General features: G+C 43.0%; 4 protein-coding genes and 2 long non-coding RNA genes across 9 annotated transcripts; 1 reads left to right on the top strand and 5 right to left on the bottom strand.

Annotated features, from left to right (window-relative positions):
* Nucleotides 1-3,377: 3,377 nt before the first annotated feature.
* itgb4 (integrin, beta 4) lies at nucleotides 3,378-136,674 on the bottom strand. 3 transcript variants are annotated; one of them, XM_060844379.1, is made up of 43 exons: nucleotides 136,411-136,674; nucleotides 124,194-124,269; nucleotides 123,588-123,670; nucleotides 121,178-121,270; nucleotides 118,400-118,604; nucleotides 117,388-117,484; nucleotides 111,069-111,240; nucleotides 107,390-107,653; nucleotides 101,598-101,687; nucleotides 101,090-101,218; nucleotides 94,253-94,405; nucleotides 94,091-94,167; nucleotides 92,672-92,895; nucleotides 91,019-91,122; nucleotides 89,325-89,417; nucleotides 86,748-86,871; nucleotides 85,996-86,115; nucleotides 83,513-83,619; nucleotides 82,929-82,980; nucleotides 81,568-81,750; nucleotides 80,530-80,633; nucleotides 79,214-79,272; nucleotides 76,430-76,453; nucleotides 73,696-73,844; nucleotides 71,629-71,808; nucleotides 70,674-70,825; nucleotides 66,369-66,576; nucleotides 57,154-57,266; nucleotides 51,116-51,293; nucleotides 45,855-45,991; nucleotides 43,450-43,627; nucleotides 41,107-41,244; nucleotides 40,713-40,895; nucleotides 39,644-39,763; nucleotides 33,862-34,071; nucleotides 31,599-31,763; nucleotides 26,107-26,220; nucleotides 18,551-18,697; nucleotides 17,460-17,648; nucleotides 12,063-12,218; nucleotides 7,564-7,728; nucleotides 6,221-6,337; nucleotides 3,378-5,795 (listed from the first exon to the last, which is right to left on the bottom strand). In XM_060844379.1, the coding sequence occupies exons 2-43, from the start codon at nucleotides 124,264-124,266 to the stop codon at nucleotides 5,674-5,676; spliced, it is 5,751 nt and encodes a 1,916-aa protein (XP_060700362.1). In that variant the 5' UTR covers nucleotides 124,267-124,269; nucleotides 136,411-136,674; the 3' UTR covers nucleotides 3,378-5,673. The 3 variants fall into 3 exon arrangements, with proteins under 3 accessions (XP_060700362.1, XP_060700363.1, XP_060700364.1); XM_060844380.1 differs by lacking the exon at nucleotides 26,107-26,220 and having other exon boundaries at nucleotides 136,411-136,671; XM_060844381.1 differs by lacking the exon at nucleotides 33,862-34,071 and having other exon boundaries at nucleotides 136,411-136,670.
* Nucleotides 136,675-163,589: 26,915 nt separating this feature from the next.
* On the bottom strand, nucleotides 163,590-255,799 carry sap30bp (SAP30 binding protein). The gene is made up of 11 exons (XM_060844638.1): nucleotides 255,709-255,799; nucleotides 250,346-250,449; nucleotides 244,029-244,076; nucleotides 217,766-217,808; nucleotides 172,750-172,838; nucleotides 170,204-170,295; nucleotides 169,466-169,526; nucleotides 168,080-168,131; nucleotides 167,898-167,956; nucleotides 164,519-164,603; nucleotides 163,590-164,378 (listed from the first exon to the last, which is right to left on the bottom strand). Exons 1-11 carry the CDS (start codon nucleotides 255,785-255,787, stop codon nucleotides 164,197-164,199), a joined length of 894 nt encoding a protein of 297 aa, XP_060700621.1. The 5' UTR covers nucleotides 255,788-255,799; the 3' UTR covers nucleotides 163,590-164,196.
* Nucleotides 255,800-255,892: 93 nt separating this feature from the next.
* recql5 (RecQ helicase-like 5) lies at nucleotides 255,893-401,600 on the top strand. Of its 2 annotated transcripts, XM_060844382.1 has the most exons (19): nucleotides 255,893-256,020; nucleotides 283,750-283,871; nucleotides 286,885-287,403; nucleotides 293,480-293,585; nucleotides 298,024-298,135; nucleotides 304,606-304,768; nucleotides 305,327-305,409; nucleotides 350,942-351,169; nucleotides 353,851-353,950; nucleotides 354,191-354,227; nucleotides 358,533-358,591; nucleotides 372,918-372,994; nucleotides 374,603-374,696; nucleotides 379,065-379,196; nucleotides 379,969-380,528; nucleotides 389,653-389,761; nucleotides 389,841-390,086; nucleotides 390,287-390,359; nucleotides 400,341-401,600. In XM_060844382.1, exons 1-19 carry the CDS (start codon nucleotides 255,912-255,914, stop codon nucleotides 400,433-400,435), a joined length of 3,024 nt encoding a protein of 1,007 aa, XP_060700365.1. In that variant the 5' UTR covers nucleotides 255,893-255,911; the 3' UTR covers nucleotides 400,436-401,600. The 2 variants fall into 2 exon arrangements, with proteins under 2 accessions (XP_060700365.1, XP_060700367.1); XM_060844384.1 differs by lacking the exons at nucleotides 358,533-358,591; nucleotides 374,603-374,696; nucleotides 379,065-379,196; ... (3 more) ...; nucleotides 390,287-390,359; nucleotides 400,341-401,600 and having other exon boundaries at nucleotides 372,918-372,976.
* LOC132827704 (uncharacterized) lies at nucleotides 321,397-408,325 on the bottom strand. The gene is made up of 4 exons (XR_009646030.1): nucleotides 408,257-408,325; nucleotides 343,870-344,010; nucleotides 324,186-324,325; nucleotides 321,397-322,485 (listed from the first exon to the last, which is right to left on the bottom strand). It is a non-coding gene; the product is annotated as an uncharacterized LOC132827704 (long non-coding RNA).
* A 2,691-nt stretch (nucleotides 408,326-411,016) lies between these two features.
* On the bottom strand, nucleotides 411,017-413,077 carry LOC132827944 (uncharacterized). The gene is made up of 2 exons (XR_009646061.1): nucleotides 412,968-413,077; nucleotides 411,017-411,470 (listed from the first exon to the last, which is right to left on the bottom strand). It is a non-coding gene; the product is annotated as an uncharacterized LOC132827944 (long non-coding RNA).
* A 130,690-nt stretch (nucleotides 413,078-543,767) lies between these two features.
* LOC132827719 (unconventional myosin-XVB-like) lies at nucleotides 543,768-567,661 on the bottom strand. Its single transcript, XM_060844404.1, has 4 exons — nucleotides 567,562-567,661; nucleotides 559,458-559,615; nucleotides 556,053-556,295; nucleotides 543,768-543,872 (listed from the first exon to the last, which is right to left on the bottom strand). The coding sequence occupies exons 1-4, from the start codon at nucleotides 567,659-567,661 to the stop codon at nucleotides 543,768-543,770; spliced, it is 606 nt and encodes a 201-aa protein (XP_060700387.1).
* Nucleotides 567,662-576,716: the final 9,055 nt, after the last annotated feature.

Below are 576,716 nucleotides of genomic sequence, written 5' to 3' on the forward strand. Positions count from 1 at the left end.
AATTTTTACATTGTCTCTGGCTACAGGCCAGAGGTCAGCTAATATGGCTCCACTTTCCAAGAAGGGTGGTAGAGATAGACCAGGGAACTACAGACCACTACATCAGTGGGAGAGAAACTCATTGAGAAAGCAGTGAAGGAGCAAAATAATCTAAATTTAGAGAGGCTTTGATCAGGAATAGACAATATGGCTTTGTCAGAGGGAAGTCATGACTAACAAATCTAGTGGAATTTTTCGACGAGGTTGTCAAATGTTTGGATGAAGATATTGCAGTTGATGTAGTTTCCATGGATTTCAGCAAGATGTTTCCCACGTGGGAAATTGAAAAAGAAGGTAAAAGCTCCTGGGATCCAGGGTAGTTAGCAAAATGAATGTGCAGTGGTGTACCACAGGGATCAATAATGGGTCCCTTTATTGTTCGTGATATTCATAAAACATGGATATGAGAATGTGGAAGGGATGATAAGTTTGTGGATGTAACAAAAATTGGCAGACGGATGGAAGGAATGTCTTGAGTTACAGGAGAATACAAACTAAGTGGGCAGATGGGCAGATCAATGGCACATGAAACTTAACACTGGTAAGTGTGAATTGATACAGTTTACAAGAAGCAATAAGATAAGAGAGCACTGAATGAATGGCAAGACACCAGGAAGCTCAGAGGAATAGAGACATCTTGGGGTGCTTGTCTACAGATCACTGAAGGTGGTAGGACAGGTTAAGGAGTTAAGAAGGCACGTGAGATGTTTGCCTTGGCAGTCTTGGCATAGATTATAAGAGCAAGTATGTTATTTTGGATTTGTACAGAACTTAGTTTAAGCCGTAGCTGGAGTACTGTGTGCAGTTTTGGTCACCACACGATAGGAAAGATGTGATTGCATCGAAACGGGTGCAAACAAAATTCACCAGAAAAAGAAATGAAACTGGATATTGGAAACCAGAAACAAAAACAGAAATTTCTAGGAAAAATTCAACAAGTCTGGCAGCAGCTGTGGAGAGGAACATTTTGGGTTTAGTGATCCTTCTTCTGACCTGTTCTGGCCAGATTCACCAGCACATTGCCTGGAATGGAGCATTTAGCTATAAAAAGTTGGCTAAGCTTGGGTTGTGTGTTTTTTGGTGGAGTGAAGATTGAGGGGAACCTGATTGAGATATATAAAGTCATGAACGGTATGGACAAGGTAAATAGAAAGTAGCTGTTCTCCATAGTTGAATGGTCAATATCAAGGGACATAATTTTAAAGTAAAAGATGGGAAGTTCAGAGGGGATTTGAGGACAAACGTTTTCACCCAGACACTGGCGGAGGTCCAGAATGAACCACCTGGGAGGATAGTTGAGGTGGGAAACCTCACAACTATATTTTGTGAGTACTATATTTTGTGTGTACTATATTTTGAGTACAGACTTGATGGGATAAGGGGTCTCTTCTGTACTGTCTGCTTCTAGAAAATAGAATCTTATATGCCAAGGCTGGATTAGAACAATACTGAAACCTGGCAAATTGAGGAGTTGCTCCATAAATTTGGTACCAAGGGAATTATCTTGTTGATCAATCTAAGAATACTCCCAAGACGACAGTTTGTCTGGGAATTGGCAACCACTCTTCATGCTGCATGTTTCCCTGGAGACCTGGAAACACACTGCAGAATTTCAAGTCACTACTAAGCTAAGTATGTTCCATTCCACCATTTACCTTGTATATATCTCACATATATCATTTTAGATCTTGTGTACAGAACCTCAATGTTAGTCACTTGCTCTCTTGACTATTAACCTTGTCCACAAGACACTGCCTTTTGACCCTGTGCCACTGAAATGTTGACCATCCAGCTTTCCTCCGTGTTTCCATGTTAGTTGATATTGTTAATATTTCCCCCCTTCAGATATTATTTGCCACTTTCCATAAAGCACTGTGCTTATAAATTACTGCTACCTTCCTTCCCTCTCCAAAGTCCAAGAATACCACCTCCTAAATCAGTGCCCAGTGTTGGTATCCCTCCAATCAGATTTGTACCAGTCACAAATGACATGAAGCATTAAGTTTGAATGATAATGGAATAGTGTGGGTTAGATGGACTTTAGTTTGGTTTCACAGGATGGTGCAACAGTGAGGGCTGAAGGGACTGTACTATGCTGTAATATTCTATGGTCTATGTCTGCCTGTTGCAAACTAACCCTCCTCCTCCTCAGACTGTCTGCAGCTTTGACATGGATATTCACACCTACCTGCTTCACTGTCATCCAGCTGGGCCAGATGGCACTCACTTGGTCTCATCAATCTAATCAACCAGAAAATCATCTCCATTGACTGTTGTTCCTACTCCTACATCCATGGTGTTCCCAAGGATCTATCCTTGGTTGCTTCTTTCTTCTCATTCACATGGCACCTCTTGGTTATATGATCTGAAAACCCAGCATCATAACAACATTGACAATATCCAGCTCTATAACTCTTGATTCTTTTTTGATGGGTCAGCCATTTGGCATTTATTGAGCAGAAATTTTCACCAATTAAATGCTGGAAAGTTTGAAACGATTATCTTTAGTCCCAGTTCAAACTGCATTCTGTAGACACTGTTTCTACCTCTTTTCCTGCCAACTGAGCTGAATCTAACTGCTCATAACTTTGTGTCCTATTTGATCCTAAGATGGCTTTCTAATCACTTATTCGCACCATCATGAAGGCATATATTTCCTAAATTGCACCATGTCTCATCACCCTGTACTTATTGACCCACATTGGATCCCACATAAGCAATGCCTCAATTCCCAGCCTTGTTTTCAAATCTCTTCTAGGTCATGACTGCTCCCTATCTCGAGAATGTCAAATTCTACAAACAGCTTATCTTCTGAGCTGCTTAGCTACATTGTCCACTCTGGGCTGTGCGGGGAGCAAACAGGCCACACATAAGCAGCAGCCCCTTTCTGGTACACACATGTATGGCCATGTAATAAACTCAATGGACTGACCGTAGAGAATTAACAGAAATATTCCTTTAACCTTCTGAGAATGGCAGAGCTAACACACAGCTGCAAATGTGTTGCTGGTCAAAGCACAGCAGGTTAGGCAGCATCTCAGGAATAGAGAATTCGACGTTTCGAGCATAAGCCCTTCATCAGGAATACTTTTACTCGAGAGCTAACACACAGGGCTGAATTCTAATAGAAGCTTCTGTTTCTGTGCTTATCTTGTTTTAACAAAATGCACACTTTGAGCTTCTAGAAAGTATACATTTGCCATTTTGAAAATGTTCCACAGAGCATGAAAAGCTTGCCTCTAGTATTCTGTTTGGATCTGTTGGATTGATATGATCTAGTTTTAAAACTAAATTGTGTGCATTATTGGGACAAAGACAATAAAGGCCCATCTACATGGTTATATAAATGCAGAAGAAGCATTTTATTACAAGTACAAAAACCCAAAAGCAGTGTTTACAGGGTGGGATAAGCCACATGATAACAATCTAAGGCCATTTCCATTCTGGACATAGCTGCTGCTCAATTTCTATTGAATTTTGTGTCACCTCTGTTCTGACAGTGCTGACTCTTGTTTGGGGAAAAGACCCAGTGGTGGCTGACACTTCGAGCCAACTGTGTAGTCTTCTGCCTGATCCTGACCTCACCCTTGTCCAGGATCTCTGTCTGCAACAGGATCCATGGCTGATTTCCCCTTGTCCTTACTGCAGGTTGTAACTCCCAATGTAGCTGTTCGAGCTGAGGTTAGGCTGAGAATTACACTTAGATCTGTCAGGTTCTGTACAACACAATCTTCTCAAAATTAATCTTTGCAGCTGAAGATTTCTATTGCCTGCTCCAACAATGTGGAACCCAAATCTATGGCATTTGGCTTGCATACCATACTGTATGAAAGTTCCAAAAATACAACCCAGTAAAATTACAATATACATACATATTTAGTATCTAAAATGTAAGCTTTTTAGGAGATACTATAGCATTTTGGTTGCAGAATATAAAAAAATGACGAGTAGTTGGAAGGCAGTGCAGGAGATTTGCTATGTTTCTATCCAGTATGGAGGATATAAGAAACATATGTTGCAGTTCAATACCTCAGTAGACAGGTGATAAATAAGAAGAGGTATTTGGCTTTTTGGGTCAAGATTAGATTTTTTTTTTAGATGAGATTACTTACAGTGTGGAAGCAAGAACTTCGGCCCAACAAGTCCATACCGACCCTCCGAAGAGTAACCCACCCAGACCCATTCCCCTACATTTACCCCTTCACCTAATACTACAGGCAGTTTAGCATGGCCAATTCACCTACCTGCACATCTTTGGACTGTGGGAGGAAACCCACGCAGACACAGGGAGAATGTGCAAACTCCACACAGACAGTTGCTTGAGGCAGGGACTCAACCCAGGTCTCTGGCGCTGTGAGGCAGCAGTGCTAACTACTGTGCCACCCAAGAAGCTGAATTGCCATGTATGCAGCTCATTCTGTGTAAATACCTACATTCCTGTGGAATTCACCACCACAGAAAGCAGCCAAGACCAAAACATATTGTTTCAAGAAGGAATTTTAATAAGCACTGATGGCTAAGGGGATCAAAGAATTTAAGGAAAAAGCAGGAATGACTGTTGAGTTGAAATGATCAGCCATTATTACAATAAATGGTAGAGCAGGCTTGACAGGCCAAAGAGCCTACTCCTGCTCCTATTTTCTGTGTTTGTCTTTTTACATTTCTTAAATCCAAATCTCACTAGCTCTCAGTGAATCCAATTGCATAGGACAAATGTCTCCACAGTATTGAGATGTTCCTGCTAAATGGAACGAATCCAGTCATCATTGTGGATTCTGAGAGTTATGGGGTCTTTTACACTAGTGGGAATTCAGTACCTGAAACGTGAGAGTCAACAATGCTTGACGGGATTAAGTTATTAAAATGAAAACAGCAGGAAAACAATGCAGGGCAGGTTGAGGTGCTGATGGGGATGTGGAAGAAGTGACATAATTAAGGAAGACTGAGTTACATTCAGAGAACACAAGAAATTACTCACACCTGTTGATGAATTTCACTATAAAACGTATAGACCCCAGATAATTGCTCACACCCACAGAGTAAATTACTCTTCACAACTTGAATCAAATACACTTTTGAAGTTATCTGTACATTCTACAAGGATTAGTTGCTTATATCTGAAAGAAAAAATAAATACGAATGAAGTAATGTGACCCAAAGTGTAAAACAAGTGGTGCAGTGGCTAAGGGAGGTTTCTGTTTGTGATAACAAGCACCAAATAACTGCAGAAAGAGTGAAGTATGCACACAAGAATCTCCTGTGTCCTTGTCTGTTTCAAGGCAAGGCCTGGATTCATGGTAATTGGATTGAGAGGGAAGTAAAATTTAGAGGCAGTTTAAAATTTGGACAGATTTCATGATATGGTGAATGCAGAGTCTTTCTTAATCAAAGCTCACCACAAACACGCTAGAAAACATTACAGCACTATGTAACAATGCCAAGTGACCAAGCCTAATGAACAAATGGGAGCAAGCATCCATCACAACTATCCAGCAGGTCTCTTAATGCAGGTACTGACAAGCTTAGAGGCAGCCAGAGATCAGGGCTTCAGAGATCACTCATTGGTGTGTTCATCAGAAAGAATCTGCAGCAGTCTGTACAGAGAGCAGGACTTTGCAGAAGCTAGTCCATTGATCAAGCCTCGTAGAACTTCCTTTCCATCTGTTTGGTGACTGTTCCACTCATCATCGTTCGAGTTATCTGTTGAGTGATTGATGTCGCACCTTCCATTCGTTGTGTCGTGACGGTCATTCCCTCTGGAACCAAACCAGTTAATTAGGGCTTCATTGCAAAGCTGATGACCTTCAATGTCAGTAGTGGCTGAGCCAGAAGAGAGCATAATGCTACTCTGTCTGATGTACTGTCAGCTTGGTACCATCCCCACAAGGTACAACCCCTGGCTCGGTGTCACGCCCGGCAGGGTACCACCTGGCTCAGTACCATTCCCGGCAGGTACAACCCCTTGCTTGATACCACTCCTAGCTCAGTACCACTCTGGTTAGGTAAAACCTCTGGCTCAGTATCATTTCCATCTCAGTACCAGGCTGAGACCTGAAGCAGATGGAATATAGGTAACAGAGATTGGGTACTGCAGCAGAACGAATGCTTTTATTCATAGGCTAGGAGAGGACTTGGTTTTGAAAATGCTCGGGTAAAAAAAGTAAATGCTGTCAAGACGTACCTGAGAACATGGGGTCGATGGTGGATTGCAATAGAGTGGTCTGTGTGCTCATATTCCCAGGTATCATGTACCCCTCTTGCCTTGTTACCATCTGTTTATTGTAGTCAGTAAAGTTTGCTAGGAAGTAAAAGTCAAAGCATAGTTTTAACAACTTGGAACAAGAAAAGACCACTGCAATCCATCAATATCTTTGATGTCTACTTCACAAATCACTTTTATATATTGAGAAAGATTCTCAGCTGATCCTTACCAGGTTCCATCTCATAATATCCCTCAATCTCTCCAATTATTCCTGACAATACAAAAACTGCCTACTACGTTGTGTTCACCTGATCGTTTCAATGTTCTTTGGTGAAATAGTTTTCCCCATTTTACAATCTAATTTTTAAATATTACCTTTACAGGTTCAGTATTATCAAAAATTAAAATATTACATTGTCCATCTATCATTGTAGCCATTTGCATGAATAAAAGAAAGTAGGTTGGAAAAAACAAAGTTAGAAAGGAAAGTAGATTGGTAATAGCTAGATCAATCAATTGACTGATCACATTTCACCTGCACTTCCACAAATGTCATTTATTGTATTTGTTGCTCCCGATGTGGTCTCCTTTACATTGGGGAGACTGGACGCCTTCTTGAAGAGCACTTCAGGGAACATCCCTGGGACACCTGCACCAATCAACTTCACTGCCACGTGGCCGAACATTTTAACTCCCCCTCCCACTCTGCCAAGGACATGCAGATCCTGGGCCTCCTCCACCGCCGTTCCCTCACCACCCGATGCCTGGAGGAAGAACGCCTCTTCTTCTGCCTCAGAACCCTTCAACCCCAAAGTATCAATGTGGGCTTCACCAGTTTCCTCATTTCGTCTCCCACAATCTTACCCCAGTTCCAAACTTGCAGCTCAGCACCATCCTCATGATCTGTCCCATCTGTCAATCTTCCTTCCCACCTATCCACTCCACCCTCCTCTCTGACCCATCACCTTTACCCCTTCCTCCATCTACCTATTGCACTCTCAGCTGCCTTCTCCCCAGCCCCACCCACTCCCATTTATCTCTCCACCCCTCCCCCAAGGCTTCCAGCCTCATTCCTGATGAAGGGCTCCTCCCTGAAACGTTGATTTTCCTGCTCCTCGGATGCAGCCTGATCTGCTGTGCTTTTCCAGCACCACTCTAATCTTGATCACAATTCAAATCAATTGGCTGCACAAGGGCTCAACTGCTTAAGTCAGTGATTAACAGACTCAGATGCACCAGGAATATTTCAGTGTGTGAGATACAGTAATATATGATCTGTTCGTTGGTAATGACTGATTCTTTCTTATGGAGTTGACTCCTACCTCCATCTTGTGACTCGATAGTAATGATGCCTTCACGCTCTGGACCATAACCTTGGGTTGTTTTTGCTTGAACTTTGAACTTATATGGAACATTTTCACTGAGGTGAGGTACCATCAGTGTCATCTCTGCATCATCACCCTCCACTTGATAAGTCTTGATCTCACCTACAAAAGGAATCGAGATACAGTATGGACAAAGTTGAATGAGGTATTTTTGCTGACCACAGTCTTAAGTGATACATATTGCACCGTGATTGTGAAGGGTGGGTGGGGGGAAGTATAGAGGATAGGGAGGTCGATCAAAAGAGAATAATAACCACAGAACCACACTAAACATTATAGAGAGTGATGCCGACAGGAAAAGATTTTAAAAGAGGTCACCTTGTAACATAGATTGGAAAATGGTGGGAAATAGAGTGGAGGGTAAAGAGTGCAGACTCTAACTGGCAGTGATGTTCCCCAGGAATTTATGCTAAGAATCAGCTTTCCACTATATTTATTAATGACTTGGATGAAGGAATAGGTATTTGTATATTTATTTGCTCGCGGTGCTGTTAGTTTGAACAACATGTTGTGTACCTGAGAGCAGAATATCATCAAGGGATACAGACAGATTAAGTGAGCAGGCAAAACTATGGCAAACAGAGTTCCTTATGAGAAATGTGAGGTCATCTACTTTCTTTCCTACTTTGGAATATTTTCTGAATGGCAAGGTAATGGACAACAGGACAGCAGACATGTTTAAAGGTTTATATTCATAAATCATTAAAAGCTGATGGACACATACAAAAACCAATCGCATAGGCTAATGAAATGCAGTCCTTCAACCAGAGAGAACTGGGGGCAAAGGAGAGGAGATTGTACTTTAGTTATACACCACAACTGGAGTATTGCATTCACCCCTCTGGTAACTTCACTTGCTTTGAGGGGACATAACATAGATTCACTAAAATTATACTAGAACACAAAAGCACGAAGACAATTTACCTAAATTTGAGTTGCATACTCCAAGGAGTTTGCAAAGTTGAGAGGTCACCAAATAGAGGTGTTTAAAATGATCAAGGCATTAAATAGGGTAGGACAAGAGAAGCTGTTTCCTCTGCAGGGAGTGCTTCTGAACAAGAGGCTTAATCTTAAATTAGAATTAGACTATTATGAATGAAACCCTAAAGCACTTCTTCACACAAAATATTGGACACCCGGAATTCACTGTTCTAAAAAAGTGTCAGTGCTTGGAGGAGTGAGAGTTTTGATGAGTTAAATATTGAAGGATTGGAGCAAAAACAATTGGTGGACTTACGATATAGCTCCGCCATGATTTAACAGAATGCTGGAGCAGATTTGATGAGATAAATCACATCCTACTGTTGCTATGTAGAACTTTCATCCTATTCATCAAGCCAGTACGAAGCTGCTGAACTTAACTGCAATTGAGTATAAATGGGAGAGGCATATTGCAAATGTGTGTCCAAGCTCTTCACTACTGGTGCCTTTGAGGGTGGCAAGGTCAGGGAAGGGCATTCAATTTTGATGGCAAAGGCTGGTGCTTGTGCTCTGAGGTTGTGAATTGTGACTCATCCGGAAAAATAGTTTGAAATTATCCCAGCAGTCCCTTTTTATAAAGGTAACTATATTTAAATATAATGAAAGAAATTTTTTTTGGGTGTCCTTGCCACAATCCCAGCTTGGATCCTATTTCTGTCAGCCAGTGATCTGCCATTACCAAGCATTTTCCTGCCGACAATGTCCCAAGGAGCTGATACCACAGGAGCCCTTCACATTGGGAGGACATGTCCTTCCCGGTTTGTTTCAAAGCTATTGTTAGAGGTGGCAAAATTTAACAGTTAACAGACTGTCAGGGACCCTGCCCACATTATGTTAGGCATATTTGGATTGACATAATTTCCAGACCTTCTGTCATGCGTTTGAGTTTGACTTATTGTTGTCCCATGTACCAAGAAACAGTGAAAAATTTTGTTTTACATGCTACACAAAGTGCATTGGGGTAGCAGAACAGTGTTACAGACTACAGAGAAGGTGCAGAGAACGTGATCAGAATTATTATTTGACAGGTCAGTTCAAAAGTCTAAGAACAATGAGGAAGAAGCTGTTCGTAAATGTATTCAAACTTTTATACAAACTGCTCAATGAAAGAGGGTGGATAGGTAACGCATTTCAGCTAGTGAAGCACAGCTAAAAGGTAAGCCCATTGACAACCCTCTGAGAATGCTCTGGCGCGGTTCAACCTTTGACGAAACAACCTTGTTCAATACAGTGTGTGTCCATATTACCTGAGGATAGCAGGAGATTGAACCTAGAAGCCTTTAATATGAGCATTGTCTCTTAACCCCTACTTGACTGATCTTCATTTGCAGTGAAATCCTTTGGAGTATTTATATAGTGTCTCTTGTAGCTGTGTGAGAAGCAGAGGCTTTGGCCTGGACCTGAAGTTCAATCAAGTAGGGGGTAAGCGACACTGCTCATATTAAAGGCTTCTGGGTTCAATCTCCTGCTATCCTCAGCTAATTTCATTTGCAATGAAATTTAGTCACTGTTAATATTTGAGTTAGTGGAACAACTCATTGTTTGTTAATAAAGTCCAACAGAACTGTTGAGCACTGGTCATTGGAACTCCCTGCTTTACTATGAATAGGGCTACCGGACTTTTTTTTGTTTATTTCTGAGTGTTTACTGAAATAGGAACAGGAGAAAGTGAGGACAACAGATACTGGAGATGAGAGTCGGGAGTGTGGTGCTGGAAAGGCACTGCAGATCAGGCAGCATCCGAGGAGCAGGAGAATCGACGTTTTGGGCCTCAGCCTGAATTCCTGATGAAGGGCTTATGCCCAAAATGTCGATTTCCTGCTCCTCAGATGCTGCCTGATCTGCTATGATTTTCCAGCACCACACTCTTGACTCTTAAAAAAAACTGGTTGTTAAAAGATTACTGCAGTTTTGAAAAGCTGACACCAATTGTAAATACTTTTTGCTGCTGGTTGAAGCAGCAGTGGGATGAGAGTAGCAGCTGAGTTGGAGCCAGGGTGAGAGGCATGTCAGTATATTTGTGTGTGCATGTACAAATCGTGATTCATTTGGCAACACATGGCTCATTTGACCACTTATGAGTCATAGCCATAGAGTTGTACAGCAGAGAAACAGACCCTTTGGTCCAACTTGTCCATGTTGACCAGATAACCTAAATTAATCCGGTCCCATTTGCCAGCATTTGGCCCATATCCCTCTAAACTCTTCCTATTCATGTACCTGTCCAGGTGCTTTTTAAATGTTGTTATTTTACCAGCCCTGCACCACTTTCTCTTGCACCTTGTTCCATACCACCACCCTCTGTGTAAACAAAAATGCCCCTTAGGTCCCTTTTAAATCTTTCTTCTTGCACCTTAAGTCTATGCCCTCTAGTTTTGGACTCCCCCATCCTGGGGAAATGTTCGTGACTGTTCACCCTATCCATGCCCCTGATTTTTTAATAAACCTCCATAAGGTCACCTCTCAGCCTCCGACACTCCAGTCTCAGCCTGTCCTGTAGCACAAATCCACTCGTTGATGGCAAAGGCCTTGTGCCTGCCAACAACTATGTGATTGGTTCCCAAGAAGCAGAACAGTTTGTACTGTTAATAGGATATCGAAAAATCATCAGATCTCTGCAGGCATAGGAGCTGTCTCTGTTCTCTGCAATAAAAATCAAGTTAAGCCCAAGAAAACCATTATTTTTCTTTCATCAATTATCATAAGTTATGATTAATAAGTCAGATACCTTTCATGAGTATGAGCCAGTTACCCAAAGCTGAACCACTGAACTACTTCGCCATTGATTCCTGATGAGGGGCTTTTTCCCAAAAAACTGATTTTCCTGCTCCTCGGATGCTGCCTGACCTGCTGTGCTTTTCCAGCACCATTCTAATCTTGCCATTGAACTACTTGCCCAGTTTTCCTCTTTGCTCATTACACCTTTGTATCTGTTTTATCAGTCTCTGTGTGTGGAAGGAGGGAGATAATGGGGGTGGGGGGTAGGGTGTAGATTTTTAATCAGTGGAGTTATATGCTGACTGTTCATTATTATTTACTTAAGGCTGGAGTCTCTATATTTGTAAGAAATAGTGACTTTTGTTAAGCATAGAAACCTGGTCCATGCTTTCTGGCAACCTGGGTCTGAAAGACTGGTTAATTAGTGAATAGTGTACTTTTCAAAATCCTTAAATTTTGTGATGACTCCAGGAATAATGACACCTGATCATGTGTACTACCTCAGTGAATCGTAACAACATTCATATGCGAAGACAGGCAGGGCTTAATTTTAATTTATGATTTGAACATGGCACCTCCGATAGTACTACACCCTCACAGTAAGCATCTGGATAGTGTGCTAACATCTCTGCAATGGATCTTGAGATTGCAACTTTACAGACTTAGAGGTGAGGATTCTGCCATTAGTAACTTGTAACTTGCTGTGGGGAGAAATGGTTAATCGCTTTGGTGCTTACCATGTCCATCCAGTGGTTCACAAGTTACAAGGTAGCCCATGATGTCTCCATTTGGTTTGCGGGGTTTTTCCCAGCTTAGTTTGAGCAGTTCAGAGTTAATGGCTGTAAAGACAAGGGGCCCTGGAGCACTTGGTGTACTCAGTGTGAAAGGAGAGCCTGTGGAACAAAGAACAGGGGGTTTAGGATGTTTCAATTTCTCCAACAGTATTGGACTACACTCACCATCCAATCAGCAATAATTATTATTAACAACCACTGCCTGAAAATCAAAACACTTTACACAAGGCCGCCAGCTCTGAATGCTGAATGAAGTGAGTCACACAGGCCTATTTGGTCCCTGGTTCAACTCTTGGTCTATCCTGAGTCACCTCAGCAAGGATGGACAACACAGTCATTACAGATGATAATCTGTTCTCATCTCCAACACAGACCAGAATTTTCTATTCTAACCTCTGTCCAATGACTCTGTTTGCCTGGAACATGAGTAGGTAATGACTGATGACAAGATCATATTTAGCTGTGAAACAAAGTGCCAATTCTCAACCTCTAGGCTGCAGTGACTGTGCAACCTGACCTGGGCAAGAAGTGGATGCCTTCAGCAGAGAAAAATCAAAGGGAGATGGAAGACATTTTTACATTGTCCCCTGGCTAACTTATTCATGGAACTTCAAAGCTATAAGCAGGAATAAAAATTTCCATTTGGAAAAATGTCTTTCAAACCGCTTTTTTCTTTTTGTTCATTAGGTCATACAGGCACAATTGCTCAGTCGGAATTTATTGTGCTTCCCTAGTTCATTGAATCCCTCCAGTATGAAAGCAGGCCATTTGGCCTGTCAAGTTCATACCGACCCTCTGAAAAGCATCCCACCCAGATGACTGTGTTGTCCATCCTTGCTCCGATCCTATCCATGTATCCCTGCATTTCCCATTGCTAATCCACTCAGCCTACACATCCCTGCACGCTGTGGACAATTTAGCATGGCCAATCCGCCTAACCTGCACTTCTTTGGACTGTGGAAGGAAACTGGAGCACCAGGAGGAAACCTACGCAGATATGGGGAGAACGTGCAAACTCCATACAAACAGTCACCCAACTGAATTGAACCTGCTGTCCAAGTTGCCTTTAAGAAAGTGGTGGTGAGCTGCCTTCTTGAATTGCTGTAGGTAAATGAACTAAGCCATTAGAAAATTGACCCACTGATACTGAAGAAATAGCAATATATTTCCAAGTCAGGATGAGTAGTTTGGAAGAAAATTTGCAAGTGGTAGTTCCCATATATGTGCTGCACTTGTTCATCTACATGAAAGTTGCTTTGGGTTTAGCAGATTCTGCTAAGGAGCCTTGGTGAATTTCTGCAGAGTATCTTGTAGATAATGCACATGCTGTTATTGAGCTTTGATGATAGACAGAGTGAATATTTGTGTATGTAGTGCCAATCAAGCGGGTTGCTTTGTCCTGAATGATGTCAAGCTTCTTCGATGTGATTGGAACTGTATTCATCCAGGCAAGTGTGGAATTTTCTATCACACTCGTGACTTGTGCCGTGTAGATGATGGACAGGAGATGAGATTTCCTAGCCTCAAACCTTCTTTTGTGACACCAGTATTTATATGGTGAGTCCAGTTGAATACTTTGTCAATAGATGTTGATAGTGCAGTTTCAGTAATGGTAATGCCAATGGATATCAAGGGATGATGGTTACATTCTCTCTTGTTAGATATAGTCATCATCTAGTTTTGTGTGGCACAAATGTCACTTGCCACTTTTCAGCCCAAAACCTGCTGTGAATGGTCATAGAATCATAGTACATCGAAACAGGCCCTTCAGCGCATAATGTCTATGCCAACCAACAAACACCAAAAAATATTAAGGTGTTTTGTCTTCAACAAGGACAGAACCCCCTCCCCCTCCGGTCTTCACCTTCCACTTCACCAACCTCCGTATACATCACATCATCCTCCGTCACTTCTGCCACTTACAAACAGACCCCACCACTAGGGATATATTTCCTTCCCCACCTTCAGCAGTTCATAGAGACCTTTCCCTCCACAACTCCCTTGTCAGATCCATGCCCCCCACCGGCCCACCCCCCACCCCCGGCACCTTCCCCTGCCATCGCAAGAAGTGCAAAACCTGCACCCACACCTCCCCCCTCACCTCTGTCCAAGGCCCCAAAGGATTCTTCCACATCCAACCGAAATTTACCTGTACTTCCACAAATGTCATCTCCTGTATCCATTGCACCTGATGTGGCTCCTCTACATTGGGGATACAGGACACCAACTTGCAAATCATTTCAGCAAACATCTCTGGGACATCCGCACCAACCAACCCCACCAGTCTGTGGCTGAACATTTTAATTCCCCCTCCTACTCCACCAAGGACTTGCAGGCTACCACCATCGCCAAACTCTCACTACCCGACGACTGGACGAAGAACGCTGCATCTTCCATCTTGGGACCCTGCAACCACATGGGATTGATGTGGATTTTACTAGTTTCCTCATTTCCCCTTCCCCCCATTATCCCAGTCTCAAGCCTCCAACTCAGCACTGCCCTGCTGACCTGTCCATTGTCTTTCTCATCTATCCACTCTGCCTTCCTCTCCAACCTATCACCTTCTCCACCAGCTACCAGCATTCTCAGCTACCCTTCCCCCCAGCCCCAACCTCCTCCCAATTATCTCTCAGCCCCCCCCGGCCCACAAGCCTCATTCCTGTTGAAGGGCTTATGCCCAAAATGTCGATTCTCCTGCTCCTCAAATGGTGCCTGACCTGCTGTGCTTTTCCAGCACCACACTCTCAACACCAAACAATATTAATCCCATTTACCTGGACTTTGTGCATACGCTACAGTGCCCTAGCATTTTAAGTGCTCAACCATATATTTCTTACATGTTGGGAGAGTATCTGCCTCCATCACCCTCTCAAACAGCATGTTCCATATTTCTACCATCTTCTGAGTGAAAATGTTTTCTCAGATCTTCTTTAAACCTCTTACTCCTCACTTTAAACTTATATCCTCAGGTCTTAGACACTTGTGCCACTGAGAAAAGATTCTCATGATCTGCCTTGTCTTCAACATTCATACCTTTGTAACTTCAATCAGATAACCCCCCCCCCCCAACTTGTTCTACTCCAAGGAAAACAAACCCAGCCTACCCAGTCTCTCCTCATAATTGAGATTTCTATCCCAAGCAAAATCCTGGTGAATCTCCTCTGCATCCTCTCCAGTGTAAATAAGTCCTTCCAACAGAGTGGTAACCAGAACTGCACGTACTATTTCATCTGTGGCCTAACCAATGAGTATTATGTAATCAATAGTGTACGTCCTCACTTTTGACCTTATGATGGAGGGTAGGTGATGAAGCAGCTGAAGATAGTTGCACCTAGGACTCCAATCAACAGAGAGCTTTTCCGCAGACTCCCATTGATTGCAGTTTGATAGGGCTCCTTAACGCAATACTTAGTCAAATGCAATTTTGATATCAAGGGCAGTCTACTCTCACCTTAGTTCTGGAATTCAGCTTTTTGTCCAGACTTGAACCAAGGCTGTAATGAGGTTAGGAGCTGAGTGGCCTTTGTGGAAGCCAAACTGGACATCAGTGAACAGATTATTGTTAAGCAACTGCAACTTGATAGCACAATTGATGAATCTTTTTGTCATTTTACTGGTGATTGAGAGTTATCTAATGGGAGAGTAATTGGCTGGTTTTGGATTTGGGACAGGACATATCTGGGTGATTTTCCACATTGTTGGATAGACACCAGGATTGTAGCTGTATTGGAACACCTTGACTGGGAAACAGCTGTTCTGGAGCACAAGTATTGCTGGAATATTGACAGGGTTCATAGTCTTTGCAATATGCAGTGTGTCCAGCTGTTCTTGATCATGTAGAGTGAATCAAATTGGCTGAAGAGTGACATTTGTGATATTCAGGATTTTCACAGAAGGCCGAGATGAACCATTACTCACCATTTCAAACTTCTTGAGCACTATCCACGAAATTAGGGTCGCTGACATGATTCTTAGATAGGGTTTGGATCTTTTGAACATTAAACAATGGGTTTGAAAGACTTATATTGATATAGCAACTTTCCTAACCTCAGAATGCTTCAAAATAATTTATCACTAATTAAAAACAATAGAAGTGTAGTCAATGGTTGTAATCTCTATGTAGTTGTCAGTATGTGACTTTGATATACATTGTAAATTATTCATCCTCAAGCTTCTTGAGCTGTCTACCAGTCATTAACACTAATGAACAAGACATCTTTCACTAGGTATTGGTAAGACTGTAACCATTATCTATAGCCCCTACCACAAATTCTATTCCCTGAATAACACCTTAGCCATCTCTCGTCAATTTTCTAAACCTAAGTTAGACTATTCACAGCTTTGATCATTTTATATAGAGACTAGCTGTCACCTACGTATCTCCATATCTATAACAGCATTAGACTGTCCTGCCTCAACTCATCTACTGGTGAAATTCTAGAGATTAGCCATCCTAGTGTTCCCATGGCCAGCTTCCCATCTTCCATCCACGAGAAACTAATACATGTACAAAAGTCAGCAATCCATAATCTTTGTGTCAAACCCATCAGCTTGCACTTGTTGGGCTTCATTAGCTCCTGGTTCTACAGTACTTCAATGTGAAAATTCTCATTCTCAAATCCCACCACAGCCTTGCCTCCATCTAGGTTTGTAACCTCCTTCATTCTTCCAATCTGTTGACATTTCTGTAATTCTCCAATTCTGACATGTTACAGCTCAATTTAAATTGCTGCACTGTTGGTGGTGCCAGGTCTTCAGCTGCCAGTGTCACACAGTACCCACTTAATTGACACTCAAAACCTCTCCATTTCTCTGTGTCTTTTTCCTTCTTTAAGATGCTCTGGGCATCTGTCCTAATATCTCCCTCTGTAGCATGGTGTCAGATCTTAATGAAGCAGATTGTGATATTTTACCATATAGATGTGCTCTGTAAGTGCAAATTTTGTTGCAGACATATAGAAATATATGCACTGTAAGGTCCCACAGATAGCAAAACTGTAATTGTGTTGGTCAAGGGATAAATAAAGATAAATATCCATTTTTAAATAGCTTTTTCCCAATCGTTGCTGACTTAAATATCTTGAATTCAGTCAACTTTGTCATACAGTGTAAGACTGTAAGTTATTTTAGGAGATTACACTCCAGTCAATTAGGTATCCAAAATCATCACTTGGCTTTTCTCATGGAATTAACTCCTTCACAACAAAACAGGCAATATTCCAAGATCCCAGACTGAACTCCTTATCCATAGTAATATTTTTTAATGCTTCATTTCTAACTAGTAGCAACATACAGAATATGTCCAGCGCAAGATCTCAAGCTTTTCAGTCCAACAATTACCTGGAACTGGGCTCAGAGGACTTAACGGGTCCACCTTTGATTCAATGGTGATGACGCCTTCTCGCTCTGGACCCCAGCCCTTATCACTCAAAGCCATGACCTTGAACATGTAGGAGTAGTTGGGTAGAAGATCATTGATGATAATGGAGTTCTCTTCGGGGTTTGAGATGTCAATTATTTTCGTCTCACCTGGAAAATCATGAGATACTGATTAAAATTCAACTTAATCATTTTGTGGTTAGACCAGAGTCAGATTTCAATAACAATTACCTTCCCTCTTCTCATATTCCTTCTCAGCGGGTATAGTACCTTCTCAGTAGGATAGTCTGTTATACAAGATGTAAGTTTCCCTAACTTCTGTCAGCTCCTGTTTGTGCAAAATACTTTGCCTTCATGGATTTCATTTTGCCTAGCTTCAGTCAATATAACCAAATGAAAAAGGAGCAGACTTAGACCACTTGGCCCCTCAAGCCTGCTCTGCCATTCCTAACGACATAATAAGCAATTCAGCCCCTCGAGACCGCTTCGCATTTTGATATGATCGTAGCTGATCTCATCTTGGCCTCAATTTCATCTTGGCCTCCGAAGAGCAACCCACCCAGACCCATTCCCCTACACTTAGCCCTGCATCTAACACTATGGGCAATTTAGCAGGGCCAATTCACCTAAAATGCACATCTTTGGACTGTGGGAGGAAACTGGAGCACCCGGAGGAAACCCATGCAGACACGGGGAGAATTTGCAAATTCCACACAGACAGTTGCCCAAGGTGGGAATTGAACCCATGTCCCTGGCACTGTGAGGCAGCAGTGCTAACCACTGGGTCAACGTGCTGCCATAAATTTGTCTGCCTCTGCCAACGTAACAATTAATCTGAAACACAAGCAGAAAAGAAACAGCAAGCCTGGCAACATCAGTGGAGGAGGAAACACAGATAACCTTTGTTCAACAGTCACTAACTGCAACTGGAGAAATTCTTAGGCTACCCATCAAACTGTGAGGGAACAAGTTCAGATATTGAGAGGAATTGGTGAGGCGTGGAACTCTCAGTGACGGCTGTGGTTCATGAAGTTCAGAGAGACAGCACTGACCTCCCAGAAGAGGCTGGTATGTGACTCGATAGCCTCGGATCTCACGGTCACATTGAGGTTTCTGCCAGCTGACTTTCAACGAGGTTGCTCCAAGGGCAGAGAACACGAGGCGAGTCGGAGTGTCTGGGATCCCAGGAGACCGGCTTTCTGGGGAGGAAAACAGGAATCAATTGAATAAGTCTTGGATTAATTGAAGGTTAGAACACAAGCTAAAGTTCTTCACAAGCAACAACTTCCTTCACTGGGCCTTTGTCTGATGTCCTATAACATATAGCCAGCTAACCAGCACCAAATGTACAGAAGTTTTAATGTTGGCAAAATTAATGTCACTTTAGCAGATTGAAGTAGGTCCATTTACAATTCCTGCATTTCTCTCTATCCATCAAACTGTCAAGCAAAGGGTGGGCACAGAATAAGTTGCGCATAATGTCAGCCAAAACCTTTTCCATTTTCACTGGGTTTTGGGGTTGATGCTAGAAATCTGTCATTGGCAAGGGAGTGATGGGGAGGGTGTTTGTTTTTGAGGTTGGTAAGATTAATATATTTTCGGGAGTAGTTTTGAATCGAGGCTACATGAAGGGGTACTTATGTATTCTGCAAGAAGTTTGTGAGAGAACAGTTGTTTTGCAGGGGAGAAAAAGTGACAAATGTATGCTTGAAGACAGTGGCAGCAATCTCTGAGCTTATCATGTGCAGACCTTGAGTCTCCCAAAATCCCAGAAGGGGATATTGGGATCTAAATAACTATGCTGTAGACTGTTCTAAAATGAAAGGCTATTGGAATCAAATCTAGCTATTTAACAGTTCTATCTGAATAGAGGATTATTATTTTTCACACTACTATTGGGAATGCCATAAAAGCATGAGTGAAAGTAAGCCACTTGGCCCATCGAATCTGCTATGCCATTCAATGAGCTTTTAAGCAGATCCAATAATTTTCAGCTCCACTTTCCTGAAATATTTATGATTCATTGCTCTAAGATTATACCCTCTGGTCCCCAACTTCCCACAAGGGGAAACAACCTCTCATAAAGACCCTGTCTTTTTAGTTTTCTATATTTTAAATAATGGACTGAAATTGGAAAAGAACTGTTTTAAAATCAAGTATTGTTGAAAGATTACTGGAGTTTTTGAAAGCAAATAACCTGAACACTCATTATAAATGCTGTTTATACATCTGCTTATTCAAGCAGTAATTGAAGTATAGTTTGCAGATGAGCTGGAACTGAGGGATGTGAGCAAGATAAAGAGAAATCATCAAACCTCCACAGCTCAGGAGTTCTCCATTCTCTGCAGTAAAACCCATTATAAGCCTGAAGAAAACTAGTTTATTCTTCCTTCAGCAGTTGGTGTAACTTGTGACTTTAAATTGGCATGTCAGAGATCTTTTATCAGTGTGAACCAATCTCTTGCAAACCAGTGTCAACATCCAGAGAAGAAAGACTGAGAAGCAGAGCTTTGACCAACGCAAGAGCCATCTGAGCAGATTCTTTGACTACTGAACTGTTTTCCTGGTTTTTGCCATCATCCATAATATCCATGTCATTTTCCTGTCTGTGTGTGTAAGGGGGATGTTTACACTAGTGGAGTTATTTGATGATAATTAAATATCATTAATGATTATTTATCCATAGTTAGAGCCTATTTATTTGTAGTAAATAAAAAATGTTAAGTGAAGAAAGTCCTTAAAAGGGCTGTCAATCTACAGGGAGTGCAATATATGGGAGCTATACAAAGGAATGAGAGTTTATATAGTTAAATTATAAGTTGCTGACAGAAATTATGTTGAAGAGCCACCAGACTTGAAACATTAACTCTGCTTTCTCTCCACAGATGCTGTCAGACCTGCTGAGTTTTACCAGCAATTTTGATTTCTTTGTTGAAAAGAAAATAGCCTTTGGTCAATCATGCATTTTTAGTCAATTGCCATGGAAAACATTTTACATCATTAAACCTTGCTGCGTCCTTCTTACAGCTAATAACTGTTTGAATCTCTTTTTAAAAGTTAACAGTTTTCACATAATCATATCACAGGGTAGATTTGAATTCAAGGTCCAGAATTACAGGGCATTTCTGTAAATTGAGTATTTAATTCCAAACTAATACTATTTTATACATTAGGATAGAAAGTACATAAGGTGATGCAGTTGAGCAGGATAAACGAAGCAGTGGAATTCATGATAAATAGTGGGACCCTGGGAAGCACCATAGAATAGAGGACCTTGATGTGCATGCCCACTGGTCACTTAAGGTATCAGGACAATGGATAAAGTGGTTACGAAGGTATATGGGATGTTTGCCTCCATTAGCCACAGGGAGGTTATGATGGGAAAAGTATGTAAAAAGTTGGTTAGGCTACAGTTACAGTATTGTGTGTAGTTCTGGAATCTACATTTTAGAAGGGATGTGATTGCACTGGAGAGGGTGCAGAGGAGATTTACCTGGATGTTGCCAGAGCTGGAGAGTTTCAGTTATGAAGAGACATTAGACAGACTGAGGTTGTTTTGCTTGGAGAGGAGGAGATTGAGAGGGGACATGATTGAGATGTAAAATATTATGAGGGCATAGAGAGAGTGGGCAAAGAGAAACCTTCCCTCTTGATGGAGGAATTAATGACTGAGGACATAGATCTAAGGGAAGGGGAAGGAAGGTTAGAGGGGATGTGAGGAAAAATGTTTTCACTTAGAGGGTGGTGAGAATCTAGAACTTACTGCTTGTAAGGGTGGTAGAGATAAATTCTCATAACAGGAATGAACTTCCTGAGGAAGTAGTAGATGCAGGTACAGTTACAATGTTTAAAAGACATTTGGATGGATACATGAATAGGAAAGGTCTGGAGAGATATGGGCCAGGAGCAGGCAGGTGGGACTAGTTCAGTTTGGGATTATGTTCGGCATGGACTGGTTTGTTTCTGTAAAGGTCACTTTCTGTACTGGATGACTCTATAACTCTGTATGTCTTTAGACACACACTTGTGATGCCAAGGTATATGGCCCAAGCGCTGGAAATTGGGATTAGAATAGTTAGATGTTTGTTTTTTACTAGCACAGACTTGATGGGGCAAATGACCTTTCTCTGCTCCGTAGACCTCTATAACTCCATTTATACCTACCCAAATAACCTTTCTGGCTTATCAGGAATGTATTTACCTCTGCCTTCAAATATTCAAGGACTTTGCTATCTCCACATTTTGAGGAATCAATTGAACCAGAACATTACCTTCTGGCTTAAACTTCTGATAAACATGCCCTTCCAACAAGAAATTCTCCTTATCTCTGTCTTAAATATACAACAAAGCAGGATTTTATGCTTTAAAACATTTTGAAACAATGAGCCCTGGCTTGAGATTCTCCTGTGAGAGGAAGCATCCTTTCCACAAATACCCTATCAGGGCCCCTCAGTTTCAATCAAGTCACTTCTTCAAAACTCTTCTAAACTCCAGCAGATAGAGTCATAGAGACATACAGCATGGAAACAGGTCCTTCCCTCCAACTCGTCCATGCCTGCTAGATATCTGAAATTAACCTCATTTGCCAGCATTTGACCTATATCCTTCTAAAACTCTTCTGATTCATATACCCAACCTGATGCCCTTTAAATGTTGTAACTGTACCAACCTGCACCACTTCTCTGGCAGTTCATTTCAAACATGCACCACCTGCTGTGTGAAAAAGTAGCCCGTAAGGTCCCTTTTAAATCTTTCACCTCTCACCTTAAATCTACTCCTGCTCGTTTTGGACTCTACCCTGGGAAAAGACCTTGACTATTCATGCTATCCATGCCCCTCATATTTTTATAAATCTTTATAAGGTCAACCCTCAGCCTCCGATGCTCCAGGAAGAATAGACCCAGCCTATTCAGTCTCTTCCTATAATGCAAACCCTCCAACTCTGGCAACATTCTTATAAATTCCTGAAACCTTTCAAGTTTAACGATATCCTTCCCATAGCAGGGCAACCAGAATTGAACACAGTATTCCAAAAGTGGCCGAACCAATGTCTTGTACAGCTGCAACATGACCTTCCAACTCCTATACTCAATGCACTGATCAATAAAAGCAAGTGTATCAAACACCTTTTTCACCACCCTGTTTATCTGCGACTCCACTTTCAAGGAATTATGAATCTGCACTCCAAAATCCTTTGTTCAGCAACACTCACCAGGACTTTACCATTAAGTGTGTAAGTTCTGCCCTGATTTGCCATATCAAAATGTAGCACCTCACATTTACCTAGATTAAACTCCATTTGCCACTCCTCAGCCCATTGGCCCGTCTGATTAAGGTTCCATTGTACTCTGAGGTAACCTTCGGCACACCTCCAATGTTGGTGTCATCTGAAAATTTACAAACCATGCCTCTGATATTCACATCCAAATCATTTATATAATTGACAAAAAGCAGTGGACCTAGCATCAATCCCTGAGGCACACCGCTAGTCACAAGCCTCCAGTCTGAAAATCAACCTGCCATCACCACCCTCTACCTCCTATCTTCTAGCCAGTTTTGTATCCAATGACTAGTTCTTCCTGTACTCAATGTGATCTAACTTTGTTAATCAATCTACCATGTGGAACCTTGTTGAACGCCTTACTGAAGTCCACATAGACAACGCCCATCGCTCTGCCATCATCAATCCTATTTGTCACTTCAAAAACTTCAATGAAGTTAGTGAGTCATGATTTCCCAAGCACACAGCCATGTGACTATCCCGAATCAGTCCTTTCCAAATACATGTTAATCCTGTCCCTCAGAATCCTCTGCAACAACTTGCACACCACAGATGTCAGGCTCAGTGGTATATAGTTCCCTGGCTTTTCCTTACCATCTTTCTTAGATAGTGGCACCATGTTAGCCAACCTCCAGTCTTTCAGCATCTCATCTGTGACTATCAATGATAGAAAAAGGCCCAGCAATCACTTCCCAGCTCCCCCCAAAGTTCTAGGGTACACCTGATCCAGTCCCAGGGATTTATCCACCTTTATGTGTTTGACGATGTCGAGCACGTCTCCTGTGTAATATGAACACTTTTCAAGTTATCACTATTTATTTCCCCAAGTTCTCTAGCTTCCAAATCCTTCTCCATGGTAAACACTAATGCGAAATACTCAGTTGGTACCTCCCCCATCTCCTGCGGTTACACACATAGGTGATCTTGCTGATCATTAAGGGGCCCAATTCTGTCCCCAGTTATTCTTTTGTCCTTAATGTATTCGTAGAAACTATTTGCCAAAGCTGTCTCTTTATCTCTTTTTGACTTCGTGAGTTTTCTTTTAAGTATAGGAGAAAGTGAGGACTGCAGATGCTGGAGATAGAGCTGAAAAAGTGTTGCTGGAAAAGCGCAGCAGGTCAGGCAGCATCCAAGGAGCAGGAGAATCAACATTTTGGGCATGAGCCTGAAGAAGGGCCCTATGAAGTCCTGAAGAAGGGCTCATGCCTGAAACGTCGATTCACCTGCTCCTTGGATGCTGCTGGACCTGCTGTGCTTTTCTAGCAACACTTTTTCAGTTCTTTTAAGTATACTCCAGGGATTCACTTGATTCCTGTGTCTGTACCTGGCGTATGTTCCCTTCTTACTCTTGATCAAAACCTCAATTTCTCTAGTCATCCAGCATTCCCTACATCTACCTGCCTTGCCCTTTAGCTAAACAGGACATATTGTCCCTGGACTCCCGTCATCTCACTTTTGAAGGCTTCCAAATTTCCAGTTTTCACTTGTGAATATCTGCTGCAAGTCAACTTCTGAAAGTTCTTGCTGAATACCATCAAAATCAACCTTCCTCCAATTTAGAACTCTGACTTATAAACCAGGTCATAATGACGCTAAGCAGTGTGTGCTGTGAGGAGGATGCGAAGAGGCTGCAGGGTGACTTGAACAGACTGGCTGAGTCGGCAAATGTTTGGCAATGCAACATAATGTGGATAAATGTGAGGTTACTAAACAACTAAACACACTTCCTGCAGACATAACCATCAGTGACATTGAAATTCTCCCAAATCTCCCACAACAACATTCTACTAAAGACCATCTTTGCACCTTAACTATCTAAAGACACAGCTTACTGCTCTAAAAACACTGCTCAAGGGTAACTTGGTATCTATGTTTTATATTTTAAAAAACAGTTTCAGCTAGAGACAGATCTCAATAAAAATATGAAAAGAATTGCCCTACTTACTATTATCGATTTACAAACGAACAGAGTATGATTGGACTTAATAAACCACTTAGGTAAAAACAATGACTGCAGATGCTGTAAACCAGATTCTGGAGTAGAGTGGTGCTGGAAAAGCACAACAGTTCAGGCAGCATCCGAGGAGCAGGAAAATCCGACGTTTTGGGCAAAAGCCCTTCATCAGGAATACCACTTAGCTGTTCCCTGCTGTTATGAGCTCCTGATAGTGAGTTTCTCCAAGGTGAACTGTGAATTTCGTTATTCCTTTAGTTTTCTTGGATCTAACTCAGATGTCCAGTGATACTTGAAAGTAACAGCACAGGCAGTCAGCTGTGAAAGGTCACTGGCTGGTCAGCCTGCTGTGCAGATTCATTGATTTTTTTTCACCTCCCACCTGGTCCCTGCTCCCTCTCGTTTTAAAGTACCTTGTTTTTGATTTTCTTTCTCCAAAGTTCAAAGACAATGCACAGCTTATAAAACATAATGCTCCCCAAAAAAAGAGGGAATCCATTCCAACACTGAAGAAACCTCAAAAAACGAGCAGCTCCTACAGTCACAATTTTCTCCCGTCCTTCATCCTATAAGTCCAGCCTGTTCCAATCTTTCCTCAGATGACAAGTCTACTCATTTGAAGTATTAGATTAGTAAACCTTCTCTAGACTGATTTCAACACATTGCCATCCTTTGTTTATTAAGAAGACACAGTACTCCAGATGTGGTCTATTAACTGAAATATAGCTTTCTTCCTTTCATATTAAATTTTCCTTACAATAAACATTAACATTCTGTTAGCTTTTCTAATTACTATCGGCATATTAAAGTTTGCAATTTATGGATAACAGATCCTTTTGCTCCTGAGAGCTCCACAATCACTCACCATTTAGACAAATATACTTCATTGTTCCTGCCAAAATTAACAGTTTCATATTTTCTTCAATTTTCCAAATTTTCTCCACTTGCCAGATCTTCATCCACTTTTGTAGCTTTCTTATGTTCTCTTCACAATTTACTTTTCTGCCTATCTTGTTTCATTTGCAAATTTAGCAACCTTACCTTCATCCTCTTGATTCGATATCATTTATATAAATAGTTTAAATATGAACCAATTTGAATCTGAAACTGCATCAGAATCTCAATATGAATCTAAATAAATCTGAATTGGCATAATGGGAATTATGAATTATGTGAACCTGAATCAATCTGAATTGCAATCATTTGGAATATGAATCTTAATCAATCTGAACCGGAATCATTCTGAATGTGATCCTGAATTAATCTGAGTCGGAATCTCAATCATTTTGAAAATGGACTGGAATGTGAATTATTCTGAATGTGGATGTAATAATTGTGATTAAGAATCAGAGTTTATGGAAACGAGGTCTAACCATGTAGAACCATCTCCAGGTTCTCAAGAGCAGCATTTATATCCTCAGATTCAGTGCGTCTCCTCCCTCCAATGTTCGTGTAGTTAACTCCTTCCTTTCCGTACATTCGTGATTCTGCACAAACAAACATCTATCAGGGACTCAGAACAACATGACTGGAGCAGTCTGTACCTCTACCTCAATTGACCAAGATTTCCAACCAGTACTGCAATTGGCTGGGGTACAGTTTCACAGTTTCTGCCTTGTGGTTGTCCTTCCTGTATGATTGACTCTGAAACCCGATGTCAGATAGACACTGCAACTTTTCATTCGCTTGCAATCAGGATCTTGGCCCCTCCTTAGTTCCGGGCACACCCTGATAGCTATCCACCTGAGATTAACTAACTCACTTCAAGTTAGAATCTGAGCATTTACAAGATCAGGAGCAAAGCCATGCAGACCCTTGAGCCTGTATTGTCATGCAGTTCGACCATGACCAGTCTGTATCTTAACTCCATTTGCCCAACATGGTTCTGTTATCCATAAACCACTTGACAAACAAAACAATCAACAGGAGTTTTGAAATTTTCAATTAATCCTCTGTCTCAAATGTTTTTGAGGAAGACTAGTAATTTTAACAAGGTCAGCCAGATAGAGCTCATAGAATATGAGTTCCCTGATTGGACCAGATTAATAGCTCCAATCAGGGAGCCCTGGCTGACTGATAAGAACAGGAGTATCAGACTTCCTGCTGACTCTGAGAGCTGGTTCTGAGGAAGCTGGATCAGTGTCAAGGACTCTCTATATGTAAATGAAATTGGAATACTGACCATTTGTGGAGTTATTTCAGTGGAGACAAGAGAAAACCATGCTCCTGAAGAAATGTGCTTGCAACAGTTGTCTTTGAGTTGGGGTAAGCATTTCTGGTGTCAACTCGTTATTTGGGAAGCTTGACTCATTTGATCCTGCCACTAAAATCTGGACTCAGTGTGTGGGAGCAATTGCAGGTTGACTAGGGAAAAATTCCATGATTCTGCAGGGCCTGCCCAGTGCCCTTTGCCCCAAAAAACTTGGTTAATTGAGGTTGAGGTACAGACTGCTCCAGGCATGTTGTTCTGAGTTCCTGATGGATGCTTATTTATGCAGAATCACGAATGTATGGAAAGAAAGGGGTGAACTACACGAACATACAGCAGGTGATTGGAGGGAGGAGACGCACTGAATCTGAGGATATAAATGCTGCTCTTGAGAACCTGGAGGTGGTTCTACATGGTTAGACCTCATTTCCATAAACTCTGATTCTTAATCAAAATTATTACATCCACATTCAGAATATTTTACATTCCAATCCATATTCAAAATGATTGAGATTCCGATTGAGATTCTGACTCCTATTGATTCAGAATCACATTCAGAATGATTCCGGTTCAGATTGATTAAGATTCATATTCCAAATGATTGCAATTCAGATTGATTCAGGTTCACATTGGGAATTATGCCAATTCAGATTGATTTAGATTCATTTGAGATTCTGATGCAGTTTCGGATTCAAATTGGTTCATATTTAAACAATTTACATAAATGATATCGAATCAAGAGGATGAAGGTAAGGTTGCTAAATTTGCAAATGAAACAAGATAGGCAGAAAAGTAAATTGATTCCCAGTAGTATGCTACAATTCACATACATAAGGGTTTGTATCAATATACGAGACTGCCGTTTTGGGTATTGTCAGCCTGTGCAATTTTTCAGCAGACGATGGAGAACATTTTACAAGGTCTCTCCTAGGTTGCCATTTATCTAGGTGACGTGCTACTAACAGTGAAGACCAATAAGAATCAATCACTTAGAGAAATTGGATTTAGTCCTTAGACGTTTCTCCCAGGTGAGTATACCCCTTAGAAAGGAAAAGTGTGTCTTTCAGGCATCCCAAGTGATTCATAAATGTTACCTCTGTTGGAAGAAAATGTGAGGCCGGTCAAAGGTTCCCCAGTTCCCATGTCTGTACCGGAGCTTAGGTCTTTCCTAGGACCAGTAACTTAGTATGGGAGCAACACATGCCTGACTCCTTGACAGCCTTTCCAACCATTCAGAAACTGGAGTTTCCCTCTCCAACAATCATTGAAGATACCTTCAAATCTGAGGTGGACATGGCAGATGTTGCCACCTTGATGGCTTTGTGGCCTGAAGATGACACTCTGGCATAGGAGGTGAGCTACTGTGTGTTACACACTACCCATATCAGAGGCAGAATTGGAGGAACCTGACCCAGTGTTAAAACACTCCAGGGGGTGCTACATAAAAAAACCCAGCTTATATCCTTGAACTCAGAGGGGGAGGGATGCGGTGATTATAATGAGGTCAGCCAGGTGGAGAATAGGAGTTCTCTGATCCAATTAGGGTGCCCTGGCTGACAGATATAAACAAGAATGTCCTGCCCCTCTTCCGCAGTTATGTTAGGGCCCGGGTATCCTTGGAGAAGGAGCATGCGGTGTCCACCAACACCCTGGAGTTGTTCAGGGAGAGGCGAGCGCCGCAGGGAGTGGAGTGCATTATTTCCCCCTCCAACTCTATTTTGATATAATCCCTGCCCTCCCCTTCACTGTTTTGATCACACAGCATTGCCCTTTGATGTGAAGGGCACTGCTTCTCACTGATCACTCGGGTGTTTTCCTATCTTCCTGGTGGTGGAAATTGAATAAAGATTTGTACACTTTGTGTCTCTCACTGTGTCTCTCAGCTGCACACACACACCATGGGTGCTGGGGAAAAAATGAACACTACCGCAGTTAGGCGGTAATGTGGGGGTTTAAAAAAAAAGAAAAAAAGAAGAAAAAAAGTAGGAGTGTCGGAGGTTCTGCTCACTCTGAGACCTGCCTCTGAGGGAGCTGGATCAGTGTGTGCGTGCAAGGACTCTCCTCCTTGAAGAAAAAAATAAATAAACAAGAATGTCCTGCCCCTCTTCCGGGGTTATGTTAGAGCCTGTGTGTCCTTAGAGAAGGAGCATGCGGTCTCCACCAACACCCTGGAGTTGTTCAGGGAGGGGTGGGTGCCGCAGGGAGTGGAGTGCATTATTTCTACCTCCAACTCTTACTTTGATTTAATCCCTGCCCTCCTGTTCACTGTTTGATCACACAGCATTACCCTTTGATGTGAAGGGCACTGCTTGTCACTGGCCACTCGGGTGTTTCCTTTCTTCCTGGTGGTGGAAATTGAATAAAGATTCGTGCACCTTGTGTCTTTTGCTGTGTCTCACACTTGCACACACAAACATGGGTGCAGGGGGAAAATAAGCACTACCGCAATTAGGCAGGAGTGTGGGGGTAATAAAAGAAAGAAGGGAAAAAAATAAAATGAGAATGTCCATTTATTTTGTTCAGTCTGAGAGCTAGCTCTGAGGGAGCTGGATAAGTGTCAAGGATTCTCCATGTGTGAACAAAGGATGACTTGGTGATGGGATACTGGTGTCTCCGGAGTTATTTCAGAGACAGTTCCAGACTTCTACCACCCTTGCTGTCACTGAAAATATCCTAGGTTTAGATATTTTGTTTCATGAGTCGACAGGATAGCCCATTTAGAAAAATTCAAGCCTCATATAAACAAACTGAGCATTTTGATTTGCCCTCAAATCAATTTCTTTGCATGCCAGACGATTTAGGCCTGAGGCCTGAGTTGAAGTCAGTGTCAAGTCTCTTTGGAATTGAATGTGCTAGTCAGGACCATTCCCATTCCATCTGGCTCCATTGATAAGTCAGCCCACAGGTCTGTGGCTGTAATGTGGGGCAGGGGAGTGGAAGGAAGCTGAGTGATGATTCCCCAGGGGTGGGGAATAGGTGGGTAATGGGCTGTCAACAGTGAGCCACGATATTTGATTGGTGCCAAACCAGCTCCTTGTGACTTCACAGAATTGTAACTTTCAAACATTTAGTTGGCCATTGCTTTGAACTGGATAAACTGAAATGCAGTTGCTACAGACAGGGGATATTAAAAATGTACTTAGAAAATGGGAATGGAGGTCAAGAGAAGAGTCTTCTGACAAACAGCCATTGAGTGAAAGTATAGAGAGGTAGCATGCTGGAACTACTGACTGGCACTAACACCTCACAGGTATGGTGTTTGGAGGAGAAAGGCCAAGAAAGGCTCAGGGCTGATGTAACATGTAACATTGGTTGCATATTATCTCCATCAGCTGTGTTCAGCCACCCAATCCAGTAGAGATGCTGGAAAAGCAGAACTGTCAATGCGTGGTGTCTGGATTTACTAGTATTGTATACAGATATAAAGGTGTTAACTACTTTCTGACTTGTTAAATTCCATAGGATGTGATTTTCTGGGTTAGTGTCAGAATGGGATCTTACAGACTTTATTTTTTAAAATTTGGCTTTTTATCTGTTGTTTGTATTTTCCTGGAGATGAAATGATCCTGAGAATCTTGACAGTGTTGTAATCAATGCCGTTAAGGCATTGTGACTGTGTGAGGATAGACAGGATAGCTTATTCATCTCTTATTTAGCATTTCCTAGGTATTTATGTATATAGTGGAGCCTTACATGCTTTTCCAACACCAGAGAGTCAGGTGAGGAAGCATTTCTCTGCACACTAGTACAGTGCAATTGGCTCAGGTGCCTGTTTCCTATCCATGGGAGGGTAATATCTACCAGAGTTCCAGCTCCTGATCACACTGCAGGATAACACAGCACAGAAGGAAGCTATTTTGCCTGTCTTGGTAGTGCTGGCTCTTTGGAAGTAATCCAATTAGACCCACTCCTCATCTCTTTCTCTCTAGTCCTCCAAATTTGCCTCCTTCAGGAGGCAATACCCTTCTCCCTAAAACACTGTGTCAACATCCTTCATAATTTTGCTCACCTCGCATCTCCCCATCTTTTTTCTGCTTCAAGGAGAACAATCCCAGTTTTATAACTGAAATCCTTTAATTCCTGGTAAAAGTCTCTTGTAACCACTCCAGTCTTGACACTTTTTGAAGTGTAATGACCATAGTCTGTCACATACTCTAAACTCAGGTTTAACCAGTGACAGAAGGTATACTCATATGGATGTTGGCTGATGCCTGCCCGGGTTGAATGTACAGCCAGGATTAACTGCTGGGATTCACATACGAATAATGGTCTGGAGGGGAGCTGGCATATACTTTACTCCACACAGTAACACTGCATATATCAACAGACTTATGTCTCAGCAAACCCAGTAGCTATGGAATGCAAAGTTGGTGTGGAAGGCACTGGGTGAATGCCTGCTCATTATTTATGAGGCGGCAAAAGTCAATGTCTTTAGAATGTAAAATGTATGGAGTTCTTACATAAATGATTCATTTACATTAGCTTTCTTTCAAAAGTTACAACAAATCAAATTCCAGAAGTCAGCATGAGTTATGTTACACTTTAGCTGTGGACTTGGTTTAGTTTGTGAGTGATGCCCATCTCTGTGAGTTAGAAGATAGAAATGAGAGGAATTCAACACACAGTGGGTTACACACTGGCAAAGTTCATACTGACCCTGTCCCAACATCATGGTAGTGTGAGTCTTTGAGGACATGGGAGAGTCTTCTATCAACCTGGTGTATTGGTGGTTGTAGTTGGTGGTGGTGCTCCTACTGAGGGTGCTGTTGGCACTGCCTGGGAAGAGAGAGTTCATCTCCCATTTCCCATTCATCGACATATCTGTGGGGGAAAGAAAAGATGTGTTCAGTAAAGAAATTCCAAATTCTACCCAGGAGCAGGCATCAGCAAATATCCACCCAGCATCAAAGTCACTGCACCAGCACGTGGGCACCCCACACTACTGCAAAGTGAGGGCTACGAAGAGGTAAACCTTGTGCCAATGCCTTTTCTAAACTTAGTGAAAACCTATTATCACAAAGGCCTTTGCAGTTTGTGTTTTCAGAGTTGGAACTCGCTGTTCCACTGGAGGATGGTAACATTGGACTCTCATGATTTGGGAGGACAGGACAGTGGGAGGAAGAGTGAACTTGCTGACTTTGAGAGATTAGGCCATGGATCGGAGTGTAGACACATTGCTAAATGTGCGCAAACACCAATCAAACTGACGATGTGGCATCAAACTCTCCTTTCACTCAAAAGAGGGGAAAAACAGGAAAGAAAATTCAACAACTAGGGCTAATGAGATTGCACTAAAGAAGCACAGTCCACTTCGTTCACCGTCGACATGAGTTAAGGTTGGGAGTCATGCTGGGCAAACTGCTTACAACATACAGTGCTCAGACCACCTTATTTAATTCTCAATTATCCTTCTAGGCATGTTTTTTAAAAAAATACATTTTTGGGGTGTAGGTGTCACTGGCTGGACCAGTATTTATTGGCGATCACTAATTCTCAATCCCTTGAGAAAGTGGTGGTGAGCTTTCTTCTTGAATGCAGCATCCAAATGGTGTAGGGAGACCCAAAATGTAGTTAGGGAGGGAATTCCAAGACTTTTGGCCTAGCAACACTGAAGGAACGATGATATATTTCCAAGTCAGGACATGGCGAATGACTTGGAGCGCAGTATGCCCATGGATCTACTGCCCTTGAACTTACAAATGGAAGTGGCTGTGGGTTTGGAAAGTGCCAACAATGAAATCTCACCATATAGACAGGAGGAAAAGTAAAGAAAAAGAAACCTTGCATTTTACATAGCATCTTCCACAACCTCAGGCCTTGCCAAAGATTGTCCCAGCAAACGAAGCACTTTTGAAGTGTACACACTGTGCACTGTTGTGCAAAGAACATGGCAACCTAAACAAAGAGGTAGCACAACAGCTAACACAGAATGAAGAAAGCCTGTAAACTGGCAAAGTATTTCTGACAGAGGAAAACCTGCAGAGAGGAGTAGGCCTGGTTGCCTAAGGATATTGATTATTGAGGTACATCTCTGGCTACAAACATTTACTTTGCATTTTAATAAATGCTTTACAACTGTATTAATAAGGCAAGACCTTACATGTGTTGTCAAGTATATTTCCAGATAACAATAGCCACTTGAATCTCAAAAGTCACACCCAGGTGAATTTGACTCTTCCTGATCAGTGAGAAAGAGTGTGGCTCCATTTGCCACTTGAACCATCAGTTTCTCATTCCTGTTGGCAAATGCCACACATGGGTCACCTGCATGTCCCTCCTACACTGTCAGGTAAAACAACACTGGAGTCAACTTAAAAATCAGGGCAGGAGTGCTCTTCTGGGCAATACAACTAAACTAAACTAACTTACGCAGTCACAGGATCCTCGCAGCAGTTTCCTTCTTCTAGCCTGTCCTTTCACCTACCTCACTGCCACCAGCCCAATCTTGCTGCCTCCAAACTACTCGGTGATCACTACCACTCTTCTGGCTGCCAACCGACAGTTATTGGTTTCTCTCTGGGGCAGATGACCAGCTGTTAAAGATTACCACCCGGACCCTCCCATATGGGATTGCCATCCGCTCCCACTAGGAGTTGATGTCAGCCCTTCTGCCTCACAATATTTATTCAGAGGCTGCAGTTCCTGCCTCCCAAGACTCTCTATGTAGCTTGCACTATGCAAGCAGCAGTAACAATGTCTATTTGGTACGAGATGCCACATTTGCATTTGCACAATATGAAATAACTGACCCCATCAGCATGCATAAAGTGCTAACAGATTGCTAACCCCTTCAGCATGCATTTCTGTTCAGTTAACAGGATTATACCCAGTAAAGGTGGGAGGCAGGTTTCCCAGATCACTGAGAAGTTTGTGCAGAAATACAAATATGTTAATGAAAGAAGCATTGTGAGATCTTCACCTTGACCTTCCCGTGGTTGGGGCGTAGCCTTCCTCCTCATGGTGTCTGAATACTCAGTGTCTTCGGAGAGGAGGCTCTCAATGTCTGAGGAAGCATGCGTCAGGGAAGAGCTACAGGAAAGGCGGGGTATCACTTCCACCGGTAGCTGCCACGTTACCCTCCGCCCATCGAAACCATCGCCCAGCAGTTGGACATGTTGCCATTTGGAGCCTTGCAGAACAAGTTAATGACTCGTATTGGTATATAATCCCAGAAAATGGTTCAGTATCAGCCCAGCAAGGCCACACCAACAAATCCAACCTACCTATGTCAGATTGGAAACACTCAACAGACTGACTTAAATAGAGAGAGGCACCTAATTACTACACAGAACTGCATGGCATGTGTACACACATATATCTATACATACAGGAATGCATGCACATGACTGCGCACATACACATGTACACATGTACACCTTCCTACATATGCATGACCCCAAATACTCAGAATTAAGAAGGATCAATGGTCATTATGAAGGAGGCAATAAATGAGGAAGCCTGTGTACATTCCATATAGGTAATATGTTATCCATCGAGTAAAAAATGAGGTCTGCAGATGCTGGAGATCACAGCTGAAAATGTGTTGCCGGTCAAAGCACAGCAGGCCAGGCAGCATCTCAGGAATAGGGAATTCGACGTTTCGAGCATAAGCCCTTCATCAGGAATGTTATCCATTTCAAGAAGAAGGATAACAAAGCCAGGTAATGACTGAAATAGCAACAGACAGTGCTGGAAATACTCATCATGTCTGGCAGTATCTGCGGAAGAAGCAGAGTGATGAAGGACCATTAAGCTGAAATGTTAATTCTGTTTCTCCACATAGACTGTCAGACGTACAGACTATTTCCAGCACTTTCTGCTTTTAGTTCTGATTTATAATATTCATAGCATTTTGCTTCTTTGCAAGGTCACCACTGACCCCCAGTTATTTTGCTTCAGTACAGTCTATGTTAATAGAATCAATTATGAGGAATAAATATGAAGATTAGAAACAGGCATTAACATATATTCAGAACCTACTTAAACAACCACCTTGATTCTTTGAGAAAGTGTCATTCTAATCAGATTGTTCACTTGCAAAGTAATGTAGCAAAACTTAGTACCAGAGATACTATTAAAATTTAAAGCTGTGGTGATTCCAGGGATGATAAAACCGGGAACTGGTGAAGGAAGTATCTGGAAATTTGAAGATTTTTTTAAATAGGAATTCTGATGAGTCAGAACAAGGAGCCTCAGTGTTTTTAGACGGTTCCAATTACCTGGACAGCAAAGCTCAATGCAAACTGTTAAACTCACAAGTGACTACTTTGTCCAAGGAATAAACTGAGCCAACTCTCAGAATTTTTGAAAGAATATTCAGTTCCCAGGTTGGGATGTCAATGATGAACAACTGTCTTAACCATCCATTCCCATATCTGTTTGAACCATCAGGCTCTGCACTCCACTGCTTAAAGTAAACTGTTGAAAATGGTTGCCCTGGAATGTAAAAATAACCCCTAGTTTCACTTCTATAAGGCCATAAACATAGGAGCAGAAGCAGGCCATTAGGCTCATTAAGTCTGTTCCATCATTCAGTGAGATAATGGCTGACCTGATAAGGCTGTATGCACTTTCTTGCCTTTTCCCCATAACTCTTGATTCCCTTATTAATTAAAAATTTGTCTATCTCAGCTTTGAACATCCTTAATGACCCAGCCTCTACAGCACTTTGCGGTAAAGAATTCCATAGATTTACTTTCCTCTGAGGGAAGACATTCTTTTTCAGCTCTGCCTTAAATGGATGACCACTTACTGTGAGATTATGCCCTCAGTTCCTAGACTCTTCCACAAGGGGTACATTAGAAATGGGAACAGGAGTAGGCAATTCAGCCTTCAAGCCATTTAATATGGTCATGACTTGTCTCACTTAGTATTAAATGCTGGAGCAACAGCCTACTCCTGTTTCTAGTTCTTACTTTTTCTCTTTGGAACAGTCTAGAAACAAAAGAAGCAACCTCTCAGCAACTACTCTGTCAAGACACCTAAGCTGTTATATCAAATCCATTTTGAAGTACTCTCCCCTGCTCCTCCAACCTCGTGTCCAATAATGTGAGGAATTGTAGGTAATTTTTATCACAAAGGTGGTTGACATGTGTTCAGTTGGCTCTGCCACTTTCCTCGTTTCTCCTAGTCAATGTGCCCTACCCTATTACTCTACATTTTCCCTGACTAATGCAACTAACCTACATATCGCTGGATACTATGTGTAATTTAGCATGGCCAATTCACCTAACTGCACATCTTTGTATTGTGAGAGGAAACCGGAGCACCCGGAGAAAACCCACACAGACACAAGGAGAATGTGCAAACTCCACACAGACTGTTATCTGAAGCTGGAATCCCTCATGCTGTGAGGCAGCAGTGCTAACCACTGAGCCATGTAGCCACCCCTTTCTGGGCTCTATGCCAGTTAATTACCCTCTCCTTAAGTACTGCCCTTCCCCTCCAAATGTAGATCCTTGAGCAAGCTTTTAATCATCTGTCCAGATGGCTCATTTTGTGATTCAGTGATGAATTTAAAATCAATAACTCTCTGTGAAATGCCTCATGAAGTTTGGTTGTGTTAAAGTGTTACATAAATGGAATAGTTGTTGTGCTCTGCTCTTGAGCTGTATTGTAATTCACAAACAAGGAACTGAACCCTGTGATCAATATGGTGCTGTGCAAGACTGGGGAGCTCTGGGTCAGCCTGTCCAGAGCTCTGCTCGGACTGTACCTTAACTACTATGGCCATTTCAGGTTAAATAAAAATACAAAAGAGATATTCAAATGCTAGAAATGATGCAGAGAGGAATCATAACCTTAATCCCAAGTGAGAAAGGAAGAAAGCTGAGAGCTGACCTTGTAGAAGGCATGTAATGAACTGCACAATAAAGTAAACACAAACGTGACTTCAAACTGAAACCACTTGAGAAGTACAAGCTCCAAGAGCAAGAAGCAAATTAGGGATTGATGCTAGAAGGTTCCACTTCAAAAAATGCTGGCATGATACAAGTCTTTAACATAGAAGGATTATGGATAAAATTGAAAATAGCAAGCTCTTTAAGTTGGACAATTAACATAACACCAGATAATATATATTAGCTGTCAAAAGATCCAAGCAAGGCCTATGCCTATTAGGATTGTAGAGCAGACTCCCCCCAGAGAAGTAAGCTTGAAAGAAAAAAGAAATTTACAAATATCATAACACTATGTTATTCCTTCAAGCTATCTCAGCAACATCCCACATTTAATTAATTATTTTTCAAAAAGTCTAATGTTGAAACATGCAACCAATTAGCACTGAGTTTGGTGCTTGATGCCCTTGTTGTTGATACAACAAATGAGATCCATGAGCAGAAAATGTATCTGTTTTCATGGTGCCACTTAAAGGAGGAATGTTGGCCAGAACACCAGGAGAAGTCTCTGTCAAAGTGTATTAGTGATGATGATATTGGATATTAATCCAGAGGCTAAGGCTAATGCTCTCGAGTCATGAGTCTAAATTACATTTAAATTCAATAGTAAAATCTGAGTTTGAAATTCAATATTGGCAACAGGGACTATGAATCATCAATTATTGTAAAAACAAATCTGGTTCACAAATATCCTTTCAGGAAGGAAATCTGCCGTGCTTATGTGGCCCTGCCTGTGGCTCCAGACTTGTGGCAGTGTGGCTGACTCCAAACTGTCGGCTGCAATGGCACAACAAGGCACTCAGTTTAAAGGTAATTAGGGAGTGACAACAAATGCTGACCTTACTAGTGACACCCATATTCCAAGAAATAATTTTTACTAAAGAGACGGGCAGAGGGCTCTTGTTTAACACTTTGCTGATAGCCAGCACTGCTATCATCTGTACAAGGGAGCTTGTTTTTTAAAAAAATGTATCTGCTAAGGAAAAGATTGCAAGTTGTGGGAATATTAACAGGACCATTTTTTTTCTGCTTGGAACTCAGGAAACGAATCTTGTAAACTTTAAAGTAGCAGACTACAAGGAGTGATGAGGAAAATGCCAGGTACTTAACCATCATCGTCAACAGCAATATTAGCACAAGGATTATCAACATCATTGTTGGCAACTGAAAGATCCAGTATCTGTTGGCAGGATGGGAATGGAGTATGTGGTAAATGATAAATAACATGGGTAAGTGTTAAAGATGTTTTTGAGAAAGTTGATGGAATTAAGAATTCCAAGGTGGTAAAAAACTGTGCCACCAGAAACAGAGCAGAGAGAGTGGAGACACAGAGGAGGGAAGGCATCAGTCGAGGTATGAAGTCGGAGCAGGTTACAGTAGCAGAATGCAGCATGGCTGTCAAGAGGGTTCGTAGATAAGAGCAAGAATTTTAGAGCCCTGCAATAGCGTAAGCCTCCTGAGTTTCTCAGGTTGTTAGGAAAAAAATTACGATCTTACTTCAAGTAGCTAAAGGAATAAGAAAAAGAGGGTCATAAATCACTGAAGGTCTCAATAAGTTCCAAAATTGCAAAAAACACAAGAAAATCAAAGAATGGGTATGTTGAAGATAAATGGGTCAAACTGTTCCAATCTGGCTCTGGACAGGGATATGTAAAGTTTCACAAAAGGCTGGAGTCAGCCAGAATGATTGAACTGAGAGATCCTGAGCTCGTGTAACAGTTAATGGAGAATGTGTAAACTTGAAACAAGAAGCACTGAACACACACCAGGCTCCCAGGTGAGTTCGGATGCAGCTTGGATTGGAGAGTTCTAGTTAAGCTTTGGATCAGAGACTGACACTGGAGGAAGATGGAATGTCAATTCCTCCATGGGAATAGGATCCAAAGCTGAGAATTACAGGTTTGTCTCAAAACCAGAATGGAGAAATTCTGGAGTTCCTTCACCAGAAAGCTAACAACAAAGATTCAAATATGTCCTCGGAAGCAACCGGCTATGTGTAGAGAAGCAACAGATTGTATCTTACGAACCTATGAAAATTCTCGGAGTGGGAAACTCAGCTGAAGATAGGGTAATTGAGAGAAGTCTATGTAGATTTTTAAGAAATAATTTGATTAATTTCATCAAATCAGTGGAAAGGTTAATGCTTTTAGAATTTACAAATTTGTTTAAATGGATTGAGAACTGGTTCAGCCCAGATGATGTAACAAGTGACCACACTTCCAAAAATAATATTTCATATTGAAATGGCTTTGGGATATCGTGACGGAGGTGATATAGTACAGTATCAATGAATATCCTTAACAGTATAAGAAAAAGATGAGTAGTGAATGGGAAATGTTTTTACAGTGAAAGTGTATTGAAAGATTACTTTCTGGGGATCTGATCGGGGGTCTGATACATACACTGTGAATATTATTGGAGCAGAAATTCTGGAACAATGGTTAAATATTCTGAATGCACACCTTTCTCTGTACATAAATGATAAATAGAAAAGAGAAATGTTATCCTTAGGGAGATTTAGACTGTACATAAATGGAACGTGACTTTAGTGGTTGGGATTTCAAACTGTATAAACATTAAAAGTTGAAGAGTGTCTGTTACAGATTTGAAGAGGAGGAGGATCCATTATTGCTTAAAGTAGGGAAGTACAAATGTCAAGTAGTGGGTGTCCATGATAGAACAGCCATGTATGGGATAGACTTGATGTATTTTCCTTGTCCAGATTTATTTGTGGCCTGGTCTTGACACTGCTGGTTGTAATGTGATTTTGTTAAAGCAGACAGGTGCTGGGAATGAAAGTCATACCTATGTCATCAGAAGTGCTCGGTCTGGGTGATCGCATTACATCAGAGCTGTACATCAGGAAGTTCTCATACTCATCGTGTGCTTCAGCGTCAATAATTGGAACATCTGGAATGATGGGAACTGTGGATGGCAAAGACAGAAAATTAAACAGATTCCTTGCTTCACTTTGGCAGAGATGTTCAATATTATGGCCACAAGCCTTTAGAAGAATTTCTCGTTTTAGTTTTGGAACAAATACAATTGGCAAATGTAATTTTGAATCTTAAAATGTATTTTCAGAATTATCAGCATCAGACAATTTTGTGCGTAGCATCACAGCACAGAACTATGCCATTTCACTTCACTGGCTCTCTCTTGTTCATTGGGAAGAATTACAGGTTTCCCATGTTCAATGAAAATGAGGCAGACACAGTATGGGCTTTCATTTTGTACAACACGTAGCTGGACTGAAGTCATAGCTTAAGGGGCATTGCTACATCAAGCATTTCTGACCAGGAGACTCTCCTGCTCTTACTGTGTGATAATCAACCTGTATGGCTGCATTACAGACAGCATCCATGGCTGTCAGTGCCTGCACGGGATTTTATGTTTACAGCAGTATCCAAGATAATATATATTAAAAGTGGCTAAAATATCCTTCCTTCTAAATTACAATGTTTTTTCTGTGATATCTGTAGTGTGGGTGGGCAGGGAGTGGTGGCTCCCAATGGGGATGGGTGAAGACTCAAACACCTGATCAAGAGGCAGAGGTTGTGAGAAAGACTGGTCAGAATTTAGAGGGAAGGTGGCCCCACCTTCTCAAGTTGTGTCAAGGCAGATTTCAGTGAATGCAAGAAGGTGGTTCTTTGTCTGTGATGAACAGATGTGGGGAATGGCTGCTGGCTTATGGGCTGAATGACGATTCACTGCAAGAATTGGATCTGTTTCTTACTGTGAGTTGAGATTACCTCACACACAAGGAGGCACTTGGCAATATCACTCAGTGGGATCTAGTGTCCATTATCTCCCTGCTGTGTGTGATGATTCTGTGACCGAGTGTTTAATACTCTCCGTGGGACCCTTCACTTACTGGACATTGGTCGTTTTGGCTGCGTGGAGAGGTTCATTGTGGCTTCTCGGACTGGTCCCCAACCAGCACCATTCTTGGCTCGTACTGTGTACAGATATGGCTGCTCCGCTTTCAGATTCTCGATCATTACCATCCGCTTCTTTGGCTTATCAATTTTCACTGTCTTTTTAGGTCCAATGGGCTCTGTCAACACACAGTAAATAGACCAATCAGAAACACAGGTGTTCTAGCCTGTCCTGTTGCTCAGGGTCACAGTGGATAGAAATGCACACTGAATGTTTCATGAAAGTGTGCAAAGCCCAGACCCACTCATCACGAGGCACCTAGAAATTTGAGTATGCGTTTACTTCTGAATATATGTTTGGAGTGTTTCCCTGTTTTGAGAGGTACTTACGATTCTCATCAGTCACCACAGTGTAAGTGACTTCATACTCTGTAATTTCCCCATTGGTTTCCGAAGGTTCAGCCCAGCTCAGTTGTGTCACGGTTGGTGAAATGACATTGAACGCCAATCTTCCTGGCTGATTTGGTACTAAAAGGAACAATAAGACTATCAGTGTAAGTTTTCCTCATATTGTACTCCCCAATGACTGTCCACTATCTACAAGTGTAATGGAATGCTAAGTGCAGCTCCAACAACAGATCAAGAAGCTTGACATCATCCAGATCAAAGCAGCCCACTCAATTGACACCCCATTCACCAACTTCAACATTCCCTCCCTTCACCAGTGATGTATAGAGGCAGCAGTGTGTTCAATCCATATACTGCACTGTGAAACCCTTCAACGCTTTTTGATTGCACTTTGCAAAGCTGTGATCTGTACCACCTGGATGAACAAAGGGAGCAGATGTATAGAAAGACCATCTTCTCCACCAAGTCACACACTATTCTGATGTGCAAGTGTATTTCCATTACCTCATCAATACTGGCTCAAAATACTGGAGCCCCCACCCTAACAGTATGTTGGGAATGCCTCTTACCTCATAAACTACAGCAACTCATGAAAAAGCTCACCAACAGTTTTTTAATAGAATTTAAGGCTGGGTTTAAATGCTGCCCTTAATGACACTCACAATCCATGAATAAATTAAAAAAAAGTCTTAAGACAAAGTAAGAGTTGCCATGGTTATGGTTTTCCAGATTGTGATCTGAACATTGTAAGCACAACTGCACATTTAATTAGACACAACAGAGAGGTTGAAGGTACAACTTTGAGATGCTCTTGCTAGTTATCTTAAAAGGGAGTGCACAATAGCCAGTGAGGAGACACAATTTATAATATTAGATGTCACAGGATGAAGAAGGAAAGTTGAGTAGCCAGAACTTTAAAGGGGATGAGGAATCAAGAGTTAGATGAGGTTGGACAGAGTAAGAAAGGGAGCAGAAGGAAAATGAGATGGAGGATTAATGGTTAACGTTGCTGGGGGACCAATGGATGGGAGGGAAATTTGGCTTACGGGGTGAGGGGGGTAAATGGGAAGCCATTCAGCTTATTAAACCTATTCCGCCATTCAGTATGATCATGGCTGATCATCTATTTCAGAGTCTTTCTCCCATACTGTCTACATATTCCTCTTAGTGAGTTTTGAGAAGATTTATAACCCAGATTGAGGTTCTGAATATAGGTTTGCTCGCTGAGCTGGAAGGTTCGTTTTCAGAAATTTTGTCACCATACTAGGTAACATCTTCAGTGAGCTTCCAGGTGAAGCACTGCTGGTGTTTCCTGCTTTCTGTTCATATTCCTCTACATCACTGGTATTTAGAAATCAGTCAGTCAATCTCTAATCAAAAACACTCCATAGCCCTCTGGGATGGAGGGTTCTAAAGATACATAACCCTCTGAGTTGTTTCCAGACTTCACAGCCAGAAAAAAAATCCTATCTGCACCTACCCATGCTATTGCTTCAAGTATTTTGTAGTTTTCAACGAGATTACCTCTTGTCTTCAAAATTCCTGAGAATACAGCCACTTTTTGCCTAATTCTTCTCATAGCTCAGTTTTGCCATGCCAGGTAAGGAGACCAAAACTATATACACTATACCAGCTGCAGTCTAACCAAATCCTATACAATTGAAACTATAAAGAGATGAATGAATATTCCTAACATAATGATGAAATTCAGAAACTCTTTGCACTTGTTTTTAGAGCTGACATTAGAGACACAGAGGCAAGGGACTGAAGCAGAAAACGCCAAGACACATACACACCCTTGGTAGATTGTGAGGAAAGAGCAGTAACTCTTGTCTTAGGAAAATCTGCCACACTGCACAGCAGAGCTTTTATCCTGTCCCACACAGGCAGTGCAGAATCTACAAGAAACATAATCATTTCCTGTATGCCAAAAGAATCCCCTTGTAATGTCCAATTGAATGGTAAATAAAAGTCAGGCCAAGAGTTAATTTTATCTTTCTGATGTGATGTTAAACTGAGGGCCTAACTGAGATCCTAACTGCCCTCCCAACTGTGGAACATCTAATGGCCACTGTTTTGAGGAAGAGCTGGGGTGTTATGCCCCAGAGGTACTGTCTAATATTTATCCCTCAACATACATCACTAAAACTGGTTATTTCACACTGCAGCGTGTGGGAACTTGCTGTGCAAAGGCTGGAAGCCACATTTCTAAAATCACGACTGATTTTATTGGCATCAAAGCACTTTGATGACTAAGATCATGAAAGAAATGATAGAAATGCATGCTCTTTTTTCCTTAATAATAATAATTCCGAGGTAACTTACAGTCTTCAAGTGTGCGACATTGAACAACGTCTGAGTAGGGCCCAAAACCTTGTGAGTTATAGGCACAGACATTCATCTCGTAGTCACAGTATGGGTAGAGATTGGTCAGGTCAGCAGAAGGAGTCATCGTTTTTATGACCTGAGAAGAATTCTCATCCCCCTCAATCCAGTAGGTCACCTGCACATGAAAGAGGTCTAGTTAATTTACCTAATCCATTCAACTTCCCAGGGAAGAAGGTGCTGACAATTAGAAAATAAATGTATAGAAGAAACTGCACAGAAACAGTGCAGTCAGCCTGACCACTTTATGTTGGTGTTATTGTTCCAAACAAGTCTCTTCCCATTCTATCACATCTCAACCTTCCAATATATCTTTTCTTCCCCTTCCCTTCATGTTTTTCCTCTCCTTTTATTTGTCTAAATGACTTTCTATGTTTACAAGTGTCACCTTCAAACACTCTCTGTGCAAAGAAACCTGTTCCTAATGCTGTCTTGATTTAGTAATGACTATCCTGTAATTTTGCAAAGTTCTCTCCCCCTCTATTCATTTATCATTTTAAAGATGGTCTAAAGACTTAAAGGTCACTTCTCAAGAAATAAAAAAAACATAACTGCACTCACTTGGCTTTGATATCACAATTGTAAATCTTTTCACATTCACCAGGCCTTGTATGTTTTGTGGTATGGAGACCATACAATTCTACACACCTGAGCATAGTTTCACTTTAGAATTCTGTACCCTCAGAAATAAATCCCAATGCTTTGTTAGCACTTTTAATTGCTTTGCTGACCTGTATCAGTATTTTGAATCGGTATCTTGCGATACTCATATCCCTGGATCTCTTGGATTTTTTACCCATTTATTACTTATTTTCGAAGGTACAGATATCATTCCTGTTTTCCTACCGAAGTGCAACGCTTTATCATTGTCTATGCCAAAGTTTATTTGTCCCTTAACTACTCAGTCTTCATGTTTTCTAATTTTTCATTGCTTTTTGTAGAACATTTCCCCAGTTTAGTATCATTAGTAATTTCATATTGAGTTCAGTTTTTGACTTAAGTCTAAATTTTTAATGTAAATTATAACTAACAGTGGGCCCTGTACTGACAGTTGTAGAGCACCACATTCTACTATCCTCTACCCTTTACCTAAACTCACTGCCTTCTCTTCTGTTAACCAATTTATTATCCACTTAGCTACTTCCCTGGACTCCAGACTCAAACATCTTTCATGAACTTGTTACGTGGAACCCATTGAAAATGCTGGCTATTCAATTGATCACAGCAGCAATCAAGCTGTTCACACAGTTAGGGGAATAGCATAGACTCAGAGTGGAGAAGGGGGTAATTCTTCCCATTGTTTATGCACTGACCTTTTGAAGAAACTGTCTAGTTATTGCCAATGACCGGCATAACTTTCTTTTTCAAATATTTACCAAACTTCCTTTAGAGGCTATTATTGAATCTGCTCCCCTCACCCTTTCAGGTACCAGCTCATTAAAGGTCAATGCATAAAAATAATTCTCATTGCCTCCCAGGACTTTTTCTGTCAAATATCTTAATTTGGTGCCCTTTGTTGACTCATCTCTTGGTGGAAACAGTTTCTCCCTATCTATCTTATCAAAGCCTTCATTGAGTCACCATTTAAGATTAAAATTTACAGTCATTCTTTGCTTGAATGAGAATAATCACAGTTTCTCTTGTCAACATCTTTTGAGAAGGAGACATGTGCTTTAACGTGAGCCATCAGTCATGTTCTACTGGGATTCAATAGGCACCAGTGTTGGATAGAAACCAGGAAACATAAACCTATTCATATGGGGTACACCATTGAATCTTGAGGAGGAGTGGGTTGTTGTGGAGAAGCCATACTGATGTACCATGGAACCGCAAGAGAAAAAAATGTGTAGGATGTACCATGGAACTTCAATGAGTGAAACCAGGAGAGTAGCATTCAGCCTCAGCAGGGTCTCATATGGAACTTTTGGAGAGAAATAGAAAATATGTCATGTGTAAAATTTAAATTCCTCATCCTGTTTATTTGTTATTTGTTTATGGTGAGTTCAACATAGCTTTCAGCCTTTGGCACCACAGAGAAAGGCTGTTAAGCTAGCTAACAAAGGGTAACAGTTATGAAAAGGATTTGGGTAAGAGGCTATAGCTGGCAATATAATTTATTATTCCAGAAGGTTCAGGCGATCGAACCTACCATTGAATTTATCCATGTGGATGTTCTGTATCATTTCCTTTAATAATGTCTCTGGAACTCTCAGTCCTAATGTAGGAGTCAACAACTCTGTTGCTGTAGAGTATTCCCCAATGATTGATGTGTCCAGTACTTCACAAAATCAATGCGCTCACAACCTAGCCAGAAAGCCTGATGTTGATTGTCAGAGATCCATTACCTTATATTCTGATGGTTGGCCTGGTGGAGGGGTCCAATTCAGGCGGATCCTTCTGCTGTCAATTGGGTGAGCTTTCAAATTAGTTGGTGCAGACTTAATGGGGTTGGAACCCTTCAGAAGAATTGGTGCTTGATTAACTGTAATAGCAAATAGCATGACATGTTAATAAAATACCTTTTCTTTGCTGACTACAGAAGGATGGGAAGCAATCCTTTATTTGTCAACTAGACAATAAAATAAAAAGAAGAGTGAAACATTTGAGAAGAAACATCATTTAGGATGTGAGGCTTAAATGTGGTGTTTATCACATATGTATACACTGAATATATGAAGCAAATTTAATCAATTCAAGTACAAATTCAACTTGTATGCAATGACATGGTGACCATTAGATTGGTTGCACACCAAACCAGGATTGCAAACCAAATAGACCAGCTTATAAACTGCACAGAAAAATGAGAAAAATAGGATGAAACAGCTGTAAAGAGAGAAGAGAATATACTGAGAGGTCAGTAGACAGTGGTGGCTTTATAAATGGAATTAATAAATAGAAAAGGATTATGGGGTTAGTGTAAAGGCCTCCAGTAGCAGCTCAGAAATGATAGAATGTTGCAATGGAGAGATCAGACAAGTATGAGGCAAAGACAGGGTGGTTTTATTCAGAGTTTTTAGCTGTTGTATATAGATTGGAGTAAGGCTACCACGTGAGAGAAAGGTCGTGAATTTCTTAAGTGTATTCAGGATAGTTAATTGCAACAATGTGTGCTAGAACCAAGAAGACATGCTATATTAGGTTTTACAACAGGTTTAGTTGAAATGTGAACACATAATTAAAAGTGGCCATAATATGATCAAATCCAACCTGATGTTTGGAAAGGAGAAACACAAAGCAATGACTAAGTTTCTAGATTTAGCCAAGGATGGCTTCAAAAGGTCGAGACAAAGACTGTCCACAATAACCTGGTAAATCTGCTGCTGCAGTAAACCACAGAAAATCAGAAGACAGAAAGTATTTGTGATGCAGAACTTTTTACTTCGAACAAGCAAAGGCTTTATTTGCTAACAAAAAGAAATATGGATTTCTAATGACGTGAGAGGCAATATCAAACTATGGAATAAAATACAAATTGCAAAACTAAAATTCTGGTATCTGGGAGAGATACAAAAAACAAGAAAAGGTGATAAAGTTGATAGTAATCACTACAAAAGGAATACCAAAATAAATGCGCAAAGGATATGATATTCACCACAAAAAGATTATTACCTTATTAGAAAAAGGTAGTATAAGTAATGTCCTCCATTTGAAAGCTGATTATAGTGCTATTTCAATGAAAGTAAGGGAATGGTGGAAGTGTTGAATATTTATTGCGTCCGCATTTGCAATAAAGGAAGAGTTCAGCTTGATAGAGATTACAAGGAAGCTAATACTGCATTGAATCAGGGAAAGGGACTCACCAAACTTAACAGTGACGAGCATTGATACAGTGATTTTAATGTAACTTAAACATGTCAAGGTGCTTTACAGGAGCATCATGAACTTGATACTGAACTACACAAGATTTTAGTCCATATGACTGAAAGCTTGATTAATGAAGCAGAATGTAAGGAGCACCTTAGAGGAGGATGTTGAGGTTGAGGGAAACAGGGTTGAACTCCAGAGGTCAATGTCGAGGCAGATGATGACGCTGCACTCAATGATGGAGCAATTGAAAAGGCCAGAATTCGCACAGTATGGAGATCCACAAACTGCTGTGGGGTTGGAACGGACAACAGAGACAGGGAAAAGCAAGGCCATGATGGATTAAAAATGGAGATAATGCTTGACCAGAGAAAATTTGAAAACATTGGAATTAAATCTCTAAACTAAATGCATTCCACCACAGATTTAAATGGATATGGATGCAAATTTTGTAGATTCTCTAAATATAACCTTTCAAAGTTGTCTCAGTTCAGGAACTATTCCTATAGAATGAAAAATTTGCCATTGCTCTCTTCAAGAAGAGTAAGAGAGAAGCAAAACCGAGTTATAGACTCGTTAAACTCACATCTGACGTCAGAGCAGCTTGGTTACTGTGCATGAGCGGACAGTCATAGGAAAGAGAGACCATCGACCCTTGGAAACACTGGCACTGCCCCGTGTTCTCATGTCAGCTGTTGTATAGTGGCAGCACTATCACAACCGAGTCAGAAGATTGTTTTTATAAGTGACACACAAATAAAATCAGAGAATCACAGAATCCCTACAGTGTGGAAACAGGCCATTCAGCCTAACAAGTCCACACTGATCCTCTGAAGAGTATCCCACCCAGACCTATTCCCTTACCCTATTAATCTGCATTTCCCATCACTACTGCATCTAACCTACACATCCCTGATAACTATGGGGAATTTAGCACGGCTAATTCACCTAACCTGCACATCGTTGGACTGTGGAAGGAAACAGGAGCACCTGGAGGAAACCTACGCAAACATGGGGAGAATATGCAAACTCCACACAGACAGTCACCCAAGGGTGGTTTTGAACTGTGAGGCAGCAGAGCTAACAACCGAGCCACCGTGCTGCCCCACCACTGATCCACCATGAAAAACAAATGGTGAGGATGATGGAAAGAGTCTGCAAAGGGATATAGAAAGGTAAATAGATAGTAAGGAGAGAATAAAAGATTTTTTTGCTAAAATATACAAGACGTTGGTCAGACCATGGCTGTAATACTGTGAACACTTTTGGGCCTTTTACGTAGGGAAAGATATTGCAGGCAGTCCAGAGAAGGTTCATTAGGCTGATACCAGGTATGGAGGGACTCTCTTGTGAGGAGAGTTTGAGAAGATTCTTAGGGGCCTACATTGAATGGAATTTAGAAGAATAAGATTAGATTACTTACAGTGTGGAAACAGGCCCTTTGGCCCAACAAGTCCACACCGACCCACCGAAGCGCAACCCACCCAGACTCATTCCCCTACATTTACCTTTCACTCAACACTACGGGCAATTTAGCATGGCCAATTCACCTAACCTGCACATTTTTTGGATTGTGGGAGGAAACCGGAGCACCCGGAGGAAACCCACACAGACACGGGGTGAATGTGCAAACTCCACCCGGGTCTCTGGCGCTGTGATGCAGTAGTGCTAACCACTTGCCACCCATTGAACAACATGAGATTCTTAGGGGACTCAACGCGGCAGATCCGGTAAAGTATTATGGGACAGTCTGAAAATAGAGGGCATAATCTCAGATATCCCATGTATAAGACAGACATGAGGAGGAATTTTGTCTTTCAGAGGATTGTGAATCAGTGGAAATCTTCACCACAGAGGGCTGTTAAGAATGGGTCATTAAATATATTCAAGGCTCAGATAGGTTTGACAAAGATAGATATTTAATCAGTAAAGAAATCAAGGATTATGGGTAAAGGGCTGTAAAGTGGAGATGAGGATTATCAGAGCAGCCATGATCTCATTGAAAGATGGAGCAGTGAAATGGACCAACTTCTGCTCCTATATCTTACAATCTTGGTAAGTCACACTTCAGAGCTGTAAGCACATAATCCAGGCATTTGTGAATCTCAGAAGATATGGGAGTATGTCAGTGAGAGACCACAAGACATTGATAAGAGCCATAATCCAGATTCCACTTGCAACAAGCTATGATGTCAGCACTTGCTTTCTCACACCTTCTAGTTACACCCCCCCCCCCCACCCCCACCGTTCCCCAGTTTTTGACCTCCCAGTTTCTTAAAGAAAATTTTCTGTCTGTTTTTGAGGAATATAGTCATGTTGTCATGGCTGGAGTAGCATAACTATCAATGTACAATTATAAAGATCATGCTGTTTCAATGTAACAACTCAAAACCAGCTCCCGGTGTATAGTGAGGTATTTTATTTATTGAGGGTATTGCTTGGCTGGACCAACATTTATTGCCCATCGCTGTTTGCACTGGCAAGCTGCCTTCTTGAACTGCTGCCACCATGGCATATAAGTAAACCTACAGTGATGTTAGAGAGACAGTACCAGGATTTTAACCCAGCACCATATAGTCATACAGTTCCAAACCAGGATGGTGTGTGACATGGAGGAATGGCTGGGCAAGGAGAAAGAGATGAGGAAATTTGAGAATTGTAAGATTGGTTAGATGCTGGAAATTTTGCAGCAATCATAATTCACCTCCTGACTCCCTAAAGCCTGCCAGGCAAGGCACAGTCAGGAGGTGGATAAGTGCATCTCCCTCAACACTCAAAATGCATGACACCATCCAGGACAAAGCAGCCTCCTTAATGTGCACCTTATCCAGTACCTTCAATATTCACTCTTTTTGTCACTATTCTACAGCAGCAGTGCTATGAACCATCTACAGTAGAAATCTGATATATTGCAGATGTTGGGGTGTAAGAAGTGAAACCAAGTTATTGCTGAACCGCAATTTGGCTGAATTTCAGTTATGTTGAGTGCAGTTGTATTTCCTCAGAGCACTGCAAGCTTTTAAACTCAGACCCCTTCTCAGTGCCATGTTGGATTATAGCTGTGGCCTTGACATTGCCCGTACAGGCTATGGGGATGATCACTTCTAGCCACAAAGAGGCAGCTGCTGTCTGACTGAGATGTTCAGAAGGAGATCAGAGGCTGTGTAAATCTGGAATGCATAAAACCCCTGCACCATAAGTGAATTCACATTATAATAATTCATGTTGTGACAGATGTTCACTGAATAAGATACTTTGCAGCAATTCATTCAGGCTCCTTCAACAGCACTTTACAAACCCATAACCTCTACTAGAAGGACAAGGGCAGCAGATACCTGAGAATGCCAGCTCCTGTAAGTCCCCTCCAAGTCACACACCATTGTGACTTAGAGCCATATCACCATTCCTTTTACTGTCACATCCTATATAAGGATAAAAAAAACCTCATTATTTATGAGGAGCTGGTTTCTGAGTTGTCACGTGGCCCATACACTGAAATAGCAAGACAGTTTCAGTGGTGTTTATATTACAATATTCATGACCACTACGCTACCATATGTCCAAGAAAACCAAAGGGGCATTTTCCAAAGGAAGCAGAGAGGTTGAAAATGGTAACAGAGAAAATAAATGGCTGAAGCAATGGTGTGTAAGATCAGAGGTTTGTTACATGAATAAGAATCATGTAGACAAGAGTCAACTTTTTGTTCTCAGAGGCACTGCTCCCAGTCCAAGTACAGAGGTCAGATCCATTCCACAATATCCACTAATATAAAATGAGTATTATAAATATAAATTGATTTACCCTCATCCAGAGTATGACAATAAGTGATGGCAGATTGGGGACCATCACCAAGATCATTATAGGCCAGCACATTCATTGCATAGTAAGAGCCTGGCTGGAGATTGATGAGCTCAGCAGAAGTATTCCTTGTCTCCATAATCTGAGAGGCAAGCCTGTCATCTTCAGGCCAATACTCCACCTGGGGGGAAAAAAAAGCATGCTGAGTTACTTACATTGCCCAGTTAGTTACAGCCTATGGCACTGAAGGAAACCATTTGACACATTGTGTCTGTGCCAACTAATACAAAAACCATCCAGTCAAATCCAACTTCCAGCTTTTGGCCCACAGTCCTGTGGACTATAACATCTTATATCCAAGTCCAAGAGTTCTTCATTAAATGTGGTAAGGATTCTTCTCTTAACCCCTCCTTTCAGACAAGGAATTCCAGGACTTCCACCACCATCGTTTGGGCAAACAAACTCCCCATCAACTCCCCTTCTTCTGTTTCTTTGAATTCATACCCCTGCTAAAGGTTGATAAGTGAGTATTCAGATGATGCGAATGTTGACGGGGTGGTAAATAGTGAGGATTACAAGAGGATTTAGATGATCTGGTCATGTGGGCTCATCTCTGGTAAGTGGATAAAATTGTTTACAAGGTATATAGGAGACTTATCTTTATTTACTGAAGCACAGAATTTAAGAGCAGAGAGGTTATGCTGGAACTTTATGAAATGTTGATTAGGCCACAGCTAGAATATTGTGTACAGTTCTGGAATCCACATTATAGAAGGGATGTGGTTTCACTTGAATGCACGTTATAGGTGAATGTGATAGCACTGGAGATGGTGCAGAGGAGATTTACCAGGAGAGTTTCGTTTACGAAGAGAGATTGGACAGACTGAGGTTGTTTTCTCAGAAATCTCCTCTGTACCTTTTCCAAAAGACTGCATCCTTCCTGTTTTGTAGTGATGAGAACCTTATCTGGTGGTTTATCTGCTGATTAATTATATTTTTATGCAGTTTTAGCATAGCCCCCCCACCCCCTCATACTTTAGACTACTGTTAAGTATCTTGTGTCCCTTCTTAACCACTTCTATCTGTCTCCTACCATTAGGGTTTATTGGACTTTCACTCCAAGATCCCTCACTTCCACTACACCTATCAGTGTCCCAGAATTTTGTGTATTCCTTTGCTTTGTTTTCCTTCTGTAAACACACTCTTCTCCAGACTGAATTTCATTTGTCACTTTTCTACCGATCCAACAAACCCATTGTAATTTTTCTGCAGTCTACAACTTTGTTCCTCATGATTAAACACACAGTCAATTTTTACATAATTTGCAACCTTGTATTTAAGTCTAAATCATTGATATGTACCATGAGCAGCAAGGATGAGTACTAAGCCCTTCAGAATCCAATTGGAAGCAGTCTTCCAGTCGCTAAAAGACTCATTGCTTCTTGGTATTGAGCCAGTTTTGGATCCAACTTGTTACCTTAGCTTTTAGATTTCTAACCAGTCTGCCAGAGATGGGTCTTTGTCAAAAGTGTTGTTAAAATCTGTGAAGACTATGTCAAATCTGCAACCTTCATTGACCTTCCTTAAAAAAATTCAATTAAGATAGTCTTGCAGGTATTCTTTATCAAATCCACTCTAACTGATCTTGATTGATCCATGTATCTCTCACTGATGATCGATATTCTCAATTTCTTTCCCAGTAGTTGATCACTATAGAGGTGAAGCTAACTGTGTTCTAAGTGTCCATCACCACCTGCAAGTTCTCCTCCAAGCCCCTCAGCATCACCATTCATTCACTGTTGCTGTGTAAAATCCTGGAACACCCTCCCTCACTGCCTTGTGTGTCAACCTACAGCATTTAGACTACAGTGTTTCAAGAAGGGAGCTCACCAGCACTTCCTCAAAGGCAAGTAGAGATAGGCAATAACTGATAGCCAGCCAGCAACACTCACATCCCAGTAATGAATTACAAAAAAAAATCCCCATTTATCCCTATCTGCCCTGTTAAGTAACAGTACTTCTGGGTCTTCTGAGACCACTCTTGTAGCCAGAAAGGAATGGAGAATAAAAGCCAAAGTTTTTCGTTTAAACTTCACCTTTTGTATCAGTCTGCCATGAGGGACCTTGTCAAAAGCTTTACTGAAGTCCATGTAGACAATATCAATTTCTTTTCCCTCATCAATCATCTTTGTTACCTCCTCAAAAAACTCAATCAAGTTAGTGAGGCATGACCACCCCCCTCGCCCAAAGACCATGCTGTCTATTACTAGTAAGTCCATTCGCTTCTAAGTGCATATAGATCTTCTCCCTGAGAACCTTTTCCAATTGTTTCCCCACTACCAACTTCAGTCTCACAGGCCTGTAATTCCGTGATTATCCCTGTTACCCTTCTTAGGACGACATTGGCTATTCTCCAGTTCTCTGGGATCTCACATGTGGTCAAAGAGGATTCAAAGATGTCTGTTAATGTTCCATCAATTTGTTCTCTTGTCTCCCTCTCAATATTCAATGATAGATCCCATCAGGACCTGGGGACTTATCTACCTTAATACTTTTTAAGACTCATAACACCTCTTCCTTTTTAATAGCAATTTAGCTTAGAAATTTGACACTTCTTTCCTCCTCCATCAATTCCTTCTCCTCAGTGAATACCAACACAATGTATTCATTTGGGACCTCACCTACCTCTTCTGGCTCCTTTGTCCTTGAGTGGACCAGCCCTTTCCCTGGCTACCTTGTTTTTATATATGTATAAAAAGTCTTGAGATTCTCCTTAAATCTGTTTGTTAATGATTTTTCATGACCCCTTTATGTCCTTCTAATTCCATATTTAAGTTCTTTCCTACTTACATACTTCAAGGTCTTTATCAGTTTCCATCCTCCTAGACCTTATCTATGCTTCCCTTTTCTTTTTGACCAAAGTCATAACATCCCTGGTCATCTAAGGTTCAAGTAACTTGCCATACCTATTCTTCATTCCCACAGGAACATGCTGCTCCTGAACTCTTACAAACTGTCTTTTGAAATACTACATGTGGATTTACCTTCAAACTATCACATCCAATCAACATTCTCTGAGTTCCTGCCTAATATTGTTGAAAGTGTAACACTTTCAGCCGAGGACTGCTGTTAGCCCCATTCATGAGTATCTTAAAACTCATGATATTATGGTCACTACTCCTGAAATGCTCCCCCACTGAAACCTCATTCACCTGGTTGGGCTCATTTCCCAAAACTAGATCCAGTATAATGCCTTTCCTCGTTGGACTGTTTACAGACTGTCAGCATCTGTTGTCCATACTTTCTCCTGTTTACATACTGTGTCAAGAAACCCTTCTGAATGGTCCTTACAAATTCTGCCCCATCCAAGCCCCTAACATGAAGTGAGTCCCAGCCAATAAAGGAAAAGTTAAAATCATCAACCACAACAGCCCTGTTGTTTTTTCATCTTTCCAAAATCTGCCAAGATATTCTCTCTTCTATCTCCTGCTGGCTGTTGGGAAGTTTGTAGTTTACCCCTGCATTGTGATTTCATCTTTCCTATCCCTAAGGTCTACACATATTGCCTTGCTGCACGAGTTCTCTGACGTATCCTCCTTCAGTACAGCTGTGAGATACTCCTTTAACAGTAATGGATGTCCCCATCCTTTTTACATCCCTTTCGATCACATCTGAAATATCTAAATCATTTAGATGCCAGTCCTGTCCCTTTTTCAACCAAGTCTTCATAATTGCAATAATGTCACAGTTCCAAAGCTCTTGAGTTCATCTCTCTTGCCAATTATACTTTTTGCATTGAAACACATGTATTTTAGACCAATTCCCTGTTCTTTTCAGCAGCATTTTCCTGCTTTTTTTGTTCTTAGTTATTGTTTGCCTTGGTTTCTACATTTCTACATCTACTACCCTACCCCTCTGACTCCCATTCTCCTACCACACTAGTTTAAACCCTCCCAACCATTCTATTAAGTATGCCCCCCCAAAGGACATCAGTCCTGGTCCCTGCCCAGGTGTAACTTGTCCAGTTTGTGCTGGTCCCATCTTCCCCACAGACCCAATGCCCATGAATCTGAATTCCCCCCACCCCACACCATATTTTCAGCCAGAATCCTATATATTCTGCTGTTTCTACTCTCACTAGCTCATGGCACTAGTAGTAATCCTGAGATTACTTTGAGGTCCTACATTTCAACTTTCTTCATAGTTCTCTATATTCTGCTTTTAGGACCTCATCCCTTTTTTTTCACTTATGTAATTAGTAACAATGTGTACCACTATCACTGGCTGTTCGCTCACCCTCTCCAGAATGTCCTGCAACCCACTGTGACATCCAGAGAGGCAACACATCATCCTGGACTCTCATTTGCAGCCACGAAAATGCCTGACTATTCCCCTTACAACTGAATCCCCAAGAACTATAGCATTTCTATGCCTATTTCTCCCTCCCTCTGCAACAGAGCCAACTGTGGTGCCATGAACTTTGTTGCTTCTGTTATTTCCTGAGAGACCATTCCCTTCAACAGTATCCAAAATGGTTTACCTGTTTTGCAATTGAATAGTCACTGTGATGATACTGTTCCTTTTACAAGGTTATGTTGTCCTTGGTACTTTTCAAAAGGGGTTGTAAAAGACAGAGGGCCGACATGCCTGCCAGTGACTGCTGAAGTTCACAATCAGGGGAGACCTTTAGGTTTTTTTTAAGAACTATTGTGCAATGAAAGGGGAGTGGCCAGTTCTCCCAGTGAAGGGATTTTTCTAGTTTGGCTGAGTTATAGCAGTTAGAAACTGCTGGGGACTGCAGCTACAGTAAAAAGGGGTTCCATGCTTCAGCAAATGATCCCTGGCTGATCCTCTCTCTTTAACATCTCTCCTGTAAGAATCTGGGTTAAAATTTATCTTTTCTACCAAAGGGTGCGTTTATGGAGATTTTGCAGGAAAATGGAACAGCATCATCAAGTTGCGAAGGAGTTGGTTGGGTTTTCAGATCAGCTAAGTTATTCTATATTCTGTTGTCTTTAGTTGGTGTTTCATTCGGTAGCCTGTAAATTAGTTCTGTTTTGTTCAAAACTGAGTGGTTTGACCAGCTGCATCATTCCTGGAATATCTACATTACATCTGCCTAGAACTAAAAAAATTAGGGAGTGGGCTACTTTCTTAAAAACGTTTTGAGGGAGTCTGGCCTGGTCCATCTCACCACAGAAGATTCCTGCACTGCCTGCTTAGCCCTCCTGCTCTGCCTGGTGGTCACCCATTCCCTTCCTGCCTGTGGTATCTGAATCTGCATATTATTGCTCATTTTGTTATGTTAACCACTTAGTTATATTGCTCAGTTCGTCATATTATCCAGTTAGTTACATTATTGCTCAGTTAGTTATATTGCTAGTCAATTATATTATTGCTCAGTTAGTTATATTGCTCAGTTAATGTCTGTACATAGGGGGTTATCTGTCGATTGAATTGTTGATTCGAATTTTTCATGCCCATTTGTCCCAAATCTTCTTTGTGTTATTACACTGCCCATCCTCTCATTTCCGATGAAGAGCTTATGCCTGAAGCATCGACTCTCCTCGGATGCTGTGTAACCTGCTGTGCTTTTCCAGCACCACACTTTTCAACTAATTAAATCCAGTGTCAGTTATGGCCATATTGTGTCACCATTACAAATACTTTGCATATCCCACATCTGGGTCTTTCCCTCCCCCTCTTCATCCTTGCTGTGTTTAACCAGCTATAGACTGTAATCCCTTCCAAAGGTCTCTTTTAATCTTGAATATGTGATGAATACCTAAAAGGTTTTCAGTGGTGACACTAAATGTCATAACTATCACTGGATTTGATGGGCAGTGTAATATTCACAGGTCTGGAGAGAAGAACAAGAGTTAAAGTTTCAAGTCCAGTGACCTGCTAGACTTGAAACATTAGCTTTGTTTACGCTTCACAGATATTACTGGACCTGCTGAATTTCTCCAGCAGTTTCCGTTTTTGATGGGCAGTGTGTAAAACTGATGGTTCAGTTAGCCCTGGAACAGTGTGAATCTTACCCTATATCCTGATGGCTCACCCAGGGGTGGGTTCCAATTCAGCTGGATTCTTCTGCTGTCAATTGGATGAGCTTTCAGATTGAATGGTGGGGTGTCAATCGGGATTTGCCTCTCTGTGACATGAAAGAGTGGTATTAAAAAATATCATCAGCACGCACCCTCTGAGTCAATCAGGCATCACATTACAGAACAATGAACCACTTGGTTTTGCACTCTGTGAGTTGTCCAAGTTGTGCCCTCAAACTATTTATATCTAATTATGTGGGGCACATAAAAACAACCAATGTAACCATCTTCCCCTTAGAGACTCAGGTTCACAAAGGTAGCTTGTGCTAAGGATTAAATAGCAGACACAAACGAGAACATAGGAATAAACAACTTGGCAGGCTGTAATCATCAGGGAATCACAAATAATACTGCCTTGACCTGAGCCATTTACAATCTATATCAATGACTTGGTTGAGGACACTAACTGGAACATACCTATTTGCTGGCAGTACAAAGCTAGTTGAAAAAAGTTGGAAGCTTTGAGGACAGTTTAAGACATATAAGATTCATAGGCAAAATCTGGGAAAAATGTAGAATACCTACTTCAGTAGAAAACTAGAAAAACAGAATGTTTTTTAAATGGTGAAATAGTGGAAAATGATAAAATTCATAGGAATCTGGGATCCTTTAAGAATCACACAAAATCAATATGCAGGTACAAGAGCTAACAGGAAAGCAAATATTGGCCTTTATTATCTGGGGAATTATATTAATGAAGTCTTACTGTGACTATTTAGGGTGAGATTACATCTGAAATACTGTGTACGATTTGGATCTCTGTACATAGGAAAGGACAAACTTGTCTTCAATAGACTTCAGTGTATGGCCACAAAACTGATTTGTGAGATGTAGGGTCACTTGACCCTAAAAGTTAACTCTTTTTTCTCTCCATATATTCTGCCAGACCTGCTGAGCTTTTCCAGCAATTTCTAGTTTTGTTCATAAAATGTAGGGATTGTCTTATGAAGCGATGTCGAATAGACAGATGTAGAGTTGCTGGAGTTTAGATGAATGGGAAGTAATCTCATTGAAGCATATAAAATCCTTAAGGGATTGGCAGGGAGCATGGGAGTTGGAAGATTTTTCCCCTGTCTGGACTGCCTAGAATTAGTGGTAATTGTCTTATTTAGGACTGAGGTAAAATTCCATTTTTCCACACAAAGTGTTATTACAATTGGTAATTCATAAGATTACGATATTTTGGAGTGGGTTATTAATTTTTGGGTAAAATGAAGGGAGTCATCTGACCTATACTGAAGCTTGCCTGACAACAGGTATGGATTATAGGACAGCCAAAATTAAATGACTATTTTTAAAGTGTTAAGTGTTAAGCCAGTAAGAGTTAAGAGTGTCAGGTTGTAAAAGGCTTTACTCAAACTGCCATTTGGTTCCATGATAATTTGGATTTGGTGTCTATTAGCATTACTACCTGGATACAAGGTCCATGTCATTCATGTTGCCATGACGATGAGTTCACCAGAAGCCATTATAAAGGATTAGGTTACAGGCTTTCCTAAATATCACTAAATGTCACAAACAGGTGGGTTAGATCCATATGACAAAAAGCAGCAAGAGACAAGAAGTCTCAATGGCTTATTGTGCCAGAATGCAAGTGGAAGCTTGGACATGATTGAAAAGACCAAATTAATGAGGAGTTAAGATGAAGCTGCAAGATTTCCCTGAATAATACTGGAGAAGTAGGATCCCCAGTAAGACTTTCAAAGTAAAGAACAATTCTGGGCGTAGACATTACCAGGGGCTGAGAAAGGAACAGAACAGAAGCAAACCTTCAGGAGCGAAGAATTATTATAAACTGATTCTGGGAAAATTTCATGTCTAAGTAAAGGTTAGTATAAAGAATAGACATGAAATGTGCTTTATCAGCTGCGTTGAAAGAAAAGATGAAAAGCTTCTGTTTTGTGATTTAAAGTATAATTTGCCTACAGAAACCTTTAGTCAATATTGATTTTAGTTTTATATTGTAGTAAAAACCTTAAAATGTAAAATCAATTTTTAACAACTAACTTAAAGTTCAAATGCTTCTGTTATTATTGTTCTCTCAAAGGAATGTAATAATTGCAAATTATTTAGATTGTCTACTCCAATGAATGGTGGAAATTCAATTGTTGAATATACTCAAGACTCAAGGTATAATTAAGGTAGAGCAAAATAGAGCTCAAAACTCAGATATTACTGGATGGTAAAACAGGTTTAAAGGAGCATATGTTTTACACTCTTATGTCTTCTTATGTACACCTTTACAGACTCTCACTCACAAACACATGCAGTCTCATTCACACATAAACACACACATGCACTCTCACTCACACATACACATACATGTACTCACATGCACACACACTCTTGAATGCACACACATACAGTTATAGAGTCATAGAGATGTACAGCATGGAAACAGACCCTTTGGTCCAACTCATCCATGCCAACCAGATATCCCAACCCAATCTAGTCCCACCTGCCAGCACCCGGCCCATATCCCTCCAAACCCTTCCTATTCATATACCCATTTCAAATGTTGCAATTGTACCAGCCTCCACCACTTCCTCTAGCAGCTCATTCCATACATGTACCACCCTCCGTGAAAAAGTTGCCCCTCAGGTCTCTTTTATATTTTTGCCCTCTCACCCTTAACCTATGCCCTCTTGTTCTGAACTCCCCCACCCCAGGGAAGATGTCTATTGATCCTTTCCATTGCCCCCATGATTTTACCCCTCAAACTCCAACACTCCAGGAAAAACAGCCCCAGCCTAATCAACGTCTCCCTATAGCTCAAATCCTCCAACCCTGGCAACATCCTTGTAAATCTTTTCTGAACCCTTTCAAGTTTCACAACATCCTTCTGGTAGGAAGGAGACCAGAATTGCATGCAATATTCCAACAGTGGCCCAATCAATGTCCTGTACAGCTGCAACATGACCTCCCAATTCCTGTACTCAATACTCTGACCAATAAACCAAAGCATACCAAATGCCTTCTTCACTATCCTATCTCACTGCGGTTCTACTTTCAAGGAGCTATGAAACTGCACTCCAAGGTCTCTTTGTTCAGCAACACTCCCTATGACCTTACCACTAAGTGTATAAGTTCAGCTAAGATTTGCTTTCCCAAAATGCAGCACCTCGCGTTTATCTGAATTAAACTCCACCTGCCACTTCTCAGCCCATTGGCCCATCTGGTCAAGGTCCCGTTGTAATCTGAGGTAACCGTCTTTGCTGTCCACTACACATTCAATTTTGGCATCATCTGCAAACTTACTAACTATACCTCTTCTGGTCACATCCAAGTCATTTATACAAATGACAAAAAGTAGTGGACCCAGCACCGATCCTTGTGGCACTCCACTGGTCACAGCTTCCAGTTTGAAAAACAACCCTCCACCACCACCCTCCATCTTCTAACTTTGAGCCAATTCTGTATCCAAATGGCTAGTTCTCCCTGTATTCCATGAGACCTAACTTTGCTAACCAGTCTCCCATGGGGAACCTTGTCAAATGCCTTACTGAAGTCCATATAGATCACATCCACCATTCTGCCCTCATCAATCCTTTTTGCTACTTCTTCAAAAAAAACTCAAGCAAGTTTGTGAGACGTGATTTCCCACGCACAGTGCCATGTTGACTATCCCTATTCAGTCCTTGCCTTTCCAAATACATGCACACCCTATCCCTCAGGATTCCCTCCAATAGCTTGCCTACCACTAATGTCAAACTCACTGGTCTATAGTTCCCTGGCTTGTCCTTATGACTCTTCTTAAACAGTGGCACCGCGTTAGCCAACCTCAGCCTTCCGGCACCTCAACTATGACTATAGATGATACAAATATCTCAGCAAGGGGTCCAGCAATCACTTTTGTAGCTTCCCACAGAGTTCTAGGGTACACCTGATCAGGTCCTAGGGTTTTATCCACTGTTATGCATTTCAAGACATTCAGCACTTTTTCCTCTGTAATATGGACTTTTTTCAAGATATCACCATCTATTTCCCTACATTCTATATGCTCCACGCCTTTTTCCATACTAAACACTGATGCAAAATACTTGTTTAGTGCCTCTCCCAGCTCCTCACAAAGGCTGCCTTGCTGATCTTTGAGGGGCCTTCTTCTTTTCCCAGTTACCCTTTTGTAAAAATGTATTTGTAAAAACCCTTCAGATTCTCTTTAACTCTATTTGCCAAAGCTATCTCATGTCCCCTTTTAGCCCTCTTGATTTCCCTCTTAAGTAAACTCCTACTGCCTCTATACTCATCTCAGGATTTATTTGATGTATCTTGTCTGTACCTGACATAGGCTTGCTTCTTTTTCTTAACTAAATCCTCAATTTCTTTAGTATTCCAGCATTCCCTACATTTACAAGTATTTCCTAACACCCTAACAGGAGTATAATGTCTCTGGACTCTTGTTATTTCATGTGTGATGGCTTCCCATTTTCCAGCTGTCCCTTTACCTGCAAATATCCGTCCCCAATCAGCGTTTGAAGGTTCTTGCCTAATACCATCAAAATTATCCTTCCTCCAATTTAGAACTTCAACTTTTAGATCTGGTCTATCCTTTTCCATCATTATTTTAAAACTAATAGAATTATGGTCGCTGGTCCCAAATTGCTCCCCCACTGACGCGTCAGTCACCTGCCCTGCATTATTTCCCAAGAATAAGTCAAGTTTTGCACCTTCTCTAGTAGGTACATCCATATATTGAATCAGAAAATTTTCTTGTACACACTTAACAAATTCTTCTCCATCTATATCCTGAACACTATGGCAGTGTCAGTCTAGATTTGGAAAGTTAAAATCCCCTAACATAACCACCTTATTATTCTTACAGATAACTGAGATCTCTTTACAAATTTGTTACTCAATTTCCCTCTGACTATTAGGAGATCTATAATACAACCCCAATTAGGTGATCATCCCTTTCTGATTTCTCAGTTCCACCCAAATAACTTCCCTGGATGTACTTCCAGAAATATCCTCCCTCCCTCAGTACAGCTGTAATGCTATCCCTTATCAAAAACGCCACACCCCTCCTCTCTTGCCTCCCTTTCTATCCTTCCTGTAGCATTTGTAACCTGGAACATTAAGCTGCCAGTCCTGCCCACCCCTGAGCCACGTTTCTGTAACTGGTATGATATCCCAGTCCCATGTTCCTAACCATGCCCTGAGATCATCTGCCTTCCCTGTTAAGCCTCTTGCATTTAAATAAATGCAGTTTAATTTATTCCACCTTGTTCTCTACTTTGTCTCTGCCTACCCTGACTGTTTGACTGGCTTCCGTTCTCAACTGTACCAGTCTCAGATTTATCTCTTTCCTCACTATTTCCCTGAGTCCCATCTTACTAGTATAAATCCTCCTGAGCAGCTCTTGCAAATCTCCCTGCCAGTATATTAGTTCCATTCCAATTCAGGTGAAATCTGTCCTTCTTATACAGGTCACTGCTGGCCCCTCTCCCCCTTGAGAAATTCTGCACCCTCTGAGACATCTTTAATCCTCACACTAGGGAGAAAACACACCATTCTGATTTTTCACTGCTGGCCACAGAAATGTTTACCTGCGCCTCGGACTAGAGAGTCCCCTAACACAATTGATCTCTTGGAACCCAATGTACCCCTCAATGCATTAGAGCCAGTCTCAATGCCAGAAACTTGGCTGTTCATGCTACATTCCCCTGAGAATCCATCACCCCCTACATTTTCCAAAACAGCATACTTGTTTGAAATGGGATAGCCATAGAAGACTGCTGCACCATCTGCTTACCTCTCTTACCTTTCCTGGAGTTATGTGACTGTATCTGCAAATTTTTCTCCCTTCCTATAACTGCCATCTAATCACATTCCCTTGCTCTCGTAAATTCCTCATTGCTTCTAACTGTCTCTCTAACTGATCCATTCAATCTGATAGGATTCACAACCAATGGCATTTATTGCAGATATAATCCTCAGTAACACATAAGCTCTCCCTAAACTCCCACATCTGACAAGAAAAACATATCACTTTACTAAGGGCTATTTTTGCTTCTTCCAATCTACAGACCCAGAAAATAGCACTGTCTTATTCCTCTACAAAACACTTCTCCAAGCTAACTAATACTTACGGCTTATACTTTAAGTTAAATCAAGAGACATAGCTCAGTAAAACATATAATCAAGAAAGAACCGACTCTACTCACTACTGCAAACTTTCTGTAAGTTACATTTAAAAATATTCAGTTATCTGTTTCTGTGCTGTGACCTCTCCCAAACTGATTCCTCCAAGATCAGTTGTGAATTTTATTGTTTATTAATTTACCCAGATGCACTCCGATGTCCAGCAATGCATGAATCAAACAGCAAAGGCAGTAACAGTGCAAATTCACTGCTGAGTCAGTTAGAACTGTGGGTTTTTTTCTCTCTCTGTCTCTCACTCTCTCCTGCACTGACCTCACCATGTGCTACCTTTGTTCTTCTGCCTCGTAAAAGTGCTGTTGTTTTGACTTTTTTTTTCTCGAAAGTTCCAAAACAATGCAACAGTAATTGCTGCTCCTGGAATTAGAGGAAATCATCTCCAACACCTAAAATACCTCAAAAAAGGAACAGCCTGTTACAGCCAGAAATTTTTCCCATCCTCCATCCTGGATACCCAGAATCTAATATCAGTTACACGTTTACACACATACACATGTAAACATAGATGCACACATAAAAACATTTACACATAATCACACAGACACACACAAACTTGCACACATATACATACATGCACACAGATTTGCATGTGCTGTCAGTTATACATACACACACAAAGACCCAGGCACACACTCAGGCATACGGCCACACACACAGCCGCATAGAAACACATGCGCACATGCACGCAGACATATGCTTGAATAAAGACACACATAATCATTCATGCACACATATCTGTCACCCTGAGCAGGATTACAGTTTCATCAAATGATTCAAAAACTGCAAATGCAACATGTGTTATCCATCTGAGCTGTTTAGTTGGTCATGTGCTGTTGTCTATCCATTTCTGATGAGTTTTGTGTTGTGACAATCTGAGCAGAAGTAGCCTTGTGTAATATGCTGAAGACCCCATACAGAGTTCCTTAGACAGTAATTGTGTCACCCTTTGGAAATTTACCCAGGATTTCCTGTTGACTCTGTGAGGAGCAGGAGCCAGGACAATGTTAATATAATGTTTGTGAGTTACTTTCCTGGGACCTCTGAATTGGTGTGAAATTATAGTAATGCAAGTTTGAATCTTGTATTTCTGTTAGTGTAATAAAAAGTGGAATTCCACTGTCTTCCCATGATCACTTGATCACCGATCAACTGGAAGAAGCTTCCAGGATCAGTTCTAGACAATTTGTAGCAGGATACTTTGCCTCAGCACCTTTGAGCTACAAGAGGAATGAATACCCTCTGTAAATGCTGTTTGTAGACATGTAGGATGTGACTGTGTGCCAACATGAGGATGTTTAATTGTTGTCCTTGCATGTGGTGTGGGGGAGAGGGTGCTGGAATGGGTAGAGTTTGCATGTGGATGTGGGTGAGTGTGGGTGGATATGGGTGTGTCTCTTTGGGAGGGCTGTGTATGGGTGCGTGTGGGAGGGCTATGTATGGGTGTGTGTCTGTGGGAGGGCTGTGTGCTGGGTGTGTGTCTGTGGGAGGGCTGTGTATGTGTGTGTATCAGGGGGAGGGCTGTGTGCTAGGTGTGTGTCTGGGGGAGGGCTGTGTGCTGGGTATGTGTCTCTGGGAGTGCAGTGTGTGGGAGGGCTGTGTTTGTGTGTGTATCTGTGGGAGGGCTGTGTGCTGGGTGTGTGTCTGGGGGAGGGCTGTGTGCTGGGTGCGCGTCTCTGGGAGTGCAGTGTGTCTGTGGGAGGGCTGAATATGGATGTGTGTCTGTGGGAGGACTGTGTGCTGAGTGTGTGTCTGTGGGAGGGCTGTGTATGTGTGTGTATCTGTGGGAGGGCTGTTTGTTGGGTGTGTGTCTGTGGGAGGGCTGTGTGCTGGGTGTGTCTGTGGGAGGGCTGTGTATGGGTGTGTGTCTGTGGGAGGGCTGTGTATGTGTGTGTATCTGTGGGAGGGCTGTTTGTTGGGTGTGTGTCTGTGGGAGGGCTGTGTATATGTGTGTATCTGTGGGAGGGCTGTTTGTTGGGTGTGTGTCTATGGGAGGGCTGTGTGCTGGGTGTGTCTGGGGGAGGGCTGTGTGCTGGGTGTGTCTATGGGAGGGCTGTGTGCTGCGTGTTTGTCTATGGGAGGGCTGTGTGCTGGGTGTGTATCTGTGGGAGGGCTGTTTGTTGGATATGTGTTTCTGGAAGGGCTGTGTGCTGGGTGTGTGTCTGTGGGAGGGCTGGTTGTTGGGTGTGTGTCTGTGGGAGGGCTGTGTGTGTGTGTATCTGTGGGAGGGCTGTGTGTTGGGTGTGTGTCTGTGGGAGGGCTGTGTGCTGGGTGTGTGTCTATGGGAGGGCTGTGTGCTGGGTGTGTATCTGTGGGAGGGCTGGTTGTTGGGTGTGTGTCTGTGGGAGGGCTGTGTGTGTGTATCTGTGGGAGGGCTGTGTGTTGGATGTGTGTCTGTGGGAAGGCTGGTTGTTGGGTGTGTGTCTGTGGGAGGGCTGTGTGTGTGTATCTGTGGGAGGGCTGTGTGCTGGGTGTGTATCTGTGGGAGGGCTGGTTGTTGGGTGTGTGTCTGTGGGAGGGCTGTGTGTGTGTATCTGTGGGAGGGCTGTGTGTTGGATGTGTGTCTGTGGGAGGGCTGGTTGTTGGGTGTGTGTCTGTGGGAGGGCTGTGTGTGTGTATCTGTGGGAGGGCTGTGTGTTGGATGTGTGTCTGTGGGAGGGCTGTGTGCTGGGTGTGTCTGTGGGAGGGCTGGTTGTTGGGTGTGTATCTGTGGGAGGGTTGTGTGTTGGGTGTGTCTATGGGAGGGCTGTGTGATGGGTGTATCTCTGTGGGAGGGCTGTTTGGAGGGTGTGTGCCTGGAGGTGGGTTGCCTGATCGGTGTGTCTGTGGAAGGACTGTCTGTGTCTGTGCTTGAACAGTGGCCTGTGTCAGGGCCCACGCGACCAGGAACAATCTGGTTTTGGGTCATTCTGTTTTGGGGGAGGAGGTGATGGACAGTGACCAAGTGGGAGCATAAAAAGTTAAGCAACAAACAAGGCAAAAGTTAAACACACCATTATCATCAGTGATGATGACATTCGTTTCAGGATACTTCCCAATCTTTGCTCCATTTTGGGGATTGTAGAGCTCCATACAGAATTTTTTCTCCTGCTCATTTCCCAGCAAGGTATCAATCTCGGTCTGCTCCAAAAGAACAACAGGAATCTCCTTGCGAGTCTCTCCGGGTTGGAATGTGACATGGTTCTCTGTTGCTATGTAATCCTACAAGGGACAGAAAATCAAGATCTAAGAGGTGGAAGCGTAGGGAATTTATATTTCATTGGTTAGGCCTCAGCTAGAGTATTTTGTCCACACTCGAAGAAGAATGTTAAGGCCTTGGAGAGGTATTAAGAAATTGAGAAGGATCTGTTATCACCATACATGATTTTTATTTTGCAATGTTGAGTTTGGGGTTGCTAGAGATTGTAGGAGTCCTGATTGTTGAAAACTTTATCTTTTTTTGTGAATATTTTATCGAGAAAAAGATTTTGAATTTTTTACAAAATTATAAAATTACTACAGAATAGTATAGCAATCTTATAATAAACAACAATAACAGTAAACAAACTACTACTCTATTCCACAAACAATTGAGAAAAAAGAATGAAGTGAAAAAAAAAACTACGCAAGCTACAATTTAATAAATAACTAAATGGAAAAAAACTAAATTAAACCAAGTTGAACCAAGGCAAATTAAATTAAATTAAGTTACAACACCAAAGCTCTCCATCACAGGGAGCATCTGTAGGCATATACGTATTTGTTCGGAATTCTTCCTTCCAGGGGCTCCCGGCCCACCAGACACAGGCTTCATGACTACACAAAAGCCCTGACCAATATGGCTGATAAATCTACATCTATATAGTTCAAAAAGGGCAGCCATGTCCTATAAACTTTATCTTTTACTGAACATTTTCTAAAAAGTGGCATCCTCACACAGACAGACCAGACTTGACATGTGCTTTAATTGGAACCTACTCGATTCTGAAGGGACCTGACAGGGTCAACACTGAGAAGTTACTTTCGCTGGCTAGAGAATCTCAAACACAGGGGCACAGTCTCAGGATAAGGATCAATCATTTAAGACTGAGGCAAGGAGAAATCTTCAATATGAGACCTCTGGATCTTAGGAATGACCTACACTAAATGCTGTGGTAACTCAGTTGTTGTTTAAGGCTGAGATAGATTTTTTTCAAACTTGAGGGAGTGAGGAATGTAGGAAGCAGAAGGGGAACTGGGGATGAAAGAGAAGATCAATTATGGTCATATGGAAGGCTAATACAGAAGTACTCCTGCATTTCACGATGGCATCAAAAATATTCTGGGCTGCTTCATAGCTATTACAGACAACAAAGCAATTCCCGAACGGTAGCCACTATTATAAAGCAGGTAACACAACAGTCAACATAGCAAGCTCCCAAAAATTTAGCAATATGACTGTGACCAAATCGTTTGCATTTTTATGATGTTACTTGAAGGATAAACTTTAGCTGGGTCACTGGCAGAATTTTCCCAACTCATCTGTGAATTTGTGATCAGAGATCTTTTACAGTCGGTGGGAAGGCAGGTTTGATGTCTCATTCCCAAAACATCGTATCTGCAGAATTGTTTCATTTAGAATTTACAGCACAAAAAAAAATTTGGCGCATCAGTTCTATACTAATATTTGTGCTCTAAAGTAGACTTCTTCCACACTACTTTAACCACCTCAGTGTAACCTTCTATTCCTGTCTCTCTCAGCTGTTTATCTAGCTACCCCTTAAATAATCTTTGGGGACCAAATGGCTCAGTTGGCTGGACTGCTAGTTTGTGATACAGCATGACAGAACAATTCCTACATTGGCTGATTTGGAGATGCCGGTGTTGGACTGGGGTGTACAAAGTTAAAAATTACACAACACCAGGTTATAGTCCAACAGGTTTAATTGGAAGCACACTAGCTTTCAGAGCAACGCTCCTTCATCAGGTGATTGTCAATGAAGATCTCAATCTTGCCCTTTGCCCCTTGCCTGAGCTATGATGATCCTCAGGTTAAGCTACCACCAGTGATGTCTCTCTGACGAGATAGCAGCATTATGGATTATGTTGACTTCTCCTAAAGCCATCTTATATTATTCACTCTCAATGTGTAGCAAGCACTCTCTCAGAAAAGTTTCTCCTAAATTCTCATCGGATTTGTTAGTGATGATCTTTTATAATGGCCCCTAATTTTGGGCTCCCTCAAATGTGGAAACAACCCACATGCCTTGAAAAAATTTAGAAACCGGCCCAACTCACTTCTCGTTCCCCTAAGCCATACTTTTGCCATATTATATTCCTCAAGTCACCTTTCCATGTCCCCCATGTGATCCTATGCCTTTTTCATACCCCCTCATACTCTATACCCTCAGAGTTACCTTTCCTTCCATGCTTCATTATATCCCAAAGCCACTCAATGGTACCTCCATGTGCACGCCTTCTCATAGCTCATGGAATCTAATGCATTCTCCATGGTCTCTCATATGTCCAAATCTCCTCCAAATCCCTGATACCCCAATACTCCTTGTGCCATTTCCATGTTCCACCATTCTCCTATGTCCCCTCAATTCCCCCATGCCATCTCAAGCTTCCTCATACTCTCTATGCCACCTCCCTGCCCACTCACAACCCCTGCCATTCCATGCCCCTATACACTCATGCCAATTTCTCATATCCCTCATTCCCCTCCCATATTTCTCCAGCTTTGGATGCATTATTTCACCTTTGAAATAGGAAAAGTATTGCAAAGCATGTTAGTACTTATTTAATGCTGGACAATATAATGGTTGATTTAACTTTGCAGGACAGAGTATAAAAATCAATTACCATTTAAAAAGAATGCATCACTAGTGAAATTTGAAGATGTCAATATATTTAACACTTGACTTAATTGAATCCCTACAGTATGGAAGCAGGCCATTCTGCCCATACCAGCCCCCAAAAGACCATCCCTACCTTCACATCCCTGGATACTGTAGCATGGTCAGTTCACCTAACCTGGAGAGGAAACCCGCACAGGGAGAATGTGCAAATTCCACACAGTCACCCAAGGCTGGAAACAAACCCAGATCTCTGTGCTGTGAGGCAGCAATGCTAACCACTGAGCCACCGTGCTATCAGGTTGTTCTCATGAGATGGTAGAATTGCCTTCTGAGGAGAGATGAGCGTCTAGGTATGTATACCGTAGAGTTTCAAGGGGAGTGAGAAAAGGGTTGACTTCATTGAAATTTGCCTAACCTGCTGTGCTTTGACCAGCAACACATTTGCAGCTGTGATCTCCAGCATCTGCAGACCTCATTTTTTACTCTTCATTGAAATTTAGAAATTCTGGCAGAGGTAGGAAGAATTTCTTTATTAAAAGGATAATTCATCTTTGGAATTGTCCATGCCCGAGGACTATTTCAACTCAATCTTAGAATAGATTCCTGATAGAGCACGACAGGATATGAGGATAGCACAGGGAAGTAGTGTTGAGATAGATGATCAGCAAATGACTTTTTTAATACACTCACAGGATATCTGTGTCACTGGCTGGACTAGCGTTTATTGCTCATCCCTGAAGGGCAGTTAAGAAGCGGCCACATTGCTGTGGAGCTGGAGACTAATGTAGGCCAGATCAACTGAGGACAGCGCTTTCCTTTCTTAAATAATGTTAGTGAGCCACATGGGTCAACAACTGACAAGGGGTTTGTGGTCATAGTTAGACTCTTCACTCCAGATTTTTATTCAATTCAAATACCACCATTTTCTGTGGCAGAATTTGAACTGAGATCCCTAGAATATTACCTGGGTTTCTGGATTAATAATCTAGTCATTGCCTCCCTTATCCTAATTGACTTAATTGAATGGCATAGCAGGCTCAATGGGCTGAATAGCCTCCTCCTGTTCCTAGATTCCTAACTCCTCAGCAGGCATTTCCCAGTGGTCACAAACTGTCTGACCTGGTGCGTTTGCTTTAGGGGTATAAGGCTTGAACTGACACATGAGAATAAAAATGGAAGGAGATTCAGAAGCTAGTGATCCCCACAGTGGCATCTCCAACCTCAGGAGAATAGGCAAGTGGCATTTACACTCATGGCCTGCCTGACCTGTGAGGAGACCATACACAAATTGTGCTGGGTCAGAAAGTCATTTGCTTTTGCTGCGAGAGAAATCAGAATTTAAAGGTTTTCTAGTTGGTTCCCAGTTCGTGAAATGCTGACCTCAGAGCTATGCAATCTAGACTGTATGATCGATACAGGCAATGGCTGGTGAGAACTGTGCCTATCTTGGACAGCCCCAACTACACGTGTCAGCCATACCTTGCCATCCTTGGCGGTGCGATCTTTTGTCCTGTAAGAGACCTGTGTGCGTCCATCCTCCCGTATCTCCCGGATAAGGGGAATTTTGGCCACTTTGTCTTGTCTTTGGTATCTGTATGATGGGTGCATGAAGGTGATAATGCTTTTGGCTACTGGAAAGACAGAAACGTACACATGTTAAACAATGCCAGGAAAGACAAGCACCGAGAATTCACCGATGTTGTGATACCTCCCCCTGCCAGTATTCCATTGGAATTACATCAGTCAATCTCCAGCACGGGAGCACGTACAATAATGTCAGGGTGGGAACATGTTGGGGTTCAGATGCCTACAACATTCGAATGTCTTCCTGTCACTCAATACATAAACTTATCTATTGCAAATGGCCACTGCCTGGACTGGGGAAAAGGAGAGAGGGTGGCACTAGAAGTGGGGAGGCAATGGCTTAGTCGTATTATTACTAGACTAGTCCAGTGACCCAGATAACGTCCTGGGGGCCTAACCAGAAGAGGCACTGGGTTGAATCCCTAGGCTTGCAAACATAACAGAGCATTAGGAAAATTGCAATCAACCTTGTTCCTCCTGACTCAGTCAGGGTTAACAAATAATAATTGGACTAAGATCCCCCTGTGGGTCACAGTGCACCAACATGCACATGCATCATTAGGCATGGAATGGACTGTGATACCTTCACAGTTCACTTGCTGTGACCAGACAACAACTACATGCACCATCAGCTTAACTCTGCCCGGGAGTAATGCCTCTTCCAGTTGAAAAGAGTGCCAAAAAGCTTTCAGCCCTTCATAAACAAATAGTGGGCAAAGTGACCCTGAGAATATTATATATCAATATGAAGATAGAACTGAGAGCACTAGATTGGGGTTTAGGGGCTGAATGACAGGGGCCACACTGAACTGGAACCGTCTGATTCCACCTGAGACTCCTAAAGACGTACAGGCCTGTTTGATCATGGTGATGTACACAAATGGCTGGTCAATCTCTGCATTCCCCTTTGGAACATCAACAGCCTCCACTTGCAATTGCTTCTCGTCATCATCTTCATCCTTCACAAAGAGTGGGACCCGCACATTAACAGACTCGACACCATCCGGGAATTCCACCTGCCCGTGAGCATCTGCCAAGACAGCAAGGAACACAGATGGTGGCTTTCAGATTTGCTCCATACATTCAGCTACTTCCTCTTACATCTTAGGTCCCTGAAGTAGGGAGAGACCTGAGAGGAGACTGAAATCCATTCAGCTTACACAGTTCTCACCACTATTGCCACAATCATGGTATGGTGTACTTAATGGTAAATCTTATGATCCACTCCATTTAGTCAACTTCAGTCTTAGTGACCCACTCCATACACCATGTTCCCAAATTGCTCAGTGAGCCACTCCAGACAGTCAACTCCAGTGCAAGTGATCCATTCCACATAGCCAATCCCACTGTTAGTGATCCATTTCACATAGTCTGTTTACTAGTCCTAGTAAACCATGGTGTACAATTCCCTCCAGTCTGGCGGTCCACTCCATGCTGTCACCTCCAGACCTAGCAAACCACTCCACACTGTCAATGACAATATGGGGATCCACACCATGGAGTCAACTACAGTCCTGGGAATCCACTCCATACAGTCAGCTGCATTCATAAAATCATTGAGATGTCCATCACAGAAGCAGACCCTTCAGTCCAACTCGTCAATGTCAAACAGACATCCTAAATTAATCTAGTCCCATTTGCTAGCACTTGGTTAATGTTCCTCTAAATCCTTCCTATTCTTGTACCCATCCAGATGCCTTTTAAATGCTGTAATTGTAACAGCCTCCACCACTTCCTCTGCCTCCTTGTTCCATACAGGTACCACCCTCTGCTTGAAAAAAACTTCCCTTTGGGTCCCTTTTAAATCTTTTCCCCTTACCTTAAATGTTTGTCCTCTAGTTTTGGACTTCCCCATCCTGAGGAAAAGACCTTGTCTATTTAGCCTATCTGAGACCATTATGATTTTATAAGCCTCTGATCTGCAGGGAAAATGGCCCCAGCCTATTCAGCCTCTTCCTATAACTCAAATCCTCCAAACCTGGCAACATACTTGTAAATCTTTTATGAACCCTTTCAAGTTTCATAACATCCTTCCTCCAGCAAGGAGACCAGAACTCCATGCAGTATTCGAAAAGTGGCCTAACCAATGTGCTGTACAACCAAAACATGACCTCCCAACTCTCATACTCAATGCACTGACCAATAAAGGCAAGCATACCAAACACCTTCTTCACTATTCTATCTACCTGTGACTTTACTTTCAAGGATCTATAGTTTTTTTGTTCAGCATCACTCCCCAGGACATTATCATTAAGTGTATAAGTCCTGTCCTGATTTGCCTTTTTAAAATGCAGTACCTCACACTTATCTGAACTAAACTCTATCTGCCACCCCTCGACCCATTGGCCCATTTGATCAAGATCCTGTTGTACTCTGAGGTAACATTCTTCACTGCCCTACACCTCCAATATTGGTGTCATCTGCAAACTTACTAACCATGCCACTTATGTTCTCATCCAAATCATTTATATGAATTACGAAAAGCACTGCACCCAGCACCAATCCCTGTGGCACACCACTGGTCACAGGCCTCCAATCTGAAAAGCAACCCTCCACCACCACCCTCTTTCTTCTACCTTTGAGCCAGGTCTGTATCCAAATGGCTAGTTCTCCCTGTAGTCCTGGAGGGATCCACTCCATAGAGCCAACTATAATCCTGTGGATCCACAACATACAGTCAGCTACAGTCCTCGGAATCAACTCTCCACGGTCAGCTGCAGTCCTCGGGATTGATTCTATACAGTCAGCTACATTCTTGGGGGGATCCACTTCATACAATCAGCTCAGTCCTGGAGATGATCCACACTACACAGTCAGCTACAATCCTGGGGATCCACTCTATATAGTCAGCTGTAGTCATTGTGATGAATAATCCATAAAGAATCAGGCTGAGCAAGCTTTCCTGTTTGAGACTCACCTCGATCAGATGCAACAGTGTAGTAGCCAGGCATAACCTTCAGATTGCTGAAGGCACCCATGGACACCATGTCTTCAGTTAAATTGACAATCTGTTTCTCTGCTGAGCGAAGGGCAGGTATTTGTGTATCGATGATGGTCAGGGCCTCCCTATGGTAAACACAGTCAGACTTATTAAGCCCATTGCAGATAACCAGACAGACTGGAGATGTTGGATTAAAGTTGACTTTAAGTGCTGGAAACTTTAACAGGCAAGTTCAAAAGCAAATTGGACAAAAAACTTGAAATGGGAACAAACATGGTGTGGGGGTTGAAGAAGAGAATCATCAAGGTCCACAGCATGAAAACAGATCTTGTCTTAACTTGTCCATGCTGCTCAGTCTCACAATTTAAACTAGTCCCATTTGTTTGTGTTTTGTCCATTTCCCTCCACACCTATCCCATTCATGAACCTGTCCAAATGTTTCTTAAATGACAAAATTGTATTTGCCTCCACCACTACCTCTGGCAGCCTGTTCCAGACACTCACCACCCTCTGTGTGAAAACATTGCCCCTCTGGACTCTTTTGTATCTCTCCTCTCTCACCTTAAACATATGACCTCTAGTTTTATACTCCCCTATCATGGACAAAAGCTCTCTAGTATCTACCTTATCTATGCCTCTCATGATTTTATGCACCTCTATAAGGTCACCCTGCAGTCTACTATGTTCCAGTGAAAAAAGTCCAGTAATAAACCTCTCCTTATTGTTCAAACCTTCCAGTTCAGGCAGCATCTCAGTAAATCTTTTCTGTATGCTTTCTAGTTTAATAATATTCTTTCTATAGTAGGGTGACTGTACACAATACTACAAATGTGGCCTCACCAATGTCTTGTACAGCTGCAACACGACATTTTCTATACTCAAACTCTGACTGATCAAGGCTAGCATGCTGAAAGCCTTCTTCACTACTCTGTCTACTCATGACTCCATTTTCAAGGAGCTATAAACCTGTAACCCTGATCTCTTTGTTCTATAACACTCGCTAGGGCCCTACCAATGACTGTACATCTTGCCCTGGCTTGAGCCACCAAAATGCAATACACTGCATTTATCTAAATTAAACTCCACCTGCCATTCCTCAGCCCACTGGCCCAGTTGATCAAGATCTTGCTGCATTCCCACAAATCCTTCTTCACTGTCTACTATAACACCAATCTCCTAAATTCTCATCCAAATCATTTATATGAATGATGAATAATAGAGGACACAGCACCGATCGCTGTGGCACACTGCTGGTCACAGGCCACTTGTCTGAAAAACAACTCTCTATCCACCACCCTCTTTCTTCTACTGTCAAGCCAATTTTGTATCCAGTTGGCTAGCTCTCCATGGATCCCATGTTATTTAATCTTACTTAACAATCGACCATGCAGTTCCTTGTCAAGGGCCTTGCTAAAGTCCATGTAGACAATGTCTACAACACTGGCCTCATCTACCTCCTTGGTCATCCCTTCATAAAACTCAACCAAGTTCATGAGACATGATTTTCCATGCACAAAACCATGCGGACTATCCCAAATGATTCCTTGCCTCTCTAAATGCCAGTAGATCCTAACTCTCAGAATCCCCTCCATGGATGTTAGACTCACCAGTCTACAGTTCCCAGGCATTTCCCTGCAACCTTACTTAAATAATGATACAACATTAGCCACCTTCCACTATTCGGGCACTCCTTTCAAGGAGCTGGTACAGGAATGGTGGCTGAATGACCTTTTGTGCCATAGGATTCTGTGTAAATATTGATGCTGTAACTCAGAACTGCACATTCTCTACACTTGAGGTTGTACAAAAGTGTTAATAAGGCCCAACAACTCTCCAACAAGGCCCTGGGCAGTACACAATATCAAGTATCAATAGGAATTTGCAGCCTTGATATCTGTCCAGTTTAATTTATCAAGGCATGATATAATTTGGTGGACAGAATTCATGAGATAATGAGAAACTGGGCCTGAAATGTCTAGATTTCAAATACTTAAAGGGATAGATAGGGTAAATGCCGGTAAAATGGTCCCCTGTATGGCTCCCCCAGAAACCAGGGGTTACTGTTTCAAAGTAAGGGGAAACCAGTTAGGGCAGAGGTGAAGAGAATTTCGCTTTACTCAGAGGGTTGTAAATCCTTTACTCCAGAGGGTATGGAAGCTTGGTTTTTAGATAGAGATTGAGCATTCTAAATAACATAAAGCGATTTGGGGGTAGCGTGGAAGAAATGCATTGAAGTGGTGAGCAGCCGTAATCGTACTGAATGGTGGAACAAGCATGATGGACTGAATGGCCTGACCCTGTGAAGGCACTACGATGTACTCACAGGTAGGTCACAGTTTCAGATCGAGCCCATTCTGACTAATATAAAATGTTCAAGTTTTCCACTCCAGAGCATTTGATTCAGGGGAGAACTGTATTGCCACAAACGCAGTCCTTCTGATGAGATATTCACACATGAAGAAAGGTGCCAATAGGTCAAGCCCACTGCAGCACATCAACAATTAATGTTGAAGAAAAGGTAATTTTAAAATATCTATTAACCTTTGCGAAGGGAGGTAATGTCAGTGTTCCAAAGTGAGCTGTCCAGGAGCGATTTGGGCTGTGTCAGCTGCACGTTGGTCGATGGACTGCAATCATTCATAAACGGCTAGGCAAAAACATTACAAGTGTGCATTACAAGCTGGAGTGTGTACAGAAAAAAATCACTTACCTTTTTCCTGTCTTTGGTTGAACCCTAAAATAGGAAACACAGTTTTAAATGTTGGATCAGAGAAATTCTCAATTACAAGCATTTATAAAAATCACCAGAAAGACATTAAACCATGAGAGAGAGAGCGCAAGAGAGCAGGGAGATAGAAAGAGGGCAAAGGAAAAGGCACAGAGAGAGAAAAGTGCACAGGGGGAGGAGCACAGAGGAAGAGGGGAATGGGACAATGCAAGAGGAGGCATGGGGAGACGGGGCACAGGGAGAGAGGGGCATGGGGGAAAGGGAGCACAGAGGGGAGAAGGGTTATAGGAGGAGAAGGACATGGGGAGAGGGGACATGGGGAGAGACTGGATACAGGGAGATAGGGACATGGGGGGTGTTGAGCAAGGGGCAGAGGGGCACAGGGGAGAGAGGAAACTGGGACATGGGATAGAGGGGACATAGGGGAGAGGGGGAACTGGAGGAAAGAGAGCACAGGGAGAGATGCATGGGGGCATTTGAAGGATGGGGCATTGGGGAGACAGGAAATGGCGACGTGGGGCAAAGTGGCACAGGGAGAGAGGGAGCACAGGTGAAGGGGACATAGGGAGAGAGGGTATGGGTGAGGGGCATGGGGTGAAAGGGGATATGGGGAGAGGGGACATGGGGCAGAAGGGGCACAAAGGGGGAATTGCACTGGAGGAACGACTGCACAGGGAGAGAAGGGACACAGGGGATAGTCGATACAGAGAGAGGGGACATGGGGAGAGGGGCACGGGAAGGTGGGTAAAGCGAAGGGGGAGAGGGCTCACAGGGAGAGAGGGGCATGGGAGAGAGGAGCATGGGGAGAGGGGGTTGTGGGGGGAGAGGGGCATGTGGGAGACGGAGGCACAGGGTGAAGGTTAGAAGGGACACAAGGAATTAGAGGAAGCTCCAGTGAAAGGAAAGAGAGCAGAAATGCTAACTGTCTTGACTTGATTGAGAGAGACATAATTTCTCATCAAATGCCACTCAAACTGACATACTCTTACGAGAGAGATATGAAACTTGTGCTTTTATTTTGGCTGTTTATTGTGGAACTGGTCCATATTCCCAGTTCATCCTGACACTTTTACCTTAATTCAGATCCACCTCTCACCAATGGATTTTTCTCTGGTGCCAGCCTGAGATTGGCATTTTAGTAAACAGGGGATCTTGTAACAGTAGCACAAAAAGCTCCAACTGCAACAGTGAAGGGGTTGGATTGAATAATAATGGCAGCTTTTGGCCATGAATATGGTTGACAAGTGGACATTGGTGACTGTACGATGTGATTTGATTAGCTCAGGCTCACTGTATTTAAATTAAGACAGAAATTGCAGTGATCATGCTTGAGCGATTATACAATGACTTAATACCTGCAAATTCAGTTATCTTTCCCAATTCACATTTGCAGTTGGGTCCTAAGAATATCGAATGTGATTGAAGTTAGAGACTCATATTATTACTGATGAGCTTTAACTCAATCATATAGTTTGCACGGCCTTATGGTGAAGGGGAATATTTACAATACTGTCAGATTACGAACTGAACTGTTTGTGTCCGTCGAACATGAACATGAGACTGGAATCATGGCCAAAATTCTGAAGAGCAAGACTTTTCTCCTGAGGGACGCCGATGAATCTTTTAAATTTCTCCAACAATCACAGTTACGTTAAACTATTCTAAACAAATTGAAATCCCCAAATACTATGGTGGAGTTTTAAACTTCTATACTCTAGTTTATTATTCTGTGTCAAATTAACTAATTTAAGATATGGCTAATGAAAATAATCATTCAAACTAATTATTGAAATTAATTCTTTAAATCTTGACCGACATGGATGGAGTGTCATCATGATAGATAAGGTATCAGAATTCTGGGGGACAGATTGGATGATCAGAAGGCCCTGAACTATCAGTTGTAATGTGACGACTACTGTCATATTTTAATAACTCAAATTTGGAAGTGCTAATAGTTACTCCACAGTAGATAGAAGCATTTTTAATGTGTTTTTGCATGTTTCAATGTCTTAAGTTTTTGGTTCATCTGTTAGCTTTCTTTTCATAAGGAGGCAGCTGTTTCAGCCAATAGCGACCACAATGCTGCTTTAACACATATGGGGATAAGAAGTCGGAATTTTAAAAGTTATCATGTAAAGCATTTACAGATGAAGAAATATATAGTTCTTGTTCAGAGGTCACAATTAAGTAATTCAGTAGGGAGCTTTAGCAACAAACAGAAATCATTGTTGGTTTAAAAGTTGAAAGAGAGATTGTGGTTGACATTCGAACACACACACACACACACACACACACACACACAGACACACACACACACACACAGGCACACACACACACACAGGCACACACACAGACAGACACACACACAGGCACACACACACATACACACACAGACAGACACGTACACAGACACACACATACACACACACAGACACACACACACACAGACACACACACACAGACAGACACACGCACACACAGACACACGCGCACACACACACAGACACACACACACAGACACACACACAGAGACAGACACACACAGAGACAGACACACAGAGACAGACACACACACACAGACACACACAGACACACACACACAGACAGACACACACACACAGACACACACAGACAGACACACGCGCACACGCACACACACAGACAGACACGCAGACACACACACAGACACACGCACACACACACACAGACACACACACACACACACAGATAGACAGACAGACACACACACACACACACACCACTTACCTAAACGTGGTCTTCTGTGCCCCCTGGAAACCTGGCACAATTTTGAAGACATCATTCAGCTAAAGTCAAACAAGTCAGAAGTTAGTTGTCATATTAAACATTTATTCAAATATACAGTTTTTAGAGCAGAAACTACTCATTTATCCAAATGTTTACACTCAGCCTTCCTCATCTCACCCAATATTGTATCCTCCTATTCCTTTCTCCTTCGTGTGTTATCTGACTTCCCTTTAGAAAGTAACATGAACAATCACACCAGCCTATCGCTGTCACCCCAGGATATTGATAATGAATATGACGCTGCATAGACATAGCCTGACTCTTGTGAATCTTCCTGGATCCACAACTCTGGGTAGAATCAGCCATCATTATTGTAGCAGTATTTCTCAGTGGTTCCAATACATTGATAAAACATTGTAAGTCACATCTTAGAGTATTTGAACTTTTTCATCTCCTAATTCTCCTGCTAAGTCTCTCGGATGGATTCTAGATTTGGTTTAACATCTCATGCTCATTTTTCACGAAATTGTCCTGAATCTCTTGGTCTCGGTGGGTATTAGGGGTGAGCCCCATCTTGTCCTAACCACTGACAAAACAACCTGGAAGTTGATCAGAGACCAGAATCTCAGTTCATTATTTCTCACCTGTAGCTTGAACCTAAAAAAGGTAAACTGACTGAAGCTGAAAATGTGTTGCTGGAAAAGCACAGCAGGTCAGGCTGCATCCAAGGAGCAGGAGAATCGACATTTCGGGCATGAGCCCTTCTTCAGGAATGGACTCAAATAACTGCATTAGACCAGCCCAGGAGCTATTGTCTCAGCCTTTCTGTTCTACTTAGTGCTACACTAGCCTAGAAAGGTGAAGCTCATATTCAAAGGAGTTTTAATGCTGTTACTTTATTAAATAGAAATTCATACAGAATATTAAAAATCAAGCATATTCCTACCAGTGTCTGCTAGGATAAATTACAATGCCTGAATTTACATCAGGCTACCACTGACAAAAGTTTGCATCAGCAATTTTTGTTAAAAATTGGAATTGAAGATACAATTGAAGAACCCTGTGTAATTCTGAAATTGGAGTTAAGTCATTGTGGGTAAGTTCAAAGGGGATTGACTAGTATTAGAGAATAAAACTGAATTGGAATATATCGTAAGGTAATGTAAAGAAACAGATTACATGCTGTCTTTGGATTAGCTGTGATAGAAGTTTTTGGTAGGAGATCATGCATGGAGGATGGGGAAGTAAAATAATACCCAGGTAGCAAAATGAGAGCACATAGTCTGCTCTGTCCTGGTGAATGCAACCACACTTACATTCTCCTCCACCTCCAGGCGGAGCTGCCTAAACTCTGCTGAGTCAGGATTCTTCAGCACATCATTGAATATTCTGGTTGCTTGCAGTGACAGGTTGTACGGAACTAAGAATGAAAAGTGGAACAGGATCAGAAAGTACCCACTACAATATTAAAAATCCACTACAGTATTAAAAATCTTACCTTTAGTCATTTGCTTAAATGTTATACTTTATCCCTATCATACTTCCCTGACTTGGTGAGTTAACCTTGTACTCTATTATTCACCTATTTATGTACAATACCAGGAATGAATTAGACACAAAGCTAAATTTGAAGGTAGCCATTCTGTACAACCACAAACGTTCCAATATGGCCAACAGAAGTTAAAAATCTTACTCTTATTTGGAAATTAAAAATGAGGTAGCTATAAAACAAAAGTGGTGGCTGTTGACTGTGGCATAAGAATTACATTGCATGGATCCCACAGTCCTGATCTTTGAAATTCCATTGGCTGTGTAATATTGCCTATCCCAATCTATTTCTCTTCCTAGGCTCTTTAGATTCTGGCTCTTTAGAAGGTTCTTGGTGTCTGTACTTCCAGCTGTCTAGGCCCAAAGCTGTCCACTGTTCTTTTAAGATTGTCTTTAAAAATTAACCCCTTGACCGAACTTTTGACTGTGTCTTTATTAAAATGAGCTTTTTACATGATTGTGTTCCTTGTGAAGGAACCTATGTTCTTAGGGCAGAAGGGATCAGGTTATGGGGAGAAAGTGGGAAACAGGGTACTGAGTTGGCTGATTAGCCATGATCATGCTGAATTGCGGGGCAGGTTCGAAGGGCCAAATAGCCTCTTTCTGCTCCTATTTTCTGTGGATTCTATGAGATTTTTTATTCTCTTAAAGGCGCAATATAAATTTAAACAGCCATTATTGCATGAGTAGGACCAGCGCAGAAATTTCAAAGGTTGTTTAAACAAAGAAAATCAAGATGCCACTTTTCAAACTATGAAGTAGCTTTTGCACTCCTTTCTGCGCTGAACCCCTCTCTCAAGACTCACCAGTGTCGTTAGAGTTGGTTCCCTGATACCGTTTAGAAGGTTCTTTGTGAACATTGTCCATCACCTTCCACCTGACAACGTCTGTGCCTACAGGTTTGTTTTTTCGTAACATTGGTGTGTCAAGGTAGGTGAGCTTGCTTTGATTTAACATGTGGCGGTTTTCCTTAAACCCAACCTTGGTACCTGGAAATAGAAGAAAGACAGATTAAATAAAAGTAGAAGCTCAAATTGGAAGAGTTGGGCTGAAGTGAATGAAATGTCTAATTTTCTTGAAGGAATTGACAGGGTAGAATTACACCAGGCCATTCAGCTTAAGCAGCCAATGCCAACAGGATACCGAAAAACAATTTCTTCTGGTAGAGGAGTCCAGATTATGGGAAAATAATCTATAAATTAAAGCCAGACCATTCAGGAATGCTGTCAAGACCACTTCTTCACAAAAATGGGACCTTTTCCCTCAAAGGGGGTCAATTCTCATTTTCAAGACTGAGACAGATAGATTTTTGTGAGTAAGGGCATTGTGAATTAAGTGGCAAATGCAGATAAATATGTTGACATATGGGTCAGCCACGATCTGCTTGAATGGTGGAACTGACTCAAGGAGCTGAATGACTTTCTTTAGGTTCATGAAAAATATGTTACTGGACTGGGCTGTGTTCAAACTCTGTATAATTTCTTGCAGTCTTGGGCAGAGCAGTTGCCATACCAAACTGTGATGCATCCGGATAGAAAGCTTTCCATGGTGAATCTACAAAACTTGATAAGAATCCTTGTGGACCTGCTGAATTTCATAAGCCTTCTGAGGAAGCAGATGTGTTGGTGTGCTTTCTTGATTCGAAAACAGCTTCTTCACCACTTTTATCAGATTTTTGAATCAATCTCTCATAAAGTTGATCTTTCTCTGCAAGTTCTCTGTAGCTGTAACACTATATTCTACATCCTGTTCCAATACCCTGATGCACTTATGTAAGGTATGATTCGCATGGATAGCACACAAAATGAAACTTTTCACTGTGACTTGGTACATGTAACAATAATAAATCAAGTCAAATCAAAACAAAAACAAGTTGTTCTGAATTATTGGGTGCAATGTACTGAGTTTGGTTTTTGTGGGTATTTGCTGCAGTCTATTGAGCTCCAGTATTAGATCAAGACTTGAGCTGGTCTGTAGCTTGCCAGACTAAAGCCATCAGCAGGACATCCAAACCAATATGGTCTGTTGCAGTGCAGAATGTCACATGTCATATTGAACTCTCAGCACCCATTTCGCACCCAATCGATTTCTAAGTTTATGATTCTTCCCAATTTGATCAATTTGAGAAATCAAGTTGAGTGTAGCGATTCCACAAGACCGAGATTACCTGCGGCACAGCACGGCAGCATCGCACAGCATGGGAGTCTTGCACAGCAGGCCTGCGAAAACAGAGAGGCACCGTGAGCATGCCCAGGTTCTCAGTCATTATATTGTGGTCACAGTGCTTTTCTTTTGGTAGCAATTTAAACAAAAACTCACTGCAACTTCTGTCAGGCGAGTAACACAAAGTCCAATTTGGGACAATCTCCATACAAAAACCAGCACTCAAACCCAATTCTGATGCCCTATCTTCAAATGAGCACTTTGTTACCCAACACAACTTGACCCGAGGCCCAATCCTCAATCCAAGGTCAGTGTCTAATGTGACAATTCATGAGCAAGAGCAACCAGCAGCTCTATTTTATGAAGTTTGTTTGCATTTCCACGACTGACACAATAGAGTCGTTTCTCGGAGACTGCAGTCAGTTCGATATGGGATGTATCGAAATATGTGGTACCTACGCAGAGGTTCTCAACATTTAATTCTGAAAAGCCAATGATAATTGGCCTGTAACAAGCCAGGTTGGTACAGTTTATACGCTCGGCCTTCTTCTTTCTGTATAATAATGCCAATGGAAAATGAGCACTCACCCGAAAGCAGGCACAGTACTTCCAGCAGAGCAACAACAGGAGACCCAACAACAGCATCAGGAATATGATGAGTGGAATGAGCCAGAGGAAGCCTCCTGGGGGACAATCTAGAGATGGAGAATAACATCATCTTAGCAGACATGAGGGATAATTCAAATACCAAAATGCACCTTCTAAATCCACAACCACTTCTATCTTGAAGGATCCATGGAAACACTGCCACCTACAAGTTCCCCTCCAGGCCACTTATCATCCTGCCTTGGAAATATATCACTGTTCCTTCACTGTCACTGGGTCAAAATTCTGGAATTCCCTCCCTAAGGGCATTCTGGTCAATCTAAAGCATATGGACTGCAGCAGTTCAAGAAGGCAACTTACCACCACCTTCTCAAAGACAACTAGGGATGGGCAATAAATGCTGGCCTAGTTAGCAATGGTCACACCCCATTAGTGAATCAGAAAATAAGAGATCATAAGGAGGTGTATTAATGCAGGTCTAATATTGGATGGAAATTGGAAGAAAACTGATTCAATTTTCCAGTCATGTATGAGAGCAAGAAGCAGCACCGATGATATTAATGCTACAACTTTTAAATCCTGCTAAATTTACCTCTATTATGCACTTGCTTTGTTTGAGTTGAGCTTTTATAGCTTTGTTAAATTGATAAATGCAAGAGTGTAAATGAAAGAATTATCCATATGGAATGTTATATATTTCTTGTTTAAAGTTTTTGATGATAAGGACTTGTATTTTCAAAGCCATTATAAAATAAATTTCCGTTATTCTTCTAAGAGGAAAGGCGTGACAAAATTCTTTTTTTTGTCTATCTATTTTATACAGTGCAAGCCAGCAATCTATGAATACTATAACACTCAGGGAACACAGTATTCCAAAGGGTTGCTACTTTTGACTGTTCCAAAATATAATTAAATCTATACTACCTACGATCAAAAGTGGGCTTGTTGCAAGGTTTTCAATAGATTATACAAAACATTTGTATAATTTATTCAAAAACATACAAGATAATCAGAGGGTTAGATAAGGTGGACAATGACAGCCTTTTTCATTGGATGGTGATTGCTAACACAAGAACACATAGCTTTAAATTGAGGGATGATAGATATAGGACAAATGTCAAAGGTAGTTTCCTTACTCAGAGCATAGTAGGGTCTTGGAATGCACTGCATGCAACAGTAGTAGACTCGCCAATTTTAAGGGCATTTAAATGGTCATTGGATAGACATATGGATGAAAATGGTATAGTGTAGGTTAGATGGGCTTCAAATTGGTTCCATAGGTCGGCGCAATATCGAGGGCCGAAGGGCCTGTACTGTGCTGTAATGTTCTATGTTCTACATTTCAAGTGTCACTCAGAACAGTTCAAAGGTTATATGTAGAGTTAGAAACAGTAAGACAGTGTCTGAAAGGGGGAGGCAGAAGGAGGCTGCATGTGAAGTGATGCTACTGTTTGGCTGTACGACAGAAAGGACATTGTTTCTGTGTGGTTGTGGCTCAGAGAAGACCCGAGAACAGCTGGAAAGCTTTGTGCTGCTAGGACTCAGGGAAATCCTAGGAGACAGTTGGTATAAGTGGGCAAGATTAAAACTCAGGGGAAAACCAAACTAGTGGCAGTCTTGGCTTGTTGAAGCTTGCTGACTGTGGAAAAGCCACCGTTGTAATTATGAGTAGGTGCTAGAATGCCATTTTCAGAATCTAGGGGAGTGTAGGTCCTGGAAAACAAGGTGAAATATCAGAATATTGATGATTAAGTGGTTTTTGAGGTATTTTGGAGCTAGGTCTTCAAAAGAGAAGAATTGAAATCCCATTGATAGGCCACAGAGTATACTGCTGCAAGACTCACGATACCAAACCTGACTGCGTTTACTAATTGATGTCTTCTGTGGAGTGTCCAACCATAGTTTAACTGTACGCCATGTTTGTTTTTGGTTAATTCTGGACTTAATAGAATATAAATTGTAAATACATATATATACTAGATTGTATTAATATTCTAACTTTATGTATTAAAATTTAATTTTGTTGTTCTTAACCTTGAAGTCTTAAGGGTACTATCTAAGTACCTGACTTCTCTTACGTTGCCTACTTTAAAAATAAAGTCCCTAACCAGGTCATAACATAAATTTGACAGCCTGATCTGGAATATCAACAGAGTGCAAGCTAGAGCTCTGGAAAATGCCCCATTCTTCTTCCTATATCTTTTCATAAAGAAGTAGGAATTGTTAAACAAGGGCACAGCAAGATCCCATCTAACTCACTCTCCAGAATCCAGCAGTAATGGAGTTGTTGATCATGACTCTATAACAGAACCACATGGAAGTGGAAGAGAAATCCTCAAGCAGTCTTCCTAAGCCAAAATTATCATCCATGTAATCTCTCCAAACACTCATATATTTCTCAATTTATCAGAAGCAATGGAAGCCAATCAGCAAAAGTCAGATTTCCAGTTTTATTTTCCACGTACCTTTCTTCTTCAGCACCTCTACTTGAGTTTGGTTGCTACCTGGGAGCACTGTCACTGTGTAATAAAATGTACAATCATCTTCCTCATCGCGGAACTCACAGTGTTCTGTCACTTCCTTTTCTGTAACAACAAAATAAGATTCCTTGTAATTGTCAGGATACTTCATTCTGCAGATCTTCCATCTGGCGGTTTCTGCATTGAAGCCCCTTTCCAGAGATTTGAGTCTCCAATCTAAGTCAATGCTCCCTTGCAGAACTGAAATATGTCATTCAATCAAAACTCTGCCTTCCCTCTCGGGAGTCCCTTAAAGGCTCACAGCACTTTGAGGTGAGCAGGTAGCTCTGCTGATGTGACAGCATGCAGTATGCAAACTGCTAAGTCATCGGTCGGTCATCAGCCATCAATGTCTGTAAATGTGGCTTCATTGTTCGACCACATGACAACAGTGAGTGCACTTTGCAGTATTTTAAATCAGAGTCATGTTGAAGATTACAAAGAGATTTGGGAAAACTGGTCAGGGAACATTGTCTACTCATGAAGCAGTCTCAAATCCAATAGAGCACAAGTTCATAAAATGAAGAGTTTATGAGTAGGAGGACATTCCAAGAGAGCTTCTTTGAGTTAAGATGGTCATATACCAGAATACATGACCTCAGATTGATGTTTAAATGTGGACAGTATAGAGGGTTCAAAAGACAATTCATCAGAATGGGATTTTTCTTCAGTAATAATTTGCTACTGTTCCAATTGACCTGATTTCAGTTCCTCCACAAAGGTAAAGATTTGCGGGCAATCCTTGCAGTTGTTTCCTTTCTTGTCCCCAGTATTCCAGGCCCAGCATTGGACACAGCTGCGCAAGTCTTCACATATCCCCAGCTGCAAGAGGTAGAAAAGGAGAGAGGAACATTAAAGAGGGACACAAACTCATCCCTGAATTGTAATCCCAGTTTCAAGCCCCAGTTGACAATAAAAATTGAACAGGCTGTGAGGTATATGGGAGGGTTTAAATCAGGGCAGACTCTTGGTTCCCCGCATGCTCCTGCCCATTGCCATTGAAAGTAGATGAGGATCTTGGAAAAATGTTGAGGTCAGGATTCTGATACATCAGTCGGACCCTGAGGCAATTTTCACTCGGTTTTCTATCTGGTGCTTAAAATCTGGTGACAGGCAGCCCAAGGCCTGAAGAGACCAGGGGAGGTTGAATTATTGAAAGATATCCTCATGGATCCGGAAGGACCAATCAGGCACAGCTCCACAAAGAATTCTAAGCCTCCCCTACCCAGTTTCGAGAATTGCAAGGGTTTTCCAAGGACAACAAGGATTTCCTCTGTTGGAGGTGCCATCTTAGGGATGAGATCTTAAACCTGTTTCTTTTTCAGCTAAAAGCAAACAATCTGGGTAGCATGGTGGCTCTGTGGATAGCACGGCTGCCTCATAATGCCAAGAACCTGGGTTTGATTCCAGACTTGTCTGGCTGTCTGTGTGGATTTTGTACATCCCCTCCATGTCTGCCATGGGTTTCCCCGGGTGCTCTTGTTTCCTTCCACAGTCCAAAGATGTGTGGGTTAGGTGGATTGTCCATGCTGAATTGCTGATAGTGTCCAGATTTGTGCAAGCTAGGTGAATTAACCATGGGGAATGGGAGGTAACTGTGACTTAAGGACCTGAACTTAAGGGAATTTACATTTGCCAGGAATTGGTGTTAGAGAGACCTGAAGGTTTATAAGTCCCAGGGTACCGAAGGGGGTGGCTCGAAAAATCGTGGATGCATTGGTGATTATTTTCCAGAGTTCGATAGATTCGGGATCAGTTCCTGCAGATTGGAGGGTGGCTAATGTTGGACCACTTTTTAAGAAAGGTGGGAGAGGGAAAGCAGTAAATTATAGACCAGTTAGTCTGACCTCAGTGGTGGGAAAGATGCTGGAGTCTATTATAAAGGATGAAATTATGACACATCTGGATAGTAGTAACAGAATAGGTCAGAGGCAGCATGGATTTATGAAGGGGAAATCATGCTTGACTAATCTTGTGGAAATTTTGAGGATGTAACTCTGAAGATGGACGAGGGAGATCCAGTAGATGTAGTGTACCTGAACTTTCAGAAAGCTTTTGATAAAGTCCCACATCGGAGGTTAGTGAGCAAAATTAGGGCGCATGGTATTGGGGGCAAAGTACTAACTTGGATTGAAAGTTGGTTGGCTGACAGGAAACAAAGAGAAGTGATAAACGGCTCCATTTCGGAATGGCAGGCAGTGACCAGTGGGGTACCGCAGGGATCAGTGCTGGGACCGCAGCTTTTTACAATATATATTAATGATATAGAAGATGGTATTAGTAATAACATTAGCAAATTTGCTGATGATACTAAGCTCGGTGGCATGAAGAAGGCTAATAGCATGCTGGCCTTCATAACAAGAGGGATTGAGTATAGAAGCAAAGGGGTTCTTCTGCAGCTGTACAGGGCCCTGGTGAGATCACACCTGGAGTACTGTATGCAGTTCTGGTCTCCAAATTTGAGGAAAGACTTTCTGGCTATTGAGGGAGTGCAGTGTAGGTTCATGAGGTCAGTTCCCGGAATGGTGGGACTACCTTACGCTGAAAGACTGGAGCGACTGGGCTTGTATACCCTTGAGTTTAGAAGACTGAGAGGGCTTCTGATTGAGACATATAAGATTATTAAAGGATTGGACAGTCTGGAAGCAGGAAACATGTTTCCACTGATGGGTGAGTGCCGAACCAGAGGACAGAGCTTAAAAATACGGGGTAGACCATTTAGGACAGAGATGAGGAGAAACTTCTTCACCCAGAGAGTGGTGGGTGTGTGGAATGCTCTGCCCCAGAGGGCAGTGGATGCCCAGTTTCTGGATTCATTTAAGAAAGAGTTGGATAGAGTTCTCAAGAATAGTGGAATCAAGTATTATGGAGATAAGGCAGGAACAGGATACTGATTAAGGATGATCAGCCATGATCATATTGAATGGTGGTGCAGGCTCGAAGGGCAGAATGGCCTACTCCTGCACCTATTGTCTATTGATAGAGCGAAAAGTCAGGGAGTGGGTCTGGGTATGATACTCTTCGGAGGGACAGTATGGACATGTTGTACCAAATGATTTTCTTCCATACTGCAGGGATTCTATGATCCCATGACATTCTCGAAGAAAGGCAAGGACATTCTGACTAATATCTTGACTGTTACAAAACAGATAAACAGCTCATTGATACAAAGGTGTACATGGCAGCCTGATGTATGTTAATACCTTGCTGCATTTTAACTACGGTGGGATGTTTTGAACTTGGGAAAGGAATGGTCTCAATGATTACACACTTACCAAATACTGTAAAGAGTTACAGGTTGGATCAGCATTGTTATCATAACACTGACATCTTCCACAATCACAGACACCATTACCGTTGCAGAGTCCCTGTAATCAGGAAAACAAAGGTGGAAACTCTAGGTTACAGAACACTCAGCTTCTGCCCTGACCATCATCAGTTTTGTTTGATGAGGTAAGTGGAGATGAATTCTTCCATTTGAACAAAGTAACCAGGGCAGTGCCACAGAACCTGAGAAATGAAGAAGTCCTACCAAGTTTTTTTTTGTGTGACAGCAGAGGGAGCTCTAACACCAACTATTTGCTCTTGGACTAATTGCAGGGTTAGTGTGATTTTTAACTTTGTACACCCCAGTCCAACACTGGCATCTCCAAATCATAATTGCAGGGTGTTGGTGAAGCAGTCAGAGCTGATCAGTCTCTCCCCAATATCGAATAAACCTCCATCTAAGCATACTCTGCTGTTTCTATAAATTCTTCCCTCTTATTCATGCCTGAAGATTTCTTCACTAAATTGAAAATGGGATCACACATTAGAGCAGGGGTTGTTCAGCACTATGAATCTGATTGTTTTATCTCAATGCCATTTTCCCACCTTTGCTCCACACCCAATGATATTCTTACATCCAAAATCGATCAATCTCAATCTTTAAATTACAATTGAAGCCAAAACAGCCTTTTGGCGGAGGTAGATCCATAATTTCACCCTGAATGGCTTAATTCTGATTTGAAGAATATAAACCATCTCTTTTATCCTTTATTCCTTCATTGGATGTGGGCATCGCTGGCAAGGCTGGAATTTGTTTCCCATCACTAATTGCCTTTGAACTGAGAGGCTTGTTAGACAATTTCAGAGTACAGTTAAGAGTCAACCACTTTGCTGTGAGCCTGGAGTCACATCTAGGCCAGAGTGGATAAGGATGGCACTTCTGTAAAGAATATTTGTGAGCCTCATCTATGACAGTTTCATGGTCACCATCACTGACATGGCTTTACATTTCTGATTTGTGATGAGTTTGGGTGGCACGGTGGTTAGCACTGCTGCCTCACATCGCCAGAGACCCGGGTTCAATTCATGCCTCAGGCAACTGTGTGGAGTTTGCACATTCTCCCTGTGTCTGCGTGGGTTTCCTCTGGGTGCTCCGGTTTCCTCCAACAGTCCAAAGATGTGCTAGTTAGGTGAATTGGCCTAACTAAATTGCCCATAGCGTTAGGTGAAGGGGTAAATGCAGGGGAATGGGTCTGGGTGGGTTGCTCTTCGAAGGGCCAGTGTGGACTTATTGTTCCACACTGTAAGTAATCTAATCTAAATTCAGCTGGCTGCAAAGGTGAGATTTGAACCAATAGCTGCCCTGGCCCTCTGGATTACTAGTCAAAAGTTGTTACCAAAGTTGTCAACACCTCCCCTTATCCTGAAATTAACCCCTCCTTCCTGGAAATATGTTCTCTGAATCTGCTTTATATAATCTTCATAATTAAACTTTTAAACCCAGAATATCATTTGGTGAGAATGTCATACCAGAGACACAGATTAAGTCGGATCTGAAACAGGAATGGGTGGTAATGTTTTTATGATAGCACAGGCAATGGTTAACTAGTATCCCAAGTTAAAAATCCCCAAAGACATGACTACCCATGTCCATTTTCCACCTGACGGTGTCTGTGATGTTGTGATGTAATTGCAGTCTCACCCCATTGATGTCAATGCATGTGGCGTTGCTGATAGGGCACTCACACGAGTCACCTGTCCATCCTTCTCTACATATGCACTTTTCCTCAAAACATTCACCGTGATCTGTGGACAAACCAGAACCAAAACTGAATCAAACACCAGGTTTAAACACTCTAAGGGCACAAAACCCAATTGGCCAAAACTCAATGGAGACCTTATCAAATCAATGCAACTCATACAGCCAACCCAAATGGTCATATTATCCACTCCATTGGTCAATGCAACTTATACTGCCAACCACTCTGGTCAATGCAAATAATTTTTAGTTGTAAATTTGCTTAAATACATAGTGATTACTGGAAATCTACAATTATTTGTCAGCACCTAGAAAGGAAAAGCGGGATTAACTCAAAAGCATTTCCAAATATTGATGCTCCTTTATTCTTTCAACGCCTGATGTCTATGTTATTTCCATCTTTGTATCCTTTTCTGAAGCCTAACATTGAATAGGCTCATGGTTCCTACTGAAGTCAAGGCCACAGAGAAGGAGTAACCCCGAAAAGTTCTGCATTTACAATGTTCTCACGGCCAACAGAGAAAGGTTAACCCTGAGGAGTTCTACATTTACAATGTTCAGACCAACAGAGGCTTGAATCAATCTGCTTGATTTCTGGAGAGGCTGATCAATTAACTCTCTTTTCAGGAATTCCATGACATTAAGTTCACGGTTAATATTCACCATTGGCCCTGCCCACAGTTGGTTGCTCACTTTCCCTAAAGGTGAAGGTGGCCCCATTAACTAGCAATAGCCTGCAGTACCCTACAGTCAGCTGGCTGTAACATCAGGAGCGATCTACCTGCTCAGTGTTGTTCATTGCCATCCTGAGGTACTGAAACCCAATCATCGTGTTTCAGTGCTGACCTGACAAAACAAACTGAGCAATAAACTTTTCAAGGTTACAAACTCCATCATATCCTGGCACCCTGCAATTTCTTGTTCATATTGGGTCAGAATCTCATGTGTGTTCCCTGGTCTAAACATCATAAGTTCAAACACAACTGCATAGATGACAGCATACGATCTGAGCTTGATATTCTCAGCGCAGTACTGAGATATTGCTGCACTGTCACAGGTTTGGTTTATCAGATGCTCATAACATCTTTTCTCATTGATAGACATTAAAAGAGCCCACAACACTGTTGGAGAGAGAACAGTGTGTTCTCCCCAGTACTTAACAGTATTCCATAAAGAGGGAGAAAGTGAGCACTGCAGATGCTGGAGATCAGAGTCAAAGAGTGTGGTACTGAAAAAGCACAGCCGGTCAGGCAGCATTCGAGGAGCAGGAGAGTCGGCATTTCGAGCTTATGCTCGGGACATCGACTCTGCTGCTCCTCGAATGCTGCCTGACCGAGGGGCTGTGCTTTTTGAGCACCAGATTCATTGACTGTATTCCTCAAACAGTACAGGCAGTTTTGTTCCTTGTGTCGTCATACTGTGTTTGACTTGTAAGCTTTCTTCAAAAAGAATCTTGTTAGTTGGAAAGGGCTTTGCATCGTCCCATGAATGTGAGCCAAAGGGATATAAATGCTTGTAATCTTCCACTGAAATCCATGAGAGAAGGTCTAATTTCCACATCACCAGCACTGTACCTATAGTGCATGTGTCACTCACCATTACACATAAAGCCGGCAAAGCGTGGGCAGTGCAGGGTGCTGTATTGACAATATTTTCCCTCAAATCTTTCCAGGTGGTATTCCGATGGATGACAGTAACAAACTCCACAGTAACAATCCCCACGACCAGAGCAAATCTGGGAATTGTCAAGGGGATTCTTGCAGGCTTTGACCTCAGTGCCATCCTGATTACGTGTGTCACAGTCACAGGTGTCCCCTTGCCTGAAGAAAGAAATGTACAGTGAAATAACAGCCTCGATCACTGGCCAGCATGGTATGTTTCAGAAAATAAGTGTTTTTTTTCCTGACTACTAGGGGAATTAAAAACAAGTGGTGGCTATCAGCACCTTCAGTCTGTTTCAATGCTCAAGTCAAATCTCAATTTACTCAGCTCAATTCCATATTTCTAAATACCTAATTTATCAATTCCAGTCTTAAAACATCCAATTGTTGCATTATTAGGATACAGGGTTGGTCATTCAGGATTGAAGTGAGGAGAAATATGTTCAACCAGAGGGCAGTGATCCTGTAGAAGTCTCTGCCGCAGAAAGTGGCCGAAGACAAAATAACTGATTGTTTTCAAGAAGGAGTTAGATATATTCTTAGGGCTAAAGGAATCAAAGAGTATAGGGACAAAGTGGCAACTGAGTAATGAGTTGACTTGTCTTGAAGAGTTTATTCCATCTCTTCCAATTTCTACTCCTATTTTCTAGGTTTCTATGACCTCCAATCACACTGGCTTTGTGAAGGAGAGCCTCAAGTTTCTCTTTGTGTGAAGATGTGCTTCCGGACAGGACCCCTGAGCAGCCTGACCCTTCGTTTTAAAATTACTTTCCCTCATTCTTGATTACCCAGAGGAAGTAATTTTTCTGTATCCATCGGCACCAGCTACAACACGGACCAGGTGTATCCTTAACAGTGAGAACAGCATGCAAGAGACAGAGCCAAGCAATCCCATCACCAGTGGATCAAATATAAGTCCTGCAGATCTCCTACACCTTGTTGTAAATGGTGGTGGACAGTGGAGGAGATGGAGGAGATATCTCGATCTAGCACATCAGCATGTACAAAAGTTAGAACTACTGAGTGGGTGGAGTCTCCCCACAGTCTCTGCTGAAGCTAAGTTGAATGACACACCCATGACATCTGTCCAGCATTTAAATTCAAGACTAATAAATGAATTGAATTGAAGCTCCCCAGATGACATTGTGGGATGGATATGCCTTTGGGTTATCAGTCTATTAACATTAGCACCACGCTAATTTCCCATATTACAAGAATGACGATATTCTTCAAATTTACTTAATTTGTCCGAAACTCTTTCAAAGCTGCTGAGGACATGAGAAGGACAATTAAATTACAGGTTCCTTTGCTATTCTTTCATGGTCAGTCCCACATGGCTGTGCTCATTTCTTACCAATTATCCTTGCACACGCATTGCCCACAAACAAAGTCACCATTCCCTTTACATTTTGGAGAGTTCTTCTCTGGATTCTGTTGATGAATTACAGCAGACAGGTTAGAAAATGTGAAACACCAATTGCAATTTTCAAATTAAGATGTGGCAATTGGATCTTACCGTTTCACACGAACATTTTTCACACAACAGGGAGGTATCCACTGTCAAAGCATCTGTGAAAGTGCTAGGCTTAACAATCAGGTTTGCCCTCTGCTCCTTCTCATTGGTACACATAATGGAATCCATAGCTTTCACTTTCAGCTCAAACTCTTTCTGATTATGAACAGATAAAAGAAATAGTATTAACGGCATGACACTCTCTATCTCTGTTACCTCCAGCACACCCACAACCCACCCATCACTGTCACCTCCTCCAGCCCATACACTCCTTCCTATCTCTGTAATCCCCTCTGGCCCCCACACCCCTCCCTATCACTGTAACCTCCTCCAGCCCTTACACTCCTTCCTATCACTGTAAACCCCTTCAGTCTACCCACCCCTTATCACTGTAGCCTCTTCTAGTCTCTACAACCTTCCCAGACCTGACATCGCTTCATGACTGTAACAACCCTTAAATCCCTCCTAACTTCCTCCAGCTCCTAGATCCCTCCCTACTACTTTAACCTTTGTAACCCCTACACCACTTCCTATCTCTAACCTCATTCAGCCCCTACATTCCTCTCAATTCTGTAAACTTATCCAGCACATACAGCCTTCCCTACCCCTGTAACCTCCTCCTGCACCTACACCACTCCCTATCACTGTAACCTCCTCCAGTCCCTACAACCCTCCCAATCTCTGGAACCTCCTCCAGTCCTGAAATCCCTCCCTATCACTGGAACCTCCTCCAGCCTCTACACCCCCTCCCTATCACTTGGACCTCCTCCAGTCCCTACACACTCCCCAATCTCTGGAACCTCCTCCACTCTCTACATTCCTTCCTATCACTGTAATCTCTTCCATGCGCTTTATCTCTTCCTGTCACTGTCACCTCCTCCAGTCCCTAAATCCCTTCCTATCACTGTAACCTCTTCCAGCACATACACCCCTATCTATTTCTATAACCTTCTCCAACCTATAAACCCCTCCCTATCTCTGTAACCTCCTCCAGCCATTACATTCCTTCAGATCTCTGTAATCTTGTCCAGCCCCCACACCCACCCTATGACTGGAACTCAAGACCGTATACCCCTCCCTGTCACTGTAACCTCTTCCAGCCCCTATTCTGCTCCTTATTACTGTAACCTCATCCAGCTCCTACACCCGTACATATCTCTGTAACCTCGTCCAGCCCCTACACCAATCCCTATCACTCTAACCTCCTCCAACTCCACCTACTCTACATTTCTCTATAACCTCCTCCAGCCCCTAACACCTCCCTATCTCAATAACCTTCTCCAGTCTCTATATCCTTCCATATCTCTGTAACCTTGTTCAGCCCCTATATCCATCCCTATCTCTATAACCTCCTCCAGCCTCTACCCTCTTCCATCACTGTAACCTCCTCCAGTTCCTACACTGCTCCCTGCCATTGTGACCTTCTACAGCCCCTACTCAACATCCCCCCCCCCCCTTTCCCCCAGTTATCTCTGTAACCTCCTCCAGCCTATATATCTCTCCCAATCTACCTACATCACCTCCTTTGGTAGTTCATTCCTCCGCGTGAAAATGTCCCTTTTAAATCATTCCCATCTCACCCGTAACATTTGGTGTCCAGTTTTGGATTCCCCTACCCTCTCCATGTCCCTCATGAACCTCTGTAAGGTCACCTCTCATCCTCTGCTGCTCCAAATAAAATAGCTGCAGTCTATTCAACCTCTCCCTGTAGCTCAAACCTTCCATCACAGCAGCATCATTGTAAGTCTTTTCTGAAGCTTTTCAAGTTTAACAATATCTTTCCAATAGCAGGGAGGCCCGAACTGAATACATCAATGGCCTCATCATTATGTTTTACAGCCAGAACATAATGTCCCAATTCCTATACTATCCTAAACTGACCATAGACTCATACAGTCGTAGAGATGTACAGCATGGAAACAGACCCTTCGGTCCAACCCGTCCATGCTGACCAGATATCCCAACCCAATCTAGTCCCACCTGCCAGCACCCAGCCCATATCCTCCAAACTCTTCCTATTCATATACCCATCCAAATGCCTTTTGAATGTTGCAATTGTACCACCAATGAAGGTTATTGTGCCAAGTGAAGGTAATCACTATTTTGATTACCTGCGACTCAACTTTGAAGGAACTGTACATCTACACCCCTGGGACTCTTTGTTGAGCAACAGTCCCGAGGCCCCTCCTGGGTGCCATGGTCAGGGATGTGTTGGATCGAGTGTACAGGATTCTTAAGAGGGAGGGGGAGCATCCAGAAGTTGTGGTACACATCAGTAACAATGACATAGATAGGGAAAGGGATGAGGACCTGAAACAAGAATCTAGAGAGTTAGATTGGAAACCAGAAGCCAGGACAAGCTGAGTAGTAATGTGAGGATTGCTACCGGTGCTACAGGTTAGTGAGGCTAGGAACAGAGAGCAAGTGCAGCTGGACATGTAGCTACAGAGCTGGTGTAGGAGGAAGGACTTCATGGATCATTGGGATACCTTCTGTGGAAGGTGGGACTTGTACAAGGAGGACGGGTTGCACCTGAATTGGAGGGGTACCAATATCCTGGGCAGGAGGTTTGCTAGAGCTCTTCAGGAGGGTTTAAGCTAGTTTGGCAAGGGGATGTGAACTGGAGCTATGAACCAGAGAATGGAGTAGGTAGCGAACAGCCAGATACAGTGTGCAGAGAGTCTGTGAGGAGGGATAGACACTTCACAGAGCAAAGGTACAGTCGGAGTGATGGGTTGAAGTGTGTTTATTTTAATGCAAGGAGCATCAAGAATAAGGGTGGTGAACTAGGAGCATGGATCAGTACTCGGAACGATGATGTTGTGGCCATTACAGAGACTTGGATATCACAGGGGCAGGAATGGTTGTTGGGCATTCCAGAGTTTAGATGTTTCAAAAGGTATAGAGAGGTAAAAGAGATGGAGGAGTATCATTGCTAATCAGGATAGTATCACAGCTGCAGAAAGGGAGATTGCTGTGGAGCATTTGTCTACAGAGTCATAATGGGTGGAAATCAGAAACAGGAAAGGAGGAGTAACTGTACTGGGAGTTTTCAGCAGGCCCCCCCAATAGCAACAGAGACACAGAGGAGCAGATTGGGAGGCAGATTTTGGAAAGGTGCAGAAGTAACAGGGTTGTTATCATAGGTGAATTTAACTTCCCTAATATTGATTGGAACCGACTTAGTTCAAATAGTTTAGATGAAGCAGCTTTTGTCAGGTGTGTCCAGGAAGGGTTCCTGATGCAATATGTAGATAGGTGAAATAGAGAGGAAGCCATCTTGGATTTGGTGCTTGGCAATGAATCAGGCCAGGTGTCAGATCTCTCACTGGAAGAGCATTTTGGTTACTTTTGACCACAACTTCCTGACCTTTACTGTACTCACACAGAGGGATAGGAATAGACAGTATGGGAATATATTTAATTGGAGGAGAAGAAATTACAATGCTGGGGCGCCTGCATTGGGAACAGATGTTCTCAGGGAAATGCATGACAGAAATGTGGAGGTTGTTCAGGAAGCACTTGCTGATAATGCTGGACAGGGATGGTGGGTTGAAAGAACTTTGGGTGACAAGGAATGTTGAACATTTAGTCAAGAGGAAAAAGGAAGCTTAGTGAAGGTTGAGGAGGCAAGGATCAGACTGGGTTTTAGAAGGTTACAGGGTAAGCAGAAAGGAACTGAAGAATGGACTTAGGAGAGATAGAGTGAGACATGAGAAAAGGATTAAGTAGAATTAAGTAGCTAGTAGGATTAAGGAAAACCCTAACGCTTTCTACATTTATCTGAGGAACAACAGGATTCCAGAGTGAGGATATGGCCAATCAGGGACAATGGAGGGAATTTGTACCTGGAGTCGGAGGAGGTTCTTAATGAATACTTTACTTTAGGATTCATTAGTGAGAGGGACCTTGATGTTTCTGAGGAGAGTGTGTAACAGACTGATATGCTTGGACAGGTTGATGTTAGGAAGGAGGATGTTTTGAAAATTTTGAAAAATATAAGGATAGATAAATCCCCTGGGCCACACAGGAAAAGCCCAAGGTTATTACAGGTAACAAGGAAAGAGATTGCTGCATGTTTGGCAATTATGTTTACATCCTCATTGTCCACTGGAGTAGTGTCAAATGATTGGAAGGTGGCCAGTGTTATTCCCTTGTTCAAGAAACAGAATAGGGATATTACTGGGAACTACAGACCAGGCAGTCTTATGTCAGTGGTGGGTGAAGTATTGGAGAGGATTCTGAGAGACAGGGTTTATGATTAGCTGGAAAACTGTAGCTTGATTAGAGATGGTCAACATGGCTTTGTGAGGGGCCTCACAAACCTTATTGAATTATTTGAGGATGTGACAAAACACAGTGATGAAGGTAGAGCAGTGGATGTGGTGTACATGGATTTCAGCAAGGTGTATGATAAGGTTCCCCATGGTAGGCTCATTCAGAAAGTAAGGAGGCGTAGAACACAGGGAAATCCAGCTGTCTGGAAACAGAATTGGCTGGCCCGTAGAAGACAGAGGGGGGTGGTAGATGGGAAGTTTTCAGCCTGGAGCTTGGTGACCAGTGGTGTTCCGCAAGGATCAGTTCTGGGACCGATTCCCTTTGTGACATTTATAAATGACTTGAGATGAGGAAGTGGAAGGGTGGGTTTATAAGTTTGCCAATGACTTAAAGATTGGTGGAGTTGTGGTTAGTGTAGAGGGCTGCTGTAGGTTGCAACAGGAGATTGACAGGATGCAGAACTGGGCTTGGTGTTCAGCTTGGAAAAGTGTGAAGTCATTCACTTTGAAAGGTCAAATTTGAATGCAGAATACAGGGTTAAAGGCAGGATTCTTGGCAGTGAGGAGGAACAGAGGGATTTTAGGGTCCATGTTCATAGATCTCTCAAAGGATCCAGCTTGATAGGGTTGTTGAGAAGGTTGTAGTGTATTAGCAGGGGATTGAGTTTAAGAGCTGCAAGGTTATTCTGCAGCTCTATAGAGCCCTGGTTAGACCTCTCTTGGAATATTGTGTTCAGTTCTAGTCACCTAATTATAGGAGGGATGTGGAAGCTTTAGAGAGGGTGCAGAGGAGATTTATCAGGATGCTGCCTGGACTGGACGGCATGTCTTATGAAGAAAAGTTGAGGGAGCTAGGACTTTTCTAATTGGAGCGAAGAAGGATGAGGTGTGACTTGCGAGAGGTGTACAAGATGTTGAAAAGCATCGATAGAGTGGATAGCCAGAGACTGTTTCCTATGATGGAAATGTCTATCACGAGGGGACATAATTTTCAGGTGATTGGAGGAAGGTTTAGGGGAGATGTCAGAGGTAATTTCTTTACACAGACTCTGTGTGTGTGTGTGTGTGTGTTCCATATTTTAGATGGGGGTTAGTTTTCATTAGTAAAATCATATACTGAGGGTTCACAGTCAATTACTTGTAGCTGGAATCTATTTATTTGTAAGAAATAAGTGCTCTTGTTCTTACAGCGCTGGTCCATGTTTTATGTTGGCCTTTGTCTGTCTAACAGATAAATTGGTGTCTTAGTGTACTTTGATAAAATCTTTAACATTGTGAAGATTGCAGGAATAGCAGGGCTTTGATCCCAGGGCACTATTCAGATGGGAGGGAGGGGGGGAGGTGCCATAACTACAAGCAGGGGCCCAATACTGCTTCTAGCCTGGCCTCACCAGTCTCAAATCCAAGCACAGCAAAAGCCTGACGACTCTGTGCCCTGGGGTTACTGAGCAAGTTGTTCCCCCTGCCTTCACCTCAGGTCACAGCAAAGCTCACATGAGAGCAAAGAGCTGTCAGGTACTAGTTGGTGAAGTTGAACTCTCAGGACGAGTCCACAGAAGAGAAGTTAGAACATAGGAATTCACAAAGCTGACAATATTTTTAAAAATGCTTTAACAATTGTGTTATTTCCTGAATTGCCAGAGTGATGTTTTGAGGCTCACAGTGCACACAAGACACAGCGTAATGAGCCATTGCTGACTCTGCAGGATCGAGAGAGACAAGAGATGTTATCATCACAACAAAAAATGATCACTGGCACCAGCCTTGAGACTTATCCACGTAAAGAGAGATAAGGAATGTTGAGTACATGGGAAGCATATGGTTAAATTGGAGACGGTTTGGGTACTTACTGGGATGAGGAATGTGGGTCACGCTGGCTAGACAAGAATTTTTTTCCTATCTGTCCTATGGTAGTGAGCTATTTTCTTGAACCACTGTATTCTCTGGTTCATAGGGACTCATCCAGTGTTGTTCAGGAGTTCCAGGATTGTGTTTCAACTCATTCACTTGACTGGGTTGATTTTAACTGTGAGTGATAAAGAACTGTTAGCCCTTAATATAATTCTCCTGACTGATGTCAATAGGAAGGGAGGTGAGGAGTTTGTTCCTCAATCTGACAAAGTGAAGATCTACCCTAAGGAGTCGTGATTCGAACACAGTCAGGATACAGGGCAGAAGATACATCAGAGAATATGTTTTAAGTTTAGGATCAATGAAGACTTCTGGTAGATTTGATGGTTCCTTATGAGCTAAAAACTAATCAATATCGAGGAAATGGTCGAGTGACATTGATCTATAGCAAACAGATTGCAACCCAGTACAATAGAAGCAATCAAGTCCCTTCTCATATTTCTACTGATCCTCCTGCCGCTGCCTCACTACTCTAGAGCACTGGAGACTGTTAGAGTTACAACTGAGCTCACCTGGTGAAATTCAGCATCTACCCACATGATTGTACACACAAGCACACGCAGGGCCTTATTGGGCAGCAGTTAAGGTGGTGTTCCTGGATTTCCCCTTGCTGTTTAGAATTTGCCAGTTGACACAGACTTGGGTTTCTTACCACTTCTCCTGGGGCCACAGTGAAGACAGAAGAGTCACTCCGAGACGTGGCAGAAGATAATGATGAGACCTTGGCTGACATTGTTACGGGGACATTCTCAGCTCGGATTTCCATCTTGGAGCGAATGTTCTAAAGAAGGGAGGACATGGAACGGTCAAAATTAAAGCCTGAGGCCTCTGCACTGCTATTGTACCAAATCACAGCACTAGTTCCATGACAATGCAGCAGGACATGCATAACTCTATGGTGACACCATGCTATGCAATATACAACATGGTACACATACCAAGCTTGTATTGGCCATTGTGAAGAAATCATATTTGACCTGAAACATTAACTCTGTTTCTCACTTGGCAGATACTACCAACCCATTGAGTTTTACCATCTCTTCCTGTTTTATATTTCAGTTTCCAGCAGCTACAATAGATTGTTTTGTTCAATGTGGGCAACGCGGTCTGGACAATGGACAAGCTTGTTTTCATGAAACTGAGCTTGGACGATGTTTTACCTCAAATGCATTCCGTAACAATTCGATTATATTGGAGGAGTCTTCCTGGAGCTGCCCAATATCAGACACAGGAAAATATTTACTCAATTTCTGTCGAAAAACAAGAAATATGTGAGAGTTGGCACCTTAGTGTGTGTAGTGAATAAAAACAAGACAATCTGGAAATGAAACCATTGGAAAGTCTGACATATAAGATTAGGCTAAGTCATGAAGTTAAATATACACCATAGCACATCCCCAATATTACACTGTTACATCCTCGGTTCACAGGGGTCGCCTGTAATATTCAGTGTATCACTTTCCGTGTAATATACCACTGTTATACCTCCATATTATATATCTACCAACACACAGACCAATTAGGAGTACAGATCATTCTGCTATAATGCAAATTGGCTATAATCTGATTGACATATAGGGGATACTGTTTCTAAAGCGCATACTTTTAAAACGTGTATTGACTATAACACGATTGCATTGCAAACTCTTTACAGGTCATTTTTATATAGCATGGGGTGACACAGAAGAATGGAACTATCACGTACCTACTGTAGGACATCTCAAGCTTACTCTGCCATTGAATAAGATTATGGCCGATCTGAATATTTCACAATCACGCTTACACCAATAACCTTACACCCACTTTTTATCAAGAACCTGCCTTAAAAGTGTTCAAACATTGATCCCACCACGTTTTCAGGAAGAAAATTATAAAGATTCATGACCTTGTGATATGCTGTATCAAACCATCTGTAACAGACCTTATGATAATGTACGTTATGCCACACACTCCATATCATACTCTGTAATATATGTATTATAGATTTTGTAACACACACTGAATCAAACTAACTGTGACATACAGCATAACACATCTGCTGTCTTTCAGTGTATCACACACTATTATATAGCATATCGCACCTTATAATACACACTGTAACATTATCTCAAATGTACAGAATATTTCAATCCACCATAACACATCCTCTGGGCTGGATTCACAGCTCTCACCAGCAGGTTTGTAGTGGCAGGCATTTGAGGGAAATGGGCTCATAGAACAGATCGCATGCAGTACATGGCCTTCCCTCCTGCCCCATGACCTGGCTCCTATTTTGAGGAACATTGGGCAGTTCGCTCACCCTTGAGCTGAATGAGACCAATAAGTGGCCAATCAATGGTCACTGCAGTGCCTCATGCTGCCCCTTGGGGGAGATGGATGGGGGAGGCTACTGCACCTGGGTAGCCAATAGCAATTACTGAGCAAAAGGTGTCTGGATGGATATATGAATAGGAAGAGGTTAGAGGGACATGGGCAAAATGCTGGCAAATGGGACTAAATTAATTTAGAGTATCTGGTTGGCATGGATTATTGGATGAAGGGTCTGTTCCTGTCCTGTACAGCTCCATGACTCTAAGTAGACATTGTGAACTCCTTTCAGGTGTCGCTGATGATAACTGAAGACATCCCCCCATCTCCACCATCTCCCAACATTGAGGACAGACTCCTCACCATTAACTACCCCTGACCTCTCCAATTAAGCCTCATCGGCCTTCACTCAGCCCCATGTATCCCCAACAATGGGCACTGCCCAAACAGGACATGGCTGAGAATTTTCTTGTGACTGTAGGGACTTTGAACTCTGAGTGCAGCCCTGATCTCCAGTACCAGAAATCAATTGACCTATTGACCCCTTAAGCAACTGCACAGATACAGTTTAGAGGGAAAATTGGTGGGGTCATGGCACCTCATAAATTCAGCCGTACATCATTCCCAGATATCGTGAATCACACCCTCTAAAATATACACTGTATGACATCCTAAGTAGTGGACATTCTATCATACTAATAGTAACATACAATGGATCACGTGCCCTGTAATATGCACGATATCACATATTTTGTAATATACACAGTATAACACCATCTGCAAAAACAATTGTATCACAACCTCTGCAATATACACTCTGTCACACCTCCTAATATATTTTACATCACACCCCTGTCATATCGTAGAATCACATATTTAGAGGCCATTCAGCACTGACTCTCCAAAATCATGCCACCTAGACCCACCCCACATCTTTTCTATGTAACACTGCATTTCCCATGGCTAATCCAACCACATAGCCTGTATTTCCCTGGACACTGGAATAATTTAGCATGGCCAATCCACCAAACCTGCACATCTTTGAACTGTGAGAGGAAAACAGAGCATCTGGAGGAAACCCACACAGACACAGGGAGAATAACCACCCAAAGCTGGAATCAAAACTGAAAGTGTGTTGCTGGAAAAGCGCAGCAGGTCAGGCAGCATCCAAGGAACAGGAAATTCGACGTTTCGGGCATAAGCCCTTCATCAGGAATGAGGAAAGTGTGTCCAGCAGGCTAAGATAAAAGGTAGGGAGGAGGGACTTGGGGGAGGGGCGATGGAGACGTGATAGGTGGAAGGAGGTCAAGGTGAGGGTGATAGGCCGGAGTGGGGTGGGGGTGGAGAGGTCAGGAAGAAGATTGCAGGTTAGGAAGGCGGTGCTGAATTCCTAACCGCCTTCCTAACCTGCAATCTTCTTCCTGACCTCTCCGCCCCCACCCCACTCCGGCCTATCACCCTCACCTTGACCTCCTTCCACCTATCACGTCTCCATCGCCCCTCCCCAAAGTCCCTCCTCCCTACCTTTTATCTTAGCCTGCTGGACACACTTTCCTCATTCCTGATGAAGGGCTTATGCCCGAAACGTCGAATTTCCTGTTCCTTGGATGCTGCCTGACCTGCTGCGCTTTTCCAGCAACACACTTTCAGCTCTGATCTCCTGCATCTGCAGACCTCACTTTCTCCTCAAAGCTGGAATCAAACCCTGGTCTTTAGCTGTGCAAGGCAGCAGTGAAAATCAGAGACCCACCGTGCCACCCAAATAAACAGTATCACAGCAACTCCACCACCTCCCCACCCCCGCAACATACATTATAGCATACTCCCTGACATGATTGAGTTTTTTGAAGAAGTAACAAAGAGTATTGATGAGGGCAGAGCGGGAGATGTGATGTACATGTACTTCAGTCAGGCATTTGACAAGGTTCCCCATGGGAGACTGGTGAACTAGGTTAGATCTCATGGAATACAGGGAGAACAAGTCATTTAGACACAGAACTGGCTCAAAGGTAGAAGACAGAGGGTGGTGGTGGAGGGTTGTTTTTCAGACTGGAGGCCTGTGGCCAGTGGAGTGCCACAAGGATCGATGCTGGGTCCTCTACTTTTTGTCATTTACATAAATGATTTGGATGCAAGCATAAGAGGTACAGTTAGTAAATTTGCAGATGACACCAAAATTGGAGGTGTAGTGGACAGTGAAGAGGGTTACCTCAGATTACAACAGGATCTTGACCAGATGGGTCAATGGGCTGAGAAGTGGCAGATGGAGTTTAATTCAGATAAATGCGAGGTGCTGCATTTTGGGAAAGCAAATCTTAGCAGGACTTATACACTTAATGGTAAGGTCCTAGGTAGTGTTGCTGAACAAAGAGACCTTGGAGTGCAGGTTCATAGCTCCTTGAAAGTGGAGTCGCAGGTAGATAGGATAGTGAAGAAGGCGTTTGGTATGCTTTCCTTTATTGGTCAGAGTATTGAGTACAAGAGTTGGGAGGTCATGTTGCGGCTGTACAGGACATTGGTTAGGGTGGTACGTGTATGGAATGAGTTGCCAGAGAAAACGGTGGAGGCTGGTACGATTGCAACATTTAAGAAGCATTTGGATGGGTATATGAATAGGAAGAGTTTGGAGGGATATGGACCAGGTGCTGGCAGGTGGGACTAGATTGGGTTGGGGTATCTGGTCGGCATGGATGGGTTGGACCGAAGGGATGCTGTACATCTCTATGATTCTATGATATACACTGTATCAGAACTCCTGCAATATACACAATATCACACTCCCATTATGCACTGCATAATGTGTTCTACTGTTTATATATTTCAGAGGTGAATACTACTATATACTTTATAACACAATACAGGTACATTTCAGGGATTAACCTTAGCAGGTTCATGTAATACTGAAGTACAATGTCCAATCACTAAACAGAATTAGGCCATTTGGTTAATAAGTTTCTCCACCCATTTGATCATGGCTGATATGTTTCTAAACCCCGCTCTCCTGCCTTCTCCACGTAAATCTTTATTATTGACTGTAAATAGTTTATAATGTAGCCTCTTGATTGCGAGTGTCTCACAAGCAACTTTGCAATAAGCAAGATGTTTTGTAATAAATAATAACTTGTACAATATTCAACGTGCCTCATAATATATACATTGCAGTTTATATTCCAAATATACAGAATAAACCGCCTTTATTGGCATGTGCACTCGAATGAGTGCAATGAAAAGCTTGTAATGTCTCCTCTCGGCACCATCATAATTCACATATTTTACTACATAACTTTTACTTTAAGGAATTGATGTTTTAGTTCTACATTATTGCAAACATCTATTTGAGAAACTGGTAAATGCAGCTTTGATGTAAATGTAACTGAAACAAGCCTACAACTTAAAGGTTATCCTGTGTTTATTCAATCCATTCAGAGTGAATTATGGGAGCACTTGAAGAAGGGTAACCCTTCTTGTTTATGGTAGTACCAGAAAATCTCATTTTACTTCAATAAAGTATTTAAATTATGCATGTAGTTCCTGATAAAAAGAGGTTGGAGCAGTTGGTCAATAATGAAGTTCCTTAATAGGGACAGAAGTCTGTGGAAAGTGTTGCAAACTCCATTAGCACTATAAGTTTCTCAAATGGGTGACAGTAATTAAGAAGTATCAAATAAGGTAAACTATTTAGTTTGCACTCCTGTCTGCGAATATTCACATTGTCAGAGAGATAGAACATAGAATAGAACATAGAACATTACAGCGCATTACAGGCCCTTCGGCCCTCAATGTTGCGCCGACCTGTGAACAAATCTGAAGCCCATCTAACCTACACTATTCCATTTTCATCTATATATCTATCCAATGACCATTTAAATGCCCTCAAAGTTGGCATGTCTACTACTGTTGAAGGCAGTGCGCTCCATGCCCCTATACTCTCTGTGTAAAGAAACTACCTCTGACATCTATATCTATCACCCCTCAATTTAAAGCTGTGCCCCTTTTGCTAGCCATCACCATCTGAGATGATCTGTGGGAATCAGAAGCTTATTTTGTTTAATTTGTCTAGGCACTTTGCTCACTGAAGGCAGTTCAAGCTGGAGACGGCACTTGGGAGAACCAAAGGATAAGAATGTTAAATGTATACTTAAGAGAGGAAATACAAATGTTATTGTTCAATACATAATGCAGATTGGGCTCAAGCCAAAAAGCTAAAAGCTTATGAAAGGGTCCCCATAAAATCCTGGATCTTGGAAAATAGCAAGAATACTGGGGAGAATGAAAGTAAATTCCATTGGGCTGTGGCATACCTTTTCTTGGTCCCTAAAAAAAGCCTTGAAGATGTTCTGATAAGGGATCCTTTGTGGGAGTGGGAAAGTAAAATATAGCATACATAGTTAAAGACTAGGCTGTTGATATAGTGATACTTGCTTTGCATAATTTCTTTTTGTATGTAGCTAAGTTTATTTATATTTAAAAAATGAAATGCTTGTGGTCAAATTCTCTTGGTTAATTACACTGTTCAAATTTCACTTAAAAAGTTCTTGATCCTTGCTTGGATTCTAACACTTACATTTTAACACATCCTGCAAAATGTCTTGTAGACAGCATTAAAACAAAGTGATCTCTGTTTTTTTCATGCTAAACATCTTACCTGATAATAAGAATAAGAGTGGTTAGTAACTGCAAAGATTGGGATGATGCTTTGCTCCGTAAGGTGACGAACCAGAGTTGGGATCGATGGATAATCTTGCAATGTATGCCAAGTGTAGGACCCTTTTGAGTCCAAGTGGCAGTGTTCATCATTTCGTTTCAGAATCCCAGAGAGAACATTGGAGCCATCAGCTTCATAATGAAAGGCAGATTCAGTGGAGAAAACCAATATGTGGGTACTCTGATTCCTCCAGCCAATTTGATTCTGCAAAGAATAGTAGACAGTGTTTAGGAAAGGAAGAGTCAAATAGAAAGGTGTATCATTACTAGGAGAATTGAGTGATGCAGGGCAGAGTATTCAATAATGCAACCTCAGGGCAACAGGCCATCAAATAAAAAAAACTATCAGAACTTCATGGTATATTCACTGTGACCAAAACTCAGTGTTTTAACATTAGACCAGGACATTGATTCCAGCATTTCACAGGGAAACCTCAGAATGAAGTAAAGTTATCAACATCCCAGAGAACTACAAGGATACGCTCTCATTCAAGAGAGGGAAAGAGCAAGGGAGGTAACTGGTGATGTTTTACCCTTGGGAGGAGAGAGATTAAGAAGAAGAATCCTTTATGGTGACTTTAGCCAGTGCAGAAATTAAACACACACTTTTAGTGTTACTCTGCATTGCAAACCAGTTGACCAGCCAACTGAGCTAACTACCCCCTATAATGCACTATAGCCCTATGGTACAATATGCATAGACTGATTCAGGAGTGCGGTCTTCTCTAGACTGTGAAGATTGAACATTAATAAAACATACATTCTGGATGAGCATTTAAAATGCCAAGGCTAGCAGACTATGGACCAAGGGCAGGTAAATGGGATGAGTGTAGTTTAGTGTTTGTTGGTCAGCATTTACTTGATGGGCTGAAGATCTTGTTTCTATGCTGTTTGACTTAATGACTCTGTCCTGTACTGGGCACCTCTCTTGGGTTAAGTGAGGTCAAGCTTCCAAAGCCATGGACCCTCAAAGTGAACTCCTGTGCAACTTACAGAGGAATGTCTCCAGTTTAATGAAGTGAAAGCAAATGAAAGAATAACCTTACATCCAGCAGTTAGATGTCCGGATACTCATAGATCAATACTGGTGCAGAACATCAGGAAATCTAATTGACCATGTCAATAGTTTAATACCATCACTACAGCCACAGATTGAATGGATTTGGCAATAATGCTGGAGCTGCGTATCCTGGCAGGAATAGGTCTGTCACTGTGTAACACTGGGGTACAGTACTGGTGGGGACAGGTCTGTCACTGTACATCACTGGGATACAGTACTGGTGGGGACAGGCCTGTCACTGTATAACACTGGGGTACAGTACTGGTGGGGACAGGCCTGTCACTGTATAACACTAGGGTACAGTATGGGTGGGGACAGGTCTGTCACTGTACAACACTGGCGTACAGTATTGGTGGTGACAGGTCTGTCACTGTATAACACTGGGGTACAGTACTGCTTGGGACAGGTCTGTCACTGTATAACACTGGGGTACAGTACTGGTGGGGCAGGTCTGTCACTGTATAACACTGGGCTACAGTACTGCTGGGGTCAGGCCCGTCACTGTATAACGCTGGGGTACAGTACTTGTGGAGACAGGTCTGTCACTGTATTACACTGGGCTACATTACTGCTGGTGTCAGGCCCGTCACTGTATAACGCTGGGATACAGTACTTGTGGAGACAGGTCTGTCACTGTATTACACTGGGGGTATGGTACTGGTGGAGATGGATCTGGCATTGAATAACACTGAGGTACAGTACAGGTGGGACGTGTCTGTCACTATATACACTGGGGTACAGTACTAATGGAGACAAGTCTGTTGCTGTATAATACTGGGGTACAGTACTGCTGGGCACAGGTCTGTCACTGTATAGCACTGGGGTACAGTACTGGTGGGGACAGGCCTGCCACTATATAACACTGGGGTACAGTAGTGTTGGGGACACGTCTGTCACTGTATAACACTGGGGTACAGTGCAGGTGGGACAGGTCTGTCACTATATAACATTGGGGTACAGTACTAGTGGAGATAGGTCTGTCGCTGTATAACGCTGGGGTACAGTATTGTGGGGACAGGTCGGTCACTGTATAACACTGGGGTACAGTACTGGTAGGGACATGTCTGTCACTGTATAACCCCTGGGATACAATAGCGGTGGGGATAGGGCTGTCACTGTATAACACTGGGGTACAATACTGGTGGGGACAGGTCTGTCACTGTATAACACTGGGGTACAGTAGTGGTGGATTTAGGGCTGTCACTGTATAACACTGGGGTACAGTACTGGTGGAGACAGATCTGTCACTGTATAACGCTGGGGTACAGTACTGGTGTGGACAGATTTTCACTGTATAAGCCTGGGCTACAGTACTAGTGGAGGCAGATCTGTCACTGTGTAACCCTGGGGTACAGTACTGGTGGGGACAGGCCTGTCACTGTATTACCCTGGGCAACATTACTAGTGGAGACAAATCTGTCACTGTATAACCCTGGGGTACAGTACTGGTGGGGACGGATCTGATCCTGTTTCACCCTGGGCTACAGTACTAGTGGAGACAGATCTGTCACTGTATAACACTGGGTTTCAGTACTGGTGGGGTCGGATCTGTCACTGTATAACCCTGGGGTACAGTACTGGCGGGGACAGGCCTGTCACTATATAACACTGGGGTACAGTACTGGTGGTGACGGATCTGTCATTGTATAATACTGGGGCACAGTACTGGTGGTGACATATCTGTCACTGGGGTCAGTACTGACTTCAAATTATATTTTTATGAAAATTACCTAAAATGGGTCATATTTCAGGAAATTCAAGATAATTTGAATCCCTCCTAGGATAATTATTTCATTGATTAGTTACAACAAAAACCTGCACAGCAGATGACAAGAGGTTCTCAAAATTATGTCTCCACCTTTCCCTATGTCAACCTGCACATCATTGACTAGAAATGGCCAGCTCCATTTATGTAAGACTTATCCAACCTACTAAAACAATGCCTATGAGAAATAAGAACATTTTCCCTTTATCCCCAATGATCTCATTTAATATGGTTAAATCTATCTCCCAACTGACCAGAGTTAAACTATTTAATTGAAAGGAGGTCCACCTGGTGATTTGGGCTAGAAATGGAGACAAGGAAATTAGATGGGCACTTGAAAAATAAATTTGTTGAAGTTAGTGGATTGAGGGGTGGGATGGGTTTGACTGAACTGGCAAAGATCTGGCATGGACTCATTAGGGTGAATGGCCAAATTTTGACTCACATTTTGGGGCGGCACAGTGGCTCAGTGGTTAGCACTGCTACCTCACAGCACCAGGGTACCAGGTTTGATTCCAGCCTCGGGTGACTGTCTGTGTCTGCGTGGGTTTCCTCTGGGTGCTCCGGTTTCCTCCCACAGTCAAAGATGTGCAGGTCAGGTGAATTAGCCAGGCTAAATTGCCATAGTGTTAGGTGCATTAGTCAGAGGGAAATGGGTCTGGGTGGGTTACTCTTCGGAGGGTCAGTGTGGACTGGTTAGGGCGAAGGGCCTGTTTCCACACTGTAGGGAATCTAATCTACATTAACTTGATAACTAAACCAAAACAAAATGGATCCGAGAGCAAGTGAACTCACCTGACAAACAGCAACCTGCAGAATGGCATCAAATCCACCTTCAGGAGCATCCACGTTTCCCGAAATTCTCTCTTTCTTCAGCTCATTGGTGAAATTATTAGCATCTGATGTCAATGGAATAACATTCTTGAAGGAGAATGGAGGATCGCTGTTGGGCCAGGGTTCTTGGAGCCTGGAACAGATGAAAAACCAGGAAGGGTGTGACGATGGTGACTTTAACATATTCCACAATCCTGTGAGAGAGACCTGGGCAGCTTTCCAGCAGAGATTTGAAGAGGACTTCAGATCAAACAGGTTTTCACCCCTATCCGTAAATTCTGATGAAGAGTTACCAGACTCAATGTTAACTCTGCTTTTTCCCCACAGATACTGCCAGACCTGCTGAGTTTCTCCAGCAATTTCTGTTTCTATTTCAGATCTTCAGCATCTGATAAGTGTGGTGTATTTAATAGGTTCATGCTGTTACTTAGGTTCAAGCTACCTAACATATATTCTGTTTCAGGGACTGCTGCCCTTTTTTATTTCAAGGTGAGGAAATACTACGGTTTTAATGAATCTTGTTCATTTCTCATGATGGTGTACTGTGTTCAATTATAAGCACTGTATGGAGAAAGTGAGGACTGAAGATGCTGGAGATCAGAGCTGAAAATGTGTTGCTGGAAAAGCGCAGCAGGTCAGGCAGCATCCAGGGAGAAGGAGAATTGATGTCTCGGGCATGAGCCCTTCGATTCTCCTTCTCCTTGGATGCTGCCTGACCTGCAGTGCTTTTCCAGCAACACATTTTCAGCTATAAGCACTGTGTGCCTTGGTGACTATACTCTTGCACAGAATCATCACGTAAATCCTGGGATTCATGAGGTTTAAGTTGTAAGGATAGTTTGTAAAATGTTTAGTACTCCATTTCTATGCCTTAAAAAGAAATTCTCTGGAATGATTACAAACAATTCAGGGCAAAATGATAAAGCAGAGCCATATAGGTGGTGATCCCTAAATTCCTCCTTGAACCATGTGCTTAAAGTAAATAAGATTAGAGAGCAAAAGTATGGCTCAGAGATACTGCTGGGAGAAAGGGGTTTATAACTCAGAGGCACAGGTATTAGTACAGTGGAAAGACTGGACTTCATTTGAACCAGTTGGGACCAATGCCCTGGTGAATCACGTAACTAGAGCTGTAGACTTAGTCATGGAGCGGTGTAGGGGTGTAGAGGTGAAGGTAAATTTATAGAATCAAAAAGAAATTAGTTCAAGGCTGCAGGATAGTGAAGAGTGAATGATGATCAGGATGACAGGAAGGGATTAAAAGTATATGCAGAAGAGTTCAGCTCAAATTAAAACCAGACTAAGTGGTAATGATAAACCATTTTAAAAAAAACCCATAAGAATTGAAGCAGTCCGTGTGAGTCGGGGTGGGCCTGAGCAGGGACCACTGAGTATTACTCAGTTTACTCTCAAAGTTTATTTTCTTTGATCTTTGAAAAAACAAAGTTTACCAGTTCTCTAGCTTACTACTAATCATTGCCACATTGCTTATTGTTTTTCCTTCAATTTGCTACTACTCTTGAATGCCTAGGTTAACCTTGGTTGACTCTTCCCAATGAGGAGGAAGAATTCTGCAAAGGGGAGATATCTTGAGCTTATGGCTCTTTTGTCTGAATGTAAACAGCATTTCTGACAAGATAGAGGAGTTGAAGGCACATGTAGAATAAATGAGCATGACTTGATTGGTGTTAAAGAGACATAGCTTCAGTATGACTACGAGTGGGAACTTAATATTCAATGTCACTTAACTTTTCAGAAGGATAGGCAAAGAGCATAATGAGGTGGGGTAGTGTTAATAAAGGAAGGTATCAGTGTGGTGATGAATAGTGACGTAGGTGCAATAGATTGTGATGTTAAATAAATTTGGGTAGAACTAAGGAATAGCAACAAGTCATGGGGAGGAATAGCAATAAGTTATAGGCCACTGAAGAATTGTCTTACTATACAACGATGGATAAGTCAGTAAATAATGGAGTTGTGTAAGCAAGGTACTGCAGTTGTAATGTGATTTGTTACTTGCGTATTGAGTTGACAAACAGACAAAGGTAATGTGAAAGCTGAATTTCTGGAGTGCATCAGGGATTGTTTCATAGAACTGTGTTGGAAAGCCTGCCTGGAACACCTATGTAGATCTGTTAATGTGTAACAAGGTAAAATTTAAGATCTTGGAGGGTAGTGATCACAAAATGATAGAATTTAACATTCAACTTGTGGGAAAGTAACTGATGTCAAAGCAATATCCTCCCTTAAGGGCAATTGAGGTGGGAGGAAAAATGTCTAAAGCAGGTTGGAAATATAGATTAAAGGACAAGTCAGTAGATGAGCAGTGGCAGAAATTTATGCAGGTACTTCATAATGCTTAGCAAAAATATATTCTGGTCAAAAAGAAGGATTTGATGATAAGCATGAACCACCTGCAGCTAACCAAGATAGTCAAGGACAGTCCAGTCAGGGTCTATGGCATCACATGGTAAAAACAAAGTAGTTGTAGGCCAGATGACTGGGAACAATTTTAAGGAACCAGAAGTGGATGACTAAAAAAAAATGGAGAAAGTTAATTACAAAAGCAAGTTAACAAGAAATATGAAAAGACAAACAGCAAAAGGTTCTCAAGTAATTAAGAAAAAAATGTGAAGTAAATGTGGGACACTTGGAGAAAGCAGCTGGGGAATTAATAATGGGGAGCAGTGTAATGGGGATAATTTAAAGCAATAGTTTTGCGTCAATCTTCATGATGGAGGACACTATATAACCATCCCAAAGATGATAACAGATAAACGAGGTGCTGATGGAAGGAATACTCTTGCAGCAGTCTCTATTGGAAGAATGTTGTGAAACTTGAAAGGGTCCAGGAAAAATTTACAAGAACGTTGCCAGGGTTGGACAATTTGCGCAATAGGGATAAGTTGAACAGGCTGGAATTGTTTTCCCTGGAGCATCGTAGACTGAGGGGAGATCTTTATAGAGGTTTATTAAATTATGAGGGGCATGGATAGCATAAATAGACAAAGTCTTTTCCCTGGGGTGGGGGAGTCCAAAACAAGCGGGCATAGGTTTAGGGTGAGAGGGGAACGATACAAGGGAGACCTAAGGGGCAGCTTTTTCACACAGAGAGTGATGTGCGTATGCAATGAGCTGCCAGATGAACTGGTGGAGGCTAATACAATTACAAAATTTAAAAGGCATCTGGATGGGGAGATGAATAGGAAGGGTTTGGAGGGATATGGGCCAGGCACTGGCAGGTGGGACTAGATTGGGTTGGGATATCTGATCGGCATGGATGAGTTGGACCGAAGGGTCTATTTCCGTGCTGTACATCTGTATGACACTATTACTCTGTGAACATGCCAAATTGGTGGGGATAACCTCTCTCATCTCAATTACAGAATGATGCAGCAAGGTCAAACTGTTCTTTGTAGCTGTGTCTATTCTTTTGTAGAGATATCCTGTCAGTCATACCTCAATCTCTTCTGGAATCTCCTGTTGAATTGCCTTCTACCATCCTACTAGGCAGTGCAATCCAATTAGAACAACTCAAAGTCAAAATAATTATCTCTCACCCCAAAGCCTCAGATATTTTACTAATCTTGCTGAATCTCTGCCGACTGCTTATTGAATGTTCTGCAATAGAACACTATCATCTTGATCACTCAGAATCCTTCAAAGTATGAAATCTCCCCTGAACATTCTCTCAAGAGAAACCAACAAGCCCTGTCTTGCTATTCTTATCGCCAATAATCTGACACAGCCACTCTTTCTGAATCCTGTGCCTACACAAATGCTCAGTCATCTCAAAGCATTTAAGTCCACTTCATTGTAGATTGGGCGAAAATGTCACCAAGTCGATTATTTTATCAAACCTAACGACTGATTGAACAATGTACGTCCCCAATTATCAGACAGTGTCTAATATCTTGGAATGTAAGTGACTGAGTCAAAAGCAAACCAAAGACAGAAGGTGAATACAAGAACAAACTACAGAAAGGAAGACACAGGCTCCTATTATTATATAAACAATCCTCACCACTGCTCACCATGCTGTATAAACAATCCTCACCACTGCTCACCATGCTATATAAACAATCCTCACCACTGCTCACCATGCTGTATAAACAATCCTCACCACTGCTCACCATACTGAATAAACAATCCTCACCACTGCACACTATGCTGTATAAACAATCCTCACCACTGCTCACCATGCTGTATAAAGAATCCTCACCATTGCTCACCATGCTGTATATAGAATCCTCACCACTGCTCATCATGCTGTATGAACAATTCCCACCTCTATGTGTTTATTAGTGATACTGATCAGTAAAATATTCTTACAGAGAATAAGGATCTTACTCCGTCAGGCTGCTACACTGATCTCCACAGGTCTGTATGATATCATTATTGTAGGTAATGCTTAAAACACCTCTCGGTTTAACTCTTTGGGCCCTTACACTATTATACAACACCCATCTCAATGAATCAAACCTGCAGTTCACTCCCACGATGGTTGGTCCTCTAATGATGGTTTTAGTTGAGCCTCAGATACAGGCACAGCAGTTACATGTGTATAACACTGCCCTTGCAGAAATTGTGCTCATATAGGATAACATAAGGGGAGAGTGTGAGGGGAAGGCAATGACAGCAAGATGGAGTGAGAGAAAGAGTGTTGGAGGCACTGAAATAAAGGGAGACCGAGAGTAACTGAACAACAGAATGATGGAAACAAAGGATCTCAGAGAAATAGTTAGAAATACAACATTGGAGAGTGAAGCTGGAGGATTGCAAAAGGGAGGAACAAAGAGAGAAAAATGAACTTAAACAGACAGATGAAAGGTAGGGAAGCATATGAAGAAAGATTGAGTAAGACAGCCCACGGAAATAGGCAATTACTGAAAGGCTTTCAATGATAAATGTACAGATAGCTGATTAATTCCAGCCCCTCATCAGCATGAAAGGAGACTGGGCGCGTTTGCTCAAAGAATGTATTCTCTGTATCCCAAGGATCTGTGAGCCATTGTCTTTATAGCTCGCCAATGGAACAATAACACCATTCATCCGTGTTCACCCTGCCTGGCTTTGGCCTCATGCTCTATTGTACTTTGGAAACAATAATAAATCTATTTGTTCTTAGATATCACTGGAAATGTTTGGGTGTGATCTTCTGAAGAACAGAGACAGTAAAGTTTCTTTATCTTTCGATTATATGTTGCTGCAGTCACACCTAGTATTAATGGCTTTTGCTGCTGCCTATCTTTAATAAATGAGCAACCTTTACAGACAAGGTAAAAACAATGACTGCAGATGCTGGAAACCAGATTCTGGATCAGTGGTGCTGGAAGAGCACAGCAGTTCAGCCAGCATCCAACGAGCAGCGAAATCGATGTTTCAGGCAAAAGCCCTTCCGATGAAGGGCTTTTGCTTGAAACGTCGATTTCGCTGCTTGTTGGATGCTGCCTGAACTGCTGTGCTCTTCCAGCACCACTGATCCAGAACCTTTACAGACAGCCACCTGCCATGGTACTTTATTTTCACTCAATAATTCCCATTTAATACATTTTCATTCCAAGCTTTGTTTACCTTGGTGTAGATCTTGTCCTGTTTCTGTCGACTCAGATTCCAAAGCTGTTCCTTACTCTAGCCTCTTACCCACCTCTGTCTCATCCCCTTCAGTCTCTCCCTCAGTCTAATCTCCAACCCAATTTTTCCCACCCTCGTTTCCTTTATCTTTCCCGACCCGCTCAATCTTAGACTCTTTTGAAACATTAACTCAGATGTTGTAATATACTCCGAATGCCAACATCCCTTCTTCCAAAACCTCTGTAAAGGCCGGCTCTTTAGGAAGGTACAGGACACAGGAAGGCTGTTCAGGCCTTTGAGAAAAATGATCCTATTACTCTCACTGCCCTGTTCTTTTCCCATAGTGTACTAACTAAATGTTAATCGTGTGGAGAATCCTGCACCCTTTGCTATGTTGATGTTGATGCCATTCTCCAGTTCCTGACTCATCAGACAGGATGGTGGAGGAGAACGTGAGGACTGCAGATGCTGGCGATCAGAGATGAGAAGGTGGTGCTGAAAATGCACATCAGGTCAGGCAGCATCCGAGGAGCAGGAGAAACGAAAATTTGGGCTTAAATATACATTGTCAAACACACACACACACACACACACACACACACACACACACTCACATACTGTCAAACACCACACACATACACACACACACACACACACACACAGACAAACACTCTGTCTGACACATAACCTATCTTCCTGTTCTTACCTTGAAGGTCTCATATCTGTCTGTGGAACAGTTACTTTGTCAACAAACTTCCCAAAGCCGATGGTGTAGTCATTTGACATGTTCCGCACCACATCAGCTGTCAAATACAATTAATGAGAATTAGGGACATTCAAGTACAAAAGCTCCATCTGTACAGGATCTGCCATGACCTCAGGATAAGTGAACCACATTTGAAGTGTAGTAATGTAGGAAATGCATCTGTCAACTGTTCTCACAAACAGCAATGTAAAAGCCAACAGATATTTTATACTTTAGTCACAGTGTTTAAAGGGTAAATATTGGCCAGTATGTTGGCTAGGGGTGGCACGGTGGCTCAGTGGTTAGCACTGCTGCCTCACAAACCTGGGACCTGCATTTGATTCCTGCCTCAGGTGACTATGTGGCGTTTGCACATTCTCCCTGTGTCTGTGTGGGTTTCCTCCAGGTGCTCCGGTTTCCACCCACAGTCCAAAGACCAAAATCCAAAGTCCAGATGAATTGGCTGTGTTCAATTGCCCATAGCATTAGGTGCATTAGTCAGGGGTAAATATGGGGAATGGGTCCAGGTGAGTTACTCTGCAGAGGGTCGGTGTGGACTTATTGGGCCGAAGGGCCTGTTTCCACACTGTAGGGAATTTAATCTAATCATATTAGGATGAATTCTCCTGAAATTACTCAAAACAATAGAAGCTTTACATCCAGAGGAGAGGGCATACAGGGTCCCAGATCAGAAGACTCCTCTGACAATACAACACAGCCTCAGGACTTCCACGCTGGAATAGGTTTTGAACTCACAACCCTCTGCTTCTGAGGTAAGTGGATAAATGCTAAGCTGACAAATAACACCGATAAGATACCAATCCATGCTGGAAAGAACCCTCCATCTCTAATGAAGATAGTTCGTTAGCTCCCTCAGATAACTAACAACAAGGTGACAATCCCCAGAATGTGAAGCTTTGCGATATCGGGGCTGCTATAATGGTGGAGCACTGAAAAACACTCTGGTGCTCACCCAGCTTGAGGCCCAGTTTCTTCAGGTTGTCCAAATCATCCTCCATTGAGTTGGAAAAGTCCATGAGGAAATAAAGATCGACTGGAGTTTCCAGCGGCTGAAAGACATTGAATTTTATCCTCTTCTCCTCTCCTGCTCTCAGGGTCATTGCGAGCTGTTGTGGTGAGATCTGGCTATGCTTGCTGCTCGTGTTGATCATTGTATTCTGAGAAGGAAAGAACTGCATTAATATTGCACCTTTCACAGCCTTAATGTGCTTTATAGACAATGAGTAATTGTGAAGTGGAGTTACTGTTGCAATATGGACATCCACTGTATGCACAGCAAGATCCCACAGTCAGCAATATGATTTTTTAACAGTGGTATTATAGTCACAGAGTCATAGAGGTCACCAGCATAGAAAAAGGCCCCTCAACTCATTACATCTGTGCCAGTCAAAAGCAGCCAACTAATAATTGCACAGTGGCTCAGTGGTTTGCACAGCTGCCTCATAGCAGCAGGGCCCTTGGTTTGATTCTACCCTCAGGCAACTGTCTGTGTGGAGTTTGCACATTGTACCTGTGTCCTCTGGGCGCTGCAGTTTCTTCCCCAAAGATGTGTAGGTGGATTGGCCATGCTAAGTTGCCCTGTTGTGTCCAGGGATATACAGGCTGGGTGGATTACCCATGGAGAACACAGGGATACGGTAGGGGGCTGAGTCTGTGTAGAATGCTCTTCAGAGGGTCATTGTGGACTCAGTGGGCCAAACAGCCTGCTTTCACACTGTAGGAGTTCTGTGATTCAATGATTTTGCAACACCCAGGCCATAGCCTTGTATGCCTGGGCATCACAAGTGGACATCTAAATACTTCTTCAACATTCTGAGGGTTTCTGCATATTCCTTACAGGCAATGAGTTACAGATTCCCACCACCCTCTGAGTTTTTCCTCATATTTCCTCAAAACCTTTTGCTCCTTTTTCCTTAAATCTGTGCCCCTTGGTCAGTGATCCCTCAAAGGGGAAAAGATTCTTATCTTACAGTCTTCTTATTTTTATATACCTCAATCATGTCCCCTCTCAATCTCCTCTGCTCTGTCCAATCTCTCTTCATAACTTAAACTACCAAACCCAGACAACATCCTGATAAATCTCCTCTGCACCCACTCCAGTATTATTACACACCACCCATCATGTGGATTCCAGAACTGTACACAATATTTACTGAGGAAAATGTTTTGCTTGTGACACCTGACAGAACTCTATTTTTTTTCTTCAAGACAGTGACAAAGGGTTTTTTTATGCTCATGTGAGATGGTTGGCTGGAACTCAGTTAAACATCTCATCTAAAAGATTGCACCTCTGAGGATGCAACTTTCCCCTAATGTTTTCAAATCTCAGAAAAGCCAAGAGCAAGGAAGCTAGGGTGAATCATTCTCAATCCCTTGTTTGTCCTCAACTGAAGCATTATGTCCAGTTCTGGGCACTACACTTTAAGAGGGATGTGAAAGTGCAGAAAAGATTCACAAGGATGGTTTCAGGGATGGGAATTTCAGAAAATCAGATAGTTTGCAGGTGTTAATTGGAGATTAGAAGATTGCGAGGAGATATCATCAAGACATTCAAACTTATGCGCTCTCTGGACAGAATAAACAGGGAAAAGCTGGGTTTACTTGCAGAAGGATCAAGAAGCAGTAAGCACAGATTCATAATGATTTATAAACGAAGCAAGATACATGAGTTACATCCCAACAGATCCAAATTCTAACAAAACCCAATCCCAACAGATTCAAACCTCAATATCCAAATCCCAACAGGATCGAATCCCAACTCAGCTGAATCCCAACAAATCTGAATCACAATACGGCCAAATCCCAACAATGCCAACACCCAGCAGATTAAAATATCATCAGGCTATTTCCAACAGAGCCAAATCCCAAAAGAGTAGAATCCCAGCCAAAGCAAATCCAAACAGAAGCACAAACCAATATAGCCATATTATAGCAGAACCCAACCCCAAAATCACCAAAGTAGGAGAAAGTGAGGACTGCAGATGCTGAAGATCAGAGTCAAGAGTGTGGTGCTGGAAAAGCACAGCAGGTCAGGCAGCAGCTGAGGAGCAGTGAATCGATGTTTTGGGCATAATGCTTCCTGATGAAGGGCTTATGCCTGGAACATCGATTCTCCTGCTCCTCAGATGCTGCCTGACCCAATATCACCAAACCCTAAAAGAACAATTCCCACTCAATCACAGCCAAGTAAACATTTAACAGATCAGTTCACCAACTATTCCACATCCCATCAAAACTACTTGCCATAACCCAAGTAAATGATATCTCAGTGAATCCGAATCTGGAGAAACATTTTTAAAGTAGCCACATCTTCATGCAACCGAACTCCACCAGCAGTGCCTTACCCCAACTTAGTATCATGGTTTGCAGAAAAGCGTGAAATGAAAAGGTTCTGCAGGTATATGAGGACCAAGTTGTACACAAATGAATATGCTTTACTCAAACCAACTGATCATGGTAGAAAGAAAATGCAAATATGTCTGCTCCTGGTCAGTAGTCAGGTATGAGTGGGGGACAGTCTACTAAGTAGATGCCCACACCTAAAAGGACTGTGACCAGGTCTGGGAGAGGAGAGGCAATTATAAAGCAGGAAAACCATGTCCCAGCCAAAGTCAATACATTTAGGACTGAGAGGAGAACAGAAGTGACAAAGTTTCCTCTTGGCAAGGCTTGGCTTCCTTGCTCATGGTCTGCAGCCTGGACAGCAGCTTGTCAACTGTGGAGAACATACCCTTAGGATTTTCATCGAGCTCTGAAGCCTCATAATGTTTTTGCATTTTGATTGCAGATTGATGTGCAGATCGCATCTTGGGTAATTAATGCCCTGCAAATCAAGAAGCACTCATTACTGACAGCACACCATTGACCCTCAAACCTTTGCTATCTCTCTGTCTCCTGACTAAAATGTATTATCAACAATTCTGTAAACCCTAAGGACTGTAGTGGTTCAAGAAGGCAGCTCCCCACCCCCTTCTTAAGGGAAACTAAAGATGGGCAATAATCATTGGCCTGGCCAACAACGCACACATCCCACCAAAGAATAATTTCAGAATCTCTCTTCATCCTCCTCCTATCCATGGAGTTTGATGCTCCACATGTAGTACAAGATCCATTTTCTCTTCCATTCTTGATTTCTTTGAATTCAGGCAACTGTCAAGTCTGACATTCAAAGGTCTCTATCCCCAGTCCTCTCCTCCCGCCTTGCTCTAATTTTATCCTCTTTGTAAGATCTCCTCAGAACCTCTCCTTTCATTTGTGCTCTCAGTTCCTCTCCTATTCTCACTCAGAGTCCCTTTCTCCTGCACGCCTCCCTCTGAAACAAAGAAAGATATATTTGTGATGTAGAAATTGAACATTATGTTGTTTGAGTGTAAACAATTTGATTCCTCCACAGGATCCACTGAGCTAGAAGCCTGTGTCCTCCAGTTGCCTCGGCTCAGAGTCTCGCTCTCTGTTACACAATGTAACTTGCTTTTTAATAATAAAAAGACCAATTCTGGTAACCCTCGATACCTCATCCCTCAGTCCCACCCTCCCTCAATACTTTCCATCAACCAATGAAGTATTGGTGAAGTCTGGAAATACTGTACCATTCCATTTTTAGTTTTGGGGGTGTCAGTGCTTGGGTTTGTCTGTGAGTTCTGGAGGAAGCTTTGTGTTCTGATTGGGATGTGGGTTTGGAGATGAGGTCAGAGTTCAGGTTTGGATGTGAGCTTGGAGATGGGGTCAGAGCTCAAGTTTGGATGTGGGTTTCGAAATAGTGTTGGATTTCAGGTTTGGGTGAGGCTAGGTAGGGGGATTGTGGGGTCTGTGGTCTGTGTTTGGGTTTGTCTATGGGTCTGAATACAGAGGTTTCCTAGCCATTTGGATACAGAACAAGCTCAAAGCTAGAAGACAGAGGGTGGTGGTGGGGGGTTGTTTTTCAGACTGGAGGCCTGTGACCAGTGGAGTGCCACAAGGATCGATGCTGGGTCCTCTACTTTTTGTCATTTACATAAATGATTAAGAGGTACAGTTAGTAAGTTTGCAGATGACACCAAAATTGGAGGTGTAGTGGACAGCAAAGAGGGTTACCTCTGATTACAGCTGCAAATGTGTTGCTGGTCAAAGCACAGCAGGCCAGGCAGCATCTCAGGAATAGAGAATTCGACGTTTCGAGCATAAGCCCTTCATCAGGAATAAGAGAGAGAGCTCCGATTACAACAGGATATTGACCAGATGGGCCAATGGGCTGAGAGGTTAATGATGGAGTTTAATTCAGATAAATGCGAAGTGCTGCATTTTGGGAAAGCAAATCTTAGCAGGACTTACACACTTAATGGTAAGGTCCTAGGGAGTGTTCCTGAACAAAGAGACCTTGGAGTGCAGGTTAATAGCTCCTTGAATGTGGAGTCACAGGTCGATAGGATAGTGAAGAAGGCGTTTGGTATGTTTTCCTTTATTGGTCAGAGTATTGAGTACAGGCGTTGGGAGGTCATGTTGCAGCTGTACAGGACATTGGTTAGGCCACTGTTGGAATATTGTGTGCAATTCTGGTCTCCTTCCTATCGGAAAGATGTTGTGAAACTTGAAAGGGTTCAGAAAAGATTTACAAGGGTGTTGTCAGGGTTGGAGGATTTGAGCTACAGGGAGAGGCTGAACAGGCTGGGGCTGTTTTCCCTGGAGCGTCGGAGGCTGAGGGTTGACCTCATAGAGGTTTACAAAATTATGAGGGGCATGTATAGAGTAAATAGGCAAAGTCTTTTCCCTGGGGTCTGGGAGTCCAGAACTAGGGGGCATAGGTTTAGGGTGAGAGGGGAAAGATATAAAAGAGACCTCAGGGGCAACGTTTTCACGCAGAGGGTGGTACGTGTTTGGAATGAGCTGCCAGAGGATGTGGTGGAGGCTGGTACAATTGCAACATTTAAGAGGCATTTAGATGGGTATATGAATAGGAAGGGTTTGGAGGGATATGGGCCGGGTGCTGGCAGGTGGGACTAGATTGGGTTGGGATATCTGGTCGGCATGGACGGGTTGGACCGAAAGGTCTGTTTTCATGTTGTACATCTCGATGACTCTATGTGCATGTGCAGGGTGGAGGTTGGGGGGAGTGTGTGGTAAGGGACTGAGGGACAGGGATGTACTGAGGGTTAAGAATTTACCTCATCAGCACAATAGGAGCAGTCTTTATCCACTCTCATGCAATCAGAGCAGGTTTGACTTCGTTTGAGAAGGCAGCGATTGCCTGAAACCAACAGAAAGTACAAAAAGCATCAAATTGTCAGCAGCGAGCAATAGGAACAACAAAACAGACACATTCTGACACCAATATCTAAATCACACATTTGACATTGGATTATTCAATGATTTATTCAAGCGATCGCCAGTGAAACAATGAGCTTGTTTAAAAAATCTGAAATGATGAGAATCATTATTGTCCCTTCCCAATTTTGTCACCACCACCACCCCATCCCACTCTCCAAGTCTCTCACTTCTATCCTCAAGCACCCCTCCCTCCTCATCACTGCCAACAATGCAGTTACTCAGAACCCACCTCCTCTTCACACACTGACCACCCTGAAAGGCTCAGCAAGCCTTTGGACCCGGGTCTGTTGAGCAGCCAAGAGTTTCTGGATATTTGTGCCTATCCATTCCACAGGAGATTGTTCCTGACAGAGAATTTCTGTGCCATAAAAAAGGTGAGTTCTTAACTGGGGACATAGTGAAAAAAAAAGGACACCCCAAAAATTGAAAAGTAGTAATCTCACTTCTCTGGCCGTAACACATGGCTCCCATCAGTACCACGATTGCCAATGAGCTCCATAACGTCCACCACTGCATCTCCTGATAAAACAGAAAGTGTTAATGGTTACTGTTCACATTCAAGGTCAATATGTGTCACAGGTTAATCCTCTATTCATTGCCTTATCTGCTATAATCATGAAATGAGAACTTTTAAGATTGGAACATGGCTCTTTTTGACCCAAAGACTAACTCCCCCTCAAAGATTAGTCCTCACCTACTCAACCCAATGCTAAGCCTATACATCAAACCCTTTACTCTTGAAAAAGGAGCACATCAGCCTGGATTTTGTGATGTATTATGAATGAGCATGGCCAGCCTTCCATTACACTAACATTTGCCCTAAACTTTCTGAGTGTTTGCACCAGAACCTACTTCAAGAGGCATTGTAGCTTTCAACAGACAATCAGAGAGCACTGTGAACAGGACAAGGAAACTGTAACTGTGGCCAATCAGAGGAATGAACCTTTAATGAGGGACAGAAAGTCTGAATCAGAAAGAACAAGTTAAATTTGTTAATTCAATAACAAATTGTATGTGGAAAATGACAAGAGGGAACAAGTTAGATTTAAGAAGGAGATAAAAGGGACAAATTAAAAGTGAAAGAAAATACTTATTGCGTTTAAAACCCTAATAATTATGATTTGAGTATTACTGAAAAAGGATGCGTACCAATGTAAAGGGAAAACAATATTTATATATGAACATACAAACAAAGAGCAGGAATAGACCATTCAGCCCCTCAAGCCTGCTCTGCCATTCAGTAAGATCATGGCTGATTTTATTGTAACCTCAATTCCACAGTTCCCCTTGCCCCTAATAATCTTTCACCGCCTTATTTACCAATTATCCATTCCATCTCTGTCTTCACTGCCTTTTCAGGAAAACCATTTCAAAGACATGACCCTCTGAGTGAAAACAATTCAGCTCATCTCTGTTTTAAATGGACAAACTATTGGTTTTATGAATATGAGAGGAGAATACTGACTGGTTGGAAGGTTATCTTGCATTGGTAGAGATATTGCCTTGAGGAAAGCATCAGTTGGATGGTCAGAGTTTAGGCCATTGCTCTTGGGTCTGAAGAGTGCCTGGTCTTCTTCAGTATATCTTGATAAGGTTTGATCAAGAAGGAAAGCTAGCTGTTTCACACAGCTACCAAGCTGTAACAACATGAGTGCTGTTTACCACTAACACGATGCTGTGGTCAAGCCAAAAAAAGGTGTTCTGCTTATCTCACAAATGAATAACCTGATAATGAATTTCAGTTACAGTATGATGAAGGTATGATCTATGTAGGTATGCATAAGTACCATAGGTAATTAGCAAGGTACCCAACCAGCCCACCCTTGCTCAACTCACAATACAGTGTCCAACAGTGAATTGATTCTGTTATTGGATGACAATTTCTAAAGAATCCCATATACATGAATAACTAATCTGAAAACCAATTTAAGATTGTTCATTGGTCTCATAGTTTGGTATAGTTGCACATATGGAAATTTTAATACTTGTTCTATTCAGACAGAAAGAATATGTATAATACTGCACCTGTTTCAATTCAACAAAACAGGTGACAGCCATACGCTGGTTCATTTCTCAGGACAATGCCCTGACCAGTCAGAGTTAACTGTTAGTTTCCATGCAACTGCATATATGTCATGGCAACATCTCTACCACTTGTCAATCAGCACACTCCTATCATCCAATATAAATACTTTTTTCTTTTTACATTGGTATTTTTTGCATATACTCCTGATCAATGGATCCATGGATATACTGATCAATGGGTCCATGCAGCAGGAAAAATAATCCAAGCAATCATTGGTCCTGCTGAATGCAGGAAGAAAGGCTACAACAAAATGTGTCATTTTCAAAAATGATGATCTGAAGGAATGAGACTGTACATGTATACAAGTTAATTATTAATGCCAGAGAGGTTGTTTGCAAGTAGTTGAGATTTGCTCCAACATCAAGAACATAGCTGTGCTGAAACAGTCGAATCTGATGGTTACAGGGTAACAAATGAGATTCTGAAAGGGATTGACAAGCGGATGCTGTTTCCTTTGTAACAGTCTAACCTAAGTAGCACAGTTTCGACCTCCCACTTAAGAGAGAGATGAGGAGGAATTTCTTATGCCTGAGGAACATTAGTCTTTAGGATTCTCTTCCAGACGGATCAGTGCAGGTGGGGGTATATGTGTGTGGTAGCCCCTCATCATGAAAGGTGACATTAGGTCATGCGAATGTCTTGTAATGTCTTGTAGTGTGGAAAGTCTGTTATACAGCAGCTGTCACGCCTTTCTAGCTGTCAGAAAACCCTTCAGCTTTTACCTCCTGCCATGCAAATGGGAAGGATGTAGGGATAAGTGATCATCCAGTCTGACCTTGCCAAGACACACCGTCTAGTCCTGCAATGGGACTGGAGATTCTGGCCCTGGGATAGGGACATCATTCACTGTGCTACCAGACTCCCAATCATTGAATATTGTCAAGACTGCACTATACAGATCTTTGGATAACAAAGTAATCAAAGCCTATAGGAAGCAGACATGGAAGTGCACTGAACCCAGAATCAGATCAACTGTAGTCTTACTGAATGGTAGTATAGGCTTGACAGGAGAATACTTTACTCCTGCTCCTAATGGATAAAACTTTACTGATAAGATGTAAGTGGAAACTAGGGAACGTGGGGAAATAAATATCAATGCCTTGAAAAGTGTCCATATTATAAAAGAGGAGCTGGAGGTCTTAAAGCACATAAGGGTAGATAAACCACTAGGACTTGGTCTGGTGTATCGCCCAACTTTGTGGGAAGCTAGGGAAGAGATTATTGAGCTCCTTGCTGAGATATTTGTATCATCAGCAGCCTGGGTGAGGCTGGAGAGTGGCTGGTGTGTTGCTATTATTTAAGAAAGATGGTAAGGAAAAGCCAGGGAACAACAGACCTGTGAGCCTGGCATCATTGGTCGATATGTAGTTGGAGGGGATTCTGTGGGGGAGGACTTACATGCATTTGGAAAGGCAAAGACTGATTATGGATAGCCAGCATGGTTCTGTGCTTGGGATATCATATCTTACTAACTTGGTTTGAGTTTTTTGAAGAGGTGACAAAGAAGACTGTGAAAGCAGAGTGGTAGATGTTGTCTATGGACTTCAGCAGACTAGTTAGCAAGGTTAGATCACATGGAATCCAGGAGAAGCTAGCCAACTGGATTCAAAATTGGCTTGAAGGTAGGAGACAGAGGGTGATGGTAAAGGGTTATTTTTTGACCTGGAGGCCTGTCACCAGTGGTGTGCTGCATGCATCAGTTCTGGGTCCACTGCTTCTGGATGTGACTGCAGGATGTATGATTGGTAAGTTTGCAGATGATGCCAAAATTGGTGGTGCAGTGGACAGTGAAGAAAGTTATCTCAGAGTACAGCAGGACCTTGATCTAATGGGCCAATGGGCTGAGGAATGGCAGATGGAGCTTAATTTAGATAAATGTGAGGTGCTGCCTTTTGGTGCATAGTTCCTTGAAAGTGGAGTCGCAGATAAACAGGATAGTGAGGAAGGCGTGAAGTGAGGCGGTGGTGGATGTGCGTACAATTAGAATGTTTATGCTTGCCTTTATTGGTCAGTGTGTTGAGTACAGGAGTTGGGCATCATGTTGCGACTGTACAGGGTATTGCCACTCTAAGAATACTGTGTTCAATTCTGGTTTCCCTGCTATAGGAAAGATGTTGTGAAACTTGCAAGTGTTTAGAAAAGATGTACAAGGATGTTGCCAGGATTGGAGAGTTTGAGTTATAGGGAGAGGCTGAATAGGTTGGGGCTTTTTCCCTGGATCATCAGAGGCTGAGGGGTGACCTTATAGAGTTTTATAAAATCATGAGGGGTATGGATAGGGTGAATAGACAAGATCTGTTCCTCAGGATAGGGGAGTCCAAAACTAGAGGGCATGGGTTTAAAGTGAGAGGGGAGAGATTTAAAAGGATCTTAGGGACAACATTTCACACAGAGAGGGGTGTGTGTATGGAAGAAACTGCCAGAGGAAGTGGTCGGGGCTAGTACAATTACAGCATTTAAAAGGCATCTGGATGGGTATGTGAACAGGGAGGGTTTACAGTGATAATGGTTAAAATGGTGTCTGGCACGCTTGTCTTCTTTGCTCAGTCTTTTGAGAATAGGAGTTGGAAGGTCATGTTGTAATTGTACAGGATATTGGTGAGGCCTCTTCTGGAATACTGTGTTCAGTTCTAGTCACCCACATAGGAAGGATATTATTAAGCTGGAGAGAGTTTAGATGAGATTTCCCGGATGTTGCTGGGTAGGTTTGAGTTATAAAGAAATGCTGGATCGGCTGGGATATTTTTCACTGGAACGTAGGAGATTGAGAGGTGACCTGATAGAAGTTTGTGAAGCAATGAGGGGCATAGATAGAGTTAATAGTAATTGTCTTTTCCCTAAGGTGGGGGATTTCAACACCATGTGGCACATTTTTAAGGTGAGAGAAGAGAGATTTATAAAAGACATGAAGGGCAATTTTTTTTACACAGAGGATGGTTTGCGTGTGGAATGAACTTCCTGAGGAAGTGGTGGATGTGGGTACAATTACAATGTTTAAAAAACATTTGGATAAGTACACGAATAGGAAAGGTTTAGAGGGATATGGGTCAGGGGTAGGCGGTAGAATTGTTTACTTTGGGATTATGTTAGGCATGGACTGGTTGGACTGAAAGATTGGTTTCCATGCTATATGATTCTATGACTCTAAATGGGACTAGATCAATTTCGGATATCTGGCCAGCCTGGATGAGTTGGACTGAAGGGTCTGTTTCTGTGCTGTACAACTCCATGTCTCTTTAACTTGGTTTCTCTCTCCACAGTTGCTGCTAGACCTGCTGAGTTTCTCCAGCAATTTTGCCTCTATTTAAATTTGTTGCATTCCAATATACTTTTTAATGTAATCAAATCACCCTGTAGTTTCCTCAGTCTTGATGAAATCAACTTGAATGTCACACATTTTTCATTACATTTATATTTCTTCACATTGAGCTGCAGAGTCATGAATCTGCACTGCACTCTGTCCTTCCTACAACCTTCCTGTAGTGTGGAGCCAAAATTTCACAGTACTTCCCCAATGTTTGATGAAACTGCACCTTTACGTGTTTCCCTTTAGAGTCTTCCTGTTGCAAATATCTGTTGGTTTTCCTTTATGGGTTTATCTACCTGAGGCACTGCCAATAAGGTTCTGTATCTCTCTCATGCCTGGGTCACCAGATTGAGTTATCAAGCCTCAATCCAGAGACTGGAGCCGACAATCTGGACTAACACTCCAGTGCAGTATTGCAGGAGTACAGCATTGTCAGAAATGGTGTCCTTCAGATGCAGTGTTCAACCAAGGCCCAGTCTGATGACTCAGGTGAAAAGATTCCTCAGCACCCAATGATTTATCCCTGGTGCACTGGCCATGACTTTTATTGGTCATCTAATCTCTCAAAAGATGATTCCTTATCATTATCACATTCCTATTCATTAGATCTTGCTGTTAATACTTTGACTGCCATGTTTGTTACATTACAATTGTAGTGTAACTTCCAAATTATTTTTTTAAATTCATTTTTGTGGAATGTGAGTGGTAATGGCTGGCCAGAATTTATTACCCGTCCCTAGTTGCCCTTGTGAAGGAGGTGGTGAACTGCCTTCTTGAACTGCTGCAGTCCACCTACTGAGGGTTGACCCACAATGCCAGGATTCCAGGATTTTGACCCAGTGATAGTGAAAGACCAGCGATATTTCAAAGTCTGAATGGTGAGTGGCTTGGAGGTGAACTTGAAGGGGGTGGTGTGCCTATGTAACTGTGTCCTTCTAGGTGGAAATGGTAGTGAGTTTAGAAGGCATGTCTATGGATCTCTGGTGAATTTCTGCAGTACAACTTGTAGATAGTACACACTGCTGCTGCTGTATGTTGAATGTGGAGAGAGGGGATGCTTGTGGATATGATGCCAATCAAGCGGGAACTGCTTTGACCTGGATGGTGTCAAACTTCGAGTGTTGTTGGGACTACACTCATCCAGGTAAGTGGGGAATATTCCAACACACTCCTGACTTGTGCCTTGTAGACAGTGGACATGGTCCAGATCTTTTGCATTTAAACATGGTCTACTTCAGTATCTGAGGAATTCTGATTGGTGCTGAACAATCACCAGGAAACATCTGCACTTCTGATCTTATGATGGAGGGGAGGTCATTGATGAAGCAGCTTAAGATGGTTGGGTTGAGGACACTACCCTGAGGAACTCCTGTGGTGTTGTTCTGGAGATGAGTTGTCTGACCTCTAACAACAATGACTGTCTTCCTATGTGCCAGATATGACCTCAACCAGCAAAGAGTTTGCCCCCTGATATCCACTGACTCCAGTTTGGCTAGGGGTCCTTGATATCACACTCAGTTTAGATTCAATTCCGCACAGTATGGAAACAGGCCATTCAGCCCAACAAGTCCACACCGACCCTCCAAAGAGTAACATACCCACAAACATTACCCTACCCTATATTTACCCCTGACTAATGCACCTAACACTATGGGCAATTTAGCATGGCCAATCCACCTGACCTGGACATCTTTGAACTGTGGGAAACCAGACCACCTGGAGGAAACCCAGGCAGACACAGAGAGAATGTACAAACTCCACAGACAGTCATCTGAGGGTGGAATCGAACCCGGGCCCCTGGCACTGTGAGGCAGCAGTGCTAACCACTGAGCCACCATGCCACTCCAATGCAGCCTCGATATCAAGGGCTGTCTCTCTCACTTCACCTCCGGAATTCAGCTCTTTTGTCCATGTTTGAACCAAGGCTGTAATGAGGTCAGGCGCTGAGTGGCCCTGGTGGACCCCAAACTGGGCATCACTGAGCAGGTTATTGCTGAGCAGGTGCTGTCTGATAGTACTGTTGATGATATCTTCCATCACTTTACTGATGATCAGTAAAGTGTAGAGTGATGGGACAGTAATTGGCTGGGTTGGATTTGCTCTTTTCTTTTCATGTACAAGAATAACTTGGGCAATTTTTCACATTGTCGGGTAGATATAATGTTGTAACTGTACTGGAGGAGCTTGGCTAGGGGAACGGCAAGTTCTGGAGCACAATTACTATTGCTGACATGTTGTCAGGGCCCATTGATATCGCAATATCCAGGGTCATAGAGTCATAGAGATTACAGCATGGAAACAGACCCTTTGGTCCAACTCATCCATGCTGACCAGATATCCCAACCCAATCTAGTTCCACCTGCCAGCACCTAGACCATATCCCTCCAAACCCTTCCTATTTATATAACCATCCAGGTGCCTTTCAAATGTTGCAATTGTACCAGCCTCCACCACTTCCTCTGGCAGCTCATTCCATACGTGTATCACCCTCTGTGTGAAAATGTTGCCCCTGAGGTCTCTTTTATATCTTTCCCCTCTCACCCTAAATCTATGCCCTCTAGTTCTGCACACCCCACCCCAGGGAAAAGACTTTGTCTATTTATCCTAAACATGTCCCTCATGATTTTATAAACCTCTATAAGGTCACCCCTCAGCCTCCGACGCTCCAGGAAAAACAGCCTCAGCCTGTTCAGCCTCTCCCTGTAGCTCAAATCCTCCAACCCTGGCAACATCCTTGTAAATCTTTTCTGAACCCTTTCAAGTTTCACAACATCTTTCCGATGGGAAGGAGACCAGAATTGTATCCAATATTCCAACAGTGCCCTAACCAATGTCCTGTACAGCCACGACAGGACCTCCCAACTCCAAATGTTTGCATATGAATAGAGTAGTTGATGTAGTTTATATGGAGTTCAGCGATATCTTTGATAAGGTCCCACATACAAAACTGATAAAGAAGTTAAAACCTCATGGGGTTCAGGTTAACTTGACAGGTTGGATCCAAAATTGGTTTCGTCACAGGAGACAGAGGGTAATGATAGTAGGCTGCTTGTGTGACTGGAATCCAGTGTGCAGTGGATCAGTGCTGCTTCCCTTGTTGTTTGTGATGTTCATAAATAATGTAGATCAGGATATGGGAGAGAATGAAAAGCAAATTTGTGGATGATTGGAGGAAGATATTAATTTACAGGAGGATATAAACAGATTGGTCAGATGGCAGTGCAATGGCAAATGGAATTTAATCCTGATAAATGTGAGGTGATGCACTTTGGAAGAAGGGACAAAATAAAGTTAAATAAATGGTTAAAAATCACACAACACCAGGTTATAGTCCAACAAGTTTATTTGGAAGCACTAGCTTTCGGAGCGCGACTCCTTCATCAACCACCTGATGAAGGAGCGTCGCTCCGAAAGCTAGTGCTTCCCAATAAATCTGTTGGACTATAACCTGGTATTGTGTGATTTTTAACTTTGTACACCCCAGTCCAACTCCGGCATCTCCAAATTATTAAGTAAAAGGGAGTACTTAATGAATGGCAGGAGACTAGGAAGCTCAGAAGAACAAAGTGATCTTGGGGTACCTGTCCACAAGGTGGCAGGACAGCTTAATATAGTAGTCCGAAGGAAATGGCACACTTGCCTTTATTAGTTGGGGCATTGATTATAAGAGCAGAGAAGTTATGTTGGAGCTATACAGGTCTTTGGTTAGGGAGTACTGTGAGCAGTTCTGGTCTCCACACTATGGGAAGGATGTGATTGCACTGGAGGAGGTGCCGAAGAGATTCACCGGGATGTTGCCTGAGGTGGAGCCTTGAGGAGAGGCTGGATATGCTTGGGTTGCTTTCTTTGGAGCAAAGAAGGTTGAAGGGGGACCTGATAGCGGTGTATAAGATTATGAAGGACATGAATAGAAAGCAGCTGTTCCCCTTAATTGAATGATCAACAACAAGGAGGCATAATTTTGAATGTCAGGAAGTTTAGAGGGGATTTGAGGAAAAACTCCTTTGCCCAAAGGGTGGTGGTGGGGTCTCAAATGCACTGCCTGGGAGAGTAATTGTGGCAGGAAACCTTACAATCTTTAGAAGTAATTGGATGACCACTTAAAGGGTCATAACATATAAACCTAGTGCAGAGAAGTGGAACTAGTGGAGGTATTATATATTTTTGGCAGTACAGACTTATTTTTGTTTCTCATTTTTTTCTTATTGCTTTTTATCCTTTTGTATATAGTGAAGAGAGGCCTATCTGTACTACCCAAACCCGTTAATCCATTGCAACAGCAGAGTGCATGTTTCTATGATTCATATTATCCTTCTCTGAACGAGTGCAGACAGCAGCAGCTGAACTCTACTCATTGAGAGACAGGATAGAACCTGCCCAAGCACACAGCATGGAGAATCTTTCCAGCCCCCAGAAAGAGGAAGCATATCACACAGTATTCATTCTAGGATGCACAGGTAAGGGTACAGTGTCTTCCCTATCGCCATACTGGAGAAAGGAAGAGAATAATTTAACACGCATGATAAACGGAATCTTCAACACTGGGAGAGAAAGAAGCTCATACTTGATATCTTCACCCCTTAGAGAGAAAATCTTCATCAGAGACAATATTTGTCTCTGTTAGGGAGAAAGATTTTCCTCCTTATATAGAGAAAGAGATCCTTATTTCTTGGATAGATCTTAACTTCTCACAGAGAGCATATTTATCCCTCAGTGATAGTTTGTCACTGATTAAAAAGATAGAGTGCCAGGAAGAAGTTTTAACCAATCAGAAAAAAAAAGAGGAAGAAGACCGTGATCATTCAAAGAGTGGAAGGGAGTCTTCTTCAGGGGTGAAGTGGCAACTTGATTCGAGAACTGAAAGGATACTATACCAAACAAACATATTGACAATGTGTGAACAACACAGTGAGGAGAAACGGTAAACTACAAAGGAAATCATGGAGTATAAAGATTGCCAATAAGCTATAGAATATGGAGTGAGCAGAAAATCAACCGATGCACAGCAATCTGAGCTGTTAAAATAGAGAGTGAACTTTCAAAATCAGTATTACAGAAGCAGTCACTCATGCAGTTCTAAGTGAGAGAGCTGATGACAGTTTCACAATAGACTAGCATTGAAAGTTGCAAACCAAAATGTTCCACGTTCAACCCCAATCTGTGATGAATTTGCTGATCTGGGCCAGCACAGTAACAGGGGCAATATGACTGGGTTCAGCCATTACTGTCATGTTGTTGACTCTGAGCCAGAATGTTATGGATTCTTGCCCCACTAGAACTCCTCAAGAAATGCCCCCGAAATAACTGGTCACTTGGGTGCCGGTTGTTAGTTGCAATGGAACTGGGTCTCAATTTGCTAACTGTGGGATCTTCCTTTCGTACGTGTAAACAATGACCGTAATTTCAAAGCATTAACTGGCTTTGAAATACCTTGATGTACCTGAACTGTTAATAAGAATCACCAGTGAATCCCTCAGCACAGGAGAAGCCCATTTCCCTCACGGTACACAAAAGCTTCCAAAGGCAGCATGGTGGCTAGCACTGCTGCCTCACAGCACCCGGTACCTGGGTTCAATTCCTGCCACAGGGAACTGTCTGTGTGGAGTTTGCACATTCTCCCCGTGTCTGCGTGGGTTTCCTCCCACAGTCCAAAGATGTGCAGGTTAGGACGATTGGCCATGCTAAGTTGCCCGTGGTGTTAGGTGGATTAGTCAGGGGTAAATGTAAGGGAATGGGTCTAGGTGGGTTGCTCTTCGGAGGATCAGTGTACACTTGTTGGGCCGAAGGGCCTGTTTTCACACTGTAGTAATTCTAAGTTTTATCCATTGTTATGGAAAGGAATGATGCCAGTCAAAGTTTGATATCCAGCCCATCGTTCCAACAATGTCCATGAGCAAGTTAAGAATACGATAGGATTCACCTTGGCAGGGAACCATGGGGATATCAAGCCCCCTCGCTGTCACCCATAGTTGGGGAGGGAGCAGCCTGGTGTGTGACAGAAGGCCTAGCCTTTTACTGCATTCAATATGTCCAGTTAAAATGCAAACTTTCTGCCAGTATCAGAAAACATTCACCTTCTGCCAAGAATTCTGAGCCAATGTAAATCTTCAGACAATGGTTAGCATCAATGTACAGGCACCTTTCCCCTCACATGCCCCAAACCAACACCTTTCTATCCCAGTGAGTGACCCCCGACCCAAGACCCTTGTACCTTCCCCCTCCCCCCAAACCCCGTGAAGGACCTACAGTCCAACCGCCTCCTGTCCCAGTGAATGGGTCTCCCCATCGATTGCCCTCCCAGTGTGGGGGCCCCTCGGAGGGGAGGGAAGGGAAGGGGAGGGGGCAAGGTGCCCGAGGCTGCGGCCGGAGGATTATCCCAACTCACCCCTTCCCGAAATATTCCCGATCCCGTCAACACCTGACCCGGCTCAGACAATCCCAGGAGAGCTGCCACAGAGAGGGACCCAACAGGATTCCCTCCCCCCGGGATCAGCCAGGAATCCCCCGGGGATCAGCCAGGAATCCCCCCGGGATCAGCCAGGAATTCCCCGGGATCATCCAGGAATCCCCCGGGATCAGCCAGGAATTCCTGGGGTCAGGGTGCCACCCATCCCCGGATCAAATAGGGATCACCGGGATCAGCCAGGAAACACCCCCATTCCCCGGGATTAGAGAGAAGCCCCAAGGTCAGGGTGCTATCCCCCGGGATCAGTGTGTTCTCCCCCGGGATCAGGGTGTGATTCCCCGGGATCAGGGTGTGATTCCCCGGGATCAGGGTGCTATCCCCCGGGATCAGTGTGTTCTCCCCCGGGATCAGGGTGTGATTCCCCGGGATCAGGGTGCTATCCCCCGGGATCAGGGGCGATCCCCCGGGATCAGTGTGTTCTCCCCCGGGATCAGTGCGTTCTCCCCCGGGATCAGGGTGTTCTCCCCCGGGATCAGGGTGTGATTCCCCGGGATCAGGGTGCTATCCCCCGGGATCAGTGTGTTCTCCCCCGGGATCAGGGTGTGATTCCCCGGGATCAGTGTGTTCTCCCCCGGGATCAGGGGCGATCTCCCCGGGATGAAGGCGCCTCCTGCCGGGTGCCTTTGCCCGGCCCCTGGGTCGCTCTGGTCTCTTGTACCCCCCCACCCCGGTCCCGGGGGCTGTCACTGGCCAGTCTCTAACTCAGCCCATTCCCCCTGGATCCCAACTCCCTGAGCACCACTTTCCCAGCCCCTTTCCCGGAGGAGCAGCTGAGCCCCGCAGATTCCTGCATTCACTTACCTCCGGTGGATGACCGGCGCGGCTGCTGTGTCCTGGTTAAAGATTTGGGGCGATCGAGTCAGCTCCTTCCCACTTGTGTCAGTGCCTGCCCCTCCCGGTGCAGTGCAGCCGCAGAGAGTCGGTGCTGGGCTTTGCAGCTTGTCTCCCTCTCCCTGCCCGGTCTCCCTGTGGGTCGGTGCAGGTATGTACCTGGTGATAAGGGCACAGCGTCACCCTCTGACTAACTGCAGCATTCCTCACTCCCTCCCTCACCTGCCGGGACAAGGGGAGGTCACAGCCGCCAGCGCCGCCCCCATCCCCCGGGGCCAGGCACAGACTCGGCCACACGCTGTTCCGGGGGAAGGTTGGGGCGTCCCGGGGCGGTGCTCTGGGGGGTACTGAGCTGGCGGAGAACTCCTGAGGGCTTCAGAAAGATTCCACCAGGAGCCAGTCGAACAGGGAAGTTCTGCTCAAAATTAATCCATCAACCAATCTCACTGAAATAGTCAGAAAGTCACACGGTTGGTTACACCAGGTTATAGTCCCAGCAGATTTATTTGAAGTCACAGAAGTTTTCGGAGCGCAGGTGCGGTAACAGAGCGGCGCACACACACACACAGCCACTGTTTCTAGACTGAGAGATCAAAAGATCATGCAACTGACTTGAGAACAGTCTCTACAGGTAGACAAAAGTCAAAGTCAGTGCTCTGCTGTCCTGTCATGACAATCGGGCAGAGTGAGAGGAATATACAAGGTCAGACACTGAATGGTAGGTGTGAGGCTTTGTTCAGAATCAGTCTCAGGCTCAACCTGGAATCAGGCTGGTTTTATTCCAAAAGCTGGAATTTATAAGATGTCACATTTACTGATTGTGACTACAAATTGTATTTGTTTTGAACAAAATAGAATGTATCTACAAATAAACAAACATTTTGGATGAAATGACTCATCATATAGATTTATATGTGTATGTCTCTGTGTGTGTGTGTGTATGTGTGTTTGCATCAGCTGTATGATCTTTTGATCTCTCTGTCCTTTATCTCTCTATCTATAAACTCTGGGTTTGTATACCCTGCTCTCTCACTGGTTAGATGATATCTAATGGTGAAGATGAAGGAGCTGCACTCCAAAAGCTTGTAATTTCAAATAAACCTGTTGGACTATAGCCTGAAAGTCTATATGGTGTCATATGACTTCTGACTTTGTCCACCCCAGTCCAACACCAGCACCTCCACATCATCAATATCACCAAAAAATCAGGTTCAACTTTAGTCATAGAATTCAGAGGGTAGCAGTGGAAGGGTATATTTCTGACTGGAGATCTGCAATCAGTTGGTGGTCCACAGGGAACAATGCTGGGATCCCAGTTGTTTATTATATAAATGATTTGAAGGAGAATACCATGGTCTGACTGGTAAGTTTGCTGATGAGACAAATATTGGGGGAGCTGTGGAAAATGAGGCGTATTGCCAAAGGATACAGCAGGAGATAGGGAGGCTGGAGACTTGGTTGGAGAAATGGCAGATGAAGTTTAATCCAGACAGATGCGAGGTGATTCATTTTAGAAGATCTAATGCAGGAGGGAAATATACAGTAAATGGCAGAACCTTAGTAGCAACAGCAGAGAGAGATCTAGCATACAGGTCCACAGTTCCCTGAGGGTGGCAACACAAGTAGATAAAGTGTTGAAAAAGGCATACAGCATGCTTACTATCATTGGTTGGGGCATAGAATATACAAATTAGCAAATAATATTACAACTGTGGTGAGGCCGCATTTGAATTATTGTGTGCAGTTCTGGCCATCACACTTCGAGAAGGATATGGATTCTTTGGAGAGGGTGCAGAAACCGTTTCCCAGGTTTTGTCAGATTTGAAGAGTATTACCTATGAGGAGAGATTGGATAAACAGTTCATTTTCACTTGATTGTCAAAGGATGAGGGACAATCTGATAGAAATTTACAAAATGATGAGTGATATGGCTAGTTGGAGTTATTTTCCCAGGGTAGAAATGTCAATTACTAGGGACAGAGGTTTAAGATGAAAGACGGTAAGTTTAAAGGAGCTGTGAATGGCAGAGGGGGGTAAGTGCCTGGAATGCACTGTCAGAAGAGGTGGTGGAGATGGGTACAATAGCAATGGTTATGAGCATCTTGACTGGTTTATGAGTAGGCAGGGATCAGAGGGATACAGACTGTGTAGAGGAAATAGGTTTTTAGTTTGGAAAGGTTTTGTTGACGTATGCTTGATAGGCCGAAGTACCTGTTTCTGTGCAAACTATTCTTTGATTATCCTTTGTAAGAAATTCTTTTTTGTGGGATCTTGCTTTGCACAAATTGCAAGCTTTCCTAGAAACACTATACATCAAGCTAATAAAATGTTAGGAGTATTGTAGCGGGATGATATATTATATATTTAGATATCATCTAAACATTTTTTTAATTACAACTTGTAGTCGATATTACCATTAGACATCATACTCACTTATTGCAGAACTATGGCACCAGCACCTTGGGCAACCCAACTGATGCAGCTGTGAAATCCTTGCATCCCTACTAATGCAGCATTGTATTCTGGGAATTTCGTACAGAGGTAAACTTTGCAATGTAGTCACTCATTGAAATTCTACCCAAGAAAATCTGTAGAAAATGGTCCATTATTTCTTCAGCGCTCATTTTAATGCAAATATAGATATGAGTAACAAGTGATGAGGAAGTTATTGGAATTGCAGACTGTTTTTGATCAGAGTTGGTCTGAAGTTTGTGTGTTTTAATATATGGATGAACTGACATAATCAAAGAGGAAGTTAAAAAGTCAGCACTTCTCTTGCTACTGGTTTGTTGTGGTTTGTTGACCATTTATTTGGACCAGTTCCTCCTGACCGCTGGAATTCCCACCTCACCTCACCAATGCCAATGAATCAGCGTGTGCTTCCTGCTTCCCATCCTCAGCTGTTTGCCCCACAGTATTCATATTGACAATGGGTATGTTTAAAAAGGTGTCGACAGTGTTATGACATGGGGTAAACCTCCCCACTAATTTAAACCAGCAACACAGAAAGGTTTGATCCCGTGAGGTAATCTGTGAAAATTTGAGAGGCCAAGAACTAATTAAAGTAAAAAATAACAACTTTATTTCTTAAAGTATAACAGAGAATAATTAACTAATAACTATTTACAACTCCTTCCTCTAACTTATCTTTTACTTTCCTTTCTATAATACTAATCTGATAAAACCCCTGAGTAAGATTTACCAAAAAATTCAAATTTCAAAACCAGCCGGCTGTTGAATCTTCTCTTTGTATCTTCCTCTGTAGATTTGGTCTCCAGATCAGTGTTGATGTTTTTCCCTGTGCAAACTCCTTCTCTAGACTGGTACCTCTCAGTGAGTTCTTTGATGTTGGTTGTGGAAATTCCTTGATAGCTTTTGTCTTTGCATTCCATGGGGTCAACCTTCCATGACCAATGTTATGTCCCAAGAACCGCTTTCATGAATTCAGTTTTATTTAAATTTATCACCAGTTTTGCTTCTCATAGTCATCCAAAGAGCTCTGCCAACTGTACCATGTGATCGTTCCAGGACTTACCTAAGGTCACTACATCGCCCAAATAGACTGCACAGTTTGTTGACCAGCCACAACTCTGTTCATGAGTCTTTGGAATGTGGCGGGTGTGTTCTTCATTCCAAAGGGCATCATTTTAAACTGATGTAGCCCATTTGGGGTTACAAATGCAGAGATTTCTTTTGCTGTCTCTAATAAAGGTACCTGCCAGTAACCATGCACTAAGTCCAACTTGGTGATATAACTGGCTTGTCTGACTTTCTCGATACAGTCCTCCAGTCTAGGAATTGGATATAAGTCTGATTTTGTAACAGCGTTGACTTTCCGATAATCCATACAGAATCGTTGAGTCCCGTCCGGTTTGGGAACTAAGGCAATCAGCGAACTCCAGTCGCTCTGGATTGGTTCGATGATATCCTCATCGAGCACAGCCTCCACCTCCTTCTGGACCTGTCTGGCTTTGAAAGGATTAAGCCGATGGGGTGTTGTTTTATTGGAGCAGTATTCCCTACGTCTACTTCATGTACAATAGCATTCGTCCTCCCCATCTGATTCTTACAAATGTCCCTATATTGGAGTTACAAATCTTTCAACTGCATTACATGCTACTGAGACAGATAGCTTACTAACCCAACCTACTCCTCAAGGAACTCTTCATTTTTTAATCTATTGTGAGGCACATCAAAATCCTCAGTAACTAAAATCTGTTTCTCCAGTTCTTTCTCTCTCGTATAATACGGTTTGAACATGTTCATATGACATACCTGATACCTTTTTTTCCTATCTGACATGTTTACTAGACAGTTCACCTGACTCAACGTTTTCTTAATTTGATAGGGACTACTAAACCTGGCTTTGTAGGGATCTCCTATCACTGGTAACAGTCCTAACACATCACCCCCTTGGGAAAATGGCCGAGTCTCAGAACTTTTATCTACCATCTGCTTCATTCCATACTGTACCCTCTTTAGGTGCTAACTCACCTACGCAATCTCTCCCTCACCTCTGATACATAATCTAAGTGTGAGATATCTGACTTTGGTAATTTCAATTTTTCTTTAATTAATTTCAAAGGACCGCTCATTTCAATATTAACTTGAAGGGAGTGAACTGAATAGATTCATTTGGGGCATTTCTAATGGTAAACAATATGAATGGGGTACTTTTATCCCAATCATTCGGGTAATCCTGACTATATGCTCTCAACATCATCTTCAAGATCTGATGCCACCTTTCTAAAGCTCCCGGGGATTCAGGATGCTACACACTGGATTTAAAGTGCTGTATACCTAAGCTATCCATAACCTGCTTAAACAGCAAAGCAGTAAAACTTGACCCTTGGTCTGACTGAATCTCTCTGGGTAGCCCATACTGTGTAAAGAAAGCTACTAACACCATTACTACTCATTTTGCCTTGATAGTTTGTATTGGAATTGCCTCTGGAAATTTCGTAGACACATCCATTCTGGTTAACAAGTACTGGTTCTCACTTCTAGTTCTCAGGAGGAGACTTACACAATCAGTTATAACCCGTGTGAAAGGTTCTTCTAATTGGGAATTGGCAACACAGGGGCTGGTTTTATTACCGCCTGTGGCTTACTACCATTTGGCATGTATGACATGTACAGCAAAAGTTAACTACATCCTTGTGCAGTCCAGGCCAATAAAAATGCTTTTCTACCTTAGTCTGTGTCTTTGGTACCCCAAGGGGGCCTCCTACAGGTAGTTCATGTGCTACCCGTAACACCTCCTGTCTGTAGGCCACCGGCAACACAATCTGGTGCACTTTGGCCCATTTCTCCTCTGCACTCGCCTGCCGTGGTCTCCATCTTAGAATTCTATCTTTCAGATAGTAACCCTCCGAAATATTCACTGCCTCCTTTTCAGAGTATGCATCCACATATATATCTTTTATCATCTTGTCTTGTTGTTGCAAGTCCCTTAGCCTTTCAAGACGAAACACTTCTGTCTGACCCTCTGCCTGTTCAGGTTTTTCCTGCACCATTATGGCAAACAGGGTATCCGCTAACTGAACCTCAACTCCTTCATCTTTCTCTTTACTTTTCACTACATATTTGACTTATGATAGTGGGATCTGGTTGCCACATAGTCTGGGAAAATACCAGGATATTTCTGTTTTAACTCCTCAGTTTCTTGGCTTTTTAAAAATAAAATCCCTACAGTGTGGAAACAGGTCCTTCACCCCAAAAAGTCCACACCAACCCTCTGAAGGACAACCCACCCAGACCAATTCCTATACCCTATATTTACCCCTGACTAATGCACCTAACCTACACATCCCTGAACACTATGGGCAAATTAGCATGGCCAATTCACCAAACCTGCAAATCTTTGGATTGTAGGAGGAAATTGGAGCACACGAGGAAACTCACACAGACACGGGGAGAATGTGCAAACTCCACACAGACAGTTGCCCGAGGCTGGAATCGAATCCAGGTCTCTGCTGCTGTGAGGCAGCAGTGCTAGCCACCGTGCTGCCCCAACAATGGAGCAGGATTGTTTCTACCCAGTTGGGCTTCTCCACAACAAAGGGTGTCACTCCCACCTTGGATCCTGCCAAATAATTCCCAAGAACAAACTGAATTCCTGGAACTGACACTCTGTAAATCACTCCCATTGTAACTTCCCCAGTCTTGAGTTGGCACTCCAATCTGACCTGACATTAAATGACCACACTCTCGGGTAACAGATCAGGAAAAGTGCATACTTGCACATCCCTTAACATCAGCAAGTGGTTAGATCCTGTATCTCTCAAAATTATAACTTCTTGTCCTTCTCTCCCTGTTCATTCTGAGCAAACTTTGCCCACAGAGGCAAATTCTTTGTAGAGATAAGGTACTAACTCCATACCTAGCCCCTGCCTAGGATGTGCACTCTCCTGCAGCTCATCAGCTTTTCTTGGGGTCTCCTTTACTACCTTCACTAATGCCACTGGCTTAGCTTCTTTTACCACATTGGTTCCCACCATGTCTTTCTTTAACGACTAGTGCTGTATCCCACTTTAACACAGTGGAATCCTTTTAACACGGTAACACAGTGAAAGTGGCCTTTCAGCTACTTTCCACCCCCTTAGGCTTCTTTTTTATACTGTGGTAAAATCTTGCCAGAGTTCTCTACTCTTGGTATCGTAGTGTAGGATCTCCCCTTTTCCCAACTTCTATCCCTCACAGAATGAAATTCTGGCCAGAAGCTTGCCTTATGCACCAACACGTACTCATCTGCTAGTTGTGCTGCCTTTCTCAATTCCTGAACTTTCTCTTCCTCTATGTGAATTCTTACCATCTCTGGAAATGAGTTTTTAAACTTTTCCAGCAGAATAATCTTTCTTAGAGCCTCAAAGGTCCTATTTATTTTTAAAGCACGCACTCATCTATCAAAATGATTATGTTTATTTCTTTTGAACTCAACATAAGTCTGACCTTCTTTCTTTATGTTTCTGAGCCACTGTCTATATGCTTCTGGTACCAATTCATAAACACTTAAAACAGCCTGTTTAACCTCTCCATAAACTCTTGACATCCCTCATTTGGTAGTACGGCAAATTACCTCACTAGCTCTGCCTCTCAGTTTAATCTGAACTAACATTACCCATAAATCCTCGGACCAATTTTTCAAATGAAATACAGAAGGCTTCAACATTTTTCTCATCAAAATGTGGCAGAGTTTTGACATAGTTGTATATATCACTAACTTCTCTTTTAATCTCCATCATGTTAACTTGACTTTGCTGACTAAGTTGCAATCTCTCAAGTTCAAATTCTCGCTTTTATGTCTCTCCCTTTCTTCTCTCTCTCTATCTCTCTCTCTTTCCTCTCTCTCTCTCTTTGCTCAGCTAAGAACTTTCTCTTTTTCCTCTCTCTTCCTTCTCTTTCTTTCTTCTTTCTTTCTCTTTCTCACACCCTCTCTCTTTCCTCTCTCCCTCTTTATGTCCTAACTCCATTTCCCTAATTCTAATTTAGATTTTTCTACCTCTACTCCATTTGTCTGTTTCTCTGACACATTTAAGTGTTTAAATAATCCCCTCACAATTTCAGTTTTAATTTTGTCCTTAGTTAAACCCAAATCTAATTTCTTTGCTAATTCTGAAAATATGGCCTTTTTCTTTCCTTCTAAATTTTCTTGACAAATTTGAGAATTATATTCAAATCCCAGAACCTCTTTGACAATTTTAAGAGCCATTTCTCTCATTTTTAATTTAATCAACCATAAGCCACCAAAATTAAGCAAATTGTCCCAGCTACGTTTTATTTAAAATCTAGCACACTGACCTGCAAGTATTTAAAGCTACTGGGCTTTTTCATACCCCAAATCTACTCAAATTTGTCTAAACCCGTTCAAATCACAAATCCAAGACCCAAACTGTTCAAATCATGGACAAAAGCATACCCCCCCCCCAAACCATTCAAATCCCACCACGAGCCCCCAATCTGTTACGACACAGGGTAAACATCCCAGCTAATTTAAACTAGCAACACAGAAAAGATTTATTCCATGCAGTAATCTGTGAAAATTCAAGAGACCAAGAACTAATTAAAGTAAAAAGTAACAACTTTATTTCTTAAAGTATAACAGAAAATAAATAACTAACAGCTATTTACAACTTCCTCAAACCTATCTTTTGCTTTGTCTTCTGTAATACTAGTCTGATAAAACTCCTGAATAAAACTTACTAAAAAACTTAAATTTCAAAACCAGCCAACTGTTGAATCTTCTCTTTGTATCTTCCTTTTTAGATTTGCTCTCCAGGTCTGTGTTGATGTTTCTCTCTGTGCAAACTCCTTCTCTAGACAGGTATCTCTCAGAGAGTTTTTACTAGCAGCCTGTATTCATTAGTCTTTTGGCAGTTCTCTCTCAACTATTCATATTTTCCCAGTCTTATACCTCCAAAGCTTCAGATTGTGTGATTGGCTTTTCATATTGTCAATATACTAAATTCAAACTTGATTGGAGTTTGGTACTTTCGGGGGTATATTTAAACTAATTGGTTTAATTCAAATTTGTTTTAGTCTCCAGGCAACTAGCTATACTAGCTGCTGGACCAAAAGGTTACATTGTAACTTGTTCAGAACACTTGGTGCTGTCAGGTAGTTCTGTAGCTTTTCACTTTCTTAAAGGTACCTCATAACAACAGTTAACATTCAGTGAGTGGTGCTATCCTGATTTAGCTGGAGAGTAGTTGTAGATTCTCCATATTTGAAGGAGCAAATGGTACATGATGAACAAATGAGTACTTTTACCCATTTGAAACAAAATTAACATTTCATAAATTATTAAAATCATAGCATATCTCAATAACGACATTGAGCAAGCTCAGGAGGCCATTCAGCCCATTGTTTCTGGGTTGGTTCTTTCCAAAACAATGATAGCCCAATTTCCTGAACATATCCATGCAAATATTTTCTATTTATGCATTTAGTTAATTTTCTTTTTAAAAGTACAACTGAATATTTCTCCACAACATCTTCCTCCACATTCAGTACTTTCCAGATGCTACCTGTTATTTTAAAAGTTTTTCTCATATTCTTGTTGCTTTATTTGCCATTCACCTTAAGTCTGTGTCCTCTTGTTCTTGACTCTTCCATTAATGGCAACAGTTTCTTCCTATCAATTCTGTCCAAACTCCTCATGATTTTTAATACAGGGCATCTTTATTTTAAGTTTCTAAGGTTTTTTTTATAAGGTCTTTTCATCACTTTCAAGTTGTTTCTTTTTAATATTCTCCCGCATCATTTAAAGTACCATTCCCTATTTTAATGTCCCTTATTTCCCAGTTGCATCTCATGTCATCTCTTAATTGTTTCTATGAGTCGCAGCGTTACATCATTACTGAGGGTCCTCCTTGTGCTGCTAGAATAGGTGCCATTGTGCCTGCACCATGCAATTGAAGGTCATCAATTTTTCAAACCGTTCTTTTCTCAGATACTGAAATAAATTTTATTTTTCATTTTTGTATTTTTAATTTTTCTGCTGTTTGTATCTGTAGTGTTTTATTCCAAGTGATAACTATGTAAAGAGAACTCAAATCAATGCTTTTATGTGAGAGATTTGTTTCAGTTAGCCACATTCCATATAAACTACCAATTATGAGCACCCTATTTTTACATCCAATTCAAACCCAATTATCCCTTCATTTACATACCCATAATCTGTTCCGTCATTCCATTACATCTCTGGCACCTTTCAGACCTTATTAAATGATAACAGGGAAATCAACTTTTCAAATTCTGGGTAATCCAAGATGGAGGATGGGAAACATTTCTGGCTGTAACAGCTGCTCCTTTTTTGAGGTATTTTAGGTGCTGGAGGTGATTTCCTCGAATTCCAGGAGCAGCAATAACTGTTTTATATGCTGTTGCATTGTTTTGGAACTTTGAAAAAAAGTCAAAATATTAGCAGTTTTAAAAGGGAGAAGAACAGACAAAGGAAGCATATGGTAAAGTCCGTGCAGGAGAGAGAGAGAGAGAAAGAAACTAACACCAGAGTGAACGTGCACAGTTACTGCCTTTGCTGGACATTGCGTGTATTTGGGAAAATTAACAAACAGTGAAATTCGCAACTGTTTGGGCAAAGTTCACAGCACATGATCAGATAAGTTACTTGTTTTAAGTGGCCTACAGAAAGTCTGCCATAGTGAGTAGACTGGGTTCTTTCTTGATTGTTTTTTGAGATATGTCTCTTGATGAAACTTAAAATATAAGCCGTAACTATTAATCTAAGCTGGGACAGTGTTTTGTAGAGGAATAAGATGGTGTTATTTTCTGGGTCTGTAGATTGTGAAGGAGCAAACACGGCCTTTCGTAGAGTAATATGTGTTTCTTGTCAGATGTGGGAGTTTAAAGAGAGTTTAAGAGTTATTGCGGATTATACCTGCAATAAATGCTGTTGGTTGCGAATCTTATCAGATCAAATGGATCAGTTGGAGAGACAGTTAGAAGCGATGAGGAATTTGCAACAGCAACAGTATGCAATGGCTGGCAGTTATAGGAAGGGGGAAAAGTCTCAGATACAGTCATATAGATAGGTTAACTCCAGGAAAGGTAAGAGAGGCAGGCACCTAGTGCAGGTGTGTTCTATGGCTATACCCATTTCAAACAAGTATGCTATTTTGGAAAATGTAGGGGGCGATGGATTCACAGGGGAACGTAGCATGAACAGCCAAGTTTCTGGTATTGAGACTGGCCCTAATGCTTCGAGGGGTACATTGGGTTCCAAGAGATCAATTGTGTTTGGGGATTCTCTAGTCCGAGGTACAGACAGATGTCTCTGTGGCCAGCAGCGAAAAATCAGAATGGTATGTTGCTTCTCTGGTGCCAGGATCAAGGATGTCTCAGAGATGGTGCAGAATGTTCTCAAGGGAGAGAGGGGACAGCAAAAGGTCATTGTCTACATTGGAACGAATGACAAAGGAAGAGAAAAGATTGAGATTCTGAAGGGTGATTACAGCAAGTTAGGCAGGAATTTAACAAGGAGGTCCTCGTGAGTAGTAATATCTGGATTTCTCCCAGTCCTACGAGCTAGTGAGGGCAGGAATAGGAGGATAGAGCAGATGAATGCATGGCTGAGGAGCTGGTGTATGGGAGCAGGATTCACATTTTTGGATCATTGGGGTAGAAGTGACCTGTACAAGAAGGACGGATTACACCTAAATTGGAAGGGGACTAATATACTGGCAGGGAAATTTGCTAGAGCTGCTCGGGAGAATTTAAACTAGTAAGTGGGGGGGTAGGACCCAGGTAGATAGTGAGGAAAGAAATCAATCTGAGACTGGTACAGTTGAGAACAGAAGCGAGTCAGGGCAGGCAGGGACAAGGTAGGACTAATAAATTAAACTGCATTAATTTCAATGCAAAGGGCCTAATGGGGAAGGCAGATGAACTCAGGGCATGGTTAGGAACATGGGACTGGGATATCATAGCAATTATAGAAACATGGCTCAGAGATGGGCGGGCTGACAGCTTAATGTTTCAGGATACAAATACTCCCAGGAAGGATAGAAAGGGAGGCAAGAGAGGAGGGGTGTGTGGAACTTTTAATAAGGGATAGCATTACAACTGTGCTGAGGGAGGATATTCCCGGAAATACATCTAGGGAAGTTATTTGGGTGGAATTGAGTAATAAGAAAGAGATGATCACCTTATTGGGATTGTATTATAGACCCCCTAACAGTCAGAGGGAAATTGAGAAACAAACTTGTAAGGAGATCTCAGCTAGCTGTAAGAATAATAGGGTAGTTCTGGTAGGGGATTTTAACTTTCCAAACATAGACTGGGACTGCCATAGTATTAAAGGTTTAGATGGAGGGGAATTTGTTAAGTGGGTACAAGATAATTTTCTGATTTAGTATGTGGGTGTACCTACTCTTGGGAAAAAGTGAGGACTGCAGATGCTGGAGATCAGAGCTGAAAATGTGTTGCTGGAAAAGCGCAGCAGGTCAGGCAGCATCCAAAGAGCAGGAGAATCGACATTTTGGGCATGAGCCCTTCTTCAGGAATTCCTGAAGAAGGGCTCATGCCCAAAACGTCGATTCTCCTGCTCTTTGGATGCTGCCTGACCTGCTGCGCTTTTCCAGCAACACATTTTCAGCCCTAATCTTGGGAAATAAGGCAGGTGACTGAGGTGTCAGTAGGGGATGACTTTGGGGCCAGCGACCATAATTCTATTAGATTTAAAATAGTGATGGAAAAGGATAGACCAGATCTAAAAGTTGAAGTTCTAAATTGGAGAAAGGCTAATTTTGACGGTATTAGGCAAGAACTTTTGAAAGCTGATTGGGGGCAGATGTTCGCAGGTACAGGGAAGGCTGGAAAATGGGGAGCCTTCAGAAATGAGATAACGAGAATCCAGAGAAAGTATATTCCTGTCAGGGTGAAAGGGAAGGCTGGTAGGTATAGGGAATGCTGGATGACTAAAGAAATTGAGGTTTGGTTAATCAAACGAAGGAAGCATATATAAGATATAGACAGGACAAATCAAGTGAATCCTTAGAAGAGTATAAAGGAAGTAGGATTATACTTAAAAGGGAAATCAGGAGGGCAAAAAGGGGACATGAGATAGCTTTGACAAATAGAATTAAGGACAATCCAAAGGGATTTTACAAATACATTAAAGACAAACGGGTAACTAGGGCCCCTCAAAGATCAGCAAGGCAGCCGTTGTGTGGAGCTGCAGAAAATGGGGGAGATACGAAACGAGTATTTTGCATCAGTGTTTACTGTGGAAAAGGATATGGAAGATGTAGAATGTAGGGAAATAAATGGTGACATCTTGCAAAATGTCCAGATTATAGAGGAGGACATGCTGGATGTCTTGAAATGCATAAAAGTGGATAAATCCCCAGGACCTGGTCAGGTGTACCCTCGAACTCTGTGGGAAGCTAGAGAAGTGATTGCTGGGCCTCTTGCTGAGATATTTGTATCATCGATAGTCACACGTGAGGTGCCGGAAGACTGGAGGCTGGCTAAGATGGTGCCACTGTTTAAGAAGGGTGGTAAGGACAAGCCAGGGAACTATAGACTGGTGAGCCTGACCTCAATAGTGGGCAAGTTGTTGGAGGGAATCCTGAGGGACAGGATGTACATGTATTTGGAAAGGCAAGGACTGATTAGGGATAGTCAACATGGCTTTGTGCGTGGGAAATCATGTCTTACAAACTTGATTGAGTTTTTGAAGAAATAACAAAGCAGATTGATGAGGGAAGAGCAGTAGATGTGATCTATATGGACTTCAGTAAGGCATTTGACAAGGTTTCCCATGGGACACTGGTTAGCAAGATTAGATCTCATGGAATACATGGAGAACTAGCCATTTGGATGCAGAACTGGCTCAAAGATGGAAGACAGAGGGTGGTGGTGGAGGGTTTTCAGACTGGAGGCCTGGGACCAGTGGAGTGCCACAAGGATCGGTGCTAGGTCCTCTACTTTTTGTCATTTACATAAATTATTTGATGCGAGCATAAGAGGTATAGTTAGTAAGTTTGTAGAGGACACCAAAATTGGAGGTGTAATGGACAGCGAAGAAGGTTACCTCAGATTACAACAGGATCTTGATCAGATGGGCCAATGGACTGAGAAGTGGCAGATGGAGTTTAATTCAGATAAATGTGAGATGCTGCATTTTGGGAAAGCAAATCTTAGCAGGACTTATACACTTAATGGTAAGGTCCTAGGGAGTGTTGCTGAACAAAGAGATCTTGGAGTGCAGGTTCATAGCTCCTTGAAAATGGAGTCGCAGGTAGATAGGATAGTGAAGAAGGCGTTTGGTATGCTTTTCTTTATTGGTCAGAATATTGAATACAGGAGTTGGGAGGTCATGTTGCGGCTGTACAGGACATTGGTTAGGCCACTGTTGGAATATTGTGTGCAATTCTGGTCTCCTTCCTATCGGAAAGATGTTGTGAAACTTGAAAGGGTTCAGAAAAGATTTACAAGGATGTTGCCAGGGTTGGAGGATTTGAGCTATAGGGAGAGGCTGAACAGGCTGGGGCTGTTTTCCCTGGATTGTCGGAGGCTGAGGGGTGACCTTATAGAGGTTTATAAAATTATGAGGGGCATAGATAAGGTTGTCTTTTCCCTGGGGTGGGGGAGTGCAGAACTAGAGGGCATAGATTTAGGGTGAGAGGGGAAAGATATAAAAGAGACCTAAGGGGCAACTTTTTCAGGCAGAAGGTGGTACGTGTATGGAATGAGCTGCCAGAGGAACTGGTGGAGGCTGGGCATTTGGATGAGTATATGAATAGGAAGGGTTTGAAGGGATATGGGACGGACTGACAGGTGGGACTAGATTGGGTAGGATATCTGGTCAGCATGGACGGGTTGGACCGAAGGGTCTGTTTCCATACTGTACGTCTCTATGATTCTCTGACTCTTTCAATTTGGAGATCTCTTCACTCTATTATCTGTTTTAAAACTGCAATATCAATCTCAGTCTTTTTCTTTCACTGAGTACATATTCCGTTGCGACTTATTATTGATGGAGCACTTACTGTATATCACTGCTGAATCCCTTTTTAGATTTCCTATAAATATTTTTGTGAAGAAATATGCCATATTTACTATATTATTAAAAGACATAGTGCCACAGCTGAGGTTAAAGCAATGTTTTACAAATAGTCTTCATGCTTGACTTTCTATTCTGGACCTCTGTTTCTGAGCTTTAGATCTTTTATGCCTTTTTTTAACCACTTTCCCAACCTGTCCTATCACCTTCAATTACCTCTGCCCATGGCACAACTGGATTTTTCAGTCCCTAACATCCCTTTCAATTGAACCTTTATTTTGTTTTGCCTCTCTTCACATGTTCTACACTGCTTGACATTAAATTTTAACTTCCACATTTTTGTCTATTCCAATAGCGTGACTCTAATCTCTTGAGGTCTATCACTGTCTTCCTCGCAGTTCACAATGCCTTCAAATTTTGTACCACTTGAAAACTTTGAATTTTGTTCTGCATTCCCAAAATAAGACCATTAATACAGATGAAGAAAAGCAATGGCTATTTGATATAATTACTGCAGGTAAGATTCCCTAACTCAATAGTTAGATTACTCCAAATGATTAAGCTCTTGGGTGAGGATGGATGAACTGGCTCCACTTCTTTATTCACTGATGACTTGGCTGTTTATATGTCTAATTTGAATCCACTTATAGGTTAACTGTGTGTGTCTTATGCATTCTTTTTGCCTCTCCTTTTTCCTGTTTTGCTTCTACTCTGTATTTTCTATATTTAACCTTGTTCTTACTCATATTACCAACCTGGCATCTGTCATACATGTTCTTACTCATATTACCAACCTGGCATCTGTCATACATGTTCTTACTCATATTACCAACCTGGCATCTGTCATACATGCAACATCTTACTCATATTACCAACCTGGCATCTGTCATACATGCAACATCTTACTCTCTATCTATTATTTCATCCAGCTTTGATTCCCAACCATTGTCATTTGACTGTACCTGAAGCAATTCCTCTTTAGTCCATTCTTCATTCACAAATTTTGACTGTTAAGCTCAGATTCCAATTTCCAATTCCAATCTCACTCAACCAGATCGGGCCCTTGTCTGATTTCATATTTTTGCTGCAGATAGCTACTTGTCCTTTTCCAAAATAGTAACCTCAACTTTATGATACTGTGATCACTGCCCCCTCAATGCTCCAATTCTGAAACTTGACCAAATTAACCTAACCCATTCCCCACAGCCAGGTCCAGTAATGATTCTTCCTCATTGGATCTGAAATTTAATGTTTAAATACAAGCTGCTGAATACACATCAATAGTCATCCACTTTCTGCTATTTATCCTATTCCTGTCCCACTCCATATTGGACAAATGAAGCCCACCATTATCACTACTTTGTGATTGTTGGTTGCTCTGCAGCACAATAATTTCCTTTACACTGGTTCCAGGCAGGGTCTGGGGCTGGGGGATACATCAGAGCCAATAATAGAGTCAGCAAGTCATAGAAATCTACAGCACAGAGAAAGGCCCTTCAGCCCATCATATCCATATCAGTCAAAAACAATCGGCATCATCCGAACCGATGCAATGTAGACAGAGGAACTGGGAGAATGGGACATTGGGTGTGACGAACTATAGTGAAGGCAGCTTTGGGTATGTGGCTGTGTATTGGACAGCTGTAGACAGTTTAGTCTCCAAAATGGAGAACGAGAGGTCAAGGAAAGGAAGGGAAGTGTCGAAAGTGGACAGTGTGAAAGTTATAGAGGGGTGGAAAATGGAGTCAAATTGAATGAAAATTCCAAGATCCTGGTGGGAGCATGAAATGGCAGCGAAGCAGACATTGATGTACTGAGAAAAGAGTTGTGGGAGGGGGCCAGTGTAAGACTGAAACAAGGATTGTTCCACACTCCCCATAAAGAGGCAGGGCATAACTGGGAACCATGTGGGTGCCCATTGCCACATTTTTAACTTGGCAGAAGTGAGATGAATTAAAGGAGAAATTGTTCAGTGAGAGAACAGGTTCAGCCAGGCAAGGAGAGTGATGGTGGATGGGGATTGTTCAGGCCTCTGGTTGAGGAGGAAGCCGTGAGCTCTCAGACCAACCTGGTGGGGAATGAGGGTATAAAGGGGTTGGACATCTATGGTGAACAGGAGGCAGTTAGGGCAGGGAACTGGAAATTGTCAATATATTGGAGGGCTTCAGAGGAATCATGGATTTAGGTGGGCAGGATCTGGACAAGTGGAGAGATGATGGAGTCAAGGTAGGGGGAAATGAGCTCAGTGGGGCAGGAACAGGCTGGTATGATGGGCCTTTTGGGGAAGTCTGGCCTGTGGATTTTGAGAAGGAGGAGAAGTGGGCTGTCTGGGGTTGGGAGAATCTGTAGTAATTTGTTCCCAGTCTGTCCGATCTCTCTTCATAACCGAAACTCTCCAGACCAGGCAACATCCCTCTGCACCTACTCCAGTGCTACCACATCCCTCTTATAATGTGGATTCCAGAACTGCACACAATGAGGTCGCTCTGGGCTAACAAATATTTTCATTATCCCAGCATAACTTTCCTGCTCTTAAACTCTGTGTTTTAATTAGTAAAGGCAAGGATATCAAATGCCTTTTTTTAAAAAGATTTTTTATTAGAAATTTAATATTTTGACAGATTTACAAAAATAAACAGAACTTTCAAGCACAAACATTAATATAAAAATAGATCTTAAATATATAATCATCAAAATTCAAAGGAATGATACTAAAGAAGAAAGAAAAACAATGAAACTCAGTTAACTACTAATCTAATCCACAATTATCCAGAGTGTATAGTTGAGTCACTTACATCCTTCAAACAAGAGAAAATGTTCTCTAATACACTCATAACAGTATAATAAAAAGGAAACTATTTCCAAACAATAAGAACAAAAAAAATAAAACATGTTTGAATGGAGATCCTCCCCCTTGTTCTCAGGGGGCCTTACTTCCTTTCTAAAGGTCCACCATATCCTCTCCCAAACAGTGTCCCACCCTTGACCCGGGCGCTCCTTAATAGGATTTAGATATAATACCGAGCTAGAGTTAACAGTGAGCGCCCCACCCCCACCCCTCCCCACCCATACCTGAGTATATCTGATAGCATCAATGCCACGTACAAACACACATAACTATAAAATTACAACTCCAACAAATTACAGTTAAGTATAATAACATAAAATAGCAAAGGAAGACAACCCTGCTCCCAGAAGCAAAAGTAAAGTAGAGTAAAGTATCCATTTCTCCCCACGGAGTGTGGAAGAGGCAAGCCAACATAAATTGTCTCTTACGATTTATTTAAATGAGTCTAAAAGTTCCTTAACCTCTTCTGGTGATCTAAAATTATACTCGGATCCTTTGTGGGTAAAGCATAACGTTGCTGGGTAGCGTAAGGTGTATTGAATATTTAAGTTCCTTAGACATTTCTTCACCTCATCAAACGCCTTCCTCCTTCGTGCCAAAGCCGGGGAGAAGTCCTGAAATAACATAATCTTGGATCCTTCATGAATCATAGCTTTAGGATCCTTTCCAAGCTTTCTGGAGGCGTCCAGGAGTATCTGCCTCTCCCTATAACTCTGCAGCTGGAACAGGACCGGGCGTGGGCGCTGGTTTGGGCCAGATCCGCGTGCTGCGACCCGGTAGGCCCACTCCACCCTTACCCGGTCAGTTTCAGCCCCCAGGTTTAAAAGCTGGGGCAGCCATCGCTCCAGAAATACTGCTAACTGTCCCTTCTCTTCTTGTTCAGGGAGGCCCAGAAGACGGATATTCTTTCTCCGATTTCTATTATCCAGGTCATCCATGTAGATTTCAAAGGCCCGGACTCTCTGCTCCAGAGCTCGCACCTGTTCTGCAGCTGTTTGTGCTGCAGCCTCGGAGGTCGTGGCCTTTAGCTCCGCCCCCTTCACTCGGCCCTGTAATTCCCCGAGAGCCTCGCTGTGCTTTTGTAGCTTTTCTTCGAATGCATTCCATCTCTGTCTGGATTCTGTGATGAAATTGACGAGTGTCGTTTCCAGCCTGGCAATCATCTCTTCAAGGCCTGTTTTTACATCAGCTGCAGCCGGAGGAGAGGAGGGTGGGGGAGGGGTCTTTGTTTTCTGAGAGCTGCGGGGTCCCTTTGGTTTACTCATTATCCACTTAATATTAAACTGCTTAAATATAATAGTAAGCAGCTAATTAAGGTTAGAAATTTTTTTTGGGTGGTTTGGTAAGTGTGGTGGGGGTGAGTAACTCACTTTACCCAGGTTTTGGGAAGAGCACTGTAAACTCAGACTTGCTGAGTCGCCGCCATCTTGGATCTCTCAAATGCCTTTTTAACCACTCTATCCACCTGTCCTGATGCCTTAAGGGACCAGTGCAATTCTGTATTCAATTTGCTAAATTTCCTTGGATCCCAAGAGCTCTTACCTTTACTATCAGTCTCCCATGCAGGACCTTATCAAAAGCCTTGCTTCAGTCGAAGTAGACTACATCAAGGGCATTGCTCTCATTCTCATATCAGGTCACCTCTTTGAAAAATTCAATCAAGTTGGTCAGACATGATCTTCTCTTAACAATAGCATCCTGACTGTTCATAGAGTCAGAGTCAGAGCACCGAGAAAGACCCTTTGGCCCAAACTGGACCATGCTGACCAAAATGCCCATCCACGCTAACCCCATTTCCCTGCACTTGGCCTTTATCCTTCTAAACCTTTCCTATCCATGTAGGTCCAAATGTCTTTTAAATGTTGTTTATGTACCCGCCTCAACTACTTCTGCTGTCAGCTCATTTCACATGCACACCACCCTGTGTAAATAAGTTGTCCCTCAGATTCCCTTTTATTCTTTCCCCTTTAACCTTAAACTGATGCCTTCTAATCGATTCCTCAACCCTGGGGAAAAAAAACTGAGTGCATTCACCCTTTCCATGCCTCTCATAATCTTATACACTTCTACAAGACTCCACCCCCCTCCCCACCCAAGTCTCCTGGTATTCCCCCCTTAATGGTATTCAAGATAAAAACAAATTCGCCAGTCCCTATCTTTGAGGGCAGCTACTGTCTTCCTGAATTTTCTGTACCTCTGGGTGGTCACCTCTGGGAATTATGGGATTCCAGCCACATGTCAAGTTCAGAAATGATAACATTAATTTTGAACAGAGACAAGTGCTTCCTGCATGCAGGACTGTCTTGGAAAGCACCAGAAATACCATGTGGCTTAGGGTTTGTATTCAATGTCTCGATCCAGTCATTTCACTAAAATTATCAGTTTATTTAATTAAAGTTCTCTTTATTTTGAAAATATGCTATGCTCTTTATCCTCTTTTGACATTGCCCTTTGGTTTTAGTCACTGAGCATCGCCGTGCCCGTCTATGTTTAATTTCCCCTCATCACATTCCTATTTAAGGTTGTTTACTATATTGACTCCATTTAATTATTTTCTGTGCCCAAGAAGCACAAGAGAGGACCTAAGTGGAAAAAAGTCTATTCTGTCCATCACAGCCCATATAAGATAAATTGACTCCACCCAGCAGTTAATGTCCTTCCACCTGCTTGGTGCACTCGACACAACCATGGCCTCATTGGGGAATATTGGACCTATGACAGCACGGCCACAGTTTGACAGAGCAGTTCTGGCAAAGCCACTGCACTAAAGTTGGCTATGCCCATTATTACTCACTGAATTGAATCATCTATTTCCATGACAATGAATTCTCTGTCAGTTGTTACGGGAAGACTTTATAATCTCTGCGTTTTATTTTTGGGAATTCAACTGTTCACAAGCCATGCATTTTTAAACTGCCCCCTCAGATCCCAATACTATCAACAGTTTAGAGGATGGAATGTTCATGTCTAGAATTAAAGTGTTTACATTGTCAGACTTTTGAAGAATATTTATTAGACCATCGCCACAAAATGTTGCACTTTCAATACATTGAGTTAAAGACTGTACGTTGAATCATGCTATTCATAATCTTAGGACATCACAAAGCATGTTGCAGCCATTGAGATACTTTTAAAATGCAGTCGCTGCTATTATGTAGAAAACTCATAATCTAATTAAACAACAATGAATAAATCTATTTCAGGTGTTTTTTTTATGTCAGAGGGTTGAGTCTTTGGAATTCCCTTCTTCGAAAGCCAATGGTGCAGAATATTTAAATATTTTTAAGGCAGAGGTAGACAGATACCTGATCACCAAAGGATGAGAGGTTGTTGGGGAGATACAGGAGTGTAGATCAGCCATATTAATGAATGACAGAGCAGAATCGAAAGCCTGAGGAACTGTTGTTCCTTGTTGGTTGAAGGATAAATCCTGGTCACAGCATCTGGAGAACTCCCTTTCCCTTCTTTGAATATTCCAACAGAGGAAAAAAACTGAGGCCTCAATTATTCAGAAAGACAAAACCTCTGAACTGTGCAGTACTGCTCCAGTATGGTATTGAAGTGTGAACAGGATTTTATACTGAGTTTTTTGCAGTGGGACTTGAGCACATGTTCAGGTGAGAGATTTTTTTATTTCAAAAATATAATTGATTCATAAAATCATCCATAAGTACATATAAATTTTCTAAATCAGTTCTGTGCAGTCTTTACAGAAAAAGAAAAAAAAACAAGAATTAGAATTTTGACATTTCTCAAAAAAAGTTGCAAGAAACAAATATATTTTCTACCTTTGTAGGAAACTATTTACATTCACCTTAAGACAACTGGACAGACCCTCATTAAACTTCAGCAGAAAGACCTTTGACACCGATCTTTCTCCACCGCGCCTTGGCAGCAGCTGCCCCAAGCTTCAGCGCGTCCCTCAGCTCATAGTCCTGGACCTTGGAAAGTGCCAGTCTGGAACACTCAGTCGAGGTCAACTTGTTACACTGGAAGACCAAAGAGCAGTTTTCACTGAGTTGATGGTCCTCCAGGCCCAGTTGATGTTTGTCTTGGTGTGCATCCCAGGAACAGACCATAGAGCACAATTGCACTGTGCATTTACCCATAGCACTGGATGGCAGCAGGTCAAGAAGACAAGTCATCACTACCTTCTCAAGGGCAACAATTCTTGGCCCATGCAGCGACAATGTAACATAAGTTAATACATAAAAAAATTATAGTATGGCAGTGTCAGATTATTCTGCATACAATAATATAAAAGTGGAGAGTAAGATTTTTATGACTAAACTTGACTACTTATATACAAATAAAAATTCAAGAAAGCATCGTCAATATAATAAATACCTCAGGCATGTCATAAGAGCATGATAGAGTAAAATTAGATGCCAAGCCATATTGGAATGTTTTAGGGCAGATGGCCAAAAGCTTAGTCAAAGAGATAGGTTTTAAGAGAGTTTTGAAGGAGAGAAGAGAGGCTGAGAAGGCAAGGTGTATATGAGTATTCATATTCTCCTGCAAGTTGAAGCTGTCTCGAGCTGCTCACCTCCAGAGCAAAATAGTTGCAGAATGCTTACAGAAATGATTAATGGTGCCCACAACAGACTCTGTAAATACAACCGGGAAATTTCATGCCAAAAAACTTTACTCACTAACACAACAGACCATGAATGGACAGACACAGTACAACAAGCCGTACACATTGGACAGAGACAAACAAAGAAAATGAAAAAAACTAGACCTGCAGAAAAAAAGAAGACAAACTAACGCAAAATAACAACACAGCCAACACAGAAACATAGATTAAAAAAAACTTATCTGACTGACCCTTAACAGACACTGAAAAAGCTGTCTTCGTAAGGGGATTAAATTACAACTTCCAGGAAGTGGACAAGAAAAGTTTCTTAGCAACATTAGAAACAACACTGAAAGACATTGAACTGACAGAAGAAACCCAGCAATGCATCAGACAGAAAGTTGCACCAACTTTAAACAGGAAAAAGGAAGGAAACGCTCAATACACAAGAAAGGAAAGCAATACAAAGAAGATAAAAACATCACTTTCCTATCTGCAGACAAAGGATGCTTGACAGTCATTTTAAACCAAAGAGATTACACTGAGAAAGCGACCGCATTGCTTGCAGATACTACACTTACCAACAGGTGGCTATAGACCCAACCCTACAACTAGAGAATCAAATCGCAGCCCTACTCAAAAAACTTCAAAAATCAGGAGAATTAAACAAGACAGACTTCCAAAAAATGAAACCAGTTGGATCCAGCACAGCACACGTCTATAGATTGCCCAAAATTCACAAACCAGGAGCCCCCCCCCCCCCCCCCCAGACCCATAGTCTCACTATCTGGAACACCAACTTAAAGATTAGCCAAGGAGCTACACCAAAGACTAAAACACTTACTAGAAGACTCACACCACTCCCTCCATTCCACCCAAGAATTCCTGAAAACCATCAAAGACACCAAGTTAGAAGAGGATGAAATAATGGTCTCCTTTGATGTAACAGCCCTGTTCACATTCATCAACATCAACCTGGCCAAGGAAACACTGACTACACTATTAGAACAACCAAAGGTGCATATAACAAACACCATCAACTTCATCAGCAAGGACATTATCATCAAGCTCGTGGACCTCTGCCTTACCACCCACTTCACTTTCAATAATAAAACCTACAGACAAACCAACAGAACACTCATGGGATCTCCAATATCAGGGTTCTTAGCAGAGTCAGTAATGCGGAGACTTGAACAAACAGCTCTGCCAACCACCCAACCCAAACTTTGGGTCCGCTAACTTTGTCATCACTAAACAAAACAAATTAGAGGAAACCTTCAAGACCATCAATAATATCCTTATTGGTATAAAATTCACTAAAAAGGAGAACACCAATAAACTGACATTCCGAGATGTTGCAATGGAGCAAACAGCCAATGGGGAACTTCAAACCAGCGACTACAGGAAAACAACAGATATGGACCAAATACTAAATTACATAGACAATCATCTCAACATCCACAAATGAAGCTGCATTAGCACATTATTTCAACGAGCCACCACACACTGCAGCACAGAATTACGAATGCAGAGGAAGAACAGGTACCCAATTAACACAATCCATCTGAAATGACTGCCAGACTACTCAGGACTCTTCGCATTATGGTAACCCACAAACCCACCAACTCATTAAAACAGCAGCTAATGAACTTGAAAGACCTCATACAGACAAGCAATACTAATGTCATTTACAAACTACCTTGCAAGAACTGTAACAAACACTATATTGGACAAACAAGGAAAAAACTAGCCACAAAAAGACATGATCCACTCTCACGAGTATCCTTACATACAGATGAGGAAGGGCACCTCTTTGACTGGGACAACCTGTCCATCCTAGGTCAAGCCAAACAGAGACACTCATGAGAATTCCTAGCAGCATGGCATTCCAACCGGAACTCTATCAACAAGCACATTGACTTAGACCCCATCTACTACTCTGAGAGAAAGAGCAGGAAATGACATCAGCAACCCAATGCCACTTAAACACACAAATAGAAAGCAGGTCACTAACACCAGAGGCTCGCTGATGGGGATGTTACCGAGTATGGCAACGAAGCATCTGAAAACGTACCTTAAGGCTCAGTGAGCAAACGTACATCCAGAACCTCAACTTGAGCTACAAATCCTCTCAAAACTCGACAATGAAGAATGCTATCTAAGAGTACAATGGGTTCTCAATCAGTTGGGCTAACATGCTGAGAAGTAGCAGATGGATTTTAATTTAAGTGAATGCAAGCAGTTGTATTTTAGTAAGGAAAATCACGGCAGGGCTTGCACAGTGAATGGTAGGGCACTGGGAAGCGTTGTTAAACAGAGGGATGTGGGGTGCAGGTTCATATTTTCTTGAAAGCATTCTCACATACAGATGGGGTAGTGAAGGTATTTGGCACACTTGCCTTCATTGGAATAAATGCTTCAATCGCTCCAATATTTAACTGGAAGGAATTTTTGTTTATTTTGCATTTGATATCAAATAAGCAGTTTGGTGATTTAACCACGGTACAGGAGTTGAGAGAGTTGGTGGTGGGTAGAGCTGGGTGTTGTGAGTGTGAAAACTCTGTATTTTTGGACGATCTTGCTGGGGTGGGGCATCACATGAATGAGAACTAGGAGGCAGGTAAGGCATATCTTTGGGGAGTGCTAGATATAACGTGAAGGAACAAGAAGAGAAATCATTGCAAATGATTCTCATTGCTGTCTGATCAGAGTTAGAATGGAACCTGTTGAGAGTACTTTCACCCAAATGGATAGAGGAGGATGATGTGGTCAACAATGCTAAAGATTGCAGACAGCTTGGGAATGAAATGTTTACTTGGTTAAAGTCAGAGGTCAATTGTAAGCTTTTAATATTAAACACCTTTATCCACATTGTTGCAGGGGTGGAAACCTAATTGGAGAGATTCAAACATGGAGTTCCAGAAAAGATGGGCACAGACCTTCGAGCTGACATCTTCAAAGGTTTAGGAGAGGAAAGGGACATTGGATGGTATGCTGCAAGGACATGGGATCAATGGCTTTTTTTTTGACAAGCAATTGATGATTACACATTTAAAGGAGAAAATGACAACACCCAAATAATCAAAGCTGTTAATAATATTGGCTAACACATATGTCCAAAGAGGAAGTTAGGTGGTAAGTAGTTTAGTGACAATTGGATTGAGTGACCCATTTCAGTGGGTCCCATGGTAAAGATGATCTCAGAAGTGGCTTGAGGGAGGGTAGGACAGAAATGAGACAATGATGCAAGTTCAGGATTAGAACTGGGGACCCTTTAAAGGATGCTTAACCGATTGGCTAGTGGAAGTGGAGACATGGCAAAATCAACCAATAAAATGATCTGAGTCTTTATGACAACAAGATCCATGAGTTCCTTGTGTTTAATATTGAAATTCTGCATCATTGTTAGTGCTAGTGATTGAGGCGTGACATTAAACAGAGGCCCAGCATGCTTTCTCAGACACAAAGGATCCCATAGCACTATCTGTGGGACAGGGGAGCTCCTTGTTGTGTCCTGGCCAATGTGTATTAATTCACATTATGAAAGAAAACACTCTCTCTGGTCATGACATTGCTGGCGGATGGATCTTGCTGCATTTCTCTACGTTACCGCACATTGGCAAACCTGTACATCACGTAAAGCACGATATAAACTAATGGTCCCTCTTTCATAATGTCCACATGAGAAAATGTGAAGACAGAGCTTTCCAGCATTTTGACCTTGGTCAAACCCACTGCATTGCATTCTGGTTATTACACCCCTTGTCTGGCACTGCACTGCCTCATCCTGTATATTAAAGATTAAACAGAAAACACAGGCAATTCAGAAATGATTAAAAACTTTAATACTGGCTCAATGATAACATCAAATATCACAAATAAAAATCAGTTTTATTTTTCCCCTTGCATTCCAAGCTGTGCAGGACTGGACCAATCAAACAGAGTTGGCGAACCCACTGTGTAGTCACAGCAGCCACTCCTTATCATTTGTGGCTGGGTGGTGAGTGTTGACGATGACTGTACAGCTCCTTAGACCAAGGAAGTGGTCACATCCTTGCCCACAAGTGAAGACAACAATGAGCAAGAGCTTTTCAACATAGCTTCATTAACAATTAAACAGGGAGCTGATCAAGATGCCTGTTGGCACAAAGATGTACATCAAACCTCAAACAAACACAGCTCTGTGTGGAAATGCAGTACCAAAACAGCAATCATAATGATTGAAGGGGTGAATGGATGACCAAAAATGGCTTTTCTCTTTGTAATCTCAGTCTCTGCTTCTCTCCATTAAACTCTTCACCTTGATGTCTCAAGGAATTAAGGACTACGGGGAGAATGCGGGTAAGTGGGAGTTGAAATGCCCATCAGCCATGATTGAATGGCGGAGTGGACTCGATGGGCCGAATGGCCTTACTTCCACTCCTATGTCTTATGGTCAAAGTTGCTTTATGGATTCTAAATAATGTGGGTAAATTCAAAGGTCAATCTAAGGAGAACACTCTCTCTCACAACGGTGAACAATGTTGATACTAATAATATTCAGATTCAAGTTTGACAGAATTTAGGAAAATGCTATATTGGGATAAAGAATCTGAGGAATTTGAGACATGAATGTACAGCATTGGGTTGTGAAGACTTTAAACCTATGATTTAAAAAGCTCTTCACCACTGAAAGTTTTCTCACCTCTTGTCTGGATGAAGGATCAAGCTTGATTCTGTGATTAATCACTAACATTATAACACTGTGCTTAGTGACTACCAGGATGCTAAACAGTGCACTTGACAAATCTTGGTCTTTTATAATTTAGCAATTCCAATGTTCTTACGTCCCAAGGTGCAATTCCCAGCCTGAAAGAAGTTACCTGATCCCAGTTCGAACAGGAGGAGAGGGCAGTTCCCCTCTGTGCCACTAGGGCAAGGAGGGGTAAAAGAAATCTGCAACAACTCCTTCCCCCTGCAGGAATGAGACTGTAGGTTGGCACCAGGTGAGGACTCAGTTGTGATGGCTCCCAGAATCAAACAGCCTGTTAATACTCTGTCTGAACTCTCTCACTTGGGGTGGGTCTCTAAAGGACTCTCAGTAATATCCCAGTAACAGCAGGCAGTTGAGTCAGTAATATACAAAATTGTCAATAAACAAAATTTCAACAATTCTGACAAAGGTCAGATCACAGGCTCGGTGGAAGACAGAATACAGATTCAGAAGAACAAGAAAGAAGCTTTTATTTGTGTTTCCACATTGCCAGCAGTTTACAACGCTTTGTCATAATCATACACCAGTGTGCAGTGTGTGTTTACTCACCCACAGTTTACAACACAAGTGCAACAGCCTACAGTGTGAGACAGGCAGAAAGCATGATCAATATCCAGACACATGTAGTTGATTTCTGGACCTCAGTGATCACCAAATGACCTGTTGTGTTGCCCCCTCCCCTTCCTAAATAAAACTCGACTTCACTCCTCATCTTGTCCAGTGAACCTATTTCACGCCTCAATCCCTTTTGGTCAATTACAGATCACTATATTTATATAAATATATACAGTTCAGACTTTGCAGCATTGAAATTCCAGCCACTACTCCCCAGGATGAACAATGTATTTTAAGTTGAATGATTATAGGACATGTTGAACCCCCAAATTGGGTAGTGAAGGACCGTTCCAAGCTGTTTATGACACAGCTGGTCAGAGCTGAGATTTAGTAGCTGCAATGAGGGAAAAATAAGTTCTTGAGTATGAGTCTGGTCCCACAGGGTCTTAAGCTCTGCAACTTTTCAGAGACTGTGCTCAACTGTTCAGGGCCTAGGCTCATTGCTTAGCTTTCTTGACAATAGTGCCCACAGCTGAGATGACTGTGGTTTTTGCTCCAGTGGCACTGGTTGTTACCGTGACGACCCCTGGCAGTGTTGCGGTAGTAGTGATGATTGTCGGCTGAGCTATTGTCGTCACGGGTACTGCGGAGTCCCATTTACTCTTCCTTTTCTGAGAATCTATGGAGAGAAAGGAGAGAAGGCAAGTCAACGAGGAGATCTGCGTGCAGTAGAAGTGCTGACTGCATCATCAGCCCTGCTTGCTGCATACACGGTGAACTGATGCCCATTTGTCATGTATCCCCATCATCCTGAGTTACCTGCCACAGCTGTACTTGATGTGGTTGTTGTGCCTGTGCCAGAACTGGTGTTGGTTCCTGTTTTTGTTCTGGTCACAAATTCAATCTAACAAAAAGATGAGAAATGAATCAAGAGGTGGAATTTCACAACTGTGTATATTTTATAGGCTATCAACAAGTGGTAAAGATAGAGCAGAGCAAATCTGCAGGCGAGTTACAGAAACACATGAGAGCTATAGCATAGATGTAGTGGAGCACTTTATTCTTTTAGTGTACTAGGATTTGAGAGAGGAGAAAGAACTTCTCAACTGGATTCTTGGACTCTTGCTTTTTGTACACACCCCTGTCGGGCTGTTTCAATAGGCTCTGTGAAACTTATTCACTTTGCCACTCTACAACTGATATTTCAACAGAAATCAAACTGCTTCCTCTCAGGCATCAGGGAATGTATGCTGACCTTCTGAGCATTTTCTGCTTTTATTTCAGATTTTTAACATTCCCATTATTTTGCTTTTACATACTGGCACTGCTTGTAAGTTATTCACAAGTGAACAGTGAACTTTAAAGAATTGTGATGTTTTATCATTTTAACTACTCAAGGAATTAGAATAAACAGTCTACTTCAAATATATAAGCAGGTTTTCAGTTACAGCAATTACTTGGATTTCATGTTTCATAATTTAAATGGGGCGGGGCGTGTTGTTTAGAGCCTCTTAATAGAAAGGAACTTAAAAGCAAATGCCAAATTTAGTTTCTTGGCTGTGCACCAAAGGCTTTTTTTTTCTGGATTTTATGCCCAGGACAGACAATGTGGCAATATGTGGAGTTACAACTCACCAATGACAGTGATCTAAGATATAAGAGTTTAAGGAACTTAGAAACTATAACTTTTTTCAAAATTAGGGAACTTCCTTTCAAGCTCCAAAACAAATGCCCTTTTCTTTATTTCCCATTAACGATGGAAATATCCCGTAAGTTAAATCTAATCGGTTTTCTCATGAAGAGCTAGCAACAACCACTGCAAAAAAAAATTGTGTTGCAGACACTACATATGGGTTCTTCTAACATCTAATAATTTTACTCAACAGTTAAAGTTCAAAAGCAACTTTTCACATTAGGTCATTCTGTTGTCTTTTGAGAGCTGGGAGAAGTAGCAACTGCAGAAATCAAAGGCACCTTACAGATCACGGCACAGACAGAAACACTCTGTGGGTCAGTGGGAGGGAAGCTCTGAAATGAAGGGAGTCCAAAAGATCCTGATTTAAAGATCTGAAACTCCCAGCTGATTATGACACTATCAATGATAGAACTTGATGCTAGTAATCCAGTAGCTTCACTTGTAATGCTAGTTTGGGAGTGTGGGTTGGAATTCCTGAACATCATCCAGTAATGCTTCATAGAACATGGAACAATACAGCGCAGAACAGGCCCTTCAGCCCTCGATGTTGCGCAAACCTGTGACCTATTCTCAGCTCGTCCCCCTACACTATCCTATCATCATCCATGTGCTTATCTATGGATTGTTTAAATCTCCCTAATGTGGCTGAGTTGACTACATTATCAGGTAGGGCATTCCACACCCTTACCTTTCTCTGCATAAAGAACTTTCCTCTGACATCTATCTTAAATCTATCACCCCTCAATTTGTAGTTGTGCCCTCTCATATAGGCTGACGTCACCATCCTAGGAAAAAGACTTGCACTGTTTACCCTATCTAATCCTCTGATCATCTTGTATGTCTCTATCAAATCCCCTCTTAGCCTTCTTTCCAATGAGAACAGACCAAGTCTCTCAGCTTTTCCTCATAAGACATTCCCTCCAGACCAGGCAACATCCTGGTAAATCTCCTCTGCATCTTTTCCAATGCTTCCACATCCTTCCTGCAGTGGGGCAACCAGAACTGTACACAATATTCCAAGTGTGGCCGCACCGGCATTTTGCACAGTTGCAGCATGATATTGAGGTTCTGGAACTCAATCCCTCTACCAAAGAAACCTAACACACCGTATGCCTTCTTCACAGCACAATCACCTAGGGTGGCAACTTTCAGGGATCTACGCACATGGACTCTAAGATCCCTCTGCACATCCACACTACCAAGAATCTTTCCATTGACCCAGTACTCTGCCTTCCTGTTATTCTTCCCAAAGTGCATCACCTCACATTTAGCTGCATTGAGCTCCATTTGCCACCCCTCAGCCCAATTCTGCAGTATCTAAGTCCCCTGCAACCTGTAACATTCTTCCAAACTGCCCACTACTCCACCGACTTTAGTGTCATCTGCAAATTTACTAATCTATCCACCCATGCCTGTGTCTAAGTCATTTATGGAAATGACAAAGAGCAGTGGTCCCAAAACAGATCCTTGTGGCACACCACTAGTAACCGGACTCCAGGCTGAATATTTTCCATCAATCACCACTCGCTGCCTTCTTCCAGAAAGCCAGTTTCTAATCCAAACTGCTAAATCACCCTCAATCCCATGCCTCTGCATTTTCTCCAACAACCTACCATGTGGAACCTTATCAAAGGCTTTACTGAAGTCCATGTATACCACGTCAACTGCGCTACTCTCATCTACATGCTTGGTCACCTTCTCAAAAAGCTCAATGAGGTTTGTGAGACACAACCTGCCCTTGACAAAACCATGTTGACTATCTGAAATCACATTGTTGATTGCTAGATGATTAAAAATCTTATCTCTTACAATCCTTTCCAAACCCTTTCCCACAACAGAAGTAAGGCTAACTGGTCTATAATTACCTGGGTCATCTTTGCTGCCCTTCTTGAACAATGGCACATTTGTAATCCTCCAGTCCTCAGGTACTAAACCTGTAGATAATGATGACTCAAATATCAAAGCCAATGGCTCTGCTATCTCCTCCCTAGCTTCCCAGAGAATCCTCAGATAAATCCCATCTAGCCCAGGGGACTCTATTTTCACTCCTAGAATTGATAACACCTATTTGTAACTAACCTCGATCCTTTCTAGTCTAATATCTTGTACCTCATTCTTCTCCTCTACAATATTCTCCTTTTTCTGAGTGAACACCGATGAGAAATGTTCATTTAGCACCTCTCCGATCTCTACAGGGTCCACACTCAACTTCTCACTTCCTGGGAATTGTGCCTGCATAGATGTTAGATGACAATAGGATTGGACAATAATGCACCCTACCATATTTGAACAGTCTACAGATGATATTATCGAGGGTTACCAGTGAAGTTTGGGCATCAGTACCAGCCTGGGATAATGTTTAACCCACAAGTGTATAGAGAGCTGAATGTACTGACATTGGAATTAAGGGACATTATTGTGTCCAAGAAAATGACATCTTAGTTTGAAGCTAGCCTTGCCATTTTCTGTTCAATAGTTGTGCCCAGCCTGAGGTTCACTCACCTTTGTCCGTTCCTTCTTGGCTTTCTCGATTTTGTCCATTTCTATTTTCTGAGCCTTGGCTGGAAAAAGAGGAGTTGGGGTGTGAGAATGGGCCAACATTTGGCATTGTCAATGTCCAAAAAGTGACCAAGACACACGTGTACGCCAGGCACTGCTTGCTATGGCTTCTAATAAAACATTACCTAAAGCCTCGTAGTATGAATCCTCTGACCATCCATGGGGGTCAAACATGTCCTGTGGAGAAAGTCACATATTAAACATACAGAGATACACCACTGGTCATTATGCTTCCAGGGTCATTGGACTGAAGTCTAGAAGCCAACTAAGGACAAACATACATGAGTATAGGAATTAGGAACAGAGTAGGTCAACTGCTATTTCAGCCTGTTCTGCCATTTAAGAAGATTGTAGCTGATCTAATTGTGGCCTCAACTCCACTTTCTCACTCATCCTAACTGTTAGTCTGAACTCTGTTGTTAAAATATTCAATGATTCCACCACTTCCACCACTCTCTGGGAAAAAGAATGTGTTCCAAATGATGACCCTCCGAGAAAGAAAAATTCTCATTGCAGTCTTAAATGGGTGGCTATTTTATTTTTAAACTGCGTTCCCAGTTCTAGTCTCCCCCTCAAGGAAAAACATCCTCTTATGTCATCAAGAAATCACTCAACTTGAGTTTATCTATCCTGAGGAACATCCCAAATTGATAGGGTTGTTAAGAAAGTGTATGATGTTTTGGCTTTCATTAACAGGGGGACTGAGTTTAAGAGCCACGAGGTTTTGCTGCAGTTCTATAAAACCCTGGAGAGATCACACTTCAAATATTGTGTCCAGTTCTGGTCGCCTTATACAGGAAGGATGTGGGAACTTTATAGAGGGTGCAGAGGAGATTTAGCAGGATGCTGTCTGGATTGGAGGGCATGTTTTATAGAGAGGTTGAGTGAGCTAGGGCTTTTCACATTGGAGAGGAGGAGTAGGAGAGGTGACTTGATTGAGGTGAACAAGTTGTAATGAGAAGTATAGATACAGTAGATAGCTAGAGACATTTCCCCAGGGCAGAAATGGCTGCCATGAGGCTTCATAATTTTAAGGTGATTGGAGGAAGGTAAAGGGGAGATGTCAGAGGTAGGTTCTATACACAGAAAGTGGTGGGTGCATGGAATGCACTGCCAGTGGTGGTAGTGGAGTCAGAAACATTAGGGACATTTAAGCGACTGCTGGACAAGCACATATACGGAAATAAATTGTGGGATGTTTAGGTTAGTTTGATCTTAGACTAAGATAAATGATCGGCACAACATTGTGGGCTGACGGGTCTGTACTGTGCTATACTGTTGCAATTTCTATGTTCATCTCCCCAAGTCACTCAACCAGCCTTGAAACTTTTAAATGCAGGTCTCTGTTACCAAATCCTCTTTTCCTGATTAACCTCATACTATTCTTATTTTGACTATGCCTTATTGCATCCTCTCAGAATCTGTTGCCATTATCCAAGATTCACAATCAAGGGAACTGAGATATAGTGTAAACTGTCAGCAATATCTGTACTGATGAGCTGAACATGTACCTTTGGATAGTTTGTACCAAGTTCATCGATGCCACAGAACTGGATCAGTTTTTCATAAATGCTGAAAGAGACAGAGCAGGAAACTTAAAAGGCACCAACTGTAGAGAAATCAAATAATCCAACAGACTCGTGAAAGGAAAGGAAATTCCCAAGGCTAATTGCTCCATCACAACTAGAATTAGATAAGGGCAACCTCTCCCGTAAATCCCAATCAAGAGAACAGTGACCTTTCTCCTAAATTCCAGTCGGATGCAGTGATTCCCCCTCTAAGTTACAGTAAATCAGAAATGTTTTCTCTAAATCGTTCAGACAGCAGTTGACTGTCCTCTAAACTACAGTCAGACACAAGTGACTCATTCTATAAACCAGTCAGAAATTAGCAATTCATTCTCTAAACCAGTCAGACAGCAGGTACCCATTCTCTATGCCACATTCAGACAGCAGTGACCCAACCTCAATGTCAGTCAGACAGCAATGACCTTTCTTCTAAACCACAGTAAAACAATGATGTTGTCACTAGAGTCAGGCAACAGTGACCCTTTCTCTAGACCAGCCAGACAGTAGTGACCCCTCCTCAAAACCACAGTCAGATTGCACTGACCTTGCCCCGAAACAACAGTCAGTTAGCAGTGACCCTTCTTCTAAACCAGAGAACAGCGTGTCCTGCTGTAAGGTACAGTCAGAGAGCAATGAGTCCTGCTGATTCTCTTTGCCTTGAAATTCAGTCCATGCACCGACCTGGGGTTGCGGAACTCCTTTTTTCTCTGAATAATGTTGTTCATGTCGAGACCTTCATTCAGCTTTCTGTCGTACAGCTTCTGAATTTTCTCCTGGGAAGATAATGGACAACTATCAGTGATCAACACTCAATGGGCAACTTGACAGTTTTCCTGTACATACACCAAGGGACCTTTGAAACTCACTAAAGGTCTCGGTTGATAGGGCTGTTGTGCAGACCACCCTCCTTGATTGCAGAGAGACTTGGGCCATTTACCAAATGTCAGACTGAGATCATTAAGAGTTTCCAGCAGCAGTGCCTACATCAATGCTCAATGGAAGGATCAATGTGTTGGACCTCTGTGAAATTGCATGTACCAGCACCGAAGCCCTGCTCCTTAAGAACCAATTCCAATGGGCAGGCCACTGTGTCCGGAACTGCCTCCATCCAGTTCTCTTTTTTCAGCTCTCTCTTGGCCAAAGTTCAAAGGGAGGCCAAAGGATAAAAAATAACGATATCCTCAAGGTCGCTCTAAAGCACAGATACATTCACATCATTAACTGGGAGGAGAAAACTGCTGGTTGCTCAGCATGACATCTCTTGACCCACCAAAGCCCAATCAACTTCAAGCTTCAGTGATGGCAGAGGAACAAGAAAGAAGCCAATCCAGGGCTGCATACTCCCTTTCCCATACAACATGCACCCTCCCAGATGCAGAAATATTTAAAATTGAGCTCATCAGTCATTGAAAGAATCATCTATCCCAACAGGCGTCCTTCTCAATTCAAGGGACTGTCGATACACACAAACTTTTCCCAGGATTAACCCTGGTGTGGCCTTCTCTGCCTCACTGGAGATCAGACAACATCAAAGTTAATCCTAACAACAACCTAATTGCTCAGTCAGTTATGTATCCTTTGCAGCACTGTACACTTTGCAGCACTATGATCAGCAACAGGAACCTAACCCCAATACAGATTCTCACTTGAAAGGACCCAAAGGGGCAAGAAGTAACCAATCATAATGGCAGTTTCTTCAAAATGGAAATGATTCTTGAATTAGGGAATGATGCTCTATAGCGGTGGGCATTGGTCCAAAACTGATGTCATCCAGTGAGGTGATGAAACACTTGCAGAAAAACACATCAGCTCGGCCAATGAATCTACGACCTACGTAGTTGACCCATCCTGAGCAGTTTCTGTTTGGGAATGGACTAAGTCAGTGATTAACTCAGTGGTCTCCATGACCAACAATGGCTTGAGCCAATCCTTTCAGCATTGAATTCTGGTCTTTATCCTCCAAGTCTACCAATGTATTGACTGTGTGTGATGAGGTAATGAGGCCATCTCTCCATCTCCTGCAAAAAACTGAACTTTGTTTTGGATGTCTGATATAACAGGACATGTTTACACAGCCATACTTGTCTGGTACACTAATGGCCAAACTATTACTCATTGCAAACATTGCAACCTTGGAACTTGTGGGTGTGTTTAGGTAATGTTGACTGAAAGAATGAGGCAGACACTCCTAAAACATTTTAACATTTGTAAACTACAATCCAAGCTGTCTGTAGCTGTATCAGAATCTTTTCATAGTAGAACAATTAACAGCCACTTACATTTATATAGTACCTTTAGGCACAGGAGTGTGGATCAGACCAATCTACCACTAAGATACAAAAGGAACATTTGGACAAATGATCAGAAGCTTAACCAAAGAGGTGACAGAAAGATTAGGAAGAGTGTTCCAGAGTTTAGGACTCAGGCATCTGATGGCACGGCTGCAGTCAGGTTTTGCAATTCCAATTTTTTTGATTTTCTGATCATTTTCCAGGGTCCTCACTGTGATAAACTAGAGTGTGCCCCAGGCTCAATTCTTGGTGTGTGTTGAGTGAGCAAAGCTGGAGTATTTTAACAGATGTTGGAGACTCTACAGAAGACAGCTGGGGCAGGGGGAATAAGATCAGCTGGGAATGCCATTCCTGATCTAAGGCAGTGGCTCCCTGGCAAGGAGACAGTCGGGTGAGTTAAGAACATCAGAAAGAATGATGAAAGGTCAAGGTCAATCTGAGCTTGGTTATTGAATGATATCACTGTCATGGAGTTAATGATCTTAGTGACTGATGGTGACATCAGTCTGATTTGGGCTGAGCAGTGATTCTCCCTCTAAGTTAAAAGCAGTTGTCCAGCACTTACTTTTCCAGCCCACACAACAGGGGTGGCCATCATGTTACCAAACATACTGTCAGGAGTAGGCCACAGGAGAGAAGGAAAGAAATTGGATAAGTAAGGTATGTGGGAATTAAATTTTCATCACCATGAATGGGAAATATTTCCTATGTTTCCTAACCATGCCTACAAGACTCTCAATGAACCATATACAGCCACTCCTGCAAAAGGCGTTTATACACTGCTGAAGCTGGCCATTGACATTCAGATATGGTTGCGAGCTCAAACAACAACATGCCCCAAAGAAACAATTCTCAGCACACAATACTCCATCTTCTCCACCTGATGCTCCCACAATACCAGCAGCCTGACTCATACCCCTTGGCTGTGCCTCATACCTGTAAGTGGTTAGAACATCTCCCCAAAGGTTCGGGAGGCATTCTGATGTCATCAGGAGACATGTTCCTCACTTTTTCTGAAAATGAAGCTGCAAAGAAAACAAAAGATGCATCAACATCTTAGATACCACCTGGGGACCAGGAAAATGCAGCACACCACCCCAACATAGCCATTGACATGGAAGTCCTCAACCAAATGCGGTCTTGACCTCACATGATCTCTACACAAATTCACCATTCAGCAGATGTCAGTGGATAGAGATCAGGGACAAGAATCCTGAATGGTTATTTCCCTTCTACCACAACTTGTATTTAGATAGTAATTTCACCACAAGAAATGACTTAAGGCAAAATTTAACAGCAAGCCACAAAAGGAGATAATAACTGCTTGATCAATACTATGATTAAAAAGGTGGGTTTTAAGCACCATCTTATAAGAGTAGAGAGAGGTGAGGAAAATTTTGGTTCAAATTCCAGAGCATAGGGTCTGGACGGAAGACACCACTACTAATGAAGAATATTGGGATTGTGCAAGATATCTGAACTGAAGGCATGCAGAAGTCTCAATGCATATGGGGCTCAAGGAGGTTACAGAATTATAGAGGGGCAAGGTTCTGAATGGATTTGAAAACAAGGATGAGAACTTTAAAATCAAGCCCTCACTTGACTGGGAGCCAATCTAGATCAGGGAACACAGGAGTGACAGGGGAAAAGGACTAGCTAAATCACAAGACAGCAGAGCTTTGGATGATCTCAAGTTTATGTAGAGTAGAATATGGGAGAGCAGCTATGAGTACATTGGAATAGCCAAGTCTAGAGGAAATGAAAGCACAACAGCAGACTAGCTGGAGCATGGGCCAAGTCGAATAATGGTATGGAACGGAAACAGGTGGTGGTGCAAACTCAAAGTTTGTGACAGATTGACTTAATGTCAGATTGTTGCCAAGGTCAGGGATGGAGCCAGTTGCTCAGGAACAGAGCTTGCAGTGGGGACTGAAACTGGATGTTGGATATACAGGCTGATAATCGGACAACAGTGGAGTCAAGAGCTGGTGTAAGGCAGAGCTTGGTGTTGTCAGCATAAATGTATGAACTAACTACAGGCTACAGTCACTGACTAGTTACAGACTGGTTAGCATAATCAGTAGTGGGTGAAATACTCGAGTCTGTTGCAAAGGATGTGACAACAAGACATCTAGAAAGTACCAATGAGATTAGAAAAGGTCAACATGGATTTATGGAAGACAAATCATGTTTGACAAGCCGACTGGAGATTTTTAAAGACTTAACCAGTGGAATAGACAAGAGAGAACCAGCAGATGATGAATTTGGATTTTTAGGAAGTTTTTGATGAAGTTCCAAATTAGAGTGGGACTAATAAATGTGTAAGATTAAAGCACACAGGATTGAGGATAATACACTGGCATGGATTAAGAATTGGCAGCAGACAAAAAGAGAATTGAAGTACATGAGTCTCTTCTGAATTGGGAGGCAGTGACTGATGATAACACACAGATCAGTGCCTGGGTTCCAGCTCTTCACAATGGATAGCGACTATCTGAATGAAGGTTTTACAGATAACATTCCCATATTTGTTGATGAATTGTGTATGGTGAGGGAGAGGGCAAATACATGATCGACAGAACAAATACATGACAGACACAGAACAAAGTGGATAAATGTGAGTTAGCCACTTCAGGAATAGCAGAATATTACTTAAATAGTGATGGATTGGAAAAGATTGATGTACAAAGGGATGTTCTTGTCCACCAATCACTGAAAGCAGGCAAGCAGGGATAACAGGCAGTTAGATGGGCGAATGATATGTTGGCTGTCATTACAAAAATATTTGACTATAGGAGCAAGAATGTATTGCTGTAGTTTACAAGACCTTTGTGAAACCAAACCCAGAAGTATTTGGTGCAGTTTTGGTTTCCTTATCAAAGCAAATATACTTGCCAAAGAAGAAGTGCAGCAAAAGTTCCTCATACTAATTCTTGGAATGGCAGATTTGCCCTATGAGGAGATATACAGATTGGGCCTGCATTCACCGCAGTTAGGAAAGTGAGAGGGGATCTGACAGAAATGTATAAAATTCAGACAGGGCTGGAGAGACTGGATTCAAGCATGATGTTCATTCCATGTTGGATGTCTAAAACGAGGGGTTACAATTTCAGGATATAGGATAGATCATTTAGAACTGAAATCAGGAGAACATTCTTCACTCTGAGTGTGGTGACAGAGAAGCAGGATTTCGTTGACATTCTGTAGTAGAGAAATGAAACCTATATAATACTGGGGTATAGTATTGGTGGGACAGGTCTGTCAGTGCTGTGGGGGAACAGTACTGTTGGGGACATTTGTGTCACTGAATCACATTGGGGTATAGCACTGGTAGGGTCAGCTTTTGTCACTGTATAACACTGGGATCTGTCTTAGTTGTCTCACTCACTTGAAACTACATTCTATATTTATTTTAGCACCAGCTGACAATCTAATATGAAATCACATGATGGTAACGTTAAGGTAAACTAGTTCATTCGGACTGCGTTGAGTTTGAGATGAAGACATGTTGTTGAGGCAGAGGAAGCCGCTGTTTGTGAATTTCTTACCATTATATATCTAGCCTTGAAATGTCTGAAGTAGTTCCTAGCTAAGCACAAGAAAGGAGATCTGTGTAATATAAACTGGACCCAGGAGCTGGTTGGAGCATGCCTGTTGTCAACACAATGACTGAGTAGATATTAACATTGCCTGTGCTGAGAGTGCTCGATTTAACCCTGACAGAGAGCAGTCAGAACTTGTCTGGGGAATAAAATAACCAAAGAACAGGGAATGCTGGAAGTCCGAAACAAAAACAGAAATTGCTGGAGGAACTCAGCGGATCTGGCAGCAGCAGTGAAGAAGAAGCAGAGTACTGAAGAAGGGTCACTGGATCGGAAACATGAACTCTGCTTTTTTTTCACTGATGTGACTGAGTTTCTCCATTAATTTCTGGTTTTGTTTCGGATTTCCAGCATTCCCTGTTCTTTGGTTATTTTATTCCCCTGACTGAAGTTCTGACTGCTCTCTGTCAGGGTTAAATAGAGCAAAGGGGTCAACTTCTGTTAAGTTCATGATCTGCCTGCTGACTAGGTACCTTGGGAAACTTACAATGCAGAGGCGGCTATTTGGTCAGTCATATCTGCACTGTCCTTTAGAAAGAGCTTTGTCGTACTTGGTCCCACCTCCCTGCTTTGTTGCCCATAAATGTCTAAGTTCTTCATTGTCAGGTGTATTTATTTATAATATAGAGATGCCTCTGTTGGACTGGGGTGGATAAAGTCAGAAGTTACACAACACCAGGTTACAAGCTTTTGGAGTGCTGCTCCTTTGTCAGGTTTTACACTGTGATTTTAAATATTAAATTATAACCTGGTGTCATGTGGCATCGCAGTTTATTCATGGAATCAGCTTCATTAACTATGGAGTGACAATTCTGAATAAAAATATTCTCATCTGTCAATGATTTTGAATCTATATGCCAGAGGAAGGCATTTACTCTACACGTAATGAAACCATATTAAAACATTCTGAAGCAGATTCTTTTCCAACCTCACTGGCAAGGCTGGTATTTATTGCCCATACTAGTTGCCAAGAAGAAGTACCACTGGTCCTGCTTCCTTGGCAGAACTAACTGGTTTGCTGGCTACTTCATGGAGAATTAAGTCAACCATGCAGTTGGATGGAGTCACATATGGTCCAGGATCAGGTAGGATTGGCAGTTTTCCTTCCTTCAAGCATATTGGTAAAACAGTTAGATTTTATGACAATCCAACAGTTTCATGGTCAATTTTACTCGTACTGGTTTTTACTTCAAATTGCTTTTTTGAAAACAGAATTGGAATTATGAAATAGTGATGATGAAATTTCTCTAGACTGTTAGTGCAGGCTTCTGGGTTACTAGTCCAGTAACACAACCATTAAAACTCGATAAAACAAGTACAGAAAGCCAGATAAAAAAGAAGGAATTTGCACAGCTCGACTGAAAAAATTAACTGAAAAGTCAGCTAAGTCATCAGAAGTATCTCAGAAAAGGGCAGCAAACAAAGGAAGTTTCAGTGTGTTAGAATGAACTTTAATCTTTCTGAATACTTGGGGCTTGTTGTCACTGTAATTAGTAAGTAAATCAGCATCCCTCAGATTGGATTACGCATTCCTTTGAGCTGTTCTCAATCTGATATGATATAAAAAAGGTGCACATAGACACATATATTTACATATAAAACGTGATGTGTTTACATATACAAAAATGCCACATTATTTAGAAACATAGCTTTTTAAGTACAGACAATTAAATTGACACAGACAATGATCAACCACATCACAGATATACAGTTCGAGTGAAGTGATCCTGTTGGTTTGTAAGAAAAAAACCCACAGAATTGAGGAAGCTGGGAATCAGAAACAATACAGAAATTGTTGGAAAAACTCAGCAGGTCTGGTAATATCTGTGGAGAGAAAACAGAATTAATGAATCCGAGGCTCTGAAGAAGGGCCACTGGACACTAGGCCAGCAGACCTGCTGAGCTTTTCCAGCAATTTCATTTCTCAATCGTATGATAACTCCTGTGCATCTGATCTGTTTGATGCATTAAGTTTATTGTAGGTAAGAGTCTGCTGCAGGTTTGGTCAACATTCATGAAGAAGGTCGAACAACTTTAATTAATCCAGGGGTGTCTCTGTCTCTACTCCCATGTCCCACCTCCCTCGTGTTGTCAGATTGCAATCAGTGTCTGAGTGAGTAGGCTCCTCTGCGGCTGTGTGAACTAGCTGTACTCACTGTACATTGCCATTGGAGTGTTGCCCAGTGTAGTTAACACTGCAGGCTGAATGGAGGCAATGCCTAAAAGAAAAGCAGCTTAAAAAACACAGCACAAAATAGCAGACAAAAGCCTGGTATTCACATCACCATGGTAATTGAGGTGAAGACTTGGCCTCATGCTCGAATCCAGCACATCAATAAGTCACTGTGCTCATAAAAACAGTGAATTCAGTAATGGGAATTCAAGCACAGCCAGAGCTCCTGGGAGTCACCGCTAACAATAAACAAAAGGCATCAAGGAGGTTACATTGGGTGGGGGTTTGGGGTGACGAGGAAGTCTCATAGTGGAAAATCAATGAAGCAGAGCATCAGATAGATTCTGAATGTGAGGATAAATACAGGGCACAAGCAGGTTAGGCACAGGGGTTTGGCGGTAAATAACAAAAGGTGAAAGCCAGGGTGAGAAATGCCAGAAAGGCTGGGAGGATACAGCAGACAGGGGGGAGCATGAGCTGCTGAAAGAATAGGGAGAAAAGATGGGAGCGATTGGGCAACAACTTGAGGAGTGGGGAGGGAGAGAGAGAGATACACCAGGTTGACACATGAAGATGTTGAGAGTCATTTATTTTGAAGTAGAGGAAAGTTGTGAGAGGAGTCACAGAGACAGAGGTTTTGTGCTAATGTAGAGCTGTAAGTCATTTATTTTTCAGGATGGATCTACTCTACTAGGCTCTGACAGCATTGGCTACCAGAAAATAAAGTGCAGAATGCAACAATTATGCAAAACTACACAGATTTCCTTACTTCACACTTCTAGATATAGATTAATTAAAGTACATGCCTGAATATTTTCTTGTTACAAAGCAGACAGCTAAACATGTTTTTTTAATCTTTATTAAACTAAAGCCCTGCCACCTGCTCAGGTGAATGGAACACAGAAAAGTATAGCATAGTACAGGCCCTTTGGCTCTCGATATTGTGCCAACCTTTTATCCTACTCTAACAAACTAACCTACATACCCTACAATTTACTATCATCCATGTGCCTACCCAAGAGTTGTTTAAATGTCCCGAAAGTCCCTCTACCACCACTGCTGGCAGTGCATTCCATGCACCCACCACACTCTGTGTAAGAACCAACCTTTGACATTTCCCAGAAACCTTCCTCCAATCACCATAAAATTATGCTCCCTTGTGACAGCCATTTATGCCCTAGGAAAAAGTCTCTGGCTATCCACTCTATCTATGCCTCTCATCATCTTGTCCACCTCTATGAAGTTACCTCTCACTCTTCTTTGTTCCAATGAGAAAAGCCCTAGCTCCCTCAACCTTTCTTCATAAGACATGCCCTCCAGTCCAGGCAGCATCCTGGTAAATCTTCTCTGGACATTCTCTAAAGCTTCCACATCCTGCCTATAATGAGGTGACCAGAACCGAACACAATATTCCAAGTGTGGTCTAACTAGAGCTTTATTATGTTGCAGCATAACCTTGCAATTTTTAAACTCAATCCCCCTACCAATGAAAGCCAACACACCATATGCCTTCTTAACAACCCTACCAACTTGGATGGCAACTTTGGGGGACCTAAGGACGCGGACCCCAAGATCCTCCGCACTGCCAAGATTCTTGCCCTTAACTCGAACCTGCATTCAAATATGACTTCCAAAATTAATCTCTTCACACTTTTCCAGGTTGAACTCCAGCTGCCATTTCACAGACCAGCTCTACATTTTCTCAATGCCCCGTTGCAACCTACAACAGCTCTCCACACTATGCACAACTCCACCAACCTTTATGTCACCGGCAAACTTACTAACACTTCCACTTCCTCACCCAAGTCATTTATAAAAATCACGAAGAACAGAGGTCCCAGAACAGATATCTGGAGAAAATCACTGGTCACCAAGCTTCAGACTGAAACTTTCCATCTACTACCACTCTCTGTCTTCTATGGGCCAGCCAATTCTGTATCCAGACAGCCAAACTTCCCTTTATCCCATGCCTCCTTAATTTCTGAATGAGCCCACCATGGGAAACCTTATCAAATGCCTTGATAAAATCCATATGCACCATATCCACTGCTCTGGATATCTGGCCATCCTCTTGTTCCTCATATAAGTGTAGAATGCCTTAGAGTTGAAAACGCCAGAATTAGAGCAGTGTGTTTTGGTACCGTGGATCCAAAATTCCTCGTATATACAGCACCACCAAAAGCAAATCAAGGGTCATTCACCTATATGTAGTTTGTGGGACAGTTCTCTGTGAATGAGCTGTCTCCAAAACAAATGCAACTTCTTGTCAAATTATCCACTGACCACAAAGCACTTTGGGTTGTTGTTAAAACATGATAATGGTGATAAAATGCAAATCTTTTCTACTTTTTAAGCTAGTGATTTTGGTGGCAGATTGCTTTACTCTAATGTTTGGGTTGAATTTAACCCTCAGGGATGTAATGAACAGCTCTGACTCTCACTCTAATGCACCCAGTTCCCCCCTGCTCACTACCCAATAATTCCTGCGAGAAAACTGCAATCATGTACACTGTGTCAAGATAGGGTTAGGTGGGATGTCCAACAAAGTCAAATAGTGGATGCACCAGCCTTGCAGAATGGCTGCTATGGTGGAGAATGCAATCAAGACTTCACAGGCTGAGGTCCTGCTATAGTAGATGCTGACTTTCCTGGCAGAGTGGGACCATGGAAAGGCTGAGCAAGGTCCATATCCTGCACAGTCAGTGGTAGATGTCGACATTTACAATAACTGAGTGCTTACATTCTATTTGGATAAGCTGCTGATACACGTGCAAGTGGAGAGGTTGGAATGCTGCTGCAGAAGCAAGTCTGAGAGACTTGGCACAGCTTTGTGCAAAGTTCTTGGTTGGGGGGGGTGGGAGGTGGTGCTGATGGTGGTTCTGCAAAATTACACACATCCCTGACATGCTGGGGCCCAGGGATCACATAATTAAACCCAAATAGCAGCTCTGACCATTTCATAACAATGTTGGTCACATGGTGTACATACTGCCTTAGGCTCATTTGAAATACAGATTTGACATTTGCTTGTGAACACTTCAGACAGAGAGCTCTCTGTTTCGTCTACAGACAAGCTTTGTACTTCTCTGCAGATACTCCAGCTCTCTGTCATGGACATCTCACAGGGCCAGTTTGTAAACAAAACACTGGACACACTGGGCACTTACTGGATGAAAGAAAGACGGCACACACGCAAACCATCTTAGCCAAGCCGATTCACAGGGCTTTGAAATGTACATGGGAACCACAGAAACACATTGCTGCAATTGACTGCACAAGGTGGGATATTCTGGACCAAGTATTCTGGTCTTTCACAATTGGGAACAGGATTTCAACAATCCAAAATGGAATGATAGAAAGATAGATCTTTTACTGCCTTTTCACAAGTTAAAAATTATTTACTGGCGTATGGAAATGAAGTGTAGCAGACAATTTTGTTGAATCTCAGAAATGTTTTGGTACAGAAGGAGGCTATTTGGCCCATTGTGTCTGCACTGTTTCTCTGATCATTTTGACTTACTGTCATCCGGCCACTTTTTCAGTAACCCTAGTCAGAGACAAAAAAAACTTGCAGATGCTGGAATCCAAAGTAGACAGGCAGGAGACTGGAAGAACACAGTAAGGCAGAGAGCATCAGGAGGTGGAGAAGTTTTGGGTATACCCTTCTTCAAGAATGGAGGTGGGGGGAGCTGCAAATAAAGGGGTGGGGTGGGGAGAGGGGCTGAATGGTGAGGTAGTGATAGGTGAACACAGGTGGTGGGTACGACTGATTGGTTGATGGGAGGAATGAATCCGGTTGGTAGCTGGAAGGAAGGATCGGTAGATGGAGTGGAAGGGAGGAGGCAGGGCTGGAAATGGGGTCAGAGGATGGGTGGGAACGTTATTTGAAATTAGAGAACTCAATGTTGAGGCCTCTGGGTTGTAGGCTGCCCAAGCGGAAGATAAGGTGTTGTTCCTCCAATGTGCAGGCTGATTCATTGTGGCAATGGAGGAGGAACTGTTCCCTTTGCCATTCCTTGGCTCACACTACACTCTCCACCAACCCCACCCCTCCAACTCGCCTCTAATACCTTCCCTGCAACTGTAAAAGGCATGAAACCTGCCAGCACACCACTTCCCTCACCTGCATTCAGGACCCCAAACAGTCCTTCCAGGTGAAACAGAGGTTCACCTGCATTTCCTCCAACCTAGATTACTGCATCCGGTGCTCCTGATGTGGTCTTCTCTACATGGGTGAGACCAAACTTAGATTAAGGCAACATTTCACTGAGCATCTCAGCCAGGCTCACAAGGGCCAGCCTGACCTCCTGGTCATTGCCCATTTCAATTCCCTTTCTCACTCCCTCTCCTACATGTCCATCACCAGCCTCCTCCATTGTCACAGTGAATCAGAGTGCCAGTTGGAGGAACAGAACCTTACCTTCCACCTGGGCAGCCTACAGCCCGGAGGATTCAAAGTTGAATTCTCCAATTTCAAATAACCTTCTCACCCATCCCCTGGCTCCTTTTCCAGCCCAGCTACCTCCCTGCCATTCCACCTTCTTCCTACTAGCTACCGACCAGATTCACTCCTCCCATTGACCAACCAGGTCATACCCACCACCTGTGTTCACCTATCACTACCTCACCATTCCATCCCTCACCTCACCCAAATCTCCCTCTCCTCTTTATCTGCAGCTCTCCCTACCCCCACCTCCAATCCTGAAAAAGAGTTATACCCGAAATGTTGACTTCTCCATCTCCTGATGCTATCTGGCTTGCTGTGTTCTTCCAGCCTCCTGTTTGTCCACTTTTCTGTAACCCTACACATTATTTCCATTTAAATAATCATCTAATGTCCCTTGGAACACCTCAATTAAAGCTGCCTCTACCACGCATTCTGCAATGCGTTCCAAACCTGAATCAGTGCAGTGTGAAAAAGATTGCTCTCACCTTACAATTGCTTCTTTAGCGGAACACTTTCAAACTGCGTCCTCTGGTTGATCAACCTTTTACAAGTGAAACAGTTTCTCCATCTCTGCTCTGTTTGGACCCCTCTCAATTTTGAAAATCTCTATGAAATCTCCCCACAGTTTCCCCTCTCCAAGGAAAACATTCTCAACTTCTCCAGTATTACTTCATAAGTGAAGTTTTGTCACCCCTGAATCATTTTTGTAAACCTCTCTCCAATCAATTCATATCCTTTCTGTTGTGTGACACCAGAACAATACACAATAGCTGAAGTTTAATCAGTACCCTAGAGGTTCAGCACTACCTCCCTTCTATTATACTCCATTCCCATATTAACAAAATGGAGAATGCTGCTTGTTTCATTAACAGTTTTCTTCAGCTTCCTAACACCTTTCATGACTTATGCACATCTAACCCAGGTCTTTCTTCTCCTCTACACATTTTAGGACAGTACTCTTATTGTATACTGTTCTTTGTAAAGTGTATCACCTCACACTTCTCTATACTGAACTTCACCTGCTTATCTGACACTCAACTGATTTGTCAATGTCCTTTGAAATTCTACATTATCCCCTTCACCGTTTACAAGTCTTCCTGTAATGGCCATTCTTATTAATGATGCTCTATGCATTCACATACATGTAGTGAACTCTAATTTAGACTTCATTCCATTCAACAAGACTTTGACTCCACCTATTAACTTACTATTTTCTATTCTAGTAAACCGTGATTTTGTGAATATTGATATTACTTTCCAATCTTCTCTCCACATTTTCATACCCTGCGGAGTTAACTTAAATTAAGAAAATGCCCTGCAAGGAACTCAGTTCTGGTTCTGATCAGATGCAACCCATTCCAGTGTCCGGGAATCTAAAGCTCTCCCTCTTGTACCATCTTTCCAGCCACACATTCACCTGTTTTATCTTCCTATTTCTGTAGAGTCATAGAGATGTACAGCATGGAAACAGACCTTTCGGTCCAACCTGTCCATGCTGACCAGATATCCCAACTCAATCTAGTCCCACCTGCCAGCACCCAACCCATATCCCTTCAAAACCTTCCTATTCAGATACCCATCCAAATGCCTCTTAAATGTTGCAATTGGAGCAGCCTCCACCACATCCTCTGGCAGCTCACTCCATACACGTACCACCCTCTGCGTGAAAAAGTTGCCCCTTAGGTCTCTTTTATATCTTTCCCCTCTCACCCTAAACCTATGCCCTCTAGTTCTGGACTCCCCCACCCCCACCCCAGAGAAAAGACTTTGTCTATTTATCCTATCCTTGCCCCTTATAATTTTGCAAACCTCTATAAGGTCACCCCTCGGCCTCCGACGCTCCAGGGAAAACAGCCCCAGCCTGTTCAGCCTCTCCCTAAAGCTCAAATCATCCAACTCGGGCAACATCCTTGTAAATCTTTTCTGAACGCTTTCAAGTTTCACAATATCTTTCCGATAGGAAGGAGACCAGAATTGCACACAACATTCCAACAGTGGCCTAACCAATGTCCTGTACAGCCGCAACATGACCTCCCAACTCCTGTACTCAATACTCTGACCAATAAAGGAAAGCATACCAAGCTGTTTTATATGTTGTTGCATTGTTTTTTTTCTGTACTCACTTGCAAAGACATTCAAAGAGGTACCTCACAGAAAGATTAAGTCATAAGAGTCCATGATGTTGGAGGTAATATGTTGGCATTGATAGTGAATTGGGTCATAGGCAGGAAGCATCAACTAGGGATAAGGGGTTCTTTTTCAGATTGGCGATCTGTGACCAGTGGGGTTCCACAGGGAAAAGCATTGGAATGGTAATTATTTACAATATATATTAATGACTTGGGGAAAAGAAGCAAACACCCAAATCTGCAGATGATCAAACAAATGGAAAGGCAAACTGTGAGATGGATACAACGGTTTAAAGGGAGATACTAATAGGTTAAGTAAGTTGATGAAAAGTTGGCAAATTTGTGTATAACATGGGAAAATGTGTGGTTAGCGAGTTTCGAGAAGATTCGTAGCTCAGGTTGAGGTTCTGGTTCCAGCTCAGCGAGCAAACCTACATCCATGTGTTGTTAATTTTGGAAGGAAGTGGACAGGGGTGGGAGGGCAGGGTTGGACAGGATTGGGGGTGGGGTGGGGTGGACAGGGTTGGGGGCGGACCAGGTTGGGGGGGTGGGCGGGGTGCTCACGTGCTGTGTGCATCTGCCTAGTCGCCTGAACAGGGAGCAGATGTCACAGAAAACTCAGAGCCCCAGAGGAAATAAATTTAACCGAATAATCAATTATCTGAACGAAATAATGCATCTTGTTCAGATAATCGAGACTCCTCTGTATTTTCACTGGAGGAAGTTCACAGAAGGTTCACGAGGATAATACCGGTATGAAGGGCTTATCTTACAAACAAAGGCAAAACAAGTTGTGACTCACTGGTGTTTAGAAGAATGAGAGATGATCTGATTGAAATTTTTGGATGGGGTAAATGCTGAAAAGGATATTTACCCTCATGGAAGACTTTGGGACCAGATGGCAGTGTCTCAGAGTAAAGGTGCACCAGTTTAAGACTGAGATGAGGAGGAATTTCTCCACTCAGAGGACTGAGTGTCTTTGGAACTCTTTGGCACAGGAAGTTGAGGGCAGAGTCGTTGCAAATATTTAAGGCTGAGATAAATTCTTGATTTAGTTGGGAAATCAAGGGTAACTGGAAAAGGCAGGAAAGAGGACTTCAGGAATGTTGGATTAGCCATGATCATACTGACTGATGGGCAGGCTCAAGGGGCCGAATGGCCTAATCCTGTTCCCGATGGTCTTTGCACATGATACTGGGATTACTCTTAAGATTATTACTTTAGAGGTTCTGTTTTCTAATTTTTTTACCTAGCTCCCCAAAATTCCAATTGCAGGACAACATTCCTCTTCCTACCTATGTTATTATTACTAATGTGGACCATGACTTCTGCCTGATCGCCTTCGTATCAGTACTTCTTTCCTACTCTTCTTCCCCTCTTCCTGTATAGTTGGGCTGCCCATGGTGCCATAAATGTGGTGTTGTCCGCCTCCAAGGATCCATCACCTTCACCATATGCAGAATGGAAAATGTTGGTGGAGTAGGACCTTTGGGAATTGCTGTATGACTAATTGGTTTCTTCTGGATTATCTGTCAGTCACCCATCCTCTGCCTGCTTAACTTAGCAATGTGGCCTCCTCTATGAATATATTATCCATTTAGTTCTCTATCATCATGGATGCATTGGGCGGCATGGTGCCACAGTGGTTAGCACTGCCGTCTCTCAGCGCCAGAGACCCGAGTTCAATTCCCACCTCAGGCAACTGTCTGTGTGGAGTTTGCACATTCTCCCCATGTCTGCGTGGGTTTCCTCCAGCTTCCTCCCACAGTCCAAAGATGTGCAGATTAGATGAATTGGCCATGCTAAATTGCCCCATAGTGTTAGGTGCATTAGTCAGAGGGAAATGGGTCTGGATGGGTTGCTCTTCAGAGGATTTGTTGGGCTGAAGGGTCTGTTTCCACACTGTAAGTAATCTAATCTAATGTTAGAGACCTGAGCTGATGCAACTGACGACAATCCCTGCACATGAGCTTGTTTCCTAAACAAATAGTAACCACAACTCCCCACACTTCACAGGATGGGAATTCCAATTTACTCATCTGCCCTGCCATACTTTCCTGTAATTTTGATGACTAACTTATTTCAACCTTACTCTTGTACCATTAACTTAGAAACATATAATCCCTATTGTGCAGAAAGAGGCTATTCAGCCCATCACATTTGCACTGACCCTCAGAAGAGCATCCCTATCCAGACCTAACCCCCTGCCCTATATCCCTATAATCCTGCACTGACAAAAACTGCATCTAAACTGCAAGTCCCTGGACACTATGGGGAACTTAATATGGACAATCCACCTAACCATCACATTTTTGGATTGTGTGACAAAACTGAAGCACCTGGCAGGAATGTAAGCTGACATGGGGAGAATGTGTAAGTTTCATACAGATGGTCACCTTAGACTGGAATTGAACCCGGGTCCTGTTGTTGTGAGGCAACAGTGCTAACCACTGAGTGACCATGCTACCCATAAATTAAAAACTGAAAATTAATACAAAGAAAAAAATTCTTTGCTGCTACTCATAAATCAACTCTCTGTTGCCTATAAATTCTTAGTTTCCCTGTGTAAGGTTAGAAATTAAGGTTTTTCAAAAGGACTGAGCTGAAACATGGTCCCTAAGACTAGCCGCTCAACAGCTAATCAACAATGGCTTTTCTTCCCTCGCCTTGTTTTACTGGATTTCCACACTCTCTCGCCCTCTGTTAGGTACCAGTCACACTGTCAGGGTTCTCTTCTCTCCCTGGATGTTGGTTTGCTCACTCAGTTCAACCTGAGCTACAAATCTTCTCCAAACTCGCTTCTTCTCTCTCTCTTTCACTTTTAGACAGTCATCTGAACAACATTGTGATAATAACGAGATCATTTATTAGTAATGATGATTGAGAGATAAGTTATTCCCTAGACATTGCACACTTTTGCATACTTTTTTCAGAATGGCTTTTTTATTTAAAATACCCCCCAAGAGAGTAGTTTGGGCTCGGTTTAACATCTCTTCTAAAAGTTAGCATTTCCTCAGTACTGATGCAGCGTCAGCTTTGATTGTGTGTTTAAAATCTGGACTGGATCTTGAATCTGCAACGTTCTGGCTCACAAGCAACAGTGCTATCATTATGTTTTGGATGATATATGAAAAGGAATGATAAGATTAAAATGGATGATGGCACAGGGGTATTCAGGAGCTTAGTGGCTTGATGACAATTCTTTTAGAGGCAGATATTTAAAAATTAAAAACTTATTGTCTGATTCCTGTTGGCTACAGTTACTGGACAGTCAATTCTCTAAACTGTTTTCTTTCAGAATCCAAAAGGCCTCTTTAACCATCAACCTCAGTCTGCCCTGAACAAGGGGATTTTCCATTTTGTTTCCCTGATCGATGCCAAAATGAAAACCAGAACACTGTTCTCACTGCAAAATTAACTGTCCCCAAATGTGCTTTGCTCATGATTCAAGTTAACGGTTAAACTACAAAAACACCATTAACAGCTGTATCTGATGGTGCCCTCCGGTTGCCTTAGTAACTGATTGTAATTCCTAACTGCTTCTCAGAAACTATGGGGTGGCCGTATATTTTAACGGCTACCAAATTCCTTTAACAAACTCAAGCCAGTGAATTTCCTTTATTCAATATTTTCTTTATGAAAGATTTTGTGCTTTTACCACTTATTATTAGTAATTTGCTGTGAACAACTGGCTTATTTGATGGGGAGTCTGTTTACTCTAATCTTGCTGCACTCAGAGATCGAGTAGTACACCAATGGCTTTGCACATCTTCCAGGTGCCTGCTGGCATGTGCGAGCCAGTAGTGTCTGCTGGTCAAAAACAAAGAACTGCTGACACTGGAAATCAGAACCAACAATAGAAGTAGCTGGAGAAACTCAACAGGTCTGACAGCATCTGTGGAGAGAAACAGAGTCAACGTTTCCTGTATTCGCTGCTCACAACATGGTCTCTTTGATAATGGGACACGAAGCACATTGTTATGGAATACCTATGTTAACCCCTAGTTTCTGAATACCTGCCGCTTCAACACACCACTGTGTTCTCTGACCAATTCTGTCTTGGGTCTGCTGCAATGCTCCATTGAGGGTCAAAACAAGCTGAAGAACAGCACCTCATTTTCCACTTGGGGACCTTACAGCCTTTAGGACTCAATAATGAGTTCAATCATTTTAGGGCCTGAGCACTTTCTCCCACATCTTTCTCCGAACCCCCGCATACCTGGCCTTGTCATTACATAGGCTGCTTTCATTACAGCCAACCCATTTTCACTCACCAATGGTCTGCATTCACAGCTTTTCTTTCTCCCCAGCATACCATTATCCATTCCTTTCTCTGCCCAACTACTATTCTCACTCTCTCTTTAAGAGCTCCATGTCCACCTTAGATTTATTCATTTCCCCCCATTCCAATCTTCAGCATGTATGCCAACCTTTTCCTAGCTACAATCAGTTCTGAAGAAGGGTCACTGGACCCAAAACATTGACTCTGCTTTCTCTTCACAGATGCTGCCAGAGTTTCTCCAGCTGTTTGGTTTTGTTGTGAATGCCAGCTGGTAATGTGTGTATTTTCTTGCTGGGGGCCGGGGTACTGGAAGTTACTGTTTTTCACTGGAGGCCACTGTGGACGTACAGTCCTTATACACATCCATACCCCACAAGGATGGCCTTCAGCCTCTTTGTCTCCAACAGACCTAACCAGTCCCCCTTCACCAATACCCTCCTCTGCCTTGCCAAGCTAGTCCTCACCCTGTTCCTTTAACTTCTCCCATTTCCTTCAAATCCAGTGGTTGGCCACGGGCACTCGGATAGGCCCCAGCAATGCCTGCCTCTTTGCCGTCTACATCGAACAGTCCCTCTTCAGTATCTACACAGGCCCCAGATCTTCCGCTGTTACATCGATGACTGCATCGGTGCAGCGCCCTGCACCCAGACTGAACTGGAGCAGTTCATCGACTTCGCCCACAACTTCCACTCCACCCTCGAACTCACTTGGTCCATCTCAGACACCTCCCTCCCCTTTCTTGACCTCTCCATTTACATCTCCGGCGGCAGTCTCCAGACGGACATTTACTATAAACGCACAGACTCTCACAACTATCTGGACTACACCTCCGTCGGGCGGCATGGTGGCTCAGTGGTTAGCACTGCTGTCTCACAGTACCAGGGACCCAGGTTTGATTCCAACCTTGGGTGAATATCTGTGTGGAGTTTGCACATTCTCCCTGTGTCTGTGTGGGTTTCCTCTGTGTGTTCCAGTTTCCTCCCACAGTCCAGAGATGTGCAGGTCAGGTGAATTGGCCATTCTAAATTGTCCGTAGTGTTAGGTGCATTAGTCAGAGTGGGTTACTCTTCGGAGGGTCGGTGTGGACTGTTGGTCCGAAGGGCCTGTTTCCACATTGTAGGGAATCTATTCTAATCTAAATCTAATCTCCTCCCACCCAGTACCCTGCAAAACCTCCATCCTGTTCTCCCAATTCCTCTGCGCCTGCTCGGATGAGGAGACATTCCACTCCCAAGCATCCCAGATGTCCACCTATTTTGAACAATGCGCTTTTCCCCCTCTGTCATCCAGACAGCCCTCCACTGCACTGCCTCCATTTCCCATTCCACTATTCTAAACCCCCCCCTCCCAAATGCAATAAAGACAGTGTCTTTATTCTCACCTACCACCCCATCAGTGTCCACATCCAATGCATCATCCTGAAATACTTGCGCCAATGCCAATCAGATCCCACCACTAAGGACATCTTCGACTCCCCACCCCTCTCTGCCTTCTGCAAGGACCGTTCCCTTTGCCAATCCTTGGCTCATGCCATTCTCCCCACTATCCCCCCCACGTACCCTTGCCTTGCAACTGGAAAAGATGCAAAACCTGCTGGCACACCCCCCCCCCCCCCCTCCCCATCTAGGGCCCCAACCTGCCTCTCTTCCAACCTGGTTAACTGTATCTGGTGCTCCTGCTGTGGTCTTCTCTACACTGGGATACCAAACGTAAGAATGTTTCATCAAGGATCTCAGTTGGGCCTGCAGAGGCCAACCTGACCTCCTAGTCACTGCCCATTTTAATTCCCCTTCCCACTCCCTTTCCAACATGACCATCCTTGACCTCCTCCATTGTCACAAGGAGTCACAACGCAAATTGGAGGAACAACACCTCATCTTCCACCTGGACAGCCTATAGCCGGAGGACTCAACATTGAGTTCTCCAGTTTCAAATAACCTCCCTTCCCATCACCTGACTCTCTTCCCAGCCCCTCTCCCCAGATTCCTTTCATCGACCCTTCCTTCCCGCCACCAACTGGATTCATTCCTCCCACTGACCAATCAGCTCATACCCTCGAACTGTGTTCATCTATTCCTATCTCACCACCCTGCCCCCACCACCCCACACCTTTTATCTACAGCTCCCCTTACACCCACCCAAGTCCTGAAGAAGGATTAGACGCAAACATTGACTTCTCCATCTCCTGATGCTGCCTGGCTTACTCTTCTTCCAGCCTCCTGCTTGTCTATCTCTACGCCAGTAATTTGTTGCAGTCAAGTCTACTTGTGTCCTCACATAACATCCACACCCATACATGAAGGATAAAACCACTGGTGAAGGCCATTAACTTGATGAAACAATTAGCAAGCAGAAACTTGATATGACTGAACTGAATAAGCAGCTAAAACCACACAGAGAAGCACAACCAAAGACAAAGACAGAGAACAGTCTGCATATTTGAATGATAGTACAATTATGTATTTTTGCATGGGGTCTGCTCAGCTTATTGCACTACACAATTAGCAGCACTTGCACAAAGAGTGAACCGGACACCATTTGCACCCTGGGGTGAAATTCTTTGTAACAAATACTAACAATACTAGATTCACACAGGATTAAAAGCCGTCGGTGACAATAGGCTGCCATGGCAACACTGCACCCTGCATTTACTCTTTCCCATTTTTTTCACTTTTCTACAGTTCTGCCCCAAATTTGTCCTGGAACGTTCTCAACCACACCCATTTCAATTGGCAATAGAATCCAGGTGTTGCACAGTGAGATTGAGGAACTGGTTGCCTTGGTGACTACTCATGAGGGACTTCCTGTCAACTAAAGAAAGCAAAAATGTGCAGCCTGAAGCAGACACCGCCCTGAAGAAGCAAGTTGCGCGAATCATTGAGAACACCACCCAGTACACAGCCGGCCTAGCTAACCATATCAGCTTGATTCATCAGACTGTGTCGTCACATTGTAAGAATGCAAGGCCCTAAGAGATACATTCAGCAGGGAGTGGCATGACAGGTAGTGGTACAGCAGCCATAGCAAGGTACTGCTCACTCAGCAAGTGGGGAAACACTGTAGGACAAAGCAAGCCACTTTCTCATCATTCCAGATAAACCATATTTCACAACTGGGAAATTATAATATTGTTCATTAGTCTGTGCTGACTCAGCTTCTGTTGGCTGCACAGGACTGCAGTCTCTACAGTACAGTAGAGACTGGGAGAGACAAAAAGAAGCTGGAATCCCATTATTGATGGCTTTCGTGCACCTTTACTGGAAGCTATCACCTATCCCCCTCAGCTCCACACAGGGAGAGTGTCACCCATCCCTCAACTCCACGAGGACTGATACCTATATCTCAACTCCCTGCATTCCTATCCCTCTGTGCCTAGCAGAGACACTATGTCCCATCCTTCCCCTCAGAAAGAAACTTTTGCCCAGAGGCTAACATTCTCTGTAAACTGTTGGAATATATGGTTGCACAGAATCAGAGGTCAGAGTCTCAGAATAAAGGTTAATCATTTGGATTGAAACAAGGAAGGATACTTTAATACAGAAAGTGTTGAACCTTTGGTAATTTCTACTGCAGGGGAATGCGCAGGTTAATTGTTCAGCATGGTCAAGACTGAGATTGATATTTCTTCATATTAAAAATATTAAGGGATATGGGGATAGCACAAGAACATGGTGGTAAATCTCATCGAATGGCAGAATGGGCACAAAGGGCTAAGTGGCCTCTTCCTGCCCTATATCTTATGTTATGTTCTTAAATCAGAAATATACTGCACAGATGAGTACAAGCTGTATTCCCTTTAAAATGCACACTTTTTAACCATGGAAAGTTGGGCCTGTACCCATAGAATAGTCTGCATTTAAGCTTCTGCTAGGACAGAAAGGAAACAGAAAGTAGGAAACTAGGGGCCAGTTAGCTTAACATCTGTCATTTGGAAAATGTTAGAAGCTATTCTCAAAGAAGTCACAATAGGGCCATTAGATAAGTTTAAGGCAATCAGATAGAGTCAACATGGTTTTGTGAAAGTGAAATTTATGTTTAACCAATCCACTGGAGTTTTATGAAGCAACATATGCTGGGGATAAAGGGGAAATCAGTGGACTTACTGTAAGATTTCCAAAAGGCATTTTATAAGGTTACACATCAAAGATTATTGAATAAAATAAGAGCTTGTGTTGTGGGGGATAACATATTGGCATAGATAGAAGATAGGTTAGCTAACAGGAAAGAGAAAGTTGGCATAAATGAGTCTTTTTCTGATTGCAATATGTAATGGGTCTATGTCATGGCGATTGGCACTGGGACCTGAACATTATACAGTTATTTAAATGGCTTGGATGAAGAGACAGTAGGTATAGTTGTCAAATGTGTTGATGCTAGCAAAATAAGTAAGAGGGTAAGCTGCAAAGAGGGCATAAAGGATCTATATAAGGATAAAGATCGATTAAGTGAGTGGGCAAAAAACTGGAAAATGGGATATTATGTGGGAAAATGTAAAATTGACCATTTCAGTGGAAAGAATAAAAAAGATGTATACTATATACAAGGTGACAGCTCAGAGCTCCAGTATGCAGAATCTACTTGTGTTGTTGATTTTTAAAAATTTGCTTATGGAATGCTGGTGTTTTTGCAGAGTTTTAACCTTTATTGGCCGCCCGAATTGCTCTGGGAATGATGGTGGTGAACTGCCTTCTTGAATCAGTATAGTCCTTAGGGTGTAGATAAATCAAAATGCTGGTAGGGAGAGTTCCTGGATTTGACCAGGAAAGGAACAGTGATGTAGTTCAAAGTCAGGATGATTTGTGACTTGAAGGGGAATTTGCAGACGGTCATGGTCCAATACATCTGCAGTCTTTGACCACCTCAGGTGATACATGTTGTAGGGTGGAAGTTGCTGTTGGCGAACTCTGGGTGAGTTAATGCAGTGCATCTTGTAAATGTATGGACTGCTGGTGATGGTGAAGGATGAAGGGGTTAAGTGATGCCAATCATGCAGACTGTTTTGTCCCAGATTACATCAAGCTTCTCAAGTGTTGTTGGAGCTGCTTTCATTGAGGCAAGTGGAGAGTACTCCATCACACTCCTGACATGTATCTGATAATCAGCAATTGGATCTGTCCTGCTTTTTGAGTGTAGGACATACTCGGTAACATTGCTCCAATTCACTTTTGTGATTCAGACATGGTGAATGGCTAGTTGACTAAGGCATCAAAACTGGCAACTCACAGACAAAACAATGAGGGAGGTTTCATATTGTAATGTTAGTGCTGGACTACATGATAGTTACTACCAAAACAGCTGGCTAAGGTGCTGAGAGTTATAGAAGATGGACGAAATTGCAGTTGGGTCAGTAGAATATTGCATAGAAGAGGGGAGAGTTGGGATCAGGCCTTGTGTATACACTCTGTTATTGCACTAATAAATCAGAAGAAGGTTGGATTTCATGGATGTCGAATTAGGGCTGGAACAGATCCAGGGCAGCTGCAATCCGTGCTAAGGTATAAAGGTACACAGACACACCCAACCAAAGGCAGACAAGTTGCAACCTGCTCACAATTCAAAAATTATTCTGGATCTTTAGGTAAACATTGTACTTCAGGTTATCAACCCAAACCATAACATAGCCGGAATAACTTCTGAGACAGTTTGTAGCACAATGTTGCATTCTAAGCTCATTATCAATAAATGAAATGCTATGTCAGCTTCTCAGCTTTCTTAACTGACCCCTTTAGCTTTACTCCTGGTCTTGGTGATTGGATGGTCATGTCCCTCAGGTACTAGCAGATACTTTGGTATCACACAAGAGATTACTCTCCTGGATGAGCCCAGACATTGAATACTGACTGTGGCAGACATGTCTCATTGTACCACTAGTTATTGTTCACAGATAGGCATCTTTTACAGGAGTCATTTGAGAGCAATCAGAAATGAGAAGACTGGCAACTTTCTTAGTCGCTAGCTCAATGACACTTAGGACAAGTGCTAGCAGATTCAAAATTGAACTGAGGTCTACATGAACACATTAATTTCCTTGATCCTGACATCAGTCTTATAATAACTATTAGTTTTTAATTACCCTTTAAACAATATTCATTTTAAAGGGTTTCCCTAAATTTATATTTTGAGCTTGTTTAAAATTATTTCATGCTGAACTCTGTGAAATGTCTGTCTGAGTTTTATCCTGAACAGACATCATGGTGACGTTCAGCAAAAAGCATCATCACCCTTATCATGGGCCATTCAGGGTGATAACCAGGAACTAAGAAAATTATAGCATAGGAACAGGCCCTTCAGCCCTCAAAGCCTGCACCGATCCAGATCCACTATCTAAACCTGCTGCCTATTTTCTAAGGCTCTGTATCCCTCTGCTCCCTACCCATTCATGTATCTGTCCAGATACATCTTAAATGATACTGTTGTGCCCACCTCTAGTAACTCCACTAGCATCACGCACAAGGTACCCACCATCCTCTTTATAAAGAACTTTCCATGCATACCTCCCTTAAACATTTCCCCTTTCACTTTGAACTTGTTATCCTATCCCGATCTCAAACAAGTATGCAATTTTGGAAACTGCAGGTAGTGACAGACTCTCTGGGGAATGTAGCACTGATAGCCAGATATCTGGTACTGAGCTTGGCTCGAATGTAACAAGAGCTACTTCAGGTTCCAAGTGATCGATTGTGATAGGGGACTCTCTAGTCAGAGGCACATACAGACATTTCTGTGGCTGACGACAAGACATCAGAATGGTGTGTTGCCTCCCTGATGCTATGATCAAGGATGTCTTGGAGAGGGTGCAGAATATTCTCAAAAGGGAGTGGGACCTGCAGGAGTTTGTTGCACACATTGGAACTAACAATACAGGAAGAGAAAAGGTTGAGATAATATAAGAAGTTAGGTAGGAGTTTAAAAAGGAGGTCCTTGAGGATAATAATATCTGGATTACTCCCAGTGAGTGGCTAGGGATCCAGGGAGATAGCAAGGAAAGACATCAGTGTGAGACTGGTGCAATTGGGAAAAGGGACAAGTCAAATAGTCAGGGCAGGCAGGAACAAAGCAGAGAACAAGGTCAGACTGATAAATTAAACTGCATTTATTTCAATGTAACAGGCCTGACAAGTAGGGCAGATGAACTTGGTGCATGGGTGGCAACATGGGGATGGGATATCATAGCGATTACAGACATGGCTCAGGACTGGCAGCTTAATTTTCCAGGGTATAGATACTGTAGCAAGGATAGAAAGGGCAGCAAGACAGGAGGAGGAGAGGCATTTTTGATTAGGGATAGTATTAGGGTTGTACTTAAGGAAGATATTCCTGGGAATATATCCAGGGAAGTCATTTGGGTGGAACTGAGAAATAAGGAAGGGATGATCACCTTATTGAGATTCCCCCACAATGGTCATCGGGAAATTGAGAAACACATTTGTAAGGAGGTCTCAGTTATCTGTAAAAATAATAGTGTATATGGTAGGGGGTTTTAACTTTCCAAACATAGACTGGGACTGCCATAGTGTTAAGAGCTTGGATGGAGAGGAATTTGCTAAATGTTTACAAGAAAATTTTTCAATTCAGTATGTGGATGTACCTACTAGGAAAGGTGCAAAACTTGACCTACCCTTGGGAAGTAAGGCAGGTCAAGTGACTGAGGTGTCAGTGGGGGAAACTTTGGGGCTAGCCACCATGATTCTATTAGTTTCAAAATAATAATAGAAAAGGATAGACTGGATCTATAATTTAAAGTTCTTATTTGGAGGAAGGCCAATTTTGATGGTATTAGACAAGAACTTGCAGTTACGGACAGATGTTTGCAAGTAAACGGACAGCTGGAAAATGGGAAGCCTTCAAAAAAATAAGACAATGGGAGTCCAGAGACAGTACGTTCCTTTTAAGGTGAAGGATAAGGCTGGTGGGTGTAGGGAATGCTAGATGACTAGAGAAATTGAGGTTTTGGTGAAGAATAAGAAGGAAACACATATCAGATCTCGACAGCAGAGATCAAATGCAGTAGGAGTATACTTAAGAGGGAAATCAGGAAGGCAAAAAGGGATTCTACAAATACATTAAGGACAAAAGGGTAACTAGGGAGAAAATAGGGCCCCTCAAAGATCAGCAAGGCCACTAATGTGTGGAACTGCAGGAGACAGGGGAGATACTAAATGAGCATTTTACATCAGTATTTACTGAAAAGGATATTAAAGATGCAGAACGTGGGGAAACAAATAGCGATATCTTGAAAATTGTCCATATCACAGAGGTGGTGGTGCTATGGCTTAAAACACAAAGTTGATAAATTCCCAGGTTCTGATCAAATGTACCCTAGAACCCTGTGAAAAACTAGGGAATTTCTTGCTGAGATATTTGTAGCATCCACAGTCACAGGTCAGATGCTGCAAGACTGGAGTTTGGCTAACGTGATGACACTATTTAAGAAAGTTGGTAAGAAAAAGCCAGAGAATTATAGACCAGTGAGCCAAAAATCGATGGTGGGCAAGTTGTAGGAGGGAATCCTGAGGGACAGGATCTGCATGTATTTGGAAAGGCAAGGGCTGACTAAGGATAGTCGATATGGCTTTGTGCGTGGGAAATCATGTCTCGCTAACTTAATTGAGCTTTTAGAAGATTTAACAAAAAGGACTGTTGAGGGCAGGACAGTGGATGTGATCTCTTTGGACTTCAGTAAGGCATTTGACATGGTTCCTCATGGTAGACTGGTTAGCAAAGGTTAGATCACAGTGAATTCAGGCAGAAGTAGCCATTTGGATACAGAACTGGCTTGAAGGTAGGAGATGAAAGGTGATAGAGGAGGGTTGCGTTTGGGACTGGAGGCCTGTGACTGAGTACCACAATGATCGGGGCTGGATCCATTGTTTCTTGTCATATAAACATAGGAGGTATGATTGTAAGTTTGCACATAACACTAAAATTGAAAGTGTTGTGGATAGCAAAGCTCAGAGTACAACAGGATCTTGATCAGATGGACCAATGGACTGAGGACTGGCAGATGGGGTTTAACCTGAATAATTATGGGGTGCTGCATTTTTGAAAGGCAAATCAGAACAGGACTTATACACTTCATGGTAAATTCCTGGGGTGTGTTGCTGAACAATGAGACCTTGAAAGTTCCTTGAAAGTGAAGTCACAGATAGGATAGTGAAGGTGGCATTTGGTATGCTTTCCTTTATTGGTTAGTGCATTGAGAATAGGAGTTGGGTGGTACTATAGTGGCTGTACAGGACATTGGTTTGGCCACTTTTGGAATATTGTATTCAATTCTGGTCTCCCTGTTATAGGAAGGATGTTGTGAAACAGAAAAGATTAACAAGGATGTTGCCAGAGTTGGACAGTTTGAGCAGTAGGGAGAAGCTGAATAGGCTGGGACTATTTTCCCTGGAGCATTGCAGGCTGAGGGATGACCTTATAGAGGTTTACAAAATCATGAGGGGCATGAATAGGTTAAATAGACAAGGTCTTTTCCCCACTTTGGGGGAGTCCAAAACTATAGGGCATTGGTTCAAGGTGAGAGGGGAAAGATTTAAAAGGGACATAAGAGACAATGTTTTCACGCAGAGGGTGGTGCGTGTATGGAATGAACTGCCAGAGGAAGTGGAGGCTGGTACAATTACAACATTTAAAAGGCATTTAGATGGGTATATGAATAGGAAAGATTTAGAGGGATATGGGCCAAATGCTGGCAAATGGGACTAACTTTATTTTGGAAATCTGGTTGGTAAGGTTGGACCGAAGGGTCTGTTTCTGGCTGTACATCTCTTTGACTGTAAGTGACTCAATACCACCTTCTGGGGGAAGATTATGTAATAAATGTTGCCCAAACCTGAGACACTAATATCACATGAGAAAATTAAAAGAAAATCAAATATTTGATGCCCCAAAACACTGCTGGCTTAGCTGTAGCTTAGCAAGTAATACTCTCAGTGCTTTGTGCTTTCAAATGCTGCCCCAAACATTTGAGCACATAATCCATCAGAGACTCCAACACAGAGTGTACTGTCAGTCATTTGGATGAGAGGTTAAAATGATGTCCAATCTGCTCTTGTGAGTAAAGTTAGGAAATCCCTAGGCACTGTTTCAAAAAACAGCAGGGATGTTTATCCTGGGGTCTTGACCAGTGTTTATCCCTGAACCAACAACATTGATGGGAACCCAGGTAAATAAGCCAAATGTTACATCAGTTTTTGTAGGTTCTTTCTATGTGGAAATCAGCAGCTACATTTCCTACATCACAACAGAGACGGCACATAAAAGGACTGCATTAGTCATAAAGCCGACTGGGTAGTCCTGAGGTGATCAAAGGTGTTATTTATCAATGCAAATTGTTTCAGAGCTTTAAACCTTATCACTACCTAAGAATTTTATCCAAATCAGTTAGGTCAGCAAAAAGTACTACTGTAAAGTCAGCTAATGGTACGAGAGCTAAACATCAAAAATTCACAGCCCACAACTCAAAGACAATCAGCCACAGCAGAAATATATCCAACTGCAATCTTGTGGCCTGACATGTCCACCAGGAACAGTCAAGCCAGCTGGTTCAATAGAGTGCTGGAGGTCATGCCAAGAGCAACACCAGGAATACCTAAACAAGGTGGCAATCTGGTGAAGCTACAAAAATAAGTATATCAACACTAAATAGTAGAAGCAGCATGTGATAGAGATAAATGACCAGTGGACCAGATCTATGCTCTGCAGACGCCACATCCAATTATGAATGCTGGTGGACAATTGAACAACCAGTTGGAGGATAAGGATCCATGAGTATCCCATCCTTAATGATGGAGGAACCCAGCACATCAAAATAAAAGATATGACTGAAACATTTTGCAATCAAATTCAGCCAAAAATGTCAAGTGGATGATCCATCTTGGCCTCCTTGTGAGGTTCTCAGCATCACAGGTGTCAGTTACTTTCAGCGAAGTTGATTCACTCGATGTGACATCAGGAAGGGCTCAATAATAACCTTCTCACTGATGGTCAGTTTGTGCTGTAGTACCACCCAGATTTTGACCTCATTAGACTGTGGTCTTGGTCCAAACATGGACAAAAGAGCCAACCTCCAGAGGGGAAGTGAGAATTACTGCTGTTAACATCAAGGGAGTATTTCATGGAATGTGCTATCAGGAGCCCTAGCAAAACTGGAGTCAATGGGAGTTGGAGGGAAACTCTACTGGTTAGAGTCATACTCATCTTAGAGGAAGATGGGTTGGTCTAGATTAGATTAGATTCCCTACAGTGTGGAAACAGGCCCTTCGGCCCAACCAGCCAACCCTCTGAAGAGTAATCCACGCAGACACAGGGAGAATGTGCAAACTCCACACAGACAGTTACCCGAGGCTGGAATCGAACCTGGGACCATGGTATTGTGAAGCAGCAGTGCTAACCACTGAGCCACCGTGCTGCCCATTGTTGGAAGTCAATCAGGTTGGTCAGAAGGCAGCATTGCTGGAGATCCCATGTCCACACCACTTCAATGACCTCCTTCAATGACTTGTCCACTGATGACTGCAGCATTTTTATTGTCATATGCAACTCTTCAGATACTGATCAGCTCATATCTAAATGCAACAAGTCTTCTGACTGTAACGGGACTATCTTATGAGGGGAGGTTGAGTGGGTTGGTCCTGTACTCATTAGAATATAGAAGAATGAGTGGTGACCTTACTGAAACATACAAGACTCTTTAGGGGACTTGAAAATTTAGATGCAGAAAGGTTGCTTCCTCTTGTGGGAGAGTCTAAGACCAGAAACTATAATTTCAATATAAGAGATTACATACTTAGAACAAATGAGGAGGAATTTCATCTCATGGGCTAGTGAATCTTTGGGTTCCTTTATTGCAGAGGGCTCTTGAGGCTAGATTATTATAGGCTGCAATAGATTTTTAATTAGTCAGGGAGTCAAGGGTTATGTAGAGAAGGATGGAAAATGGAGTTGAGGATAGCTGGGTGACCATCAAGAGAGCAAAAGGTAATAGGCAGACAGTGCAGGGATTTCTGTGGCTGTCCCCCTCAACAATAAGTATACTGTTTGTGGAGCACGACCTACCAGAAGAAGGCCTCAGTGGCCAGGTCTCTAGTATTGAGCCTGGCTCCGTGCCTCAGAAGAAAGTGGAGAGAATAGTTGTGCATTAGTGACAGAAGATTTAATGGTTAGAGTGTCGCAAAGCTAGTCCTTTTTTTTCCTAAAAGCTGATCCTTGGCTCAAGGATACTTTGTCCTTGATTTTGTTTCAGAGGGGTAATAAACCAGGCCGGGCTCTGATCAGACTGGTTTGATACAGAAATGAAAAAGGTTTTGAGAGGCCTTTTGTTTATAAGTAGACAAATGAGACTTTCGGCCAAAGTGGTCATGTTTTAGAAGTGACCTGTAATTCAAAAGGGGAACGGTCAGCTCTCTAGCTGAGCAGTTTAGTTCAGTCCAGAACTATTTGGGAGTTCAACAGTGGGTTGTGTGGAAACACTCTCTTCTGCCCTTGTAATTTCAACCTGCGAGCATCTGACCCTTTTTTGTACTGTGTTTTAAAGGGGGCTTGCTTATTGCGACTGTTGTATATATTCAGAACTGCGTACGTAAGTCTAGTTTGGATTGACTGAGTTTTGTAGGGGTTCTTCAGTCTGTTCTTTGTGTTTCATTGTGTAATGTTGTGAATAAATTTTCTTTGTCTGTTTTAAACCTGGTAGTAATGCAGGTAATTTTCACTGTCCACTTACCCAAACTGCAAAGTTATGGTCTGGGCTGCATGCGTAAGAATGTTTTGAGTGGTCTGGCCTAGTCTATAACAAGAGGAACAGACAGAAGATTCTGTGGTCATGAACAAGACTCCCGGACGGCATGTTGCCTCCTGGGTGCCAGGGTCAGGGATCTCGGATTAAGTCTGCAGGATTCTTAAGGGGGAGGGTGAGCAGCCAGAAGTCATGGCACACATCGGGACCAATGACATAGCTAAGAAAAAAGATGAAGACCTGAGAAGAGAATTGAGAGAGTTAAGTTGGAAGCTAAAAGGCAGGACGAGCAGAGAAATCTCAGGATTTCGACTGGTGCCACGGGCTAGTGAGGCTAGGAACACAGCATAAGTGCAGGTTACACACATGGCTGGTGTAGGAGGGAGAGCTTCAGATATGTAGATTATTGGGATATCTTCTGGGGAACATGGGACCCGTACAAGGAGAACAGGTTGCACTTAAACTGGAGGGGTACCAATATCCGGGGTGGAAGTTTTGCTAGAGCTCTTTGGGAAGGTTTAAACTAATTTGGCAGGGGGGTGGAAACTGGAGCTACAGATCTGAGGATAGATTAGCTAATGAACAGGCAGATACAGTGTGCAGAGAGTCTGTGACGAAGGATAGATAGTTGACAGGCGAAGTTGCAGTCAGTGTGATGTGTTGAAGTGTGTCTACTTTAATGCAAGAAGTATCAGGAATTAGGGTGATGAATTTAGAGTATGGATCAGTACTTGGAATTAGGATGTTGTGGCCATTATAGAGACTTGAATATCACAGGGGCAGGAATGGTTGTTGGATGTTTCAAAAGGAATGGGGAGGTTTCAAAAGGAATGGGGAGGGTTTTAAAAGAGCTGGGGGAGTGCATTGCTAATCAGGGATAGTATCACAGCTACAGAAAGAGAGATCGTCACAATGTCAGCATGGGTGGAAATCAGAAACAGGAAAGAAGCAGTCACTTTATTGGGAGTTTTCTACAAATCCCCCAATAGCAACAGAGACATGAGGAGCAGATTTGGAGACAGATTTTGGAAAGGTGCAGAACTAACAGTGTTGTTGTCATGGGGGTTTTTAACTTTTCCAATATTGATTGGAACCTCCTTAGTTCAGATAGGTTGGATGGAGCAGTTTTTGTCAGGTGTATCCAAGAAAGTTTCCTGATTCAGTATTGTAGATAGGCTGACTAGAGGGGAGGCCATGTTGGATTTGGTGCTTGGCAATGAACCAGGCTAGGTGTCAGATCTCTCGGTGGGAGAGCATTTCGGTGATCGTGATCACAATTCCCTGACCCTCATTATGGTCATGCAGAAGGCTAGCAGCAGACCGTATGGGCAAGTATTTAACTGGAGAAAGTGGGAATTACAATAGTATTAGGCAGCAAGTGGGGCACCTAAATTGGGAGCATTCTCAGGGAAATGCACAACAGAAATGTAGAGGTTGTTTAGGGAGCACTTGCTGTGAGTGCTGAATAGATTTCTCCCACTGAGGTAATGATGGAATGATAGGGTGAAGAAACATTGGGTGACAAGGGATGTGGAACATCTAGTCAATAGAAAGAAGGAAGCTTACTTAGGGATGAGGAGGCAAGGAACAAGAGTTTTATAAGGTAGCCAGGAAGGAACTGAAGAACAGAATGGACTGAGGTGAGCTTGAATGGGGCATTAAAAAGCTTTAGTCAGTAGGATTAAGGAAAACCTTAAGGCATTCTCCAATTACATGAGGAATAAGAGGATAGCCAGAGTGAAGGTAAGGCCGATCAGAAATACTGGAGGAAACGTGTGGCTGGAGTCTGAGGAGGTAGGGGAGGTTCTTAATGTATACTTCAGTACTCAGTACTGAAAGGGACTTTGTCGTTTGTGAGGACAGCATGAAACAGGCTGACATGCTTGAACAGGTTGATGTTAAGAGGATGTGCTGAAAGGTTTGAAAAACATAAGGTAGAGGAGTCGCCTGGGATGCTGGGATACTCCTCCCTCCCCTTCCTAGACCTTTCCATTTCTATCTCGGGCGACCGACTCAACACAGACATCTACTATAAACCGACTGACTCCCACAGCTACCTGGACTACACCTCCTCCCACCCTGCCCCCTGTAAAAACTCCGTCCCATATTCCCAATTCCTTCGTCTCCGCCGCATCTGCTCCCAGGAGGACCAGTTCCAACACCGCACAGTCCAGATGGCCTCCTTCTTCAAGGACCACAGATTCCCCCCACCGCATCTCCTCCACTTCCCGCTCCTCCGCCCTTGAGCCCCGCTCCTCCAACCGCCACCAAGACAGAACCCCACTGGCTCTCACCTACCACCCCACCAACCTCCGTATACAACGTATTATCCGCCGTCATTTCCGCCACCTCCAAACGGACCCCACCACCAGGGATATATTTCCCTCCCCTACCCTATCAGTGTTCCGCAAAGACCACTCCCTTCGTGACTCCCTCGTCAGGTCCACACCCCCACCAACCCAACCTCCACTCCCGGCACCTTCCCCTGCAACCGCAGGAAATGTAAAACTTGCGCCCACACCTCCTCCCTCACTTCCCTCCAAGGCCCCAAGGGATCCTTCCATATCCGCCACAAGTTCACCTGTACCTCCACACACATCATCTATTGCATCCACTGCACCCTATGTGGCCTCCTCTATATTGGAGAGATGGGCCGCTTACTTGCGGAACGCTTCAGAGAACATCTCTGGGATGCCCGGACCAACCAACCCAACCACCCCGTGGCTCAACACTTTAACTCTCCCTCCCACTCCACCGAGGACATGCAGGTCCTTGGACTCCTCCACCGGCAGAACATAACAACACGACGGCTGGAGGAGGAGCGCCTCATCTTCCGCCTGGGAACCCTCCAACCACAAGGAATGAACTCAGATTTCTCCAGTTTCCTCATTTCCCCTCCCCCCACCTTGTCTCAGTCGGTTCCCTCAACTAAGCACCGCCCTCCTAACCTGCAATCTTCTTCCTAACCTCTCCGTCCCCACCCCACTCCGGCCTATCACCCTCACCTTGACCTCCTTCCACCTATCACATCTCCATCGCCCCTCCCCCAAGTCCCTCCTCCCTACCTTTTATCTTAGCCTGCTTGGCACACTCTCCTCATTCTTGATGAAGGGCTTATGCCCGAAACGTCGAATTTCCTATTCCTTGGATGCTGCCTAACCTGCTGTGCTTTAACCAGCAACACATTTTCATGCTGGGATATATCCAAGATTACTATGGGAAGCGAGGAAAAAGATTGCTGCGCCTTTGGCAATGATCTTTGTGTCCCAACTGTCTACTGGAGTAGTGCCAGATGATTGGAGTTGGCAAATGTTATTCCCTTGCTCAAGAAAGGGAATAGGGATAATCCTGGGATTTATAGACCAGTCAGTCTTACGTCTGTGTTGGGCAAATTATTGGAGAGGATTCTAAGAGAGAGGAATTTTGATTACTTGGAAAACTATAGCTTGATTAGAGTTAGTCAGCATGGCTTTGAGAGAGGCAGGTCATGCCTCACAAGCTTTATGGAATTCTTTCTGAGGATGTGACAAAACACATTGATGAAAGTAGAGCGGTGGATGTGGTGTACACGAATTTTAGCAACATGTTTATCCATGGTAGACTCATTCAGAAAGGAGGCATGGGATTCAGGGAAATCTGGCTGTCTGGATACAGAATTGGCTAGCCCATAGAATACAGAGGATGGTAGTAGATGGAAAGTATTCAGCCTGGAGCTCAGTGACCAGTGGTGTTCCACAGGGATCTGTTCTAGAAACTCTGCTGTTTGTGATTTTTATAAATGACTTGGATGAGGAAGTGGAAGTTTGCTGATGACATGTAGGTTGTTGGAGTGGTGGATAGTGTGGACGGTTGTTGTGGGTTGCAACGGGATATTGATAGGATTCAGAACTGGGCTAAGAAGTGGCAGATGGAGTTCAACCTGGAAAAGTGTGAAGTGATTCATTTTGGAAGGTTGAATTTGAATACAGAATACAGAGTTAAAAGCAGGATTCTTGGCAGTGAGGAGGAACAGAGGGATCTTGGAGTCCATGTCCATAGATCCTGCAAAGCTGCCAGCCATGTCGATATGGTTGTTAAGAAGATGTATGGTGTGTTGGCTTTCATTAGCAGGGGATTGAGTTTAAGAGCCGCGAGGTTATGCTGTAGCTCTACAGAGTCCTGGTTAGACCACATTCGGAATATTGTATTCCGTTCTGGTCGCCTCATTATAGGAAGGATGTGAAAGCTTTAGAGAGGGTGCAGAGGAGATTCACCAGAGTGCTGCCTGGACTGGAGGGCATGTCTTATAAAGAAAGGTTGAGGGAGCTAAGGCTTTTTCATGGGAGTGAAAAAGAATGAAAGGTGACTTGATAGAGATGGACAAGATTATGAGAGGCATAGATATAGTGAATAGTCAGAGACTTTTTCCCATGGCAGAAATTGCTATCACAAGGGGGGATACTTTTAAGGTGACTGGAGGGAGGGTTAGGGGAGATGTCAGAGGTCAGTTCTTTACAAAGAGAGTGAAGGGTGTGTGGAATACATTGCCAATGATGGTGGTAGAGTCAGATACATTAGGGACTTAAGCGACTCTTGGTTAGGCACATGGATGATAGTAAAATGAAGGGTATGTGGGTTAGCTTGATCTTAAGAGTCAGATAAAAGGTTGGTACAACATAGAGGGCTGAAGGGCCTGTACTGTTCTATGTTCTATACAGTTCCCATCCCCAGTTACCCTGCAGCCGTCTCTCCATAATTATATCGTATCCGTCTACATCTATCAGCGTGATTAGTTCATCCACTTTACTGCAAATGCTCCAAACATTTCTTCGATGCACTTTTCCTCCCACAATGTACATTTCCCTAAATGTGTTTAGCACCTCTGCCTCACAGCACGACCGACCCGTGTTCAATTGCAGCCCAGGGTGACTGTCTGCCTGGAGCTTGCACATTCTCCCCGTGTCTGTGTGGGTTTCCTTCGGGTGCTCTGGTTTCCTCCCATGATTCAAAGATGTGTCGGTTATGTAAACTGGTCATGCTAAATTGCCTATAGTGTTCAGGGATGTGTAGGTTAGGTGCATTAGTCAGGGATAATTGTAAAGTAATAGGGTAGGGGAATGGGTCTGAGTGGGCTACTCTTTGGAGAGTCAGTGTGGACTTGTGCTAAAGGGCCTGTTTCCATTCTGTCGGGATTCTATGATGATCAGATCAGCTATGATTCAGTGAATGGCGGCGGACTCTTGATGGGCTGAAATGCTCTGCGCTTACATCTTATGGTTTTATGGACATGCAACTTTTTCTTCTTTACATTAAGTAGCATCACCATTGCTGAATCCACCACTATCAACACCCTGAGAGTACTAAGGATCAGGAGCTGAACTGGAAACACAAATAACTACACAGCCTATAAGAACAGGTCAGAGGCAGGGAAACCTAGAGAAAGTCACACTCTAGGTTTCCTTGCCTCTGACCTAGAGAAACCTAATGGGCGCATGGTGGCTCAGTGGTTAGCTCTGCTGCCTCAGAGCACCAGGGTCCCAGGTTCAATCCCAGCCTCGGGCGACTGGCTGTGTGAAGTTTGACATTCTCCCTGTGTCTGCGTGGGTTTCCTCCGGGTGCTCCAGTTTCCTCCCACAGTCAGATAAATTGGCCATAGTGCTAGGTGCATTAGTCATAGGGAAATGGGTATGGGTGGGTTTCCCTTCAGAGGGTCAGTGTAAACTGGTTGGGCCTGTTTCCGCACAGTAGCGAATCTAATCTAATTCACTTCCTGAATTCCCGAAACCTGTCTACCGTCTATGAGGTATAAATCAGGAGTACAACAGAGTACTCCCGATTAGTATGGACGAGTGTGGCCCCAACAACACAAAGCAGCCTGCTTGACTGACACCCCCATCTACCACTGTTAACATTCACTCCTGCCATCAATGCTCAGTGACAGCAGTGCTTACCATCTACCAGATGCATTCTCTTTATTAAGGATTCAAAATCCACTCGGGATCTTGAGCACATAACTTAAGCAGATATATTGGTGCATTAGTGAGGGAGTGGCTCTCTCAAACATTACCTGCTGCAGTGTTCGATTGCAGTTCAAGATCAGACCAAAAGGCAGTCAGTGCTGCGTCCTGGGTACTTTACAATCTTGAGGACTTGTGACTTGAATTCATCAAATTTAGATCATAATCTGGGCACCCATTTGTTTTATTCATGGTTGTTATTTTGTTTTTCTCTTTTGTTTCTGTCATTTTTGGATTCATGGCAGCTATTCAAGACCTTGCTACTCACACCTTCTTTGGAGTTATCTTTTGTTTCCTGACTTGAATCATCCCCACTTCCTGTGGCCTTGCACTATGAAACCATTTGTCACTTAATCACTCCTGCCTTCCACACATCAGAGACCTTCCCTTTTGGTCTTAGCTCCACCCTCCTTTCACTTTCTCAAAACTTATTCCATTTCTAACTTTTGCCAGTTCTGGTCAAAGATCACAGACATAAAATGATAACTGTTTCTCTATGGCTGCAGCCTAACATTTCCTTAATTCATATTTCAAACATCTATGGTATTTTCATATAAGTAATAGCGAATTTTGAGAAGATTTGTAGCTCAGGCTGAGGTTCTGGTTATAGGTAAGTAATAAATAACCACTGGTAGCCTGACAAACACTTACCCCACAATTAATATTCAAAAAATATGATTGTTTTCACATTGCAAGTAGTGGGGACATGCAAAATCCTGTGATATCTGTCGTTTTATTGTTTGATGGGACTGATCCAAAGGAATCTTTGACTACATCTAACTCCGTGTTGTCCCTGCTCAGACAGCGTTTGATAGGGACAATGTTGAGGGACGTTTACTTTCAGTTTAAAAGAGCAGACAGAGCTTTACTCTGTAGCTAACCCTGTGCTGTATCTGTGAGTGTTTAAAGCTTACACTGAGTATCCTCACTGTAATTATATTCCAATACCAGCATGCACATGCTTTAACTAGAAGAGTACAAAAGTTCAAGCATTTTTAAAGATCTGCAAGACATGAGGGAACAAATGAAATAAAGCTATTGCTTTACACCTGCTTGACGGTAGTCAGCTTTTGTGATAAACTGTTAACTTCGTATCAGTTAAGTCCATAGCTCAGTGATCCATACAAGACTGAAAAACTGTAAAAACCAACAGTGCAAAATTCATAATTTAGGCTCTGTTCCTGAATCTCTACTTCAATATTGGGCCAGGACCACTTCCCTGCATTTAGATGCAAAGCTTTCAGTTACAGCTAAGTATAAAGTCCAAGCCATCACAACACGGCTAAAATACCTTGTAACTCCCTGGCAGAGCTTCAGAACCCCATACCCCACTTACATAGATATAGAATCCTACACCGCTCCGACACAGGCACTTAACGCTGTACCACCCCGACACAGGCGCAGGACCCTGCACCGCCCGACACAGGCGCCGTGCCCTGCACCGCTCCAGACAGAGGCGCCGGACCCTGCGCTGCCGACACAGGCGCAGAACCCTGTACCGCCCGACACAGGCGCAGAAACTTGCATCGCCCCGACACAGGCGTTGGACCCTCCACCGCTATGACACGAGTACCCGATCCTCCATCGCCCGACACTGGCGGTGAACCCTCCACCGGCCCGACACTAGAGCCTGAGCCTGTACCACCCCAGACACAGGCGCGAAATCCTGCATCGCCCAGACACATACGTTGAACCCTGCACCGCTGCGACACAGGCACCAGACTCTGTAGCACCCCGACACAGGTGCCAGACCCTGCACCGCCCAGACACAAGCGTTGAATCCTGCCACCGCCCTGACACAGGTGCGGAACCCTGCACCGCCCCGACCCGGCCTCGGACCCCGCACCGCCCCGACCCGGCCTCGGACCCTGCACTGCCCCGACACAGGCGCCGAGCCCCGCACCACCCCGGACAGAGGCACCGGACCCTGCACCGCCCCAACAGGCGCCAGACCCTGCACCGCTGCCGACACAGGCGTAGAACACTGTACCGCCCAGACACAGGCGCCGGATCCTGCACCGCCTCCGACACAGAGCGGAACCCTGCATCGCCCCGACACAGGCGTGGAAGCCGCACCACCCCGACACAGGCATTGGACCCTCCACCGACCCGACACGAGAGCCGGATCCTGTACCACCCCCGACACAGGCGCGGAACCCTGCACCGCCCAGACACAGACGCCGAATCCTGCACCGCCCCGACACAGGCGCCGGACCCGCCACCATCCCGACACAGGCAGTGAACCCTGCACCGCCAAGACACAGGCGCGGAACCCTGCATAGCCCGACACAGGCGCCGAGCCCAGCACCGCTGCGACACAGACGCCAGACCCTCCACAGCCCTGACATTGGCGCCGAACCCTTCACCGCACCGACACAGGCGCCGTACCCTGCACCGCCCAGACACAGGCGCCGGACCCTGCACCGCCCAGACACAGGCATCGGACCCTGCACTGCCCCCGAAACTTGCGCTGGACCCTGCACTGTCCCCAACACAGGCGCCAGACCCGGCACCGCCTCGCCACTGGTGCCGGACCCTGCAATACCCCGACTCAGGCGCGGAACCCTGCACCGCCCGACCCGGCCCCGGACCCATGCACCGCCACGACACAGGCGCTGAACCCTGCACCGCCCCAACACAGGTACCGGACCCTGCACTGCCCCGACACAGGCACGGAACCCTGCACCGCCCAGACACATGCGCTGAATCCTGCACCGCCCAGACACAGGTGCCGGACCCGCCACCGTTCTGACACAGGCGCAGGACCCTGCACCGCCCCGTCACAGACGCTGAACCCTGCACCGCCCCGTCACAGGTGCCGGACCCACCACCGCTCTGACACAGGCGCAGGACCCTGCACCGCCCCGACCCGGCACCGGACCCAGCACTGCCCCGACACAGACGCCGAGCCCCGCTCCGCCCTGGACAGAGGCGTCGGACCCTGCGCCGCCCCCAACAGACGCCAGACCCTGCACCGCTGCCGACACAGGCGCAGAACACTGTACCGCCCAGACACAGGCGCCGGATCGTGCACCGCCCAGACACAGGCGTGGAAGCCTGCACCGCCCAGACACAGGCGCGGACCCTGCACCGCCCCCGACACAGACGCAGAACCCTGCACCGCCCAGACACAGGCATGGAACCCTGCACCGCTCAGACACAGGCGCGGAACCCTGCACCGCCCCCGACACAGGCGCCTGACCCTCCAACGTCCCGACACAGGTGTTGAACCCTGCACCGCCCTGACACAGGTGCCGGACCCTGCACCGCCCCGACACAGGCGCCGGACCCTGCAACGCCCCGACACAGGCGCCGTGCCCTGCAACGCCCCGACACAGGCGCCGTGCCCTGCAACGCCCCGACACAGGCGCCGTGCCCTGCAACGCCCCGACACAGGCGCCGGACCCTGCACCGCCCCGACACAGGCGCCGGACCCTGCACCGCCCCGACACAGGCGCCGAACCCTGCACCGCCCCGACACAGACGCCGAACCCTGCACCGCCCCGACACAGGCGCCGAACCCTGCACCGCTCCGACACAGGCGCCGAACCCTGCACCGCTCCGACACAGGCGCTGGACCCTGCACCACCCCGACACAGGTGCCGAACCCTGCACCACCCCGACACAGGCGTGGAACATTGAGCCGCCATGACACAGGCGCCATTTTGTGCAGCGCTCCGACATAGGCGTTGAACCCTGCACCGCTCTGACACAGGCGCCGAGCCCAGCACCACTCCCGAAACAGGCGCCGGACCCTGCACCGCCCCGACACAGGCGCCGGACCCTGCACCGTCCCGACACAGGCGCCGGACCAAACACCGCCCCGACACAGGCGCCGGACCCTGCACCGCCCCGACCCGGCACCGGACCCAGCACTGCCCCGACACAGACGCCGAGCCCCGCTCCGCCCTGGACAGAGGCGTCGGACCCTGCGCCGCCCCCAACAGACGCCAGACCCTGCACCGCTGCCGACACAGGCGCAGAACACTGTACCGCCCAGACACAGGCGCCGGATCGTGCACCGCCCAGACACAGGCGTGGAAGCCTGCACCGCCCAGACACAGGCGCGGACCCTGCACCGCCCCCGACACAGACGCAGAACCCTGCACCGCCCAGACACAGGCATGGAACCCTGCACCGCTCAGACACAGGCGCGGAACCCTGCACCGCCCCCGACACAGGCGCCTGACCCTCCAACGTCCCGACACAGGTGTTGAACCCTGCACCGCCCTGACACAGGTGCCGGACCCTGCACCGCCCCGACACAGGCGCCGGACCCTGCAACGCCCCGACACAGGCGCCGTGCCCTGCAACGCCCCGACACAGGCGCCGTGCCCTGCAACGCCCCGACACAGGCGCCGTGCCCTGCAACGCCCCGACACAGGCGCCGGACCCTGCACCGCCCCGACACAGGCGCCGGACCCTGCACCGCCCCGACACAGGCGCCGAACCCTGCACCGCCCCGACACAGACGCCGAACCCTGCACCGCCCCGACACAGGCGCCGAACCCTGCACCGCTCCGACACAGGCGCCGAACCCTGCACCGCTCCGACACAGGCGCTGGACCCTGCACCACCCCGACACAGGTGCCGAACCCTGCACCACCCCGACACAGGCGTGGAACATTGAGCCGCCATGACACAGGCGCCATTTTGTGCAGCGCTCCGACATAGGCGTTGAACCCTGCACCGCTCTGACACAGGCGCCGAGCCCAGCACCACTCCCGAAACAGGCGCCGGACCCTGCACCGCCCCGACACAGGCGCCGGACCCTGCACCGTCCCGACACAGGCGCCGGACCAAACACCGCCCCGACACAGGCGCCGGACCCTGCACCGCCCCGACACAGGCGCCGGACGCTGCACCGCCCCGACACAGGCGCCGGACCCTGCACCGCCCCGACACAGGCGCCTGACCCTCCACCGCCCCGACACAGGCGCCTGACCCTCCACCGCCCCGACACAGGCGCCGGACCCTGCACCGCCCCGACACAGGCGCCTGACCCTCTACCGCCCCGACACAGGCGCCGGACCTTGCACCGCCCCGACACAGGCGCCGGACCCTGCACCGCCCCGACACAGGCGCCGGACCCTGCACCGCCCCGACACAGGCGCCTGACCCTGCACCGCCCCGATCACAGGCGCCGGACCCTGCACCGCCCCGACCACAGGCATGGAACCCTGCACCGCCCCGACACAGGCGCCTGACCCTCCACCACCCTGACACAGGTGCCGGACCCTGCACCACCGTGACACAGGCACCGGACCTTGCTCCCCCCAGACCCTGCACCGTCCCGACACAGGCGCCGGACCCTGCACCGCACAGACACAGGCGCCGGACGCTGCACCGCCCCGACACAGGCGCCGGACCCTGCACCACCCCTGCACAGGCACAGAACCCTGCACCACCCCTAGACAGGCGTTGGACCCTCCTCTGCCATGACACAGGCGCCCAACCCTCCATCGCCCCGACACAGGCGCCGGACCCTGCACCGCCCCGACACAGGCGCGGAAACCTGCACCGCCCCGACACAGGCGCGGAAACCTGCACCGCCCCGACACAGGCGCAGAAACCTGCACCGCCCCGACACAGGCGCAGAAACCTGCACCGCCCCGACACAGGCGCCGGACCCTGCACCGCCATGACACAGGCGCCGTACCCTGCACCGCCCCGACACAGGCGCCGGACCCTGCACCGCCATGACACAGGCGCCGTACCCTGCACCGCCCCGACACAGGCGCCGGACCCTGCACCGCCCCGACACAGGCGCCGGACCCTGCACCGCCCCGACACAGGCGCCGGACCCTGCACCGCCCCGACACAGGCGCCGGACCCTGCACCGCCCCGACACAGGCGCCGGACCCTGCACCGCCCCGACACAGGCGCCGGACCCTGCACCGCCCCGACACAGGCGCCGGACCCTGCACCGCCCCGACACAGGCGCCGGACCCTGCACCGCCCCGACACAGGCGCCGGACCCTGCACCGCCCCGACACAGGCGCCGGACCCTGCACTGCCCCGACACAGGCGCCTGACCCTCCACCGCCCCGACACAGGCGCCGGACCCTGCACCGCCCCGACACAGGCGCCGGACCCTGCACCGCCCCGACACAGGCGCCTGACCCTGCACCGCCCCGATCACAGGCGCCGGACCCTGCACCGCCCCGACCACAGGCGCCTGACCCTCCACCACCCTGACACAGGTGCCGGACCCTGCACCACCGTGACACAGGCACCGGACCTTGCTCCCCCAAGACCCTGCACCGTCCCGACACAGGCGCCGGACCCTGCACCGCACAGACACAGGCGCCGGACGCTGCACCGCCCCGACACAGGCGCCGGACCCTGCACCACCCCTGCACAGGCACAGAACCCTGCACCGTCCCCGACACAGGCGCTGGACCCTGCACCACCCCTAGACAGGCGTTGGACCCTCCACTGCCATGACACAGGCGCCCAACCCTCCATCGCCCCGATACAGGCGCCGAACCCTCCACCGTTGCGACACAGGCGCCCGACCCGGCACCGCCCCGACACAGGCGCCGGACCCTGCACCGCCCCGACACAGGCGCCGGACCCTGCACCGCCCCGACACAGGCGCCGGACCCTGCACCGCCCCGACACAGGCGCCGGACCCTGCACCGCCCCGACACAGGCGCCGGACCCTGCACCGCCCCGACACAGGCGCCGGACCCTGCACCGCCCCGACACAGGCGCCGGACCCTGCACCGCCCAGACACAGGCGCCGGACGCTGCTCCGCCCCGACACAGGCGCCGGACCCTGCACCGCCCAGACACAGGCGCCGGACCCTGCACTGCCCCCGAAACTTGCGCTGGACCCTGCACTGCCCCCGACACAGGCGCTGGACCCTGCACGGCCCCCGACACAGGCGCTGGACCCTGCATTGTCCCCAACACAGGCGCCAGACCCGGCACCGCCTCGCCACTGGCGCCGCACCCTGCAATACCCCGACTCATGCGCGGAACCCTGCACCGCCCGACCCGGCCCCGGACCCATGCACCGCCACGACACAGGCGCTGAACCCTGCACCGCCCCAACACAGGTACCGGACCCTGCACTGCCCCGACACAGGCACGGAACACTGCACCGCCCAGACACATGCGCTGAATCCTGCACCGCCCAGACACAGGTGCCGGACCCACCACCGTTCTGACACAGGCGCAGGACCCTGCACCGCCCCGTCACAGACGCTGAACCCTGCACCGCCCTGTCACAGGTGCCGGACCCACCACCGCTCTGACACAGGCGCAGGACCCTGCACCGCCCCGACCCGGCACCGGACCCAGCACTGCCCCGACACAGACGCCGAGCCCCGCTCCGCCCTGGACAGAGGCGCCGGACCCTGCGCCGCCCCCAACAGGCGCCAGACCCTGCACCGCTGCCGACACAGGCGCAGAACACTGTACCGCCCAGACACAGGCGCCGGATCGTGCACCGCCCAGACACAGGCGTGGAAGCCTGCACCGCCCAGACACAGGCGCGGACCCTGCACCGCCCCCGACACAGACGCAGAACCCTGCACCGCCCAGACACAGGCGCGGAAGCCTGCACCGCTACGAGACAAGTACCCGACCCTCCATCGCCCGACACAGGCGGCAAACCCTCCACCGGCCCGACACGAGAGCCGGACCCTGTACCACCCCCGACACAGGCGCGGAACCCTGCACCGCCCAGACACAGGTATTGAACTCTGCACCGCTCAGACACAGGCGCCGAATTCTGCACCGCCCCGACACAGGCGCAGAACCCTGCACCGCCCCCGACACAGGCGCCCGACCCTCCAACGTCCCGACACAGGTGTTGAACCCTGCACCGCCCTGACACAGGTGCCGGACCCTGCACCGCCCCGACACAGGTGCCGGACCCTGCAACGCCCCGACACAGGCGCCGGACCCTGCAACGCCCCGACACAGGCGCCGAACCCTGCAATGCCCCGACACAGGCGCCGAACCCTGCACCGCCCCGACACAGACGCCGGACCCTGCACCGCTCCGACACAGGCGCCGGACCCTGCACCGCTCCGACACAGGCGCTGGACCCTGCACCACCCCCGACACAGGCACCGGACCCTGCACCGCATCCGACACAGACGCGGAACCCTGCACCACCCCGACACAGGTGCCGAACCCTGCACCACCCCCACACAGGCGTGGAACATTGAGCCGCCATGACACAGGCGCCATTTTGTGCAGCGCTCCAACATAGGCGTTGAACCCTGCACCGCTCTGACACAGGCACCGGGCCCAGCACCACTCCCGAAACAGGCGCCGGACCCTGCACCGTCCCGACACAGGCGCCGGACCCTGCACCTTCCCGACACAGGCGCCGGACCCTGCACCGCCCCGACACAGGCGCCGGACCCTGCACCGTCCCGACACAGGCGCCGGACCCTGCACCGCCCCGACACAGGCGCCGGACCCTGCACCGCCCCGACACAGGCGCCGGACACTGCACCGTCCCGACACAGGCGCCGGACCCTGCACCGCCCCGACACAGGCGCCGGACCCTGCACCGCCCCGACACAGGCGCCGGACCCTGCACCGCCCCGACACAGGCGCCGGACCCTGCACCGCCCCGACACAGGCGCCGGACCCTGCACCGCCCCGACACAGGCGCCGGACCCTGCACCGCCCCGACACAGGCGCCGGACCCTGCACCGCCCCGACACAGGCGCCGGACCCTGCACCGCCCCGACACAGGCGCCGGACCCTGCACCGCCCCGACACAGGCGCCGGACCCTCCACCGCCTCGACACAGGCGCCTGACCCTCCACCGCCCCGACACAGGCGCCGGACCCTGCACCGCCCCGACACAGGCGCCTGACCCTCCACCGCCCCGACACAGGCGCCGGACCTTGCACCGCCCCGACACAGGCGCCGGACACTGCACCGCCCTGACACAGGCGCCGGACCCTGCACCGCCCCGACACAGGCGCCGGACCCTGCACCGCCCCGACACAGGCGCCGGACCCTGCACCGCACCGACACAGGCGCCGGACCCTGCATCGCCCCGACACAGGCGCCGGACCCTGCACCGCCCCGACACAGGCGCCGGACCCTGCACCGCCCCAACACAGGTGCCGGACCCTGCACCACCGTGACACAGGCACCGGACCTTGCTCCCCCCGGACCCTGCACCGTCCCGACACAGGCGCCGGACCCTGCACCACCCCTGCACAGGCACAGAACCGTGCACCATGCCCAACACAGGCGCTGGACCCTGCACCACCCCTAGACAGGCGTTGGACCCTCCACTGCCATGACACAGGCGCCCAACCCTCCATCGCCCCGATACAGGCGCCGAACCCTCCACCGTTGCGACACAGGCGCCCGACCCACCAACGTCCCAACACAGGCGCTGGACCCGGCACTGCCCGACACAGGTGTTGAACCCTGCACCGCCCCGACACAGGCGCGGAACCCTGCACCGCCCCGACGCAGGCGCGGAAACCTGCACCGCCCCGACGCAGGCGCGGAAACCTGCACCGCCCCGACGCAGGCGCGGAAACCTGCACCGCCCCGACGCAGGCGCGGAACCCTGCACCGCCCCGACACAGGCGCCGGACCCTGCACCGCCCCGACACAGGCGCCGGACCCTGCACCGCCCCGACACAGGCGCCGGACCCTGCACCGCCCCGACACAGGCATGGAACCCTGCACCGCCCCGACACAGGCGCCGTGCTGTGCACTGCCCCGACACAGGCGTTGAACGCTGCACCGCCCTGACACAGGTGCCGGACCCTGCACCGCCGTGACACAGGCACCGGACCTTGCTCCCCCCGGCCCCTGAACCGCCCCGACACAGGCGCCGAACCATGCACCACCCCGAGACAGGCATGCAACCCCAATACCTCCCAGACACAGCACAGAACCTCGTACCCCCCAGGCACAGAACTCTGTACCTCTCTGTCACAGCTACCTCACCCTGCACCTCCTGTACAGCTCGACCACCCTGCACCTTTTTGAAAGAATTATATAACCCCCATAGCTTCTCTAACTCTAAACCATCCTTCAGTGACATTATATATATACATATATATATGTACACACACATACATATATAAACTGCCCTTCTTTCATTCAGATAGGCATGAAGAAGGTGATAACCTGTGGTATTTCTGTTGGACTGTTAATTCGGAGACCCAAGTAAAGTTCTGAGCACCTGGTTTTGAATCCCTCTATGGCAGATAGTGGTATTTCAATTCAATAAAAACAAATCTGTAAAAATGATGTTAATGAATCCATTGTCAATTGCTGGTAAACCATCTGGTTCACTAAAGTAACTTCTGTGATGCATTAGTGTCATTGTTGTATTCTCGCCCATTTGAAGTGAAGACCTCTGCAGTCTAATCTTGTAATTCTGTCAAGATTGTGGAGCTCTTTAGTACCTTTTACAATCTTGAATCCTCTAAAACTCAAAACTGCTGTAACCTGTTTATTATTTCCTGACTTAGTCCAGCTGCACTCTTGCTTTTAACCTCGGTGCCCTGTACCAGAAACTATGGGCTTACCCAGAATCTCAATACCAACAGTATCACCCTTCCTTCGCATAACGGTAACACCTACCAACCAGCTCCTGAGGATTCTTCTTCTCTATATCAAGGATGTCCTGAAAAAAAAAGAAATATCTAAATGACTGAACCACCACAGTGAACCTCACAATAATCCCTGCATTTTACTGCTCTTTATAAGGCAGTGAGGGCACCTCGAGCAATGAGTGAACTATAGGAATTAAGAGTGATATACAGGAATCCACTGGCCATAAGTGCTGGATCCAGCACACACCTACATATTTAAATGTCTGTTATGTTGACATTGCACTGGTGAAATCATGCATAAGATTCAGACAGACAGAGAAGGCATGGATGTGAGAATATAAGACCATAAGATATAGGAGTGGAAGTAAGGCCATTCGGCCCATCGAGTCCACTCCGCCATTCAATCATGGCTGATGGGCATTTCGACTCCACTTACCAGCAATATGTGTAAGATAGAGAGGGGAAGAGCAGGGACAGAGGGAGACACTCACACAGACAGACACTGGGGACATAAGGAGTCTGAGAATGTGCAGTGACAGAGGGAAATGGGTGAGAGAAAGAGCGAGGTGACAGACAGGAGGGTGAGAGACAGAGGGAGTGCAGTTAGAAACAGAGAGAGCAGGTATTAGTGAGAGAATGCAGGGTGGCAATGAGAGAGTGCGGGGCGACAGCGAGCAGGCAGGACAGTGGATGGGCAGGACAGAGAGCGGGATATAGAGCGGCATGAGACAGAGAGCGGGGTGAGGGAGAGAGCCTGGGGTGAGAGAGAGGTGGTGGGAACTGAAGGAGAGGGAGGATGAGGTATGACAGAAAGAGCGGCTGGGAGATGGAGCAGGGAGAGAGAGGGTGTGTGGGAGAGATATAGAATGGTGTTGGGTGGCAGAGGAGATGGGACAAGGAAGACAAGGCATGAACACAAGGAGAGACAGCAGGGCTGGGCAGGGAGGCCGGAACAACATTTGTAGAGACAGAAAGACAGGGAACACCAGGAGAAGTGAAACAATAGGAAAAGAGATAGAATATGGGAGAAACAGAGAGGCAGAGATGGTGGGGTCAGAGAAAGAATTTGGTTAAAGACCTTGGAGGAGAGATGTTTGTACACCGCATGTTCTCAAATTGTGCGTTCTAAGCCCTAGTGCGGTTGTAGAGGGTTCATGAGCACCTGCCTTCTGAGAAGCATTGGACATACCAAAACAGAAATGTGCTACAGCGGGTGGAGTCAGTTGGTGAATGGTTTAAAGGGGGATACGATACATAATGGAGGCACAATAGGTGATGATGCACAGACAAGTACAGAAGAAAACTAAGTCACTCAAGAAAGCAGTGTGAATTTTATCAAATTAAGCAGAAGGGTGCATGGCATGGATTTTAATACCAAGAGTCTTGTATAAGGCAGATGAGTTAAGGGCGTGGATTAGTGCATGGGGATATTGTATTATTGCTGTTAGACACACATTGAGAGAGGAACAAATCTGGCAGCTCAATATTCTGGGGCTTAGAATTTTTAGGAAGGGAAGGGAAGGGTGTAAAAGAGGTGGTGATGGTGCAGTACTGATCAAGGAGTCAATCTTTGTAGTAAGGAGCAATCATATCTTTTAAAAATTTCCTCAAATGAGGAAATGGGGAGAAGTGAAAAAAAAGGGGGGAAATTACTTTGCTGTGGGATATCAGAGACCCCCAAACAGTCAGGGAGAGTTAGAAAAACAGATATAACAGCAATCTCAGAGAATTGCAAAAACAATAGGGTAACAACAATAGGGGATTTCAACTTCTCCAATATTAACTTGGATAGGTGATGTGCGAAAGGCTTAGAAAGGGCAGATTCTTAAAACTGTCCAGGAGAGCTTCTCAAGCTGGTACATAGAAAGTCCTACAAGAGAGGACACGGTGCCAAATCTAATTTTAGGCAACAAAGCTGGGCTAGTGGTAAATGTGGAAATGGGGAAGCATTTCAGTGACAGCAACCACAAATTCAGTAAAATTTAAGAGAATTATGGATAAGGACAAAGATGGAACAGAATAAGTGTTCTGAATTGGGGGAGGATGAATTTTAACACGTGAAGACAGGATCTGGCCAAAGTTGGATTGGGAGCAGCTATTGCTGGAAAATCCAGATCAGGTCAGTAGGAGATATTCAAAAGGGTAATAGTGAAAATGCAAGGACAACATGTTTCTGTAAAGGTGAAGGGTGGGATCAATAAGACCAGACCACCAAAACGTCAAAGGATGCAAAAGGATTGGACAAGGAGATTTAAAAACAAAAGCTTATGGTAGATACCAAAGGTTCACAGAGGTGAATGCCATTAAGGAGTATAGAAAGGCCAGAGAATTGCTTTAAAAAGAAATAAGAAGAACAAAGAGAGGACATGAAAACATGAGTGGGTAAAGTTAAGGAAAACCCAACAGCATTTTATAAATGTATTAGGCAGGGAAAAAGTAAGGTCCATTAAGGACCAAAATAGTAGCGTGTGTATGGATCTGAAAGACATACTTGCAGTTTGAAATGAGGATTTTGCATTTGTATTCATTGTAGAGAATGATGATGTTATATAGAAATTCAGGAGGTGGACTGTACTATACTTGAATTAATTAGCATTGAAAGGAGGTATTAGTGGCTTTAGCAGGACAAATACTCAAGCATAATTGCATTGTACCTTAGGCACTATGGGAGACAAGGGAGGAGATTACATTAATTTTCAAATCCTCAGTGGCTGTAGGAGGGCCGTCAGAGGACTGGAGCATGATTAATGAGGCACCATTATTCAAGAACAAGGAACAAGAGTAGGCCCCTCAGCCTTCTGAACCTCCTCCACCATTCAATAGGATCATGGCTGGTCTGATTTTAACTTACATTGACCTACATTTCTGAATATCTCCAATAATCTCTCCTCATCTATGGTAATCAAGTATCTATCTATCTCTGCCTTTTAAAAAAAATTAACGATTCTGCATCCAGTGCCTTTTGAAGAAGAGAATTCCAAAATCTCTCAACACTCAGAGAAAAAACGTTTCCTCATCTCTGTTATAAATGGGTGCTCCCTTATTCTTTAACTATGATCCATTGTTCTAGATTGGAATTCATTACCACAGAAGGCTGTGGAGGCCAGATCACTGAATGCATTTAATACCGACATAGGTAGTTTCTTGATTGTCATGGGGATCAAGCATTACAGCGTGAATAGGGGTTCAGAAACATATCAGCCATGGCTGATGGTGGAGCAGACTTGATGGGCTGAATGGCCTAACTTCTGCTCCTAAATCTTATGGTGTTATTCTCCCACAACAAGAAACATCGTATCAATATTTACCCGGTCAAGTCCGCTCAGGAACTTATGGATTTTAATTGCATCACCTCTGACTCTTCTAATTAGCCTGCCCAGCCTTTTCTCTTCAGTCAATCTGCTCATTCTAGATATTCACCTAGTAGACTTCTCTGAACTGTTTCCAATGCATTAATATCCTCTAATTATTATGACTACTACTGCCCGTAGCCCAGACGCTGTCTCACCAAAGCCCGTATAACTGAAGCATAACATTACTACACTTGCATTCAATTCTCCTCGCAATAAACCATAACATTTTACTAGCTTTTCTGATTATTTGTATTACCTGCATTCTAATATGCATTCATGTATTAGGGCACCCAGATCTCTCCATATCTCGAGCTCTGCAAACTCCTACCATTTGGATATTCTGCTTCTTTTGTATTCTTTCTGCCAAAATGGACAATTTCATACTTTTCCCCATTCTACTCCATTTGCCAGTTCTTTACTCGGTCACTTAACCTATCTGTAATCCCTTTGTAGGCTTATATCCTCTTCAGAACTTACTTTTTTATCTTTGTGTCACCAGAAACTTTAACTACCACATCTTCAAACCCTTCATTCAAATCATTTCTATAAATTGTAAAGAGTTGACGTCCCAACACCAAGTCCTGTGGCATACCACTCATGACATCCTGCCATCCTAAGAAGACCCATTTATTCATATCCTCTGCTTCTGTTAGCCAGCCAATCTCTATCTATATTTATACGTTATCCCTCTACATCATAAGATTTTACTTTCTCGAATAACCTCTGATGTGGCTCCTTCTCAAATGCCTTCTGGAAATCTAAATAAGTACATCCACTCATTCCTATTTATCTACAGTACAAGTTACTTCTTCAAAGAATGTAGATAAATTACTTCAAGTTAATTTAAATTAGAAGGGTGGGTGGAATTAAAGCAGGAAAATCCAGGCCAAAGAGTGATAGGGAAACTATTGGAAAACATTCTTAGACACAGAATTAATCTCGACTTGGAGAGGCAAGCATCAAGGACAGTCAGTATGGCTTTGAAAGTGGGAAGGGCATGTTGAACACATTTGACTGAAATTTTATAGGAGATTGCTAGTTGTATAGATGAGGATAGTGCTTGTGATAGTCGACATGGACATCAGAAAGTCTTTTTTGACAAGGTGTTGCCTGGTAGGCTCATTACCTCATTGGGATCCAGGTTAATTCAGCAAATAGGAACCACAGCCAGCTTAGTGGCATTCACTAGATGTTGCCATGTTGCCTGGCTGAAGTGAAAGGAGACTACTCAGCCTGGCATTCTTTTCTTTCGAGCAGAGAAGGCTGAAAGAGGATCTGATTGAGGTGTACAAAGTTCTGAGGGGCACTTACAGGTTAGATAGGGAGAAACATTTTCCCTAGTAGAGGGGTCAGTAATCAAATAACAGTTTTAAGACAAGGTGAAGGAAGTTTAAGGGGATTGAGGAAATGCTGATTCACCCACAGGGTTGTAGGTAACTAGACCTCACTACCTGAAAGTGTGATATAGCTGGGAACCCTCGAGACATTTAAGAACTATTCACAGAATATCTGAAACATTACAACATATAAGGCTATGCAGCCAAAAGGAAAATGGTATATGCTTGATGGACACATTGGGACAATGGGCCTCTTCCCATGCTGTAATATATATATCAGAGGTAGAAGCATGACCAAATGTTGAACACAGCCTGTTTATAGACATGCTAGAGCAATAACCCTGCTGTACCAATTGATTAGTCAGAAAGGCAAATTCAAACCATTTGCAGAACATAAGAAGACATGAGTCCGATCACTGCTCCTGTTCTAGTAAGTACCCAGGAGAAATGAGTTGTAAATACTTCATTTAAAAAAAACGCTCCTTAGGTCAATTGGAAATTGGAGAAGTACAGCACTTTTTTCTATAACACCAACAACTGTTGGCTGCCAGACTTTGGCTGCACACTTGATCAGGATTAGTGCTCATCATGCAAGCACAAGCCTGTGTTCCACGTTCACAGTTCAGCAAGAAACTAACTGGCACTGACACTTCTTCCCCACCAGTACTGTACCGCAGTGTGAAATAGTTACAGACTTATCCCCATCAGTACGTGCCCCGGTGTTAAACAGTGACAGACCGACCTCAACCAGGACTGTATTCCAGTGTTATATAGTGACAAGTCAGTACCCACCATCACTGTACTCCTGTGTTATACAGTGACAGACCTGTCCCTACCAGTATTGTCCTCAAGTCTTTACTCAACAGGAGGAGGATGCAAGTATAAGAATTTGAGAAAGTGGACTGTGAAGTTCTTCAGCAGATTGATAAAAGAAATGAGGGGATATTGGAGATTTAAAAGTGACAAATCCACAGGTTCAGAGGAGTTGTATTTCAAGCTGCTGTGGGAGACAAGGGAGGAAATCACAGGGGTCCCAACTCAAGTTTTTAAATCATATTTGGTCACAGGAGGAGATGCCAGAGGACTAAAGGACAGCTAATGAGGGTATGAGTAGTTGGTTTATGGATTTCATCACAGCCTTCAATAAGGTCCCACATGGGAAACTGATAAAGGTGAAAGGTCAGGGATCCAGAGTAACTTGCTATGTTGGATCCGAAATTGCCTTAGTGACAGGCAAGAGAGGGTGTTAGTAGAAGGCTGTTTGTGTGACTGGCGTCGAATGTGCAGTGGTGTACCATAGTGATCAATGCCGAGTGCATTATTGCACGTGATATTCATTAATGATATAAATGAGATTATGGAGGAGTGATAAGTAAGTGTATAGATGATACAAAGATTGCCAGGGGATTGATAGTGAGGAGGATATAAACTCATTGGATGGGCAGATCAGTGACAAATGGAATTTAACCCTGACAAATATGAGGTAGAAGGAAGAAGGAACGTGATAAGGGAGTACTCAATGAATGGCAGGACCCGACAAAGCACAGAGGAACAGAGGGATCTTAGGGTATTTATCCACAGGTGCCTGGAGATGGCAGAACAGGGTAGTTCAGAAGGATGCTGGCACTTATCAGCCATTAAATAGATTATAGGAGCAGGCAGGTTATGTTGGAGCTATACAAAACCTGGGTCAGGCTACAGCTGGAGTAATGTGTGCAGTTCTGGTCATCACACTATAGGAAGGATGTGATTATACAGGATGGGTTGCAAAGGAGATTCAGCAGGATGTTCCCTGGGATGCAGTATTTCAGCTATGAAGAGAGATGATAGATCAGCTCTGGATATTTCCTTTGTAGCAGAGAAAGTTGAAGGAGGGATCTGATAGAGGTGTATAAGATTATGAGGAACATGGACGGATAGTGTCGAAAGCAGCTATTCCCCTTGTTAAAGGGTCAATAACAATGGGACATAATTTTAAAGTGAAACGTAGGAGGTTTAGTGGAGACTTGAGGAAAGATGCTTTCATCCAAAGGCTGGTGAGCATCTGGAATACATTGCCTGGGAAGGTAGTTGAGGTGGGGAATCTTACAACCTTTAGAAAGTACTGGAAGAACACTTAAAATGTCGTAGCATTTAAGGCTATGGACCTAGTGCAGGGAAGAGGGACAATCTAGATAGTATTTTTGTTGGGACTGAGTCGGTGTGTCTCTTCTGTATTGTTTGATTCTATGATCCCAGTGTTAGACATTGACAGATTTGGCAGCCAATAATACTATATCCCAGTACTATGGTGATAGAACATAGAACAATACAGGCCCTTTGGCCCTTGACGTTGTGCCGACCTTTTATCTAACTCTAAGAGCAAACTAACCCACATACCCTACATTTTACTATCATCCACGTGCCTATCTAAGAATCAATTAAATGTCCATAATGTATCTGACTCTACCACTGCCGCTGGCAGTGCATTCCGTGCACCTACCACTCTATAGATTACATAGATTACTTAAAGTGTGGAAACAGGCCCTTCGGCCCAACAAGTCCACACCGACCCACCGAAGAGCAACCCACCCAGATCCATTACCCTACATTTACCCCTTCATTTAACACTACGGGCAATTTTAGCATGGCCAGTTCACCTAACCTGCACATCTTTGGACTGTGGGAGGAAACTGGAGCACCCGGAGGAAACCCACGCAGACACGGGGAGAAGGTGCAAACTCCCCACAGACAGTTGCCTGAGGCGGGAATTGTACCTGGGTCTCTGGCGCTGTGAGGCAGCAGTATGTTAACCACTGTGCCACCGTGTTGCCCATAAAGAGCCTACATCTGACATTTCCCCTAAACCTTCCTCCAATCACCTTAAAATTATGCCCGCTCATGATAGTCATTTCCACCCCGTGAAAAAGTCTCTGAGTATTCACTGTATCGATGCCTCGCATCATCTTGTATACCTCCATGAAGTCGCTTCTCATCCTCTTATCCAATGAGAAAAGCCCTAGCTCCCTCAACCTTTCTTCATAAAACATGCCCTCCAGTCCAGACAGCATCCTGGTAAATCTCCTCTACACCCTCTCTAAAGCTTCCACATCCTGCATATAATGAGGTGACCAGAACTGAACACAATTTTCCATGTGTGGTCTAACCAGGGCTCTATAGAGCTGCAGCATAACCTCACAGCTCTTAAACTCAGTCCCGCTGCTAATGAAAGCCAACACACCATATGCCTTCTTAACAATTCTATCAACTTGGGTGGCAACTTTGAGGGATCTATGGACATGGATTCCAAGATCCTTTTACACTGCCAAGAATCCTGCCTTTACCATGCAATCTGCATTCAAATTCAACCTTCCAAAATGAATCATTTCACACTTTTCCAGGTTGAATTCCAGTTTCCACTAATAAGCCTTGTTTTGCATCCTGTCAATGTCCCGGTGCAACCTGCAACAGCGCTCCACATGATTAGATTAGATTCCTTACAGTGTGGAAACAGGCCCTTCGACCCAACAAGTCCACATCGACTCTGTGAAGAGTAACCCACCAAAACCTATTTCCCTCTGACTAATGCACCTAACACTATGGAAAATTTAGAATGGCCAATTCACCTGACCTGCACATCTTTGGACTGTGGGAGGAAACCAGAGCACCCGGAGGAAACCCATGCAGACACAGGGAGAATGTACAAACTCCACACAGACAGTTGCTCAAGGCTGGAATCGAACCACGATCCACCACTCCACCAACCTTTATGTCATCAGCAATCTTACTAACCCTACCACTTCCTCATCCAAGTCATTTATAAAAATCACAAACAACAAAGGTCCCAGAACTGATCCCTGCGGAACATCACTGGTCACTGGGCTCCAGGCTGAACACTTCCCATATACTACCAACCTCTGTCTTCTGTGGGCCAACCAATTCTGTATCCAGTCACCTTTCCCTGTATCCCATGCCTCCTTACTTTCTGAATGAGCCTACCAAGGGGATCTTTATCAAATGCCTTGCTAAAATCCATGTACACCACATACACTGTTCTACCTTCAACATTTTTTGTCACATCCTGAAAGAATTCAATAAGACTTGTGACCTGTCCCTCACAAAGCCATGTTGACTACCTCTAATCAAACTACGGTTTTCTAAGTAATCATAAATCCTGTCTCCCAGAATCCTGTCCAATAATTTGCCTATGATTGACCGGTCTGTAATTTCCAGGATTATCCCTATTCCCTTTCTTGATAGTTGACTAAATATGGAGCTGGAAAAATACAGTTCAGACAGTATCAGAGGAACAGGAAAGTCGATGTTTCCGGTCAGGACCCTAGATCTGGTGCCAGTTACCTGGTACCACAACATTGGAGTGTGCCAGGCCTGAGTTCACTGAATATACATTTACAAGTCCCCCTGTGCAGATAGAACCCAAGTTTGAAACAATCTAACGTGATTGGATGTTCACAATTGAAAGGTTTATTAACAGTTTACAGCAATCAATTATTTTCACTCCAGTCCAGGCTATTGGATAGATTGAAAATGTAAAAATATGTGCAAAATGAATGGTCATTGCTGCTTGAATGGTAACAGCCAACTAATGCAATCAAATAAATGTTTAATTGAATTATTTAAAAAAAAAAGAACAAATTAAACTCTTATGACTAAGCAATGCCTCAAGAAGTATGCCTTGGGGTCTAGAACCTAAATAAACAATGTTTCATGCTCTTTCCCCTCACCGATCTGCTGTTCAGTTAAGTGATTAATACGAAACAAACAAATGCAACTTACATAAACACTTATAAACTGTATTGTGCAATTTACAAGGATGACTATTTTGTGACAAAGCAGAACTGAAGAAATAACATGTAACTTCTTGCCCTCCAGTTTGATTTGTTAAATACATGAAAAACATATCTTTGCCGATCTGGTGGGATTCAAGCCTGCCCTGAAATCAGAAGAGAAGTGACCTGTCAATAAACTCAGTCACACTGTTTCTGCCTCACTATGTTCACTGCTGCACATTCAGCTGCGCTGCTCTGTACAGGAAGCTTCGTGTGGGCAGACACACCCCTGCTAAACATCTGCAGCATTTGCCAATTCATAGCTCCAGGTTAAAAAAAAATCTGTTGTAACTTGTGTATCTGATGAGCAGGAAAAGATTCCCCGGAAGCAGTGTAATCATCATTCTAAAACACACACCCTGAACACTTAAGTGATCTGTCTTGGTAGGTAGCAGCACTTGCACTCATACAGGATACTAATCACTGGTAGTCATTCTCATTAGTGGATAGTAATAGGCATGTACAGGCACTTTCACATATTACAGGGCCGTACTGGACAGATAAAGTGATTCACTAAATACAGGATGCCATCGGACAGCACTGTGCAGGTGGAAATAGGCAATAATTAACAAATAGGAGAAAGTGAGGACTGCAGATGCTGGAGATCAGAGCTGAAAAATGTGAAAAATAATAACAAATGTTATGGGCTACATCTTACGATGAAATAGAAGTCAAAAAGCAGGTGGACGTGGGCATGTGCACTAATCTGACTTTGAAAGTGTCCGGTCAATATAAGAAAATTTGAGATTAAACAGATTGACTTACACTTGCCACATTCAAATCATATTTTACCCGATTGGTAGACTCTGTAGAAAGTTATACTGGGATGTTCTGCCTTTGCATTTGTTGAAATCAACGAATGGAAATTCATGAGTTCTGCAGAAAGCCCTCAATGGAATAGTTTTACTCAGCTCATCTCCTCAGCAGGTTTAATATTTCCAGCACAGCTAACCTGTTCCAACAGACCATTCATAAATACTATGGATACAGAGGCAGGATCATATCTGTGAAAAGTTAACATAGTTCAATCATAAGGTCACATACTGGGTGTGGCGAGAGATTTTGGTCATTATACCTTCAGAAAGATAGGGATGCAGTGGAGAGGACTCAATGAAGTAGCTCCCATGATGGCCTTGGAGAATTCAGCTATGCAATAAACCTCAGGCAACAACTTACACTGGATACAAAACGGAGAGGAGTCATGATCCAGGTCTTCAAGCAATGGAGGAGGACAAAGTAAATAAACATATAGTTTGATGGAGCACAGAGAAAAATGATGTAGGTATAACATACAGAGCAAGAAGCAGGTTTACCCTTCCTTCTGGAGGTGGGGCTGTGGAAATAAATCAAGAAATGAGTATGATGCAGGGTCAATAGATGCTTGTAAAGGGAGTGGGATCACACAAGAGTAAGAAGGAAACTGAGGATTGCAGATACAATAACAATAATACTCCTTTCTTTGTTAAGGCAAGGAAATTAGCATTCTCTGGAATCCATCTCCAGGGGTTTGTGTGGACGTCCATGGTACATTCATTAGAGAAGATACTCTGCAGATGGGGGCACCAACAGGCTGAATGGTCCATCCTCTTTCTAGACTTGAACCACATCACAGATATTACATTGGATAAACAAGCAGAAAAATAATCAGCTTGATTTATTAAATTTAAGTTTATCCTGCATTTTGCAGAATGAATTTTCAATACTGTTAAACGAGATTTGCAGCACTGCATGCTTGGGTTTCATTGAAACACAACTTGTTAAATAAAATAAAACAAAACTATCATTCCAGATTTCAGTCTATATGTTATGAACATTAGTTGGGATCGTAACAGTCTCAAATTCAAAGGAAAAAAAACCAGACACTGCAGCAAAGATACATTGTCATTTCCGCCACCTCCAAACAGATCCCACCACCAGGGATATATTTCCCTCCCCTCCCCTATCAGCGTTCCGGAGAGACCATTCCCTCTGTGACTCCCTCGTCAGGTCCACACCCCCCACCAACCCAACCTCCACTCCCGGCATCTTCCCCTGCAACCGCAAGAAATGCAAAACTTGCGCCCACACCTCCCCCCTTACTTCCCTCCAAGACCCCAAGGGATCCTTCCATATCCATCGCAAATTCACCTGCACCTCCACAAACATCATTTACTGCATCCGTTGCACCCGACGTGGTCTCCTCTACATTGGGGAGACAGGCCGCCTACTTGTGGAACGTTTTAGGGAACACCACTGGGACACCCGCACCAACCAACCCAACCGCCCGTGGCTGAACACGTTAACTCTCCTGCACACTCTGCCAAGGGTACGCAGGTCCTCGGCCTCCTCCACCGCCAGACCCTGACCACACGACGCCTGGAGGAAGAGCATCTCATCTTCCGTCTAGGAACCCTCCAACCACACGGGATGAATGTAGATTTCTCCAGCCTCCTCATTTCCCCTCTCCCCACCTTATCTCAGTCCCAACACCCGGATTCAGCACCGGCCTCTTGACCTGCAATCTTCTTTCCGACCTCTCCGCCCCCCACCCCCTCTCCGGCCTATCATCTTCACCTCCTTCTACCTATTGTATTAGCAGTGCCCCTCCCCCCATCCTCTATCTCATCCTGCTTGGCACACCAGCCTCATTCTTGAAGAAGGGCTTATGCCCGGAACAGCGATTCTCCTGCTCCTCGGATGCTGCCCGGCCTGCTGTGTTTTTCCAGCACCACATGTTTCAAGCAAAGATTAGTGGAAAGCCTTGGTAAATATTGAGTTTTATAAAAAAAAAGGACTAAGAAAAAGGAAGAGAATTTTATATCCATAATGAACTCTTGTTTTTGTTGTTCTTAGGGGGGACATAGTCAACTTGAGGAGGCTGACTCCAAACAAGTTAGAGGGGGATAGAGGGGGAGAGAGAGAGAGAGAGAGAGAGAGAGAGAGAGAGAGAGAGAGAGATAGAAGGGGAGGCGGGGAGTGGGGGGGGGTGAAGAGAGACAGAGAGAGAGAGAGACACACACACAGAAGTGCGTATAGTTGTTCTTCAGAGTAGAAGCTGCAGTAAAACAAAACTAAGTTTGAACTTGAATAAAACCAGTTAACTTTCCTGCAGTAATTGCCATGAACTGTGACTTTGAATTGATAAATCAGACATTTCCAAGTGAATCAACTGTTCTGTACTTCTTACAAACCAGTTTAAACTTGCTGAGAAAGACAACAGAACACTAAGTTCTCGCTCGCCAAAGAATGATCATCTCAATACCAGAATCAAGAAAAAAAAGTCACTGAAATGACTTTTTTTTCCTTACTCTGCCAATAATCTATTTATTTCATCAATTTTCCTGACTTATTTGTCTGTGTGCGCATGTGTGTAAGAGAGAGCTTATAAGGGGATCAGAGAGTTTAGTAAGTTGAGTTATGTTGTGATGATTGAATTATTGGCACTGTGCATACCTTAAAATAACTTCAACATTTGGCCCAACTCCAACAGTAAAAGGGTTTGGTTGACAGCACACTATCCCAATCAGCTGAAATATTAAGGAAAGTATTGGGGCTAAAAGCTGATAAGTCTCTTGGAGCTGATGGGATGCATTCTGGGATATTAAATGGAGTAGCTACAGAAAAAGTGAAGGTGGTGGTAATAATCTTTGAAGAATCCTCAGATTCTGGAAAAATCCCAGAGAATTGGAAAATTATCAAAAGATGACGCAAAGAGGAATATGGACAGGTTAAGCCAATGGACAATAATGTGGCGATGGACTATAATGTGCAAAAATGTGAGGTTATCCACTTTGGCAGGAAGAATAGTGGAACTGAATATTATTTAAATGTGAAAAAAAACTTGCAGAAAGCTCCAGAGCAGAGGGATTAGGGGGCTCTTGTGTATGTCACAAATTGATGAGGGCAGAGCAGTAGATGTGATCTATGTGGACTTCAGTAAGGCGTTCGACAAGGTTCCCCATGGGAAACTGATTAGCAAGGTTAGATCTCACGGAATACAGGGAGAACTAGCCATTTGGATACAAAAATGGCTCAAAGGTAGAAGGTGGTGGTGGAGGGTTGTTTTTCAGACTGGAGGCCTGTGACCAGTGGAGTGCCACAAGGATCTGTGCTGGGTCCTCTACTTTTTGTCATTTACATATATTATTTGAATGCGAGCATAAGAGGTATAGTTAGTAAGTTTGCTGATGACACCAAAATTGGAGGTGTAGCGGACAGCGAAGATGGTTACCTCAGATTCCAACAGGATCTGGACCAGATGGGCCAATAGGCTGAGAAGTGGCAGATGGAGGTTAATTCAGATAAATGCTGCATTTTGGGAAAGTAAATCTTAGCAGGACTTATATACTTAATGGTAAAGTCGTAGGGAGTGTTGCTGAACAAAGAGACCTTGGAGTGCAGGTTCATAGCTCCTTGAAACTGGAGTCGCAGGTAGATAGGATAGTGAAGGAGGCATTTGGTATGCTTTCCTTTATTGGTCAGAGTATTGAGTACAGGAGTCGGGAGGTCATGTTGCGGCTGTACAGGACATTGGTTAGGCCACTGTTGGAATATTGCATGCAATTCTGGTCTCTTTCCTATCAGAAAGCTGTTGTGAAACTTGAAAGGGTTCAGAAAAGATTTACAAGGATGTTGCCAGGGTTGGAGGATTTGAGCTATAGGGAGAGGCTGAACAGGCTGCGACTGTTTTCCCCGGAGCGTCAGAGGCTGAGGGGTGACCTTATAGAGGTTTACAAAATTATGAGGGGCAAGGATAGGATAAATAGACAAAGTCTTTTCTCTGGGGTGGGGGAGTCCAGAACTAGAGGGCATAGATTTAGGGTGAGAGGGGAAAGATACAAAAGAGGCCTATGGGGCAACTTTTTCACGCGAGGGTGGTATGGGTATGAAATGAGCTGCCAGAGGATGTGGTGGAGGCTGGTAGAATTGCAACATTTAAGAGGCATTTGGTTGGGTATATGAATAGGAAGGGTTTAGAAAGATATGGGTCAGGTGGGACTGGATTGGGTTGGGATATCTGGTCGGCATGGATAGATTGGACCGAAGGGTGTGTTTCCATGTTGTACATCTCTCTGACTCTAAATGTTGGTAGCCAAGTTCAGCGAATCTGTCTTCACAAAACTGCATCCCAGAGTTATGCACTGACAGATATGTCTCCACCACATCTGTATGTTATTTATTGACAGACTAGTCCCCACCACAGTACTATACTTCAGTGTTATGCAGTGACAGGCCTGTCCTATCAGTATTATACTCCAGTGCTATACAATAGCAGACCAGTGCCCTCCAATATTGTTCCCTAGCATTACACAGTGACAGACATGTCCTTATTAGCACCTTACTCCAGTTTCACATAATGATAGACCTAATAACACTAGACCAGTGTTATACAGTGACAGTACTGTTTCTATCAGTACTATACACTACAAAGTTAGGTGGACAGGCAGGTAGTACTGAGGAAGTGGGCAGGCTGCAGAAGGATCTAGACAGTTTGGGAGAATGGTCCAGGAAATGGCTGATGGAATTCAACATGAGCAAATGCGAGGTCTTGCACTTTGGAAAAAAGAATAAAAGCATGGACTACTTTCTAAATGGTGAGAAAATTCGTAAAGCCAAAGTACAAAGGGATCTGGGAATGCTAGTCGAGGATTCTTTAAAGGTAAACATGCAGGTTGAGTCCATGATTAAGAAAGCGAATGCAATGTTGTCACTTATCTCAAGAGGGTTGGAATATAAAAGCACCGTTGTGCTACTGAGACTTTATAAAGCTCTGGTTAGGCCCCATTTGGAGTACTGTGTCCAGTTTTGTCCCCACACCTCAGGAAGGACATACTGGCACTGGAACGTGTCCAGCGGAGATTCACACGGATGATTCCTGGAATGGTTGGTCTAACATACGAGGAACGGCTGAGGATCCTGGGATTGTATTCATTGGAGTTTAGAAGATTAAGGGGAGACTTAATAGAAACTTACAAGATAATACATGGCTTGGAAAGGGTGAACACTAGGAAGATGTTTCCATTAGGCGAGGAGACTAGGACCCGGGGACACAGCCTTAGAATTAGAGGGGGTCAATTCAGAACAGAAATGTGGAGACATTTCTTCAGCCAGAGTGTGGTAGGCCTGAGGAATTCATTGCCTCAGAGTGCAGTGGAGGCCGGGACGCTAAATGTCTTCAAGGCAGAGATTGATAGACTCTTGATGTCACGAGGAATTAAGGGCTAACGGGGGAGAATGCGGGTAAGCGGAGTTGAAATACCCATCAGCCATGATTGACTGGTGGAGTGGACTCGATGGGCCAAATAGCCTTACTTCCTATGTCTTATGGTCTTATTATGCAATTACAGACCTATCTTCACCAGTACTGTACCCCACCTCTGATTATCTTTGTATAAAAGCCCTGATATAAAGTGTACAGTTCACTCTTCATTAAGTTACTATTTTTTTCATTGACTTTCCCACAATCCTGAAAAACTCTGATCCTCATCAACATCCTACACTTTGCTATGTTGAACCATCAACCAGATTGTTCTATATGCTCCACTCCCAGTTCAGTCGGTCCTCACGTTGCCACATCTTCCAATCTCAGCATCTTTACATAGTGAGAGTTTGGGAAGCATTGGAATTCATCTCTGGGGCTAGTTGCTGAAGTAGAAAGTTGGTCAATAATGATAAGTAGACTGGTAAAAGACAACTGGTACACAACAGGTCAATTTAATTCACACTATTTACTCATGCAGGGTGAACATAGAATGATCCTATTGAGTTATACCTTCCTTGCATTTTTATTTCAGACACAAAGCATGAGCTTTTTACAATTATGGAGAAGCTTGGTAAAGGATTGGCCTAGTACACAGATAAAAGTTCTAAGTGTAGACAGGAACGTTCAAAGGTTCATGGGGGATGCTGTTCGCAGGTAAATGGATGTCTGGCAAGTGGGAGGCTGTCAAAAGCAAGGTTACGAGAATTCAAGGCTAGCATGTTTCTGTTAGTGTGAAGAGTAAGGCTGGCAGGAATAGGAAACACTGGATACTAGAGATAATGAGGCTGTGGTTAAGAATAAGGAGGTATCTGTCAGGTATAGACAGCTGGGATCAAATAACTCCCTTAAGGAGTATTGGAGTTGTAAGGGTATAATTAAGATGGACATCAGGAGGACAAAAAGAGAACATGAGGCAGTTTTGACAGATAAGGATATGGAGAATCCAAAGAGATTCCATAAGTATATTAAAGTCAAAAGAGTAACTAGGGGGAGAATAAGCCCCCTTAAAGATCAACAAGGCCATCTATGTGTGGATCCACAGGGTGATGGGTGAAATTCTAAATTAATATCTTGCTTCAGTATTTACAGTGGAGAAAGAAATGGAAGCAAGGGAACTTGGAGAAATAAATAATGATGTCTTGAAAAGAGTCCATATTACAGAAGAGGTGGTGCTGGAGGTCTTAAAACACACAACGGTAGATAAATCCCTGGGACTTGATCAAGGGAATTCCAGGATATTGTCAGAAGCTAGGAAAGAAATCGCGGGGCCCCTAGCAGAGATATTTGCATCATCAACAGCCACAAGTGAAGTGTCAGAAGACTGGAGGGTGGCTAATGTTGTGCCATTATATAAGAAAGGCTGCAAGCAATGGCCAGGAAACTACAGACTGATGAGCCTAACATCAGTGGTGGGTACATTTTGAAAGGGATTCAGGGAGACAGAATCTACATGCATTTGGAAAGGAGAGGATTAATTTGAGATAGTCAGAATGTCTTTGGGAATGGGAAATTGTGGCTCACAAACTTGATGAAGTTTTCTGAAGTAACCAAGAGGTTAGATGAAGCTTGAGCGAGTCATTGTTTACATAGATTTTAGCAAGGCCTTCGACAAGATTCTGCACAGTAGACTGGTTAGTAAAATTCAATCATGTATCAAGGAAAAGCTGGCCAATTGGATACAAAATTGTCTTGACAATAGCAGACACACGGCAGTGGTATAGGGTCATTGTTCAGTGTACTACAAGGATTGGTGTTGGGTACACTGTTGTTTGTCATTTGTACAAATAATTTGGATGAGAATATCGGAAGTACGGTCAGTAAGTTTGTAGATGACTCTAAAATTGGTGGTAAAGTGACAGTGAAGAAGGTTATCTAAGAATACAACAAGATCTTGATCAACAAGGCCAGTAGGCTAAAGAATGGTAGATGGGAGTTTAATTTAGATAAATGTAAGGTATTGTATTTTGTTGAGACAAATCAGGGCAGCACTTACACAATTAGTGGTAGGGCCCTGGAGAGGTACAGGTACATAGTTCCTTGAAAGTTTTGTCATAGTTAGACAGGGTGGTGAAGAAGGCATTCGGCTCACATGTCTTCAGTGGTCAGAGTATTAAGTACAGGAGTTGGGACATCATGTTATAACTTCACAAGACATTGGTAGTACAAGACATTTTTGGAGTAAAGTGTACAATTTTGGTTGCCCTGCTATAAGAAGGATTTTATTAAACTGGAAAGGGTGCAAAAATGATTTTCAAGAATGTTGTTGAGACTGGAGTGAGTTATAAGGGGAGACTGGATAAGGTGGGATCTTTTTCCCTGAAGCATAACAGGCTGAGGGATGATTACAGAGGTTTATAAAATCAAGTGGGGTATGGATAAGATGAATAGCCATGGTCTTTTCCCCAAAGTTAGGGAGTCCAAAACTAGAGGCCATAGGTTTAAAGAAGGCAAAGATTTAAAAGGGACCTGAGGGGCACTTTTTTCACACTGAGGGTAGCATGTATGATGGAACAAGCAGCCAGAGAAAGTGGTAGGAGTGAGTATAATTACAATATTTCACAGATATTTGGACAGTTACATGGATAGGAAAGATACAGAGGGATGTAGGCCAAATGCGGGCAAATAGGACTAGTTCAGTTCAGAAAACCTGGTCAATGTAGATGATTTGGGCCGAAGGATTGGCCTTCCGTGCTATACAAATCTATGATTCATTTGTGATGCCCTAGCTCAACTCATGACAAATGAATAATTAAGTAAAACAAAAACCTGTGGAAATCTGAAACAAAAATAGAAATTGCTGGAGAAACTCAGCAGTACTGATATCATATGTGTTTTGATTGAAATAAACGAAGAAGTTGTACTTATTGGTGATCCTGCTAGTAATACAGGCTGCAAGGTGTACTCTCCAGGGAAAAAAATACTAATTGACCAGTTTTGAATGTTTTTGTGCTATTTTATCGGGGCACATTCCTTAGAGAGATACATGAAGAATAATCAAGGCCATTTTTCTTTTTTCTGGTAACCATCTAATTAGTGTAAACAAATCATTTTAAAAAAACTGCCTGTGCAAATGCGCATCCAGATCAAACTCTATTTTATAAATATTACAATCCCCTAAACAGACTGCTTCTCAATGTGGCCACTAGTCTAGTCAACCCAATTAACCAGAGCCAGGCTACAGTTGGTTGAGAGATGCAGTGAGTTCATCACATTCCTGTAGGTGGCAGAAAAGCTTTAGGGAGGCGAGTTACTCTGCTCAGACTTTCTGCCCTCTGACCTGCCCTTGCATTTGCACAGAGTTTTTAAATGGCTGTTTGCAGCTTGCATGTAACTGTGGAGTGAGCAAAATATTGTTACATTTTCCTGCCCTCAGAAATTTGTGAGGAGTTCAGAGGACTGTCAAACTTCACAGCATTATTGTCTTACAAAATAACTCAATTATTGCCTTAGTATGAGTAAGCATCAATCTTAAAAATCAATTGTCTACCCACTAACTTGAGGCATAGCAAATATCTTCGAGGCCAACAAGACAGCATAGCAAATAAGCACATCAGGGTATAACATCAGAGTTGAAATTTCAAATGGGAGAAAGGAATGAATTCTGGTAATAGTGATATCGTTGCTAACTGTGATCAGAGAACTGTCAAAGAAATCTGGAATGGTCAAATCTGATGGCAGCAACAATTTCAGGAGGATTGCATATGAGCAAAATAGTTTCCATTAACTAACATTCAACAGTGCCATCTTTTGTAATCAACAGGACACTGCATGCTGTAACTTGAAACAAAGTTCAATTGCAGTTATAGCACTCAAGTGGGGCCATTGGAAAGGCTAACAATTTAATATTCCTTGAATTGTTATTACAGCATTTGGGGGGAAAAATTCTAATACAATTTTGCATTTGTGATGGAGATAGTACAAACTCCAATTATTTTTTAAAAACTGCATCAAAACTGCTGACTGACATGGCCACCTTACAACGGCAGGGAGGATGTCAACTCTGGGTCAATACATTCTTGGGGATTTTATCACATGCCTTCTGGATTGAATTATTTCACGTGGTCAAAAGCTCTTTTAAATTCATCAATAATTCTATAACTAACAAATGAAAGCGTTCAGTGAAAATTAGAAAATATTTAGAACAAAATTCATTCAAAGGTACTTCACAGGAGCATTAACAAACAAAATTTGACACTGACTCACGTAACAAGATGTTGGGACACAAAGGGAGGTTTTATGGATTTGCCCAGAGGAAAAGGGGGATTTCTAGATTTGAGCCCAGTCAATATAAGACACACCACAAATGATGGAGCAATGAAAATTGGGAGTTCAAGAGATTGGAGTTAGAGGAACAAAGATACTTCAGAAGAGTATTGCAGGGCTGGAAGAGTTGAGACAGAGAGAAGGGTGAACCGCGGACTTGAAAGCAAGCTTAAGAATTTTAAAGTCAAAGCCTTGTTCAGCTGGGAGCCAGTGCAGGTCAGCAAGCAATTATCTAATGGTAAACAGGATAAGGTGCAAATTAGGACACAGACAATTCATATTCAGAGAACAAATTCAAGAAAAAGTGTAGTTTATGGAGGGTGGAAACTGACAGGCTTGCAAGTGTTGCACTGCAATAGCCAAGAGCCAATGCAAGATTGACATGAGTGAGATCTTCAGCAGGAGATGAGCTGACGTGATTGGAGAGGTGGGGAAGGAGGGAAGCCAGATGATTTACTAAATATTATATTCTTGCAGAGGTGAAGATATGGGACCTGAAGCTCATCTCAGGGTCAATATGACGCCACATTTGGGTCCTAAAACACTTGCAAGTGTCCAAGAAATTAGGTAACTATTGCTGGAGGATGCAAAGGTATCTGCTAAGACCCCAGCTATCTCTTTCCATGCCTCCCACAGTATCCTGGGATAGATCCCATCTGGCCCTGGGGATGTATCTATTTTAATATATTTCAAAGACACCCAACACTTCCTCCTTCATTACGCTGACCTACCATAGAGCATTCAATCACTTTTCCCGAATCTCAAAATTCCTCATGTCCCCAACTTTGGTGAATAGCGACATAAAGTGATCATGAAAAAGCTCACCCAATTCCTTTGGCTGCCCAAAACATCAACTCACCTGCTCCTCAGATGCTGCCTGACCTGATGTGCTTTTCCAGCGCCACACTTTTAGGCTGCACACATAACCTCCGTCCTTTATCCTTGAGAAAGGATACTCTTCTTAGTTACTCTTTCCCTAGTTACCCTCTTGTTCCTAATACATATACATAAAATGCCTTGGGATTCTCCTTAGCCTTGCTGGCCAAGGACATTTCATGATGTCCTTTATTAATAATTTTTAATGGCTAGTTTAGAACAAGAATTAGAATCCCTACAGTGTGGAAACAGGCCCTTCGGCCCAACAAGTTCCCATTGGCCCGCTGAAGACTAATCCACCCAGACACATTCCCTCTACCCTATATTTATCCCTGACTAATAACTTACACTATCAACAATTTAGCATGGCCAATTTGCCTAACCTGCACAGTTTTGGATTATGGGAGGAAACCGGAGCACCTGGTGGAAACCCACACAGACACAGGGAGAATGTGCAAACTTCACGCAGAGGCTGGAAACAAACCCAGGTCCCTGGCACTGTGAGGTAGCAGTGCTAACCACTGAGCCACCGTGCCACCCAATTTTGGTGTCATCTGCAAATTTACTAATCAAACCATCTACATTTCATTCAGGTCATTTATATATATTACAAACAACAAAGATCCCATCACTGATACCTGCAGAAGACCACTGGTTACTGGTCTCTTTCTGAAAAGCACCTTCCACCGCTACCCTCTGTATTCTATGACCAAGCTAGTTCTGTGTCCATCCAGCCAGCACACCCCAGATCCCTGTTTACTTCAGTTTTGACTTAATGCTAATGATGGGGTTTCAGTTATGGTAATTCCATTAAACATCAAGGGATAAGGAGTTAGGTTCTGTCTTGTTAGAGATGATTATTGCCTGATACTTGTGTGGCATGCACACTGCAAGCCATTTATCAGTCCAAGCAAATCTTGCTGCATATGATCACGGACTGCTTCAGCATCTGAGGAACTGAGGTACTGAACATTGCCCGATGATGATGGCACATTCTTACTTCTAACATCATGATGGATAGGAGTTGCGGATGAAGCAACCTAAGATAGTTGGGCTGAGGTCACAACTGAAGAACCTCTGCAGAATGTCCTTGGACTGAAACAACTGACCTTCAGCAACTACAATTGAATAAATCATTCTCACCTCATCTCTTTTCAAGACTTTAATGAGGTTGTTGTTCATGGGATGTGTTTATCCCTGGTTATTTATTGCCCATCCCTAATTTCCTTGAGGGAATCCCTAAGTTACCTTTTTGAACCACTGGACTGTTTGGGCTAATGCAACACCCACAGAATTTGGACACAGAGGCAGTGAAGTAACTTCTTGGACTGCAAACTGGAACGGAAATCAGACACTGCTACACAACTAAAATACCAAGAGAACTTGGCAAATTAAACAAAATCAGGTGGTGCACATTTCGAACTGCACAAGGTTTGTTGCTTTTAGAACAGTGAAATGATGATATTGTTGAAACAGAGTGGCACCAGAAATCTTGGAGTTTAGGAAAAATTGTCTGATGACAACCCTTAGACTGGCAAAGCGAAAGTTTGCAATCAACTTGTGGGAGTGGCACAGTCAGAAACATTCAGATCTGGCAAATAAAAAATCTCTATCCCTTCTCTTTATTTGAATGAAAAAAGGCAAAAACAAATTTAAAATAAAGAAATCTAATACAAGAAAAGATTCTGATCAACTACTGAATCTTAGAATGACAATTACTCTGCAGATCACATTGTGTCATCATCGTTAAACTGGGAAAAAGTACTCTCCAAATTGTGGCACCTCCTTTTTCTCTACATGTTTTTACCCTGCCTACGTTTTACCAACCACAGTATTTGTGGCAAACCGTCCATTTTATTGGTGTAATTTGAGTGTGACTTGAGAGGAATGTAGTTAGTAATTCTTTATTTGCTGTTTGGTTCAGAATACATGTTGTTGCAATAAATATTTACCTTCCTGTTGCTGAAACAAGGGGTGAATTGCTTTTATACTAAATAGCAGCCAATCAGGAAAATTGAACATCTTGATCATTTAATTGCGATTTACAGATTTAAGTCAGCTTGTCAAAAAGTCACGACTCTAATATTGGCACACCGTTCAGAATTAAGTCTGAACAAGATGGTATATAATTTGGAGTAGAACCTGCAGGTGGCAGTCTTCATCTGGAAGTACTGACCGTTTCCATTTAATGGGTAGAGATTGTGGATTTGGACGGTGGGGTCAAAGAAGCCTTGGTGAGTTACTTCAGTGTGCCTTGTAGATGGTACACATTGCTGCTACTACGTGGCAGTGGTGAGGGGAGTAAATATCAAAGGTAATGGATGCAGTGCCCAACAAATGGGATGCTTTGTCCTGCATGGTGTCAAGTTCTCAAGTGATGTTGGGGTTACACTCATCCAGGCAAGCGGAGAGCATTCATCACACTACTGACTTGAGCCTTGTAAATGGTGGACTCAAGGGGTGAGTTACTCTCTACAGGATTCCTAATTTCTTACCTGTTCTTTTTGACGTTTGGTTTCTGGTGATTGGTAACCCCCAGGATGTGATTCAGTGATTGTAAAGCAATTAATGTTACTTGCTACTTATTAGCCCAAGCTTGGATGTTGACCAAATCTTTGAACACGGACTGCTTCTATACCTGAGGTACTGCAAGTGGTGCTGAATAATCTGCAAACATGTTCACTTCTGACCTTGTAATAATGGGAAGGTCGTTGATGAAGAGGCGAAAGACACTTGTGCCTCACTCATTGCCCTGAGGAACCTCTGCCATGATATTCTGGATTTGAGACAATTGAGTTCAAACAACCATAACCATTTTCTGTTGAGCTAGGTATGACTTCACCCAAGTGGATATTTTTCTTCTTGGTTCCTATTGAATCCAGTTTTGCTAGGGCTGTACACACTGACTTGATATCAAGGATAGCCACTCTCACCTCATTTCTGAGGTTCAGGTCTTTTCTCCAAGTTTGGACCAAGGCTGTAATGAGGTCAGGAGCCTGATGGTACTAGCACAACCTAAGCTGGACATTAATGAGCAGGTAATTGTTGAGCAAATGCTTTTGATCAACGACCCCTTCCATTCTTTTGCTGACAACTCAAGAGCAGACTGACAGGGTAGTAATTGGCTGGGTTTTAGACTTCTCCTGCTTTTTTGGGGACAGCACATATCAGGGCAATGTTTGATATTGTTGTGTAGATGTCAGGGTTGTGAGTGTACCGGAAGAGCTTGGCGAGGGGAGTGGCAAGTTCTGAAGCATAAGTCTTCAATACTTTTACCACAGTGTTGTCAGGGTCTGTAGCCTTTGCAGTATCCTGTGCCTTCAGATATTTCTTGACATCACTTGCCATCAATTGAATTGGCTAAAGACTGGCATCTGTGATTCTAGGATATCAGGAGCAACATTCTTTCTAAATTGCATGGCTGCAACATTCCGATCTGGGTCACAGCATTGACTTTGGGCTCTGGATGTTGTTGCCACTCACAGACTGCCAAGGTCCGCAACAAAGAAAAAAGACTTAAGAGAAAACGTTGCTCAGGAGGAAGCTATCCACTTGGCAGCTTTGGCTGAAGGTGGATGCAAAAATGTCAGCTTCTTTGCTATGATAGAACTCAACCTGAGTGTCAGTAAGCAGGTTATTCTTTTTCAAGTGTCACTTGATAACATTTTCATTTAGTAACTCCCTCAATTAAAGAGAAAAGTAATAATACTGAAAATTTATTGACCTTCTCACCGCTACCCCTCAATAGCAGGTTGCTGTAGTCGTATTGGACCATAAAGCTGCTCTCATTAGAGGGAGATGGCAAGTGGTGATTTAACCTGAGGGTCACCATGCCTCTGGCAAAGGAAGAGGTTGAGACAGACAGTCCTTAATGATAACCCCAGCTGGGATGGGAAAGGAACCCACACTGTCGGCATCACTGAATAGCAAACCAACTGTCCAGTTAATTGAGCTAAATGACCACTTTTACTGATTGTTTTGAACCTCAGAGTCTCCCACCTGCACTTACAGCAAGTTCCCCATTTAAGATTATAGTACTTTCATTGTGGACACAGCTTTTATTGAATGAAATACACACTAGATTTGATGTTACGTGGTGCCTGCTGCCAAGACATGAAAAGGTGTGAACAGACAGCGAGACCAACTGTGGACTAGTGGTCAGGGGCAGGAGGTGATGCTGAAAATTCCTCAGAGCATAAGCAATCATTTAGATCTGAAGATTTAAGAGTGTGAGCGGCACACAGCTAGATAGTATAAAACACAGACCACATAAGTGACTTTGAAAGCATGAAGGAAACAAGGAGGAAGAATGGAATCAGACAGAATTCAAAACAACATATGTTATAGGGTACAGGAAAAAAAACACTCATTTCTTTAAGCCTGTGCTGACTGTTTGGTAGAGCAACCAATTACTGTCACTGAAATGCCCTGTCCAAATAGCCTGGCAAATCTTTTTCTCTTTGAAATAGTTCTCCAATTTTCATTCCAACGTTACTTTTTCTGCTTTTTGAATATATTTTAAATCTATGCCCCCAGGTGGCTGACATTTCCGCAATGAGTTAGCGTTTTCCCTGATGCACTAACAGAGCCACACAGCATGGAAACAGACCTTCGGTCCAGCCGACTTCACCGAAAACTTTCCTGATTGTGAAAACTGGTGAAATTTAGTATTTACTGGCTAATACCACTGACCACTTACAAAGAGAATAAGAGTTTGAAGATTGCTTTCAGGCAGTGAAAATCTATTTGGAAGAATGTTTTAAAGTCATTTGTAAGCCCAGACGTTGACGACTGAAATAATTACATCAAAAATCTGGACAAGTTATTTATGTAATTCAATGAACAGAGCAAGAGTTTGGTCAGTGCATAAACTCATCAAAAACAGTGGAGGAATGAGGTAGTCAATTGTCACTCGATTCTGAACAAAAGCAACTTATGCAAATACAAATCATGCAGTAAACATTGATGCAAGGTAGCCTGCTCACACTGAAACAAGCCAAGAAAAAAGGGAAATTGGGAAAAAACCTTTTTTTGCAGTGAGTGTTAATATACTCAAAACTGATACCTGTAATGGTGGAAGTGGAGATGAATCACGTCACAAAGACTTTGTGTTTGGATTTTGGATTGCCATGAAGAAAGTATATAAAAAGGACTGCAGGGATAATGTGGGAACTGAGACTCAATGGATTGCAAGACAGAGAACTGCTATGGATCCAATGGGTTAATCAATATGGTTAACATTCGACAACTAAAAATTGAAAGATTGATATCACTCTCAAGGCTTTATTGGCGTTGAGGGGTCTCCATGGAACTCCACATTCAAGTCAGCTTGTGAGCCCTCAGTCACTCAACCCAATTGCTATGTTGTTGATATGTAAAATTACAACGGTACCTTTATACCATCTGCCTCCTGCAACTCTTTTTCTGAATCTTCACCTTCCTATAAAGACAAGAATTGACAAGGTTAAAGGGATCACTTGAGGTTGCAAGGCAGCTATAAATGCAGTGAAGAGCAACAAGCTCTTGCTTGATATACAGACAAGACAAAATCCAACTTCAGACCAAGTCCCACCAAACACACTTTAGGTACAACCTACATGGATCTCTGGCACTGGTAGATTCAGTAACCACATAGAAATACAATCACTCTGGTTGTACAAGCCACATTCAGTACAACCGAAAGCAAAGTCTGATGCTTCTAATGTTCGGAACAGCTTCTATGTTATAATCCGGTGCCTTAGTCAACTGGTCATTTTCCGTGCAAGTCAAGATGGAAGGCTATGTAACAATCAGAGGCAGCACAGACAAACCTGACCCTGTCCTTACTCACGGTGAGGACATGGTGGCTCAGCCATTAGCACAGTTGCCTCACAGCACCAGGGTCCTAGGTTCGGTTCCAGCCTCGGGTGACTGTGGAGTTTGCACATTCTCCTCGTGTCTGTATAGGTTTACTCTGGATGCTCCGGTTTCCTCCCACAGTCCAAAGATGTGCAGGTCAGGTGAATTGGCCATGCTAAATTGCCCCTAGTGTTAGGTGCATTAGTCAGAGGGGAATGGGTCTGGGTGGGTTACTCTTCGGAGGGTCGGTGTGGACTGTTGGGCTAAAGGGGCTGCTTCCACACTGTAGGGAATCTAAAAAAAAGTTAATCTTCAAAATAGCTCACTAGGGAGAGATTGGGAGATGAACCAAAGTTATGTTTTTCTCTGTGTTTCTATCCCAGGACAGATACTAATGTAATGGAGCAGTTGCAGCATATAAGGTCAATTGACTGGAGATTGAATCTAAGATGTCTGAGATCATTTGGCTCAGCACTGCAGAGACTTTAGTCATTAAAACATTCTTCAGAGCAGAACAGAATATCTCTAGCAGATTTATACTGTCCCCATCACCCCCTGGTGCTTTGACATTTGATTCCCCTTTGTCTATTGTAAAAGATTGTGCGTGTGTGTGTGTGAGAGAGAGAGAGAGACTCAGGGTAATTCTGCTCAAAAAGTATACGTGTGGTGGCTTTCCAATTGCCACTAGTTATTGTGGGGTTAGTACACATTAGCGCAGGAACAACATTCGGATTGTTCAGGCTAAAATATAACACTAATTAAAAGAGAAAACAACAGAAACGCAAGACTTGCATCATCAACAACTCCCTCTTCTGTTCTGCTCTTCTAAAAGATTGTCTTCTCCAACTTTCTGTCCAAAGAGCAAGGAAATCTACATTCAGAGTTGCTGAAAGAAATAGTTCTAAAACGCAATGGGAAAAGAAAGAATCACAGAAGTTTTAAGGTACAGAAGGAGGCCACTTGGCTCATTGTGGTTCTTCAAATGCGCACCTTACCAACCTCCTGCTTTTACCTACACCCTTGCACATTATTTCAGTCTAAATAACTATCTAATCCATTCTTGAATGCCTCAATTGAACCTGCCTCAACCACACTACCAAGCAATGCATTCCACACCCTAACTACTCACTGAGTGAAAAGGTTTTTTGTTCACATCACATTTGCTCCTGTTGGAAATTATTATAAAACTATGCCCTCTTGCTCTTACTCTTTTAGGAACTAGAACAGTTTCACCCAATACACTTAACCATCTCACTCATGATTTTGAAAGTCTCTATCAGATCTCTTTTTAGCCTCCTTCTCTCCAAGGAGAACAGACATAACTTCTTCAATCTATTAGATTAGATTAGATTAGATTACTTACAGTGTGGAAACAGGTCCTTCGGCCCAACAAGTCCACACCGACCCGCCGAAGCGCAACCCACCCATACATTTACCCCTTACCTAACACTATGGGCAATTTAGCATGGCCAATTCACCTGATCCGCACATCTTTGGACTGTGGGAGGAAACCGGAGCACCCGGAGGAAACCCACGCAGACACCGGGAGAACGTGCAAACTCCACACAGTCAGTCGCCTGAGTCGGGAATTGAACCCAGGTCTCAGGCGCTGTGAGGCAGCAGTGCTAACCACTGTGCCACCGTGCCGCCCACAACTGAAGTTCCTCCTCACTTGAATCATTGTTATAAATCACTTCTATGCACTCTCCAATGCATTTGCATCCTTCTTATAGTGTGACCTCCAGAATTCTGCAAAATATTCCAGGTGAGGTGTAACAAGTGTTTTGCATAAGATCATGCTCTTGCACTCGATGCCACTATCAATAAAACTGAGAACTTTGTATGCTTGATGAACTGCTCTCTCCAATTTTCCTGCTACCCTCAACAATCTGTGGACATATATGCCAGGATTACTCTGCTTTTGTACCCCCATTTTATGTTGTCTTTCAATGTTCTTGCTCTATGTCCTCTGACACTGTCTCTCAAAGTTTACAATTCTTCCAGGTTTTGTGCCATCTGCAAACTTTGAAATTGCCACCTGAACACTAAGATCTAGGTCATTAACATGTATCAAGGAAAACAAGGATCCCAATACCAAACTCTGGGGAACTCCATGACAATCCTTACTCCAGCCTGAAAAATATTCAACGATCATTACTCTCTGTTTATCATCAGTCAGCCAATTTTGAACATACATTGCTACTGCTTTTATTCCGTGACCTATAATATTCCTCACAAGTCTATAACAAACGCCTTCTGGAAGATGACGCACACCACATAGAAAAGCGTTACACTTTCCATTGACCCTTTCTATTGTCTCTTCGAGAAAGCTCCAGCAAATTAGTCAAGTGATATATCCACGTTCTTAACCCATGTTTTTTTCCCCATACATCTGCCAATTTAGTCCCAAATAATTCTTTCTAGAAGATTCCCACCACTGAAGTTAAAACTGACTGGAATTGTTGGGCTTATCCTTCTCGCCCTTCTTGAATAAAGCCGTAATGTTTGCAATTCTCAAATCTTCCAGCACCTCCCCTGGTCAAGGCAAGACTGAAATGTTCTGGTCAGTGCTCCTGCAATTTCCGCTCTCACTCCCTTCAATATCCTTTGATGCATCTCATCCAGTCCTGGCATCTTGTCAACATTAAGCATTAATAGTCTACATAACACTTTTTCCGCTCAATTGTGAACTCTTCTCAGTGACAGAGTTTTCTCCTCTGTCACCAGAGCCTGGGGAGCATTGCCCTCTTTGGTAAACATAGATGCAAAGTATCCATCTAATATCTCAGCCATGACCCCCGCCTTGATATGTAAACCTTTCTAATCTCGAATTGGTCCTCTTTGTCCTTCTGCTATTCTTGCACTATTTGTTTACCTATTGAAAACTTTATATTGGTTGCCAATCTTTTCTCATACTTTTTAAAAAGTTTTTCACCTCACATCTGAACCTCCTGTATTCATTTTAGTTCTTCATTGTATTATCGATCTGACACCAGTCAGTAGCACATTTTCTTTGTCTTTGGCTTAACTTCTGTCTCTTTGGGCATTCTGGGAGGTCTGGATTTGCTTTGCCTACCTTTCCCATTGAGGGGACATGCCACGAATGAAAGTTCAGTTATTATTTTTCTCATTACCCTCTTGCTCCGGTATATTCTGCCCAGCTCCAATCTTGCCACATTGATGTCAGCTCCCCACAAGTGATTTTTCTTAATCTGCATTGACTAATGTCATTCCCCACCATCATCCTAACCTTATAATAAAACGATCACTGTCTCCTCGATGTTCCCCCAATGACTTCTGATCCCCTTGGCCCATCTCATTTCCAAGAACCAGCTCCAACAGTGCTTCCTCTCTGGATGGATTACACACATATTGTTGTCAGAAACACTTGATTGAAATCTAGGAACACTGGCCTCTCACTGCCCCGAACACTATTAGGATCCCAGTCTAAATTTGAATGATTGAAGTCCCCTGTTATAAGCTATTCTATAATGTCGGCATCGCTATAATTTCTCTGCAAATTTGTTCCTCTACATTTTTCCCAGTAGTTGGTGATCTATAGATTCCTCTTATCAAGATAATTGTATCCGATTTGTTGCCCAGCTTATGCCAAAGTGATTCTATCATTGAAACCTCTGAGATATCCACTTTTGCCAGAATTGCAACACGTTCCTTAACCAGCACAGAGAGAGATTGATTCTTGATCGGCGTGGGAATCAAAATTTTCAGTGAAAAGCAGGAAAGTGGACATGACAAATGTTGGATTAGTCATGATTGTAATGAATGGCAGAGCAGCCTCAAGGGGCCGATTGTTTATGGTCTTGTGGTCTCAATACTGCCACCCCTCCTCCCTTCCTTTCATTTCTGTCTAGGGTCAAAACAAGTAACCAGTGAACTGAAGGCTGATTATTGTTGTATAGATATCATCCAGGCATCATCAAATAAAGGATAAAAATCATGGAACTAAGTGAGCTGGTTTTGTGATTTTGGACTGGTGATACAGAGCTTGTTCCTCAAATTTGTTTTTACTTCTTCATCCAAAATATTTGCATTTGTCTGTTTTTCTTTGTGTGAATGCAAATCTGTTTTTTAAAATGGGGAAAAGCATAAGTTATATAAATTAGAAATCCTATTCTTTTACTGTCCTTGTCAATGTTAAGCATTTTCAATAAATAGCATCTCTTTTTATAGTTATTGGAGAAACCTGGTGGGGTTTGCTTTTATCCCGGGTCACAGTCAGAGAGAGGGAAATTGGGATTCCTGGTACTTTCATTGAATCTTCACATTTGGCGTGACTGCGGGAATAGTGAGCCTGGATTCTCAGCACACTACTCCAGTAGGTTGTGACAATTTATACATTAAAGAATTGAGAAATGTTGCTCAGCACAAAAAGTGGCGATGGGTGACTCAAACAAACTTTATACCAGTTAATCTAAAGGGTGTATGCTTCGAGATAGAAGAGAGCTAATAAATCTGAGAAACGAGATTAATGTCAGTTAGTCATAGAGATGTACAGCATGGAAACAGACCCTTCAGTCCAACCTGTCCATGCTGACCAGCTACCCCAACCCAATCTAGTTCCACCTGCCAGCACCCGGCCCATATCCCTCCAAACCCTTCCTATTCATATACTCATCCAGATGCCTCTTTAAATGTTGCAATTATACCAGCCTCCACCACATCCTCTGGCAGCTCATTCCATACACATACCACCCTCTGTGTGAAAACTTTGCTCCTTAGGTCTCTTTTATATCTTTCCCCTCTCACCCTAAACCTATGCCCTGAATTTCTGGACTCCCCAACCCCGGGGAAAAGACTTTATCTATTTATCCTATCCATGCCCCTCAAAATTTTGTAAACCTCTATAAGGTCACCCCTCAGCCTCTGACGCTCCAAGGAAAACAGCCCCAGCTTGTTCAGCCTCACCCTATAGCTCAAATCTTCCAACCCTGGCAACATCTTTGTAAATCTTTTCTGAACCCTTTCAAGTTTCACAACATCTTTCCAACAGGAAGGAAACCAAAATTGCACGCAATATTCCAACAGTGGCCTAACCAATGTCCTGTACAGCTGCAACATGACCCCCCCAACTCTTGTACTCAATACTCTGATCAATAAAGGAAAGCATACCAAACGCCTTATTCACTATCCTATCTACCTGCGACTCCACAAACCTGCACTCCAAGGTCTCTTTGTTCAGCAACACTCCCTAGGACCTTACCATTAAGTGTATAAGTCCCGCTAAGATTTGCTTTCCCAAAATGCAGCACCTTGCATTTACTTGAATTAAACTCCATCTGTCACTTCTCAGCCCATTGACCCATCTGGTCAAGATCCTGTTGTAATCGGAGGTAACCCTCTTCACTGTCCACTACACCTCCAATTTTGGTGTCATCTCCAAACTTACTAACTGTACCTCTTATGCTCACATTCAAATCATTTATGTAAATGACAAAAAGCAGTGGATCCAGCACCAATCCTTGTGGCACTCCACTGGTCACAGGCCTCCAGTCTGAAAAACAACCCTCCACCACCACCCTCTGTCTTCTACCTTTGAGCCAGCATGACAATTATAATTTCTTTCTTACATTGTTTATATGCAAGGTGGAGTACAGTCAACTTAAATTACTTAATAAGTACTTCCATTCCGAGTCTCTCTATCTCCAGAGAATTCCTTTTTATCCAGTTCTGTGGGCCATGACACCAGAGGCTTTCTCAGCTAGTCTCAGATGAACTCAGCACACCTGCTCTCAACTGGCTGCATTGAACAAGGGCACATAGCAACAATTTCATGGCACTCAGTGCTGATCCTGAGATCGGCGGAGCATAAAAGGAGACATTAATGGCAAGTTTTTGTCGCTTGTCACTCACCAGTGGACTGCTACTCTCGTCCTCTTCCTCCAGCTCACCTGTCTCTTCCATTCTGCTGATATCATCATCACCATATCCAGCAGAAACGAGACCGCCTTTTGTGCCTGACAGAGAGAACAGAGTTGAAAAATAACACCTGTCCCTGCTGCTACTGTCCTACTACCCACTAATACACTTTGCTAGACCTGTCCCCAACAGTACACTGTACCCTAAAAATATACAGTGGCAGACTAGGGCCTATCAGGGAGAAAGGGGGCAATATGTACATGAAGGTGGAGAACCCCCAGTAGTGTGTTAAACAAGTACTTCCCATCTATCTTTACTTAGGGGGAGAATGCAAGTACAAAGAAGGACTGTGGAATTCTTGAGCAGATGGATATAAGAAGCAAGGAGATAGTGGAGATTTTGGAGTGGACATAGACCCAGGTCCAGAAGAGTTTTATCCCAGGCTGCTGTTGGAGAGAAGGGAGGAAAAACAGGGGCCTCAGTCAAATTTTTACATTTTCTCTAACACAGGGGCGATGATGCCAAAAGACTGGAGGACGGCTAACGTAGTTCCACTTTATAAAAAAGGTAGTGGAGATATAGCTGGGAATTATAGACCAGTAAATCTACCTAAGTGGTAGGAAAACTATTGGGAAAAAGTAGTGAAGGAAAAAAATAATTTCCATTTAGAGAAGCAAGGCTTGATCAGGGATATTCAGCATGGTTTTGTCAGACAGAGTTTGGGACTAACAAATTTACTGGAGTTTTTCAATGAGGTGACCAAGTGATGACACTAAGGCAGTTAAGGTAGTTTCTATGGATTTCAGTGAAGTCTTGGCCAAAATCCCACATGGGTAACTGATAAAGAGAGTTAAAGCTCATGGAATTGAGGTCAATTTGGCAAGTCAGATCCAAAACTGGCTTAGCGACAGGAGACAGAGTGTTGTGGTAGAAAGGTGTTTGTGTGACTGGAGTCTGGTGTGCAGTGGCATGACACAGGGATCAGTGCTGGGTTCCTTATTGTTTCATAGTCATAAACAATATAGTTGAGAATGTTAAGTAAGTTTGTGGATGGCACAATACTTGGCTGAGTGATTGACAGTGAGGAGGTGGGTCTTGGGTTTCAAAAAGATGTAGACAAATTGGTTAGATGCGCAGATCGAGGCAAAATGGAATGTAACCCTGATAAATGTGAGATGATGCACTTTGGAAGATGTGCAAACACAGGAGAGTATCCAATAAATGTCAGGAAGCTACAAAGTTGGAGATAGTGAGATGGTGGAGAGTCAATGTGGATAAAGAGTGGAGGTGGAAAATGCTCAGCAGGTCAGGCAGCATCAGAGAAGGAGAGTTGAAGTTTCAGGTCAGAATCTTTCAACAGTTGAAGGGCCAAGGACAAGGAGGCACAATTTTAAAGAGAAAGGCAGAAGAGTTGGACAGGACTTGAGGAAAAACATTTTCATCCAGAGTGGTGGGGGGTCTGGCATGCACTGCCTGCGAGGATAGTTGAGGCAGGTAAACCCATTGTTTAAAAAGTACTTGGATGAGCACTTGAAGTGTCTTAATGTTCATGTCTATGGGCCTGTTGCGAGAAAGTGGGATTAGTGCAGGTAGTACTGTATTTTCAGTCATATAGACTCGATGGCCCGAAGGGTCTCTACAAATCCCCAGGAGTAGTACCCAAAGATATGTTCACACCAGTTCTGTACCACATTGTTATACTGTGACCTACTCACCATTGATGGGTTCCAATATTATCCATTGACAGACATGCCTCCATGAGTATGGTATTCAACTGTTACATAATGACAAACAAGGACTGTATCCCAGTGTTACAAAGTGACAGACCCTATAACAGTCTACAACACTACTGTACCTATATGACAATGACAGATGCGTCCCCAACCAATACTGTACCACAGTGTTCCTCTCCGATGATCACCATTTTGCCATGGTGGAGAGGCTGTGTATACCTAAGAATGTGAGGGCTAAACCATCTGGAGTGTCGGTCCTGTCAGGGTCACCCATGACAGTTAGTTCAAGTGGAAGGTTCCAGACTTAGCGCGATCCATGAACATCTCAATGGTGGATCATGCAAAGGATGATTGCTGAACTTAAATGAGAACTTCACAACGATTGCAAAGATGAATGAATGTTGCAACAAAGAAGGGCTGCTAGTCGTCTTGGTCTCCATGCCACTGGGCTTCAACGCCCGGACTACCAAGCTCTGTGTGGTGGCTGTGTGTACACTCGCCTCCCCATGTTAAAGGATGTCACACACAGGCATGCTGCCAAGAGTTACCAATCTGACTTACTTCCCAGACAAAAGTCCTACGGCGATCAGCTAATGCCTGAGGGGGCAGGACCATGATATCTGAAATCCTATTGTCTCAAACTGACACATTGTTCCTTGACGAGGCAGAGAGCACATTTTGGCAGCTGCACCCATGACTGAGCAGCCGTTTAATATCTCCTCTGCTCACCCCAGTCTGAGAGGGGACTGGTAAAGGTTCCCTAACAGCCTGCCTCAAAACTCCTGACTGGATTACAGTGTGAAAAGGATCACTCACATGCAGTCAGAATTGAAGAATAATAAACTTTGGAGTTTGGAATTGAAGAACCCTGACGGTCTCGGGTAACACTGACCAACTTGAGAGATGATTTGGAGGTGCTGGTGTTGGACTGGGGTGGACAAAGTTAAAAATCACAAACCAGGTTATAGTCTAACAGGTTTATTTGGAAGCACTAGCTTTCAAGGTACTGCCTCTTCATCAGGTGGTTGTGGAACATGACCATACGACACAGAATTTATAGCAAAAGGGTTACAGTGTCATGGAGTTGTAATGATATATTTAACAACTTCAGTTAATATAGTTTAATATATCATTACAATTCCATGACACTGTAACCCTTTTGCTATAAATTCTGTGTCCTATGGTCATGTTCCACAACCACCTGATGAAGAGGCAGTACCTTGAAAGCTAGTGCTTCCAAATAAACCTGTTAGACTATAACCTGGTGCCACGTGGTTTTTAACTTTGTCAACCTGAGAGAAGAACTTCAATCATAGCCATAGAACTGAAGGATGCCAGATCGACCTAGTTGCTTTTTCTGAAATTCATTTTGCAGACAAAGGGCAACTGAAGGAAGTGAAAGGTGGTTACACCATCTTCTGAAAATGGAAGGCAGCAGGTGAGCCCAGAATTCATGGTGTTGGATTTGCAATTAAGAAGCAGCTCATCAGTTGCCTGTCTGATTCTCCTGTGGGAATCATGACTGTTCATCTGAAGCTCACCCACAATCAGATGGCTTATGCCCTCTGACTTGACTTGAAGGAGGAAGTAAAGGAGGCTTTCCATGCCTCCCTTGCCACACTGTTGTCAAGCATCTCCAAGGAGGACAAGATAATTCTTCTTGAAAACTTCAGTGCTAAGGTTGCCTGAGATCACAACCTCTGAAATGGCAGCATAGGATGGCAAGATGTTGGCAACATCAACTCCAATGTAGTCCTTCTTCTCACAAGATGAGCTGAGTATAACCTGACCATCACAAACTCACTCTTCCACCAGAAAAACAAATGCAAAGTATCTTGGAAGCACCCATTTCAAGATTTTCCGTATCAACATCAACAATTGGGAGAACAAAGATACAAACTGGAATCACTGGAGAAACATGGGAGCTGTACGCCATGAAAACAATCTCCGCTGCGCTACTGAATACCAGTGACACTTGCGAAATGAGAGACAGAATATCTGGAAGGCCCACCCACCACCTCCTTGAACCACTATTTCCAACAATGCTCGTACTGCAATACAATCCGTGGAGCTTGGATCGGCCTGTTCAGCAATCTGAAGAGCAACAAATAGGCCCCTTCGGGAGGACAATCATACTTGACCTGATCGCCGATACTCCCATATTATACAGTGACAGATGCATCTCCACCAGTGACAGATGCATCTCCACCAGCACTGTATTGTTACGTTATACTGTGACAGACGTGTCTACACCATCACTGTACCCCAGTGTTATACAGAAATAGAACTGACCCCACCAGTCCTGTACCCCTGTTATACAGTGACAGAGCTGTCTGCACCAGACTGTACCCTAGTGTTATACGGTGACAGAGCTGTCCCCACCAGTACTGTAACCCAATGTTGTACAATGACAGAATTGTCCCCACCAGTACTATACCCCAGTTTTATACAATAACAGACCTGCCCCCACCAGTCGTGGACCTATGTTATACAGTGACAGACCTGCCCCCACCAGTACTGTCTCCGAATGTTGTGGTTCTGTTCGCCGAGCTGGGAATTTGTGTTGCAGACGTTTCGTCCCCTGTCTATGTGACATCTTCAGTGCTTGGGAGCTTCCTGTGAAGTGCTTCTGTGATCTTTCCTCTGGCATTTGTAGGGGTTTGAATCTGCCGTTTCCAGTTGTCGGTTCCAGCTGTCCGTTGCAATGGTCGGTACATTGGGTCCAGGTCGATGTGCTTATTGATTGAATCTGTGGATGAATGCCATGCCTCTAGGAATTCCCTGGCTGTTCTCTGTTAGGCTTGTCCTATAATAGTAGTGTTGTCCCAGTCGAATTCATGTCGCTTGTCATCTACGTGTGTGGCTACTAAGGATAGCTGGTTGTGTCGTTTCGTAGCTAGTTGGTTTTCATGGATGCGGATCGTTAGCTGTCTTCCTGTTAGCTGTCTTGTCCTACGTAGTGTTTTGTGCAGTCAGAAGCGGCAGATTCAAACCACGACAAATGCCGGAGGAAACATCACAGAAGCGCTTCACAGGAAGCTCCCAAGCACTGAGGATGTCACCCTAGACAGGGGACGAAACGTCTGCAACACAAATTCCCAGCTCGGCGAACAGAACCACAACAATGAGCACCCGAGCTACAAATCTTCTCACAAACTTTGAACTGTCTCCGAATGTTATATAGTCGCACAGCGAGTCAGTCAGACATGCCCCTACCTATACCATATACATATTATACCGTGACAGACCAATCACTATCAGTACTACACGCCACCCTTATAGAGAGACAGACCTGTTCCTACCAATATTATACCCCAGTATTATACATTGTCGGACCTGCCCTCACCAGTACTGAACCATAATGATAGACCTTTATTATCCCCTAAATAATGTTTACAGATTAACAATAAGAGCTGAAAATGTGTTGCTAGAAAAGCGCAGCAGGTCAGGCAGCATCCAAGGAGCAGGAGAATCGATGTTTCGGGCAAGAGCCTTTCTTCAGGAATGATTTCCTGATCTCCAGCATCTGCAGCCCTCACTTTCTCCTCGAAGATTAACAGTATGATACGGCTTAATTAATTAGGCTGACTCCATGGTGAAAGGACGGTGTTTTATGGATCTCACCTGTCTCGGTGTCAGTTTCAGAATCCGAATCTCCGGCATAAGCCATTAACGTGCGGAGAACATTTCTCTTGTCCGCCATGTTGGGCGCCGGTTGATGACGTACACAGGTGAGGTGGTGCGCACGCGCGTATCGCGGCATGGTACCGCGATGACAACATTGACGCTGCGCGGTGACGTCACACACTGGAGTTGAGGGCGCTATCATGGCATCCCGTTCCTGCGAACCCGTCCGCGCCGCCCTCGCCCGGACGTTCGGCTTCCAGACATTCCGCTCTGAGCGACAAGAGAGCGCGGCTAGAGCCGTGCTGAGAGGTGAGACTCCGACTCTGAGAGACAACAGACAAATACGGGGATCGCCTTATAGGGAGGGCTGGCCGGAATAGAAACCCGGGTAACACGACAGGTGATGACTGGTTCTGTGTAACACAGCACTGTTAGGGACAGCTCTGTCACTGTATAACACTGGGGGACAGTACTGTTAGGGACAGCTCTGTCACTGTATAACACTGGGGGACAGTACTGTTAGGGACAGCTCTGTCACTGTATAACACTGGGGGACAGTACTGTTAGGGACAGCTCTGCCACTGTATAACACTGGGGGACAGTACTGTTAGGGACAGCTCTGTCACTGTATAACACTGGGGGACAGTACTGTTAGGGACAGCTCTGTCACTGTATAACACTGGGGGACAGTACTGTTAGGGACAGCTCTGTCACTGTATAACACTGGGGTACAGTCCTGGTGGGGACAGCTCTGTCACTGTATAACACTGGGGTACAGTACTGTTAGGGACAGGTCAGTCACTACAACACTGGGGTACAGTACTGGTGAGGGCAGGTCTGTTGCTGTGTCACACTGGGGTAAAGTACTGGTGGGGTGGAGGAAATGAGGAATTTACAGGAGCTAGTGGGTGTGATGAATGATAGTTATGGGATGGGAGAAAAATGGATACAGTCAGGTAGATGGGTTTCATCCAAGAAAAAGTAGGTGAGAGAAGCAGGTATTGCCCTGTGTCTTTCTTCATCTCAAACAAGTATGCTGATTTGAAGATGTCGAGTGGAATGGACTCTTAGGAATGTAGCATGAAGAGCCAAGTTTCTGGTATTGAGAGTGGCCCTAATGTAACAAGGAGTATCACAGAATCCCTACAGTGTGAAAACACTCCATTCAGCCCAATAATCCACACCTATCTCTGAAGAGTAACCCACCCAGACCCATTCCCCTACCCTCTTGCTCTACATTTCCCCTGACTAATGCACTTGGCTGTCACATTTCTGAAAACTATGGGCAATTTGCCAAGGCCAATTCACCTAACCTGCAAGCCTTTAGATTGTGGGAGGAAACTCACACAGTCACTGGGAGAGCATGCAAACTCCACACAGACATTCGCCTGAGGTTGGAAATTAACCCGGGTCCCTGGCGCTGTGAGGCAGCAGTGCTAACCATTGAGCCACTCTGCTGCCCAGGTTACGTCAGGTTCCAAGTGATCGATTGTGAAAGGGGCATAGACAGACGTTTCTGCAGTTGATAGCAAGAAATCAGAATGGTGTGTGCCTCCTGGTGCCTGTGAAAAAGTGCAGTATATTCTCCAAGGGGATAGGACTAGCAGGAGATCATTGTACACATTGGGACGAACGACATAGGAAGGGAAAAAGAGAAGACTCTGAAGGGAGACTATAGGAAGTTAGGCAGGAATTTAAAAAGGAGGTCTTCAGGGGAGTAGTATCTTTATTACTCTGTGCTACAAGCTAGTGAGGGTAGGAATGGGAGGATAGAGCAGATGAATGCATGGCTGAGGAGCTGGTATAGGGGAGACAGGTTCACATTTTTGGATCATTGGAATTCAGTCCATTGAGTCTGCTCCACAATTCTATCATGGCTGATAAGTTTCTCAACCCCATTCTCCTGCTTTCTTCCTATAACTCTTGATCCCCTTGGTACTAAAAGAACCTATTTATCTCAGTCTTAAATACCTGGCCTCCACGTCCTTCTGTGACAATGAATTCCATAGATTCACCACTCTATGGCTGAAGTAATTTCTCCTTATCTCCATTCTAAAAGGTCTTCCCTGTCCGCCAAGGACTTCTTTGGGTCCTAGTCTCTCCAATGGTCACTCTGTCCAGACCATTCAGTATTCTGTAAGCTTCAATCAGATCTCCCCTCATCCTTCTGGGTACAGACCCAGAGTCCTCAGAGATTCCTCATATGTTAAACTTTTCATTCCTGGGACCATTGTCGTGAACCCCCCCGAACATGCTCCAGGGCCAATACATCCTTCCTGAGATGTGGGGCCCAAAACTGTGCACAATCCTCCAAATGTAGTTTGACCAGAGCCTTATAGAACCTCAGAATTACATCTTTTATAGTCCAGTCCTCTCAAAATACATGCCATAATTGCATTTGTCTTCCTAGTTACTGACTCAACCTGCAAGTTTATCTTGACAGAATCCTGGACTAGAACTCCAAAGTCTCTTTGCAACCCAGACTTCTGAATTTTCTCCCTATTTCAAAAATAGTCCATGCCTCTATTCTTCCTATCAAAGTGCATGACATTGCATTTTACCCCATTGTACTCCACTTGCCACTTCTTTGCTCACTCTCCTAACCTGTCTAAATCCTTCTGCAGCTTCCCTGCCTCCTCAATGCTATCTGTCCCTCAACCTGTCTTTGTATCATCTGCAAACTCAGCTAGAATGCCCTCAGTTATTTCATTTAGATCATTATTGTATCAAGTGAGAAGTTGTGGTCCCAACACTGAGCCTAGCGGAACACCACTTGTCACCGGCTGCCATTCCCACTCTCTGTTTTCTGCCAGACAGCCAAGCTTCTATCCATGCTAACATGTTACCTCTCACACTGTGGGCCCTTATCTGACTTAGCTTTCTGTCCAGCACCTTGTCAAAGACCTTCTTGAAGTCCAGATAGATAACATCCATTGGTGCTTCTTGGTCTAACATGTTTGTTACTTCCTCAAAGAATTCTAGCAGATTTGTCAGACATGACGTACCCTTGATGAAACCGAGCTGACTTTGCCCTGTTTTACCATATGCTTTCAAGTATTCCGAAATCTCATCCTTCGCAATGGATTCCAGTGTCTTACCCATGACCGAGGTTAGGCTAATCAGTCTGTAATTTTCTGTGTTTTGCCTCACTCCCTTTTTAAACAGGCATGTCATGCTAGTGATTTTCGAGTCCTTTGGGACCCTCCCTGACTCTAGTGAATCCTGAAAGATCACCAGTAACGCTTCCATTATCTCTTCATTTATCTCCCTTAGACTAGATGAATTACACCCCAAAGTTCCAAGTGATTTATTCACCTTCAGGCCATTCAGTTTTCCTAGTACCTTCTCCTTGGTGACAACCACCATACTCAGCTGTGACCCCTCACTCTCTTGAATATTTAGGATATTACTTAGGTGATGACTAACACAAAACAATTATTCAGTTCCTCAGCCATTTCCTTGTTCCCCACTACTATCTCTCCAGTGTAATTTTCCAGCCATCCAATGTCCACTTTTGCCTCTCTTTTGCTCTTTATATGTTTAAAGAAACTCTTATAGTCTTCCTTTCTATTATTGGCGCGCATACCCTCATATTTAATCTTCTCCCTCATTTTTTTGGTGTCCTGTGCAATCCTCTGGTTCCACTGCCCTTCACCATATTATATGCTTTCTCTTTTGCTTTTATACTATCCCTGACTTGCCTAGTCAGCCATGGTTGCCTCATACTTCCTGTACTATGCTATTTTATTCTCGGGATGAATCTCTACTTGTTTCCTGAATTCCTCGCAGAAACTCCTGCCGTTGCTGTTCCACACTCTTTCCTGCTAGGCTCCTCTACTAGTCAATTCTACCCAGCTCCTTCCTCATCCTTTTGTATTTGCCTTTCTTCAGCTGTAATACCATTACTTCTGATTCTATCTTCACTCAAATTGCAGAGTAAATTCAGTCAAATTATGATCACTGCCTCCTAAAGTTCTTTCACCTTAAGTTCCCTTTTCAAGTCTGCCTCATTGCACAATACTAAATCCAGCATTGCCTGTTCCCGAGTGGGTTCCACCACAGGCTGATCCAAAAAACCATCTAGTAGACATTCCACAAATTCCTTTCCTTGCAATCCACTGATTTTCCCAGTCTGCCTGCAAACTGAAATACCCTATGATCACTGTAACTTTGCTTTTCCTACCCACAGTGACCTGCACAAGAAGGATGGAATGCACCTAAATTGGAAGGGGACTAATAGGTTTGCTTGCTGAGCTGAAGGTTTGATATCCAAACATTTCATTACCTGGCTAGGTAACATCATCAGTAGTGACCTCCAAGTGAAGCGAACCTGTTGTCTCCTGCTTTCTATTTATATGTTTGTCCTGTGTGGGGTTCTTGGGGTTAGTAGTGATGTCATTTCCTGTTCGTTTTCTGAGGGGTTGATAGATGGTATCTAGATCTATGTGTTTGTTTATGGCGTTGTGGTTGGAGTGCCAGGCCTCTAGGAATTCCCTGGCATGTCTTGATTTGTTGTCCCAGTCGAAATGATTAGATTAGATTACTTACAGTGTGGAAACAGGCCCTTCGGCCCAACAAGTCCACACTGACCCGCCGAAGGGCCTGTTTCCACATACCCCTACATTTACCCCTTACCTAACACTATGGGCAATTTAGCATGGCCAATTCACCTGACCCACACATCTTTGGACTGTGGGAGGAAACCGGAGCCCCCGGAGGAAACCCACGCAGACACGGGGAGAACGTGCAAACTCCACACAATCAGTCGCCTGAGTCGGGAATTGAACCCAGGTCTCAGGCACTGTGAGGCAGCAGTGCTAACCACTGTGCCACCATGCCGCCCACAAATGGTGTTTTTTTTCTCCGTTTGTAGGGCTATGAGGTCCTCATATTTTGTCAGGGAGATTTGATGGAGCTGCTCAACAGGATTTAAACTAAGGTGGGGGCTGGGAGATAGTGAGGAAATTGATCAGCTGAGACTAGTATGATTGGGAAGAGGAGCAAATAAAACAGTCAGTGTCTGTAGGACCAAAGCAGAGGATCAGTTAGGAAAGAGAGCTTGGAGTGCAGGTTCATAGTTTGTAGAGTCATAGAGACATAGAAATGTACAGCATGGAACAGACCCTTCGGTCCACCTTGTCTGTGCTGACCAGATATTCCAACCTAATCTAGTCCCATTTTTCAACACTTGGCCCATATCCCTCTTCCTGTTTATATACCCATCCAAATGCCTGTTAAAAGTTTCAATTGTGCCAGCCTCCACCATCTCCTTTGGTAGCTCATTCCATACATGCACCACCCTCTGCGTGAAAAAGTTGCCCCCATAGGATAGTGAAGGAGGTGTTTGGTGTGCTTTGCCTTATGATTAGATTGTTGAGTACAGGTGTTGGGAGGTCATGTGGCAGCTGTACAAAACATTGGTTAGGCCACTTTTGGAATATTGTGTGCAATTCTGGTCTCCCTAGTATAGAAAGAACGTTGTGAAGTTTAAAAGGGTTCAGAAAAGATTTACAAGATGTTGCCAGAGTTTGAGCTATAGGGAGAGGCTGCATAGGCTGGGTTTGTTTTCCCTGGAGTGTCGGAAGCTGAGGGGTGACCTTCTAGAGATTTATAAAATTGAGGGGCATGGATAGGGTAAATAGACAAGGTCTTTTCCCTGGAGATTGGGGATGTGAAAAGTCCAGAACTAGTGGCCAGGTTTAGAGTGAGAGGGAAAAGAGATAAAAGGGACCTAAGGGGCAATTTCTTAATGTAGAGTGTGGTGCATGTATGGAATGAGCTGCCAGAGGAAGTAGTGGATCTGATATAATTGCAACATTTAAAAGGCATTTGGATGGGTACATGAATAGGAAGCGTTTAGAGGGACATGGCCAAATGGGACTAGATTACTTTAGGATGTTTGGTTGGCATGGATCAGTTGGACTGATGGGTTTGTTTCTGTGCTGTACATCTCTATGACTCTATGGTGGAGACATGTCTGTCATTGCATAACAGTGGGATGTCGTATTGGTAGGAACAGGTTTGTGACTGTAAAGTGTTGAGGTACAATATTGGTGGGACAGCGTCTGTCAGTGTATAACACTGAGGTATAGTACTGGTGGGGACAGGTTTGTTGCTGTATAACACTAGGGTGCAGTATTGGTTGCAATGGCTCTGTCAGTGCATTACAGTAGGGTACAGTATTGGTGGGCACCGGTCTGTCAGTGTGTAGCACTGGGATATAATATTGGTAGGGGCATGAGCGTCACTGTATAACACTGGGGTACAGTCCTGTTGGGGACAGGTCTGTCACTATGTAATGGTGGGTACAGTGCTGTGTGGACATGTCTGTCATTAACACCATGTTACAGTACTAGTGGGGTCAGACCTGTCACTGTACATCACTAGGATACAGTACTGGTGGGGACAGGTCTGTAACTGTACACTGGTGGAGTACAATACTGGTGTGGGCAGGTTTCTCACTATAACAATGGAGTGCAGTACTTGGAACAGGTCTGTGACTATATAACAGTAGGGTACAGTACTGATGGGGACTTGTCTATCACTATATAACAGCGGGGTACAGTACTGATAGGAACAAGTCTGTCACTGTGTAACAATGGGCTGTGGGCTACGGTGCTGATGGGGACTGGTCGATCACTGAATAATACTCGGGTGCAGTATTGATTGGTTTGTCACTGTATAACATGGGTACTGTATTGATGGGTAGAGGCTTGTCACTGTATAACACAGGTACGGTCCTGGTGGGGGCAGTTCTGTCACAGTACAATACTGGACTACAGTCCTGTATAAAGAGGTCTGTCACTGTATCACACTAGAATGCTTTCTTGTAGACCTGGTCAATTTATTATACCAAGTTACGTGACTGATGTTGACGACTACTCCTTGTAGTGGGAGCATTTGTGGAGTCTTTTGTATTAATACAGACTATTTTACCCTTCCAATCTGCATTGCTGTTGTATGATCTAGCTCATCTATTCTTCTCTCTGTCAAACACACTTTGAGAGTTTATACACTTGCATTTACCAAGGATCTGTGGTGAGACATTCTATGTACTGTGTGGAAAATCCTGTCTTTTTGCTTTCCGTGGAAAGAGTATCTTAGCAATTTCAAATACCTCTTTGCTACTTTTCTGCAGTTCCAGTGAAAACACCTTATTGTCTCAAAGTTACTTTTATTGATTTGTAGTCTAATGAATCAACGTTGCTTCTTTTGCTTTGTACTGTTCCTTTTTCTATAATAAATATCAAAACTGTACAACAAGCCTTGGAACTAAAATCATGTGCATGTTTGAATTGACCAATTTGATAGTGTTTTCCACACACAGGTAAAATAATCAGTGCTTCTGTTTGCCTTTTTATAGACGTTTTATTTGCAATGACAGTGATAAGCACTGATATAACTTTTTACCATGTCCATGTGCTTCATTATAGAACCTTTACTTTGAAAAGATCTTTGCTTGCCCATTCCTTTTGTTCAAATTTCTGAACAACTTTCTTAACTTAGTTTTGAAAGTTAGACTGTACATGCCTATCCTGCTGTCAGGAGGACTGCAGATGCTGGAGATCAGAGCTGAAAATGTGTTGCCGGAAAAGAGCAGTTGGTCAGGAAGCATCCAAGAAGCAGGAGAATCGACGTTTCGGACATAAGCCCTTCTTCATCCCGTTTCCCGCTCAGTCAAAGCAAAACCCTCAGAGAGACAGTGTAGTTTTACCTCCTTCATCTTTATTTTGGACCCTGGAGGGAGAGAGAACGATCACCCGTGTGCACAGAGAAACATGTCTCTGGAACAGCTGTTTCTCAATGAAATATATAGTGTTTTACAGGGAGGAACATCCAGATAAGGCAACATACATATTAATTGGGTGGGTTACCGTTACAATCAGTAAGTGTCAATAGCAAAGATTACGCCATCTGCTGTTACACAATGAATAACTGACTTCACATAATGAATACTTTTCACCTCCTTAACTGACGTTACATATTGAATGCTACCTCATCTTGTTAAATGGCTCTACATAATTAATGGTTTTCCACCTTGTTAAACCATTACCCTTGCCTCCAGCATCCCATTGTTAACTGTAAGTTCTTATCTGATCTGAGTCATGCTCAGCTGAATCTCGTTTCACAAAACTCAGAGCTTAATGCTTTCCCTGCCTGCGTATACCCTGTACATGTTCTCATTCCCTCTTTTTATCATTTCATGATAACCACTGAGATGGCACTACTAGCTTTATAAGACTCTGACAGCCAATATTTAAGCAAGTTATTGACACACAGCATACAATGATTATAACAACAAAATTACTAGTCCATTACAGTAAATGGAATTTGAAGAATCCTCCCATTAGAAAAAAAATTCACCAGTAAAGTTCTTAAATCCACAGTCCTTAGTGACCACTCCATCCCCTCCAAGTTGAGTGGAAACGAATCAGTTCTCCAAAATCTCCTCCAGTAAAGTCCAACCTGAAAACAAAATCCAGTCTGTTCTTGCATCGCTCCTTGAAGAAATCTGAATTCTTGGATAAGGGCAGTTAAATACTTAACAAAGCTGGATGTAGGTTTGCTCTGAGCTGGAAGGTACATTTCCAGACATTTTGTCACCATACTAGGTGACATCTTCAGTGGGCTTCTGGGTGAATCTGAAGAGGCTTTCATCCTTGTGGAGGTGCTTCAGATTCCAGCATGTCTGAGTGCACAGTGCTGCAGCTGCAGGCTAGGTGAACACAGTATTCTTTGCTGCATCTGCTCCTGCTCTGTTGTGATGTTAGCTTGATCAGTGAACCGTCATATCCTTTAAATTATCGAAAGGCAAGGTAAAGCTCACATGGTTTAATGTCCATAGGAAGGCCACTGACAATAAAGCATATCAATCGCCTCTTCATTGTTATTAGTTCAGTGTTTGAGCTCATGACTGGGAAGCTGATTGAATCCATTGGATCAGGTTGTAGAGGGGTGGGCAGTGGTCTAAAGGCATGCTTTACCTGTGTATGGAGAAACTCTAGAGATGGTGTTAGCTGCCGAAAGTCACTTTGTATTTCCTCTCTCATTCCTTCCTTGCCAAGGTGTTTATCAGTATGAAGACAGTCAAACATTTCACTACACTAAATTGTGTCTGCCTATTTCAACCTTCTCAGTTGTCTTGAAGTCTGTTACTCTGTTCACAATTTATGACATTATCAAGTTTTATGCAATCCATAAACTTCTAAATTGTACTGCCTAAACAATTCAGTCAATTATAAACAACGATCAATGGACCTAAAATCAAACCTTCGGGTACCTCATTCAGGTTATTCTACATTATTTTCCTTTAACAAATTGAATTTCAGCTAATGTGAAAGTTGTCAGGAAAATCTGCAGCAATCTCTAATTTCCAGCACCTGCAGTCCTCACTTTCGCCTAATGTGAACGTTGTCAGGCAAAGTATTTCAGAAGTCTGGAACAGCAAGAAAACAACAAAAAGTTTCCTGTGCTTTAGCAGTTGAAGTGGTAGTTTCAGTTCAGATTTAAATCTCAAATATTCGTGGGAAACAAATGCAGAATATTTTAAAATATGTTCTCCAAATGAAAATTCCCAAATTAAACAGTCAGAATTACAGCGGCAACTTTGATAGAGATCAACATTCTTTGAATTTGCAATATGAAGAGGGCCCAAGAAGTCTTAACAATAATTAACAGAACTTACAGTGCAGCCTCAAGTTCTAATATTCTCTTGAATCTTAACAAAACATCAAACTCAAAATGCATTCTTCTTATTTTTGAACATTCTGAATTAAAAACACAGCAGCAAAGATATTATAATACAATACTCTCATCTAGCTAAATCATGGTCACTGACCCAACTTTTTTTTAAACAAAGTTAAAAATCACACAACGCCAGGTTATAGTCCAACAGGTTTAATTGGAAGCACACCAGCTTTCGGAGCGACGCTCCTTCATCAGGTGATGGTGTTGTGCGATTTTTAACTTTGTACACCCCAGTCCAACACCGGCATCTCCTAATCAGTTTTTTGAACAGGCATTGCAGAATTTCAAACAGACCAGGGGCTCAAGGCACTCGATCAATTTGATTTAAGGTTACAAGTTTGATCATTTTAAGAAGGACATAATGTTGTACAATTTCAATGAAAAAGCAAAATCTGCCTCACTGCATAGCCCACAAAACACATTGAATTGAGATACTGATTCAAACAAGGCAAAACAGTTACTTATAAGGATTTTCTGAATCAGTATTTTAACGAACCAAATTTTTAAAATATCAGACACTCCCAGCATGGCACAATTTACTTTGAAACTTTCCTTTTTCAACCCAAGTATTAGTACAACTTTAATTTCAGTGTTTCCCATTTTTTCTTTACACCCTCTCACTGAAACCACATTTATAAAAAGAGAAAGCCTTCACAGCGGACCACATGGTGCTGTAATCCAAGCCACTCTCTTTCCCCAGAACAGAGACTCATAGAGCCTCAAATTTCCTACTAGGGGACTTTAACCCGTTTCTCACTTTACTCCTCATGAAGGCTTGAACCCCACTTAAACACCGAGAACCTGAACCCCACCTAAACACAGAGAACTCAAAACCCCAGTTAAACACACAAAGCTCAAGCCCCAATTAACACAGAAAGTTGAACCCCAATTAAACACAGAAAACTCAAACATTGCTTAAACACAGAGAGCTCGAACTTCTGCACAGCACAGAGGACTTGAACCTCAAATTAACCCACCCAAGGGACTTGAACCCCAGAACAGCACAGAGGAATTGAACCTCAGTTAATCCACCCCAGGGGACTAGAACTCCAGTACCGGGTGGAGAACTCAAACCTCAATCACACTTCCATTCCCCCAATGCAGCGCAGAGGACTTGAACCTCTGCCTGCCAGCGCGTTTGTGAAACTGTGTCTCTCGACTGAACTAATTACCATTTGAGGAATCCATAGAATAGAGAGCAATTGAGCGAGGGGACCAACTACGCCAATATTTTTCATCCTGTTTCTTCCCCATCAGTTGAAGCAAAATGCTCAGAGATACAGTGTAATTTTACCTCCTTCATTTTATTCTGAGCCCTGGAGGGAGTGAAAACAATCGCCCATGTGCACATGAGTTCACAGTCTTCTCTGGAACAACAGTTTCTCAACAAATTATATAGTTATTTTACAAGGAGGAGCATCCAGATAGGGCCACATACATATTAATTGGGTGACTGTTACAATTAGTAAGTGTCAATAGCAAAGATTAAGCCATCTGCTGTTACACAATGAATAACTGACTTCACATAATGAATGCTTTTCACCTTGTTAATCCACTACCCTTGCCTCCAGCGTCCCATTGTTAACTGTAAATTCTTATCTGATCTAAGTCATGCTCAGCTGAATCTCTTGTTTCACAAAACTTAGAGCTTGATGCTTTCCCTGCCTGCTTATACCCTGTACACATTCTCACTGATAGACTATCTGTATCCCTGAAGCCCTGTGTGATGATGCTGAACAAAGGCATTCTCTTTTATTGTCTGTGCTAATATCAGTATTCTTTCATTTCCTCTTTCACTTCTTAATAAATAAGACCAAGCTGAACACCGACCTGCTGAGCACCATTCCTTATAGGTTTCTAGGCAAGCAGTGCCCTTTCATTTTTGCTTTTGCTCTTGAGCCTGTCTTGCATCCCTTTGCACACTTGCCACTCAATGTAGGCATAGGATTTACAAACATTTGGTAAAGTATGGCCTAATTAGAGAAGGTCAGCGTGGATTTGTGAGTGGCAGGTTATGTCTCACTAACTTGATGGAATTTTTCGTGGAGGTGGTGAAGGTAATTGAGGTATGGCAGATGATGTTGACTATGTGGATTTTAGTAAGGCTTGTGGTAGGCTTATCCAGAAAATTAATTTGCATGGGGTCCACGGTGACTTGGTCACTTGGATTCAGAGCTGGCTTGCCCATAGAAGGCAAAGGGTAGTGGTGGAAGGTAGCTTTTTTGGCTAGTGGTCCATGATCAGTGGTGTTCTGCAAGGATCCGTACTGGGACCTCTGCTGTTAGTAATATTGGAAATGATTTGAATAAAAATGTAGATGGATTGGTTAGTAAGTTTGTGGATGGTACAAAGATCAGTGGAGTTGTGAATAATGTGGAAGGTTGTCCAAGAATACAGCGGGAGTGAGATCAGTGGCAGATATGTGTAGAACAATGCCAGGTGGAATTTAATTTGGGTGTGTGAGGTGCTGCACTTTGGGAGATCGAATGATAAGCAAAGGTAAACAGTTAATGGCAGACCTTAAATATCACTGAGGTACATAGGGATCTTGGGGTTTAAATCCTAAGCTCCCTGAAAGTGGCCATGCAAGTAGGCAGGGTGGTAAAGCAGGCTTTATGGCATGTTTGCATTTGTCGGTTGAGAAATTGAGTACAAGAGTTAGGACGTCATGTTACAGCTTTATAAGACTTTGGTTAGGCCACACTTGGAGATTGCATTCATTTCTGGTCACTGCATTATAGGAAGGATATAGAGGCTTTGGAGAGGGTGCGGAAGAGCTTTATCAGGATTTTGCCTGGTTTAGAGGGTATGAGCTATAAGGAGAGACTATGAAAACTTGACTTGTTTTCTCTGGAGCAGCAGACACCGAGGGGAGACTTGATAGAAGTCTATAAAATTGAGATGCATAGCTGGGGCCGATGGTCAGAATCTTTTGCCCAGAATTGAAATGTCTAATACTAGGGGGTATGCATTTAAGGTGTAAGGGGGAAAGTTCAAACGAAATATGAGGAGGAAGTGTTTTACACAGAGTGTGATAGAAGTCTGGAACGCATGGCCAGGTGTAGTGATGGAGGTGGATAACTTATGGGCGTTTAAGGAACTTTTAGATAACCACGCGAATTTGCAAGGGCAAGTAGAAGGAATTAGTTTAATTTGGTGTCATGTTCGGCACAGCATCATGGGTCGAAGGACGAGTTCCCGTGCTGTACTATTCTACATATGTGTAAACATTTTTATCAGTAATTGTTTATGTTACTTTCAAAAAAAAACCTGTCGTCCTTGTGCAAAGAATTTCTTCAAGATGACTATGGGTCAGAAACCCAAAGTATGTGAATATTTGTAAACTAATTCCAAAATGTGTATTTTAACAGGGCGGCACGGTGGCTCAGTGGTTAGCACTGTTCGATTACAGCCTCGGGTGACTGTCTGTGTGGAGTTTGCAGGTTCTCCCTGTGTCTGCATGGATTTCCTCTGCGTGCTCTGGTTTCCTCCCACAGTCCAAAGATGTGCAGGTTAGGTGAATTGGCCATGCTAAATTGTCCATAGTGTTAAGTGCATTAATCAGAGGGAAATGGGTTTGGGTGGGTTACTCTTCAGAGGGTCGGTGTGGACTTGTTAGGCTGTAGGGCCTGTTTCCACACTGTAGGGAATCTAATCTAATCTAATCTAAAAGAGTACTGATACAGCCAGAAATGGTTGTAGATGTAAATTGATTTTCAAAGAAAGAGAAACACCCGTGAATGTCACAACTGCAGATGCACAGGGAATTTCAAACAACAAACTTTCAAAGATGGGGGAAGAGGCAAGTCAGCAGAGATCGCTTGTGACTGCAAAGGCAATAAGGGGCTGACAAAAACCTCCTCATCAGCAAACCATTATTTTCGAAACTGCAGATATATTTTGTGTTTTCCCTTTGAAGAATACTGAAGGTCAAGGATTAAAAACCAACTTCAACTGGACTGGCGATGCTCGTGAGACTGAACATTCTCGTGTACCAACTCAGGCTTGACCTTTACCATACTGTGCAGGGAGGGTTGGTTTACTGGACAGCTAATTTATGATGCCAACAGCAGGGGTTCAATTCTTGTACCAGCTCAGGTCACCTGAAGCTCTCACCTAAAGCATGGTGACCGTCAGGTTAAACTCAACATCAGTGGTCTCTCTCTAATGCAAGAGCAGCTCTACAGATCGATGGTTCTATGGTGACTTTACCTCTACTTTGAAGCTGACAGTCCAAAAAACAACTCCTAGTCACTGTGTGTTGCAGGTGAAGACTCTAAAGTCAATTAACTACAAACTAGACAGAAGAAAACAAGACAACAAAAGGGCTCCCTCTTATCCTGAATATTGGAATTCAGACACAGTTCAAAGGATTAAAACCATAGGATCTCAACCATCTATAAATTTAAGAATTGTGGAATTGAACTTTTCAATGACTAACAACGATGATACTAGCAACTTCAAATGCAGTAGTAATGTTTAACTCTCCACTGTTTGTCATTAATTCAGAGATAGGTTTGTGAATTTTAAACTCTTATCTTTTTGGACTCAACTCTTACTTCTAATGTGTCTACACATGTGGTGTCGTTAATCTTTCTCGTGTGTAGTAATTAATAAATGTTCTCTTGTTAATTCAAGAAAACCTGGCTAAATTGGCCTTGTTTTTAAAGCAGCATTTGATTGGAGAGGAAGTATCCAGAGGGGAAGGGATACTGTTTTAAATTAACCTTGTTGAGATCAACTGGTGGATAAAGAAGGGGAATGAGTTCATCCCTTTTTCACCAGAGTGCTTAACAGTTTGGGGTAAGCCATCTGGCACATTAAGGAACTTTACCCTGGATCTGGAGGTAACAGTCTGCAACTTTGAAACATGGTCTCCTTTTGTAAATCTGCCAGCTGCACCTGATTAACTCTAGGTGCCCAGCCATTGTGTCCCATGATATCAACTCAAGAATTGGCAATAGTAATTGGCTGGTAACTTTGAATTGATGAATTAAGACTCTAATTGACATTAAAGTAATTGGGTAAGGTGTGATATATCTAAAAAAGTATTGGTATCATGACGATGAGCTCAATCACTACAGTAAAATAAAAGCAAAATGCTGAAAATACTTTTGTGACTGTTCAAAACTCTGTTTTAGATCCTATGAACTGTCTTCAGAATTTGTAACTAAACTTTGTGTCATAGTGAATTTGATCAGTAACTGTAGTACTGTCAATGATCTGAGACTTGCACTTGCCTCCTCACGCAGGAATGAGGGAGAACTCTATGCAGCAGATACATTGTCATCCATGTCACTAGATCTGGAGACAAAAAGACACTTGATATTTACATCCTCTGTGTTTTTACTGAACACCTTTCTGAGAAATTCACTCTACTTTGTCTGAAATTTCTGTTTTTGCATTCACCTCGTTTCTTGAACTCTGTAACTTGCCACTTGCCATTAATTTCATGCATGGCTCCATTGATAATGCCAATTGGCTATCAACCTAAATAACTGCAAACCTATTTCATATTTTTCGACTTTAAAACACCCTCTAGTACAATAATAACAGCAATGCTAATTCTTGATGGGAAAGTCAATGAATCTCTCATCGATTCTTCAACAAATTCTAACTGTCTATCCGTCGGCCTCTTCCCTGTAAAACCATGCTGACTTGGCCTGATAGATTGGGAAATTTTGATAAATAAGGAACCCTGTGCATCCTTTTACCTGCAGCCACAGAAAGCAAGCATGCAGATGCAGCAAGTTAAGAAGACAAATGGTATTCTGGCCTTCATTGCAAGAGGATTCGAGTACAGGAGTGAGACATCTTGCTGAAGCTGAACAGATCCCTTCTTACATTAGATTAGATTACTTACAGTGTGGAAACAGACCCTTCGGCCCAACAAGCCCACACCGACCTTCCGAAGGGCAACCCAGCAAGACACATTCCCCTACATTTACCCTTCACCTAACACTATGGGCAGTTTAGCATGGCCAATTCACCTAACCAGCACATCTTTGGACTGTGGGAGGAAACCCACGCAGACACGGGAATATGCAAACTTCACACAGACAGTTGCCCGAGGCGGAAATTGAACCCAGGTCTCTGGCACTGTGAGGCAGCAGTGTTAACCACTGTGCCACCGTGCTGCCCACGAGAGGGAGAAGGTGAGGACTGCAGATGCTGAAGAGTCAGAGTCTTAAAAGACTGGCGCTGGAAAAGCACAGCAGGTCCAGCAGCATCTGAGAAGCAGGAGAGTCCACACTTCGGTCATAAGCCCTCATCAGGAATGTGGAAGGGGTAGTTGTTTGGTTCCATATGAGGTGTAACGCCTGTGCTCACACCACCACCTTCACCTCTGTCCAACGCCCCAAAGGATCTTTTCACATCTGGCAGAGCTTTTCCTGCACATCCACCCACCTCATCTGCTAGATTTGTTGCTCTTGATGTGGTTGACATCTGGGAGACAGAATGGCAACTTGTGGAGCATTTTAGGGAACATCTCTGCGACACATGCACCAAACAACCCCATTGCCCTATGGTCGACTTCAAATGTAGTCGCAATGTTTAACTCTCCACTGTTTGCCATTAATTCTGAGATGGGTTTGTGAATTTTAAACTTATCTTTTTGGACTCAACTCTTGCTTCTAATGTGTGTACACATGTGGTGTCATTAATCTTTCTCATGTGTAGTAATTAATAAATGTTCTCTTGTTAATTCAAGAAAACCTGGCTAAATTGGCCTTTTCCAGCACCACACTTTGTGATGTAGAGCCCTGCTGAGACCACACCTGGAGTGTTGTGTGCAGTTTTGGTATCCTTAACATTCTTAAAACAGAGGGAGTGCAGCAGCAACTCTGCGTGGGTGCTCCAGTTTCCTCCCACAATCAAAGATATGCAGGTTCGGTGAGTTGGCAATGCTAAATTGCCGATGGTGCCCAGGGATAAGGTGGATTGGCCATGAAATTTGCAGGATTACCAGAGGTAGTGTGAGGGGGTAATTGTGGGTATTGGTCAGATTCTCTTTGGGGGGTCGGTGTGAACCTGATGGACCAAATGGCCTGCTTTTACACTGTAGGGATTTATGATCTCAAGCTCTGCTTATCTTGATTGAGATTTGCATGGCCTGTTGGAAGGTTTGGGATAGCTTTTTTTAAAAGAACTGGCACAATATAATTTGTATTTCTCCAGCACTTAGTATTAATGACTGAAATAAAAACAATTACTTCCTTTGTGGCTAAATTATCAATCAGGACCCCAATGCCTGCAGATTATGGAGATGTGGATTTAATATGCAACCTGAGTCTTCAAACTGTAGCCCTATACCATTCGAGAAAAGAAAGGCTTGTACACTCAGTGATTAAGACACCAATATGCTTAAGGTAGGACAAAAGTTGAGGTGTTGTTTTGGGGACAGGAAGCTTGTCCTGATTAGAGGGAGGCTGAGGGAAGGGAAGAATTTTCTTTTGATTTGGCACAGTATAAATTGGAGGATGGGGCTGGTTAGGATTTTTCTTAGTAACAAAGCATCCTGTGGGATAGACTACTTTTCTTTCTTTAAGCTACTGTCTGTCACTTCAGTTAATATGCAAATACCATTGAAAGGGAATTAATTCTGTGGCATGACTGCACCACTCTAACTTTGGGACAGATGGGAATAGTTCATTTTGTATTATTTCAAAAATTGTGACTGTAAGTTAGAATTACGCAGGAATATGTGGCACAGATACAGGCCCTCTACATATCCATGCTGATATCTGAGAGTCTATCCTACAACTCAGAGATAGAGCCTCTTCTCAACTTCTCTTTCAATCATTACTCCCATATATTACCTACTCCCCTATATGTTTGTCTACCTTTCTTTAAATGCATGTATTTTGATTGCTTCAAACATTCCCTCTTGTAATGAGTTCCACTCTTCAGGTACTCAAGTTTTTTCTGAATATTTTTAAACTGGAAATTGCAAGTGCATCATGAAAACTGTAGAATTTAGAATCATGGTTAGTTTAGTAGTTATGCTGAGGTCGCAATAGACTATGGCATTATTGCTGGACTGTTAATCCAGAGAGGAGAAAGTGAGGACTGCAGATGCTGGAGATCAGAGCTGAAAATGTGTTGCTGGAAAAGCGCAGCAGGTCAGGCAGCATCCAAAGTGCAGGAGAATCGAGCCCTTCAGGCTCATATCCGAAACGTCAATTCTCCTGCTCTTTGGATGCTGCCTGACCTGCTGTGTTAATCCAGAGGCGCAGGTAACGTTCTGGGGAGCTGGATTCAAATCCTACCATGGCAGATGGTGGAATTTAAATTCAATGGAAAAAAATTCTGGACTTGGATTCATGGGCATCATTAGAGTCTATTGTCGATTGCTGGAAAGAACACATCTAGTTCTCTAATGTCCTTTAGGGAAGGAAATTGTCATCCTTAACTGATCTGGCTGACATGTGACTGCAGACCCACAGCAATGTGGTTGACTCTGAGCTGCCCTCTGGGCAGTAAGTGAGAGCAATACATTCTGCCTAGCCTGTGATTGAATCAAGAAAAAGAAATAGTTAGAATTGCAGTGGAGTCCCAATATTTATTTGCATCGAATTGCTTAGAGTTCATAGAGTCCTACAGCTCGGAGATAGACCTTTTGGTCAAGACTTAGATTAGATTACTTACAGTGTGGAAACAGCCCCTTCGGCCCAACAAGTCCACACCGACCCGCTGAGGCACAACCCACCCAGACCCATTTCTCTACACCTAACACTACGGGCAATTTAGCATGGCCAATTCGCCTAACCTGCACATTTTTGGATTGTGGGAGGAAACCGGAGCACCCGGAAGAAACCCCCGCAGACACGGGGAGAATGTGTGCAAACTCCACACAGTCAGTTGCCTGTGGCGGGAATTGAACCCAGATCTCTAGCACTGTGAGGCAGCAGTGCTAACCACTGTGCCACCATGCCACAGGGTCCATGCCCATGTATTTATCCAACTGCCTTTTAAATATTTTTAATGTACCCACCTCAGTCACTTCTGCTGACAGCTCATTCCATCTGCATCCCACTCTCTGTGTAAAAAGAAAAGTTGCCCCTAGAAAACTATTTTCAAACCTGCAGAGATTGTGAATTTAGGCACATGCTTTACTAGCTGAATGCACAATGCTTGATTAATTATAATGTTAAAAATCTCACAACACCAGATCATAGGTCAATAGGTTTATTTGGAAGCACTAGCTTTCAGAGTGCTGCTCTTTCATCAGGTAGCTATGGAGCAAGATCATAAGACACAGAATTTATAGCAAAAGATTAAAATGTCATACAGCTGAGATGATATGTTGAACAAACCTAGATTGCTGTTAAGTCTTCAGTCTTTTAGAATGGTGGCAGGTTTTGATTTATTAATATGAAAACTCCAGGACTACTTTTAAATCGCATTTTCAACAAAACTTAAGATAGCTCTTTTATGTCTTTGTCATCTCCATGTTGCAATATTTCAACATCATCATTGCTGGTCTTCTATCCTCCAGACTAAAAACTCTTTAATTCTGCCTTGTCTTTCTGTCAAGCTTGTCCATCATCCCCATTTGTTAACCTTCTATCTCACTTAGTATCTTAATTCAAAATCCATTTGTTTTTGTTCATTCTTTTCACCTTGGCCTCACCGCATTCTGCAGCCACTGTGCAGACACTCTCACTAATGCTGTTTTTTTTCTGATGACAGCTATCTGTATGTTTGTGTCCTCATAGCATTTCGTTGTTCATAGGCCCTCCAATCTAGGCCCTGCTCTCTGAACGTCACTTACTAGACTTTGCTGCTGTGTCCACCTGACTAAAATCTAATCTCTTCAGCTTTTGGCCTTACACCTAATGTCAGACATGGTGTCTGCATTCTCTTTACCAATTCATAAAGCTTGTATTAGAGAAGATGATGAGGATTTTGTTGAAAGTCCTGATGAGAATCAAGTGTGGTACCAACCCTGCTGGCTAATTTGAGCTAAATACATCATCAATAAATCTACTAAATACACAATATATTTTAGCTTTGCATAGTTAGCAAATGTATGTTGTGGTTGTGTTCGTTGAGCTGGGAATTTGTGTTGCAGACATTTCGTCCCCTATCTAGGTGACATCCTCAGTGCTTGGGAACCTCCTGTGAAGCGCTTCTGTGATGTTTCCCCCGGCATTTATAGTGGTTTGTCTCTGCTGCTTCCGGTTGTCAGTTCCAGCTGTCTGTTGCAGTGGTCGGTATATTGGGTCCAGGTCGATGTGCTTATTGATTGAATCTGTGGATGAGTGCCATGTCTCTAGGCTGTTCTCTGTTTGGCTTGTCCTACAATAGTAGTGTTGTCCCAGTCGAACTCATGCTGCTTGTCATCTGCATGTGTGGCTACTAAGGATAGCTGGTCGTGTTGTTTTGTGGCCAGTTGGTGTTCATGGATGCGGATCATTAGCTGTTTTCCTGTTTGTCCTATGTAGTGTTTTGTGCAGTCCTTGCATGGGATTTTGTACACTACATTAGTTTTGCTCATGCTGGGTATCGGGTTCTTCATTCTGGTGAGTTGTCTGAGAGTGGCTGTTGGTTAGTGTGCTGTTACGAGACCTAGTGGTCGCAGTAGTCTGGAAATGCTCCTGATGTATGGTAGTGTGGCTAGTCCTTTGGGTTGCGGCATGTCCTCCTTCTGTTGTCTTTCCCTTAGGCATCAGTTGATGAAATTGCGCGGGTATCCGTTATTGGCGAATACATTGTAGAGGTGTTCTTCTTCCTCTTTTTGCAGTTCTGGTGTACTGCAGTGTGCTGTAGCCCTTTTGAACAGTGTCTTGATGCAACTTCATTTGTGTATGTTGGGGTGGTTGCTTTCAGGACTTGGTCCGTCCGTGTGGCTTTCCTGTATACCTTTGTGATGATTACAGGGGTGTCATCCACATATCTGACCCAGAGTTTGGGTTTAATTTGCAGTAAGACTGCTTGTTCTAATCTTTGCATTACTGCTTCTGCTACGAGAGCAAAGATCGGTGAGCTCATGGGTGTTCCGTTGATTTGTTCATATATTTGGCTGTGAAGTGTGTTGTGAGGCACAGGTCCAGTAGTTTGAGTATGCCATCTTTGTTGATAGGTTCACCATCCTGTTGGCTGTTCTGTACGTCCAGCAGGTTGGCTATTGTTTCGCTGACTAGGGTTTTGTCGATAGAGGTGAACAGTGCCGTTACATTGAATGAGCCACGAAACGACATGACCAGCTATCCTTAGTAGCTTATCTATTTTCACACTTTCCAGAGTTACTAACACCACCTCCCCGTGAACCTCAATCCCATCTAGTCTAGGAGCCTGTATCTCATATTCTCGACAACATTGTCTTTTTCCAGTGTGAATACTGACGAAAAATATTCATTTAGCGACTCTCCTATCTCTTGGATTCCATGCATAACTTCCCCATTATTATCATTGACTGCCCTAATCTTACCCTAGTCATTCTTTTATTCGTGATATACCTATAGAAAGCTATAGGGTTTTCCTTGATTCTACCTGCCAAATGTTTCTTATGTCCCCTCCTGGCTCCTCTTAGTTCTCTCTTTAGGTCCTTCCTGGCTAACTTGTAATTCTCAAGCACCCTAACTGAGCCTTCCCATCTCATCCGAACATTCGCCTCCTCCTTCCTCTTGACAAAAGATTCAACTTCTTTAGTGAACCACAGTTCCCTCACTCGACCACTTCCTCCCTGTCTGACAGGTACAAACTTATCAAGGAAACGCAGTAGCTGTTCCTTGAATAAACTCCACATTTCAGTAGAGTCCATCCTCTGCAGTTTCCTTTCCCATCCTATGCATCCTAAATTTTGCTTCATTATATCATAATTGCCTTTCCTCCATCTATAACTCTTGCCCTGTGGTATAAACCTGTCCTTTTCCATCACTAAAGTAAATGTAACTGAATTGTGGTCACGATCACCAAAGTGCTCATCTACCTCCAGATCTAACACCTGGCCTGGTTCATTACCCAGTACCAAATCTAAGGTGGCCTTGCCCCTTGTTGGCCTGTCTACATACTGTGTCAGGAAACCCTCCTGCGCACATTGGACAAAAACTGACCCATCTAAAGTACTCAAACTAGGTGTTTCCAATCAATATTTGGAAAGTTAAAGTCCTCCGCCACAACTACCCTGTTACTTTCACAGTTATCCTGAATCATCATTTCAATCCTTTCTTCCACATCTGTGGAACTATTTGGAGGCCTATGGAAAACTCCCAACAGGAAAGGAGAGTGACTTCCCCTTTCCTGTTTCTAACCTCAGCCCCAACTACCTTAGTAGATGAGTCCTCATCAAACGTCCTTTCTGTGACTAATGCAATACATCCCCCTTTTTTACCACCTTCCCTGTTCTTAACATCTAATTCCTAGAACCTGTAACAGCCATTCCTATCCCTGCTCTATCCATGCCTCTGAAATGGCCACAACATCGAAGTCCCAGGTACGAACCCATGCTGCAAGTTCACCTGCCTTATTTCGATGCTTCTGGCATTGAAGGAGACACACTTCAAAACACCTTCCTGCTTGATGGTGAACTCTTGCAACCTTGAAACCATATTTCTGCCCTCACAGCTCTCAACCTATGCACAGAATGGAAACAGAATAGAGATGTACAGCACAGACCAACCCGTCCATGCCAACCAGATATCCCAACCCAATCTAGTCCAATCTGCCAGCACCCGGCCCATATCCCTTCAAGTCCTTCCTATCCAAATGCCTTTTAAATGTTGCAATTGTACTGGCGTCTACCACTTCCTCTGGCAGCTCATTCCATAAGCATACCACCCTCTCTGTGAAAATGTTGCCCCATAAGTCTCTTTTATATCTTTCCCCTCTTACTGTAAACCTATACCCTCTAGTTCTGGACTGCCTCACCCCTGGGAAAAGACTATCCATGCCCTTCATGATTTTGTAAATCCCTATAAGTCCACCTCTCAGCTTCCGACACTCCAGGGAAAACAGTCCCAGCCTGTTCAGCCTTTCCCTATAGCTCAAATCCTCCAACCCTGGCAATATCCTTGTAAATGTTTTCTGAACCCTTTCAAGTTTCACAACATCTTTCCAAAAGGAAGGAGACCAGAATTGCACACAATATTCTGCCACTATTCTGTCTACCTGCGACTCTACTTTCGAGGAGCTATGAACCTGCACTCCAAGGTCTCTTTGTTCAGCAACACTCCCTAGGACCTTACCATTAAATGTATAAGTCCTGCTAAGATTTGCTTTCCCAAAATGCAGCACCTCACATGTAGCTGAATTAAACTCCATCTGCCACCTCTCAGCCCATTGGTCTATCTGATCAAGATCCTGTTGTAATCTAAGGTAACCTTCTTTGCTGTCCATTACACCTCCAATTTTGGTGTCATCTGCAAACTGACTATATCTCTCATATAAATGATGAAAAGTAGTGGACCCAACACCAATCCTTGTGGCACTCCACTGGTCACAGGCTTCCATTCTGAAAAACAACCCTCCACCACCACCCTCTGTCTTCTACGTTTGAGCCAGTTGTGTATCTAAATGGCTAGTTCTCCCTGTATTCAGTGAGATCTAACCTTGGGGAACCTTGTTGAAGGCCTTACTGAAGTCCATACAGATCATGTCCATCGCTCTCATCTATCCTCTTTGCTACTTCTTCAAAAAACTCAATCAAGTGTGTGAGACATGATTTCCCATGCACAAAGCCATGTTGACTATTCCTAATCAGTCCTTGCCTTTCCAAAGACATGTACATCCTGTCCCTCAGGATTCCCTCCAACAACTTGCCCACTATTGAGGTCAGGCTCACCGGTCTATAGTTCCCTGGCTTGTCCTTACCACCCTTCTTAAACAGTGGCACCATGTTAGCCAGCCTTCAGTCTTCCGGCACCTCACCTGTGACTGTCTATGATACACATATTTCAGTACGAGGCCCCAGCAATCACTTCTCCAGCTTCCCACAGAGTTCTCAGGTGCATATGATCAGCTTCTGGGGATTTATCTACTTTTATGTGTTTCAAGACATCCAGCACTTACTCCTCTGGAATATGGATATTTTTCATGATGTTCACCATCTATTACCCTACATTCTATATCTTCCAAGTTCTTTTCCACAGTAAATACTGATGCAAAATATGCAAAATACTCATTTATTATCTCCCCCATCTCCTGTGGCTCCACATAAAGGCCGCCTTGGTGATCTTTGAGGGGCCCTATTCTCACCATAGTTACCCTTTTGACCTTAATGTATTTGTAAACACCCTTTGGATTCTTCTTAACTCTATTTGCCAAAGCCATCTCTTATCCCCTTTTTGCCCTCCTGATTTCCCTCTTTAAGTATAATCATACTGTCTTTATACTCTTCTAAGGATTCACTCGATCTATCCTGTCTATACCTGACAGATGCTTCCTTCTTTTTCTTAACTAAACCCTCAATTTCTTCAGTCATCCAGCATTCCCTATACCTACCAGCCTTTCCTTTCACACTAACAGTGACTCTCTGGACTCTTGTAATCTCATTTCTGAAGGCTTCCCATTTTTCTGCCGCCCCTTTACCTGTGAATCTCTGATCCCAATCAGCTTTTGAAAGTTCTTTGCCTAATACCGTCAAAATTAGCCTTTCTCCAATTTAGAACTTCAACCTTTAGATCTGGTCTATCCTTTTCCATCATTATTTTAATACAAATACAATTATGGTCATTGGCCCCAAAGTGCTCCCCCAAAGTGACACCTCAGTCATCTGCCCTGCCTTATTTCCCAAGAGTAGGTCAAGTTTTGCACCTTCTCTAGCAGGTGCATCCACATACTGAATCAGAAAATTTTCTTGTACACTCTTAACAAATTCCTCTTCATCTAAACCCTTACCACTGTGGCAGTCCCAGTCTATGTTTGGAAAGTTAAAATCTCCCACCGTAACCACCCTATTATTCTTACAGACAACTGAGATCTCCTCTGTAATACAATCCCAATAAGGTGATCATCCCTTTCTTATTTCTCAGTTCCACCCAAATAACTTTCCTGGGTGTGTTTCCGGGGATATCCTCCCTTGGGACAGCTGTAATGCTATTCCTTATCAAAAACGCCACTCCCCGTCCTCTCCTGCCTCCCTTTCTATCTTTCCTGTAGTATTTGTATCCTGGAACATTAAGCTGTCAGTCCTGTCCGTCTCTGAGCCATGCTTCTATAATTGCTATGATATCCCATCCCATGTTCCTAACCATGCTCTGAGTTCATCTGCCTTCCCTGTTAGGTCTCTTGCATTGAAATAAATGCAGTTTAATTTATTAGTCCTACCTTGTTTTCTGCTTTGTTCCTGCCTGCCCTGACTGTTTGACTCGCTTCTGTTCTCAACTGTACCAGTCTCAGATTTATCTCTTTCCTCACTAGATCTCCCTGGGTCCCACTCCCCACCTTACTAGTTTAAATCCTCCCAAACAGCTCTAGCAAATCTCCCTGCCACTATCTTAGTCCCCTTCCAATTTAGGTGCAATCCGTCCTCCTTGTATAGGTCACTTCTACCCTAGAAAAGATTCCAATGATCCAAAAATGTGAATCCTTCTCTCATACACTAGCTCCTCAGCCATGCATTGATCTGCTCTATCCTATTCCTGCCCTCACTAGCTTGTAGTATTGTTGAGGAAGGGAAGGGAGGAGTCAGATGGACCAAGTGAAGTTAAGAGTGGAGTGGAAATGGAAAGCAAAATTGATAAATCTTTCCAGTTCCAGATGAGATGGAGGAGATGGTGATGTACCTCTCAGCAGTCTTTAGGGTCCACTCTCCAGGACATCCTCGTCCACTCCTTCTCCACTTCCAACGCCTCACGGCATTGCAGAAGATGCACTTACCCGTTCACCTCCTCCCTCCTCACTATCCAAGGCACCTGACACACCTTCAAAGTGAAGCAACAATTTACTTGCACTTCATTCAATCTAGACTAGTGTAATTGCTGCTCTCAATGTGGTCTCTACATTGAGGAGATGACATATAGACTGGATGACTGCTTTGCCGATCACCTATGCTCAGTCTGTTAAAATGACCCCAAACTTCCACTTGCCTGCCACTTCAGCACATTGCCATGTTCCCGACCACATTTCTGTTTCGCGCTTGCTGCAAGCTCCAGTGAGACTCGATGGAAGTTGGAAGAGCACCACCTCATTTTCTACTTGAGATCCCTGCAGCCTTCAGGGCTTAATATTGAGTTCAATAACTTTAGAACCTGAGCACCTTGTTTATGTACTTTAATACCCCCTGCACCCCAGGTCTTGAAATGTCATGTGTTCCTTTGAGCACAGCCAACCCATAAGTCCCCATTATCTCCTATCTTTTCTTTCCTGGCCTATTTCCTCAATTACTTTTTGTGCCTGATTCTTTTTCTCTCTCTCTCTGGGCTCCCTCTCCATCTATCTGCTCATTATGTCCCCATGCCCCTGTCATCAACATAAATACCACTTTTTCTTAGCTGTTGTCAGCTCTGAAGAAAAGTCACTGGACCTGAAACATTAATGTTGTTTTCTGTCCACAGGTGCAGTCAGACCTGTTGAGTTTCTGCAACAATTTGTATTTGTGTGTGGCTGTTCACCCAAAGATGGGAATTTGGTTCAGGTGTGCCGTGGTGTCAGCATTCCAGACAACCTCACGCCACATATCTGGGGGTCTCCATGTTCCTCTGAAGCTTTACCTAGTAGCTGTGAGGGGCCCTGTTTCTGTGTGTCACCATCAAGAGGACCAAATAAGGACTTGACAATGGAGAGCCAGGGTCCTGATATGAAGGGACTGAACATTTGGTTGTCTTTTTCATATTGCTGAAGATCATTGTTGTCACCTGAAGAAGAGAAGCAAACTAGCACACGATCATATCAACACTCTTCTGTGTGGTGCTGCATGTCTCTGTAAAGCAGCACATCTACAGAAACTTCAATGCCTGAGCAAAGTTGAGATCCATATGCCAGAGGAAGTTTTAGATTTGTATGACTCTCTTCATGCCTCAAAGAACTTCACAGCTCGAAGGGCATTTTTGAAATATGAATTTTGAAACTCTTGTAAGAAGAAGGTCAGCCAATTTGCATATAGCAAGCTCCTACAAACAACATGATAGTAATGATCAGATAATCAATTGTTGTGATGTTGTTTTTTGGATAAATATTGACTAAGGCACTGGGAGGATCTAATCTGCTCCTCTTAGAAGCTCAGCATACATAAGGTAGATATTGATAAATGTCTGATTACCAATGATATACAGGGTTATTGGGATGAGGTGGAGAAAATAAATGGAAGCATTAAATCAGGCTTGAATATATGGAATGGCAGAGCAGGTTCAATGGGTTAAGTGGCTGTCCTCTGTCGTTATGTTCCTATGTACCAATGAAATTGTGCGGTCTCATGTTCAAAATCTACCCAAGTAGGCAAATTGGATTCAATTTAACATGTTAATTGAAAGACAGCACCCCAATAAAGGACTCCCCAATGCAGGTGGTCAGTAGAGTGTCAGCTTTGGGTTTTTTTTTGCAGACTGCACATTTCTCTACAACAGGAGCTGTGCTCTCAGGGAGGTGTAGTGTCTGATGCATTTGAATCTGGATTGGAGGAGGGGAGAGGAGTGGAGTGACCTGGGCGCAGAGAAATTTTGAGTGAGATTCCAACTCCTTTAAATCCACCCATTTGTACAGTTAAAATCTGTTCCATTGTGACTCACTCATACTTTTATTACATCCAGGTTTTTCAGTGGTCTCATTGAAGTAGGCAAGTTTGGAGGAGCCAGGCCAGTGGGAGTTGGAGGGTGTCAGGTCCGTGGTGGTCAGGGATGAGGGCCCTTTTAGGTGAGAGTGGTGGAGGTGATTGAGAAGGAGTTCCAGATCAAAAGGCCTGGCAAACTGAGGTTAGAGCCATTAATGTTGGGGTGAAGGAACTCCGATGCTCCTGAGACTGAAATTGTTGAAATGCATAGTACTGGAAATTTCACAGAGCAATTAAACTTCCAGTCTTGGATCTCTCATAAACTAAAGGTCATTCCAAAACTCTGCTTCCCATATCTTAACTTTCTCCACAGTTAAGTATCCTCCTCACCCAACGTGTGCATTGTCTCCCTGTCTGACAGCTGCTATCCTGTTATTTAAGCTTCTCCATGAAATTTGCAGCTTCTCGACTCGCTGTTGGTTTTTGTATGATTATACTGTGAGCTAATTTAGGATGCTTACCTCTGTGAAAGCTGCGAGATTAATGAAAACTGAAATGCAGTAGGAGCAGGGTCAATGAGAATTCTGGTCCTTTTAACAAAGGAGCTGGAAGCAGGATGAACTTCTCTCTTTTCTTTACAGGTGATAAGGATGTCTTTATCTGCATGCCAACAGGAGCAGGGAAATCTCTCTGTTACCAGTTACCGGCTGTACTTGCTGCGGGTGTTACCATTGTGATCTCGCCGCTGATTGCTCTTATTCAAGTGAGTTTAGTAGTGGATATTTTCACCTTGTTATGTGTGGCAGTAAACCAATCCAGGATCTAACAGACTCTACCATACTGTCGTTTCAAAAGTGAGTTATATTGAACTTGCAATGTTAATTCTGACCCAGACTTTTTCATGGGAATGTACTATTGCAGCAATACAGACTGGAATTGCATGCTGGCACCAGGTGGCTTCCTGGTAACTGCCTGGGAATCTTCCAATGGGGAACCTCCAGAGAACAACCTGTCCTCTGGAACCCTCCAGAAAGGTCCCCTACTTAGAATTGGAGGATTCTGACTGACTTAACTTAATAGTTACCCTGGAACATCTGGAGGATGAAACCCTCTAACTTTTGAGGACCTAATAAACTGACTCCAACTCTTCGCCCTCACAAACTTTTTCACTGGACCTGATACTTCCATTTCCCAACAGACTCCATCCCCTGCACCCTCACCCCACTTGATCCTTAACACTATCCACCAGACTTGCTCCAACAGCAGCTATATAACATCACCCTCACCCACCCCATCCAAATCCCTGAGCCCCCATCCAGTTCCCTGGCACCATACCCACTTATCCACTTGATGCATAATATTAGTCTACCTCTTTAATTCCTTGGACATCCACATACTGCTCATCCTGGACACATTATGCTCTGCTGCCTGGTGCTCCTCATGTTGTTTGCCCAGTGATCTGCTGGTTGCTGACATTGCTGTTGCTGGTCATCCCCGATGCATAATACATTGCTGTCTAACACTCCTTGTGGTGCTCACCCCAAAAAGAGTAGTAGTGCTTCTGCTCTTCCCAACCTCCTCCAACACTCCCTTTTTGCTGCTGTCCACATGTCAACACACACGCATGCATGCACACATCCTCAGAGCCTTGGTCAGCAGCATGGCACCATGATTCACTCACGTAGCAGATCCTCTTCCCAACCTCCCAAGTCCTGAATTCTGATGCCATATCCCCATATGTCTTGAATAGCCTTGCCCTCCTTGCCTTCCAGGCTTCCTCTTGTGGCATGGCTGAGTGCCATGCAGAACCAAAAATACAATGGCTCTGGTAAAGAATGACTCCCCTGCAGTTTCCTAGTCACCGCCTAATGAATTTCAGACAAATTGTGTCCCAGGAGAAAACCAAAGGGATACAGGGTGAAACAAAGAAAGTTACAGCACAGGAACAGGCCCTTTGGCCCTCCAAGCCTGCACTGATCTAGATTCTTGATCTAAACCAGTTGTCTATTTTCTAAAGGTCTGTACCCCTTTATTCCCTGCCCATTCATGCATCTATCAAGATACATTTTAAATGATGCTTTAGTGGCTGCCTCAACTACCTCCACTGGCAACGTGTTCCAGGCATAATAGGTTTCATTGGAAGCACTAGCTTTTGGAGCTGATGAAGGTGCTCCGAAAGCTAGTGCTTCCAATTAAACCTGTTGGACCATAACCTGGTATTGTGATTTTTAACCTTATCTCTCTCATGATTTTGTAGACCTCAATCAGGTGCCCTCATCACCTTCCGTTTTCTAATGAAAATAATCCTAATCTACTCAACCTCTCTCTGTAGCTGGCACCCTCCATACCAGGCAACATCCCAGTGAACCTCCTCTGTACTCTCTCCAAAGCATCCATATCCTTTTGATAATGTGGCGAACAGCACTGTACACAGTATTCCAAATGTGGCTGCACCAAAGTCTTATACAACTGTAACATGACCTGCCAACTCTTGAAGGATAGCATGCCATATGCTCACTTGACCACTCTATTATCCTGTGTTGTAACCTTCAAGGAACAATGGACCTGAACACCCAGATCTCTCTGTACATCAATTTTCCTCAGTATTTTACCATTTATTGTTTAGTTCGCTCTTGAATTGGATCTTCCAAAATGCTTCACCTTGTATTTGTCTGGATTGAGCTCCATCTACCATTTCTCTGCCCAACTGTCCAATTTATCTACAATTTGCTTTATTCTCTGACAGTCCCCTTCACTATCTGCTTCTTCACCAATCTTGGTGTCATCTGCAAGCTTGCTGATCAGATCATCTATACCTTCCTCCATATCATTTATGTATATCACAAACAATAGTGGAACCAGCACGGATCCCTGTGGGACTCCACTGGCTGCAGGTCTCCATTTTGAGAAACTTCTTTCACTACTACTCTCTATTTCCCAGCCAGTTCTCCACCTATCTAGATGGTACACCCTGGACCCCACGCGACTTCACCTTCCCCGTCAGCTTACCATGGGGAACTTTATCAAACGTCTTTCTGAAGTGCTCAGCTTTGTCACTTCCTCAGAGAATTCTATTAAGTTAGTAAGATATGACCTTCCCTGCACAGAACTGTTGGCTATCACTGATAAGCCTATTTTCTTCCAAAGGGAAATATCCCTCAGTATCTTCTCCAGCAGCTGCCCTACCACTGATGTCAGGCTCACCGGCCTGTAATTACCTGGATTATCCCTGTTACTCTTCTTAAACAAAGGACAACATTAGCAATTCTCCAGTCCTCTGGGACGTCTCCCATGTTACAGGATACTGCAAAGATATCTATTAAGGCCTCAGCTATTTCCTCTCTCTCTTCCCTCAGTAATCTGGGATAGATCTCATCCGGTCCTGGGGACTTGTCCACGTTAATGCCTTTTAGAATACCCAACACTTCTTCCCTCCTTATGCAGACTTGATCTAGAGTAATCAAACATCTATTCTTAATCTCAACATCCGTCATGTCCCTCTCCTCAGTGAGCACCGATGCAAAGTGCTCATTAAAAATCTCACCCATTTTCTCTGACTTCACACAAAACATAAAATTATGGGATGGTCCTGTAAAATATAGGACTGTTGATCACTGTCTCATAGAGTAGATGTAGGATTACTGTTTAATGTCTGGAAGTGCCCGGCTGAGTATGTAGTGCCCACTGTCAGCAGAAGTAGGGCAGAACTATCCTGCAAGGTGTAGAGTATTTAATCCTCCATTGTAATATAGATTTAATGTCTTTACTTTCCATAGGACCAGATTGAGCACATGAATGTACTGAAGATTAGAGCATGCTCTTTGAATTCCAAACTGTCCCTTGAGGAGCGAAAAATGGTCCTTTCTGACTTGAATTCTGCAAAACCCGACATCAAACTACTCTACATCACCCCTGAGATGGCAGCTTCCAACACCATGCATTCCATCTTTGACTCCCTGCTGGCCCGAAATCTCCTCTCGTACCTGGTCATCGATGAGGCTCATTGTGTGTCACAGTGGGGGCATGACTTTCGACCCGATTACCTCAAACTGGGGTCTTTTCGCAGTAAGGCTCCTGGTATTCCCTGCGTGGCATTGACTGCTACAGCCCCTCAGAAAGTGCAAGATGACATTGTAGCTGCTCTTCAGCTGAACCAGCCCATTGCAGTCTTCAAGAGTCCTTGCTTCAGAGCTAATCTATTCTACGATATTGTCTTCAAAGAGATTTTGAATGATCCCTACATCAATCTGAAGGCATTCTGTGAAAAGACTCTGGGACAGAAGGACTCTGCAGGGGTTTGTGGAGCTTTAATTGTTTTCTTTTTAATCCTTTAAAACATTAATTGTTGCCTCTGGTGCAGTTCTGCAGGAGCTGACTCCTGTACTTTGTTGCAGTCCAAACAACCTTCTTCAGTTGTGAGATGAAGTATGCAGTTGTGACAAGTGAAGAAATGAAAGATGTCTAGGGAATTTGTAAGTAGGAAGACAGAATCATTTCAGACTCAACAGCATTGGGATTAGAGATTATTATCTGCACTTGTTGAATCCAGAAGGCTGTAAATAGCTCATTTATTTGTATTATTACTAATGCCCTATGTCTTGTCATTATCCCTTAATAGTTTAATCTCTCCAGCCCTCCAACCTGTTATGATTATTTTCCTTTGTTCTTGCTCCCATCACCCCAGTTCCTCTGTCTCTGAAACCCAGGAATGCTTCAGAGGCTCAGCAGGCCTGGCAGAAATAGAGCTGAAAGTGTGTTGCTGGAAAAGTGCAGCAGGTCAGGCAGCATCCAAGGAGCAGGAGAATCGACGTTTCGGGCATGAGCCCTTCTTCAGGAATGAGGAAAGTGTGCCAAGCAGGCTAAGATAAAAGGTAGGGAGGAGGGACTTGGGGGAGGAGCTTCGGAAATGCGATAGGTGGAAGGAGGTTTAAGTGAGAGTGATAGGTGGGGGTGGGGGCGGATAGGTCAGGAAGAAGACTGCAGGTTAGGAAGGTGGTGCTGAGTTCGAGGGTTGGGACTGAGACAAGGTTTTGGGGGGCGGGGGGGGGAGGGGGAGGAATGAGGAAGCTGGAGCAATCTGAGTTCATCCCTTGTGATTGGAAGGTTCCTAGGCGGAAGATGAGGCGCTCTTCCTCCAGCCGTCATGTTGCTATGGTCTGGCGATGGAGTCGTCCAAGGACCTGCATGTCCTTGGTGGAGCGGGAGGGGGAGTTGAAGTGTTGAGCCACGGGATGTTTGGGTTGGTCGGTCCTGGTGTCCCAGGTGTTCTCTGAAAAGTTCCGCAAGTAGGTGGCCTGTCTCCCCAATATAGAGGAGGCTACATCGGGTGCAGCAGATGCAGTAAATGATGTGTGTGGAGGTGCAGGTGAATTTGTGGCGAATATGGAAGGATCCCTTGGGGCCTTGGAGGGAAGTAAGGGGGGAGTTGTGGGCGCAAGTTTTGCATTTCTTGTGGTTGCAGGGGAAGGTACCGGGAGTGGACCTGACGAGGGAGTCACGGAGGGAGTGGTCTTTTCGGAATGCTGATAGGGGAGGGGAGTGAAATATATCTCTGGTGGTGGGGTCTGTTTGGAGGTAGCGGAAATGACGACGGATGATGCGATGTATGTGGAGGTTGATGGGGTGGTAGGTGAGGACCAGTGAGGTTCTGTCCTGGTGGTGATTGGAGGAGCGGGGCTCAAGGGCAGAGGAGTGGGAAGTGGAGGAGATGCGGTGGAGAGCATTGTCGATCACGTCTGGGGGGACATTGCGATCTTTGAAGAAGGGGGCCATTTGGGTTGTTCGGTATTGGAACTGGTCCTCCTGGGAGCAGATATGGCAGAGACGAAGAAATTGGGAATGTGGGATGGTGTTTTTACAGGGCGCAGGGTGGGAGGAGGTGTAGTCTAGGTAGCTGTGGGAGTCTGTCGGTTTATAGTAAATGTCCGTGTTGATTCGGTCGCCCGAGATAGAAATGGAGAGGTCTAGGAAGGGGAGGGAGGAGTCTGAGACGGTCCAGGTAAATTTGAGGTCGGGGTGGAAGGTGTTGGTAAAGTGAATGAACTGTTCAACCTCCTCGTGGGAGAATGAGACAGCACCGATACAGTCATCGATGTAGCGGAGGAAAAGGTGGGGGGTGGTGCCAATGTACTGTGGAAGATGGACTGTTCCACATATCCTACGAAGAGGCAGGCATAGCTGGGGCTCATGTGGGTGCCCAGGATTTGGAGGAAGTGGAAGGATTGGAATCCTCCCGACTCCCACAGCTACCTAGACTACACCTCCTGCCACCCTGCCCCCTGTAAAAATGCCATCCCATATTCCCAATTCCTTCGTCTCCGCCGCATCTGCTCCCAGGAGGACCAGTTCGAATACCGAACAACCCAGATGGCCTCCTCCTTCAAAGACCGCAATTTCCCCCCAGACGTGATCGATGATGCTCTCCACCGCATCTCCTACACTTCCCGCTCCTCTGCCCTTGAGCCCCACCCCTCCAATCGCCACCAGGACAGAACCCCACTGGTTCCCCACCTACCATGCCACCAACCTTCATATACATCGTATCATCTGTCGTCATTTCCGCCACTTCCAAACAGACCCCACCACCAGGGATATATTTCCCTCCCCTCCTCTATCAGCGTTCCGAAAAGACCATTCCCTTCTTGTCTCCCTCGTCAGGTCCACACCCTCCACCAACTCAACCTCTACTCCCGGCACCTACCGCTGCAACCGCAAGAAATGCAAAACTTGCGCCCACACCTCCCCCATTACTTAAGGCCCCAAGGGATCCTTCCATATCCGCCACAAATTCACCTGCACCTCCACACACATCATTTACTGCATCCGCTGCAACCGATGTGGCCTCCTCTATATTGGGGAGACAGGCCGCCTACTTGCGGAACGTTTCAGAGAACACCTCTGGGACACCCGGACCAACCAACCCAACCGCCCCGTGGCTCAACACTTCAACTCCCCCTCCCACTCCGCCAAGGACATGCAGGTCCTTGGCCTCCTCCATCGCCAGACCATAGCAACCCGACGGCTGAAGGAAGAGCACCTCATCTTCCGCCTAGGAACCCTCCAACCACAAGGGGTGAACTCAGATTTCCCCAGTTCCCTCATTTCCCCTCCCCCCATCTTGTCTCGGTCCCAACCCTTGAATTCAGCACCACCTTCCTAACCTGCAATAATCTTCCTGACCTTTCCGCCCCCACCCCACTCTGGCCTATCACCCTCACTTTATCACCCTCCCCTTAACCTCCTTCCACCTACTGCATTTCCAACGCCCCTCCCCCAAGTCCCTCCTCCCTACCTTTTATCTTAGCCTGCTTGGCACACTTTCCTCATTCCTGAAGAAGGGCTCATGCCCGAAACGTCGATTCTCCTGCTCCTTGGATGCTGCCTGACCTGCTGTGCTTTTCCAGCAACACATTTTCAGCTGTGATCTCCAGCATCTGTGGTCCTCACTTTCTCCTGGCAGAAATAGAGTTAACTTTCAGGTTTGTGACCTTTGTGAACTGGGAGAAGTTAACAATGCAATAGGTTTTAAGCTGGAGAAGAAGGGAAAAAAAATGATTAAAAGACTGAAGTGTTAGTTATGCGGGACTAAAGCATGTGGTGACAGGACGTTGGATAGTGAGAAGGGAGGAGGTGAACAGATAGATGTTACATCTGCACTTGAATGGAATCATACAATGGTAACAGAGAGACCACATGGCTTGTTGTGTCTGTGCTATCCGTCTGACAGAGCAATTCACGTTGTGCCATTCCTTGTCTGTTCCTTTTCCCACAGCAAATGTTTTATTTTCTCATTGTGATTCAATTCCTTTTGAAAGCTTCATTGACCCTGGCACCACAACAACCTCAGCCATCCTGGCTCCTGACCACTTGCTCTATTGAAGAGATTTTCCTCGTGTGTCTTTGCATTGTTTGCCAACTACCTTAAACCTGCGTTCTCTGGTTTCTGATCTTTGCACCAATGCGAGCAGTTTCTTCCAATCTACTCTGTCCATACCCCTTCTAATTTTGAATATACTTACCAAATCTTTTCTCCACCATCTATTTAAGGAAAAGTATGTAATCTGTACTAGCCTATCTATATAACTGAAGTTGAAAATAAAAAGGTCAGTCGGAAGAAATCAGTTCAGTGAGACAGGAACAGGCTGAAACAACATTTTTGTTGGGGCAAGCCTTTATATAGGTTTTTGCAGAAGGTAGAGGCAAGTTGTTCATGTTTGGAGATAGTTATGGAGGATCTCCAGAGAAGATCAGGTCAGTAGGAATCCTGAATACAATGTCGTAATATTCAAACTTGAGTTCTCGCCCAGGAGAGACAAGAGGAAATGTTGGAAAGTTGACATTTAGTCTTTACAGAGCTTGTTATGCCAGATAAGAATAACACCCTTGTCAGTAGGTTTGATGATAATGCAAGGACTGAACCCATACAGAACAGGGGATGGGGTGGGGGTGCTGGGTAAGACTGAGTGATAGGAGCAGAAAAATTGAGATGGCAACCGTCATGCTGCCAGTTGTCAATGAAAGGATATAAGGCCAGTGGGAGGTGCTCTGTTGGAGAAAAATGACTGAAAACAGCAAAAAGCATATACTGCATGGCAAGAAGATTTCTAGTCAGTGAAGTGAACGTGGAGGTAAAGGTGATAGAAGAAGAGTTCAGTGTGTGCTGAGCTTCAAACTCCTTGATGTCAGTTCTTAACCGGAAGCTGAGTCCATTGATCACAATCAGAATTGGGTTAATGTTGGAGAACCTTCTGAATGTGCCACAAGAAATAAGAATAAAAGAAGAGCTAGGATCAGAAGGAAGTGAAGGGAAGAAGGATCTGGTGAGGCATTGTTACTTCTGAGTTATTGGAGCTTGTGTTTCTTCATGCTTGAAAGACAGATAAAATAATTTTGTTAAGGAGATGATTGTGACCAAGATTATGTCAGTTAGCTCATTTGGTTGGATGGCTGGCCTGCAGTGCTAATTGATGCCAACAGTGTGGTTTCAACGGTGCGTACCAGCTTGAGGTCACCTTGAGCCTTTTCAACTTCTCCCCTCACTTGTGGCATGATGACCCTCAGGTTAAACTTGCCACCAGTCATCTCTGTTTAATGAGTGAGCAGCCTATAGTGATTTTCACTTTTAGATCAAAAACAAAAAGAGAAACAGAAAGTAATAAAGCTGAACAATGTAGGAGACAACTGAAAATTCAGTTGAAGAGAAGAGTTAAACTTCAAAGTGGATATTGTCTGCCTTTGAACTGAACTCCTTCTTATATCTTAAGTAATATCTATTCAAAAAGACATTTCCCTAAAATGGAAATTGTTGCTCGCTTCATGGATGCTGCCTGAGCTGCTGAGGATTTCCAGCATTTTCCCTTTTAGTATGTGACATTAAATTGTGCGTGGGAGCAGGAGTTTCCAAAGGGCTGTTAACAGTGTGAGTGAGATAAAACTGGCCAGTCTGAGAATAACTGTATTTCTAATGCTGATAGTTTGAGCTGGTGAAAGAATAAAGCTGAGATGTTCAGGTACACACACAATCAACACAAGTCACAGGTAGAAAATGCAATTAAAAACATTAATGGCATTTCGATCTTTTTTGTGTCAAAGGGGCTGAATACAAAGAGAGGATACGTTATAGACGAGAAGCAAAGAAAAACTCACAAGGAAGTAATTTCATGCCTATACTGGTCTTTTGAAATGATCTTTGTTCTTTGTTCAAAGCCTTTTAAGTTCCTTCTCAAGTTCCTGTCCAACTCCCTTTTAAGTGTCATGATCAGACTTAACGTGCAGTAATCCATTCTGTTCTGGTTACTGCATGTCAGAACAGATATAGCTCTCACTGGAATCAGCATGGCACCGATTTAGCAAAATTATACCAGGAGTGAATGTTTAGTTTATGAGGGTAGTTTGCATAAAATAGACTTGTTATTGTCTTGAGGGATGATCTATTTGATGTATTGTAAGGTGATAAAAGCACTTGAGAGAGAGAGAGAGAAACTATTTGGCCTTTGGATAGTCCAGGACCAGGGGGGATAATTTTTAAAGTTAGAGCGAGGCTGCTGTAGTGTTATCATCAAGTATGTTTCCATAGAAAGGGTTGTGGAAATATGGAACCACGTCCCCTGAAAAAGCCTGAATTCTAATGGTCAGTTGGAGGCACTAAGACAGATGTTTTTCAGGCAAATGTATCTAGGAATAAGAATAAATGTGGGAAAATAACGTTGAAGTTTATATGTACACAATCTAATTGAATGGTGGGACAGGATCAGAGGGCTGAATGTTCTACTTCTGTTCCAGTGCTTCTATGTTAATTTGGTTCAAAATCTGGTTTAGTAGAGCAGGTGTGTGACAGTAAATCATTGTGTAAATACAATTCTTCCCTTGCAGCAATTTGATGGCTGTGGCATAGTATACTGTCGGACCAGGGATGGGTGTCAAGAGGTGGCAGAGGAACTAACACGCAGGGGGTTGGAAGCCAAGGCTTACCATGCAGGTATGGAGTGCAGATGACAGCACTAAGAATGTATTATATTAGGGGTCATCATGAATGTCTCAAAATGGGGTTTTAATTGCTGAATGATTTTTGGGTTGATTTACATATGTAATATATATTTGCTGTGTTTTAAACATATTCACAACTTGATACTTTAAATACCTGTCACCACTAGACAGTGGATGGTTGAGAGTTTGATGTAAGGAGCTCTGATCAAAGTAGAAAATGTGTTGCTGGAAAAGTGCAGCAGGTCAGGCAGCATCCAAGGAGCAGGAGAATCATGTTTCGGGCATGAGCCCTTCTTCAGGAATGAGGAAAGTGCGTCCAGCAGGCTAAGATAAAAGGTAGGGAGGAGGGACTTCGGGGAGGGGCATTGGAAATACGATAGGTGGAAGGAGGTTAAGGTGAGGGTGGTAGGCCGGAGTGGGGGTGGGGTCGGAGAGGTCAGGAAGAAGATTGCAGGTTAGGAAGGTGGTGCTGAGTTCGAGGGATTTGACTGAGACAAGGGGGTGGGGGGGGGGGGAAATGAGGAAACTGGGGAAATCGGAGTTCATCAGTTGTGGTTGGAGTGTTCCTAGGCGGAAGATGAGGCGCTCTTCCTCCAGCTGTCGTGTTGCTATGGTCTGGTGATGGAGGAGTCCAAGGATCTGCATGTCCTTGGTGGAGTGGGAGGGGGAGTTGAAGTGTTGAGCCACAGGATGGTTGGGTTGGTTGGTCCGGGTGTCCCAGAAGTGTTCTCTGAAAAGTTCCGCAAGTAGGCGGCCTGTCTCCCCAATATAGAGGAGGCCTCATTGGTTGCAGCGGATGCAATAGATGATGTGTGTGGAGGTGCAGGTGAATTTGTGGCGGATATGGAAGGATCCCTTGGGGCCTAGGAGAGAAGTAAGGGTGGAGGTGTGGGTGCAAGTTTTGCATTTCTTGCGGTTGCAGGGAGAGGTGCCGGGAGTAGAGGTTGGGTTGGTGTGGGGGGTGGACCTGACGAGGGAGTCACGGAGGGAGTGGTCTTTTCGGAACGCTGATAGAGGAGGGGAGGGAAATATATCTCTGGTGGTGGGGTCCGTTTGGAGGGGGCGGAAATGACGACGGATGATACGATGTATATGGAGGTTGGTGGGGTGGTAGGTGAGGACCAGTGGGGTTCTGTCCTGGTGATAATTACAGGGTCAAGGCTCAAGGGTGGAGGAGCGGGAAGTGGAGGATCTGATCAAAGTAGTAAATTTGTTTGGTCACTCAATGCACCGAGGTGAGATGAGTCAGAAATCATTACAATCTATCCCTCTCTCTAAATATTATTCTATGGAAATATAAGAGTGCCATCGTACACTTACTTGGTATAGAACAACACACTATTGCTTGCCACGTTTCTTCACTTCTCTGCACTGGTTATCTACACAGTTTTCCTCCGAAACTGACCCTAAATGGCTTCTGTCCTTGCTTCCAAACGTACCCCTGGCGCCCTTAAAAGATCTAGCCTCAACACCCTCCCATTTCCAGACTAGATTGCCTGAAAATGCAGATTCACTGTCTCTGCTGATGATACTTAGCTCTATGTTGTCATCACTTTATACTCATTCCATAATCCGTTGTCAGACTGCTTGTCTCGCATTGGGAAAGCAGACATTTCCTCTGACTAAATCTTGCACAGTCGAAACCATTGACATTGACCTTTATGCCTATCACAGGCAGTCTTCCTTGCACCAACGCTGCTCTTCTCACTCTCAGCAATCTGAGGCTGAACCAGACTTCACAATCTTCATGTGATCTTCACATTAATGTCAGCCACACATTCCTTCATTGGTAAGATTATTTATTTCCTCTGTAATATTACTTGACTCCAACACGTCAACTCATTGCGAAGCAATGGATAAATTATTAAAATTCTCATTTTGTTTCATGCTCCTCCATGGCTTTGCACATCCCCATCCCTATCATCTCCCCAGCCCGACAGCTTTCAAGATCTTGGCAGTCATCCAGTTCTGGCTTCTTGAATGTCCTGAATTTTACTCATTCTGTCATTGGTAACTTGCACTGTCAGCTGCCAGTGCCCTCAGCCCTGTGCTCTCGAATTCTGCCTCTTTCCTTTTAAGGACTTTCAGATTACAACAGGATGGCCCAATGGGCTGAGAAGTGGCAGATGGAGTTTAATTCACATAATTGCAAGGTGCTGCATTTTGGGAAAGCAAATCTTAGCAGGACTTATACACTTCATGGTAAGGTCCTAGGGAGTGTTACTGAACAAAGAGACCTTGGAGTGCAGGTTCATAGCTCCTTGAAAGTGGAGTCACAGGTAGATAGGATAGTGAAGAAGGTGTTTGGTATGTTTTCCTTTATTGGTCAGAGTATTGAGTACAGGAGTTGGGAGGTCATGTTGCGGCTGTACAGGACATTGGTTAGGCCACTGTTGGAATATTGTATGCAATTCTGGTCACCTTCCGATCAGAATGCTGTTGTGAAACTCGAAAGGGTTCAGAAAAGGTTTACAAGGATGTTACCAGGATTGGAGGATTTGAGCTACAGGGAGAGGCTTAACAAGCTGGGGCTGTTTTCCCTGGAGCCTCGGAGGCTGAGGGGTGACCTTATAGCGATTTACAAAATCATGAGGGGCATGGATAGGATAAATAGACAAAGTCTTTTCTCTGGTGGGGGGAGTCCAGAACTGGAGGATATAGGTTTAGGGTGAGAGGGGGACGATATAAAAGACTCATAAGGGAAGCCTTTTCATGCAGAGGGTGACACATGTGTGGAATGAGCTGCCAGAGGAAGTAGTGAAGGCTCGTAAAATTGCAACATTTAAGAGGCATTTGGATGGGTATATGAATAAAAGAAGGGTTTGGAGGGATATGGGCTGGGTGCTGGCAGGTGGGACGAGATTGGGTTGGGATATCTGGTTGGCATGGACGGGTTGGATCGAATGGTCTGTTTCCATGCTGTACATCTCTATGACTCCTTGAAACCAGTGTGTTTCACTCAGTATTTATTCACCTGTTCTATTGTTTTCTTATGCGCTAATACTTGTGCTTTTGGTTGTATTAATATGTTCAAGATACTGTGTTGACAAGTTGATAGATACGGCGTAAATGTCCTCTGCATTGTCCAAACAAACACTTCAAGGACTGGTAAAATGTGGTTAGATACAGAATAATATTGCCTGTACACAGTCCCAGCAATGTCCTTCAACCGCCAGCTTAGATGACTGCTCTTGCTGCAATATCTTTTGTTTCCCTTCAACTCACTGTTTTCTCCAGAAGGGCCTGGTGACTAGTACTAGTTACAGGCAGTGGTGTTTTTCTTTGCATGGGTATCTGTTCAAAAGGGAACTAACCAATTCCTTCCCATTCTGTTTCCTATCTCCATTCAAACTGTTTCAACATCATGATCTTCTGGGTCATTTCTCACATTATTGGAGATATCCAACTTCTCTTTTCTTCCCAGATTTCTGAAGTTTCCCTCTGTGTATGGTTAGCACTGCTGTCTCACAGCATCTGGCACCCTGTTTCAGTTCCAGCCTTGGCTGTCCATCTGTGTCTGTGTGGGTTTCCACTAAGTGCTGCAGTTTCCTCCCATGGTCCAAAGATGTGCTGACTAGGTGGATTGTCTATGTTAAATTGTCCATAGTGTCCAGTGATTTGCTGACGAGGTGGATTAGCCATGGTAAATATAAGGTTGGGTCTGGGTGGGATACTTTTGAAGTGTCAGTGTAAGCTCAGTGGATCGAATAGCCTGTATTTGTACTGGAGGGATTCTAGGATACTGTGTAGTTCTTCACCTTGTCCATTATGGCTATCATATCATATAGCCACTTAGTTCTATTCGTGCTGTCAATTCACCAATATTGTTAGTAATGCTGCTTGTATTCAGATAAAGAGCCTTTAATTTTATTTTTGACGCATTTTTCCCAGCAGTCAGCTGGTGTTTATTTTTTCTGCCCAGTCAATTTCTTCACAGTCTGGTTATCATTTTCCATTAGCATTCTGCTCTAATATCTTAAATTGTAAAACATTTCTCCTTATTTGAACTCCTTCCAGCCCCTCCCTCCACTACTTAGTTTAATGTTTTTTTTTGCTGATGCAGTTCTGTCTGTGGCCTTAGTTATTTGATTTGCTAGGGCGCTAGTCCCAGTGCAGTTCAGGTAAAAACTGCCTCAATGTACTGGCTTCCTCTTCCCACTATTGGTGCCAAGACCTGATAAATCAGAAGGGAAGTGATCAAAAAAAAATGCAGTGAAGGAGGAAAAGCAGGAAAATTGGATCGATAAATACCTACATTAACATATTGGGGCAAGTATGATGGGCAAAATGGTTGTTTCTCGTGTTGTATGACTCTGTACGAAATAAAACTAGTTGCATATAGTGTTTCAGCACAGAAAATTAATATTTAGAAGAGGGAAGGTTTTCTGGTATCTCATGTTCTGAGAGCTGACGCGTATGTGTACTTACAGGGCTTAAGAATTCAGAACGCACTGTGGTGCAGGAGGAGTGGATGGAAGGCAAAGTACCTGTGATCGTGGCAACCATCAGCTTTGGGATGGGTGTGGACAAGGCTAATGTCAGGTGGGTATAAAGGGATGAGGGAGGGGTGCTAATGTCAGGTGGGTATAAAGGGATGAGGGAGGGGAGGTCTGTTTCCTGTTGAGAATGCAGGAATGGTCTTCCCAGGGTTGGAAAGGGTAGGATAACTGTGGTTACCGTTAATTAGTGAGCTCTCCATGGGGAATAATGTTGGTGTTGTTTTACGAAAAATGATCAAGACTGTATCATGTGTGCAGTATTATGAGGACAAATGTTAATTTACATGTCACGAATGTATCTTTGACTCATTCTGGATCCTAGGGAAAGAGTGCCAGATACAAAAGCATCAGCTGTTTCTGGGTTGCTGGTGTTATCTGATTTACATCAGCTTAACCAAAGCAGACTGGTGAATGACCAACTATGTAAGTGGTGGTGTTATCAACCACCAGCTTTCTTGAGTAGCAGATAGTGTTGGTTATAGGCTGAGTGTGATCATTGAGTTGTCATGGAGTCAGGCCTGATACCATGTTTCACTTTCTAAAAGTTCCATCTAATTAAGTCCAATACACATTATTTCTTAGATCCCTACAATATGTTAGGATGGATAGAACTGTTTTCAAGTTTATTTCCAATTCCGATTTTAATTCATGTTATTGAATCTGCTTCCATTAACTGTTCAGTGTGTTCCAGATCATTTCCAGTTTGCTGCATAAAGTAATATTTCTTCCTGTTGTCTCTGATCTTAAATCTGTGTTCTCTGCCCATTGATTCACAAAACAGTGGAAGTAGTTTCTCTTTACTACTATCAAACAAAAGGGTTGTGTTCATGTACACTGCTTTGCAAGACCTTCAGACATCCCAAAGAACTTTATAATAAATAAAATCTTGCCACTTCAAAATTTAAAACTCTTAATGATTCAAACTCATCAATTAGAACGTCTCTTAGACATCCTTTCTCTTAAGAAGCACTCCAGATTCTTCACAACTCCATTATCTCTGGTAGGATTGCAGAATTGCACTTTTGTACCCACTCCAAAGCCTTGACATCTTCTCTCCAGTGTTGTGACCCCAGGTGGTCACAGTACTCCAGCTTTAGAAAGGTGTAACAGAACCTCCATGCTTATGTGTTAACAATTCATTGAGTATTTTTTAATTTGTTGATAAAATTGCCTTGCCTTGGAGAAAGTGGTGATAAGCTGCCGCCTTTAATCACTGCAGTCCGTGTGATTTAGGTTCACCACAGTGCTGTTAGGATGGGGAGTCCTGAATCTTGACCCATGTCTTTGAAGGAGTCACAATATAATTCCAAGTCCAGATGATGTGTGGCTTGAAGAGGGGCTTGCAGTTGGTGATGTTGCCATTCATCTGCTGCTAGTAGAGGTTGCAGGTTTAGGAGGTGCTGTTGAAAGAATGAGTGAGGGAGGTGCTACAGTGCACCCTGTAGATGATGCACACAGCTGCAATTTTTGGGTCGCTGGTTGAGGAAGTGAAAATTGAAGGTGGTGGGTGGGGTGACAATGATTTACATAGAACATTACAGTGCAATACAGGCCCTTTGGCCTCATTGTTGCGCTGACCTGTGGAACCAATCTGAAGTCCATCTATCCTACACTATTCCATTTTCATCCATATGTTTATTAAATGACTATTTAAATGGCCCTTAAAGTTGGTGAGTCTATGACTGTTGCAGGCAGTGTGTTCCCTGCCCCTACTACTCTCCAAGTAAAGAAACTACCTTTGACATCTGTCCTATATCTATCACCCCTCAATTTAAAGCTACGTCCCCTTGTGCTAGCCACCTCTATCCAAGGAAAAAGGCACTCATTGTCCACCCTATCTAACCCTCTGATTATCTTACATGCTTCAATTAAGTCACCTCTCAACCTTTTTCTCCCGAGCGAAAACAGCCTCAAGTCCCTTAGCCTTTCCGCATAAGACCTTCCCTCCATTCCAGGCAGCATCCTAGTAAATCTCCACTGAACCCTTTCCAAAGCTTCCATTTCCTTCCTATAATGTGGTGACCAGAACTGTAAACAGATTCCAAATATGGCCGCACCAGAGTTTAGTACAGCCTCGTGGCTCCGAAACTGAATCCCTCTACCAATAAAAACTAACATACCGTATGCCTTCTTGACAACCCTATCATCTGGGTGGCAACTTTCAGTGATCTATACACCAAGGGACACCGAGATCTCTCTGCTCATCCACATTACCAAGAATCTTATCATTAGCTCAGTACTCTTTATTCCTGTTGACCCTTCCGAAATGAATCACCGCACATTTTTCCACATTAAACTCCATTTGCCATCTCTCAGTCCAGCTCTGCAGCTTATCTATGCCCCTCTGTAACCTGCAATATCCTTCTGCACTTTCCACAACTCCACCAACTTTAGTGTCATCCGCAAATTTACTAACCCATCCTTTGACACCCACGTCTTGGTCATTTATGAAAATGACAAACAGCAGCTGTCCCAAAACAGGTGTTTGCGGTACACCACTGGTAACTGAACTCCAGGAGGACATTTCCCATCAACTGCCACTTTCTATCTTCTTTCAGCTAGCCACTTTCTGGTCCAAACTGCTAAATCACTCTCCGTATCCCATGCCTTCGTATTTTGTGCAATAGTCTACCATGGGGAACCTTATCAAACTCCTTACTGACATCCGTATACACCACATCAACTGCTTTACTCTCATCAAAGCGGTTTGGTCACCATCACAAAGAACTCCATATGGTTTGTGAAGCACGACCTACCCTTCACAAAACTGTGTTGACTATCCCTAATCAACTTATTTCCCTCAAGATAATTATAACTCCTTTCTGTTATAACCTTTTCTAACACTTTGCCCACAACCGAAATAAGGCTCACTGGTCTGTAATTACCAGGGTTTTCTCTACTCCCCTTCTTTAACAAGAGGACAATATTTGCTATCCTCCAGTCTCTGGCACTATTCTTTTAGACAATAATGTTATAAAGGTCCAGTAGCAAGGCTCTGTAATCTCCTGCCTGGCTTCCCAGAGAATCCAAGGGTAAATCCCATCCATCCCAGGGGTCTTAACTATTTTCACACTTTACAGAATTGCTAGTACCTCCTCCTTATGAACCTCAATACTGTCTAGTCTAGTAGCCTGTATCTCAGTATTCTCCTCGACAACATTGTCTTTTTCCAGTATGAATACTGACGAAAAATATTCATTTAGCGCTTCCCTTATCTCCTCGGACTCCAAGCACAGCCTCCTACTACTGTCCTTGATTGGCCCTAATCTTACCCTACTCCTTTTATTCCTGATATACTGATAGAAAGCTTTATGGTTTTCCTTGATTCTGCCTGCCAACAGCTTCTCATGTTCACTCCTGGCTATTGTTAGCTTTCTCTTTAGGTCTTTCCTGGCTAACTTGTAACTCTCAGCACCCTAACATAAGCTTTCTTCTTCCCCTTGACAAGAGATTCAACTTCGTTAGTAAACCACAGCTCCCCCACTTGACCACTTCCTCCCTGCCTGACAGGTACATACTTACCAAGGACACGCAGTAGCTGTTCCTTGAATAAACTCCACATTTTAATTGTACCCATCCTATGCATCCTTAATCTTGCCAAATTGCATCATAATTGCCTTTCCCACAACAATAACTCTTGCCCTGTGTTCAATACCTGTCCCTTTTTCATTGCTAATGTAAACGTAACCGAATTGTGGTCACTATCACCAAAGTGCTCACCTACCTCCAATCCAACACCTGGCCTGGTTCATTATCCAGTACCAAATAAATATGTGGCCTTTCCCCTTCTTGGCTTGTCTACATATTGTGTCAGGAAACCCTCCACACATTGGACAAAAACCAGCCCATCTAAAGTACTCGAACTATAGTATATCCAGTCAATATTTGGAAGGTTAAAGTCTCCCCATAACAACTGCCCTGTTACCCTTGCTCCTATCCAGAATTATCTTTGCTATCCTTTCCTGTACATCTCTGGAACCATTCGGAGGCCTACTGGTGACTTCTTTCCTGTTTCTTACCTCAGTAGACGAATCATCAAACTTCTTTTCTGCCACCGTAATACTGTCCTTGACTAACAATGTCACACCTCCCCCTCTTTTACCATCTTCTCTGTTCTTACCGAAACATGTAATTCCCAGAATCTGCAACAACCATTCGGTCCCTGCTCTATTCATGTCTCCGAAATGGCCACAGCATCGAAGTCCCAGATACCAACCCATGCTGCAAGTTCACCCAACTTATTCTGGATGCTCCTGGAGTTGAAGTTTACACACTTCAAACTTCCTTCCTGCTTGCCAGTGGACTCTTGCGACCTTGAAACCATATTTCTGACCTTACTACTTCAACTTCCTGGACACTGGAACTACAGTTTAAGTTCTCATTCCCTGCTGAATTAGTTTAAACCCACTTGAATAGTATTAGCAAATTTCTCCCCTAGGATATTGGTACCTCTCTGGTTCATGCCTAGGCCGTCCTGTTTGTAAAGATCCCACCTACCCCAGAATAAGCCCCAATTATCCAGGTATCCGAAACCCTACCTCCTGCACCATCCCTGTAGCCACGTGTTCAATTCCTTTCTCTTCCTATTCCTCACCTCGCGAGCATGTGGCACGGGCAACAAACTGGCAGTAACAACTCTGTTTGTCCCAGCTCTAAGCTTCCACTCTAGCTCCCTGAATGTCTGCCTTAAGTCCCCATCCCTTTTCCTACCTATGTCGTTAAGTGCCTGTGTGGACCACGAGTTGGGGTTGCTCCCCTTTCCCCTCCAGGATCCTGAAAACACATTTCGAGTCTTCACGAAAACTTGCACGTGGGAGGCAACACACCAACCATGAGTCTGTCTTGTTCCCACAATATTAGATTAGATTAGATTACTTACAGTGTGGAAACAGGCCCAACAGGTCCACACCGACCTGCCAAAGCGCAACCCACCCAGACTCATTTCCCTGCATTTACCCCTTCACTTAACACTACGGGCAATTTAGCATGGCCAATTCATCTAACTGCACATTTTTGAACTGTGGGAGGAAACTGGAGCACCTGGAGGAAACCCACGCAGACACGGGGAGAATGTGCAAACTCCACACAGTCAGTCGCCTGAGGCGAGAATTGAACCCGGGTCTCTGGCGCTGTGAGTGCAGCAGTGCTAACCACTGTGCTACTGTGCCTATCTGTCACCGTAACTATGGAGTCTCCAATGAGTAACGCTCTGCTCATCTTCCCCCACCCCTTCCCTTCTGAGCAATCGGGATGGACTCTGTGCCAGAGACCTGTACCCCATGGCTTACCATTGGTAAGTTGACACCCCAACAGTATCCAAAACGGTATAATTGTTATTGAGGGGAATGGCCACAGGGGATACCTGCACTGCCTGCCAGTTCCCTTTCTGTCCCCGACTGTGACCTATCTGCCTACTGTCCTGTAACTCCTCTCAATAACCCCCTCCTCCTTCCAAATGATCTGAAGTTCATCCAGCTCCAGTTCCCTCCTGCTGTTTTCAAGGAGCTGGAGTTGGGTGCACTTCCCGCAGATGCCGTTAGCAGGGATACTAGTGGCGAGACTTACCTCCCACATTCTGCAGGAGGAACTTCCATTTCCACTGTTCTAAATTCCCAAAGAGACTAGAAAAATAAAGAAAATAGAACTAGTTACCTTCCTAATCTGGCACACGGAACCTTTTCTTTTGGTTAGAGGAGGAGGACGGGTGGCAGTCACTACCTAAGTCATGTCTCGGGCAACACAACCACCCAGATATATTACTTCAGTTAGCTGTCCTTTATTCTCTTGGATTTAGACTTACTCATTTTGGATGGCGTACACCTTCTTGAGTTTTAAGTTGTACCTTCAAAGAAATGGCAAGTACTCCACAACACTTCTGACTTGTGGATGAGTTACTTGCTACAGAATTGCTCAACACTGTTCCTATTCTGTAGCCAAAATGTACATATGGCTGGCCAAGGTATATTCACTCATAACCAATGGTTATGCCTTTAAAACCAGAAGGAGCTGATTAAGTTCTCTTACTGATGGTTACTACCTGAGAGTTGTCACATTAGGGATGTTGTGCAGTGTTGGTTACTAACTGGGTTTGAGCGTGATGCCGCTGACTTGACTGCCCGAGTGAATGGTGATGCCACCGAAGGCTGTCTGAGAGTGCGATGGTGCTGCTGACTGACTGCCTCTCAGTGTGCGGTGATGCCGACGACTGACTGCCCCAAGAATACAGTGATGCCGCCGACTGACTGCCCCTCAGTGTGTGGTGATGCCGCTGACTGACTGCCCCTCAGTGTGTGGTGATGCCGCCGACTGACTGCCCCAAGAGTGCAGTGATGCCGCCGACTGACTGCCCCTTAGTGTGTGGTGATGCCGACGGCTGACTGCTCCTGAGCGTGTGATGATGCCGGCTGCTGACTGCCCCTGCCTCTGCCCTGAGCCTGTGGTGATGCTGTTAATTGTCTGCTCCGAGCATGCTGTGGTGCTGGCTACTGACTGACTGTCTCTGAATCTCAACAGATTTGTTGCCCATTGGAATCTTGCAAAATCAATGGCTGCTTATTACCAAGAATCTGGGCGAGCAGGGAGAGATGGGAAACCCTCATTTTGCCGTATTTATTACTCGAGGATAGATCGGGAGAACATCAGTTTCCTGATCAAGAAAGAGATTGCTCAGAAGCAGGTACTGAAAAGGCATTGTGTTTTCAGACCCAGACCTCACTGTCTTTCGTTGTTTTTGGTTGTTCCTGAGTCACTGACGCTTTTGTCTCAAAGCTCCCACATTCTTCTCCAAGATGTAAAGGTTTACCTGAGTGTTGGAAACTAACTCGGGTTTTGGGTGGCTTATATCTAACAGTAATTTTTAATCAATATAGAATGAAGCTCAGGGGAATGTATCAGCCTGTCACATTTCTTCAACTTGCTCTTGCATGCTTCTAACACTTAGCCATTATCATCATCACCACTGCATTGACCTTTCGACTCACCTCCCTTCTCCAGTTCACCCTTACTGTTTTATGCCAATGTATCATTTCTGACTGTTCTCTCTTGATTTGTCCCTATATGCCTTTGGTTCATCACTTTCTTTTATACACTTCCCATTCCACCCATGTTTCGAAGGAATGGTCACTAGGCCATCCCTTCGGTGTGCTGCTGTATGCTTATTTTCTGAATGTGTTGGAAACCACTGTGATCTCCTCTGTGTGTTTTACTATTATTATTTTCTTATGTTCTTTTGCAGAGCAAGAGAGGATCTGTGAGGAGTTTTGACAAATCCTCCCTGGTGGGCTTTGAGACTCTGGTTTCCTTCTGTGAGCAGCCAGGGTAAATGCTTCCATTTCACATGACCCATGCACTTCTCGTATTAAGAGTTAGTGGTGATCTGAATGAGTTTGAATGAGAGGAAGGTCTGCTGGGTGGATGAGCAAACTGACCATGACATTATGTCGCAGGAAACCATGCTGCATTGCCTACCTGGGATTCAGGACATTCTGGTCGGTGCTAGAATGTGACTTGAAACAAGAGGGAAGGATCCTAGTAAGTACCATCGACAGAGGTAGAACCAGGAAAGTGTTTCTGAATAAGAGCATGAGGAGCTAGGCATAATTTAAAAATAAAGTCTCTGCATATTACCTGACCCATGTTTCAATTGGCATAGGATATATGTAATTAAAGAGATGAATATTTGACTAAGACTGGTGTGGGAAACATGGATTCTGCTTTGTGAACCACTGGCACCAGTACTGGGGAAAGTGGGGCTGCATGCTTGGGGCAGTTTACACTTGAGCGACACTGAGGCCAGTATTCTTGTGACCCATATAACTAGGGAAATAGAGAATTGCTTTAAATAAAAGAGTGGGACAAGGAATCAAATGTGCAAAGATGTGAGGTATTGCAGAGTAGCGACAAAGTTAAAGAGGAAAACAGTGATACAGGAAGTGAAGATCAGAGAATGACTGGAAGGAACAACGATAACAGCCTTGGAGCACTTCAAGTAAATAAGTATGATCTGATAATTATTATGATAGTAGGTTGACAAGGAATTGGTCCTGAATATTGAGGGATATATGATATTCAAGAAGAATAGAAACTAGGTAAAGCAGGAGGGGTAGCACTGTTATTCAAGGATAGTGTTTGTGCAATGGTTAGACATGACTTCGGTTCAGATCAGGATGTAGAATCATTTGATGGAAATGAAAAATATTAAGGGAAAGACGTCACCAGTGGGAGTAATCAGCAGGCTTCCTCACAGTACCCATAATGTTGTGCACAATTCACAAGAATAAATTTTGAATGCTTGTGTTAAATGGGCAGCAGTAACCATGGGTGGCTTTAACCTACGTATAAATTAGAAAATCAAATTAGTGATTCTTTTTTCCTTCTGCCATTTGCTAAAGAACACATTTGTTTGCAACAAGTTGTTATTTCCTGTTAATGATGAAACCTGGTTTATCTCAATACCTTTGTCCTGAATAACAATCAGTTGAGCTGAGAAGTGTGGCGCTGGAAACGCATAGCAGGTCAGGCAGCATCCGAGGAGCGGGAGAGTCGACATTTTGGACATAAGCCCTTCATCAAGCCCATTCCTTGGATGCTGCCTGACCTCTCTGCTTTTCCAGTGCCACACTTTTTGACTCTGACTCTCCAGCATCTGCAGTCCTCACCTTTGAACTATCAGTTGAGCAAATTGATCAAGCTCATGGAATAGTTGGGCTCAATTATCAAAATACTCTTGACAATAATGTTGGATACGATATTAAGCAGTGAAATTGTGTGTCAGCATATTATTAATCTGTGTAGAGGATATTTACAAAGATTAATGAATATAGTTTCTATTCATAAACATTAATTAGTTTGGAGTGAATACCAGTAAATATTAATCAGTGCAATGTCAGCAAGGATTAATAAATGCAGAGTGTAAATAAATGTTAATCAATAAAAATTGTCTATCAGTAAAAATTACTAATTGTTTTCATCATCAATTGATTGGTATAAAGTGTACACCAGTAGACATTGCTTTGTGTAGACTGTATCCTAGTAAGTATTAATCAATATAAAGTGTAATATTGACCAATATATAGCAGTGCTTGGAATATATGGGTCAGAAGGTGTATTCACTATTCGTTCCCAAATATCCCCAAGTCTTCTGGAAAAGTTCACTTATTTGACCAATCAGAGCAGTCGCTGCTGTAAGTAAAATGAAAGGACACGATGAGGAGTGACTCCTTGAATCACTGCCCAGTTCTCCCCTGTGCTTGCTGCCATTAGAGAGAAACAACCTGTGACTGAAGGAGCAACTAGCATTTTTGGGAAAGGCACTCCTGGACAGTTTGCAAGTCCTTTTACCAGAATAAAGTTTTGATGAAGTCGGGAGGCACTTGTGCTGGATCTGGGTGTTTTGTGTACAAAGCGCAACATGGGATGTCGGCCAGGGGAACATAGGCATGGGAAGTGGAGGTATTTTGGTGGAGGGTTCAGCAAAGAAGAAGGCTGCTACAGGGGATTGGGAAGATAGAAGCTGCAAGAGGGGTACTGGGGGCAAAAGAGGCTGCAAGCGGAGTGTCAGGCAACTGCAACGGAAGCTGTAAGAAGTGTGTGGAGTAACAGGGAGATTGCAAAGAAAATAAAAGTTTAAACATGTCAACAAATAAATACTCTGTGAACTGGAAGCTTAAGGCAATTTTAAATAATGACAGTGATGAATTCTTTGTAAATGAATGCAAAATGTCTAGTTGATGGCTACATAGAACAAGAACTACTATACTTGAGAAAAATGTGGTGGATCCTATTGTGATGAGCATTGTCGATTGTTAATTTAAATCTGAGGGTGAAATCTGGCAAATAGTGTTGATGAAAAATGCCCCAGCTTATTTCAAGTGTGACTTTACCAGTCTGAAGAAAATATATTTATGCTGTTAGCTTTTCATGTCATTTATTTTGAAAGAAAAATTTGTTAACTTAAGCTTGTTTTCTTTTAACAACTTAAAAGTGCTGTTCAAGAAATTAGTTGAATGTTGAGGGTTGCTCAATATTGAGGATATTGGTTAATTATTCAAATTCTGCTTCTGTGAGAATCCGTTTGCCCTATATGTCAACATAAACACTGAAGGTATTGTTACTGTGTGACAGCATGATCTCGTAAATGAGTTAGTGAGAATGAAAAAGAAGTCTCCGAAATCTAAAAGTAGTCCTGAGGCAAATCTCAAGACTAGCCTTGTGAAATGAAAACTTAGTTTGACCGTTGATGTTGATTTTATCAGCAAAGATTAATTCATATCTTGTCTGTATTAGGGAAGGTTTGTCAGGACAGACATTTCAATAATTATTAATCAGCACAGAGTTTACATCAATAAATGTTAACCAGTATGGAGTCCATAACAACAAAGATTAATCCTAATTCTTATTCCTAATGAGATGTGGGTGTCATTGGCTGAGCCAGCATTATTGCCTATCCCTAGATGCTCTTAACAAGGCGGTGGTGAGCTGCCTTCTTAACTACTGCAGTCTGTGTGCTGTAGGTTAATCCATAGTGCCATTTTGGAGGGAATTCCAGGAGTTTGACCCAGCGACACTGAAGGTACAGTGTATTTTTCCAAGTCAGGATGATGAGTGGCTTGGAGGGGAGTTTACAGGTGGTCATAGAGAGATTGAGGTCTACAGCTCCAAAGAAGGCCCTTTAGCTCATCACATTGAAATGGTATTCCTCTGCCCTTGCCATTCCTGATGGAAGTGGTTGTGGGTTTGGAATGTGTAGTCTAAGGAGCTTACATTGGGTTTATTTTAAGTTTATACCAGTAAATATTAATCTGTATAGATTTTATGTCAGGAAAATTAATGAGTATAATGTGTATCAGTAAGCATTTATCAGTAGAGATTAATCTAGGCAGGGTCAATACTATTACATTTTAACCAGTTCAGAACATATATCAATAAATGTTAACCAGTGCAGAATGTATAGTTTTAAATTGAGGGGTGATGGATATAGGACAGATGTCAGAGGCTTTTTTTTACTCATTAGTAGGGGCGTGGAATGCACTGTCTGCAACAATAGTAGGCTTGCCAACTTTAAGGGCATTTAAATGGTCATTGGATAAACATCAGAGATGAAAATGGAATAATGTAGGATAGATAGGCTTCAGATTGGTTCCACAGGTGGGCGCAACATCGAGGGCCGAAGGGCCTGTACTGCCCTGTCATGTTTTATGTTCCATGTGAGTTGAATCAGTTGAGAAGATGGAGAGGTGATAGTCTCGTGGTATTATTGCGAGACTATTAACCCAGAAACTGAGCAAATGTTCTGGGACATAGTTTGATTCCCACCATGGCAGATGAAGGAATTTGAATTCAATAAGTATCTGGAATCAAGAATGAAACCACTGCCAGTTGTTGTAAAAACTCATCTGGTTCATTCTTCAGGGAGGGAAATCTTCCATTCTCACCTGGTCTGGCTGACATGTGACTCCAGACCCACAGTAATCTGGTTGATTCTCAACTGCCCTTTGAAATAGTCTAGCAAGCCTCTCAGTTGTATCAATCGCTGCAAGATCTCAATAAAGAAATGAAATTGGATGGACCATATGGCATTTCCTAAGCACCTGAAACGAAAATAGAAGTTGCTGGAAAAGCTCAGCCGTCTGCCAGCATCTGCAAAGAGAAATCAGTGTTAATATTTCAGGTCCGGTGACCCTTAGAATTTTTTAAAAATATTAACCGGTATACTATGTACATCAGTAAAACTCAATTGGTATAGAATGCGTGTCACTAATTAATAAGCCACATAAAGTTTATATCAGTAACTGTTAGTCATTAAAGTGTCCAAATTTATTAATATTAACAATGAGTATTTAAGTAACAGGATGAGTATCTGCAAATAGTACATATCATCGAGATTAAATTGGGAAATACCAATTGGTATAGAATTTATATCTGTCCAGATGAGAGTCATCCAAGAATATTGATAGAAATGATTGTAGAAATTGTAGAGGCACCTTTTATTAATTTCCAATCTTCCCTTGGCTGAGGGTGGTGCCCAAGAACTATTGGACTGCAAATATGTGATCTTTCTCAAAGAAGGTACAAATAAAGACTCTATTGATTTTAGCTTCATGTACAGTTTATCAAATGATTTTTAACTAATGTTTTTACATTTGTGTATAGTTTTCTGCAATAGTGCTCAAGTTATTATGCCTAAATTACAGTTGAGCACTTTACAATGGGATGATAATTATACTTGAGGAAAGCTGTGTATTGTTCCAGGTACACTTCACATTAGCTGTTGATTCGGTTTTTCGGTCAGTTTCTTCTGCAGTGCATAGATTGGAACCTGGATGGAGCTGTCTCCATCATGTTGGTGGGCTGTACTTGCTGGGTAACCATTTAACTGAACTGGTGCAGGTGTCCCCAGAATACTTCTGCCAAGCCCTTCAACGGGTTGGCCAGGGGTCAAATTGTTGAGGTTGATGTTGCTTCATTTGGATTTGCTGTTGTCATAGTTGTGTTCTTGTGTTTCCTTTTTGTGAAGTCAGGTATTTGGGTTCCTGTTGCAGCAGTTAGGTTGAAGTGGTTTATGCTGTGAAGTGAGGTTGTAAGAGATCCTTTTTGGGAATCTTGCTGTGCTGCCTGCTGCCATTGACCTGTTGGGTTTCTGTTGGGACTTCGGTTGTTGGGGCATCTGTTGGCAGGTCCACATTGCAGTAGTTCCAATTGCTACCGATCCTTTCTGTAGGATTAAGTAGGCCTGGCCACTGATGTTGGCTTTGAACACAATCCATAAATTACAGCAAATGAAACAAGAATCAAGAACATGGCGATGAGAGTGGCAATAACCACAAGACCCCCCAGGGCCCACTTGTTACTCAATAGCCAACTCCAGAGAGTAGATCCCAGGTTGAGGCTTGATGATGGCTCCATCCCTGCAAATAGAAATACAGGAATGGAGCAGTGAAAGAAATAGTGAACCTTGGGTTAGGTGAAGTAAAGTGACACGCTCTCATGGTTCAGAGTGGGACAGGAGCAGTCACTGGTTGTAGAGTAGATGGGATAAGGGTGCAGCAGTTATTGTGAATCCTTATAACGCATCAAGCTTTTCATGCACTGCTACCTGGGTACACAGGACACAACGTTCAAGAAACATTTTCTGCTGGTGTTTAGCTGACCTGACAATCACAATCAACTGATGATGTTCTGTTGGAGGTGTGAGTAGCCATTTCACACTTCCATACAAATTAATTCTGTGATTCTGTCCGGTTAACAGCTATCACACTGCCAGAGTGATTTTATAACCACATTAACCCTGTCAGGATGAAAGTGTGACTCTGTCACCCCGTCAGGATTACCCAGTAGTCCTAGAACATAGAACAGTACAGCACAGAACAGGCCCTTCAGCCCACGATGTTGTGCCGACCACTGATCCTCATGTATGCACCCTCAAATTTCTGTGACCATATGCATGTCCAGGAGTCTCTTAAATGTCCTCAGTGACCCTGCCTCCAAAACTGCTGCTGGCAACGCATTCCATGCTCTCTCAACTCTGTATAAAGAACCCGCCTCTGACATCCCCTCTATACTTTCCTCCAACCAGCTTAAAACTATGACCCCTCATGTTAGTTATTTCTGCCCTGGGAAATAGTCTCTGGCCATCGACTCTATCTATGCCTCTCATTATCTTGTATACCTCAATTAGGTCCCTTCTTCTCCTCCTTTTCTCCAATGAAAAAAAGTCCGAGCTCAGACAACCTCTCCTCATAAGATAAGCCCTTCAGTCCAGGCAGCATCCTGGTAAACCTCCTCTGAACCCTCTCCAAAGCATCCACATCTTTCTTTAATAAGGCGACCAGAACTGGACGCAGTGTTTCAAGTGCGGTATAACCAAAGTTTTATAGAGCTGCAACAAGATCTCATGACTCTTAAACTCAATCCCCCTGTTAATGAAAGCCAAAACACCATTGTGCCTCACAGCGCCAGGGACCTGGGTTCAATTCCCGCCTCAGGTGACTGACTGTGTGGAGTTTGCACCTTCTCCCCGTGTCTGCGTGGGTTTCCTCCCACAGTCCAAAGATGTGCGGGTCAGGTGAATTGGCCATGCTAAATTGCCCGTAGTGTTAGGTAAGGGGTATATGTAGGGGTATGGGTGGGTTGCGCTTCGGCGGGTCGGTGTGGACTTGTTGGGCCGAAGGGCCTGTTTCCACATTGTAAGTAATCTAATCTAATCTAATCTTAAAAAAAACCATATGTTTTCTTAACAACCCTGTCCACTTGGGTGGCAATTTTAAGGGATCTATGTACCTGCACCCCAAGGTCCCTCTGTTCCTCCACACTGCCAAGAATCCTATCCTTAATCCTGTACTCAGCTTTCAAATTTGACCTTCCAAAATGCATCACCTCGCATTTATCCAGGTTGAACTCCATCTGCCACCTCTCAGCCCATCTCTGCATCCTGTCAATGTCCCGCTGTAGCCTACAACAACCCTCTATACTGTCAACGACACCTCCAACCTTTGCGTCATCTGCAAACTAACTGACCCATCCTTCAATCCGCTCATCCAAGTCATTAATAAAAATTACAAACAGTAGAGGCCGAAGGACAAAGCCCTGTAGAACACCACTCACCACAGACTTCCAGGCAGAATATTTTCCTTCTACCACCACTCGCTGTCTTCTGTTGGCCAGCCACTTCTGTATCCAGATAGCTATGTTCCCCTGAATCCCATTCTTCCTGACCTTCTGAATGAGCCGACCATAGGGAACCTTATCAAATACCTTGCTCAAGTCCATATACACCACATCCACAGCTCAACCCTCATCAACGTTTCTAGTCACATCCGCAAAGAACTTGAGGCATGACCTGCCCCCCTCAAAGCCGTGTTGGCTGCATTTAATCAAGCCATGCTCTTTCAGATGGTCATAAATCCTATCCCTCAGAATCCTTTCTAAGACCTTGCAGACGACAGACGTGAGACTTACTGGTCTGTAATTGCTGGGGATTTCCCTATTTCCTTTCTTGAAGTGAGGAATTACATTTGCATCTCTCCAGTCCTCGGGTACAACTCCAGTGGTGAGCAAGGATGAAAAGGTCTTCGCAAGTGGCGAAGCAATTGCATTTCTCGTTTCCTAAAGCAGCCGAGGACAAATCTGGTCCGGGCCTGGCGACTTGTCAACCTTAATGTTTGACAAAATTTTCAGCACATCAGCTTCCTCTATCTCTATCCATTTCAGCATGCACACCTACTCTTCAAAGGTTTCATTCACTACACAGTTCATTTCTTTCGTAAAGACAGAAGCAAAAAACTCATTTAGGGCTTCCCCTACATCCTCAGACTCCAGACAAATTCCCTATGCTATCCCTGGTCGGCCCTACCCTTTCTTTGACCTTTCTCTTATTCCTCACATAAGTGTAAAATACCTTTGTGTTCTCCCTAATGTGTTCTGCCAAGCCTTTCTCATGCTCCCTCCTGGCTCTCCTCAGACCATTTTTGAGCTCCTTCCTCACCTGCCTGTAATCCTCAAGAGCTGAGCTTGACCCTAGCTTCCTCCACCTTATGTAAGCTATCTTTTTCCTTTTGACGAGAAGCTCCACCGCTCTCGTCGTCCAAGGTTCCTTTATCTTACCACTTCTTATCTGTCTCAGGGGGACATATTTATTCATCACTTGCAACAACATGTCTATAGTGCCTTTACTATGGAACAATTGCTCCCAATCCATTCTTCCTTACTCATGTCTAATCGCATCATAATTTCCTCTTCCCCAACTAAATATCCTCCCATTTTGCCTAATCCTCTCCTCCTCCATGGCTATGTAGAATGTGAGGCAGTTGTGGTCACTATCACCAAAATGCTCTCCCACCACAAGATCTGATACCTGCCCCGGCTCGTTTCTGAGCACCAAGTCTGGAATGGCCTCTCCTCTCGTCGGCCTGTCAACGTACTGAGTTAGGAACCCTCCTGAACACACCTTACAAAAACAGCTCCATTCAAATCTTCTGCTCGAAGGAGGATCCAATCAATATTGGGAAAGTTATAGTCACCCATTGCAACAACCCTACTACGTCCACACATTTCCAAAATCTGCCGACCTGTGCTTTCTTCCATCTCCCTGCTGCTATTGGGGGGGCCTGACCCCTCTTCAGAGCTATCGCCCGGTGAGTAATTATAACTCTTATTGTCTGGGCCATGCATGGGATCTTAGAGAGAAGTTAAGTGAGTTCTTGAATGCATTCAATCAACATTCGCAGACAGGACCCTATTTGGAAAGCTCTGGTGTGAGCATGTCTCTGGACAATACATTTCCGTCTTCAGGCAAATACTAGACACTGGAACCTCACCTTCAAATTTTGAACCAACTTTTCCAGAAACTTTCCTTGCTTGTGTTTTCAGTCTCTTTTTATTTGCTGCAAATACAGACTTGAAGTCAGTGACCTTTAATATGTACTCACCTGGGTGTGTACTCAGTGAAGCTCCGCCTGTCTCTGTATATAACATTGTCTATGCTATGGATAATTCCTCTCCAAAGGATTATTGATCTTACCTGAAGCTGTTCGATCACAATAAACTGGTTGCTGCTCCTCAGCAGAAATCCTCTCGTCTAAATTCGATTCTTCCGGTTCCACCAAATCAACTGTTAGTGTGTTTGCGTTTAAATATTAACCTGCTGACACTGCACCTGAAAAAATGCATAACTATTCAGCCACACCCAGCTGTGCCCAGCAGCTTTATTTGTAATTTTTGTTGATTATTTAGTGATGCAAACATAGGTGGAGATGACCTCACTTTGGCAGAGTGTTTAATCCTGAATCAGCTGTGGCACAAATGGTGACATTGTTATCTCTGACTAACTAACTGACTACTTGCAAGGTGACCGCTCTGAAGAGGAGTCAGGGGCACTCGGTAACTCTGACAGGGTGACCAAGTCGTACTGTCATCTTGACAGGTTAACATAGTTATATAATCATTCTGGCAGTGTGAATGTTGTTAATTCGACAGGATCACAGAGTTAATATGTACTCTCCTGTTACATGGCTACTTGCACCTCCAACAACATGTCATTGTCCCTGAGAAGAACAGGGGAGTCGTGTCCTGCGCCCCAGCAAATATTTATTATTTAATCAATCACAATAGAAACAATGTACAGAAGTAAAGGGACCAGGCAGGATATTGGTCCAATGTCATAATGTTCATTGGGAGTGCTGATATGACACATAGGCCACCACCGTCACCGTAACAATTCTGTAATCAACTGAAAGGATTTATCTGTTGAACAACACTTGACTGTTTTTAGGAGCTTACTGTCTGCAAATTGGCTGCAGCATTTCAATCATTACAAAATTTGTCAGTTCAATTAACCCAATTTCAAAAGATGAATACCTGACCTTCATGAAATCTTTAGACAATGAGTTGTTCACTGGCATGTATCTTGCTCGAATTCCAAAGTCACCGGTGAATGCAAACAGCTCATCAGTCTTCCAGAAGTATTTACTAATTTCTTTCCTAAGAATCTTCAATCATGCGATAACAGGAGAGAAACTGGCAAGTGCCAAGTAGACCAGCCAATCTGGAAGCTTTGAGATCTCACTGACTCCTGTGAAAGCACAGTCAGAACTGGTTTTCTCCCTTAACAAAAGTCTGAAAGAACTGTGAATGCTGGAAATCAGAAACAAGAACAGAAATTGCTGGAAAAAGTTGTCAGGTCAGGCAGTATCTGTGGAGAGAAATCAGAGTTAACGTTTCTGGTCCCATGAGCCTTCCTCAGAAATGGAAGCTGAATTTTCAGGATAAGTTATGAAGAAGGATCGCTGGGCACAAAACATTAACTCTGATTTCTCTCCACAGATGCTGCAAGACCTGCTGAGCTTTGCCAGCAATTTCTGCTGTTGTTTCTGGTTTTCTCTTCCCTTTTCTCTTTCTCATGAGCATTCTATGTGATTGGCTGGTTAGCACCACTCCTTCCTTGACTGACCAATTCAACATCCAAACAGCCCTGAGCAGAGCAACAACTAGGTGCTGATTCATCTACAGTGCCCTTCCAGCAGTCATTAAGTTGCAAATTAGTTCTCAGCAGCAAACATCTGCCTTTGTTCTCTTCTCTGTTGAAACAAGTAGCTGTTCAAAGTTCACTTGTTGACCTTGACCCTCAGTTCCAAACCAAAAAAGAAAAATAGTGATGGATTCAACATGTCTGAGTTTTCTCTTTCCAAGTATCTTTGAGGACCTCTCAGTATACCTATTTTTACTTCTGTACCTTCTCAATTTTTCCTTTTATCAAAGGGCACAATGTCAGATAAGAACTGGTTTATTTAGAGTCATAGAGATGTACAGCATGGAAACAGACCCTTCCGTCCAACCCGTCCATGCCGACCAGATATCCCAACCCAATCTAGTCCCACCTGCCAACACCCGGCCCATATCCCTCCAAACCTTTCCTATTCATATACCCATCCAAATGCCTCTTAAATGTTGCAATTGTACTAGCCTCCACCACTTCCTCTGGCAGCTCATTCCATACGCCTATCACCCTCTGTGTGAAAAAGTTGCCCCTTAGGTCTCTTTTATATCTTTCCCCTCTCACCCTAAACCTACGCCCTCTAGTTCTAGACTCCCCGACCCCAGGGTATCCTTAAACGCAATAGTTAATGCTGGCCTCCTTTTAGCTGATAAGGAATATTCAGTTTAAATATGTGTCACCTTGTTAATTTTCATGTCACCTTTAACTACTGAGCCCTTAATGGTTTTCATACCAAATTTCAGGCAGTTCAATGCCCATTTCTGTGAAACTCCAGCATCACACTCCAGGATTTCTGTTTCAAAGTATAAAGCAGCTCTTAACTGTCAGCGCTGAATTATTGGAATCTTATTGATCTCTCTAAACAAATGTGATCTCTGATGTTTATGCTGCGTTTTCTCTGTTCATGCTCACTGGCTAGTTCGATTCTAATTATGAGGATTTGTCTTGATATCTGGAACGAATTACCTGCCAACCTGATCACCCTGATTATTTGATTCCACTCTTTAAGCAGGGGTGTTCAACAATTTGGATTTAATAATAGTGATGCCATCTATTGCCCCTTACAGTTTCTGTTTTGTGTTACTGCCATGACTTTTAAAAAAAACTTGTGGGACTTGGTTGTTTTAGATTAGATTACTTACAGTGTGGAAACAGGCCCTTTGGCCCAACAAGTCCACACCGACCTGCTGAAGCGCAACCCACCCATAGCCCTACATTTACCCCTTACCTAACGCTACGGACAATTTAGCATGGCCAATTCACCTGACCTGCACATCTTTGGAATGTCGGAGGAAACCGGAGCATCCGGAGGAAACCCACGCAGACACGGGGAGAACGTGCAAACTCCACACAGTCAGTTGCCTGAGGCAGGAATTGAGCCCGGGTCTCTGGCACTGTGAGGCAGCAGTGCTAACCACTGTGTCACCTTGTCTTTGGCTGGGCCATTATTTATTCCTTATCCCTAGTTGCTCTTGAGAAGACAGTGGTGATCTGCCTTCTTGCATTTTTTTGAGACTTTGTAGCAATTTTTATAACTGAATGGCTTGCCAGGCCATTTCAGAAGGCAGTTAAGAGTCACCCATATTGCTGTGGCTCTGGAGTCACATGTAGATCAGACAAGGTAAGGAAGGCAGATTTCTTTTCCTAAAGGTCCAGATATTTTTTCCCCTAATAATGGTCATCATTAGACTTTTATGATAAAGAACACAGAACATTACAGCACAGTACAGGCCTTTCAGCCCTGTTACGCCACCCTGTGAAACCAGTCTGAAGCCCATTTAATTTATACTGTTATATTCTCGTCCAAATGCTTATCTAATGGCCATTTAAATGCCCATAAGGTTGGCCACTCTACAATTGTTCAGGTTGTAGAGTCTGCAACACTTAATTTCAGATTTTTATTGAATTCAAATTCCACTATGGTGGGATTCTAGCCCAGTCTCCTGGAGCATTATCTGGGAATCTGACTGGCCGAGTGATAATACCACAAGGCCATTGTCTCCTTCATCATTGTGGTATCTGCTTTTCAATTCATTCTGGCAAAGCCTTTATTTCTTGGGAGCTTTTGTTTGACAGATGGAATGTGGCTAAAATGAGCAAGGACCTGTTGGCTTAGCTTACAATTTAAGTGTGGAATAAACTGTCAGTAACTTAATAAGAAATTTTTGTTAAGTCATAAAATAGTATGTTGTTCGCAAATGAGTAGCTACAATAATTGTGCCCTTATTATTGTTACTCCAAGAGTTTGCACGTTCTCCCCGTGTCTGCGTGGGTTTCCTCCGGGTGCTCCGGTTTCCTCCCACAGTCCAAAGATGTGCGGGTCAGGTGAATTGGCCATGCTAAATTGCCCGTAGTGTTAGGTAAGGGGTATATGTAGGGGTATGGGTGGGTTGCGCTTCGGCGGGTCGGTGTGGACTTGTTGGGCCGAAGGGCCTGTTTCCACACTGTAAGTAATCTAAATCTAAGTTTTCAGCATTGTATTCATGTCAGAGAGCAAAAATTGTTTTTAATTCAAGCCAAGTGAATTTTCTGCTATTTTCTAATAGTAAGGTAAAGTCCCATGGACCCACCCTCATTAGAGAGAGAGATAACTGGTGGTGTTTTAATCTGACAGTCACTGCGCCTCAGGTGTGGGAAGTGATTGAGGAGGAGAGTTCTTCCATGATGACAATAGCAAGTGTGAGAAGGTGACTCCTGCTGTTGGCATCACTTTGTTGTTGGTATCCAGCTAACTGACCCTCTGAAATACCAAGAGGTCCCAGTGAGATGTTACATGTATAAGATTAATCACTGTTTGTCAGTAGTAAGATGTTAAATGAAGAGACAGCTGAAATGTTATCACCATTCTTCCTCTTTCCAAATTCTGTTTGACCTACTGTGTATTTCTATTTCCGAAGCTGGATAGAACCTGTAGCTCTAACGGGTAATGAATTTGTGAAATAAATTACCAGAAGGGCACCCAATGTAACTGGATACAAAAGACAATTAACTGGATATGATTCTCATGGATTCTGGAATACTTTTTAAAAAACTCATCTGTGGGATATAGGTGTTACTGGCTGGTCAGCATTCATTGCCTGACCCTTGTTGCCCTTGAGAAGGTGGTGGTGGGCTGCCCTCTTGAACTTCTGCAGTTCACATGCTGGCTGGTCCCACAATGCAAGTAGGGAGGGAATTCCAGGATTTTGACCCAGTGACAATGAAGGAACGGAGATATATTTCCAAGTCAGGATGGTGAATGGTTTGAAGGGGAACTTGAAGGTGGTTGTGGTCCCATATATTTTTGATTAGACTTACAGTGTGGAAACAGGCCCTTCGGCCCAACAAGTCCACACCGACCCGCCGAAGCGCAACCCACCCATACCCCTACATTTACCCCTTACCTAACACTACGGGCAATTTAGCTTAGCCAATTCACCTGACCCGCACATCTTTGGACTGTGGGAGGAAACCGGAGCACCCGGAGGAAACCCACACAGACACGGGGAGAACGTGCAAACTCCACACAGTCAGTTGCCTGAGTCGGGAATTGAACCCGGGTCTACAGGCGCTGTGAGGCAGCAGTGCTAACCACTGTGCCACCGTGCCGCCCACGGTGGCACGGTATTTGTTGTCCTCCTGGGTGGAATTGGTTGTGGGTTTGGAAAGTACTGAGGATCTTTGGTGAATTTCTGCAGTGCGTCTTGTGTATAGTACACACTGCGAGTAAAAAGTGAGGTCTGCAGATGCTGGAGATCAGAGCTGAAAATGTGTTGCTGGTTAAAGCACAGCAGGTCAGGCAGCATCCAAGGAACAGGAAATTCGACGTTTCGGGCCAGAGCCTGATGAAGGGCTCTGGCCCGAAACGTCGAATTTCCTGTTCCTTGGATGCTGCCTGACCTGCTGTGCTTTAACCAGCAACACATTTTCAGTATAGTACACACTGCTGCCACTGAGCGTCGGTAGTGGCTGCGTGTGGATGTAGTGCCAATGAATCGGCTGCTTTTTCTTGGATGGTGTCAAACTTCTTGAGTGTTGTTGGAGCTGCTTTCATCCAGGCAAATTGGAAGTATTCCATTACATTGCTGACTTGTCCATTTTAAATCATGGACAGGCTTTGGAGAGTCAGGAGGTGAGTTAACTGCCACAGTATTCCTAGCCTCTGACCTGCCCTTGTAGCCACTGTGTTCCTGTGGTAAATCCAGTTGAGTTTCTGGTCAGTGGCAACCTTCAGTATGATAATTGGGGATTCAGTAATGATAACACATTGGAATGTGAAAGCTAGTTAGATAGTCTCTTATTAGTGATGATCATAGCCTGGCATTTGTGTGGCACAAATGTTACTTGCCACTTGTCAAACCAAGCCTAGAAATTGTCCAGATCTTCATGCATTTGAACATGGACTGCTTGGTGACATGGTGAACTATTGTAAAAAGGTGAACAATTTCTATGATTAACAAAGCACAGATAATCATTGGTCCTTTAATTTATGTGAGAAGTTAACACTGTTGACTGTCTCTAGTTCTTCGGGTCCAGTCGTAAGCAATTGGTGTAGTCTCAGATCCATGCCCCACTCCTAGTCTTTGTTGACTTAACTGTTGGGGTGTTAAAAGTTGATGTTTCAGCTCATGTGCTTTGTCACAGAGCAAAAACCAAGCAAGGTTTCCCATGCCAACAGTGATTGCAAGGATCATTGACCTTGCTTATGTTTGTATGTACATGTAGTTACATGGTACAGAATTGAAGGAGCAAATTATTGCAGAAGCTCTGAAGAGTCATTTGGATTCGAAATATTAGCTTATTTTCTATCCACGGATGCTGCTTGACCTGCTGTGATCTCCAGCACTTTTGTTTCTGGTACAAGGTTGGACTTGTCTGTGATTTATCCGCTCATCATCTTTTCAAGTAACTGTTACCCATCTCTCAATGTGTGAGGCCATCTGAGATGGATGGAAGTTTGGGCACCTGAGCAAAAAATAACTGAAGTTTTCCATTGGTGGTGAGCTGTGCCCTTTCAGACAGCAGAACAGATTTAGTTATAGAAACCACCTTGTGATAGGTGATATGACTTGCATGTGGATTTAGGTAAATCAGAATTCAACCATTGTACTGGGGTTAGCCATTTGAGACAGCCGCTTCAATTTGCTGTTGTGTCTCTGCCAAAGTTTTTACCAAGCTCAGGAGTTTGAAATGAGAACTTGTTACTTTCCTTAAAGGTTGATATTCTGTTTCTGTGCTGCCTCTGCTCAGTTCTGACCGATCAGTTAGTTTGGAGTAAGGTGAGGGAATCTGATGAATTGATTAGATTGCTGTAAAGAACGTATCAGTGCCATTCATTTACTTGCAACAGTTTATTAAATACTTTGTTTAATATTTCTTATTTATAATTCAATTAGTACCAATCCTCCTCAAGGCCTGTAAATGAGGCCAGGCAAAAAACAGCAATTAATGGTGCTCAGTGGAGTATTGTGACAGTTAGGTAAAAACAATGACTGCAGATTGTGTCAGTTGGCATTTAAAAGCAGGTACAATACTGTGAAAGTTGGCTTAAGAGTGGCAGAAGCCAGTTGTGGCAGAAGGTCTGTTGTTACTGGTGACTGTGGTCGTGGGTTGCTCTTATGTTGCCTAATGGATTTGAAATAATATTTACGTGCATGAATATGGAAGACCACAGTAACTGGGTTATGTTGGTAGCAAGGAAAAAAAATCACACTTGAGGGTCAGAGCAAATTAGCTGTTGTGATAGCTAACCTTTTATTTATGGTTATATCATGCACTTCGAGATGAATAAACTTCAGTCCCACTGTGGCCAGGATGGTCTGTTTGATTGGAAGATGATTACTATGTTGGTGGCTAGGATGGAGGTTGCTCTTGTTGTGTACAGCATTGTTGTTGTTATCTGTATCACTTTGAATCAATAGTGTCAAGACTTTTGAATTTTGCAATGAACACCGGTTTGTTAGGAATAATGCTATTTAGTGAAAAGCATTTGAATAAGATGAGAATGAGCATTTTCACTGTATTTGATGGATTTCAATAATTGTGAAAGGTTTATCGTATTTTTTAACAGTTGAATGCGTACATGTGCATATATTTATCAAGTTTAGGGTTTTAAGATGTCCTTTGCTATTCAACCAACAAACTGTCACATTGGGGCTAACGATTGGTGACAATCTTCGACCAGACAATGGTGACAATGTTCCATCTTGGTTGTGTACAAAGTGATGTGTGAGAAATGGACATTACAGCCTGTCTTCATTGTGCACCACTGCCATGGAGGCCCCTTGCTCGTGTGCTGTCATGTCCATCTGAGGATTCATACTGTTAGGGATGGGATGTGGGTTTCACTCTGCCAGTTCTTTTGCCGCAATTGCAAGTACAGCAGCAGCAAATGACAGGAATAAAAATCAACAGGAGAACAGCACCTGAAAATAAGAGAGAACAGTGTAACCTTAGTGCAAAATTCACAGAATTGCCCAGTAGTCACTTGAAAACATTCAAGTAAGTCATTCATTCATTCCAAACAGTTCAGTGCTGGAGTTTACATTCCACAGACGCCATCTCAGTCTTCCTTCAATTCAACTTGTCACCTTATCATTCTGTTCCTTTCTCTCTCTTTCATGCAATTCACTTCAAGTTCCACAATCGCAGCACTTACTGAGGTGCATACAGTCTAGCATAGTGCTGAACAAGGGAACAGAACCCTGAGATAGCTTTGAGTGGCAATGTCCTAGAGCAACATAGAAGAAGTTAAGTATGGAGAAAATTACCTAGGGAGGCTAGTGTGCCAAATTTACTTAGTCTAAAAGCTAAAAACAATTGTGCAATTCAGTCTTATTTTGGAATTGCCAGTTAACATAGTGTCATGGACAGAACAGCTGGCCTGATTAAGTTCACTCCTATCTCCAGTCAGTTATAGGATGTTCAACAGCAAATATTTGCTTCATGTGGTCAGAATGATCACAACTTTTGTAGAAGAATACTGTTGTATGGGGTGGTCCAGTGAAGCTGCCCTTTTTCTTGTACTCAGTGGCTGAGGACTCTACTTTTTAGGTGAAACATCTTGAATGGTTAATGTTCGTTCCTTTGCGCTGACTGATTCAATAACTACATGGGTGGCACAGTGGTTAGCACTGCTGTCTCACAGCGCCTGAGACCCGGGTTCAATTCCCGACTCAGGCGACTGACTGTGTGGAGTTTGCACGTTTTCCCCGTGTCTGCGTGGGTTTCCTCCGGGTGCTCCGGTTTCCTCCCACAGTCCAAAGATGTGCGGGTCAGGTGAATTGGCCATGCTAAATTGCCCGTAGTGTTGGGTAAATGTAGGGGTATGGGTGGGTTGCGCTTCGGCGGGTCGGTGTGGACTTGTTGGGCCGAAGGGCCTGTTTCCACACTGTAAGTAATCTAATCTAATTTTTTTACATGTGCCATATCAATGACCTACTTCAAGTCTGAGCCAATCTCATCAAAGATCCTTCCCACCCCAGTTCTAATCTCTTCCAACCTCTTCCATTAGGAAGAAGGTACAAACACTTAAACTCTTACACCAACAGGTTCAAGAACAGTTTCTTCTCTGTTGTTATTAGACTTCTGAATGGACTTAAGCCCTTTATCAGGAATGGGAGAGTGGTCTCTGCGGAATGCCTACTGGGGTAGGGAGGGGGAACATATATCTGGTAGTGGGGTCTGACTGTAGATGGTGGAAATGGTGGAGGATGATGCATTGTATCTGAAGATTGGTGGGTGGAAGGTGAAGACCCTCCTTGTTGCGGGTGGAGGGGTGGGGTTGCTTGACACATCGACTGTTCTCCTCGGATGCTGCCTGTCCTGCTGTGCTTTTCCAGTGCCACATTTTTCTATTGATCTCCAGCATCTGCAGTCCTCACTTTCTCCTTCTGAATGGACCTCTCAAATTTTAAATCTAATGTTGGATCTTGCTTTTTGTGCACCTTCTTTGCAACTGTAGCTTTGTATTCCTCACTCTGTTCAGTCACCCTATGATCTGCTTGTACTGCAAGCAAAACAAAACTTTTCACTGCACCTAGGTGCATGTAACAATAATAAAACAAATAAAATATTCAGCAAATCTACAATAAGTTTATATCCGACAATTTTAGCTGGTACTTACTGGTGAATGTCAGGATGATAATAAACGAAGTACGTGTTAGAATGTCAGACTGGTTAAAGTCATGAAGTTTGCCGAGTAGTCTATTGATTACACTCTCCCAATATTCCCAGAGGTTAGCTTCAGAAGACATTCTGACAGAGCTGCAGGAGAGGAGGAAACAAATGTTTTACTACAGGATGGTGATGAATGGGCCACTGTAAAAGACAGGTTTATGTTTTAATATTTTTGAAATATCTGGTTATTAGGCAAGGAATGAGCCTGAAAAATATACACAACAGTTAAAGAATCTGAACTTTAGATACAATGGAAAGAAGTGTTTGATTTATAAAACGGGCCTAACAGCACCTGAGGACCTTCTGCAACAGCTGGCCATTTTACTCATTTCCAGCATTTCTTTTCTTTCCTGCAGTACTGTTATGGATAGAAATAAAGAGTTTCCATGGCCTGAGATCAGTGTTTGTTTTGTATGTAAAACCTATATATTTTCTTTGTCTTGGAGTGATCATCTCAATTTCCAAAAGCAAGATTTTTGAGAGTTTTAGAGTGAGAAAGGTGCTTTTCCAGCAACACATTTTCAGCTCTGATCTCCAGCATCTGCAGACCTCACTTTCTCCTTGGTTAGCTTATACTCAGGACTGTGTGGAACTCAAAAAACACTAAAGGTCATGTGGTTTGCAGTAGCTATTTTAACAATGTGTTCAAAACTTTAAAGTAGTAGCTAATAGTTTAAAATGTACTGGAACATGACATGTATATTCTGAGCATGATATCAACTGTGGCACACTGGGCTATCAGCTCAGCCTGTGAGTGGTATCCTTTGTGGCCATGTCCACTGAAACAAACGGAGTTGTCTTGGCTATATTCAATGTCGTCAGTTCTTCTCAATGGTATTAGTTGAGGTCACTAACAACAAGTGGGCAAGGATACTTTCTCGGGTTTAGTAGAATTGGGGCTCAGTTTTAATTATCAGAGATTTATTGCATAGTACTTACGTTGCATTTCATTTTTTACTATTATCAGCATTATATAACTGAGTTATCAGAGTCCTAACTAGACTCAGGATATTCTTAAAAGTAGATAAAACTATGAGGTAACCTTTCAGGTACTTGGACTTGAGTAAAGTCTTTGATAAGGTTTCGCATGAGATTCAAGGTGCGCTTGCCAATTGGTTACGAAATTGGATAACCAGCAAGAGGTAGACTGATGATGGAGGATGGGTTTTGGACTGGGGACCTGCGACTCTTGGTGTTCCATAAGGATCGGTGCTGGATCCACTTTTGTTTGTCATTTATATAAATGATTGAAATGAGAATATAGAAGGCATGGTTAGTAACTTTGCAAATGACACCAAGATTGGTGGTATAATGAACTGTGAAGAAAGTTATTTAATATTCCTTGATCAATTGGGTCAATGAGCTGAAAAGTGCCAAACGGAGTTTAATTTGAATAAATGCAGGCTATTGCATTTTGGTAAAACAAACAAGGACAAGACTTGTACAATTAAAAGTAGGGCCTTCGGTAGAACAGACAGACGAAGAGGTTCAGGTCCTTAATTCTTTGAAGTTTGCATTGCAGATATATAAGGTGGTTAAGAAGGCATTTAGCATGTTTGCTTTCGTTACTCAGACCTTTTGAGGAGAGGAGTTAGGATGTAATGTTGCGGTTGTATAGGACATTGGTGAGGTCTCTTCTGGAGTACTCTGTCCAGTTCTGGTCACCCTGGCGGCACATTGGCTCAGTTATTAGCATTGTTGCCTCACAGCACCAGGGATCAGGATTTGACTGCAGCCTTGGGCGACTGTCCATGTGAAGGTTGCACGTTCTCCCCGTGTCTGCGTGGTTCCCACCAGGTGCTTCAGCTTTCTCCCACAATCCAAAGATGTGCAGATTAGATGAATTAGAGTCATAGAGATGTACAGCATGGAAACAGACCCTATGGTCCAACCTGCCCATGCCAACCAGATATCCCGACCAATCTAGTTCCACCTGCCAGCACCTGGCCCATATCCCTCCAAACGCTTCCAAATCATATACCCATCCAAATGCCTCTGAAATGTTGCAATTGTACCAGTCTCCACCACTTCCTCTGGCAGCTCATTCCATACATGTACCACCCTCTGTGTGAAAACGTTGCCCCTTAGGTCTCTTTTATATCTTTCCCTTCTCACCCTTAACCTATGCCCTCTAGTTCTGGACTCCCCGACCCCAGGGAAAAGACTTTGTCTATTTATCCAATCCATGTCCCTCATAATTTTGTAAACCTCGCTAAGGTCACCCCTCAGCCTCCGACACTCCAGGGAAAAAACAGCCCCAGCCTGTTCAGCCTCTCCCTATAGCTCAAATCCTCCGACCCTGGCAACATTCTTGTAAATTTTTTCTGAACCCTTTCAAGTTTCACAACATCTTTCCGATAGGAAGAAGACCAGAATTGCACGCAATATTCCAACAATGGCCTAACCAATGTCCTGTACAGCCAAAACATGATCTCCCAACTCCTACACTCAATACTCTGACCAATAAAGGAAAGTATACCATATGCCTCCTTCACTGTCCTATCTACCTGCGACTCCACTTTCAATGAGCTATGAATCTGCACTCCAAGGTTTCTTTTTTTAGCAACACTCCCTAGGACCTTACTGTTAAGTGTATAAGTCCTGCTAAAGTTTGCTTTCCCAAACTGCAGCACCTCACATTTATCTGAATTAAACTCCATCTGCCACTTTTCAGCCTATTGGCCCATCTGGTCCAGATCCTGTTGTAATCTGAGGTAACCCTCTTCAGGGTGTCCATTACACCTCCAAATTTGGTGTCATCTCCAAACTTACTAACTGTACCTCTTATGCTCACATCCAAATCATTTAAGTAAATGACAAAAAGTAGAGGGCCCAGCACCGATCCTTGTGGCACTCCACTGGTCACAGGCCTCCAGTCTGAAAAACAACCCTCCACCACTACCCTCTGTCTTCTACCATTGAGCCAGTTCTGTATCCAAATGGCTAGTTCTCCCTGTATTCCATGAGATCTAACCTTGCTAACCAGTCTCCCATGGGGAACCTTGTCAAACACCTTACTGAAGTCCATATAGATCACATCTACCACTCTGCCTTCATCAATCCTCTTTGTTACTTTCTGAAAAACTCAATCAAGTTTGTGAGACATGATTTCCCACGCACAAAGCCATGTTGACTATCCCTAATCAGTCCTTGCCATTTCAAATACATGTACATTGATCATGCTAAATTTAGTGTTCAGGGATGTGTAGGTTAGGTGCATTAGTCAGGGGTAAATATTGGGTAGGGGAATGAGTCTGTGTGAGTTGCTCTTCGGACAGTGAGTGCACACTAATTGGGCCAAATGGCCTGTTTTCATACTGTAGCGATTCTGTGATTCTATGAAGGGTATGATTAAGCTGGAGAGGGTTCAGCAGAGATTTACCAAGATGTTATGGAGAGTTTGAATTATGGAAGAACCTGGAACATAGAACAGCACAGCGCAATACAGGACCTTCGGCCCTTGATGTTGTGCTGACCTTTTATCCTACTCTAAAATCAAACTAACCAATATATCCTTCATTTTACTCTCATCCATGTGCCTATCCAAGAGTCACTTAAATGTATCTAATGTATCTGACTCCATTATCACCATCGGCAGTGCATTCTACGCACCCATCACTCTCTGCATAATGAACAGATATCTCTCCTAAACCTTCCTCCAAATTATGCCCCCTCGTAATAGCCTCATGAAAAGGTCTCTGGTTATCCACTCTACCTATGCCTCTCATCATCTTGTACATCTCTATCAAATCACCTCTCGTCCTTCTTCACTCTAAAGAGAAAAGCCTTAGCTCCCTCAACCTTTCTTCATATGACATGCCCTCCATTCCAGCTGCATCCTGGTAAATCTCTTCCACACCCTCTCTAAAGCTTCCTATAATGAGGTGACCAGAACTAAACGCAATATTCCAAGTGTGGTCTAACTAGGACTCTATAGAGCTGCAGCATTATCTGTTAAACTGCTAATGAAAGCCAGCATACCTTACGTCTTCTTAACAACCCTGTCAACTTGGGTGGCAACTTTGAGGGATAGAACATAAAACAATACAGCTCAGAACAGACCCTTCGGCCCTCGATGTTGCGCCGACCTGTGAACTATTCTCCGCTTGTCCCCCGACACGATCCCATGGTCGTCCACGTGCTTATCCAAGGATTATTTAAATCTCCCTAATGTGGTTGAGTTAACTACGTTGGCAGGTAGGGCATTCCACAACCTTACCACTCTCTGAGTAAAGAACCTGCTTCTGACATCTGTCTTAAACCTATCACCCCTCAATTTGTAGTTATGCCCCCTCGTACAAACTGACACCAGCATCCTAGGAAAAAGACTTTCACTGTCTACCATATCTAATTCTCTGGACCTTTGATGAACATGGACCTGAAGATCCCTCTGTTCCTCCACACTGACAAGAATCCTGCCTTTAACCCTGTATTGGAGGAGAAAGTGAGGTCTGCAGATGCTGGAGATCAGAGCTGAAAATGTGTTGCTGGAAAAGCGTAGCAGGTCAGGCAGCATCCAAGGAGCAGGAGATTCGACGTTTCGGGCATAAGCCCTTCTTCAGGAATCCTGTATTCTACATTCGTTTTAGAAGGATGAATTTGAATCACTTCACACTTTTCCAGGTAGAACTCCATCTGCCACTTATCAGCCCAGTTCTGCATTCTGTCAATGTCCCGTTGCAACCTACAACAGCCCTCCACACTATCCACCACTCCTCCAACCTTCGTGTCATTGGCAAACTTGCTAATCTACCATTCCACTTCCTCATCAAAGTCATTTATAAAGATCACAAAGAGCAGAGGTCCCATAACAGGTCCCTGCAGAACACCACTGGTCGTTGAGGTCCAGGCTGCATACTTTCCATCTACTAGTACCCTCTGCCTTTTATGGGCCAGCCAATTATGTATCCAGACAGCCAGATTTCCCTGTATCCCATGCCTCCTTACTTTCTGAATGATGCTACTATGGGGAACATTATCAAACGCCTTGCTAAATTCCATATATACTACATCCACTGCTGTATCTTCATCAGTGTGTTTTGTCACATCCTCAAATAATTTAATAAAGTTTGTGAGGCATGGCCTGCCCCTCACAAAGCCATGCTGACTATCTCTAATCAAACTAAGTTTCCCAAGCAATCATAAATCCTGTCTCTCTCAGAATCCTATCCAGTAAATTGCCCACCACTGATGTAAGACAGACTGGTCTGTAATTCCCACCATTATCCCTATTCCATTACTTGAACAAGGGAGCCATGACTTGGTGGTACCGGTGTTGGACTGGGGTAGACAAAGTTAAAAATTGCACAACACAAGGTTATAGTCCAACAGGTTTATTTGGAAGCACTAACTTTCGGAGTGCCACTCCCTCATTAGGTGGTTGACAACCATCTGATGAAGGAGTGCTGCTCCGAAAGCTAGTGGTTCCAAATAAGCCTGTTGGACTATAACCTGGTGTTGTGATTTTCAACTTTGAACAAGGGGATAACATTTGGCATCCTCCAGTGGACAATGAAGACACAAGGATCATCGCCAAAGGCGCATCAATATCTTCACTCGCTTCCTGTAGTAACCTTGGGCATATCCCATCTGGCCGAGGGGATTTATCTAGCCTTATAGTTTTCAAAATTTTCAGCACATCCTCCTTCTTAACATCAACCTGGTTGATAATATCAGCTAATTAACGCTGTCCTCACAAACATCAAGGTCCCTCTCAGTAGTGAAAACTGAAGCAAACTATTCATTTCGGACCTCCCTTACCTGCTTTGACTCCAGGCGCAAGTTCCTTCCACTATCCTTGATTGGCCCTACCGTCTGGTAAAAAATGAGGTCTGCAGATGCTGGAGATCACAGCTGAAAATGTGTTGCTGGTTAAAGCACAGCAGGTTAGGCAGCATCCAAGGAACAGGAAATTCGACGTTTCGGGCATAAGCCCTTCATCAGGAATGAGGAGAGTGTGCCAAGCAGGCTAAGATAAAAGGTAGGGAGGAGGCACTTGGGGGAGGGGCGATGGAGATGTGATAGGTGGAAGGAGGTCAAGGTGAGGGTGATAGGCCGGAGTGGGGTGGGGGCGGAGAGGTCAGGAAGAAGATTGCAGGTTAGGAGGGTGGTGCTGAGTTGAGGGAACCGGCTGAGACAAGGTAGGGGGAGGGGAAATGAGGAAACTGGAGAAATCTGAGTTCATTCCTTGTGGTTGGAGGGTTCCCAGGCGGAAGATGAGGCGCTCCTCCTCCGCAGAACATAAAACCACACCACCTCCCTCACTTCCCTCCAAGGCCCCAAGGGATCCTTCCATATCCGCCACAAGTTCACCTGTACCTCCACACACACCATCTATTGCATCCGCTACACCCAATGTGGCCTCCTCTATACTGGGGAGACGGGCCGCTTACTTGCAGAACGCTTCAGAGAACACCTCTGGGACGCCCGGGCCAACCAACCCAACCACCCCGTGGCTCAACACTTTAACTCTCCCTCCCACTCCACCGAGGACATGCAGGTCCTTGGACTCCTCCACCGGCAGAACATAACAATACCTCGGCTGGAGGAGGAGCGCCTCATCTTCCGCCTGGGAACCCTCCAACCACAAGGAATGAACTCAGATTTCTCCAGTTTCCTCATTTCCCCTCCCCCCACCTTGTCTCAGTCGGTTCCCTCAACTCAGCACCGCCCTCCTAACCTGCAATCCTCTTCCTGACCTCTCCGCCCCCACCCCACTCCGGCCTATCACATCTCCATCGCCCCTCCCCCAAGTGCCTCCTCCCTACCTTTTATCTTAGCCTGCTTGGCACACTCTCCTCATTCCTGATGAAGGGCTTATGCCCGAAACGTCGAATTTCCTATTCCTTGGATGCTGCCTAACCTGCTGGCCCTACCATCTGTCTGGCCATTCTCTTGTTCCTCACCTAAGTGTAGAATGCCTTGGCATGTTACTTAATCCTACCTGCTAAAGCTATTTCATGTTCCCGTCTAGCTCTCCGAAGTCCATTCTTCAGTTCCTTCCAGGCAACCTTGTAACCTTCTAGAATCCTACCTGATCCTTGCCTCCTCAGCTTTAAGTAAGCTTCCTTCTTGCTCTTCACTAGATGTTCTACAACCCCTATCACCCAAGTTTCATTGACCCTTCCATCCCCTCCTCGCCTCAGTAGGACAAACCTATCCAAAATTATCTGCAAGTGCTCCCTCAGCAACCTCTTCATTTCTGTTGTGTATGTCCCTGAGAACATCTGTTCCCAACTTAGGCACCCCAGTTCCTGCCTAATAGCATTGTAATTCCCCCTCCCCCAATTAAATACTTTCCCATACCGGCCGCTCTTATCCCACTATTTGAGAGGCTAGATAGGCTGGGGCGTTTTTCACTGGAGGTTGCAGTGTGTCTGTGTAGAGGTTTATAAAATCATGAGGTGTATAGGTAATGTGAATGGCAGGTCTTTTCTCCAGGCAGGGGAATTTCAAGACTAAAGGGCATATTCTTAAGGCAAGAGGAGAAAGATTTTAAAAAGATTCGGGGTCTGTTTTATTCCACCGAATTGTTTGTGTGTGGAATGGCCATCCAAAGGAATTTACAACATTTCAAAGATATTTAGATAAGTATCTGAATAAGAAATGTTTGGAAGGGTATGGGCCAACTGCAGGTCAGTGGGACGCTTAATTTGGGATTGAGGTCAGCATGGACTGGCTGGACTGAAGGATCTGTTTCCGTGCTGTGTAATTCTATGTAACTGTGTTACACTATAGGTAACACTCTTGTTTCTGAGATAGAAGATTGTGGATTTGAGTTCTACTCCAGAGACCAGCATGCATGAATCAGGCTTATGCTTCAGCACAATGCTAAGGGTGTGCTATATTTGTAGATAAATTGTTAAACTGAGGCCCAGGCTGCCATCTTGAAGATACTAAAGAAGAAAAGGAGATATGTCCAGTGTCCTGGCTGATATTTATCCCAAAACCAAAGCCACCAACATATATTTGGTCATTATCACATTGTCATTTATGGGCCATCACTATGCATAAATTGATGTGCACAGTTCCTTCATTAAAACAGTAACCATGCTTTGACACATTTAATTAAGATTTTGGAATATGCTGAGGTAGTAAAAATTATTATGTGAATAAAAATGAATCACAGTAAATCAATACCACCTAGAAAGATGAGGGCTGCAGATGCACAGGAACATCATCAAGTTAAAGTTCCTAACCAACTTATCCAGCATCTTGATTTGGAAATATATCTCTGTTCCCTCATTGTCCTGGGTCAAAATCCTGGAGCTCCCTTCCTATCAGCACTATGGATGTCCTTACATCACATGGGCTTTGGTGTTGCAAGACTGCTGCTCACCATCACCACCTAGACAATTAAAGATGGCTAGTAAGTGCTGGGGGTGCTAGAAAGACACAGCACATCAGGCAGCATCCGAGAAGCAGGAAGATGCTGCCTGACCTGCTGTGTCTTTCCAGCACCACAGCATCTGCAGTCCTCACTTTCTCCAGGCTGCAGGCTATGAGATCCATATCCCATGACTGAATTTAAACAAGTTATTTTCATATTGGTTCTGTATTTTTCTGGAGTAGCCAAACTGTCAGAGATGATGGCAATCTCTTACCCATTGTAACCTGATTCTTACTAACATCCTGAATATTGACTGTATTGAGTTGTTAGCCAGTGAATGATTACACCAATCCGCTGAAACAGAACTGGAAAACTCTGCTCAACAGACTTCAGTTCAGAGGATTTTCCAAGAAAACACCCATAATGCAGAAAGAATACTGCAGTCCTTCAAATCTGTCTTATTGAATACCTTAGAGCTTTGGCTCCTGTCCGCAGTAATCATTATCAAACTTTTCTCTGTGGAGGATTCACTGCAAAGATTAGCTTCCTGTCTTAGAAAAACGTATAGGCTACCTAAAAGGAAACACACACTCATTTCATCAATATTTGGCACAGATGTAATGTGCTACTCAAACAAACAAAACAGAAACCATGTCATACTAGAAACCCCAGTTTGGAAAGGGATAGGTCAGCACATTTAAGTGGCTCGATGTTCTCTCCCACTGTCACTTTCTAATATTGTTGATGTTTTGCATTCTTTTTACTTCAGCCATCTCCATTTTGGGAGTAAAGCAATAGCTAAGTTAAATTCTCAACTCCATTCCTAGGTATATTTATGTTTTAGATCTGTTACTGAATGTTGGGTTTACTTCAGGCTCTACAAAAGCACGTTAAGTTATTAAAACATGTCAGATTGGCTTGGTACGATCAGTGTCCTTACCTCCTCTCATTTAGACTTCTTACACTGAAGTGCCACATTCTCTTCTGCTCTGTGGAACTCACTCACTTGTGCATGCGCTGCAGTCTGACAGCAAATAGCAGCTATATTCATAGATGTGTTTTCAAAGAAGTGACCTCTTTGAGGTGCTCTTGGCTACTGTTCAGAAAATATAGGAACTGCGTTTGCTATTGCTTGGCCTGAGATGACGGACAAAGCTACTTCTCATAGGCATTGGAGTGTATTGGCTAAATCCATTAATACTTGTTGAGCTACTAAATAGGCATTTCATTGTAGCAAGTGAAAGGGCAGCCAAGTCGCTCCTACAAACCAGTTTGAGTAACTGTTTCAGGGTATAAGGAAATGTCATTGGAATGAATTGCTTTAATAAATATTTTTGACAGAAATTCTTTGCATTAACGTCCTTACCATAGTTAGTACCCAATTGATCAATTTGGAATAGCCAGTTGAAAAGGTGTTGGATCTGAAACTGATTTATCAGGAACTGAGTATATGTTGACACAGGAGTAAGAGGAGGCCCTTCAGCCCTTTGAATCCATACTCCAACTCAATTAGATCATAATTGATCTAAACCTTAAATCTCTTAACCCACCAATTTCCTTTGATATTTTACTGAACAAAGTTAATCAATCTCAAGGAGGGGGTATGGCGTTGCTAATTAGAAATGGTATAATGGCTGCAGAAAGGCAGTTCGAGGAGGATCTGCCTTTGGAGGTAGTATGGGCTGAAGTCAGAAATAGGAAAGGAGCAGTCACCTTTTTTGGTTGTTTACTATAGGCCCCCCAATAGCAGCAGAGATGTGGAGAAACAGATTGGGAAACAGATTTTGGAAAGGTGCAGAAGCCACTGGGTAGTAGTCATGGGCGATTTCAGCTTTCCAAATATTGATTGGAAGTTATTTAGATCAAGTAGATTGGATGGGGCGGTGTTTGTGCAGTGTGTCCAGGAAGCTTTTCTAACTCAGTATGTAGATTGTCCGACCAGAGGGGGAGCCATATTGGATTTGGTACTTGGTAATGAACCGGGACAAGTGATGGGCTTGTTAGTGGGTGAGCATTTTGGTGATGGTGACCACAATTCTGTGACTTTCACCTTGGTTATGGAGAGAGATAGGTGTGTGCAATAGGGTAGGTTTTACAATTGGGGGAAGGGTAAATATGATGCTGCAAGACAGGATCTGAGGAGCATAAGTTGGGAGCATAGACTGTCAGGGAAGGATGTCATTGAAATGTGGAACTTTTTCAAGGAACAGATACGACGTGTCCTTGATATGTATATACCTGTCAGGCAGGAAAGAGATGGTCGTGTGAGGGAACCTTGGTTGACGAGGGAGGTTGGATGTCTAGTAAAGAGGAAGAAGGAGGCTTACATAAGGTTGAAGAAACAAGGTTCAGACAGAGCGTTGGAGGGATACAGGATAGCCAGGAGGGAGCTGAAGAAAGGGATTAGGAGAACTAAGAGAGGGCATGAAAAATCTTTGGCGGGTAGGATCAAGGATAACCCCAAGGCCTTTTATACGTATGTGAGAAACATGAGAATGACGAGAACGAGGGTCCGATCAAGGACAGTAGTGGGAGACTGTGTATTGAGTCGGAAGAGATAGGAGAGGTCTTGAATGAGTACCTTTCTTCAGTATTTACAAATGAGAGGGACCATATTGTTGAAGAAGAGAGTATGAAACGGACTGGTAAGCTAGAAGAGATACTTGTTAGGAAGGAAGATGTGTTGGGCATTTTGAAAACCTTGAGGATAGACAAATCCCTCGGTCCTGACGGGATACATCCTTGGATTATGTGGGGAAGCAAGAGAGGAAATTGCAGAGCCGTTGGCAATGATCTTTTCGTCTTCACTGTCAACGGGGGTGGTACCAGGGGACTGGAGAGTGGTGAATGTTGTGCCCCTGTTCAAAAAAGGGAATAGGGATAACCCTGGGAATTACAGGCTAGTTAGTCTTACTTCAGTGGTAGGCAAAGTAATAGAAAGGGTACTGAGGGATAGGATTTATGAGTATCTGGAAAGACCATGCTTGATTAGGGACAGCCAGCACGGATTTGTGAGGGGTAGGTCTTGCCTTACGAGTCTTATTGAATTCTTTGAGGAGGTGACCAAGCATGTGGATGAGGGTAGAGCAGTGGATGTAGTGTACATGGATTTTAGTAACGCATTTGATAAGGTTCCCCATGGTAGGCTTGTGCGGAAAGTCAGGAGGCATGGGATAGGGGGAAATTTGGCCAGTTGAATAGAGAACTGGCTAACCGGTCGAAGTCAGAGAGTGGTGGTAGATGGTAAATATTCAGCCTGGAGCCCAGTTACAAGTGGAGTTCTGCATGGATCAGTTCTAGGTCCTCTGCTGTTTGTAATTTTTATTAATGACTTGGAAGAGGGAGTCGAAGGGTGGGTCAGTAAATTTGCAGACGATACGAAGATTGGTGGAGTTGTGGATCGTGAGGAGGGCTGTTGTCGGCTGCAAAGGGATGCAGAGCTGGGCTGAGGAGTGGCAGATGGAGTTTAACCCTGTCAAGTGTGAGGTTGTCCATTTTGGAAGAACAAATAAGAATGCGGAATACAGGGTTAATGATAGGGTTCTTAGTAAGGTGGAGGAGCAGAGGGATCTTGGGGTCTATGTTCATAGCTCTTTGAAAGTTGCCGTTCAGGTGGATAGAGCTTGTAAGAAGGCCTATTGTGTATTAGCGTTCATTAGCAGAGGGATTGAATTCAAGAGTCATGAGGTGATGTTGCAGCTGGACAGGACCTTGGTAAGACTGCATTTGGAGTACTGTATGCAGTTCTGGTCACCTCACTTTAGGGAAGATGTGGAAGCTTTGGAGAAGGTGCAGAGGAGATTTACCAGGCTGTTGCCTGGAGTGGAGAATAGGTCATACGAGGATAGGTTGAGAGTGCGAGGCCTTTTCTCATTGGAACGGCGAAGGATGAGGGGTGACTTGATAGAGGTTTATAAGATGATCAGAGGAATAGATAGAGTAGACAGTCAGACACTTTTTCCCCGGGTACAACAGAGGGTTACAAGGGGACATAAATTTAAGGTGAAGGGTGGAAGGTATAGGGGAGATGTCAGGGGTAGGTTCTTTACCCAGAGAGTGGTGGGGGTATGGAATGCGCTGCCTGTGGGAGTGGCAGAGTCCGAATCATTGGTGACCTTTAAGCGGCAATTGGATAGGTACACGGATAGGTGCTTAAGCTAGGACAAATGTTCGGCAGAACATCGTGGGCCGAAGGGCCTGTTCTATGCTGTATTGTTCTATGTTCTATGTTCTATCCAAACAAGATTACACGGTCCTGATACTTGACTAAACTATGTTATTTGGCATTTGATTAAATGAATGAAATACTCCCACCTGTGAGCTTCGGATAATCGAGGTTCCTCTGTAGTCTTTTTTCCCCAGGGATGGGGAATTGAAACCTAGAGGTTTAAAGTGAGGGGGGAAAGATTTCAGAAGGACCTGAAGGGCAACTTCTTCATGCTGAGAGTGGTACATATGGGTTCCCAGAGAAAGTGGTTGAGGCAGGTACAATAGCAACATTTAAAAAAAAAATTGGGTAGGTGCACGGATATGAAGGGTTTAGAGTGATATGGACAAAATGGGGGAAATTGGAATTAGCTGAATGGGTGCCATGTTCAGCATGGGCCAGTTTGGGCCCAAGAGTCTGTGTCCATCCTGTATTACTGTATGACCCTATCCAAATGGCCAAGGTGGCGTTAGAGTAGGACACTCCAATTAGAGCTTGTCTCTCCACCCATTCTTTTCTTAACAGTCATCGAGTCCTCTAGAACAGAGACAGGCCCTCCGGCCCAAACTGGTCCATGCTGACCAAAATGTCTATCAACGCTAACCTCATTTCCCTGCACTTAGCCCACATCCTTCTAAACCGTTCCTATCCATGGTTAAAAATCACACAACACTAGGTTATAGTCCAATAAGTTTTATTGGAAGCACACTGGCTTTCGGAGCGACGCTTCTTCATCCGTTGGTAGTGGAGGGCTCAATCCTAACACATAATTTATAGCAAAAATTTACAGTGTGATGTAACTGAAATTATACATTGAAAAGTTGATTGTCTGTTAAGCCTTTCATCTGTTAGAATACAGTGGTAGTTTCACTTCTTTCATGTGTAAATCACAAAACCTTTTTTAAAAAAGGTTGCATTCTTGGGTTAGCTGTTAACAATGGTGATAGCTAAACAAGATGTTGAAGGTGTTGGCCCCCTGTGTTCTCTGTTTATGCCATGATGTTTAGATTGATTCTAATCTAAAAAGTGAGATAACGGAGTTTTACATAAATTCATGCAGTTTTTGAGCAAATGTAACCCTTCAAGTACAAATTCACCCCACAAAATATGTGTGCATGTGGGTCTTTGTCTGTCTGGGTTGGGGGTTGTGAGTGTGAGAAAGTGTATGTGTGTGTGTGTAGTGAGTGCAGGGTGTCATAAGTCTGTGAGCACCCCCTCACAGACTTAAGACACTCTGCACTCACTACGCACACACACATACATACACTTTCTTACACTCACAACCCGCAACCCAGACACAGACAAAGACCCACATGCACGCATATATTTTGTGGGGTGAATTTGTACTTGAAGGGTTACATTGTACTTTGCTCAAAAACTGCATGAATTTATGTAAAACTCCGTTATCTCACTTTTTAGATTAGAATCAATCTAAACATCATGGCATAGACAGAGAACACAGGGGGCCAACACCTTCAACATATTGTCTAGCTGTCACCATTGTTAACAGCTAACCCGAGAATGCTTTTTAAAAGAAATGTTTTGTGATTTACACATGAAAGAAGTGAAACTACCACTGTATTCTAACAGATGAAAGGCTTAACGGACAATCAATTTTTCAATGTATAATTTCAGTTACATCACACTGTAAATTTTTGCTATAAATTCTGTATTAGGACTGATCCCTCCACTATCACCTGATGAAGGAGCATTGCTCCGAAAGCTAGTGTGCTTCCAATAAAACCTGTTGGACTATAACCTGGTGTTGTGATTTTTAACTTTGTACACCCCAGTCCAACACTGGCATCTCCAAATCATGGTTCTTATCCATGTATTTGTCCAAATGCCTTTAAATGTGCCCACCTCAACCACTTCTGCTGGCAGCTCATTCCATTTGTGTACCATCCTTTGTGTAAAAAGGTTGCCCCTCAGCATCCCTTTTATTGTTTCCCTTATAACCTTAAACTCATATCCTCTAATCCTTGATTCCTCAACCCTGGGAAAAAGATTGTGTGTGTTCACCCTATCCATGCCTCTCATGATCTTATACACTTAGTCACTCATGCTCTAAAGAAAAATGTTCTAGCTTGTCCAATCTCTTCCAATAACTCAGACCATTGAGTCTTGGCAACATGCCTTTAAATTTTTTCGGCACTCTTTCAAGTTTAATTACATCCTTCCTGTAACAAGGTGACCAAAACTGAACACTATTTTCCCAAGTGCAGCCGTATCAATTTCCTGTACAACTGCAACATAACTTCCTAACTTAGATACTCAGTGCTCTGATCGCTGAAGGCCAGTGTGCCAAAAGCCGCCTTCACTGCTGTCTACCTGTGCCTCCACTTTCAGAGAACTGTACGCCTGAACTCCAAGGTCCCTCTTTTCTTTTTCTTGCTCTTGGTGCTTTTTCTCTTCTTCCCTCAGGGCCTCTGACAACTGCCGGCCAATGTTTCCCGGCCAGGTACAGTGATCCTCTGGAGTGGTATGGTGTTCTCTTGGCCTGGTGCAGCAGCCTCCTCCCATAGCAGCCTCCCGGTGTGACGTGGAAATCTCCTGGCTTGGCACAGCAGGCTCCTCCCATCGTGGCTTCTGGTGTGGTGGTCTAGACCTGGAGTAATCTCCCAATGTTTGTGAGAAGATTTGTAGCTCGGGTGCTCGTTGTTGTGGTTCTGTTCGCCGAGCTGGGAGTTTTTCTTGCAAACGTTTCGTCCCCTTTCTAGGTGACATCTTCAGTGCTTGGGAGCTTCCTGTGAAGCGCTTCTGTGCTGATTCCTCCGGCATTTATACTGGTTTGAATCTGCCGCTTCCGGTTGTCAGTAGCTGTCCGCTGCAGTGGCCGGTATATAGGGTCTATGTAAATGTGTCTGTTGATCAAAATCGTGAATGAGTGCTGTGCTTCTAGGAATTCCCTGACTGTTCTCTGTTTGGCCTGTCCTATAATGGTGGTGTTGTCCCAATCGAACTCATAACAGCACAAAAACCAACAGCCACTCTCAGACAACAACTCATCAGAACAAAGGACCCGATACCCAGCATTAGCAAAACCAATGTGGTTTACAAAATCCCATGCAAGGACTGCACAAAACACTACATAGGACAAACAGGAAGACAGCTAACAACCCGCATCCATGAACACCAACTGGCCACGAAACGACACGACCAGCTATCCCTAGTAGCCATACACTCAGATGACAAACAACATGAATTCAGTTGGGACAACACCACCATTATAGGGCAGGCCAAACAGAGAACAGCCAGGGAATTCCTAGAAGCATGGCACTCATCCACGAATTCAATCAACAGACACATCGACCTAGACCCTATATACCGGCCACTGCAACGGACAGCTACTGACAACCGGAAGCGGCAGATTCAAATCAGTATAAACGTCGGAGGAATCAGCACAGAAGCGCTTCACAGGAGGCTCCCAAGCACTGAAGATGTCACCTAGAAAGGGGATGAAACGTTTGCGAGTAATCTCCCAACCTCATAATTCTCAAAGTGAAGGCCAGCATGGGTTTGGAGGGAAGGCCTGGTGCAGGCTGGAAGCTAGGTGCCTGCATGGTCTGTACTGAGCTTTTATTTCTGCACTCCTGGACATTTTATTTCTCTATTGTTTAAGATCTTGAAATGAAAGAAGCTGTACCTAGGTACCTTTTGAACCTAAGTTGGCACTGTAAGTGGTGATGTACAAATTTTTGGCTATATTCATTGAGTATATGTGACAATTAAAACTAATTCTAATTCCACAGCCATTTGGCAAAATGAGTTCCAATATCCTCCGCCCTTTATTCTGGTCACCCTTCTATAGAAAAGATGTTGTTAAACTTGAGAGAATGCAGAAAAGATTCACAAGGATGTTGTCAGGTTTAGAGAGTTTGAGCTTGAAGGGAAAGGCTGAATAAGCTGGAGTTTTTTTCTCCCTGGAGCTTTGGAGGCTGAAGGGTGATGTTGTGGTTCTGTTCGCCAAGCTGGGAGTTTTTGTTGCAAACGTTTTGTTCCCTGTCTAGATGACATCCTCAGTGCTTGGGAGCCTCCTGTGAAGCGCTTCTGTGATGTTTCCTCCGGCATTTATAGTGATTTGTCTCTGCCGCTTCCGGTTGTCAGTTCCAGCTGTCCGCTGCAGTGGCCGGTATATTGGGTCCAGGTCGATGTGTTTGTTTATAGAATCTGTGGATAAGTGCCATGCCTCTAGGAATTCCCTGGCTGTTCTCTGTTTGGCTTGCCCTATAATAGTAGTGTTGTCCCAGTCGAATTCATGTTGTTTGTCATCTGCATGTGTGGCTACTAAGGATAGCTGGTGATGTCGTTTTGTGGCTAGTTGGTGTTCATGGATGCGGGTTGTTAGCTGTCTATGCACAAAACACTACATAGGACAAACAGGAAGACAGCTAACAACCCGCATCCATGAACGCCAACTAGCCACGAAACGACACGACCAGCTATTCTTAGTAGCCACAAGCAGATGACAAACGACATGAATTCAACTGGGACAACACTACTATTATAGGGCAAGCCAAACAGAGAACAGCCAGGGAATTCCTAGAGGCATGGCACTCATCCACAGATTCAATCAACAAACACATCGACCTGGACCCAATATACCGGCCACTGCAACGGACAGCAACTGACAACCAGAAGCGGCAGAGACAAGCCACTATAAATGCCAAAGGAAACATGACAGAAGCGCTTCACAGGAGGCTCCCAAGCACTGAGGATGGGAAGCCCTAGAAAGGGGACGAAACGTTTGCAACAAAAACTTCCAGCTCGGCGAACAGAACCACAACAACGAGCACCCGAGCGACAAATCTTCTCCCAAACTTTGAGCTGAAGGGTGATCTTGCAGATGTTTATAAAATCATAAGAGGCATGGATAGAGTGAATAGCCAAGACCTTTTTCTTAGGATGGAGGAGTCCAAAACTAGAAGGGATAGGTTTATAGTGAGAGAGGAAAGATTTAGAAAGGACTTGGGTAACTTTTTCACCCAGAGGGTATTGCATGGATGGAATGAACTGCCGGAGGAAGTGGTGGAGACTGTTACAATTACAACATTTTTTTAGACCAGATTCTGTATAGTATGGAAACAGACCCTTCAGCCCAACAAGTCCACACCGACCCTCCAAAGAGTAATTCACCCAGACCCTTTCCCTCTGCCCTATATTTACCTCTAACTAACACACTTAACACTAGGAGTTTTGATGGGTACATGAATAGAAGGGGTTCAGAGGGATATGGACAAAATACTGGCAAATGGGACTGGGTCAGATTGCAAAGTCTGGTTGGCACGGATGAGTTGGTCTGAAAGGACTGCTTCTGTGCTATATGACTCTGTGACTCGAAGTGAAGTTTCACTGTCTCCCCCTTGAGATTGAGGTCAACATCACATTAGTTTTTAAAAAAGTTTTCATACCTGTACATTGTCTTTGAATGACTTTTATGAATGGAAATCTAAATCTGTTGTTGCCCCACAGTTTGTCATCACTAAGTATTCTGAGAATGTTTTGATTTTCTCTTGTATACTACTTGGATTGCCAAAGGGATCAAAGGTTATAGGGAGGAAGCGAGAAAATGGGGTTGAAAAACCCATCAGCCATGATTGAATGGCAGAGCTGTGTTGATGGGCCGAATGGCCTAATTTCTGCTCATATGTTTTATGGTCTTATGATTACTTTACACTTCCCCATGTTGAGCTCCATCTGTGGTAATGTAGTTGATTTATAGTTTGTCTATAACTGAATTATAACCACCTAATTAGGTATCATTTGCAACCTTTTGTGTACACTCTCTATTCCTTAATCTAAGTCCCACCAGTCAGTGAATGTGTGCCATACCACTACTCTGTCCCTTGTCTGCAAACCAATTTCCAATCTACGTTTCCAACCCAGTATTAGAGGGTTATTCTCCAATTCATATGCTTTTATTTTTGAAAGCAATATTAGATTAGATTAGATTAGATTACTTACAGTGTGGAAACAGGCCCTTCGGCCCAACAAGTCCACACCGACCCGCCGGAGCGCAACCCACCCATACCCCTACATACACCCCTTACCTAACACTACGGGCAATTTAGCATGGCCAATTCACCTGACCCGCACATCTTTGGACTGTGGGAGGAAACCGGAGCACCCGGAGGAAACCCACGCAGACACGGGGAGAACGTGCAAACTCCACACAGTCAGTCGCCTGAGTCGGGAATTGAACCCGGGTCTCAGGCGCTGTGAGGCAGCAGTGCTAACCACTGTGCCACCGTGCCGTATCTTGTGTGTAACCTTGTCAAATATCTTTCAGTAATCTGCATAGGCACCATCCATAGTTCAACATCTGTTCACCATGTTAGTGATCTCTGGCGTAAAACAAATCAACAACATTTGTCAGATGTGAGTTACTCATTCCAATTCCATACCTCGTCTACTGTCTAGGTGCGCCATCACTCTGCACTAGGTGAATGATCTTAATAACTTGCCACAGCTGACAGGACTGTAGTTAAATGGACTTTGTCTTTCCTAAATAATAGAGTGACATTTGAAATGTTCTAATCTATTCTCATAGTCTCCAAATCTATGTAACTTGCAAATTTTGTGATTAAGATCCTACAATTTCTTCACCGGTCTGCTGCATTTTAGAACATAGAACATTCCAGCGCAGTACAGGCCCTTCGGCCCTCAATGTTGCGTCGCCCTGTCATACTAATCTGAAGCCCATCCCACCTACACTATTCCATGTACATCCATTTGCCTGTCCAATGACGACTTAAATGCACTTAAATTTGGCGAATCTACTACCGATGCAGGCAAAGCATTCCATACCCTTACTACTCTCTGTTCTCATGTTCTGACTCCCAAAACTTTCTATGTATTTCCATATATTTTATGCCACACTTTATTTTTATTTGTGCATGGCATGTATGTATTGTTGGCAATGTCAGCCGTTATTGCTACCTTCAACTATAATTTCCATTCCAGACTTTCAATCGAGCAACAATGAAAGAACTGTAACATATTGGGTTTGTGCATCTTTCAGATGGTACACATTGATGCTATTGTGAACTGGTAGTGAAGGGAATACATGTTTAAGAAGATGAATAGGGTACTTACACAGTTGGCTGCTTTGTGTTGGATGGTGACAAGCTCCTAGAGTGGCATTGAAGTAGAATTTAATCAAAAGTGAAGACTATTCCATTGCCCTCGTGTTATCTCTCGGTGGTGGAAAGTTTTGGGAGTCAGAACATGAATAGCCTGCAACAGAGTACAAAACTTTGACCTTTCTTGTCACCACAGTATTTACAGTATTTAGCTGTTCTCATCACTGTTGACCTGAGTATCTTGATTTTTGACAGTTGGCAATTTTGTTGAATATCAAAGGGATGTAGTTAGATTCTCTTGGTGTCGGTCATTGCTTGGAACTGATTTTACTTTACACTTATCAGCTCAATGTGGAATGTTGTTCATGTGCACTGTCACCTTCACTTTTTGCAAAGTTGTAAAAGGCACTGACTCTTGTAATTACGTGCATTTCTGAAATTATGATGAAGGAACAGTTAAAGTTGGTTGGACCAAACTACTTCCTGAGGAATTCTTGTAGCTAGATCCTGAGACTAAATTGATCGGTGTAATAAAACTACAGCCATTTCTTTTATATTAGGTATGATTTCAGTCAGTGGCGAGGTTTCCTAATTTTCATTGATTTCACTTGATGCCATAATTAGTCAGATGCTACCTAATTTCAAGGACGATCAAGATCACCTCCTCTCTGGTCTTTGGATACTTTATCAATCCTGGTTTAAACATGAATAAGGTCTGAAACTAAATGATCCTGGAGGACCTTAAACTGAGTATCAGTGGACAGGTAGTCATTGACTAAATGTTGTTTTAAAGAAATGTCATGACTGTCTATTTCCACCTCCTAACACTGCCTCACTCTACTCCTAGACCAACTTTTACTTTCCCAGGTCCATTTGCCTATCCCAGCATTTTGGCCTACAGTGATTAGATTAGATTACTTACAGTGTGGAAACAGGCTCTTTGGCCCAACAAGTCCACACCGACCCGCAACCCACCCATTCCCCTACATTTACCCCTTACCTAACACTAGGTGCAATTTAGCATGCACATCTTTGGACTGTGGGAGGAAACCAGAGCACCTGGAGGAAACCCACGCAAACTCCACACAGTCAGTCGCCTGAGGCGGGAATTGAACCCGGATCTCTGGCGGTATGAGGCAGCAGTGCTAACCACTGTGCCACCGTGCCGCCCACAGTGGTTCCCAATTAAGCAGAGCAATAATCTTAAAATTTTCAACTTTGGTTTCACATCCACATTCCAAGTCACTTCCAATCCCTGTAACCACTTCCAAGTCTCGAAGCCTTCAGAGTCTTTGCATTCCACCACTTTCAGGCTGTACTTTCAGCTGCTTTGGCTGCTAAGCTTTAGGTTTTCCTCCCTAAACCTTTCTATATCTCTCTGTTTCTCCTCCTTGAAAATACTTTTTAAAAACTGCATCTGTGGCTTTTGGTTTTCTACTCTTTTGTCCTGATTTACGATATTGTCAGATTCTCATGGTAAAGCTGTTGTGAAGTACCTGAGGACATTTTACTGTGTTGAAAGCTCTATATAAATGTAAGCTGATGTTTTCCTCTTGGTTTCTTATTGCCATTTACCCCATTTACTCAGCAGAACCTGTGGGACACTGAATCATATCTGTAACGGAACCAACAGCCTGATATGTGCTTATCAGCAATTATTACTCACCTTTTCTAAGAATCAGCACCTTTAGAGAGAAAACCATTTGGTCTTCAATTTCTAGCCATTGCTCTTAACTTCGTACCTTATGGTCACTCTTTTTGTATGTGTTAATGACATTAGATAAATCAAATAACCTTTGGGTAATAGGATTGAATTGCCGTTGTTGATACTCTAGCTGAGAATTAGGTAGTGGGGTCATGCTCCAGCCATTGGACGCGGAGCTCACTTTTGGGTCATCCATCTGGCATTAAATTTATAGCACTAGAATTTTTTTGTATTCATTCATGGAATGAGGGCCAGCCCATCCTAGTTGCCTGTAATTATAGTATTCCACTTTATTGAGGAAACGTGCTTCTGTTTTTGTATAACATTGCTACCAATTACATAAGATGAGACAGTCTATCACAACACAGATATTCTTGTCCATGAAATTACACATTTATGTTGACCTCTGCTATCCAATACATTTTTCATCATTAAACCACTTGCATGGAAATGCTTAAGTTAGTTCTGAAGCTTTCTTTACTGCAAAGGTCTGGATGGAGTAGAATTTGTACGAAGCGCCCAATATGTCAATAGTCCGACGAGGACAGGGGCCATATTGGACCTGGTACTGGGGAACAAGCGGTAGAAGTTGCAGTGGGGGATTTCTTTGGGAACAGTGACCACAATTCTGTAAGTTTTAGGATACTCATAGATAAAGGAGAGAGTGGTCCTAAGGGAAGAGTACTAAACTGGGCCAAGACGAATTTGGCCAAGCTAAATTGCTCGTAGAGTTAGGTAAGGGGTAAATGTAGAGGTATGGGTGGGTTGCGCTTCGGCGGGTCGGTGTGGACTTGTTGGGCCGAAGGGCCTGTTTCCACACTAAGTAATCTAATCTAATCTAAAGTAGGGCAAGTCTTAAACGAGGAATCAAGTGGGCTAAAAGGGGTCATGAAATAACTTTAGTGAGCAGAATTAAGGCAGGAGCTGGGAAATGTGGATTGGACACAGCTATTTGAAGGGAAGTCCACATTTGAGATGTGGGAGGCTTTCAAAGATAAGTTAACGGTAGTGCAGGATAGGCATATCCCGTTGAAGGCAAAGGATAGGAAGGGCAAGATTTGTGAACTGTGGATGACAGGAGAAATTGTACGACTAGCCAAGAGGAAAAGGGAAGTATACAAAAGGTCTTGGCAACTAAGAACAGAACGGGCCCTGGAGGAATATTGGTGGGCGGCACGGTGACACAGTGGTTAGCACTGCTGTCTCACAGCACCAGAGACCCGGGTTCAATTCCCGCCTCAGGCGACTGACTGTGTGGAGTTTGCACATTCTCCCCGTGTCTGCGTGGGTTTCCTCCGGGTGCTCCGGTTTCCTCCAACAGTCCAAAGATGTGCGGGTCAGGTGAATTGGCCAAGCTAAATTGCCCGTAGAGTTAGGTAAGGGGTAAATGTAGAGGTATGGGTGGGTTGCGCTTTGGCGGGTCGGTGTGGACTTGTTGGGCCGAAGGGCCTGTTTCCACACTAAGTAATCTAATCTAATCTAAAGTAGGGCAAGTCTTAAACGAGGAATCAAGTGGGCTAAAAGGGGTCATGAAATAACTTTAGTGAGCAGAATTAAGGAAAATCCCAAAGCATTTCATTCTTATATAAGAAGCAAGCGGGTAATGAGAGAAAGGATTGGTCCACTAAAAGATAATGAAGGAAGACTCTATGCCGTACCTGAGAGAATGTGTGAGATTTGAATGATTACTTTGCATCAGTGTTCACTGAGGAGAGGAACATGATGAATGTTGAGATTACAGATAGACGTTTGATTAGTCTGGATCACGTTGGTGTAAGTCGGGAAGATGTGTTGGGTGTGCTAGAGGTTATTAAGGTGGACAAATTCCCAGGACTGGATGGGATCTATCCCAGGTTGCTGAGGGAGGCGAGAGAGGAAATAGCTGGGGCCCGGACAGGTATCTTTGTGGCATCCTTAAATACAGGTGAGGTGCCGGAGGACTGGAAGGTTACTGAAGTTGTCTCGCTGTACAAGAAGGGTAGTAGGGATATTCCGGATAACTATAGATCAGTGAGCCTGATGTCGGTGGTGGGGAAGTTGCTGGAGAGGGTACTGAGAGATAGGATCTATTTATATTTAGAAAAGAATGGGCTTATCAGTGATAGGCAACATGGTTTGGTGTGGGCGAGATCGTGCCTTACCAACTTAATAGAATTCTTCGAGGAAGTGACCAAGTTGTTGGATGAAAGAAGAGCTGTTGATGTCATATACATGGACTTTAGTAAGGTGTTTGATAAGGTTCCCCATTGTAGACTAATGGAGAAAGTGAAGTCACATGGTGTGCAGGGTGTTCTAGCTAGGTGGATAAAGAACTGGTTAAGCAACAGGAGACAGAGAGTAGTAGTTGAAGGGAGTTTCTTGAAATGGAGAAAGGTGACCAGTGGTGTTCCACAGGGGTCAGTGCTGGGGCTGCTGCTGTTTGTCATATACATAAATGATCTGGAAGCGGGCACTGTTGGTATGATCAGCAAGTTTGCAGATGACACAAAGATTTGTGGAGTAGCAGAAAGCATAAGGGACTGTCAGAGAATACAGGAGGATATAGATAGACTGGAGAGTTGGGTGGAAAAGTGGCAGATGGCTTTCAATCCAGACAAATGTGAGGTGATGTATTTAGGCAAGACTAATTCTAGAGCGAATTATACAATGAATGAAAGAGCCTTGGGAAAAGTTAATGGCAGAGAGATCGGGGAGTGCAGGTCCATTGTACCCTGAAGGTTGCTGCACAGGTGGATAGAGTGATCAAGAAGGCATACGGTATTGAGTATAAGAGCTGGCAGGCCATATTAAAATTGTACAAGACATTGGTTCGGCTGCATTTAGAATACTATATACAGTTCTGGTCGCCATATTACCAAAAGGATGTGGACGCTTTGGAGAGGGTGCAGAGAAGGTTTACGAGGATGTTGCCTGGTATGGAAGGTGCTAGCTATGAAGAGAGATTGAGTAGATTAGGTTTATTTTCACTAGAAAAAAGGAGATTGAGGAAGGACCTGATTGAGGTTTACAAAATCATGAAGGGTATAGACAGTGTGGATAGAGACCAGCTTTTTCCAAGGGTGAAGGATTCAATAACGAGAGGTCATGCTTCCAAGATGAAAGGTGGAAAGTTTAAGGGGGATACACGCGGCTAGTATTTCACACAGAGGGTGGTGGGCATTTGGAATGCGTTGCCAACAGAGGTGGTAGAGGCAGGCACGGTAGATTCATTTTTGATGCGTTTGCACAGATGCATGTGTAGGTGGGGATCAGAGGAATACAAATGCTTAGGAATTGATCGACAGGTTTAGACAGTACATTTGGATCGGCTCAGGCTTGGAGGGCCAAAGGGCCTGTTCCTGGGCTGTAAATGTTCTTTGTTCTCTTTGTTCAGAGAACTGTTGATGCTAAGTTTATTGATTTATCATTGGTAAGGGAATTGAGGGTTATGGGGATAAGGAAGGAAAGTGAATTTGAGGATTACTAGATCATCAGCTGAATGGCGGAATAGACCTGATGAACTAAATAGGTTCTTTTCCTATGTCAAATGGTCTTAAGCCTCTAAGTTAGCCTGTTCAAACTTTTGGGACTACTTTTGTGAACAAAGGTGGAGGACCAATATGGCATGAAAGATACCGGGACTTTCTCATTGGTTCAATTCCAGAAGTGCTGGCGACTCTCCTATGCTTTGTCTGAGTGCCCACTTTTTCTGTGCAGGTCAGAATGATGGGCAGTATGAGGTTCTTCATCTGTAGGTTCAGCCATCACAGCCAAGCCCACTCCTGTCCTTGCACATGTTCACATGCGTTGTTTCTAGTTGTCAGGGATGAATAAAGGATTGAGTTGGAAGATCTTACTGGCTTTTGCTCTGCATGGCTTGTGAGTGCGAGAGCGAGACTCCATGATGCCCAAGCCATATAGATGGAGCTTTCCATGGCAGTAGTTACCACACACATTATTGATGCATTTGTTAGTTTTTGAGCTCCAAAGATACAATGAAATGGGACACCCATGTTTTTTATCGGATTTGAAAGCTGTTGTCAAATCTTCATTTCCAGTTAAAAATGCAGACCTAGGTCTTTATTCCCTCCTCTTTTCCCCATTAGTCATATTAATTGTGGGTCTCCATACTCCAGCTGTAGTAAGACAGTTGTTAAATAGGACAACGGCACGTTTGGATGCTAAGTCTCATTTTTCATGCTACCCAAACTTAAAAGCTTTGTACCCCGATAACTATTGTTTGCTAATAAATCCTTACCGCTAATTTGAAGGAAGCGTTGCTATATCCTTGTTTTTCCTTTCCCCTTTTTCCTTCTAATTCCGCTGTACAAAATTCTGCTTGTTCCCAGTGTTTTCTCTGTACCAATCTGATTCTCAGCAGTTACACGGGTTGTTACTGGAGTGACACTGAGATGCACAGTTCTTAAAGGATTCCAAACAAACCACTGTGACTTGTGCTTTCTTTAATCAATGTTGGGTCAGGCTGCTGATTTTGACAACAGTACAATCTCTTGGTGTCAGTTTAGTGCATGCTATCCATACTGAATGCAGAATACGTCACCAGATTTCAGAAAATTGCTGCTCACTGATCCAGGAGTTTTGGTATGACACAATACAGAGGCAGATCTTTTAACTCCTACAAGTTTGTATTAATGAGCCAAACTCACTTTGCTGCTAGCTCTGTTGTATCCTTTAATATTTGTCTTTTTCAAAAAAGAACATTTATTAATGATGTTTGTGAAACAGAAATCGATATTATACTTGCCATCTATAACGACTTTTTAAAAATAATTCTACCCTTCAATTCTTTCTGTAAACTTAAATTTATACTTGCTCACATGGTGTTATTTCATTAACTGTAAAAATTGTCACTGAGTAGAGTTTATGGAGTGATTTGATTCTGATGCTGTATTGTAAAATTTCCAAGGACTTGATGTGACAGAGACTTTTTTCATAAGATGCAATGAAAAATTAGATGAATATCAGGCTTCGAATGGGCGTGGGTTACACTGTTTAACCTGGGAACAGCATACTTAGGAATGCAAGCTTGGATATAAAACTACATGGTTAAATAAATGTTTTAGGGTGTAGTTTGACTTAGGTGAATGACGTTAAATTATCGAGGATGAGAGAGAATTGGATGAACGCTGACACTTCGCTTGATTTTTGCATAGCTTAGAAAATGTTGCTGCAGTCAGAGCATTTTCTGGGCTTCAGAGGAACTGAGAACAAAGCAAGAATTTCACATTTAACCAAATATATATTCAAGAAAGTTACATGGTGTGCATCCTCTTCACTTGTTTGGTATATGGTATTTGTCAGTTGAGTGATCACTTCAGATAATGCAGAGTGAGGTCAGGCCCTGATTTTGAAGTTGACTCTTTTGATTATTTTGTGGCAGGTGTCGACATGCAGCCATTGCCAAGTATTTTGGAGATGAGGTCCCAGCCTGTAATCGAGCCTGTGATTACTGCAAGAATCCAGAGATTGTGATGAGACAGTTGGATTCCCTTCAGAGATTCGAAATCAGCAAAGCTCAGACATCTGTTAAAATGCCAACATCCCAGGGGCCTTTTGGGTACATCCATGATCTGTATGAAGGAGGAAGAAAGGGCTATGGCTTTGAAAGGTACTATTCCTTTTGGCAAGATTTATTATCGACATTTGCAATTGATGTACCACTGGTATATGCAAATGTTGGCACTTTGCTTGAACATTGTAGGAAAGGAGACAGAATAGCTAAGTTTGAGATGTTACCAGGCAAGCCGTCTTTTAAAGGGTTCTCATTCTCAACATTGCACTATGGAGCTGCATAACCATCTCTCTCTCAAAGCACAATTAATGTTGATTTATCATGAAAACAGATGTTTTATTGTTGGTTTCAGATTAATGGATTTAAGGAAAAATTCTCCTCAATTGTCCAATTGGTTTCATGCTTGGCTAACAGTACAACATTATCTTTGAGACCCAATGGATGTGACTGGAAAAATAGTGACATCTCAAAAAAAAACTGAGAGGAACTAAATGCTTATTCAGGGGTGGGATGGTGGCTCAGTGGTTAGCACTGCTGCCTCACAACCCGAGGCACTGGGTTTGATTCCTGCCTTGGGCGACTGTCTGTGTGGAGTTTGCACATTCTCTCAGTGTTTGCGTGGGTTTCCTCCCACAATCAAAAGATGTGCAAGTTAGCTGAATTGCCCATAGTGTTCAGGGATGTGCAGGTTAGGTGCATTAGTCAGGGGTAAATATAGGATAGGGGAATTAGTCTGGATGGGTTACTCTTCGGTGGGTCCGTGTGGACTTGTTGGGCCAAAGGGCCTGTTTCCACACTGTAGGGATTCTATTCTTAACAAGTCTGTGAACCGGAAATAACTTGTTAAATGTAAAGCCAGCTGGTTGCTGCACGTTCAGCAACATGGGATCCTGCATGTAATATCAGATTATTATAAAGATGAATGCTTTAAACCCTGTGCTTGTTCACCCATCAAAAAATTGCAGCTTGAATATTTGCAATTTATCCAATATTGGTAAACAGAAACATACAATCAAAGCTTTTATCTTGTGCTTGTTGGGACTGACAGCAAGGAATCAAACAACATGATAAGATAATGCTAATTGATTGACCATATTTGGCATGAGCTCTCAACATTAGTTAGCTGAGAAATGTCAAATCAAGCAAATAGACTCTGGTCAGGGCACTGTCAGTGGGGAATGCACCAAAAATTGGCAGTTCCATTGACCTTTTGTCAATGAAAATGGTACAACACGTGATCAAATTCCTTTGTCAACATAGAACAGGTTCCTTTGTGTTAATTATATGTAGCAAACAGAAAGGGCAAATTCATTATGCTGTCAGCCTGACTGATCTTACGTTGGTTTCTCATGTAGTTCTTAGCTCAGTCAGGGTTAGTTAATAAATGGCATCCAGTTGAAGAATCACAACGAATGTTCGGCATGCTCTTCTGAAGTTTGCAAGCCTGGATTGGTTGAGCAAGATCCGCAAATGGGCTGTGGTGGATGGTCGAAGAGATATGTTGTTTGATATTATCTGGCTATCATTGAGACCTATGATATACATACTTGGTATTGTGTCCATGTTGAAAATTATTTAAAGGTTTTGTGAAGTTCTGTGCTCAGGAGCTGGTTGGATTCGTTGTTGGTCTGTTCACTAAGCTGATAGGTTTGTTAATAGATGTTTCATCACTGAAATGTCACCCAGAAAGTGGACAAAATGTCTGCCAGCAAACCTACTACCTTGTTAAAAATTATATCCAGGGTAATTTCTGTTGACTGCATTGTTCAGGATCAAATGTGGTCCATAAGTCTTTTCATGAGTTTGTGCAAGATACAGCAAGTAACGATTTGATTAGGATAGCTATTATCACTAAAGATATCTCAAAAATTTGAATAAAAGTGAAGCTTGCTGTCATAAGCTGCTACTTTGCAGTAAACACACACGTTGTGTTCTTGAGTATGAGAGACTCCTATGAAGTCAAAAAGACATTTTGCCGGCCGTACAAATGAGTAATGTGATATGAGTTTGTGTGGGCATAATGCCATCTTTGTAAAAAGTCACATATCCCAACGTCTGGCAGACTGCATCAAACAGCACGTCTCTTTGACTGTTCACAGTGTGCAAAATGTATTTAACCAGCTTGTGCTTGCAAAATCAGAATACCATATCTAATATTTATATGTGATTCTACAATTGGGAATATTCATTAAATAATTCTGACTAGAAACTAATTGAAGATCAGTTAGGTTGTGTGAGATATATTTGCATTGCTAGAATTACATACAGGGTCCTGTCCTATTTAGGCATAAAGGCATTTGTCCCTTCATTCCACCCTCTTCCATTGAGGGAAGATCATAGAGAGTGTCAATCTCTGCTGATTTCCCCATGGCAGAATTTTGACCAGTCAGAATCTACCTGCTTTGTTTGAACTGTAATCTTTTCGTTTTTTCACAAAACCATGGTGAAAGATTTGGTTCACTGTAGGACACAAGATGGAATTTCATTCAAGTTGAAACCAAAGTACATCAGGATGCTATTATTTCAAACTTGGCATGTAAAAGCCTGGAGAGTTTAGCCAGAAGAAAAGGACAAGTTCCACAATATCAGATGAATCTGTATATTCAACATTTTTAACAAATCACATCGGCGTGAATTTACAGATAGGCAGCAACTGCTGAGTGTGTTAGGAGTTGTCACGTTGTGAGAAACGGTCTTTTGCAAATTCTTGCAGTCTGGATTCTTGTTATTTGACCAGTTCAATCGTCCTGTTTTTAACAGAGTCCACTGTCTTTCAGATATGATAATGAAGATGTTGATAATGAATCAGATGGAGAAAGTGAGTCCAGAAAAAAAGAGTGGAATGCATTTTTTCAGAAACAGATGAAACTGCGGAAGGTAAAGTTGATACAGATAATTGATTTAAGATCAGGTAAACACTTGGCCAATTTGTTAGCTATTAGCAGCAGTAAATTCAGTTTGCATTAAATGATGATGAGTAAGCATCAGACTCTCAGCTGTAAAGGATGTTATCAGCAGTACAGAACTGAAAGGGGAGAGGCAGGTGGAAAGTGATATGATTAGATACTCTGTTTCCCATGCAAGGTATCTCCTAATCTCTAACTCTATTTCCCATAGAATGGAGAGTCTGAAAAGGATAACTTTGTACCACCTGGTGAGTCTGATTAACATTTATTTACAAGTTTCATTGTTTGTTTCATATATTTTCAGTTTAAAGGAAGTGTAGAAGTCTTGTGCACTGTGTATGATAATCCCATCATCAGGTTTATGCTGTTACTGGCACAAAGACTGTGGCCAGGCATTGCCACATCCATCCTCTCATGTCATGTAAGCATGGAAAAGAACTCCTGAATGCCAAAATCTTCTGAGGTAAACTTACGAAGAATATTCAGCACCAGTCAACCCAGTTAGTTTATACAGTCCCTTGTGACCAAAAGGTGACTTTATTCCATCCTGGAGATGTGGGTCATGAGGTGACTAAGTAGTCCAGTGTTGGATCGTACACCCTGCTACAGGTGGGGCAGATAGTGTTTGAAGAAGTAGTGGGTGGGATGATCGGGTTTGTATATGTTCCTCTTTTGTTTGCACCTTGCCTCTATCTGGGCCTATCGAAGATGTTTGGGATGGTTGGCACCTCAGCAGATATTTCATCTCCAGTTTGGGTAGTCTTGAGAAAGAGATTTCCATTAGACAGTGGGGATTTTGCATTTCTTTTTGGTAGACTTTCAGAACAACATAGAAACATTTTCTTGTTTTGGAAGTCTTATGTTAGGAATGTGGATGATGTGGCTCACCCAACATAACTAATTCACAGCTGATTGTCAGTAACCAGTCCCTTGAAACTGGGGGTATTGGCCTGAGACAGGACCCTGATATTGGAGTGCCTATTTTGCCACTGAATTTACAGGATTTTGTGGAGGCATTATTGTCATATTGCCTTGAGATATAGTCCTGTGCATTGTCCATGTCTCTGATTCATACAGAGATGCAGGTAGAACTGTTGTCCCATAGATCTTGAGCTTGGTTCTGGGCTTGAGGTGTCTATCATCAAACACCATGTTCCTCATATGGCCAAAAATTGCAATGGCTCAGATGGAGTTGATGTTGAATTTCATAATCATTATCTGCCCTTGTTGAAAGGAGACTTCTAGGTATGCCTCATTAAATACCTCAGGAACAACATCTCTTGTTAAAATAACTCTGAATACACCAGTGTTACATTTTCTATACAAGCTGCTCTGTAGTATGTCTGATGGTCAGGATTAAATTTTGAGCAGTTTTACAAGTGGATCTGTATCTGTTGACAAGATTCAAAACTGCCGTGAATAACTGAAATTTTTGCTGTAATTGTGAAGTTTTGTAGCCATGTCCTTCACGTGCATAGCTTCTGCACCTATGCTGATGCCTAATTCAAAGACAATAGTCCAATATACCAGGAAAAGGTGCTAGGTCTAGAAGGTTTAGAGAGGTAAATCAGCAACGTAATAAGATGGGTGCTATCTACACTGCATGTTGAAAATATTTCATTCTGCAGCAGCACAAACACATCTCCAGGAATTCTTCTGTTGGAATAAATGGATCTTTCTCAGAGTGGAGGGTGGTGACTAGACAGGTAATGCAGGATTCAGTGCTTGGGTCACAGATATTACGATATATGTCAACAATTTGAATGATGGAATCAAATATAATATTTCCTGGTTTGCTGATGACACATCTTGGGGGTGCTGTGAATAGTGAGGAAGTTGTAAAGAGCCTTCAAGACATTATGGGCAAGTTATCTGAGTGGGCAAATGCTTAGCAGATGCCGAACAGTGTGGATAATTGTGAAATTATCTACTTTGTCGGATAAACAGAATGGCAGAGGATTGTTTAAGTGGTGACAGATTAGGAAATGATGAACAAAATGCCACTGAAAGCAAACGTGCAGATGCAGCAAGGTATATTGGTGGGCACATGGTATATTGGCTTTCATTAAAAGAAGGTTTGAGTACATGAGCAAGGAGGTCTTACTGCAACACAGAACCTCGATGACACCACATTTGAACGATTGTGTGCAGTTTCGGTCTCCTTCACAAAGGAAAGATATAAGAACCATAGAGGAAGTGCAGTGAAAGTTCACTGAACTGATTCCAGGGTATGGCAGGTTTACCAAATGAAGACAAAATGGGTTCACTAGGATTTAGAATTTAGATTTAGGATTTAGAAGTATCAGAGGAGATCTCATTGAAACATAAAGTTCTGACAGATTGGATGCACAGATGTTTCCTCAGTTTGAATAAAATTGAGAAAATAATTCTTCACTCATGGAATTCTCCATCACATTAGGATGTGAAGGTGAAATCACGGAACATGTTTAAGGAAGAAATTGATAGATTTCAAGAGTTTAAAGGAATCAAAAGGTATGGGGAGGGTGGTGAGCATGGTAATATGGTGTTGAAATACAGGATCAGTCATGGTTATGCTGAATAACAGAGTGGGCTTGATGGGCTGAATGACCTACTCCTCCTCCTCTGTGATTCAACAAAAAGGACAAAAGGACGGGTGATGAAAGAACAGTTAAATTAGCAAGTCTGCCCAGACTACTGACGCTGGTTGAACACCATCTGTCCCATCCCACCCATATCCACAACAAATTTATAATCCAGGAGTGGCAAAATGATCATGAAAATAACTTCAATCAATAAGGAGAGGAAAATTTTGCAAAACCCTTTTCAATCCTCCTTTGGCAATCAAAACTGGTACAGAAAATCTCTCTGATGAAGTTTACATTAACTGTTAATCCTCTTAGTATAAAATCTCAACATCTAGAACACCGCAACCATAATCCAAGTATTCGAAAGGACACATAACTGGGGAAAAAAAGATATTACGCTGAGCCAAAAACGAAGGATTAATTGAGAAGACCATAAAAGTAATAGATTTTAAACTGGGATAAAAATGGAAATATTGGAGAAAGTTAGCAGGTCTAGCAGCATCTGCAGGGGAAGAAACAATTAATGTTTTGAGTCTGATATGATTCTTCATTCCAGACCTGCTGTGTTTCTTTTCAGACTGCTAGCATCTGCAATATTTTGCTTTTATTTTGATTTTAAACAGGGGTGCTTGGGATATAAATATGTGAAGACTAAGAGTTAAGGAAATGGATTATAACTGATTAGGAAAGAAAGTGTTGAGTGAATTGAAGGTATAAAGATACAAATGAGTACCATACCTTGGTTTATATGGCAGACTATGGAGTGGAAGTGCGGAAAAGAAAATGGACTATTTGACACTACGGCTGTAGATGACAAAATAGCACTAGGAATAGTGATGGAAATCTGAAGTAAAAAAAGGCACTCTATTCTGACGCCATTGATGAATGCCAAAGAGAAAATCACAAGCATTAACTGCAATTTTGTAATTATTTGGAAGTTATGCCAGAGAATTAAAAGTTGCCAATATATCACCTCTGTTTGAAAAGGAGGGGATTAAGTATAACAATATAAGGTTCATCATCTATTATTATAATTTAAGCACTTGGGTTCTAAAGTTGAGATAATTCACCACAAATTGGAGGAACAGCACATTATTTTCTGCAAGCACAGCCTGCAGCTTAGACAACTTAACATTGAATTCTCTAATTTCAAGTAACCTTCCTAACCATCCTCGGGCTCCCTTTCCAGCCCTGCCTCATCTCTTCCATTCCATCTCCCAACCAGATTCATCCCATCGACCAACCAGGTCATATCCACTACCTCTGTCCAACTATCAAACTATCACAACCTCACCATTCTGCTACTCTCCCTGAGCAACACACACACACAAACACACACACACACACACACACACACACACACACACACACACACACACACACACCCCTAATCCTGAAGAAGGGTTAATACCCAACACATTGACTTGTCACCAGCCCAGGATGTACACTATTTATCCTTTTACCCAACTTCAAATTAGCCACATATTTGCAAATTAGCCACTCATTTAAATGGCTGTGCTATTCTTTAAGGCCGCAACCCTCTTTCAGATCTTTTCTGTAGAAACATGGTCAGAAGTTCTCAAGTGTGATAGGGAATTGATGAAGGAGGGAGGAGAATACTGCATGATTATCTTCTCCATAGAGCTGGCACAGACACAGGAGCTGAATCCGGTACTCCTGTGCTATAAACTCTAAATTTGAGAGTGTGGTGCTGGAAAAGCACAACAGGTCAGGCAGCATCCGAAGAGCAGGATAATCAGGAATGAAGGGCTTTTGCCCAAAACATTGATCCTCCTGCTCCTGGGTTGCTGCCTGACCTGCTTTGCTTTTCCAGCGCCTCACTCTCAACTCTAATCTCCAGCATCTGCAGTTCTCACATTCACCCATAAACTCTAAAGTCTATGATAGCACTTAGAGAGTTCAGTGCTTTATCAGCCAAAAGGCCTGATAAATTTGAAAATTAATGTTATATCATTTTATTTTAAGATCCTGACTGTCCCCTCCGAGATGCAGCTAATCGGAAAATACCCAAGTTGTCTGTCAAGGTACTGAATAGCATTACCATAAATATCCTCTTTAAGAAGTAGTATGGATTGAAATAGTAATTGAACTGCAATGCAATAACGAATGATATTGATTTAAGTTTGGTACCACTGTATATATATCTAGGGATGTACAGTGGGTGTTCACTATTTATATCAGCAAGTTGGAAGCAATGTACAGTGCAGAATGAACTCGAGTTTAAAACTTGACATTTCTCATATAACATACATTTTTGTAGTTACACAACTGGGGAAACCCTTTAGATGACATTGCCTTACCAATATATTCTGGACACTATCTGCACAAATTGGTCTGCAGATGGATTACAACAAATGTTATGATCCCCATTGAGGAACTGTGACCAAAAATAGCCAAATTTACCAAAGAACCCAAAAGAAGACATTACCAACAGGATTGATGCCAAATTTGCAGATAATGCAACAATAGGTAGGAAAGCAAGAGAAAGGAAGTCGTCAGAAGAATGCAACAAACCTGCAAAAAGAGGTAAAACTTAAATCATTGGGCAAAAAAATTAGCAGATAGAGTATAATGTGGGGAAACCAAAGGAAGTCCACTTTGGTAGAAATAATAGAGAAGCAGAATATTATTTAACTGGAAAGAAGCTGTAGGATGCTGCAGAGCGGAGGTATCTGGGTGTCCTGAGACATATATCATATAAAGTCAACAAGCAAGTACAGCAATTAGGAAGACAGATGAATATCATTGCAAGGGGATAGTATATGTAAATCAAAAAGTCTTGCTACAGCTGTACAGGACATTGATCAAACCACATCTAGTGCACTGTACAATTTAGGTCATATCAAGGAGGGATGTACTTATATTAGAAGTAGTTCAGAGATGGTTCATTGCTGATTCTTAAGTTGATGGGTTTGGCTTATGATGTAGACCTACACTCAGGGAAATTTAGGAAGATGGGAGGTTATAAAACCATAAGATATAAGAACAGAAGTTAGGCCATTCAGCCCATTGAGTCTGCTCCACCAATCAGTCATGGCTGATAAGTTTCTTAAGCCTATTCTCCTGCTTTCTTCCTGTAACCCTTGATCCCCATGATACTCAAGAACCTATCTATCGCAGTCTTAAATATACTCGGTGACCTGGCCTCCACAGCCATCTGTGGCAATGAATTCCATCAACTCAGCATTCGCTGGCTGAAGTAGTTTCTCCTTAACTCTGTTCTAGAAGGTCTTCCCTTTACTGTAAGGCTATGCCTTCAGGTCCTAATCTCTTTTATCAATGGAAACATCTTCCCAACATCCACTGTGTCCAGGCCATTCAGTATTTGGTATGTTTCAATTAGATGTCCTCTATCCTTCTAAACTCCGTCAAGTATAGACCCAGAGCCCTTAAATGTTCTTCATATGTTAAACTTTTCATTCCTGGGACTATTCTCATGAACTTTCTCTGAACATGCTCCAGGGCCAATACATCCTTCCTGAGATATGGGGCCCAAAACTGTACACAATACTCCAAATGTGGTTTGACTAGAGTCTTATAGAGCCTCTGAAGTACATTTCTACTGTTATGTTCAAGTCCTCTCAAAATAAATTCCTAACTATTGACTCAACCTGTAAGTTTACATTGAGAGAATCCTGGACTAGAACTTCAAAGTCTCTTTGCACTTCAGACTTCTAAACTATTTACCCATTTCGAAAATAGTTCATGTGCCTATTCTTTCTATCAAAGTGCATGACTTCAGACTTTCCCACGTTGTACTCCATCCACCACTACTTTGCCCACTCTCCTGCTTAAATCTTTCTGCAGCATCCTCACCTCCTCAATGCTACCTGTCCCTCTCCTTACTTTGTATCATCTGCAAACTTCGCCAGAATGCCCTCAGTTCCTTCATTTAGATCGTTAATGTATAAAGCGAGAAGTTGTTCCAAAACTGAGGCTTGCAGAACACTACTTGTCACCGGCTGCCATTCCCATTCCATGTTTTCTGCCAGAAAGTCAGGCTTCTACCCATGCTAACACATTGCCTCTAACACTATGGGCCCTTAACTCACTCAGTAGCCTCTTGTGTGGCACCTTGTCAAAGGCCTTCTTGAAATCCAGGTAGGTAACATCCATTGACTCTCCTTGGTCTAACATGCTAGTCATTTCCTCAAAGAGGTCTTGCAGATTTGTCAGGCATGACCTCTCCTTGATGATACCATGCTGACTTTGCCTATTTTACCATACACTTTCAAGTATTCAGAATTCTCATCCTTCATAATGGATTCCAATATCTTACCCATGACCGAGGTTAGGCTAATCGGTCTGTAATTCCTGACTCTTGCCTTACTCCCTTTTTAAATGGGTCTGTCATGTTAGTGATTTTTCAGTCCTCTGGGACCCTCCCTGAATCTAGTGATTCCTGAAAGATTTCTAACGCCTCCACTACCTCTTCAGCTATCCCCCTTAGAACTTTGGGACGTAGTCTATCTGGTCCAAGTGATTTATCCATCTTTAGGGCATTCAGCTTTACTGGCACTTTCTCCTTGGTGATGGCCACCACAGTCAGCTCTGCCCCCTCACTCTCTTTAATTTTTGGGATATTACTCGTGTCTTCCACAGTGAAGATTAATGCAAAGTAATTATTCAGTTCCTCAGCCATTTCTTTGTTCCCCACTACTATCTCTCCAGTGTAATTTTCCAGCCATCCAATGTCCACTTTTGCCTCTCTTTTGCCCTTTATATATCCAAAGAAACTCTTGGTCTTACTTTCTATTACTGGCACACTTACCCTCATATTTTCCCTTTTTTTTTGTTGTCCTGTTTTGGTCTTTGTAAGCTTCCCAATCCTCTGGTTTCCTACTGCCCTTCACTACATTATATGCTTTCTCTTTAGCTTTTATATTATCCCTGTAGCATGCTTCTTTTTCCTCGGGATGAGGCTCTGCTATGTCTCCTGAATTACTCCCAGAAACTCCTATCATTGCTGTTCCAGTCTTTCCTGCTAGGCTCTTCTCCCAGTCAGTTCTACCAGCTCCTCCCTTATGCTTCTGTAGTTGCCTTTATTCAGCTGTAATATCATTACCTCTGATTGTATCTTCTCCCTCTCAAATTGCAGAGTAAATTCATTCATATGATCACTGCCTCCTAAAGGTTCTTTCATCTTAAGCTCCCTTATTGCATTACAATATTGGATTCGGTATTACCTGTTCCCTAGTGGGCCCCACCACAAGTTAATCCAAAAAGCCATCTCAGAGACATTCCACAAATTCCTTTTCTTGCAATCCACTACCAACCTGATTTTCCCAGTCCATGTTCATATTGAAGTCCTCCATAATCACTGTAGCTTGACCTTTCCTACACATCTCTTCTATCTCCTGGTGTATCTTGCGCCCCAGTTCCTGACTACTATTTGGAGGCCTGTACATAACTCCAACTATGGTTTTTTTTTCACCTTTGTGATTCCTTAATTCTACCAACCGAGATTCTACACCATCTGACCCTACTCCATTTCTTACTATTGATTTAATTTCATTTCCTCCTAACAAGGCAACCCCACTCCCCTCTGTCCACCTGCCAATAATTTATTCTATAAAATGTATTGCTTTACAAAATGATGTAATATTTTTATTGAGCTATTTTGAGGTGACTTGATAAGGTGAGTGCAGAAAAAATGTTTTTCTTCAAGGAATTTAGATTGAGGCTGAGTTAGAACATAGAAAAGTACAGCACAGAACAGGCCCTTTGATCCTCGGCTCAACATCATGGGACATTCCTAATCTAAAATAAAATAATCTAACCTGCACACCCCTCAATTCACTGCTGTCCATGTGCATGTCCAGCAGTCACTTAAATGTCCCTAATGACTCTGCTTCCACCACCACCATTTATAACACGTTCCATGCATTCACAACTCTTTGCGTAAAGAACCTACCTCTGATTTCTCCTCTATACCTTCCTCCTAATATCTTAAAACTATAACCCCTTGTGCCAGTCAATCCTGCCCTGGCAAAAAGTCTCTGGTTATTGACTCTATCCATGCCTCTCATTACCTTGTATACCTCGATCAGGTCACCTCTCTTCCTCCTCCTCTCCAAAGAGAAAAGTCCGAGCTTAGTCAACCTCTCTTAGTAAGGCACGCCCTCCAGTCCAGGCAGCATCCTGGTAAACCTTCTTTGCACCCTCTCCAAAGCCTCCGTATCTTTCCGATAATAAGGCAACCAGAACTGGACACAATATTCCAAGTGTGGTCTCACCAGGGTCTTGTAGAGCTGCAGCAAAACTTCGCTGCTCTTAAACTTGATGCCCCTGTTAATGAAAGCCAAAACACCATATGCAGAATAGGCAAGGAGGATACAGTAAAAACTGCAGATGCTGAAAGCCAGAGTCAATAGATGTGGAGCTATAGAAGCACAGCAGATCAGATTGCATTGGAGGAACAGGAAAGTTAACATTTTTGGCCAAGGGTCTTCATCAGGGAACAACTTCTCCTCTGCCATAATTCTCAACATTGATGTCCCACAAGACTGTGTACACAATCTCTTAATATACTCCTTGTGTGGCCAAAGTTTGTCGTCACTCCATCTACAAATTCACTGATGACACCACTATTGTAAACCAGACTTCAAACGATGATAAAACACAATACAGGAAAGAGATGGGGTGCTTGGTGGCATGATGTAAAGATAACAATCTCTCTGTCAACATCAGCAAAATGAAAGAGCTGGTCATTGACTTCAGGAAGGAAGGTTGAGGGCACATCCTTGTCTACAATGGTGCTGAGGTGGAGATGGTCGAGAGCGTCAAGCATCTAGGAGTGACTATCACCAATAATCTGTCCTGGTCCATCCAGAAAGCACAACAGTGTCTCCATCTCCTCAGGAGATAAAGGAAATTCAGCATGCCCATAAAGACTGTTATCAATTCTTGATGCACCATATAAAACATTTTCTCTGATTGCATCACGACTTGATATGGCAACTGCTCTGCCCGAGAAACCGCAAAGAGTTTTGAACACAACCCAATCCATGATGCAAGCCAACTTTCTATCCATTGACTCCATCTATACTTCTTGCTGCCTTGAAAAGGCAGCCAACACATTCAATGACCCCGCCCACTGGGGTTACAATCTCTCCCAATCTCTTTCGTCGGGCAGAAGATACAAAAGCTTAAACACCGATACCAACAGATTCAAGAATAGCTTCTTCCCTGCTGTTATTAGACTTCTTAATGGACTTAGAGTCATACAGTCCTCCAGCACAGAGACAAACTGGTCCATGCCGATCAAAATGTCTATCTTCGCTAACCCCATTTGCTTGGCCCATATCCATGTAAACCTTTCCTATCCATATATTTATCCTAATGCTTTTAAATGTTGTTAATGTACCCGCCTCAACCACGTCTGTTGGCAGCTCATTCCATATGCGTACCACCGTCTGTGTAAAAAAAAAGTTGCCCCTCAGGTTCCCTTTTATTCTTTCTCCTCTAACCTTAAACTGATGTTCTCTAGTCCTCAATTCCACAACCCTGGGAAAGAGATTGAGTGTATTCACCCTATCCATAAAAAGTGTGGCCACCTAAGTCTCCTATGCTCGAAAGAAAAGCAGTCCTAACTTTGTCCAACTCTTCCCTATAACTCAGACAGTTGAGTCCTGGCAACATCCTTGTAAATTTCTTCTGTACTCTTTCCAGCTCAGCACTATCCTTCCTATAACAAGGTGACCAAAACTGGACACAATACTCTGAGTGCAGCCTCACCAATGTCCTGTACAACTGCAACGTATCTTCGCAACTTTTATACTCAATGCAACAGCCTTCACTCCCTGTCTACCTGTGATTCCACTTTCAGAGAACTGTGCACCTGAATTCCAAAGTCCCTCTGTTTCACTACACCTACCATTCACCATGAAACTCCTACCCTGATTTAACTTTCCAAAATGCAAGACCTCACTCTTATCAAAATAGCTCATTTACCATTTCTTGGCTTGCTTCCCCGGCTGCAATTTCTGATAACTTTCCTCAATGTCCATGATTTCTCCTATTTTAGAGTCAACTGCAAACTTACTAATCATGCTTGTACATTCTCATGCAAATCATTGATGTAGATAACAAACAGCGATGGGCCAAGGTTAAGTGCGTTAGTCAGAGAAAAATGGGTCTGGGTGGGTTACTCTTCAGAGGGTCGGTGTGGACTTGTTTTGGGGCAGCACGGTGGCTCAGTGGTTAACACAGCACCAGGGTCACAGATTCGATTCCAGCCTCGGGCGATTGTCTGTGTGGAGTTTGCACATTCTCCCCCATGTCTGTGTGGGTTTCCTCCCACAGTCCAAAGATGTGCAGGTTAGGTGAATTGGCCATGCTAAATTGCCCATAGGTTAGGTGCATTAGTCAGAGGGAAATGGGTCTGGGTGGGTTACTCTTCGGAGGGTCGGTGTGGACCTGTTGGGCCGAAGGGCCTGTTTCCACACTGGATGGTATTTATCTTACAGAATTTTCTCAAGTAACTTACCTACCACAATTTTAGGCTTACTGTTCAAAAATTCCCAGGTTTTTCTTTGCAGTCCTTCTTGAATAAGGGCACAACATTCAGTCTTCTGGGATCTCACCTGTGGGTACTGATGCAAAAAATGAGCCCCCGCAATTCCTTCTCTCGCATCTTGCAATGTTCTTGGTTATATCTGGTCAGGACCAAGAGAGTTATCCACCTTCATACACTCTAATACATGCAACAACACCTCTACTGTGATCTGGATTATCTCCAAGTTCCCAAGTCCTCTTGTCTTTCTTCGTGGTAAACACTGAGCAGAAATATTCATCGAGGACCTCACCCATCTTCTGCAGTTCTGCACATATATGTCCACTTCAGTCCTTGAGGGGTCCTATTCTCTTTCTCTTTAGTTAAAGAACCTCTTTGGATTCACCCTAATCTTCTCAACCAAGGCTATCTTTTGCCCCCTTTTTGGCCTCCTGATGTCCTCATTCAGTAAACTCCTTTACTCCCTATATACCTCCAGGGATTCCCTTGATTCCAGCTGCTTGTACCGGATCTATACTTTCTCCTCCTCTTCTGGTCAAAGCCTCAATATCTGTCGTCATCCAGGGTTCCCTATTCCTGTCAACCTTCCTTTTCACCCTCAAAGGAACATATAGACCTTGACCTCTATCTCACATTTCAAAGCCTCCCACTGTCACTTTGCGTCCAAACAAACTAACTCCAGTCAGCCCCTGCAAACTCCTGTCTAATTCCATCAAAATTCACCTTGCCCTAGTTTAGAACTTGAACCTGTGGACCTGTTTTGTCCGTCTCCATAACTATTTGAAAATTATTGGAGAACTATGATCACTGATCCCAAAGTGCTCCCCCACTGTCACCTCTGTCACATGTCTTGCCCTATTTCCCAAAAGTAGATTGAGTTTTGCCTCTTCCCAAGTAGGATTCTGTATAATGCTTGAGGAAGCTTTCCTGAACGCACTTAACAAATTCCACTCCATCTAAGCCCTTAATGCAGTAGCAGTCCCAGGCAATACTAGGAAAATTAAAATCCCCTGCTTTGGCAACCCTCTTGCTCCTGCACGTTTCATCAATCTTCCTCCATATTCATTCTTTCCTGTTGACTACTTCAATAATGCCACCACCCTCTTTTTTTATTATTTCTTAGCTCCAGCCACAAAGCCTTACTGGATGATTCTTCCGTTATTTCATCTCTGATTATTGCTGTGATACTTGCCTTAATCAAAAATGCAACTCCCCCTTCCCTCTTTCTACCTAAAGCACTTGTACCCTAGCTACCAATCCTTAAGCTGCCAGTACTGTCCCTCTCAGGCATTTCTGTAATGGCTATAATATCCCAGGCCCACGTTACCTATCCACACTGAGTTCATCAGCCTTACCTGTCAACCCTCTTGCACTGAAATTGATGCAATTTAATCCAACAGGCATTCCTTGCTCCCTGTCGTGTTACGGGCGGCACGGTGGCACAGTGGTTAGCACTGCTGCCTCACAGCACCTGTAGACCCGGGTTCAATTCCCGACTCAGGCGACTGACTGTGTGGAGTTTGCACGTTCTCCCCGTGTCTGCGTGGGTTTCCTCCGGGTGCTCCGGTTTCCTCCCACAGTCACAAAGATGTGCGGGTCAGGTGAATTGGCCAAGCTAAATTGCCCGTAGTGTTAGGTAAGCGGTAAAATGTAGGGGTATGGGTGGGTTGCGCTTCGGCGGGTCGGTGTGGACTTGTTGGGCCGAAGGGCCTGTTTCCACACTGTAAGTCTAAGTCTAAGTCTCTTCACTTTGCTATTTCGGATTACCGTATCTCCTTCCAGCTTGGCATTTGCCTCTCGCCAATCTAGTTTATACCCTTTGTGTAGCACTAGCAAACCTGGCCACCAAGATATTGGTCCCCCTCCAGTTCAGATGCAACCTATCCTCTTGAACAAGTCACCTCTGACCCAGAAAAGACCCCAATGATCTAAAAACTTGAATCCCTGCCCCTCCACCAATTCTTTAGCCATGCATTCATCTGCCATATCCTCCTATTGTTATTATTTCATTTTTTTACCCTCACTGGCATGTGGTACTGGAATTAATCAGGAGATTACCACCGATGAGGTTGTGGTTTTTAATGTTTTTCTTAGCTCTCGATATCACTCCGCAAGACCTCATCTCTATTTCTACCTATGTCATTTGTGCCAACATGCACAATGACGTTTGGCTGCTCACCCTCCCCCTTGAGAATGTTCTACAGCTGCTCCGAGACATCCTGGACCCTGACATCTGGGAAGTAACACCATCGTGAATTCCTGTTTGTGGCCACAAAATCTCCTGTCTGTCCACCTGACTATTGAGTCTCCTATCACTAAGGTCCTATTGACCTTTGCCCTTTCCCGCTGTGCCGCAGAGCCAGTCATAGTGCCACCAATCTGGCTACTGCTGCTTTCCCCTGAAACGTATCCAAAATGGTGTACTTATTTTCAAGGGGAATGGCCACAGGGATTTCCTGCAATCTTTCCCTATTCCCTTTGTCTTTTCCTGGTGGTCACCCAGCTGCTCTCTGCCTGCAGCTGAGGTGTGACCACCTCACTAAAACTCTTATCTCAAGAAGTGTTCAGCATCTCTGATGATCCTGAGTGCACCTGGCTCCAGCTGCATCTCCCTAACACGATCTCCCAGGAGCTGCAGCTGGGTGCACTTTCTGCATGTGTAGTTATCAGGGAGAACTTCTCAAATTTTAAATTTAATGTTGATCATGCTGTTTGTGCAGCTTCTCTGCGGCCATAACATTGTATTCCTCGTTCTGTTCTATTACTCTTATGCACTTCATATGCATGCATAACAGAATGTTTCACTGTATCTAGATACATGTGACAATAATAAATCAAATCAATCAAAGATCATTCAAACAGTTCCAAGAATATCCTTATTGTCACGTACTCCAGTACAGGAGTACATCTTAGGCACAAGTATTTAGGTACAAACCTTGGATACAAAAGAGGAATAAAAGGAGAAGTAGTAGCATTACTTAGTGTCTAAAATAAAAAAGTAGAATAAGATAATTATAACATAGTTCAAGGATTGACATTACACACTAGTAAAGAATTTCAAATAGCCCAGCAGTTCAGCACATGGTCTGACCGCTCACGCCAGACCCCAGTCTAACAACTGTCCTGCTCTGCTCCAAGCCTCCAGTCCACTGGCACTGACACTCAGTTGTACCAAGATAAGTTATGCTGCTCCAGGCCTCATCTCCCGCATCAACGCTGCTCTGGGCCTTGCCCCATCCTCTAGTTTCTCTGGGCCTCACTACACCCCCTCATACTACTCCATGCCCCCCCCCCGTGCTGTAATGGGCCACGCCCCCTCCCCCTCCTCCCCCTTTCTCGTCTCCCACCCCTCCTCCTGCGTCCCCATCTATTTCCCTACATTCTGTATCTTCCGTGTCCTTTTCCACAGTAAACAATGATGCAAAATACTTGTCTAGTATCTCCTCCATCCCCTGCGGCTCTACACATAGGCTGCCTTGCTGATCTTTGAGGGGCTCTATTCTCTCCCTAGATACCCTTTTGTCCATAATGTATTTGTAAAAACTGCTTTTATTCTCCTTAACTCTATTTGCCAAAGCTATCTCATGTCCCCTTTTTGTCCTCCTGATTTCCCTCTTATTTTTACTCCTACTGCCTTTATACTCTTCTAAGGATTCACTCGATCTATCCTGTCTATACCTGACATATACTTCCTCCCTTTTCTTAGTCAAACCCTCAATTCCTCTAGTCGTCCAGCATTCCCTACACCTACTAGTCTTTCCTTTCACCCTAATAAGAATGTACTGTCTCTGGACTCTCATTATCTCATTTCTGAACGCTCCCATTTTCCAGCAGTCCTTTTACCTGTGAACATCTGCCTTTCTCCAATTTAGAACTTTTTTTTTAGTTTAGATTACTTACAGTGTGGAAAACAGGCCCTTCGGCCCAACAAGTCCACACCGACCCACCGAAGCGCAATCCACCCAGACCCATTCCCCTACGTTTACCCCTGCTCCTAACACTACGGGCAATTTAACATGGCCAATTCACCTAAGCTGCACATCTTTGTGACTGTGGGAGGAAACCGGATCACCTGGAGGAAACCCACGCAGACACAGGGAGAATGTGCAAACTCCACACAGTCAGTCGCCTGAGGTGGGAATTGAACCCGGGTCTCTGACGCTGTGAGGCAGTAGTGCTAACCACCGTGCCACCTACTTTTAGATCTGGTCTATCCTTTTCCACCACTATTTTAAAACTAATAGAATTATGGTCGCTGGCCCCAACGTGCTCCCCCACTGACACCTCAGTCACCTGCCCTGCCTTATTTCCCAACAGTAGGTCAAGTTTTGCACCTTCTCTAGTAGGTACATCCACATCCTGAATCAGAAAATTTTCTTGTACGCATTTAACAAATTCCTCTCCATCTAAACCCTTAACACTATGGCAGTTCCAGTCTATGTTTGGAAAGTTAAAATCCCCTACCAGAACCACCCTATTATTCTTACAGATAACTGAGATCTCCTCTCAAGTTTGTTTCTCAATTTCCCTCTGACTATTAGGAGCCTGTAATACAATCCCAATAAGGTGATCTTCCCTTTCTTATTTCTCAGTTCCACCCAAATAACTTCCCTGGATGTATTTCCGGGAATATCCTCCCTCAGCACAGCTGTAATGCTATCCCTTATCAAAAATGCAACTCCCCCTTCTCTCTCGCCTCCCTTTCTGACCTTCCTGTAGCATTTGTATTCTGGAACATTAAGCTGCAAGTCCTGTCCATCCCTGAGCCACATGTCTGTAATTGCTATGACATCCCAGTCCATGTTCCCAACCCTGCCCTGAGTTCATCTGCCTTCCCTGTTAGGCCTCTTGCATCTAAATAAATGAGGTTCAATTTATCAGTCCTACTTTGTTCTCTGCTTTGCCCTTGCATTCCCTGACAGTTTGACCCGCTTCTGTTCTCAACTGTACCAGTCTCAGATTGATCTCTTTCCTCACTATTTCCCTGGGTCCCACCCCACCCACCCCATCCCCTCCCAACACCCCCAACTCCCTCCCCCTTCAACACCCCCACCAACTAGTTTAAATCCTCCCGAGCAGCTTGAGCAAATCTTCTTGCCAATATATTAGTCCCCTTTCAATTCAGCTGCAATTCGTCCTTCTTGTACAGGTCATGTCTACCCCAAAGAAATTCCAATGATCCAAAACTGTGAATCCGTCTCCCATATACCAGCTTCTTAGCTATGCATTGATTCTGCTCTACCCTCCTATTCCTATTCCTATCCTCACTAGCTTGCAGCACTAGGAGTAATCCAGATATTACTACTCTCAAGGACCTCCTTTTTAAATTCCTGCCTAACTATCTCTCTTGTCCCTTCAGAATCTCATCCTCTTCCCTTCCTATGTCTTTGGTTCCCATGTGTACAATGACCTTCTGCTGACCCCTCTCCCCCTTGAGAACATTCTGCACCCTCTCTGAAACATCTTTGATCCTGGCACCAGGGAGGTAACGCACCATTCTGATTTTTTTGCTCTGGCCACTAAAATCCAATCTGCCTGAGACTATGAATCCCCAAACACAATCGATCTCTTGGAACCTAACGTACTCCTCATTGCATTAGAGCCAGTTTCGATACCCAAAACTTGGCTGTTCATGCTACACTCCCCTGAGAATCCATTACCCCATACATTTTCCAAAACAGCATAATTGTTTGAATTGGGGATAGCCACAGAAGACTCTTGTACTACCTGCCTACCTCACTTAGCTCTCCTGGAATTAACCCATTTATGTGACTGTATCTGCAATTTTTCTCCCTTCCTATAACTGCCGTCCATCACATCCTCTTTCTCTTGTAAATTCCACATTGCCTCCAACTGTCGCTCCAACTGATCCATTTGATCTGACAGGATTCACAACCAATGGCATTTATTGCAGATGTGATCCTCAGTAACACGTAAACTTGCCCTAAACTCCCACATCCGACAAGAAGTGCATATCACTCTACTTAGGGCCATTTCTGTTTTCTCCAATCTGCAGACCCAGAAAATAACACTCTCCTATTCCTCTACAAAACACTGCTCCTAGCTAACTTAATACTTATGGCTTATATTTTAAAGTTTAATCAAGATACATATCTCAATAAAACATATAATGAAGAAAGAACCCACTCTACTCACTACTGAAGACTTACAACAACGTCACACCTAAACTATTCACTTATCTGTTTCTCTGCTGTAACCTCTCCCTAGCAGGTTCCCCCAAGATCAGTTGTGAATTTCAGAGTTTGTTAATTTCCCTAGATGCACTCCGATGTTCAGTGATACATGAATTCAACAGCAAAGGCAGTAATTGCGCAGGTTCACTGATGTGTCAGTTAGCAGTGAGGGTCTCTCTCTCTCTCTCTCCTGCACTGACCGGACCATTTACTGCCTTTGTCTGTTCTTCTCCCTTTTAAAAGTGGTGTTGTTTTGACTTTTTTTTTCTCCAAAGTTCCAAAACAATGCAACAGCATATAAAACAGTAATTGCTGCTTCTGGAATTCGAGGAAATCACCTAAAACACCTCAAAAAAAAAGGAGCAGCCTGTTTCAGCTAGAAATTTTCCAGTCGTCCATCTTTGACTACTCAGAATCTGTCTACAATTCTGTCTTCAATGCAACTGCAACAGTGTGTGCATCAAATTTTGCTTAAGTGTTTCCAATGCAGCAATGAAATACTTTTCTACTTCTTGTACAAAACTATCTGTTTCTCACCTGAATGAGATTGATAGTTTAATGCTAATGTGTGCTGCTAGTGGCTGAAAGTACTGAGAGGGAGCCAGATTGGATCTGACCAGTTTTTACTGAATCACCAACAATAGTGGATATTTTTCACCTGTAATCTCGGCTTAGATTTGATGGCAAAGTCCCTGCTTTAATGTTACTTTTTAATTGGTTTTATTTGAAGAAGTTAAAGCATTGGAAAGTTACTGTGACTGGTTGGGTTAGCTTTTTTCTTTACCTTAGTAGAAGAGTTATCCATTGGGAGAATCTTGCATTATCATTGTCTTGCCTAACTTTAGGATATCTTGTGTTCCTTTACAGTCTATTGTTGTGTAAGCAGAGCAGCAGCCGATTTGAACACTACAAAATACCAAATGCAGCAATGAGATACATGAACAGATTATTTTTCCTGATAAACTCTGGTTTAGACTCACAAAGAACTCCTTTGTGGAGTTGAAGAACTGACTGCTATCATTCTGACTGTGAATTCGAAATTGAATCAACCTAAATTCTGAAGCTGAACCAGACTGAAAATTTGTATTAGACATGGGAATTAAAATACATGTTTATTTTGAAAAATAGCAATGGATAAATAACTTGTGAGCATCACGGTGGCTCAGTGGTTAGCACTATTGCCTCACAACACCAGGGACCCGCATTCAATTCCAGCCTCAGGCGACTGTTGAGTTTGCACGTTCTCCCCATGTCTGTGTGGGTTTCCTCTGGGTGCTCCAGTTTCCTCCCACAATCCAAAAAGATGTGCAGGTTAGGTGAATTGGCCATGCTAAATTGCCCATAGTGTAGATTATTAGTCGGGATAAGTATAGGGGGTAGCAGGTTGGGTTACTCTTCAGAGGGTCGGTGGGGACTTGCTGGGCCCTGGAATCCCTGTTTCCATGCTAGGGATTCTAATTCTAATTCTAGAAGTTTATACACTGAAGAATGTTTGTTTATAAGACGGCCACATATCAAAGTAGCTTGTCTTCTGTATTTTTGGGGAATGTTGTGCAAAAATGTTGTTACCATTTCTGTTGGTGGCACTGCATGTTATAATTGTTCTGTCTCTCCTTTTACCACTGATGTATTCTATATCAGGCACGTGAACACTGTCTCCACATGCTGGAGGAGGCACTGACCAAGAATAAACAGCATGGAATTACAAAGCCAGAGTGGTGAGTAAAGATTGTGGCAGTCAAGTACACACATGCATGTTATTCAACACAGCCTCAATAATTCTATTTCTATAAATAGCATTTTTAATGCAGCAAAATATCCCAAGGCACTTCACAGCCGTATAGCCAGACAACCATTGATACTCCATGAAAGAAGGAAACATTCAAACCTGTGACCTAAAGCTTGATTAAAGAGGTCGAAGTTAAGGAGAGATTAAAAGGAAATGAGACAATTGAAGAGACTTGTTGAGAGATTTCTATAGTTTTTGGCCTAGGCAGCTGAAGGCATGGCTATCTTTGGTAGAGTGAATGAAGTCTAGTACCATTTCAATAAGTTGAATCACAAATGGCTTGTCCACAAGCTCCTATTAATTGAAGCTTTAAAATAGACAAGGAGGCCCCTCCATAATCTGACTTGTCCACATTCTACGCCAAAAAAAAATCCATGATGCAATAAATATGTGAAAAATGTCTTAATCTTCAATTTATTGACTCCTTATGACAACCTGACCATATACAATTAAAGAGGAGAAAGTGAGGACTGCAGATGCTGGAGAGTCAGAATCAAAAAGGGTGGTGCTCAAAAAGCACAGTAGGTCAGGTAGGATCCGAGGAGCAGGAGAGTCGATGTTTCGGGGAGGGGGTTGGTGGTGAGGGTTGGGTTGGGGTGGGAAGGTGATAGGTGGAAGATAATTGTGATAGGTCGGTGGGGAGGGTGGAGCAGAGAGTTAGGAAGGAAGATGGACAGGTAGGACAGGCCAAGATGGCAGTGCCGAGTTGGAGGGTCGGATCTGGGATGAGATGGGGATGGGGAGATTTGGAAACTGGTGAAGTCAGTGTTGGTGCTGTGTGGTTATAGAGTCCCGAGGCTGAAGTGAGGCATTCTTCCTCTAGTTGGAAAGCTTCATAATCTTTTTCTGCTTAGTATGTTGTTTTCATACGTTGTTATCATAGTCAAGTGACAAATGTCATCTGGTTCAGCTAATATAGAGTTATCAGTCTCAAACTTCAGCTTCTCATGTGTATCCCTCTATTGGATTTCTTATTATGCCTTTGGGAATGCCTGACAACTTCACCATGGCTGGAATTTCAGGTTATCAGAATTTGATTTTATTGTACCAACAGAGGCGGTATGGCGGCTCAGTGGTAGCACTGCTGCCTCATAGTGCCAGGGACTTGGGCTCGATTCCCGCCTCGGGTGACTGTCTGTGTGGGTTTCCTCTGATTTCCTCCCACAATCCAAAGATGTGCACGTCAGATGAATTGGCCATGTTAAATTGTCTACAATGTTAGGTGCATTAGCCAGGGGTAAATAGAGGATAGGGGAATAGGTCTGGGTGGGTTACTCTTCAGATGGTAGATGTGGACTTGTTGGGCCGAACGGCCTGTTTCCATGCTATAGGGAATCTAATCTCATCTAATCTAAAAGTACTTGTTGTTTGTTAAATGCAGTTCTACTTTCATAATTTTGTCCTGCATTCCATTCACCAAGACGTTTCTGTGTGATCTTTGTATGTATGTTGTGGTAATGTGCTTTCTCTTTCTTGCAATGAAGATTTATACAGCTAATTCTGTTAAATGACCTGATGCCTCTCTCCTCTCTAACAGGGCAGACCCTCACTCATGTGCTGTAGAAATGGAATATGATGCTTTCAAAATGAGCAAGATGGCTAACTTGTACAAAGCACTAATGCTAAAAAAGGTGGGTAAATCAAGTGATGCATTGTTGGGAATTTATTAGATTTAACAAAAATAGCTTGCTAAATATATTTAAGCATTGTGGGTATTAAACAACTGCTGTTAAAAAAGGGACAGAGAAATATTCATGTGGAAGGTTACAACTGAGGCCCTTAGAAATCTTTTACTGAAAACATTATAGGGAGAGCAGCTTGTAAAGAGTTACGCTCAGAAACTGCAATGAAAGTAAATTGTGTGATTCTGAATTTTAATTGTGACCTCTTTAAGGAATGTTGGGACAACAGAATGTTAAAATGAGAACAATTGTGCACAATTGATGTGGAGCAGCCTGAGCACTGCACTGTATCATCATGTACCATGAGGCTTGCTTTATAAGCACTGGTTTTAAAGTGAAGATTGATAGCTTCAGTGTTTATGTTGTGCTAGAGTCAAATGGGGCAAGATTTCATAGGGAATGACAATGTTAGTTTTATATTTTCTTCAAAGGAACAGAATGAATAACAATTCACATACCATTTGTTACTCTGTATTATAATAATAAAGTTTATTAAGTTGGTACTGTGTTTTTAGATTTATTGTACATGCTGCCTGCTGTGAAGTCTCCCTGACAGTTAACCTAGGTGCTATGGTTTTTTGACGAACACTTAGGTGATTATACTGAGGAAAACACGTTTATGCTTGAGACAAAGGCAGCAGTCTCTGAGTTTACAATCCATTGTCTGAGTCTCCCAAAATCCTGTCAAGTTATTAAACGCTAAACATACTTTGTTTCTATGTGCCTTCTACTTTAATCAAAAGAAGAACATGTGAACTGTTCATTTATTTTTTTTAATATGTATGGGATCAAGAATATTTAACTAATGTTTTTACTTGGATGCAAGGTTATTGTGTTTCATTTGCTGTGGTGAAGAGAACCGAGATCAAATTAAAAGCTTGGCGTTATGTTGTCAAAAAGCATAGAAACAGGCCATACTGAGCACTATGTCTATGCAGACCAACAAACACCAAAACTACACTAATGCCATACGCCACTTTTTACTTCCTTGTTTTCTCAACAATATCCTTTGTTATCCAGGGTACTCCAGCTTTGGATACCCTGTATTTATTTTTTATGGTTATGGGCCTGGCTTGCATCCTAATCATGTTTCTTTTGAAAGCATCCCATTCCTGACAAATCTCTTCACACTCCTTAATGTTGACTCTAATTTCTAAACTTATTGTATAATATTTGTATAACAAACAACATCCACTAATATCATTTATTGTATCCGTTGCTCCTGATGCAGTCTCCTCTACGTTGGGGAGACTGGGCGCCTCCTAGCAGAGCGCTTTAGGGAACATCTTTGGGACACCCGCACCAATCAACCACACCGCCCCGTGGCCCAATATTTCAGCTGCCCCTCCCACTCTGCCGAGGACATGGAGGTCCTGGGCCTCCTTCACCACCGCTCCCTCACCACCGGACGCCTGGAGGAAGAATGCCTCATCTTCTGCCTTGGAACACTTCAACCCCAGGGCATCAATGTGGACTTCAACAGTTTCCTCATTTCCCCTTCCCCCACCTCACCCTAGTTCCAAACTTCTAGCTCAGCACTGTCCCCATGACTTGTCCAGACTTGTCCTACCTGCCTATCTCCTTTTCCACCTATCCACTCCACCCTCTCCTCCCTGACCTATCACCTTCATCCCCTCCCCCAATCACCTGTTGTACTCTATGCTACTTTCTCCCCACCCCCACCCTCCTCTAGCTTATCTCTCCACGCTTATTCCTGATGAAGGGCTTTTGCCCAAAACGTCGATTTCGCTGCTCGTTGGATGCTGCCTGAACTGCTGTGCTCTCCAGCACCACTAATCCAGAATATACTTTAAATCTTCATTCACGGGATGTGAGCTAGCTATCTTCTTGAATTGTTGCAGTTCCTTCAGATCAATTAACATCATAGAGACAGAAGTTCTTTGTGCTTAGGAAACTGAACAAGCTGCTTGACTTTTTGGGCTATTACAGCTGAATTTGGGAGGGACATGGTTTCTGATAGAAGAGAAGCATCTGCAGTGGTCTAAGTTTTGTCTTGGCAAAGTTGGGCCATTCAGAATAGTTATCTGAATGGGCTTTACTATTGGTGGTAGATTTGAGAGATCTTCTGAAAACTAATGCAAGTGCTCAGCTCTGGTTAATCAAAATCATTGAAGCAGGAGTACTGGAAGGGTTTGAAAGCTGAAAAAGACTGTGGATTGTTTGCTTTAGAATTGTAATTACATAGAAATTGCAGTGTGTTCTTGTGTGTAGCTAAAAATTAAGATGCATTGAAAAAGGAAGTAGTGTTTAGTTTGTCATTTATTACAATAAATTTTTTGTTGAATCTGTATTTTTTGAAGAGGCGATTAAGGACAGAAGATAGGAGTGCATATGGATGTTGCCTTTATAGATTTACATTTGTTAATGGTTCACATAAGGTTGAGAGTAAATATGAGAGCACATAAAATTGGAGGTGACCTTGTTACATGGGTTGATGGTAAACTGTAGATGTGGAATGAAAACAGTGCTGAAAAACACAGCAAGTCTGGCAGCATCAATGGAAAGAGAAACAGAGTTAAAGTTTCAAGGCTGAGATGATTCTTCAGAACACTTAAGAATTACAGCATCAATATTCTGCTTTTATGAGAGTAGAGTCGAGAGTGTAGTGCTGGAAAAGCACAGCAAGTCAGGCAGAATCTGAGGAGCAGGCGAATCGACGAGAAACAGATGCTGTCTGACCTGCTGTACTTTTCCAGCACTGCAATCTCAACTCTGATCTCCAGCATCTGCAGTCCTCACTTTCTCCTACTTTATCAGAGTAGATAATTACAAATGCACAGATGACACTAGGTTCAAAACTAAAGCAAAACTAGGTGGAAGTAGTTTGTTACAAAGAAACATAAACTGAGTGGGCAAAATGTTGGCAGATAAAGTTCAGTAATGCCATCCGATGGGACAGATCTGAATATTTTCCTGGCAAGTGTGAGCCTGTGGAGAAATGGAGAGATTTGGGGTGCCATGTGACAAATCATTCATGCTCATGCATATGTACAGAATGTAATCAAAGTATTTAATGAAACATTGCCTTTTATCTCGAGATTCAAAACCAAAGTACAGAGGAACCTTGGTATCTGGCATTTGATTATCCAAATTTTGGATTATTCGAATAAGATCATAAGGTCTGAACTTTAGCTTGGCTAAACTGTGTTATCTTGCATTCGATTATCCAAACAAAATAGTCCCCCCACACTGTGCCATTCAGATAATGAGGTTCCTCTGAATGTAATATATCAGTTGTCCAGAGTCTTTATTTGACATAGCTTGGTGTACTGCTTTCTATTCTATGCACTGCACCTCGAGAGATATATTAGGTTTGAAAAATGTACAGCAGAGATTTCGTCAGACTTGTACTCTGGCATAAAGGATTAACTTTTTAGATGGGTTCAAATATGATGCTTAGATGTTATTGAGCTTAGAGGTTGTAAAAATGACAAAGGGATTCATTAAAGTAGATAATGATCTTCTCATGTTACCGTTGCTGAATTTTGCCTATTATTTTCAATTGGTTTCCTCTCAATCTCAAAAGTTTCTTCAACTGAACTGTTTCTCAATATTTATTCTCTCAAGACCTCCCTCATTCTTTTGGTTACCTCTGTCGGATTTTTCTTAACCTTCGCTTTGTGTAACTGAAATTCTTCATCCCTGGAGCTATTATCATGAATTCTTTCTGTATCCTCTTTGTTGTCTTCACATTTTTTCTGCCCAGACCTGTACTTCAATTAAGACCAAGCCAATATTTGTATAATTTTATCATAAGTTGGTTATTTTTTATACTCCTGGCCTTATGCTTTATTAATTGCATTCTTAACCTTCCCTGGCAGCATCAATGATTTCAGCTTATAGAACCAAAGGACACTCTGCTTTTTGCATCCACTTTCAAACTCGACCTTTTGGTTTATATTGCCTTTCTTTGTTCTTCCTACCAAATTAAATTGCTTCACACTCCTTTATTAAATTTCATCTGGCTTTTATCCATCTCTTCCATATCTAGATCTTCTTGAAGTTTAACACCCTGTCAGTCCACAACACATACATGTTTTGTGTCACAACTGGAATTCAAGACTCTAGTTACCAGATACTTGTTAAGTAAGGGTATGGAATAAAATAGGATAAATGGAGTTGAGATGCAGACCAGCCATGATGACAGAGCAGGCTCAGGGGGTTGAAGTAAAACAGAAGGTGCTGGAGAAACTCAACAGGCCTGGCTGTATCTATGGAGATAGAAACAGAGTTAATGTTTTGAGTCCAGCATGACTCTTCCACGTTTTTACTTATTTGTTGCTTCTTTCATATTAGGTTGGAGAAATTAATAAGTCAATGCAAAATAATCCTTTGCATTCAAAACTGACAGAAATGGACACTACAGTAGCAACAACAGATTGTGAAAAAGATGGTGAAACATTTATTTCCGCATCACAGCTCTATTCTGTGAGTATATCTTTTGTCTTTCAGTGGAGGACTGTAAATCCCCTTTCCTCTTCATTAGTATGATTTAAAATCTCTCAATAGAATTCATACCCCCCTGAAATCTCAGTATGTTAAACATAACACAGTCCATGGATCAAACTCATTCTTTGGGAGGACTTCAAAACTCTTGGAAATTTTCCTTTTCCTATGATTTGTGCTCATAGACTCTCTGCTTTTGCATCCACTTTAGAACTGGGCTTTATAACCCCAACTTGGCATTATGCTGATTCATGTCACCACCTATGTCATCCTGACAGTGTCCTGTAAAGAAGCTTTTGACCTTTCCACTTGTTGGAATTGTGTTGCTAGCTACAAGTATTGTAAGGACCCGTGACTGAATGATTGTAACCATCTGACTTCTGTACTGAAGGATGATCTTCAATCTGGATGACCTCAACCACATGTACAAATACTTCTAGCTATTGGTCATTGATTCTTGAATGTTGTTGACCTCCAGCCACTGACCTTTGTATTATGTCACTGACCTCCAACTATTACCTGTTGAATCGTGCATGTCACTGACCTTCAGCCATGTCCTACTTTATTTAGAGCATTGCTGACTTCAAGCCACTATCCTCTATATTAGTGTGTCTCTCATCTCCAGCCATTGCCCACTGTTCTGTGTGTTACAGGTCCTCTAATCATATGTGTGTCTGACCTGGAGCCCCACTACATTGTCACTGTCCATATCATAAATACCAGACAGGTGTTTATCTATTTTTATGCTTTGCAGTTCAAACGAAAGCGTGTTGGAGTTGGAGGTCAGATTTCATCCAGCCCATTCCGAACCGCAGGAGAGATGCTGAAGAACTCAGTGCAAGTGAGCAGTGTGCAGAAGAATAGCACTAGCTCAGAGACCCCAATACACCAATCAGATGGAACCAGAAAGAAAGAAGATACAAGATCTCTAGAAGTCACAAAACCCTCTGCACACTATAATGAGAGGACAGATCAGTGCTCCCCTCTCCAGTCTAGTCCCAGCAAGAGGAAACCCACTAAAAAGCGATTGCTGGCAGAGAGTGCCAAGAAAGATTCTCAGAATATTACCAAATTCTTTCAGCAGAGCAAATCTAAAGGGGCAACAAGGGCTTCAGTCAAAATCCTTGGTGGGGACTGCAGTACTATTGTTAATGATGCACTGGAAGAAGAGAACAACAGGAAAGCATACTCTTCCACTTTGGCCTTGTCTGGGGAGCTGGGAGCTCTTCCAGATCTTGATAAAGTGACGAAGACTGTAAATGTGGACAAGGTCCAAAAATGTGTGACGACCCACGACGTGGAAGAGAAGACAAGGTAACATTAAAAGCTGAATAATTTACAGTGCCTTGTTATCCATATTTTTTCCCTGCCTATTGACTGACCTAATGCTCATCAAAATGAGATATGTTAGTACTAAGGAAAGAAGTACTCCAGTTTAGGCATCCAGTGTGAACATCAAACTTCCCCTACTTTGGCCAAAAAATGGGTCTGAGCTTCAATTGCTCCAGCTTTTGCAAATGGTGTTGCATCAGTTCCCACATTAGCCATCCATCTATGGCCATTTGGAAAGAGATTCATGTTAGAGCAATCTATATTCCATATGTTGGACTGAGACCACTTGAATGTGTCCCATGAAATTACTTGCAAGCAGCAGACAATTTTGTGACATGTCACTGGCAAGGCCTTGGTTGGAGTGCGGCTAACAGTTCATAGCACTGTAGGCAAGTCTTGAAGGTATCAGAGATGAGGAAATGCAGTTATCAGGACAAGCTGTTCTTCATGCAGAGAAGGTTAAGGGAGACTTAACAGAAACATTCAAATAATGAAAAGTTGTGATTGCCAAATATGGCAAGCTGTTTTCCCCAGTAAGTAGTGACCTGAAGTCAGAGGTTTAATATTACTGGGAAGAGAAGCAGAGAAATGAAAAGCAATGTACTTATATTGCAGAAACATTTAGACAGTTTAGGAGAGTGGTCCAGGAAATGGCTGAGGAAATTCAATGTAGGTCTTGCACTTTGGAGAAAATAATACAGGCATGGACTATTTTTTTAAACGGTGAGAAAATTCATAAAGCCAAAGCACAAAGGGATCTGGGAGTGCTCATCCAGGATTCTCTGAAGGTTGACTCGCAGGTTGAGTCTGTGATAAAAAAGGCAAATGTAATGTTATCATTTATCTCAAGAGAGTTGGAGTATAAAAGCAGCTATGTGCTTCTGAGACTTTATAAAGCTCTAGTTAGGCCTCATTTGGAATACTGTGTCCAAATTTGGATCCCACACCTCAGGAAAGACATACTGGCACTGGAGCGTGCCCAACGGAAATTAACACACATGATCCCTGGAATGGTAGGCCTAACATGTGATGATCGGCTGAGAGTCCTGAGATTGTATTCATTAGAGTTTAGAAGGTTGAGGAGAGATCTAATAGAAACTTACAAGATCATGCGTGGCTTAGAAAGGGTGGTTGCTGGGAAGTTGTTTCCATTAGGTGGGGAGACGAGGACCTGTGCGCATTGCCTTAAAATTAGAGGGGGTCAATATAGAATGGAAATGAGGAGACATTTCTTCAGCCGGAGAGTGGTGGGCCTGTGGAATTCATTACCACCGAGCGCAATGGAGGCCAGGATGTTGGGCGTCTTCAAGGCAGAGACTGATAAATTCTTGATCTCGCAAGGAATTAAGGGTTACAGGGAGAGTGTGGGTAAGTGGAATTGAAACACCTATCAGCCATGATTAAATAGCGGAGTGAACTTGGTGGGCCAAATGGGCCTTGCTTCGACACCTATGACTTCTGGTCTTATTGCGGATTGTAAACATGTACAATGTACTAAATGTTGGTTGGATCAGATTTCAAAGCAACTTTCAAAAGGCAATTGGAAATGCACTTCTGGTCTCATAGGCAGGGGGTTACAGGAAGTGAGGTGTATTTGGGCAGTTCTTTCAAAGAGCTGGCACAGACGTGATTGGCTGAGCATCGTTATGTTGGATGTTTCCACACATCATTGATCGACCTAACAAGTCTGTGCTGGAATTCAACCTGTTCTTTATTTAAAGAAGCATAGAGTCATAGAGCATAGAAAAAGCCCACCATGTCTACACAGAACAACAAACACTAAATTACACTGAAGTCTGCTTTTTCATCAATAGAACATGGAACATCACAGCACATTGCAGGTCCTTTGGCCCTTGATGTTGCACTGCCCTGTGAAACTAATCCAAAGTCCATCTAACCTATGCTATTGCATTCTCATCCATATGCCTATCCAATGACCATTTAAATGCCTGTAAAGTTGGTGAATCTACAACTGTTGCAAGCAGTGCATTCCACATCCTTATTACGCTCTGACATCTGTCCTATATCTATCATCCCTCAATTTGAAGCTATGCTCCCTCGTGCTAGCCATCTCTATCCTAGGAAAAGGGCACTTACTGTCCACACGATCTAATCCTCTGATGATCCCGTATATCTCAATTAAATCACCTCTCAACCACCACCTCTCTAATGAAAACAGCCTCAAATCCCTCAACATTTCCCCTCCATAACAGGCAACATCCTAGTAAATCATCTCTGAACTCTTTCCAAAACTTCCACATCCTTCCTATAATGCAGTGACCAGAACTGCACGCAATACTCTAAGTCCTTCCAAAGTGAATCACCTCACACTTTTCTGTATTAAGCTCCATCTGCCACCTCAAGCCCAGCTCTGCAGCTAATCTATGTTTTACTATGCACAACTGTACAGACCTTTGTGTCGTCTGCAAATTTACGAACCCATCCTTCTGCGCCCTCATCCAGGTCGTTTATAAAATTGACAAATAGCAGTGGACCCAAAACAGGTCCTTGTGGTACACCACTAATAACTGAACTCCAGAATGAACATTTCCCATCAACCATTACCCCTGTCTTCTTTCAGCTAGCCAATTTCTGATCCAGAATAATATACTTATTCTTCCAGAATAGGCAAAAGTGAGGACCGCAAATGCTAGAGATCAGAGTCTAGATTGGAGTGGTGCTGGAAAAGCACAGCAGGTCAAGCAGCATACGAGGAGCAGGAAAATCAACGTTTCGGGCAAAAGCCCTTCATCCTGATGCTGCCTGACCTGCTGTGCTTTTCCAGCATCACTCTAATCTAGACTTATTCTTCCAGAACACTCTAGGCTTGAATACCCTGTGTTTATTCCCAAGGATTTGGACCTAGCTTGCAACCTAATCATCTCTCTTTTGAAAGTCTCTCATTCTTGTCCTTCCCATTCACACTCCTTAATGTTGACTTGAAGCTCTACTTTTGTGAACTGTTACAGTCCATGTGGTGTAGGTGCCCTCAGTGCTATTAGAGAGCTGCAGGACTTTGACCCGATGTAAATGAAGGAATAGCATGCATGTAATTACAGGTCAGGATAGCATATGGCTTTGAGCAGAATCTCGAGTGGAGGGTTTTCTGACATATAAATCCATACACAGTAGGAATAGGAACTTGCCATTTGATCTCTTCAGCCTGCTCCAACTCTAAGTAGGATCATCTTTGCTGTGCTGCTCTTTTCTTATGATCTTTAGATTCAAGATCAGGAGGGAAATTATCTGTCTCTGCTTAAAATATATGCACAACGATCTGCTGTGTTTGTCTTTCTAGGTGGTAGAGGCTGTGAGTTTGGAAAATGTTGTTGAAGAAGCCTTGGTGAGTTACTGCAGTGCATCCTGTAGACAGTACACACTGCTGCAACTGTGTTGATGGTTCAGAGAGTGAATGATGAAGGTGTTTGATGGAATGCCCGGTTAAATGGGCTGCTTTCTCCTGGATGGTGTCAAGCTTCTGAAGTGTTAGATCTGCATTCACCCAAGCAAGTGGACAGTATTCCATAACATTCCTGACTCGTGCCTTAGACATTCCTGAGATGGTGGACAGATCTTGAGGAGACAGGAGCTGAATTACTCACTTCAGAATTCTGAGCCTCTTGCAATGTGAGAGAATCCAAACATTGTCCCTTGACATTCAATGGTATAACTATTGCTGAATCTCTGTCACAATGTTTCTGTGGTTATTCCAGTTCAGTTTCTGGTAAATGGTAAGACAGCATGCTGATAGTGGGGGATTTAGCAATAGTTATACCAGTGAATGTCAAGGATTCTCTCACTTTGCTGATGAACATTGTCTGGCACTTGCACACAGTATAAACATCCCTTTGGCCCAACTGCTTGCACTCATTGATATATTTTCCACATTTGAAGTCACTAGGTGATTTAGATCATAAGAAAAAAGAACAGAAGTAGGCCATTAAGCCTGTCGACCCTGTTTCACCATTTATTTAGAGTATGGGATGACCTGCCCCATAGCCCTTGACTCCCTTGTCAATTAAAATCAATCTAATTCAACCTTGAATATATTCAGTGATCCAACCTCTACTACTCTCTGGGATGGAGGATTCAAACCTTCTGGGGAAAAAAATAATCTTATTCATTTTGCCCTTAAATGGGAGATCCTGTCTTTGAAATCGTTCTAGATTTCCTTATGTGGGGGAAACAGTTGCTCAGCGTTGGTCTGTCAAACCCCCTCAGAGTATGTGTTTTGATTTGATAAGATTACATGTTATTTATCTAAACTCCTGTGAGTATACGCCAAGATTGCTCCACATTTTCTGAAAATAATAACCTTAATCTCAGGAATTGAGGAAACCTCTTTCTCCAACTGCCTGCAATGTAAGCTTTAAATAAAGAGAGCCAAATTACACATTACTTCAGATGCTTCTAATGCTCTGTACAATTATAGCAAGATTTTATGCTGTACTCTGTTTATAATGAAGTCTAACATTCCAGTTCTCATTAATTGTGAACTGCTACCATTTTTTATTTCATGTAGTGGGTGTTATACTACACAGGAACAAACTTATTTGGCAAGCCATTCAGAAATAATGAAACAAAAAGTCGTGGTGACATGCTACATGCTTGCAACACAACCAGCAAGAGTTGTGTGTGTAAGCTCATTATCAATGTCCTTGGTGCTATTGTTGACTAGAAACTGACTTGTCACATAAATACAATGGCTATGAGAGCAGGTCAGGGGTTGGAAAACTACAGTGAGTTCCTTGCCTCCTGACTCCTGAAAGCTTCTCTGCCATCTACAATACATAAATCAGGAGTATGATGGAATATTTCCCAGTTGCCTGAATGAGTGCAGCTCCAATAACACTTAAGAAAGAAGTTGACACCATCCAGGACAAAGCATCCCGCTTGATTAACACCACAACCACAAGCATCCCCTTCCTCCACACCGATACTTAGTGAGTACTGTCTACAATATACACTGCAGAAATTCACCAAAGATCCTTAGCACCTTCCAAACCCACGATCACTTCCATCTCGAAGGTCAAGGGCAGCAGGAACACCACAACTTGCAAGTTTTCCTTCAAGCCACTCACCATCTGACTTGGAAATGTATCACTGTCAATGGATAACAACCCTGGAATTCCATTCCTATGGTTATTGTAGATCTACCTACAGCACATGGGCGGTAGCAATTAAGGACAGCTACTCACCCCCATCTTCTTGAGAGAAACTAAGGATGGGCAATAAAACTGCTGCCCAGCCAGCAATGCTGACGAGTGAATAAAGAATGGCATTCAAATGTAGTTCCTTCTGCCACACATGCTTCATCTGCTCATATCCGTACCATCAGAATTGTGCTTGAGAATGCATTTTAAGTAAATGTTCATCCAAAATAAAAGAATAAAGTTTGTGAGAAGATTTGTAGCTCGGGTGCTCGTTGTTGTGGTTCTGTTCGCCGAGCTGGGAGTTTTTCTTGCAAACGTTTCGTCCCCTTTCTAGGTGGCATCTTCAGTGCTTGGGAGCCTCCTGTGAAGCGCTTCTGTGCTGATTCCTCCAGCATTTATACTGGTTTGAATCTGCCGCTTCCGGTTGTCAGTAGCTGTCCGCTGCAGTGGCCGGTATATAGGGTCTAGGTCGATGTGTCTGTTGATCGAATTCATGGATGAGTGCCTGACAACCGGAAGCGGCAGATTCAAACCAGTATAAATGGCGGAGGAATCTACACAGAAGCGCTTCACAGGAGGCTCCCAAGCACTGAAGATGTCACCTAGAAAGGGGACGAAATGTTTGCAAGAAAAACTCCCAGCTCGGCGAACAGAACCACAATAAAAGAATAAAATCTTTTTTCATTATGCACAGTTTATTTTTTTCTTATTTTGTAAGGTTAATTCTACTTTCCCTCTGCAGCTCCATCACCACTCACCCTCGATAATAAGTTTGCTATACCAAAGGTATTAATTTTGGTCCTGAAGAAGGGCTTATGCCCGAAACGTCGAATCCCCTGTTCCTTGGATGCTGCCTGACCTGCTGCGCTTTTCCAGCAACACATTTTCAGCTCTGATCTCCAGCATCTGCAGACCTCACTTTCTCCTCAAGCTAATTACCTACTTCACATCTGGTACTGTGTTAAAGTCTGTCACAGGGCTTTCATGTTCCTGAATGAAGATTGAGTGGGAGCCATGGCTCATCTATCATTGTTCCCACTACACACATTCACAGGGAGCAACTGCTCCTTCGAGCAGATCCCATTACCTTTTGCATGTCAGTGTTGATTTTCACTACCCAATAATAGTTATTTCAAGGAGTGAAACCAAGTGAACTGAATACTCATATATTCTGTAAATGCTCTCGTAGGCTAGTCTCAAGAAAATATCTGGTTAGACAAGGGCCAATTTGTTAATGTTTTTCAACAATTGAACATGAATGATTGGACTTGATCAGTATGACTTGTCCAACTTAATAGCCCAATCCTGCTTTTTTTCCCATAACTCTTGATCCCATTTGCCCCAAATGCAATATCAAGCCACTTCTTGAATATATTCAATGTTTCGGCATCAACTATTTCCTGTGATAATGAATTCCACAGGCTCACCACTCTTTGGGTGAAGAAGTGTCTCCTCATCTCCATCCTAAATTCTCAGACTGTGAACCCTGATTCTGGACGCACCACCATTGGGAACATGCTCCCTGCATCTATCCTGTCTAGTTCTGTTAGAATTTTATAAACCTCTGAGACCTCCCCTCACTCATCTGAACTCCATCCAAACCATCCTAACCTAATCAATCTTTTCTCATAAGTCAATCCCACCATCCCTGGAATCAGCCTGGTGAACCTTCTCTGCACTCCCTCGAGAGCAAGAGCATCTTTCCTCAGAAGGAGACCAAAACTGCATATAATATTCTAGGTGTGGCCTCATCAAGGCCCTGTATAACTGCAACAACACATCCCTGTTTTTGTACTCAAAACCTCTCTCAATGAAGGCCAACATACCATTTGCCTTCTTTACTGCCTGCTGCATCTGCATGCTTACTTTCAGTGACTGGTGCACAAGGAAACCCAGGTCCCATTGCACACTCCCCTCTCCCAATTTACAGCCACTTGGGTAGTAATCTGCCGCCTTGTTTTTGCTTCTAAAGCAAATAACCTCATATTTATCCAAATTATATGGCATTTGCCAACTGATTTGCCCACACACCCAACCTAGAGAAAGTGAAGACTGCAGAAGCTGAAGACCACAGTCAAGTGTGTAGTGTTGGAAAAGCACTCCTGGTCAGCAGCATCCAAGGAGCAAGAGAACTGACGTTTCAGGCATAAGCTTTTCACCATTTACCCAACCTGTCCAGATCATGCTGAAGGATCTCCACATCCTCGTCACAGTTCACCCTTTCACCCAACTTGGTATCATCTGCAAACTTTGAGATGTTACATTTTGTTCCCTCATCCAAATCATTAATATACATTGTAAATAGCTAGGGTCCTAGCACCGGTCCTTGTGGCACCCCACGAGTTACTGCCTGCCAATTTGAAAAGGATGCATTAATTCCTACTCTTTGTTTCCTCTCTGCCATTCAGTTTTCTATCCATCTGAATACACTATGTAAATCTCATGTGCTTTAATCTTGCACAATGAAAACAGACCCTAAGAGGGCAGAAAGAGTAATGATGTATAGTGGGTAGTCCTACATTCAACTTCTCATTCTTATGTGGAGAATATTCTGTCTCAGACTACCTTGAGTTGCTAACTTATCATCGGGACCCCCTGAAGTAAGTCAATCCCATTTGACTTGCTGATAACCACGAGAAGCTTCCTTTTGGTCTCCACTAAGTAGGAAAGCAAGAAAGCAGTAATATCAGCCTCATAACATAGGCAGCGTTGTGGCTCAGTGGTTAGCATTGCTGGCACACAGCGCCAGGGACCCAGGTCCGATTCCAGCCTCAGGCAAGTTTGCACATTCTCCCCGTGTCTGTGTGGGTTTCCTCCGTGTGCTCCGGTTCCCCCCACCAGAGTCCAAAGGTGTGCAGGTTAGGGTGGGTTGGCCAGGCGAAACTGCCCACAGTGTTTAGGGAAGTGTTGGTTAAGTGCATCATTCAGGGGAAATGCAGAGTAATAGGGTAGGGGAATGGGTCTGGGTGGGATACTCTTTGAGAGGCCGGTGTGGACTTGTTGGGCCAAATAGCCTGTTCCCACACTGTAGGAAATCTATGTCAGGCTGAGGAGGCAAACTGCAAAAGTACAACACAAATCGGGGATGCTGTGAACATCTAGGTAGGCTGCTGAGTGATTGTGCTTTATGACAGCAAATGAAGTGCCTGGTGATGCAGCCTGGTTCAGTCAATGAGCTGGGTATGTCTCTGAGCATACACTGTCCTTTCTGCAGCATCTTAATGATAGGTGCAACAATGAAGCTCCTGTAAGTGGATTGGAGATGTGCTATAAAGGTTCTTAGTGGCTGGCAGTTATTGGACACCAAATGTTCATGGATGTCAGATGTGTGTGGCCAGTGCCAGTAGAGCCTGCTCAATGTCCAACATGGCAGTCTTTTGCAGCAAGCAGAATTCATGAGATACTTGCTCTGATTTCCATGTCAAGTTTTCTCAATGTGTAGCTTATTTAGCAAGCTTGGTAAGATTATTGAGGTGAGTTGGGCTGTGCCCAAGACACTTAACAAGCAATCATTCCTTGGAATTAGCAACTCGTTGCTGCCTAGCAAGAAGGTCATCTTGCTGCTTCTGAAAAGCATAAAATTTGGAGTAGGAAGATCCCGATGCCAAGATTGGCCTGCTGGACTTCTTGTCCAATTCTATCACAAATCTAGCCATAGTCCACATCTTTCAGACCCCAGTGTTTCATTGTCGTGCTTCAGGTTCTTTTGCTATTTGCTTTACAAAAACCTTGTGATCAGTTTGAATATCTCCATCAAATCTCCTGTTGTAATGCAAGTTGTTGAAGTAAAGGTCAATATTACACTAACTGATTTGAGATGCCAACAGCCTCCTACTATTTTTGTTCCAGAGAAGTGTGCAACATTTGTTGATCAAATAAATAGGCAAGGTCTGTGTTTGTATGTTGAAGTTCATGACCCAGTATATTCTTTTTGATGTGTATTGTTATGACAGAGTTGGAAACATAGAGAAAGCTCCTGATGGGAAAATACTGAATGATGCAAGAAGCCGAGGATTTGAAATTGCTCCCTCTGCTCCTGAGAAACGACCAGCAACAGATGAAGTAAGTCACTTGGTTATTTGTTACACTTGCACTGACTTATGCTCTACGTGTCTTCACTTTATCACCTATACCTTTTCAGGGACGAGGGTCACAGGACTTGAAACGACAACGAAATAGCATCAATTCCTCTATCTTGTGCCCTCCTGATGTTAAGGGCAGTCAAAATAAGAAAAAGGTGACGTTTGACTCCTTGTTTCAGTTATGTAAAGATGAGAGAACCACAATGTCTCCAGTTCCAGTGAAAGGAGGACAACTGAAACAGACAGCAGACATCGTCGTCAAATGCCTGACTCCTTATTACAAGGAGGGAAGGTTTGCTTCTAAGGTAAAGTTGAATTATTAGCATAATCAGAATGGAACACCCTTGGCCCTTTAATCATGACTTGGGACTGTCAGATCTTTGTGTCATTGCTTGAGATTGATAAGCTATTGATGTATTCACTTTTAGCCAGTTATACATTCGATTGGAAATTTAAAGTCCTTGCTTCAGATAATGAATACTGCCTTGTGTTCATGTTCTTGCAGGATTTGTTCAAAGCCTTTGCTCGACACCTTTCTCATTTACTGGTTGTTGAAAAGAATACTGTGAAAAGAAATGGTAAGAGCAGACTCTGCCTTCATTTGTGATCTGTTGTGTTCTGGAAAGATGGGTACACTATTAGTCTAAGAGATGAGTGTAATTTATAGAGTGCATGTGGAATGCTTATAAGCTTCTTTGTAGGTAAAACACTGTACAGCATGATCAATGCAGTATAGGGGTATGAAGGTATTTGAGTTAACTGTGAAAGTTCAACATGAGGGCATAACTGATATTGGGACATTCCCCAAATAATGATCAACATGTTGGATATGCAGATTGGGAATTACAAGCAAAATATGAGACAGGTGAATGCTGTTTTGGAGACACTGCAACTGTTTTCTGGAACAGGTGAACAAGGATGGACAAAATTACTTCGACCTTACAACTCATAGATGCAACTGACTCCAACATAAATATTTTAAAACAATTTCATTAATGATTTATTTTTCTCCCTTCCTTTCTAAAGACCCTAACTGTGGCTTGTGCATTTCTGTATGGTACTGAAGATTTCTGGTGCGTTTCCCAGACAGCAGCAGGCTATTTGACTCTTAATAGAAAGATACTGGCTCTTAAATTAAGCATACTGCTTTGTCATGGTCAGACCATTAGCCATGTGGATGTTTGATTTTCTGTCGTATGTGCAAGCATGTATTTATCCTGTCTCTTTCACAGAACTGTTAGAGATCCTGGGAAAGACTAAGAAAATTTCCATTGCAATTTAAGAAGTAATTCTGGGAAAGTACTTTCAACACTGTCCCATATTATCGCAAAAATAATGTAGAGAATCGCAAACCAATCATGGTTTTTTTAATCAGTGGCATTAATATTTTTCATTGCGTCACTGCTCTCTTGTCATTCTATGTAATCATCTGTGGTTAGTTTTAATGTTTTAACAAAGTGACAGCATACTTTAGTATCGAGACATATAGAGAGACATAGAGGTGTACAGCATGGAAACAGACCCTTTCAGTCCAACCCATCCATGCCGATCAGATAGCCCAACTCAATCTAGTCCCACCTGCCAGCACCCGGCCATATCCCTCCAAATCCTTTTTATTCATATATCCATCCAGATGCCTTTTAAATGTTGCAATTGTACCAGCCTCCACCACTTCCTCTGGCAGCTCATTCCGTACATGTACCACCCTCTGCGTGAAAAAGTTGTCCCTTAGGTCTCTTTTCTAACTTTCCCCTCTCACCGTAAACCTATGCCCTCTAGTTCTGGACTCCCCCACCCCAGGCAAAAGACCTTGTCTATTTATCCTATCCATGCCCCTCATAATTTTGTAAACCTCTATAAGGTCATCCCTCAGCCTCTGACGCTCCAGGTAAAACAGCCCCAGCCTGTTCAGCCTCTCCCTATAGCTCAAATCCTCCAACCCTGGCAACATCCTTGTAAATCTTTTCTGAACCCTTTCAAGTTTCACAACATCTTTCCGATAGGAAGGAGACCGGAATTGCACACAATATGCCAACAGTGGCCTAACCAACATCCTGCACAGCCGCAACATGACCTCCCAACTCCTGTACTCAATAAAGGACCAATAAAGGAAAGCATACCAAACGCTGTCTTCACTATCCTATCTACCTGCGACTCCACTTTCATGGAGCTATGAACCTGCACTCCAAGGTCTCTTTGTTCAGCAACACTCCCTAGGACCTTACCATTAAGTGTATACGTCCTGCTAAGATTTGCTTTCCCAAAATGCAGCACCTTGCATTTATCTGAATTAAACACCATCTGCCACTTCTCAACCCATTGACCCATCTGACCAAGATTCTGTTGTAATCTGAGGTAGCCTTCTTCACTGTCCACTACACCTCCAATTTTGGTGTTATCTGCAAACTTACTAACTGTACCTCTTCTGCTCGCATCCAAATCATTTATGTAAATGACAAAAAGTAGAGGACCCAGCACCGATCCTTGTGGCACTCCACTGGTCACAGGCCTTCAGTCTGAAAAATAACCCTCTACCACCACTCTCTGTCTTCTACTTTTGAGCCAGTTCTGTATCCAAATGACTAGTTCTCTTTGTATTCCATGAGATCTTACCTTGCTAATCAGTCTCCCATGGGGAACCTTGTTGTACACCTTACTGAAGTTCATATAGATCACATCTACTGCTCTGCCCTCATCAATCCTCTGTTATTTCTTCAAAAAACTCAGTCAAGTTTGTGAGACATGATTTCCCATGCACAAAGCCATGTTGACTATCCCTAATCAGTCCTTGCCTTTCCAAATTCATGTACGTCCTGTCCCTCAGGATTCCCTCCAAGCTCTTGCCCACCACCAACGTCAGGCTCACTGGTCTATAGTCCTTACCATGTTTGCCAACCTCCAGTCTTCTGGCACCTCACCTGTGACTATCGATGATACAAATATCCTGGGGATTTATCCACCTTCATGCGTTTCAAGATATCCAGCACTTCCTCCTCTGTAATATAGTCATTTTTCAAGATGTTCACCATCTATTTCCCTACATTCTATATCTTCCATATCCTTTTCCACAGTAAATACTGATGCAAAATACTCGTTTAGTATCTCCCCCATTTTCTGCGGCTCCATACAAACGCCACCTTGCTGATATTTACGGGACCCTATTCTCTCCCTAGTTACCTTTTTGTCCTTAATGTATTTGTAAAAACCCTTTGGATTCTCCTTAATTTTATTTGCCAAAGCTATCTCATGTCCCCTTTTTGTCCTAATTTCCCTCTTAAGTATACTCCTCCTGCCTTTATACTCTTCTAAGGCTCACTTGATCTATCTTGTCTACCATAACCATCTTATTATTTTTACAGATAACTGAGATCTCCTTACAAATTTATTTCTCAATTTCCCTCTGACTATTAGGGAATCTATAATCCAATCCCAATAAGGTGATCATCCCTTTCTTATTTCTCAATTCCACCAAAATAACTTCCCTGGATGTATTTCCGGGAATACACCTGTGATGTTATCTCTTATCAAAAAAGCCACTCCTCCTCCTTTCTTGCCACCCTTTCTATTCTTCCTGTAGCATTTATATCCTGGAACATTAAGCTGCCAGTCCTGTCCATCCCTGAGCCATGTTTCTGTAATTGCTATGATATCCCTGTCCCATGTTCCTATCCATGCCCTGAGTTCATCTGCCTTCCCTGTTAGGCCCCTTGCATTGAAATAAATGCAGTTTAATTTATTCGTCCTACCTTATCCCTGCCTGCCCTAACTGTTTGACTTGCTTCTGTTCTCAACTGTACCATTCTCAGATTGATCTCTTTCCTTATTACCTCTCTGCGCACCCCCCCCCTCAACCTCCCATTCCCCACCTTACTAGTTTAAATCCTCTCGAACAGCTGTAGCAAATTTCCCTGCCACTATATTAGTCCCCTTCCAATTTAGATGCAATCCGTCCTCCTTGTACAGATCACTTCTACCCCAAAAGAAATTCCAATGATCCAAAAATGTGAATCTTTTTCCCATACACCAGCTCTTCAGCCATGCATTCATTTGCTCTAGGAGAAAGTGAGGACTATAGATGCTGGAGATCAGAGCTGAAAATATGTTGCTGGAAAAACGCAGCTGTCCAGGAGAATCAACGTTTCCTGAAGAAGGACTCATGCCCGAAACGTCAATTCTCTTGCTCCTTAGATGCTGCCTGGCCTGCTGCACTTTTCCAGCAACACATTTTCAGCATTCATCTGCTCTATCCTCCTATTCCTGCCCTCACTAGCTACTAGCACCGGGAGTACTCCAGATATTACTACTCTCGAGGACTTTTAAAGTCCTGCCTAACTCTCTGTAATGTCATTCGTTCCAATGTGGACAATGACCTCTTGCTGGCCCCTCTCCCCCTTGCACCAACATTCTGCACCATCTCTGAGACATCCTTGATCCTGGCACCAGGGAAGCAACACACCATTCTGATTTTTTGCTGCTGGTCACAGAAACATCTGTCTGTACCTCGGACTAGAGAGTCCCCTAACACTCTGTTATGATGTCCTGAGTTGACGAGTTTGGTGCTGGAAAAGCACAGCCTGGAAGCAGGAGAGTTGACAGTTCGAGCATAAGCTCTTCATCAGGAATGAGAGGCTGAGAGATAAACTGGAGGGGTGTAGGGTTGGGGAGGAAGATAGCTAGGAATACGATAGGTAGATGAAGGTAGGGGTGAAAGTGATAGGTCAGAGAGGAGTTTGGAGCGGATAGGCAGGAAGGAAGATGGACAGGTTGGAAGATGGACAGGTTGGACAGTTTAAGAGGGTGATGCTGAGTTGGAAGGTTGGATCTGGGATAAGTGGGGGGGGGGGGGAATGAAACTGTTGAAATTCACATTGAATCAGTGTGGTTGGAGGGTCCCAAGGTGGAAGATGAGGCGCTCTTCCTCCAGGCATTGGGTGACTAGAGTTTGGTGGTGGAGGAGGCCCAAAACTTGCATGTCTTTGGTGGAATGGGAGGGGGAGTTGAAATGTTTGGCCACAGGGCAGTGGAGTTGTTTAGTGCTTGTGTATGCGCCCCAGGATGTTCTCTGAAATGTTCCACAAGTTGGCATCCTGTCTTCTGTGGGGAGACTGGACGCCAACTTGCAAAACATTTCAGAGATCATCTCTGGGACATGCACTACACAGCCCCACTGCCCCATGGCCAAACTCTTTAACTCCCCCTCCGACTCCACCAAAGACATGCAAGTCCTGGGCTGCTTCCACCGCCAAACTCCAGCCACCTAATGCCTAGAGGAAGAAGGCCTTATCTTCTGCCTTCGGACCATCCAACTGGCTCAATGTTAATTTCAAGTTTTCTTGTTTCCTCTCCCCCCACCTTATCCCAGATCCAACCTTCCAACTCAGCACCACCCTCTTGAACTATCCTACCTGTCCACCTTCCTTCCCACCTATCCACTCGATCCAATCACCTTCAGCCCTACCTTTGTCTGCCTATCACATTCCCAGCTACTTCCCCTACCACCCCTCCCCCAGCCCCAATCCCCTCTCATTTATCTCTCAGCCCCCTTTAACCAGCCCCTCATTCCTGATGAAGAGCTTATGCTGAAAACGTCGACCCTCCTGCTCCTCAGATGCTGCCTGACTAGTTGTACTTTTTCAGCACCACACTCTTCGACTCTGATCTCCTGCATCTGCAGTCCTCACTTTCTCCTAGTTATAATATTCTGTTGTACCCAGTTCTCCGCTTGTACTCTTCGTCTAAGCTCCATTTTAATTCTGGAGCTTCTGTTCCCATGATCGTTGAAGAATTTTTTTTGTATATTAACCTTAGTATTGAATGTGAGGATTAGATTACTTACAGTGTGAAAATAGGCCCTTCGGCCCAACAAGTCCACACCTACCCGATGAAGCGTATACCACCCAGACTCATACTCCTACATTTACCCCTTCACCTAACACTACGGGCAATTTAGCATGGCCAATTCAGCTAACCTGCACATTTTTGGACGAGGGAGGAAACCGGAGCACCCAGGGGAAACACATGCAGACACGGGGAGAATGTGCAAACTCCACACAGAGAGTCACCTGAGGTGGGAATTGAACCCAGGTCTCTGGTGCTGTGAGGCAGCAGTGCTAACCACTGTGCCACCCAAAAATGTATTGAGGCACTGATGGTATTAGTGTTTGAGACAAACTACAACTAGTTTTAATTTCCGCTTCTTCTATATAGGAACAAGAGTAGGCCATTCACCCCTTTCAGCCTGCTCCACCATGCAATATGATCATGGCTGATCTGTGGCCCAATTCTCTGCGTTATATTTGCTTAATAATTTTCTTTATCGATCTTAGATTTAAAATTAAGAAATGATCCAGCATCTACTGCCATTTGTGAAAGAAAGCGCCAATCATCTACCACCTTTTGTGTTTCTTGACATCTCTCCTGTACTGCCTGGCTCTAATTCTCAGATTATGCCCCCTAGTTCTAGAATCCCCAACCATTGGAAGTAGTTTATCGTTATCTAACCTGTCTTCTCCTGTTAATATCTTGAAGACTTCGATCAAAATTACTGCTTAACATTCTAAATTCTAGAGAAAGAAAACCAATTTGCATAATCTCTCCTTGTTACATAATGTCTAAAATCTAAATATCATTCTTCAAACCTACTTTGTACTCCCTCTGAGGCTAATATATCCTTCCTAAGGTATGGTGTCTAGATGTGCTCACAGTATTCCAAGTGGGGTTTAATTAGAGTTTAGTACAACTGCAGCATAACTTCTGCATCCTTATACTCCAGTGCTCTGGATATAAAGCCCAAGCATTCCATTAACATTCTTGATTATTTTCTGCATCTGTTCCTAATTTTAAAAATCTATGCACCTGAACTACCAAATGTCTTTGGAATCCACAGTATTTAGTACCCTGATGGATTTTTTAAAGTCCAAATGGATACCTCACATTTGGCTTACATAAAGCTCCATCAGCCACAGTTTTGCACATTCACTTAGTCTAACAAAATCCCTTTGTAATTTTATGCTATCATCTACACTGCCACCATACTTTGTATCATCAGCAAATCCATGAAAATTCACAGAAGGAAGGATCATAGAAGGGTCAGTAATGCTTTATAATACAACTTGCATTATTATTTTCAGCCCTTTATCACAGCAAAATGTTCAAAACATTTCACAGTTAGATCCAAGCTGTCAGAAAATGAGAAGAGATAGCAAGTAGTATGGTGGGAGATCATTCAGAAGTTTATGAAGATAAAGGGTGCAGAAGCACTGCAACAGGATTTGGAGAATGAACTTCAGCATTGTTTGGCTCTTCTTGAACACTATTGGTTATATCAGTATTGAAATGTTTCACTAGTTTGAGTAGAGGCAGAATTTTGACCATGCTCTGCTGGTTCATGCTTGAGGAAACTGAGTCCATAATTAAATGCTTCTGTGGTTCTATTGATAACTCTACATCAAAATATCTAGGAGTATAGTGACTTGAATACTTTACATGAATTAAATAATGAAGCAGGTCATGGGGCAACATGGTGGCTCAGTGGTTAGCACTGTTGCCTCACAGTGCCAAGGCCTTAGTTCAATTCCCTCCTCTGTCTGCGTGGAGTTTGCACATTCTTCCTGTGTCTGCATGGGTTTCCTCTGGGTGCTCTGGTTTCCTCCCACAATCCAAAGATGTGCAGGTTAGGTGAATTGGTCATGCTAAATTGTCCATAGTGTACAGGGATATGTAGGTTAGGTGCATTAGTCTGGAGTAAATGCAGGGTAGAGGAATGGGTCTGGGTGGATTACTCTTCAGAGGGACTTGTTAGGCCAAAGGGTCTGTTTCCACACTGTAGTATTCTGAAAAAAAGTGGTTTATTGTAAGTGATCATGCATTAATCAGCAGTGATGAAATGTATACTTAGGATGGTTAAATTTACTAGACTTGTGTCTTCCTTCTGCTGTCTGCTGTGCTCTCTTCGATTGTTTCTGACTGTATCTTAGAAATTTATAATTCAAGAGTATATTTTGACTCATTGTGCCTGTCTGGCCAAAATCCAGCTTAATCCCAATTTGAATCTCATGGCCTTAAGAGTCATAGAGATGTACAGCATTTCTGGACACACCCACCCTGGGAAGAAGACCTTGTTTATTTACCGTATCTTTGCCCATGATTTTATAAACCTCTATAAGGTCACCACTCAGCCTTCGATGATCCAGGCAAAACAGCCCCAGCCTATTCAACCCCTCACTATAGCTCAAACCCTCCAACCCTGGCAATATTCTTGCAAATCTTTCCTGAATCCTTCCAAGTTTCAAATAATTTTTTTTTCAATATAGTTATACTTTTCAGTGCTTGAGGATCTGCCTTCTTTCACCTGCTATAGCCAGCAAATCTCATGTCTTCCTTCATCCTTCAGTGAAAGAGATTCTCATCAGTATTTCCCTCAGTCTTCTATCAATTACTTTTATATTTGCAGCTTGTTTATTGTCTTTCCTCCTAAGAGAAATGGGTCTTTCTGTCCACTTTATTGAGACTGGTCATAACTGTATAGTCACTGAGATGAACAGCGTGGAAAAAGACCCTTTGGTCCAACTCGTCCATGCTGACCAGATATCCTAGATAAATCTAGTCCCATTTGCCAGCATTTGACCATATCCCTCTAAATACTTCCTATTCATGTACTCATTCAGATACCTTTCCTCTGGTAGCTCATTCTATACTTGTACCACATGCGTGAAAAAGTGCCCTCTCATTTTAAACCTATGCCATCTAGTTTTGGACTCACCCATCCCAGTGAAAAGACCTTGTCTATTTACCTTAACCATGCCCCTCATGATTTTATGAACCTCTATAAAATAATTTCTCAGCCTCTAAGATGAAGGATGGGAAAACATTGTGGCTTTTCCTTTTTTGAGATATTTTCAGTATTAGATTCCTTCAAATTCTAGGAGCAGTAATTACTGTTTTATAAGCTGTTACATTGTTTTTGAACTTTGGGGGGAAGAAAGATCAAAACAATGACACTTCAAAAAGGACAAGAGAAACAAAGGCAGTGACCACATGGGAAGTGAATCAAATGGAGAAATAAACCTGTATAGCTGTCTTGACCCAGCAGTAAATCTGCACAGCTGACTGTCCCTGCTGTTTGTATTCAAGTATCTCTGGACATTGGTGATCATCTAAAAAAAAAACAAACAAACTGCGAAATTCACAGCTGACCTTGGAGAAAAGTCCTTAATTATATCTCAGAAAACAGCTCAGCCCCTTTAGTCTTTCTCCATAGTTAGACTTCTCCGATCCTGCCAACATCCTCTTAAATCTCTTTACTGTAACACAGTGACTGTAAATGCACACAACATTTTATCTGTCATGTTTTATGCAGTTGTTGGAAAATGCTGTGTCACGGCTGATAAAGGAAAGTATCTCTGACTTCCTTCTCACCTTATGTACAATTCCTGCTTCCTTCAGGTAGTGAACGTGCATTCCAGATTACCTGTGTTCCTTTATGCTTTTCAGTCTATCTTTAATTCTATAGTTCATTGCTTTATTTGCCCTTCCCAAATTCATCACGTTATAATTCTCTGAACTGAATTTTATTTACCACGTCTCTCCTTATCTGGTTAATCTACTGATAGCTTTCCCTGGTCTACAGCAGTTTTCCTAATTTTTAATAACGTGGTAAGTCTTTGTCGTCATCAAACTTGTCATTCTCTGTATATTTTAATCTAAATTGTTGATAAATGCCACAAGCAGCAAGGGGCTCAATACTAAGTCCTATGGAACCCTACTAAAAGTGTCCTTCCAAGTCACAAAAACATTAATTTTGGAGTCAAAATGTTATTTTCCCTTGAATCTCATGAGCTTTTACTTTTCTGATCAGTGTGCCCTGTAGGAAGTGGCTAAAATCCTCACTAGAATTTATATAATTATACCAAATCCACTACCATCATCAAATCTTCTCAAAAACTTTAGTTAGACAGACATGACCTGCCCAAACAAATATATGCTGACTGCCTTTCTAAATAACAATTGATATTCTAATTAACAATTTTTCACAACAATTTGCCTGCTGCCAGTAAAATGAGCTGACTAGCCTGTAATTACTCAGCTTATTTTTTCAGCCCTTTTAAACAACTTTGCTGTCCTCTGTATTACGAAATGATGATCAGAGTGTCAGCAATTTTGAATTTGACAGGACTGAGATATCCCATCATGCCTCTGTTTATTGTACATGCAATATTTCTGTTGTCTTTTATGCTATATATGTGTCTCCCTGTTTCCTCTGACCCAAGCATTGTCTGGATTACTCATTTTGAGTCTGGTGTAGTCCATAGACCCTGATGATGTCCCATTTGTTACTCAGTTTCAGTTTCTGACTTTCTACCTAGGAAATTTCATTGTCAGCTTCTGTTTTGGGGAGTGATGAGCAACTTGAGCCAGTCAAACAGTAGTTTAGTTTCATAGAGATCTAAGGTGACACATTTAAATATTTACTTAGAATATCAGGATTGCTGTCATTTATTATACAATGTCTACTGATTTTTGAATTCATTCGAAGTTCATTTTATTTTGATCTCTTTCAGTAAAAGAAGAAGCTCAAGATCTAATCCACAATTTCTTTAAAAGCTGCAGGAGGTGTGAGAATGAGGATGATTGGAGAAACCTCAAATTAACATAGCTATTCTTTTTATTTGATGCTGTCTGAAACTATGGGCTTTGTGTTTATATTTAGTTTATTACGTGTAGAAAAGTTAATATGTGACTGATGCTTTAAAAATGTTTAATCTCAGGTAAGACAATATCCATCTGGAATGATTGATGATTGGAAACAAGCCATTTAACAGCCTTTTCTATGCAGCCTCTTTATTCTCCATGCTGATGAATGAGAATGAAGTAATTTATTTTATAGGACGGTTATTGTTCTGTGTAATTAATGATGATTTTGGAACAACTTCACTTGAATAAAATTTCTCTGAACAATTCTGTTATCTTGATCCATTGTGTGATGCTGCTATTAACCTCAGCTCAGACACAACAAAGGATAGGTTTACAGAAGTGCAAATACCCTTTTTTAAATAATATTTTTATCTCAAAATGAATTACAAATAGGATCTTGATTTAATATTCCAGTCAAAGGAATACACCCCCTTCAATATAACCTTCAGTCTGGGTTACACGGTGGCAGCATCAAGCTAGGCAGTGTAATAAAGCAAAGAGAATTTACTTAAAGGACTCCATGTCTTACCAGCTTTTCAAAATTAAGCTGCTGCCTATCCTTTGGGTTGGAATCGCCTTTGTGCTGTCAAATGTTAACATATTAGAGAAGACCCATGGACTTTAGAGCTTGGTAACAGTACCTCCTTTCATAGTAATTAATAATTCCTGGTTGTCTCCTTATTTTTTGAGTATGTCCAAGCTGTAAATTGTCTTATCTACTGTGTGCTCTCTCAAGTCTGAAAAGCCTGATATGAGATCGGCAGAACTGCTTGTTTATATGTTATCGGTGCTTGAGAGTTCTTCTGCTGTTGTGTGATTCTGACCTTCCTCTGACGCGTTGGATTTTGAGAGTTTTGGAGCTTGTGGTCCTCAAAACATGCTGGACCAAATTTAATTGCTTCCTTCAGTGTCTTCAGTATTTTTAAGCTCCTTATCAGTCAATGTAAAATGCTGGTTTGAGGCAGGAACTCTTGATGCCAAAATGTGCCCTGACTCAATTCTGGATTGGATATTAGGGAGCGTGATGTTAGTTTCTGACATATGTCACTCCTATTTGGTTGTGACAGATTGTTGTAAAAATTGTTAATCTGTTCAAGATTAAAAATGCCACAATGTTCAATAAACAACTGTCAATGTATGATTTATTTTTCATAAATATTTAACAACCCATAATTTTTACGCCAAATCTAACAATGTTGAAAAAAATATTTGGATAAGAACATGCATAAATGTTTGGAGGGATATGGGCCAAGCTCAGGCAGGTAGGACTAGTTTACTTTGAGATTATGGTCAGCATGGACTGGTTGGACCAAAAGGCATTTTTCCATGCTGTACGACTCTATGTAGTGGTAAATAATGATACAATTAGCATGGCAACTGTCCATTTCTTTTAAACAAAGCCGAGCTAAGAACAAAACTTGCAACTAAACCTATCTCCCCAAAACCTGGTAGGGTTTTGAATGAAAAACTGACTCCCTTTAAAACAAGAGTCATTTTTTGGTAAAAATCCATAAGTTAATTCAACATTTCTCATCCTTTGCATAATTTAGGGAAATAGCTTTCCAAGGTGGCTACAGCGGAGTAGACTGCATCTGGGCTTCTCAGCCTTGGGATCATCTATTCTGTCTGCTTTCTCTTTTTTTCTTCTTGTCATTTTCTTTTTTTGAAAAAAGAAACTTACCTTGGAGTGGGACAGCCAGCAAGTTGGAGGCCCAAATCCAGCAGAACAGCCAGTGGGCTGGAGGCTTAGAATGGGTTGGGACAGCCAAAGGGGCTGGAGGCCTAGAGTGGACTGGGACAGCCAGAGGGGCTGGAGGCCTGGGGTGGACTGGGACAGCCAGCGGGCCTGGAGACCGGGGTGGACTGGGACAGCCAGCAGGGCTAGAGACCTGGAGTGGGCTGGGACAGCCAGCGGGGTTGGAGACCTGCAGTGGGCTGGGACAGCCAGCAGGGCTGGAGGCCTACAGTAAAATGGGACAGCCAGCAGGGCTGGAGGCCTACAGTAAAATGGGACAGCCAGCAGGGCTGGAGGCCTACAGTAAAATGGGACAGCCAGCAGGGCTGTAGGCTGGGGTGGACTGGAACAGCCAGCAGGGCTGGAGACCTGGAGTGGGATGGGACAGCCAGCGGGGCTGGAGGCCTGGAGTGGGCTGGGACAGCCAGCGGGGCTGGAGGCCTGGAATAGACTGGGACAGCCAGTGGGGCTGTAGGCTGGGGTGGACTGGAACAGCCAGCAGGGCTGGAGACCTGGAGTGGGCTGGGACAGCCAGCAGGCTGGAGGCCTGGAGTGGGCTGGGAGGACCAAGCAGAGAAGACGGCTAGCATGCCCGTAGTGGAGCAAGAACGGTTTTTGCACTGGGGACTGGTGCAGGCGGTCAGCAGCTTATGAGCCTGATCAGACAACGTGTGAAAGTCCCTTGCATTGATCTACTGCAGGTCTTTTATAGAAATACTGTATAATGTTTATGTTTTTAAATGTTATTTCTTATTTTTCTAACTTGCAATTTGAATAATGTAACTTTTTTCTTTATTTCTCTATTCTGTATCTAAGATGGCGCCGTGTGGGGTGACTCTGTAAACTTTTAATTACTCCTGTACTTCTGTATTTGAGTACACGTGACAATAAATTTAATTCTACTTCTAGCTGAGATTAGTAGCTCTGATGAAACTGATAAATGGACACATGAAAATGTCATCTTGATTAGAGGTGATGTCACACACAGTGACTCAACTCTACATTCGCTGATGACCCAAGTTCTGCCTTCAGTTAATTTTATACTCCCTAGAATGAGTATAGTAAGCACACAAAAAAATTAATATACAGGAGCTAAGGCACATATTATTCCCGATGCAATGTCATGTATACCACATCTTTTACCAATGACCCACACAATACACTACCTGTGTCATTCACAGATTTACACATTTGCCTAAAGATTTCCATTTGTATCATAAACAAAAGATGTAGTGAGAATTAACGTACGAATTAGAAGCAGAACTGTCTTGACTCTCAAGCCCGTCTGCCATTCAGTAAAATGGCTGATCTGTTTGTGTTGCAAATTCCCTTCCCATGTACCCCCAGTAACCTTAGATTCTTAATGGATAAGGGAATCAATCCACCTCTGTTTTAAGAATTTACAGTGGTCCCTCCCACCAATCCCCCACCCCCACCCCCCCCAACCTTCTGAGGCAAATAATTCCAAAAAATGCTCAACCTTCAGAAATAAAATTCTCGTGTGTCCTAAAACAATGACCCTTAATTTTTAAACAGTGCCTGCTACTTCTGTTCTCACCCACATGAGGAAACATCCTTTCTGCATGTACCTTACCAACACTGTGCAGGATTCTATGCAACCAATAAAGTTATCTTCACTCACCTAAACACCAATCTTTTCTACATAAGACAACTTGAACATTCTGGGCATTAATTTTGTAAAAGCAAAATACTGAGGATTCTATAGATCTACAATATAAGCAAAGACTCCTGGAAGTACTTATCAGGGTGCAAGGTAGCATACACAGCCTCCTTACATGCATCTTACATACATGACTGTGTGGCCAAATTCAGCTCGAACTCCATTTACAAATTTGCTGATGATACCACTGTAATGGGTTGGATCTCAAAAAACGATGAGACAGAGTACAGGAAAGAGAGCTTCGTGGCATGGTGTCAAGATTACAATCCCTCAACTATCAGCTGGTCATTGACTTCAGGAGGTGGAATGGAGAACATGCCCTTGTCTGTATCAGTAGTGTTGAGTTGGAGGTGGTCTAGAGTCATAGAGATGTACAGCATGCAAACAGATCCTTCAGTCCAACCTGTCCATGCCGAACAGATATCCCAACCCAATCTAGTCCCACCTGCCAGCACCGGTCCATATCCCTCCAAACCCTTCCTATTCATATACCCATCCAAATGCCTCTTAAATGTTGCAATTGTACCAACCTCCATCACTTCCTCTGGCAGCTCTTTCCATACACGTACCACCCTCAGCATGAAAAAAATGCCCCTTAGGTCTCTTTTATATCTTTCCCCTCTCACCCTAAACCTATGGGGAAAAGACTTTGCCTATTTATCCAATCCATGCCCTTCATAATTTTGTAAACCTCTATAAGGTCACCCCTCAGTCTCTGACGCTCCAGGGAAAACAGCCCCAGCCTGTTCAGCCTCCCTATAGCTCAAATCCTCCAACCCTGGCAACATCCTTGTAAATCTTTTCTGAACCCTTTCAAGTTTCACAACATCTTTCCGATAAGAAGACCAGAACTGCACGTAATATTCCAACAGTGGCCTAACCAATGTCCTGTACAGCCGCAACATGACCTCCCAACTCCTGTACTCAATACTCTGACCAATAAAGGAAAGCATACCAAATGCCTTCTTCACCATCCTATCTACCTGCGACTCCACTTTCAAGGAGCTATGAATCTGCACTCCAAGGTCTCTTTGTTCAGCAACACTCCTTAGGACCTTACCGCTAAGTGTATAAGTCCTGCTAAGATTTGCTTTCCCAAAATGCAGCACTTCGCATTTATCTGAATTAAACTCCACCTGCTACTTCTCAGCCCATTGGCCCATCTGGTCCAGATCCTGTTGTAATCTGAGGTAACCCTCTTCGCTGTCCACAACACCTCCAATTTTGGTGTCATCTGCAAACTTATTAACTATACCTCTTATGCTTTTGTCCAATTTATATAAATGACAAAAGGTAGAGGACCCAGCACTGATCCTTGCGGCACTCCACTGGTCACAGGCCTCCATTCTGAAAAACAACTCTCCACCACCACCACCCTCTGTCTTCTACTTGATGTTCTGATATTGTAAACTTCAAGGCTTTAATAATTGTTCAGGGATTAAAAGAATTAGGAATAATTTTCCTGAGATGAAAAGGACAAAGAGAAACTTATGAAGGAATTAAAAGTACCGTACCAATTAACCATCCTTGGAAAGAAGGGGTCAAAACAATATAAACAAATTTTCCTGGGAGAGAGGAGGTAACACCTTATGACAAATGGACAATTAAGATGAGTTGCAAGATGTGAAGGGGTTTAATTTCAGGACAGTCTGTATTTTTAACAGTTAACATTGAATGTCACAAGGAGTAGAGAAGCTAATTCTGATAAGAAGGCAAACTACAGACTTGATGACTCCAGAAGTTTAATCAAACTTCAGGATTCTTCAGCAGCAGAACTTTGAAGGACTACAACATACAAGGAGTATGTTGGACAACCAGACAGACACTGCTGGTTGGAAATGTAGCTAAATTCCACCATTTGTTGAATATTAGCTAAGCTGAATTGTGAGGCTTAACTTGCTGACTGAAGTCTTATTGTTTGTTACATGCAATAAATTTATGTAGTTGTTTCAGTGGGTGTAGGTTTGTTCACTGAGTCAGAAAGTTCATTTTTTCAGTATCTGTGAGATCTTTAAAACCTAATTAAAGGTAGTTTGTGGTAATGTACACAACAATGACAGAGTACAAGCCCAATTTACTCAATTTCAGCATAAAACAAAACACTTTCTCTCGGGGATGTGGGGTGGAGGGTGCTGCAAGCAGCAGTCCCCTGCAACCGCAGATTGCAATGGTTCACGGACGCCCAGCCTAACTGCTTGTTCTGTGGTGCTGTGGAGTCCGTGGACCATGTGTATATTGGGTGTGGGCATTTGCACTCCCTTTTTGATTTCCTCAAAAACCTTCTCCTCTGCTTTTGGTTGCACTTCAGTCCCACGCTCCTGATCTTCGGGCACCTGGTACGGAGAAGGGAGGGCAGGTCTGAAGACCTCCTCGTGGGTCTGCTCCTGGGCCTGGCCAAACTGGCCATAAACAGGTCCAGGCAGTGGGCCGTGGAGGGGGTCGTTAGGGCCGACTGCCTGCCCCTCTTCCGCGGTTACGTTTGAGCCCGGGTGTCCTTGGAGAAGGAGCACGTGGTGTCCACCAACACCCTGGAGTTGTTCAGGGAGAGGTGGGCGCCGCAGGGAGTGGAGTGCATCATTTCCCCCTCCAACTCTATTTTGATTTAGTCCCTGCCCTCCCCTTCACTGTTTGATCACACAGCATTGCCCTTTGATGTGAAGGGCACTGCTTGTCACAGGCCACTCGGGTGTTTTCCTACCTTCCTGGTGGTGGAAATTGAATAAAAGATTCGTGCACCTTGTGTCTCTCACTGTGTCTCACACCTGCACACACACACCATGGGTGCTGGGGAAAAGATAAGCACTACCGCAGTTAGGCGGGAGTGTGGGGGTTTAAAAAAAACCCCTCCTTACCCAGGATCAACCGAGGGAACCATCTCTGAACTGCCTCCAATGCCAGTATATATTTCCTTCGGGAAGTGGACCAAAATTGATTTGAGTAGTGCGCTCTGGGTAATAACACTGACATGAAGAGGTGACAAGTAGGTTAGACCAGGGAAACCCAGTGGATGTGGTCTATCTAGACTTTCAAAAGGCCTTTGATAAGGTGCCACACAGGAGGCTGCTGAGCAAGGTGAGGGCCCATGGTGTTCAAGGTGAGCTGCTGGGATGGATTGAGAATTGGCTGTCTAACAGAAGGCAGAGAGTTGGGATAAAAGGTTCTTTTTCAGAATGGCAGCCGGTGACGAGCGGTGTCCCGCAGGGTTCAGTGTTGGGGCCACAGCTATTCGCATCATATATTAATGATTTGGATGAGGGGACTGGGGGCATTCTAGCGAAGTTTGCAGATGATATGAAGTTAGGTGGACAGGCAGGTAGTACTGAGGAAGTGGGGAGGCTACAGAAGGATCTAGACAGTTTGGGAGAGTGGTCCAGGAAATGGCTGATGGAATTTAACGTGAGCAAGTGCGAGGTCTTGCACTTTGGCAAAAAGAATAAAAGCATAGACTACTTTCTAAATGGTGAGAAAATTAATAAATCCAAAGTACAAAAGGATCTGGGAGTGCTAGTCGAGGATTCTCTAAAGGTAAACATGCAGGTTGTCTGTGATTAAGAAAGCGAATGCAATGTTGTCTCTTATCTCAAAAGAGTTGGAATATAAAAGCAGAGATGTGCTACTGAGACTTTATAAAGCTCTGGTTAGGCCCCATTTGGAGTACTGTGTCCAGTTTTGGTCCCCACACCTCAGGAAGGACATACTGGCACTGGAACGTGTCCAGCGGAGATTCACATGGATGATCCCTGGAATGGTAGGTCTAACATACAAGGAACGGCTGAGGATCCTGGGATTGTATTCATTGGAGTTTAGAAGATTAAGGGGAGACTTAATAGAGACATACAAGATAATACATTGCTTGGAAAGGGTGAACGCTAGGAAATTGTTTCCGTTAGGCGAGGAGACTAGGACCCGTGGACACAGCCTTAGAATTAGAGGGGGTCAATTCAGAACAGAAATGCGGAGACATTTCTTCAGCCAGAGAGTGGTGGACATGTGGAATTCATTGCCACAGAGTGCAGTGGAGGCCGGGACGCTAAATGTCTTCAAGGCAGAGATTGATAAATTCTTGTTGTCTCGAGGAATTAAGGGCTACGGGGAGAATGCGGGTAAGTGGAGTCGAAATGCCCATCTGCCATGATTGAATGGCGGAGTGGACTCGATGGACCTAAATCCACTCCTATGTCTTATGATTTGGCTAATGCCGGTAGAATAATTGAGGAAATAGCGCTGGCATTGGTTTGACTAGTTGGTGAAGGAATCCTCTGATAGCAGCCAGTCCCTGAGTTTCTCGCGTGTGACTGACGGCCCCAAATTACACTGCAGAAAATGACTGAATAATAATGACAGAAAGCTTTGCCTTCGGCCCTCACATCTGCCTTGAGAGCGCAGCCGGCTCGTTTTATCCGGATTGTATTCACCACCTCAGCCTCGATCCACCCTCAGGCCGGCCACAGCGCGCAGGCGCAAATCCGGCCGCGAGGCAATGCGCCTGCGCAGTACAGGGGCACGTGCTGTCTGATCATTGCTTGGCAACGAAGAGGATGGTTGAAAATTGTCTGATTTTGAATAATTTCAGGGATTTTGGGGCAATTTTCTGTTGTTTCTGATGAAGCAGGCGGAAAACATTCCCTGGGGTAAGCAATGTTAGAGTTTTTAAACTCTCATACAACTCACTTGTAATGAAGTTATTGATGAAGTTCCACTGTCATTCTTTCCGCGGCTGTTCCTTGAGCCACTCCACATTCCCAGCGCTTTATTTAAATTCCTCTGGCATGTTTTCATGACTCTCAGCCCCCACTACTACGCAAGGCTATATACTTCTGAAATGCTGGTCTTTTGTGAAACCCTGATTTTAATCACCATTCTCTTAGTGGCTGTGCCTTCAGTCGCCTTGTCCTAAACTCTAGAATTCCTTACTCTTCAGATTGAGGAAGTCTTGTTAACCTTAAATCTTGTCCTTAAACATGTGGATGGAGTGTTACTTGCTGGCTATGGTCACGGTGCAGATGGATCATTTGGGACATACTGATAGTGTGTTGCTGGAAAAGCCTGCTGGACACACTTTCCTCATTCCTGAAGAAGGGCTTATGCCCGAAACGTTGAATCTCCTGCTCCTTGGATGCTGCCTGACCTGCTGCGCTTTTCCAGCAACACATTTTCAGCTCTGATCTCCAGCATCCGCAGACCTCACTTTCTCCTCGACATACTGATAGTCCTTGGTCTCATCCTAGGAATATACATGGTTGTCGGCTAATGCATGAAATGGATTGTACATTGCTTTTCACCTAAGCTAAATAGGAATCTGGTTAATTGACCCTTGTCACCACCATGCCTGAACTTTCAAGCAGAAATTCAGTATCTTTCAGACTCTGCTCCTCCGGACAATGACTCACCAGAGGAAGCACTTGACTTATTGAGAATACAAATCGACTGAATGGACGAATTATACTTACATAAGCTACGTAGTTGTCATGAAATGACAAAAGGAAGGAATGAGAAAGTCTATAGCCTTAAAACGCAAGTCTATAGATTAAAATGTAATATTGAATTATAGAAACCATTTGCTACATACTAGAAAATAGGCAGGGAGGATAAGGGGACAGGCAGCAGAGGAAAGTGGCCGAGCAGAGGCTGATAGCTAAGTCCGGTACCCATAGGGAGGGCCTCGACTGGGACCTTGGGTTCATGTCACATTACAGGTGATCACCACTGCAATACACACACACACGCTCACATACACACGGACACAGGTACACACAGACGTGCACACAGACACCCACACACACCCTTATAGACACACACACTCCCACACTCGCACATGCACCCCCTCACAAACTTAAGACACTCTGCACTCACCACACACACACACACTTTCTCACACTCACAACCCCCACCCCAGACAGACAGACACACACACACAAACAAAGACCCACATGCACACATATATTTTGTGTGGTGAATTAGAGAGTGCAGAGTTACATTGCACTTTGCTCAAAAACTGCATCCATTCATGTAGAACTCTGAGCTCAAAAACTGCATGAATTTATGTAAAACTCTGTTATCTCACTTTTTAGATTAGAATCAATCTAAACATCAGGTCATAGACAGAGAACACAGGGGGCTAACACCTTCAACATGTTGTCTAGCTATCACCATTGTTAACAGCTAACCCGAGAATGCAACTTTAAAAAGAAGGGTTTTGTGATTTATACATGAAAGAAGTGAAACTAAATCACTGCATTCTAACAGATGGAAGGCTTAACAGACAATCAATTTTTCAATGTATAATTTCAGTTACATCACACTGCAGATTTTTGCTGTAAATTCTGTTACGATTGAGCCCTGCACAATCACCTGATGAAGGAGCATCGCTCCGAAAGCTAGTGTGCTTCCAATTAAACCTGTTGGATTATAGCCTGGTGTTGTGTGATTTTTAACCTTGTACACCCTAGTCCAACACCGGCATCTCCAAATCATGGCAATTAAGAACGTTTGCCTTAACATCAGTGAATCTGCATAAATAGGACACCGAGTGATAATATTCACGGCTGTTCCTTTGTGAAATTAATAACAGTGTTTGATTCTGATCTCGAAACGAAACGAAACTCGGTATCAGTTAACTTCTCTCCCAAGTTATTGTCCTTCACTGTTATCTGTCCAGTTCAGAACATGCAGAGCTTTTGTAAACTTTTGTAAAGAAAGTCTGTTTGTGACAGTACAGCTTTTGTAAAACATTTTGTATAAGGGTAGCCTGTTTGTGATGGTTCAGCAGAGTAGTCTGCCAGGGATCTTGAAGAGCTGATGTTCTACTCTCTTGGGTTATTAGAATCCAGTTAGCCTGGCTTAGAGGTATCAGTGTTATGTTGTGATAGTGATGTTATTAGTAAATAAAGGGGATGACTAAAATTAAACTAAACTGTCTGCAAGAGGTTTTTTTATACCAGACTACCAAATGTATGATCTCTGGGACGAACCAAGAGAGGCTTACAGGTTGAGTTCATAAGGTATTCCCTGGGCCATCTCAAATCTGTACTTTATCAAGATAGCCCTAAAAAAAATGGCCTTTTGACCCCTTTTTTAATACCTGCCAAAAACTGTGTGGCTCACTGCCAAATATTTTCACAACAATCTTGAGAAGTACTCTAAAATGGTTTATTACATTTAGGGTTGGGGTTATAAACGTAGACTGTTGTAAATCGTCCACGCAATGATAGCTGTGTGTTTCGGATTTCACTCCATGGCCTGTCTGCTACCTAAAGCCAACCAAGATACAAACACAACAACCCAGATTGAGTGACATTGTGGTGGTTGTTCCTTTTTTCTATTTTCTCTTTACTTTACAATTGAAGGTAAGTCACAGCCACCGGTTGCAGCTCAGTACCCATATTGATTTTCACGCAAGACGAGGAGTGCCTTCTCCTGCTCCTGATAGGCATTGGTTGTGTTTTGACGAAAGTGATAATTCATTTAGCAGCTATAATAGAGTTTCCAGTTGGTTGGATTTTGCATCATGTGTGATCATGAGTCACTGTGCATTAAAAGCTCATCAAGTATCATTGCGATTATATGGCAGACTTCTTTGGCCTGGAGAAAAAAAAAAAGCACTTGTCAAAATAATGGTTCATGCTATTACTTGATTTTCTGTTGGAGGCTACAGTAAGCCTCACAACCACTTTACCATCATGACTGCATTCAATCAAAAGGATGTTAGGCAGCTCCATATTTAACTATTTGAGTCTCTTCTCAATTATCAGTAAAGTGATGCAGGTTGTCATCAGCAGTGCATCAAGCAGCATCTGCTCAGCAACAACCTGCTCACATACCTAAGTTTGGTTTCTACCAAGGCCACTTGATACAAGAACATCAATTAGCCACAAAAAGACATGACCTATTCTCACTAGTATCTTTACATACAGATGAGGAAGGACATCACTTTGACTGGGACAACACATCCATCCAAAGACAAGCCAAACAGAAACATGCACGAGAATTCCTAGAAGCATGGTTTAGATTAGACTTACAGTGTGGAAACAGGCCCTTCGGCCCAACAAGTCCACACCGACCCGCCGAAGCGCAACCCACCCATACCTGTACATTTACCCCTTACCTAACACTACGGGCAATTTAGCTTCGCCAATTCACCTGACCCGCACATCTTTGGACTGTGGGAGGAAACCGGAGCACCCGGAGGAAACCCACGCAGACACGGGGAGAACGTGCAAACTCCACACAGTCAGTCGCCTGAGTCGGGAATTGAACCCGGGTCTACAGGCGCTGTGAGGCAGCCGTGCTAACCACTGTGCCACCGTGCCGCCCATGGTATTCCAACTGGAACTCTATCAACAAACACATTGACCCCCTGACAAAATAAAACAGGGAATGACATCACCACAGGAAATAGCATCACAAACCCAAGGAAACCTAAACACACAAATAAAAAGCGGCCATACCACCAGTGCTTCATTCGGAGGCTTACTGATGATGTTACCTAGCATGGTGACACAATGTCTGAAAACGAACATCCCAGCTCAGTGACCAAACCTACATCCAGGACTAGATTAGGTTAGGATAGCTAGTCGGCATGGATGAGTTGGACCGAAGGGTCTGTTTCCATGTTGTACTTCTCTATGACTCTATTTTATTTAATCCCTCGGGTGAGAGATGCCTTATTAAAGAAAAACAATATCAAGTACCCATCGTCTACATCGATTATCAATTGTTTGGATACAGTGTGGGTCTCTCTCAACATATGTCCATAATTCCTTTACTTCTCTTTCAACAATGATTGTCAGTCACAAACTCAAATGAGAAATCCCTCTTGTACCACCACAATATTTTTCAATTTATGTCAATCACTCTGTGGCTTTTCTGAGTGGGCCTAGCAGTAAGTAAATTTGGAGCTATGTATTGCTGACTAAGTAAGAACTGGATTCAAGCTATCATATCATAATTCACAAGCCCCTCTACATCTAGCAATCAGTCTCAGCAAGTGCTGGATTTGAATCCCAAAGTCAGTGATGAAAGGTTAGCCAATTTATTTTGCCTGCTTATTAAGCTGCAGTAATTTATATTTCATTTTACCTCTTTCAGTTCAAAGGTGATTGTCTGTGGTTTGGTTGAAGAGCCAAAATTGATTTCCATCTCTCGGATTTTCGATCCATTGGTTGGGTGCAAGGAGCGCATTGTCTGGATCTCCATCAGAGGGATCTTCAGGAGGTCATTCTGCAACAAGTGATTAGTTCTACAGATCAAACATGCTTATAAATTGGCAAGCTTATAGTGCAGATATATCATCAAATAACAAGCAGAACACTGCAGGCTTGTTCATAAAATCACAAGAAATTAGAGCAGAAGTCTGCCATTTGTCTCATTCAGACTGCTCTACCATTAATTAATACCATGACAGATATGACAGTGGCCATAAATGCACTTTCCTGAATGTTCCAATAATCCTTGACCCTCTTGTACATCAAAAGTCTGAAGCTATTAGATACATATCAGTCAGGAGTCATGTGGCTGTAGCAATTTGACACTTTATGTAGGTTCTCAGTGTCCAATATATCCTAATGTGGAATTTATTATACAGGGCAGATTTTCAAGAAGTTTGGTGCATGTAGTATACCATACCTTGGTATTCTCATTTAAGATAATTAGATCATCCTGATTGACTGCTAAAATGCATGGACTTGGAATCCAATGTTCACTTGTCTTTTTCACCATGAAGATATTGTATCCAAACAGAGGCATAGCCTTTACTTCACCTGAACACAGAAAAAAAAAGAAAATTAGGTGTAATTTTGAGTTTGTAGAAACTGAATGGAGCATGGGAAGGAATCAAGAGGGATTGTTCTACTGGATATATTAGACTGCCTGTCCCAGTGGATTGTGATAGGCTTTTCACTAGTTTGACTTATGTTAATATTGCTATGCCATCAAACCTCTCACTGAGTTAGCTTATACGTGACGTAGGCCTTACAACAATGGAAATGTGTGCACCTGAATATCCAATGCTATGACAGGAGGATTTCCATTTTATTCCACAGTAGTTCAGAGTCACTCATTTCACATATCATAAACTGCTAAGAAACAAAATAGGTTCAATATCTTCTTTCGGAATCTTCACACTGTTTTATGGTGTTCCCAAAAACATCCCATTCCCGAAGCCACATCCATAGCCCTGCACTCATCCCTGGAACACGTGGACAATAAAGGCACCTACATCAGACTCCTGCTTATTGACTACAGCACCATTTTCAACACCATTATCCCTGCCAGACTGATCTCAAAACTCCGTGACCTTGGTCTCAGCTCAGCTGTTTGCAGCTGGATTCTCAGCTTTCTGAACTACAGACTACAACGCCATCTACAAGTTTACTGATGACAACACTGTAGTGGCCAGATATCTAACAATGATGAGTCAAAATACAGAAGAGAGATAAAGGGCTTGGTGACGTGGTACAATGAGAACGACTTCGCTCTCAACATCGGCAAATGTACAGAACTGACCATTGACTTCAGAAAAAAAGGAGAAGAACATACCCCATCTATACCAATGGAACTGAGGTTGAGAGATTGGAGAGCATCAAGTTCCACAAAGTGTTGATAACCAACAACTGTCTTGGACTTCCCTCATAGATACAACAGTCAATGAAGGCACAACAATGTCTCCTCTTCCTCAGACAGCTCAGGAAATTTGGCATGACCATACAGACCCTCACCAACTTCTACAGATGCATATTTTCCAGATGCATAATGGCCTGGTATGGAAACTACAGAATGTGGACAGTCCAGTCCATCACAGAAGCCATTCGTGTACTCCATTTACATGGCTTGCTGCTGCGGAAAGGCTGCCAACATCATCAAATACCCAGCACACTGTTACGATGCGGAAGTAGAACCCTTCTGTTAATTAAAACCAAACACCCAGAAAATCTTGCCATTGCTTTCTAATCTGTTAAAATGTGAGTGACAGAGAATTCCTAACTTCCACTATTTCAAGAACAAATAACAATTTATTTTCCTAACTCTAATAGTGAACATTAAACAAAAACTATTCACAAATCCAAGCCCTCTTTTCTGAACTTACTATCAAAAATATGCTGTTCCAATAACACACTTATTAAACATTATATTAACTTAACCTCAAGACCACACAGTCTTTGTCTTCTCCACTATTTTCATTCTTCTGGTTGCTGATCTCTCTGGCTCATCTTTTCTTTTACTGCAAGTATGTTTTACATGAAAAGGTACATTTGACAGAGAGTGTTTCCTAATTTCTTTGACAGCAAGATATTAGACGGTTAGTTAGCTCTCTGGCTCTATGGCAGTTGCTTGGTTGATTGATGGTAGTTGCTCTCTTTGACCAATTTTTAAAATGCCCATGTTTTTTGTACCCCCCAGCATCATACTGTCTCATTGATCCGATGTTGTTAAAACAATAAATTCAAAATTGGTGGGTTTTAGTATCCTGGGCACAATTTAAACTAATTGGTTAAATTTGAATTGTTATCCAAACAGCAACCCAAAACTCAGGTATGCATTTAACAGCCATTTGCTACATATATCTGTTTTAGAACAGCTCATCTTCCAGCTTTTCCATTCGGGGAGCTGAGCCTGCACTTTAAGTTTGCTTCAAAATTCAGAAAACACTTTCTATTTTAAAGTGAATATACATACTTTCAACTTTGTAACACCTCTCTTTTTAAGAAACAAATGAACCCTCATAATGAAAAGATGGCTTCTTTTTTTTCTATAATTCTTAATACCAATTCTATGAAATACGTATGTCCTTAATTCATTCTGCACATTGGAATTGATATGTCCAATCTTATCTACCCTTTTTTTAAAATCTGCGATAACGTATCGGCTATCTCACTTTTACGATACACAACACGTACAGTTTGTAAATTAAAAGTCTCTAACATAAGACTCCAATGAAATAGTCTCACATTTTTGTCTTTAAATCTCTCAAAAAAATGTGAGGATTGTGGTCTGTGTACATAACTGAGACATTGTTTGTCACATGGGCGACACGGTGGCACAGTGGTTAGCACTGCTGCCTCACAGCGCCAGAGACCCGGGTTCAGTTCCCGCCTCAGGTGACTGAATGTGTGGAGTTTGCACATTCTCTGCGTGGGTTTCCTTTGGGTGCTTTGATTTCCTCCCACAGTCCAAAGATGTGCAGGTCAGGTGAATTGGCCATGCTAAATTGCCCGTAGTGTTAGGTGAAGGGGTATGGGTGGGCTTGTTGGGCCGAAGGGCCTGTATCCACACTAAGTAATCTAATCTAACGTAGAAAAAATAAACATGAAAATGTTGTAAGGCCAGTACCAAATTCAGTAACGCTTTTTCAATTGTTGAGCATTTTCTCTGGTGGAAATTGAGCTTTTTCGAAAATTAGCCATTTGGCCGTTCAATTCCATCCTCATCTTCCTGTGTCAACACACCTTCAACTCCTACATTACTAGCATCAATTGCAACTTCGAAGATTTTCAAAACAAATGGTGTAGCTATAACTGGTGTGGTGGTTAATGCAGCTTTTAAATTCTCAAATGCATCCTAGCATTGTTCTGTCCACCAAAACTTTGTGTTCATCTTTAGTAAATCTGTCAGCGTTGCCACTATGCTGCTCAGGTTTGGAACAATCCTCAGATAGAATTTGCTCAGTCCCAAAAATTGAAGCACTTCTTTGTTCGAGGATGGTCATGGAAATTCCTCAAAAGCCTTCATCTTTATGTTCCTTGGGGTCATACTTCCATGTCTTCGCATGTTATGTCCCAAGAACGTCACCTCTGCCTTCACGAATTCTGTTTTCTTTAAGTTTATTCGCTGTTTTGCTTCTCATAATTGTTCAAAGAGCTCTGTCAATGTGTGATCTTTCCGGGACTCGCTAATGATCACCACATCATCCAGATAAACTGCAAAATTTGTTAATCTGGCCACAACTCTGCTCGAGAATGTTTGGAATGTGATTGGTGCATTCTTCATTTCAAAGGGCATCACTTGGAATTGGTATTTGGTGTTATAAATGTAGAAACTTCTTTTGCTTTCTCTGATAAAGGGCAGCTCAGTGATTAGCACTGCTACCTCTTAATGCCAGGGTCCCGGGTTTGATTCCACCTCGGGCAACTGTCTGTGTGGAGTTTGCACGTTCCCTCCCTGTCTGGGTTCCCGCTGGGTGCTCCAGTTTCCTCCCACAGTTCAAAGATGTACAAGTTTGGCAGATTGGTCATGCTAAATTGTCTGTAGTGTTCAGGGATGTGCAGGCAAGATAGGTCAGCCATGGGACGTTTAGACATAAGGAGATGGGTCTGGTTGGGATGCTGTTTGGTGTGGACCCAAACAGGGTGTCAGCCAACTGTAAGGATTCTATAATGAAAGGTATCTGCCAATAACCATGCAGTTAGTCCAACTTTGTAATGTAAGTAGCTTGTCCAACTTTCTCTAGATAATCCTCCAACCTTGATATTGGATAGAGTTCCAATTTAGTTATGGCATTGATCTTCCGATAGTCCACACAAAAGCGTTGAGTTCTGTCATGTTTGGGAACTAACACAATCACCGAACTCAACTCACTCTGACTTGGTTCAATCATGTGTTTGTTGAGCATCGCATCCACTTCCTTCTGGACCTGTACGGCTTTGAGAGGATTAAGCCTATAGGGGTATTGTTTTATCGGAACACGTTCCTACTTCCACCTCATACAATATAGTATTAGTCATCTCCATTCTATTCCTGCATATGTCCTCATACTGCTGCAACAAACCTTTCAACTTGGTTCTTTGCTCCTGAGGCAGACAGCTTACTATCCTTAGGCAAAAGTAAGAATTGCAGATGCTGGAAACCAGAGTTTAGATTAGAGTGGTGCTGGAAAAGCACAGCAGCTCAGGCAGCATCCGAGGAACAGGAAAATCAACGTTTCGTGCAAAAGCCCTTCATCAGGAATAGAGGCAGGAATTTCTAGCACCATTCTGATTTAAGCTCACTATCCTTTCCTAGTCCTCAAGTACTTCCTCATTATTTAACATATTTTGAGGCACATCAAATTTCACACCATCTGGATTTGACTCCTCACTCTCTCGGGCCTGTTTTTCCAGTTCCCTGTCTCTATTTCAACATATTCACATGACATGACCGATACAAGTTTTTTTTTAGATTAGATTACTTACAGTGTGGAAACAGGCCCTTCGGCCCAACAAGTCCACACCGACCCGCCGAAGCGCAACCCACCCATACCCCTACATTTACCCCTTACCTAACACTACGGGCAATTTAGCATGGCCAATTCACCTGACCCGCACATCTTTGGACTGTGGGAGGAAACCGGAGCACCCGGTTTTCTTCTATCTGGCATCTTTACCAGACAGTTTACCTGACTCAACTTTTTCCTAATGTGATAGGACCACTAAACCTGGCTTTAAGGGATCTCCTATCAATTGTAACAATACTAATGCATCATCCCCACAGGAAAACATCCAAATTTGAGAGTTTTTATGTGCCTCCTGCTTCATTCTATGCTGTGCCCTCTTCAGGCACTGTTTAGTTAACTCACCTACTGGCAATTCATGTGCTACCCATAATATGTCCTGTCTGTATGCTACCAGCAACACAATCTGGTGCACTTCTGTCCATTTCTCTTTTCTGTTGTAAGTCCACAAATTATCACTCTCTCAGGTAACATGTCAGGACTAAACATCTTTTCCTGACTTTCTGTCTGTTCAGATTTTTACATCAAACAGGGTGTCAGCTAAATGAATCTCAACTCCTTTATTTTTCTTTGTAGTTTTTCCTTCTTGCAAGAAGTTATGACAGTGGAATCTTGTTACTACACAGTCTGAAGAAATTCCAGGGTATTTTTTTTTAACTCTTCAGTACTTTGGTCTTCTTTTAACTTTTCCACCAAAAGGGGTGTCACTCCCACCTTGGATCCTGCTGAGTCATTCCCAAAAACAAAGTATATTACTGAAACTGACAATAACGCCCACTGTTTCTCTCCCAGTCTTGGTTTGGCTCTACAACCTGATCTTACACAGGGGAATGCTAAATTTCTAGCTACCTATTCCACAAATTATCACTCTCTCAGGTAACATGTCAGAAACAGTGCAAATACCTTAATCTCTTAGTATTAGAGACTGACCAGATCCCATATCTCTTAAAATTGTAACTTCTTTCCTTTCTCCCCCAGTTCTCCCTGAGTAAGCTTTACTCACAGAGGTGAAGTCTTTAGAGAAATCGAGCACTAACTCAATACCCAGCCCCTGCCTAGGCTGTGCAATCTCCAGCAGCTCCTTGACTTTTCTTGGGGTTTCCTTTACTACTTCCACTCATCCCACTGGCCTCGCCTCTTTTACCACATCTTTTCCTTTTCTTCAATGACCAGTACTGTGACTTTATTTGTCCCACTTTATGGAAGTGAAGACACCTTTTCCTAGTGTCTTTCTTAAACTACCAGCACTGTAGTATTACAGTGAAAACAAATGAGGCCTTTCGCCTCCTTTCCACCCTCTTGGGTTTCCTTGTTCACCTGTGGTAGACTATTCCCAGTGTGATCTACTGTTTGCTTTGTAGTGTAGGATTTCCACTTCTCCCAATTTCTGTCCCTCATAGTATAGAATTCCTGTTGGAAGCTAAATTTCATCTTACGTACCAATGCATATTCACCTGCCATTTCTGCTGCTCTTCTCACTTCTTGAACTTTCTGTTCATCTACATAAGTTCTTATCATCTCTGGAAGTAAGTTTTTAAACTCCTCCAGCAGAATAATTTCTCTTAGAGCTTCATATGTCTTGTCTATTTTTAAAGCCCGCACCCATCTATCAAAATTGCTTTGTTTAATTCTTTTGAACTCAACATAAGTCTGACCTGTTCCTTTCTGAACCGCAGTCCACACACTTCTGGTACCAATTCAAAGGCACTCAAAATAGCCTGTTTGATGTCTGCATAATCTCTTGACCCCTCATCTATCAGTGCTGCAAATAACTCACTAGCTCTGCCTGCCAGATTAGTCTAAACTAGCATTACCCACAAATACTAATAGCCTGTTTGGCATCTGCATAATCTCTTGGCCCTCATCTGTCAGTGCTGCAATACTTCACGAGCTCTGCCTACTAGTTTAGTCTGAACTAGCAAGTTCTCTGGCCACTCCACCTGCCTAGCCAATTTTTCAAATGAAATAAAAAAAGGCTTCAACGTCTTTCTCATTGACATGTGGCAATGTTTTAACATCTTTGCATACATCCCTACCTTCTCCCTTCATCTCCATCCTGTTAACTTAACTTTCCTGACTAATTCACAACTTTTTCTCCCTTTCTCTTTCTTTCTCTTCTTTTTGCTCAGCTAAGAATGTTCTCTCCCTTTTTCCTTTCTCTTTTTGCTCAGCTAAGAACCTTCTGTCTCTTTCTTTATCTTCTAAATCCAGTTGCCTCATTTGCAATTTAAGGTTTTCTAACTCCACTACACTTGTCTGTTTCTCTGATTTACCTAAGTGCTTGACCAACTCCTTTTCAATTTCACCTCTCCTTCTGTCCTTGGTCAATTCTAACCTGTTTGCTAATTCTAAAAGCATATCCTTCCTCTGTCTTTCTAAAATTTCTTAGCAAATTTGGGAAGCAGCTTTAAACCCTAGAACCTCTTTAGCAATGTTGAATATTTCTCTCACTTTCAATTTAACCAAACACAAGTAACCAAAAATAAACAAATTTTCTCACCTAAGTTTTATTTAAAGATCAGGAGGAGAGTAATCACCAAGTGTTTAACTGCTGGGATCTTTTGTCCCCAAATCTGTTCAAATCTGTCCATGTCCTGGATGATGAGCTCCCAACCATTATGGTGCGGAAGTCGAACTCCTCTGTTAATTAAAACCAAACCCCAGAAAAGCTCACCTCACTTCATAATCTGTTAAAATGTGAGTGATAGAGAACTCCTAACTTCCACTATTTCAAGAAAAATGACAATTTATTTGCCTATCTCTAATAGTGAACATTAAACAAAAAGTATTCACAAATCAAAGCGTCCATTTTCTTAAGTACTTATTATCTGATCCAAACTATAAAAAATGGTCTATTCTAATAATACACTTATTAAACATTGCATTAACTTAATCTTAATACCACACAGTCTCTGCCTTCTCCGCTGACTTCAGTCTTCTGGCTGCTGATCTACCTGGGTATGCTTTACATGAAAAGGTACCTTTTAATAGAGAGTGCTTTCTACTTTCTTTGAGAGCAAGATGTTAGATGGATAGTTAGCTATCAGGCTGTATGGCAGTTACTCTCTCTGACCCATTTTTAAAATTCACACATTTATTATACCCCCTAGCATCATACTGTCTCATTGGTTCGATGTTGTCAAAACAATAAATTCAAACTCGACTGGGTTTTAGTATGCTGGGCATAATTTGAACTAATTGGTTAAATTTGAATTGTTGTCCAAATAGCAACCAAAACCCAGGTATCCATTTAACAGCCATTTGCTACATGTAACTATTTTGGAACAGCTTAGTTCCCAGCTTTCCATTTGGGCAGCTAAGCTAGCAGTTTCAGCTTACTTCAAAATTCAGAAAACACTTTCTATTTTAAAGTTAACATACATGCTTTTGACTTTATAACAGCACCCTGGTAATGGTCTCCTACAACCTGTTCTGTCAGGCAGAAGATACAGAAGCCTGAACACCCGCACAGCATGTTCAGAAACAGCTTCTTCCTGGCCATTTTAGACTGATGAATGGATTCTCTAGCCTCAAATAATGCTGATCTTGCTAACACTTGATCTTGCCTAGTGTACACTCTGTGCAACATAACCTGGATGCCTTTGTCTAAGTCTTTTGATTTGTTTATCCTTGCTTGCTATGGTCTACTTGTACTCCTCGTAAATAAAGCTTTTCATTATACATCGGTACACGTGACAATAGATCAATTTTGTGTCCTGCAATCTTTTGCAGGCTGCAATCCTGCAGGTTAGCTTAAAACAGACATTTCGATATGTGACATTGCCAGTGAGACTACTCTACCTCCCCACATAGAAGAATGCTAAGGATTTGAAGGGTTTCCTACTCCTCTCAATTGAAGTTATTTTACACATTGAAAATATGATTGCATCTGGCGCTTGCACAATAGGAGTTGAATTATCAAAGTCTTGAAACTGGGCATAGTGATTGCAGAACACATTTAACTTGACCCAACACAACATCCTCCCCACCAATGCCATTGGACATGTCAGATCCCACCCCCAACCTGACATAAATGCCTCCCCACCTCATTACCCCATTGGACCCTAACCCATTCTAAATGGATACCCCTTCTCTAAGCCAGAAGTGTCACCCATTCTTTTTCTCCTCCACTCCATCCCCAACCCAATGCCATTGGTCTCAACATTTCTCCCAAATTCAACAACACTGACACTACTCTCCCTACACTATTCTACTCTCTCCAGCCCTGTCAGACTATCTCCCAACCTGACACTACCACTGGCCACAGCCCTGCTGGACATGATCCATGCCCACAATCCTCAATTCTAACATCCACGCACACAGTAGCTGTTCCTATCACTGCTGTATCTGAGATCCAACACTAATCCCTGACTGGAATGTGCTACCCCTTCTTCCCCCTCTACCTTGCTAATCCTGGCCAGATAATCCCAGACAGATTATCCATACTAACCCTGTCACTCCCACTCCCAACTGCTGAGATCCTTGGGCAGAATACCCACTCCAATCCTGCTGGACCCAGCTAACTCCACCCTTCCCACCCCCAGCCCATTCCCAACCAAAGAGACCTTCGGACAGGACACCCACACTGACCCTGCCAGACCCATCCATCTCCACTCCCAACAGCTGAAATTCTCAGACAGGACATTCACTACAACCCTACCGGACCCAGCATCCCCCTTCCGCCTAAGGCCTTCAGACCCAACAGCCACTGAAACCCTCCTGAACCCAGCCACTCACAACCCCTGAGACCCTAGGATCCGATAACCACTCCAACTCTGCCAAACCTATACACCCGCCCACCATATCACACCCTGCCCTTAACATATCTGGCATCCAACCACTACCCTTACCTTATATACTTACCTTTGCACAGAAGCTGTCAAAATGGCTGGCTGTGGGGAAGGCCATTGGTTTTACCAATAACCTCCTCACAACTGGCTGCAAATAAGAGCATAAGACATAGGAGTGGAAGTCCACTCTGCCATTCAATCATGGCTGATGAGCATTTCAACTCCACTTACCTGCATTCTCCCCGTAGCCCTTAATTCCTCGTGACATCAAGGATTTATCAATCTCTGCACTGAAGACATTTAGCGTCCCGGCCTCCACTGCACTCTACGGCAATGAATTCCACAGGCCCACTACTCTCTGGCTGAAGAAATGTCTCTGCATTTCTGTTCTGAATTGACCCCCTCTAATTCTCAGGCTGTGTCCACGGGTCCTAGTCTCCTCGCCTAATGGAAACAATTTCCTAGCGTCCACCCTTTCCAAGCCATGTATTATCTTGAACGTCTCTATTAAGTCTCCCCTTAATCTTCTAAACTCCAATGAATACAATCCCAGGATCCTCAGCCGTTCCTCATATGTTAGACCTATGATTCCAGGGATCATCCGTGAGAATCTCCGCTGGACACGTTCCAGTGCCAGTATGTCCTTCCTGAGGTGTGGGGACCAAAACTGGACACAGTACTCCAAACGGGGCCTAACCAGAGCTTTATAAAGTCTCAGTAGCACAACGGTACTTTTATATTCCAACCCTCTTGAGATAAATGACAACATTGCATTCGCTTTCTTAATCACAGACTCAACCTGCATGTTTACCTTTAGAGAATCCTCGACTAGCACTCCCAGATCCCTTTGTACTTTGGCTTTATGAATTTTCTCATCGTTTAGAAAGTTTAGAAAATAATTCTGGGCTGGTCTCTGCTGTGTTGTAACAGCAGGTTTCTTTCCAGGAATTTTCTGAGTGAAAGTTCGCATTTTTCAGTCTGATCAGATTTGGAAATAGAGTTTCTTACCCTGAATTTCCATGCCAAAGGAGATGAAGAAACACAGTCATATATGGTAGCCACTAGTTCAGAGACAAATGGACTATGTCTATGTTTGAGTCCAGGATAGAGGAAGAACTTGAGCATACTGATGTCCACTCAGAAGTGAGCTACTACCAGGGTGAATGGACAGGATTATAAGGTGCTTGCTTGCCAAGGCCAACCACTAGTTCTGTTTCACGGGAGTCGGATGAGAATGATAATTATACACACTAATGCTTAGCAAACTGATAAATCTGTCAGAAACTAGTGTACACTATCAGTGGGCTTGGGGAAGTCTGACTCAATCTTGGCACAGAAAACTGGTGTATACTTGTTGCCCAATAGGGGGCCTTTAACATGAGTCAAATGAAGATGATACAGAGCACTTCCATACTCCCAGCAGGAGAACAGACATTCCTCTTCACAGTACAGTGTCTATGGTTGCATTATAGATGGAAATTAAGTGACTGGATCCCTTACGATTCATGAAAATAGCAAAGTTCACATGCAAGGCAATGTCACTGCAGTAAATGGCATCCAGAACCTTAGCAAAGCCTGTAATATAGGCAAAGTCTTGTACTCCCTCTGTCTGCTCATCTCTGGCTATAGGGAATTAAAGCATTTTAATATGTATAAACAACATCAGGTATGTCTATATTCAGTGGTAAGATATTGTTATGTCTCAATCAGCAGCCTGGAAGAAACAAATAAGAGCCACGTTCATCTTGGTTGACCCAGTCACCGCTGTCCTCGCTCTGCTTTGAAGTTGCAATTGTTGTGGCAGCAAACATAACCTCTTCTGTAAAATAAAGATGTCTCAAGCAGTTGCCATGCTGCAGTTGAAGTAGGAGAATTACTTCATTCACTACCAGGATGGTCTGAGAGCTCTCTGTATCCTTTTTAAATCGAGTTTTCCATCCACCACCATCGTCCTCTGCTGGGCTGAACTTATTCTTCAAAGAACAACTTTTCCTTCAACTCCATTCTTCTTCCAAATGAAAGGTGTTTCTGTGGGTACCACTATTCTTGAGAATTCTAACCCCAGTGAGAAGTAGAGACATTGAATATGTTCAGGCCGAGTTAGACAGATTTTTGGTTTGCAAGAGAATCAAAAGCTATGTGCATTAGGCAGGTAGGTAGACTAAGTCCATCAGATCATCATGACCTTATATAATAGTGAAACAGGTTTGAAGGTATTCTTATTTCTTATGTTCTGATCCACTTGAGTCCTAGGTATGCTTAACAATAACATCAATTTGGATTCCTCCAGGGACAATCAGCTCCTAACCTCATTGTAGGTTGGTTCAAACATGGACAAAAGAACTGAACTCCAGAGGTGGGGTAAGCGTGATTGTCTTTGATGTCAAGGCCACAGTTGACCGAGTGTGACATTAAAAATCCCAAACAAAACACAATGGGAATTGGGAAAATTTCTGCTGGATGGAGTCATACTTAGCAGAAAGGAAAATAATATGGTTGCTGGAGGTCAGTCAGCTCAGCTCCAGGACACCCTGCAGAAGTTCCTCAGAGTAATAGAAAACCTGCAACAATTAAATCAACTCCCGATTTGTCTAAGTCTGTCTACCATCTACATCTACAAGGCACAAATCATCAATGAGATAGATTGCTCCCATTTGTCTAGATGCGTACAGCTCTCGGTTACTTGGTAGTGTGGATGAGCAGAGGGATCTTGGTGTCCATGTACACAGATCTCTGAAAGTTGCCACCCAGGTAAATAGTGCTGTGAAGAAGGCATATGACGTACTGGCTTTTATTGGTAGAGGAATTGAGTTCCAGAGTCCTTAGGATATGTTGCAGTTACATAAGACTCTGGTGCGGCCGCATCTGGAGTATTGTGTGCAGTTTTGGTCGCCATACTATAGGCAGGATGTGGAGGCACTGGAACGGGTGCAGAGGAGGTTTACCAGGATGTTGCCTGGTATGGTAGGAAGATCATATGAGGAAAGGCTGAGGCACTTGGGGCTGTTTTCATTGGAGAAAAGAAGGGCTAGGGGTGACTTGATAGAGGTGTACAAGATGATTAGGGATTTAGATAGGGTTGACAATGAGAACCTTTTTCCACATATGGAGTCAGCTATTACGAGGGGGCATAGCTTTAAATTAAGGGGAGATAGGTATAGGACAGATATTAGGGGTAGTTTCTTTACTCAGTGAGTTGAGAGTTCATGGAATGCCCTGCCAGTAGCAATGGTGGACTCTCCCTCTTTATGGGCATTTAAACAGGCATTGGATAGGCATATGGAGAATAGTGTAGGTTAGTGTAGGTTAGGTGGGCTTGGGTCAGCATAACATCGAGGGCCAAAGGGCCGGTACTGCGCTGTATTTTTCTATGTTTTAACACTAAAGAACCTTTGAAAGCATCCAGGACAGAGCAATCTGCTTGATCCACTCCCTCCATCACCAATGCATAATAGTAGCAGCATGTTACATCTACAAGATGCACTGCTGAAATTTACCAAGGCTGATCCTATGTCCACTACTGTCTAGATGCACTTGTTTGAATGATTTGTGTGAAATGAAATTAGACTAATTCTAGATTCTCTACAGTGTGGAAATAGGCCCAAAATGCCCACACCGAAGAGTAACCCATCCAGACCATTCCTTCTGACTAATGCACGTAACACTATGGGCAATTTAGCATGGCCAATTCACCTGACCTGCACATTTTTGGACAGTGGGAAGAAACCCAATCAGACACAGGGAGAATGTGCAAACTCCACACAGTCACCCGAGACTAGAATTGAACCTGGGTCCCTGGTGTTGTGATGCAACAGTGCTAACTACTGAGCCACTGTGCCATCCTTAGAATAGATATCAGAATATTGTAAAGATATTAGCAGACATCCATCATTATAAATGTCTTGGCAAAAAGCCTTTGAGAAGCAAGGTGTCCATAAATAAAACAGTGAGCATTCTTTGCCTACTACCCTTTACTATGACTTTGTAACAAAAAAGCCATTTGATCCATCCAGCCCATGCCAGTGTTTATGCTACACTGGAGCTTCATCCCATATTTCCTGTTTTAAATTTAACATCATTCCCCTTTATTCTCTCCCCAGGTTAACACTTGTGTAGCCTCCCCTTAAATGCAATTATTATTTGTTTCAACCATTCCCTTTTGTAATGAGTTCCCCTAAACACTCTCTGATTATGAAAATTTTTATTTTGGATTCCTGATTGGAATTCTTAGTCTTTATCAGAAATGAATGGTCTTTGGAGGTAATATGTTATTGTGAATAGAGGATTGGCTAACCAAGAGAAGACAGAAAATTGGGATAAGGACATTTTCAGAATGGCAACCTCTAATTAGTAGAGTGCCACAGGGGTCAGTGCTGGGGCCACAATTATTTACAATGTATATTAATGACTTAGATGAGGAAAGTGAAAGCAAGATTGTCAAGTTGTAGATGACAGAAATAGGTAGGAAGGCAAGTGCTCAGGATGATACAGAGTGTGAAGAAGTATAGAGACAGGTTAAGTGAGTGAGCAAAGACTTAACATATGGAAGATAATGTGAGAAAATGTGAGGTTGTGTATGCACTGTGGTAGAATAGTTGAATATTATTTAAATGGAGGAGGACTGCAGAAAGATGCAATGCTGAGGAATTTGGGAATCCTTGTGCTTGGAACACAAGAAACCATGCCCAAGTTCAACAAGTTATCCAGAAGGCAAATGGAATGTTAGCCTTTATTTCAAAGCGAATGGAATATGAAAATAGGGAGGCCTTGCTAAAACTATACAAGGAGAAAGTGAGGACTGCAGATGCTGGAGATCAGAGTTGAAAATGTGCTGCTGGAAAAGTGCAGCAGATCAGGCAGCATTCAAAGAGCAGGAGAATCGACATTTCGGGCATGAGCCCTTCTTCAGGAAACCCTGATTCCTGAAGAAGGGCTCATGCCCGAAACGTCCATTCTCCTGCTGTTTGGATGCTGCCTGACCTGCTGCACTTTTCCAGTAAAATTATACAAGGTACTGTTCAGACTACAGTGGAATACTGTAACAGTTTTGGACTCCTTACCTGAGGAGAGATATACTGACATGACAGGCAGTCCAGAGAGGGTTCACTAGGTTGAACATGGATGAACTTTTTTATGAGGAGAATTTGAACAGGTTGGGCCATACACATTGGAGTTTAGACGAATGAGAGGTGATAAGAATCATTCAAGATTCTTAGGGGGCTTGTCAGGGTAGGTGTGGAGAGGTTGTTTCTTTTGTGAGAGTCTAAGATCAGAGGGCATCATTTCAGAATGAGGGCGTCACCCATTTAATTCAGAGCTGGGTAAGAATTTTTTCTGTACTGAATCTGTGGAATTCTTTACTTGCTTAACTGGAGCAATGTAGATTTTACAGTTATTATAGTCATTATAGTTTATTAATATAAGATTTTTTTCCATTTGTTTCATTAACATTAAAAAAAACCCCAAAAATCAAACAAATCGTAATTTTATTTTCAAACAGATCTTTTTTTAAAATGCGTTTTACAAGTTCTACAATGAATGGATGAGTCTTTTTTTATTCTTGATCCAGAAATTTACAAAGTCTATTTGCACTTTTGGAGAGTTTTTTTTACATTGCAAAATTTGTTTTTTGTAAAACCGAACAGTGTTTTAAATAAGGAATTGTGTTTTGTTCCAGAGAGTCCTACACATGGTCAGTTCTGGAGATTTTTTTCTTAGAGGAATTTACTGAAGAGTTGTTTTTTTTCAGTTGATCAGCTGAGTGGTTGATTTTATTTCAGTTTTATATGTTTGATATACTTTTTTCCATTTTAACATTATTTTCTGTCGGTAATGAAACATAATTTATGTTATATATAAGGTGTAATTGAAATATTTTCTTTTCAGGCTTATGTCAATGTTATTAAGCCATATATAAAGTACAGAATGAGATGGCTAGTAGATTTAGAAAAGTTATTACCCAGCAGGATCAGTCAGACAGGTGGGTGACTGTCAGGAAAAGTAAGGAGGTAAAAAGTGGCTATTCCTCTATCAAATAGATGTTCAGTTTTTGGAACTATTGATGGACAGAGTCTGTCTGAGGAAAATAAAAGGGCTTGTCAGTTATTGGATACTTGGAACGATTCTTATATTAGGCACCGTTTGACAAGATTTAATAGAATTATTGTTATAGGGGACTGTCCTGTCAGGAGCATAGACAGGAGATTCTGAGGCAGTGAGTGTAAACTTAGGATGGTTTGTTGCTTCCCTGGTGCGAGGATTAAGGATGTCTCTAAAAGTTTCAAGCATATTGTTAAAGGTGAGATTGAAAAGCCATAAATTATTGTACACATTGGTAGGAATGACATTTTTAGGGAAAAAGATTAAAGCAGTGCTGAGTGAGTTTAAGAGGTTAAGTGAAGATTAAAAAGAAAACCTTAAAGTAGTAGTAATTTCTGGTTTTATCCCAATGCCAAACTCAAACAAAGAAGGAACAAAAAGTTCGAGAAGATAAATCAATGGCTGAAGAGGTAGTGTGTTGTTTAGAGATACAGGTTTTTGGACAATTGGAATGTCTTTTGGGATAGAAAAGATCTGTTCAAAAAGACGATTCTAACCTAAACTGGAAATTGATCAATATCTTAGCAGAGAGATTTGCTCATTCTATTAAGGGAGACTTTTTACTGATAGAGAGGGGGAATGGAGGAAGTCTAAGTAGGAGTGTAAATGGAAGGATTGATGGGTAAGATTCTGAATGTGAGAACAGCACGTCAATTAGAAAAGAAAGACAACAGCAAGTCAAAGTATGTAGTAACTTCGAAGAACTAAATTGCATTTATTTCAATGCAAGGGGTCTTACAGGTAAGGCTGATGAACTCAGAGCCTTCTATAACTCAGGAAGATATTTCTGAAAATTTGTCTAGTGAAAATATATGGATAGAAATTACAAATAAGAAAGGAAAAATCACTTTGGGTTTGTTCTGTAGGCCCCCCAATAGTAAGAGAGAAATTGAGAAATAAATATGTAGGGAGATCTCAGATAAATGTAATCATAATAAGGCTATAATAATAGGGGGTTTTAATTTTCTAAACATTGACCAGGGTTATCATAGTGTTAACGGTTTGGATGGTGAAGAATTTGTCAAATGTATTCAACAAAATTTTTTTCATTAATATGTGGTTGTTCCTACGAGAGAAGGAGTAAAATTAGATATTCTTTTGGGTAATAAGGCAGAGCAGGTGACTGAAGTAGAAGTGGGAGAACAGTTTGGGTCTAGCGATCATAATTCTATTAGTTTAAAAATGGTTACAGAAAAGGATAATCCTTCCATAAAATTTAAAGTTTTTAATTGGAGTAAGATGATTTTTAAAGGTATGAGACAAAAACTTTCAAAAGTTGATTGGAGCAGGCAGTTCACAGTTAAAAGGACATCTGAGAAGTGGGAGGCGTTCAGGAGTGTGATAATGAGAGTTCAGAGGCATTTTGTTCCTGTTAGAGTAAAGGGTAAGGCCAGTAAGAGTTGGGAACAATGGATGAATAAAAACATTGATGTTCTCATCAAGAATGAAAGAGAATCGTATTTTAGATATGGAGAACAACTTGGCTCAATGGGATCTCTTAATCAACATAAAGAGTGTGATGGCATTGTTAAGAGAGAAATCAGGAAGGCAAAGAGGGGATATGAGATAGCATTGGCAAATAAGGTCAATGATAATCCAAACAGATTCTACAGATACATTAAAAGCAAGTGGGTAACTAAAGAGAGGGTAGGGCCTCTTAAAGATCAAGGTGGTCATCTTTGTGTTGAACCCCAGGAGATGGGAGATATACTAAATGAATATTTTGCATTGTTTTTTACTGTTTCAAATAAAGTTGTTTGGGCTATAACCTGGTGTTACATGGCTTCTGATAGTATCAAACTTAGAACAGGTTTAGAGTCATAGAGATGTATAGCACGAAAACAGACCCTTCAGTCCAACACATCCATGTCAACCAGATATCCTAACGTAATCTAGTCCCATTTGCCAGCACTTGCCCCATATCCCTCTGAAACCTTCCTATTCATATACCCATCCTTTTAAATGTTGTAATTGTACCAGCCTCCACCACTTCCTCTGGCTGCTCATTCCATATGTGCACCACACTCTGCCTGAAACAAATTGCTCCTTAAATTTTTCCCTGCTCACCCTAAACCTTTGCCCACCAGTTCTGGACTCTCCCACCTCAGGAAAAAGACCCTGTCTATTGAGCATATACATGTCCCTCATGATTTTATAAACCTCTAAGGTCAGCCCTCAGTCTCCGATGCTCCAGGGAAAATAGCCCCAGCATATTCAGTGTCTCCCTGTAGCTCAAACCTCCACCCTGGCAATAACTTTGTAAATCTTTTCTGAACACTTTCAAGTTTCAAAACATCCTCCTAAGAGGAGGGAGACCAGAATTGCACACAGTATTCCAAAAGTGGCTGAACCAATGTCCTGTATAACCGCAACATGACCTCCTAACTCCTATATTCAGTACTCTGTCCAATAGACTCCACAAATACAGACAAGAAATTGCGCGTCAAAACAAAATCATTAATTTTAAACTACCAATCAGGAATGGACCCGGACCGTAGAACAGGCTGTCACCATAGTACAGAACAGTACCACACACCGCAAAAAAAACGGCACTGAAAAAAAATGGCCAAACTAACACACAACGAAAAGGACACCACAACACACACCTGGGTTAAAAACCTCTCCCATAGACAGCTCACGGACACGGAAAGAACAATACTGGCCAAGGGACTTAACTACAACCACAGGGACGCCAAGACAGCAGACTTCCTAGCAGGACTAGAATGCACACTCAGGAACAATGGATTGACAGAAGAGACACAACAAACAGTGAGACAAAGTATCGTACCTATGATAACAAGGAAAAGACAAACACACAACCTCAACACCAAGGAGAAAGAAGCACTAAGATCACTAAGAAACGATAAGACCATTATCGTACCACCAGCAGACAAAGGCAGAATGACTGTGATACTGGACAAATCAGATTACATTCAAAAAGCTGAAGAACTACTTGCAGACACAAACACCTACCAAAAGAGGGAGTTTGACCCCACTCCACAGCTCACCAATAGGATAAACAACACACTGAGGAATCTACAAAAAAACGGACAGATAACCAGGTCTGACCTACAAAGAATGAAACCGGAAAGCAACAACACCCCCAGATTCTATGGACTACCTAAAGTACACAAACCAGACATCCCACTCAGACCCATAGTATCACTACCAGGAACACCATCACACAAACTGGTTAAAGAGCTACAACAGAAACTGGAACACCTGATCAGCGGATCCAGACACTCTATACAGTCAACACAAGAATTCTTGGACATCGTTAGAAATATACACATAGACAAGGAAGAAACCATGGTCTCATTCGATGTAACGGCACTGTTCACTTCTATTGACAAAACCCTAGCCAGAGAAACATTATCCAACCTGCTGGTCATAGACAACAGACAACAGGACGCTGAACCTATTAACAAAGACGGCATACTTAAACTACTGGACCTGTGCCTCACAACACACTTCACATTCAACAACCAGATATATGAACAAATCAACGGAACACCCATGGGCTCACCGATCTCCGGACTCATAGCAGAAGCAGTAATGCACAGGTTGGAAAAAACAGTTTTAACGCAATTACAACCCAAACTGTGGGTCAGATACGTGGACGACACCTTTGTAATCATTAAAAACACAGAAATAGAGAACACACACCGGATCATCAACACCACACTCACAGGAATCCGATTCACGAGAGAGGAAGAAAAGGACAACCAGCTCCCATTCCTAGACATGATGGTACAAAAAACACCGAACGGAGAATTCACCATGAAGGTATACAGGAAAGCCACACACAGAGACCAAGTCCTGAACTATGAAAGCAACCACCCCAACACACACAAACGAAGTTGCATCAAGACATTATTCAAAAGGGCCACAACACACTGCAGCACACCTGAACTACAAAAAGAGGAAGAAGAACACCTATACAAGGTATTCACCAAAAACAGATACCCGCGCAATTTCATCAACAGATGCCTTAGGGAAAGACAACGAAATGAGGACATGCCACAACTCAAAGGACTGGCCACACTCCCATACATCAGGAGCATTTCTGAACTGACAGCCAGACTGCTGAGACCACTAGGACTCATAACAGCACATAAACCAACAGCCACTCTCAAAACAACAACTCACCAGGACAAAGGACCCGATACCCAGCATGAGCAAAACCAACGTAGTGTACAAAATCCCATGCAAGGACTGCACAAAACACTACATAGGACAAACAGGAAGACAGCTAACAACCCGCATCCATGAACACCAACTAGCCACGAAACGACACATCCAGCTATCCCTAGTAGCCACACAGTCAGATGACAAACAACATGAATTCGATTGGGACAACACCACTATTATAGGGCAGGCCAAACAGAGAACAGCCAGGGAATTCCTAGAGGCATGGCACTCATCTACAAATTCTATCAACAGACACATCGACCTAGACCCTATATACCGGCCACTGCAGTGGACAGCAACTGGCAACCAGAAGCGGCAGATTCAAACCAGTATAAATGCCGGAGGAATCAGCACAGAAGTGCTTCACAGGAGGCTCCCAAGCACTGAAGATGTCACCTAGAAAGGGGACGAAACGTTTGCAACAAAAACTCCCAGCTCGGCGAACAGAACCACAACAAACCTTAATTCAGGTGTTGTTGCCAGAACTGCATTGAGACAGAGCCTGATCTATTTTTGAGAATCAGGTCTAACTACAAATGAGCTCCTAGCTTGTTATCTGCTGTTCAGTGGGAAGCCAACACAGATGAAGCGGAACAATTAAAGGGTGGGATAATTTTAAAGGGAGCAGAAATACCCTTCTTTTGAATTGGCTGTGAATGAATCCAGCACTCAAAGAACAAGCAGTCACAATTTCCTAATCATTGAAAATCATGATATTTATCTTTATCAGCTACAAAGAAGCAGGAACAAAAGGAGATCTGATGGAGTATTCATGTGCCATTTATGTGCAGCATGATGGGCAAGGCATTGATGACAATATTAATGGTAGTGAGGGATCAAACGGCAAATGTAAGTAGACAGATTTAAGAAATGAAATTTGGCACAAGGCTTTCCTTGATTTCTGCATTTGAACATCAATTTAGAGGAATGTTTTGTCCAGTGCCATATCTGTACTGCAGCAATGCTACTAATCACAGCATAAAAGCTGCAGTTGTGCAGTGCTATTTTGATTGAGTGGATGCAAGCCCATGGAATGTAGTCAGTCTAAATTGAATGGCATTTTATTAGATTGTTTTACTGAGCACAAGACAGACAATAACAGACAGACAGTTAAAATACATTAAAAACTGCAATACATCAGCAACTGTGAATCATAATAATTTAGAACTGTTGTACATCAGACACAGAGAATCTTAAAATGTAGCAACAAGATCAACCAGCATTTTCTTGAGCTGCCTTCTCATGCAACGTAAGAGAAAAGAGGAGCAAGCTGACTTTCTGCTAACCAGGATTTAATTAAAGACAAAAAAAACTGCAGATGCCGGAATCCAAAGTAGGCAGATAGGAGACTAGAAGAACACAGCAAGCCAGGCAGCATCAGGTGGAAAAGTTGATGTTTTGAGTGTAACCCTCCTTCAGAACTGGCAGAGAACTTCTTCAAAGTGGGCATTCCTTTGAAAGACTTTGCAGTGGAAGAAACTCGGTTCGAGACAGACTGCAGATGCTGGAATCCAAAGTAGACAGGCAGGAGACTGGAAGAACACAACAAGTCAGGCAGCATCAGGAGGTGGAGAAATTGATGTTTCAGATGCAACTCTTCTTAAGAAATATTGAGTTCTCCACCTCCTGATGTTGCCTGGCTTGCTGTGTTCTTCCAGCCTCCTGCCTGTTTACTTTGGATTCCAGCATCTGCAGTTTTCTTTTGTCTCTAACCAAGTTTCTTCCACTGCAAAGTCTCTTCAAAGGATGCCACTTTGAAGAAGTTCTCTGCCAGTCCTGAAGGAGGGTTACACTCAAAACATCAACTTCTCCACCTCCTGATGCTGCCTGGCTTGCTGTTTTCTTCCAGCCTCCTGCCTATCTAACTAGGATTTAATAGCATTGAAAGTTCAATATATTTAACCATTAATTAATTTGTTAATGTTTGGTCAGTTCTGAAGTTTTAGTCTGTGGTAAAAAGCTGATGAACCGCTAATAGCCAATAAATAAACCAATTATACCAAACTCACTTGGATACTGATGTCATTTGAGAACTTCTGGGCTATTTGGTTTCTCCTCTTCAGGGTGAGACTTGCTTTTGTTGTAGAAAAAAGTTTCTCATTCGTAGAATGCATGTTATCTACAAGAAGCACGACAGCAACTCTCTAACGTTCCTTCGACAGCATTTCCCCAATTTAATAACTCTAGATGGTCAATGGCAGCAGATACATGGAATACCACCAGTAATGTTCCTCTCCAGAGTATCCTTTACTCTGACTTGGAAATGTGTCACTGTCTAATAGAATGCAATGTTATCCAAGTAATACAATCCGTAAAAATATAGTGACAGCAATAATTTTTTGCAGTATTTTGGGGTACATTCTTAAGTCCCCAGTAAACAGATACCGTGGTACAGTAAGGTGTTGCCTTGATTGTCCTTCAATCTTAGGGTGGAAAGAGGGAGTTGACAGGGACAGGTTATAAGCTGTTTGACATTTTTTGAAGGTTTTGTCTTCAAATTTCTGTAGAAAAATATGTTTGTGATAAGTGATCATAGATGAAGGGTAATCGTGAGTTGCTATAACAGTTTAAGAATAAGATCCAAAGGAGAGGCTGAGTGAATGGAACTGCAACAGGTCAGAGAAGCAACCTTTCATTTTGAAGGATGCATATAAACTAGTATTTTGAATGAAAATCTCCTTTGTCCAATTATTCCGAATTCAAATTCTTCACTGTAATGGATAGACCTTGGTCTTTATCTCTGAAATTTGGACTTAAATCCAGCTCATACTAATAAGATGTAAATCTGTTCTGGCTGTTAGCTCTAAAGGTTCCCAAAGGTCCATACAGGTGAATTACTCAGTATGAATCAGTATCGAAGTCCAGACAGTCACCAGACAGTTTTTGAAACAGAGAGTTGTTACACAGGAAAGATATTATTTCACTGGAGGCAGTTTAAAGAAGGTTCAGTGGGATGATTCTCTTTATGTGGGTTACACAGGATGGGAATTTAGAAGAGTGAGAGTTGATCTCATTGAGTCATGCAGGACTTTTAAGGGGATGGAAAGGGGAATTGCCAAGAGAATGTTTTCCTTCATGGGAGTCTAAGTCTCAGAATTAAGGGGCACCAGTTTTAGACTGAGATGAGGAGGAATGCCTTCTCTCAGAAGGTTGCGCGTCTTTGGAACTCTTTGTCACAGAGAACTGTGATGGCAGAATCCATGTGTATACTTAAGGCTAAGATAGCTAGATTATCGATCAGTAGGGGAAAGAGCAGGAGAGTGGACATGAGGAGTGTTGGATCAGCCATGCTGATCCTACTTCAGTCCTACTGAAAGGGAACAGGTACTAGAGGCCAAATGGCCTACTCCTGTTCCTGAATCTTAGGGCCTTACAAAACGTGAAAACTGGAAATTTACAATGAATCCCGAAACTGGTAACACATTGGATCAGTCTCCTTTCATAGGCACTTAAGTCTGTTCTGAAGAAACAAATATCTGAAATGTGAAGTTCTCTCTTTTCTGGTGCTAACGCATGTACTGTAGTTTTGGCATTTTCAAGAGTATTAAGATGTTTCAGATATCTTAATGAGGAAGTATAGAGGTGTTTTTACACTTTTCTTGCACCTGTATATATTTATAGAATCCCTACAGTGTGGAAACATGCCATTCAGTCCATCAAATCCATAACAGCCCTCTGGAGAGCATCCCACCCAGACCCAACCTCCCCCTGCCTCAATGTAACCCTGCATTTCCCATGGCTAATCCACTTAGCTTGCAAATTCCTTAACATTTTGGGTAGTTTACCATGTACAATCCACCTAACCTGCACATCTTTGGATTGTGAGAGGAAATTGGAGCTACCGGAGGAAACCCACGCAAACATGGGGAGAATGTGCAAACTCCACACTGACAAATGCCCAAGGTTGGAATCGAACCAGGGCCCTGGTGCTGTGAGGCAGCAGTGCTAACCCTACCAGCGGAACTGAATTTAATGCATATATTATCTAACCTGAAGAGACAAGAGTATTTTTATTCCTTCATAAAATATATGGTTGAGAGAATGATAGTGAGTTGAAATCCATGGTGGTAGATACGCCCACAGCACGGTCAGGGAATTCCAGGATTTTAGTCGTGTGAAACTTCCCTCCGTTCTAATGAGGAGTGAAGAATAGAAAAGGTTTATAACTAATTGCTGACTATGGGCCTCTCTCCTGAGGACCTGCGAAAGTATTACAAAGTACTATAGAAGATTGCTGATGTCATTATATTTTTACTGATTCTGCTCCTTGGGTAACTCTCCATTTCACAAGATAGCATTTTCAGATGTTACTGAAACGGTTTAACAATTTTTTTGTTTCCTCATCAGAAAGACACTTACATAAGAATTGGATCTTGGCTTTCACAGGACTGAGCTCCTGCATTGCATCAAGTTCTTGGATAGTTTGCTTCAGAACCCTCTCAGTATTCAATTTTGCCACCATGGTTTTAGGGAGGTAATCTTTCAGCTGCTGCCTGTAGAGACAAAAACCTGAGCTATAAACCCAAGGCAAACATTATGAACTATCTTGTGTGAAATTGCCCTGAGCAATCTGTATAGTAATATTATTTACCCATGAGGGATAGGAACAGCAAGTAATTCATGACAATTTTCCATTTTATTTATAATTTATTTAATTGAGAGAAATAATAACAAAGAGAAAAGTGGGTGTCGTAGAAGTAGCCTAAGATGAGAGGGTGTTGTGGGAGAATAGGCAGCACTAACACTCTGACATGCTATCTACTTTCCCTTCCTCAGCCATCATTGAGGTAAATATGAAGAAGAATCTCTTCTGAGAGTTGTGAATCATTTGAATGTTCTACACGAGAGAGTAGTGAAAAACTGACTCACTGAATTTATTCAACATTGAGTGAAAAATTTGGTTCCCAATGGAGTCAAGTGTTATGGAGATGGGCAGCAGAAAAGTGGAGTTGAGGCTCAGTCAGATCAGTCACAATCTCATTGAATAGCCTACTCCTGCTCCTTTTCTTATGTTCTTCCTAGGTCTTTTATTCTCACTTCACTATCTGACAATCTTCACAATCAGTGAGCTGCTTAGTTTCCTATTCTTCAAAATAAACACAGAAAATGTTGTAAGGGTGCAGCAGGCCTGTCTGCATTTGGAGAAACTACAAAATGATCAATACTGTCTTCTGTACAGTTGTAGCTAAACCATTTACCTATTTTTCTCTATCAGATGCTGATATATAAAACATGAACTGAGTGCAGAAGGAGGCTTTCAGTGCCTCGAATCTGCTCAACCATTCAATAAGATCTTGACGGATTTGTTTATGTTTACTTTTATACATTATCATTTGGTCCTGATAAACTTTGATTTCATTGTCCTCCAAAAATGTCATCTATCTCCTCCTTAAAAATATTCAATGACTACACCCCCACCACGATCTGAGGCAAAGTTCTTAAGTTGCACAACTCTTTGAGAGAAAAAAACTGACCTAAGTTGTGTCATAAAAAGGTGACCTCTTGTTTTAAAACACTGCTTCACAGTTTGGGACTCACTGACCCAGCAGAAAACATCCTTTCCATATCCCCCTTGTCAAAATCAGTAAGGATCTTATACACTTCAAATGTATCACTGTTGATTCTCTCATATTCAGTGGAAACAAGCCCAGTCTGTCCAACCTTTCCTTTTAAGACAACTCACTTAATCCAGATATTCAACTACTAAACCTCCACTAAACCACCTTGGAATAAGTCCACAGAGACCAGTATCCTGTCACCAAGTCACCCTTTTGTTATGCAATGACCAGTCCTTGATGAGGACTGACAGTATAGTATTACCTCATACAGAGTCAGGTACCAAAGTGTCAGTATCTGACACTTAGCATTTTCCCATGTCAGCAAATGCTCCCTGATTGGACCAGATTAACAGCCACAAACAGAGAACTTATATTCTTTGAGGTCCAACTGGCTGATCTCGTAATAATCACTATACACCTCAAGGACACTTACATCTATCCCTAAATAAAGAGGCCAAGGCTATCACAGTGTTCAAGATGTGTCTCACCAGAGCCCGTAGAACTGAAGCATAATGTCTTTACTTTTATGTTCAATTCTTGACATAAAGTAAAGCATTAGCCTTATTAATTACTTGCTAGACTTGCACACTAACATCTTGTAACACATGCACAACAGCACCTGGATTCCTCTGCACCTCAGAATTCGCAATCATTTAATAATACATTGCTTGTTTATTCTTCCTGCCAAAGTGTATAATTTCACATTTTCCCACATTATACTCTACTTGCTACATTTTTGTCTATTTGCTCAACCTCTTTAATCCTCTTCACAACATACTTTCGGACCTATCAGTGTCATCTGTAAATTTAGCTACCATGGCTTTACTCCCCTTATCTAAGTCATTGATGCAAAATTGTAAAATGCCTGTTGGTTTGTGGAAACCAATTCATCACATCCTGTCTATCAGAAAAAATGCCCATTTATGCATATTTGGTTTTCATCCCCTTGGATTTTTTCTGTATAGTAAGAATATAGTTATTTTGAGTATTTTCAGATATCCTCCTAAACATCTGCCAGTCCTTCTCTATTGATCTACCTTCCAATCTCGTATCAGAGCTTCAGCGAGCTCAGCTTTTCTGCCTCATTCTGATTAAGGATCACTGGACCCAAAACAATACTCTGTTTGTTATTCTTTCCATAAATGCTTCCAGATCTTTCTGTTTTGTTTATCTGGCACAGTGACTCAGTGAGTATCACTGTTGCCTCTCAGTGCCAGGGATCCAGGTTTGATTCCAGCCTTGGATAGCTATATGGAGTCTGCATTCTCCCTTTGTTTGCATAAGTTTCTACTGGGTGCTTCGATTTCCTCCCACAGTCCAAAGATGTGCAGGTTAGGTGGATTGGCCATGCTAAACTGTCCATATGCCCATACAGACACAGGGAGAACATGCAAACTCAAGACAGTCATCCGAGGTTGGAATCTGGATCCCTAACACAGTGAGGCAAAAGTACTAACCACTGAGCCACTATGCAACCCAATAGTTGTTTTTGAATGTCACATGTCCCACAATTTTCAGGACTCAGTCCTCGTCATCTTGCAGGCACATCTCTACAATTGCTATCAGATTATATTCACTTACTTCAATGTGTGCAAACATTTTGTTATGAATGCTAAGTGCATTCAGATGCAGAACTTTTAGTGTTTCCATTTTTTTATTTTAATAACATCTACTCTCTACTGTTATTGTATTCTTAGGTTCGTTCTGTCCGTCTTGTATTTTCTGGCTTTCTGGTCCAATTTTATGTCCTTGTTGTCTACAGGAATAGTGCCAGAAGACTGGAGGATAGCAAATGTGGTTCCCTTGTTCAAGAAGGGGAGTAGGGATAACCCTAGTAACTATAGGTGAGTCTCACTTCTGTTGTGAGCAAAGTCTCAGAGAATTGTAAGGGATAGGATTTATGAACATCTGGATAGGAATAATGTGATCAAGGATAGTCAGCGTGGTTTTGTGAAGGGCAGGTCGTGCCTCACAAACCTTATTGAATTCTTTGAGAAGGTATCTAAGGAGGTGGACGAGGGTAAAGCGGTAGATGTGGTGTATATGGATTTTAGTAAGGCGTTTGATAAGGTTCCCCATGGTAGGCTACTGGAAAAAATATGGAGGTATGGCATTGAGGGTGCGTTAGAGGTTTGGATTAGGAATTGGCTGGCTGGAAGAAGACAGAGGGTAGTAGTTGATGGTAAAGGTTCATCTTGGAGTTCAGTTACTACCGGTGTTCTGCGATGTCTCGAGGAATTAAGGGCTACCGGGAGAATGCAGGTAAGTGGAGTTGAAATGCCCATCAGCCATGATTGAATGGCAGAGTGGACCCGAATGGCCTTACTTCCACTCCTATGTCTTTTGGTCTTATGGATCTGTTTTGGGACCATTGTTGTTTGTCATTTTTATAAATGATCTGGAGGAGGGGCTAGAAGGTTGGGTGAGCAAGTTTGCGGATGATACGAAAGTCGGTGGAGTTGTTGACAGTGAGGAAGGATGTGGCAGGTTACAATGGGATATAGATAAGCTGCAGAGCTGGGCAGAAAGGTGGCAAATGGAGTTCAATGTAGTTAAGTGTGAAGTGATTCACTTTGGTAAGAGTAACAAGAAGATGGAGTACTGGGCTAATGGTCAGATACTTGGTAGTGTGGATGAGCAGAGGGATCTTGGTGTCCATGTACACAGATCTCTGAAAGTTGCCACCCAGGTAGATAGTGCTGTGAAGGCGGCATATGGCGTACTGGCTTTTATTGGTAGAGGAATTGAGTTCCGGAGTCCTGAGGTCATGTTGCAGTTGTATAAGACTCTGGTGCGGCCGCATCTGGAGTATTGTGTGCAGTTTTGGTCGCCATACTATAGGCAGGATGTGGAGGCACTGGAACGGGTGCAGAGAAGGTTTACCAGGACGTTGCCTGGTATGGTAGGAAGATCGTATGAGGAAAGGCTGAGGCACTTGGGACTATTTTCATTGGAGAAAAGAAGGTTTAGGGCTGACTTGATAGAGGTGTACAAGATGATTAGGGGTTTAGATAGGGTTGACAATGAGAACCTTTTTCCACATATGGAGTCAGCTATTATGAGGGGGCATAGCTTTAAATTAAGGGGAGGTAGGTATAGGACAGATGTTAGGGGTAGATTCTTTACTCAGCGAGTCGTGAGTTCATGGAATGCCTTGCCAGTAGCAGTGGTGGACTCTCCCTCTTTATAGGCATTTAAACGGGCATTGGATAGGCATATGGAGGATAGTGGGCTAGTGTAGGTTAGGTGGACTTGGATTGGCGCAACATCGAGGGCCAAAGGGCCTGTACTGTGCTGTATTTTCCTATGTTACTATCCTGACTCGATTCTACCACTTGAGTAGTGACAGTTACCCAAGATTAATCACTTACCTACTTTTTTAGATTAATGCTTCTCTAATTTGCTATTTATACAGCTCATTAGAACAAAAGAAGGAAGCTATATCAGGTACAGACAGCAGACATCAAGTAAATCTTTAGAAGAGTATAAAGGCAGTATACTTAAGAGGGAAATCAGGAGGGCAAAAAGGGAACATGAGATAAGTTTGGCAAATAGGGTAAAGGAGAATCTAAAGGGCTTTTATAAATACATTAAGGACAAAAGGGTAACTAGGAAGAGAATAGGCACCTCAAAGGTTAGCAAGGCAGCCTATGTTTGCAGTCGCAGGAGATGGGGAGACACTAAACGAATATTTTGCATTAGTGTTTACTGTGGAGAAGGACATGGATGATATAGAATATGAGAAAATAAATGGTGACCTCTTGAAAAATGTCCATATTAGAAAGGTGGTGGTGCTGGATGTCTTAAAACGCATAAAGGTGGATAAATCCCCTGGATCTGATCAGGTGTACCCTAGAACTCTGTGTGAAACTAGGGAAGTGATTGCTGGACCTCTTGCTGAAATATTTGTATCATCGGTAGTGACAGGTGAGGTGCTGGAAGACTGGAGGTTGGCAAATGTGGTGCCACTATTTAAGAAAGGTGGGAAGAAAAAGCCAGGGGGAGTGATAGACCCGTGAACCTGACATCTTTGGTGGCCTAGTTGTTGGAAGGAATCCTGAGAGATAGGACAGGATGTATTTGGAAAGGCAGGGATTGATTATGGCTAGTCAACATGGCTTTGTGCATGGGAAATCTTGTCTTACTAATCTGATTGAGTTTTTTTGAAGAAGTATTGAGTATAAGAGCTGGCAAGTCATGTTAAAATTGTACAAGACATTGGTTCAGCCGCATTTAGAATACTGTGTACAGTTCTGGTCGCCACATTACCAAAAGGATGTGGACGCTTTGGAGAGGGTGCAGAGAAGGGTTACGAAGATGTTGCCTGGTATGGAAGGTGCTAGCTATGAAGAGAGGTTGAGTAGGTTAGGTATATTTTCATTAGAAAAAAGGAAATTGAGGGGGGACCTGATTGAGGTTTACAAAATCATGAAGGGTATAGACAGGGTGGATAGAGACAAGTTATTTTCCCAGAATGAAGGATTCAATAACAAGAGGTCATGCTTTCCAGATGAGAGGTGGAAAGTTTAAGGGGGATACACGTGGCAAGTACTTCACACAGAGGGTGGTGGGCATCTGGAACGCGATACCAGCAGAGGTGGTAGAGGCAGGCATGGTAGATTCATTTATGATGCACCTGGACAGACTTGGGGAGCAGAGGGATACAGATGCTTAGGAATTGACAAACAGGTTTAGACAGTATATTTGGATCGGCTGAGGCTTGGAGGGCTGAAGGGCCTGTTCCTGTGCTGTAAATTTTCTTTGTTAAGTAACAAACAGGATTGATGATGGCAGGGTGATGCACATGATCAATATGGAGTTCAGTAAGACATTCAACAAAGTTCCTTCTGGTAGACTGGTTAGAAAGGTTAGATCACATGGAATACAGGAAGAACTAGTCATTTGGATACAGACTTGGCTCAGAGGTAGAAGACAGAGAGTGATGGTGGAGGGTTGCCTTTTCGACTGGAGGCGTGTGATCAATGGTGAGCCACAAGGATTTGTGCTGGCAGTTGACACCAAAATTGGAGGTGTAGTGAACAGCGAAGAAGAATACCTCAGAGTACAACAGGATCTTGGTCAAATGGGCCAATGGGCTGAGGAATAGCAGATGGTGTTTAATTAAATAAATGTAACGTGGTGCATTTTGGAAAGACAAATTAAGGCAGGAATTATATACTTAATGCTAAGGTCCTGGGGAGTGTTGCTGAACAAGAAAGCCTTGGAGTGCAGGTACATAGTTCCTTAAAAGTGGAGTCTCGGGTAGATAGGATAGTGAAGAAGGCATTTAGTATGCTTTCCTTTATTGATCAGAGCATTGATTATAGGAATTGGGAGGGCATGTTGCAGTCAGCTGAACAGGACATTGGTTAGACCACTTTTGGAATATTGTGAGTAATTCTGGTCTCCCTCCTATAGGAAGAATGTTGTGAAACTTGAAAGTATTCAGAAAAGATTTACAAGGATATTGCCAAGGTTGGAGGGTTTGAACTATAGGGAGAAGCTGAATATGCTGGGGGTGTTTTCCCTGCAGCACTGGAGACTGAGGAATGACCTTATAGAAGTTTATAAAATCATAAGGGGTAAGGTAAATAGACAAGTTCTTTTCCCTGGGGTGGGGGCATCCTGAACTAGAGGGCATAGGTTTAAGAGTGAGAGGGGAAAGATTTAGAAGGGACCTAAAGGGCAGCTTTTTCATGCAAAGGGTGGTGCGTATATGGAATGAGATGCCAGAGGACATGTTGGAGATTGATACAAGTACAATATTTAAAAGGCATCTAGATGGGTATATGAATAGAAAGGGTTTAGAGGGATATGGGTCTAAGTGCTGGCAAATTGCACTAGATTAGTTTAAGATATCTGGTCGACATGGACGAGTTGGACCAAATAGTCTGTTTCTGTGCTATACATCTCTGTGACTCTACGACCAACATTGTTCAGGTGTAGATTGTCTCAACAGATCCCACTTGCACAGTAGTACTGCCAATGCCCAATGAACTGGGACTTTTGTCCCACACAGTTTTTATGCAGTATGCATAAATCTGTAATCTTATTTACCCTATGCCAAATTCCATGTAGCTCATAGTAATCCCCAAGTGCCTTACAATTAAAACTCTAAAAAGCTTAATGCTACCTCATTACTACATCCTAATTAATCACATTTCCTCTGATTATTCAACCTTGTTGGTATGTCATACTGTACCTTCAAAACCTTTGCTTTGTTTTCTCATCGTAAAAGAACTGTGTTTACACTACTTACACATTTAGCACATGGCCTGCTCCTTTGGTTTTGTGCTGATACGCAGCCAGTATTGCAGCCTGCTGTTCTGCCCCATGAATGTTTTTTGGAAAAAGTAGCTGTCCTTTTAGGTAAATAGGAAGTACCTAAAATAACAACAGAACTGGGTTGAATAAATAAGAGACACCAGTCACTTTAAAGGTGAAAACACTGATCAAAGATTTACCTGATTATAATGCACACTAACATAGAGGTCATTATAAAACTGCAAAGGTTCTCTCCATGTTATGCGTTGGAAATGAAGACTGATTGAGTTATCATCTAACAGGAAGTCAAAAATATATTCATTTGATTTGATGGGTCTGACCACCTCTCCTGCAAAGATGAAAAGAAAACAGTGACAATGAGGCCACCCTGTCTAGCAATAAGATATCAAAGCACAATCACATGAAACAGGCAGAAAATCCTTTCTATACACACAAAATGGGTGACAGGAGGTCTGTAATTATTCTGCTGATTCTTTGTGATGTCTGCCCAAGCACACCTTTCATTTGCTGTTCCTATCCTCCATTAGTTTTCTTGAGCATTAACTTTATCAGCTGTCCCTTTAAGTACATCAGTTCTCTATCCCTACTCCTTTTGCCTCTATGTATTTCGACACTCTTTCTCTACTATATCAGTATTGTTTCTTCAAATAAGCTTTGAATGGACTCAAAAGTTACTTTAAGCAAGATTTACTTAAGAAAAGGCACATGCTTACAAAGAGCAAAGCTTCTTGCTCTGAGTTACTCGAGTTCCAACCTTCTAGAAGGTCACAGTTTGATCCCAATATTCCTCAGACTTGCAACTGCATATTGTCACAATGTTAGTCTTGTTACAAGATTAGTATGCCCTTGAGTTTTTTTCCCCAGAGTGGGGGTAATTGGCCAAGCTCGAACTCAGCTGGGTTTGAAAGGTTTACTGGGGGCCCTTTTTGTTTACTCTTAACAGGTTTACTCTTCTGTCCTAAGGCTTTCATGTCTTGAAAAAAAACATTAAAATCAAAGGGGGCTGGCCAGCTAACTGTGTAGCTATTCTTCATTTGGATTAGAGTTTTTGATTCAGTTCAGCAGCAGTGTGTGCTGGGAAAGGCTGTCGGGGCAAGTGCAAACTGTAACTCTGCCTCTCTCTGACTTCAAGCCTGTAAGCCTGGTTGTTTCATTTTCACTCTTTGTGCTAAGGGATGTGTTTGTTGGGACTGTTGCGAGTATTTTTGGAACGGCATCATTAAGTCGGGATAGCCTGTTGGGTTTTGGATAGGATAAGTTATCTGGTATTTTATTTTTTGTTTATTGTGTTTCATTCTGTAGTTTTGTAAATAAATTCTGTTTGTTTAAAACTTGGCAGTCAGATCAGCTAAATCACTCCATGAATATCCACAATACACTCATCTAAAACAAATAGCAAAGTTACAGTCTGGGCTACCTGCTTAAAAATGTTTTGACAGGTTGGGCCTGTCCATAATAGATTGGAGGCTCTTTACGCGATGTAAACAGTAAGTGGTAGGTCTCATTGTTTTTTACTTCTGTTGTTGACTTGGTTGGTTTTAACAGCATTTGGATAGCAATGGCTTTTTCAGTCACCAAGGAAGTTCTGGAGGTGGAAGAAGTGACCTTGTGAGTTTTTACAAAAGGCAAGTAAGACCAGGCTGTGGGAAGTAGTAGACAAGCTGGACGTGAAGTTATCTCCTAACATGAGGATGGATGAGATGATTGCAGCAATAGCTCAGCATTTAAATTTACTAGAAACATCATCAGAATCTATAGAGATAGCTAAACTTCAATCGCAAATGAAGAAGCTTTAGCAGAAGAGAAAGAAAAAGAGTTTGAACTTCAGAAAATGACACTTGGAAAGGAAAGTCAGCTTAAAAGAATGGAGATGAAGACTGAAGGTAGGCTTAATGAGGAAGAGAGTGAGGATGAGCAAGCCTCTGGTAGTCAAAAGCCTGGTGAGAAACTGTTTAAGTATGTTCAAACATTGCCTAAATTTGATGAGAAGAATGTGAAAGCTTTTTTCATCTCATTTGAAAAAGTGGCTAAACAAATGGAGTGGCTGGTGGCAAAGTGGGTTTTCTTGATCCAAACCAAACATGTAGGTGGACTGAGTGAGGTATTTGCAATACTATCAGAGACAGTGTTTGGGAATATGAGGAGGTGAAAAAAGCTATCTTAAGTGCATTTGAGTTTGTACCGGAATAGACAACGTTTCAGGAATCTAGGGAGAGACCCTGGTCAAGCCTACATTGAGTTTGAAAGGATCAAACAAAGTAATTTTGATAGGTGGATAAGAGCTTTAAAAATAGAGCAAACTTATGATGCTCTTAGAGAGACAATTATTTTGGAGGAGTTCAAAAATTTCACTGCTTGACATTGTGCAAAGTCATTTGGAAGAGCAGAGAGTTAAAATGGCAATGTTAGCAGCTGAAATGGCTGATTATTATGAGTTGATCCAGAAAACACGGTTTGCTTCCAGAATCAATTTCAATCCATGAGGGATAGAAATTGGGGTAAAGAGAAATCCTCACGTGGAAAGGGGAAGTTAGATCTCAGTGAAGATCATAAGGATAACTCACCACAGGGTAAAAAGGAAACCCTTGAAGGGGATAAAGGAGGCAAAAAGCTCCGGTATTTTCATTGCAATCAAGTAGGCCACATGAGATCAGTGTTAGTGGGCTAGGAAAAAGCCAATGTAGGAAAGTTGGACAAATCTGGGAGTTCTGTTGGAATGGTAACAGAAAGCACGGTGGAAGCTAGAAAGCTGCATCAGAGTATACAAGCTGATCGGAGGTTGTTTAAGGAGGAAGTGCCGGATCTGCTTAGAAAATATACCTGCAAGGGTAAAGCTTATTCACATAGGCGAGGAGTAAAGAAGTTACAGTATTAATGGACACAGGATCCTATCAATCTGTGACGCTGAAGGATGAGGAGATATATTCTGTTGATGGACTACTGCCAGAAAAGGTACTGGTAATGAAACTTCATGGTGAGACAAAAAATGCTCAGTTATGTAAAGTGAGACGAGAGTGTCCAGAAAAGAGTGGAGAATTTGTGGTAGGGGTACTGGACAAACTCTCACCTCCAGGAATACAATTTGCCCTTGTGAATGATATAGCTGATTCACCAGTAGGCTTGCCACCTACTGTGGTTGAAAAAGCGAATGGAGACTCAGGCAACTGAAGCAATGTCAGATTTTTCCCCTGGAATCTTCCCTGATTGTCTAGTAATGAGGGTACAGAGCCACCAGTTGAAACAGGAGAGATCAAAGGATGTGGATAAGGAAGCTGAAGTGGCATTAGCAGAGACTGTGTTCGATCAGATAATTGAGATAAAACAGGAGTAGATAGATAATCATGCACATATCTTTAGCTCTGCAAAACTCATGGAGTTAGAGCAGAAAGATAAAAAATTAAAGCAGCTGTATCAAAAGGCTTATACAGAGAAGGAATCTAAATGTATCCCTGAGTGTTAATACCTGAAAAGTGATGTCTTCATGAGGAAATGGAGACGATCACATATTGAAGCAGATGAGAAGTGAGCAGAAATTCATCAAATTGTCTTTGTGGCACATGAACTACACTTGGAGGTCATTTCGGAGTGAGGAAAACAGAGGTTAAAAATAGACATTTCTACTGGCCTGGACTGCACATGGATGTAGTTGAATTTTGCCAGATGTGACCTACACGTCTGGTAATTGGAAAACCAAAGGCAGTAATAAAGCCTGCACCTCTAATATCTATTCCAGCATTTGAGGAACCTTTTACAAGAGTTTTAATTGATTGCATAGGTCCCTTACCTCAAACTAAAAGTGGGATTCAGTATTTATTAACCGTAATCTACATTTCAACTAGATTTCCAGAGGCCGTCCCATTAAGCAATATCACAGCTAAAAGGATTGTAGAGGAATTGCTCAAATTTTTTTAACTAGATACAGACTACCAATAGAGATACAGTCGGATCAAGGGTCAAACTTCTCATCCAAACTATTCAAGGAAGTTATGGACAGCTTAGGAATAAAACAATTCAAATCTACTGCATTCCATGCAGAATCGTAGGGAGCCTAGAAAGGTGGCATCAAACACTAAAGATCATGATGAGGGCTTAGAGTCAGGACTATCCAGATGATTGGGAGCAGGAAATTTCATTTGTGTTTTTTGCGATCAGAGATGCACCAAATGAATCAACCAAATTCAGTCCATTTGAATTAGTTTTTGGACATGAAGTGAGAGCACCATTAAAATTAATTAAGGAGATGTTAGTAAGTCAGAATTCAGAGACCACGCATTTGGACTATGTGTCAAATTTTAGAGAACGATTAAATAGAGCTGGGGAATTGGCTAGACAGCATTTAAAAATATCACAGCATGCAATGAAACAGGAAGCAGACAAGAAATCAAAAATTTGCAATGTTGCTATCAGGGATAAGGTATTAGTATTACTTCTAGTAATAGGTGAACCTTTAAAAGCAAAGTTTAGTGGATCTTATCAAATTGAAAGGAAATTGAGTGAGGTGAACTACTTGATAGGGACAGGAAGAAATCTCAGAGTGTGTTATGTGAATATGCTCAAAAGGTATTTGGACAGGGAAAGAAAGCAGGAGGAGAAGGTGTTAATGATTACACCACAGAGGGGAAAACCATGTTCAGAGGATTCTGAATTGGACATTCCTCAAATTAAATTGGACAATGAGGAAGTTGTGAAATATTGGGATAAACTATTGAATTACCTTCCTGAGAAAAATTGAAATGACCTGAAAGAGTTATTTTCCTATCACATGGGGAGATATGTGGAAATAAACTGGAAAGTACTAACCTAATTGTGTATGATGTAGATATAGGAGATGGTGTTCTGATGAAGCAACATCCTTATAGGTATAACTCTCTAAAGTTGGCACAGGTTCAAAAGGAGGTTGAACATATGGCCCAAGATGACATAATCGAAGTGAGTTACAGTGACTGGAGCTCATCTGCAGTAATGGTGCCAAAGCCAGATGGTACCCAATGGTTATATTACAATTACAAAGCCGGATGCATTTCCAATTCCAGGGTTGGAAGACTGTGTTGATAAGGTGGGACAAGCAACTTACATTTCTAAATTGGACTTGCTCAGAGGCTACTGGCAGGTACCTTTGTCAGAAAGAGCAAAGGTAATTTTGGCTTTTGTGATGCCAAATGGACTGTAATATTTTAAAGTATTTGGTATGAAAAACGCTTCAGCCACATTTTAGAGGCTAACCAATAACGTCATTGGCTGATTACCAAACTGTGGTGTATAATCATACATTATGTAGTCACACACGGAAGGAACATTTACAACATTTGTTGAACTGGTTTGATCGACTTCGGAAAGCAGGTTTGTGAGTACCTGGCTAAAAGTGAATTTGCCAAAGCCCAAGTCACCTTCCTGGGCCATGTTACTGGACACAGACAAATGGCCCCACAGGATGTGAAAACAAAAGTAATTGGGGAGTTTCTCATACCATCGACAAAAAGAGCAGTACTGTGGTTCCTGGGACTGAGTGGATTTTATCGAAAGTTTGTGCTGAATTTTAGCAGCGTGGCTGCTCCACTCACTGAATTGTTAAAGAAAGGGAAGAAGTTTCAGTGGACAGCAGACTGTCAGGGGGCATTTGACAGCCTGAACACTGTGTTAATCACTGCCCTGGTATTATCCACACCTGATTACACCAAGCCTTTCAAGGTGACTATCAATGCAAGTAATGTGGGTGTTGGTGCTGTGCTCCTGCAGGAAGACAAGAAGGTAGAAAGACCTATTGGGTATTTCTCCAGAAAGTTGAATGTTCATTAGCAGAAACATTCAACAGGTGAGAAAGAGACTTTGAGCTTGGTGTTGGCACGACAACATTTCAGTGTTTACATTTCCAGCAATGTATCTGAGACAATCGTATACACTGATCATAACCCATTAAACTTTGTGGAGAAATTTAAGGACAAAAATGCCAGACTGTTTAGATAGAGCCTGTTGTTACAGCCATTCAATTTGAAAATTGTGCATGTGGCAGGTCAAGAAAATGTGATTGCTGATGCTCATCGAGACTCCAATGAGAGATGGAGGTGTTGGGTGGTGGGACAACCACAGACTGAATCCAAGTGTAGTTGTGCATTTTGCACAGTTATAGTCAGTGAATGTGTATGTTTTAAAGCACTAGCCAATTTTTGGGGGTTTTTAAAAATTGAAGCCATCTTTGGATATTGATGGTTTTTTTTTAAAAAGGATGAGGTGTCACAACATTGGTCTTTTTACAAGATTACTATGCTTTTGAGTTTTTTTCCAGAGAGGGAGTAATTGGCCAGGCTCCAACTAGGTTGGAGCTAGGCTGTCTCTCTCTCTCTGACTTTATGTATGTAAGCCTGGTTTGTTTCATTTTTACTCTTTGTGCTAAGAGATGTGTTTATTAGGACTGTTGCGAGTATTTTTGGAATGGCATCATGAAGTCGGGATAGTCTGTTGAGTTTTGGATAGGGCAAGTTATCCAGTATTTTATTTTCTGTCATTTGTGTATCATTCCGTAGTTTGTTTAAAAGTTGGATAGTTGGATTAACTAATTCACTCCAGGAATATTCACTATACACTTACCTAAAACAAATAGCAAAGTTACAGTCTGGGCTACCTGCTTAAAAATGTTTTGAGGAGTCAAGCCTGGTCCATAACAATATTATTAAGCCCTGTCTCTCTATCTACCCCAAGTACATTCTCAATTTCTAAATTATCAACTGGAAGTATTTTCTTGACATTAATGATTAGTAACATTAAACTAAACATTTAACTGTAAGTAATTTCAAGCCCATCATTCAACCGCATGGAGACGGTTATCCCATGTTGGGTCATTTGAAATTGAGAAGGAGGGTAATAATCTGGTGCCAAAACTTGAAAACAAAATTTTCCTATTATTTACTGTGTAATGAGATTTTGATGACCAGCCATTACAGCAATACAGGTAATAACGTACCAAATTTCTGGCACATAAAATCAAAAGAAAAGAATTGCAAGAAATACTGAGATCATAATATCCCATTGAACTAGTGTCAACAATTTATCTGGCACCAAATATACCCTATTGTCAGTATATTGTTTGGGCAAGTATTTTTTCTTGGAAAGGATGGTGAACTAACCCTAAGGATGAAAGTGGTACTCTTAGGGATGACAACGATCATCCTGGCACCATGAGTAGCTGCATCAAGTTGCTTCTTGAAACAATATAGATGGCCAACTCCAAAATAAGATTTATGAACAGGAATAGGTGGGGAGAAATGGTTATGAGTGAAAGGATGCAGGGAAATGAGCTACCATTCTCTTGATAGAAGACCAGGAGAGCCCTGCAGTCAACTTGAGGAATGAACAAAGACACCTATTCAAAATTTCCTCCAGTTTACAGAATAGCTTTGGGATTGATGAAGCATTCTCAATTGCTAAAGTCATGTACTTTATTTAACGTGATGTATCATATCTGAACTGCTGCTTCTTAACAATCTCAATAAATGATCAGAAAATTGCTACAAGTCATTGACTGCCAATATGGAGTAACTGATCATGAGGCCCCAAAATAAAGACTGGTGACCTTGAATGGTGCTTTCAGCAGCTGAAATGAAAACAGTAAAATTGGTAACATAATACTGGACCTCACTGTATTTATCAGACCAGTTGCCTGTGGGTCACTGCATCGATATCAAGGTGATGATTGGGAGGACACCACTTCACTTTGAGCAGTATCAGCTTGTAGTAATTTCCCATGGCATCTTCGGTAGAAAATGTAATTTGATAATAAAACAATGCTGAAATATAAAGCTACACCACTAAATAAGAGTTGCCAGGTTTCACTGTTACTTTACATTAGCAATACAGTGACATCTTGAGCTCCTCATGCCAAATTCTCAAGATTGGGATGAAGAGATGAGTGAATCATCAGAAGGAATGCATAGATTAGATTCCCTCCAGTATGGAAACAGGCCCTTCAGGCCCAACCAGTCCACGTTGACTCTCCAAAGAGTACCCTATCCATACCCATTTCCCCCTGACTAATGCACCTAGCACTATGGGCAATTTAGCATGGCCAATTCACCTGATCTGCACATCTTTGGACTGTGGGAAGAGGCAGGAGCACCCGGAGGAAACTCACACAGACAAAGGGAGAACGTGCATCTCCACACAAACAGTAGCTCGAAGCTGGAATTGAACCTGGGACCCTGGTGCTGTGAGGCAGCAGTGCTAACCACTGAGCCATTGTGCCACCACACATGGTCAGTATGGATTCACTTTTCAAAACATTTTCATAAGAGCTGTGAATCACTCATGAAAATTCCTTCAGAGATTGCTTATTGCTCTGGAAGATTTGCTGTCAGGACCTTACCTAGTGGCTGCAAACCATTCTGGATGAAAAGGCAATACAAGAAGAACATTCTTTCATTAAGAAGCATTGCTTCTGACCGTATGCCTAGATCACTAGACAAAGAATTTTCTGGGCTCCCAAGCAAAGCAAGAACACCAGGTGCATATTTGGTATTGCCTGAAGGACCTCCTGAGATATGCAAAACTGTTTGTTGCTCTCTCTGATCCTGTAGAATCTCATCAGGCTTAACTGTTTGTTACAATCCAAAAGAACTGCGGATGCTGTAAATAAGAAACAAAAACATAAATTGCCAAAAAAGCTCAGTAGGCCTGGCAGCAGATGTGGAGAGAAATCAGAGTTAACCTTTCAGGTCAGGTGACCCTTTCTCAGAACTGATGGTATCCAGGAAAATGTCATATTTTGTGCAGAAGACAGGATGCGGGACGGGGTAAGGAGCAAACTGTTGGACAGGCAAAGGAATGGATAAATATCTGGCTAGGAGGGTGAATAGCTGCAAATGGAGACTAAGTAGCTAACAATAGGTTGTGTGTAATAGCAGACTGTGTGATAACAAGGAGAAAGTGATGGCTACAAATACTGTAGATCAGAGTCAAAAAGGTTGGTTCTGGAAAAGCACAGAAGGTCAGGCAGTCACTGAGGAGCAGGAGAGTTGATATTTCATGCCCTTCATCAGAAATGTGGGGGGCAAAGGGGGCTGAGAGCTAAATAGGACTGCGGGCAAGGTCACTAGGAGGGTGATAGATTGATGCAAATGGGGGGGGGGGGGGGGTGATGGTGGTAGGTCAGAGTGGAGGGTGGAACGGATAGGTGAGAAGAAAGATGGACAGTTGGGGGAGAAGTTCAAGAGAGCAGTGCCGAGTTGGAGGGTTGGATCGGGGATAAGGTGGGGGGAGGGGAGATGAGGAAACTGGTGAAATCGACGTTGATGCTGTGGAGTTGGAGGGTTAGTGGCAGAAGGTGAGGCGTTCTTCCTCCAGGCGTTGGGTAGCTAGGATTTGGCGGTGGAAGATGCCCAGGACTTGCATGTACTTGGTGGAGTTGAATTGGTTGGCCACATGACAGTGGGATTGTTTGATGTGCATGTCTTGGATATGTTCCCTGAAACGTTCTGCAAGTTGACATCCTGTTTCCCCAATCTAGAGGAGACCACATCGAGAGCAGAGGAGTTTCTGTCCTCTGGAAAATCTCTGTCAGATGTGGAAGGATCCTTTGGGGCCTTAGATGGAGCTGAGGGGGGAGGTATAGGTTCTACAACTCTTGCGGTGGCAAGGGAAGGGGCCAGGAGTGGAGGATGGGTTGTTTAGAGGCGTGGACCTAATGATGGCTATACGGAGGGAATGGTCTTTGTGGAATACTGACAGGTTGGGGAGAGAAATATATTTGTGGTGATGGGGTCTGACTGTAGATGGTGGAAATGGCAAAGGATGATGCGTTGTATCCGGAGACTGGTGGGGTAGAAGGTGAGGACCAGGTGGGTTCTGTTCTTACGTTTGAGGGGTGGGGTTCAAGGGCGAAGGTACAGGAAGTGGAGGAGATACGCTGGAGAGCACTGTTGACCATGTGGGAGGAAAAATTGTGATTGAACTAGGAAGCTGTGTGGGATGTTCTAGAGTGGAATTGCTCCTACTGGGAGCAGATGCGGTGGAGGCTGAGGAATTGGGAGTAAGGGATGGTGTTTTTGCAGGGGTGGGGGTGGGACGAGTTGTGGTTCAGAAAGCTGTGGGAGTCAGTGGGTTTGAAGTAAATGTCTGTGTTGAGCTGGTTGCTGGAAATGGAGATGGAGGGGTTCAGGAAGGGGAGAGAGGTGTCTTAGATGGTCCATGGTCCAGGTGAACTTGAGGTCAGAGTGGAACGTGTTCGTGAAGTTGATGAATTGTTCAATGTCCTTGTGGGAGCACGAAGTGGAATCAATGTAATGGAGGAAAACGTCAGGAAAAGTGCCAGTGTATCTACGGAAAATGGACTGTTCCACATACCTGACGAAGAGGCAGGCATAGCTGGGACTCATGCAGGTGTCCATGCCTACCCCTTTGGTCTGAAGGAAGTTGGAGGATTCGAAGGAGTTGTTGTTGACAGTGAGGACCAGTTCAGCTGATCAAATGTGTGTTGGTGGAGGGGCACCTGGTTGGGTCAGCAGAAAGAAATGGAGGGCTTGGAGGCCTTCGTCTTGGTGGTTGGATGTGTACAGGGACAGGATGTTCATGGTGAAGATGATGTAACGTGGGCCAGGGAACCAAAAGTCATGGAGGTGGTGGAGAGTGCAGGTGGTGTCCTGAATATATGTGTAGGGGGACAGGACAGTGCCAACTATACGGAGATATGTTTTTTGGGCAGGAGCAGGCGGAGACGATGGGTTGACTGGGGCAGTCAGGCTTGAGAGTTTTGGGTAAGAGGTAGAACTGCGTGGTGCGGACTTCTGGGATTATGAGATTGGAGGCTGTGGATGGGAGATCCCCTGATGGGATGAGGCTGTGGATGGTCTGGGAGATGATAGTTTGGCGATGGGAGGTGAGGTGTTGGTCAAGGGGGCAGTAGGAGGAGGTGTCAGTCTTTTGGCATCTGGCTTCAGTAGTGTACAGGTTGGTGCGCCAAACTACCACTCCCCGGTGTGTGGAGGTGGAGGATAGGACACAGGAGAGTTCAACCTGTTTGTTGCTAGTTGAAAGATCAGGATGAATTTATTGCATAATTGAAAGTACTAGTAGGGGCATCACATCTTCAATGGCCACAGGTAGTGCTCTTTCATTAAACAATTTGTCATATAATTTGGCCATAGAAGGAAATTAATTTTGTTATAAAACAGAATACTGCAGATGCTTGAGATCTGAAACAAAAGGAGAAGTTGCTGGCAAGACTCAGGAGGTCTGACATCATTTACGGGAAGAGTTCGCATTTGAGTCCAGTGACTCTTCATCAGAATTCTATTCACTGTGATCTTCAAGAGTATCAGAGGGATCTTAATATGGGTTGCCTTATAATGGAAAGGTTGGATAGGCCAGTATTTTGTCCACTGGAATTCAGTAGAATGAAGTGTATGGATCCTGAATGGTCTTGACAAGGTGGTCATGGAAGGAATATTTACTTTTTTTTAGTGAGTCCAGAACTAATGGACACTGTTTTAAAATTAAAAAATTTAAGATTGAGATGAGGGGACTTTTTTTTCTCTCAGTGGATTGAAAGACTTTGGAATACTGTCTTAGAAGGCAGAGGAGGTGAGGTCATTGAGTATGTTTAAGGCAGTGGCAGTAGGCAGAGTCATATGAAGCAAGAGAATCAAAGATTATTTGGGATAATGTTGCATTTGGAACACAAGCAGATCACCCACGATCTTATTGAACAGGGGAGCATGCTAAAAGGGCCAATTAGCCTATTTTTGCTCCTAATTTGTACGCTCATGTGTAGGTACAGCAGGATTTTCTTCTCGAAACACCAAAACTAATTTTGACAATGACATATTTTCTGATTCACTCCCTGCATATGTCTCCTGTCTAGAAACTTCTACAGAAATAGGCTCATTTTCTTCAAATATATTTGGAGGAGAGAATAATCATGAAGCTGATGGAATGTTTGGAATGACTGGTGTGAGATTTGACAAAATAAATTTCAACTTACTCCGTGAAGCTTCAGTAGTCTGGAATAAGTGAGATCAATCTTTAAGAAATGTTCAATTTTGGGGGGTCAAATGTTCATGTTCCTAATGAGTTTGAGGTTAAATCTAACAAAATAGAATATAGTCACTATCTTGGCATTGTGCATCTTCTGTCTAGAAGGAATGTTTTCTATCAGCTACAGATAACCTAGTTGCAGACAAGTTTGTCAACTCAAGAGCTTGCTGCGCTTCTATAATCCATAAAGAAGCTGTCAAATCTGCTGCATTTCTGTTTTGAAACTGAAAATGATATGTCTTCCAGAATTTGATGATTTGAAAACCATTTGAAAATATCAGGCAGAACAATAATAGTTTATCTTGAATTGAGAAAGAAAATCCAAATTGACTTTCGAGATTACTGGCTCAGAGTTTTGGTCTCGATCATCAGTTCTGTTGCAGTGTCAATAATTTCCACTTGACCAAGAAAGTGCGCAATTTCTATGTTTTCTTCTGCTTGTCATTCAATTTGTTGAATCCTACTTTTTTCAGGAATAATCTGCTTGATTCACCTGATAGAGAAGATCTTGCTTTGCATAATTGCCAAAAATAACTGATTTTGCCAGTGAAAGCCCCAATGGATGTCCCCTGCTGAACAACTTATCACTTCTACTGTCTTCTTGCACAACAATCCCAGCAATTACTTTGGGCCTAGCCAATTGACAGGCTCAGACCGAGCCTTAGATCAAGCTAAATCACTTCTTCGTTTTGCACACTGAACTCCCCCTACCTGGATAGATATTTTTAATCTGTGTGTTCATACATGTTACAATACAGAGGAACCTCGATTCACTAGCATTCGATTATCCAAATTTCGGAATATCCGGCAAGATCGCAAGGTCCCAATGCTTGGCTAAACTGTGTTATCAGGCATCAGATTATTCGGCATTCGATTAACTGAATGAAATACACCCCGCCTGTGCCCTTCGGATAATCAAGGTTCCTTTGTATATGTCTGGAGCAAGTGGGACTTGAACCCAGAGGTAGGGAAATTACCACTCCATCTCAACAGCCCTTTGGCCGGACTTATATGCTTGACTGCCTGCTTCAACATCGAGTCTTTGGACAGCAAAAAAATCTGAGAATTTGTCATTGAGGACTCAGACCAATATTCTATCTCAAATTAACTCATTCTTCAATGTGACATAACTGCATTGGAAGTGTCCAATAAAGGAGTTTTCCAATTCCCCTCATTGCTGGGACCACTGAAGTAGGTGCATTCAGTAAGTTTTATGTTCTTATCCTGTTTCAAATAGAGACCTTGCTCAGATGGCATGGGCTTGCTGTCACTATGTAGTGTATCTCACTTTCTTCACTCAAAGATTTTTGACTTACTGAATTTTCTTAGGAATATTTCCTGATGTTTCCTCAACTAGGCCTCATGGTTCTTCAGATTTTTTGAGAAAGACACAATCTACTCCCCTGCTATACCAAATTTGGTATGTATATTTGTTAGTGTTTAATCTCTGGCCAGATGGTTTCTTTAAAGAATATTTATCAAAAAATACATGTGATAAGGCAGCAGAGCTTCCTCATATGAGCAGCATTGGTTCCAACCATCCACTAATGTGCACTACTGTCATGTTACATGACTGGCAAGGTACCTGAAAGGCTTATCTGCAAATTCGTTTAACCCTATATTTACAGATTCTTTATTCCTTATATCTAACCTATTAATCGGTATTTCCTTTGACTACTTAATGCGCAACTTATGCGCAACTTAATGCGCAACATCAGCATCAAACATTATATTACAGCCATTATATGGTTTTGATTTTCTGATCTGGTTAATGATTAATGCTGGTGACTTTCACTCACCATTGTTCCTGTCAGCAGAAAGGGAAAACTCTTTGGCTTCTTCAGAATCTGTAATTCCAATGTTAGCACAAATTTCCATCACCACGTCATGTCCGACCTAAACCATAGCAAAACAGGTTCAGCATATTTTCTGATCTGGGGCTCTGAATAAAACTAGCTGTTCACTTCAGATCAAGAAGCTTTACACAGGATAGGTTAGTATACATGCACAAAGAGAGCTCAATATTTACTCGACAAACTTTCTCCAGAATTCACCTGAAATTAGAAATACTTGTGAAGACAATGTTTAGTTGCTAAATTTTCTAAACAGCTTTAAATCAAGAGTTCATGAGTGGAAAAGTAGATTTTCCAGGGATTATAGTAAAGGACATAAGCATCAGCATCAAACATTATATTACAGCCATTATATGGTTTTGATACAGAGAAATCTCCCTATTCACTAACTAATTAAATACTCGGGTTAGATACAGGGTAAAGCTTCCACTACATCATCCCCATCAAACACTCCCAGAACAGGTACTGCATGGGTTGGATACGGAGTAAAATGTCTGCACCATCCTCAAACACTCCCAGGACAGGTACTGTATGGGGTAAGATACAGAGTAAAGCTCCCTTAACACTGTCCAATCAATGTACATTAAACTCTATCATATTATCACAATAATGATCTGAGATTGAAAACATTAGATGCACGCCAGAATATCAGGGAGAATATTTGTTGATTTTCAGGTGGAACATTTCACCTTTAAATATACTGGGGGCAGTGTCTTTTATTGACAGTAATGATTCCCTTTAAGGTTCTGAGTAGCAGCGTGCACTTGCAAATTTCTAAAGCAGAAGCATGACAGATGCCATCTTGGCAAAGTCATTAGTATGTGTGCACTTAATATTCACCAGAAGTATACAAAGCATGCAGATCATAGGATCCATTAGCAGACAATGCTGATTTGATGCTCAGTAATGCCATTTGGCAGCTGCATGGTGTATCTAATGTACTGTCTTAACTATCTTGCAAGGCACATCTCTCTCCCTCCAAACATTTTCAGTTGCCTCTAGTTGTGTGCCACCTCCTACATGATATAGTGTAGTGCAACTGTCATAGTTGAATAGGGGTGTGTACAAGCTGTGAAAAGTATCTGTAAGGCTTGCAACACTGAAATCATCATTTTTTTCATGATAATTTGAATGAATTTTAAGATTTAGATAGTATGGATAGCCAAAGTGAGAGGGGAAAGATTTAAAGGGATCTGAGGGGTAACATTTTCACGCAGAAGGTGGTGCATGTATGGAACATGCTGCCAGAGGAGGTAATGGAAGTTGGCACAGTTACAACATTTAAAAAGGTATCTGGGATGGGTCATGAATAGGAAGGGATTAGAGGGATATCAGCCAAATGCTGGCAAATGGGACTCAATCAGTTTAGGATATCTGGTCAGTGTAGACAAGTTAGACCAAAAAGTAAAAAATGAGGTCTGCAGATGCTGGAGATCACAGCTGCAAATGTGTTGCTGGTCAAAGCACAGCAGGCCAGGCAGCATCTCAGGAATAGAGAATTCGACGTTTTGAGCATAAGCCCTTCATCAGGATGAAGGGCTTATGCTCGAAACGTCGAATTCTCTATTCCTGAGATGCTGCCTGGCCTGCTGTGCTTTGACCAGCAACACATTTGCAGCAAGTTAGACCAAAAAGTCTGTTACCATGCTCTATGTCCTGCCTGCCACTGCCAGGATTTACGGGCTGATACTGTTTGACCACACTATGAACACAATGTCACTGGCCATCAGGTCCTGAAGCATGACCTGAAACTGAATCTTCTGGCTCAGAGGCAGGGATATTACCTGTAGTGCCACAAAGCAATGTCTGGAATTCTAGCCCAAAAATAGAACCTATTGGTTTGGAGTTGCAGATCAGATCAGTTGGCTCGACAACTAGTGGGTCGCTGAGAAGAATACCAACAATAACATTAGGTTTGATCCCTGTTTTGATTGTGATCACCTCATCAACTTATATCATAGTAAAATCACAGCATAAACCATCGACGCTCTTTAAATAAAAACACAACCACGAAGTGACCACTTCAGGCTCCAACCTGATCTCTTTCATATTTCTCCCAATAATACTTCTCTTCTTTCAGACATATTTAATCAGGCTTTACTCTGTATCTTACCCCATACAGTACCTGTAAAACTCTTTAATATTAGTAGTGACACTGAACGCAATTGTTAATGTTTTCAGATTTGGGCAAAAAGTGACTCAAGCACAATTCCTGGAGTTGCAAAGGTACTTTTCACTAGACAGGATGAATATATGTGTTGGGGGAAGACAGGGAGCAGGTCTGAAATTACAATAGCCAGGACAATCAAAAAGGGGCTCCATTGTTATGAATCCAGAATACATGATCATAAAATTTGATATTTAACAGTAAAGGTAAGTTCTTCAACTTGGAGGACATGAGATTTGCTTTACAGAAGAGACCACTGATGCTACAAGAGAATATCCAGTGCTGACCCAAATTATCTGACAATCACTTTTCTGGGGACTGTCTGACCTCCACATTACAAATTACATGTTTGAAGCTAGGAAAACATTATGTAGCACTCAAGTTGTAACATGCTACATAAAAGTTACTGTGTCCAACAACATCCCTTGTAAATTTAGTGAACAGAACACTTAACCAAGGTTTAACCTCAAAAAGTCAATAATCATAATCAGTAAAGGAGACTGTTTAAAAAAAGTACATTCCAATGCATGCTAATTGTCAAGTGGTGTTTGCCTGTCCAGTGTCCAACCACAGAAACATACCATAAAGGGCTTAATCTTGGCTGCGTGCTCCAACTTCCCAGGTAGGTATACAATGATCCTCCTTGAGCTGCGACCTTTCTGTCGGACAAACAGACATCATCCAAATTAAATGTGCTTTGCAGTGCTAGCAGTCAGTCAAAAATGAGGAGATTTGTTGATAATTTGCACCTGTTCGGCATTTTTCTCACATTGATGCTCAGCCTGTCCATTAATTATGTAGATTAATACAACCGAGTGGTTTCCTAGGCCACTCAGGAGAGCCAACCACATTGCTGTGATTCTGGATTCAGATTCAGACAGTCCCAGTCAGGATAGCAGATTTCTCTTTCTGAAGGAACGGGTGGGCTTTTCCCCCCGACAATCATTTAATGATCATCAGTAGCTTCTTAATTCCAGATATTTTATCGAATTAAAATTCCACCATCCGCCATGGAGGGATATGAACCCAGAAGATTAGCTGAATTTCTAGACTAATAATCTAATAATACCACTTGGCCAACATGATCCCACTTAACTTGATTTCAACCCGTGTCCCCCCAGCATTACCCTGGGCCACATTCATCCAGAGACCTTACCACTATACCACCATCTCCCTGATAAAACTTACTATGATAGCTTCCAATTCAAGGTTGGATGGGGAGTGTTGTCGGCCCCCATATTTCAATGTGCGATGCATGTTGTCCTGACAAGCCATTGCTATTGCTGGAAAAGGGAACAATGGACTGGGTTTAGTGTTTATAATGGAGCTGTGTTTATACAAACTACCTGCATAAAATTATTCTTTTACATTTTCTCTTTATCTCTGTGATACTGTGCAAGAGATTTAACAACTTATTAGTTATAATCTTCAGAAAATACTGACCAGGTTGGGGTACTTTTCTGTAGAAAAGAAAAGGATGAGGCGTAACCAAATTAAAATTGTGAAAGGATTCAATAGGAAAGACATAAAGAAGTTATAAGTTTTAACTGATGTGACCTGCAGGGAGCAGTTTGGTCGACCAGTGATAAGGAACCTTCAGTTTGGCACTTTTCCATGTGATAAGAAGCTTTAACTCATCAGCATTTCACTGATGGCTCCCCAACCAGAAACAAGTCTGTTGGGAATCTGATTCTTCACCCAGACAGGAACCCAATCAATATAGAATTCCTACAGTGTGGAAACAGACCATTTGGCGCAACAAGTCCATACCGACCTTCTGAAAAATAACCCAGTCCCCTACCCTACCCTATTCCTTGACATTTACCCCTGACTAATGCACCTAGTCTACGCATCCCTGAACACTATGGACAATTCAGTATGATCATCTTATCTAACCTGCACATCTTTGGATTGTAGAAGGAGACCAGAGCACCGAGGAGACCCATGCAGACACTGGGAGAATGTGGAAACTCCACACAGTTACCCAAGGCTTGAATCGAACCTGGGTCCCTGGTGCTGTAAGGCAGCAGTGCTAACCACTGAGCCACTGTGCCACCCCTGTCCGTTATAACTTGGCAATTGAGGCAGCATGGTAGCTCACTAGTTAGCACTGCTGCCTCACATTGTCAGGGACCTGAGTTCGATTCCAGCCTCAGGCGACAGTCTGTGTGGAGTTTGCACAGTCTCCCCTGTGTCTGCGTGGGTTTTCTCCATGTGCTCCGGTTTCCTCCTGCAGTCCAAAGATGTGCAGGTTAGGTGAATTGGCCAAGCTAAATTGTCCATAGTGGTCAGGGATATGTAGGTGCATTAGTCAGGAGTAAGGTAGAGTAATAGGTGTAGGGGAATGGATCTGGAGGGGATACTCTTCTGAGCATCAGTGTGAATGGTGGGCCAAATGGCTTGTTTTCACACTGCAGGGAATCTAATTCTAATTCCTGAGTAAAGGTCAGAGGAGGGTCGGGGAAATGGTTTTTTGGAATTTACCCCCACTCCCAATAATGAGTGAAACCTTTTTCTTTTGTTAAAATTTGGCCTGATGTTTTCAGTTGAGGAGCAGACCAAAACTGGGTAAATATATAATAGATGTGCTGAGAAAAAGGAACATGCTGAGAAAGCTTTTCATTTTATACTGACCAGGACAGATGCATGAATGACAAATTTCAAAGGGGGTCAATTTATACTTTTTGAAAAGAAGGGTTCTAATTAATTGGTAAGTCAGCTCTGATTGGCTGAGTTTTGTTTAAGCCGAAAAATGTACATTTCTCTAATGTGTTCTTTTTGCGTGCAGACAGCAGGTCCATCAAAACATCTAGCTTCTAGCAAATGTAAATGACCTGCATTGTAAGCCTGACTAATAATCTTAATTTGGTTGTCCATGTAGTTCTTAGCACATTCCGGAGCAGACTGTACTTAAATAATTATGGAGTCACATCTAACATTAGATATTGTGTTCTCAGGTTTGTAAACACAAGCTTGTTGAGTCTGGTCATTACTCTGCCTATTGCAGGGACAAGCTGTTTGATATGATCAACCAGCTATTGGGTTTTATGTAGACCACATCATTCATTTGTAGTCAGCAGAATGCCTTTTTGAGTAGGTAGTGGCATTCAGTTAGTGGAAATACCATTTGTATTGTTACTGAATAGTGGCAACATGAAATAACTTGTTAGAATATAAATCAGGCTCACTTGAAGCTCCATATATTCATATACAGTGACATGCGCACAGCAACAAAGAGGAACATGACCAGCCATTGTGCTTCCTTTTAATTACGCATACGCATGAAGGTCAGTAATTCTGTCATGCATTCCCCATGAAAACACTTTGACCAATCAGAGCTGGCTTGTCAAACCAACAGCACCCTTTTCTCATGCTGCATAAACTGTCGCTTCCTTTGAACCTTGGTATTTTTGTGTCTGTCTCAATGAGTGCAAAACAAAAAGCTTTAACAGCACTTTTTCAGTAATACTGAAATCCTGTACTACCAAGCAATTATTTATATAGACATTTCTGATAAATCCAATTGTGAAAGTAAGAGGAACCTCCTTCCCATGGAGATATTGTGGCCAGATATGAAACTGGATATAGTTTTAGACAAACAGCACAGCCTCACTTAAGGGGAAGCTAGATAAGCATATGGGAGAGAAAGAAATTAAAAGCAATGTTCTGATGGGGTTAGATGGACTAGTTTGGGAGGAGGCTTATATGGAATATAAATACAGACACCTATCAGTTTCACCAAAAGGGCTGTTTCTGTGAGGGAAATTTTATTTTAGATCTTTGTAACAACCTCTTTGCCATGCTTTTCAAGCTAAGAAATATCCACCTCACCTCCCTCTCAAAACTCTGTACCTTGAAAGTCATGATTAGAGTCAGTGCAGATGTTCTCCAGGTATCTCTGGACAAAGGGCCTGAGGTTGCTTGTGCATGGATAGTAGCCCAAGAACAGATGGAGGACACGCCAGCCTCGTGTACAGCTTTCTCTGTGCAAAAACATAAAATGTGTCAAATCTTTTTTTTTCCCAATATTCTGTCCTGACTTCTGGAAAGCACTTACTGTTGATAGTGATAAACCATGAAAGGCAGTGGCAGACCTTTTCATTCATGTGGGTATCACGAGCAAGTAGAGTATTTATTTTTGGACCCTAACTTTGAGAGGTTAGTGGTGAGCTGCCTTGTGGTTGCTGGATCTTTCCACATCACTTAAGAAACAATCACATTGATGTTGCCTCTGGTATCTTGCTCAAGTGGTACATTATTTTTATTCATGCCAAGCTTTTTTTGCCATATAAGCTATCAACCCAAAGTTTTTTAAATCATATTTTCATTCATTGTGCACAGTTGCACACAATTTACAGCATGTAAAGGCTGCACCATCTGTTTCCATTCTATAGAATCCCTACAATGTGGAAACAGGCCATTTGGCCAACAAGTCCACACTGACCCTCTGAAAAGCATCCCAACCACAACCATTCCTCTATCCTATTACTCAACTTTTCTTCTGATTCATGCCCCTAACTCTTCCTATTCATATACCCATCCAAATGCCTTTTAAATGTTGCAATTGCACGAGCCTCCACCACTTCCTCTGGCAGCTCATTTCATACATGTTCCACCATCTGCATGAAGAAGTTGCTGCTTAGATCTCTTTTATAGCTTGCCCCTTTCACCGTAAACCTATGCCCTCTAGTTCTGGGCTCCCCCACCCCAGGGAAAATACATTGTCTATTTATCCAATCCTTGCCCCTCATGATTTTATAAACCTCTATAAGGTCACCCCTCAGCCTCCGACACTCCAGGGAAAACAGCCCCAGCCTATTCAACCTCTCCCTATAACTCAAATCCTCCAACACTGCCAAATTCCTTGTAAATCTTTTCTGAACTCTTTCAAGTTTCACAACTTCCTTATTTACACACAATATTCCAAAAGTGGTCAAACCAATGTCCTGTACAGCCGCAACAATACCTCCCAACTCCTGTACTCCATACACTGACTAATAAAAGGAAATCATACCAAATGCCTTCTTCACGATCCTATCTACCTGCGAATTTACTTTCAAGGAGCTATGAACCTGCACTCCAAGGTCTATTTGTTCAGCAACACTCCCAAGAACCTTACCATTAAGTGTATAAGTCTTGCTCAGATTTGCTTTCCCAAAGTGCAACACCTCGCATTTATCTAAATTAAACTCCATCTGCCATTCACCAGCCCATGGCCCATCTGATTAAGATCCCATTGTAATCTAAAGTAACCTTCTTCACTGTCCACTACACCTCCAAGTTTGGTGTCATCTGCAAACTTATTAAATATACCTCTTACGCTCACATCCAAATCATTTATATAAATGACAAAAAAATCAGTGGGCCCAGCACCGATCCTTGTGGCACTCCACTGGTCACAGGCCTCCACTCTGAAAAACACCACCCTCTGTCTTCTATTTCTAGTCAGTTCTGTATCCAAATGGCTAGTTCTCCCTGTATTCCATGAGATCTAACCTTGCTAACCAGTCTCCCATGGGGAACCTTATCGAATGCCTTACTGAAGTCCATAAAGATCATGTTTACTGCTCTGCCCTTATCAATCCTCTTTGTTACTTTTCAAAAATCTCAATCAAGTTTGTGAGACATGATTTTCCACGCACAAAGCCATGTTGACTGTCCCTAATCAGTCCTTGCCTTTCCATACACATCTACATCCTGTCCCTCAGGATTCCCTCCAACACCTTGCCCACCATCGATGTCAGGCTCACCGGTCTATAGTTCCCTGGCTTGTGCTTACCACCTTTCCTAAATTTAGCATGACTAATTCACCTAACCTGCACATCCTTGGACTGTGGCAGGAAACCCGGAGGAGACCCATTCAAACATGGGGAGAATGTGCAAACTCTACACATACAGTCGCCCGGGACCCTGGTGCTGTGAGGCAGCAGTGCTAACCACTGAGCTACTCTGTTGTCCAATGCTGTACATCTCTATGACTCTAATGGAGATGACAGGGACCTCAGCTTTTAGCTGGAGAGCTGGCAAGAGCCTGTGTTGTTTTTGAATTGGGTGAACAAATTAAGTGCCAAATAGAGACTCAATTAGGTAATAGCAGGCCTTGAATTCTTGAGTGATAAGATCATACAAAATTGCCTGACACTTACTTTATGGGATTATCTGTGATTTGCTTGATGATCTGACAGCAGATCTCATCTTTCAGCATGTCCTTCTCCTTGCACAGCTATGAGAAAGCATAATGCCAATAATCTGCCTGTTAGCAAAAGGTACTGAAAATCTCAAGGAACAAACATGTAAGCAACTTGGAACAACATCTGCTTGTTTTTTTATGTTGCTCCAGGAGAAAGTGAGGACTGCAGATGCTGGAGATCAGAGTTCAAAAGTGTGGTGCTGGAAAAGCACAGTAGGTCAGGCAGCATCCGAGGAGCAGGAGAATCGATGTTTCAGGCATACACCCTTCATCAGGAATGTCGGGGAGGTGGTGGGCTGAGAGATAAATAGGAGGGTGGGGATGGAGGAAAGGTGATAGGTAGATCAACTTTACTTGTTTCCAAATCTTCCTTCCTCCCACCTCATCTCAGATCGAACCCTTCAACTTGGTACCACCCTCTTCACCTGTCCTATCTGTCCATCTTCCTTCTCTTCTATCTGCTCCACCCTTCCCACCAACCTATCACAATCATCCCCCACCTGCATCTACTTATCACCTTGCCAGCTCCCATCCCCCCTATCCTTACCCCCACCTTCTTATTTAACTCTCAGCCTCCCTCTCCACAAACAGTCCTGATGAAGGGCTGGTGCCCAAAACATCGACTCTCCTGCTCCTCAAATGTTGCCTGACCTGCTGTGCTTTTCCAGCGCCACACTTTTTGACTCCTATGATGCTCCCCCCACCTCCTGAGAATGTTGCTGTTCACAGACACTGATTTTCCTCAGGCTCAAGTGACCATTCAAGTGTGGGCTTTGAGAGAGGATTCTTAAAGGAGGGAATTTTCCCTCACTTAATTTTTGACTAACATTATTGAGCTAAGGTTATCACTCTCATAACAGGAACAAATTGAGGTTCGTGAATCCAGCAATAGTTGCAAATTGAACCTACGACCTATATTCAGTGCCATACTACAGAATGCATAAACTGCTTGCCATCACTGATCTGCTTTAAATGTATTTGACATTATTCAAATGGTTACTAAACAAGTAACAAAAAGAGCAAAGGCAAATTATTAAAGAAAACTAACTTAGAATATAAAAATGGATAGCAAAAGGTTCTGTAAATATATGAAAGGGAAGAGAGTAGCCAAAATTAATGTTGATCCATTGGAGGATAAGACTGGGGAGATAATAGTGGCGAACAAAGAAGAGACAGAGTCACTAAATGAATATTATGCTTCAGATTTTATGGTGGACGACACTTGTAGCATCCCAATAGTATGAGGACATACAGAGGTTACAAAAGGGGAGAAAGTTAGAACAATTATCATCACTAGGGAACAAGTTATTGAACAAACTATTGTGATTGAAGACAGAAGTCCCCGTGGCCAGTTAGCCTATATCCTAAGGTCTTAAAGAAAGTGGCGGCAGAGATATTGGATCTGCTGGTTTAATTCCAAAGTTCCTTGCATGTGGGAAAGTTGCTGTGTTTGGAAAAATATTAATTAGTGCTCTTATTCAAAAATGGAGGGAGGCAGAAAGTAGGAAACCAAACCAGTCAGTCATTGGAATCTTGTTGGAATCTATTATTGAGGAAGTAATTACAGGCCATTTGGAAAGTTAAAATGTAATCCATTAGAGTCAGCAAAGTTTTATGAAGGATAAATTGTGTTTGAATAATTTACTAGAGTTCTTTGAAGACATCACACACAAAATGGAAAATGGGGATCCTGTGGGTGTAGCATATCTGGACTTCCAGAGGGCATTTGATAAGGTGCAACACAAAAGGTTAATACACATGGTAAGATTACATGGAAGTAGGAGTAATTTATTATCTTGGAGAGAGGATTGGCTAACCAACAGAAAGCAGAGAGTCAAGATAAATGGGTAATTTCCTGGTTGGCAAGATATTACTAGTGGGGTGACACAGGGTTCGGTCCACAGGCTATTTATGATCTCTATTGATGACTTAGATGAAGGGAATGAAGGTACCAAAGCTAAATTTGCAGATGACACTAAAGTGGTGGGAAAATAAGTTGCAAAAAAGAAATAAGACACTTACAAATTGATATGGATAGAGTCATAGAGTTAGTGAATTGGTCACTCCGCGGATTAGGTTGGTGAGGGAGAAAGGGAATGGGTGACCAAAAGGTGAAGGAGCAGCAGGAAGGCAGTGCAGGTGTCTCCTGCGGTCATCTCCCTCCAAAACAGGTATATCCTTTTGGATACTGTTGGGGGAGATGGCTCACCAGGGGAAAGGCAGCAGTAGCTAGGTTCATAGCAGCGTGGCTAGTGCTGCTGTTCAAAAGGATGGGAAAAAGAGTGGAAGGGCGATAGTCATAGGGGTTTCAATTGTAAAGGGAGTGGATAGGTGGTTCTGTGGTTGAAAATGAGACTCTCAAATGGTATGTTGCCTCCCAGGTGCACGGCTGCAGAAAATTCACAGGTTGGGGGGGGAGGCGGGGAGGGAAGGGTGAGGTCCTACAAGCAGAATTTAGGAAGTTCTGGGGGAGGTGGGAATATTACAAATTCGATGGCCTACACCTGGGCTGGACTGGAACCAATGTCCTTGCGGGTGCTTTTGCTAATGCTGTTGGTGAGGGTTTAAACTCATGTGGCAGGAGGGTGAGAACCAAATGAGGTTAGTGAACAGTAGGAAGGTAGTAACTAAAGCCTGTAAGGAACTAATAATGAAGTCAGCATGGCTAAGGGAAAGAGTAAGCAGGGAGCAGAAAATGAATGCAAAGGGGACTGGTTGAGGTGCATTTGTTTTAATGCAAGAAGTATAATAGGTAAAGCAAATGAACTGAGGGCTTGGATTAGTACCTGGGAGTATCATGTTATTGCTATTACTGAGACCTTGGCCTCCCAACAGCAAACGTGAGATAGAGGTACAAATATGTAAGCAGATCATGGAAAGATGTTGGAGCAACAGGACGGTGGTGATAATTCTAATTTTCCCAACATTGACTGGGATTCACTCAGTGTTAGAGGTCTGGTTGGAACAGAACTTGTAAGCATCATCCAGGAGCGTTTTCTAGAGCAGTATGTAAATAGTTCAACTCAGGAGGGGGCCATACTGGACCTGGGAAATGAGCCCTGTCAGGTGGTTAAGTTTCAATAGGGGATTACTTTGGGAATAGTGATCACAATTCCATAAATTTTAGAATACTCGTGGACAACGACGAGAGTGGTCCTAAAGGAAGAGTGCTAAATTGGGAGAAGGCCAACTATAGCAAAATTAGGCAGGAGCTGGGAATTGCAAATTGGTAGCAGCTGTTTGAAGGTAAATCCACATTTGATATATGGGAGGCTTTCAAAGAGATGTTGCTTAGAGTTTAGGTAAGATATGTTCTTGTGAAAATGAGGGATAGAAATGGCAAGATTAGGGAACCATGGATGATAGGTGAAATTGAGAGACTAGCTAAGGAAAAAAGATGTGTACATAAAGTCTAGGCGACTGAAGACAGACAAAGCTTTGGAAGAATATCAGGAATGTAGGGCCAATCTGAAACGAGGAATTTCCAGGGCTAAAAGGGGGTCATGAGGTATCTTCAGCAAACAAGGTTAAGGCAAATCCCAAAGCCTTTTATTCATATATAAGGAGCAAGTGGGTAACTAGAGAAAGGCCCACTCAAGGACAAAGGAGTAAAGTTATGCATGGAGTCAGAGAAAATAGGTGAGATTCTTCACGAGTACTTTGCATCGGTATTCATGGCGGATGTTGAGGTTAGGCTCAGATCTTTGATTACACGAGATCAAGTCAGCATAAGGAGGGAGGAAGTGTTGAGTATTCCAAAAGGCACAAAGGTGGACAAGTCCCCAGGTCCTGATGAGATCTATCCTAGGTTACTGAGGGAAGTGTAAGAGGAAATAGATAACAGATATCGTTCCAGCAGCCTTGAACACAGGTGAGGTACCGGAGGACTGGATAATTGCTAATGTTGTCCCCTTCTTTAAGAAGGGTAGCAGGGATAATCCAGGTAATTATAGACCTCTGAGCCTGACATCAATGGTAGGGAAGCTGCTGGAGAAGATACTGAGACATAGGATATATTTCCATTTGGAAGAAAATGGGCTTATCAGTGATAGCAACATAGTTTTGTGCAGGGAAGGTAATGTCTTACAAAGCTAATAGAATTCTTTGAGGAGGGTTACAAAATTGATGGATGAGGGAAGGGGTGTAGATGTCATAAACATGAACTTTATCAAGGCAACTGATAAGGTTCCCCATGGTAGGAAGATGGAGAAGAAAAGATTGCATGGAGTCCAGGGTGTTCTAGCTGGATGGATAGAGAACTGACTGGACAACAGGTGACAGAGAGTAGTAGTGGAAGGGAGTTTCTCAAAATGGAGACCTGTAACCAGTGGTGTTCCACAGGGATCCGTGCTGGGATCACTGTTGTTTGTGATATACATAAATGATTTGGAGGAAGGTGCAGATTGCCTGGTTAGCAAGTTTGCAGATGACACTAAGATTGGTGGAGTAGCAGATAGTGAAGGGGACTGTTAGAGAATGCAGCAGAGTATAGATAGATTGGAGAGTTGGGCAGAGAAATGACAGATGGAGTTCAATCCGGGCAAATGCGAGGTGATGCATTTTGGAAGATCCAATTCAAGAGTGAACTATACAGTAAATGGAAAAGTCCTGGGAAAATTGATGTAGAGAGAGATCTGGGTGTTCAGGTTCATTGTTCCCTGAAGGTGGCAACGCAGGTCAGTAGCATGGTCAAGAAGGCATACGGCATGCTTTCCTTTATTGGACCAGATATTGAGTACAAGAGTTGACAGGTCATGTTACAGTTGTATAAGACTTTGGTTTGGCCACATTTGGAATACTGCTTATAGTTCCGGTCGCCACATTATCAAAAGGATATGAATGCTTTGGAGAGAGTACAGAGGAGGTTCACTAGGATATTGCCTGGTATGGAGGATGCTACTATGAAGAAAGGCTGACTAGATTAGGATTATTTTCATTGTAATGACGGAGGTTGAGGAGAGACCTGATTGAGGTCTACAAAACCATGAGAGGTATAGACAGGGTGGATAGCAAGAAGCTTTTTCCTGACCAGGGGACTCAGTTACTCAGGGTCATGAGTTCAAAGTGAGAGGGGAAAAGTTAAAGGGAGATATGCATACAATGTTCTTTACGCAGAGGGTGGTGGGTACCTGGAACGCATTGCCATTGGAGGTGTAGAGACTGGCATGATAGCATCATTTAAGGTGTATCTAGACAGATACATGAATAGGCAGGGAGCAAAGGGATACAAACCTTTAGAAAACAGGCGACAGGTTTAGATAGAGGACTGGATCAGCGCAGGCTTGAAGGGTCGAAGGGCCTGTTCCTGTGCTGTAATTTTCTTTGTTCTTATACAGCACAGAAACAGATCCTTCAATCCAATTTGGTTAGATAGATGGGCCAAAATTTAGCAGATGGAGTGTAACACGGATAATTGGGAGGTTATCCAGTTTGGTTAGGAGAATAGAAAGGCAACTTATTATCTAAGTGAGAAAAACATCGGAGTGCTTGGTGTTCTCATGGATGAGTCAAGAAACAAGTATGTTGGTATATCAGGTAATAAGACAGACATATCTAATAAGGCAAATGGAATTTTAGCATTTATTGATAAAGAATTCGAGTACAAAAAGGAAGTATTGCTGCAACTATAAAAGGCTATATGAGACTGCAACCGGAGTACTGTTTACAATTTTGGTCCCTTTGTTTGAGGAGAAATATAGTTAGATTGGAAGTAGTTCAGAGGACATTCACTAGATTGATTCCAGAGATGAGGGATTTGTCTTATGAAGAGAGGTTGAGCCGTCTAAGCGCATACTCTCTGCTGCCTCGCAGCACCAGAGACCAGGGTTCATTTCCCGCCTCAGCCAACTGCCTGTGTGGAGTTTGCACATTCTCTCCGTGTCTGCATGGGTTTCCTCCGGGTGCACCGGTTTCCTCGCACAGTCCAAAGATGTGCAGGTTAGGTGAATTGGCCACGCTAAATTGCCCATAGTGTTAGGTGAAGGGGTAAATATATGGGAATGGGTCTGGGTGGATTGCTCTTCGGAGGGTCGGTGTGGATTTGTTGGGCCGAAGAACCTGTTTCCACACTGTAAGTAATCTAATTTAACCTTGTCAAAAATATTTAGAAGAATGATAGGTTATCTAATTGCGGTTTACAAGATACTAAAGGGGATTGGCAAAGCCAACATAGAGAGGATGTTTCTTCATGTAGGGGTAATCTAGAATGATAGCTCATTACTTTAGGAAAAGAGGTAGCAGATTTAAAATGAGAGATGAGGCGAAAGTACTTATCTCAAAGGGTCATGAATCTGTGGAATGCATTAACCCAGAATGTGCTGGGACATTGAGTACATTTAAGGAGCAGATAGATAGCAGGTTGAAGGGTCATGGACATTTGGCAGGAAAGTGGAGTTGAAGTCAAGATGAGATCAGCCATGATTGTATTGAATAGCTGAACACGGTCAAGGGACTGAATTGCTTACTTCTGTTCTGAGTCCTTATGTTCTCAATACTCTCCCTAGCAGAAGTGCTGCTGGCTGTAACCTAACTGAGACAAAGCTCCATTCACCAATCATCTCTGTGTCACTAACCTTATGTAATACTAAAGCAATCAGAAGTTATCAAGTTGTGACACACCTCTGGGCAGGTAAGACGTGAACCCAGACTTCAGGCCCAATAATTGCTTCACCACAAGAACCCTTTATTTTGTGAGCCCTCACTCAAATCTTGTACTTGAAGATATATATTCTTCCATTCTTGTTTAAAAGGCTGTCATAGCTTATAGCTACCTAGCTCCTCCTGCTGCTGCAATTCTGGCCACTCAAACATTCCCAAATTGGAAATTTCTTAAAAAGGTAATGTTGTGAAAAACCTTTACCTTCAGGATGCTCTGTAAAAGATCTCTGTCAGACTGATGCTTCTGAGGCGGCTGGTCTCCCATGAACCTCAATAAAGCTGCAGAAAAATAGGAATTAAAGAGAGAAAATGACTGCCACTTGGTGTGTAAAGTTGTGGAGAACTCTCAAAGCTTTTGTACAATGAGGTTCTCCAAAAAATTACTCTTCGTGTTTTGCTTACATTGTGAAAGAGTAACTCATGTCTGCTTTGTAAAAGCAGCAATAAAATGAAGTTAATTATTTGACAATTCGGACATCATTAACACCCAGATTGTCATTATTTCCAAACTGATTGCTATTATCCTCAAAATAATTTCTCTCTCCACAGATTCTGCCAGACCTGCTGAGTTTCTCCAGCACATTTTTTTCCTCTCAATCCTTATTGTGATGAATCCTCAACCAGTCTACTGCAATCCTAAACACTAGTTTTTATTAATGCCAAACTTTTATCATGAACTGCAAATTCCCTTATTAATCCCTAAACTTGTTGTTAATGCCAAACTATATCAATAATAATCCAAATACAGATATCACTAAATCCCTAGAAGTGGCACAAAACAGATAGAACAACCCCACAGTTGTCGGTAAAACTCACCCATGAAATTCTTTGCAGCAAGCTTACTTAGGTTTTTCTCAGGTATGTTAATAAGTGACTCCTGGATGGGAATCTGCAATAGGAATTGCATTTTGAATGAGACACAAAACTCTCAAACCATTTCCAGTTCCTTGTATTAATTGAGTTCGTTTACTGCATTCCTGAAATGCACATTTCACCAATAGAGCATAGAGCATAGAACAATACAGCACAGAACAGGCCCTTCGGCCCACGATGTTGTGCCGAACATCTATCCTAGATTAAGCACCCATCCATGTACCTATCTAATTGCCGCTTAAAGGTCGCCAATGATTCTGACTCTACCACTCCCACGGGCAGCGCATTCCATGCCCCCACCACTCTCTGGGTAAAGAACCCACCCCTGACATCTCCCCTATACCTTCCACCCTTCACCTTAAATTTATGTCCCCTTGTAACACTTTGTTGTACCCGGGTAAAAAGTTTCTGACTGTCTACTCTATCTATTCCTCTGATCATAGAACATAGAAGGATACAGTGCAGTACAGGCCCTTCGGCCCTCGATGTTGCGCCGACCGAATCCTACCTAACCTATACTAGCCCAATAACTTCCAAATGCCTATCCAATGCCCGCTTAAATGACCATAAAGAAGGAGAGTTCACCACTGATACGGGCAGGGCATTCCATGAACTCACAACCCGCTGTGTGAAGAATCTACCCCTAACATCTGTCCTATACCTACCACCCCTTAATTTAAAGCTATGTCCCCTAGTAACATCTGACTCCATCATCTTATAAACCTCTATCAAGTCACCCCTCATCCTTCGCTGTTCCAACGAGAAAAGGCCGAGAACTCTCAACCTATCCTCGTACGACCTATTCTCCATTCCAGGCAACATCCTGGTAAATCTTCTCTGCGCCCTCTCCAAAGCTTCCACATCTTTCCTAAAGTGAGGCGACCAGAACTGCACACAGTACTCCAAATGTGGCCTAACCAAAGTCCTGTACAGCTGCAACATCACTTCACGACTCTTGAATTCAATCCCTCTGCTAATGAACGCTAATACACCATAGGCCTTCTTACAAGCTCTATCCACCTGAGTGGCAACTTTCAAAGATCTATGTACATAGACCCCAAGATCCCTCTGTTCCTCCACCTGACTAAGAACCCTACCATTAACCCTGTATTCCGCATTCTTATTTGTTCTTCCAAAATGGACAACCTCACACTTGGCAGGGTTGAACTCCATCTGCCACTCCTCAGCCCAGCTCTGCATCATATCTAAGTCCCTTTGCAGCCGACAACAGCCCTCCTCACTGTTCACAACTCCACCAATCTTCGTATCATCTGCAAATTTACTGACCCACCCTTCGACTCCCTCATCTAAGTCATTAATAAAAATTACAAACAGCAGAGGACCCAGAACTGATCCCTGCGGAACTCCACTTGTAACTGGGCTCAGGCTGAATATTTACCATCTACCACCACTCTCTGACTTCGACCGGTTAGCCAGTTTTCTATCCAATTGGCCAAATTTCCCACTATCCCATGCCTCCTGACTTTCCGCATAAGCCTACCATGGGGAACCTTATCAAATGCCTTACTAAAATCCATGTACACTACATCCACTGCTCTACCCTCATCCACATGCTTGGTCACCTCCTCAAAGAATTCAATAAGACTTGTAAGGCAAGACCTACCCTTCACAAATCCATGCTGGCTGTCCCTAATCGAGCAGTGTCCTTCCAGATACTCAAATCCTATCCCTCAGTACCCTTTCCATTACTTTGCCTACCACAGAAGAAAGACTAACTGGCCTGTAATTCCCGGGGTTATCCCTATTCCCTTTTTTGAACAGGGGCACAACATTTGCTACTTTCCAGTCCCCTGGTACCACCCCCGTTGACAGTGAAGACGAAAAGATCATTGCCAACGGTACTGCAATTTCCTCTCTTGCTTCCCACATAATCCTAGGATATATCCCGTCAGGCCCGGGGGACTTGTCTATCATCAAGTTGTTCAAAATGTCCAACACATCTTCCTTCCTAACAAGTATCTCTTCTAGCTTACCAGCCCGTTTCACACTCTCCTCTTCAACAATACGGTCCCTCTCGTTCGTAAATACTGAAGAAAAGTACTCATTCAAGACCTCTCCTATCTCTTCCGACTCAATACACAATCTCCCACTACTGTCCTTGATCGGACCTATCCTCGTTCTCGTCATTCTCATGTTTCTCACATACGCATAAAATGCCTTGGGGTTATCCTTGATCCTATCCGCCAAGGATTTTTGATGCCCTCTCTTAGCTCTCCTAATCCCTTTCTTCAGGTCCCTTCTGGCTATCCTGTATCCCTCCACTGCTCTGTCTGAACCCTGTTTCCTCAACCTTATGTAAGCCTCCTTCTTCCTCTTTACTAGACATTCAACCCCCCTCGTCAACCAAGGCGCTCTCACACGACCATTTCTTTCCTGCCTGATAGGTACGTACATATCAAGGACACGTCGTATCTGTTCCTTGAAAAAGTTCCACATTTCCACAACATCCTTCCCTGACAGCCTATGCTCCCAACTTATGCTCCTCAAATCCTGTCTTACAGCATCGTAATTTCCCTTTCCCCAATTGTAAAATCTACCCTGTTGTGCGCACCTATCTGTCTCCATAACCAAGGTGAAAGTCACAGAATTGTGGTCACCATCACCAAAACGTTCACCCACTAACAAGCCCATCACTTGTCCCGGTTCATTACCGAGTACCAAATCCAATATGGCCTCCCCTCTGGTTGGACAATCTACATACTGCATTAGAAAAGCTTCCTGGACACACTGCACAAACACCGCCCCATCCAATCTACTTGATCTAAAGAGCTTCCAATCAATATTTGGGAAGTTGAAGTCGCCCATGACTACGACCCTGTGGCTTCTGCACCTTTCCAAAATCTGTTTCCCAATCTGTTTCTCCACATCTCTGCTGCTATTGGGGGCCTATAGTAAACACCCAACAAGGTGACTGCACCTTTCCTATTTCTGACTTCAGCCCATACTACCTCCAAAGGCAGATCCCCCTCAAACTTCCTTTCTGCAGCCGTTACACCATTTCTAATTAGCAATGCCACTCCCCCCCCCCTCCTTTTTTTACCATCCTCCCTAATTTTACTGAAACATCTGTAACCAGGAACCTCCAACAACCATTCCTGTCCCTCATCTATCCACGTTTCCGTGATGGCCACAACATCGTAGTCCCAGGTACCGATCCACGCCTGAAGTTCACCCACCTTATTTCTGATACTCCTTGCGTTGAAGTATACGCACTTGAGCCCATCTCTGTGTCCGCAAGTATTCCCTGTCAGTGCTACCTTCTCCACAGCCTCCCTACATTCTTGGACATCCTGACAAACAGCTAGCTTACTTGCTGGACTACAAGTCCGGATCCCATCCCCCTGCCAAATTAGTTTAAACCCCCCCCCCGAAGAGTGCTAGCAAACCTACCCCCCAGGATATTGGTGCCCTTCTGGTTCAGGTGCAACCCATCCTGTTTGTAAGGTCCCACCTTCCCCAGAATGCAGTCCAATTGTCCAAATACCTCAAGCCCTCCCTCCTACACCATCCTTGCAGCCACGTGTTCAACTGCACTCCCTCCCTATTCCTTGTCTCACTGTCACGTGGCACCGGCAACAACCCAGAGATGACGACTCTGTCTGTCCTAGCTTATAGCTTCCAGCCTAACTCCCTGAGCTCTTGAATGACCTCCCCACCCCTCTTCCTACCTATGTCGTTGGTGCCAATGTGTACCACGACTTCTGGCTGCACACCCTCCCCTTTAAGGATTCTGAAGACACGGTCCGAGACGTCTCGGACCCTGGCACCCGGGAGGCAACAAACCAATGTGGAATGTTTTATTTAATTCTCATTTGTTTGTCTCAATGCGTAACTAATCTAAGTCTTTTTTTCAAAATCTTTCGCTATTTCATATTTTGCAGTTAATCCATTTCAAAGATGTATCCTGGATTCCTACAAGTTTGGCTAAAATGTTTTCTCCTGTTTTTAATGCTGTATTTTTAACATTTCTACTAATGATTTAAGTAATGCTATAAATCTTTTCAGTTTAATTTTAAAATCTGTCATTTTAACTTTGGCAAAAACTTTCTGAAAGTCCAGATACACTAGATCATGGGCAGCACCATGACCCAATGTATTGGTAACATTCTCAAAAGAAAGCAAGGACATAAGTTAGGCAGGATATCCATTGTGTCTGTGGTGCTGTTTCTTACATTTTTGCTGTACAGATACCTTTAACAATTTCCCCTTTGAAGAGTTACTTTATATTTTAAAACATATAATCTTTAAGCTCGCACACCATTAGTTGCCTGTGTTAGATTTTTGTCTTTTGTAAAACATAAATATCAAGCTATGAATGGCAGAGTGGCTCAGTGGTTAGCACTGCTACCTCATAGCACCAGGGTCCAATCCAGCTTTGGACAATCACCTGTGTGGAGTTTGCACATTCTTCCAAAGATAACCCCTCTAGCTACTCTGGTTTCCTTCCAGGGTCCAAAAATGTGCAGCTGATTTGTCCATACTAAATTGCCGATAGTATCCAGGGATGTGCAGGATCCCTGGATCCTAGATGGATTAGCCATCGGAAATGCAGAGTCATAGGAACAAGGTAGGATGCTCTTTGGAAGGTTGAGGTGAACTTGATGGATCAAATGGTTTGTTTCTGCATTGTAGGGATTCTAAGTTGGTTGCTCAATTTAATGTTTTTCATGCCTTTAGCCAGTACTCTAAATCTCTTCCCTGGTTTCTCTCAGAACTCTGGGATTGGTCCAGGGCTTTTATCTCTGAATAAATTTCTCTCTGAATTCATTTTCATGGCTATATCATTCATATGTTCACTGAAGTTAATTATTGCTTTCCAATTATCCGTGGACGGCACGGTGGCACAGCAGTTAGCACTGCTGTCTCACAGCACCAGAGACCCAGGTTCAATTCCCGCCTCAGGCGACTGACTGTGTGGAGTTTGCACGTTCTTCCCATGTCTGCGTGGGTTTCCTCCGGGTGCTCCGGTTTCCTCCCACAGTCCAAAGATGTGCAGGTCAGGTGAATTGGCCATGCTAAATTGCCCGTAGTGTTAGATAAGGGGTAAAAGTAGGGGTATGGGTGGGTTGCACTTCGACGGGTTGGTGTGGACTTATTGGGCCGAAGGGCCTGTTTCCACATTGAAAGTAATCTAATATAATTACTGTGCAAGCATTTCTCACCTCCTAACTGTTATCTTCTCTTACCTTGGTGTGCTGAATCAGGTAATTAGGATTTTTTCCTTCTGCATTCATGCCCTTCCAGCCAAGCCTAGAATTGAAGCAAATCACAGCATTCTCACTGACTCGCACACAGCACTGTTCACCGTTAAACATCCAACCTGATATCTGCATTAACAGATCGAAACTCTGATTTTGACCTTAGCTATATGAGATGCCAATGTTTATTTCATTGTGCATGGTGGAAATGTAGAACAGCTTGGAGTTCAGAAGAGGCAATTTGATAGACAGTGCTAAGCTGAAGTCCAGGGAATGGTCCTGTATGTGGCATGAGAGGTGGACCTCAAGCAGTAATCTTTCATGGTACTCATGCCAAAGTATACATCAGATATTAATTACCTTGCAACACATGTTGGATAGTGGAGTATTATGGTAAGGCAGAGATGAAAGTGTTGGGAAGTTGGTGGGCAGGGGTGTAGAGGTATTGGAGGGGTAGTGGAGTCCAATCATATGCTCCCTATGCTGTGGCAGAGCAATTTTCTGCACACTTGTGAATACTTACTGATGAGGTCTGCTGAAATCCCACAACAAGCACACTTCTACTACTGCTAATGAATTTGTACAAGGTTAGGCTACGGAAAGAGCTAAGGCAGGAGAGATGCCCACTTCAAACAAACTGGAGAACAGACTGCACCATTTCAGAGACCTTATCTAATAACTATCCATAAAGATGAATAAATGAAGTTTTGACAGTGGCATGGATTTGATAACAGAGGAAGAAAAGGCTTTTACTTATGTTGGTGTTGATGCACATCTGAAGCAATGTCAGGAAATGCCCCAAGACAATATGAAGCCTCTATAGCCAGTTCACAGCCAGCTAGCAAATGCTAACATTAGCGGTATTCCTTCTGAGTACCTCGAAAAGATCCTTTAGTGCTGATCGAGAGAACCAGGGTGATTTTCCCTGCCACTGTTCATATTTCACATTGGTGAACTGTGGATTCAATCAGAACAGATTGCATTGACCAATGATAGCTTCTTTATTGAGCTGGAGTCTCTTCATGCATTTATACTCTGTGATATGCAGGTGACTATTGACCAGGACACATTTTTTGTCTATCTATATAAAGAACACTTACTTGCCATAGAGAGAGTGCAATGGCAGTTCACTGGACTGATCCCTCGGATGGCAGGATTGTTTAAGGAAAAAGTTAAAATTCACACAACACCAGGTTATAGCCCAACAGGTTTACTTGAAAGTACAAGTTTGCGGAGCGCTGCTTCTTTGTCAGGTAGCTAGTGGGGCAGGATCATAGGCCAGAAAATTTATAGTAAAAGGTTGAAGTGTCATACAACTGATGCGAAGTATTGAACAAACCTAGATTGCTGTTAAGTCTTCAGTCACTTAGAATAGGGATGCAGGTTTCAATTGATTAATATGCAAATCCCAGAATTTCTTTCAAGTCACAGTCCCAAAATAACTTAAGGTTTATAAAAAATAAGTTGACATATCAGCTCAGAAAATGCATTAAAGATGTTGGAATCTGTCTGTATCCCAACCTTGAGTTGACTGGTCCTATTTCCAAAATAGGACAGATTGTGTACTTTCTGAATGAAATAGAATGCATCTGCAAATACAAATCTCTAAATGCAAATAGGGTTGGCACCGTGGTTCAGTGGTTAGCACTGCTGCCTCACAGTGCTTGGGACCCAGGTTCGATTCCAGCCTGGGTGACTGTCTGTGTGGAGTTTGAACATTCTCCTTGTATTTGCATGGATTTCCTCTGTGTGTTCCAGTTTCCTCCCACAATCCAAAGATGTGCCTGTTGGGTGAATTGGCCACGCTAAATTGCCTAAAGTGTTCAGGGATGTGTGGCTTAGGTGTATTAGTCAGAGATAAACGTAGAGTACTAGGTTGAGGGAGTGGGTCTGGATGGGTTGCTCTTCAGAGGGTCGGTGTGGACTTGTTGGGCCCAATTGCCTGTTTCCACACTGTAGGAATTCTATACAGTCATAGAGTCTATAATTCACTCCATAGACTTATATGAGTGTATGTGTGTGTGAGAGAGAGAGAGAAAGTGAGAGTCCGTGTGTGAGTATGCATGGTTGATAGAATGTGTGTGCAAGTGTGACAGAGTATATGCCTGTGAGAGGGTGTATGCATGAGAGTGCGTATGTGCATTTCAGACAGAGCATGTGTACGAGAAAGGGTCTGTGTGAGTGTGATTGTGTGCACAAGTGTTTATATATGTGTGCTTGTGTGTTGAGAGAGTGTACAGTATAGTGTGACATGAACCGACGATCGGGTTAATCAAACGAAACCTGCATCCGTATTCCAAGTATGAAAGACTTAACATCTGTCTAGGTTTGTTCAATACTTCGCATCAGTTGCATGACACTTTGATCTTACGTGTCCTGTGATGCTGCCCCACTAGCTACCTGACAAAGGAGCAGCACTCCGGAAGCTTGTACTTCCAAATAAACCCGTTGAACTATAACCTGATGATGTGTGATTTTTACCTTTGTCCACTCCAGTCCAACACCAGCACCTCCACATCATGTTGAAGGAAAGATGGAGGAAACTGGACCTGCATTCTCTAGAGCGCTGAAGAATGAGACGTGACCTAATTGAGAAGTACTAAACATCGGGAGGGTTTAAACTAGTTTGGCTAGGGGATGGGAACAGGAGCTACGGATCAGAGGATGGGGTAACTGGTGACCAGGCAGAAACAGCATGCAGAGAGTCTGTGAGGAAGGATAGACAGTTGATGGGGCAAAATTGAAGTCAGTGTGATGGGTTGAAATGTATCTATTTTAACACAAGTAGTGGTCAGGAATAAGGGTGATGAACTTAGGGCATAGATCAATACTTGGAACTACGATGTTGTGGCCATTACGGAGACTTGGATATCAGGGGCAGAAATGATTGTCACATATTTGAATGTTTCAGAGGAATAGGGAGAGAGGTAAAAGAAGTGGGGGAATGGCATTGCTAATCAGGGACAGTATAACAGGTGCGAAAAGGGAGTATTGTTGAGGAGGGGTGGTCTACTCAGTCATTACGGCTGGAAGTCAGAAATAGGAAAGTAGTCACTTTATTGGGAGTTTTCTATAGACACCCCAATAGCAACAGAGACATGGAGGAGCAGATTGGAAGGCAGATTTTGGAAAGTTGCAGAAGTAACAGGGTTGTTGTCATGGCTGATTTCAACTTCCCTAATATTGATTGGAACCTCCTCAGTGCAAATAGTTTAGATGGAGCAGATTTTGTTTGGTGGATCCAGGAAGGATTCCTGACTCAATATGTATATATGCCACTTAGAGGGGAAGCCATATTGGATTTGGTGCTTTGCAATTAACCAGGTCAGGTACCAGGTCTCAGTGGGAAAGCATTTCAGTGATAATGATCACAACTCCCTGACCTTTATGAGAGTCATGGTGAAGGATACGAGCAGATGGCATGGGAAAGTATTTAATTTGGGGTAGGGGAATTACAATGCTATTAGGCAGGAACTGTGGAGCATAAATTGGGAGCACATATTCTCAGGGAAATGAGCGACAGAAATGTGGAGGTTGTTTAAGGAACACTTGCTGCGAATGCTAGATAGGTTTGTCCCACTGAAGCAAGGAAGGATGGTAGGGTCCAGAAATCTTGGATGACAATAAGGTGTGGAACTTCTAGTCAAGAGGAAGAAGGATGCTTGGGGAAGCAAGGGCTCTGGAAGGTTACAAGGAACTGAAGAATGGACTTAGGAGAGCTAGAAGGGGCATGAAAAGCCTTGGCGGGTAGGATTCAGGAAAACCCCAAAACATTCTACACTGAATTGAGGAACTGGAGGATGACCACAGTGAGGATAGGGCCGAACAGGTATAGTGGAGGGAACTTGTGCAGGGATTTGGAGGAGGTAGGTGAGATCCTCAATGAATACTTTGCTTCTGTATTCTCTAGTGAGAGGGACGTGATCATTTGTGAGGACAGCGTGAAATTGGCTGATTTGCTCAAACGGGTAGATGTTAAGAAGCAGGATGAGCTGGAAACTGAAAAACCAGGAGGATAGTTTCTGGGTCAGAAAAGACATTTCCTGATGAAGAACACATGCTTGAAACGTCGACTCTCCTGCTCCTCGGATGTTGCATGACTGGCTGTGCTTTTCTAGCACCACACTTTTTGATTTTCTCCTTAGATGGGATCTACCCAAGGTTACTATGGGAAGTGAGGAATGAAATTGCTGAGCCTTTGGTAATGATCTTTGCATCCTCACTGTCCACTGGAGTACTACCAGATGATTGGAGGGTGACGAATGTTATTCACTTGTTCAAGAAAAGGAATAGGGATAACTCTGAGAATTACAGACCAGTCAGTCTTATGTCAATGGTGAGCAAATTACTGGAGAGGGTTCTGAGAGACAGGATTTATGATTATTTGGAAAAGCATAGTATGATTAGAGATAATCAACATGGCATTGAGGGGGGCAGGTCATGCGTCACATGCCTTATTGAATTCTTTGATGATGTGACAAAACACATTGATGAAGGTAGAGCAGTGGATGTGGTGTATATGGATTTTAGCAAGGCTTTTGTTGTGGTTGCCCATGGTAGGCTCATTCAGAAAGTAGGGAGTCATGGGATACAGGGAAATCTGGCTGTCTGGGTACAGAATTGGTACATAGAAGACAGAGGGTGGTAGTAGATGGAAAGTATGCAGCTTGAAGCTCGGTGTTCCACAGCGATCTGTTCTTTGTGATTTTTATTAATGTCTTGGATGAGGAAATGGAGAATATGTTCGTAAGTTTGCTGTTGGTGGAGTTGTGGATAGTGTGAGGGCTTTTATAGGTTGCAGTGGGACATTGACAGTATATGGAGCTTGGCTGAGAAGTGGCAGATGGAGTTCAACCTGGAAAAGTGTGAAGTGATTCATTTAGGAAGGTCAAATTTCAATGCAGATTGTAGGGTTAAAGGCAGGATTCTGGTCAGTGTGGTGGATCTTGGGATTCATATCCATAGATCCCTCAAAGTTGCAACCCAAGTTGATAGGGTTGGTAAGAAGGCGTATGATGTGTTGGCTTTCCTGAGCAAGGGCATTGATCTTAAGAACCATGAGGTTATGCTACAGCTCTATAAAGCCCTGGTTAGACCATACTTGGAATATTGTGTTCCGTTCTAGTTGCCCTAGAAAGGATGTGGCAGCTTTAGACAGGGTGCAGAGGAGATTTACCAAGATGCTGTCTGAACTGGAGGGCATGTTTTATGAAGAAAGGTTGAGGGAGCTAGGGCTTTTCTCATTGGAGCGAATAAGGATGAGAGGTGACTTGATAGAGGTGTACAAGATGGTGAGAGACATAGATAAAGCGGATAGCCAGAGACTTTTTCCCCCAAGACAGAAATGGCTATCACAAGGGGGCATGTGATATCACCCCGAGGGCTGTGGAAATGCTGCGCTCAAAATATACTGATTGCTTTCTACAAACTAATGATGTGAAGAGATATAAGTCGTGCAAGTAAGTGTTATCGAGGTAGATGCTCAGTCGTGATCTGATTGAGTGATTGCCTGGATAGAAGGTTTGTGATGCAGAGTGATGTTAACAGCATGGATTCAATTTCCATACTGGTTAAAGTCACCATGAAGGTCCTGACTTATAAACCTCTTACCTCATCTGAGGTGTGGGACACTCAGATTAAACCACCAGGAGTCATTTCTGTCTAATGAGATAGCTGTCTGATGAAGCTCTGGGACTATGATGACTTTATCTTTAGTTGAATTGGGGGGAAGCCTTGATAGACTGGACAGCCTCCTCCTGTTATACATTCTTGTCCTATAGATATTTTCTAACCAGTGTGATTTGAGATGTTATTACACACCTCTGGAGTAGGTGGGACTTGAACCTGGGCCTCCTAGCCCAGAGGTAGAGGTACTATCACTTAGTCACAAAAACCCTAATTCCCGTCCTATCTACTCTGACTTCCTCACTCTCCTGTCTTCCAGCAGACATCTTTTTTATGCAGCATTGGATTGTACACCCATTCTATCAACACATGCAAAATTAATTCTTCTCCATAATAGTGTAAATAACGTTATCTTTTAGTATCTACAATCACTCTCTACAAACTATCCTTAGTAAGTATATTGCTTGGCACACTATTTGCACAAAGATGCACTAAAAGAAAATGAGAATCACGTTCACACTCAATTTATTCATACCCCACCTGTAAAACTGGCAACATCCTAAACTTTTGACTTCCTCTTGGTCTCAATCTCTGATGTGTCTGTTTAATGTTTAATGATTATTGCACTTTGTTTTTGTGTCTTCCAGTTAAGACACCTGCTGTGGTTCTGTTCGCCGAGCTGGAAGTTTTTGCTGCAAACGTTTCGTTCCCTGGCTAGGGAACATCATCAGTGCTATTGGAGCCTCCTGAGAAGCGCTGCTTTGATGTTTCTTCCGGTATTTATAGTGGTTTGTTCTTGCCGCTTCCGGGTGTCAGTTTCAGCTGTAGTAGTTTGTATGTGGGGTCCAGGTTGATGTGTCTGTTGATGGATCTTCTTGCCGTTTCCGGGTGTCAGTTTCAGCTGTAGTGGTTTGTATATTGGGTCCAGGTCTATGTGTCTGTTAATGGAGTTTGTGGATGTTCATCCACAAACTCCATTAACAGACACATAGACCTGGACCCAATATACAAACCACTACAGCTGAAACTGACACCCGGAAACGGCAAGAAGATCCATCAACAGACACATCAACCTGGACCCCACATACAAACTACTACAGCTGAAACTGACACCCGGAAGCGGCAAGAACAAACCACTATAAATACCGGAAGAAACATCAAAGCAGCGCTTCTCAGGAGGCTCCAATAGCACTGAAGATGTTCCCTAGCCAGGGAACGAAACGTTTGCAGCAAAAACTTCCAGCTCAGCGAACAGAACCACAACAACGGACACCCGAGCTACAAATCTTCAACCCGACTTTAAAGACACTTGCTTAATACTGCCAGTCGTGTTACTCACATGGCCACAGGGTCTCTGAAGTACTTCATGGCAAATTCTGTCATTACATACTGGACAAAGTCAGGTGAAGAATGCATGTTTGAAGGAGGATTGCTGGATTCAGAATGTGAGGAGATGATCGTGTTTTCTGAAACTTCACTGGGTGCAGAAATCTAAATAACAAGATCACACATTCTCTTAGTACAACAAAAGGCAGGTGTAGATATGCTGTGCAAATCACTGTGAATAAAACCAAAGTTACAATTGTACTATAAAAAAGTCAATTGTTGTGTCTATAATATCTAGCATTTCTGACCATCTGAGGCTATTTCATAAGCACTTTGCAGAATTTAACCAACTGCCCATTTCTCATGTACTTTGAATCTGAGTGGGTTATCCAACCACAAATAAAAAATCATACTGTAGCTAAACTTGATCATGTCCTCTCACAGCTATGTACTTTTCAGGATGAAGCAATAAAAATGAGAACCAAGAGAGGACATAAAATGCAATCAAAGTTTGTGAGAAGAAGATTTGTAGCTCGGGTGCTCGTTGTTGTGGTTCTGTTCGCCGATTTGGGAATTTGTGTTGCAGACGTTTCGTTTCCTGTCTAGGTGACATCCTCAATGCTTGGGAGCCTCCTGTGAAGCGCTTCTGTGATGTTTCCTCCAGCATTTATAGTGATTTGTCTCTGCTGCTTCCGGTTGTCAGTTCCAGCTGTCCGCTGCAGTGGTCGGTATATTGGGTCCAGGTCGATGTGCTTATTGATTGAATCTGTGGATGAATGCCATGCCTCTAGGAATTCCCTGGCTGTTTTCTGTTTGGCTTGTCCTATAATAGTAGTGTTGTCCCAGTTGAACTCAGTAGTGTACCCAGTAGTGTACAAAATCCCATGCAAGGGCTGCACAAAACACTACATAGGACAAACAGGAAGACAGCTAATGATCCGCATCCATGAACACCAACTAGCCACGAAACGACTATCCTTAGTAGCCACACACGCAGATGACAAGCATCATGAATTCGACTGGGACAACACTACTATTATAGGACAAGCCAAACAGAGAACAGCCAGGGAATTCCTAGAGGCATGGCATTCATCCACAGATTCAATCAATAAGCACATCGACCTGGACCCAATATACTGACCACTGCAGCGGACAGCTGGAACTGACAACTGGAAGTGGCAGAGACAAATCATTATAAATGCTGGAGGAAACATCACAGAAGCGCTTCACAGGAGGCTCCCAAGCATTGAGGATGTCACCTAGACAGGGGACGAAGCGTCTGCAACACAAACTCCCAGCTCGGCGAACAGAACCACAATAAAATGCAATAGTGTGGGGGAGGGGGAGAGAGAGATATAGTAAATTAAATAGAAAGGACAAAGCAATTGAACAGGGTAACAGTTCAGGCCAAAGGATATGAAAGCGCTACAGGCAGATATTAATAGGTTAACTGAATGTGCAAAAAAAATGAGAGTTTGAGAAAATATGAAATTATCCATTTTAGTATGGAGATGAAAGAAAAAGTATGTTATCTAGATGGTGAGAGATTGCAAGGGTCTGAGGTGTGGACTGATCTGGGTATCCTAGTGCATGAATCACATACGCTGAGTATGCAGATACAGAAAATAATTAGCAAAGCTAATAGAATGTTGTTATTTATTGTGAGGGGAATTGAATAGAACAGTAAAGAGATTTTGCTTTACTCATGTTGGGCATAGGTGAGACCACATTAATTGTGTAAAGTGTTGATCTCCTGATTAAAGGAAGCAGTTCTGATAAGCTTCACTAAACTAATATCTGGAAAGTCTTATAAGAAAAGACTGGACAGGCTGGGCTTGCAAATACGGGAGTTTAGAACATTAAGAGATTACTTGTTTGGAACCTAAAAGATCCTGAGGGGTCCTGACTGGGTCGATGTGGAGAGGATGCTTTCTTTTATGAGATTTCTTGAAGTGAAGGGTCACTATTTGAAAATAAAGCTCACCCATTTAAGATAGAGATATGTGGAATCTTTGGAACACAGTCATCTTCAAAAGGAGATGGAAGCAGAATCTTTGATTATCTCTGAGACAGGGTAATTAGGTATTTGATAAACAAGAGGATGAAAGGTTACTGGGAAAATATATGGTAATCAGCTTAGTGATGAGCTTTTTTTATTGAGGGAGTGTGTTTGAAGAGCTAAATAGCTTATTCCTGATGCTAGTTCATCTTTCTGTGTTAGATAATAAGTAAGGTAAACATACAGAATTAAAGGTTTTGTATCTAAATGTATGCAGAATTTCTAACTAAGTAGATGAACTTATTAGAAGCAAGTATGATCTGACAGCCATTGTAGGAATGTGGTTTCAAGTTGACCAATGTTGGGGTCAGAACATCAGGATATTTCACATTTGGAAAGGACTGGTAGAAAAGAAAAGGTGATGGGATAGCTTGGTTATTAAGGGTTATGATTAATGTGGTCACGGGAAATGATCTTCATCAGAAAACCAAGATGCAGAATTAATTGGGGAAAAAAAACAGGAAGGGAGATACACCATTGCACGAGTAATGGAAAGATCCATCCTAATAATAGTTACACTGTCAGAAAAAAGAATATACAAATAAATAATGGGGGCTTGGAAGAAAGAAATTCACTATGAGTGATTTCATTTGGATCAGTTGAATCAAATTGTCAAAAGTAACATGGGAAAGAATTTTATACAGGATACTAGGGGCAATTTCCCAGAGTACTATATTCTGGAGACACATCAGAAGGGATAAAATTGCAATAATTCAGAGAAGGTTCACTCGGCTGACAAGGAGTTAATTGGAGAGTTGCATTGTCAAACAGACATACAAGGAACAAAGAAACTACTTCTGATAAGAAGTCAAGTTGCAGACTTGCAATAAGTTGGATGAAAGAGTTTAAAGAATCATCAGTAATAACATCGAGTCATAGAGCTGTACAACATAGAAACAGCCAGGAGGGGGCACGAGAAAAGCTTGGCAGAACGGATTAGGGAGAACACAAAGGCATTTTACACTTATGTGAGGAATAAGAGAAAGGTCAAAGAAATAGTAGGGTCGATCAGGGATAGCATAGGGAACTTGTGTGTGGAGTCTGAGGTGGTAGGGGAAGCCCTAAATGAGTTTTTTTGCTTCTGTCTTTACAAAAGAAATGAACTTTGTAGTGAATGAAACCTTTGAAGAACAGGTGTGCGTGCTGGAATGGGTAGAGATAAAGGAAGCTGATGTGCTGAAAATTTTGTCAACATTAAGATTGACAAGTCGCCAGGCCCGGACCAGATTTGTCCTCGGATGCTTTGGGAAACGAGAAATGCGATTGCTTCGCCACTTGCAAAGATCTTTGCATCCTCGCTCTCCACTGGAGTCATACCTGAGGACTGGAGAGAGGCAAATGTAATTCCTCTCTTCAAGAAAGGAAATAGGGAAATCCTCGGCAATTACAGACCAGTAAATCTCACGTCTGTCGTCTGCAAGGTGTTAGAAAGGATTCTGAGGGATAGGATTTATGACCATCTGGAAGAGCATGGCTTGATTAAATGCAGTCAACACAGCTTTGAGGGGGGCAGGTCATGCCTCACAAACCTTATCGAGTTCTTTGAGGATGTGACTAGAAAAGTTGATGAGGGTCAAGCTGTGAATGTGATGTATATCGACTTCAGCAAGGCATTTGATAAGGTAGCTAATGGTAGGCTCATTCAGAAGGTCAGGAGGAATGGGATACAGGGGAACTTAGCTGTCTGAACACAGAATTGGCTGGCCAACAGCAGACAGCGAGTGGTAGTAGAAGGAAAATATTCTGCCTGGAAGTCAGTGGTGAGTGATGTTCCACAGGGCTCTGTCGTTGGGCCTCTACTGTTTGTAATTTTTATTAATGACTTGGATGAGGGGATTGAAGGATAGGTCAGCAAGTTTGTAGACGATACAAAGGTTGGAGGTGTCGTTGACAGTAGAGGGCTGTTGTATGCTGCAGTGGGACATTGACAGGATGCAGAGATGGGCTGAGAGGTGGCAGATGGAGTTCAACCTGGATAAATGTGATGTGATGCATTTTGGAAGGTCGAATTGAAAGCTGAGTACAGGATTAAGGATAGGATTCTTGGCAGTGTGGAGGCACAGTGGGATCTTGATGTGCAGGTACATAGATCCCTTAAAATGGCCACCCAAGTGGACAGGGTTGTTAAGAAAGCATATGGTGTTTTGGCTTTCATTAACAGGGGAATTGAGTTTAAGAGTCGTGAGATCTTGTTGCGGCTCTATAAAACTTTGGTTAGAGCGCACTTGGAATACTGTGTCTAGTTCTGGTCGCCCTATTATGGGAAAGATGTGGATGCTTTGGAGAGGGTTCAAAGGAGGTTTACCAGGATGCTGCCTGGACTGGAGGGCTTATCTTATGAAGAGAGGTTGACTGAGCTCGGACTTTTTTTCATTGGAAGAAAGGAGGAGAAGAGGGGACCTAATTGAGGTATACAAGATAATGAGAAACATAGATAGAGTCGATAGTCAGAGACTATTTCCCAGGGCAGAAATGGCTAACACGAGGGGTCATAGTTTTAAGCTGGTTGGAGGAAAGTATAGAGGAGATGTCAGAGGTGGGTTTTTTTACACGGAGTTGAGAGAGCATGGAATGCATTGCTAGCAGTTGTGGAGGCAGGGGCATTGGGGACATTTAAGAGACTGCTGGACATGCACACAGTCACAGAAATTTGAGGGTGCATACATCGTGGGCTGAAGGGCCTGCTCTGTGCTGTACTGTTCTAAACAGATTCTTTGGTCCAACTCATCCATGCCGACCAGATATCTTAAATTAATATAGTCCCATTTGCCAGCATTCAGCCCAATCTCTCTAAACCTTCCTATTCATACACCCATCCAGATGCCTTTTAAATGCTGTAATTGTACCAGCCTCCACCACTTCCTCTGGTTGCTCATTCAATACATGCACCACCCTTTGTATAAAAAAGTTGCCCCTTAGGTCCCTTTTAAACCTTACTCGTCTCAGCTTAAACTTATGCCCTCTAGTTTTGGACTCCCCCTCCCTGGGGAAAAGACCTTGGCTATTTACCCTATCCATGCTCCTCATGATTTTATAAACCTCTATAAGGTCACCCCACAGCCTCTGATGCTTCAGGGAAAACAGCCCCAGCCTGTTCTGCCTCTCCCTATAGCTCAAACTCTCAAACGCTGGTAACATGCTTGTAAATCTTTTCTGAACCCTTGCAAGTTTCACAACCTTCCTATTGTAAGGAGACTAGAATTGAATGCTATTTTTCAAAATTTGCTAACCAATGTCCTGTACAGCCACAACATTACCTACCAACACCGATACTCAATGCATTGACCAATAAAAGGAAAGCACATCAAAGGCCTTCTTCACTTCTCTGTCTATCTGCCACTCTACCTACAAGGAACTGTGAATCTGCATTCCAAAATCTCTTTGTCCAGCAGCAGTGTGCAACCACTGCCCCTCCACCCCAACCCCACAACATCCCCCCTGCCTCACCTCCCCATGATCTTACCATTAAGTGTTGCCCTCATTTGTTTTTTTAACCTCACCTCACATCTATCTAAATTAATCTCCACCTGCCACTCCTCGGCTCACTGGCCCATCTGATGAAGGTTCCATTGGACTCTGAGGTAATCTTCTTCACTGTCCACCACACCTCCAATTTTGGTGTTGTCTGCAAACTTACCAACTATACCTCCTCTGTTCACATCCAAATCATTGATATAAATGATGAAAAGCAGTGGACCCAGCACTGATCCTTGTGGCACACCACTGGTCACAGGCCTCCAGTCTGAAAAGCAACCCTCCACCACCACTCTCTGACTTCTATCTTTGAGCCAGTTCTATGTCCATATGGCTAGTTCTCCCTGTATTCCATGTGATCTAACCTTGCTAACCAGTCTACCACGAGGAACCTTGTTGAATACCTTATTTAAGTCCACGTAGATCATGTCTGGGATCAGAGGACGTAGTCTCGGAACAAAGGGGTGCAAATTTAAGACTGAGATAAGGAGAAAGTTATTTTCTTACAAGTTCAGAGTCTTTGCAACTTCTTGCCACAGAGAGCTGTTGGGACAGAGTCTATTTAAGGTATTCTGGACCTTAAGGATGAAAATCTATGAGAATCAGACACCAGTGCTCCCTCTGTAGCAGAACTCTGCAGAACAACTGTGCATAAGGATTGAACCATGGACACATCCAGAGACAGGCACCATTGGTAGAATCGTGGTCAAGTTCCACCACTAATCGGGTATTACCTAAGTTGAATTAGGAGGCTTAACTTGTTCACTTGATGGGTCTTATTTTGGTTGCTACAGTTTATAAAGTTTTATTAATTGTTTCAATACTTGATTGTCTGTGAAACCTTTTAATAAGTAGTTGAATCAAAGGCACCATGTGATTTATCCACAGCACTGGCTGAAATCACCAGACCAGGTATTCAACCCACCTGTCTATATGGTACTGTGCTAATCTGGACACTTAAAAATCACACAATACCAGGTTATAGTCCAACAGGTTTAATTGGAAGCATACTAGCTAGTGTGCTTCCAATTAAACCTGTTGGACTATAACCTGGCGTTGTGTGATTTTTAACTTTGTACACCCCAGTCCAACACCGGCATCTCCCAATCTGGACACTAGTCTTCTTACCTTTCTGATGGATGATCCATTGGAACTAGGTGTGCTCTTTTGCCTCTCCTCATTCTTCCCCAGGTTACTGTTATAGTAATCAGGAGCTGCTGTTGGCTGAGCATGATCTTCAGGAAACAAGCCAGAACGCCCACCAATTGACCCAAACTGCCAGCCTGAGGAAGGAAGGATGCAAGATTCAGTAATGCAGATTGGGCCCTAGCTCTCAACCTGCTCTCTGTCACACTTTGCATCTCTGTTTATCTTCTTTCGATATTTGAGGTGATGGTTTATATTTTTCTCCTTCTAAAGATAGTTCTGAAACTAATGATATAAATAATAGAATCTGTAATGTACAAGATTTCAGAGGTGACCAGTGGTGTTCCACAGGGAGCTGTTCTGGGACCTCTGCTGTTTGTGATTTTTATAAATGACTTGTTGAAGAAGTGGAAGGATGGGTTAGTAAGTTTGCCATTGACACAAAGGCTGATGGAGTTGTGGATAGTGTGGAGGGCTGTTGTAGGATGCAACGGGAGATTGACAGGATGCAGAGCTAAGCTAAGAAGTGGCAGATGGAGTTCAACCTGGAAAAGTGTGAAGTGATTTGTTTTGTAAGGTCAAATCGGGCAGCAGATTCTAGGGTTAGAAGCAGGATTCTTGGTAGTGTGGAGGATCTTGGGGTTCATATCCATTGATCCCTCAAAATTGCAATCTAGGTTGACAGCATTGTTAAGAAGGCATTTCATGAGCAGAGGCATTGAGTTTAAGAACCACTAGATTATGCTGCAGGCTCTATAAAGCCCCGATTGTTCAATTCTGGTCGCCTCATTATAGGAAGGATGTGAAAGCTTTCAAGAGGGTGCAGAGGAGATTTACCAGGATGTTGCCAGGACTGGAGGGCATGTCTTATGAAGAAAGGTTGAGAAAGCTTTTCTGATTGGAGTGAAGGAGGATGAGAAGTGATTTGATGGAGGTGTACAAGATGTTAAGAGACATAGACAAAGTGAATAGTCAGAGACTTTTACCCAGGGCGGAAATGGCTATCATGAGGGGGCATAATTTTAAGGTGATTGGAGGAAGGTTTAGGAGAGATGTCAGAGGTAGATTCTTTACAGAGAGAGTGGTGGGTGCGTGGAATGCACTGCCAGCCGTGGTAGTAGAGTCAGATACATTAGGGAAATTTAAGCAACTCTTAGATAGGCATGTGGAAGTTAGTACAATGAAGGATATGTATGGTAGTCTGAATTTAGAGTAGGATATAAGGTTGGCACAACATCGAGGGCCAAAAGGCCTGTACTGTGCAATACTGTTCTGTGAAAGTTACTGATTAGCTTGTGGTGTTGTGACTGGTTGTGGATGACAAAGGCCATCGGCCTGACAACAACTCTGTGACTGGCGTCTTTGTAACTGAGTAATTTGTAGGTGTACATGGTCCTGACAAAGGCTTTTGGACTGCTGCAAGGGACAGATGGTATGCCTTCCTCTCCAGTAAAAATCCTAGAGCCTGAAAAAAACCCAGTTAATTTTCCCTTATAACTATAAGCTGTGGCCTTTAACCTGTAAAAGGAAAAAAGAGATTGAAGAACAGAAAATCTTGGCAAGCAAAAGCTGCTCAATAAAACCTGGGAATTGGGGCCTCTGAACTATTTCCCCAGTTTTATTTTTATCTCCACCTATAATACCAATTTTTTTTTGTCTATGTTGGTCTACATGCATGTGTATTTTGAGGAATTTTAAAAAGGGGTTAGAGTTCAGAGTTCTAACTGATAGAGTTAAATATTGACAGTTCATAATGTTTACATGTGGTTAAAATCTATTTATTTGTAGTAAATATTAGTTCTTGTTAACTGCAGAAACATGGCCCATATTTTTGTTAGTTACAGGTAAATTGAGGATTTTGCATGCTTTGATAATTTTTTAAATTTTTGTGGTAATTCTCAAAATAAAGGTACAGATTTCCAGTGTGACACTTTGGCTCTTCATTTTAGATTCTACTATCTCAGCCTTTTAGGACTTTAAAGCCTCGTTATACTAACCTATAATCGACACTGTTTCAATCAGAAAAGGTCTGACCAAGTCTTTCTTTGTATCTCTATTTGTCTGTATCAGGCAGAATGCCAGTGAATTCAGCATTGTAATCCTAAAGGAGAAAGTGAGGACTGCAGATGCTGGAGATCAAAGCTGAAAATGTGTTGCTGGAAAAGCGCAGCAGGTCAGGCAGCATCCACGGAGCAGGAGAATCGACGTTTCGGGCATGAGCCCTTCAGGAATCCTAAACCCAAACATTCTTTTACAAGTACAATATTCCTAATGAGGTCTCATTCAACTTTTATTTAAAGTTACTATCCCAATGTAATTTTCTTTGGAGAGATTTTATTCCTGTGTGCCTTTTAATAGCTCCCAGAGATAGTGGGACTGTATATCACAGGACATTTGGGCCTTTCTACTGGCTCCCATTTGTGTTTGAGCAAAACAAAATCAACAGAGTCAATTTCTGGGCTGTTGTCATTAAATAATTGAAAGAATGTTGCAATGTCTGCTCTGAATGGATGTCTGACAGTCTCCTTTGACTGACCTGAGTCCAGTCAGGTCAGGCATTAATTTTGTCCTGCTGCATCAAGGACCACTTCTGAGAGTGTGATCTGAATGCTATCGATTGATGAGTTTGCAGTTTCCCTTTGAGACTCACCTGGTTCGAGTCCATCTAGAGGCAGGAGCTTGATGATGTCTCCTTTGCGAAAGTTCAGCAAGCTTTTATCATCTGTAATATAGCTCTTAATAGCCATAACATGGTCAGAGTCCTGTGAGGTAGATATACAATATGAACCAAATTTTGGAAGAGAACAAGATTTCAGCTAAGTGAACATGTAAATCGCACATCACCTGAAGAAGTAGCTGTACAACAGTGGTATGTAGTCAGGAGGAGCCAAATTCAGCCCTGATTTATACTGGAACAATGAATGGGACAGTACTGTTGAACTCAGCAACTTGGAGACAATCCTTGTAACTAGGCAGTATATGAACATTAACCGTACCAGCACTGGGAAGCTCCCCAACTAGATGAGTGCCACGCAGTTCCCATACCAGTATCTCCACCAGTACTTTGAAAGAATGGATAAGACGACTACATAATCCAAGTAGGATTGAGGAGCAGAAGAACATAGAACATTGCAGTGCAGAACAGGCCCTTTGGACCTCAATGTTGCGCCGACCTGTGGAACCTGAAGCTCGTCTATTCTACACTATTCCATTTTCATCCAGATTTATCCAATGACCATTTAAATGCCCTTAAAATTGGCGAGGGTGTGGTGCTGGAAAAGCACAGCAGGTCAGGCAGCATCCGAGGAGCAAGAGAGTCGATGTTTCGGGCAAAAGCCCTTCATCAGGGCTTCTCCTTTTCCAGCACCACACTCATGACTCTAATCTCTAGCATCTGCAGTCCTAACTTTCACCTACTTAAAGTTGGCGAGTCTACTACTGTTGCAGGCAGGACATTCCACGCCCCTACTACCCTCTGAGTAAAGAAACTACCTCTGACATCTTTCCTATATCTATCACCTCTCAATTTAAAGCTATGTCCCCTCTTGCTAGCCATCACCATGCAAGGAAAAAGGCTCTCACTGTCCACCCTATCTAACCCTCTGATTATCTTGTATGTCTCAATTAAGTCACTTCTCAACCATCCTTGCTCTAATGAAAACAGCCTCAAGTCCCTCAGCCTTTCCTCATAAGACCTTTCCTCCATACCAGGCAACATCATAATAAATCTCCTTTGAACCCTTTCCAAAGTTTTCACATTCTTCCTATAATGCGGTGACCAAAATTGTACGCAATAGTCCAACTACAGCACACCAGAGTTTTGTACAGCTGCAGCATGACCTCGTGGCTCTGAATAAAAGCTAACACACCGTATGCCTTCTTAACAACCCTGTCAACCTGGGTGGCAATTTTCAGGAATCAATGTACATGGATACCAAGATCTCTCTGCTCATCTACACTGCCAAGAATCTTATTATTAGCCCAGTACTCTTTATTCCTGTTGCTCCTTCCAAACTCAATTAACTCACACTTCTCCATATTTGACTCCATTTGCCACCTCTCAGCCCAGCTCTGCAGCTTATCTGTGCCCCTCTGTAACCTACAACATCCTTTGGCATGACCTACAACTCCACCTACTTTAGTGTCATCTGCAAATTTGCTAACACATCCTTCTAAGCTCTCATCCGGGTCATTTATGAAAATGACAAACAGCAGTGGACCCAAAACAGATCCTTGTGGTACACCACTAGTAACTGAACTCCAGGATGAACACCTCCCATCAAATAGCTTCCTCTGCCTTCTTTCAGCTAGCCACTTTCTGATCCAAACCACTAAATCACTCTCAGTCCCATGCCTCCTTATTTTGTGCAATAGCCTACTGTGGGGAACCTTATCAAATGCCTTACTGAAATCCATATACACATCAACCACTTTACCCTTATCTACCTGTTTGATAACCATCTCAAAGATCTCAATAAAGTTTGTGAGGCACGACCTACCCTTCACAAAACCGTGTTGACTATCCCTAATCAACTTATTCCTCTCTAGATGATTATAAATCGTCTCTCTTATAACCTTTTCCAGCACTTTACCCACAACTGAAATTAGGCTCATTGGTCTATAATTACCAGGATTGGTCTACTTCCCTTCTTGATCAAGGGGACAACATTTACTATCCTTCAGCCTTCTGGCAGTATTCCTGTAGACAATGACGATATAAAGATCAAAGCCAAAGGCTTGACAATCTCCTCCCTGGCTTCCCAGAGAACCCTAGGATAAATTCCATCTAGCACAGAAAACAGAATCCAAAATAGAATCCAAAGATTACTCACTAAAAATACCAAAACATATCAATCATGCCATGAAAACACAAACAAAGTAATGCAAACACTTCCAGACGGATAGAATTGAAAAGCAGAGGGGTTAGGCTTAAACTTTATTATAAATGATATAAAGATACCAAACTTATAATTCAGGAAGGAACGGAAAGAGATGACTATGGAGTAACACAATCCTTAAGTAGCATTTAACAGAGTACAGATGGAGAAGATGTTTCCATTTGTGGAGCTCATAAATCCACTAGAAAATTCAGAGAGAAATCAGCTAGAATGTTGAATTTTCGATCACATTGAGTAGTTGAGATAAATAGTATAGATACGTTGAAAGGAAAACTATATCATCATAAATGGGAATGACTATGCTAATTGGCTTAAATGAGAGGTGTGAGAGGGTGATGTGGAGTCCATAAACACTGCTATCAAATAGTTGGGCATGATGTATTGTATATGCAAATCTTCATATTAGTAATTCCATCCAATACTGGCATAGAAACTGGGCTGGGAATTGCAATCAATATAGTGGAAACACTTGTCACAATAACTGCACTCAATATGGAGTTATTATTGGTATCACAAGAAATACTGATGTTTTACCTATATGCCAGTAAGTCAGTTCTTATGTTATTAATACTGTAGAGTGAAGTGTATGGATCTTTTCCAAAATCACAATTGCCTGCCAGTTTGAATTGCTACTTTCTACTGGCCTGCCATAGTTTAATGCTTGCTCCTTTTTCTATTTCTGTTGTATTTTTCAAATCTCCTGTACCTTCTGTAACTCCCCCAGGAATAAAGTGATGAGCATCTTTGCCTGCTTAGCCTTTTCTGAATACAGGACCAGCTGCTCATTCTTCAGAGAAAATTCCAGCATGGTTTCTTCCTTTAATGTCACATTCAGTATTTCTGTATAACTGTAACAAAGAGAGAGAGGTAAATAGGTGTCCATTATCTGCACAGGTACTTTATTCAGACTCAGCAGGTTCCTATCTGCTGGAAACTTTTTCCATGGTGCTCAAAAGGCATAGACATAATGTGTCAATGGTCTCTTCTTGTGCTGTACATTTTTTGACAATTTTGTGGCCAAGTAACAGAGGAGACAACAGTGAAATTAAATAGAGAGGAACTACTTAAAGGTTGTCAGGGCGTGCTCAAAGTTAAAAGTTCACCCTGTCCGTCATAGGATGCACCCTGAGTTGCTGATGGAAGTAAAGATGGAAATTGCATCACCTTTCAATCCTCCTCTAATCTGGTAGTGGTGCCAGAAGAATACTGTAATGGTTACAACTCATATTCAAAAAGGCAAGTGGGATATGCACAGCAATTACTAGCCGTGGGCGGCACGGTGGCACAGTGGTTAGCACTGCTGCCTCACAGCGCCAGAGACCCGGGTTCAATTCCCGACTCAGGCGACTGACTGTGTGGAGTTTGCACATTCTCTCTGTGTCTGCGTGGGTTTCCTCCGGGTGCTCCGGTTTCCTCCCACAGTCCAAGGATGTGCAGGTCAGGTGAATTGGCCATTCCAAATTGCCCATAGTGTTAGGTAAAGGGGTAATGTAGGGGTATGGGTGGGTTGCGCGTCGGTGTGGACTTGTTGGGCCGAAGGGCCTGTTTCCACACTGTAAGTAATCTAATCAGTCAGCTTAACATTGGTGGTGGGGAAATGCTTAAATATAATAATCTGGATAAAAAAAATTGACACTTAGAATCCCTACAGTTCATCAAGTCCACACCAAGCCTCTGAATAGCATGCCACCCTGACCACTTCCAGCCCACCATGTTAATGCTGACCAACAAACAACAAACTGCACTAATCCAATTTAATTGCATTTGCTTCATAGCTTACTATACCCTGGCATTTTAAGTACTCATCCAGATACTTTACAAATGTTGCAAAAGTACCTCCCTCCACCACCCTCTCTGGCAGCACATTTCATAGTTCCACCAGCTTTAGGATGAAAAACATTTTTCTCAGATTTTCTCTAATTCACTTACTCCTCACTTTAAACATATGCCCTCTTGTCTTAGACATGTCTGCCAAGTGGAAAAGATTTTCTGAGTCTATTCTGTCTGTGCCTCTCATAAGTATGTATCTCTCAATCAAATTTCCCCTCAGCCTCCTCTGCTCCTTGGAAAACAAACCCAGCCTATCCAGTCTCCCTTCATAATTGAGACTTTTCACCTTAAGCAATATCTGGTGAATCTCCTCTGCACCCTTCTGATAGTGTGGTGACCAGAACTGCACACAGTATTCCATCTGTGGCCTAAACAATAATTTATAAAGTTGTAACAAGACTTCCTTGCTCCTATATTCTTTGCCTAACTAATGAAGGCAAGCATTCTGTATGCCTTCTTCACTACTTTATCTGTGCTGACACCTTCAAAGATCTATGGACCTGCACACCAAGGTCCTTTGTTCCTCAGTACTCCCTAGGAACCAACCATTCATTAAACCCCTCAAAATGTATCACCTCACATTTATCAGGATTAAATTCCATCTGCTGTTGCTCTGGCCAATTTCCCAGCTGATCAATATCAGATTGAAGCCTAAGACCATGCTCCTTCCTATCAACACCATCAATTTTCATGAAAAGTGCAAACTTACTTATATTTTCTCCATTCATATCCAAATCGTTAACACACATAGCAAACAGTAAGGATCCCAATGCTTATCCTTGTGATACACTGCTGGTCACAAATATCCCCTACCATCATCCTTTACCTCCTTTTGAAAGCCAATTTAGCATCTAGTTTGCCAGCTTGCCTTGGATCCCATGGGCTATTACCTTTTGGACCAGCCTTCCATGTGGGAACTTGTCAAAGGCCTTACTGAAGTCTATGTAAACAACATCACCTGCACTACCTTCTAAAATGTATTTAGTTACCCTTTCAAAATATTCAAGAAAATTAGTCAGACAGGATCTCCCTTTAACAAATTCATGCTGACTATCCTTGATCAATCCTACCTTTCCAAGTACTGATTAATCCTGTCCTTCACCATTTTTTGCAAACATTTCCCTACAACTGGCGTCAGACCAATTGTCTGGATAGTGCCTTCCTGTGCTTTTTCATTCTATAATTGCAGAGGTGGGACAAAAAACTGATTACCAGCTTGGATGCAGCAGTTGTGATTGTAGCAGTAGTAGAGGCCCATAAGTGAGACTCCAGGGCCTTTACAGAAACGCAGGACCCTGCTTCACAGATTCCAGCCAATGTCAAGCAGCAGCTGGAGAGCAGCAGATGGGGATCAAGAAGAAGAGAAAAAGATGAACTCTATTGCAGTAAAGGAAACAACAAATGTTGGAGATCACAGCAGGTCAGAACTCTCCATGGATGCTGTCTGAGTCACTGTGATCTCCAACATTTGTTGTTTTCAGGACAGATTCCAGCATCTGCAGTAATTTGTTCCTATTTATTGCAAGAAAATCTTGCATTATGTTCAGTGTTTCAAGATGGCCCCAGAGAGTGGCAACTTTGCATATAATACGCAGAAAAACACTTTTCATTGTATTTTTTATAAATCTAAATCTTGAAAAGATATCAAAGGGCTAACATATTTAGATGTAGCTGTGTACAATTGAAAATGAGACACAGCTCACTGACAAAAGCAACCTAACAACCAAAAAATAACAGATCCAGACACACTGACATAAATGGACAGAATGACACACTAACATATGAAATGATTTTTCTCGATGTCTTACCTATAGCTCTGAAGAATTTTAAAATTGTCTGATTTCATTCCGACTGCTTGCACCAACTTTATCAGCTTGATCCCTCGGTGAGAGATGCTGAGAATCTGCACATTGCTGCCAATGTCCCCCTGAATTAAAAAGAAATGTGTGTGGTCTCCAATTGAGCACAGCCATGACATGACACGGTTTCAATGCCTCAAATCTTTGTTCATCTTAACAGCATCCTGATCAGGATTACACTGCACACTGTTTATCTGACAGACTTTCATTAGCGATCTGGCATCATTTCCTAGGTGGAAAGTTAGGTGGAAAACAACACCAGAAATAAAAGCAGGAGTAGACCATTCAACCTAATCAAGCCTGCTCCACCATTTGGTTTGATTATGGCTGATTTTGGGCTTCAACCATGCTCCTACCTGCTCCCAATATCCCCTGATTCTACATCCTTAAATATATGAATGATTGAGCATGCACAGCATTTTGTGCAATACAGAATTCCAAAGATTCACAACTGTTTATGAATTCCTTCTGATCTGTGTCGTCAGTGATGAACCCCTTGTCCTGAAACTGTTCCAATCAGTGGGAACAATCTCTCTCATTGTCTACCTTGTTAAAGCCTTTCAGAAATTTTTAGAATTTCTTTTAAAATTCAAATGATGGTAACACAAGGTTTCCTGCAGTGAGTGAACAGAACCTGCGATGCCTGAGAATGTACTGGAAACATACGTAATTCCATAGAATTCTTCATCAAGTTGGAGCATGAGGTACTTAATTCTGATATTTGGGTCCTGATTCTCAATAAGAGAAATTACGATGATATGAAGAGAGTGTTGGGTATGAAGGATTGGCAAATTCAAAATGTGTATGGGTAAACTACAAAATTGTTTAATCCTTCTTACACAAGTACAAAAAGTACAATGGCTTATGAGGGAAGTTAGAAATAGTCATCGATGCAAAATAGAGGCACATAAATTGGCAAGAGAAAAACCAGAGAATTGGGAATACTTTAAAAGTCAGCATAGGAGGTCCAAGGGATTGATTAAGAAGGAGAAAGCAGAGTATGAGAGTAAGCTTGCAGGGGAATATTGACTGTAAAAGCTTCTATAGGTATTAAAGAGAAAACGAAAAGGTGAAAACTAATGTAAGTCCTTACAGTCATAAATGAGAGAGTTTAGAATGAGGAACAAAGAAATGGCTGATGAACTGAATTAATCTTTCACTCTGTCTTCACAAGGGTGGACAGGAATAAGAAATTATGAGGAACACTGGTTTAGTGAGAGGGAAGAATTGAAAAAAAATCTGTATTAGTAGAGAAATGTATTGGAGAAATTGATGTGATTGGAAGCTGATAAATTCTCAGGACCTATAATCTACATGCTAGAGTACTTAAGGAGATGGCTGTAGAAATAGTGGTTACGTTTAGATTCTGGGATAGTTCCTACAGATTGAAAGCTGACTAATGTAACCCCACAATTTAAAAATGGAGATAGGGAGAAACCAGGTAATTATAGACCAGTGATGTCTGATGTCAGTTATGTGGAAGATGCTTAGAGTACATTATCTAGGACTTTATAGCAGAGAACTTAGAAATCAGTAGTAGAATCAGTCAGCCAGCAAGGATCTACAAAAGGGAAATAATGCTTGACAAATCTACTGGAATTCTATGAGGATGTAACTAGAAAGTTGATCAGGGAGAGTCAGTGGATGTGGTTATTTGCACTTTCAGAAGTCCTTTGACAAAGTACTACATACAAGATTAATGTGTATAATTATGATGCAAGAGATTGAGTGTATTATATTGAGATAGAGGTTGATTAGCAGGCAGGAAACAAAGAGTATGAGTTAATGAATTGCAGTGGGGTACCACAGGGAGCAGTACCAGGACCTCAGCTAATGACAATATACATTAATGATTTGGATGCGGGAACAAAGTGTAATATCTCAGAAGTTGCAGATGACACAAAGCTAAGTGGAAGGGTGAACTGTGGGGATTAGATTAGATTACATACAGTGTGGAAACAGGCCCTTTGGCCCAACCAGTCCACACCGACCCGCCGAAGCGCAACCCACCCATACCCTACATTTACCCCTTACCTAACGCTACAGGCAATTTAGCTTGGCCAATTCACCTAACCCGCACATCTTTGGACTGTGGGAGGAAACCGGAGCACCCGGAGGAAACCCACACAGACACGGGGAGAACGTGCAAACTCCACACAGTCAGTTGCCTGAGTCGGGAATTGAACCCGGGTCTCAGGCGCTGTGAGACAGCAGTGCTAACCACTGTGCCACCGTGCCGCCCACAAACATACAGAGCATACAGAGATGTTGTGATTTGGACAGGCTGAGTGAGTGGGCAAATGCCTGGCAGTTATGTGGATAAATGTGTAGTTATTTTTATTTGAATGTCTGTAAATTGAGAGGATGGGAATGTTCAACGAGACCGAGATGTCCTTTTGCACAGGTCACTGAACGTAAAGTGTCCTTGTGCACCAATCACTGAAAGTCAGTGCGCAGTTTCAAGAAAATTCAAAAAGGCATTGGTGAGGTCACACCTGGAATATTTTTTATTTCTGGTCTCCTTATCTGAGGAAGGATGCTCTTGCTATGGAGGGAGTGCAGTGAATGTTTACCAAATTGATTCCTTGGATGGAAGGACTGACTTATGAGGAGAGATTGCGTCAATTAGAATTGTATTCACTGACGTTTAGAAGACCATGGAGGAATTCATAGAAACCTATAAAATTCCAACAGGACTGGCAGGAAGGATCTTCCCAATGGTGGGAATTCAGAACCAGGGTCAATTTAAGGATAAAGGACAAATCTTTTAAGGCTGAGATGAGGAGAAATTTCTTCAACCAGACAGTGGGGTGTCTGTGGAATTCACCAGCAAAGAAAGTGATTGATGCCAAAACATTATGTGTTTTCAAGAAGGTGGAAGATATAGCTCTCATGGCTAAATGGATAAGGGATATGGAGGGAGGGCAGAATGATGGTATTGAGCTCGATGACCAGCCATGATCATATTAAATGGCAGAAAAGGCTCAAGGGGTCGAATTGCCTACTCTTACTCCGGGGTGTTTCTTAGTATAATTATTAGGTAAGTTCAAGACAGAGATTGATATAAATTTTTCTTTCATAGGAATGTTATAAGGGATATGAGGATAGCATAGTAACTTGATGTTGAGGTAGATGATCAGCCATGATCCAGAATAGTGGAGCACACTTGACGACTTAGTGACACTTGACACTACTATTGAGTGGCATGATAGCTCAGTGGTTAGCATTGCTGCCTCACAGTGCCAGGGACCCAGGTTTGATTCCAGCCTTGGGCGACTGTCTGTGTGCAGTTTGCACATTCTTCCTGCGTCTGCGTAGGTTTCCTCTGGGTGCTCCAGTTTCCTCCCACAGTCCAAAGATGTGCAGGCGAGGTGAATTGGCCATGCTAAATTGCCCATAGGGTTCAGGGGTGTGTACATTAGGTGCATTAGTAAGGGATAAATGTAGGATAGGGGAATGGGTTTGGGTGGGTTACTTTTTGGAGGGTTAGTGTGGACTTGTTGGCCAAAGAGTCTGTTTCCACACTGAAGGGATTCTATGGACTACTCTGATGTTCCTGTCATTTATAGAAGAAAATTAACTACAACACCACTTATCTTTATATAATATCTTTAAATAATAAAAATATCTCATAAGGCAATTACAAAACAAAATTAACATAAGCTACATCAAGAGATATGTCAAATGACTAAATGCTTGATTAGAGAGTTAGATTTGAAGGAGTATCTGAGAAGTAGGAAAGTGAGGTAGAGAGGTGGAGCTTGTTCCAGACATTAGGATCTTTCCAGCTGAAGACATGGTCATCAACAATGAAGCAACTTAAATAAGGATGCTCAAGTGATAGGATCAGAAGAGCAAAAACATCTGAAATGCTTATGGAACTGAAGGAGAAGGCAGAGATAGGCAGGAAAAGGCTAGTAAGGAATGTGCCATCAAGAATGAAAATTTTAAAACAAGGCATTGGGCCTTTAATACTTTAAACTACATAAATACTTCCCCAAATGTATTAAAACATACAAGGCAATTGGTAAATTCCATCAACATTGTGCCAAATAAGTTTTTCCATGATTTATTTAAATATTCCCTGTTGACCTTAAAAATCTCAGTTATGAAAAAAAATTCAAATGAAAATGTTTTAAGTAATTCAATGATTTTATCAATTGTCTTATTGAAAAATTCAGAAAGGGAAATTGAAAGGGATGTATTTACATAGTACTTCATTATGAAAACATTGATACAAAAGTCAAGTGTGTAGTGCTGGAAAAGCACAGCAGGTCAGGCAGCATCTGAGGAGCAGAGAAATCAACATTTCAGACATAAGCCCTTCATCCAGCATCTGCAGTCCTCACTTTCTTCAAGTTGATACAAAAGTGTGACCAAGAATATAAAAACACAAAGTTTGTACATTGTGTCTAAGTGGTAGATTTTTAATATCAGACAGATAAATCTGACACATATACAGTAAAAGCAATACCTCAAAATTGTTGATGCTGTACTTACACTGACAGGAAACATCCGAGAAAAGTAGATAGCCCAGTTGTCACGTGCAGCGACCACAATCCGCTTCTTCAGCCCATTGTCCTGCAGCAACCTTACATCAGTCCCAATGTGAAGTTCAGCTGCAAACAAGAACAAGTAGGACCTAATGAGAGTCTCAATATATAAATGTATCAGCTCCTGTAAAGCATAACAACACAGTCTATTGGAGCACATTTGTCACAGCAACTGATGAGACCTGAACCCCTTTCTCATTTGCCTATTAAGCTGAGGTACCCAACTCACTGGAGATTACTTTGTAACAATATCCCATGCAGCTCATTGCAATAATCAGGTGAGCATGTCGACCATGTTATCTCTATGCGGAACTCGACAATTACTTCCCTCTGTTTCCATTCCTTCTCCAAAACCCACAGCTTATTGGGAATTTACTATTCCTTCTGATGTTATGCTCCCTGATACTGAAAGTTCTGTACTCAGCGAAGGTCCTGGTTTATCCCTTTGAGTTCCCACTATGACATCATACTGAAAGGTCTGTTGCCTTCATCGCTGTGTCCACTTCTCTGAAAGAGTCCACCTCCTCTCCCCCCCCTCCCCCCCCCACAGATGCATTCATCCACCTCCAACAGACAGCCCTCACCTAGACCCCTCTCCCTTATCCTTATCTGCTCTTAACCTATTCATTGAGAACTTTTGACATGACATTAGTCTCCTTAATTTGTCTGCCCTTCTCACCCATTCAAACCTACCTCCCTCTGAACTGACTGCACTTTGTGCTCTCAGATCCAACCCTGACTTTGTCATCAAGCTGGCTGACAAGAGGGGTGCTGTTGTTGTCTGTTGTACTAACCTCTACATTGCACTGCCAGCTCTTCGACACCTCCTGCTATCTCCCCTGGACTATGACCCCATTATCAAACCATTGTGTCCACAACAGTCACTAATGTCATCTTATTGGGGCATCTCTCCACCACAGCCCCTGAGCTCACAGTTGCCAATGCCATACAGCTCACTTCCCACCTACTTCTGAAATTCCATAAACAGGACTGGCTGGGCGGACCTATTTCTGTCGGCTCCTGCCTCATGGAGTCATCTACAGGCCCCCAAACAGTAGTCTGGATGTCGAATGTAAGTTGAATCAGGAGCTCAAATTGGCCTGTGGTAAAGATGTTACTACAGTTGTTATGGGGGATTTTAACATGCAGGTAGACTGGGAGAATCAGGATGGTATTGGACCTCAAGAAAGAGACTTTGTGGAGCGCCTCAGAGATGGATTCTTAGAGCAGCTGGTGCTGGAGCCGACCAGAGAGAAGGCAATTCTGGATCTAGTATTGTGTAATGAACCAGAATTGGTCACGGACCTCGAAGTGAAGGAGCCATTGGGAAGTAGTGACCATAATACAATAAGTTTCAATCTGCAATTTGAGAGGGAGAGGGTACAGTCGGAAGTGACAGTACTTCTGTTGAATAAAGGGAACTATGGAGCTATGAGGGAGGAGCTGGCCAAAGTTCAATGGTGCAATACCTTAGCAGGGATGACCATGGTGGAACAATGGCGGGTATTTCTGTGTATAATGCAGAAGTTGCAGGATCAGTTCATTCCTAAAAGGAAGATCGATCCCAGGAGGAGGCATGGGCGGCCGTGGCTGACAAGGGAAGTTAAGAAACATATAAAGTTAAAAGAGAAAAAGTATAACATAGCAAAGATAAGTGGGAAAACAGAGGACTGGGAAGCTTTTAAAGAACAACAGAAGATTATGAAGGAGGAAATACGCAGAGGAAAAATAAGGTACGAAGGTAAACTGGCCAATAATATAAAGGAGGATAGTAAAAGCTTTTTCAATATGTGCAAGGCAAAAAAGTGGTTAGGACTAAAATTGGGCCCTTGAAGACAGAAACAGGGGAGTATATTACAGGGAAAAAAGAAATGGCAGAAGAATTAAATGGGTACTTCAGATCTGAGTTCACTGGGGAAGACACAAGCAATCTTCCTGAGGTAACAATGACTAAAGGACCTGAACTTAAGGGAATCTGTATTTGCCAGGATTTGGTGTTGGAGAGACTGTTAGGTCTGAAGGTTGATAAGTCCCCGGGGCCTGATGGTCTACATTCCAGGGTACTAAAGGAGGTGGCTCGGGAAATCGTGGATGTGTTGGTGATTATTTTCCAGAATTCGATAGATTCGGGATCAGTACCTGAGGATTGGAGAGTGGCTAATGTTATACCACTTTTTAAGAAAGGTGGGAGAGAGAAATCAGGAAATTATAGACCAGTTAGTCTGACCTCAGTGGTGGGAAAGATGCTGGAGTCTATTATAAAGAATGAGATTACGGCACATCTGGATAGTAGTAACAGGATAGGTCAGAGTCAGCATGGATTTATGAAGGGGAAATCGTGCTTGACTAATCTTCTGGAGTTTTTTTGAGGATGTAACTCTGAAGATGTAGCGTACCTGGACTTTCAGAAAGCTTTTGATAAAGTTCCACATAGGAGGTTAGTGAGTAAACTTAGGGCGCATGGTATTGAGGGCAAAGTTCTAATTGGATTGAAAATTAGTTGGCTGATAGGAAACAATGGGTAGTGATAAACGGCTCCATTTTGGAATGGCAGGCAGTGACCAGTGGGGTACCGCAAGGATCTGTGCTGGGACCGCAGCTTTTTACAATATATGTTAATGATATAGATGATGGTATTAGTAATAACATTAGCAAATTTGCTGATGATACAAAGCTGGGTGGCAGGGTGAAATGTGATGAGGATGTTAGGAGATTACAGGGTGACCTGGACAAGTTAGGTGAGTGGGCAGATGCATGGCAGATGCAGTTTAATGTGGATAAATGGATGGTTATCCACTTTGGTGGCAGGAACAGGAAAGCAGACTACTACCTCAATGGAATTAATTTAGGTAAAGGGGCAATACAGAGAGATCTGGGTGTTCTTGTACACCAGTCAATGAAGGCAAGCATGCAGGTACAGCAGGTAGTGAAGAAGGTTAATAGCATGCTGGCCTTCATAACGGGCTTTGTGGGCGGCACGGTGGCACAGTGGTTAGCACTGCTGCCTCACAGCGCCTGAGACCCGGGTTCATTCCCGACTCAGGCGACTGACTGTGTGGAGTTTGCACGTTCTCCCCGTGTCTGCGTGGGTTTCCTCCGGGTGCTCCGGTTTCCTCCCACAGTCCAAAGATGTGCGGGTCAGGTGAATTGGCCATGCTAATTTGCCCGTAGTGTTAGGTAAGTGGTAAATGTCGGGGTATGGGTGGGTTGCGCTTTGGCGGGTCGGTGTGGACTTGTTGGGCCGAAGGGCCTGTTTCCACACTGTAAGTAACCTAATCTAATCTAATCTAAAAATAACAAGAGGAATTGAATATAGAAGCAAAGAGGTCCTTCTGCAGCTGTACAGGGCCCTGGTGAGACCACACCTGGAGTACTGTGTGCAGTTCTGGTTGCCAAATTTGAGGAAAGACATTCTGGCTATTGAGGGAGTGCAGCGTGGGTTCACGAGGTCAATTCCTGGAATGGAGGGATTACCTTACACTGAAAGACTGAAACGACTGGGCTTGTATACCCTTGAGTTTAGAAGACTGAGAGGGGATATGATTGAAACGTATAAGATTATGAAAGGATTGGACACTCTGGCAGCAGGAAACATGTTTTCACTGATGGGTGAGTGCCGAACCAGAGGACACAGCTTAAAAACACGGGGTAGACCATTTAGGACAGAGATGAGGAGAAACTTCTTCACCCAGAGAGTGGTGGCTGTGTGGAATGCTCTGCCCCAGAGGGCAGTGGAGGCCCAGTCTCTGGATTCATTTAAGAAAGAGTTGGATAGAGCTCTCAAAGATAGTGGAATCAAGGGTTATGGAGATAAGGCAGGAAAAGGATACTGATTAGGAATGATCAACCATGATCATATTGAATGGCGGTGCAGGCTCGAAGGGCTGAATGGCCTACTCCTGCACCTATTGTCTATTGGAACGTATTTCTTTCTTAGTGTAGAATCCCTACAGTGTGGAAACCGGCCCTTCAGCCCAACAAGTCCACACTGACCCTCTGAAGAGTAACCCACCCATACCCACTCCCTATCCTACATTCACCTCAGACAAATACACCTAACCTACACATCCCTAAACTAGCATGGCCAATTCACCTAATGTGCACATTTTTGGATTGGGGGAGAAAACTGGAGCACCTGGAGGAAACCCACACAGACTCAGGTAGAATGTGCAAACTCCACAACTGTCCAAGATTGGAATCGAACCCAGGAAGAAGACAGAAATGGGACAAGTGCAAGAAACCCTGAAGGAAGTACCTGTCAGGAACAGGTTGAATCTCTTGGAAACCATAGAGACAAACGTCACTGCCAGTCCGAGAGGCGGTCAGGTCTGCCAATCAGACATTGGCGTGGAGGCAGAGCCGAGGAGTCAGAAATCACAGAACTGTGGTAATAGGGGACTCCATAGCGAGAGGGACTGAATGGGGTTTCTGCGGCAACAGGCGGGATTTGAGGATGGTGTGTTGTCTTCCTGGTGCCAGGATTAAGGGCATCGCAGACAGAGTGCAGGAAATCCTCAAGGGCAAAGGTGAAGAGCCAGACATGGTGGCGTATGTTGGCACAAATGACGTCGGGAAGAAGAGGAAGGACATTCTATAGCTGGACTTCGGAGAACTCGGAAGAAGGCTGAAAAGCAGGACATCCAGAGTGGTTATCTTCGGTTTGCTTCCAGTTCCTCGGGCTGGAGAGGATAGGAACCGGGAGATAATGGACTTGAACGTGTGGCTGGGGAACTGGTGCAGGAAGCAAGGATTTAAATTCTTGGATCATTGGGGTATGTTTAGTGGTAAGGATAAATTATACAAGAGGGACGGGTTGCACCTTAATAGATGGGGGACCAGCATTCGGGCAGGTCGGTTTGCCAATGCAACACAGCTGCATTTAAACTAAATAGCGGGGGGCGCACAAGCTGGAAGTTTAAGAAGGAAGTTAAAGGGAAAGTTAGAACAAGAGAAGTCAAGTAAGACAACGGAATCAATGGAGCAGAAAACTCAAAAGAGGATCATGTCGTAAGGTCAAATGAAATAGGGATTGATAGGAAGGGTGAGGAGAGTAACAAATTAAAAATATTATATATGAATGCACGAAGCATTAGAAATTAGGCTCATTTGGAAATTGGCAGTTATGATGTTGTGGGGGTAACTGAGATGTGGCTTCAAGTGGACAGGGCCTGGGAAGTGAATATTCAAGGCTATACGTGCTATCGTAACGATAGACTGACTGGTGGCCCTGTTAGTAAGGAATGATATTCAGTCCCTTGCACGGGGAGACCTAGAATCAGGGGATGTAGAGTCAGTATGAATAGAGCTGAGAAATTCTAAGGGTAGAAAGACTCTAATGGAAGTTATCTACAGGCCCCCAAACAGTAGCCTGAATGTAGTGTGTAAGTTGAATAAGGAGCTGAAATTGGCCTGTCGCAAAGGTATTCCTACAGTTGTTATGGGGGATTTCAACATGCAAGTAGACTGGGAGAAGCAGGATGGTACTGGACCCTAAGAAAGGGAGTTTGTGGAGTGCCTCCAAGATGGATTCTTAGAACAGCTGGTGCTGGAGCCTACCAGGGAGAAAGCAATTCTGGATCTGGTGTTGTGCAACAAACCAGATTTGATCAGGGACCTCAAAGTAAAGGAACCATTAGGAGGTAGTGACCACAATACAATAAGCTTTAATATGCAGTTTGAAAGGGAGAGGGTAGAATCGGAAGTGACAATATTTCAGTTGAATAAGGGGAACTATGGAGCTATGAGGGAGGAGCTGGCCAAAGTTCAATGGTACAATACCCTAGCAGGGATGGCAGTGGTGGAACAATGGGAGGTATTTCTGGGTATAATGCAGAAGATGCAGGATCAGTTCATTCCAAAAAGGAAGAAAGAGCATAAGGGGAGGCAGGGGTGGCCGTGGCTGATGAGGGAAGTTAAGGACAAAAGGAAAAAAGTATAACATTGCAAAGATGAGTGGGAAATCGGAGGACTGGGAAGCTTTTGAAGAACAACAGAGGATTACTAAAAAGGAAATATGCAAAGAAAAAAAAGGTACGAAGGTAAACTGGCTAAAAATATAAAGGAGGAGAGTAAAGGCTTTTTTAGGTATGTGAAAAGGAAAAAAATGGTTAAGACTAAAATTGGGCCCCTAATGACAGAAACGGGTGAATATATTACAGGGAACAAAGAAATGGCAGAAAAATTGAATTGGTACTTTAGATCTGTTTTCACTGGGGAAGACACAAGCAATCTCCCAGATGTAATAGTGACTGAAGGAACTGAACTGAAGGGAATTTATATTAGGCAGGAAATAGTGTTGGAGAGACTGTTAGGTCTGAAGGCTGATAAGTCCCCGGGACCTGATGGTCTGCATCCCAGGGTACTGAAGGTGGTGGCTCTAGAAATTGTGGATGCATTGGTGATCATTTTTCAATGTTCTATAGATTCAGGATCAGTTCCTGCGGATTGGAGGGTGGCTAATGTTGTCCCATTTTTAAGAAAGGAGGGAGAGAGAAAATAGAGAATTATAGGCCAGTTAGTCTGACCTCAGTGGTGGGAAACGTGCTGGAGTCAATTATAAAGGACGAAATTACGACACATCTGGATAGCAGTAACAGGATAGGTCAAAGTCAGCATGGATTTATGAAGGGGAAATCATGATTGATTAATCTTCTGGAGTTTTTTGAGGATGTAACTCTGAAGATGGACAAGGGAGATCCAGTGGATGTAGTACACCTGGACTTTCAGAAAGCCTTTGATAAAGTCCCACATAGGTTAGTGAGCAAAATCAGGGCTCATGGTATTGGGGCAAAATACTGACATGGATTGAAAACTGGTTGGCTGACAGGAAACAAAGTAGTGATAAACGGCTCCCTTTCAGAATGACAGGCGGTGACCAGTGGTGTGCTGCAGGGATCATTGCGGGGACCGCAGCTTTTTACAATGTACATTAATGATATAGATGATGGTATTAAAAGTAATATTAGCAAATTTGCTGATGACACAAAGCTGGGTGGCAGGGTGAAATGTGAGGAGGATGTTAGGAGAATACAGGGTGACCAGGACAGGCTAGGGTGAGTAGACGGATGCGTGGCAGATGCAGTTTAATGTGGATAAATGTGTGGTTATCCACTTTGGTGGCAAGAACAGGAAGGCAGATTACTACCTAAATGGAATTAATTTAGGTAAAGGGGCAATACAGAGAGATCTGGGTGTTCTTGTACACCAGTCAATGAAGGTAAGCATGCAGGTACAGCAGGTACTGAAGAAGGCTAATAGCATGCTGGCCTTCATAACAAGAGGAATTGAGTATAGAAGCAAAGAGGTCCTTCTGCAGCTGTATAGGGACCTGGTGAGACCACACCTGGAATTTTGAGTGCAGTTTTGGTCTCCAAATTTGAAGACATTCTGGCAATTGAGGGAGTGCAGCGTAGGTTCATGAGGTCAATTCCCGGAATGGCGGGACAATCTTACGCTGAAAGACTGGAGCGACTGGGCTTGTATACGCTTGAGTTTAGAAGACTGAGAGGGGATCTGATTGAGATGTATGAGATTATTAAAGGATTGGACACTCTGGAAACAGGAAGCATGTTGGGTGAGCTGATGGGTGAGTCCCAAACCAGAGGACACAGTTTAAAAATAAGGGGTAGGCCACTTAGAACAGAGTTGAGAAGAAACCTCTTCACCCAGAGAGTGGTGGGTGAATGGAATGCTCTGCCCCAGAGGGCAGTGGAGGCCAAGTCTCTGGATACTTTCAAGGAAGAGTTGGATAGAGCTCTTAAGGATCGTGGAATCAAGGGTTATGGAGATAAGGCAGGAACAGGATACTGATTGAGGATGATCAGCCATGATCATACTGAATGGTGGTGTTGGCTTGAAGAGCAGAATGGCCTACTCCTGCACCTATTGACTATTGTCCTGAAGCTGTGAGGAAGCAGTGCTTACCACTGAGCTACTGTGCCAACCCTACCTTACAAATTTAACTTGTTTTTTTTTTCTCCTCTTGTCCAGTCTCTTCCCACTTCCATCTCGATGCTTCTCACATTTTATATCAGTTTCAAAATTTCCAGTTTGCAGGCACCAGCTACCTCCTCTTCACCATGAATGTGTAATCCCTTTATATGTCCATCCTCCACCAGGATGGTCACAGTGCTCACTGCTTCTTCCTGGAAAGATGATCTAATCCATACCATCCACCATCACCTTCCTCCACCTGGCTGAGCTTGTCCTCACTTTGAGCAATTTCTCCTTTAACCTCTCTCACTTTCTACAGATCAAAGATATGGTCATGAGTAGCTACATTGGTTCCATTTATACCTGTCACTTTGTGGGATTTGTGGAGTATACATTGTTCCAATCCTAATCGGGTTCCTCCTCCCAAATCATATCAATGTCATCATTGATGCTGCATCCCTCTTTCATTTGGAATTGGAAAAATTTATCAGTTCCACTATTAATTTCTATCCTGCTCTCAACCTCACCTGGTCCATCTCTGACTCCTCCACTGGAATGCTCTGGTCCACTCCTCCTCACTCCTCGCTGCAGTGTTTTAGCAAGAATCAGCACTAGTTGGAAGAACAGCATTTCATTTTCTGCTTAGGGATCCTGCAGCCTTCAGGACCTAATCCTGAATTCAATAATCTTAGAACCTGAACATCTGGTTCCATTGTCTTTTACCTACCCCCACATCCAAGGCCGTGTCATGACATTAGCTGTTTTCAGCATTGCCAACCCATTTTCACCAAGACATGGTCCCCATTATCAGCTTTTTTCTTCCCCATGTTTACTATGAACTATCACATTGTCCACATAAGTGCTGAAGGACGATTACTGGACTCTGTTAACTCTGTTTTCTCTCCATAGATCCTGCCAGACCTGCTGCGTTTCTCCAGTAGTTTCTGTTTTAAGAATCTTTTGGGTCTTTCCTGATGAAGATCTTATGCTTGAAACATTGACTCTCTTGCTCCTTGGATGCTGCTTGACTGGCTGTGCTTTTCCAGCACTACCCTTTTTGACATCTGCAATTCTCACTTTTTCCTAATCTTTTGGATCTAGTCAGGGAAGCATATGCACAATAAATAGTAGGTCCCGAGGCACTCCTGGGGCAGACGGGGACTTTTACGTGCAACTTCACAGATCCCTGAAGGTGTCTGCACAGGTAGATAAGCTGGTGAAGAAGGCTTACGGGATACTTGCCTTCAGCAGCCGAACATAGAATATAGGAGCAAAGGTTTATTACAACTTTATAAATTATTGGTTCAGCACAGATAGAAAATTGTGTGCAGTTCTGGTTTCCTCTATCGCAAGGGCATGATTGCACTGAAGGGTGTGTGGAAGAGTTTCACCAGCATGTTGCTTGGGATAAAAATTCTCAGTTATGAAAAGAGACTGGAAAGACTGAGTTTGTTTTTCCTGGAGCAGAGGAGACTGAGACGTGATCTGATGCTGGTATGCAAAATTATGAGAGGCGCAGACAGAGTAGATTGTGAGAATCTTTTCCTCAAGACAGATATGTCTAATGCACAAGTTGAAGGTGAGGAGTAAGTAATTTAAAGGAGATCTGGGGAAAAGATTGTTCACCCACAGAGTGGTAGAAATTATGGAACATGCTGCCTGAGAGAGTGGTGGAGGCAGGAACTCTTGCAATATTTGAGAAGCATCTAGACAAACATTTAAAGTACCAGAGCATGGTAAGTGATTTTTCTGACCTGATAGACACCATTGCTGAAAGAGGTGATTATCTACATACCTAACAGGTCTCGCATCTTGCGTCGCTCCTCCTTTGAAATGCGTGTACAGCTGTCAGAGTAAGTGTCTCGAATGATCTGAGGAGGTATCGAATTGCTGTTAGTTGCAGGTATCCTCCAAGCATGATAAGTGATGCATACGTGCACAAACACTATCAGGATAATACTTGTTCCACTGCAAACATCTTCAAGTAAGTAGAGGAAAAAAAATTCTTCAAAGGCTCTCAATTTGCCATTTAAATGTTAGGATTTTTAAATTTATTCTTCTAATATTCCCATATATTGTGAATTTCCTTGCTGCCCATTTTTGAATTAGTAGTAGAATTGGGATGCATTTCAGAGGTTGGGGTTTACGTTACATGAAGGGAAAGAGATTAGTGAAGGCAAATGTAGGTCTCCAATGGACAGAAACAAGGGAATGTATATATAATAGGGGATAAAATAATGGCTGTTGACTGAGTGTTGGTGAGTTACAACAGTGCATATCATTGAAGATGCACGTGCTACCACTCTGTGTAATTTTGGCTGGGATGCCGGTAAAACAGGATGTTTTGTCCTGGATGGTATCAAGCTTCTTGAATGTTGTTGGAGTGCAATAGGTCAAACAGTGTATTTCACCATATTCATGACTACGTCCTGTAAATGGTAGTTGGGCTTTGGGAAGTGAGGAGGTGAATTACATGCTGGAAAATTCCTAGCAAATCATCTGCCATTGTAACCATTGCATTTAAATGGCTCGTCCAGTTCAGTTTTTTGAGTATTAGTAAACCCCAAGATATTGATAGTGAAGGATTTAAGGATGGTAATGCCATTGTATGTCAAGGGGTGGTGGTGGTTGATTATCTCTTGCTGGCGATAGGCATTGCCTAATCTTTGTGTAGTGCAAATGTTACTTGTCACTTTTTAGCCCAAGATATTATCCAGCATTACTGCATTTGGATACAGATTGCTTCAGTGTCTGAGGAGTTGCAAATAGTGCTGAACATTGTGTGAACATCCGCACTTCTTATGTTATGTTGGAGGGAAGGTCATTTATGAAGCAGCTAAAGATGGTGGGCATCGGACACAAAATTTCTGAATGGCATTTAGGTATGGGCCGAAATACTGACCTAGCAAGCGATACCCATTACCCATATATAAATTATTAAAATTTATTAAAATTATTAATATAGGTTTTAATTTAGATTAGATTACTTACTGTGTGGAAACAGGCCCTTCGGCCCAACAAGTCCACATTGACCCTCCGAAGAGGAACCCAGCCAGACCCCCACATTTACCCCTTCACCTAACACTACAGGCAATTTAGCCTCGCCAATTCACCTAACCTGTACATTTTTGGACTGTGGCAGGAAACCGGAGCACCCGGAGGAAAACCCACGCAGACACAGGGAGAATGTGCAAACTCCACACAGACAATTGCCTGAGGTGGGAATTGAACCCAGGTCTCTGGCACTGAGGCAGCAGTGTTTAATAATAAATAATAATTATAATGCTCCTTGTAATATGAGCAGTGTGACTGATATAAAACAAGAACAGTTCGCATTAATACCTGTAACAAATTAAAACATTCCACCTAAAATTTGACACCAAGCTACCAAAGAGAGGCAGGAAACTGAAAGCTTGTTCAAAGAGGCAGAATTTAAGACAGATGGGAAGAGAGGTAGCGAGTTTGAGAGAGTAAATTGCAGAGCAAAAGGCAATGATGGGATGAAAAAAATCTGCAATTGTCCAAAAGACCAGAATTGGAGGAGTGTGGAAATCTGTCTGGGTTTTGATAGGGACAGATATATGGAGGCAAACAGATTATTGATGTACTGGTCAAAAAGTTTGCAATGCAGGCAATATTAATATTACAGATTGTGAATTGGACAGCATATGGGCATGTACTGTCTCTTACGGTACACTAGTACTGCAGTCTTCTGCACTACACAATTTGCATAGTTAATTTCCTTTTTTACTCTTGTCGTTGTCAATCTGTGCAAAAGGTAAAATGCTTCAGTTACTATGCTCCTACCTGTTCACACATCAGGTTGAGAATGTATTCAGTGTTAAACTTCTCCCTTGGGTAAAACAACTGCAATAGTAAGATGAACGTTAGTAATATAAAATGTCAGAGAGATACAAAATCTGTTCAGTTTTAAACATAGCATCCCAACAGTGTGGAAGCAGTCCATTCAGCCCATCAAGTTCACACTGACCCTCTGAAGAGCATCCCACCCACCCCTGTAACCCTGCATTTCCCATTGCTAACCCATCTAGCCTCTACGTCCCTGGGTACTATGGATGATTTAGCATGGACAATCTACCTATCGTGCATACTTTTGGACTGTGGAAGGAAACTGGAGTATGAGAGGAAATCCACAAAGATAAGGGAGAATGTGCAAACTCCATAAGACACAGAATAATTCTAAATGAATGTCATTATCCATTATTAAGGTCAGTCCCGTCACTGACTGTCTTCATATTACCAGACCCTCAACATCTGCTGAAAATATTCCTAGGTTCTGTTACTGATTCATATGGAAAGCACAAATTAACAGTGACTAAAGACAGGTGACACTGAACTGGACAAGTAATATAATACAGTAGTAGGAGGGTTCTGTGGTGCAGTCGTAGCTTTGGTACCTTTGAGGCAGGAGGCCCAAGTTCAAGTCTCACCTGCTGCCTGTGCATTTCTGCACAGGTTAATTAGGAAATATCTGAAGCAGCCACAGAAAATTAGTTTAGATATGTCGTTAGTGAAAATCCCTGTGACTTGTTACAGTTTCATTAGTTATTGGCAATCTTCACTTTACCGTGGCACCATGAGTTGCTGCTTCATAGTGTCAAGGACCCAGGTTTGATTCCAGACCGGGTGACTGTGTGGAATTTGCCCATTCTCCCTGTGTCTGCATGGCTTTCCTCTGGGTGCTCCAGTTTCCTCCCACAATCCAAAGATGTGCAGGTTAGGCAAATTGGCCATGCTAAAATTGTCCATAGTGTTCAGGGATGTGTAGGTTAGGTGCATTAGTCAGGGATAAATCTAGAGTAATAGGAAGGGAATTAGTCTGGGTGGGTTACTCTTCAGAGGGTCGGTGTGGGCTTATTGGACCAAATGGCCTGTTTCCACATTGTAGGGATTCTGTGACTTACTTCCTGCATCTCTTTTAACTGATTACTAATTATTTTTTTGAATCTTTTACTGATTACCGACAGTACCTGTGTAACTCTTCTACTGATTCTCAAAAATATTGGTGTACCTCTATCATTAATTACTGATGGTACGTATCTAACTCTGTTATTTATTCTCAACAGTATCTGTTTATCTCTAAAACTGATTACCGAAAGTACCTGTGTATCTCTCTGACTGATGCCCGGCAGCATCTGCATAATCTTGTTTCTCTGTTACTGATCCTGACAGAATCTGTGTATCTCTGTTAGTGATTCCTAACATTACATGCATTTCTCTGTCACTGATTCCTGTGTATTTCCACCACTGATTCCCAACTGTACCTGTGTATCTCTGTTACTGATTCCCAATAGTACCCTGTGTAACTCTCTAATTCCTATCAGAATACACGTATCTCAGTCACTGATTCCGGACAGTATCTATCTCTGCCACTCATTCCCAACAGTGTGTTGCATCATCTTTGTACTGATTTCCAACATTACCTATATATTAGTGATTTTTGAGAAGATTTGTAGCTCAGATTAATGATAAGTATGTAAGTTTGCTCGCTGAGCTGGAAGGTTTGTTTTCAGACGTTTCATCACCATACTGGGTGACATCATCAGTGAGAGTCTCTGGTGAAGCGCTGGTGGTATGTGTCACCTCTCTGTTTGTAGATCTTGGTTTCTTAAGGTGGGTGATGTCATTTCCGGTTCTTTTGTTTGACTGGGACAACACATATCCAAGACAGGCGAGAAAAAGACATGCCCGAGAATTGTTAACAGGCATGGCATTCTAACCAGAAATCCATCAATAAACACATCGATTTAGATTCTGTTTACTTTCCCTTGAAAAAACATAGCAGCGCTTCATCGGAGACTCTCACTGATGATGTCACCTAGTATGGTGATGAAACGTCTGAAAACAAACCTGCAAGCTCAGTGAGCTAACTTATATACTTATTACCTATATATCTCTGTTACTAATTCCCGACAGTACCTATGTATCTCCGTTACTGAATCCTGACAGTATCTGGGTATCTCTATTACTGATTCCGGACAGTACCTGTGTAACTCTGACACTGATTCCCAACTTCATCTGTGTATCTCTGCTCCTGATCCCCCTCAGTATCTGTGTATCCTTGTCACTGATCCCCAACAGTATTTTTGTATCTCTGTCATTGATTCCTGACAGTACCTATTTATCATCATTTTACTGATTCTCAACAGTACCTATATATCTTTGTTACTGATTCCCAATAGTATCTATGTGTCTCTGTTACTGATTCCTGACAGTACCTGTGCAACTCTGTTACTGATTACTGATGATCCTATACTTTTGTTATTCATTCCTATCATTGTTGTTCAGTTCTGTACCTCTTTGCGAAGATAGAGCTTCCAAGGAATATTAACATAGGAGAAGTAAACACTGGCTGTCCTCCTGTACAGATGTGTTTTGATATTTTCATCTTGTAAGAACACTGCCAAGATAAAAAAGAAGATAAGACATTCATTTCAAGACAACTTTCATGCTCTGCTGATGTCCAACTGTTTAACTTACTATGTATGAAAATACAGCAGGCAATTGATGCACCATTAAATCACAAGAACAACAATAAAGCACACAGCTTTTTAAAATATTTTCACACCATTAGTTGGGGATCAGCAAAGAATTCTGCTCTTCAAAAAAGTCATTTTCAATAGTGTTGCCTCAGTATTGCACTGAAATGCCAAATCACACGATGTGGTGAACATTGAGCTTAAACCCACAACCATTTGCCTCAGAATGAGAATGCTGCCCACTGACCCAAAGCTATTGAGTAAATATGAAAAAAGATTGAGAGAGAAGAGTATTAGTTGCTCAGAGCAGCAGCTTCAGACTCAAGAAAAATAATATAGACGATAACCACAGAATGTAAGCAAGCAGACAGTCCTACCTCTACTGCGGAGATGGTACAACTCAAAAGGAATTTATTTTGTGGTTAACCTGACAAAATTATGCATTAGTTTGATTGGACAATTTTTTTATATTTTGTGATGAGAGCGTTACTGACAAGTTCAGCATTTGCTTTTCAAGCTGAACTGACAACAATAAATGTTGCCCTTGCCAGGGATATTCCCATCCAGTGAACCAATTACTCAGAAGTGGAGCTGCCTTCTTGAACTGTTGCAGTCCACATGTTGTAGCTATACCCACAGAGCTGTTAGGGAGGGTCTTCCAGGATTTGACCCACTAAAAAGGAACAGTGATACAGTTCTAAGTCAGGATGGTGTGAGACATGCAGATAGAGGTGTTCCTATGTGCCTTGTCCTTCTAGTTGGTAGAAAGTATGGTTTGTAGGTTTGAATGGTGCTGCTGAACTTGGACAGTTACTGCAGTGCACCTTTGCTACTGTCTGAAGAAAGCAAATGTCTCAACTATTTAATGCTTAAATGTCTGATACAAACTCATGCTAAACATCGATGCAGGGGTATCATTTCATATGACCCGATCAGGTCCAGTAAACTGTATGATTCCCAAATTTGAATTTAATTAGCTAATAAAAATCTGAAGTCGAAAGCCAATCACTCAAACTATCACCAATTGTCATAAAAGTCCATCTAGTTCACGGATATTGTTTAGGAAAAGAAATCTGCCATCCTTACCTGGCCTAGTGTACATGTAACTCCAGAGCCACAGCAATATGGTTGACTCTTAACTGCCCTCTGGGCAATAAATGCCGTTCAAGCCAGAGACACCCATATCTCATCAGTGAATATACAAAAAGGATGATCTATCTCTGTATCCTTTGAGGTCTGATTCAAGTCCAGCCGCGGGCAACTTTCTGTGTGGAGTTTGCATGTTCCTCCCATCTCTGCATAGGTTTCCGCTGGGTGTTCCGGTGTCCTCCCACAGTCGAAAGATGTGCAAGTTAGGTGGATTGGCCATGCTAAATTGCTTATAGTTCCCAAGGATGAGTATGTTAGGTTGATTAGCCATGGGAAATACAGGGTTACAGGGGTAGGTAGGGGATGAGTCTGGGTGGGTTTGCTCTTTGGCGAGTTGGTGTGGACTTGCTGTGCTGAATGGCCTGTTTCCACACTGTAGGGATTCTATGAAAGGTCTCCAGCACTTGAATCACTATGAGACAGCAAAAAATGGTTGACAGCACTGGATACTGCAAAGGCTGTGGGCCTTGACAACATTCCGGCAATAATATTTGTAATAGAAGTAGTCATAGAGGTGTACAGCATGGAACTAGACCCTTCAGTCCAACTTTTCCATACTGACCAGATATCCTAAAGTTACCTAGTCCCATTTGTCAGCATTTGGTCCATAATCCTCTAAACGCTTCCTATTCATATGTCCCTCCAGATGCTTTTCAAATGTTGTAGTTGTACCTGCGTCCACACTTCCATTTGTGCCCACCCTTTGCGCGTAAAAGTTGCCCCTTAGATCCCTTTTAAATCCTTCCCCTCTAACTTAAACCTATGCCTTCTAGTTTCCGACTCCTTTACCTTTGGAAAAACACCTTGGCTATTCACCTCCATGGCCTTCATTATTTTATAAACTTTTGTAAAACCTCTCAGTGTCCGATGCTCCAGGGAAAATAGCACCATTCTATTCAACCCTCCTTATAGCTCAAACCCTCCAAACCCGGCAACATTTTCCTAAATATTTTCTGAAAACCTTTCGAGTTTCACAATATTTTTCTTATAGCAGGAAGATCAGAATTGAATGCAGTATTCCAAACATGGCCTAACCAATGTCTGCATAGCCGCAACATGACCTCCTAATTCGATACTCAATGTACAGACCATTAAAGGAAAGCGTACCAAATGCCTTTTTCACTATTCTGTCTACCTGCTTGCCACACTCCTAGTCAAGCTATTCCAATTTCAAAAAGCAGAACAAATCCAACCTGGCCAATTAATGTACAATCAATGTCTTGTTCATCATCAGCACACGTTAATGGAAGGAGCTGTCAACAGTGCTATAAAGTAATACTTTCTCAGCAACAAGTTGCTCACTGTTGCTCAGTTTGGGTTCTGCCAGTGCTGCTTAGCTCCCCACCTCACTACAGTCTTGGTCCAAACATGAACAAAAAAAACGTAATTCCAGAGGTGAGGTAAGTCACTGCCCCAACATTGAGGCAGCATTGAATAGTGTGGCATCCAGAAGCCCGGGCAAAATTGGAGTCAATAGAAATTAGTGAGAAGAAACTTTCTACTGTCTGTGATCATGCCCAGTATGAAGGAAGATACTGGTGGTTGTTAGACGTCTGTCATCTGTGTTCCAGGACATCACTGCAGGGTTCCTCAGAGTGCTGCCTTAGGCTCAGCCATCTTCAGATGCTTCATAATTGACCTTCTCTCCATTAAAAGGTCAGAAGAGGGAAATGTGCTGATGTTTACACAATGCTAAGCACCATTCATGAATCTTCATGCAGCAAGACCTGGACAATATTCAGACTCAAACTGACAAGTGGTAAGTGATATTGAGCTTCTGCAGTCAGAAGAAAAAAATCATCTCCCCATGATTTAAAGACTGCAAGAGCCGGTCAGGATTTGAGAATTCTGAAATGAATAACTCACCTCCTGAGTGTCCACTGTCTAGAAACCACATGTTATAGAGTCCTAGAGATCGTCAGCACAGAAAAAGGACCTTCATCCCATCACATCCATGCCAGTCAAAAATAGCCATTTAACTATTCTAATCCAATTTTATTGCACTTGACTCAGAGCCTTGTATGCCTTGGCATCACAAGTATGTATATATAAATACTTCAGCAGTATGTTTGTAATTCTGTCCACTTGTTTGGATGGGGTCAGCTGCAACAACATACAAGAAGCTGGGTGGCACAGTGGTTAGCACAGCGCTAGAGACCTGGGTTCAAACTCCTGACTGTGTGGAGTTTGCACATTCTCCCCATGTCTGCGTGGGTTTCCTCTGGGTGCTCCAGTTTCCTCCCACAGTCCAAAAATGTGCAGGTTAGGTGAATTGGCCATGCTAAATTACCCATAGTGTTAGGTGAAGGGGTAAATGTAGGAGTATGGGTCTGGGTGGTATACGCTTCGGCGGGTCGGTGTGGACTTGTTGGGCCAAAGGGCCTGTTTCCACACTGTAAGTAATCTAATCTTAAAAAAGCTTGACAACATCCAGCACAAAGGATTCTGGATCAGTGGTGCTGGAAGAGCACAGCAGTTCAGGCAGCATCCAACGAGCAGCGAAATCGATGTTTCGGAAAAAAGCCCTTCATCAGGAATAACCAGCACAAAGGAGCCTACCTGATCACACTCCATCAACCACATTTAACATTCATTCCCTCCAACACAGACCCAATGTGACAAAAGTATTCATTATGCACAATATGTAGTGTTTCGCCGAACAAGGTTTATTCAACAGCACTTTACAAATCTATGAATTCTAGCACCTAAAGGGACAAGGGCAGTAGACTCAAAGGGACCCCAGAATGTGCAAGTTCCCATTAAAGCCACATACCATCCTGACTTGGAAATATATTACTGTTTCTTCAATGTCACTGGGTAAAAGTCCAACAACTCTCTTCCTAACAAAACTATGGATGCATTTACACCATGTGGACGGTAGCAGTCCAAGAAGGCAGGTTACTACCACCTCCCCAGGAAACTGTCAGGCAGATAATAAATGCTAGCACATCCAAATCTCATGAAAGAATAACAGAATATGTGCTTGATCTTACCTTCCTCTCTCTTTTGTGGAACTGGGGAGAGCTGAAATTCACTGACAGATGTTGATGATGAAGAGGAACCAGGTGGAGGTGGTGGGGGAGGTGGTGGAAGTGGAAGCCCTAGTAGTGGTGGAGCATATATCTTTGTGAGCTGGTCCTCTATTGCACGCTGTGAAGATTGGGAATGACGCTGTGGTTTTGGTGCTGGTTTAGGTGGCACCTTTGCAGCTTGTGTTTCCTTTTCATTCTGCAACAGAAATAATCAAGAGTTTAGAGAAAATACTGATATTCTTGATAACCTTTTAGTTGTGAAAATGTGTTGCTGGAAAAGCGCAGCAGGTCAGGCAGCATCCAAAGAGCAGGAGAATAGACGTTTCGGGCATAAGCCCTTCTTCAGGGCTTATGCCCGAAACGTCAATTCTCCTGCTCTTTGGATGCTGCCTGACCTGCTGTGCTTTTCCAGCAACACATTTTCAGCTCTGATCTCCAGCATCTGCAGTCCTCACGTTCTCCTCAAATCTTTTAGTTGTATTTGCTTTCCTCAAAAACTCAACGCAACTACATTACAATATTAATAGATCAGTAAATCTTGAGCTCTGTGTCTAAAGTGGCTGACTCCTGTAGGCTTCTCTTCAAGAAAGGGCATGCCCTGCCTCTGCTTGATGTCTCTAGATATATTGATCTGACTGTCTAGGGAACTCCATTATAAACCTTTCTCAAGCCTGGAAAATATCCATTGACTGCTTCCCACGGTTTCCTATCACTCAGTCAATTTTGTATCCATGGTTGCTCCTGTCCCTTTTACACCATGACCTATAACCTTTTTTAGATGTCTGCTGCGTGACACTGTATCAAACACCTTATGAAGGTCCACGCACACTGTAACCACAGCATTATTATTGTCACTTTCTGTTCCCTCATCAAAAAATTTCAGAAAATTTGTTAAACATTCTCTTTGGAAATCCATGCTGACTATTCCTAATTAACCCACTTTTTTTTAATGTGACTACTAATATTATTCTAAATAGTTGATCTCAAAGGTTCTCCACCACTGAGGTTAAACCTGTCACTGCAGGGCTTATGTTTCTTGAACAAGGCGGTTATGATTAGATTTCTCCAGTCTTCTGGCACCTCACTCAAGGAAGACTGAAATATTGTGGCCAGTGCCCCTGCAATTTTAACCCATACTTCTTTTAAAATCCTTGGCTACATCAAACCTGATCCAGCACCTTGCACCAATAGCCCATCCCAGATTTCTTCCTCATCAGTTTTAACTGTTCAAGTGATAGATTTTCTTCCTCTGTCACCATGGTCAGGGTAGCATCACCCTCTTTGGTAAAGACCATTTTTTTTCTACTTTACACAACTATTATTGAGAGCTGGTTTACATCTCTATCACTCCTTTACCATCATTTGCACTCTCTTTGTCTCTTGCTCTGGGCACCCTTACCATCTGTTCCACTCATTCCTCTTCTTCCTCTGTCAACAGCATAAAAAAAAACACTTTCCAGCCCCTTGCAGTTCTGAAGAAGAGTCACATAAGACTGGAAATGTGATCTGTTTCCCTGTACAGAGATGCTTCCAAACCTCTGAATATCTCCAGCATTTTCTGTTTTTGTTTCAGATTTCCAGCATCTGCCGTGTTTAGCTTTTATTACAAATCCTCACAAATTCATTTCTCCTAATATACCCCTTTTAATTAAAAAGATTGCATGCCCTATTATTTGCAGTTACAAGTAACAGCAATTCTCTCAAGAACAAAAACTGTATGTTAATTCCAGTCAGTCCCATTTTTGTCTATCTCTGCACGGGCATTTCATCCATAATCCGAACCATTTAAATCTTTTAATAGCATTCATGGGAGTTGTGCTTGTCTACTTGTCTGAAATTTTCTCATTTCTGGAAGATGTTCCTCTCCGGGAGTGAGTGCATGAGCAGAGTAAGATATGTATCTTTCAGGTTCAGTGTCTCTGCTGAGTTGCTGAGTTCCAGAGAGTCCAAGCCATTATTAATAACTGTTCGCCTCAAGTGAAAACTGATTCTAGTTCTGTCCCAATATCACAGCACATTAGCAGTGAGCTTACATACAGGTTCACACTTTATGGTAGATTAACCACAACTTTGCTAGATAGGTTTGGGCCCCATATCTCAGGATGTATGTACTGGCCCTGCAGCGTGTTCAGAGGAAGCTCAAGAGAATGGTCCCAGGAATGAAAAGTTTAATAATATGAGGAACATTTGAGGACTCTGGGTCTATACCCACTGGAGTTTAGAGGGATGAGGGGGGATCTAATTGAAACATACAGAATACTGAATGGCCTGGACAGAGTGGATGTTGGCAAGATGTTTCCACTGGTAGGAGAGACTAGAACCCGAGGGTAGAGCCTTAGAATAAAAGGAAGATCTTTTAGAACTGAGATAAGGAGAAACTTCTTCAGCTGGACAGTGGTGAATCTATGGAATTCATTGCCATAGAAGGCTGTGGAGACCAGGTCATTGAGTGTATTTAATACTGAGATAGATAGATTCTTGATTGTCAAGGAGAATCAAGGGTTATGGGGAGAAAGCGGGAGAATGGAGAAGAGAAGCCTACCAGCCATGACTGAATGGCGGAACAGACTCGATGGGCTGAATGGCCTAACTTCTGCTCCAATGTCTTATGGTCTTAATGTTCATGAATACAACACATCATTGCACTGCTTTCTCTTCAGCCTGTCATAGAGTCATACGGTCATACAGCAAGAAAACAGTCCTTCTAGTCCAACCAGTCCCTGCTGACCATAATCTCAAACTAAACTAGTCCTACCTGCCTGTGCTTGGCCCATGTCCCTCCAAACATTTCTTATTTGTGAATTTATCTAAACATCTTTTAAACATTGTAACTATACCCACATACACCACATCCTCTGGAAGTTCACTCCAAACACAAACCACCCTGTCTAAAAGAATTGCCCCCATGTCTTTTTTAAATCTTTCTCCTCTCACCTTAAAATACGCTCTCTAGTCTTGAAATCCCCCATCCTAGGGAAAAGACACTTGCCATTCACTTTACACCCCTCATTGTTTTATAAACCTTGATAAGATTACCTTGCAACTCCTATTGTCCAGTGAAAAAAGTCCCAGCCTATCTAGCCTCTCTTTATAACTCAAACCCTCCATTCCTGACAATATCCTGGCAAATCTCTCCAGCTTGATAATATCCTTCCTGTAACATGACGACCAGAATTGGACACAGTACTCCAGAAGAATCGTTATATCACTGCTACAGGTCTTACTTAAGGATCAAAGTGAATTTCTTTCATGGTGAGTACTCCATCTATGGATTTGACTTCAGCCATCTTTAGTTGCATTTTTTTTTGTTCAGCTTTCTTGAGTGCTGATCTTCCCACATATGGGTCATGACCCCAGTAGGTCTACGAGTCAGAAATTTTGAGTTGCGAGCCCCGAGGGAGCAATTGCAGCAACAGTGATAACAGCTGCAAGGCCCCTTTAAATCCTGGAATTTAAAAAAAAACTGGGTGTGACCTATTGGCTATTCTTTAAGGCCTGATTCCTATCCTGAAAATCCCAGTCCAAAGTTTGGTGCTTTTTTACTTAAAACTTTGTCATTTAAAGGGCAGATCGTGTCTCACAAATCTCGTTGAGTTTTTGAGAAGGTGACCAAGCATGTAGATGAAGGTAGAGCAGTTGGCATGGTAGACCTGAACTTCAGTAAAGCCTTTGATAAGGTTCCACATGATAGGCTGTTGGAGAAAATGCATAGGCATGGGATTGAGAGTAATTTAGCAGTTTGGATTAAAAACTGGCTTTCTGAAAGAAATCAGTGAGTGGTGGTTGATAGACAATATTCAGCCGGAGTCCAGTTGCTAGTGGTGTGGCACAAGAATCTGTTTTGGGACCACTACCGTTTGTCATTTTTACAAATGAATTAGACGCAGGCACAGGTGGATGGATCAGTACGTTTGCACATGACACTAAAGTCGGTGGAGTAGTGGACAGTTTGGAAGAATAGTACAGATTGCAAGGGGACTTAGATAAACTGCAGAATTGGGCTGAGAGGTGGCAAATGGAGTTCAATGCAGCTAAATGTGAGGTGATACACATTGGGAAGAATAACAGGAAGGCAGAGTACTAGGTCAATGAAAAGATTCTTGGTAGTGTGGATACACAGAGGGATCTTGGAGTCCATGCATATAGATCCCTGAAAGTTGATAGTGCTGTTAAGAAGGCATACGGTGTGTTAGGTTTCATTTGTAGAGGGATTGAGTTCCGGAACCGCAATATTATGCTGCAACTGTACAAAACGCTAGCGTGGCCACACTTGGAATATTGTGTACAGTTCTGGTCGCCATATTTCGAGAAGGATGTGGAAACATTGGAAAAGGTGCAGAGAAAATTTACGAGGATGTTGCCTGGTCTGGAGAGAAGGTCTTATGAGGAAAGGCTGAGTGACTTGGATCTGTTCTCATTGCAAAGAAGGCGGCTAAGAGGGGATTTGATAGAGACATGCAAGATGATCAGAGGATTAGATAGGGTAGACAGTGCAAGTTTTTTTCCTAGGATGGTGATGTCAGCGTGTACGAGATTAGATTAGATTACTTACAGTGTGGAAACAGGCCCTTTGGCCCAACAAGTCCACACCGACCCGCCGAAGCGCAACCCACCCATACCCCTACATTATACCCTTACCTAACACTATGGGCAACTTAGCATGGCCAATTCACCTGACCCGCACATCTTTGGACTGTGGGAGGAAACTGGAGCACCCAGAGGAAACCCATGCAGACACGGGGAGAACGTGCAAACTCAACACAGTCAGTCACCTGAGTCAGGAATTGAACCCGGGTCTCTGGCGCGGTGAGGCAGCAGTGCTAACCACTGTGCCACCGTGCCGCCCACGAGGGGGCATAACTACAAATTTAAGGGTGATAGATTTAAGACAGATGTCAGAGGCAGGTTCTTTACTCAGAGAGCGGTAAGGGCATGGAATGCCCTACCTGCCAATGTAGTCACTCAGCCACATTAGAGAGATTTAAACAATCCTCGAATGAGCACATGGATGATGATGGGATAGGGTAGAGTGACGAGCTGAGAATAATTCACAGGTTGGAGCAACATTGAGGGCCGAAAGGCCAGTTCTGCGCTGTATTGTTCTATGTTCTAAACTCACCTTACCTTCCTTTTCAAGCTGTTGTTGGTCACTAACAATACCCCTAACCCCTTTTTGGGATCTCTGCCTATCCAACATTCCCAACCCAGCCACAATCTCATAGCTCTGGGGTCTGAGAAATTTTCAAACCTTAAATTGAGGGGTCACTATGGGTAAAAAGCTATGCAGCCCTGCTGCTGTAGCCACTTTAGATTCCTGCGACGACTTCTTTCAGCACATGTCCAAATGCAGAGAATAGCACAGCATCAACATCATTTCCATTTCAAGACCATCACTGTTCACACTGTCTACGTTAAAACTCTTCCACAGCAATAGAAATGTCAAACAGCCTGGTATCCAGAATGTATGTAGCAATTTGCTCCTTTCATCCAGCTTCACTTGTCAGTAACCATCATTTGCAACTAGTTAAGAAGGTGCGGACAGGCTGTCAGTTAGGGCAGTTCCGTACATTTGAAGGACAGCAATTAATCTATGTTTTAGAAAACCAAAGAAAGAAATTGGAGTGACTAAATCTCCAGGAGTACCTTCAAGCAGAGTTGGAAAGATTACCTCTCAAGTCAAGTCACCATGTTCTTATTAGATCATACGATTTCTCTGTCATTAGAGAAATTAGTTCCATTAGTGATGGAACCTGAGGGCCACCATACCTCAGGTGAGGGGAAAGATTGAGAAGGAAGATCCTTCATGGTAAGCTCAGCTAGTGTGGGGATTAAAATTACATTACATTGCTTTGCAAACCAACTATCCAGCCAACTGAGCTAAACCAATCCCCACTTACCTCTACTGCAGTGGGAGATGTTGATCCTCTCATTCCTAGAAGAGATAATGCCTCGTGCTTGGGATCATTTTTCTTCAGGAATGGTTTTACTGACCTCCTACAGCAATGGAAGATAAACATTAGATGTGGGGTCCAGCAGCTCAGTGTACATTGAACAACCAATGCAAAGCTGGTCATCCATTGGCTTCCATTCAAGGGCAAAATATTTTAAGCTGCAGACAAAATAAGGGACTCAGCATTCATAAAAAACACAGTTTGCTTCTTTTTACCAAGTAGCAATAAAGAAACGATCAATAGCAAAATGTCCAGCTCAAAGGTGAATATTTTGACTTAGAAACTTAATGACACGAATCTGATACAAAACATGTGCAAAAGTGTTCAATAGTGCCCCAGGAATTGGAACCAGTTTCTTCCACTTCAATCTTTAAGCCATGTATTGAGCTGTCTAATCTTATTTACCTTCAACTGATTCGTTCATGGCTCAGATAATAATCCAGGGATTAATCAATGGCAATGTTAGTGAGAATACAGAGATACAGGCGACAAGATTAAATGGGACTGAGGGGTTGACAAAGAGGAGGTTTTAGCAATTTTGGAAGATCTGAAAATAGATAAGACCCCGGGGCCAGATGGGATTTATCCTCGGATTCTCTGGGAAGCCAGTCAGGAGATTGCAGAGCCTTTGGCTTCAATCTTTATGTCATTGTCGACAGGAGTAGTGCCAAAAGACTGGAGGATAGCAAATGTTGTTCCTTTGTTTAAGAAGGGGAGTGGGGACAACTTTGGTAATTATAGTCCAGTGAGCCATACTTTGGTTGTGGGTAAGGTGTTGGAAAAGGTAATAAGAGATAGGATTTATAATCATTTGGAAAGGAATAATTTGATTAGGGATAGTCAACACAGTTTTATGAAAGGTATGTCGTGCCTCACTAACCTTATTGAATCCTTCAAGAAGGTGACAAAACAGATGGATTAAGGTAAGGTGCTTAATATGGTGTATATGGACTTCAGTAAGGTATTTGATAAGGTAATAGATTAGAGTGGTACTGGAAAAGCACTGCAGGTCAGGCAAAGGTTCCACACTGTAGGCTATTGCACAAAAAAAGGAGTTTCAGGATTGAAGGTGATTTAGCGGTTTGGATCAGAAATTGGCTAGCTGAATGAAGACAGAGGATGGTGGTTGATGGGAAATGTTCATCCTGGAGCTCACTTACCAGTGGTGTGCCACAAGGATCTGTTTTGGGGCCACTGCTGTTTGTCATTTTTATAAATGATCTCGAGGCTTGCGTAGAAAGATGGGTTAGTAAATTTGCAGATGACACTAAAGTAGGCAGAGTTGTGGATAGAATCAAAGAATTTTGTGGGTTACAGAGGTACATAGATAAAATGCAGAGCTGGGCTGGGAAATGGCAAATGGAGTTTAATGCGGAAAAGTGTGAGGTAGTACACTTTGAGAAGTAACAGAAATGCAGAGTACTGGGCTAATGGTAAAATTCTTGGTGATGAACAGAGAGATTTTGGTGTCCAGGTGCATAAATCCCTGAAAGTTGCCACCCAGGTTGATAAGGTTGTTAAGATGACATATGGTGTGTTGGTGTTTATTGGTAGGGGGATTGAGTTTTGGAGCCATGAGGTCATTCTTCAGCTGTACAAGACACTGGTGCGGCCACACCTGGAGTGTTGTGGGCAATTCTGGTCACCGCACCATAGGAAGGACGTGGAAGTTTTGGAAAGGGTTCAGAGGAGATTTACTAGGCTGTTGCCTGGTGTGGAAGGAAGGTCTTACGAGGAAAGGCTGAGGGACTTGAGACTGTTTCATTGGAAAGAAGAAGGTTGAGAGGCGACTTAATCGAGACATATAAGAGAATCAGAGGGTTAGATAGGGTGGACAGTGAGAACCTTTTTCCGTGGACGGTCAAAGTTAACACTTCGGGGACATAGCTTTAAATTGAGTAGTGATAGATTTAGGACAGATATCAGAGGTAGTTTCTTTACTCAGAGAGGAGGAGGAGTGTGGAACGGCCTGTCTGAAACAGTAGTAGACTTGCCGATGTTAAGGGCATTTAGACTGGGATTGGACATACATATAAATAATAATGGAATGTAGGTTTGATGGGCATCAGATAAATTTTGCAGGTTGGCGCAACATCAAGGGCCGAAGAGCCTTTACTGAGCTGTAACGTTCTATATTCTGTGGTCTAACCACTTCTCATCAATAATCCAGAGGTAATTACCTATGGGATTCTGCTTTCAAAAATAGATCCGAGCTATTCAAACTCTCAAAGTAGAATCTCTGAGGGGAGATGCAGTGGCGTTGTACTGCTCATTGTTGGAGACATCGAAAGTGATATATAGGGTTACTCCTGAAATATTATTGTCCTTTACATCTGTAAATAAGGTGTTTCAAGCTAGCTTCAGACAAATGGCTCACAGGCAGCTCTTGATGCAGGACTCCAAGAGAAAAGGTGAAACAAACCTATAATCACATTCCTCATCCAATCACTATCCCTCCCAGTCCCACTCCCACTCCTTCCAATACATCTTCAAATCAGACCCCCTTTGCTGCACAAGCATGTGCTTTCCCTCTTCCAATAACTAATTTCTTTTCCCAACTGTTCCCCCACCCAATCACAACCTTTCCCACAGTTCTCCTTAAATGTCAGACCCACCATCCCAGGAATCAGTTTGGTAAACTTTGCTGCACTCCCTCGACAGCAAGAATAATGTTCCTCAGATAAGGAGACCAAAGGAGACAATATTCCAAGTCTCATCAAGGCTCAGTATAATTAAACCAAGATATCTCTGCTTCTGTAGTTGAATCCTCTCACTTTCAGTCAACATAGTTTGCCTTCTTTACTGCCTGCAGCACCTGCATACTTACCTTTGGCAACCGGCATATGAGGGCACTCAGGTGTCATTGCACTTTCCACTCTCTTAATTTATAGCCATTCAGATAGTGATCTGGTTTCCTTTCTTTCCTACCAAAGTGGATAGCTTCACATTTATCCATATTATACTGCATCGCCATGTAATTTGTCTACTCACTCAACTTGTCCAAATCATACAAGTGTCTCTGCATCCTCCTTGCAGCTCACACTTTTACCCAGCTTTGTGTCATCTGAAAATTTGGAGATATTATATTTAGTTCCCTCAGCCAAATTATGAATACATGTTGTGAATAGCTGGGGTTCTAGCACTTATCCATGAGGTAGCCCGCTAGCCACAGCCTGCCATTTGGAAAATGACCTATTTATTCTTACTCTATTTTGCTTGTCTGCTAACCAATTTTCTATCCATTTCAATAAAGTACCTTAATCCCATGTGCTTTAACTTTACACATGGATTTCTGTTGTGGGACTTTGTCAAAGGCCTTCTGAACGTCCAAATAAATTACATTGACTGGTTCCTCATCCAACTATCCTTGAAGATATCCAATTTGTTAAGCAAATCAATTCGTAAATCCATGCTGGCTCTGTCTAATTTTGCCACTGTTTTCCAAATAATTGACTATCAAATCTTTTTCAATGGACTCCAGCATTTTATCTATTACAGAAATTGGGCTGGCTGGTCTATAATTCCCAATTTTCTCACAGTATATCCCTTTGAAATGAAGGAGTTATATTAGCTACCTCCAATCTCTCGTAACTGTAGATTCGAGAGAGTTTTGATTGTTGAGGAGTAATGCATCCACTATATCGAGGGCCACTTACTTAAATATTCTAGGATGTAGAATATCAGGCCATGGGGATTTACCTGCATTCCATCTCATCAATTTTTCCAACACAATATCCCAACTAATACTGATCTCCTTCAGTTTCTCTCCCACCAAACCCTGTGTTTGTCAAAATTTCAGCATTATGTTATTTAGGTCCTCCTTTGTGAACACTGACCATAAAATATGTAGTTAGTTGGTCAGCCATTTCTTTGTTCCCCATCATAAATTCCCCTGTTTCTGACTGTAAGAGACTCTCATTTGTATTCACAAATCTTTTTTTTCTTCATATACCTACCAAAAGGTTTACTTAGGCGCCATGGCTTAGTTGGTTAAAGCGCCTGTCTAGTAAACAGGAGATCTTCAGTTTGAATCTCAGTAATGCCTTCATCTGGGGTGGCACAGTGGCTCAGTGGTTAGCACTGCTGCCTCACAGCACCAGGGACCCAGGTTCAATTCCAGTCTCAGGTGACTGCCTGTGTGGATTAGATTAGATTGCTTATAGTGTGGAAACAGGCCCTTTGGACCAACAAGTCCACGCAGAAGCGCAACCCACCCATTCCCCTACATTTACCCCTTCATATAACACTACGGGCAATTTAGCATGGCCAATTCACCTAACCTGCACATTTTTGGATTGTGGGAGGAAACCGGAGCACCCGGAGGAAACCCATGCAGACACGGGGAGAATGTACAAACTCCATACAGTCAATCGCCTGAGGCGGGAATTGAAGCCGGGAGTTTGCACATTTTCCCCATCGCTGTGTGGGCTTCCTCCACGTGCTCCAATTTACTCCCACAGTCCAAAAATGAGCAGGTTAGGTGAATTGGCCATGGTAAATTGCCCATAGTGTTAGGTGCATTAGTCAGAGGGAAATGGGTCTGGGTGGGTTACTCTTTGGAGGGTCGGTGTGGACTTGTTGGGCTAAAAAGGCCTGTTTCCACACTGTAGAGAATCTAATCTAATCAGTCAGAATTCATGTCATCCACAAGCTTACTCAGTACTCCATTTCTCCTTTCTTAATCAACAGTGCTCCTTTGCTGAATTCTAAACTGCTCCCAATCCTCAAGTCTGCTGTTTTTTCTGGCCAATTTGTGTGCCTCTTCCTTAGGTCCAGTACTATCTCTAATTTCCCTTATAAGCAGTGGTTTGGCTACGTTTCCCATTTTATTTTTGCTCCAGAGATAAATAATTTCTCCTTGCACTGTTTGAATGTTTGCCATTGCCTATCCACAATAATCCCTTTAAGTAACCTTTCCCAATTTATCACTGCCAGCTCAAGCCTCATACCGTTGTAGATTCCTATATTCACATTCAAGATCCTAGTTTTGCGAAGCATCTATGTCATCCTCCACCTTGATGAGGAATTCAACCATATGATGATCACTCAACCCCAAAGGGCCTTACACAGCTACATAGCCAATTATTCTTTTCTCATTACACAATACACAGTCTTGAAAGGCCCGTTCTCTAGTTGGATCCTCAAAGTATTGGTTCCAGAAAACCATCCCATACATATTTTTCCTCTAAGGAGGAATGTGACTGTCTTGTGACTAATTTCATTTGTCCAATCTATATGTAGATTAAATTAATCCATAATTACAATGTTCTTTTAATGCATGCTTCTTTAATTTCCTGCTTAATGCTTTTCCCAACAAATTTTGCCCATTGGTGTTCAACAGCTTTATCCATAGAATATTAGCTTCAATCGTGAGGAATCTTTCTCACTATTACATTAATTTCCTCTTCAACCAGCAATGCAATTCTACCACTTTTTCCTTTCTGTCTGTTCTTTCTCAATACTGAATACCCCTAGATGATCAGTTCCCATCGCTGGTCACCATGGATGAATTCTACTTCACGTCACTCACCATCCAGATTTGTAAATACTGTATATCCTTTACTATCACTGGGTCAAAATCCTAAAACTTTCTTGCTAAAGGCATTTTGGCTCAACCTGCACCAATGTGGACTGCAGTGGTTCAAGAAGATGGCTCATCACCACACCCTCAAGGGCAGCTAAGCGCAGGCACTAAATGCTCATTACATTCCCTGAGTGAACAAAATTAACCCTGCAGCTATTTCTCTGTAATTACAATTGTATCATACTTGTTTTCATCTATTTGTGCAATTACTTCATCTACCTTATTGCAAATGCTAGTGCTTTAAGGAACAAAGCCTAAAAGCATGCCTTTTTAACATTATTTATCCCGTCCCATTATTTTTCACTGTGGCCTTGCTTGACCCTGGTCCACCCCACCCTCACTTCTTGATCATTTTCTCTCTCTCCAGATGTGCTTGTCCCCTCCTGGGGACACAATGGTCTAAATTATAAATGGTCTTTTCCAGTGATCTATCTGAGGATGTCAGTTGATGCTCACACTGCCCATACTGATCCAAATGTGGCCAATAAGCGAACCGTGGCCCATCTGCTCACTGAGGGGATTCATTCCTGTGGACAGCCAGTACCTGGCCCATAGCCCTCCAAACCCTTCCTATTCATATACCCATCCAAATGCCCTTTAAATATTGCAATTGTACCAGCTTCCACCACTTCTTCTGGCAGCTCATTCCATACACGTACCACCCTCTGTGTGAAAAAGTTGCCCCTTAGGTCTCTTTTATATCTTTCCCCTCTCACCCTAAACCTATGCCTATGACTCTATGCCAACAGACTGGAGAAACAAACTTATTGGAATCTCCATAGCCAAACATAAAGGGCTGAGGGAAGGGAAGGCCAGGTATGAGGTCCCAACGGTCACAGCTGAGCCACCTGTCTCCATAGGCTCGCTGATTTTAAATGTTTTTCTTACCTCCATTTTGAGGCATCAGTCTGAATCCCTAACCTACCTCAGCTTTACCTGTCTCTCCTGAATATTGTCTCGTGTTCACAGTCCAAAATGTTTGCTCTCACCTGACAGGTTGGTAGAGGGGTGGAGGTTGTTTTGGCTGGCTCTGGTACAATTTGATTATTTCTCGGATGTTCTGACTAGGTTCTGGTCTTGTGTTGGTCTGGATGGACTTCACTACCTCTGGTTCCTTTCTTTCTTCTTCTGTCTTTTCTTCTTTATCATTTCCTTTGTCTTTCTGCTCCGTGTCTTTGGTGGAGTTTGCTGGAGGAGGACTCACTATCGAAAGAAGTAGACTATTTCAGTTGAGGTTTGTCAAAGGTAATGATATTCAATATATTCTGCAAAGACAAACACTAGCATTGATGTTATTCTATCACAGTGTTTTGATGGAATGGGCAGAGGATGAGGGAACTGAACAGTCCCTGGTTTATTATAATAATACCCTGCAACACTAATAACTTTGTTCAACAGCACTTTAATGCAAACTGACGTTAATCAGCAGCTCCACATTTACTGGCTGAAAGACCAGCTGTTAGAGTGGCCAAGGGCTTTTTGAGCCTGATTTGACTGAGGAAGATCTGAATTCTGAACATGTGCAATCTATATAATTCTCAGAACTGTATCAGGAGTACTCAATTAGCTTAATAGTTCTAATTATTCTATTTGGAATTTAAAAACGGCTAAATATTTTAATCATTCATCAGAATTATTTCAAGAAATTTTAGATGACAAGACTATATTGCATGTAGCTTAAATTAATTTGAAAAAATGGGAATAACTTGCTAGTCATAAGACTTTTATAATATCCATCTAACCACAATATTTTAGGATATATGGCAATAGGATAGAAGTCCAATTTGGCCTTTTCTTGGCCTGGAGGTGTATTGATGTGCACCAGAGGCCACTCAAAATTTAGCCTCAGATTGTTGGTCACTTGCAGAACAATGAGAATAAATTAGACTGGCTGTTTCCCTGACAATAAGGCATTTGGCAGTCAGGAATTATGGGTTGCTTCCCCAGGCTCCACATCTTATTAACGATCTAATTTTTAAAAATCCTTTTTAGAAGCTGCATCACATTGTTCCCATGAAGGGATTATGTTTCATGAGACTCGGAGCAGGCCCATTGCAGCCCAGTTTCAGGAATGAGTCCTCAAAGAATTGTTAACCATCCTATTTGCCCACAGAAAGGGCCTAACCCCTGTTCAAGACATGGGCTGTGGATGGAATGGCATTTTTACCAATAAGGTTCACTTCTGTCATGTAATCTGTGCCATGTTAGGTGTCTATTTTATATAACCTGATTTTTGCCAGTCTACCTCTAATGGGCTGTCCATGAGAAAAACTTTAAAGTGTGTTGCTGCTTGTGACTACAGCAATGAACCAGAGGTTAACGAGTTGCCCTGATTCAAAGGGTCAGATTTCACACTCTATACTGCTCTGTGCAATGTAGGCCCACATCCGAGCCCAAATTTACTGATGTCCCCTCCTGAGATGAGACTCAGAGCCAAGACTACACCTTTATAAACTCTACTCTTACCCTTCAGTGATGGTTATTGGCCTTAGAATAGAAGCCATGCAAATTGGACAAGGTGAAACACCCATTTCTATTAGTTTCATTCCTCAAAGCCAAGGACCAATTCCACCTCACAGAAATACTTGCTGAATGTGTGGTTAGTGATCTAGCTCTAGGATTGAGTTTATCAGCCACACAAGGACCCACACAGAACCCATGATCAGTGTGACAATGCTACTCCTTTAACAAGGTTTTGCTGTCCTTGGTGTTTTTTTTTCCAGATTGGTCGTAAAAGCAGCAATTCTGAAAAGTGTGGATTTAATTACTTGAGAATGCTTTCTCAATGAAAGGGGAGTGGCCAGTTCTCTCAGCTCAGCTTTTCTCTGGTTTGGTTTGGTTTTAGTAGTCTGGCTGTTCATTGAGAGCAGGCAGTCAGTTTTGAGGCTGCTGGCCCTAGAAACAGCTAGATGGAAGGTGTTCCATGCTGAATCTCTCTGCCATCTCTCTCCCTCTCTCTATCCTCTAAGACCCGATGTTTGATTATACCTTTTTTGCCAATGGCTGTTTATGGGGATTGTTGCAGGAATTTGGAACAGCATCATTAAGTTGGGATAATCTGTTGAATTTTCGGATAGGTTAAGTTATTTTGTATTCTGTCCTGATTTGTTTGTGTTTCATTCAGTAATCTTGCAAATAAATTCTGTTGTTTAAAACTAAGTGGTTTGACCAGCTGCATCACTCCTGGAATATCCACTATACACCTGCTTAAAACAACTAGCAAAGTTAGGGGCCAGGCTACTTCCTTGAAATGTTTTGAAGGGGTCTAGCCCGGTACATAACACCAGTGACATGAATTTCTCAGACAAACATATTCTTTAGTAAGTGATTAGCAATGATAATTCATAACAATGATGATTCTGAAATTTGATTGCTTTTTGAATGAGAATTTAAACAGAATCAGCTGATTCAGTGAAAGTTTAAATCTTATTGCATTATATCTTTGAAATCTATGTGGTTCCCAATATTCAGATACCTTTGTGTTCCTCCACCTCCGAATTATTGGATTCTTCTGTCTCCTTCTTCTTTTCTGGATTCTCTGGTTTGGGAAGCAATATCTTGGATGGAGGTTTTACGTGAAGAGGCTCCTCTTTCCCTGTGAGGAAGAGTAGAAAGGGAACTTTTGAACTTCAAAGAACAAGTGCTCACACATGTAATCGCAAAGCTTTGAATAAAGGAAAGTTATCACTGAAATCAATATTTTGGGGTATAATTGTTGAATAATATGTGGTATGTTTGGGAGGAACAGCAGACTTTGGAATGGTGGACCCTAGGATTTCACTTCTAAAGACCTATCCGTTCCATCTTCCCCTCTGAGCCATCACCATTACCCCCATCTCCATTCACCCATTGCACTCTCAGCTACCTTCTCCTCACCCTCCTCCCATTTATCTCTCCACCCCCAAAGCTCCCAGCCTCAAACCTGGTGGAATTTTGCCCGAAACATCGATTTTCCTGCTCCTCGGATGCTGCCTGACCTGCTGTGCTTTTCCAGCACCACACTCTTGATTTTCACTTCAAAAGGTTTCCACACCTTACAGCTAATTGTAGCCTAATAAATGTGGATTCAGCAACTTCAGTCAACCCCTCCGTTATTGTAGGGTTGTATAAGTATCAGGTCAATAGAGGGCAAACCTGTCTATTATTCATCTTGCAAAAGGGGGATAATCCCTTTTTCTTTAGCTCCAAAGAAACTAAACATTTCTCAATCTGTAAAGTTAAACCATCCTATTTCTTCCTTATTTTATTGTAATTTGACAGAATTTGAGATAGTGTTTATTACACTATTGGTAGTTTCACATTACCTTTATTCTTTACAGACTGCAGTTCTACATTTTGGTCCTGTTTGGTTTAATCCTTCTGGTTAGGTTTAATCTTTCTTTCAATTCCAAGCCAGCTTATTTCTAAAACTAAGATGTATTCCAGTTTCCCACAAGAACCACACTCCAGTTTCAATTCAACTTATATGGAGCTTGATTGGCTATGATTATTTTTACTGAAAGCAGGCGAACAAGATAGTAATATTTGACTGAAGTTGCTGAATCCCCATTTATTTTAATCATATATATTCTTCAACTAACAAGAGGACGTGCTATATTGACGTGGATGATAAGCTAAAATTAAATCTAGAATCTAATGGTAAAGGAACACCTAGTTATCAGTTAATATGATTGAATCTGATGCTTAATTTTGAAGTTTGAAATATGCCTCCAACTGCCTGCTACTGTCTACCTACCATTATACGTTTAACCAGTTCTCAGACTGTATTCTGGCAAATATGTCCACAGACTTTGTAATTTTTTTTCACATTTACATTTGTTTCAAGCTCAGATTTCTTGCAGTCGAACTGAATGTGAAATTCCATTGTGCTTTGATCGCTTGTTCCATAAAGATTGTTTACAAACAACAAAGAACAAAGCAAATTACAGCACAGGAACAGGCCCTTTGGCCATCCAAGTCTGTGCTGATCCAAACTATGAGATCATGAATTAATTCAACCTGATAGGCATTACCACTTTGAAAGTAGCTTATTCCCAGATTGTATCATATCACGTTGGTCAAAGAAACTGTCCTGAACACTTTCTATAAACTATTCCTTAAGACCAGGATTGGAGGATTTGATTAGATTACTTACAGTGTGGAAACAGGCTCTTCGGCCCAACAAGTCCACACCGACCCGCCGAAGTGCAACCCACCCAGACCCATTCCCCTACACTTACCCCTTCACCTAACACTATGGGCAATTTAGCGTGGCCAAGTCACCTAACCTGCATATTTTTGGACAGTGTGAGGAAACCGGAGCACCCAGAGGAAACCCAAGCAGACATGGGGAGAATGTGCAAACTCCACACAGTCAGTCGCCTGAGACAGGAATTGAACCCAGGTCTCTGGCGCTGTGAGGCAGCAGTACTAACCACTGTGTCACTGTGCCACCCACTATAGAGCTATAGGGAAAGGCTGAACAGGCTGGGGCTGTTTTCCCTGGAGCTAAGGGGTGACCTTATAGAGATTTACAAAATTAAGAGGGACATGGCTACGATAAATAGACAAAGTCTTTTCCCTTGGGTTGGGGAGTCCAGAACTAGAGGGCATAGGTTTAGGGTGAGAGGGGAAAGATATAAAAGAGACCAAAGGGGCAACTTTTTCACACAGAGGGTGGTACGTGTATGGAATGATCTGCCAGAGGAAGTGGTGGAGGCTGGTACAATTGCAACATTTAAGAGGCATTTGGATGGGTATACGAATGGGAAGAGTTTGGAGGGATGTGGGCCGGGTGCTGGCAGGTGAGACTAGATTGGGTTGGGATACCTGGTCAGCATGGATGGGTTGGACTGAAGGGTCTGTTTCCATGCTGTACATCTCTATGACTCTATGACTAGCTTTGCCCCATTTCATTTGTTCACTCACAATTATTTGTGTCTTTCACACAAACTCCCAACATTTCTTGATTTATATTCTGCTTGCAGTGTAGTAATTGTTAGAGGTATAAAAAGTACTCCAACCTATGACTTGTTTCTTTTGTTATTCTGTATCTGTGCCCAGACTGATCCTATGACTGTGGCAGACAAAGTTTAACGTGGGTCAATGAAATTTAATGCAGGACATTTGCTTTGAAATTGAGATAGAAGAAATTCAGGGGATCATCTAAATGAGGTGAAATTCACAACTGTGGGGGAGCTCAGAAATTTGGAGGTTGAAGTCCAATAATCACCAAAACGTAACGGTCAGGTACAAAATCCAATTTAGAGGCAAATTGACTGCTTACTTTCCTCTCAAATGTGCCAGGAACACCAAAAGAATGGAAGTTTTTGCTACAATTGTACAAGGTTCTAGCAATACCATAGCTGGAGTACAGCATTCAGTTCTGGGCTTTGGACTCCAGGATAGGTAAACCAGCCTTGAAGAGGGTGCATATGGCAATTCTGTCAGAATGATGCCAGATTGAAAACTATTACTTTAGGAGGACAGGCTGCATAGAGAAGTCTTGTATCAGTTTGAATGTAGAGGTTTTATGATTGAGGTATTTAAGATAGTTCAGGCATTTTATAAGGCAGATAAAGGTAAACCATCTCCTCATCTCAGGGGGATCAAGACCAAGAGGGCATATTCCTAAAATCTGAGCTAGGCTGTTCAAGGATGATTTCAGAAAACAGGTAGTGGGAATCTCAAAGCCTCTCCCCAAAGTGTATTTGAGGCTGGTGTTTGACTAAAAATCTAAAAATGGAGATTAGAAAATTTTTGTTGATATAAGGGTTATTGAACCAAAGTGGGTACAGAGAATTAAGATGTGGATAAGCTATGATTTAATTGAAATGTGGAACAAGCTTGATGGGCTGAAGGTCCTCCTTGTGTTTCTAATTCTTACCCAGCTTCTGGAAGAAATCGCGTTTCTGCTGAAAAGATTCAAGTTGTTCCGTAATCAACTCATCAGCAACACCATCACTGTCACTCTTAACATCCTACAGAAAGAAGCCATCAGACGTTATCGAGCAAAACAACTGATTTTCTCCTGACAACATGGAGAGAGGAACATGAACAAGAAAATATTTCAAAGGTGTGAAATGTAATTCTTACAAGCCAGGTTTTCTGACTGAGGGTTCCTGCAGAATGAAATAGTTTGCATCTATATAGGCCCTTTATAGCCAATGGAATCTTTTAACATATGGCCATTGCCATAATGAAGACAGACATAAGCCAATTTGGGTGTAGTAAATACCCACACACAGAAATGTGATAATGAGCAGAAAGTCTGTTTTCAGAAACAAGATGAAGAATCATTACAAACCAGAACATGGAGAAACCTACACTGTAGCTCTTTGACATAATACCATAGGATTTTTTATCTCTCAGACATCAGACAGGGCTTCACTATAATCAAAAACAAAATGAGCTGAAACTTACTTGCTTCTTGGTTAAGTGAGTTGTGTTGGGTGTTTTGAAGAAATTCTTGTTGTAAGGCCCAGTGAGATTTCTCATCATATGTTACCAAACACATGTCAATAATTACCGTTCCCTTTTCTATGAAGCTTTCATGACAATTATATCTCTACCTGACCATCCACCTTTCCTGGAACAACTCATTGGATGTCCACTTAATAACCAACAATCTTAAAGCCTCCACTGTGCACCTGGTCAAGCAGTGGTATTCTGAAGCTGACCTACTTGGTTAAGGATGGCGTTTTTACATACAGAAAGGGAAGGCGGTGTCCTGATACTAATCCTGTACAGGATGTACAAGTCCTGGTCAAGGAGATGGTGCAAGGGAGAGGAGTCCTCTTACCAGACCAGCAGAGGAAGCCATGCCACCAGACCCTGGCAACCTGGGCGAAGGTTGCTGTCTGAGTCAATGCCATCTCGACTATCTGAAAGAATGGCAACAGTGGCATATGAAGATCAACGAACCTCTTCATTTGGCCAGGGTAAGTGCCACATTCTTTCACATTCATTCTCTTTCTGCTATTATTCCCAACAAGGCTCATGCTCTGCCACTATCAGCTGTCCAGGAGCAGTGGTAGACACAGCGGAGGTGATGTGGAGACCAGGAGGGTGCCAGGAAGTTAAGGAAACTGTTTAAATTCTTACCTTCGAAGCCCCCAGCCTTTTTCCTGTCCAGGAGAAGCGGGGGACAGAGCGGAGGTGATGTGGAGACCAGGAGGGTGCCAGGAAAGGTAAGGACTTAGTACATATTTGGGCAGCAGCTAAACCCAAGATACTACACGTGTAGTAGCTCCCTCCCACCTTCAACCCCTCCTTTAACCAGAAGAAAAAGACTCTAAGGTAAGGTTTTATTTTTCCTTTTTCTTTTCTTTCATTTATTTAAGTGTATTGTTTGTTTTTTTTTTGTTTGTTGATATAAAGCTAAGGCTTACAATGGCAGGGGATCCCAGACCCATGGCATGTGCCTCTTACTTGAAGTCGGAGCTCAGGGACGTGGCTGATGTCCCTGACTCTTACACTTGCAAGAAGTGTGTCCAGCTGCAGCTCTTGTTTGACCTCATGACGCCTCTGGAACTGCGGATGGACTCACTGTGGAGCAGCCGCGATGCTGAGGTGGTCATGGAAAGCACGTTTAGTGAATTGTTCACACCACAGGTTAGAATTGCTGAGGGAGACAGTGAATGGGTGACCAAAAGGCAGAAAAAGAATAGGAAGGCAGTGCAGGTGTCCCCTGCAGTCATCTCCCTCCAAAACAGATACACCATTTTGGATACTGTTGGGGGAGATGGCTCACCGGGGGGGGGCAGCAGTTGCCAAGATCATGGCACTATGGTGGGCACTGCTGTTCAGAAGGGCGGGAAAAAGACTCGTAGGGCCATAGTCAGAGGGGATTCTATTGTGAGGGGAGTAGATGGGCGGTTCTGTGGGCGAAAACGGGACTCCCGGATGGTATATTGTCTCCCAGGTGCTCGGGTCAGGGATGTCACTGATCAGCTGTAGAGCATTCTAAAAGGGGAGGGTGAACAGCCAGTTGTCTTGGTGCATATAGGCACCAGCGATACAAGTAAAAATCAAGATGAGGTCCTGAAAGCAGAATTCAGGGAACTAGGAGAGAAGTTAAAAAGGAGGACCTCAAAGGTAGCGATCCCAGGATTACAACCAGTGCCTTGTGCTCGCCAGGGTGGAAATGAAAAAATAAGCAGGATGAACATGTGGCTTGAGGGATGGTATAGGAGGGAGGGCTTCAGATTTGATGGACATTGGGACCGGTTCTGGGAAAGTTGGGACTATTACAAATTAGATGGACTCCATCTGAACCAAAATGGAACTAATGTACTTGGGTGAGTTTTTTGCGACTGCTGTTGGGGAGGTTTTAAACTAATATAACAGGGGCTGGGAACTAGAAAAGAAGACAAGTAGGCAGCGAGGTGGGAAATGGTGACTGTAAGAATCATGAAGATCACATGAATAAGGGGAAGAGTAGGCAGAGAGTAGGTGAACGCAACAGAATTGGTGGCCTGAGGTGCATATACTTTAATGCAAGGAGTATAGTGGGTAAGGTAGATGAACTTAGGGATTGGATTGGTGCCTGGGAGTATGATGTCATTGCAATCACAGACTTGGTTGAAGGAAGGGCATGACTGGCAACTAAATGTTCCAGGATATAGACGCTTCAGACAGGACAGGGAGGAAATAAAAGGTGAGGGGAGGAGTTGCATTGCTGGTCAGGGATAATACCACAGCTGTGCTAAAGGAGGACACTATGGAGGGCTTGAGCAGTGAGGTGTTATGGGTGGAGCTGAGAAATAGGAAGGGTGCAGTTACATTGTTGAGACTGTATTACAGGCCTCCCAACAGTGAGCGTGAGATAGAAAAACAAATTGGTAAACAGATTATGGAAAGATGTAGAGGCAACAGATTTTAATTTTCCCAACATTGACTGGGATACACTTAGTGTCAGAGGTCTGGATGGGGCAGAAGTTGTAAGAAGCGTCCAGGAGAGTTTTTTAGAGTAGTATGTCAATAGTCTGACAAGGGAAGGGGCCATATTGGACCTGATGTTGGGGAATGAGCCAGGGCAGGTGTTAGAAGTTGCAGTGTAGGATTTCTTTGGGAACAGTGACCACAATTCTGTAAGTTTTAGAATACTCATAGACAAAAATTAGAGTGGTCCTAAGGGAAGAGTACTAAACTGGGCCAAGGCCAATTATATCAAAATGGGGCAGGAACTGGGAAATGTGGATTGGACACAGCTATTTGAAGGGAATTCTACATTTGTTATGTGGGAAGCTTTCAAAGATGGTGCAGGATAGGCATGTCCCGTTGAAGGCAAAGGATAGGAAAGGCAAGATTCGTGAACCATGGATGACAAGAGAAATTGTACAACTAGCCAAGAGGAAAAGAAATGCTTATAAAAGGTCCAGGAACCAAGAACCGAATGAACCCTGGAGGAATATTGGGAGAGTAGGACCAGTCTTAAACGAGGAATCAAGTGGGCTAAAAGGGGTCATGAAATAGATTTAGTGAGCAGAATTAAGAAAAATCCCAAAGTCTTTTATTCTTATATAAGGAGCAAGTGGGTAACTAGAGAAAGGGTTGGTCTACTAAAGGATAAGGAAGGAATGCTGTGTGTCGAACCTGAGAGAATGGGTGAGATTCTGAATGATTACTTTGCATCAGTGTTCACTGAGGAGCGGGACATGATGAATGTTGAGATTAGAGATGGAAGTTTGATAACTCTGCATCACATTGACCTAATTAGGGAAGATATGTTGGGTAGGCTAGAGGTTATTAAGGTAGACAAATCCCCAGGACTGGATGGGATCTATCCCAGGTTGCTGAGGGAGGTGAGAGAGAATATAGCTGGGACCCTGACAGATATCTTCGTGGCATCCTTAAACACAGGTGAGGTGCCGGAGGACTGGAAGGTTGCTCATGTTGTTCCTCTGTACAAGAAGGGTAGTAGGGATACTCTGGGTAACTGCAGACCAGTGAGCCTAGCGTCAATGGTGGGAAAGTTGCTGGAGAAGGTACTGAGGGATAAAATCTATTTATATTTAGAAAAGAATGGGCTTATCAGTAATAGGCAACGTGACTTTGTGCGGAAGAGAACATGCCTTACCAACTTAGAGTTCTTTGAGGAAGTGACCAAGTTGACAGATGAAGGAAGGGCTGTTGATGTCATATACATGTATTTTAGTAAGGTGTTTGATAAGGTTCCCCATGGTAGACTAATGGAGAAAGTGATATGCAGGGTGTTCTAGCTAGGTGAATAAAGAACTGGTTGAGCAACAGGAGAGAGTGTAGTAGTTGAAAGGAGTTTCTTGAAATGGAGAAGGGTGACCAGTGGTGTTCCACAGGGGTCAGTGTTGGGGCCACTGATGTTTATGATATACATAAATGATCTGGAAGAGGGCACTGTTGGTATGATCAGCAAGTTCGCAGATGACACGAAGATTGGTGAAGTAGCAGAAAGCATAGAGGACTGTCAACGAATACAGGAGGATATAGATAGACTGGAGAGTTGGGTGGAGAAGTGGCAGATGGAGTTCAATCCAGGCAAATGTGAGGTGATGCATTTTGGGAAGTCTAATTCTAGAGCGAATTATATAGTAAATGGAAGAGCCTTAGGAAAAGTTGATGAGCAGAGAGATCTGGGAGTTTAGGTCCGTTGTACTCTGAAGGTAGCTGCACAGGTGAACAGAAAAGTCAAGAAAGCATATGGTATGCTTGCCTTTATCAGACAGGGTACTGAGTATAAAAACTGGCAGGTCATGCTAAAATTGTGCACGACGTTGGTTGGACCGCATTTAGAATAATGTGTACAGTTCTGGTCGCCACATTACCAAAAGGATGTGGACACTTTGGAGAGGGTGCAGAGAAGGTTTACGAGGATGTTGCCTGGTATGGAAGGTGCTAACTATGAAAAGAGGTTGAGTAGGTTAGGTTTATTTTCTTTAGAAGAAAGGAGATTGAAATGGGACTTGACTGAGGTTTACAAAATCATGAAGGGTATAGACAGGGTAGATAGAGATAAGCTTTTCCCCAGGGTGAAGAATTCAATAACGAGAGGTCACATTTTCAAGACAAGAGGTAAAAAGCTTAAGGGAGATACACGCAGCAAGAGGGTGGTAGGTACCTGGAGCGCGTTGTCAGCAGAGGTGGTAGAGGCAGGCACGGTAGATTCAGTCAAGATACGCCTGGACAGATGCATGAGTAGGTGGGGAGCAGAGGGATACAGATGCTTAGGAATTGATCGACAGGTTTAGACAGTGGAGTTGGATCGGCTCAGGCTTGAAGAGCCAAAGGGCCTGTTCCTGGACTATAAATTTTCTTTGTTCTGTGTTCTCACCAGCCAATCCTACCCCCATCCACCTATCAAATCATAACTTTGTATGACAACTGCACTGCCTATCCATTTGTCTGGGACACCTCAATATCTTCTCTCCATCTGCACCAGCACTAACAGTCATCTTTTATCTCACTCAATGCCATCCTTTCTCTCATTCCAGGAGAAGACTGCTCACAATATGACAGAAAAGGCACTGACAGATGGAAGGGTGCCCAACATTTGTCATTTCAGTTCCTATGGGGAAAGAATCTTGGTCATTGCAGGAGAAGACTAGGGCTGCTCCTGCAGGAATGCTGAGAAATCCATGTCCTGCCATCCAAGTAAATCCCACTATTCACTCCACTGCACCTCTCACAGTAATCCTACTGTGAGTGTCATTCAATGTACACCACTTCCAACCACTGCCCATAAAAACCTTCTCTCACTTTGTCTTGCAGATACTGCCAGGATACTTAACACCATTGGTGAAATGGCCAGTTCCCCCAGAAACAGCTCCTTAGCCTCTGAGGATGAGACACTAAGGCCATATCACCATGACAGCTCTGTACTTGGCCTACGAAGAAATGCTCCACGTGATTGATACTCAGGACTCCCAGTCCAGGCAGGACAGGACATTGTGATGGCAATCAGGGACTTCATCCACATGAGCAGCAGGGAGCAGAAATGGGACAATAGTCCTCATTACACAGAAGCTGCAGCATTGTAGCGAGTTATGCAGCTGTCTGTGTGCCTCCATGGACAGGTTGGCACTGCTATGAGAGCCAGATCCAGCAAGCTCAGGGTCTGATGAAGATCCACACTGCATCATGCAGCCATTGATCCTTAGGACTGAAGACATGATGTCAGGAGAATTGTAGATATTAACCTCAAAGTTCCTGAGCTCACCCATGGAATCATTGAATGCAGAAGAGGCCATTTGGCTCATCAAGTCTGCAGTGGCATGTGAGAAACACCTGACCTTCAACCTCATCTCATTTACCAGCACTTGGGTCTTAGCCTTGAATGTTATGATGTGCCAAGTTCTAATCCAGGTACTTTTTGAAGAATGTGAAGCAACTTGCCTCTACCACCCTCCCAGGCTGCACATTCCAGACCAGCACCACCCTTTGGGTAAAAACATTTTTCTCACCCTCCCCCCCTCCCCCAACAAATTTGCTGCCCCTCACCTTGAACTGTTACCCCTCATAATTGACTTTTCAATTAGGGGGAACAGTTGCTCCTTATCTACTCTGTGCATTCCCCTCAATCAGATCGCCCATCAGTCTTCTCTGCTCCAATAAAAACAACCTAAACCTACCAACTCTTCCTCATAACTTGAAATTTCCATCCCAGGCAACATCCTGGTGAATCTTCCAGTGCAATCACATCCTTCCTGGAATATGGCAACCAGAACTGCACAGTATTCTCACTATGTAGCACTTTAGTTAAATCACAACTCCAACATGACTTCTCTGACTTTGAAATCTATGCCTCAATTGATAATGCCATGTGAACTCAATGCCTTTTCACCACCTTATTAACATGTACTTCCATCTTCAGAGATCTATGGCCAAGGTCTCTTTGTACTGCAGTACTTCCTAGTGCCATTCATTGAATAATTTCTTGTCACATTATGTCTTCCAAAGTGTATCACTTCATACTTTTCAGGGTTAAATTATTTCTGCCAATTATCTGGGCATTTGACCATCCTGTCTATAACTCTTTGATTAAATTAGATTAGATTAGATTACTTAGTGTGGAAATAGGCCCTTCGGCCCAACAAGTCCACACCGACCCGCCGAAGCGCAACCCACCCATACCCCTACATTTACCCCTTATCTAACACTACAGGCAATTTAGCATGGACAATTCACCTGACCCGCACATCTTTGGACTGTGGGAGGAAACTGGAGCACCCGGAGGAAACCCACGCAGACACGGGAAGAACGTGCAAACTCCACACAGTCAGTCGCCTGAGTCGGGAATTGAACCCGGGTCTCAGGCGCTGTGAGGCAGCAGTGCTAACCACTGTGCCACCGTGCCGCCCACTTTGTAGCCCAAGACATTCAGCCTCACTGTTAGCCACCCAACCAATCTTTGGCCAACCACAAAACCTAATAATCCAAGCCCCCATACAGTCATCTATGTCATTTATATAAATGACAATAATAGGGGAACCGCTGTGGACACTGTTTTCCAGTCACTAAAGCAGCCTTATGTCATCACTCTCTGTCTCCTACAATTGAGCCAATTTTGAATCCACTTTGTCAAATTACCCTGAATCTCATATGCATTTTCGTCCTTGATAAATCTCCTGTGCAAGACCTAATCAAAGGCTTTGCTGTGAAATCCTTATAAACTATATAAACTGGACTACCCTCATGGTCATGGTCATGTCCTCAGAAAGTTCAATCAAATTAGAGTCATAGAGATGTACAACATGGAAACAGACCCTTCAGTCCAACCTGTCCATGCCGACAAGATATCCCAACCCAATCTAGTCCCATCCGCCAGCACCCGGCCCATATCCCTCCAAACCCTTCCTATTCATATACTCATCCAAATGCCTCTTAAATGTTGCAATTGTACCAGCCTCCACCACATCCTCTGGCAGCTCATTCCATACACATACCACCGTCTGCGTGAAAATGTTGCCCCTTCGGTCCCTTTTATATCTTTCCCCCCTCACCCTAAACCTATGCCCTCTAGTTCTGGACTCCCCAACCCCAGGGAAAAGACTTTGTCTATTTATCCTATCCATGCCCCTCAATTTTGTAAACCTCTATACGGTCACCCTTCAGCCTCTGTCGCTCCAGGGAAAACAGCCCCAGCATATTCAGCCTCTCCCTATACCTCAGATCCTCCAACCCTGGCAACAACCTTATAAATCTTTTCTGAACCTTTCAAGTTTCACAACATCTTTCCGATAGGAAGGAGACTAGGATTGCACGCAATATTCCAACAGCGGCCTAACCAATGTCCTGTACAGCTGCAACCTGACCTCCCAACTCCTGTACTCAATACTATGACCAATAAAGGAAAGCATACCAAACGCTTCTTCACTATCCTATCTACCTGTGACTCCATTTTCAAGGAGCTATGAACCTGCACTCCAAGGTCTCTTTGTTCAGCAACACTCCCTAGGACCTTATCATTAAGTGTATAATCCTGCTAAGATTTGCTTTCCCAAAATGCAGCACCTCTCATTTATCTGAATTAAACTCCATCTGCCACTTCTCAGCCCATTGGTCCATCTGGTCCAGATCCTGTTGTAATCTGAGGTAACCCTCTTCGCTGTCCACTACACCTCCAATTTTGGGGTCATCTGCAAACTTACTAACTGTACCTCTTCTGCTCGTATCCAAATCATTTATGTAAATGACAAAAAGTAGAGGACCCAGCACAGATCCTTGTGGCACTCCACTGGTCACAGGCCTCCAGTCTGAAAAAGAACCCTCCACCACCACCCTCTGTCTTCTACCTTTGAGCCAGTTCTGTATCCAAATGGCTAGTTCTCCCTGTATTCCATAAGATTTAACCTTGCTAATCAGTCTCCCATGGGGAACCTTGTCGAACGCCTTACTGAAGTCCACATAGATCACATATACTGCTCTGCCCTCATCATTCCTCTTTGTTACTTCTTCAAAAAACTCAATCAAGTTTGAGAGACTTGATTTCCCATGCACAAAACCATGTTGACTATCCCTAATCAGTCTTGGTCTTTCCAAATACATGTACATCCTGTCCCTCAGGATTCCCTCCAACAACTTGCCCTCCACCGAGGTCAGGCTCACCGGTCTATAGTTCCCTGGTTTGTATTTACCGCCCTTCTCAAACAGTGACACCACATTAGCCAACCTCCAGTCTTCCTGCACCTCACTTGTGACTATCGGTGATACAAATATCTCAGCAAGAGGCCCAGCAATCACTTCTCTAGCTTCCCACAGAGTTCTCGGGTACACCTGATCAGGTCCTGGGGATTGATCCACTTTTAACCGGTTCAAGACATCCAGCACTTCCTCCTCTGTAATGTGGACATTTTGCAAGATGTCACCATCTATTTCCCTACAGTCTATATCTTCTATATCCTTTTCCACAGTGAATACTGATGCAAAATATTCATTTAGTATCGCCCCCATTTTTTGTGGCTCCACACAAAGGCCGCCTTGCTGATCTTTGAGGGGCCCTATTCTCTCCCTAGTTACCCATTTGTCCTTAATACATTTGTAAAAACCCTTTGGATTCTCCTTAATTCTATTTGCCAAAGCTATCTCATGTCCCCATTTTGCTCTCCTGATTTCCCTCTTAAGTATACTCCTACTTTCTTTATACTCTAAGGATTCACTCGATCTATCCTGTCTATGCCTGACATATACTTCCTTCTTTTTCTTAACCAAATTGGTTAGGCATGACCTCCCTCTGGCAAAGCTATGCTGACTATTCAGTTCTGATGAAGAGTTTTCTTTCTTGAGATGCTGCCAAACTTGCTGAGCTTTCCTACGTTTGTCCATGCTGTCTATTCCTGGTCAAGCCTTTCCTGTCCAAGTGGGGATAACTACTCTCCTTCAGAATTTTCTCCAATAATTTCCCTAACACTGATATGGGACTCACTGATCTGTAGTTCTCTGGCTTATTTTTGTAACCCTACTATAATATCAGAACCACCTTAGATTGCTTTCCAGTCCTCTGGCACCTCTCCTGTGGTCAGACAGGAATTGAAAATTTGGGTCAGTGCCCCTGCAATCTCCTCCCTTGCCTCCCACAGCAGCCTGGTACTCAGTTCATCCGGACCTGGAGATATGTTCACTTTTAAGCCTGCCAACACTGCCAATCCCTTGTCCTCCCCTATGTCAATTTGCTCAAGCACTTTGCAGTCTCTTCTCCTAGGTTCCATACATTCATTCCCACTCTCTTGAGAGAAGATGGATATAAAGTATTTGTTCAACACTGAGATTTTCCCTACTGTTACCAGCTAGAACTTTCTCATATCTTCTCTTTGCTTTCTTAAACACTACCCTGCACTTTCTGTACTCCTCTAATGCCTCCGTTGATTTGTTCCCCTTATACACGTTAAAAACCCCTCTTTTCCTTCACATCATATCCTGAAAATCTCCAGTCATCCATGGTTCCCTGGACTTGTCACTCCTTCCCATCACCCTGGAGGGAACATGTTGGGCTTCTATGAAATGAGAAGAACGGTATGGTGGCTCAGTAGTTAGCACCGCTGGCTCACAGCGTTGAAGACCCAGGCTTGATTCCAGCTTTGGACGACTGTCTGTGTGGAGTTTGTAATTATCCCCATATCTGTGTCGGGTTCCTCTGGGTACCTTGGTTTTCTCCACAATCCAAAATTGTGCAGGCTAGGTGAATTGGCCATTCTAAATTGCCCATAGTGTCCAAGCTAGGTTGGTTAGTCATGGGAAATGCAGGGTTACAGGGAGAGGATGGGACTGTGGCTGAGGCTGGGTCTGTGTGGAATGCTCTTTGGAGGGGAAGCGCAGACTTGATGGGCCGAATGGCCTCTTTCTGCACTGTAGATTCCATGATTCTAAGAAACAAAACCACATAAAGCCTGATGATGACCTAATGATTAGAAAGACCTCTTGTTTTAATGTGTTTCTGAAGGAATGCATGTGTTTAATTATTAAAATTCAGCAGTAATGAACTGAACTGTCTCACAGCACCTCTGAAAATCTGTAGTCTTGTTTAAAAACAGATAGTGAATCAGATGTGACAATGTGGACTATGCATCAGCCAAGCCTTTGTTTAGTTCTCAAATTGTGCTGTGTAACTATCAGACAGACTGATTATATACCAAAGATGACAGCAGCAGAGTTCAAAGCTCATGAACTCAAAATAAGCCTCTTTCCAGGTAGACACAAACAACTCTTAATGAGCAATTAATCAAAATTGCCATGATAGACAACACATTGTTGATGTTTAATAATAGACAAGCCGATTATTTACTGGAAACTAGTCAGTGTCAGAGTTTGAACACAGACAGTCTGTATGAAAAAAAAGCTAAACAGAAAGCTTGCCTCAGATCACAGTTAGCTAGCTGAGGAGGATTGTCTGATCAGCAACTGGAGGTTGGGATGGAGCATTCTGTTCTCAACTGATCTTCAGACAAGTCTATGCAAAAGGGGTCACTTGTGATTGTAAGCATTTACGGCCAAGATTTTTAGCATTTTGTTATGTACTTACTGGCCCTCCCTTACAAAGAGAAAGGGCAGTGGCAGGAGGCACCCAGTCAGACAAAGAACCACAAACAGACCCTCAGTAGTCTCCTCTCAGGATATCCAGGCCCTCCATCTCCAATCTGATAATTTGCTAAAATAATGCCTTAACTCATTGTTATCTGAATACCAGACATTTAAGAGTTTATGATGGTGGAGTGGTTAAATCACTAGGCTCGGAATTCAGAACCCTGGAGCACCACAATTTACATCTGACCATCCCAGATGGTAAAATTTGAATTCAACAAAATCTAGGATGGAAGCTAACCTAATTGTGAGCATGTTTAGAGAGGCAATAAAGATGGCCCAGCCAATGATGCTGACATCCCATGAATCCCATTTGTACCTGTAAGCATCTTAATACTACGATGTATCTCATTTGATGTATGCATTAATATCGAGACCTACTTGACATAAATTAAGACAATTAACTCTCCTACTCCTTCAGCAAATGCTGCTAGAGAAGCCAAGGCCATGTATAGATTCAGTTGACCTGTTCCTCAAGGTCAAGGAATAACCCAATTCTGGTTATCTTTATTCTCAAGTAAAAGACCAAGTCAAGTTGAAGCCCAAACCTGGCTGTCCTGATATTTGAGATAAAGGGGTGGGAAAAATATCATGAATAAAGTAAATACCATGTCCTTAGGAGGTACTTCTTTCTCTTTAGGGGGATCCTTTTTAACAACAGGTTCAGTCTTCACACTGGTCTTGTTCTCCTGTTGAGGTGGAGCAGCCACAACAGGTTTACTTTTGATTTTTGGTGGTGTTGGGGCCTTCGGAGTTTCAGAGACAGGCTGCTGCTCTTGTTGTTTCTTCTGCTGTCGCTCCTGTTGCTGTTGCTGACTAATTGACATGGCCTGAATTGTCATCTGCTGGGCCTGGGCAAAGAAAACACTTCTTATCAGATGCTTAACACAGGGCAGACAGGTAAATGACTCCACAGCAGCCATGTGTCATAGAAAACTGACTTTTACTTAAAACAATAAAGATCTTGTCTTGTGCACTGGGGATTCTGTAAAGGTTGGTAAAGACAAAGGTGATAAGGGATACAGGAAAACATCAAATAAGCTGAATCTTATGCAAGATGGGATTTGTGGAGAGTGGGGAATGGGAGGCCATGAAGGGATATGTTGGTGTGATCGAGGCTGAAACATGACAAAGGATTTCAACATTAATACATATGAGACATGATAGAGCCACAGTGATACCGATATGGAAATAAGCAGTCTCAGTAGTGACTAGGACGTTGGGTTTGATGCTCAACTCAGCTTGAAACAGAATTAAGAAGTTATGACAAGCAACTAAACTACAGGATGGCATGGGGGCTCAGTGGTCAGCACTACTGCTGCCTCACAGCGCCTGTAGACCCGGGTTCAATTCCCGACTCAGGCGACTGACTGTGTGGAGTTTGCACATTCTCCCCGTGTCTGCGTGGGTTTCCTCCGGGTGCTCCGGTTTCCTCCCACAGTCACAAAGATGTGCAGGTCAGGTGAATTGGCCATGCTAAAATGCCCGTAGTGTTAGGTAAGGGGTAAATGTAGGGGTATGGGTGGGTTGCGCTTCGGCGGGTCGGTGTGGACTTGTTGGGCCGATGGGCCTGTTTCCACACTGTAAGTCTAATCTAATCTAATCCAAGTGTCGTGGAACTGGGTTCGATTCCACCCTCAGGTGACTGACCGTGTGGAGTTTGCACATTTGCTCTGTGTCTGTATGGGTTTCCTCTGTACTCCAGTTTCCTCCCAAAGTCCAAAGATGTGCAGGTTGGGTGTCCAGGGTGTGAAGGCTAGGTGGATTAGGTTTGGGGATACAGTAGGGAGCTGGGTTGCTCTGTGGAGGGTCAGTGCAGACTTGTTGGGACCAGAGGCCTCCTTCTGTAAGAGGAAGACCACAAGCTCCATTCCATCCTTGCCTGGCAAGGATGTCAAAGTCTTGGAGAGTGACCATGGGAGATATCAAAAGGAGGAATTTTATTTCCTTTGCCAAACTAGATGTGTTGGGATTGCTGTCTGTGGAATAAAAATGGCTGAAGGCAGGAATCAGAATATCTACACTGTGGAAGCAGGCCATTTGGCCCATCAAGCCCTTTATTGACCCTGCAATTCCCATAGCCTATCCACTTAACCTGCACATCTTTAGACTGTGGGAGGAAACCGGAGCACCCAGAGGAAACCCATGGGGAGAAGGTGCAAATTTCACACAGCCAGTCGCCCAAGGATGGAATCGATTCCAGGTCCTGGTGCTATGGAACAGCAGTGCTAATCACGGAGCCATTGTACCCCCTGTAGGTCATAATTATGATAGGAATTGATAGAGTAAATAAAGAGAAACTGTCTGCATTGGCAGACTGGTCAGCAACCACAGGGACACAAATTTAAGAACCAGTGCAAATTATTTTTAAGCAGCTAATTGTGATCTGGAATTTTCTGTTAGAAAGAATAGAATTCAATGTAATTTTCAAAAGGGAATTGGATAAATATTTGAAAGGGAGAAACTTGTCGGAGAGTAGGATGAATGAATAGCACTCTCGGTAAGTCAGCCAACCACATGCACATTCATGTGAACACGAACAGAAGTCTTCAAAATGCTAATTTTAGACCCTTATGTGGTCATGGCTGATATTAGCTACCTCAATGCAGATTGGGGATGGAACTCCAGATTGTTCCTTTACGAGAGTATATACCTGTTTTTTTTAGATTAGATTACATTACATACAGTGTGGAAACAGGCCCTTCGGCCCAACAAGTCCACACTGGCCCACCAAAGCGTAACCCCCCCAGACCCATTTCCCTGCATTTACCCCTTCACCTAACACTACAGGCAATTTAGCATGGCCAATTAACCTAACCTGCACATTTTTGGATTGTGGGAGGAAACCGGAGCACCCAGAGGAAACCCACACAGACATGGGGAGAATGTGCAAACCCCACACAGGCAGTGTGGTCCTGAATTCAAGTCCCTTTTCAAGCTCTGCTTTGAACAGAGATTTCTTCTTGAGAGGGAATGATGAAATGTGCTTAATCTAGAAAGTTATTTCTGATTCTCTCTCTATGATGCTGTCTGACCTACTGATTATTTTCAGCATTAATAATTTTTATTTAGAGGGTAATGGGAATCTGGAACTCACTGCCTGTAAGGGTGGTCAAGGCAGAAACCCTCATAACATGGGAGAAGTATTTATGTGTGTTGCTGGGGTGTTAAAGCATACAAGGCCATAATGTGGGATTAGAATAATTAGGTGGTCATTTTTGACCAGTGCAGACATGATAGGCAGGAGCGCCCTTTTCTGTGCTTGTAAATCTCTAGACACTATGTAAAGGGGAAAACAAATAGAGGTGATCAAAATTATCACAATTGTATACAGCATTGTGTATAACGGACAGCAAGGCAATCGGGGGCATAGGAAAGTTCAATTGAGTCATTTTTACAACAAGCCTTTTATTAACCAGCACCTATGGGACCAGGAGTGTGCCAGCAGATCAAATATTCCAGATAATCAAGAAGTACGCATAACTGCAGTAAACCCTAACCAAGTGAAGCTTTGAGACATCAGCATCCCTCAAATAAAAATCTATGTAGAAATATCCAATCAGCTCCTCAAATCAATGTAAAAACATACAGTAACTAATAGAAACAATGCAGGGGTTTTGCACATCACTGTTATACTTTATTGACAGCATAAATACACAGACATCACAGTCGATATTTGAAGTATAGAATTTTTGCCAATTTATCAAGAATGCCAGTTAAAACAATTTATTGTATCTTGAATGGTGAAGCTTGTTCCTGCCCCTCTATCTGATTTCAGATGTTTTTAGTCTTGGACATATTTGAATGGCTCAACACTATACTGAGAATGACCTTTACTCACAATAGCAAAGGAAGTAATGTCACTTATTCTTCAAATAGATTTACTGTGTATTGATCTATCAGTCTGTATAACAGTTTCATCTCCATGCATTCCTTGATTCAGTTGGCTATAGACCCATATTTCACAGCATGCACTGTCATTAGTTTGGCCAATGTACGACCTCTACACTCACCAGTAAGAGTGCTTGCTGATTGATGAATGTCTGCTGCTGTGCTGTGAGTTGGGATGAGTCAATTTGTCTTTCAGGTTGGCGCAATTGAGATGGTGCATACTGGGAAGTCTGGTGCAGTGGTGCCATCTGAGGTATACTGGTCTGTGGCATCATCATTGCTGTAAAGAAAGGGTCATAGTCAGAAATGAACAATTCACTGAAGCTAGCAAAACATGGATAAGTACCATTAATACACAATTACCAGGAACATAACTGAGGACAGTAAGAGGGGTCCTTTCAGTCCCAAAAACATGTACTTTCATTAAAATAATGACTGATCTACACTGACCCATCCTAAAAATCTATTAGATTTTTTTGTGGTATTGTGGACACTGAGTACTTGAGTCCATATTTATTGGGAGGGGGAGTGAACAGAGCAGGATATAATCCCACATGTGAGCAATCCAAACTCAGCAAGACCATTTGAATTTAATGCTGAATTCAAACAGACACCATTTTCAAACAGACACCATTTTCCCATACTCTCAGTATGGGAATTGGTGCTAAATGCTCTTGAAAGATAGATACATTCTGTAGAACTGTTGTAACACTTTAAACAAAAATGAAAAACTGCCTGCCTGAGAGATTTGAAAACGAAATGTTTAACAGTTTCAATTGCTGTTTCTTGACATAGCCCAAAGTCTCATCATTATAGCATTGGCTGTTTTATATTTCCATAACCTATCATCACAAAGGATGTTGTAAATTCACAATTTGATTGACAACTTGAAGATTTTATTAAAAGATTAGCCACCCTTGATGTGATGTTATGAACACAAATGTTTGTTTTTATTTAGGATTAAGTACTTCAGGGGATTGAAATGTATTGAAGGACTCCTCCTCTTATTGAACGGGTGCCATTGCTATACAATGAACCCTTCAAAGGTGTAGAACTTAATGACAACTCAGCGTGGCTCCTGAGGTCTGTTTCTGATGGATATTGGGTGAATTGAAGGGAGTAAGGGCAAAGTATGGTGTTTGGCTGTGGTTGTATGGCACTAAGTTGGAATTGGGGATATAACAGACCTTGAGAATATGTGAGGGCATGGAATTGATTCTGGGTCTTCATGAGCTGGAATATTTGGCATGCAGAGTGAATGGGGGCTGAGGGTTTGTGAAGGGTGAGAGTTAGAGGGCCAATATTTAACAAACAGCAGGGACAAAGTGCTAGAGAACCAGTCTTCTAATCAACCAGCCAGTCCCTGTAGCTGCCACTGATCTGAATCTGGAGCAGTTGGTTAGACTATCAGATCATAAGATATTGGAGCAGAATAGGGCCTTTCGGCCCAATGAGTCTACTTCATCATTTGATCACAGCTGGTATATTTTTCAACCCCATTCTCTTACCTTCTCCACATAACTCTTGATCCCCATTCTAATCAAGAACCTATCTATCTCTGTCTTAAATACACTCAATCACTTGGCAATTACAGCATTCTGCAGCAATGAGTTCCACAGATTCCCCACCCTCTGGCTGAAGGAATTCTTCCTCATCTCAGTTCTAAAGTGTCGTCCCTTCTCTCTGAGGCTGTGCCCTCAGGTCCTGATCTCTTTTTCTACTGGAAACATCTTCTCTGTATCCATTTTATCCAGGCCTCTCAGTGTTCTGTAAGTACAAAGCAAGATTTGTCAACTGCCCCTTATATGACAAGCCCTTCATCCCAGGATCATCCTCTGGATCCTCTCCAAGGCCAGTGCATCCTTTTTGGACACTGGGCCCAAAAAGGCTCACATTATTCCAAATGTGGTCTGACCAGGGCCTTATATAGCCTCAGCTGTTCTCTCTGCTCTTGTATTCTAGCCCTTTCAAAATGAATTGACTCCATCCTACAAAAACACAGTATTTAAATTAAGAAATCTGAACAGTGAAATACCACTTATCGCACCAAAGCTGAAAAAAGTAAAACAAAAATTGTCATAAATCAGCCAACTGTTTACATAAAACCAAGAATTCAGTTTCAAAGATTGGAGGACTGCTGGTAGGATTAGGGAAAACCCAAAGGCTTTCTATAGGTATGTCAAGAATAAAAGGATGACTAGGGTAGGTATCGGTCCAGTCAAGGATAGTAGTGGGAAGTTGTGTGTGGAGGCGGAGGAGATTGGAGAGACATTAAATCAGTACTTTTCATCAGTATTCACTCAGGAACAGGACATTGTTGCTGATGTGAATATGGAATCACAAATAATTAGAATGGATGCCCTGGAAATATGCAGGGAAGAGGTTTTGGGAATATTGGAAAGGATGAATATAGATAAGTCTCCTGGGCCTGATGGCATTTACCCCAGGATCCTATGGGAAGCTAGGGAGGAGATAGCAGAGCCATTGGCCTGGATTTTTATGTCGTCATTGTCAACGGGAATAGTACCAGAGGACTGGAGGATAGCGAATGTGGTCCCATTGTTCAAGAAAGGGAGTAGGGATAGCCCTAGTAACTATAGGCCAGTGAGTCTGACTTCAGTGGTGGGCAAAGTCTTAGAGAGAATGGTAAGGGATAAGATTTATGAACATCTGGGTAGGAATAACGTGATCAGGGATAGCCAGCATGGTTTTGTGAAGGGCAGGTCGTGCCTCACAAACCTTATTGAGTTCTTTGAGAAGGTGACTAAGGAAGTGGATGAGGGTAAAGCAGTAGATGTTGTGTATATGGATTTTAGTAAGGCGTTCGATAAGGTTCCCCATGGTAGGCTAATGCTAAAACTTCGGAGGTATGGCATTGAGGATACATTAGAGGTTTGGATTAGGAATTGGCTGGCTGGAAGGAGACAGAGGGTAGTAGTTGATGGATTATGTTCATCTTGGAGCGCAGTTACTAGCGGTGTACCACAAGGATCTGTTTTGGGACCATTGCTTTTTATTATCTTTATAAATGATCTAGAGGAAGGACTTGAAAGCTGGGTAAGCAAGTTTGCGGATGACACAAAAGTCGGTGGAGTTGTGGATAGTGAGGAAGGAAGTGGTAGGTTACAGCGGGATATAGATAAGTTGCAGAGCTGGGCGGAAATGTGGCAAATGGAATTCAATGTAGCTAAGTGCGAAGTCGTTCACTTTGGTAGGAATAACAAGATGATGGATTACTGGGCTAATGGTAGGCTACTTGGTAGTGTGGATGAGCAGAGGGATCTTGGTGTCCATGTACACAGATCTCTGAAAGTTGCCACCCAGGTAAATAGTGCTGTGAGGAAGGCATATGGTGTACTGGGCTTTATTGGCAGAGGAATTGAGTTCCGGAGTCCTGAGGTCATGTTGCAGTTGTATAAGACTCTGGTGAGGCCTCATCTGGAGTATTGTGTGCAGTTTTGGTCGCCATACTATAGGAAGGATGTGGAAGCTTTAGAACGAGTGCAGAGGAGGTTTACCAGGATGTTGCCTGGAATGGTAGGAAAATCTTATGAGGAAAGGCTGAGGCACTTGGGGTTGTTCTCATTGGAGAAGAGAAGGTTTAGGGGAGATCTGATAGAAGTGTATAAGATGATTAGGGGTTTAGATAGGGTAGATACTAAGAACCTTTTACCGCTAATGGAGTCAGGTGTTACTAGGGGACATAGCTTTAAATTAAGGGGTGGTAGGTATAGGACAGATGTTAGGGGTAGATTCTTCACACAGCGGGTTGTGAGTTCATGGAATGCCCTGCCCGTATCAGTGGTGAACTCTCCTTCTTTATGGTCATTTAAGTGGGCAGTGGATAGGCATTTGGAGGTTATTGGGCTAGTATAGGTTAGGTAGGATTCGGTCGGCGCAACATCGAGGGCCGAAGGGCCTGTACTGCGCTGTATCCTTCTATGTTCTATGCGTGAGTCAGAGAGAGAGAAAGAGAGAGACAGGCTAAATCTGAGAGAGGAATTAGGAAAACATAAACAGGTGATAGCAAAACTAAGCAAGAGATTAAACCCAGGGAAAACAAAAAGAAATTGAAAGTAGAAGAGAGAGAAACAGGGTCAAATGAACAATGATAGCAGAACACTGCCATCCTTCTTCAAGTGGCAAATTGAGGATTCAGTAGAAATAAATGACTGCATACATCAGGGTCAGCAGAACAAGGCAACCTAATGGACCAAACAGGAAGAAGCAGAATCATGGGTCACAAAGGTGCAGAGTAAAACTAGCAGAGAAATGGTGACTGTAATGACAACTTATTTCCAAGGTCCAGCCACTCTGATACGGAGCCAAAATGAGTCGGGGAAACAGGGTAAAGTGTCAGACATCCGAAGGAAAGTATAGAATTCAGTCAGAAAGATACCAAAATTAGTTGAAATAAAATAACAATACTGTGCTGAAGAAAATAATGGCCAAAAGGAGTGACAGATTCCCAGATCATATGATTTCCATCTCAGGTTTTCAAAGAGAACGAGTGAGCACGTTGTACATATCCCAAACTTCAGTTTTCCAAAGATTTATTTGATTTTAGTTTGAGAAATTGTGCATGTCATCATGCTATGTAAGAAAGGTGAAAGAGGGAAACCATAGAATTAGAGATCATGCATTCCAATAACTGAATCAACCAATTACCAGAGTCAATAATTAGGGATGCCTAGAAGGGAAAACTTTAATTTTCAGCACACTAGAGAAAACCAGCATGGATTTGTAAAGGCGAGAATGTTTTAGTTAAATATGTTGAAGAGGTGACTCAAGTAGTGAACAGGAAAATAGCTATGGATGTTGTTATTATGGACCTCCAAAAACATTTGTAATGGTCCCTTTGAAAAGACAATTAGCTAGTGTTGGAACTCAGAATTTAAGGCAAATTATTGACCTGGTTAGGACAATGGCCGATCAGAAGGAGACACAGAGTAGGATGATGGTTAAGTTCTCGAATAGGTAATTTGTGCTGTTCTATAGGTTCTGTGCTGGGGCTTTAACTATTCATTGCATTCATTAATGACTTTGATTTTTTTTAACTTCATAGGATGGAGGTGTCACTGACTGGACCAGGATTTATTGCCCAATCCTAGTTGCCCTTGAGAAGGTGGAGGGGAACTGCCTTCTTGAAACACTGCAGTCCATTTGTTGTAGGTAGACCAACAATGCTGTTAAAGGAGGAATTTCCAGAATTTTGACCCAATTACACTGGGTTGTTGATATGTTTCAGTGACATGTTTCTAAGTTCTTCTAGATAACAGAGTTTTGAAAGTACTTTGTAAGGAGCCTTAGTGAATTTCTGCATTATATCTTGTGAAAGATACACATTGTTGCTACTGAATTAGTGTTTGGACGGGGGTAATTTTTGTAGATATAGTGCCAATCAAGGGGCTTTTTTTTCTAGATGGTCAAATTTATTGAGTGTTATTGGAGCTGCACCCATTCAGGCAAGTAGGGAGTATTCCATCATACTTCTGACTTGTGCCATGATAGAATCCCTACAATGTGGAAACAGGCATTCCAGCCCATCAAATCCACAATGTCCTCTGAACAGCATCTCACTCAGAACCACCCCTTATCCTATCTCTGTAATCCTTCATTGCCCATGGCAAATTCCCCCTAGTCCGGACATAAGGGCAATTTAGCATGGTTGATTCACTAATCCTGCACATCTTTTGACTGGTGGACAGGTTTTGGAGAGTTAGCAGTGAGTAACTTACTATAGGATTCCAAGTTCCTGACCAGCTCTTGTAGCCACTATTGTGAGTCCAATCCAGTTTCTGGTCAATGATACCTCCCAGAATGTTGATAGTAGGGGTTTTAATGATAGTAATGCCATTGATTATCAAGGGGTAATGGTTAAATTCTCTCTTGTTGGAAATGTTCATTTCTTGGCACTTGTGTGATGTAAGCATTACTTGCCACTTGCCCTGAATGTATTTGAGGTCTTGTTGCATTTGGGTATGGACTGCTTCAGTACCTAAGGAGTTGGGAATAGTGCTGATCATTGCACAATCAGTGAACATCCCCATTCTGACCTTATGTTGGAAAGAATGTCATTAATGAAGCAACTGAAGATGGTTGGGTCTAGGACACTATCCTGAGGAACTCCTGCAGAGTTATCCTGGAGCTGAGATGACTGACCTCCAACAACCAGAATGTTCTTCCTATGCTCCAGGTATGACTCCAACCAGTGGAAAGTTTGCCCTGATACCCATTGATTCATTTTGCTAAGGCTCCTTGGTGTTATTATTGGTCAACTGTGACCTTGATGTCAGCTTCATTTAAATAAACTGTAATGAGGTCAGGAGCTGGCTCTGGTGGATCCCAGTGAGTATCAGTGAGTAGGTTATTGCCATAGAAATGCAGTTTGACAAATTGATCATTGGGTATAGTGTAGTTATTGGTTGGGCTGGATTGTCCTGCTTTTTCTGGATGGGACCTATTTGTGTAATGTCCACATGTCAGGAAGATGCCAGTGTTGTAATTGTACTGGAAAAGCTTTACTAGGGCATGGCAATTTCTGGGGGCACAGGTCTTCAGTATTATTGCCAGAATGTTGTCAGGGCCCATTGCCTTTGCAGCATATAGTGCCTCCAGATGCCACTACTAAGTAGCCTGACAATTAAACTTGTTTGGATTTGCCCAAAAGATCCTTGATCCTCAGGAAAGCCTGCTTAAGCACCTGAATAGCATTTAAGTCTTTTCATTCAACTCATGGGATATGGGCATTGCTGGCATATATTGCTCATCCCTAATTGACCTTGAGAAGGTGGTGATGATCCACAAATATTTTAGCGGGCCGTCCCTAAAAAAGACTCCTGTTGACTCTCCCTGCTGAGTGAGATCCCGGTCTCCTCAAGCCCAGGAAATCTGGGACTGTTTTCCACAAACAAATGATACTTGATCCATTGCAAACTTTAAATTTGGGGTTGGTATATTTTTGTCCACTGAAGGTAAAAAGAGCCATGGGGTAAAAGTGGGTTTAGGGAATCACAGATCAACCAGAATTTCACTAAATGGCAGTGAAAGAATTTAGAGCTTCCTCCTGTTTTATAATACCCTCATGAAAGATTAGGATGGAAGCTTTTATTCTTCAAATCTTCCAGAATTTGTGTAAGGAATTCTTCAACTTAAGATTCAGCAATAGTGAGTTGGTGGCCCAGAAATACATTGATGCCAGCTTACCCAATAATGGACCTTCTGTGGCGGCATGGTGGCTCAGTGGTTAGCACTACTGCCTCACAGTGCTAGGGGTCCGGGTTCTATTCCAACCTTGGGGAATGTCTGTGTGGAGTTTGCATATTCCCCTTGTGCCTGTGTGGGCTTCCTTTGGGTGCTCCAGTTTCCTCCCACAATCCAAAGATGTGCAGGTCAGGTGAATTGGCCACGCAAAATTGCCCATAGTGTTCAGAGATGTGTAGGTTAGGTGCATTAGTCAGGGGTAAATGTAGAATAATAGGGGAATGAATCTGGGTGGGTTACTCTTGAGGGTTGGTGTGGGCTTTTAGGCCGAAGGATTTGTTTCCATACGATAGGGATTCTATTCTAATATCACAGCAGCAGACAACAGGATATCTCCAGGCTGACTGGTGAGTGAAGTGAGTGAATTTGGGGCTGCTGTCTCAGTGATAGTGTTTCAAGAGAAAGTGACTGAGGGGTAAGAGATGAATATAAAGAGGAGAGCTGAGTGATTGAGAGAATTCAGAAGAGGAAGGTCCATCAGGCAACTGGGATGGAGACATCAATTAGAAAGATACAGTCTGTGCCCTGTAATTTTAATGTGCACTCAAAAAAGGCAATGCTCAGTCTAGGTCCATGATTGGGTAAACATTTTGTAACCACTTAATGGTAACCCTGTTAAAAGCTGCCAGTTTAATCACATGTGGAACAGATTTGAATGCAGACAGATCAGTTCATGTGGATCCAAGGCTTCTCATTTTGCATATATAACTCAAACAAGCATGATGCCTCTTATCTGCACATGTAAAGACTTTAAAGACTGTAAAAGACTTTTATAGCACTTTAATGCTGAAGCTGTCTTCTTGCTGTACCAATACAATGGACTACACAGTTCTTGCACATCATTAGCTCAATCCTATTGAGAACAGAGATACCTGCACCTTTAGAGGAATAGTGTGATTAACCGTGGTAATACTGACAGTACAAAGATACCAAATAGATCACAGGATAGAGAGAAGAACTTACTTGGCATTGGTGGTGCCATTGGTTGCATCATAGGAACAGTCTGCATCGCAGGCATTGGTTGCATTACAGGTACTGGCTGCATTGGTGGCATTAAAGGCATGGTCTGATAAGCAGGTGCAGGGGGTATTTGTGACATTGCTGGAACACCTGAACAAGAAAGAAAGGAAATGATTACCTATCCTCCCAAACTTCTATATTGTTGCAATCCTCTGCATCCTCACACCCTATAATCGAAACATGTCTTTCCAGACAGGTTCTGAAAATTGTGTCAGTGAGTCAAGTGTGCTCGAATCAAAACAAAGAACTGTTGATTCAGGAAATCTGAAAAAAAAATCAGAAATCGCTGAAGAAACTCTAAGGAAGAATCACTGAAATGTTACTCTACTTTTCTTTCCACGTAGGCTACCCAGACCTACTGAATTTCTGTTTTGAGTTAACTGTGTTGTCGGAATCACCCTGTAATGAAAGGCCCACGTGAGGTATTTGTGTCAGTTCCTTCTGATCTGAAGCTGAACCAGAACTAACTGACCTCTTAACATGGTAAGCAGAGATAAATAATACTTGTAAATAATAATAGGTAATTTCGCTTTCTCTCCTTTAGCACTGCAAGCATATTTAAGCACTTTCAAAAGCAACTTAAAAGTGTATTGAAAAATATTCAAAAAGAAATTGCAGGGCATTGGGGAAGTGCAGTGGAGGGGGACTAATTGAACATTTTCACACAATCACTACAAGTGTGATGGGGTAAATGATCTCCTCTGTGTTTTGAGATTCTAAGGGAACAGGCCTAAGACTAGCAGTCTGTACACAAGCTGGCTTTGCCTCGGGACAAGGACAGAAATAACAGCTGCTCCTGGCCCAGGTTCTGGTCTCCCCCTAACCCAAACACAGTAAGCCTCTCGTGTATTGAACCCTGGTTACTGAGCCCTCATTTACCCCTGTCCTGGGCCCTGGCTCTTGTACTGTAACGTTTGAGTCCAAACTGATGGACTGATTATCTGACACTGGTGCAGCTGAAATGAAGAGGGCAATCCTCCTATAATAATTTGTTGGCTGACGGTTGAAGCACAGGACAGCAACTTGAACAGAGTGAGTCACGTGAATTCACAATATCATGTGTATTTAGACTGCAAGTATCTGATTGAATCACAGTATTGTGAATTGATCACTGCACAACAATATTTAATATTTTTGGCCAGTTGCAGCATTAAGCGCACTTGAATTGTTTTAACATTGTTTCTAATGGCTCATTGCTGAAAGGTTTACTTTCCAATCATAATTAAACTGTTCAAAATGCAAGCTTCCATTTTGTTCATTTATCTCTGGCATACTTCTGGGTGAGAGAGTACTTGTACTAAACTGCTTACACCATTCCCATTTTGCACATGAATGAAAACCTCATGTCACATGTACTCAAGTACGGAAGTTGAGGATTACAGTGAAAAGTTTACAATGTTGCCCCACACGGCACTATCTTAAGTACAAAGTACCTAGGAACAAATCTTAGACACAAAATAGAGAAATAAGGAAAATAATGACCACATCAAAATGGGAAAAATCGGGTGACTTGCATTTATATAGCATTGATCATTTCCAGTAAAGACAATTACAAAGGTGTTAATGATAAGGTATTATACAGGATATTTGAACAACTGAGCATTGCAATGTTAAAAGTTTGTGATCCATTGACTGCTGTGGCTCCACTGGTAACAATGTTAAACCTGACTCATAACTTTCTGGGTTCAAGACCCCAACTGAAGTTTAAGTACAAAAAGTTGGAGGTGTCATTGTTTGGATGAGATGTTAAACTGTGGCTCCGTGCACTTGGTCTGGTGAATGTGAAGAGCCCATGGCAAAGAAAGCATGAGTCCTTACATGTTCTCATCTGGTATTCAACTCAATATTTATTCCTCAATCAACATCACAAACTCTTTTCATTATAATATTGCTGTTTGTGGACTGCATACAAATTAGCTGTCATATTTCTTACGTTACAACACTGACTGCACGTCAGCAGTATCTCATTCGTTGTACAATACATTCACATGTCGAGTGGTCAGGAGAAATGCAAGTCCTTTCTTCTATTAGTGTATCTGCCTCAGAACCAATTATGGATTTGGAAGAGATTGAAGCTGGCATTAACTTCTGTAATTTTCAACAATTGATGCTCAATCAGCTGATTTTGTCACTTGCTGCTTAGAAAGGGCAAATTGTCTTCTTGTGAACACAATACAACTGTCGTGGATTTCTGAACTGGTATGAATCGAGTGAACATTAATCTTTACTCAGGCTGCTTTGCTGACTCCCTACATCTCTCATCTTTAGAGATGCTTCTGAAATCAAACTCTTTGATAAAGCATTTTATCTTCTGTCCATTGTTTCTGTTTGTGAAGATCCTTGGGATATTTTATTCCATAAAGATGCTATATAAATGGAAGTCATCCAATTTTCCCCATTTTGTTGTGGTTGTTATTTTCTTTATTTCTCTATTTTGTGTCTAAGATTTGTGCCTAGGTACTTTATAATTAAGATGGTGCCATGTGGTACAACATTGTAAACTTTTCACTATACTCCTCTACTTCCGTACTTGAGTACACATGACAATAAACCTAATTCTAATTCAGTTTCCAGGCACTTCAACAGTGCAGAGAGGTTACCGATTGAAGCATAAAGACTTAAATGCAGAGAGTTCACACAGAGTAAAGAGTAAATGTTGAGAGTGTGTTGCTGGAAAAACAATGTCAAAAATTACATACCCATTGAGTAGTTAGGGACCATTGGCACACCTGTGTACGAAGACAGACAGACTTTACTTCAACCAGACCTTGAGCACATCACAGTCAGCACTCAACTAACCACTCAGCTCACTCTTCACATCCACATCCACCTCACACCCAAATCCTGCCTCACACTCAAATTGATACCCACCTCACATCTGGTTTCACCTTACACCTGCCTCCACCTCAACTGTCCTTACTTCACACTCACTCCCATTTCACACTCGCTTCACACTCGCCTCCCACCTACCACTCACCTCCTAACTAACACATGCATCTGGACTCACATTCACCTTTTGCCTTACATTTACAATTCTGCCTCACACTTCCCTTCATCCCAAGTCCCACCTTACACTCACCTCCCTCCCTCTTCTCCATCTTCCACTGACCTCCTACCAGATCCCCCACCTCACCTTCCCCTCCTTTCCAGCCCCCACCTGATAGTCACCTTCTCCCAGACACCCAACTAACACCAACCTCCTGCCAGTCCATCACCTCACACTTATCTCTCTCCCTATTCACCCATTTCACACTTGTTCCCCCTATGAATATTCCATCTCACACTCACCTCCCTCTGTATCCATCACCTCTCACTTTCTACATCTGCAATCCTCACCTCACACTCACCTACCCACACTCCCCACATTCCTCACATTCATAGAACATAGAACATAGAAGGATACAGCGCAGTACAGGCCCTTCGGCCCTCGATGTTGCGCCGACCGAATCCTACCTAACCTATACTAGCCCAATAACTTCCAAATGCCTATCCAATGCCCGCTTAAATGACCATAAAGAAGGAGAGTTCACCACTGATACGGGCAGGGCATTCCATGAACTCACAACCCGCTGTGTGAAGAATCTACCCCTAACATCTGTCCTATACCTACCACCCCTTAATTTAAAGCTATGTCCCCTAGTAACACCTGACTCCATTAGCGGTAAAAGGTTCTTAGTATCTACCCTATCTAAACCCCTAATCATCTTATACACTTCTATCAGATCTCCCCTAAACCTTCTCTTCTCCAATGAGAACAGCCCCAAGTGCCTCAGCCTTTCCTCATAAGATTTTCCTACCATTCCAGGCAACATCCTGGTAAACCTCCTCTGCACTCGTTCTAAAGCTTCCACATCCTTCCTATAGTATGGCGACCAAAACTGCACACAATACTCCAGATGAGGCCGCACCAGAGTCTTATACAACCGCAACATGACCTCAGGACTCCGGAACTCAATTCCTCTGCCAATAAAGCCCAGTACACCATATGCCTTCCTCACAGCACTATTTACCTGGGTGGCAACTTTCAGAGATCTGTGTACATCATCTCCCTCTGAAACCCTCACCTCTTGCTCATCTATTTCCAAATCTGCCACGTCAAGGTCCTCTCCATCCGCAATCCCCACATCTTCCCCTCCCTTCATATCCCACATCTCATACTTGCCCCCTCTGTATCCCTTAATCCACACTTATCTCCCTCCTGGCACAGTGGTTATGGGCGGCACGGTGGCACAGTGGTTAGCACTGCTGTCTCACAGTGTTTGAGACCCGGGTTCAATTCCCGACTCAGGCGACTGACTGTGTGGAGTTTGCACGTTCTCCCCGTGTCTGCGTGCGTTTCCTCCGGGTGCTCCGGTTTCCTCCCACAGTCCAAAGATGTGCGGGTCAGGTGAATTGGCCATGCTAAATTGCCCGTAGTGTTAGGTAAGGGGTAAATGTAGGGGTATGGGTGGGTTGCGCTTCGGCGGGTCGGTGTGGACTTGTTGGGCCGAAGGGCCTGTTTTCACACTGTAAGTAATCTAAAAGAAAAAAATATCCCCCACCTCACACTCACCCCCCCTCCCTCAGCTCAAATCAGCCAAGTTGAATATGCAAGCACTCATTTAAATATCCCAAACACTTCATGTCATTGTTATTAACACAAACCAACATTCTCCCACACTCTTCACAGTAACACTTGCTGAAACACAGACACTCTGATGCCTTGCCTACTGACCTGTCGTCATATATGCTCCAACCTGTGAGGGGCCGATTCCTCCACCTCCTTTCATCCGCCTGTTTAAATCTCTGGATCTCTCCATTTCCTGCAAAGAACATGGAGCATAAAGCATAGAACATTAAAGCACAGTACAGGCCCTTCAGCCCACAATGTTATGCCTAGCATTTATCTTAATCTAAGATCAACCCAACCTACACACCCCTCAATTTACTGCTGTCCATGTTCTTGTCCAGCAGTTGCTTAACTGTCCCTAATGTCTCTGATTCTATGTCAGAAAACTGCTATCATTCCCTATCAGCCCAGACACTCAATGACACAATGTAAATATACACTGTAACTCACGACACTCCATGTAATCACTCCAACACCAATCAATGACTCTCCGCGCGCACACACCCTTCCACCTCACAGACTCACTTCATACACTCATCTCATCCACTTGCACACTCACCCAGCTTACTCAGCTGGATCCCTCGCTGATTTTTGATTATTTAAACTATTGAATCAATTTTGATTTGGGAACTGTCAGCTAACGATAAGTCTTGTACTATGGATAACAGCTTGTGTTAAACAGAAAATAGACAAAACAAACTTTTGTTCATTCATGGGGGCAGGCCTCGAATTCAACTATAGGTTGGCTCCTGGTCATCAGGTTCTGCGGGCGCGTCATCACTGGGGAAGAACATTATGTTAAAACAGAGAGCAGGAGTTGGCTATTAACAAGGTCAGTATTTGGGAATTGGTTGTAGCAAGTCAGGAGAAGACATCTCAATGCAGATGGCAGATATTGACTCTGGGAGCAGTCAAAGTTTGAACTGGGATTTGGATTGTGTTTTCTATGAAAATGAAATCTAGCTGTTGATGCTACAGCATGAAGATTTGAAAGCTTGCTGCCAAACCTCCCTTATCAAGGTCAGAGAATAGAAAACTAAGTTATAGGTATTACTGTCTTTATCTGAATGAACTGAAAAGGTGACCTGGTCAACATCTTTCAAAAATCAATGAAGAAACTATCACCTTTGCCTGTGGAATGACACATCGTGAAAGCCATTTAGGTAATCTTGCCAGTTTTGTTATTTTCTTTTATTTATCCTTTAATGTGTTTGTTTGTCTGTCTTTTGTGTGAATGGGGCTGAAAACAAAGGTTTTTGGGTTTACAATATTAACCAATTAGATTACTTGGTCTTTTAATTTTACTCTGCTAAAGTTATAGTCACAGAATCATAGAGTCACAGAGATGTACAGCACAGAAACAGACCCTTTGGTCCAACACGTCCATGCCAACCATATATTCCAACCCAAACTAGTCCCACCTGCCAGCACCCAACCCATATCCCTCCAAATTCTTCCTATTCATAGACCAGATGCTTTTTAAATGTTGCAATTGTACTAGCCTCCACCACTTCCTCTGGCAGCTCATTCCACACACACTCCACCCTCTGCATGAAAAAGGTGCCCCTTAGGTCTCTTTTATATCTTTCCCGTCTCACCTAAACCTAAGCCCTCTAGTTCTGGACTCTCCCAAACCAGAGAAATGACCTTGTTTATTTATCTTATCCATGTCCCTCATGATTTTATACACCCCATATAAGGTCACCCATCAGCTTCCGATGCTCCAGGGAAAACAGCCCTAGCCTATTCAACCTCTCCTTATAACTCAAATCCTCCAGCCCTGGCAACAGCCTTGTAAATCTTTTTTGAACCCTTTCAAGTTTCACAAAATCTCTCTGATAGGAAGGAGGCCAGAACTGCATGCAATATTCCAATAGTGGCCAAAACAATGTCCTGTACAGCCGTAACATGATTTCCCACTCCTGTACTCAATGCTCTGACCAATCAAATGCCTTCTTCACTATCCTATCTACTTGTGACTCTACTTTCAAGGAGCTATGAACCTGCACTCCAAGATCTCTTTGTTCAGCAACACTCTCTAGGACCTTACTATTAAGTGTATAAGTCTTAAGATTTGCTTTCCCAAGATGCAGCACCTTGCATTTATCTAAACTAAACATCATTTGCTACTCCTCAGCCCATTGGTCCCTCTGATCAAGACCCCGTTATAATCAGAGGTAACCTTCTTTGCTGTCCACTGCACCTCCAATTTTGGTGTCATCTGCAAACTTAAGAACTATACCTCTTATGCTCACATCCAAATCATTTATATAAATGACGGAAAGTAGTGCACCCAGCACCAAATCCTTGTGGCACTCCATTGGTCACAGGCCTCCAGTCTGAAAAACAACCCTCCACCACCACCCTCTGTCTTCTACCTGTGAGCCAGTTCTGTATCAAAATGGCTAGTTCTCTCTGTATTCCCTGAGATCTAATCTTGGTAACCAGTCTCCCATGGGGAACCTTGTCGAATGCCTTACTGAAGTCCAAATAGATCACATCTACTGCTCTGCCCTCATCAATCTTCTTTGTTACTTCTTCAAAAGACTCAATCAAGCTTGTGAGACATGATTTCCCACGCACAAAGCCATGTTGACTATCCCTACTTAGTCCTTGCCTTTCCAAATACATGTATATCCTGTCCCTCAGGATTCCCTCCAACAACTTACCCATCGCTGATGTCAGGCTCACCAGTCTATAGTTCCCTGAATTGTCCTTACCACCTTTCTTAAATAATGGCACCACGTTAGCCAACCTCCAGTCTTCCGGCATCTCACCTGTGACTATTGACGATACAAATATCTCAGCAAGAGGCCCAGCAATCACTTCTGTAGGTTCCCACAGAGTTCTCGGGTACATCTGATCAGGTCCTAGGGAATTATCCACTTTTATGTGTTTCAAGACATCCAGCACTTCCTCCTCTGTCATATGGACAGTTTTCAAGATGTCACCATCTATATCCCTACATTCTATATCTTCCATGTTCTTTTCCACATTAAACAGTGAAGCAAAATATTTGTTTAATATCTCCCCCATTTCCTGTGGCTCCACACAAAGGCCGCCTTGCTGATCTTTGAGGGTCCCTATTCTCTCCCTCGTTACCTTTTGACCCTAATGTATTTGTGAAAACCCTTTGGATTCTCCTTAACTCTATTTGTCAAAGTTATCTCATATCCCCTTTTTGCCCTCCGAATTTCCCTCTTAAGTATACTCTTACTACCTTTATAGCCTTCTAAGGATTCACTCGATCTATCCTGTCTATACCTGACATATGCTTCCTTCTTTTTCTTAATCAAACCCTCAATTTCTTTCATCATCCAGCATTCTCTATACCTACCAGCCTTTCCTTTCACCCTAACAGGAATATAGTGTTTCTAAAGGCTTCCCATTTTACAGCTCTCCCTTGACCTGCGAACGTCTGCCCCCAATCAGCTTTTGCAAGTTCTTGCCTAATACCATCAAAATGGGCCTTTCTCCAATTTAGAACTTCCAACTTTTAGATATGGTCTATCCTTTTCGATCAGTATTTTAAAACTAATAGAATTATGGTCGCTGGCTCCAAAGTGCTCCCCCACTGACTCCTCAATCACCTGCCCTGCCTTATTTCCCAAGAGTAGGTCATGTTTTTCACCTTCTCTCGTAGGTACATCCACATACGGGATCAGAAAATTGCTAAGTCTTTTGTTTAAGCTGCAAACCAATGTGTGGAATTGATTATCTGCTGAGTCTGGGATGGGTTATTCAAAAGCGCATCAGGTCAGGCAGCATCCAAGGAGCAGGAGAATTGACATTTCGGGTATGAGCTCTTCTTCAGGAATGGGAACGAGTCCTGAAGAAGGGCTCATACCCGAAACGTCGATTTTCCTGCTCCTTGGATGCTGCCTGACCTGCTGTGCTTTTCCAGCAACACAATTTCAGCTCTGATCTCCAGCAACTGCAGTCCTCACTTTCTCCTGGGTCATTCAAAAGTCTAATTAGGAACCATTAGCGCAATTTTAAGGGCCTTTGACAGTTTTCATTTCACCGTGTTGCAAATATAGATGTGGAAAGGCTAGTTTGGTTCAGCTGTCGTAACACTCACCGTCCACTCACTCTTCTTACACTTACCCCTCCAACTCACACTCACCATTCACATTCATCCCTCACTCACTCACCATGCCCACTACTATCCACTCACACAGACCACTCTCACACTGACCTTCCCACTGTCACTCACCACAATCACCCCCCCATTCGTATACACTCCTCTCAAACTTATCCCACTCACTCACCCTGCCCACTCACTCACCCTGCCCATTCACGCCCACCCCGCCCACTCACCCACTACACCCACTCACATTCAGCCTCATTCTGTCTCTCATTCTACCCCAGCCATTTGCTCAATCTCTATCCGTCTTGTCACCTGGTAACATATACTCACCCCTGCCCCATGTGATAACACAGGGTCAAACAGATTGTCCACATAGTTTTCGAAGCTGCCTCGAGATGT

Source organism: Hemiscyllium ocellatum, chromosome 25, assembly GCF_020745735.1.
Source record: "Hemiscyllium ocellatum isolate sHemOce1 chromosome 25, sHemOce1.pat.X.cur, whole genome shotgun sequence".
Taxonomy (NCBI): domain Eukaryota; kingdom Metazoa; phylum Chordata; class Chondrichthyes; order Orectolobiformes; family Hemiscylliidae; genus Hemiscyllium; species Hemiscyllium ocellatum.

Bases quoted from the DNA above. Each gene is read 5' to 3' on its own strand.
- itgb4 (XM_060844379.1), bottom strand. From the start codon at position 124,266: ATGCAGTGGTGGACGTTATGGAGCTCATTGGCAATCGTGGTACTGATG. The intron at 7,729-12,062 runs GTAAGCACCAAA...TTCCTTTTGTAG, and splicing joins TGAACCACTGGATGGACATG to GTGAGATCAAGACTTATCAA. The intron at 6,338-7,563 runs GTAGGAGTCAAC...TTTACTTCCTAG, and splicing joins TATCGAGTCACAAGATGGAG to CAAACTTTACTGACTACAAT.
- sap30bp (XM_060844638.1), bottom strand. From the start codon at position 255,787: ATGGCGGACAAGAGAAATGTTCTCCGCACGTTAATGGCTTATGCCGGA. The intron at 250,450-255,708 runs GTGAGATCCATA...TCTCTCTGTCAG, and splicing joins TGAAACTGACACCGAGACAG to GCACAAAAGGCGGTCTCGTT. The intron at 164,379-164,518 runs GTAACTCAGGAT...TTCTCTCCATAG, and splicing joins ATCAAGTACAGCTGTGGCAG to ATTCTCAGAAAAGGAAGAGT.
- recql5 (XM_060844382.1), top strand. From the start codon at position 255,912: ATGGCATCCCGTTCCTGCGAACCCGTCCGCGCCGCCCTCGCCCGGACG. The intron at 354,228-358,532 runs GTGAGTCTGATT...TTTTATTTTAAG, and splicing joins GGATAACTTTGTACCACCTG to ATCCTGACTGTCCCCTCCGA. The intron at 380,529-389,652 runs GTAACATTAAAA...TTGTTATGACAG, and splicing joins GACGTGGAAGAGAAGACAAG to AGTTGGAAACATAGAGAAAG.
- LOC132827719 (XM_060844404.1), bottom strand. From the start codon at position 567,661: ATGCCTTTAATGCCACCAATGCAGCCAGTACCTGTAATGCAACCAATG. The intron at 559,616-567,561 runs GTAAGTTCTTCT...CTTTCTTTACAG, and splicing joins AATGGCACCACCAATGCCAA to CAATGATGATGCCACAGACC. The intron at 556,296-559,457 runs GTGAGTGTAGAG...TTCTTTGCCCAG, and splicing joins ATCAGCAAGCACTCTTACTG to GCCCAGCAGATGACAATTCA.